General features: G+C 35.9%; 1 protein-coding gene, 2 long non-coding RNA genes and 1 pseudogene across 10 annotated transcripts, besides 5 other annotated features; 1 reads left to right on the plus strand and 3 right to left on the minus strand.

Annotated features, from left to right (window-relative positions):
• Positions 1-9,195: 9,195 nt before the first annotated feature.
• Positions 9,196-378,652, minus strand: GPM6A (glycoprotein M6A). 8 transcript variants are annotated; one of them, NM_005277.5, is made up of 8 exons: positions 378,568-378,652; positions 188,450-188,508; positions 77,834-78,026; positions 49,939-50,095; positions 28,093-28,246; positions 17,012-17,088; positions 16,388-16,453; positions 9,196-11,316 (listed from the first exon to the last, which is right to left on the minus strand). In NM_005277.5, the coding sequence occupies exons 2-8, from the start codon at positions 188,484-188,486 to the stop codon at positions 11,164-11,166; spliced, it is 837 nt and encodes a 278-aa protein (NP_005268.1). In that variant the 5' UTR covers positions 188,487-188,508; positions 378,568-378,652; the 3' UTR covers positions 9,196-11,163. The 8 variants fall into 8 exon arrangements, 7 of the variants coding, with proteins under 7 accessions (NP_005268.1, NP_963886.1, NP_001375019.1 ...); NM_201592.3 differs by lacking the exon at positions 188,450-188,508; NM_001388090.1 differs by lacking the exons at positions 188,450-188,508; positions 378,568-378,652 and adding an exon at positions 267,722-267,968.
• Positions 70,779-71,345: an enhancer, noted in NCBI's record as "OCT4-NANOG hESC enhancer chr4:176615671-176616237 (GRCh37/hg19 assembly coordinates)". NCBI's record gives its function as "activates a minimal SCP1, AML or CMV promoter by ChIP-STARR-seq in primed H9 embryonic stem cells {active_cell/tissue: H9 hESC(primed)}" and the evidence as "EXISTENCE:reporter gene assay evidence [ECO:0000049][PMID:30033119]".
• Positions 130,289-130,841: an enhancer, noted in NCBI's record as "NANOG hESC enhancer chr4:176675181-176675733 (GRCh37/hg19 assembly coordinates)". NCBI's record gives its function as "activates a minimal SCP1, AML or CMV promoter by ChIP-STARR-seq in primed H9 embryonic stem cells {active_cell/tissue: H9 hESC(primed)}" and the evidence as "EXISTENCE:reporter gene assay evidence [ECO:0000049][PMID:30033119]".
• On the plus strand, positions 166,566-188,448 carry GPM6A-DT (GPM6A divergent transcript). The gene is made up of 8 exons (NR_125901.1): positions 166,566-166,676; positions 172,095-172,187; positions 174,905-174,943; positions 177,029-177,245; positions 182,185-182,338; positions 183,124-183,230; positions 184,860-185,021; positions 188,119-188,448. It is a non-coding gene; the product is annotated as a GPM6A divergent transcript (long non-coding RNA).
• Positions 199,558-199,607: an enhancer, noted in NCBI's record as "active region_22165". NCBI's record gives its function as "activates an Ori minimal core promoter by ATAC-STARR-seq in GM12878 lymphoblastoid cells {active_cell/tissue: GM12878}" and the evidence as "EXISTENCE:reporter gene assay evidence [ECO:0000049][PMID:35858748]".
• On the minus strand, positions 278,185-337,915 carry LOC107984113 (uncharacterized). The gene is made up of 4 exons (XR_001741924.3): positions 337,496-337,915; positions 337,003-337,018; positions 323,904-323,957; positions 278,185-284,923 (listed from the first exon to the last, which is right to left on the minus strand). It is a non-coding gene; the product is annotated as an uncharacterized LOC107984113 (long non-coding RNA).
• Positions 282,092-282,652: an enhancer, noted in NCBI's record as "OCT4-NANOG hESC enhancer chr4:176826984-176827544 (GRCh37/hg19 assembly coordinates)". NCBI's record gives its function as "activates a minimal SCP1, AML or CMV promoter by ChIP-STARR-seq in naive H9 embryonic stem cells {active_cell/tissue: H9 hESC(naive)}" and the evidence as "EXISTENCE:reporter gene assay evidence [ECO:0000049][PMID:30033119]".
• Positions 351,331-351,512: a silencer, noted in NCBI's record as "fragment chr4:176896223-176896404 (GRCh37/hg19 assembly coordinates)". NCBI's record gives its function as "represses an EF-1alpha promoter that drives an FKBP-Casp9 reporter gene in an ReSE screen in phorbol 12-myristate 13-acetate-treated (for megakaryocytic differentiation) K562 erythroleukemia cells {active_cell/tissue: K562(+PMA)}" and the evidence as "EXISTENCE:reporter gene assay evidence [ECO:0000049][PMID:32094911]".
• On the minus strand, positions 388,287-390,783 carry MARK2P4 (MARK2 pseudogene 4; annotated as a pseudogene).

Here is a 421,773-nt window from a genome sequence, read left to right on the forward strand (position 1 = left end):
ATCCCTTCGATATTCAGTCTGGTGATAAAGATCCAACTATAGTTTATCTTCCACACAGTTGTTTCGGATCTTCTTAAGGTGGCTGCTGTTAGGAGTGAAAGCCGTGGAAGTGAGGAAGCATTAGAACAATATGTTAGAAGAACTTTCGATATTGTTACTAGGACACAGAGTGGAAGCCTATTGAACTCTTGTATTTGTATTGCCAAAAAAAAAAATGTGAGCTGGATTACATTTAAACAAATAATCCAAAACAAAATGTAACAACAGTACGATGAAAACCAAATAGCGTCTATTGGATGTGACAACATAGGTGCCAGTGGTGAATTATTAGTGATAGTTATTTTGGTCAAATGAGAGATAATGGAAATCAGAATTTAGCTTTGATTTAGCAATTTAAGATTGGTGAAGTAAAGAACTACAGAGAGAGAACAGACAAGTCCTTTGATAATTTTGACTGTGAAAGAAAAGTGGATATATGTTGAAATGAGGTAAGGGAGAGTTTTATTTTTGCTCATGTTTTTGTTACATAAGTTCAGGCAACTTGAGCAGAATCAAAAGCTGAATGGTATATTCCTATAGAGAAGCAGTTTGAAGTTATAGACTATTAAAAAGTATAAATTACTAACAAAGGCAAGAGAGCAGCTATGCAAATAGAGAAGTTCTGGTCTCAGACATAAGGAGGAACACATCCACTGCAATAACCCAGAGAAGGACGTTGCAAACCATTTAGTCCTGAAGTATCTAAGCGCAGTGAATACCATATTCCCTCCTATGGGAAACGTAAGTGCTCTATATTTTAATCTTTCAGACACAGGCACTCCCCACCATTCCCAAAGAAATATGATTGAGACAATAGAGAAGCATCACATAATCTCAATTTGGTTATCAAATCATAGTATTAATACTTTGGCAGATGTATTATTTTATTAAAAATAAATACCCACCATTGATTAGCATTGCTGCTATTTACAGCACCATCAATTTATATGCAATAACAATATCTCATTTAATCCTCATGCAATACAATACCTCATTTAATCCTCCTAAAAAACTCACAAGACAAACATATTTCTCACACACACCCCAAAATCTGAATTTTAAAGAACTGCCCCATTGTTTTCCCAGTACACTAGTTTGATTTTTTTAATAATGGAGATTTTAAGTTAAATTGAATAGATGAAATCTCACTTTCTGGATGCCTCTCTTATCTATTCACAGAGGCTATTCTGATTTCCTTATTGGTGGTGATGAAACTTTTCAGTGCCTGAAATTCAATATTTAGTGATGTTCTTTTATTATCAACCCAGAAATCTGATTCCTCTCCACTGCCCTTCTTCTGCTGCTCCTGTAATCCCTGTGCCAATAGTGTTGTGAAAAGTCTTCTGACCAGTTTAAGTTTCACCAAACTGTGGTATTGATTTTTTTCCGGAAACCTCATCTCTCACCTTAAAATAGCATTCAACAAAACAGTGTTTTGGAAAACGTAAGAAAATGTAGAAGAAAAATGTGTTCTTAATGTTTTAGTTCTAGCCAAGCCAATACCAGACAAATTCTTTGTGCCATAATTACTTCTCCTAGGACCACAGAAGGAAGAATGAATGGAAATAAATTGGAGAAAAAAATGAAATTGGAAAGAAGGCTGTCTTATTATACATATCACAGACACTTCAGGTTTCAGTGCTTCAAATTTAGAAAAAGATAAATATCACTTGTTCTCTCTAAAACATGTAGAACAAAAATAATGAGCTCATGTCTGTAAGAGTGCCATAAAATAGAAAAAAATATTAGAACTCTTTTTATAATTGGTCTTTAATAAATTATCACTGCATTTTAGAAGCAAACTTACTTCAATGCTGTGGTCATGTAACTCTTTTAATTGATAACTAGTTTAATAAACATTTATTGCTTGCTATGTGCCATGTAATAGGGAATAAATCTAAATCTCCATGGACTTACATTTTAGTGAAGGAAACTAGACAATAAAGATAAATTTGTAAATGCAGATAGTAGGTCAAATGGTAGAAAGTTCTCTATGAAAAATAGTTCACTCCTGTAATCCCAGCATTTTGGGAGGCCGAGGCGAGCGAATTGCCTGAGGTCAGGAGTTTCAGACCAGCCTGGTCAACATGGTAAAACCTCGTCTCTACTAAAAATACAAAAAAAATCAGCTGAGTGCGGTGGCACACCCCTGTAGTCCCAGCTGCTCCGGGAGGTGGAGGTTGCAGTGAGCCGAGACCACCCCACTGCACTCCAGCCTGGGACAGAGCAAGACTCTGCCTAGAAAAACAGACGAAAGAAAGAAAGAGAGAGAGAGAGAGAGAAAGAGAGAGAGAGAAAGAAAGAAAGAAAGAAAGAAAGAAAGAAAGAAAGAAAGAAAGAAAGAAAGAAGAAAGAAAGAAAGAAAGAAAGAAAGAAAGAAAGAAAGAAAGAAAGAAAGAAAGAAAGAAAGAAAAGAGCAGATATAAGGTATAAGCCATTCTATAGATAGGTTGTACAGGAAAACTAACTGAGACATTTCGAGCAAACAAGAAAAAGGATGAGGCTCACAGGTATTTTGAGGAAAAGCATTCCAGGAAGAGTGAATGGCAAGTGCAAAGGCCCAGAAAGGGCAGAGTTGCTGACGTACACAAACAACAATGGCTGGGGCAAATTTAGAAAGGTGGGAGGAAATGGGTTAGAAGAAGTATACGGTATTGAGTGGCAAGATAAAATTGTGTTTTGTAAGCCATAGTATAGACTTTGCATTAACTCCTGAATGTGACAGGGAGTTTTAGGAGGTTGCATACAAAACTGTGATCTGATTTCCCTTACTTTCTAAGAGGATTATTTTGGCTGTTGAGTTGAGAAAAGATGGTTGAAACAGGAGGTTTAAGAATGGAAGCAGGGGGCTGGGAGTGGTGGCTCATGCCTGTAATCCCAGCACTTTCGGCGGCCGAGGTTGGTGGATCACAAGGTCAAGAGATCGAGACCATCCTGGCCAACATGGTGAAACCCTGTCTCTACTAAAAATACAAAAATTAGCCAGTTGTGGTGGCATGTGCCTGTAGTCCCAGCTACTTGGGAGGCTGAGGCAGGAGAATCACTTTAGCCCAGGAGGCGGAGGTTGCAGTGAGCCGAGATCATGCCACTGCACTCCAGCCTGGTGACAGAGCAAGATTCCATCTCAAAAAGAAAAAAAAGAATGGAAGCAGGAACACCAGTTAGTACAGGCCCCCAGCAATCAGGATAGAAGATAATTGTGTCTCGAGGAGTGGAAATCATGAAGGACTTATTCTGAGAATATTTTTGAATATTCAAATAGCTGATAGGGGATGTGAGAAACAAAGACAATCAAGAATGATTCACATATCTGGGTCTGCGGAAGTTAAAGTATGGATTTGTTTTTTATGGAGGTGGAGAAGACTGTAGAAGGTGCAGCTTACTGAGACAACAGCAGGTCTGCAGTGTGATATGTGTTAACTCTGAGAGGCCTCAAAAACATGTTGAATATCCTTAGGATAAATGAGTCTGGATTAGTTCAGAGGAAGATTCTAGACTGGAGAGATGAATTTGAAGTCATTAGCTTATTGATATTTTCAACCATGAGATTAGACGTTATTTACTAAGAAAGTTAAGGACAAGGAATTAGAATGCTAAAAGATTACATGGCTGAGCAAGAATGAGCAAGGAGATTTAGAAAGGCACAGCCAGGGAGTTGATAGGAAAACCATGAGGGGGTTTTCAGGAGGGCCTCCTGAAATCCAAGGGAAGAATGCATGGCAGAAAGGAGGGAATGACTGACTATATCAAATATTGCTCACAAATTGAGTAAGGATCCAATGTCTTGCAAGACCATGCCTAATGATCTCTCATTTTTGGCCTCTTTACCTGATTTAATGACTTTTCTTTCGTTCATCCACACTGGTTCAACTGTCATTTCAGGTAAAAACCTTTTCTTTACTGTCCCATTTGCCTGGAATGTTTCTCCCCCATATAACTTACATGACTTACTTCCTCAACTCTTTCAAGTTTTAACAAAAATGTTACCTTCTCAGGAAGGCCTCCCCTGAAAATTTACCACCCCAGCCCAACCCTGCAACATTCCTGGAGTATCTCACATGATTAATAATTCTCCATAGCATGTCTCGCTTCAAAAATACCTTATATTCTATTTATGTATCTAATTAGTATCTATCTCCCTGCATCAGAATACAAACTACACTAGATTTTTACCTATTACATTCACTGCTAGATCCTAGTGTCTAGAAGATAACTGTAGTAGGGTCTCAAAATCACATGATACAAAATGAACGAGAACTAAGCACTGGATTTAGCAATCTGGAAAGCATTTGTTACTCTGCCATGACTAATTTCCATGGAGTATTGAGTACAGGAGCTGATTACATGGGATTTAAGATAAAATGATAGGAGAGTAACTGGAGATGATTATACATCTCTTTTACATAAATATGCTGTAGAGGAAAGCAATAAATAGGCTTGCTGTAGATCAATGTAGAATTAAGTGAAGGTGTTTGTTTTAATTTTTATTCTTGTTTGATTATTTTAAGATTGGGATAAACCATTTGAAAGGGAAAAATGCTGATTCAGAAGAGATTAGAGAGAAAAAAATTTTGGAGTGATAACCTTCCCTCAAGGAGGTGAGGAGCCTATGATCTAGAAGACACCAAATGCTTTGGCCTAAGAAAAATGGGGACTTCATCCACAATAAAAAGAGAAAAAGCAGGGATTATGCATGTTGATGCAGAGAGGTTGATAGATGAATAATGGAAATTTACAGAAATGCACTTCTGATTATTTCTAATTTCTCCCTAAAATAGGAAGCAATTTTTGACTCTATGGATAGAAATAGTGTTGGAAGATTGATAAGAGTTATGATATAGTAACCAACCAGGGGATGTAGAATAGTGAATGTTCCAGACCGTAAGCCAGCAAATTGTGGCTCTCAGGCTAAATCTAGGCCCTCATGGGTTTTTTGTAAATAAAGTTTTATTGGAACACAGAATATGTAAGTAATGGGCATTTATTTACATATTTCTATTATTGTTCTTGCACTATGAAGGTAGAGTTAAGTGGTTGCAACAGAAACCTCATGGCACATAAAACTTCACAGATTTGGCCATGTGCAGTAGCTCATACCTATAATCCCAGCTAGTGCAATGGCTCACACCTGTAATCCCAACTACTTGGGAGGCTGAGGCAGGAGGATCACTTGAGCCCAGGAGTTTGAGACCAGATTGAGCAACATAGTTAGACCTCCATCTCTAAAAGAAAAGAAAAAACTCACATTTTTGCTGTTTGGTCATTTACAGAAAAAAGATTACCAACCCTGTTCTAGAAAAATGGAGTAGGTTTATTGGGGGTTCTGAGTGCTCACCTAAACTTAGGTGAGTCTCAGCATGCGTTTTACTCCAGCCACATTATGCTATGCAGGCTCAAGTGTGGAGGAATAGGCAGACAGCTGAATTAAATCAAGGTTGGCATCTTACCATGCTTGTTTAAGGAAAATAGAGGGTCAAAGGAGCTGAGTATTTGACAAGGAAGATTTTACAATGATGAACTTGCAGTATAAGCTAGTTACTGGGGAAATTAAGGACATAAGGGGACTGAAGGACTGTAGGAGATCAATAGATAGGTCCTCATGGAGTAAGAAAGCTGGAAACAGCAGATGGAAGATGGAAATTAGATAACTAAAAATTAGATTATGCATGGTTTGCAATTATTAGAAATTGTGAGTTTTTAGGATTTCAGTGGCTAGGGTGGGATGGGGTCAAAACCATTGGAGGAGAAGAAACAAATACCAGCCTTTGCAACTGACTTGTCAAGGTATTTATATTAATAACTGAAGTCTCCTCTTGGCTTACCAGAAACCTCTCTTGTTACTTCAAGCATTAATTTTACACTTATATAAATCAATAGGTATTCTATTCAGAGAAATGTGAATGGTACCTGATGATGCTTGGGTATTAGTTAGTAGATGTTAAGAAACCAAGGGAAAAAGTCTTAAGCTATTTGTGTCAACTTGTATAAACAGGATAACTTCGATGTTAAAAATGTATTTTTTTTTTTTTTTTGAGCCTGTTGCCCAGGCTGGAGTGCAGTGGCACCATCTTGGCTCACTGCAACCTCCGCCTCCTGGGTTCAAACGATTCTCCTGCCTCCGGCTCCCAAGTAGCTGGGACTACAGGCGCCCGCCACCACACCTGGCTAATTTTTGTATTTTTAGTACAGACGGGATTTCACCAAGTTGGCCAGGATGGTCTCGATTTCTTGACCTCGTGATCCGCCCACCTCGGCCTCCCAAAGTGTTGGGATTACAGGCGTGAGTCACCGTGCCTGGCCAAAAATGTGATTTTTCTACCATTTGCATTTATCACATTGTTAGCTCTAACCTACTTTGTGTACTACTTACAAGTTATGATCTAGGTGGCTTAGAAAACATAATTACTTTTAAGTCACGGAGGTGTCATTTGGTAAAATTATTGTCCTGTTAAGTTTCATTCTTGTGTTAAAGTAATTGGCTGAGTTATTCACACATTCCTTGAAGTGTTGTTAGTATTTCTTAAAACTCACTCCTTGTTTCTGGGAATCTTCTTTATATATCAAAAGGCTAGAATGACATCATCTTTTCTTTTGCAAAAGGTGATTAATAGATTAGTTAATAGGTGAACAGGTTTCTATAAAAAAAATAGACGTCAGAGTTAAATAATTTTAAAAGACCAGAAAAAAATTTGCTAATTCTCAATGCTCATTTACTAGAAAACACAAAAGAACTTCATAGTGGATTTTTAGTGGATCATATGGGTAAGCCTTTACCGGCATGTCAACTAATACATCGGCCAAAATGGTAATGTTAATTTATTTATGACAAGTTGTATAAATATTTCAGAGAAAAGACATACCAGTATCTTTGAGACACACCAAAAAATGTGGAGAGAGAGAAAAAACAATAAATCTGGTGCTTAAAATCTGGTGCTTACACACACATAGTTAGTATCCTAAGTGATACCAAAAAAGCACCTCTGCTCCATCTTTTGGTGCAATATTTTTTGATTATTGTTCTGTCCGATATACATGAAATGGTTTGGAGAATTTGACTCACACAGTTAGATTTATCTTCGAATATTATATTTCTATTCGGATGGCTCTCAAGAGACAAAAATAATTGTTGAAAAAAGTAAAAAAGCAAACATTGCAACACTTCTCTAAAGACAAAAATAGTTCCCATGTTTAAAATCAGAGCAGTGGTGTTGGGTAGCTGGATGGGATCAGCTCCTCTGTCAGTGGGTTCCAGGTTCTCGGAGACTAAAGAGTGTTCTCTTTAGTGTTCCAACACCTGGACAACGAATACTTGCTCAAGAACCTAGAGTGGAGGGCAAAGAACCCTGAAGAAAACAGTATATGCAGTCTCAATTATTTTTTGCATATTTTTTACTTAATATGCTATTATTTCTTGGTCTAATTTGGGGTTTTTGTAGTTTTGACTTTTTAAAATTATTCCTACATGAAATACATTGCTTCCAATAACATTGCTCTTTTCTTTCTCTCTCTTACTCAGAGAATAATAACAGAATTAGTTGGATTTACACTTACCGGCTCTTCTCCTTTCTATTTTTTAATTTTCCAATTGCTTGTTTATTTTTAAATTTTGTTTGGTATTTCCAACTATGTATAAAAGATTCTACAGATTAGCAATACAGTGGTCAAAATGATATTATTTCATTTAATATTTTATTTCATTATTCATTTAATAATGAGTTAAAGAATTGATTTCTCTCATTTTTAAGTTGTTTTCAATTTTATATTGCTAACCTGTGATGGGTTTTTGTGGTAAAGAGCCAAATAACCTAAAATGATCAGAAAGGTAAAATGTTTTTTGTAAGAAGAAACTCAAGGTCCTGGGCTTATTTAAGAAAATAAAAACACATTTGAGCTAGAAGCATTTTATACAGATTTGACTCCATTGACTTAAAACAATCTTTTATCTGAAAACCTCACAGGAAACCAAAGAGAATTTCTTCAAGATATTATAGTATAATTTAAATTGCATGGTGGTCATTATATTTCTGCTACCAGGTTGCCTAAATGAAATATATTTTAAAATCACCTGTTTCTATTTTGTCTAAGGCAAATAAATAAATAAAACAAAGATCTACTTGTTCTTTGAAGAAATCTGATATTTTTGTTTTAACATAAAGAATGAAACTATTTACATGCAAGTTAGAGCTGATCTACACACATCTTATTCTCAAAGTAAGTAATTTCCTTAGGCTTAATATTAACCTTAAAATTCTCAAAAGGAAATTACTTGCTTTAAGGATAAAATGCACATTTTTACAAAGAGAAATTGACTTTTCAGTTTTCAAAAATTATAATAATCTTATAATAATCCACTTTTTGTAAAGCATATATTATAAAATTGTTGTTCATATTCATATTGTGTAGTATACAATTATGTTGCAGCTATTATAAGGATTTAATAAACACTGGAAGTAAGAATTATCATTTAATAAGATATAGGTAGAAAATAATTTTATTTTCTTAAAAATAACTTTTAAAAACATAATTAAAATCCTTTGTCTACATCTACTTATAATTATTGTAGACATTTCTAACATAAGTTCATGAGGTTTTCATGTTCCCATTCAAAGTAATATGTAAGTAGAGACTAATATAATTCCTTAAGCCTTATGAAAGTTAGTATTTTTATTGATAACTATCTTATTATTTTTAACTTGCCATAACTTCTAGTTTGGCCAGAAGAAATCAGATCTAAAACATACAAAGCCTAGAAAAAATGTAAATACATTTAAATTTCATTGCTCTCACCTTTGTATTTTGAAGCAAACCAAGAAAGCATTTTTCTTTCTGAATTGCATTAGGCTTTTTTTTCTGTTTGTTTGTGAAGTACTAAAGGAAACACAAAACAGTAGAGATCAGACAAGAAAATGGCAGCACTCAGAAAAAGTTATCATTTTCTAAATAAAATAACCTCCAAAGTCTTTACTCCCTCTGTCCAGCATTCTGATATTGAATATTTACGCACAGAATCGTCATTGAATTTTGACGTGTTAGTTCAGCTCAGCTGAAGTAGAATCATAAGGGGATGGCATCTATTGTACTTGAAAAGAATTCACACACATAGGAAAGAGGAATAAACAAAACAAAAAAGAAAAAAAACAGATACACTGCAGAAGCTAATAATAAGTACACAAAGTACACAAGTGTATTTATTACATTTTGCAAGCACTCTGTTCTACATTTCAAAAACGCCACCATCAAGCTGTTGGCACATTTATGTACAAAACAGATTAATTGTAATGCCTGCTACAAAGCACTCTGTGAAAATACAAACTCTAATACCAGAAATAAAAGCCAAAAGTGTCAACATCATTACATAAGTTGAAAAGACAGTTTTAGAAATTATCACAAACTGTTAAGACACGGAACTGAAATACTATAATATAGAATTTAAAGAAGCCCATTAATACTTTTGCTGAATATCTGTAATACTGCATATATCAGAAAAATGTTGAACCAGTAAGATAATCTAAGCATAAAGAAAAGGAAGCAAAATGAACCCCAAATTAATTAAATAATACTACGGAATGCATAATCATGCCACAGATATCCCTAGTAGTACCCCCTACCTACTACAAGAACTTGTAAAATTACTGATGATGCATGACTAGTCATTGTACAAAGATTGTTTCACTCAATAAATTTTTATTAGAAATGCAGTTACACTGAGAAAGGATTTCACAATGGTCAAATCAGTGCACAATACTACCTAGTTTTATACACTGAAAAAAATGTCTTGTCAGGCTACATCATTTTAGAAGACACTTTACAGCATTCTTGTAGCATTAGAAATAATGAAAAGAAGAGCGTCAAGGTGAAAACAAACACCAAATTTGGTCCAATAATACTGATTGCTCTTTGTTAAAATTCCTTTGATACAGGTACTTTTTATAAATGAATATGAATGAACATTCGGTTAAAATGACTTACTTGAAATAAAAACACAAATATATCACTACACTTTCAAACAATACATTCTATAGGGGCCTCTGACCACACTTTATAAAACACTACAGGTAAACCAACATAGATTGGAAGGCTGCAAGCAAAGCTATTATATTAATGGAAGCCTTTTCAAATATATCATACACATTTTAGGAATAGTTTACAGAGGTGCAATCCATTAAAACTTTTAAAGTAGGTAAAACAACTTCCGAGGGGTTAGTGTGCTTATTTGTAATAAACCACCTTCATAAAGGTAATTAATTTTCCACATTAGCATATTAAAAGTTCCAATCCAGCCACTTCTTAAATCACAAAGAGATCATTCTTCAATAGTCTACAGTAGTTATTTCCATTAAAATTGTCTCTATATACTAAACTTTAAAAGGTAAGCCTGGTGTCACAATCTTAAAAAGGCAACTAGCCATGCATTAGCATTACTGTTTCTACATGCTCACAACATAAACATGAGTAATCTGAGGGAAATACCTTTTAAGAACATCAAGGAAAAGTACAATGTTAACAAAGATAAGAAGCACTTTTTTTTTTAAACCTACTCTTACAAATTTAGAAATTGCACCTTAGATTGATGAAAACATGAACCAGGGCCTACAGTAATATGGCCACTGATCTTCAGACAAAATTTCCATATTTCAAGAGTCATCAAGATGTAATCTCTATCTATTGTTCATAATGTACAATGGTCCCTTTGAAGGTTACCTGTAGTTAAACTAGTTACCGAAATCAAAACTAAAAAGTATAAAAAGCTATTTTCTTTTCAAAACATAAGAAATAATGCAAAAGGTGTTATGTATAACACATGGGAAGTGGTTAAAAATCAAACAAATCTTTGCATTTGACAATGTTAGTATCTTTGATTTTACAGAACTAGTAAATGAGTTTGAGAAATTTCAAAAAAAAGGCTGGATAGGAGCTTGTAGAAAAGATCTGATTTACATCAATTTAATAAATTGGGAAATTTAAGTGCTAAACAACAAAGAATTGTACTCAGGTGATTCATAAGTCACCTTACATATCATTGATGAGAAGCACTTTCGTTTTGTTTTTTAAAGGTTGGATGGTTGGATGGCCCTTAGTTAAACACCAATGCATTCAAATGGTAGAAAGAACAGGAAGATGCATTTATGTGTATGCATTGAGCCGCTCTTTGGAGCGAGTAGAGTGGATGTCATGAAGCTCTTGCTCTTCCTTCGACTTGATGTCTTCATACTTCTGCATCCGGCAGGCGTCTTTCACATAGGCCCAGTTGGCAGACAGAACCATAAGGTAGTGAACCTAATCAAAGAGAAAAATAATTTATATTGGAAGTTTGTTCAGTGTCTTCATTACACCTTGCTATCTCGAAAGAAGTCTTCGAATTATAGCTCTTTATAGGAAATGTTCACATATAAAATGGAAACAAAATTTCTTTGGTAACAGAAACAATATAAAATATATTTTCATTCCTCCAACTATATCCCACCATATTCTTGGCACCATTTCTTTCAGTATCTCTTTCTCCTTTTCAATTCTTGGAAGTAATCCAAAACTAATTCTTAGTCTTTATAGGATGTTTCCTGCCCAATGTGTCCTCATTTGCCCAAACCATAGATGATTCATTTCATGTTCATGTATCTATGTTTTATAATCCATAATCAGAAATATTTTCACATACCGTTGTGTCTAACTGACTTGAATTAATTGGAGGTTCTATTACCCCAATTAAAGAGAGATCATGGAAACCCCCAAATATACCTGTGGACTTGATTATCAGGTTAATTTTGCATATGATGAATTTTGTAGTTTCTTTTTGGTTATAAACTACAGGAGATAAAATATTGTGTTACATGGATTTTTTATATGTATATACATTCACAAAAACTGGAATAGTGCCATGTTCAAAAAGGAAGCTCCTGGTTTGTCTTGAGTAATGAAGTTGCTGGAGAAATAAAGCTCCTTTATTTGACTTGAGTTTACCCAGCAATGAGACCGCTTATTTGTTTTTCTTTTCTTTCTTCCCTCTTGGTCCACAGGGGAGATAAAGCAGCTTTCCACATGATGAATTTTGATGAATAGGGAAGAGAAACTAAGTTGACAGTTATTTACATTCTCTGAGTTTTAAAGGGTGGGCAATATTTTAATCCAACATTCAGAAAAATAGAACACTAAGATTTTGATAATTAGTAAACAGTACATTGAAAGAGGAGGCGGGCTGGTTCTAGAAAAGTACAGATGGATATAAAGAATGCAATGTCAATTCTAAATAATGAATATTGTGGTGTGTTCAGGTAGTCAACAAACAGCAAAAAACAAAATAATTTTGACACGGGATGTAGGGGAAAAGATGCATACCACTATAAATAACCTATTTTTAGAATTTTCTGTTTCCTCTGAAGTTTAGCATTTTGTTTAAGGAATATTGTAAGCCACCTGAAAGCAGGGGCTGTGAGTTATATTCTTGTACATTATGGCATTTACATAGTGAAAGCATAATCACTGTATATATATATATATATATATATATATATATATATATACATATATATATGGATTAAATAAGGCTTATACACATAATGAAGTTTATGCAGTATTTTGTTGCTGTAAAATATCAAGTGCTGTGGAGAGTGCTTAGTACATAGCAGATACACAAAATATTTGCCAAATAAATGAATGTATTTTTCAATCTTCAAAAACTTTTCATAATATCTGAGAAAATGTGGCCCCCAAATTATTATTAAATATGTATAATTGAGGCCAGGTGCGGTGGCTCACGCCTGTAATCCCAGCACTTTGGGAGGCCAAGGCGGGTTGATCACTTGAGGTCAGGAGTCCAAGACCAGTCTGGCCAACATAGTGAAACCCCATCTCTACTAAAAGTACAAAACGTAGCTGGGTGTGGTGCCACGTGCCTGTAATCCCAGCTACTCGGGAGGATGAGGCAGGAGAATGGATTGAACCTGGGAGGCAGAGGTTTCAGTGAGCTGAGATCATGATACTCTCCTCTAGCCTGGGCAACAGAGTAGACTCTGTCTCAAAAAAATACATATATATATTTACATAATATATATTATATATAAAATATATATTTTTATATTATATATATTTTACATACATGAGGAAGCACCTGTTTCTGAATTGGAGTGATCTTGAATTTCTTTTCAGTATTTCACTCATGCATATATATATATATATATGTATTTATATATATTTATATATGTAAATATATATAAGATAAAAAATATATTTATATAAAAATATATATAATACAAAAATATATAATATATTTATATATAAAATATTTGTAATATAAAAATATATAACATATAATATATCATATATAATATATTATATGTGATATATAATATATAATATATTATATATGATATATTATATGTCACATATAATATATCATATATGTGACATATATCATATATTATATGTGACATAATATATCATATATAATATAAAATATATATTATATATTATATATAATATAAAATATATATTATATATTATATATTATATAAAATATATATTATATATTATATATAATATAAAATATATATTATATATTATATATTATATAAAAATATATAATATATAACATATAATATATTATATAATATATAATAATATAATATAGTATATATATAAAAATGTATAATTATATATATAAAAATATATGGAGAGCCTTAGAAGGACTCCCAGTAACCTCATATATATATGACCTTTATATATATATAAAACCTTTATATTTTTATATATATAAAAATATACAATATATTATATATTATATAAAAATATATTATATATTATATAAAATATATTATATATTATGTAAAATATATAATATATAATATATATTATATATATATTATATATTATATAAAATATAAAATATATAATATATATAATATATATATAATATATAATATATTATATATTATATATATTTATATATAATATATTATATATTATATAAAAATATAATATATAATATAAAAATATATAATCTATATATAATATATAATATAAAAATATATAATCTATTTATATATTATATATAAAAATATATAATATATAATATAAAATATATAATCTATTTATATATAATATTTATATATTATATATATATATATACATATATGCATGAATGAAATACTGAAACTCAAGGTCACTCCAATTCAGAAACAGGTGCTTCCTCATGGTTCTTACAAGCATTTCCTCTGGCCTTAAGGGGAACCCAAGCTGCAGGGCTTATTACTGTCCCTCGCTAGGTGAACAGTGATTACTGAAATCTGGTCCAATGCTAAGTCGATTTACTTTGTCAGCATGTAGGACTTCCTAACTTCTCTACAAATAATGGAGTAGAGTAGAACAGAATAAGTTCTTAAGAAATATTATTAATAACATTACAATTACTATTCTCAATTTTTAATATTAAGTTTTTAAGAAATATTATTAATAATAAAGTCCCTGCTTTATTATTCCTGGTACTAGCAGCATTAGTACCAGGAACAGTAGCAGTAGTTATATTTTACCTGTCTCCCAAGACCTACATCATTATCAGAGCTAATAAATTGGAAATACTTAGGTCAATCATTTAAGCTAGTATGGGGTTTTGTGATGACTCTAGACAGAGAAAATAACCCCCAAATAATGCTTAGTACTTGAAAAAATAATCTTCTAAGCTTTCTGTTTTAAATAAAATGTACGTATAGCTTTAAGTATATGCAAAGCATAGATTGCTTAAGAAATACATAATATATAAATTTCTATCATCTCAAAATCTGTTGATTTGTTTTGAGAGTAAGCATTTTCAGGGACATTTAAATAACATTTGTCTAAATAGGTGTTTTTCACTAGTGTATACCTGTATTTTTAGACAGAATTTTATATGCACATATATGTAGCAAATGCAAACAAATATTTATTATAGTCCACTTTTTAAAAGATACCTTCACAGACTTCTTGTACCTGGGTATATATTGCTTGTACATACCCGTGTCATTAAAGTTTTTGACAGCATAGAAATGGGTGTATGAACACAAGGGTACATATGTTTCCTCTGATATCACAACCAGCATGTTTTCTCCTAAGGACAATAATGTTTGGTATATCATTGGCCAGAACTTGCTGATTCTTCCCCAGGGCATAGTTTAGCATTAATTTTAGGTTGAGAATATAAGGCCTTTGCTTTTGTTCTATTTTGATCCCCCCAATTAATCAACCAACATGATCCTTATCAAGCGTCTCACGTTCTGAAACAAAATTTCTATATAGAGGTTTATTCTATATAGAGGTCACTGTATCAAAAATGTTGAGCAACGCTAAAGTAACAAAACATCAAAAATTCATGTTAGTACTGACATAGTTTTATTGAATATATATGTAAGTCATTTTTAATAAAACAAATTAAATACAAAATATTTATGAAATCAGTAAAATAACCACTCTGACATGGCTAATTAGCACATTAGTATTTTCTCATCATTCTTATTTTTAGTCTCTGACAAGAGAAAAACATTTTTTTATGAAAGTGTTCCTTTCACCAATACATTAGATAGATATTGGCACCATGAGGAAAATAATTAAATAAATTCCAATTCATTCACCATCTTTACATATTGACTCGGCTGTCACAGTCGTGAGGTTACTGGGAGTCCTTCTAGGGCTCTAGACTACTCATCCTCAAGGATACAAACAAAGACTGAAGATATTGGCTGCAAAAGCTATTACTGACACTCAGAGCACTTGCTCAGGGTTGATATTTGGCATTCCAGTGGGCATACTGGAACTCATGCCAAGTTAGAAAGGAGGAGACTGGCTCTGGCACGTGGTAGATCCTCCTCATTGTGTAAAAGCTTGATGTCTTAAAAGAAGATCTAAAGACTGGCTCTTAATATTTCTGAAGCAAATTAGATATAGAAGACATGACTTGAAACTACTGACATTTGTTTTTTTTAATAACCTAATTTGTTTTTCATAAATGACTCTATATGGCTTTTTAATGTTCTTAGCTAAGGAAAAAAAAGTAAATCAAGGAATTGATTAGATTACTCACAATGTCACATTGGTATGTACATATATGCTACAGAAATAATTTTTATATTTATAGTAATCTAATATCTAAAATCCTAATGAATTACTATTTTTGTTAATGTTCTCAATATGGTAATAATAATATTTCTTGGGGTTTAGTCTTGTTGTTGACTTACTTACCCATTGTTTTCCCTACTTTTTTTAATCTGATGACATAAATGTGTTTTACATGAACTTCAAACTTTAGAGATAGTTTATCATCTCTACAAGCAAATAGCTTTGGAATTCACATTGAAAACCAAGCACCAGCGCTTTGAGGTCTTACCATAGCAATGACTGCTGCCCCAGCTCCAGCAAGTGCCACAATAAACAAGTGGAAGGTCATGTTCAGCTGCAATGGAAACCACAGAGAATCAAAAGGTGTCAGAGTTATAGGTAGAAGAGAAGTCAAGATTGCTACTGTCTTATAAACAAGACTTTGTACATCTTAAATAAAAGCGAGCCTGTGATAAATCACCCACCTGATTAAAACAGATTATTACAATATATTTTCCCCTGCAAATCATTTAAATCCTTTCAACTTCATCATTATAACATAATTTCATTATAAAGATGAGACAATGATTAATAATGATGGTTTTCATCAGTAACATTATAACAATATAAGGAGGGCTATGCTCTCTTTAAAAACAACTTCATCATGTTTTCAGCCTTCATTAAAATGAGTTTCCAGAAAATTTGAAATAGTTATTATAATTTTTATTGAAATATGCAGAGCATCTAATTCCTATTTATCCTCTACTCCTCCTGAATAACACTACTTCAGGTAAAATTGCCTCTGATAGAATAAAGGGAAAAGTCAATATAGATTTAGTTTTAATACATTATCCAAATAATAAAAAATGAATGCTAAAATTCTGACAAAATTAAAGGCTGTAAAAACACTCACCTCAGTAGATTCGCACATCCTCAAGAAATTCTCAGAGACAGTACAAATTTTCTTTTCCTCTCCAATTGTCACAATTCCTACAATGTGTGGGAAATGACAGTTTAGCAGTATAAATGTTTTGAAGAGCCAAGAGAGAAAAAAATGAGTTTTTGCTAATCAAATCTAAGCAAGTTCCATTTTATCTTATGTTATGTTACAGTGGAAAAATAATCTAGCTTTCATTGTGGATAATAACTATGCATAGAATTATGAATATAATATGCAAGACTATTTAGCCCTCAAGCAATTTAAATAATTTCAATCTGAATTCAATTGAATCTCACCACCAGAATTTCCAGACTCAATTATAGCCAGTTTATTGGTTTGGCCCATTAATGTGATAGTATAGGCATCACAATTATTTTGTTAACTATGCCCCAGACTGTGCTGAAGTCAGGATCTAAATTTGTTCAGCTGGTGCAGTGCTTCTGTTAATCTCTAAAAGCATACTGCCCAAAGGAGTACTTTTTTTTCTGCCAATATTGCAAACAATGCTATTAGTAACAGGAAATGAAAAGTTGCCATTTCGCTTCTATTTACCCTTGTTCCAGTTGGTTCATAGACCAACAGCATTAGAATCACCTAGGAAGTTGTCAAAAATATGTATTTTTAGACTCTAACACAAAACTGATAGATGGGAATCTATGAATATTAGGCCTAGAACACTGCATTTTTAAAACGAGCACAGAGGCAATTCACTGGCACGCCTCTTTGTCTCATCTTAGAGAGCAAAAGTAACCAAGTTCATCTGAGCATGGCTCTTTAATTTTATTTTCTGAACTCTTGAAGTGCTAAACACATACAGGCATGATAAAACATTTTCAGGACATTCTAATACCTAAGATTTTAGCATTTTCTGCTCTTTAGTTGTTTTTGTTATTGTTGTTTTATTTTCATGGTTTGTTTTGTTTTGTTTGAGACGGAGTCTCACTCTGTCACCCAGGCTGGAGTATAGTGGTGCAATCTCAGCTAATTGCAACCTACGCCTCCCGGGTTCAAGTAATTCTCATGCCTCAACCTCCAGAGTAGCTGGGATTACAGGTGCCCGCCACCACACCCAGCTAATTTTTCTGTTTTTAGTAGAGACGAGTTTCACCATGTTCACCAAACTGGTATCAGACTTCTGACCCCAAGTCATCTGCCCGCCTCAGCCTCCCAAAGTGCCAGAATTACAGGTAGGAGCCACGGTACCAGGCCTTCTTTATTTAGTTTTAATATGTATATGTATTTACATATTCTTAGCTTTATGGGGTGTCATCAACTCTCCCTCTCTTACAGAGCTGCTGCTATTAGTTTGTCCTTTGCCAATAGTTTGTGGAATCTATTTCAGTGTGAAAAATCTATTTGCAGTAAACAAACACAGAGATCCCTCTCTACAGCCTTTCCTTTCTGCCAAGATGGTTCTAAGAGTGGGTAAAAATTTAAAAGGGTTCTCTCATGAGATTTCCTCCCTAAAAAATCACCATTGTTGAAAAAGCTTCTGGTCAAGGCTCTCTCTCTTCATAGTAATCCATTACAGACTTTATTTTGTGGAATATTTATGTTGTGCTTACATTTCCTTATTCATTTCTCAATTCATGTTTTCAGCAAAACACCTAGAAAGTGTTGCCTAACCTCACTGTAATTCCTTTCCTTTCATTTCTACTTAAATCCTCTCAAGTCAGATTTTGCCCTAACCCCCCTCCATGGAAATTTTCTTATAAAGATAATAATGACCTCCAAGGATTAATTCTCAGTTTTCATCTTCTTGCAAGTTGACAGTATTAAACACAGTTGATGCCCACCTTTTCCTTCATGCTCTCTTCATTTGTCTTCTAAAATCTACAGTTTTCAGTTTTTGCCTTTCTGATCTCATTGGCTCCTTCTTCTCATATTTTTGTCTGTTGCCTCCTCTTCTCTCTGACCTCTTAAGTTGCAGCTTCCCACCCTTCACTCCTCAGCCTTTTTTCTCCCATGCATATCTCATCCAGTCCCAGATATTTAAATACTGTCAACAACTCCTAAATCTATGTGGCCATCCCATATCTCTCTTCTGAAATCAGGATTCATATATCCAATTTCTCATCTGACCATTCTATTTGGATTTCTAATAAGCATTTTAAAAAAACTTCTGCTCTTCTCCTTTGCTGGCTCCACTCCCAAGCAAACACTTCTCATAGCCTTTCCTATCTTTCTTGATAGCAAATCTTACCATTTGCTCAGTCAAAAGAAATTCCTCCTTGAATTCTCTTTTTTCCCCCGCAAACCCTACATGCAATCTATCAGGAAATTCTGCTGCCTCTATGTTCAAAATACATCCATAATCAGACCGATTCTTCCCACCTCCCTTGCCATCTCCTCATCCAAGCCACCAAAATCTCCCACTTGGATTAATACAATCATTTGCTAACTGGCTTCCTTGCTTCTACCCTTCCTACAAACCATTCTTCAAGTAGCAGCTAGAGTAATCCTTCTATTATTAGTCAGACCATCTCCTGCCTCTGCCAAAATCTGTAATGACTCTCTACTCCCCTCAGAATAAAACCCCACACCTATAATGTTCTGTAATGCATTCATCAAGATGGTACATCGTGGGAACTCATAGACTTCATCTCAGTCTTTTGTCCTACTGTCTTGTTCTACTTCAGACACATTGACTTCCCTGTTGTTTCCTGAGAAACCAGGTATCACATTGGCTTGGTAACTTAGCACCGGCTCTTCTCTCTGACAAGAATATTCCCAGAGCTGAGCTACTCCTGTCCTTCAAATGACAACTGCTCAGTGCAATTTTTCTACATCATTAAAAAAAAATACTATCGTTACAGTAGGTAGTCAGACATGAGCAGAGCAAGAGAGACCCCAACTCACCGCCCACCAAGGATGTCAGGCCACCATCAGGTGACAGTCAGGTAGTTGTTAACTGTCTTTCTAAAATAATAATTAGTCACAGCTGGCTCCTAATAAAGAAACACCTGTAGCTGGTGATCGGCAGCTTCTTGATCTGAACTCAGGAGTTGCAGAAGCGGGCTCAAGCCTGCACACTAAGAGGCAAAATGGCAGAGTGTAACTGATATATGACCTTCCTCTAGGAACACTCAAATGAGCATGTGTGCAACTCCAGAAAACACAGTGCACATACGGTCCTTCCCAAGTGCCGGCCACCCACTGCACATGCGGACAGCCCACCTCAAGGGAAGAACCAGGTGAGAAGTATGCAAGACCCTAGAAGAAGGCCAATGTATAAAACCCCAAGTCAAAAGATCCAACAGGGTACTTGATCTCTCAAGTCTCCCGCTTGGCCCTTTTCCAACTCTACTTTCTTTCATTCCTGCTCTAAAACTTTTCCGTTTGTTTTTTTTTTTTTTTTTTTTGAGATGGAGTCTCGCTCTTTTGCCCAGGCCAGACTGCAGTGGCGCTATCTCGGCTCACTGCAAGCTCCGCTTCCCGGGTTCACGCCATTCTCCTGCCTCAGCCTGCTCTAAAACTTTTTAATAGACTTTCACTCCTGCTCTGAAACTTGCCCCGGTATCTTACTCTGCCTTATGCCCCTCAGTTGAATTCTTCCTTCTGAGGAGGCAAGAAGTGAGGTTGCTGCAGGCCCATATGGATGTACCACTGCTAACATCATTACTGAACCTCCAGTACTCCTGATGCTATATGTATATGTGTATATATACACACACACGCACACATAAAATAAAGTTTTTGTGATAAGTATACCATATATAACAAATAGATATAATATATATTAAAAATTAACTGTAGTTTAAAAATCAACATGTGAATAATATGAAGCTCTAGAAGGGAGCACGTGGAGGATGAGCTGCAGTGTAAATTTGAAAACCTGATTATTTTGATTCTCATATATCTGTCTATGAATGGCCAAATTGTTCTCACCAAAAATTAAGAACATTATTCAAATTTATATCAATTTTTCTAAATATTGAATATATATATTTATTACCTATGGAAAAGTTTTTAGCTGAAAGGTGCAGACTGATATTTTCAGTTTCTTCAAAGCAATTAGGAGAAAAGGCAAGTTATAAGCAAGGGAGGCCAGGCGCAGTGGCTCACGCCTGTAATCCCAGCACTTTAGGAGGATGAGGCAGGCGGATCAGCTGAGGTCAGGAGTTCAAGACCAGCCTGGCCAACATGGTGAAACCCCGTCTCTACTAAAAAAATACAAAAATTAGCCAGGCGTGGTGGTGGTCACCAGCTACTTGGGAGGCTAAGGCAGGAGAATCGCTTGAACCCGGGAGGTGGATGTTGCAGTGAGACGAGATCACGCCACTGCACTCCAGCCTGGGCGACAGAGTGAGATTGTCTCAAAAATAATAAAAATAATAAGCTGAAACTAGGCAAGAGAAGCATTAAGAACTGGGTGCAAAGAGAATTGGGGAGAACAGGGAGGACTTGATGCATGAAAGTTGCAGTAACGGGCTTCTTTAGTACCTTATATTTTTCATGCTAGCTAAACACAAGTAATATATTTCTGGAATTGTGAGAATTATTTGTACTTGAAATATGAACAACGTCAGAGAAAATGATGCGTAATGTGTGTACACGGTTCCTATGACTTTCATCACTAAGGCAATAAAAACCTTTGGTGCTTACTGGACAGTTGAAGTGCGACTCCTAGGGTTGTAAATTCCTCTTAAGAAAATTGTAGGCCGGGTGGGGTGGCTCACGCCTGTAATCCCAGCACTTCGGGAGGCCAAGGCAGGTGGATCATTTGAGGTCAGGAGTTCGAGACCAGCCTGGCCAACATGGTAAAACCCCGTCTCTACTAAAAAAACAAAAATTAGCCAGGCATGGTGGCACACGCCTGTAATCCCAGCTCCTCGGGAGGCTGAGGCAGGAGAATTGCTTGAACCTGGGAGGCAGAGGTTTCAGTGAACCGAGATGGCGCCACTGCACTCCAGCCTGGGCGACAGAGCAAGACTCCGTCTCAAAAAACAAACAAACAAACAAAAATTGTAAATGAGAGTTGGAGTTAAGCAGAATGAGCAGATACTTATGACACTCTGAGGTCTGATAGCACGATAGGAATTAACTCCCTACTATGAAATATAAATGCTTAAATTTAAAAATAATTTATCATTTACGTTGCTAATTTTAAAGATGATAAAATACCAGCATGTCCTTTTGCAGATTCTAGAGACCACCCACTTCCCCTGGCTCTAGGGGGGTTTTCTTTATTTTCAAAGTCAGCAACAATGGATCTTTTCATACCCTTCCTCTATAGTCCATCTGCCTCTGAATGACTCCTCTCCTTTGGCCCTACTTTTCATTTTTAAGGATGCTTCTGATTACATTGATGCCACCTGGATAATTCAGGCTCGTTACTTTCTTAAAATCAGTTGATTAGCAACCTTAATTCCATCTGTGACTTCAATTCCCCCTTGACATGTCACCTAACATGGGAATACCAAACAGAGGCTTAGCCTACACAGGAAAAATATAACCAATATTTTACCAAATGAATTATTGAATTATTTAGCAGAAATGAATATAGTTCAGTAATTAGCAATGACACATAGCTAGATATACAAAAGAATTCCTATTAGGAGTATATGTATCTAATTTTTATGCAAACATAAAGTGTCCTTTTGAATAGCACACACTTAGGTTAAAAGCGCTATTTATTTCTAGTTTCAACTCTATCTTCTGTTACATCTTGGACAAATAATGGAATATTCCTAGGTCTTGGCTGTCTTCTCTAGAGAAAGTATGATGAGCCAGGTTCATGATGTAAGTGTCAAACTTCATTTTATATTTTTGTCATGAAGATATTTTTCTTTCAAAATTGAGCAGTACTAGCACATGACACAATTTTTCCTTAAATATTTGTTGAAAATGAAACCAACCCAATTGTCCCATGGAAATGATATTTGTGGGTTTTTGAACAAACATAGAAATTAACCCTGCTGGTCTTAAAACTTGAAATTTACATTTGTCTCATCTGAGTTCCTCCCTCAGGAAACTCACCATCAGGCAAGGGACTGAAGCTGACCAGATCACCACATCTAGACAATGAGATGCCAGACTCTCATTCATGGTTACCTCCTTATCCCCTAATTCCTGTTTTACATTCCTTATTCACTATATGACCCCACCACCAATTTTAGTGGTAGGGAGACAGATTTGAGACTGATCTCCCATCCACCTCGGCTGCAGTGCCTGAAAAAGCCTTCCTTCCTGGCAATACTTTCTGTCTCAGTGACTGGCTTTCTGTGTGGCGAGCACTGTGACCTAGATCGAATCCCTGCTTTCAGCAACAAAAATAGTGTGAGCAAATAAATGAAATGAAATCCTACTGAGAAGTGCTTTATGGAAATAAGATAAAAACAAGCTGCTCTCGCTAACATGCGTGGGTGTGCTGAATAAGAGGTAGGATTGGCTAAAAGTCTAAAAGAAGCCCCACCTACTTTCTCTCTGTGTTGGCTCTTAAGTTTTATCAAGTCTTCAGGTTGTAATGGAGGAAAGTTTTAAACCTTACATCTAGATGATGTAATGAGGATCAGTTTCAACATTTCCTCACATAAAGTTATGGGGATAAACATCTAATACATCCAATGTAATTGAATCACAGAATATATAATTGGAGGATAACAGAAATCATAATAAAAGCATCAAAAATACGAATAAAATTATTTCATGAGCAGTTTGAAATACAGCAAATCCTAATATGATATGCTATCTATAAATCCTCCAACTATATCAAGTAATGTCTCTGTGTGCCATTAGAACTGTTCGAAATGCATAAATTTATTACATGCATGGGAATGAACAGTAAGATGTATACCTCCACTAAGTAGGTATAATGGCCATTATAGGCTGAGAGTTCCTATTACATATTAAATACCTAGTCTCCTGTAAAATAAAAGATAGCGTCTATATACTAAGGAGACAACTCTGCAACAAGGGAAATTAAAGTATATTCTTATCTATGCAATTGTCTTTTTGATGAATATTAGTAAATTCTGAATTGATCCTAATACAATGTTTGAGGAATGGTTCTCTTCTGATGCTTCTTGATAATAATGTGGTTATATACATACATTCAGGAGTCTTATCAGGACATATAATCTGGAGGGCAAATAAATGCTATACAGCAATAGATTTTATATTAAGAGCTAAACAGAACGTCTTAATAGCTCATGTAAAGGCTGCATGACATCTAAAAAGTGCCTTCTCTTTCTTTCAAATCCATAAAAGAAAAGGTACCTTTGGATAAATATTGATAAATATGTTGTAAACATTGGTAAGCTTCAAAGAATAATTTTAACCACATATTTATGCTTTACATAGTATAGAAAGAAATAATATAGCACATTCTTTTCTTTTTTTAAAAAAAAAAGACAATCAGAGGTATGAACTAATGAGATTGAAATAAGGTTTTTGACTTTGAGTTGATGCCATAATGGGATGAAACCTTTGGAACTTGGGGTAGGTTGAATGTATTTCACACAAAGAAATGGATGTGTATCTTTGGTGGCCAGAGAGTAGACTGCAGTAGGCAAAAAATAGCCTCCCATAGATGTTCACATCCTTAACTCCGGAACTTGTACCTGTGTTGGAGTAAGCCGTGAAGGGGAATTAAGCTTGCAGAATTGTCAGGGAGAGGCAACTTTGCTGGCTTTGACAGAAAATGGACTGCCATCATGATCAAGTAAATGTAGGAGATCACAAAAACAGTAAGCAGTTTGGGAAAAAAATTGACCTTGGCTTTCGATACTGTATCTGTCTCCTATTGCTGCTGTAACAGATTGTCATAAATGTAGTGGCTTAAAGCAACACAAGTTTGTCTCTTACAGTTCTGGAAGACAAAGCTAAAACCAAAAGGTCATCAGGGCTGCACTTCTCTGGAGGCCCTAGAAGCAGGAGCAGCTTCCTTTCCTATTCCAGTTTCTCCAGGCCACCCACATGCCTTGGCTCTTGGCCCCTTTTCTCCATCTTTAAAGCCAGCAACACTGCATCTTTCTGCCTTTTTTCTATAGTCTGTCTATCTCTGACTGACTCTTCTCTTCTGACTCTCTCTTCCACTTTGAAGGATCCTTGTGATTACACTGGGCCCATCTGGCTAATCCAGGATAATCTCCCCATTTTAAGATCAGTTGACTAGCAACCCTAATTCCCCATTGAAAGTAATCTCACATATGTATATGTTTCAGGAATCAGAATGTGTACATCTTTGAGGATCCTTTATTCTGTCTACTTAATAGACTAATGGTTTACTCAAGATTATAGTTGAAAAAAGCTCTTTTGCTAAAAATTGTATTGGAAAAGCTGTCGAGTAGAAAATAATTGTGCTAAGATTCAGGACACTCCCCTTTCAATCCCAGCACGGCCTGCTGGGTAGCTATATCCCTGGAAAATTATTTCATTTCTTAGGGCTCCATTTCTTTTAGACCAGACAGCTGGACTGGTGACAAATGAAGTCCATTTATAAAATTCTATGGCTCTAAGACATATTCTGTGCTTAATGTCATAAGGAATCCTATATACTTAGTGGTATAAGCCTTAATACTTTCAGTGAAATTAGGTTAATTTGGGGATCACAAGCACTTGAATGCATTGAGAATTAATAAGTTTTTCTCTTTTTAAAGTTGAAAATATTAAGAAGGTCTATTTATCTTTTACAAAGGATTATTCTTTCTGTCCTTTAGAAAACAAACTTGGGGAAATTTTAAATATTATTTTTCTAGAGTCTCCCAATGTTTTTTCAGTTTAGAATCTGGTTTGATAATACCAAAGACCTTATAATCACCTACTTAACTATTTGCATTTATTATCCTACAGGAAATGAAATGTTCCTAATCAGAGCATGCTAATCTCTCGTGTATTTCTGAAAGTATAAACCATCACATACAAGAGAATCCGACCCTCATGTTTTCCTGTGGTAACACTTTCTTAAGATTAAACCGAAGCTCTGAGAGTAGGGTTAACAGATTTAACAGTGAAAGCAATCTCAGTGTCCCTTAGTTAAACCTGAATTTCAGATAAAGAACAAATCATTTTAGTATAACTATATCCCATACAATATTTGGTACCATACTTGTAATAAAAAATATAGTTTGTTCATCTGACACTCAAATTTAACTGGGTGCCCTGTATTTTAACCTGGCAACCCTATTTGAGAGGCTAATCACATATTTTCCAAATTTAACTTTTAGGATCAGCAGAATAAAAGGAAGACATTTAGGACAAGGGGCAGAGAGCAGAGCCACGGCCTTCTAAGCAGCTGTTCTGCAGTGACCTCCAGTAGCATTTGCTGTGGGCTCCTTTTCCGATATTTACAGGGGATTTGATTTTGAGAGTAAAACCTCCCCAATGTCCATATTCCCTCTTGCCAAGAACGTCACCCATAGAGCATATTATTCTGCTTTTCCCCCCGTACACATGTACATATGAGTACTATTATTATGTGAGATTTTTGCCCTAAATAAAATAAAACAAAGAGGACTGCTCACTTATTTGGCACTCTTTGATTTCATTATTTTATTTATTTATTTATTTATTTATTTATTTATTTATTTATTTATTTATTTTGAGATGGAGTCTCACTCTGTTGCCCAGTCTGGAATGCAGTGGCACCATCTCAGCTCACTACAACCTCTGCCTCCTGGGTTCAAGAAATTCTCCTGCCTCAGCCTCCCACGTAGCTGGGACTACAGGCATGTGCCACCATGCCTGGCTAATTTTTTAATTTTTAGTACAGACAGGATTTCACTATGTTGGCCACGCTGGTCTCGAACTCCTGACCTTAGGTGATGTGCCTGCCTTAGTCTCCCAAAGTGCTGGGATTACAGGTATGAGTCACCACGCCCCACCTGATTTCATTATTATTAAATGCGAACTAGTGTACTGTAGTGGATCACACTACACGGGGACTGAAGGCTTCATCTTGTAGGATGGTGGGTGAGCCACTGTTCTGAACACACAGCTAGTTGGCTACCCTATAATCTACTTACAGTATAACTGTAAAGCCACAAGCCCTTCATACCCCATCTAAGTGAAATGTCTCCTACTTTTCTGAAGTATGAGGAAACCTCATTAGAGAAAAACGCTCAGTGTCCCCAGGTGTTAGTAGGGTGGCTTTTAATGTCTGTTCAGAGAAAAAATAATCCATTTGCAAATATGGATTTGCATGTCTTTTATAAATTCTGTAGCTCCCATAATGTTACACATGATAACATAGAATCTCAAATAGGCTGAGATTATACTCTACCTTTCCACTTCCAGCTCAGTACTAAGTTTTAATATGAAAGGCAGTTGACTTATGAGCAAGAACACAGCCTCTGATTCAACCTGCGTTGCCCGTGTTTGAATCCTATCTCTGTCAGTTGCTAGCTGTATAAACTTGGATAAGTCACTGAACAACCCCACTGTGCCTCAGTTTTGTCATCTACAAAAGAAGAAAACAGTATGGCCTACTATATAGAGTCATGAGAAGTAAACAATGTGACACATGTGAAATACTTAAAATAGGGTCTATATGTGGTAAATCCATATACATATGAGTATTATTACTACATGAGATTTTAGCCCTAAATGAAAATAACCAAAGCAGACTCCTAATTTATTTAGCGTTTTTTTTTTTGTTTTTATTATTATTAAATGCTAATTAAGATGCTGCCCTCCCATTTCAGAAGACAATGAACTGTGCCCTTCTTAGGTGATCTTTATTGTAGACTTGACATTTTGTGCAGTTTATCATGGGAGGATAAAAGTAGAATGCAGACATCACGTTGAGTTTGGAAAAGAGCAAAGGAATCAAGAAAAGGAAACCACACTTCTAACCTGTCAATATCAGGTAATGTGATCTGACATCCTGGTCAATATACATGTGTATATGTTGTGATATTAACATCCATTCACCCTTGACTTTCTACTTTAAATTTAAAGGGAATAGCCTTAGCAGTAATACTCTGATAAATTTATCTCTGTGGTAGAAAAGGTACTGATAATTCCAAAGTGATCTATAATATTTTAGAGGCAGCTATGTAGGTAACACAATATGGGATGGTGTTTTACAGTTTAGAGATCCAATATCCACTTACCAAACTGACGAAGGTCCAAGCAGAGATTTGCTCCCTCCACTAATGTGGTGTTCCGGCAGATGGTCCACAGATTGAAGTACATGTAAACTGGCAGTGAGGTGAAAGCCGTGACTCCCAGCCAGGCCAACATGAAAAGATATGTCAGCATAATGAACTGCAAAAGAGAAAGAAATGGAGAGAGAAAATGTAATCTACCAAAAAAGAAGAATTTTGTGTTTAATCTGCAAAGCTCCATTATAGGAAGTTTATGGGATACAGTACATAAGTCAGTATCACAACACTGTTGATTTGCAGCACAGAAGGTTGAGAAATAGTGCGCATAATGGGTTAAGTGAATAAACCTGCTGGAAAATCATATCTTGGCAGAAGTTCTGATGTACAAAGAAAAAAATAATCCATCTGCATTATCATGCCTCTTCATCCATGTATTTAACTTTCAAATCTCACCACAGATTTTTTTTAAACTTTAGAAAATATTCCTGGGTATTTAGAAAGTATTCACTTTGCAAAAGGAATTCAGGAGAATTAAAAGTCTGTCAATAAATTTCCATAGGACTAAACTGTCATCATGTCATGTCGCAAATATTTAAGCTATTTAATCATGTTTACCATTAACAAATATGGCAATTCTCAAATCACATTAGTATATAATATTAGTGTGTACTCTTCTAACATTTTTATAAACTTAAGTCTGTTTTGTTTTATGCATGTTAATATACATATTTTATATATAGTATATACACTTATATATGGTAAAATATTATTTTAATTTTGAAAATACCCAAGCTTTAAAAATACATTTCAGAAACAATTTTTAATATTTATAAAGTGTATACAAGGTGTTCATGTATCCTAGATAGAATTGAATAAAATACTTAGTTTAAGCATGGATTTACATGAAGCTTTAGTTCACACATGGTAAATGCTGGATAAAAGGACATGTAGATGTATGAATTAGTGGATGGATGATAGACATTAGACAGAAAACTGTCTGAAATATAGCCCCTGGATGCCAAAATCTACATTTCTATAGATATTTGGTTCTTCTGAATTTCAGAAGTACACTTTGATCAAAGACTGGAATAGATTCACTAGTGCATTCTGGCTAAACTTCTAACACCTCAAGTAGTCACATTTTCAAAATAGCAGTACAGCATATAATAAATATACTGAATGAAACTAGACCTCTTATTCAACCCTATTCATCCCTTTTGTGATGAGTTATTAGCTAGATTTTACCCCACGATTTAGGTGAAATCTCAAACAAGTCAAACTTATTCAATAACCCTCATAATATATACTAAAATTAGCACTTTTGCAAAATAGTAAAATGGGAATCAATCCCATGATAGAACTTATGCACGTATATTAAAGTTATATTGCGATTAACATAGAGTTTATTGGGATTAAGGATAGCAAGGAATTTATATGACAAATATAAAGAGAGGCAGGAGATCAAACCTTTTTATTAAATAGCAGTTACTAAATGCCCCAGTACTTCAGAACCCCAGAGCATTCTCAAACACATGTTTTCTAATAATATTGTTTTATCTCATCTCAACTCTTACTTCCTTTTTGTCTCTACTATGAAATGCTAATAGTTGGGGTCAACATCTGTCTCAACAACGTCCTTAAACTAAGATTTGGCAGACATATTTATACTTTATACATCTAAGATGAAACAAACCCTGCCTTAAGAATATTAGCAAATAAAATTTGCTGAATATTAATTTATTTAAATCACCGAAGGAAGGAGAGTAACTATCATAAAAAAGGTATTCTTTTTTAAAATAATATCAAAGTTTACATTCCTTTTAGAATTATTTTAGTCTTGCTGAACAAACACTTATGAGGCAAAATATGCATAAAGATTTATGGCAGGATTTCAGTCACGTAAGGCAATAACACTTCCCCCTTATTTTACTGATTAAAAGAATAAAATAGCCCAGGTGGAAATTTAGAGAATATTTGGTCTTTAGACACACTTGACTGTATATGGTAAACATTTTACTCATCTTCCCCAGAGTGAAAGGATAATATTAATATTTTTAAGTGGTCTTTATCCTTTCTTTCTGGAACGTGGAATGAAGCACATCAATAGGTGAAGCTCACAGAACAGTGGAGGGGTCAGCTCAGAATTTCTCCCCTCTCAAAGCCTTCCCTACCCTATCACATCATTGCTTAGGCACCCAGGCTAAGTGACAATGGTCAGCTAAGCCTCTGAACGTGGATAAGTATACTCCAAGCGGCAATACCCATTCACCTCTAACACTAATAAGCCCTATGACATAATGCAGGTCATTTTCCATCTTTTGCCATTGGATTCTAATATGCAAGAGGTAGAAACCTATCTCTCCGTTTATTTAACAATCACTGGCATACCACTTACTGTGATCCTAAACTAAATATCACGTGCATTTAGCAATAAAAGGGGGTCTTCAGGCATACTGATGAAAGGCACAGGCTTTTCAGCTGGCTTGAGTGTAGTCTGCTCTTTATACTTCCGTTTCTGTTTCTGTAAAATGGAAATAACTCTAAACTGGCTTCACATGCTTAAGTGAGCCTGAGATGAGATAATGCATGAAAAGCATTTAGCATTGAAACTTGTTACATAAGAAGCTCTGACAAAAATATTAGCTATTTTTATCATTGAAAATATCAATGTGATTACTACTCTTGCTACATATATTTTGTACATACTATGTAATTATGTAATTCTATATAGTCTTATAGAATAAAGGAATTAGATTTCATTTCATGTTTGGATAAATTAAAAGAATGATGAGTTCTTGAGTCAGGGAAAGTTATTCAAAATGAGCTCTCTCTCTAGAAGAAAGCCTCCAGAAATTCTTGGAAACCACCCTGAAAGTGAAGAAATCTTCTTAAAAGAACACCTTTGGGGGAAAAAATCTTTTTTATTAACATTTTCATTATTTGCAATTGTAGATCTCAAGGCTAATGTATAGTCTCTAGAACAATAAACATGATATGGCAGCCTGAAGCACATTGCTTTGGAGGACTAAAAGCAACTCTAAAATCCATGGAAGAGTAATCAGCATCCTTTTGGTTGCATCCTTTCTATCTTATTTTTCATTTGTTCTACCCTTAGGGATCTTTCTAAAGCTTCTTTTGAAGATGTTGTTCACTGTAGAATGGGACTTATAATTCAATAGGTTTAGATTCAAAGTAGCTTGGAACACTTTGAAGTGTGTTGTTACTGCTACTTTACAAGGCAATGAAAGGTCTAACTTCTGAAACCACAGGACTGCCTTACATCTTCTTTCTACTCTGAGCTATGTTACAGCAAATTAACAAAGCTGGATGATATAGAGTAAATCAGTGCGGTGAGAAAATATTTTCATTACTATTAATGCATAAGTTTTGTTCTAGAAAAATGCAAAAGTCTTTATTTTCTAATTTTGAATGTAAACTAGTGGCATTTCAGGGTGTAGCAGTTCACTAAAATATTCACTAAAGTATTTAAGGAAGCTAAAATATAATTTGATCTTTCCATTTTATGTTCTATTTCAGAATCTGATGATTACTAAAATTGAAGAATTATTCAAATTGATTATGCGTAATCCTACGTAGAAAATCTTTTTATGTAATAAATAAAATATTGCATAATTATAAATTTATTTCTAACTTCACATTTTGAAGCATATCATGGATATATATATTTTGTCATCTGAATGTTAAATAAATTAATAAGCTGCTCTTACTTTTGTTAGAATAAACTCTGAGAATGTGAAAAATTTTTCTGATTTTAAAAACCATTTTTGTATATGTGTGCCTTTATTAATTTCTGTTTTTTGATTCAACTCTTTCTGAAATTCATCTTCATAATATCTGTTTGGGAAACATGGTGGAAAAATGAAAAAAAATGATAAAAGTACTACTGAACTTGAAATCAGATGACCTAGTCACTAGTTTGACATATCACTTAATCCCTCATAGTCACTTTTGTAATTTGCGAGCTGGAAATTATGATAATTTTCTCATAGGGCTATGATGTAAACAAGGGGAAGGTTCTATATAAAGTCACTTAGCAGGAAATGTAAGCAGTAACTCAAAGAGAGGAGATAGTCTGATTTAATAAAAATGTATTACTTTGTACTTTCAAAGGGTAGGTATGGACATAAGGAAACTATTTCTGTCCCATTTGGTATTTATTGCTTTGAACAGACACTGAATTTTAATTTATAGTAATTCTAGGAAGGGAAGATAAGTTCTGTAGAAATTACATAAATAAAGTGGCCTCATTGGCCTTTCTCATTTTGGTCATTATTTAGGATCACTCACATATAGTAAAATGCTGACTAAATCCTCTTGACCCACAAAAAAAAATTCAGTAAAACTTCCTTAATTTGAATTAGTTAATTCATTGATCTTTGATAGTAAAATTGGTATAAAATGATAAAGATTGGGTGCTATATATTTAATTAATAGCTGACATATTCCATTATCCCATAATCATTTTAGTAGCATTTCATCAGAACATGCAAATGTCTGGCAAAACAAGCATCCTCCTACTATATTTCCTGCTTGATTTTTGTTTTTACTCAGTATAAATTTCTTGAGATCCTACCACATGTTAGCATTTGATTCAACAAAATTGTTACGAATTATTTCTTTATCACTTGAAATTAAATAAAACCACATGTAATTATTGTTTTGATGTCAATCTGGATATTCTAATCACTTTTAGAAATCTGGTAGAGAAATTGAAACAGAACTACAAGAGGCAAGGTTTCATGTTCTTTAGAAAAAGGTGACATATTGCTTCTTGATTATGTAGCCATTGAGATTGCAGTGTATTTAACTTGAAAATAACTTGTAAAATGTAATTGGTTTTTCATCTGAACTCCTATGAACTTAGACTTAATGTCTAAGAAAATCACACCCTGTTGAGGTCTAGACTTTCTGTGGCAACTTCAGCAGATGTGCACCAGTAGAGGTAAAAATAACACCTTGGAAGTCAGCAGCATTGATGAAAAGAAGCCAGCTGACTCTGATTGCACAAGTCTCTGAGTCTCTGAACTAAGTGATGAAAACATATGCCACATATTGAATGGAATGTTATGATATAATGAAGAGTTTCAGATATGAGGCACATTTAAACTTTAGTGAAATGAATAAAATGGATGTTCTGATGTATCCAAAGTCTCTTTATAACCAAAAATATTCTATCAGATTGAACTCAGGTCATTGTTTCTCACTGTTTCAAGGCACAGGATATAAAAATAGTTTGCTAAGTCTTAGCTCAGAACCTTATATTTCACAGTGATATATTCTGGTAGTATTTTCTCATCTTGGAATGAATTTAAAGAGTAGCAATCTAATCATGTTTCCCACTTTAACAACAAAGGAAGTATCTTTAAATTTTATCAAAGGCAGAAATAGTTCAGAGTTTAATAATCCTGTGATTTTAAACAAAGCTTCAATAGATAGACAGTAGCTGAGGGAATGCAACTTCTAATAATGGTTTTCACCATGGCCAGACATTAGGATCATCTGGTTAATGTGAGAGAGAAAAAGCAGCTCAGGCCTCTCTCATGCTAATTGTATCTATACTTTTAAAATCACTGCAGGTGATTCTCATAGATATCCAGTGTTAAGAACTCTTTCTATATTGGAATCAAAGGAGATCTCAGGAGTACATGTGTTGTGAAGACTTATTTGATCTTCAACTTTAGACTCTGACAGGGTACTATTCCTAATGTTTAAAAAAACAATGAGATGATAAGCCAGACACACCTACTAATGTCAATAAAATAGCCAAAGGCATGAATGAGTGGGGTACCGGACATGAGCCAGATATCTAAATCCGAGTGTCTCGAATTTGTCACTACTGAACTTGAGGCCAGATCATTCTTTGTTAAGGGGACTGTCCTGTATAATATAGGACATTTAACAATATCCCTGGCCTCTAACCACTAGATGTCAGATGTCGGTTGTGCAATCAAAATGTCTCAATTTTCCTGAGGGGAAAATAGCTCTTGGCTATAAACCACAACACTAAGGCAGGAGAACACCAAGTCAAAGGGAAGAAAATGAACACCTGAACATACTATCACTACAACTGCAAAGGGAAAAAACATTACAATCAAGTAGGCTCTGGAAATTACACAGTGTATAGCTTAATGCAGAGAAAATTACTAAATCATTATGTAAATTACTCAAAAATATGCAGTCATCATCATCATCATCGTTGTCAGCATTATAGCCCAAAACTACCTATGCTCAAGTTGTGATCGGAAAATTCTTTTTAAGTGATTTGTTACGCTTATAACAACTTTATTCAAAATTGCCCAAACTTGGAAGAAGCCAAAATGTCCTTCAGTAGATAAACAGATATATAAACCCCAGCACATCTAGATAAACGATGGTATATTAATCAGCACTAAAAAGAAATGAGCTATCAAGCTATGAAAAGACATGCAGAAATTTTAAATGCATATGACTGAAAAAAAAAAAACAATCTGAAAAGGTCATTCACTTACTGTGTAGTTTCAGCTCTATGACATTCTGGAAAAAGAAAAAGTATGGAGACAGTAAAAAGATCAGTGGTTGCCAAGTGTAGGGGGGGTGAGAGGGCTGAATAGGTGGAGCACAGAGGATTTGTAGAACCGTGAAACTATTCTGTATGAAAGTATAATGGTGGATACGTGTCATTATACATTTGGCAAAACCCAAAGAATGTGCAACACCCAGAGAAAATCCTCATCTAAATTGTAGACTTTGGGCAATTGTGATGTGTCAATGTAGATACATCAATTGTAAATGTGCCATTCTGGTGGTGGTGAGGTAGTGATAACGGGAGTCTATCCACTTGCTGGGGAGGGGGCTATGTAAGAAATCCCTGTACTTTCTCCTCAATTTTGCTGTGAAACCTAAAACGGTTCTAAAATATAAAATCTATTTATATAACAAAAAATGATTTGAGGAATTTATTCATGAGCATATGTGAAATGTTAATACGATCTAAGTGTTCACTGTGTGGTTTGGTTCATAAAAATCACCAGTGTCACTGTGAAATGATTAAATACTTCAATCTCAATTGGCAAGGATGATTTCATCAGAATAAAATGATCTGTGAAACAGTCTGGTTTCCTACACTGAGCTACAGAGATAAAGCTACAGAGAATCTTCAGGCAGTGAGTGTAAGGGCTGAAAATATGTTACCTTAGATATAGAGGAAGAAAATCTTAAATCCTGTCATATGAGATAAATTGTTTTTGTTTTTGTTTTCCTTTTTTTTTTTTTGAGACAAAGTCTCACTCTGTGGCCCAGGCTGGAGTGCAGTTGGCATGATCTCGGCTCACTGCAACCTCCTCCTCCCGGGTTCAAGCGACTCTCTTGCCTCAGCCTCTAGAGTAGCTGGGACTACAGGTGCACGCCGCAGCACATGGCTAATTTTTTGTGTAGTAGAGACGCGGTTTCACCATGTTGCCCAGGCTGGTCACAAACTCCTGAGCTCAGGCAATCCGCCCACCTTGGCCTCCAAAAGTTCTGGGATTACAGGAGTAAGCCACTGCACTTGGCGGAGATACCTTTTTTTAAAGAGTAAAATAAAAATAGCCCATTGAAATAACAAATACAGTATTACTATGTATTGTTACTTTGCAGAAGGTAAAAGAGTATTGAAAGTATTCAATGTCCTTTTTTAAAAATAGTTAAGAGAAAAATAACATAACCAAAACTGGATTATTATGTTCCATAAATTTATTTTTTAAATGGAACAGGTTTACATAATGTCTAAAGCCCCAAAATGATAGTCATGAAAATTGCAATAGAAAGGCAAGCACACTCTTGATAAGTTTATCATGTCATATTATCCAGAGTTATTTTATTACCAGTTAAAATTAATAGAAATCAGAGCATGAGCTCTTGTGCTTAGATGGGGAAATATATTCAACTTTCTGTCTGTTTTACTTACTGCTTATCTCTAAGGCTCAAAATAGTGCCTGGGACACAGTAGACACTCAACAAACATCTGTTGAATGAACAATAGTGTGAATGTAAGGTTTGTCTTGTGAGGAAATATATCTTACCATGTGTTTATCATTATGATTTATTGGGTTTTGATACATTAACTGATAACTAAAAATAAAAATATGACAAATAAAAGGCAACTGTTCACAATAATACAGTATTGACGTTAAATGTCATTTTTAAACTGACAAATCTCAAGATTTTACAAGATGATGATTCCTCATTTGTTGGAAAAGATGAGGACAAGTAAAAGATTTTGGGGGAGAGCAAAATTAAAAAAAAGTATATAGGCTGGGTGCGATGGTTCACACCTGTAATCCCAGCAATTTGGGAGGCCGAGGCAGGTGGATCACGAGGTCAGGAGTTCAAGACCAGCCTGACCAACATGTTGAAACCCCGTCTCTACTAAAAATACAAAAATTAGCCGGGCATGTAATCCCAGCTACTCAGGAGGCTGAGGCAGGAGAATCACTTGAATCTGGGAGGCAGAGGTTTCAGTGAGCCGAGATTGTGCCATTGTACTCCAGCCTGGGTGAGAGAGCAAGACTCCATCTCAAAAAAAAAAAGAAGTATATGGACATAAAAGTTGTCTACAACCAAGTATGGCACTAATGATAAATATATGAATTCATGTGTTGAAAATTTTAATATATTATGTGAAAAAATAGAAACACTAGACATACTCTTGGCTTGTAAATATTTTCTTAGAAATATAATGCTGAATAAAGGAAATATGTTGCTAAAAAATAACAAAAATATTGCTGGAAAAAGTGTACACTAATATAATCACAATTTTTTAAAAAACACAAAAAGAAAGTGTTGCTATTACTTAATAAAACAGGGTAACCACGGGTGAGCTAAAACTACTCAAATTCCCCTGTTAACAAGGGTCTTGCTTCTTCTTCCTCAAATTAAAATTAACAAAAATTAGAATGAAGAAGCAAAAAAAATCAAGTAAACTGTCATTGAATGCATATGCTGGTCTGATTTATGTGGAAGAAAAATTCTAGCTATGGCTATATTTTCTCACTTAGGTTGACAGTGTGACACTTTTTACTACCACCCCTGCAAGTAAGGTAATTCTGCCACTGATGAACAATTATTATGGACTTTTCTACCTTGGTTATTCTAACTTTCATTTTAAAATATTTGGCTAAGTAACCAAAAAAATTAAGATATCAGATTTACATGCAAACCCTGAATACATTTAATTGTGCAATCAGTATATACTTGGTGTATACATAATAAATGTATATATAACTCTGATAAAAACACTAGAATGTTATCTTTCTAAGTCAGATGGAGAATTTAAACAATGTTGACACATTGAATATATCTCAATATCAAAGAAAAATATAATTTCATTAGAAGTGAGTGATAACCAGTATGCATTCCTTGACGGGCATTTAATTTCAGATGAAATGGCGAAACCCCGTCTCTACTAAAAACATAAAAATTAGCCAGGTGTGGTGGCAGGGCTCCTGTAATTCCAGCTACTTGGGAGGCTGAGCCAGGAGAATCACTTGAACCCAGGAGGTGGAGGTTTCAGTGAGCTGAGATCACACCATTGCACTCCAGCCTGGATGACAGAGTGAGACTCTGTCTCAAAAAAAAAAAAAAAAAAGTCACTGAAAGTCACTGAGGATGTTAGTTTTCATTTTTAAACTTGAAAAGGAGCAATGAAGAAGGCCATGCTAAAATGTAATTATTGTTTTAAAGGTGTTTCCATTGTTTGAAAGCATATGATCCCTAAACCAGCATGTGAGTTTTTGCTCTTTAAATCAGCCCCTCCATTGTGACCTTCAGAAAGTTGCGCAAGACCAGAAAAAGTCTTGGAAATAAATGTTGGTACATCTCTTCATATCATTGTCCTGGGATGAAGTGAGACATGTTTCAGACCATTGAGAATATGTCTGTTTTTCTACCAAATGACAACATACAGGACATAATTTATATGTGAAATTATAACACAAAAATAGCTCTTAAAATTGATCATGTAAAGGAAATTATAAGCTTTATCAAAATCCAGGAGAACACCACATATATCATATACGTGTGTCAATCTGCTGAGAGATTATCATTGAGTCAGAACTTCAAATATTTAAAAATGTTAAAAAAATGCTACTTGAATACTTTTTGGCACATTCAATAGAAATAAAACAGAACTATATAGACTGAAATGATAAATTTTTTTAAAAAAAATTACATCCAGGTTTGTGATAGGAAAAATTTTAAAGAACCACAGAAAGCAATTAAACAAAACAATGACAGGCATATTTAATATTATTATGATTGTCAATGGAATGAGGCATACCAAAGAAAATATCTAAATATATGCCACAGTGTGATTCTACCTCCCTGTATAATATACTGGGGGTTTTGACGGAAGGGAGTGATTACAGGAGCACACCCTCTTGCCTGCATACCACCTCGCACACACTTTCAACTAGTGCTTCGCTTTCTTTCTCACTTAAAACCATATTTAGCTAGGCCAGGCTCGGTGGCTCACACCTGTAATCCCGGCACTTTCAGAGGCTGAGGTGGGTGGATCACCTGAGGTCAGGAGTTCAAGACCAGCCTGGCCAACATGGTGAAACCCCATCTCTACTTAAAATACAAAAATTAGCCAGGCATGGTGGTTTGTGTCTGTAATCCCAGCTACTAGGGAGGCTGAGGCAGGAGAATCACTTGAACCTGGGAGGCGGAGATTGCAGTGAGCCGAGATCGCACCACTGCACTCCAGCCTGGGCAACAGAAGGAGACTGTCTCAAAAAAACCCAAAAACAAAACCAAAGAAAAAAACACATTTAGCAGGTATTTAAATATTTAGGTTATTAGGTAAATATTAGGTAAATATTTAGACATTTACCTATCTAACAGGTAGGAAGAGCAATATACAGATATATATCTATAGATATAGATATATGGATAGATAGATATGAAAAACCCAAGAAGATTCTATCAGGATGATTTCTAAATAGGGCACCCAAAATAGCAGCTAGAAAACAAATCATATTAACTTAGAAATGACATGGCCAAATTAAAATATAGAAAGTTTAAAAAAAAATCACTGCTTATACAATTGGAAGCAAACATGGTAGTGAAATAACTATATATAAAATCATTAAGTAATAAGAACATAAGTGACAGAGTAAAAAATATAAATTTTCCCTACCTCAAACATTTTTCCTCTTCAATCCAGCCTTTACTTTTAATCAGAAGAATTTTTCTAAAGCGCAAAACTAATTACAATGTAGGATCTCTCACATATTTTTTATGGGAATGCAAAATGGTACAGCAGCTTTGGCAATGCATTACAAAACTAACCATACTGTTGCCATATAATCCTGCCATCAACTCTCTGATATTTACTTGAATGAGTTGAAAACTGATGTCCACAGAAAAACCTGCACACAGACGTTTAAAGCATTTTGCTAACTGCCGAAACTTGGAAGTAACCAAGATGTTTCTCAGTAGGTGAATGGATAAATAAACCTTGGTACATCTGGACAATGGAATGTTAGTCCATGCTAAAAAGAAGTGAGCTGGAGGTGATGGGGTTTGGGGAGAGATACTGGTCAAAGCACACAAGGTTTCAGTTAGAAGGAATAAGTTAAGAGGTCTATTGTACAACATGGTCGCTATAGTTAATAACAGTGTGTTGTATTCTTGAAAATGGTTAAGAGAGTAGGTTTTAAGTGTTCTCAATACAAAAAACCATGTGAGGTAATGCGTTTATCAATTAGCTTGATTTAGCCTTTCCACAATGTATACATATTTGAAACCAATATGTGGTACAAAATAAATATATACAACTTTTACTTGTCAATTTAAATCAATCAATCAATCAATTGGTAAAATGTAAATTTTTTTTTTTTTTTTTGAGATGGAGTCTCGCTTTGTCGCCCAGGCTGGAGTGCAGTGGCGCAGTCTCGGCTCACTGCAAGCTCCACGTCCTGGGTTCACGCCATTCTCCTGCCTCAGCCTCCCAAGTAGCTGGGACTACAGGCGCCCGCCACTACGCCCGGCTAATTTTTGTATTCTTAGTAGAAACGGGATTTCACTGTGTTAGCCAAGATGGTCTCTATCTCCTGAGCTTGTGATCCGCCCACCTCAGCTTCCCAAGGTGCTGGGAGTACAGGCATGAGCCACCGTGCCCAGCCAAAATATAAATATTTTTAAAAAGAACAAATTGTGCCATAAAGCCATGAAATGATGCGGAGGAACCTTAAATGCATATTGCTAAGTGAAAGAAGCCAATCTGAAAAAGCTATATACTACATGATTCCAACTATGACTTTCTGGGAAAGACAAACTGTGGAGACAGTAAAAGAATCAGCTGTCTATAGGGGTTGGGGGTGAGGGAGGGATGAATGGGTGGAGCACAGAGGATTTTCAGGGCAGTGAAACACTCTGTGTGATACTGTAATGGTTGATACACAACATTATACGTTTGTCCAAACCCATAGAATGTACAACACCAAGAATAAACCCTGATTTAAACTGTGGACTTTGGGTGATGATGTGTCAATGTAGGTTTGTTGATTGTAACAAATGTACCACTCTGGTGAGGGATTTTAATAGGAGGGGAGGCTGCACATATGTAAGAAAAAGGAGTATATGTGAGCCTATGTACCTTCTGTTCAATATTGCTGCCAATTTAAAATTGCTCTAAAAAATAAAGTTAACTTTTAAAAACTAACTGCAATACTTTCTTCTTTATTATCTTGCATTGGTCTCATCCACTCAACAAATCATGTTCATATACTTCAAGATTTACATGACGCATCAGAGTTTTGCATCTACTTAACCTCTCCATCCTGATCTAGCACACGGATGACTGCAGTCCTCTATGTATTTCATTCTACTTCACATCTTCTGGGTTACTTGTAGAAGTTCGTTCTATCCTCCCAACCCAAGATCAAGAGCCCCTTTTACTCACTAATTTGTTAATAGAGTTATACATCCTTTAAAGAAAGGAATTCATTTTGAGAAATTCATCATTAGGCAATTTAGTCTTTGTACAAACATCCTAATATATACTTACACAAACCTAGATGTGTAGCCTACTACAAACCTATGCTACATGGTATAGCCTATTGTTCTCAGGCCGTAAATCTACACAGCATGTTACTATACCAAATGCTGGAGGCAACTGTAACAGGATGGTAAGTATTTGTGTCTCTAAACATATCTAACCATAGAAAAAGTACAGTAAAAATATGGTATTGAAAGCCTACAGGACCACCCTCTGACACGTGGTTCAGCACTGATGAACACATTAGGGGGTGCATCACTGTAATTAAAATGTCCTGTGTGCCCACAATGTGTACTGTACTAGGCCTTAGGTGTCTACTAGTCAACACTTCTTTATCACAGACTTTAATCCCTTCTCTCCGTGCAAACACTGTAAGCTATTTGCATGTTCATCAATATGTATAGCATGCATGTCTTCATGTACAAGTCTCCCATGTATTCTGACTATACTAGGGACTCCCGAGGGATAGGGATTCTGTTTTGTTTCTTGATGAATCCTCATAACTCAGGATGACACATCAATCCGTGTAACAGATCCTTAAAAAAAAATAAAATCGAGCCAGAGATTTTATTTTTTCAATTGAAAACAAAATTCAAATAAAGTCAAATTATATAAAAAATAAAAGCATTGGACGGCCGTGGTGGTGGCTCAAGCCTGTAATCCCAGCACTTTGGGAGACTGAGGCGGGCGGATCACCTGAGGGCAGGAGGTGTTTGAGACCAGCCTGACCAACATGATGAAAACCTATGTCTACCAAAAACACAAAGGTTAGCCTGGTGTGGTGGTGCGCCCATGATCCCAGCTACTCAGGAGGCTGAAGCCGGAGAATCGTTTGAACCCAGGAGGTGGAGGTGACAGTGAGCAGAGATCATGCCACTGCACTCCAGCCTGGGCAACAAGAGCAAAACTCCATTTAAAAAAAAAAAGGCATCATCTTAGTAGAATATACATTTTTTCCAGCAAATATTACTGCAAAGGAAATTTCCATTTGGTGAGTACTAACAATATAATATAATTTTAATATCAGTGATACTGTAAATGTCTGAAAAATGTACTTTTTTTTTTTTTTTGAGACAGAGTCTCACTCAGTCACCCAGGCTGGAGTGCAATGGCATGATCTCGGCTCACTGCAACCTCCACCTCCCAGGTTCAAGCAATTCTCCTGCCTTAGCTTCCCGAGTAGCTGGGATTACAGGTGCCCACCACCACGCCTGGCTAATTTTCGTATTTTTTAGTAGAGAAGGGGTTTCACCATGTTGGCCAGGCTGGTCTCGATCTCCAGCCCTTAGGTGATCCACCTGCCTCGGTCTCCCAGAATGCTGGGATTACATGCGTGAGCCACTGTGCCCGGACTGAGAAATGTACTTTTGACCCGTGTTCCCAATACAATAATGCTAGTCTTACTAATTCTTCAGTGAACATTTAACTTTAATACCCTCAAAATACTTAGTTTCCCCATAAAGCAACCTTAAAATATAAACTATAGTAGTGGTTAATCTCAAAATGAGAAACAGAGATAAAGAAATGGAGTCTCAATATGTTGTGAAGCGATATCTTTTGTAAAATGTTATTGATTGAAAGGCAGAGTCAAAAAAAATGTAGCTCTTGAGTTTTTTCTGAAAATAATTTTTCAATATCTTTGCATAAAGATTTTTCCCAGTACAGTAGGCATACGATTTCTGGTTGAAAAATAGAGGCACTCATCAACCTATCAGTTCTTTAAAAGACCATTAATAGTCTGTGGTTATTATTTCATCCTTACTCTAGTGGTCTATTTTAATAATAACTATTACATGTTTGAAACTATCTGGCATACTGGAAGGGTAGTTGAGCTGGAATTAGCCAATTTTACAACCATATTTTCCTTGTCGAGTGTCACCTGAATGTGTAATATTGAGCTAATCACATTGATGACAACAGTTAATGTGAATGAATGTATCCAGATTGTTACCTTGGGAGCCATCAAGTCTAAAAAGTTGAGGCTGAGCATTTGCTATCCTTGAGATTAATTCCTGGCTTTATTGCAAAATTTGATTGAAAAACCTAAACCTGCAGATGCCTTCATTTAAACTATAGTATATTTGTAAGTAGAAATTAGAAATTCATACGTTATGGAGATATTTCCCTAAACTTTTTAGAGGGCATCACATTCTACAATTTAATTTTATATTAACAAAGTTAGAAACTTCAAGGTTTTAAGTATTCTGTAAAAACAAAATAGAGAGCCATAGAGTATTAACCTTCTATATACAGGATGTTTATCATAAAATAAATTCTTTATGTAATTATTTTTAGTAGAACTACTTTGTTTAGGAAAGCATGGGTCAGATAATGTGTCATTTCATGTGTTTAGTTTTTCTTTTTCAGTAAAAGTATTTTAGACAGCCTTGATATGATGTGATGAGAAAGACACTTTATCTCTGTAACCTTCCTCCTCATAACTCAAAACCCCAATCTAATCATGAGAAAAACATCAAATTACAGCCAAAGTGCATTTACAAAATGTATTACTCAGCCAATACTCCTTAAAACTGCCAAGGCCTTTGAAAACAATGAAAGTCTTAGAAAATGTTGTAGTTCTTAGTAGTCTAAGGAGGGACAATTAAATGTAATATGGTATCCCGAATGGGATACTGAAACAGGAAAAGAACATTTTACAAAAACTAAGGAAATCAGAAAGAAGCATGGACTTTTAGTTAACAATAGTGTATCACTATTGGTTCATTAATTGTAGCAAATATACCATATTAAAGTAGAGTGTCAGTCACAGGGCAGACTAGGTTTGGTATATATGGAACTGTACCGTCTTTACCTTTCTGTAAATCTAAAATTATTCCAAAATAAAATGTTTATTTAAAAATTACTTTAGGATTATAAAAATGTAGGCAGTCACAAATTATATAACATTATATCCTAGAACAATCTGATAGGAGAATATACAAATTTTTTTTAAGTTTTGGCCAAAGAGTATATATCATGACTTGAATAATCTAAAAAATCAAAAACAAACAGATATAAACAAAATAAAATGTTGAACATTTTGAGAAGTTATTTTTATTTTAATTGAATTTCAGTCACAACTTATGGTGATCTGAGAAGCATCCACATGTTGCAAACTTTTTATCAATTTTCCATTTCTGGCTGTTGTAAGTCTCTTGTATTTTAAAATCTAAACTAGATGCTTTACACAGTTTTCTATTTTATCAATGCCACCTTATGAGACTAGCAGAAAATTTCTTTCAACTTTTACATTAGACATCAGAAAAAATAAGAACTTTATTTTTTCTTATTTATTTCTTCCTACAATTTATGTACTAGCATAGTTAATATCTCAACAGTTACACTGAGATTGGTCCACTGTCCTAGTATTTAGAGTTCAGTTCTGAAGCGATATACGAGATCTACTTCAGATACTTGCAGCAAATAAAATCCTGGCCCTTCTTCCTCAATGCCACGGTTTTTCAAACATTTTTTTAAAATATCACCCCTATGTTTGAAGGAGTCTACACCTCCTACACCCCACCCCCCAAATCTTCCTTGCTGAGAAACCAGTTAAAATCTGGAAAAAAAAATGATGTTGTCTTAAGTTTCTAGAAAGAGGCAAGGCTTTGTTCTAGGAATTCTATTCCCACAGTTTAGGATTCAAACGTTTATGTGTGTGTGTGTGTGTGTGTGTTTATTTTAAAAGGCATTAAAGTTTAGGGATAGTCTAGAATGCAGAGTTTCTTTACAATACTTAGAAATTCATCTTAGGCCTCCTTAGAGCTAGTCATCAAAAAGTCTGTTAGTCACAGAAAAGCATCTTAGACTACCAAGTTCTCTCACATCCTGCAGAGCATTCTTGTATTTGTGAAAAGAGACAATTCGTTATTGTTGATAAAAGCAAAGATTAAAATGAGGACATCTCTGTAATGAAGGAGCTTTCCAATGACCAGTGAATGATCTTACTAAGATGCAAAACAGAAAATGACTGCTGAGTTATAAAAGACCCTCGTAAACAGATAACCATCCTATTAAATGAACTCAAATAAACCATAAAATGGTAGGGAAGCCCTAATCATGAGGTTAGCGGCATGGACTCTGTGCCAGATGCTTGAATTCAAATCTGGCTTCATCACCCACCATGTACCCCAGGCAAGTCAGTCATCCTCTCCAGGAGGCAGCTTCTTCATCTCTGAAATGAGGATAATTCTAGTATCTACATGACATAGTTTATCAGAGGATTCAGTGTCCTACAATTAAGCATAGTAGGTATAGTATGGGCATATATAAGTGCCTAACAAATATTTCCCATTATTATTACTAAACTTAGTACTAAAATTTGATTTTAAGCTATGGAACGGAGCTGTGAGTTATACAGAATAGATTTTAAGATAATTATACAGAGTATGTCTTAAAAATACTAATCTAATATGCTGTGGCCAAATCTACAAACACCTGAGGCTAATAAGACAGATGTTTTAAACTAAACAAATAGAATAAGGGTTGAAAATCCTTTGTCTGAAATGCTTAGGGCCAGAAGTGTTTTGAATTTCAAATTTTTTTTAGGTTTTGTAATATTTGCATTAACTTACCAGTTGAACATCCCAAATCCAAATACCCCAAATCTGCAATGCTCCAATGAACATTTCCTTTGAGCATCACGTTGACGCTCAAAAAGTTTCACATTTTGGAGCATTTCAGATTTGGGATTTTCAGATTAGGATATTCAACCTTTTATGTTTCTTTATCTCTGAAACAGGGTAACAATAGCAACTAGTTAATTTTGTTTCTTTAAAACTTATATATGGAAGAACATTACTGTTATCATAAGACTGTTATGAGTTGAATTGTGTCCTCACAAAATTCATATGATGAAATTCTACCACCAGTGTCTCAGAGATTGACCTTATTGCTCTTTACTGAGTTGAAAAAGTAAAAAATTAGGTCACTAGGGTGGGCTCTATTCCCATATGACTGCTGTCCTTATAAAAAAAGGGGAAATTTGGACACAGCTTTTCAGGCAGGAAGAACATCATATGAATGTGAAGGCAGTGATGGGTGAAACTTCTATAAACCACTGGATGCCAAAAATTACCAGCAGCCAACCAGAAGGTAGGGGAGAAACATGGAACCGGGTGTTCTTTACAGCCCTCAGGAAAAAAAAAAAATCAACCCGGTGACACTTTGGTCTCAAACTTCTAGCTTCCTGAACTGTGAGACAATGAATTTCTGTTGTTTAGGCCATCCACTTTATAGCACTTTGTTGTGGTAGCCCTAGCAAACTAGTAAACACACTTCCAAAAGTTATTATTGTTTTATTTAACTCTTAGAGCAGGTAGATTTATGGAAAATACATTTATTGAAAATTCCATAGAGTTTAGTACATTTGGGAAATCTATTACTTCGAAAGTGTTGCATTTAAAAATCTAAATTTCAGAAGAAGTATAGATAAATTCTGAGATCCATAATGATGTCACAGTAGCAATCGGAAATTTGTAGAAATAAGAAAATTGGGGATGGGGGCAAAAAATATCTCAAGATTTGAAAATGTGACACACTGAAGGTCTCCTAATTTGCAGCGGAATAAATATGTTTTGGCTTAAACTTTAATAAGAAAATATGGTTAAAGAAAATAAATACTTCTACATTAAACTTAAAAAGGTCATGTTCAATGTAGTCAATAACATGTATTTGTACTCAATTTGGTGCCATTTAATATTTAAGGTAAATAAATTTTGTTACTTAAAATACTTTAATAACTTTTCATATAATGTTTTAATAAAGTCGTTAATAATGATTTTCACCCTCAAAATTTAATATTGTGGTTTTACGTGCCTCAAATTCTGGATTTTGAATGACAGATAGCATTAAAATATTGTAATGAACTTGAATTGGTGCTGATACCGCATGAAAGGAAACACAGAATGCAGACCAAGTTATGCTTTCAAAGGCATTCATTAAGTAAAGGGAATATTGATTATCACTCTCCATTCAGTGATACAATGTTGCTTCATTTTTTTTTTTTTTTTTTTTGAGACAAAGTCTTGCTCTGTCGCCCAGGCTGGAGTGCAGTGGCACGATCTGGGCTCACTGCAACCTCTGCCTCCTGGGTTCAAGCGATTCTCCTGCCTCAGCCTCCCAAGTAGCTGGAATTACAGGCGCCTGCCACCATGCCCGGCTAATTTTTTTATTTTTAGTAGAGACAGGGTTTCACTATGTTGACCATGCTGGTCTACGAACTCCTAACCTCGTGATCCGCCTGCCTCGGCCTCCCAAAGTGCTAGGATTACAGGTGTGAGCCACCACGCCCGGCCTGCTGCTTCAAAATTAATTGCATTTGTGCTGATATAATTTCAATTAGTAACCATTTACTTTTTATGCAGCAGAGAGAAACAGGGATAGAATAACAAATTTCTGTTAGTATTAACTAAGGAAGATTTTTATATACTTGTTGCAAAAAAAAAAAATCCACCCTTTAGTATTATTCAGTGTTCCAACTAGAGCTGCACCGATATAGTACCTTCAAAAGCACAGACTCATTCACAGCTACGGAACACAGGCAAAAGAGGTTAACAGGTTCACTTTGAACATAATAAAGTAGACCGTAAGATACAATCTGCCTACAAACGAAAAAAAAAAAAAAAAAAAAAAAAAAAAAGCAGCATCAGTAGAGTGGAAATAAGTAGCAGGAGAGGGTGGACGATAAATCTTTCTTTTCCCCTCGATTTCATGGAGCTACAAGTCCTGCGTGATATGCAAGCTGAGGTGGGGGTGTGGAGGAATGGTTGGCAGAGGGGAAGGGAGGCAGGGTTCTGCAGCGCTGGCTGCAGCCGCCACTGTTTACTTCTCAGTCGTGGAGCTAGCCCCCTTCGTGAAGGCAGTGTTGGGACAGCCAGGGTATGGCTCAGAGCCTCACCCGCTGCTCTGCTGTCTCTGCAGAACGCAGAAGAATGCAGCTCCTACTCCTGTCTCTGCTCTGCTCATTCCGGGGTGTCAGGGAGGTGTTACAGGAGTGGGCGGGGCATCTTGCTGGGCTGACACCCTGCTGCATTGCCTCTGGAGGAGCCCACGCAGCAGCTGCTGCCACCCTTCTGGTCTGTTGGGTGGGACTGGTGACACAATTGTTACCATTATAGAAAAAAAAAAAAAGAAAGAAAGAAAACGTGGCTCATGTTTTGCTTCGAAAATTCCTATTTGAAATACCTTTAAGATGCTTGAATGGCAGGCAGATAACCAAGTGCATCTCTCTCTATATATAGATATGCAATTCTTCCTTGATTGCTTTGTCTTTTTATTATGAAGTTATTTTCAAATTCTGAATGAAATAACACAATTGACTGCACTCGTCCTGGCAGAAGGTTATTACCTTACGGTAAAGACGTGCTTTCAGACCCCCTTATCTCTTTATTTTTTCGTTAGGGTTTTAGAATCACAGACTCGTTGAGCTGGAATAAGCTTTAGAAATGATCCTCATTTTGTAAATGAGGAAACTGTGATCCATAAAAGGTAAGTAACTTGCCAAGGCACACCAGTGGCATTACAATGTTACTGTTCCAATTGTAATAAAAAGCCAATTACTATATAACTCAATTCACTATACTCTATTGACAGAAGGGAAATGAATCTTAAAATCGGAATTTGCCTTTTTACTGGAGAAATTGCTTGGGCATCACTGAAAATTGGACCACAAATTAGTCATATTTTATTTTTTCATCAATCCAATATCTCTCTGTAACTAAGTTTCCCTGGATCTATAATTCGCTATTACTGATTTAAATAATTTCAATAATAAGGCACAATTTAAAGCCCCTTAGTCACATTATTGGGATTCCAGTTTTACTCCTACTCATATATTTTATCTCTTTGGGTGTTACAATAAGTTTTGTCCCAAACTAAAAACAGATGATTCTTATAAGAAATAATTCCAGAGACCACTACAAATACCCACAACTCAGGCAAACTATCTTATCAGATTATTGTTGCTGTTGACACCAAGAAGCATAATAAAATGTGTTAGAAACAGGTTAAAATAAAAAAGGTTTGCTGGTAAACAGGCATTTTTGAACATTTCTGTGAGATTGAAGTAATTTACATCAGTCCTTATTAGAGACAGCTTACTTAACATGAATTATATGCTATAATTAGACACATGTTGTTACATAACATTAGAAAAAAGGAAAATATGTCTGTCAAGAATGGAAGCTTCAACATTTCATTCTAGAAAAATTATTCTGTATAAAAGTGCAAAAGTACTTTCAACCTTATTATTTTTCATTTTCACCACTCATGCATTAATAGATAGATACGCATTGTCTGTATTACAAAACTGTAGAGTAAGACTATAAGTTTGATTTGCCATTAAATATTATATAAATTAAAATTTAATGCTGAAATTAATAGAATTCTTAAATTAATAGAAAACAGAAATCATATGATATAGCTGTCCTCAAATTTACAGTAAAATACAGAGACATATGTTTAACAGGAGACAGGCACATGTATTGCTTATAAATTGGAGATGAATTTTTCTGTGATTCTCAAGAGAATCACAGAGCCCTTTGGAAAAAAAAAACCATACATCAATCAACAGTGTTGCTACCTCTAGAAACAAAACTAGTTGTGCTACATAGAATCTGAGTATTTGAAACTGAATTTTCACAAGGAATAATCTTAATTTCAAAAATAATGTTATCAAGATTTAAGATAGCATCACAGAAGGAAACGTTACTGTGTGAAAAAAAAATACTTTAATTCTTGGGAGATGAATGCAAACACCTGTGTGCTATTGAAATCAATCCACATTAAATACTGAATGTAGAGAACTAACATACCCAAGCGCTCACACATCTGCCACAAGTGGTGATTTTGAAATCCCCATAGAGATCTTTGATGGCCCCAGTTGTGAAGAAACCTTCCACCATCAGCAAAATGCCATACACAAAGAACGCAGCTGCGATGCCGTAGATCACATACTTAAAGATGTCAATCCTGAGAGAAAAGACAAAGTGATTTATTTCAATAACTTTTCATTGCTGCTGTGCAGAAATTGATTCTCACATGCTCATGATTCTTTTGGAATGAAAGTTATAGAATATTTATATTCATAATGAAGGTTGGATTTAAAAACATGTTTGCTTCATATATCTAATGTTTATATACAATTTTTTTGCTGCCACTTCCAATATTTGTTGACAAGAGATTTAAGGTTTTCATGTTTGTCAGTTTCTTCTTCTTTTCTAACTTCTCCTCTTCCCTGGTTCACACCAAAGTAAGCTGGAATAAGCAATAAATTATACTTCTAAAGGAATTTGCTCCTTATTTTTATTTAGTTATTTATTTATTTATTTTGAGACAGAGACTGCTCTGTTGCCCAGTCTGGAGTACAGTGGTGCGATCTCGGCTCGCTGCAACTTCTGCCTGCCGTGTTCAAGTGATTCTCCTGCCTCAGCCTCCCAAGTAGCTCGGATTACAGGCATGTGTCACCATGCCCAGATAATTTTGTCTTTTTAGAAGAGGCAGGGTTTCACCATGTTGGCCAGGCTGGTTCAAACTCCTGAGCTCAGGCAATCCACCACCTTGGCTTCCCAAAGTGCTAGGATTTCAGGCTGAGCCACTACTCCTGGCCTATTCATTTGTTAAGTAGGGTAATTATCATATGATTTCTCTAATTAGGACAAAATACCAAATGCAAAGATTTGTGTATGTAACACTGGTTTTTAAAACTTACATTAAAAGGGAAGGAAGCTTTATACTTAATGATGCAGTAGTTTTACATAAAATGATACAAATTCCATATTTTTACGTTACAGATAGTCAATTATAGTTGTATTCTATTTTGTACTCATCATACACATCATGTGTATTTGTTAATGATAATGCGAATAATGAAAAGATATGGTTTTACAGATAAACATTGACAATGAAGCCATTTAGGTATACTCACTAATGAATATTCAGCAGAATTGGATCTGAGCCAAGATATGGCATACTTTTATAGTGGCATGGGAAGGTCCTTTTCATTTTCTCACAATTGATTACCCAGTTTTGCTTTTTTTTTTTAAAAGAAAAAAACACCATGTGGCTAAAATAAAACATTTATCTAGAAAATATAAAAATGTGCACAGCCAGAACTGATACATAATAACAGATGGATATATGGATAGATAGATAGATTTAATTCTTTTCCCCAGCTCTGTAACTAGGAAATGATATTCAATAACATTAAGAACAATTAGTTCATTTATGAATGAAGATCATTTGCATTCCCATGTTTTGAAAACATTCATTCCATACATATGCTCCAAATAATATCTTTTAAATCTGTAGGAATATTCATAGTCCTAGGTGTAGCTAGAGTTAAATACTCCATTAGGATTTATTTATTTTATATGTATATATGTATATATATTATATATATATCTGCATGATCAGTGAGCTTTTATATTCAACGTAGTAAGAGTTGTAGAAACAGCCAGTTAAATGCAGATGTGGCAATAACACCAACTGAATGCTATGCAATAGTTGCTTAACCTAAAAAACAGGTTATATTTAACACTGGGAATGTATTAATTATATACATTTCTTTGGATAGAGACCATGACTTTCTAATTAAAAGTTAATACAGCACCAATATATAAGTACTTGTTGATGTTAAATATTTCCTTGAGACTGCTGGGTGAATTCAGTGAGTATGAAACAAATTTACACTTTCAATAAACCCACTAATCTTCCTTTGAACTTCTAATTTCCTTCATAATTAAGATTTTTAATGATTTTTCTTCGTATAATTTCCACTTATTTATTTATTTATTTATTTTTCAAGACATGGTCTCCCTCTGTCACCCTGACTGGAGTGCAGTGACACGAGCATGGCTCACCGCAGCCTCAACCTCCTGGACTCAAGTGATCCTCTCGCCTCAGCCTCCCAAGTAGTAGAGACTAGAGGTGTGCACCACCATGCCTTGCAAATTTCTTCGTTTTTTTTGTAGAGACGGGGTTTTGCCATGCTGCCCAGATTGGTCTGAAGGGATCTGAACTCCTGGGCTCAAAGGGATCTGATATGGTTTGGCTGTGTCCCCACCCAAATCTCATCTTGAATTGTAGTTCCCATAATCCCCATGTGTCATGGGAGAGACCCACCGGGAGGTAGGTGAATCATGGGGGCGGTTACCTCCATGTTGTTCTTGTGATAGTGAGTGAGTTCTCGTGAGATCTGATGGTTTTCTAAGATGCTTTCCTGCTGCTTCTCACTGCACTTCTCTCTCTTGCCGCTATGTGAAAAACGTGTTTGCTTCCCCTTCCACCATGGTTGTAAGTTTCCTGAGGCCTCTCCAGTTGGCTGAACTGTGAGTCAATTAAACCTCTTTCTTTTATAAATTACCCGGTCTCAGGTATGTCTTTTATAGCAGCCTGAGAACGGACTAATACAGGATCTGCCAGCCTTGGCCTCCTACAGTGCTAGGATTACATGTGTGAGCCACTACACCCAGCCTCCCTTTAATTTTTGACATCTCTACTAGAATATAAGTTTCATAAAGACAGAAGTTTTGATCATTTATATCAACTACTGTATCTTCCACTAGAACGATATCTGACAATGCTGGATAAAAAACTGAATTGGGTGGGGGCAGTGGCTCACGCCTGCAATCCCACCGCTTCGAGAGGCTGAGGTGAGAGGATCACTTGAACCATAGTTCGAAACCAGCCTGGTCAACATAGAGACACCCCATCTCTACAAAAATTTAAAAACTAGACAGTCTTGCTGGCAGAAGGCTGTAGTCCTAGCTACGTGGGAGGCTGAAGCTGCAGTATTGTTTGTGTTGAGGAGGTCAATGCTGCAATGCGCTACGATCACACCACTGCACTCCAGCCTGAGAAACAAAGTGAGAACCTATCTAAATGTAAAAAATGTGAAAGGAAAAAAAAGGAAGTAATTTAATCATTAAATTAATGTATGTTAATGAGTATCACAAAAGAGCTAATGAATAAGATAAGTGTCTATCAAAAGCCTCTTAATTCTTAGCTATCATTTTCTTAGAAAATAAATTTGATTTGAATCCTCCAGATCTATTTAAGTATCTATCCCATGATTTTTTTCCCAATTAAAACTGGTCACATATATATCCTTTGTGGCTCAAACTTAACTTGTCAAATTATTTAAGTAAATTTCAGCATACCAGTACCCTATTTATTTTCAACAGTAATTTTTTAGATCAACTTCAAGATTCATCAATGTAATTTTAATCGTTTCTAATTTGCTTAAATTTCATAGCTCAAAAAACTGCATTTGTTGTTGTTTTTAATAACATAGGAATATGTTATTAAATATGTACATAAGGAATGAATATTATATAATGTGTGAAGAATGAACACATTTTTGCTATGATAAGTAATACATTTTCATTGTGTAACTACTGTTTAGGCTATAAATTTGGCCTGAAATGTTATGTTTCGGTACCATTTTGGGGAAGTGAGGGGTTTAACATCTTCCTCCCTCTTGGCAAATAGGTTTTCTCTACTTTTCTATGTGCTAACACATAAACAAAAAAGGCTAAGAGAATTTGTTGGCATAAGACAAAAACCTCTAAAGTAGGGAATGATTTTCTTGTAGAGGATTTGTTTGGTAGACAAAAGTACAAATGAATGGGGGGGAAGAAAAAAAGAAATTTAAGGCATAGAACTGAAAAAATTGCAAACATGCTAAATGGGAAGAATTTGGCCAAAAAAAGTGCTTTCAATAATTTTCCTAGTTTTTATATGAAATGAATTATTGAGGGAAATCCATTTTAATCTCTAAAAACTAATTATTGCTCAGAAAATCTTTTTCCGATCATTCTGGTTCTAAAAATTTTCTGATGTAATTAAACAAAAGCATTACACTCTCAAAGAACTAGATAATATCTGCTAAATAAATATTTTAGAAAAGAACTTATAAACAAAAAGCAAGAGCCTATATTAAAGAAATCCTGAGATAAGCATATCACCATATCCAAATGTACCAGTCATGAAAAACGTGGTCACAGATTGCTAGTCCATTGAATAATTCTTTCAACACAGGAAACAATCGAGCAAAAAAGTTTTAGCCTAAGTCAGTCACATGATGGTTAGGATATAGCTATCTCTATTAAATTATTGGACCTCAACAATATTTCTTCCTTTAGCACATGTATTTTATATATATGGAAAAAACAGCGTATACGTCTTGAGTTCATCATGTGGAAGCAGTCACTTAATATTTTGAATTCCCCACTCCAGGCCATACAGACACACACAGAGACACACTCACACATATGACTTCACACTGATAAGGCAAAGAACATATGGAACATCTGGAGGAGAACTGTCAATGGCATTGGAGAAAAGAGAAAGAATCTTCTGGGAGTAGGAATTTTATTGAAGTGAAGAAGGGGTCATGGTGTGTGGAAAAGTATGTATATTAGCTAAAGGTCTATTTCTGCAGCCTTGATACTGTTTTATTAACAAATTGTTGTTTATTTCACTTTCTCAAGCTTGAATTTATTTTCTTAATTAATTAGAGTACGACTAGAATGGATAGGGGTGGCATTAAGTGATGGAGACATCCTGTGATTATATACAAGAGCAAAATGAGGGGATAGAAAGCTTGATTATGCTGATAGAAATCTAGAGATCCTGTGACAATATTTTTGAAAGAATGCATGAAATAGGATTTGCTGCATAGCAGATGAGAGAGAGAGAAGAACTTGGTAATGGTAATGTCCCAGAGCAATTGTTTAGTGGCTGACTTTCACTGCCTGAAAGTCTAAATATTGCAGAAATCTATTTGTCAAAGGCAATGAGGCAGATGATGTGAACTGTGTAAACCTGTCGCGCATTTGAAAGAATCTGAGGATGTCAACTTACAGATCAAATTTGACATCAAGAACACTTTAAAGAGTGTTTCATGGGCTATTCTATACAATTCTTTTGGTGAAAATGGCATGTTTTCTAAACATATTTTAATTTTTTATTTGGAAATAATTTCAAATTTACAGAAAAAAGTTGAATAAAACAAGTAGTATGTGGAGCAACTTTACATCCTTTCTCTGTAACATTTTATCTCATTTACTTGATTGTTTTCTCTGGATGATATATCTGAACATAGAGAACATCTTCACAGTGTATAGTTATTGACCTCAGGAAATATATCATTGACATACTTATGTCAAATCTTTATTTGTATTTCAATTTCATCAACCAACTCAATGATGAACTTTGTGGGATTTCTTTCTTGCCTGATACCGGAGCCAATCTAGGGGCTACTATTATACCCATTTGCTGTGTCTCTGGTCTTCTTTAATCTGGAACACTTCCACTGTCTTTCTGTGTCTTAATGACATTTATGTTGTTGAAGAATATAACTCTATTCTGCCCTTTTTGAACGGAATGTTCCTTTTGAGTTTGTCTGATGTTTCCTCATGGTTAGATACGGGTTACTCATTCTTGGCTAGAATACTATACAAGCGATATTGTGCTCCTGTCAGGGTATCTCCCTCCTCACTCACACAAAGCCCTTCTGCCTCTCAGTACTAATTTTAATTTTCATCATCTAGTTAAGATGATGTCTGATTTCTGTACTGTGTACTACTTCTCTTCCAACTAACAAGCGATCTGTGAGGAGATACTTTAAGACCAAGCAAACATCTTGCTCCCGGTCAAAACTTCTCCCCAATGTTAGCACCCCATCCAATGATGAGTATTGCCAGACCCAATCTTCTTATCATGTTTGCAAAATGATGATTTCCTAACTCCATTACCAGCTCCACATTTGCAAATAGCACTAGGTATTCTGATGCAAGAAGAGCCCACCCTTTTCCCCCATTTATTGATTTGTCTATTTGTTAGTGACACGGACTAATGGTATCTGATTTTTTTCTCAAGGTTTAAATGCCATTACAATAGCTCATTATTTTGGTACTCAAATTTTTCTAGACTTGAGCAATAGGAATCCCTTCAAGCTGGTTCTTGTATCTTTGTGACATGTGCCTAGCAATTTGTAAGAATACTCCTTGCTTTCTCACATAGCAAGATGCTCCAGGCTCACCTTGCACACACCTCTTTCAACCTCAGAAACAGGCATCTCTTTGAGAAACTCTCGTCCTATTAAAGAGCAATGGTATTCGGGACCAAGATGTGGTGCTATATGTGCTCATTGCAAATGTTGTGTCTTTACCTTTAGGTCTTTTTATTGTATCAAGGTAAGAAACACATGTATGTATACACACACACATCAATATATGCAACTATATAAACATATCTATATATGTGTACATGTATGTGTGTTCATATATACATATATATACATGTGCACATGTAACTGCATAACAAATATACACATATTTTAGAAATATTGAGTATACAGTGATACCTCCAAACCCAGTCTATCGCTACAGGGATTTTTATTGCTTTCCTCCTTTGATATTTGTACGTCTTTCTTCCATAATGAGAATACTGACTCCCAAGAATATTAACACGTTTATTCTTTGGTTTAATTCCATAATAAATCTAAAATTATTTCAGAATTACTTATTCACCTCATTACAAAAATCATATCTATCTAGAAAGAGTTCTTGTGGTTTGCAATCCTTCCCACACCTTGCCCAAGACTGAGACTATATAGTCAATATACTGTGTTTCTAAGTTACATGGATTAGTGTATTTTTTCTTCCCTTCATTGTGGCCATGTTAATGCAACTGTTTGTTTCAGTTTCACGTTGTCCATCTCATCCATATTGACTTAGTTTCATTTTTGGATATACAGGACATTAACATGCTTCTTAAAGTCAAATCTATACAAAAGACATATCCAGAAAAGTGGCAAGACTTTTCTATCCTGTCCGTCCTGTTCCTTGTAGGTAACCCATTTCATTGGATCCTTGATTATCTTTACTGTGTTTTTATGTAAAGGCAAGTGTGTGCATGTTTGTGTATATGTCTATTTTCCCTTCTTTTTACATGAAATGTGCATACTCCATATATTCTTCATATATACTCCATATATTCATACATTTGTACTTTGATCAATGAACAATAGTCTTTGAAAATTTCTCTATACAAATTCATAGAGATTGTTCTCATTCTTTTTAACTTGCATACTACTCCATGTGTATTTACACACTATCATTTATTCACAAAATCTCCAATGCTTACTTATATGGTTATTGATATCTTACAGTTAGAATATTGCAGCAATGAATAACTTTGTTCATATGTATTTTCAAATAATTGAAGATGTATCTTTAGAATTAGGATGGGAGGATTGTTGAGTTGGAAATTAAAGACATATGTAGTTTTGTTACGTATTGCCAATTCCTCTCTATAGGTCTTGTACCATTTTGTATTCCAACCAGCAGTATATTAGAATGTCTGTTTCTCCCCATCCTCAACAGAAGAAAGCATTGTTAAGCTTTTAAATTGTTGCTAATCTGATGGGTGATGAGTGGTATCCTGGTATTGCTTTATTTATCTTAGGTATTCATGAAATTCAACATCTTTTAATATGATTATGGGCACTATATATCTTTTTATGAATTGTCTATTCATGTGTTTGCCATTTTACCATAAGATTTGTGGTCCTCTCTGCACCCCATAATTTTTAAAAGATCTCTATAAATAAGGGATATTATACTTTTGTCTGTTGATAGTTTAGATATTTGTCCTTGCCTAAACTTCATGTTGATTGTAATCCCCAATGCTGGAGGTGGGGCCCAGTGGTAGGTGTTTGGATCATGAGAACATATCCCTCCTGGCTCGGTGCTAACTTAAGAGGGTGTAGCACCTCCCCTCCAACTCTCTCTTGCTCCCACTCTGGCCATGTGATGTGCCTGCTCCCCCTTCACCTTCTGCTATGATGGCAAGATTTCTGAGGCCTCCTTAGAAACCAAGCAGATGCCAGCACCATGCTTCCTGTAAAACCTGCAGAACCATGAGCCAATTAAATCTCTTTACTAATTGCCCAGTTTCAGGTATTTCTTTATAGTAATGCAAGAATGGTCTAACAGAGAAAATTGGTACTGAAGAGTGGGACATTGCTATAAAGATACATGAAAATGTGAAAGCAGGTTTGGATTGGGTAGCAGGCAGAGGTTGAGAGAGTTTGGAGCGCTCAGAAGAAAACAGGAATATGAGGGAAACTTTGGAACTTCTTAGACACTGATTAAATGATTGTGACCAACATGCTGATAGTGACATCGACAGTGAAGTCAAGGCTGACAAGGTCTCAGATGAAAATGAGAAACTTATAGGGCACTGGAGCAAAGGTCACACATGTTATGCCTTATTGAAGAACTTGGCTGCATTTTGTCCATGTCCTAGGCCTCTGTGGAAGTTTGAACTTCAAAGTGATGATTTAGGGTATCTGGCAGAAGAAATTTCTAAGCTGCTAAGTATTTGCATGGGTGCTTCTAACAGCCAATGCTCAGATGTGGGAAGAAATAAATAACTTTAAATTTGAAATAATATTTAAACAGGAAGCATAGCATAAAAGTTTGGGGAATTTACAGCCTGACCATGTGGCAAGAGGAAAAAAAAAGTTTTCTGGAGAGGAATTCCAGAATTCAAGCAGGACGTGGAGCAATCTCTTGCTAGAGAAATATGCATAACGGAAAAAGAGCAAAGTACTAATATCCAAGACAATGGAGAACAGGCCTTGAAGGCCTTTCAGAGACCTTTGTGGTAGCCTCTCCCATCACAGGCCCAGAGGCCTAGAAGGAAAGAATGGTTTCAGGGGACAAGTCCAGGGCCCCACTATCCTATGCAGCCTTGGGACACTGTTCTTCACATCCCAACTGCTCATGCTCCAACCATGGCTCAAAAGGCACCAGATACAGCTTGGGCTGCTGCTTCAGAGGGTGCAAGCCATAAGCCCTGTCAGCTTCCATGGTGTGCTAAGCCAGTAGATACACAGAATGCAAGAGTGAAGAACACTTGGCAGCCCCTGCCTAGATTTCAGAGGATGTATGAGAAAGCCTGGGTGCCCAGGAGGAAGTCTGCTGCAAGAGTGGAGGCCTCACAAGAACCTCTGCTAGATGCAATGCCAAGCAGAAAAAGAGTTTGGAGCTCCCACACAGAGTCCCCACCAGGGCACTGCCTAGTGGAACTGTGAGAAGTGGGTCACTGATCTCCAGACCCCAGAATAGTGGATCCACTGGTAGCTTGCACTCTGTGCCTCAAAAATATGCAGGCACTTAAATCCTGTGAGAGCAGCCACAGGAGTTAAACCCTGCAAAGTCACAAGGGTAGAGATGCTGAAGGCCTTGAGGGCCCATCCCTTCCATCAGTGTGGCCTGGATAGTGGGACACAGAGTAAAGATTATTTTGGAGCTTTAATATTTAATGACTGCCCTGCTGTATTTTGAACTTGCATGGGGCCTATAATATCCTTTATGTCAGTCAATTTCTTCCTTTTGGAATGGGAATATTTACCTACTGTCTGTGTCTCCATTGTATCTTGGAAGGAATTAACTTGTTTTTGATTTTTCAGGCTCACAAGTAGAAGGGGTTTGGCTTGTCTAAGATGAGACTTTGGACTTTTGAGTTAATGCTGGAAAGAGTTAAGACTTTGGGTGACTGTTGGGAAGGCATGATTATATTTTGCAACATGAGAAGGACATGAGATTTGGGAGAGTCCAGGAGTGGAGTGATATAGTTAGGATATTTGTCCCTGCTTAAATCTCATGTTGAATTATAATCCCCAATAATGAAGGTAGGGCCTGATGGGAGGCATTTGGGTCTTGGGGGTGGATCTCTCATGGCTTGGTGCTATCTTAAAAGTGTGTAAGTGTGTGGCACCTCCCCTTTAACTCTCTCTCTCTCCCTCTCTTGCTCCTGCTCTGGCCATGTGAGGTGCCTGCTCCCTCTTTGCCTCCCACTATGATAGGAAGATTCCTGAGGACTGCCCAGTAATAGATGCCACTATACTTCTTCTATAGTGTGCAGAAACATAAGCCAATTAAACATATATACATATACTTTTTTTTTTTTTGAGAAGGAGTTTTGCTCTTGTCTTCCAGGTTGGAGTGCAGTGATGTGATCTCGGCTCACTGCAACCTCCACCTCCTGGGTTCAAGCAATTCTCCTGTCTCAGCCTCCCGAATTGCTGGGATTACAGCCGTGCACCACCACACTAGCTAATTTTTGTATTTTTAGTAAAGATGGAGTTTCACCATTTTGGCCAGGCTGGTCTCAAACTCCTGACCTCGTGATCCACCTGCCTCTGCCTCCCAAAGTGCTGGTATTACAGGCATGAGCCACTGCACCCGGCCTTACATTTTTTAATATATATACATTATTCAGTCTTAGTTATTTCTTTATAGCAATGTAAGAGAGGGCTAAGACACAAGTGACAGATGTTACAAATATTTTCTTCTAGTTTGCCATTTGTCTTTTGGCTTTGCTTATGGCATTTTACTATGCAACTTTAAAAAAAGAGAAATTATATGTTGTCAATGTTATCAGTGTTTATTTTTATTACATCTCATCTGGGATTTTATCACAGTTAGAAGCCTTTACCTACACCCAGAGGAATTCACCCATGCCTTCTTCTAGCATGTGTCCAGTTTCATTTTATTATATTTAGACATTGGATCAATTTACCATTTTTTCTTTGGGTGGCACAAGAATTGATAAAATCTAATTTTATCAAATTAGATAAAATCAGATAAATTAGATAAAATTAGATAAAATCAATTTTATCTAAAAGATAAAATCTAACTTTATCTTTTTTTCAAAATGGCTGTCCAGTTGTTCCAACATCATTTATTCAAAAGATCATCTTTGCTGCAATGATTTTTAGGTCTACTTCTGTCATACAATGAATTTCTATATCTAGATTTATCTGTTCGGTCCTTTCCATTCTGTTCCATAAATCTGTTCATTTGTGTGCCAGTAACACACTGTTTTAATCAGAGGGGCTTTACGTATGTCTTAATATCTTGTAAGATTAGATCTCTCATAGCTCTCCCTTCTTTGTATTTTCTTAACTATTTGTGTGTGTGTGTGTGTTTTGTTTTGTTTTGTTTTGTTTTATTATTATTTTTTTTTGAGACGGAGTCTCGCTCTGTCGCCCAGGCTGGAGTACAGTGGTGCGATCTCGGCTCACTGCAAGCTCTGCCTCCAGGTTCACGCCATTCTCCTGTCTCAGCCTCCCGAGTAGCTGGGACTACAGGGGCCCACCACCACGCCCGGCTAATTTTTTTGTATTTTTTAGTAGAGACGGGGTTTCACCACATAAGCCAGGATGGTCTTGATCTCCTGACCTCGTGATCCACCTGCCTCGGCCTCCCAAAGTGCTGGGATTACAGACGTGAGCCACCGCGCCTGGCCTATGTGTGTTTATTTTTACACATGAACTTTAGGATGTTCCTCTTTAGCACTATTAAAATGTCCATTGACGTTTTATTAGGGTATACTGAATCTATTCATTAATTTTGAGAGAATTAACATTTTGATAATCCTCAACAAGAATGAAGAATACCTTTTCATTTGTTCAAATCTACTTTTACATCTTTGAGGAGTGTTTCACAGCCAACTTCATGTAAGTTTTGAACGTTTCTTGTTAAGGTCCTTAATTTACTTTTTTGGCTACTATAAATCAAGTTTACCTTTACCTTTAAAAATTCTTCTGTAGCTATACAAATGTTCCTGATTTTTACATGTAAATTTTATATCCTACTATGTTGCTGAATTCTATTATTATTGGAATTGGCTTAATCATTGGTCCTAACATTTTTCAAGTATCTCACCCTGTTACCTGGAAATAGAGGGAGTTTTATTTCTTGTTTGCCAATTATCATGTTTTCTGTTTAGAACAATGGTTTAAGCAGAGATTCAGAGAAGAGGAGGAGAATGAAAAGCAGAGATTCTAGCCTTCTTTGTTCTTGACTTTAGTGGGAGTGTCTCATTGTGTAATATTCTGGGTTTAGAGTTGTGACATTTTTATACACCCCCCCACACACATATCATACATCTCTTCTTATCTTCCCAAAAGCTTATTGGCAAGCAGCATTTTTACTAACATAACTTCTAGATTGAAGTAAAAATGATCATTAAAAGTGTGTGTGTGTGTGTGTGTGTGCACGCACACACATTTGTTTTTGTTTCAGGAATAGGCTTAGAAATATGCTTTCTTTTTGTCTCGTCCACATATTCCAATGTTCCAAGATGCTGCTTATGCTCACATGGATTCTTCCCATGGCAAAAAGCAGGAAATCAGATGTGCCTCCAGTAAAACTACACAGGCAGGCTTACTTTGTGCATTTCCAAAAGTTTCTAACATTTCAATTCTTACAAAAAGTTGTCACAGGCAGCAATTATTGCAAGAGCGAAAATGAACCTTGATTACTGTGGTCAGCTATAAAAAACCTCACTTCATACATTTATTTAGATTGGTGCAAAAGTAATTGCAGTTTTAACCATTACTTTCAATGGCAAAACCGCAATAACTTTGCACCAAGCAAATACTTCCTAATCCCTGACACCTATGAATATTACTTAACATGGCAAAGGAGTGAATATTAACTTTCATGGCATAAATTGTGATTGAAAATCTTGACAGGAGAAGCTTATTCTGCATTATTCAGGTGGGGCCTCAATGCAAGCTCATGTTTCCTTATGAGATACAGGGAGGGGGTTCAGAGAGACACACGGAAGAAAAGAAGGTAATGTGAAGACGGAGGCAGAGATTAGAGTGCTGTGGCCTCAAGCCAAGGAAGGCCCGCAACCACCAGAGTCAGGAACAAGCAAGGAGCAGAATTTCCCCTACCAATCTCCGGGAAGAGGCCACCCTTGCTGACGCCTTGACTTCAGGTGTCTGGCCTCTCCAACTATGAGAGAATACATTTCTGCTGTTTTAAGCCAACAGTTTGTGGCTATATGTTATGGCAGTCACAGTGAACTAATATAGTTGACTAATTAATTATTACATCTTTTTGTTCTGTATGTAAAGATTGCTTGAAACAAATTCTGACATTGTCTAATGCACTTGTATGCTACAAGTCATTTATTAGAACACAGTGGTTTGACACACAAGTTGCTAGAGTATGCAATATTTCTTTAGAGCTGGAAAATGGCAATTTTAAAAAGTAAGAAATGCCTGCTTCTTCCTAAGCACTGAAAACCAAACATTCCTGAGTAAAAATGAGTAGCTTTTCTAGTCTAGTGTATAGATATATTGAAGTTGATGTTTCCAGTTGCTTCTCTACCAGACTTCAGAACAGAGTATCTGCAATTTTGCAGGCTATATTGAAGCTACTTTAGAATGTTTAGGGTTGTGGTAAAGGAAAGTCATGTTTCATTATTTTTTATTGCAGTAAATAACACAGAATATGGGATTTACTCTCTTAACATATTTTTAAGTGTACAATACAGCATTGTCAAGTATAAGCACAACGTGGTATAGCAGATCATTCAAACGTTTTCATCTTACAAGACTGAAACTCCACACTCATTGAACAGCCACTCCCCATATTCCCCAGGCCACAGCCCTGACAACCACCATTCTATCTTCTGCTTCTATAATTTTGACCATTTTAGATAGTTCATATAAATAAAATTGTGCAGCACTATCCTTCTGTGACTGGCTTATTTTACTTAGTGTAATGTCCTTGAACTTCTTCCATCTAGTATCACAATGACAGGATTTCCTCCTTTTTTGTGGCCAAATAAGATTACACTGTATGTATATACTGTATTTTCTTTATGCATTCATCTATCCATGTACATTTTGTCTGTTTCCACATCTTGAATACTGTGAATTATGCTGCAGTAAACTTGAGAGTATATGTATCTCTTCAAGATCCTGATATGAACTCTTTTGTATTAATACCCGGAAATGGGATTGCTGGATCACATAGCATTGCTAATTTTAATTTTCCAAGGAACTGCCAAACTGTTTTCCATAGTGGCTGCCCAATTTTACATTCTTAGCATCAGTGAACACTAGGGTTCAAATTTATTCCCATACTCACCCACACTTGTTATTTTCTGTCTTATTTTGTTGTTTGTAATGGGCATCCTTATAAGTGCGAGGTGACAGCTCATTATGGTTTTGATTTGCACTTCCCAGATGGTTAGTGATTTGGAACATCTTTTCATATACCTGTTGGCCAATTGTAAGTCTTCTTTGGAGAAATACCTATTCAAGTCCTCATTTGCCTATTTTTTAATTGGGTATTTTTGTTTTTGTTTTTTTGCTATTGAGTTGTAGGAGTTACTTATATTTTTTGGATATTAATTCCTTACCAGATAAACAGTTTGTAAATATTTTATCTCATTCTGTAGGCTGCCCTTTCACTCTGTTGACTGTTTCCTTTTCTGCACAGAAGCTTTTCAGCTCCATCTAGTCACACTTGTCTATTATTTTTGCTTTTGTGACCTATGACTTTTGTGTCATATCCAAGAAATCATCACCAAGATCAAAGGTATGAACTTTTCTCCTATGTTTTCTTCTAGCAGTTTTATAATTTTAGGTCTTACATTTAAAGTTTAATTCATTTTGAGTTTATTTTTGTGTGTGGTGTAATATAAGCATTCAATTTCATCATATTGCATGTGGAGATCCGGTTTTTCCAGCATCCTTTATTGAAGAGACTACCTATTTGTCATTGTGTCTTCTTGGTGAAAATTCGGTGATAGTATATGCTTGAGTTTATTTCTGGGTTGTCTACTGTGCTATGGTGGTTTATGTGTCTGTCTTTATGTCAATACCAGACTCTAGGGTTCAACAGCACAGTAGAGTGACTATAGTTAAAAATAATTTATTTCAAGATAGCTAGAAAAGAATATTTGAAACATCTCCAGAACAAAGAAATGATAAAAATTTGAGGCAATGGGTATCCTAATTACCCTGATTAGATCATTACACATTGTAAGCCTATATCAAAATACCACATGTGCCCCACAAATACGTGTAATTATGTACCAATAAATACATACATACATATATACATACATATCAAACTGTTGGTTTTTGTTATTTTCTGTTTTTTGTTTGTTGGTTTGTTTTTTAGAGACAGGGTGTCACTCTGTCACCTAGGCTGAAGTGTAGCGGTGCAATCATAGCTCACCACAGCCTCAAACCTCTGGGCTCAAGAGATCCTCCAGTCTCAGCCTCCTGAGCAGCTTGGACTACAGGCAGGCACCACCATGCCTGGCTAATTATTCTACTTTTTTTGTAGAGATAGGGATTACGAACGCACTGGGATTACAGTCATGAGCCACAATGCCTGGCCAAGATTGTTTTGATTACTGTCAATTTATAATGTTTTGCAGTGAAGAAGTGTGAAGTTTCACTTTTATTCTTCTTTCTCAAGATTGTTTTGACTATTTGGAGCCCTTTGTGATTCCATAAGAATTTTAGGATTTACTCTATTTCTGCAAAATATACCATTGTGATTTTGATAAATATAGCTTTAATCCACAAATTGCCTTGGTTCATAAGAACATTTTAACAATATTAAGTTTTTCAGTGCATTATATGGGAAGTCTTTCCATCTATTTGTGTCTTCTTTAATTTCTTTCAAGAATGTTTTACAATTTCCAGTGTACAAGCCTTTTCCCTCCTTGGTTAAGTTTATTTATAGCGTTTTTTTTTTTCTTTTTGAAGCTATTGTAAATGGAGTTGTAGAAATATAAGTTCAACCCTCTTAAATTTTTTAAGCCTTGTTTTATGAGCTGATGTGATATTTCCTGGTGAATGTTCCAGCTGCACTTGGAAAGAATATGTACTCTACTCCACTGGGTGGCATGTTCTGTACATGCTGTTATGCCATTGTTCTATGGTGTAATTCAAGTCTCTGTTACCTGTCTGGATATTCTATCCATTCTTGAAAGTGAGGTATTGAAATCTCCTACTATGATTGTGTCACTGTTAATTTCTCCCTTCGGGTCTGTCAGTGTTTGCAGAACAATGTTTGTGAGGCTTCTCCCAATTTCACTGAGATGTTCTCAGAAGCCGCCAGGTATCTACACTAGGCTAGTTCTGTCACTGCTTAGAATGAGGTGAGACAGAAACCAGTCCCTCAACCAACCCTCCAAAAAGCCAGAGCACTGGGTGTGTGTTCTACCCTTCTGGTCTCTTTTTCTCCCAGTGCTGAGGTGAGCTAGCTTGGAAGAGGGGCTGATGTGGGATAAATAAGATTGCTCTTGTCCCCTGTTTCAACATGGCTGTTACGGGCTTTGTGCTCACCTGGAGTACTGCAAACTCTTAAGGGGATTCTGGAAATCTCATAAAGGTATTGGTCTGTAAATTACTGTTGAATTGATGTTTTATGGGGGACAAGGGCTGGGACATACCAGTCCACCAACTTGCTGACATCACTTATCTCAAATTCATATTTCGTTCAATTGAAACATATGAGACTGCAAGGTGTGGCATCTATGCTAGAAGTATAATTGTAAATTATTGGTGGCAATTATAGCAAATATAAACCTTTTGATTTTATCTTTTCAAACTTTAACTCAAACACTCTGTAAAAATACCTGGCAGGAAATGCTGCAATAAATTAGCCTAAGTTATGTGTTAATTTCCTATGACTGTTTTATCAAATTACCACAAACTTGGTGGCTTTTTAAAAAAGACGCATTCTTATGTTCTGGAGGTCAGAAGTTTGAAATCAGTTTCACTGGGCTGACATCAAGGTATTGGCAGAGCCCTACTCCCTCTAAAGACTTGGAGAAACTTCCCTTGCACTTTCCGACTTTCAGAGTACTCCATTCTGGGCTTTCCTTGGCTAGTGGCCTCTTCTCCTTCTTCAAAGCCAGCAGGTAGCATCTTGTTTTAGAAGTAACACTGCCTTCTTCTCTGGTCAAGTGGCTCTCTGTTCCCCTCTCATAAGGACACTTGTGTGGGGATTTGGGGCTCATCCAGATAATCCAGGAGGATCTGCTCACCTCAGGATTCTGAATGTAATCACAACTTCAAAGTCTGTTTTGCCATAAAAGGTAACATATGATGTTACAAGGATTATAATATTGAGGGCCATTATCAGCCTGTCACAAGCTATAGACTTCATTGAAGTTGAATGCTAATTCCTTGACCTTCAAATATTCTTAGGTAAAGTTTTTCTTCAAACAATGTGGTGATGGACATGTGCTAATGTTACATTCCAAAATCCATTTCAAAATTTTAAATCATCAAACATTTAAATTATAATAAACCTGAGGTATCTTACTGACTTAATTCTCTTCTTTGTCACAAAAGTGTCCTTTTATCAACATGCAATATATAAAGTTAATAGAATACATAACTTCAAATATTAAATTAGGAAAATTAAACTCTTACTTATCTACGTGAGGATGAATTTTTGTCAGTGATATATCACAAGATGCATAAATAATCCTCTGACGAAGAAGTCACTGATTATGAAGTCACAGAAGGATCAAATAGAGAAATAGCGAAGAAGTTTTACATTCACTACTTTTGCCTTCCAAAACAATCATCCATATTATCCTACTTCTTAAGGGATTAATTCACTTACTTTACCTCCTTCCTAAATGTAGACTTTCAGACTTTGTTACACAACTGTTTTACTAATTGTAAAAGCAATATATAAGCATTGTAAATTTTTTTAAAAAGCATATAAGAAAAATGCAGATTATTCACTGTTTATACTACCAGTTTTTAATTTATTTTAATTAATTCCACAAAGCTATGCTTACTATATACCACTTTGAAAACTTCCTTTTAAATCAATATATTATGAATATTTTAAACTATTATATACCTTTTTAAACAATGTTTAGGATATGACACATTCTGTCACTTGAAGATATCATGATCGATTTTACCAATTGTCTACTTTTGTTCAGTGGTAGGAAGACTGAAGGGCCCCAGTGATGCTCACATCATTATCTCCATAACCTGTAAATATGTCATCTCATATGCCAAAAAGGATTTGGAGATGTGATTAAATTAATGATATTGAGGTGAGGAGATTACCCTGGATTATCTGGGTAGCCCCATTGTAATCACAAGAATCCTTAAAAGTAAAAGAGAGAGGCGAGAGAGACAGGGTCAAGTTCAGAGTGAGATTTGAAGATGCCACACTGCTGGCTTTGAAGATGGACAGGGACCATGAGCCAAGGGATGCAGGTGGCCTCTGGAAGCCAGGACAAGCAAGAGTACGGCTTCTTCCTGAGAGCCTCCAGATGGAGCACAATTCTGCCAACACCTTGATTTTAGCTCATTTCAGTTAGCCCAGTAAGACCCATTTCATACTTGTGACCTCCAGGACTCTAAGATAATACATTTTGTTTTAAGTAACCATATTTGTGGTAATTCTTTTTTGCAGCAGCAATGGTAAGCTAGAACTTGTTATTAAAAACAGCATGGCAATAATGATAATATTATGTAATATTTGTTCTCAGTCTAGATTTCTTCCCTGGGATAAATTCCTAGAAAAAAATTAATGTACATATGGTCAAAATGGTGTCCAGAAAGTTTGTGCCAAAATGAAGATGCATTAATAAAAAGCAAAGGTCTTACTCTCTCTTTGTTCCCTAATGCTAGGTATTATAATTTATTTTTTTCTGATAAATTGATAGGTTATAAATAATGGTATCATTTAAAATTACTTTTCTGAGTTTACTAGTGAGGATGAACATATGCTTACAAGCTATTAAGCTTTTGTAGTTTTTAGTATACCTGTTTTTATATTTTCCCTGTTTTTAGTGACACATTTTGCTGTAGATGTAGCAATTTTTCTTTTATAAAATTAGGAGCTCTTTTCATGTAAGCTGCAAATATTTTTCTCAGTTTTTTTAAATACATTTTAATGTTTTTATAACACTTCAATGAATACAATTTTAATTTATAGTATGTCAAATACATAAATATTTTCTTTTGTGATTTACTATATTGCTTGTATCCTTCTTACCCCATGATAAAGAAAACCCTAATTTATGTATTTGTCTAGCTTTTACAAATTAGCTTACCTTTAAATTCTAATTTTTAATGCACCTGAAAAATTTTGGTAAAATATAAAGTAGGAACATAGTTTCATGTGTATTTATGAGTACTTACATGGACTTGGGTCTCTTTTTACCTTTATATTCTGCTCCATTTTATATATTTTTCTATGTCTCTGCAAAATACCATATAGTATAATATTAATTACCGCAGCTTCTCAATTCCCTGTATTTGTTTAGCTTGATGAAACCTATAACTCTGTTAAAGTACTAGCTCTACCATTCTTTATTTGTATCTGATTAGCTGATGTGGATGGCACTTTTCTCACATACCTTTCATATTTCAGTGCTCGAAGACAAGGAATTTGTCTTGCTCTGCTATGCATTTCTAAAGATGAGCACAGTGAGTGGCACGTAGTATCACCTAAGTTTTTTTCTGAATGAGTACATTCATTAAAAGATTAATCAGACATAAGATTAGCCTAAATATATATATATACACATATGCATACATATATACATATATATATAAAATATACATATATAAGTATATATATATTTGGAAACAGGAGTATTATAGAAGTATAATAAATACAAATATTTTAAAATATATTTTCATACTTGAAATTCATGATTGCTCAATTTGTGAAACATGAACTATTACTAAGATAGCTATTCTTGAGTTAACAAGACTAAGTGAATTACAGACTGTAAGCATTTCAGAACTACAAGTTCATTACCATCCTTCCCTAAACACTTTAATTGATAAGCAAATCACCTCATTTCAAGGTAGTCTATGTATTCTTTTTTGAAAAGATTTTTGGAAAGTTCTTTATATGATGCCAAGAAAGTATTTCTCTATAAATTGAAATACTTCGGCTTAAGTCTCTTTCTCTCTGAACCATAAAGAACAAAGCAAGTTTTCTTCTATCTGATAACTGTTCAAATATTATTGGAATGAAACTATCGTGTTCTTATTTATAGATATGTTTCCCTAAAGTTGCTATGATATGGTTTATATCTGTGTCCCCACCCAAATCTAATGTTTAATTGTAATCCCGAATGTCAGAGGTGGAGCCTGGTGGGAGGTGGTTGGATCATAGGGGCAGTTTCTCATGAATGGTTTAGCACTATCCCCTCAGTGCTATTCTTGTGAAAGTGAGTGAGTGAGTTACGGTGAGATGTGGTTGTTGAAAGTGTGCAGCACCTCCCCCTACTCTCTCTTGCTCCTGCTCTGGCCGTGTAAGATAGGCCTGTTTCCCTTTTGCCTTCCACCATAATTGTGAGTTTCCTGAGGCCTCCCTAGAAGCCAAGCAGATGCCAGCATCATGCTTTATGTACAGCCTGCAGAACTGTGAGTCAATTAACCTCTTCTTTCTAAATTACCCAGTTTCAACTATTTCTTTATAGCAGTGTGAGAATGGACTAATACAGAAAACTGGTACCAAAGAGTGGGGCATTGCTATAAAGATACCTGAAAATGTGGAAACCTCTTTGGAACTGGGTAGTAGGCAGAGCCTGTAACAGTTTGGAGGGCTCAGAAGAAGGCAGGAAGATGAGGGAAAGTTTGGAACTTTCTAGACACCTGTTAAATTGTTGTGACCAAAATGCTGATAGTGATTATGTACAGTGAAGTCTAGGCTGAGGAGTTCTTAGATGGAAAGAAGGAACTTACTGGGAACTGGAGCAAAGGTCACTTTTGTTATGCATTAGCAAAGAGGTTGGCCACATTATGTCTCTGCTCTAGAGATCTAGATGATTTAAGGTATCTAGTGGAAGAAATTTCTAAGCATCAAAGCATTCAAGATGTGACCTGGCTGTTTCTAACAAGCTTGTGTTCATATTCACAACCAAAGAAAGGACATAAAAATGGAACTTATATTTAAAGGGGAAGCAGAGCATACAAGTGAAACATTCTCAGCCTAGCCATGTGGTAGAAAAGAAAAGCCCATTTTCAGTGGTGGAATTCAAGCAGGCTGCAGAAATTTACATAAGTAAAAAGAAGCCAAGTGCTAATATCCAAGACAATGGGGAATAGGCCTCAAAGGCATTTCAGAGACCTTTGTGGCAGCCCCTCCCATCACAGGCCCAGAGGTGTAGGAGGAAAGAATGGTTTCAAGGGCCTGGCCTGAGGTCCATGCTACTCTGCACAGCCTCAGGACACTGCTTCCTGCATCCCAGCTACTCCCACTCCAGCCATGGCTAAAAGACCCCCAAGTATACAACTCGGGCCACTGCTTCAGAGGGTGCAAACCATAAGCCTTGGCAGCTTTCCTTGTAGTGTTAAGCCTGCAGGGGAGCAGAGGGCAAGAGTTGAGGTTTGGAAGCCTCTGCCTAGATTTCAGAAGATATGCAGAAAAGCCTAGATGTCCAGGCATAAGCCTGCTTCAGAGTTGGAGCTCTCACAGAGAACCTCTACTAGAGCACTATGGAGGGGAAATGTGAGGTTGGAGCTCCCACACAGAGTCCCCATTGGGGTACTAGCTAGTAGAGCTGTGAAAGAGGGCTACCATCCTCTAGACCCCAGAATGGTAGATCCACCACCAGCTTGTCTTTTGTGCCTGGAAAAGCCATAGGCATTCAACAGCAGCCCATGAGAACAGCCACAAGGACTGAACCCTGAAAAGTCACAGGGGTAAAGCTTCCCAAAGCCTGGGGGGGCCCAACCTTTGCAGTGTGCCCAAGATGTGAGACACGAAGTCAAAGGAAATTATTATGGAGCTTTAATATTTAATGACTACCCTGCTAGATTTTGGACTTGCATGGGGGCTTATAGCCCCTTTCTTTCAGCTTTTCTCCCTTTTGAAATTGGAGTATTTACCCAATGCCTGTAACTCAATTGTATCTTGGGAGTAACTGACTTGTTTTTTATTTTATAGGCTCATAGGTGAAAGGAACTGGCCTCATCTCAGATGAGACTTTGGACTTTGGATTTTTGAATTAATACTGGAATGAATTAAGAATTTGGGGGAACTTAGGGGAAACATAATTGTATTTGGCAACTTGAGAAGGACATGAGATTTGGGAGAGGCCTAGGGCAGAATGATATGATTTGGATCTGGTCCCCACTCAAATCTCATGTTCAATTATAATCCCCATTGTGGGGACTGGTGGGAAGTGATTGGATCATAGGGGTGGTTTCTCATGAATGGTTTAGCACCATCTCCTCAGTGCTGCTCTGGAGATAGTGAGTGAGTGAGTTGTTGTGAGATAATTCACAATAACTGGTTGTTTAGGGTATGTTCAGGGACAAACAGACTTAAGGCAGCATGAAAGTAGGTATTAAAACTGTGAGTCAGTTTCAGAGTAGATGTCATTATTATCATAACCACTATCACCCCCACTATCACATCATAATAATAAACACTTGTATAGTGCTTACTCTGTGCCAGCCATGTTATTATTGTTTTGAAATATCAACTAATTATCAACTAATTTTATTGTCATACAACTCTAGAATGTAAGCAGCATTAATACATCCCTTTTACTGATTAGTTACTAAGGCAAAGAGGTTAAGTAACTTTTCCAAGGTAAGAAAGCTGGAAAGAAGCAGAGACAATATGGAACAAGCTCAGGGGAGTTTGACTCCAAAATCTTATTCACCACACTATCTTGTCTATCTAAATTCCTCATGGTTCAAGTATTTGGTTTTGTTCTTGTTGTTATTTCATATTGGTGTTTTGAGGTTTTTAAAAACACCCATTTGAGGAGTACTAACCTGGCTGAAATATTGCCTAATGAAATGCACACTATTTATTATTTCAAAAGTTAGGAATTCAGTATGGTTTTCTAACATGAGTTCTAGTTATGACTTACATTATGTTTGACTCCCCAAGAATAATCAATAATCATACATCAATACAAATTTGGCAGATCTTCAACCATTGTTGGAGTAGAATTCTTCAGCAATTAGGTTTAATTGTCAACAACCTAGTTCAGTACAGGCAGTTTACACAGTACTGTGATTCATGTTAGCCTATGAAACTTTGTTTTTTCTTGCTATTAATTCACAGTTTTCCCTTCTTACACTCATCCATTAAGCTGCTAACAACTGTTTCCTACTTCATTAACTTCCAAGGAGTAAACGTAAACTACAAGCAAACTTAGAGATATAAACCCACCCGAAGTTAGTTGAGAACAAAATCTATATATCTATTTTGTCTGAGCTTACTGATTTATTTTGTTTTAGGTAAATAGGAACTATTTTATATGTGCATGCAATATTAAAGAATTCACTAGGTAGTGAACTCAGTTTTTGATGTGTTAACTTGAAATTACAGTCATTAAAAAATTAATAAAATTTTGAAAATAAAATATTCACTCTAGAAGACCACCCAAATACAGTCTTTATCTTATAAGCTACAGGAGGGCATGCTTATGAGTAAGACTGTTCCTTGCCCAGTCCTTTGGAGAGCTATTCAAAAAGCCAAGTCACTTAGCAAAATTAGTGGTTTGGATTTCTGTATGATATCTAATTTTCTAACAGTCTCCATATTTTATTGTCCCAAATGAATCTGCTTCACAGAAGCAAAATACCTACCCTACTTCTTACTTAGTTTGTCAAATGACTTATGAAGCACAGTAATAACACCTTTCCAAATGTCTCTCAAGAGAAAGTCTGAATCACAATTTTTCTGATGAAAAAAATGTCCTCCTCATCACATAGCAGAAAGCGGCAGAGCTGTTTTGAGTGCTGAGTGGGCCTAAATGGCAATGCTAAACCAACAGAAGTTGTGATTAGAGTGTAGAAATAACTCCTAATGGATAAGAAGTTGCACACTTCTTATCAAAACAGTTTGGAACTAACAAATGACCTGGCTTTGAGAAACTAAGCTGAAAATTAAGGGATTAAAAGCTTCTGGGGAAGAAAATAGACAAGAGACAGAGAAGTACTAAAAGTTATACAAATGACTATAAATGAGTTATATAAATGAGTAACAAAATCTTTGAGAAATTCTTTGAGAAATACATTCTTCTCTCTCTCTGGAGGTTGCCACACCTCAAATGTAATGGGACAAAACAGTATAATGGGTGATATCAGCTAAGAGTTTAGGAGCTCAACTTCAGGCCAGCTCCCACTGGCAGGGGCTGATAGTATTTAGAATTATATGTCTAAAATACAGATTACATAAGAATGAGGATTATTTGCAAGCTCATTTATGGTCAGTATGGTTTGCATTCTGGACAAGTGATTAGTGAAACCGAATAGTCACACGTCATTGCGTTTGCTGTTGCCTTTCATGTCTCCCTCTGGACTTGGAAATATTGATCATGTTGAGATAAGTGTATGTATTTAAGAGAAGGGAGATAGTGGAGAGAGGAAAAGAGAGGGAGAGAGAAATTTTGTGGTCCCTGAGATAAAGAAGTAGGTAACTCCTCAAATCCTGAGCACCACAGATGGAAGATTCAGGGCTTGGGCAACTGGAACTGGTTTTATCTTTTAGTTCACACATCCAGTAAACAAGCTTCTTTTCCAAGTATATAATGTAGGAGTGATGAATTTGGTTGAACTAAGTATGAGAACTATGGAGAAAAGAAATAGACTCTGTAAATTACTAAAATTAGGTAAGTCTTTTCTCCACAATTATGCTCTTATACATTCTTTTCCAAACCTACCTTAGTTGATTTCCAAGGAGATGTATGGCCTGCAAACGAATCATTCAGCCTCCTCTGCCTTCTGTTTGCTTATTTTACATCTTCTGTTTCCTCAGCACTTTTTCCATTCCTCTGATACCCCGTAAGGCAGCCCTGCATAGCGTAATATCTACCTCCTCGAAACCTTTATGTAATCTTTAAATTTATCACTTGGCACTAATCGTATTAAGAGGTTTACAGTACATATTTTCCCTCTGTGTTTTCATGAACTATTTGTTGGTAGGGAGAGAGTCTCAAATACTTTGTTAGCTCTGCAGGGCCTGTATAAGGAATTTTAGTAATGTGAAATATGAAAACAGAGATAATTTTGACATTTACTTTTATTCCAATCAAAATGGTATTCTTCCCATTCCAAACATGCATTATTGGTTTCACATTTAATACATAATATAACAGAGCAAAGGTAAAACTACCAAATTAAGCATATAATCTCCAATCTTTCTTCTAAACTCCCCTCACCCCTACATACACTGCCTTTAGAGCTTTAGTAGATCTCTACAATATATGAAAGTTTGTTGTTTAAATATCAAATATCTTAACAAATAATTGCTGATAGATGTACATAAGCATCTATTGCCATTCATTAGGCTTATGATTTCTTACAAACTTGTAATTCTATAAGTAAATTTAGCAATTTGGATGTAGTTTACATAGAGAGAATCTGTAGATGTTAAGGACATCTGTGATGGTTTAAAATAATGCACAGTGAGAACATATTTTGTCCAGGGTAGGCTGAGATAAATCTAGAAAATGTCAGTTTTATCACATTAAAATATATCCATGCAATCATTTTCTTAAGACTCTCTAAAAGCTAACCTGCAATAATCTAGAGCATTTTAATTATATTCCAAATGATGAATATGACTTATAATCTTTAAAGGGTTGATTCATGCTATTTGAATCTAAGGCATTGATAGCTATTGAATTTTGGTTTTATACATAGGTTTGTATTTAGTTTGATGAAAACTGATAAACTGTCTACTAATGCTTAAAGGATTCAATTTAATGGATAACGTCAATTTTTCAGAACTAATTAGTAAAATAAATTTACATTGGGAAATATAATATGCAACTTTCAATTTGCTGTTAATTCTTCATTCCCATTTGTCATGACCTTAGCGAAGCTCTCACTTGATACTACAGAGTTATGGACTATATTTTTATAATAATTTCACTTCTTAATTTAGTAGCTAATCAGTTCCATTCTTCTAATCCCCATGTATGTGTGGGGGGTGGAGGGGACTGGGTTTTCTCAATCTCATTTTCCTCATTTTATTTCTTATTTTCTTATCAGTCTTTCTCTAGGTTTTAAGTATCAACAGGTTTTAAATAAACAAATATTTCAGCTTTGCTTTTACTAAAAATTTTGCTATGTACTCTGTCCAGGGGTATATGTTGTCCACCCACCCCCCAAAACAGAGCATTCTTGCTCTGTTACCTGATAGAAATGTATAACTCTATTCTCATTTTTTTAAATTTTTATTTTTTGAGAGAGAGTTTCACTCTGTTGCGAAGGCTGGAGCTGCCTTCTGGGCTCAAGCGATTCTCATACCTCAGTCTCCCTAGTAGCTGGGATTACAGGCTTGTGCCACCATGCCCAGGTAATTTTTGCATTTTTAGTAGAGACGGGATTTCACCATGTTGCTTAGGCTGGTCTCGAACTCCTGGCCTCAAGTGATCTGCCTACCTCAGCCTCCCAAAGTGCTGGGATTACAGGCATGAGCCACCACACCCGGCCCACAACTCTATTCTCTTTTCATTTTCAGGGGAAATTAGTAACTTTAATAAATAAAAAAAAATTATGATATTTATAAAAAATACTTTGAAATATACTTTTATGAAAAACAATTTATGAAAATTACTTTGAAAAATACCTTGTTCAAGATAATCTGCCTAAACCTGATGGAGTATAAGAAATTTAGCAATATGATATATTCCTGATATTGTAGTTGGAGAAAAGTTGTCTTCTACCTAAAAAGTTGTCTGGGTTGACCAAGTGTTTTTTCAGAGTAGGATCTTAGGTTAAAATTATACCAGTTCAACAGGAATTGCCCTGCATAAATGAGAATTGTGATCAACCTCTCTTAGATGGAATGATAAGATTAAAAAGCAAAGCTACACTAACCATCCAGATACTCACTCAGATTTGTAAATCTAAAAGCATCATATTAGTTAAAAATGTATATACATTAAGAATGTTTGAGTTTATTTAGAATGACAAAATAAAGGAACATGAAGAAGATTACAAACACAGGTATCAAACAGCATGAAATAAACACAAGAAGTTATAAATATAACAAAAGCTATAAGGGCTCAGGAGACAAGTTTATTATCAGCTGGGATTACAAACAAACTAATAAATTATTTTCTTTTCATGGGCATAAAAATCACTGAATAAATTATCTGAATTAGTAACTTATTTAGCAATAAACGTTTCTAGAATTCAATCCCAAACCTTTGTTCTCTATATTATGCAATAAGGAGCTGAAATTTCAACAGCAAACTTTAATTTTCAGACTGTTTAAGTTACTTTTCTAAAAAAGTTATTTTAACATAATCATAGTGATCTTAGGAGTTTTACATTTTATGAGAGAAAAGTATAATTGGTGTTTGAAAAAAAAGGTTGCTTGATTTCTTATGATTTACTCTTTTACAGAAGACAATAAGAACTTTGCACAATATTTACATCATTTCTGTAAATGTAACAGCAACAGTAAGATACCATACCCAGGGCTGAGTTTATTTCTTTTAAAGGTGGGAGCACCCATGGAGCTTTGCTGATTTTCCTAAAATTAGTAGCAAGGGCCAGATTTGTACCTGGCACTATTCTAATAGAACAGCCTCTGTTCAAATGAGAAGAGCAAGGGAAGTCCCAGAATTCCACTTAATGGTAACCAAATTTCGAATACAACTTTACATTTAAAGCATTGGTTAAGTCCTGATTAAGTCGGCCTCTGATCCTGTGCTACGTGCCTTCTATTGACTGTGAAGGCAATCATGAATCATGATTACCCTTTTGAATCAGGTATACCCTAAAAGTGCTGTTTCATATATATTATCACCTCATCTAACTGTAGGCCCCTAATCATTTAACACATAGAAGTGTAAATATATACATGGAAAATAACAAGAAATACTAGAGTGACTTACATGGTAAAAACATCCAGTGTGTCTCCAGCAGTTCTTGCCATCTCAAAGTAGGTTTGCAGAATGTTGACAGTTCCAGAAAGCGCTTCATGACCGCAGCCACAGAACAGGGCAACACCCGCATAGAGCAGGATGGTGGCAATCAGAGAGGCATAGGGAATGCCCCCCAGGCATTTGATACAGCATTCAAAACACCCTGTAGAAGATCACAAAGGGAGAAATTCATATTTTTGTTAACCTAATTTAATTTTTTTTTTCAAACTTCAGCACTATGGGAAAGTATATTTGCACTGACAATACCAGGTCAACCATACAAATGAAGTCCTAGAGTGCATTGAAGGATACTAAGATCAAATTCCTTAATTATAAACCCATCCTCCACAAATAAGAGAATGTTTGCCATGACTGATGTCTTCCTCATCTACCGCAAAACCTAGAGAAGCCCTTCCTTCCCAACCCAGACTTTCTATAATAATTAATCTTCACCATACATGCATGCATATCATTCCATCTTGAATTTATTGCTCCCAAATGTCACATGCTTATGGTTTTATTTCAATGGTATTTATTCTTTTGCACTCTGTGTATCTGCATTTTTCTTTTTTTGTAACAGATATTTTTATTGATGTGTCATAGTTATACAAGTTTTGGGGATCCAGGAGATATTTGGATACATGTTTATAATGTATGAGGATAAAATCGGGGTAATTGGGATATCCACCGCCTAAAATATTTATGTTTTCTTTGTGTCGGAACATTAAGATTCTTCTCTTCTAGCTATTTTGAAATATACAATAGACTATTTTTAACTATAATTTCCCTACTATGCTATCGAATACTAGAACTTATTCTTTTTACGTAAGTGTGTTTTTGTACCCATTAACCAATTTTTCAGACAGTAAGTTGAAGCCTGTTAGTATGTTGTGAAGTTAACCTAGTGAACTGTTTTCTTTCCTTTATTGAGACAGAGTCTGGCTCTGTTGCCCAGGTTGGAGTGCAGCGGAACAATCTCGGCTCACTGCAATCTCTGCCTCCCGAGTTCAAGAGATTCTCCTGCCTTAGCCTCCCAAGTAGCTAGAGCTACAGGCACACACCTCCGTGCCCCATTAATTTTTTTGTATTTTTAGTAGAGACAGGGTTTCACCATATTGGTCAGGCTGGTCTCGAACTCTTGACCTCAAAACTCAGTGAACTTTGACCAGCAAATATTAAAAGTGACAGAGACTGGAAGAGACAATATCTGAATTCATGTTATGTAGTAAGGGAAATTATTTTTGACTCTTTTGACTTCAGTACTCCTATATGATATTTGAGTGGTGACTCATAATGAAAATCTACTTCTTGCTATCATTCATGGTTTGAAAAAATGAGAAAGACACTGGCACAGCAAATGAGAGCACATTGGACACACCAATCCCTGTGTGGTTTTTGCCAAATTTATTCTTTTGAGCTTATTGTCTTTAAAAATGTGACAATAAGATAATCTCTCATATGGTTCTCATGAGCATTAAATGAGTTAATATAAAAAAATAGTGCTTGACATAGAGTAACTACTCACTACATGTTATCTGTCATTATTAGATGTAACCTAACTATTATTACTTTTGGGGGTGGGTGGAAGATGGAGTCTCACTCTGTCACCCAGGCTGGACTACAGTAGTGCGATCTCGGCTCACTGCAACCTCTGCCTCCTGGGTTTAAGTGATTCTCCTGCCTCAGCCTCCCGAGTAGCTGGGACTACTGGCGCACGTCACCACACCTGGCTATTTTTTGTATTTTTAGTAGAGACGGGGTTTTGCCATGTTGGCCAGGCTGATCTCAAACCTTGACCTCAAGTGATCCATCCACCCTAGCCTCCCAAAGTGCTGGGATTATAAGCATGAGCCACCACGCCCAGCCTAATTTAACTATTATTCATATGAACTATTACTGTGCTGTCATGTGGTTGTCAAAAATTCTTTGGCCATCATGGTCACTTTTGGTTTTTGAAGTCTCATCACTTTTACTTATTAAAACACAGCTTTAAGCATTTAAACTGAGACATCAGAAAATGATGGTAAATATTCAAAATAAAGGTCACAATTTCCTAGGCTATTGCTAGATATCTTCTAAGAAATTAACTAGAAATGCTTAAGTATATATGTTTTGCAAGAGCAAATACTGGTGAGGCACTATGTGCCAGCCACAGCTGATAAAGGAGAATTTAGATGAGAGAGCTGACAGGCTAAGGGTACTTGCAAGGATGACCTAGGTTCCATATGTACCCACCTCTAGCCACCCCACCCCTCAGATACACACACATATCCTCATTCCAAAGATTTCCTCCTTATGAAAATCCTTGATCAAATCTGTCTTTGTAATGCTGAAGCCCCTCAGATAATGACTTTTCCTTTTTCTTCAGAAACAAATGACAAACAAGATTTTAAAATGGATTATTATTGTGCTTAAGTCATAGGAAGATCTGTGTGCACTTTATCTAGAAGGCATAGATGCATATAGCAACATATGAAGCATGTGATAATTGCAAAGTTCCTGTGAGAACTAAGTTTATATTGAGAGATTGAGCTAGTCTGCTATTTTTAATGCTGCTCACTGAACTGGCCTTCTTGACAATTCTAGTCCATCCCATCTGCCCCAGAGGAGGTTAAAAAAAGGAGTCTGAACACCTTCCCACTTCAGTAGCTGTTGTTTGTGCAGGCAAAATTGTTTCTTGAACATTCCTCCCCCAACACACATCTCTCTCTTTCTCTCACACACACACACACACGTGCACGTGTGCACGCCCCCCCACCCCACACACACACAATGTGGGGAAGTAGAAAAGGTTAGAACAGCTTGAAATTTCATGTAATAGGAAGAGATTTCACCAGCAGATGGCTAAAAACAATGTGTGTAGTGTCTGAATGTCACTGAACACAGTTTTGGGTGGAGATTAACAGGGCAGCAGAAAAATCTTTCAACTATTCTGTCTCTTGATGTTCTACAATTTCCACCTCACTGATTATTTAAAAATAATAATCATAAAAAAATTAGTGCCAGCCCAATGTAGAGCTATCCCTATTTTTGGCAAGTATACCACATAGCCTCATGATTTTAAATCCTATTCATCTGTGATTTCTGTCTTTCACTGTTCTCGAAGGATTTGATGTGGTTGTGGGAGATTTCTACTGCAGACAATCAGAAGTATGAAAACCAGATAGATGAACATGTTTCACAAAACTGTTCAAGGTAGAATAAGTTCATATATGAAGAGTTCAAACACTGAATGCATAGGTGGGAATTGCCTTTGCTGGATCCTAGAGCCTAAAGTTAATAACTGAGCAAAGACAAAATCAGAATCAGGATAGCTCAGGAGCAGATAAAGTGGTAAGCTCATGACTGATCACCAAAACCACTTCTGGGGACTTCTGATTAATTTAAGTATTAATTCAGGGTCGGTTTCACTTATTTCTCATTTTCTCCACTCTACTTTAAATGGACCAGTTCTAGCCTCCACACTATGCTCTACAGCTGCAAGGGGGATACTGGAGTTCTGCATCAGAGCATCAAGTATAAATTCAACTGAGTAGTGGCTTTCAAATTTAGAAAGAAAAGCCCGAGATAAATTCCAAAATTGGGTCAACCCAAATTGACAACTCTGAGATAACGTGCATTTCCAAATGAGTGTAAGGTCTTTTTACTCTATGTAAACAGTATTATTTAAATCTCTCAGAATCATATTACCTTTATGGCAAATACAAATTCCTCTAAACTTGCACTACTGTGAAGTTAAGCTAAAATCTTTTGACTTAAGACCTGATCATCCGTCAAACTTCTATTCAAAGGAAGAAACCTTAAGTATTTCATCACACACATTTCGCACTTGTAACGGGCTAGATCCTAACTATCCCCACTCTTCCACAGAGCCCGAGTTGCCTATTCGTTTTAAAAGAAGACTCTCAGAACTCCCATCTGGGGAAGCAGCGCATTATTTCAGTATTCTCTCCAGCTGCCAGGATCCCACGTAGTTGCTGGCAGGGGAGCTTCTTTCCACCCACAGAGAGGAACAGCCTTGGCAGAGCAGCAGAGTTGTCATAGCAACCCTGCCCCTGGGCCCCGGATAGGTTCCCAACAATCACCCTTTAAGGCTGCGGATCTTGCTGCCCCCAGTACCACGTTTTCACTGAACTGCAAATGAAAAGCCACTGTATTAAATGAATATTAGTGAAGGCATAGGAAGTGGAGTGCTGGTGCTGGAGAAGATATTTTTTTCTTGAGAAACTCTCCAGTAAAATGATAAAGATTACTTTGAACAGGAAACATTTTCAATACTAGATATTATAATAAAAATAGGCCCATTAATTCTCAAATAGAACAGATGGCTCAAATAGGGAATACTGAATTTACATGTTCTAGTCACTACCTATATACACAAAGAGGTATTTCTCACATCCATTTTCTGGTTATACTTTCCAAAATGAAATAATACTGTGCCTTCAGCTTTAACATGAAAACAAATATTAAAAGAATTATGAGATGTTCAACACACCCTCTGAAACATTAGCATTTGCCCAAAGATTAGTGAAGTTATAGATTGACTTGTACTAATACAAGAAATAACTTCAAAATTTCAAAGAAAATAGAAGAAATAGAAAAAGAAAATAGAAGAAATAGAAAAAGAAAATAGAAGCTGTGAAGATATGTTATCTTTAAAAAAAGATACTGACATTTTTAAAAAGACATTGATTAATTTATTTCCATTTAAACATTGTGAAGTCAAATACATGCCTTTGCTTTTGCTCACTCCACAAACTGCATCAAAACAAATAAAGGGAAAAGAACCTAAACCAATAAGAAAAAGACCAGGAGAGACAGACAACAAAGAAGAGAGGCCAACAAAATTGTGGATTCTGGAAAAGTGATTGACAGGAGAGGTTGAGAAGTGAGATTTACAATAGACTGACAATTGACTCATTGATAAATTTTTCCTAATATTATTTACCAGGCGGCTGATTGCTCTTCTCCTGACCTACGTCATTTTTGTCATTATCAAGTGTCCAGAGAGGTATAGGTCTGTTTGAGGGCTGTCTATTCTGTCCCATTAGTCTGTCTATCACTGTGTCAGAGGTGTTTAAACCAAAGCAACTCCATCTTGAATAGGGGCTGGGTGAAATAAGGCTGAGACCTGCTGGGCTGCATATGCAGTGGGTTAGGTATTCTAAGTCACAGGATGAGAGAGTAGGTCAGCATAAGATACAGGTCATGAAGACCTTGCTGATAAAACAGGGTGTAGTAAAGAAGCCAGCTAAAACCCAAAAACCAAGATTGCAACTAGAGTGACCTCTGGTCATCCTCATGGGTCATTATATGCTAATTATAATGCATTAGCATGCTATAAGGCACTCCCACCAGTGCTATGACAGTTTACAAATGCCATGGCAAAGTCATGAGGTTACCCTACATGGTCTAAAAAGGGGAGGAACCATCAGTTCCAAAAATTGCTCCCCCCTTTCCCCAAAAACTCATGAATTATCCACTCCTTGTTTAGCATATAATCAAGAAGTAACAGTAAGAATCCTTGGTAAAGCAGCTCAAGCTGCTGCTCTGTCTATGGAATAGCCATTCTTTATCCCTTTACTTTCTTAATAAACTTCCTTTCACCTTGCTCTATGGGCTTGCCCTGAACTTCTTCTTGCTCAAGTTCCAAGAACCCTCTCTTGGGGTCTGGATGGGGACCCCTTTCCAGTAACAGTTGGGCCAATACCACACTGCCTTATAGTATGTTTTGATTTGTGGAGGAAATTGCCTCAGCCAATGCATTTTCTTCATGAATGTCATGGCTATTCATTGCCCTTCTACTTTACCAATCAATTTTAAAAACAGTTTGTCTGATTACACAAATTAACTCATTGGGATTCTGATTGGTCTTTTTGCATTTGTATAAATTATTTATGTAATTTAGATATTAATTTTTTATCCACAAACTTTAAAATTCTTTCATTGATTCTGTGAATTATTTTGAGTTTGTGGATTATTTTAAATTTAAGTTGATAATCATACCACCTGTGAAAATTTTGGGCTTTATTTCTTTTTTTTTCAATATATGTGCCTTTTACTTTATCTTCTTATTGTCTTACGCTATTGGATAAAATACAGAGAGGAAATTAAAAGTAATGCGAAAAGGTATCTTTTGTGATCCTGATATTATCGATACTTATGCTTTTACCTGATACTTATGCTTTTACCATTAAGTTTGATGCTTGCGGTTGTTTTATTGGTTAAAGATGGTCTCTTGTTTTAAATTCTATCATATGCTTCCCATCTGGTAAAATAATTTTTTTTCTTCTTTTTATCTACCATTTCAATAAATTTTTCTAATGTAAGTGAAACTTGCATTCATGAGAAAAAAAATGGTGTCACTGGGTTTTTAAAAATACATCACTAAATTTGTCATGCTAACTTTGTTCAATACTTTTGCATTTATCAATGTATCCAACAGTTATTGAGCCCTTGCCAGGTGTCAGACACTATGCTAATTGCTGAGACCTTAGAAGTAAACAAAATCAATGAAAATCTCTGCTTTCATTGTAGAGGTGCAAGCAAGATTATAAACAAGATACTGAAGAAATATAGGTGAGATTGTGAAAAGTTCAAGGAAGGAAATCTAAACAAAGAGGTGGGGTAAGGAGTACTGGAATATCAGTTTCAATTTCTGATAAAGAGACCAGGGAAGGAATAACTGTGATGACATTTGTGAAATGGTCTGGAGGAGGTAAAGGGATCATCCAAGAGGCTATCTGGGAGAAGGTTTATTTTATTTATTTATTTATTTATTTATTTATTTATTTATTTGAGATGGAGTTTCGCTCTTGTTGCCCAGGCTGGAGTGCAATGACGCAATCTTGGCTCACTGCAACCTCCGCCTCCTGGGTTCAAGCGATTCTCCTGCCTCAGCCTCCCTAGTAGCTGGTATTACAGCTGCCCGCCACCACACCCAGCTAAATTTTTGTACTTTTAGTAGAGATGGGGTTTCACTATGCTGTCCTGGCTGGTCTCGAACTCCTGGGAGAAGGTTTCAAACAGAGGGAAACTAAATGTCAATGCCTTGAGGCAGGTATGTGTCTAGAGTATCTAAGGAAAATTTAAGAGACCAGTGGTGCCAAAATAGATTGAGATAGAGACAAAGGAACACAGGAGAGGTTAAAATATAATAGGTGAAGGTATAGGGACATCAATATGTTAATGAATGTCTTTGACAACAAATTTTTGCTTTCTTGTTTTCTAGTGAAGTTTATACCAGCCTTGTAAAGTGATCCCCTTTTTCAATGCCCTGGGAGAGTCTGCATAAAGTTGTAATTACCTGCACAGTAAATATTTGGTAGAACAACCAGTAAAACTATCCAGTCCACTTGTGTACTTTATGGGAAGAATTTAAACTACTGATCTAATACGCTGATGTTTATAGAGTGATTCAAGTATTCTATTTCTTCTTAAATCTGTTTGCTAAATTCAATTTCTGTAAGCATACGTAAACTTAATAAAATATATTCATTTTCTCATTAAGTTGTATATAACATTTTAAATAATATTTTTAATGCGTTCGTCATCTGAACGTATTTCCTTTGGTCTTCTCCAGTGATTTTAATTCTTCCTTTTTTATTTCATTCCTTCTTTCCTTCCTCCCTCTTCTCCTCCTCTCTCCTCCTTTTTTCTTTCCCTTTTCCTCCCTCTGCCCCCTTTCTCTCTCTGTCTCTCTCTCTCTCTCTACGTGGGCCTCTCTCTCTCTCTTTCCCTCTCTCTCTCTGTCTGTCTTTCTTTTCTTCCTTTCTCTCTTCTTAAAGAGCATTGGCCAGGACAACCTATGTTTTACACTCTTTGTTTGCTATTAAAATAAACAGGCTGGTCACGGTGGCTCAAGCCTGTAATCCCAGAACTTTAGGAGGCCGACGTGAGTGGATCATGAGGTCAGGCGTTCCAGACCAGCCTGGCCAACATGGTGAAACCCCATCTCTGCTAAAAATACAAAAATTAGCCGAGCGTGGTGGCGCTCACTTGTAATCCCAGCTACTCAGGAGGCTGAGGCAGGAGAATCGCTTGAACCCGGGAGGTGGAAGTTTCAGTGAGCCGAGATCATGCCATTGCACTCCAGCCTGGGTGACAGAGCAAGACTCCATCTCAAAAAAAAAAAAAAAAAAAAATTCAATGACTTAAAACATCACATTTTATTTTTCAATAAGTCTAGAATATTTCCTTCCCAGCTTCATAGTGGGGATCTCTTCCCATTATAGCCATTCAGAAGCTCAGGTTGATAAAGGAAAACCATCTTGAACACTGCTAGTCATGATATCAGAATAAAAAACACCAGGGAAATCTCACTTTGGCAATCTAGTATTCTAGACTCTAGGTAGTACATGCCATTTCTACACCAGCCTAATGGGTAGAAAGAGTCACTTGCCTCCCCTTCAAACACAAAGACCAAAAAGTGCAACTCTGCTATGTTTCCAGAAGACAGGGAGCCACAAAACTTAGCAAACAGCACTAATGACTATCATAATAAGTAAAGCTGAAGGTTTTCCAACATTATTATTCTTTTCAAATAAGCTTTTTTTGGTATGATTATTTTGTTTCATTAATTTCTATTTTTAGATTAATTTTTTTCTTTATTTTTATTTTCTTTGGGTAAATTTTCCTATATATGTTCTAATGTTTTAATGTGGAAAGATGGATGCTGAGCTCATTGCTCTTTGGACTTTTCTCTAATAAAAGTATTTAACCCTATAAAGTTACCTTCTAATTCTGATTTGAGTGAATTCCACAAGTTCTGATATGCAAACTTTTCATTCTTGTTCAGTTTTAAGTATTCTCTAAAGTTTATTGAGATCTCTTTTTGACATATAAGTCGTTTTTTTCTTGGATTATTTATTTTCGTTTTCAAATATGAAAGCTTTTTAAATCTTCTGTATGTTATCTGTTTGTATATTTATTGCATTATTGTTAGGGAATATGGTCTATAGGATGCCAATCCTCTGAAATTTATAGTGACTTCCTTTAAATTAAATCCAAGACTTGAGTTTTTCGGTTTCTGAAAGTAGCAGAAATTTTCATCACCAACTCACAGGAGAGCTGGCTTGTGGTACCAAATTCTCAGGAGACATATTTTCCCCCTCAACTCACTCAAGGTATAAAAGATGTAAATTTTCCTTTCTGCCTTACACACAACTTTTGTTACTATTATTGTTCTGTAATTTTTTGCTTTGTTTAATTTTGTTTTCCTGTCTCAGCCTTTCACAGAGTCCTTTAGAGTCCTGACCCTTATGCTGTGTGTTCCAACTTGACCTCCAGTCTCAGGCTGAACTCAGCTCTGTTTCCTAACCTGTATTACCAGGACACCCAATGTGAAGCCCAAGGAGACCAGGAATATGAAAACGACCCAGGCCCTGCTGCTGTCTGCAGTGCTTTCTTGCTTAGCTCCCTGAACTTCTCCTTTAACTTTATTGTTGGCTTCTGAGGGTTCTGCATACTCTCTTGACAGTACATCAATGTGTACATACATGTGTACATATATAAGTAATTATATTTTAATTGTACCTATATTTTAAATGAGCATATTTTAAATACACAAGCATATTTGTTTCAAAACTTCAATTGTTTGGGAACAAAAAAGGTTTTCTTGCTATTTAATCTACCATACTACTGGTAATTCACTCTTAATTAGAAAGAGACAACCACTAGGTATTTGAGGAATGCCTCCAACTTGGAAGACAGAAACAGAAATAAATAAGCAAAAAAGAAATTCCAAGAAATAAAAGATAAAGCAGGCAGCTGAAGAGAGTTTAAAAAGGGCACACTGGCACACCAAATATATATATATATATATATATATATATATATATATATATATATATATACACACACATACATACATGTATATATAAATATAATATATTTATATACTTGTATATATAAATACATATATGTATGTATATATTTATATATTTATTTAGAATATTACAAAATATATTGCATTCTAAACAAAATGGATGTATTTCTTTTTACCTAAAATAGGAATTTGAGACAGCCAAGTTAAAAGGGCTCCCCAGAGAATCCCCAGCTGTCTTGTGCATTCGGAGGATGGAGTTGGGCCTGGAGAAGTTCTCGCTAGTTTGGGTGGGGGGTGGGGAGGCTGGCCTCTTCTGTCCCTGTGTAGTAATCTGGGATTCAGTTGGTGAAGTAGAGAGCCTGTTAGCAGGACTCCATCTCACTTTGCTGAGTTGTATTTCCTTTTTCCTTTTCGCTCAATGAATTCCACTCATCACCCTTATATGTGTCTGCAAGCCTAATCTTTCCTGGTCATGTGACAAGAACAGTTTTTTCCTACAATAAATAGATGCTCTAAATAGGCAACTGCAATAAAATTAAAAGCTATTATTAAATGGAAATATAGCAGAAGTTTACATTTTCACAGTTTAAAGACACACACACACACAAAGAAATCTATGACAAAGTAGAACAAAAAGATGGAAATTGGAGAGAAAAGATAAACAACTTAGAAGATCAGACAAGGAAGAACAACCACCACAATTGAATATAATGAGATTCATCAATAAAGCAGTGAAAATGAAGATTAGCAAATTACCAAATAATTAATATAAAACGGTTTCCTAGAGTTAAGGGCATGAGTCTGTAGATTGGTAGCACTCACTGAGTTTGCTTCTGGGGCTGAATTCCTCCCTTCCTGTAGCTCTTACAGCCCCCACTACCTCCTGCTGCCCTGCGGCCACACTATGGCAGAGCCAGGAGGCCTGATGCTGGCTCGTGGTGCCCCCAGAGTGCTCCAAATTAATAAAGAAGAGCTAGAGCAATTGGGGTCATGGACAATAAGTGTCTTAGAAAAAGTCATCATCAGAGAAGGGGAACAAGAAGTGCTTTCAACTAAATTTAAAGCAAATGCTTTTATTTAGAGGACTATTTCTGAAAACTTGTAACAATTCGAAGTTAGCTTTAAGACCTTTTTGTGTCTATGGAAATATTAGTGGAGTGAGGCCAACCTGACTTTCTCTTATCCTAACACTGAGGGAAACATGTCCCTTGGGTAGAAATAAGAGAACAATTAAATCAAGACCTGACTGTAATAAGTTTATTTCACATGCTCACTCCTTTTTTCTATGCCTATGCTAGCAGCATGGGCACGGAATCACTACGTTAATATTCAGAGAATGTTTCTTGAGCACCTGTTTCTTCTACACACTGTGTATACAGAAGTGATCAAAAAATATGGTCTCTACTCTGTTTGAGCCTATATACCAGTGAGAAATAAAATTAGAAAGTTCTGGCACCTTTTAGAAAAATTCCCAAAAACATCGTAAGAAAACATCCAATATTGTGATATCTTTAGTGTCCAGTTGGTGTAGCCAGGATTGCAGTGCTCATCAGCACATCAGAATTAGTGACCGTGGGCTTGGAGTTCAAAATTATCCAAAGAATAGTAGACTAAAAAGCTCCCTGGCATAAAGTCTAACATGCCATAAAGATGAGTAAGGATATTTCAAAATTGGGCTTCTGAGGAAGGCTTTATACTGTAAAATGTTTAGCAAACACACTCTTTAATAGTTAACCCTTTAATGAATGACATGATAATCTCTATTTTTATTTTTATTTTTATTTTTATTTAAGAGGGAGTCTCACTCTGTCGCCCAGGCCGGAATGCGATGGCAGGATCTTGGCTCACTGCAACCTCTGCCTCCCGATTTCAAGCCATTCTCCTGCCTCAGCCTCCAGATTAGCTGGGACTACAGGTGCACATCACAACACCTGGCTAATTTAGTAGAGACGGGGTTTCATCATATTGGTCAGGCTGGTCTTGAACTCCTGACCTTGTGATCCGCCTGTCTCAGCCTCCCAAAGTGCTGGGATTACAGGTGTGAGCCACGGAGCCCTGCCTGATAGTCCCTATTTTTAAAGCCTTTTAGAATATAGCTCAAATAATCCTTAAATATTGTTAAATTTTTATTAACATCTTATTTAAATATGTCCTGGCCTAAAAAGAGCACAAAGTCAAAGTAAATATTTGAATCATTAAGAACACAGAGGCATTACCAAAAACAAACTCAAATGACAGGTGTTTATCTTAAACATTGTAGTCATGGCTATAATACTCTGCTTAAACAAATCAGTTACTAATTTTAAAAGAAACATCTTTAAACAGGAAAAAATTCGCAGCGTTCAAAGGCATTTTTGTATCCTCTAGTACAAAATGGAGGAGCATTTTCACTGCATTTTTTGCTGAATCTCATTATTTTTGATAGCGGTTGTTGGTTTTCCTTGTCTGATCTTCTAAGTTGCTTATCTTTTCTCTCCAATTTCCATCTTTTGTCTGTTTGTTCTACTTTGTCATAGATTTTTTTTTGTCTTTTAGTCCTTCTGTGAAAATTTAAACTTCTGCTATCATATTTGTATTTAATAATATCTTTTAATTTTTTTGGTAGTTACCTATTTGTGGATGGGTATCAAAATCACCAGGGGTGCTGTCAAAAATAGATTTTTAGATGTCCTCTGTTGAGAATCTTGTGGGTTTTTATCAAGTTCTTCAGTTCATTCTGATACTACAAGATATGCAAGCCACGCAGTATTCTATAAAATCACATTAGATGCCCTGAATCCTTTAAAAGTATTTGATAAACCAGGATATGCATGTTAATACAAAGATAAGGAATTACTCTAAGAAATTTGAACGAATGATTAAACAACATATACAGTTTATAACTATATCAACAAGAATTTTTTTAACAGTTCCAAGGCATCAGAAACAATATCAAGACTTTTTTATTTTTTTGTTTTTATTTTTATATTTTAGAGGCAGGGTTTCAGTCTGTGCCCAGGCTGGAGTGCAGTGGTGTGATCGTAGCTCACTGCAGCCTTGACCTCCAGGACTCAAGGGATACTCCTGCCTCAGCCTCCCAAAGTGTTGGGATTATAGGGGAGAGCCACCATACCTGGTCACCAAGACTTTCAATGCATTGCCTGGTGTGGTCTCCACAGCTATCATATGAAAGAGCTATAATTATAGTCAGGCAATTTCTCAAGTGGTTATTGACAGTAGATACTGCCAGAGTACATGAAAGCCTATTTATTATGAATTTTTCAGAAGAATGGTGACATTTTTATGTTTAAAATGCTATCATGAAAATGTTTATTAAGATTAATATTTAACATTCAGACCGTTTTTTTTTAAGAAATATATTACTAATTACAGAACATTCTGTACTGGTCAACATGACTTAGCAAAACTGTTTTGATTAATTAAACTTGTTCCCTAAGGCAGAGAAGTTAATTGCTTCTATTATGAGTAGAACCATACTCTTCTGACTGTGATACATAAGCCCCTAGGGTAAGGGAACAGTCAGGTGGAGACACGTTTCTGATGTAGAAAAACAATCCCTGGAAGAAAAAAAAAAAAAAAAAACTAGCTTGAATTCCATACACCTGTGGGGTTTTGATATCCCATACCCTGCTTGTTCAGATAATGTCTGGAAATCCAGTTAAAACCCTCATTTTCTCTGTAATAAATGGACTAATTAACATAAATGTTCCTCCCCTAAATGTCCACATGATTTGCTCTCTCACAATCTTCAAAACTTTGCTCAAAATACTCATTCATTCATTTCTTTCATGTGTGTGTTTGCCATTTATTGCTGCCTCACAAGCCATTCCCAAGATGTACTAGCTTAAAGCAGCAATTTATTATAATTTCCCACATCTTCATGGGTTTATTGGTCTCAGCTGGGCAGCTTTCACTCGGGATTGTTCACGCAGATGCAGCCAGAAAGTGAATAGGTCTGCGGTCATCTGAATGCTTGACTGGGTTGGATGTCCAGGATGGTTTCTTCCTTGCACGTACGGCACCTCAGCTAGCATGCCTCGAACTGCTGAGAACTTGCATAATTTTGCCACATTTTATTATCAAAGTAATCACAGGCAGCTCAGATTCAGCTGGGAGAGGGGATGGGAGGAAGAGTTGAAGACTAAATGGGAGTGGGGTAGAATCTGCAGCCATGTTTAGTCTGACACAAGCTGATCTATTTTAAAATTGAAATTTCCACCCAAATGACTGCTTTCTTTTTTTCCATAACACTTATCACCATGCAATGTACTGTTTATCTTACTATTGACTTTTTTTTTTTTTGAATCTCTTCACTAAACTATGAAAGCTACGAGGTCAAGAATTTGTATTTTCTGTCCGGGCATGGTGGCTCATACTGTAATCCCAGCACTTTGGGAGGCCAAGGCGGGCAGATAACCTGAGGTCAGGAGTTTGAGACCAGCCTGACCAACATGGAGAAACCCCATCTCTACTAAATATACAAAATTAGCTGGGTGTGGTGGCACATGCCTGTAATCACAGCTACGTGGGAGGCTGAGGCAGGAGAATAGCTTGAACCTGGGAGGAGGAGGTTGCAGTGAGCTGAGATCACACCACTGCACTCCAGACTGGGCAATAAGAGCAAAACTCCATTAAAACAAAAAAGAATTTGTATTTTGTTCATTTCTGTATGCCCATGCCCTAGCACAATATCTGACACGTAGTAGGTGCTCAGTTAATATTTGTTGAATAAATAATCCAGTTGAAAAATATGTCTCAACAACCAACTAAGACAGATCCAAAAGTGGTCATTAGCTTCAAACCCTCCACCATGTCCAGCTTGCAGAGAAATATCAGAATCATGATAATTTTCTACTTTGGGATTAAGAATGAGAAATATGGGCAATGAATGGTTAGCTACCACACAATTTTGTGTTTTCCTCCTATAACTCTTTTAAAAAGTGAGCCTATTTTTCTTTCTGAGTAACTGGTAAAGAGTGTTTATGTAGGTTTGCTGGAGAGGTAATTCAAAAGTCTTCCTGTATTATACTATAATCTTAAATTTGTAGAAGAAGAAACTTGTTGTGCACATCATACAATAGAATGCAACAAAGTAACTGGCAAACTTGGACTTGTATTGAATGTATTCATCTCTAAACTTCTGTTTTGTTAATGACACAATGTTGAAGATTATCAGTATGACTCTCCACCAAACTCAAAATAAAAACACAAACACACAAAACAACAACAGAGAAAGAGTTACAGAAGACCCTGAGACCTTCAGAACTATTAAATTCCAAACAGGGCAAGCTGAAGACATTGCCAATAAATGTAAAAATAATCAGCCTGTTAAGCAAACTAATTCAGGAAAAGAAGATAGTGTTTTTCTTAAAGGAATTTATGATCACAAGTTATTTACTAGTATTTAATAAAATTTTCCATGATTTTGAAAATAATTTGTTAAGTATTGCTCCAAAATAATGCAATTCCTGGGATATGTGTCTCATGGAAACAGATTTGTCTATATTTTATCTTATCTCACACAACATCAATTCAGCAACTGAAGGAATTATTTCAAAGTATGACCTGGAGTATGTCAGCCTCCTGCTTAAGATCTTTCCTCAACTTTCCTTTACATTAACTTACCATTATACTTTCCACACACTCCTTCTACTCTAGGATGCTGTGTGTGATCTCGCCAGCATCATTTCCCACTGCGGCCCACTTGGCTCACTGCACACCAGCTACATTGGCCACCTTTCAATTCGTTGCAAACCAGCCTTTACGCTCTTCCTGTTTCCTCTGCCTTGATGATCTGATGCTCTTCCCATGCTAGGCTCCTTCCTGCTTACAGCTTAAATATCTCTTCCTTAGAGAGAATCCCTTTACTGTCCATGAAAGAGAACACTACTTATTTTCAATATTTAACAATGACTAGTGAAAATCTGGTATTCATTGGTGGTCATGTAGAATTCTCTTGATCATAATATCCATTCAATTCCATAATTTAATCATAGAAGCTTATTTTTTAATTATGCATTTTTCTGCCTAATCTCATCACTCACAGTGACGAGACTTCACAGATTGCCAAAATTTTTGCTGCAGTTGGAATTTTATAACATTGTATGGTAGCACTGGTATAAAATGCTATTTCCACATATAGACATAGACATGAGTAATAAAAGATAAACAGTCATTACTTAAGATTGATTCTTCTTAGATAGACAACTTTTTAAAGACAATTAAAGAAGAGAGGACCAGTTGATAAGATTGGTCCTCTAGGAAAAAGTTGGAATATGCTGCATTAGACAAAAATATCTCAAACTTATGAGAATTACACAATTTAGTCTTCATGTTTTGTTCTTGGTTAATATGATAAAGAATGTATTATAATTTTTCTAATGTCTTGTGGATATCATGGAAAAGCTGTTATAATTGCCAAGAGTTTTCAGCATAAATAAGGCATTTTCTGTTGCTAAATAAGTATTATGTGTTATTTAGTGAAGCAACATGGCATATGAAGTCACTTTTTAACTTTAAACAGTATATAAAATTTTGTAAAATTGCACCAATTCAGTATAGCATAAATGTGCCCTCACGACCACAGCAATTTTAAGATGCTTTCATTATTATGGTTATTGAGAAATTTTCTTAAAACAAAAATAACAGCTGCAAAAATGGCAATAGCTTATGTTACGCCAGATATTCTGTAGATTTGTTTTTATAAAATTAGTGTTTATATGTATCTTTGCTTTTTATAATGAAATGAATTGATCTGGCTTTTAATGAGAACAGAATCCCCTACACAAGAATTAACTAATCAAAAATATTTTCATTTATATTTTACTATATTGTTACTTTAAAAACAATAAAAGAACAAGTAAAACTTTGTAAACTAATCTAGAAAAAGAAATATTTACATTAGACTGGGTGTGGTGGCTCACACCTGTAATCCCAGCACTTTGGGAGGCTGAGGTGGGAGGATCAGTTGAGGTCAGGAGTTGGAAACAAGCCTGGCCAACATGGTGAAACCCCATCTCTACTAAAAATACAAAAAATAGCTGGGTGTAATGGTGGGCACCTGTAGTCTCAGCTACTTGGGAGGCTGAGGTAGGAGAATCGCTTGAGCCCGGGAGACGGCGGTTGCAGTGAGCCGAGATTGCGCCACTGCACTCCAGCTTGGGTGACAGACTAAGACTCTGTCGAAAAAAAAATATAATGAAATATTTACATTACTACAATTAAATTGGTGAATGCTTAAACCATATGACACACACACATAAACCAGGAATGTATGAAACAGGTTTGTTCAAAGCACCAGTGTAAAAAGGCAAAGATGGGATCATCTACCAGCACACTCCACTACACGATTAAATACAAATCATTTTAACAGAATTGGAGCATACTTAAAATACAGTTGAGACATTTGAAGCCATTCTTAAAAATAAAAATATAACTTTAAAACCAAGTGACTAAAGTAACTATAAAATAAATACTGATTATGAATTCAAGTTGTGAAAGAAAAATTAGAAATTAAAAAATTCAAATTCTCTTTAAAAAGAGAACATGAATTACTTATAGACAGTTTCTTTAATTTAGTTCATAGAAACTCACTAAGACATTTGCAGATACAACCATCTTACTAAAAACATAATGATAGATTTTTAATGCAATCTGGCTTTTTAGAATTTATATATTTATTCCAAATTTAAAAAAACATTTTTTAAGAAGCACATATTTTTAAAATTCTATCTCATAGTTACTACAACATACCGAAATTGGGTATAACACAACTTTTTTTTTTTTTTTAGAAGGAGTCTCGCTCTGTCACCAGGCTGGAGTGCAGTGGCGCAATCTCAGTTCACTGCAACCTCTGCCTCCTGGGTTCAAGTGATTCTCCTGCCTCAGCCTCCCGAGTAGCTGGGACTACAGGTGTCTGCCACCATGCCTGGCTAATTTTTTGTATTTTTAGTAGAGACGGGGTTTCACCATGTTGGCCAGGATGGTCTTGATCCCTTGACCTCATATAACACAAAATTTTAAGCCATATTCTCAAATATTTCCTACATCAAAATGTTATTTCAAAATATGTATGGACTAGAGAACAAAACAAATTCTCTCCTGATAATCACAGTATGCCGTTTTGTATCATAAACATTAGCAGAATGTTCAAAATGGGTATGTAACAATTAATTTGTTACAATGTCAGAAACAAATTGCCACCATTTGTTAAAAGGAAAACTCTTCTGGAGTCCTGAAGTGCTGTCTAGAGAGCTTGAATTGTCTAAGGTACATTTGGAAATAGAGAGACAAATGGCCGTACTTCAAAGTAGATATGTCACTTCTGCAAGCAGTATCTTTTCTCAGGCATCAGAGACTTTAAAAAGCTAAAACGTATTTTTTAAATCAAAAGAATAATATTTTCCTTCTCTCTCCCTCCCTCTCTTTCATTAAAGCAGCTACTGGCATATGCTTTGCTCCCTAAGGCCAGGGAAATATTAGTTCAAAGTCCCTCATAAATCTTTTCAAATGTTATAGAAGAAACGTCGATTTTATTTGAACCAAGCATAAGCCTGTCATTTTGTTGCTTCTATTACAATCTGCCTGAGCACCCTGATAACAAAATACGGATGCACTGTTTTTTCTTACAGCAAATTCAGTCTTGACCAATTTATCCCATTGCCTAAATACTTAATGTCCTTTGCTTCTTTTGATCATATCTCATATGACTTTTAGACGGTAGAGGCTGAAAATAAAGGTTTCCAGAGAGGTTAAAAGGACTATGAACATATGATAACAGAATATGCCTTTTAGCTGTTTTTGTATTCTGCTCACCACAGGACACATCCTTAAGAGGGCTCAGCCTACATATGAAAACCTGCACTTCACATAAATCTTTTTATTTCATGTTACTAATCCCCAGAATTTTATGAATACACACAAAGCTCATTTTCAATTCCTATCAGTCACCTCTGGTGACTGTGAAGTGAAAATAAGAATACTGCAAAATAGAAGAATGTCCATGGAATATCTGAAAAGGCAGAAATGCTAAATAAAACATTAGATCTTTATTATTTCTAGAATATGCTTTACACTGAAGTACAGCACTCCTGTACTGTGGGCCACATGAGATTAATAACTAGTTCTCAAGACTAAGGAATATGTTTCATGTAGCTTTATACGTCCTGCATTTCATACAGAGTTTGGCTCATGGACACAGCACTGAAGAACCCCAATGACTGATCTTCTACTTCTATTTTCTGATGTGTTTTTATTCCTTTGGTTATCTTTTGTACAAGAAGGATAAGTCAAGTTCACCCACTAAAATGTCTACCCTTCAGTTTCAACATGATGTCCAGTCAAATTATATTGGAAAAATATATACTGAATTCACAGCAAGAGAACCAAAAGATGGATCTTGAACTGAAGAAACCTTAGAAATGTATTTCACAATGTAAAGAAAGATAGTCATTTCTGCATTTGGCTGTAACTGGTCGCTGCTGAGGTGTGATGAAAAGACTATAGAGAAAGTAATATCAGAACTGTGCTGTTTCTGTTTCATGGGTATTTTTCCAACAACTAGTAGTTACTTTAGCTTTTCTAGTATATATATATACTAGTACATATATATTATATATATATATGTACTAGTATATATATATTACTTTAGCTTTTCTAGTATATATTTCTAGTATATATATATATTTTCTATTTTTAAAAAGAATATATATATATTCTAATATATATATATATATATTTTCTATTTTTAAAAAGGCAAGATCTAGGCCAGGCACAGTGGCTCATGCCTGTAATCCCAGCACTCTGGGAGGCCAAAGTGGGCGGATCATCTGAGGTCAGGAGATCGAGACCAGCCTGGTCAACATAGTGAAACCCCGTCTTTACTAAAAATACAAAAATTAGCCGAGTGTGGTGGTGCATGCCTGTAGTCCCAGCTATTCGGGAGGCTGAGGCAGGAGAATCGCTTGAACCCAGGAGGCAGAGGTTGCAGTGAGTCGAGATCACACCACTGCACTCCAGTCTGGGTGACAGAGCGAGACTCCGTCTCAAGAAAAAAAAAAAAGCAAGATCTAATTTAACAACTTCATTAAGAGGTGGTAAGGGGCGAAGGACTGGTTTTATTATCTGTACAGCTGCTGTACAAACTTAATAGTTTAATGTTTTCCTCAAACCACTGGAAAGCCATGGGAGCTAATTCTTAAAGACACTTCTTACTACATAAATAACATTATTTGGAATTAAAATATAGAAGACAATAAATATTCTGTATTCTCGATGAAAAACTGTTGACACTTCATGTGGCTTCAATAGGTAGATAATAGGTATTCACAAGGTATATACATTTGATGGTGAGCAAATTTAGATAATTGAAAAGATTATTTTTACCCAACATCTGATAATATTCATATTAAGACTGAACTTGGAATTGAAAGTAATTGGAGTGAAAGACATTCACAGTGGTTTTAACTAATGACAGAGAAAAATGTATTCCAGTGATCTGTAGTAACTTTCACTATTTTCCTTTTGTTCTCAAGTGTGGCCAAGTTACATGCAATAATTTATAAAATTATATTATGCGCCAGGTGCAATGTCCCATGCCCATAATTCTAGAACTTTGAGAGGCTGAGGCAGGAGAATTGCTTGAGTCCAGGAGTTTGAGACCAGCCCGGGCAACAAAATAAGACCCCAATTTTACAAAAAGTACAAAAATTAGCCTGGTGCGGGGGTGTGCACTTGTAGTCCCAGCTACTTAGGAAGTTGAGGCAGGAGGATCCCTTGAGCCCAGGTATATTTTAAAGACTGCATGAGCTGTGATCTCACCACTGCACTCCAGCTGGGTGATGAGAGAGTGGAAGTCGTCCAGTGACCCTCAAACAGACCACCGAAGAGAAAAACTCCTTATCTGAGGAATTTAGAAGGGAATAAAGACCCCCTGGTCACATCTGGTTCCAGCCTCTTTCAACTTTTATAAGTAATTAAAGTTTTTATGCATCTCTGGAATGCCATGCTGAAACTCATTTTGCAATCTTAAGCTCCCGCAGTAAGATCCATAAATACCCCTAAGGAAAATCCACCACGGATCGCGGCTGCACCCTTTTGCAGCTTTCTTCCTTTCTAATAAACTTTCCTTTTTCACACCTATACTGGTGTCCATAATTTACTTTTACCAACCTGTGAGTGGACCTTTTTCCGGTGTGGGGTCTCTGACACCTCACCCGGCAGGTAACAGAGTGAGACCCTGCCTCAAAAAACATTATGTTGTGCATGATGTACAATATGTATAATTTTCTTTTTACTATTAAAACCAGCAATATGTTTAAAAATTCTTTCTTTGACCAGCCGTCGTGGCTCATACCTGTAATCCCAGCCCTTTGGGAGGCTAAGGCGGGCGAATCGCTTGAGCCCAGGAGTTCGAGGCCTGTCTGGCCAACATGGCAAAACTGTCTTTACAAAGAAATTAAAAAAAAAAAATGAGCTGGGCATGGTGGTACACACCTGTAATCCCAGCAGCTCAGAAAGCTCAAGTGGGAAGATTACTTGAGCCTGGGAGGTGGAGGCTGCAGTGAGCCATGATTGTGTCACTGCACTCCAGCCTGGGTGACAGAGACCCCGTCTAAAGTATTGAGACAAAAGGTTTGTGGTAGCTCCAATGGTTTGCTCTCATAATGAGATTCTAAATATGGCCTACACTTACTAATTTTTAGTTACAAAAGCTATATATTTTTCTAATTTTATTTTTCTTTCACTTGACAAGTCACAAGACCTGGAGTAATTTGTAATTATGACTGAATGAGCAAAATCCAGAACACAAATGTGACAGAAACAAGCTTGACCATCTCAGGACTAGGAAGCAAATGTCCCTGAGGGACTTGGATTCCATTTATCTTTGGTCCCAGAAAAAAGTTAAATAAAAGTGAACACCATTGTGTGTTAGGGTTTTCTCCCTATTTTCTCAGCATTATCCTGACTCCCATTTCAACCATTTATTTTATTTTTATTTTTATTTTTTTATTTGATTTTTAAACTCCTTAGATGTAGTTGACTAATCAAGAGGATGCCAGTTTGAAAATTCAACAGATGCTATAATACTAAAAGGCAGGCAAAAGGGTATTTCTGGGGGAGTTTGGCTAGAATGCTATATTTTCACCAAAAAGTTCCAGAAATTGAACTCATAAACTTACTGTGTTTCAATTCTTTATTACCTAAATTAAGAAACAATATGGAATGGAATGTTCATCTTACAGCCTTGTTGCATTTGAAAATTAAGAGTAATAAGGGAAGGAGCTGGTCTTATCATTTATAAAGACATATTAAGTTATACTAAATATTGAATCTTTTACCAGACAAATAAAAGATAAACTAATGGAACATTATCATCAGTTGATACATTAACCCCATAACTGTTAGGACTCTCATATTTTAAAAATTTTATTAAAAATGTATAATATATTATACTTGTCATTTGTTAATGTTATTTGTTGTTTATTACAATTAAAAATAGACCTACCATATGATCCAGCAATCTCACTACTGGGTATATACTCAAAGGAAAGGAAATCAGTATACCTATGAGATTCCTTCAGTTCCATGTTCATTATAGCATTATTCACAGCAACCAAGATATGGGATTAATCATCAAAGGATGAACAGATAAAAAGGATATGGTGTACATACACAATGGAATAGCATTCAGCCTTAAAAAAGAAGGAAATTCTGTCATTTGCAACGACATGGATGAACCTCAAGGCCACTATGTTAAGGGAAATAAGCCAGGTGCAGAAAGACAAATATCATGTGATCTTACTCATATGTGGAATGTAAAAAAGTTGAACTCGGCCAGGTGTGGTGGCTCACGCCTATAATCCCAGCACTTTGGGAGGCCAAGGCGGGCAGATCACCTGACGTCAGGAGTTCAAGACCAGCCTGGCCAACATGGTGAAACCCCGTCTCGACAAAAACACAAAAATTAGCCGGGCATGATGGTGGATGCCTGTAATCCCAGCTACTCGGGAGGCTAAGGTGGGGGGAATCGCTTGAACCCAGAAGGCGGAGGTTGCAGTAAGCCGAGACTGTGCCATTGCACTCCAGCCTGGAGGACAGAGTGAGATTCCATCTCAAAAAAAAAATTTTTTTTAACTTATAGAATCAGAGAGTAGAATGGCACTTACAGACGCTGGGGGTGGGCAGAATAGGGAGAAGCTGGTAGAAAAAATGAACTGTGCATTATATATGTTATTTGTTAATGAATAATAAATATGCATGGCAATAAAACTGAGATAGCTTGAGAGTCAGATGAGAATAGAATCAGGCCTTGAGAGAAGAGTGCTTTTCTCTAAAACCCGCAGTAGCTTCTCATTTCCTTTGGAGTAAAGACAGAATCCCTACAACAGATTGCCAAGACCGTGCATGATGTTGTCCCTCATAACTGCTCCGACCTCACCTTCTACTTCACTCTCTCTCCCTCACTCTGCCATACTCTCCTCCTTGCTGTGTCACTAACACCCACTACACACTGGCCCTTGGGCATTCTCCCTGGCGAGGCCCTCTACTGCAAACATTCTTCCCTTACATATCTCCTGAACTAACCTCTTCATTTGCCTTCAAGATTTTGCTCAAATTGTATCCTGATTACTCTACAAATTGCATCTTGCTCTACTCAGGTCCATAATGTAAACTCCGGATTCTCATTTACCTGCTCATACATAGTTGTTGCTCAATTAATATTTTATTTTAGTGATAAAATACATGTATAGTAATTAGAAGAGGATCTTGCACATAATAAGAGCTAAACAAATATAAGCTCTTATTATTAGGCCCAAAAGAATAGAGCTATATTGTCTTTTAATGCATTATGTTTTGGGTTTTTGTTTTTTTTTTTTTTGCAACAGAGTCTTGCTCTGTCACCCAGGCTGGAGTGCAGTGGCGCCATCATGGCTCACTGCAGCCTCCACCTCTTGGGCTCAAGTGATCTTACCACTTCAGCCTCCCAAGTAGCTGGGAGTAGCAGGCATGCACCACCACACCTGGCTAAATTTTTAATTTTTTGTAGAGATGAGGTCTCACAATATTGCCCAGCCTGGTCTAGAACTCCTGCCTCAAGAGATCCTCCCATCTCAGCCACCCAAAGTGCTGAGATTACAGATGTGAGCCACCACACCTAATCCCATTTTCTTATGCCAAATGAGGAGTGTTATATTAGTGTATATTTTTGTTTCCCATCACATTTTCATTCAAACGTAAATGATCAGCCTGTATTTCCAAAACAATAAAAACGGTATCAATGAGTACAGTATAAATAAAAGGTAAATCTGTCTTCTGTCTATCATATAGGATAGTCCAATGTCTTGAATCAATATAGAAAAAATTTGTATGCTATTTTGCATTTTAATAATTTACATGAAATGAATGCTTTGCAGTTCATTGGAGTAGATGCAAACCATAAATCATAATTCAATTTGACAACATGAAAGATAAAAATAATTAACTTCTATAGCAAGATACTTCACAGACATATCAAATTTATTTTCATGTATCATACAATGTTTTCCAAATACCCTGTTTCTTCTTTTTTTTTTTTTTTTTTTAAGACGGAGTCTCACTGTTGTCCAGGCTGGAGTGCAGTGGCGCGATCTCGGCTCACTGCAAGCTTCGCCTCCCAGGTTCATGCCATTCTCCTGCCTCAGCCTCCCAAGTAGCTGGGACTACAGGTGCCCACCACCACGACCAGCTAATTTTTTTTTTTTTGTATTTTTAGTAGAGACGGGGTTTCACCGTGTTGGCCAGAATGGTCTCGATCTCCTGACCTCGTGATCTGCCCTCCTCGGCCTCCCAAAGTGCTGGGATTACAGGCGTGAGCCACTGCGCCCAGCCTACCTTGTTTCTTTACTAATGCAACTAGAGTTCATTTGAATCATTTATTTATCTGAATCTATAAAAAATTCTTCTGAAAGTCTCTTAGAAAAACTCCTAAGAATTGTGTTTCCTTTACCAAAAACTGTTGTCTCCATATTGTAGAAAATACATTCTGAATAAATTCTAATGAATATTTTTGTGTTTATGTTTTTGACATTATTTCAAAAGCACATTATACATCTAAATAGCTAATCTTTCCTTAATGGAAACTATGCTGAAGCTTTACATTTTATAATCTTCACTCTATGTTGGTTATCTATATTCCAGGATTGATTAGAATTTTGTTCCCATTATGAAATTCCAAAGCATTATTATAATTATAATGCAGAGAAGCTAAAAGACACAAAAACTAAAATGCAAAAATGTTACTTTAACTTTTTATAAAAGGTTCATATCTTTAATCCCAGCATGTGGGGAGGCCGAGGCAGGAGGATCACTAGTGGTCAGGAGTTTGAGACGAGCCCAGCCAACATGGTGAAACCCCGTCTCTACTAAAAATACAAAAATTAGCCGGGTGTGTTGATGTGCACCTGTAATTCCAGCTATTCAGGAGGCTGAGGCAGTGGAATCACTTGAACCCAGGAGATGGAGATTACGGTAAGCCAAGATCATGCCACTGCACTCCAGCCTGGGTGACAGAGTGAGACTCTGTCTCAATACATAAATAAATAAAACTTAAAATTTTCTAGAAGAGAAAGATCTCCCATGACCTTCTAAATTTTAATACCCCAAAAGAAAAAAATAGTCAAATTGAAAATGGTCAAATTGCAGAAATTCTATACTACATTTCACTGAAGGAAAGGAAAATAGCACTAATTGACATTATGTCATCGGTATTACCAAAAGATAACATGTTTGAAATCTTTGAAACACACTTTCAAATAATTATTTATTTACAAAAGTAGAAGCAGTACTAGGCTTCACAAAAGCAACCTAGTAGACTTGAAAACAAAGTTCTACTACGGCGGTTAGTTCACTCATATCAGAACGTGTACAGTGTAAAAGTTGAAGAATAGCAAATACTCATCTAAAGTTGCAAATGGAAAAAAATACTAAATTTAATGGAGAATGCAACATAGGGAAAAACAAATTCATCTTGTCTGTATTCATTCAATATCCTTAACTTTTAGTCACAAATCTGTTAGTGAGATAAGAAATTGGACAATTTCTGGTCTTTTTAATTAAATACTTAATTTTCCAGAGTATTGAGTAGATCCATGGGGAAAATGCTATACTAATGTGGTCTGATTTGCCATGGATTTGTGTCTCATAGTTAACTGATTAGAAAACTCATCACCTAAATACACTGCCTGAATGTTACCAATTATCCATTCATTTATTCCACTAATGTAATTATACAATTATAAAAACTTACGGCGTGGGCTGGGCATGGTGGCTCACACCTGTAATCCCAGCACTTTGGGAGGCCTAGGTGGGTGGATCACCTGAGGTCAGGAGTTTGCGACCAGCCTGACCAACATGGTGAAACCCCATCTCTACTAAAAATACAAAAATCAGTTGGGCATGGTGGCGCATGCCTGTAGTCCCAGATGCTTGGGAGGCTGAGGCAGGAGAATTGCTGGAACCTGGGAGACCAGTGTTACCGTGAGCCAAGATTGTGCCACTGCACTTCAGCCTGGGTGACAGAGCGAGACTCCGTTTCAAAAAAAAAAAAAAAAAAAAACTTACCGGTTTTTCTAGAAAATATCCTTAACAATTTCAGATCATCTCACTTCTTACATACTTCTGGTAACAATGGAGCAACTGTACACTCATTTGATTAGTATTCATCATCATAAGGTTATAATATTAAATTATAAGGAGGAACTTAGAAATATTAGAGAGAATGAAACATAAATATTTTGAACACATGCAAATGGTTTGTAGCCATTTTCCTGAAAGAATCAAAGAGAAACAATGAAGTCTTTTCCCTTAAAAACACAAACTAAAAATGATCCATCACCAAATAAAATTTAAAAATTAAAAAAACTAAATTCAAAACAAAACAAAAAGACTTCATCGAACATATCTTTGTCAGATGTTATTTTGAAAAGAACATAGAGCTTCTGAAGCCGGAGTACATGATTTTGTTTTCCAACCTTTGTGTTTATTGTTTTTTTGACCTTGTATATTTACTTTCCCATCATGCCAGTTCCTTTTCTGTAGATAAAGATACAAATAATTATTTCAAGGACTATTAGAATATTCCTAGCTGTGGTGCAGAGGTCTCAGTACTGCTAAGTAATCATGTTTTCTCATATAATTGTTTCTATTTTTTCCATGCTCATAAAATTTCCTTTCAACTTCCCACCTATCCCTTGACTCTCAGATCACCTTCAGTTGCACTGTAACTTACTCTGAAACTTAGGCTGAAAGCTGTTGGTGCCCTCTCCCTGTTGCATTTCCCCTAGCCCTTCCCTAGTTATCTGACAGTTTCCTTTCAATCTGTAGCCTTTGCATTTCTTTGTCTGAAGGTGTATTCAGCCTCACAAATACTTTTTCTGCTACTGAGGCAAGTGCAGGGAAATTAATGCCCATCTAAGAGCACCCCTCATCCAGTGACTCACAGGAGCTGAGTATAAATATCTGAGCTTCTCTCTTGGGGTGACAGAACTCTTAAGGTGTATGATCTACACTGGCTCTAAGTGGTTCCCCAGGTGGATGTGGTTCCAACTGCTCAAAGTGATACATGGCTTGTAATGTGTGCTTTACTGGTTTCCTTATTTCCCCAAATTGTATTAGCCATATTAATTTCCTACTCCCCTACTGATGTTTTCCTCATCTATCAGATCTAATACCAAAACTCAAATCTCTGTACCAGAACAGTTTCTGGGGGAATTCAACTTAAGATAGTGACCACAAGTTCCAGTTTGCTAAAACAATCCTAGCTTCATTATTAATAGTGCCTATTTTCATTCTCCAAAGTGTTCCCGTTTCAGTGACAAATTACATGGTCATCCTACTCTAGGGATTATAGAAACCATCAGATTAGAATGCCCCTCTCTCCCCGGTGGCAAGTACACAGATCTGCCAGGAAATGCACCTTGACCCATTCAGAGTCTCCTCTATGTTCCAAGTGAAAATCCCTTCACTATTGACAAGTGGGAAGATCTCCCTGTCTATTTAAAGTCAGTTTCTCATGGATACAAAAAAATAGTTGGAAAAAATAAATAAGAACTAGTATTTGCTAGCACAAAAGGATGACTACAGTAAAAAATAATTTCATTGTTCATTTAAAAATAACTAAAAGAGTATAAGTGGATTGTTTGGAACAAAAAGTATAAATACTTGAGGTGATGGATACCCTACTTACTTGATGTGATGGTTATCCATTGCATGCCTGCATCAAAATAGCTCATGTAAATAAATGTATACACTCACTATGTATCCAAACAAAATTAAAAATTAATATATAGTATATATTATCTATTATATTATTTATAATATATTATCTATTATATTATATTATATATTAATATATGTATTTAATAATTATTTATGTATTTAATGTATATATGTATTTAATGTATTTAATAATTATATTATATATTAATATATGTATTCAAATAATATATATATTATTTAATATAAATTTAAATAATAAATTTATGTATATATATATAAAGTCAACTTCTCTCCTGATATCTAAAGATCCTTGTACAGTCAGTCATGCTGCCTTTCATGCATACCCAACTTTCTCAACTGGATTTTCACATTGGCTTCCAACTATTATTGAATCTTTTTAAAAAATTTTACAAATAAATATAAAACTCTCCTTTACTCTGCATGCCCTTCTGGCAGCTTAAGTATAAGCTGCTGTCCTGGTTTATTTCTCTTCGTAGCCAAACTGCTTCTAATTGCTGCTTGCATTTTTACATCTTTTTGTCATTTTCTTTTATTTATGTATTTATTTATTTTTTGAGACAAAGTCCTGCTCTCTCGCCCAGGCTGGAGTGCAGTGGCGAGATCTCAGCTCCCTGCCACCTCTGCCTCCCGGGTTCAAGCAATTCGCCTGCCTCAGCCTCCCGAGTAGCTGGGACTACAGGCATGTGTCACCACGCCCAGCTAATTTTTGTATTTTTAGTATAGACGGGGTTTCACGATGTTGGCCAGGATGGTCTCGATCTCTTCTTTTTTTTTTTCTTTTTGAGAGGGAGTCTCGCTCTGTCGCCCAGGCTGGAGTGCAGTGGCGCGATCTCGGCTCACTGCAAGCTCCGCCTCCCGGGTTCACGCCATTCTCCTGCCTCAGCCTCCTGAGTAGGTGGGACTACAGGCGCCCGCCACCACGCGCGGCTAATTTTTTTTATATTTTTAGTAGAGACGGGGTTTCACCGTGTTAGCCAGGATGGTCTCGATCTCCTGACCTCAAGTGATTCACCCGCCTCGGCCTCCCAAAGTGCTGAGATTCCAGGTGTGAGCCACCGCTGCTGGCCGTTCTCGATCTCTTACCACACACAAACCATTCTCATGGTTTCCCATGTTCACCAAAGTACATGATTCAGTTCTCATCTAAACTGCCCACTAATGACCCCTCCATTTTTCTTGACACTGCTTTAACTTGGGTCAAAAGATCCATCAGTTTTCTGGTCTCTTGGCATCTCTTCCTCTACTCCTTTGCCTCCATCTTTTTCCACCAACCTCCTGGCAGTCTGTCGGACCATCCTTTTCTTGTCGACCATTCAAAGGGAACTTAGTGGGTCTGATTGCATCTCCATTGGCCCATTTCTATCAGAAGACGTTGAATATCAATTTGTTATTTCTCCAATTTATGCTTACTTGCTAATTATAAAAAGATACCACGGCACATCTTAGATTAGTTAGAATAAAGACAAACTCTCAGCTTGGATTTCAAAACTCTTTGTTCTGTGGCCCCTGCTTAGCTGGAGTTTCATCTCTCACTGCAGCCGATAGACTGGAATCCTTGAGGTCCTCCCTGATGCACAGCCGGTCCGTGTACTGCAGCACCCCAGTGCCTGCAATGCGCTCCCAAACCACACCTCCGCCACACCTTCATTTTCACTTACTGAACTTCTACACTTCTGCAACAATTACTTCCTGAGACAACTTCCCCTGATCTTCCTGACAATGTCATTCCACCGAGAATCTGACCTCAATCATGTCTTTGATTCTTTAAGGAATGTCGCTCTCCACAAGGGTAAGGCGCAGCAGGTTTTTGCTCAGTGTCCTCTACACAGTGCCCAGCACAATATCTGGCACAGGCCAGGCTCTATAAATATTTGTGGCATGAACAGTTAAAGCATCTGAAAAGCACTCTGTAGAAAATAAATTGTTCATTATTACAACTTAGTTTTATTCTCTAGGAAGCAGCCTGAATAACTTTTTTAAAAAGTTAGATGACGTCACTCCCTTTCTTAAAACACTTTGATAGCCCCTAAGTATACTCAGGGCGATAGCCTAGTCCTAGCAATATAAAGGCTTCACAGTTTCAACACTTGCTACCTCTCTGACCTTATCTTTGCTGAGCTCCAGCCCCGCTAGCCTTGCCGCTCCTCATGCATGACAGGGATGCTCTTGCCTCAAGATTTTTGCACTGGCTGTTCCTTGTACCTGTAATGTTCTTCCCTCAGGTAGGGAACACGACTTCCTCTTTCACTTCCTCACTTCATTTTTTTTTTTTTTTTTCGTGACAGAGTGTTGCTCTGTCGCCCAGGCTGGAGTGCAGTGGCTCAATCTCAGCTTACTGCAAACTCTGCCTCCTGGGTTCAAGCGATTCGCCTGCCTCAGCCTCCCTAATAGCTGGGACTACAAGTGTGTGCCACCATGCCCAGCTAATTTTTGTATTTTTAGTAGAGACAGGATTTCACCATGTTGGCCAGGATGGTCTCGATCTCCTGACCTCGTGATCCGCCCGCCTCGGCCTCCCACAGTGCTGAGATTACAGGTGTGAGCCATTGCACCCAGCCCACTTCCTCACTTCTTTGTTCAAGCGTTATTGCTACAGTAGCACACATTTTTCTGACCTTATCCAAAACCCTCTGGTGTTCCCTATTCCTTGGTCTCTTTTTCTTCTATATTAATTATTGCCTTCTAGTATGCTAGTTAAATTCCAGAGCTGTATAACTTTTAAAAGATGAAAGACTTTTTTCTATGAGTATGTGTGTATATGGATGTATATATACATCATGTTTGTCATTAAATTTATCTATATAATCTGAAAAAGCATGGGATTTTGGAAGACTAATATTTGTTTCTGTAAGTGGTACAATTATATTAAACCAGGTAACAAAGATTTCATCTTATGTCTTTAAAAACGTACAAATAATGAGAATTCTTTGAGATGAAAATATCACCTTTCTATAACTAACTCAAATACTTAATACCATAACTTAAGGCTACCTTGTAGTATGTGATACTAGAAAAGCTTATTGTAGCTTCTTATGATACTTCTTCATACATTGAAGGTTATCATCAAATTTTCATTTACCTCAGAGAAATATTATGATATAATGCTAAGATTTACATTTATATGGGGTTTAAATTTTGAGGAGATTTAACACCTATTAAGCCAATTATTAGGCAAGAATTTCTGTGTTATTAACTGTATTTCATAATCTGAGGAAACTGAGACATAGAATATTAATTTATTTGCCTAAGTCCACACAAATTGCAGCAGCAGAGTTAAGCTATAAGCCACAACCACCGAGTGTGGGACCCAAGTTAGGGACAGACAATATAATAACGAGTGAAATGGACATGTTACTTTCCTCATGAAGTTTTTAGCCCAGTAGTGAAATGTCTTTTTACTGTACAAAATCACTGTTTTTTTTAAAGACAGTCCTTGTGAAGATGCAAGACAAATAAATAAATAAACTCTGAGAAATAAGCCTAAGCAGTTCAAACTATGGTTAAAAAATAAACTTGGCAGTGTGCAGTGGCTCACGCCTGTAATCCCAGCACTTCGGGAGGCTGAGGCAGGCGGATCATGAGGTCAAGAGATGGAGACCATCCTGGCTAACACAGTGAAATCCTGTCACTACTAAAAATACAAAAAGATTATCCAGGCATGGTGGCACCGCCTATAGTCCAAGCTACTCGGGAGGCTGAGGCAGGAGAATCACTTGAACCTGGGAGACGGAAGTTGCAGTGAGCCAAGATTGCGCCACTGCACTACAGCCTAGGTGACAGAGCAAGACGCTGTCTCAAAATAAATAAATGAATAAACAAGCAAACTAAACTCAATTGCCCTTTGTTGTTGCTGTTATTTTACCTATGTGAGGAGAAATGTCTCCTTATTGGAGGTTTGACTAACTTCATAACATTCTTCCACTTAAAAAAAAAAGTGTTTTTTTCCAAGTCAACATGTGCTCTTTATTTTATGTACCTGAGATCTAACTCATTCATTCTATCTCTGAGAGACTATGAAAAGAATAAAACACAAAGATAGAGGAAAACAATCCTGTTTTCAAGCTTGATTGTGTGCCTGCGAGTAGTGGGCCCACAGCATAGGCGCTTAGCCATGCTTTAAAAGCTAGCATTAATCATCTCTAAAATGGTCTTTTAACGATAATTTAACAATTAGTTTATTTAGAAAATTAAAATGCCATTATGAATTATCATCATATTTCTGGCATTCCTATTTAAACTTTTGTCCCAAACATGGTAACTCCTACAGAGCATGCCCAATTTAATGCTTTGTTCTACTCAAAACTGAACTTTCATCTCTTTCAATTTGACTTCCACGATCAAAGCTTGAAAAATAAAAGTGCATTTTAATTAAATCTATCTCTCTTACTGCCTATATTCAATCTGAAACCAGGTTGTTTTAATTTTTGCCATATATATATATATATATATATATATTTTTTAATTTCAACATCTGATTGCCAGTGCTGCTCTTCTTACTTGCAACTCTTCAATTTGTACTTTTATTAAAGGTTCAGAACCAGGTTCTGTTCCCTTGTCTTTAGCTGTTCTCTTTTCTAATTTGCACCCAAAAGACCCTCAATTAAATTGGCTCACTACTGTCACTTGATCATTTCCCTGTAAAAAACACTCAGTGGATCTCTGTGCAATAATTATTAAGACATACTGACATTTTCTGAAGAGTTCTGCGTGATTGGCCACAATGAGTAGTGAACAAAGTAGCTTTATTTTGATGTTGGGTGGCTGACATGGTTTGAACGTTTGGTCTCAGTCTTCTTTGCTAGTTTCAAGGTTTCTCAGTTTATGTTAATTTATTTCAAATGTAATCAGTCCTTTACTTTTTAAAAAAAAAAAATGCTATATAATAGGCTGGGTGTGGTGGCTCATGCCTGTAATCACAGCACTTTGGGAGGCTGAGGTGGGCAGATCATGAGGTCAGGAGATTAAGACCATCCTGGCTAACACTGTGAAACCCTGTCTCTACTAAAAATACAAAAAGTTAGCTGGGTGTGGTGGCAGATGCCTGTAATCCCAGCTACTCGGGAGGCTGAGGCAAGAGAATCGCTTGAACCTGGGAAGTGAAGGTTGCAGTGAGCCGAGATTGAGCCATTGCACTCCAGCCTGGGCGACAAGAAAAAAAAATGCTATAATATTTACTTTACCAACCTTATTCCTTATTTGAGCCCTTTTATACCCTTGAGAATGACTTATTTATAAGAACCCTCCACACTACAAGTGTTTTCCAATAAGACAATGAACAATTATTGAATGCTTACTTTATAAATGTCATGAAACCATATTTGTCTTTGTTCAGAACAGTGCTTTATATTGTATATTTTATATGTGGCATTTGGTGCAACTTATAATAGTTTTCAAAGTACATCCTTCTTGAGTTTTCCTTACTTAGGCCTAAATTAGATCTGTGAAATACAGAGTTAATACTTTTTTCTTCCGGCAAAAAATCTCTCTCAAGCTCTAACAGGCTGAAGAATTAGTGTGGAAATTTTATAGGAAAGCTAGAAACAAATGGCCCTAGATTTTAGGAGTTTAAAATCCTGGCGTCATATAAAGAGAAAACTGATTATAGTTATATTAAGATTTGATCCTAAATTCTGCCTAATTTGGGAAGCAAGAAGGAATTGCTATTCCTAATTATTGTTATTAAGTGGTCCATTCTTAGTCTCTGAGAAGGACAAATACACTAATCAGGCTGTGAAATGTAATGAATGCATAGATGATATCACTGTAAAATTTTTTTCACAAACAAAATCATTAATCAAAAGTAGAATACAAATTATGAGCCTCTATTGCAAACAACCATTAGAACTATTTATGAATCTTTTTTTTTTTTTTGAGGCAGAGTCTTGCTCTGTCACCCAGGCTGGAGTGCAGTGGTGTGATCTCAGCTCATTGCAACCTCCGACTCCAGGGTTCAAGTGATTCTCCGGCCTCAGCCTCCTGAGTAGCTGGGATTACAGGCGTGTGCCACCACGCCCAGCTAATTTTTTTGTATTTTTAGTGGAGACTGGGTTTCACCACGTTGGTCAGGCTGGTCTCAAACTCCTGACCTCATGATCTGCCCTCCTTGGCCTCCCAAAGTGCTGGGATTACAGGTGTGAACCACTGCCCCCTGTCTATTTATGAATCTTAAAACACAAATAGATTTGGAAGATAAATGTCATATGTCTAGAGTTATTTAGAAATAGACCTACATAAAAATATAAAGGCAGTCACAAACCTTTCTAAATTCGGTTTCATCCACAAGGTCTGTGAGACTAAAACAATGTTTTCTTTTATTTTTATTTATTTACATTTTTTAGAAACAGGATCTCACTCTATTGCCCAGGCTGGAATGCAGTGGTGCAATCATAGCTTACTGCAGTCTTGAACTTCTGGGCTCAAGGGATCCTCCAACCTCAGCCTTCCAATTAGTCACAGGCATGCACCACCATGCCTAATTTTTTCTTTATGTGTAGAGATGGCATCTTGCTATGTTGCTCAGGCTGGTCTGCAACTCCTGGCCTCGAGCAATTCTCCTACCTCATCCTTCCAAAGCACTGGGATTATAGCGCGACCCACAGCACATGGCATAAAAAAAAGTTTTCTTGTAGAAAGGATTCTTAGAAGGAGGCATGTATAAAAATGTGAATAAACTAACATAGAGTCTTCACCTCCGAGGATCTATGCCACCTGTTTTAAAGAATGACCACCTCATTACCAAGTTATTTTATCTTTGTGCACAAAATATTAACGATATCAAGGTTTTCTTTAAAAAAATTTGAAAATAATTGCAATTCTCTATAAAGAAGATAATCATTTTTGTTCTCAATAATATTGGCTTTACGTTGCTGAAACAGAAATAAATAATATCTCAAAATAGCTAAATTTACTGAGTAAAAACTTCTAGTGAAATATAGCCTTCAGATTTATTTTAACAAGGATGCTTACTGGCATATTTGTATAAAATCTCTCTTTAAAAGATAGTTATTAATTAGTAGTAATAAAATAAAAACAAATCTTAATATAAATGCAAATTATATTGCATTGATGCAGAGCGTCACCATGTTTTGGTCACCAAGAGACAGCATATATGACTGTGGATCGGTAAGATTATAATGTAGCTGAAAAATTTCTATCACGTAATGACATCATAGGCATTATAATGTCATAGCACAATGCATTAGTCACATATCTTTGGTGATGCTGGTGTAAACAAGCCTATTGGACCACTAGTAGTGTAAAAGTATATTACAAACAATTATGTACAGTGCATAACACTTGGCAATGATAATAAATGACTATGTTACTGGTTTATGTATTGACTATATTCCTGACTTTTAAAGAACTCTAGATTAGTCATGTCAATAGTAGAATTCACTTGGGCACCCACCATTTACAGAACACGGTGTGAAGTAAAAGATGATCTCTGCTTTTGAACACTCAAAACCCAAAGCACTTCTTGGTCACTGTATTAGTCCATTTAGCATTGCTATAAAGGAATTCCTGAGACTGGGCAATCTATAAAGAAAAGAGGTTTATGTGGCTCATGATTCTGCAGGTCGTACAATCCTGTACGCCTGTAATCCTGCACGCCTATAATCCTGCACGCCCGTAATCCTGCACGCCTGTAATCCTGTACGCCTGTAATCCTGCATGCCTGTAATCCCAGCTACTCAGGAGGCTGAGGCAGGAGAATCGCTTGAACCTGGGAAGTGAAGGTTCCAGTGAGCCGAGATTGTGCCATTGCACTCCAGTCTGGGTGACAAGAAAAAAAAATGCTGTAATATTTACTTTAGATAATTTATTCCTTATTCTGAGCTCTTTTATGCCTTTGAGAATTACTTATTTATAAGAACTTTCCACATTACATGTGTTTTCCAATAAGACAATGAACAATAATTGAATACTTACTTTGTAAATGTCATGAAAACATGTTCATCTTTGTTCAGAACAAAGCATGGTACAAGCATGGTACCAGAATCTTCTTCAAGTGAGGCCTTAGGAATATCTGAGTCATGATGAAGGGCGAAGGGGAGCAGATGTATCATAAGGTAAGAGAAGGAACAAGAGAGGTACCAGGTTCTTTTTAAACAACCAACTCTTGTATGAACTAATAGAGCAAGAATTCACCAATTACTTGGAGAGGGCACCAAGCCATTCATGGGGATGCACTTCCATGAGATGAGGGCATCTAAACATCTCCCACTAGGTCCCTTTTTTTTTTTTTTTTGAAGTGGAGTTTCGTTCTTGTTGCCCAGGCTGGAGTGCAATGGTGCAATCTCAGCTCACTGCAACCTCCACCTCCTGGATTCAAGCGATTCTCCTGCCTCAGCCTCCCGAATAGCTGGGACCACAGGCATGTGCCAACACGCCTGGCTAAATTTTGTATTTTTAGTAGAGGTGGGGTTTCACCCTGTTGGCCAGGCTGGTCTCGAACTCCTGCCCTCAGGTGATTTGCCTGCCTCGGCCTCCCAATGTGCTGGGATTACAGACATGAGTTACCGCGTCTGGCTGGTCCCACTTCTAACACTGGGGATTACTTTTCAACATGAAATTTGGAGGGACCAAACGTTCAAACCATGTCAGCCACCCAACATCAAAATAAAGCTACTTTGTTCACTGCTCATTGTGGCCAATCACGCAGAACTCTTCAGAAAATGTCAGTATGCCTTATGGTCAGTACTACCATTTTGCTTCTCTTGGTGGCACTAATTTGAGAAAATATTCTTAATATGTTTTCTTAAAACCATCCCAAGCAAGCTAAATACAAACACTAAATTGGCAAGCAAAGGACTCAACTCATCCATATACTTCATAGTATCTCTGGGTGAGTTAGGTAGGGAGACCGAGAAGAGGGCAGAATGGGGTCAAAATGAATGGGAAAAATAGAGGGCTCAGAAGTGAAATGTTCAGTGATTTAAGGATGAAAAAAAATTTTTATAGAAATTTGAAAAATCTCTAAGCTTTGATAAACAAAAGGCAAAGATAATTTTTAAAAATATAATTCTCAATTTCTAAAGGAACAATGTGTTCATACTGTAAACAATTTAATGTGCAGATAATTTGATTAAGTCCAACAAATTCCATGAGTTTTCATTTTAGCTGCATGCTGAGCTCCACCCTCCCTACACACCATCTGCTATTTGCTTGAGATATACAAAGTTATAGGTGGCGTGGATATCAGGCAGAATTTTAAAACCTCAGTTTTTAAAACTCACAGCTTAGTTTTGAAGGCTAGTAGTCTTTGCTTTCATGAAAAAAACATTTAAGTACAAAACTGACATAATTTGTGGAGGTGGTCATATCATGTTCTAAGAAACTAGCAAGCATTTGGTATAAGTCTAAAGCAAGCATTAAAGAAAACTACAGCTGTGCCTGACAAGGTGTTGAATAGAAGATACTTTATTTTAGTTTTCATCTGACAGAGTAAGTTCCTAATTGTTCTCATTAAGTTCTTTGCCTGAATTTTAAAAATTGGTATGTTTGTTATTCTATTTACCCCATTCTTCTCCCAAAATCTCATGTTAGGTCATTTAGTCATCTGGCATGTGTATTTTTGCCGAAGAAATATAAATTCAATCGTCAATAATAATAAATTTGATGCATTTTGTCAAATACCTATAGATGGAAGTTGTTTCTAACAGGTTTCAGACATGAGATCTGCCATATTTTCCACCAAAAACAGAAGTCTCTATTGCTAGAAACAAATGTTCTTTCTAAGCCTACAGATGACTAATGCCTGTAGCTTAATACTGGTAATTCCCAATTTGAGAGCTAATAATGATCAAAAATTAAGTGTTGTTGAAAGTTACTAACTATATGCATTAGGGAAATTACCTACATATAAAATGCAAAGATTGGTAGAATGGCTAAGCTGTTTTGTAAACATAGAGACTTTTTTAATTCCATTCATGAGTCACATTTTTATAACTAAATTATTCTATAATAGCAAACCTCAAATTCTTAAGGTTCAGGGGCAAAAGTGACGTTTTGAAAATATTTTGGTGAACCATTAGAATCCTGAGTCACTTGGCTTCTCTTAATGTGCTGAGCCACCATAATCTCTTAAGATTTTCTTCTGAAAAATGCTAATTCAGCTTTATCTATTAAGAAGTTAACGTTTAGAAATTACTAAATTATTTATGCCTTACTTTCACAAAAAATAAGAGTTTTGTCAATGATCATTTTATTCCACAAAAGTGAAAATTACATAAAAATATTCTGGAAAATAGAAAATACAAAAAACCTTCAAAAATGACTTTAAAAAAGTAAATAGTATTTGACCAATACTTTGCTAAGACAAGCGTGTAGAAAATATTGTCTCTAAGACTATTTTTTAAAGCTAGCTTAGTTAAATGTTAAGGAATTATGAAGAAACATATACTAAATTTAGGCTAGCATATTAAATATATTTGTCTCACTTGATTTAATTACGTACTCAAAAATCACAAGCACTGAAATCATATTCTATCTGAAAATATATGTAGTCCAATATAGAAATTGTATTAAAATTACTAGCTATATGATAAAAATGAAAATACATAGAAAGTTGACTCAAAATGTTTTCTGCCACGATATAGCAGATAACTGGATGATATTTTGGATGATAACTTGTATTTATTTAAATTTAGGAAGAATCAGCATTACATGCAAATTATGAATAAAATTTAAATAACCTAACATTATTATTTAAGACCATTAAAAGTAATTCATTTGTGGAACCTAATGTTAAAGACCAGCAAATGTCATTGTGGACTTTCTCAGTGGAGAAAAATCTCTCATTTTCTGTTTTCTTACAGTATCTTCCCACGAGTGCCTCCCAACAGAAAGAAAAATTAATTGAATATATCTTAATAGTGATACATTTTGAGCTCTGAAAATAGATTGGAGGTAGGTAAAATTTGCTTCATGTATATACATTCATCAACTAGCGAGATGAATAGTTATTAGATTAGAAAATATTTTTGTTTCATTTTATTATAATTGAGTTTACCTCTTTTAGTTTTTAGAAGAGATTATTTCATGCTTGTGCTTCTCACAAAAAGTTGCAAAATGTAAAGAGCATCTAAGATAAACTAAAAGGGTAGCATTTTAAGTAACACTAAAGAAAATGGATGAAAGGCATTTTTAAGGCAGGGCTCTGAATGTCACCAGTAAATATATTCCATGAAGGTTTGGGTAGATCAGTGCATAAAGATCCGGCTGCTAACTTTATCCTAGTTCTGGTGTTCAGAAATGCATGTTGCATCCCTTTTCTCTGTAATCATACCCATTATCATGATTTTGAAAATTACAGGCTTATATTTTTCAAGTTCCTCTGTAGTATAGATTGTCTCCTAAGAATCAGAACTGTCTAATTGGTTCTCCAACGTATTCACAGGCACCTCAAATTCAGCATAATAAAAAATGACTTATTTTTGCATTACCTTGTAAAAGCTGATAGGGCTCAACAACCACTCAATTTAGAAACACAATACCACACATAAGAAATATGAAATGTTTCCCTTTTCTCTCTGTATCTTTCCCATCCCTAGTTACTAGGCTCTGTTTATTTGAATTTCATGAATTACTTTTAAAACCACTGTCTATTCTGCCTCTTCATCCCTACCATCTTAATTCAGAGCATTAAGAATCTTCTGCATTTATTATAGCCACAAAACTGATTGATCTCTTCCAGTCTATTTTTTCACATTGCCACCATTCTTAGTTTTAACGTATGTATCTGAGGATATAATTGCTAATGGAAGACATCCCAAAATATCTTCATATGGAATGCACGACCCTTCATTATCAGACTGTATCTAACACCTCATCTTCCATCAGGATCTTCTGGAATATCAAAACATAACAAGCTCCTTAAAATTTACCAAATAAATAGGTTCTACACACTACTTTATATTTCTATCAACAAACATCACACTCACACTTGTGGGTTTGCATTGTTAATGACTAACCTAGATTCTAGAATCTTGCAACCCAGGATATATGTCTCATTTATCTACTTGTCTTCACTGCTTAGCATGGTAATTAGCATTTAGTTGGCGCTATTATATTCCATAATTTCTCAATTTCATAATGTGTTTTTTCACAACTTAATGTTTCTGGGATGTCTTATAATTATTGTATAATTTAGAGCAAAATGTCTTCTTTTTTCCTTGAAAATGTTTTGGTAAATTAATGACAGATCTTGCAATCAAGGGTAACTTAGAGTCAAAGCTACGCATTTATGGAAGGAAGAGAAAAAATGAGAGTTAAAGGTAAGAATTAAATTATTCTAACTAAAATTAAATGTGTTTATGGAACCAACTGATAAAAATATTTTATATCCATTATTTTACATAAAATAATTTAGAAAGTTTTTGAAAATAAAATATTTGGGAAAAAAATATTAAACTTTTCCTCTTAAGTGGATGAAATTGAAAGGGTAATTATTTCCCTAAGTTAATACCCAAATACTCATATTGCAATGTGGGACAGGAAGTCTATTCTGATTCCTAAGCTATATCATCCAAAATGTAAAATAATTCCTTCTCCTTTATGGTGGGTTGTTCTAGAGAATTCTAGAGTAGCTGTGAATTCTCTATTACATCATGGATCAGATCAGTTTGCAAAATGGCTCGCCTGCTTAAAATATAAACTAATTACCCAGCAACATTTATAAGACTGAGATGCCACATACAGAATAGAGCAATAATACATGGGCTTATCAGTGACTTTTCAAAATGTGCATTACCAAAAACTGAATTATACTGTTTACTTTTTATTACTTTATTTCATCCTCTTTCTATTGAATTTCACTGTATTAACAAACTCTATTATTCAGAAAAGAATACAGAAGTACACATCAGAAAATGGACATTTAGAGTCATGTACATTTAAGGCTCGGTTACTGGGTTTTTCACATTCAGTACAAAAACTGTTTCTTAGAATAAATTTCCTGCAGAAAACTATTTCAGGAATTTCAAAGCTAGCTATATACTAGAACATACACAAGAGCAGAAGTGATTTCGAAGAGGAATCAACGCACACTTGACATGAGGGGCCAAGCTTCTGAGAAGAGAATCAAGGAGAGCCCTAAATATGTTGAGAATACGAACGATGAAAGTCAAAGACATGATCTCCTTAAATAATTAATTATTTAGCCAGGCATGGTGGCTCATGCCTGTAATCCCAGCACTTAGGTAGGCAGATGTGGGAGGATAACTTGAGACCAGGGATTTGAGACTTGCCTGGGCAACATTGTAAGACCCCATTCGCCACAAAAAGAAAAAATAAATTAATAATAATTATTTCAAGTGTTAAAATATTTTGCAAGAACAAGAGCAGAAATAAAGACAACAAAATATTCTTTTTTTCTTTAGAAAGAAAAACATAAATGGAAAATAATGCCAGAAAGAAGGACAAGGAAGGGAAAATGAAAATCCTCAGAAGGGCTAAATCTGTGAGCAGATCTAGATTAACACTGATTAAAAAAAAAAGTATGTGGTTCAAAATATAAGTACAATTAACACAAATGTCCATAATAGTTCATGATGAGGTAGGCAGACAGAGTTAAAGTAGTGTAGATTCCAGTATAAAGTCTGGAAATTAGTACGTTTTATTTAAAGTCAACATAAATAACTTAAAAATTCATTTTGTGATCTCTTGGGGAACCACTAAGAACATTTTATAAAGGAATTAATACTAACAAACTAATAAAGAGGAAATACAAAAGATACAATTAATCCAAAATAAGCTACAAGAAGAAAAAAATGAATGAAAACCATACAAGAAAAATACAAGTACAAACTAAAAAGGTAGGCATGGACCTCGATTATTATTAATTAAACTAAATATAAATGCACTAAATACTTCAATTAAAAGACAAATGTGTCTGAAATAAAAACAATTTAAAAATAACTTTTACAATTTAAAAAATGCATTAAATATAAGGACACAAAAAGTTGAAAAAATAAAGCAGAAAAATGGCTTAGCATGCAAATACTAAACACTAGAAAATTCTGTGAGTATTCTGATATCAAAGTAAACATTAAGACAAAAATAATTGCTAAAAATAAAGAAGGACATTTCATCGACAGGCTTAATTCAAGAGAAAGAACACTTTTAAATATGTAGGCACCTAATTAAACAACATCAAGTATATAATGTAATAACTATCAGAATTGAAAGGAAAATGAACAAATGTAAAGTCATAGTTGAAGAGTTTAGCAGTTGTACATCAATATCTAATAGGACAAAAAAAAAAAAACAAAAGGTCAAGAAGGCTATAGAAGAGATGAACAAAAAGGTTAACAAACTGACCAAATTGACATTCATTTAAAACTGCAACCACAAGTTGCAGAATATACATTCTTATCAAATGCACACAGAATATTTACCAAAATAGGCCGTAGAGTAAGTAATAAACAAATGTGAAAATGTTTGAAATATACAATGTTTCCTCACCAAAGTGGAATTAAGTTACAAATAAAATTTTTAAAAGGAGGGGGAATATCCAAATATGTTCAATTTAAGCAATGTATTTCCAAATCACTTATGGGTCAAAAAGAAATCAAAAAGAAAATTAGAATGTACTTTGAATTAAATAATAATAAAAAGAGGGTATAGCTCCAAACTTCTGATATGTACTAAATCTGTGTTCCAGGGAAATTCATAGTCATAAATGCATAAATTTTAAAATAAGAAAGACTACAAGTCGATGATCTAAGCATCCACTTTAAGAAATTAGAAGAAAGAGAATAATAAAAATAAGATGGACAATCAATATAATATAAAAATTTAAAACTCAAAATTTAAAAATATCTAATGCTATTTTTAAAACAATTAATATTGGATTAGCTCCTTTAGATTTTTCTTTTTTAAAAAATAGCCCAATATCAATTAACTTTCTGGAGTTTGGGAAGAAAAAATAATAACACATGTAAAAGCCTTCAACAGTCCCTGGCACATACCGTGTACTCAAAAGATTTTAGTTTGTCTCCCATTCACTTTTCCCTAGCAGATAAACATTGAAACCTTCAACGTTAGCTGTCCATCAATACAAAACACTCTAGTAGAAAGAAACCTTCTTTTTCTCTGAAATTAAAATACATCTCCCACTTCTGGGTCCAATGTTCTGATATTACTTTTTAATTTGTACTGGAAGTATCAGGGAGGCTGAGAAGGAATGGATAGGAATTATGTGTATTTATTGCAGGAAATATAAATTGTTAAACATAATAAAAAGAAAAAGGACAGGAAAGTAAGCAATTTGCCAGGTGCTCAATTCATCTTTTCATTATCCCTTTTCTCTGAAAGGAAAGTGCAAATCGTTTTCCTTTTTGTGACACTGTCTTATCTACTGCAGGAGCCATAAAGATGAAGATAAGAAAGAAATACTCTGAGAGTATCATGATAAAAAATCAGAAAAAAAACATGAAATACCAGATTTTTTTACAGCATACACAAAATATTCATGCGCTAAATGTAAATCTGTTATCCTGACATACATTAAGTGTCTGCTTTTTAAACATCGCCTAAGACTACAGGTATTGGGTTCATTTTGGAGACCTGAGAATATTATTCAGCAGTAGCTTAACAAATTTCAGTGAAAAATTAAGCAGATGAAAGTGTTTTCTTGGGCCACTTCCTCCATATGTGAGTTGGCTGCAGCTGCCATTGTACTTACTTTGCATGTTTAATTTGCAAATTAGCAATTGAGAAAGATAAAAAACATGAGCTTTGTTCTGTTCAGTTAAACAAACATTTGTTGCCCACCATGTGCCAAGCATTGGGCTGGATGCTAGAAGAACCCAGATGAATGAGAGCAAGTCCCTGCCTCAAAAGACCTAGTGTACTTGGCAGGGAGGCTGCCAAGTCTTCCAACCAGGATGACACAAATGTGTGGTTCACAGAAATCCTCATAACGAGAACATTATAATTATTCCTAGGATGCATAAGAATCACTCAACTATGGAAAGATAAGATTGGCAGAAAGTGCAAAATAACCAAATACACAAAATATTCAACATGCTGTGGGGAGAGAAATAACATCACCACTGATATTACCAAGGTGTACGTTGCGAAGTAAGAAAAAATGTTATCTGAGGCTGGAGAAGGAGATGGGGGTCAAGTTGGGAAGACTTCTTCATGTGAACAAGTTTGAGTCTTATTTATTCAGAGTGGCATAGTCAGATTTATATTTTAGAGAGATCACGCTGTTTATAGTGTGAATGTGGATTTAAGCTGGGACAAGGCTTGAGGCAAAGAAATAAGGTGTCACCTTTAATAGCCCAAACCAGAGATGACCAGGGTTCTCATTAGGACCTTAGAATGAGTGGCAAGAGTAAATAAAAGAAAATCAATTCATCACCTGCTAAACTGAAAGTGGACATTTTGAGCACTTCCAGACAAAAAGGCTAAAATTTCTATGTAATTCATATGAACAACAGCTTTCCCCAAAAACCATACATTCCGATTCAGAAAGTATGCATTCTAGATTGCTAAAAGGGAGAGAATTAGTATGTGATGGGGGAAACATTATGAAAAACAAGAAACATGATCTAAACAGGGGCATTGTAGAATCACTTTCTGCAGCTCCTCTTGACTAGGAGTTTTGTTAATTCTGTAGTAAAAAAGTATTAACAGTTATGATGTTAACTTCATTTTGCACATCTTGGGTTGCCAATACATTAACCTGTATATAAATGTACAAAATTATGTTCAATTATTCTGCACCAATGCTTTGTGTGTTCTCTTAAAAGACCAGATTTAAAATCTAATTTTTTTTAAATTTAAAGATCAAAATCTGCAGCAAAAAATGGCATTTGGAATTCTTATAGGTAAGTTTCTGAAGTGTGTAACCCATCATAATTAGAATCAAGCTCCTCATACCCAAAATGAGTAGATCCAAATATCTCTACCCTTTAGAGAATGGATCATTTTTGTCCAAGGACTTTGATTTTGTATTTCTAAACCTATGCCAAATCTGATTTGGTCTTAAAAAAACAAAGAGTTTCTTAGATCAACTAGATGATAAGGCTATCTTCTGAAAACCTTAAATGCTAGACATAAGGAGAGTTCGGGCTTCACAAACTGATGTGTGTTTATCTCTGTGGATTATCAATATAATAACTGAACTGAAAATCGGGAAGTGAACCTTGTTGCTTTGTGTGATGATTAGCAAGTACTATAATTTGGAAAATTGTAACCCATTAAGAAGATAGTCTAAATCTCTTGTCATGCACACACTGCAATACTCAAATACATTTTTAAAGAAAGAAACCTAGGCTGGCATGGTGGCTCACGCCTGTAATCCCAGCACTTTAGGAGGCTGAGGTGGGTGGATCACAAGGTCAGGAGGTCGAGACCATCCTGGCCAACATGGTGTAACCCTGTCTCTACTAAAAATGCAAAAATTAGCTGGGCGTGGTGACACGTGCCTGTAATCCCAGCTACTTGGGAGGCTGAGGCAGGAGAATCGCTTGAACCGAGGTGGCAGAAGTTGCAGTTAGCCGAGATTGTGTCACTACACTCCAGCTTGGTGACAGAGCAAGACTCCATCTCCAAAAAAAAAAAAAAAAAAAAAAGAAGGAACCCTAAGACATAGTATTTTTCATTGCTGTCATAATAAGACTGAATTAAATATTACATCATTATGAGGGAGTATGAAATACAGGAATACTGCTATACATACAGTAGTATGCACTATGCTTTAAATAGCTCTAAATATCTTTCAAACATATTCCAAGATATTGTGGGTTCCATTCCAGCCCATTACAATAATGTGAATATTGTAATAAAGTGAGTCACACACATATTTTTTGAGTTCTCAGTGAATATGTTATGTTTACACTATCCTGTAGTCTATAAAATATGCAATAGCATTATGTCTAAAAAACAATGTATATACTTTAATTTAAAAATCCTTCCTAAAAACTGCTAGCGATCATCTGAGCCTTCAGCAAGTCTTAATCTTTTTGCTGGTGGAGGGGCTTGCTTAGACGTTCATGGCTGCTAACAGATCAGGGTGGTGGTTGCTGAAGGTTAGGGTGGCTGTGTCAATTTCTTAAAATAAGACAACAGTGAAGTTTGCCACATTGATTAACTATTCCTTTCACAAAAGATTTCTCTGTAGCACATGATACTGTTTGATAGCATTTTACCCATCAAACTTCTTTCAAAATTGGAGTCAATCCTCTCAAACCCTGCTGCTACTTTATCAACTAAATTTAAATAATATTCTAAATTTTTACAATATCTTTGCCAAGAATAGATTCTATCTCAAGAAAACTTTTTTCATTCATAAGAAGCAACTCTTCATCCACTCAAATTTTATCGTGAGATTGTAGCAATTCAGTCACATCTTCAGGCTCCATTTCTGATTCTAGTTCTCTTGTTCTTTCCTCTATATCTGCAGTTACTTCTGCACTGAAGTCTTGAACCCCTCAAAGTCACCCACGAGGGTTGGAATCAACTTCTTTCAAAGTCCTGTTAATGTCGATGTTTTGACCTCCTACCGTGAATAATGAAAATGTTCTTAATGGCACCTAGATTGGCGAATACTCTCCTGAAAGTTTTTAATTGATGTTGCCCAGATATATGAGAGAAATCTCTACCTACGGCAACTAGTCTTACAAAATGTATTTCTTAAATAATAAGGTTTGAAAGTTGAAATTACTCCTTGATCCACGGGTTTCAAAGCAGATGTTGTATTAGCAGGCATGAAAACATTAATTGCCTTGTACTTCTCCCTCAGAGCACTCGGGTGACAAAGTACATTGTCAGTGAGTAGTGATATTTTAAAATACATCATTTTTTTCTGAGCAGTAGGTGTCAACAGTGGGCTTAAAATATCCAGTAAACCATGCCATAAACAGATGTGCTGTCACCTTTGTTATTCTGTTTATAGAGCACAGACAGAGTAGATTCAGCATAATTCTTCAGGGCCCCGAGATTTTTGGAGTGATAAATAAACATTAAAGTTACCAGCTGCATTAGTCCCTAACAAGAGAGTCAGCCTGTCCTTTGAAACTTTGAAGCCAGGCATTGACTTCTCCTCTACAGCTATGAAAGTCCTACAGGACATCTTCCAATATAAGGCAATATAAGGATGTTTTGTCTATTGAAAATCTCTTGTTTAGTGTAGCCACCTCCATCAATGTTCTTAGCTAGATCTTCTGGATAACCCACTGCAGCTTCTACATTAGTACTTGTTGCTTCACCTTACAATTTTTATGGAAATAGCTTCTTTTCTTAAACCTCATAAATGAAGATCTGCTAATTTCCATCTTCTCTTCTTTAACTTCCCCCCACCTCAATCAGCCTTCACAGAATTAAAGAAAGTTAGAACCTCTCTTCTGGGAGTTGGATAGGAAAATGGCTGAAGCAGTGAGAACACATACAACTTTTATTAACTATGCTGTCTTATATGAGTATAGTTTATGGCACCTTAAAATAATATAGTATTAGATTGGTGCAAAAGTAATTGCAGTTTTTGCCAAAAAAAAGGTAATGGCAAAAACTGCAATAACTTTTGCATTAACCTAATAACTTTGATAATCACTGATCGCAGATCACCATAACAAATATAATAATAATGAAAAAGTTTGAAATATTGTGAGAAATATCAAATGTAATACCAAGAAATGAAGTGAGCACATGTCAACAGTGAGCTGTTGGAAAAATGGTGTTAACAGACTTGCTGGACACGGTTGCCACAAACCTTCAATTTATAAAAAATGCACTGTCTGCAAAGGCTATTAAGTTAAGCATAATAAAATAAGATGAAGTCTGCATGTGTAAATAAATGTAATATTTAACTTTAAAGCATACAGAAGATAGCTTTAAAATGTATAGTAATGTGTTCTTTGGTATCGTTTATATAACTTACATTTTGATATGTTTCATTTCTCTGCTCAAATATCGAAGCAGGGTATAACTTTATATCTTGACCCCCATAACCACATATTTCTGTAGGACACCACTTACGAAGAATGCATATGTAAAAAGCGATGGATGTCATCAAATCACCCTTACTTTTTTATATTTACATAAAATGTCATGATAATCAGGGTGTGAGTTCCTCTTTAGACATCCTTCTGAGAACTATTTTATGACAACTTCCCCACAACTGATAGGCCAGCATGAGTTGTCAAGAGAATGGAAAAGCTGCCCCCACATCATCTATGCCTTCTGTGTCCTTTGTGGTCTAACTACATCCTCCAGGTCCTGCCATTTCACACTTGGCCTATGTGCAATGTTCCCAAAGCTTTAGCCATTTCATTTTGTACATAAAGATCAGATTCCACAACTGCATTCTGTTAAAAATGTCCTCTAATCTTTATTCGAAGTGAACCTATTGCTTTTTTTTTTGAGATGGAGTCTCACTTTGTTGCCTAGGCTGGAGGGCAGTGTAGCAATCTCGGCTCACTGCAACCTCTGCCTCCCAGGTTCAACCGATTCTCCTGCCTCAGTACCCCCAGTAGCTGGGATTACAGGCGCATGCCACCACACCCTGCTAATTTTGTATTTTTATTAGAGATGGGGTTTCACCATGCTGGCCAGGCTAGTCTGGAACTCTTGACCTCAGGTGATCCACCCGCCTTGGCCTCTTAAAGAGTTGGGATTACAGGTGTGAGCCACCACACCTGGCCCTAAGTGAGCCTATTTCTAAACCAAAGCATGGACCTTGAGACTAATGAGGGTAATGATGTCTAGGGGCCCAGACTTTAATGTGTACCGGAGCACTCTTAGATTGAAAAGTAGAGGATTTCCTGAGAGATTCTAGAGACAAAGTTAACATGGTAACATGGAGGAGGTTATAAAAGAAAGTGTATGTATATTAAGAGTTAAGAGTTGGGTTTTTCTATTTTAGCTTCCTTTTTTTTGACAGGGGTCTGGCTCTGTCGCCAAGGCTAGAGTGTGGTGGACCAATCTTGGCTCACTGCAACCTCCACCTCCCGGGTTCAAGAGATTCTCCAGCCTCAGCCTCCTGAGTAGCTAGGATTATAGGCATGTGCTACCATGCCCAGCTAATTTCCTGTATTTTTAGTAAAGATATAGTTTCTCCATGTTGGCCGGGCTGGTCTCAACTCCTGACCTCAAATGATCTGCCCACCTCAGCCTCCCAAAGTGCTGGGATTACAGGCATGAGTCACCACGCTGAGGCTATTTTACTACAGCCTCCTAACTAAAGCTTTTAAAATAGTTCCAGATGAAATCCAAAGCAAAATATCATTATAATTATAATCTTCAGGGAAATTCGTTTATTCGCAGATAAAGTATATGTGTTGCCTTCTCAGTAATAAACATCATAGATTAAATTGTAATACATTGCAAATGTGAGACTTGAGATGATATGATCAGCAGAAGGGGGAAAAAAGATGTGCATAATCTTGTATACAATTTATATTCTAAATGTCTGAATACACTAACAAAAATTCAAATACAGCAAAATAAAATGCTTTAAAGAGTCATAAAAATGAATATGAGGATATGATAGCATTTAGTATCATAGAGAATGTAGAAGACATGAAATATCATAAAATATAAAATATAGACAGAAAACTGATTGCATAAAATAATTACATTTAGGACATATGAAATGAAAATCATGGAAATTACAGTCAATCAGTAAAATTATTTTCTTAAATTTCTCCTTAATACCTAGAATGGCAACTTATTTTCCCAAGGATACTGTAGGAAAAATATTCTTTTGTTTATTTTTTGTCACTAATCTTATGATAATTTAACTGTATAAACTAACCATATATTACTGTAATATTGAACATGTTTATATTCAGCAAATTTCTTAGACTCCACAGGGTTAAATGATGCTATCTATAATAAGAACACCTGTATTAACTTGGGGTTTCTGGAGAGAGAGAGGAGCTTTTTCCAGCCGACTTGCCAAAAAGCTGAATCTATTCTGTGCAAACTATATGACAGATCATTCTGGAAAACTGAGAGCTAATGTAGTATTACATGTGGTTATACCATGGACAGTTGATAGAGAATGACCCGGAGTCACACGATGCACCTGTTTTTTTTTTTGTTGTTGTTGTTTGTTTTTTGGTTTGTTTGTTTGTTTTACAATTCAAGGAAAATGAAATTGTATTTCATCATGGAGAGGAAAAAAAGGAAAATTTTTAAACATTGGAGAAAATATAATTGAGGGAGCAAGTTAAAGTAAATGTTATCCTTACAAATAATGGCTGACAGAATTTGCTCTATTTTTGAGAGCATTGTTAAAACAAAACAAACAAACAAAACAGGAGTCAATTGATGTTAGCTCCTTCTTCCCTGGCATTTTTTATCCTGGGTTCCAGTCTTGTCTAATGGTACCAGGAAGTACCTAATTGCTGAAAACTATGGAACCTTCCTGTTTTTCTCTTTTTTCAACATTTCCACATACTAATTCAGTCTGGTCTACCTAGTAATTTTATATAATTGTGGATCATTTCTTACTTAGGAAGATCATTCCTTCTATCATCATTTCTTGCATAGAGTGTTGCCTTCTAACTAGTCCAAGATGATGGTTTGAAAGTGAAATATTTTCAAATCCCTGTTCTTTGTGGAGCTCTTTAGTGTCCTTTTGGCCTTCCTGTGACCCTGATGTTATAATCTAAGCCTGCTGGTGGACAGCACACTAAACAGTTCCCTGATTTAGGAAGTGTATCTGCAAGGCCGAGCCTTTTTCCGTGCTGTCCTTTCTACTTGGAACTCTCCCATGTTTGCCTAATTATTGTCTCCTGGTCTTTCAAACCAGTCACACTTGGTCCCTTCATCTTCCTCAAGCAAAATGTGGTGATCCCTCCTCTATGCTCTAAAAAAGTCGGCTCCAAGAAGGAAGAATTATGCCAAAGAAAAAGCCTACAAGAAGACATATTTCCAGAGTTTGAAGGTTGGTTTCAAGTCCTTGACTGCTAAGAATATCCACTTTTGACACATAATAAAGCAAACCAGCCTTTATTTCTATCTTCTTCTATTTGCTTATATATCTCTTACATGAAATTAAAGGACAAAGACCTCTTCCTGCCTTTTAAACTGTGTTCTGGAGCATCTCCAAGTTGGTTATGCCATCTTCCTCTCTTAAAAGGGATTTGGGGCATAATCTGAATAGTGAGACAAGGCAACAGCTTACTTCATGAAGCTGTGTTAAGGCTCCATCTGCAGAGAGTGAGACGACTCTGTCCAATGGTTCGAAAGGAAAACGTCATGCTTGACAACGTGTGAACAACTAAAGACAGAATGTTCTCTAGTTTTAGGAAGAATCATTTAATCAATTCCATTAGTATTCCCATGCGCTGAAACATAGTGTCTACATTTCCCATATGGGACACAGAGTTAAAACCCACAGGGATGAATTCATTTCCAGAGATCTGCAACTTTATCGTTTTGTCTGTTACAATACATGAAACAATCCCAGCGATTTTCAACATCATTAATATTTGATGTTCCATGTTCGATATACTTCAGTTATTCTTAACCAGAAAAAGAGTTTAATTTTACCATGAAACATATATCTACATAAGCTAAAAATAATACTTAGTGATGTTTCATATTTATTATGAGAAAGCTGTTCAAAATGATGAGAAAGCTGTTCAAAATGATCAGAAAGAAATTATAAAGATACTAACACAGTCAGGTTAATAAAAGTCACATATGTATAGAGAAAGCATAGGCATATTATTAACTTAGATTGCAAATAAAAATATCAAAGCAAAATGGACTGCAGATAATGATGTTTTATGGATGAAAATAGGAATGCAATTTTAAAAGGAATCCAACAAGTAAACAGTTGTAGCTGAATTGATAAACTCTGAAACAATGTGTTTTTACCTTCATAAAGTTCCCTAGTTGAGGTCCCAGTTATCACCCTCCCTTCACTACATGGGAAATTGTATTCTTTGGCATTTATATTCTAATTCTTCTTTATATTCCAGCAAATTATTTGCCCCCTCATATTTTAAACTAACAGCCTCCTTAATGGTCTTCCAAATTCTGCTTTCTTTACTTTCCAACCCAGCATGCACACAATTTTGACATATTTTTCTAGAAATCCTATTTCCATTTTTAGTGTATGAATCAACTAAAATACAAGTTACTTTGTAAGGACCTATGTTAATGTCCAACAATTTGATCATGGTGTGCCTTCTCCATCAAGCATCAGCCTTTAGGTGCTCCATCATCTACTGTTCCCTTAGCAATGGTACCCCAACACATACCAACGCACCAGGTAGGTCCAATCTTCATAAAGGGAGAGAGCATTTTCTCCTCAGAGTTTTACTTATGTCAATTACTCCAACTAGAAAAATCTATGCTCCAATCTATCAATTCACTTGTTCCTAATTCACCTATTAAAAGTATTACCAAATCACTATTTTTCAACATATCTTAATAAGTAAATATTTCAATGACTTCTTAGTCCTAATCCCTTCCCATGCCCTGCTAATTCCCACTAAAACACTGAGTGAACTGTGGTTGAAAATAATGACTATTGGCTAGATGCATGGGTATGTGCCTGGCTGGCTGAATCAACAGTCTCCTTGATATGCTCAAGTTAGTTGGCTTAAGTGACAATAACAACAACAACAATAACAAGATCCTTGGTTTAAGGGAGAGGGATTAAGGTATTGAAAGGTGGATGTTTAACACATGAAAAGTAGATCCTTTTGATCCCAAAAGTAACTTCTCAGCAAAAAAAGATAAAAGAACATCTAAGGATAAAAATATCCCAAACTTCTAACTCTCTATATACAAATGGGTTCATGTTAAATTTGTATTTCTATTTACATAATTTAAACACATTGTGTTCAATTGCAAAGCTCTAACCTAAGTAGGAATAGTAATCCCAAAATGCTCAATGTTAAACTTTAGGACTACATTGTTTGTAGGTATTTTCTTTCAAAGTTCATGGTTATTTACTTCTAAGCACAATAACACTCAAAGTAAAGGAGGAATGATAGCCAAGGCCAGTATCTAGAAGTACATTCACATTTGTTTTACCTACAAATAGAATGCATAATCCAGGGACACAGACAAGGCTAGTGTAGAGCTGTAAATTATTTATCTAATTAAAATAGAGATAATTCTTCTGCCTTCATCTTCTCAGCTATTTATTCCAGATGTCAGTGCACAACCATTCTATTCCAACAACAAAGTGAAATATTCATTGATTTGATATTCCTGTTGCTCTAAAGCAAATACATCTCAATTTCTGTGTCCTTTCCTTCCTTCCTCTCTCCCTCTGTCTACTCCCCCCACAACACACACGCACACAATTACACATTTTGTAGGCACTTTTCAACTATGTCTCAAGAATTAAAGAAAAAAATCTTCAAAAAAATTTTTTTGTGTAATTTGAACATTATAATATCATAAGGGAAAAATAAAACATTTAACCTTTCTTAATTCAAACACTTTCACACTTGTATCATAACAACATACAGACCCAAGGAAATACAACTGGTTGTTGTTACAGAAGAAAAAAGAGAATAATAATAATGTAGAAACAATGTGGCATTTCTGGTTGACAATGTGATAACTGTACTAAAAGATGTCTTAAATGAAAAAAAATAAACAAATATGGTATCCTTAGCTATACCTAAAATAACTTCTATTTTCTTCTCTGTAATTACATGAATGCTACAGAATTAACATTTTAAGGTTTCAAATGCAGTCAGAAAGACTAAACATAAAATTTACCTTATAGCTTTCAAGAAGCAAAAGAGATTTTTCAATTCTAAAATGAATCTCTGTAATCATGCAATCAATAATAATATTTTCAAGAATTAAGGTTCAGGGTATCTGAAATGTTTATTTATGTTCTAACACATTAAATAGGAAATAAGAAAAACTAACTCATTTTCCTTAATGTAAAACTTCAATCTAGTGGTAAAGAAAGTATAAATTTGCTTCTATTTCAAAATTGCATAAAAAAGTTTCCTCCAATTACGTTGGTAGTACTTACTTCTCTGCAAGCCCAACAGACAATTGCCTGGGAATAGCATTCACACACAACCTGTGTTGTAGGTAATTATGTAGTGTTCCTGGATGAGTCAAATATTCATGTAATCCACCTACCTAGGTCAAATGAATGAATTTCTATTTCCATTCATCAGCATTTTACTTGATGGCTTCTGTGTGTCAGTGACTACAACGATCTCAGGAGATTTGGAAAGAGTAAGTCATAGTCATTGACATCACAAGACCTGCAGACTATGAGGAGAGAAAACTGAAGACAGAAAGGCAAACCAAAAAAGGCAAGCTTTGTATTGAGCCTTGAAAAATTAGTTGCTGTTCAGTAGGTAAGAAAGAAGAGGAGGAGAGAAGATTTCAAGGCTGATCATATCACTATAGGAGCTAAGGTCTGATGTGTTAGGAATTTCAAGTTATTTAGGTGATTAAGATCTAGCATGTTCTGGAAGGTGTTAGGTGTGGTGGTGGAGGGAGTGGTAAGACTTAAGGAAAGAAGAGAGAGTAGGGTTATGTTGCAAGGTAGTAAGGAGCCACTGAAGGATCCTAAGCATAGGAGGCATATGCTCACACTTGCATTTTGGGAAGAATGCTCTGGAAGCTCTCTGAAGGATGGGTTTCTGATGGAGTGATGGAAAGAATGGTGAAAACATAGAGATTAGCAACACAGTTCAGTAAAGGAATGACAAGAGTTGAGTTATGGCTGTAGCAATGGCGAGGCAGAATATATGGCAATCTTGAAAGGTTTTAAAAGTTAGACTCCATGAAACAGTCTGGCTGGTTTCATGTTGTGTGTGAGGGAAGAAAAGAACTCCAAATTACTGACAGTACTTTGTTTATGAGACTAAGGTATGGTGGAACCATTCATTGGGTTTGACAGGATAGGACATGGAGCCAGTAGAAGGAAAAGCACAGACAGACATAAATTTGAGCTGTCACTGGGACGTAAAAGCAGACATATCTAATGGGCAGAATGATGTGTAATCTAGAAGAAGATCTCAGAACTAGGTATATGAACTTATAAAACACCTGTACACGGTGGAATAAACACACTAAATAATATATGCAATCATTAATAGTCATGCACTTCGAATTAGTATTAAAAATACTCTAGGTGATAAGCAATAGAAGGACAAGTAAAATCAATTGCCCCTTTGATAAAATACTGACATCTCAAAGTAAATTGAGATCGTAAGCAGACAAGGCAACTCTGGGGATAAAGAGAATATTAGTTATCTTATGAAGAAAGAGGAGCTAGGTAATGAAGGCAAATATGGGGCAATGGGTGGGTTTAAGAAGGCGAACTGGAGGCTACCTCTGGGAATGTGTAGCAGCTAGTCTCCACGATGACTCCCAGGGATGCTTGGGGTATTCATGCCCTTAGATAGTCTCCTCCAGCATTGCATTAGGTGTTATCTGTGTGACCAATTGGATGTGACAGAGGTGACAGTGTGCCCCTCCTGAGGCCAGGTTATACAGGGGAGTGCTGCTTCAGTCACCCTAGGAGAAGTCAGAGCGAAGCTATGAGGAGGCACAGGCATTCCCGTCTAAACACACACATGGAGAGAAACTGAGGACTCCCCCTGAGAGCCAGCACCAGCCATGAGCAGGTGAATGAATCACCTTGGAAGTGGATGCTCCAACCCTGCCAGAACTGCCTATGACTACAGCCACCATTCACATTTTATTTCAGTCTCATTAAGGACCCCAATTCAGAACCGTCTAGCCAAGCCACTCCCAAATTCCCGGCCCACAGTAATCGTGGGATATAAAAATGTTCGTTGTTGCTTTATGTCACTAAAATGTATTACGCCTGGATAAGTAACTAACAAGCACAATCATGATCAGTTACTCAAATGGGGAATATACATAGTTCCACTAGTGCTTTTAGCAAAGACTAGGTTCAAAATGAATGTTCTCAACATAAAGTGTATTTCTTAGCAAGGAATGTAACAACCCATCATGTACACAATCAGAGATTGGGTAAATTGGTTTTTAAGACTTAATTTTAAAGTTCAAGGAAAAAGACATGTAATGAGAAGAGTATCTGAGAGAATCATATGCTCATTAGAAAGCATTACCACGAGACCAAAGAGAGGGAGCAGCCCTGTATCCAAGAAGGAAGAAGGGTAACACTTGGTTGACTGAACAAAGAACCATTCATAGAACCCGAATAAGTATAAAAATGTACAGATAATAACATGTTTGAACAGATTAGCCAAGAAATGGAATTAAAAGTAGGTTAAAAGCCTAATATCATGATAAAATAAAACTGCAGTGACATAATTGTAAATATGTTATGTAACCTAACATTTACAACCAAAGCAGAAGAATGGAGAAGTAAGTGCCATCACACAATGGAAGAAGTTCAGTTCCTGGAGTAGGAAAGGCCTCTGCCAGTTGTGGCCCTTCACTTCCCCAGGGAGTGATCCAAAGTAACCCATTGAACCTCTCCAAATCTCTGTTTCCTAAATTAACCAGAGTCATCTGTAAGAGTTACTGTAAGAATTAACATTTGTATTACTTATTTTAAAACATACAACACAGGGCTGGGACAAAAAAATGCTTAGTAAGCAATATATTCTCTTGTTTATTCCATTTCTTTTTTAAAAATTGGAAAAAATATAAAGTGCCATAAGAAAATCAAGGTATTTTGCTTTCTCAACAGTAGCATTTTTACGAAAATGGATAACAACTTTTAAGACATCAATAAGGAATAGCAAGTGATATGATGAAAGTCGTAAGTTTAGCCAGATTCAATTAAATCTGTTGGCTTCACCAATTCCAAGCATATGATTATGTATGTAAAATAGCTTTCTAACTGTAATGCACTGCCTAAATGTGGAGTGTTATTTAGGAGACACTGGCAGAGAGTGTCAATTGATCCACCAGTGAGTAAATAGCAAATTAAATCTAAAAATGACCGTTTTTTATAGATGCTAAAAGGAACATTGAGAAAATTTATTTAGATTTACAGAAACAAAGAATGTTTTTCCAAGATTGTTCCTGGGGTTGTAACAGTAGGAAAGTCCTAGTACATAAAAATAAATACAAGATGCTGACTACATCCTGCTGTCCTCTACTGAGGCACAGCAGGGGATACAAAATCACACACTGAACATGCAGTTTACCTCCAGTGCCCAGGAGGCGGTCAGCTTTCAATTTTGTTTTTAAAAGGGATTGCAACATCAAGTTTTATTTCCAAATTCATGCTAATTTATGCAAGGCAGACAGCCTCTTCCATTTTGTGGCAAAATGAAGTCACAAAAATTGCTAGAATCTACTCTCCTTGAGACCTCAGCTGTTTTCAGTGTCTAGCATGCAGCACACAGTTATACTATTCTAAAAAACAATATTGTGCAAAATTAAATCTTTAGTTCATGCAATCAGCCATTCAAAAACTATTAAGTGTCCATTGAGTGCCAGCAAGTCAGGTTACAGATGCTCTTGAAGGCATTTCTGAGACCGCAAATCTCACTGTTAGTGTCTGAATACAGTGTCCAGTTATTTGCTGTGTGTAGCTGTATGGGTTTTTCATAAGTGGTTATCTGCCTCATGATGATGGTTTTGTGATTTTGATAAAGGGAAACCAAACTAAACAGGGGTTTGAGGAATACGGGGGGGGCAAGAGAAAATAGTGATTTCAATTATACGTAGATAATTCTTCAAGACAACTTAGCATTAAAAATCAAATATCAAGACAATAAGAGGTTAAACTGTAAAAGGCATAAAATTTTCTTTACCCTTTTTCTCCCTTTTGTACATAGCTTGCTAAATAATTTTTGTTATGAATTTCAAGGGTCTTTTCCTTTTCCTTAAAAAAGACTTCCAAACCTATGCTGGCAATCAACCTATGCAACTCCAACAAGCAATTCAGTTTATTTAATGATAGATTATGAGTTTAAACTCATATCATGTATTTGAATTGAAAATGTAGAGGAAGATACAAATCTATGAATGGTGGTTATCCCAGAAATGAACACTGGGGTTTGTGAAGGGCTAAATTGGGACTGTTAATTTGTTTTTATACCATCCCATAGCTTTTGAAATTTTACCATGATTATGTATCACTTTATAGTAAAAATTTAATCTCTAAAATATGAGGAATTATGTATTAATGAGGGGATATAGCAATTTTCTCCTTCATAAGAAAGAGATTATCTTTTATAGACTATTACCAGAAAGAATACAAGAATGTTATGTTTTAATCTAAATCTGGCTGGGTGCAGTGGCTCACGCATGTAATCCTAGCACTTTGGGAAGCCGAGACAGGCAGATCACCTGAGGTCAGGATTTAGAGACCAGCCTGGCCAACATGGTGAAATCCAGTCTCTACTAAAAATACAAAAATTAGCCGGGTGTGATGGTGCATGCCTGTAATCACGGCTACTCTGGAGGCTGAGGCAAGAGAATCGCTACTGGGAGGTGGAGGTTGCAGTGAGCGGAGATCACTCCGCTATACTCCAGCCTGGGTAGCAGAGTGAGACTCCGTCTCAACAAAAATAATAATAAAATAATAAAATAAAATAAATCTAAATAAATACATCTAAAACGCTTTCTCCTCCAATCAAATTGATCCATGTGTGTACTTCTGAATTTTTGACAGTTCCCAAGTGATTCCCAAGAATAGGTAGGTGTTTATGGAAATAAATATTTGTGAAATTCAAAATGAAGAAGCAGGTGTATAAGATGTATAAGAAGCAGGTGTATAAGATGTATAAGAAGGCATCTGAGAAAAGATGAGGAGACAAGCAACACAACAACCTTGGGGGACTATTTTTATCTCTTATAGCTCTTCACATTATAAAACTCTAGGACATTTTATGAATATATGCTCAAAAGACTCTCATGTTGAGGAAATATGTTTTAGAGGTTTAAGATATATTCAAATGCAGATTATAAAGATTAAATCAAGATTCCAATGATGATTATAAATTACATGAAAATCATGGGAAAAGAATAAATACTCTTCATATAAACTGAAAACCATAGGGAATATTTATAAAACTAGAGCTCCCTGAGTAGTGAATTATTCAGTCATTAAATGGATGCAGGTAGAGAGAGAGAGAGAGAAATAGATACAGAGATATACACCGAGATCTTCCTGCTTAAGGATAAAACAACAGAAAATAGGACTCTTAGAATGAGAAATGTTTGTCTGGGTACATCTGAAATATAAACAGTAATAATAGACAATCAAAAAACATCTTGATGACCACAGAATGACTGTGACATTAGAATAACAGCTAACAATTATTGAAATTGTATTTTATACTAAGCCTGGTATTAAGGCCTTTTTATTTATTGTTTTATGTAATTCTCATAAAAACTTCTAAGGGAAGTGCTGTTCTTATCCCAGAGTTACTGAGGGAGAAAGTTATGTATCACTTTGAGAAGCAATGACACAGTCTCAGAGTCACTAGTCAAGATCTACACTGAGCTAGAAGTGAGTACTTGCTTTAGCGCAAAAATTTTTGTTTTCAAGATGGATCTTGCTCTGTCTCCCAGGCTGGAGTTCACTGCAACCTCTGCCTCCTGGGTTCAAGTGATTCTCCTACCTCACACCACCATGTCTGCCTGTTTTTGTATTTTTAGTAGAGACAGGGTTTCACCATGTTGGCCAGGCTGGTCTCAAACTCCTTACCTCATGATCTACCCGCCTCAGCCTCCCAAAGTGCTGGGATTACAGGCATGAGCCACCGGGCCCAGCCTAGTGCAAAAATTCTAATCGCTACACTGCTGCATACAATATGATCTCCATAAATATGTGTTGAATGATGTCACAATGTTACTATAACCTAATGCTATAAAATACAGCAGGTGTCCTTCTACCAATATTTCAAATAGACATTGACCCACAATTGTATTTAATCTATTTTGCCGCAATTAAATAGTTAAGTAACAGATTTAAAATGTAGGATATAATTATTTGGACATCTATAATTTAATAATTAATAATATACTAAAAGGTTTTTTAAAGTAATAAAACACCTGAGTAATGTCTCTCCATTGACAAAAAAATAAAAATAAAAATCATAAAATCTAAATTAATTGACCATTTCTAGTCTAGGAACATGATAAATAACATCAACAGTTTCTCACCAGCCAAATAATAAACTTTTTTTTTTTTTGAGATTGAGTTTCACTCTTGTTGCCCAGGCTGGAATGCAATGGCATGATCACGGCTCACTCCAACCTTTGCCTCCCAGGTTCAAGCAATTCTCCTGCCTCAGCCTTCCAAGTAGTTACGATTACAGGCATGCACCACCAAACCTGCCTAATTTTGTATTTTTAGTAGAAATGAGGTTTCACTATATGGGTCAGGCTGGTCTCGAACTCTTGACCTCAGGTAATCCAGCCACCTCGGCTTCCCAAAGTGCTGGGATTATAGGCGAGAGCCACTGCACTGGGCCATAATAAGCTTTCAATGTCTGAAAAAGATTAGGAGTTCTTCAGATGCAAGTGTCCTCGTCTAATGTGCTTTGAATTCCCTTGGTCATTCTACGCTTACTTGACACTTAGTATGCATTTTATGACAGTTTGCTAAGTTTTTAATATAGTGCAGGGATGCCACTTAATATTATCAACAAACACAAAAGAAATTCAGCCAAGAACATCTATAATTGGTATTAATAATATATTGCTCTATTGCTCATACAACATGTTTGCCACATTTTTATTCACTCATTTATTTATTCTTTCATTCATTCACCCAACAACATTTAGACTAGCACTAACATTCACAATACGTCAAATATTGAAGCCATAGGGGTAAATTCACTATATTTAGCATCAGCTTGCTAGTCTTTTATCGAGTATTGCTATGTTTAGTATGAAATGTATTTAAACTCTGACTGAAATCAATAAAAGACAGCAGACAAAGGATTTAAATGTCCGAATCTAAGTATTCACTTCTAGACAGATAAAATATTATTCATGAATGTTATAAAAAGGCATTCGATTAAAAAAAATTATGGGAAAGTGATTCCCAGTGGGTAAACAAAACAAAACAAGAACATATGCGCATCTGTGCAATTGGCCACACGTGAAAATGCATGTCTCAAGGGCCAGTGCAGATGATTGCTTTTTCTTTCCCCACAACCCCCAGGGTGAGTGTCTAATTCAGACACTAAGAAAAACAGAAATAAGAAACAAAATGGATTAAAGTAGATGCAGCCAATCTATAGAGACAGAAACTAGATTGACTCGTGGTTGCGCGGGACTGGGAGAGAGGGAAGGGAAATGAGGAATGACTGCTAATAGGTAGGAGGTTTTTCTCTGGAGTAATAAAAATGTTCTAAAATTAGATTGTGGTAATGGTTTCACAATGCTGCCTGTGTTCTAAAAACCACTGAATTGTACACATTAATTGGGTGAATGTTATATGTAAAATATATATCTATAAAGTTGTTAAAAAATAGATGCTGCTAGTTTTTTCATTAACAATAACTACTTTTCAATACATTTTCAATTATTTTTATTTTTGAAAAGTATTTCAGATTTTTATATTTTTAGTAAAGATGTAGTTTCACCATATTGGCCAGGCTGGTCTCGAACTCCTGACCTTGTGATTCACCTGCCTCGGCCTCCCAAAGTGCTGGGATTACAGGCATGAGCCACTGTGCCTGGCCCAGAAATGCATTTTTAAAAGCCAATCTTTCCCTTCTGGATGAACATCAATGAACTCATAAAATTAGTTTCCATCCTGTGATTACCATCAAGTATTTTGTCTTTTAATGGTAATATTATTTTTATGAATCAGATTCCTTTGACTAATTTACTAAAATTTTGAGGTTTTAAATAAGCATAAACCCACTTAAGGACCAATGAAAATTAATTTTATTTTCCCCTTATTGATAGGTCAAATTCTTTTATGTAATAGGTCCTCATTAAATGCAGTTTATCTAGGGAAAAATGCAATGATAAAGAATAACCCCAGATTATTTAATAGTAGGCTCTTTACTTAACAATATGGAATAGAACATTGTACGTGTCCCAGTAATAAACTAATAACAGTGATTTCTTATGGAATTAGATCTACTATCAGAAAACAGGCTTTTTTAAAAAAACAGTCTTCTATATATCCAAATAACATAATTTAATTTAAATTTGCTTTTATTCTCCAGTGAAAAATTTTCAATGTTTTAAATCCTAAACTACTGCTGATATTAATAGATCATAATAACATCTTTGTGAAGTTCTGCAGTTACTGTTATCAGACTTATTTTCTGAGTACTTTTTATGCAGTTATCAGAAACATGATTTTGGAAATGTTGTTTTAGTCAATAAGTAACAAGATCAAATAAAATATTTTTTGGTCCCTTTTGTACTGAGGTAAAATACACAGACACAAAGTTCACCATTTTGAAGTGTACAATTCAATATAATTGGTGCATTCATGATGTTATATAACCATCACCACTATCTAATTCCAGAACGTTTTCATCATCCCAAAAGAAAATTTTGTATCCATTAAGCAGTCCTGCCTCAGTTCCTGCCTCCCTAGAGCACCTACCAGTGACTCATCTGCTTTATCTCTAAGGATTTGCCTATCCCGAGTATTTTATATAAAGGGAATCATGCTACACACATGCTTTTATGCCTGACTTCTTTAATTTAGCAAAACGTTTTCAAGATTTATCCATGTTGTAGCATGTATCAGTACTTCATTCTTTCTTATGCTTGAATGTTATTCCATTGTATGGATATACCACATTTTGTTTATTCATTCATCAGGTGATGGACATTTGGTTTGTTTCTACTTTGTGGCTATGATTTTAGCAGTACATTTGGCTTGCTTTTCTAGATAACGTATGTCATGTGATAGGCTTCTTTTCCAAATAAAAATTAAGAAAATAAGAATACAAGATTTGGGGAAAACTGTTTTCATTCTAAACAGGACCAATACCTTTCCAGTATAGAACTCATCCTTCATATCCAAAGATAAAATGTATATCCTCAATGAACTATGAAACTCACTGTTTCAAAAACATAATAAAAACATCAGAATTGATAGCCAACTACCTCCTTGACATATTGATTGGGATATCTGGTATACATCTCAAACTTAATATGCCCCAGACTGAATTATTTTATTTGCACATCCATATTAAATTTTTCTTTAACCTTCTCCTATAGCTCCATTCTAGTGACTCAACCCAAAGGCATTATTATTATTATTATTATTATTATTATTATTATTATTATTTTGATACAGAGTTTCACTCTTATTGCCCAGGCTGGAGTGCAATGGCGCCATCTCAGCTCACCGCAAACTCTGCCTCCCGGGTTCAAGTGATTCTCCTGCCTCAGCCTCCCGAATAGCTGGGATTACAGGTGCACACCACCATGCCCAGCTAATTTTTGTATTTTTAGCAGAGATGTGTTTTTTCTATGTTGGCCAGGCTGGTCTCGAACTCCTGACCTCAGGTGATCCACCCACCTCGGCCCCCACAAAGTGTTGGGATTACAGGCTTGAGCCACTGCACCTGGCTGCCTGGTAGCCATTCTTAGCACACTCCTTTCCTCCCTACCAATGTAAAGTCCATCTTCAAATCATATGCAAACAGCTTGACCTCTCCCACTTTTCTTTATTATCACTGGCATTGCACTAGACCAAACCACCATTTTACTTGGACTCTTCCTTCTTGCCTTGACCATCTTAAGTTTATTCTCCACCAAAAACAGTGGAGGGAATCTCTTAAGAATTTATTTTTATTGATATATTGTAGTTGTATGTATTTTGTGAGTACATGTGATATTTTGATATGTGGATATGACCTGTAAAGATCAAATCAAGATAATTAGGATATCCATCGCCTCAAACATTTCTCTTTTCTTTGTTTTGACAACATTACAAGTCTTCTCTTCTAAACATCGTAAATATGTAATAAATAATTGTTAACTATAATTTCCCTACTGTCCTATTAAATATTAGAATTTATTTCTTCAATCTAGCAGTATTTTTATACCCATATGTCACCTCTTTGTTTCAAATCTTTTAGAGACTTCCTGCTACTATTAAAATAAAAACCCAATCCTCGCTATGACCTATTAGTCTCTGTATGATCTGATCTCAGACTTGCTCCCCAAATTCACTTCCTGGCTCTCTTTTCATATTGCCCCAGTGAAATCAACCTTTTTCACATCTTATCGGCACCACACTGTTCTAGAACCTTCTCAAATGCTGTCTTAATGTGTGTGTGTCCTCCACACACACCTAACCATTCTCCGTTTAACAACGTCCTGCTCATTGTTCAGGCCTCTATTCATACATCATATTCTCCAAATCACCTTCCAATACAAATCAGGGTGCCCCAACATTAGGGTGTCCTTTGAAATGAACTGAAATAATTTGATTCTTTATGATTCATTATTCTGCATTGTTTGGGCCTGCTTATTAGTATAACTACTCGGTCCTACATGAGACTGTAAGCCCAGTGGGGATTTTCACAGTAAGAGATAAATATTCTTCGTTTAAGTAGAAAGTTCATATGGCACTTAAGTCAATGTTATTCTTTGATCTCTAGAATAGTTCATGTAATTAAAATTTTCATAAAATACTAAAATTAGGACTAGTAATTAAATCAACTTTATTTTATCCCTTAAGTTTTATAGATGAAGAACACAAAAGGGTTAGAAAGGTAAGTGATTCTGAAATGCAGCAGCTCTAATCATGTTAGGAAAACATTCGCTCAGTAAAATAAGCCTTTATCTGGAGGAAAAAACCTGAAGAAATGTCAATCCAGATTAAATGAGTGATTCCAATTAAAGCAATTTCAATTTACACTAGTCAGTTAAGTTTTGATCACTAGCTTCATTTTGCTTTTGTTGTTGTGCCTGATTGCCTTTGATATATTAACTTATAAATAAAATGGATTTAGATTGATCTAATATACCTATCATTGATGCAGTGCTCTCTGCAGAGCACATTGTCTAATGATGTGTTAGAAGATCAGTGCCTCCACTTACTCTTTTTTTTTTTTTTTTTTTGAGACAGAGTCTCACTCTGTCACCCAGGCTGGAGTGCAGTGGCGTGATCTCTGCTCACTGCAACCTCCACCTCCCAGGTTCAAGCAATTCTCCTGCCTCATCCTCCCGAGTAGCTGGAATTACAGGTGACTGCCACCATGCCCGGCTAATTTTTGCATTTTTAGTAGGAACAGGGTTTCACCATGTTGGCCAGGCTGGTCTTGAACTCCTGACCTCAGATGATCTGCCTGCCTCGGCCTCCTAAAGTGCTGGGTTTTCAGGTGTAAGCCAGCACGCCTGGCCTCCACTTACTCTTTACCTCTGAGTTTCCCCTCTAATCATAAACTTTTTCGGCAGTTAATGAGCCAATCCATTGTTTCAGCCATTGCCTTTCAGGACATGAAAGGGTATGCAGTAAAACGTAAGGACTACTGCTCTTTCACTTCTTCCATTTTATTATTAATGAGTCTAGCGCATTTTCCTGAAATAAAAGCTATCAGTCCTGTTTAAATATTCAGTGGGCACATCAGTTCTCCTGAAGATACATACTATTCTTTTCAAAGAAGTTAGAGAGTTTATAGAAAAGATCATGAGCCACAGATGGAATAGCTCTTGAAAGCCAAGATTCAAAATCTGCCCCATTTTTGGCAGAGTAGAGCTACATATGTTGTGAGAAGGTGACACTCCTGTGGGGGACAGGAAGATGATTTCTCTATACATGAAAACTGCTTGTAACCTGGCCAAAGAAAATGTGATTGCACTATGTACAGCAAATCTTTGCCAAATTCAGAAACCCCTGACTGGGCAGCTTTACCATGAAAACCTCGAGAAATCCTTGATGAATTCTTCGTCTAGTGTTTTAACCAGAAATCCAGCATGTTTTAGAAAACAGATTTTTTTAGAGGAAAGTTTTTTCACATTTCACTTTTTTTAGGAGACTTTTAATAAAAGTAACTACACACCAATTGTGCACCATCTAATAAAATATGTGGCTGTAGTTATGGCTTCAGCCATTGGGCAGTAATGCATTTTAGGAGTTTTATAAACATTTTTTCTCCTGTCTGCATTCCATTACTAGCTAGAAAGTTTGAATTTCCTTAAATATGTTCAGCAGACACAGGATTGTCACCCATGAATTCAGAGTTATAATGCGGATGTTGAGTGGGTGGTTTCACTCTAGAACATCCCAAGGCCTCCAGGTTTCTGGCACTGGGAGAAACTATAAATTCTTTATATAGAAGATGTCTTAGATGCCACATATTTCAGATACCTACACTGAAAAATCAGGTTGCCTGCTTGGGAGATTCAAGCAGATAACATATTTTTCAGAGATTTAGAGGCTGCTGCATTTAGTTTAGCATTTATCAAAACAGATAGTAGTTCACCCCTAAAACTGAGGAGAAAACACAACAAAATTGGAACTTCTATTAAGAACAATATGGTTCATGTTTATCTAGAAAGGGGAAGAATTTGTTTTAATTACCTCTGATTTTGAATTACTACTTAATTACAACATGATGATGCTCAATTTGACAACTAAAATTCTAAGAAAAAGCTTTCACCTGATTAAGATAGGGAAATTATATGAAATGTTCCAAGGGATTTTTTTAAAACTCTAGTTTTAGACTGTGAATATTGTATAAGAGAGTGCGAAGCATTCTAAGAAGGAAATATATCAGTTTTGTGTCACTGATTAGACAGATTATGCCATCTACATTTCTTTCACTGAAAGAATAAATTCTTTCCATAGAAGATGTCTTGGATGCCATTTATTGCAAATACGGGAAAATGACGTAGCTTGTTGGGGAGATTCAAGGTGTTTCTTGGGAGCTTAGGGATTGTTAGAGCAAACAGAAAAGAGAATAAAAACTAAAAAATTAATAATAATTCAGTATAGTGACTAACTCAAGCAAGATGAGGAGAAATAGTGAAGGTTAAGTTAAAAAAAGGAAAAAATGATGCATTGCCTAGAAAGTTCATTTGCTCCTTATAAGAGTAGTTTATGCATTTTTAGTTTTTATTATATAATAGGCTATACTTCACATGTATCACCAAAGTTGAATTGAACTATCTGGCACTATGTATCATTCTGAACATAAATATTTAAAGATAAATATAGACATTAATGTGTAGTGCAAGATTAGAAAATAAGGTACTATCCTGGCCGGGTACGGTGGCTCACATCTGTAATCTCAGCAGTTTGGGAGGCCGAGGTGGGTGGATCACTTGAGGTCAGGAGTTCAAGACCAGCCTGGCCAACAAGGTGAAACTCCATCTCTACAAAAATACCAAAATTAGCTGGGCGTGGTGGTGGGCGCCTGTAATCCCAGCTATTCAGGAGGCTGAGGCAGGAGAATGGCTTGAACCCGGGAGGTGGAGGTTGCAGAGAGCCGAGATTCTACCACTGCACTCCAGCCTGGGCAGCAGAGTGAGACTCTGTCTCTAAATAAATAAATAAATAGGTACTATCTGAAACTTAGTTTTTAGGAATATCTATTTTCACCCTCAATAATAAAATGTCAATTGAAAGGTAGTTTATTAACCATGGTTGCATATTAGTTCAAACAACCTTGGGTTTAAATCTTGACTTTTCAATGAAAGATTTCAAATGAGTAGCAATGTGAATATGGATAAACCACATAATCTTTCTAAGCCCCATTGAGAAAACAGGCCTAATTTACCTTACTCTATATTATTAAATGAAAAAAATGCCCAGAAACAATTCTAGGATGTATAATTGATTTAAACACAAAGGCCTATCTGGGTTTGAAGTTGGGAGAAAATGAGGAATCAGATTAGCAAATACTTTGTGCAAAATATCCAGGTGAGTTCAGGGAAACAAATCAATGGACCTTTTTGCCCAGGGCCCCCCTGTGACTCATATGTGCTCCATGGTCACTGATCCAAACACCCCCGAATGAGGTCTCTGCCAGGCTTAGGAACCCAGGGTTGTATGCCAGCCAACTTTTACACCATTAGATTGCGAGAGGAGCCAGAATGATACTCAAGAGTCTACTATCTACCAAATAAATGATATATTCCCACATCTTATTTCTTTCTGTCTATGTCTTACTACCCTCACAGTAAATGCTAAACTTGCCTGCTAACTGCTTTCATTCCATTATATATTTCTTAGCTTTTGTTCCATTGGAAAAGTTAATGTCCAGAAAATATTAAAACATGGAATAAAGTTAAGACTAATCATAGATAGTCTCAATTGATTAGCAGTCTCATCAAATGGCTAAATTCTATTCCTATGTGACATTCCACTAAAATATTCAGGAAGTAGAATAGCAAGGTGAATAATATCATTATTTTTGCACGTTTGACCTATTATAATGACTTTTAGTTACAGTATTGTATAAGAGATACCCAGTTTTTTGTTTTGTTTTGTTTTTTGAGATGGAGTTTTCCCTCTTGTTGCCCAGGCTGGAGTGCAATCTCAGCTCACTGCAACCTCTGCCTCCCAGGTTCAAGCAATTCTCCTGCCTCAGCCTCCCAAGTAGCTGATATTACAGGCATGTGCCACCACGCCCAGCTAGTTTTTTGTACTTAGTAGAGACAGGGTTTCACCATGTTGGCCAGGTTGGTCTCGAACTCCTGACCTCAGATGATCCACCCACCTTGGCCTCCCAAAGTGCTGGGGTTACAGGCGTGAGCCACTGCGCCTGGCCGATGCCTAGATTCTTTTAACAGCTCTGTGGCTGCCAGGCTGGCTCACCTTTAATCTCTTAGCTCTTAATTACATCTCTTGTCAGCCAGAATGACATTTCCAAAATGCTAACTTTACCATATAATTCGTGTTAGTAATACATTTTCAGAGAGGCTTTTTATGCCTCAGAATGAATTTCAGGCTTATAACTTCCATTTTGATCTGCCCGTTGCTTGACTGTCCAGCCTTCTCTCTCACACTTTCTTCTGTTTGTTCTACTTCAAGTTATCTTCCTTCAGCATTGCACATGTGCTATATTTGTGCAACTTTCCTTTTCAAAATTTTCCCATGTGGGTCCAGTCTCTGAAGACTGAATTCCAACATCCCTGCCAGCCCTGATCTTGCTGCCTCATGGATGACCTCACTGTGCAATTTCCTCAGCAGCATCTCTAACATCTTTCTACTGGTTAATCGGCCATAATATCCAGATATACTTCGATGGTACCTGTGTGGACTGTTTTTACTATCTCTACACAGGCTTCCCAGAAGAGATCACTCACAACAACCTAGCCGATTTCTGCCAACATGATTACTTCATCCTCGGTGCATCCCTTATTTACTGGTATTAATCTGAGAGCGGCTTCCTGCACCTTCTGAGAATAAAACAGATAACAAGAAAAGTACTTATTGAAAATATCAAGGTTTTTGAAGTTACCTGTCACAAATATGTAATGCCTCTTCGTTCCTCTGTATGTCTGTAGCGGGAAGAATGGGGTATTTTAGGAAATATTTTCTCTATCCTAACCTATCTCACCTTCATTATGGCCACAGTGTCCTAGCTCCTGCTTCCTTGTTTTTTTGCCCATTACCAACCCTGCAATATGAACATATAATCTCTGGCACATTCTAATTGGATTTTGTCACTCCCACTGCTTCAGCTGTTTTAGTGCGTTCCATGCTTTCACTTTCAGTTTTAAGAATTTTCATGGCCAGGCGCGGTGGCTGTTGCCTGTAATCCCAGGACTTTTGGGAGGCCGAGACAGGGGGATCATGAGGTCAAGAGATTGAGACCTTCCTGGCCAACATGGCGAAACCCTGTCTCTACTAAAAATACAAAAATTAGCCAGGCATGGTGGCACTCGCCTGTGTCCCAGCTACTGAGGAGGCTGAGGCGGGAGAATCACTTGAACCTGGGAGGCAGAGGCTGCATTGCACTCCAGCCTGGGCGACAGAGTGAGACTCTGTCTCAAAAAAAAAAAAAAAAAAAGAATTTTCATAAACATTATATTTGATGTTTAGAAGACGTAAAACAGAATAAAAGCATAAAAAATCCAGTTAAGATCCAAATAAAATTCAGATAAAACAAAAGTAAAATGCCAATGATTACCTCACAACTAGCCAGATAGATGGCTCATTTTATTTATTCATTAATTCAGAAATGTTTATTACTGCATCAGGCATGGAGCGAGCAAATGATGTGCAATGGGTGGTGAACAAAGCAGGCAGGATCCCTGCTTTTATTCTTCTCAATCAATGGGCTGCTTTGCCTTGCCATAGTCTGATCAAATCCACTGACTAAATCTCTGTGAAAACCATACCTTCCTTGCTTTAGTATAGAATTTTATTTTGCTTGTCAGTAATCTGAATTAATTTTTCTTGATACGAGAGGCCAACAGACTTATTTCTGACCCTTGGTCCTGTCATTTTCTCCTGTGCATTTCTAGGAATTGCCCCTTCCATCATTCTCCTGCTCAGTGCGCATTTGCTGATCCTCCCAGGTCAGTCACAAGGGGAAGGATAAGGGTATCTTAGGAATGTTTCCTACACACCTTCTTATTGTAAATAGATTTATTCTGTCCCACAAACACCTTAATATGAGGCCAGTCTATCTGTCAATCACAATTTATTATCAGTAATTTCAAATAGGATACTGCTCCTATTTTTATCCTCCAGTAAATAGCATTTTGAAATTGGAAAGAGAATGAATCCCGAGAACATGCCACTTTGAAAGAGGCTTTGGTTAGAGTAAAAGCCTCAGGAAAGGCTGAAGTCCTAGGGGGTTAGGAGGATGAAGAGCAATGTGAGAGAAGAATGTCGCATGCTTGCAAGAGTGTATCACTGACAAAGAGCTCTGTCGCATCCTATGTTACCAGTGTTTCATCCAGAAATGTCACAAATAGATCACAGAAGAAGGAGCTTGAGACTACCCCAATTTTCACATTATCCCTTTTTAGACTGGGAAACCTTCCTTCCTGTCATTCTGCTGAGTTTTGAGCCTCAGGTCTTCCTAACTGGCTTCTATCCACTCCCTCTGGAGGAAAGAGGAAAAAAAAATTAAAAGGAAAGGCAGAGACATCACACTGAACACTCTAGTCTCACTTTCCACATTCTCTTGGGTTCAGCATCCATCTTCCTTGTCTCTATTTATTACAATCATCCATGGGCTTCCATACTTTTTCTACCTACATTTTTTACACCAAAATACAAAGAGAGACAGAGAGAGAAAGATACTCATTACAGAGTAAAAACCTTAATCATCTAGTATTTAGAAATCAAATGGAAGCAGGGCAAGTCCAATCAATATAAAGTAACATGCTTAAAACCCAAAGCATTTAAAATTTCCTCTGGACCCCCTTGGTCAATAATTCACCTTAGGTCTTGGCCAGGGCCATTGGAATAAATCAGCATACTAAAAGCCTTTTATGATTATTTAATTAACCAATCCCTTTCAATTTGTGTAATCTTCATTTTGAAAAACCTCATCCAATGATGTTTTGGTGGTGATTCCTTCTACCCTTATAAATATCCAACATCAGTTTACATAAGTTTCCCAGCCTAATGTTGACAGGCTGCAGTGCATATTAAAAAACAGTTGAATGGTTTTTCAGAAGAACAATTTTCTATATGTGAGGCTTCTTAATTACTAAAATCACATTGACCTGTCATGGAGTAAGATCGGCATATGCCATTCAGGATTCAGTGGAGAAAAATCTCTATTCTTATATACTCAAAGCCTTAAACGATCACATGCTTAGCTCTGAAATTATTTCCAGAATTCACTGTTGCATCTTTACAGTAAAAACAGAAAATAAGAAAACCTAATTGGCATAGATTGGTTGAAATTGAAAAAGAAATAAAATCTCAACATTCAAACTTAAAGAAATATCTCAATCAGAGCTAAAAAAGGATGATTCTCAAGATAAATATTGATTTTCTATTTATCAAACTCTTTAAAAATAATAAGAATAATGCTAAATAATACTACTTTGATACAAAATGACATGTATATATTAGCACACTTGTGAGAGAAAGTAATGAAATTTTATTTGTATTCTTTAGTAAATAACAGAAGCACAATTATATGTTAACAATTTGAATGGGGAGAGAAAAGGATTGGCTATCACTGTACATAAAACCTGTATACCTCAGAGTCCTGCACAGTTTCCATAGAAACACAGCAATAGCTAGTGTAGAAGCTATAGGCATCTCCAGACAAAAGGCTTGCCCGAGCTCTCATTTCAGTATATGCAAAGTCTTAAGAACAAAGACTGTTTTTAAAAATAGAAAGGAAAATTTTCAATACACAAATTGTCAAACCAAAATGATATACCATTTCATAAATATTAAAAAATACATCCTTCCAAATAAATTAAATGGAAGAGTAAATAAAATTCTATTTCATTAATCAACATATCAAATTCATAAAACCCAGTTCTATCAAGTTTTTTTACCCAAGACAGCTTGAGATTCATCAGGAAAATTCAAAATCCCAGTTCTCTAGTGTCCATTAAGGTCAATCAAGTTTCATAGACCACTGTTCTGTTAATATTGCTGTTTTTACCTTAGATGTTTGTTCAGTAAAAGTATGAAGTGTCTATCAAGTCCAGTGATACTTTAATGTGTATCAAGTCCAGTGGAAGGAAATTTGTATTTGAATTTATTTTTTGTTTCTTTCTTCCGAACCAAAGGTCTCTAAAATGCTCAGTAATTAACTCTTGGATTAATAACATCATATCTAATGTAACTCATCCTGCTAATTATTTAAAAACATTAATAAGCATATTAATCTTATTTGTATAAAATCTAAATCCTTCAAATACTGTAAGTCATTAGATTCCTCTCCCCTCTAATCTTTAATACTAACGTTGAAGTATGAGGATATTAATTTAACTCAGTAAAATAATAAAACAATCAAACTCACCTCTGTTTTACAAAAAACTTCCAATATTTTATTTTGGCATAGAATCCAACAATACATACATTCTTAAGAGAAACTAAAAACAATCAGCCACTGAGTTTATTAGATAAAATAAGTCATGAATTTCACAAATATTTTATTCAATGAAGAGTCTTGTATATAATGGTAAGATCCTTGTCACAATTGAACAACAGAGCAAAGAATACATGTTAATGTCAACATTACATCATTAAACTACAATTAATCAGTTAAAAACTCAGTCATGGCTGTCTAATGAAGGACATTTTTCCTGGGAAAGCTTAACAAATCACTATAAAAACTTATGCAAAACAGTTATTTTCTATCTCTCAGTTCATAATACTGATGCTATATAAAAAAATTCTTAAACATTTTGTGTGTCCATTCATTGTTTTTAAAGAATTTCCATAAAATAATTTTTGTTTCTAAATAAACCAGACGATCCCAAAATTTTGACCAAAATATTAGTCAATATGGATGTACAATAATATCAGGATATAAGGTGAACAGATGTATGTAGTGCTAACATTTTTATTTTTAGCGTGTAAAGTCTACCATGGCTTAGAAGGTTCACAACCATATCAGTGTAAATTTAGGCAGAAATCTTTGGAAGTATTTAGAATTGCTCTAGAACACTGCAAGGCTATATAGAAGAAGCATCTCCAAAATGTTTGCAGTTGAGAGCAATATCTCCGTATCAAATAAACAATTTTAACCTAATAAAATTTCAGAAAATTAAAAAATCTAGACTCAGTCCGGTATAAAACACAGATCTGATGAAGATCCCAGATATTTTGTAGTGCTGAAAGACGCAAATGGGAAAGGACAAAGTGTTTTCTCTGTTTTGAAGATATAAAAAGAACGTTTCTATAGTGGTGTTTCTCCAAAGTCATGCCCAACAAAATGGATGTGAGGAATGTTGTTTAGCATATATATTCAGAATTTCACTAAAAACCCTAGATTTTTCCATTAACTCAAATGTTGTTTCATTCTGCTAATAATTTTTAATCCTTACCTATCCACTATTAGTTATTTTGCATTTCAAAATCAAGTAAAAAAAAATGGCAAATTTGATGGAGCAGAAGGGAAAAATGGCAGCTTCCTTCCAAATGCCTTGCTTTCATATTCCCTTAAAGGACTACCTATTAATTGTCAAAACCATTAAAAGGAAGAAATCAGGAAAATTTCTGGTGGTATAAACAAGTCCACAAATTAATATAAAGCAAGTCATATAAATATACTCCAAAAATAGTCTACTCTTTTCAGATAAGCCAATTAAATGTTTATTACAGCAGAGCCATTTTTCTCTACCACCTTGAATCAACATGCTGCGGAAATCCAAGTTATAATCTATAAATCAGCCCAATGGAATGAAAGCACAAAAGGGGAGGTTATATTTTATTCTGTGTTGACTAGAATATGAAACAGGAAACCTTGAGAAAAAAAATAAAAATTTCAAAAGACACTAAATTCTGGAAAACCTTCGATTATAAAAAGCCAAGGACACAATATACCTGACATCACTATTAATTTGTGGTGTGAGAATTTCCATAAAAATTGCAAGAACTTGAAACCAGATTTTTTTAAAGGGACAATAAAAGAGATAACACATCGATGAGCAAAGACTTTTTCAAAAAGAGATCTATGGCAAGACCCTTAATAAAACTTTCTTAGAGAAAAATTTCAATTCAATATTATACTGAGTCTATCCTAAATGTCTCCCATTTTTAACTGACTTACCCCCTGTGTTAAGTCAATTTATATGTAAATTCTATGGAAAATTAGGTTAATGTGCCTTTTTCATGTAACTGACAGTAAGAGCAAATGCATCTTGCCACTTGGCTTCCAAACAAAGGCCTGGCCACAACCTTGACGTGAGGAACGGAATCAGGAAGGAGGGACAGAAGCTCACACTGAAAGAGCAAACTGTGCTGATTCATGATGTCAAAACTCGAGCTGCTGCCAAAAAAGTCAGGTGTGCAAGGGATCTCTGAGCATATTTTAACTTGTTCAGTCTCTAATATATTCAACCATTGATCTTGGAAGCATGACAAGGGTTAGCAACAACGAAGAAGCTGCCCCGGGAAATCAGTTTCATGAACAGGCAAAGTAAGAATCCCTACTTAAATAATATTTAGTTTCATACGTTTTTCCTAGCGACGTTTTAATGTCCCTACTAAATGTTATTATTCAATTTCACACTTACACATTATTTATCGAACCCCCACCATGATTTTTGAAACACCCTGTTACACTTTAATATATACAAAGGAAGAGGTATATAAAATAAGTGGAGTTCCTGGGAACAAAGGGAAAATAAATTCATATACATTGAAATGACGAAACCAATAGTGAGGTAAGTCTCCAAATCTCATAGTGTCAAGGCCTACGTATGCAAATCAAAGTCCAACAGCAAGCCCTGTATAAAGAAAATACAATCTTTGCAAAAAGCAAAGAAACAAACATTTTATACACACATGGGTGTGTGCACGTATTTTAATAACAGACATTTATAAATTCCAAATTTAATTTTAGACCATTGAAATAATTATTAAGGATGCATGTGTAAAGGAAGATTGTAGTAGGGAAGATAGTAAATGCAAGATAGTGAGGTATACTGTTGTTATGCAAACGTACATAGGCTTTGGAGGAGAATAATTTGGTGTTTTGAATCCCAGTTCTGGCAATAACTAGCTATAGGACCATTGTGAGCAAGGTCCTGACATATTAACTAGAGATAATAAAGATCATAGGTTTTATTTACTGTCTTCATGAAAAATAGCACTCAGCCTTTCAGAACCTTGGCACACCTGTTTATTATTATCTATTTATTATTATTATAATACAGAGTAGACAGTAAAAAAATTACATATCTTAGTCCTTATCCTATTGTAAGGTACTCAACAAATGGTAGAATATTTTTAATATTAATTTATACTAAACATGCAGTTATCTCTTCATATAACATGTAATTGTGAGATAGAGAACATTCTCTTCTTTATTAACTTAGTAAAAAAAAGATAAAAATATTCTCTACAAGAGTCCACAAATGAATGTGTTATATCTACTTATAAGATATGGGATTAGCCTTTATATTTTATAATTAGTAATGCAGTTGATTTTTAACTAGAAAATATCAAAACACACCAAATCCTAAACATAATTAATTTACTAACAGGATATTAAATTAGCATAAATGAATTTGAGAAACTATAATTTTCAAACTTCTCTTCAATGTTATTAGAAATCAACAATGTGCCCAATATGTTATCTATAGGTTATGAAGACCATAGGAATTTATTCAATTGTAAAAAATAACTAATAAAAAATTTTTTTAATCCCTCAGATTATATGATAGGAATTATTTTTCTTTGATAACATTTACATATCAAACCATAAAGAACAGTTTGACATTTAAAGTAATGTTTTTAATTAGTCCACTTGCTATTCATAGAGCAGAAACTCTGCAAACTACTTTTTTAGAATTTATCACTCATTTATTTCACAGCATAATGGAGCACAGATTTGCATGTAATCTGCTTACCTTTCACCATTTCCCAACTCCGACTCTCTACAATGCTTATTAAAAAATACCAGAGTAGAACTTGAAGACCACTAGGTTGGGCCCACCAGAATTCTGTTTTCTTATGGGATTAATGTTTTCTGTGGGAAAAATTATCCTAAGGAAGGCTGAAGCATTTAGATTTAGGCTACAAATATTAGACTGATATTAATAGAGTTGGGTACTACTATTTAAAATTCAAGTTTGGTTTCTGTCACTGGCATTCATCTAATAGCCCAGGTCCATGATGACAAAGAAAACTCTGTAGGGGGCCTAGGTGCGGTGGCTCATGCCTCCCACTTTGGGAGGCTGAGGCAGGCAGATCACAAGGTCAAGAGATTGAAACCATCCTGGCCAACAAGGTGAAGCCCCGTCTCTACTAAAAATACAAAAATTAGCTGGGCGTGGTGGCGTGCACCTGTAGTCCCAGCTACTTGGGAGGCTGAGGCAGGAGAATCGCTTGAACCTGGGAGGTGGAGGTTGCAGTGAGGGGAGATCGCAGCACTGCACTCCAGCCTGGCAACAGAGCAAGACTCTGTATCCAACAAAAAAAAAAAAAAAAAAAAAAAGAAAAAGAAAAAGAAAACTCTGTAGGATAGAAGAAAACTCAAACAACATAGTTTTTTCCTTATTAAAGATGCCTCAAATTTTTCTACTGCCTATGACATAGATGACTATAATTACCTAATGACTTTATCTCCTTAATAACATGTATATCTACTAAATATATAAAATAACATTATTATATACAATAAAACATTACATATTATGTAATTGTAATATATGGATATATCAATAATATAATCACATATTGATAGCTTGTGAATTACTATATAATTATACATATAAGTATAATACATAAGTATATATATCAATTATACAGTTGGAATAAAATTTACTAATTTTTTACAAATTTATTGTATAACATTTGTTGGTAATTGAGGTAAAATATGTATTACAAAATGATATTCCAGAAAAAAAAGAATAATTGCTAGTAAGCTATCCAGTTCCCAGAAATGCTTATGGAAATGATGAGAGAGTGGCTCCATGCTTTCTTTATTCTGCCTCACCCACTCTTGTTCTTTATCTATCCTGTGAGCACTGCAGTTTCTCACCATAGTGCCTGTTTAAATCTCACCCTGCTTGATGCAATCGTTACCCATTTGATGTGGAAGTCTTTATGAATATCATCTGACCAATAAAAATATTTTAAAACTCTCATGCACGCCTAGAGCAATTTCCGTTTTGTTTCAGCTTTATAATGTATACTAGACATCCTCCTCAATCAACGCAGATTTACGTCATTCTTTTCCAAAGCACGTTATATTTCACAGAAGAACTTAGGCTATATTGTCAATATTGAATATTGAGTGTAATGAATAGCATTCATGTGGTTTCCAGTTCAGTAAGCGGGTTTCGTATGGGGCAACATGAACATGTGTTTGCCTTCTTGGTACTGTTCTACCACAGCTTTTCAGGTCTCATGGCTCTCAAGAATATGTTCTACTATCACCAAGCAAAATTAGGGACAGTCTGCTCCACGCATCCCTAGAGGCAAACACTGAAGGTCAGTTAACAAATTAAAAATAATAATAACAAAAAACTTTTCTATGAAGCACAATAAAAATTAACATATCTGCACTTAGTTTTTCCCTTTGGCAACAGATACACCCACCTGTTGGTAGCGTGATTGTTAGCTAAAAGGTTAGCACTACATATATCCTGAGTAAGGAAATATGAGGGTAAAATTTTAAAAGGAGATAAGAGAATAATAACTATAAGTTCAAAATTAATGTGCTTTATGAAAAGAATGACTTTGTCCAGAGAAGATAATACACATGTATTCATTTTGAAAAGGGTAATATAACTATAATAATTTACAGTAACTCGGAGGTAGCAGTATGCTCAGTGAAAAAAAAATAGTTTAAAGTCAGAAAAAATTAGTATTTTAATTCATGTGTTAACTTTTTTTTTTTTTTGAAATGGAGTCTTGCTCTGTTGCCCAGGCTGGAGTGAAGTGGCGTGGCGTGATCTCGGCTCACTGCAACCTCCGCCTCCCAGGTTCAAGGGATTCTCTTGCCTCAGCCTCCCAAGTAGCTGGGATTACATGTGCCTGCCCCCACGCCCAGCTGATTTTTGTATTTTTAGTACAGATGGGGTTTTTCCATATTGGCCAGGCTGGTCTGGAACTCCTGACCTCAGGTGATCCACCTGCCTCGGCCTCTCAAAGTGCTGGGATTACAGGCATGAGCCACTATGCCAGGCCCAGGCATCAACTTTTAATAAATCACTTGCATGAACTTCTGATTTCTTGCTCTGCAAAAGGAAGTGCATCTGTACAAGAGCACAGTTTTCTGTCTCTTCTGTTCATCCCAAGTGCTTGGCACAGAGTAGACACTCAATAAATATCTGTGGAATTCATGAACGGCTATCATGCAGTTATGGAGAGACTTAAATAGCATAACACAGTGCGTCACATTCAACACATGCATATTCAAACCTATATTTACCTATTTTATAGTTTTCGCTTAATGATTTCATGTGTCTCAATAACCATGTAACTTATTTTAAAATGTATCTTAATGTTTATGACAATTTGAATTTCCACTACACAAATTAGCCAGTGTTTTCTGAATAATACCTAAAATATCTGGACACTACAGTGCTTTAGAGAAGCAAGAAAACTAATTTAACAATCAGTCCCCAGTGTGTTCTCTATCTCCAAAATAAGTGAATTTGTGATCACCCATCTATAATAATATTATATTTTATTGGATGAATATAGAAACTTCCTAATGGTAGGATTAAGCCAAATCCTGAATTCTGTCTACTCAGATTAGTCAGGTTAAATGATAAAAGGTGTAGAAAAGATAAACTTGTGGTGGAGGAATTTAGGAGCCTTAGAAAGTATATGATCCATCAATTAGAAGGGCAAGGTATCAGGAGAGGCAGGAAATGAAATACATAGTTCATCACCAACAAGACCAAATAACTCAGAGATGAATAAAAGCAGCCTATAAATGCAGCAAAGGGCCTCAGGCACAGTAATAAAAAAAAAATAGAACAAAAAAGATAACGTTCACATTAATTTCTTTGGTTTTAATAACACGACTCAAACAACACCCACCGTGCGAAAATAAGATCATACAAGCACACAAATGCTTCTATCAGAGGCCCAAGCGGACTGAGGAATCCCAGGTGGTCTGTTTGGATGCCCTGAAGAAATGAAGGGAAGGGGGTGTCAGGGAGGGGCGCCCAGAGCTCTTCTGTTGTAGCATTGACCAAAAAAGAGGCAGCCAGAGAAGGAAACAGATTTCATGTATCATTAATGACATCCCTACTTCTGGATCTGAAATTCCCTCTCAACTTCAACCATGTCAAGCTTCCTAAAACCCCTTCCTTTTTGAACTTCTACTTCACAGCACCAAGTGATCTTCCATACAGTTCTCTGATACTTTTGCTCTTTTCCTTCCTTTGCCTTCTAACTATGGGCATTCACTTCATTCGGTCATTACCTCAATGCTTTCTTTTTGCCTCTGATTTCCTGCACTTGAAACCTTTAACTAGTGTCTCTATGCAGATTATTCACATTTTAAAAGTTCACAATCTTGATCATTCATTTGAGATTTATTTCACATTTCTAAAGGCTGTGGAACTTTGGGTGTGCTATATAACATGGCCATTGGGATGACTCTCCTGTGCCAATGTCCTGTGCAAATGTCCTGTCTAAAAGTTTACCTTTGAATGTATACTCATGAGACCTTCATTATAATATTCAGTTACCACAAATATTTCCTCCAGTATACATTTCTGGATCCCTTTTTAAAGCGTGGTTTTATAATATAACACATTTTCATAAAGATTCAAAGGTCATCTAGCACAGTGATCATGAGCAGAAAGGGTGAGTCCTAAAATATCTTGAAACCTCAGGTTTCTCAACCATAAAATGTAAAAATAATAATGGTGTCTATCTCATTGGATTCTTGCAAGACTGAATCATGGTAAGGCTCTGTAAGTGCTGGCTATAATAATCACAGCATTGTTATTATTATCAGTTTTCTGCTAAACTCTAAAAAGTTTAGGCTAAAATTTTCCCATTATCTAACCCCAATTTTATTTCACAGACCATTCTTCCATATACTCTAGGATAAACAAGGAGAATATCTCTGTGTTTCTCAACGATTTTTTTCCCTCACCCACCTAGGCTTTTGCTGGGGCTATTTTTCATTATGGAATATCACGTCATCTACTTTCACCCTTCAAAATCTTAATCATCCTTGAAGGTTCCTACAAAAAAGTCACCCTTATGCAGAATCTCTCTAAAATCTCAACTGAAAGAATACAAAGGAAATTATACCCAGCCCTGTAAGGTAAAGGTGCTATGTCATGTCTTCCTCCCCTTACATATCTCTAATATGTTTTTCAAAGATGGAAATAATACTTTGTTCATCATTGTTTTCTTGATGGTCCTTTTTAATACAATGCGGCAAATTAATAAAACTCAAATGCAGCTATACTCTCCAGTTTATGTCAGTTTATTACATCCGATTAACTAGTAGAAACACAAGTCATGGAAATTACAGATAAGTTGTTACTACCTTATACATTTAAACTACTTACATTCCATAAGTAGTATAAATTACCTTATTTATTGGACATAGCTTAAGAAATAGAACTTATTAATAAATAAATGTCAAAATTAAGTAGTGAAAATAATTATTCTCATTTCTTTCTTTAATACACGATGTTACCGTTTGAACTACTAAAATACTCTTTATATACCATCATTTTAAAATAAATATTTAAGATTTTGTTGTCAATACACTGAGTAAAATTAACACAGACATGGTAATATCCATATCTGTACTAGAAATCTGAAAAAAAATTTATTGTTGTAAGTTATTAGCAATGATGGAGCAAAACTCATAAAGTAATGCTATTAAATTATTTTCAAAATGTTCTAGTTTAATGACAGTTTATTTAATTTGCTTGTGACCTTGTTTTATTTATCAAAATGAGAAATGTTTTGAATTAACTTTTTTAAAAAAGTAATTTAAAAAATTTTTTGCCTTTGTCATAATAGTAAGGATTCTAAACATAAACATAAATTATTAAATAATCAGGCACTGCCTTGTCACCCTATTTTCATCTACATAAGAAACTTAACTCTAATAGAATTTGTTTCCTATTAAGTCACATTAATTTTGCCAATAATTTTTTTAAAAATAATGGATAAAGGAATAGAACAATTGTGAATTATTCATGATGTTATATTTTTCTCCATTTTCATCAGAAATTCTTTTAATCCTTTTGACTTCAATATTTCATAAATTAAATTAGTGAGGAAATTCAGTATTTGTGGAATACCAAGTTAAATAATATGAAAGGAGCTTAACATACAACTTAAAACAATGCAAAATTTTCAAAGCATAATATTAAAGCCTATTATTTATTTGTGCCAAATTATATGCTTTGATATAATTAAATAAAATGAATGCATACTTTGATTCAATTCCTTAAGGCAGAGCTAGTAAATGGAATAAATGAATTGTCTCATTTAAATGTTTTATACTTTAATTGGGAAATGGATTGTATTTGAATTTATATAGATTGATAAGAATTATTGGCAATATTTTATGGATTTCAATTTTGTCACATTATATCACAATATTTACAGACAAAAAAATAGAAAAATAAATTTTGCAACAAAAACTTCAAATCAGAGGAGAAAAATAAAGACTCAAATTCATTTTATGAGAATCATTCTATTTGCATAGCCTCAGAGTATCTCTCTGAAATATCTACCAATTACAATGGTAGTATTAACATATGTCCACAAATTTTTTGATATCCCTTCTTCTAGGAAGTGGAGCTTATCACCTCTCTTTAAAAGTATAGTATAGACAGAATGTCTCACTTTTTTAACATACATAGTTTGAAACGGGAAAAATAGTAACTTCAAAGTGAAGTAACCTAGTAGAAAACACCTTAGCCAAGTGATCAATATTAATATTCCCAGTAATAAATAAGGTGGATAATATGTGCTTCTGGATATGAAGTGATGAGAGAGGCACATCACTTTTGTCCTAGTCTTCCCCCAAATCTATAATCCCATTCTAATCATGAGAGAATATCAGACAAACACAAAATGAGGGCAATTCTACAAAATACATGACTAGTATTCTTCAAAAGTGTCAGGTCATGTAAAACAAAGAAATATGGAAACACTGTCACAGCTTGTAGGAAACTAACGCAACAATAGTTTCTTGGATTGTATCCTAGAACATTAAGTGACATTAGCAGATAATTAGTAGGTAACATTAGCAAATCCAAGTAAAGTCTGTAGTTAATTGGAGATTATTATATCTATGTTAATGTATTAATTTTGATTAATGTATGATGGTTATGTAAACATTCAGAGGAAGCTGGTTTAAGTGTATAATCCAAGTTTCTGTACTATCTTTGCAATGCTTTTGTAAATGTAAAATTATTTCAAAATTAAACAATTGAAGGAGAAATTCATCTCATGAGTAAATAAAATAATGAATGTGAATTATAATGAACTCGTCAAAAACAAATTATGATGATTATAGTCAATATCATCATTAGCATCATGACCTCTAAATATGCTAAGTGTGTGTGTGTATGTGTGTGTGTGTGTTTGTGTAATCATATATGAGAATGAACAGTATTGCTAGAGGCTGAGGCAATACTTGGTTGTGATTAAAGACACAAACTCTTGGGAGCAAATTCTCTAAGTACTAGTACTGGCCATTGCACTTATCCACTATCAAATTAAGTTAATAGCCTCTGTATAAATCAATTGCCTCAATCCTAGTAAGAAAAGTAATAGTACCTACATTTGGTAATAGTCAAAGATCTCAATTCATCCCCTTTCTGTATGTGCATGCTGCCTATTACATGGAAACATAGAATCTAATTCCCCCTCCTTGAAGCTGGGCTAGCTTGAGTGACTTGGCTTTGCAAGTACAATGTAACAGAAGTGAATTTCTCCCATTTCCGAAGCTAGATCATAAGAAACCTTGCGACTGTTGCCTTAATCTCTAAGATCACTTGCTCTGGGGATGTCCCCTGACCAAGTCCAATCGCCATGCTATGAAAAGTTCAAATTCCACGCAGAGGCCACACCTGGGAATTCTGGCGCGGAGTCTCAGCTAAGCTCACAGCCATCACCCAGCATCAATTGAGCCCTCTTAGACATTCCAGCCCAATCAAGCTCTGAGGAGACTGCAGATGTCCCAGCATCTTGCAGCCAGCATCACATAGAACAGAAGAATGAATCAGACAACCCACATAACTGTGAAAAATAATAAATTAATGTCTTAAGCTACTAACTTTGTGGTATTTTGTTATGCATCATGCCTCCTACAGCTGTTGGGAGAATAGAATTAGTAACCACATTATATTAACATTAACTATTGTTATAGTTATTATTCTCATCTCCTCTAAATCACCCTTAACAGTTACCCAAACTGATTATTCTTTTAAACCCTTTCCCCTCTTAGGCAGAACTAAAGAAGAAACCCCTTTTTTAGCATTTGCATTCATACTACTCATATGTTGTCAACAGATTTCACATAGATCATTAGAATAATTCTACTAAAAGACATATGCCAGAAAATAATCTAGGGTTTGAAAAATAGATGCAGATAAATCAGCACTGTATATAAAGACAAATAAGATTACTCCCCTCATAACTGGGATTAATTCAACAGCTAGTTACAGAACACGTGCCACAAGCCAATCACCATGGCTGGGCAAGGCGGATTCAATGAGGAACAAGATGGAAATGGTTCTTTCCTTGTGTAGTTTGCAGACTCAGTCCAATCAGAAAGACAGATAATTACAGAAGCAATTATAATAGAGTGCCATAAACACTTCGATAGAGAAAAAAGAAAAAAAAATATGAGAGAGCATCGCATAAACCTATAGTTTCCAAGCTGTGACCCAAGGCATCTCACAGAGTGGCAGCAAACTCACAGGATATTGCTGGATATTTTAAACTTTCAACAGAAAACACAGTGACATCCATTAACTTAAAAGTGCTAGGTGTTTCTTTTGACTTGGAGACACCATGAGGAGAAATTACTGGGACACTACAAACACCATGAATTGAGAATGTTTAAAATCTCAGGTAGAGACACTTACAAATAACACCATCTTTTTTGAAGGTCAGGAAAGGTTTTTTGTTTTGTTTTTTTTTTTTTGAAAAATGAATAGCAGTATTCAGTTGGCAGGTAGCATTTGATCCAAATTACCCTTCTTCTCTCCCTTTTCCTGACTCTCCTCCCTCCAATTACATCAATTTGGGCATCTACAAAGCTCCCGTGCTGAACCTTTGCCCTCTCTACTTATTTCAGTCCCTCACTTCTGATTGTCTATTTTCATCCCCATATGGTGTCTTAATGTCACTTCAAACTCAAAATGTCTAAAATAAGACATTTTTTCCTTTACCCAGCACCTTCTCCTGCCATTCCTGTTTCTCTATTCTCTTTATCACTCAAGCACATGAAAGCAGCTTGAGTCTAGACGTTCCCTTCTCCCTCAGAACTAATATGATATGTGTGCCTTATCAGTTCTTCTTGTCCATGTTCCCTTGAGTCAGTTGCACCCTTTCATTCTATGGCTTTTCCCTTGGTCTGGCCTCTATCATCATCCACCTCCAGTCTCACTCTCTAATCCATTCTGCACAAAACCTCCAGACTAATTTCACCACAATTCTTTCTCCAACAGAAGTGTAAAACCGAGCACACACAAAATGAGACTTACCCAAACTTTCTTTCTTTGAGTTCGAGGAACAAGGCTAAACTTTATTCTTTAAAGAGAAAGAAAAATATCTGTGGTCTTCTTTGAAAGTGTTTATTAACCTTTCCAGCCACTTGCTGGACGGCATTCCCTCCCCCAATTGACCTCCCTCTGTGAATTTTCCTTTAGCCTATAATCTCGGTGTTTGTTTGTTTTCCTTTGTTTTTCTATTTCTCCCTCTGTTCTTTTTTTTGTTGTTGTTTTTGTTTTTTACCCTTGATACATATGACTGTTCAAATCCTTATGAAAGATCAAACAACACAAAAAACTAGCATCCTTTTCATTGGATGTGACATGCCAATTAATAAAATTCATCTTAAAGCTTTAATAATGTATTTAATGAGGCATGCACTACAGAGATAAAGCAGAAATGATTTCCTCAATAGTTTCACTGATAATACTCCCACCAAAGTCACCCTTGACCTTACCTTCCAGGTCTGTCATAAAAGTGTGATGCTGCCGGCCGCTGGCTCCTTGTGAACTCTATTTTCCCTTGATTCAAGGGCATAAGCTCTCTCCTGTGACAATTTAACATTCTGTTTCGTGTTCTGAGATTTTTTCTAAATTGTTTTTTTAAGTCACTATTTTTGGTCCTTTTTGTTCCACCTTTAGGTTGATTTCATCAGTATCAACATCACCAATGATTACATACTTGTTGATGATTTACAAGTACAGATTTCTAATTCAGCTTTTTTCCCCAAATCACAACCCATGTATCTAATTGCTTTACTGACATAACTCTTCCTAGTCAGACAAATTTAATATATGCAAGACATAATTTTCTTTGAAAAATCTGTTCCTTTTGCTCTCACTTCTGAAACAAGAATATTCACAAGCAATATAAAGCACCATTTTAAAATGACAGCTTTACCTTACAGAATATAGGCTCCATGAAGGCTGGTTTTGGCTTGTTAGCTTGTTTTTAATTGCTATCTTCCCAGCAATTTGACTACAGCTGGCCCACACTGGGTGCTTGTTATATATTTATTAAATGTTGAATGAATGAACAAATCAATCTCATGAAGACGAAAAAAGTCATACATATATACTTTGAAGTTTTAAGTTATGAAAATTACACTTTTCCATTGTTTCATCTTTTCTTCCCCATTTTTTCCATCTACACTCTTCTCATCCTTTATTTCAGATTTGATTTTGCTAGCACCTCGCTTCTCCACCTCACCCTGCTCCTCCAGCCTCTTTTTGTCCCTTTGTGGATATTCATTAATATGTGTTAGTCTAGTCAAGGCAAATGGAAAGGGGAGAGAGAGGATGTGTCTGAATAGGGAAGAGCAAGACAGAGAAGAGACCAAACAACAGAAAGGAAAAGGAGAAACGTCTGAAAATAGATTTAAAGAATAAACAAAGGAGGATGAAAGCAAAGATTTTTAACTGATATGTCAAGAAAAACAAAAGGAACAGTAAGAGATACATGTATTTTCAATCCTGAAATCAAGGAAAACAGTCAGTTGTTTCTCAAAGAAATTTCTTTAAATTGGCAAGGTATATTCAGTCTGTTTTATTAATAGAAATAAAAGTAGAAATATACAGACTACTGATTTTTTTTAAATAACAGTTTTGAATCCCAATACTTGAAAAGCTTTAATCAAAGCAATCAAAGCATCATACAGATGCAAATACAACACAGACAAAACCCTTATCCCCAAACCTAGAAAATTTAATGTAAGAGACAGTTATAAACTAAACTGAAACTAGATTTTATTACTGTTAATTATTTGCATAGCAGAAAATGAAAATTTTACAGAATCATGCATCTATAGTGTTACAGGGGAATTTCAGAAGTGGATTTTGTTTCGGAAGTAAATTTTAAAATACCAGCCAATGATGGGCAAATACTTAAACCTATCCACCCTTTAATAGTTCTTAATGAACAAATCAGACATATAAATAGAATGAAGACATTAATAAGGCTATCTAAAAATTTAAGCAAACAAAAACTGGTTCATAATGTAATAAATTAGAGCCATAGCTCCATACAAGGAATTATGATAAAGAAAGAAAATGAGGAATATGAAAATGAAACACTGCTGGTTTCATTTACACTAAATGAACATCTCCTGGAAGTAGGAAGTTAACGTGTTTTGACCACAGTGTACTTGGTAGTGGGATTAGAAGACACCATGGTGCTGTAAAAAGAGTCTGCATTTGAATGAGGCCAGCAGGGTTTTAGGCCCAGTTCTATCACTAATTAGTTCCTAATCTTACAAAGTTAATTTACTTTTGCAGAACAAAGATGATATTTAATACGTCTTCTTTTTAAAAGTGCTATAATGAATAATGATTTTTAAAATTTATTTCAACAATAGACTTTTGGAATAAATGTGTTCTATTTAAAATATTTATTTTTATAGTTGATATCCATATTCAGCTTCTTGATTAATCAAAACATCCATGTTTGAATTTTAATATCAGCACACTAATAAGAAATAATAAAATTAAAACATGTCCCCTTCATTGATCTCACATGTTGATTGTCTTGGCAACTAAACTCATTGCAGAAGCTGTAAATCCATTATGTTCAATTTATCTTGTTTTTATTATTTTATTATCCTGATAAAAGCAGGCTGACTTTAAAAAATAATACTTCCTAGAAAGTCAATTCCTTCTCCTAGGCTAAATGTCTTCTGAGGTATGAGAAATCAGGGAACATGAATAACAAAAAAAACATGAATTGTGTCCTAGGACATGATAACTTGCTTTAATTTTCTATCTCCAAATTTTGTCTTTATGTTAACAGTTATCTACCGGCCAAAGGAAGGGAGTTAAAATATAGAAGAAAAAAGATATTAGTGAGTGATACCATCAAACCAACTCTCTATTTCTCTCCTTAATGATTTGTCGTTTTACCATCTTCCTGCTCCCTAAATTTGGCTATGGCAGAACTGGCCAGCAAAGGCTGTTCCTGTGTGCCAATGTGCCTTTGTATGCCATCTGCGGATATCATCTGCCAGGCACCTCACAAAATCATTTACAAGGAGAAAGAGCTAAATAGAAATTGCCATTGATAGCAAATATATTTGTTCTGAGTAATATCAGAATTATCTCTAATAACATCCTTAATACTGTAAGGCTGTTTCAACCTTTTCTTATTGAAATACACATCAAATCAAAACCGTATTTCGTAATCATCTAAGTGAATTTTTAAATATCTAGCTTTTTACACATACATTTATCTTGTTAGCACTACATAAATAAATGTGTAATAGCACATTCAAGGCAATTCTTAGAAATTTCTGCCCAATTTGCCATTATCTACACAGTTTTTTATTCCCCATCTAGTTAACAGCTTCTGAGAAGCCCAGGTTCCCAATTTCTGAGCATGTTTAATCGACCACTATGGTTGTCATGCCAACCAACACAGAGAATTCTGAGCTTACATGGGGCATTTCAATACAGTGACCCAATTACTTTCTGTCAACAAATTCACCAGCAAAATAAAGGGGCTAACACATTAATGAGATTTCCTGAGACTGCCCTGTAGAGATGCTTGCAGTAAGATCACCATCAGTTTTTAAAATACTAAAATGCTATTAAGTATCACAAGTATGATTCTTTTTATCCTCTGCCTTAGTTACTGTTATCTTTATGAGTGTATTTTCTATCAAAAATGCCTGAAGTCAATATATTTTAGCTTCTCTTTCACTACAAAATCAAATGACACCGGGGTGTACATGATATAAGGATACCATATTCTCCAAAATGGAAGTCACTCTATCTCAACACGATTTTAATTTTATATTGTACAATGGAAATTTATGAAGGCATAGGGAAAGTTGTATATCCTTTTCGTTATTGTTTTAAAAAGTCTTCATTTGAAAACCAAGAACGGCAAATGCCATGAATTAAAGGACTTTGCAACATGATGAAATTATCTATTCATTGCCTAAAAAATATTTTGTTCGTTCTTTTAGGGAGGAAAAAAAGAGAGCATAAATGTTAGCACTAGGTTGAAACAAATATTTAAACTAATCCTTTAGATATATAACATACAAAATGTTTTAGCTTCACTTGGGTATTTACTATATTTACAATTAAAGTTTGCTTTAATGGGGAGTGGTTGTGTGTATGAGAGAGAGAGAATAAAGAAAAAAAGAAATAATAAATACAATATGAATGTACCTATTTTCTGGCCAATCCTTTTCCTATGTCTTTTGGACTAGAGTTCCATTTTTTTCACAATTTATAATCATGTTATGCATAGGCTCTATCTATTAGGTAAAATAAAATTGATTCTCAGATGAGTTTATTTAATAAATAAATCAGATGGCAGATGGGCTTTATTAAAACAAGTAGAGATAAATAAAATGTATAGATAGAAAAGATATTCTTGTTCTAGCAAGATGACAAGAATTTAATAATGTTTTTACATTACTCTTGAAGATATCAGTTTTAAGAAATGCATCTAAAATTAGTAGAAGCATAGACATGGAACTCTAGCACCACTCCTTAGCATTGCAAATAGGAAAATTAAGGTCTCAGAGGTTAAGTGACTTGCCATATGCCACCCAGTCAACTGGTGGCAGTCACACAATTTGGAGCTTGCTTCATTATTTGACATTAATTTGTAGACTGTTGGATGTATTGTTATAAATGTCCCTATATGTAAAGTAAGAGCAATTTATAAAAGGTTAAATTTGCATATTTAAAATTGAACTCAGAAATTGACTGCAGTCATCATCTTCATCCACATAACAGAGAAGAGATTCAATTTTCTCTTACTTAATAGATGGAGACTACTAACAAAATGATTGTATCAGAATGAAAGCACTCATCTAAAACATACAGAAGCAATATTTATTACAAAATAGAGACATTCATATTTTACCCATTTATTCACACACACACGCACACACAGACACACACTTTTCTGTAACATGAGCAAACTAGTTTCCAAATATTTTGTGGCTTTTATGCCTTCTGAAAATTGACATATTGTCCTTCTACACTCCCAGAAATACTTCCATTTATTAAAATATTTATGGGGAGCCTATTTTTTAAATCAAATTGATGCTTTGATACCACAACCTGTGGTCATATTTAGTTATTAATCATATAACCTGAGCAGTCCTCATAAGCCCTAAACAGTCATCAGTAAAATTAGCATTGACATAAAAGAATTTATAAAGCTACAAATAAATGATTGTATTTGTTTACAGTATAACAGTTATTGACTCTGGTTTAAGTAATTTGATCTCATTATAAAAATATATTTCAGTCTCTTTAATTTCCAACTCATATGTGCTAAAAAATTTTAAGCTCATATGTTTAATCCCTCTGTTTACTGCTAGTAACATATCGTGTTTATTTCTTCTGGTTATGCATTGGATTGAAACTGCCATGCCAATAAAAAGTTAAGTCAAATGTGTAGAAAGTATTAAGCTCACAGCATGGGTTATACCATTTTTATTTTATTCTAAAGTTTTACAGTGGATATTTGGTGTCTACTCTTCCAAGTACTTTTAAAAGTAAAAAATAAAACTAGAAAATAATTAAATGAAGAAAATAGCCAAAAAGAAGAGGCAACCCTATATTTTTTTTACTGCCCTGGTAATACATTTATTTTTAATGGACTTGGGAAATGCATGCTTTCTTGTAAAGATACTCTATAAAATTGAGAATGGCGTTATTTTTCAAAATAACAACTAAGTTTACTTAGAATACATCCACTGATAATTATAATTGATGAATATTAGTAAAATTTGAGATGTTAAATTCCATTTTGCTTAATAAGTTTATATTTTAAAATACAATGTAAAACTCTTTATTTTGGAATTTAACTTATAATTCTTTGACATCTGATCAGAAAGTTTATTTGCCAATTTCCAAGGAAATATTGAAATTAAAGACAGAAATACATATGGGATTCTCATGTTATTGTATTCATAATGCTTTTACTTTTAAATATTTATATTAAGAAACCTTTCAAACATAAAACAAATAATATAACAAGCAATGATAAAGTTGACAATGTGGCCGACCATGGTGACGCATGCCTGTAATCCCAGCACTTTAGGAGGCTGAGGCGGGCAGATCACTTAAGGCCAGGAGTTTCAGACCACCCTGGCCAACATGGTGAAACCCCATTTCTATAAACAATACAAAAATCAGCCAGGCATGGTGGTCTGTGCTTGTGGTCCCAGGTTTTTCATTTACCATTGTATCTTAAAAAGTTATCCATGCTAATACATTCTTTAGCTAGTACAGATGAGCCTACTATTATGGACTATATTATGTATTTTTGATAGAACTCCTCCAAAAAATTAATAATAACTGCCCTTCTGAAAGATGTTCTATGGCTTCATACAATATGAATGCTCTTACTCTGAGCTATCCAGGACCCTGTTGGTGGAGGTTGCCTGGATACCCACCGTCCCTACCTCACAGCAATTAAGAACATTCTGGAATAGTCTGTAAGAGATCCATGTATTCTATTCTATTCTATTTATTTATTTATTTATTTATTTATTTAGAGATGGTGTTTCGCTCTGTCCCTCAGGCTGGAGTGCAGTGGCGCGATCTCGGCTCACTGCAACCTCTGCCTCCCAGGTTCAAGTGATTCTCCTGCCTCGGCCTCCTGAGTAGCTGGGAATATAGGCATGCACCACCACAACCAGCTAATTTTGTATTTCTATTAGAGAAAGGGTTTCGCTATGTTGGCCAGGCTGGTCTCAAACTCCTGACCTCAGTTGATTCGCCTGCCTCGGCCTCCCAAATTGCTGGGATTACAAGTGTGAACCACTGTACCCGGCCAAGATCCATGAATTCTTCTGCACATCAGACACTACTTATACTTTTTACTTGGATCATCTGATGTCTTGACTTCCAGAAATGCATTTCCCATTGTTTATGATAATAGGAGTTCTTTTCCTCTTTAAACTCTGGTAAGCTGCCAAAATTCTTCCTGGTATTTAGAGGGAAAATATTTTAAAATACTTTTTTATGATATTGTCAATTCTGATCCTCTTGGTTCACAAATATAATTTCATCCATTTATCCTAATTAGTCTTTTGACTTTTAGTCTTTGCTCATTTTACTTTTTAACCTTTGTCAATTTATGTCATCTTGATTTGGATTCATTTTACTTTTTAACCTTTGTCAATTTATGTCATCTTGATTTGGATGCATCTTTGGAAACCATTTTCCTTCTAGAGTAATACAGAGTATCTGGATCTACATTGACAGGCCTAAGAAGCAACTTCACCACTTACTGCTGAGTGACCTTGGAAAAATTATCAAAAATCTCTGGGTCTTAGCATCTTCATCCATAAAATAAGAGTAATAAAAGTATCTTATTTGTATAGTTATTGTGAGGATTATGCAAATTAATAAATATAATGCACTTGAAACAGTGCTTAGCAAATGATGTTATCTCAACAAGTGTTAAATATTCATATAATTTCTTTAGATTTACACATGTGAGTCCTTAATAGAAACCATAATCAAATGTTTACTTGTTCATAGCCCTTCTTTGGATCTTCTGTAGTTTAAATATTTCCTTTCAAAGATACAGTGCAATTACACACAATAACTTAAACAAGGAATTGTTTATTCACTCAGTATTTATTGTCAATCATTATACTATTCTGTTCACAACTTTGAATTCAAGATTAATATTGCTCGGAAGTTATTCTAAAAGCATAGCATAGAAATAGAAAAAATGAAGCTGATAATTCAAGGAGCTGCATGTCATTATAGAAATGTACTGGAACCTGGGGAATTGCATGACTTATGATGAATATGGAAGCCTGGAAAAAGCTTCCTAATGAAGCACTGATTGAGGCATGGTCGGTAAGAAAGAAGATGGAAAATAAATCAGGGTGGGCCTGTACACATCACGTGAGGGCATGCTGAGAGACTATTTCAATGCTGAATGATAAGATTGGGTAGTAGGCCTAGAAACTTTGCTTTGGGCCATATTATAAGGGCTTGATATGCCAAAATAAAGCTAATGGATTTAATTTTATAGGCAGTAGAAACAATGGAAGCCTTTACGCAACAGAATCCATGAATATATTTTGTTTGAGAGAAATTATTCTAATTAAAGCGAATAGAAATTGGATGAAGAGAAGCATAATAAAGACAACCTCAATAGCTTAAGGAAATAGTCGATTACATTACTGAGTACCTGAAGATGAGAATCTGGAATTAGGAGACATTTCTGAAGTGAAAGCATTTGATAACCCATTAAATATAGAGGAAAGTGTGAAAGGCATTAGTAATGACCTGTAAACTTCTAGCTTGGGACACAGTGTACATAAATGATGACAGATGTGATGGAAGTCAAGAACCAAGGATGTAGAGTTGATTCAACAGTCAGTTGATAAATTCCATTTTGGACATATTGCATTTGAGGTACCTATGGCTATCTGAGGCAGGCAGCCTCTTCGAAGGCACTCAATAATCCCTTCCGAGTAGCATTCATGTCTTTCTGAAATCTGCTCCACCTGAGTAAGGGCTGCACTTTTTGACTTGCTTCTAATGAATAGAATATGGCAGAAGCAAGGAAATGTTCCTTCCAAGATTACATTATAAAAGCACTGTGGGCTGGGCATGGTGGTTCATGCCTATAATCTCAACATTTTCGGTGGCCAAGGAGGGAGGATTGCTTGAGACCAGGAGTTTGAGAACAGTCTGCACAACATACTGAGACCCTATCTCTACAAAAACTTTTTAAAAGTTAGCTGGGCATGGTGGGACACACCTGTGGTCCCAGCTGGGAGGAGGCAGAGGTGGGAGGATCACTTGAGCCCAGGAGTTTGAGGCTGCAGTGAGTCATAATCATTACTTTACTCCAGCTTGAGTGACAGAGCAAGACCCTGTCTCAAAATAAAATGAAATATGATAAAATAAAATAAGTAAAAGTACCGTGGCTTCCAACTTACATGGAATCTCTCTCCCCATCTACCTTAGATCCTTTGCTCTGGAGAAGCCAGGCACCATGGCATGAGGCAGCCCTGTGGAGAGGTTCATGTGGTACAGGACCAGGCCTGCAGCATCACTTGAGTGAGCCACTAAGCAGATTACTCCCCCCACCCCAACTGAACCTTCATATGAGACTGCAGCTGTAACTAACAGCTTAATTGCAATCTTGTCACTTTCTAACAGGCCACCCTGTTTTTCTCAAACTCTATCACTGATATTTTCTCAAATATCTATTTATCTATGTTTGGATGCTGTTTTAGTTGCTCTCTGTCTCCACCACTTCTACATCAAAAGCTTTATAATGTAGTCTGCCTTGCACAGTGACACTTAGAAGAATGGCTAGCAACTAGTCACTCTAAACTTATTATCTACTTATCTTTTATCAATAAGAGTTATATTTATGTTACATATAATCACAAACATTGGAAGTAAATGGCTTTTAGCATGGACAAGGAGGCGATATAACATGATCAATGAAGATAATAATATAATCTTAAAGATGAATAAAAATCTGTTTTTATCATCTCTAATTTACCAATCAGTGCATTCAATGATTTCTAAATATCTCAACAATTCCAACATATAGATACTTTTCTTCCTACTTGATGGATGAGAAAATTAAGTCTCTTGATCAGAAGTTAAGTCACCTGCCTAAAAACACAACCAGTATATAGCAGAGTTAGAATATACATTTATGTTTGAATGCTTCTGTTTATTTACACTACCTTCCCTCTGGTACTTTAGTGTTTTTCATTATAAGTATGTAAAAGCTAAAATACAAACCACTCACCCTATTTGATTGCATTCACAATACTTTTATGTTGTTTTACCAAATTTGGATTATAATTTAGGAGTGATATTTACATCTGGGAATTCTGGAAGAAGTTGTGAAGTTTAATTCCTATGGGAACTCATTATATATTCATTAGTTCAAAAACAAAGAAGCAAACAGCATGCACCAATGAAGGAGCTTGAAGACTGCCTTTCTCTCAGTGCTACCCCCAGGAATTAAACCTCACAATTTCTTTCCTGTCTAAACATGCTTTTAAAATTGTTCTGACCCAAAACAGTATTTTCAGACGTTTCTGATAAGTCCTGAATTGTTTTTTTTTCTGTGTGTTAATCCTATGCCATTCTTTGTTGTTTTTAGTAAGTACTCAATTCTCTCAGATTACTAAGGATTCTCTTCTCTAAAAAAATACTGGCAAATTTAATATCATATTCCATACCAATGTATGAGAAGCTGCTAGTCATTTTAGTTCTCCTAGATAACTAACACATGTAAAATTGAACCAAATAATGCCAGAAACCAAATACATAATTCAACAGCACATGGTAATAGCTGGGATACTGATAGTTATACTTTTTACTTTCATTTTATTCATTTTATTTGTGGATGAAAGATGCTCTATGATCTTATTCCATCACAATATTGATAACCAACATTTTAACCATTAATATTAAGAGTTAGTGTTCATTGGGGCTTTCATAATCTTGTTCATAAAATTTATTTATTAATGATGTTTGGGTAGGTAGCTGTTGAGATTGACAATAGTATTAATACCAGCAATGATGTGTGATGTGATATCAATGTTTGTATCCCCGCCCTCAAATAATTGAGCTCCCATGTATATGGAATACATGGTAACTGTTTTATTGTTACATGCATTAGCATTTTCAATAACCGTAGGCCATCTCAATCAATTTCCCCCATCATCCCATGATTGCAATTTTCTTCTATGCCTATTGAATAATCCAGATTAAAGACTATATATCATTTAACTCCCAGCCTCAAGTGATCTGCCCACCACATCCTCCCAATCATTTTACAATACTTTTTGAAGTAGTCAAGGGCTTATGTACATGATTGTAGGCTTCGAAGTTCTTTTTATTTTCAAAGGCAAAATTATAGCGGTGTTGTCCAGAACACCCTTAAAGTTCTCATTTTAAATGATTGCAATCTCTGAATATTATTTCCTCTCAAATTTTGGGATTTCAAATCCATAATATCTTTATCTTGATATATAAATTATGAATCACAATTGGGAAAGCTACCAGGGTTTTTAACCAATAATCTACAAGACTCTAAGTGTGGTTCCAGGATCCACAAAAATAGAATTACCTGAGAAAGTGCTAGAAATGCAGATTCCTGGGCCCCACTCCATACTCACCGAATCAGAAACTTGAGTTGGGGAAATGAAGTGCCGTAATCATCAAAAATAGGTGATGCTTGCTAAAGCAAACTAATGTTGAAGAGCTACTCAGAATATGGTACCGCTATACTTGTGTAACTTACAAAGACAAATAAACCTCAAATCACAAACATAACACATTCATTGCAAAGTAAAGTTAATAGTCACTCTTCTAAGTTATTCATTTATAACGATCTAACCCATAATCACCCCACCTTTCACAAAGGTTGCTGTTACATCATTTAATAACTTTTAATGAAGCTGAGTTATTTAAACTTGACGTTAAGATTACCATGTACCCAGATTATCCTAAAAGCACTCAATTCACCTATTTAAGGCTAAGAAAACTCTGTTTATGACACTTACAATTCAGTTATTCAAGACAAATAAATATTTCCTTTACATAATTGCCTCATTTAAAGAGCAAAACTGAAAAGCTAGGTTACGGAATGAGGAAAATTTGAGACACTTAACTTAGATTTAACAATGAGCAATGTGGTAAATTTATGTTGCATGTCTTGCATATTTACCAGAATCACATTATCAAAAATACACATACAAACTTTGTACTAACTTTCTAATTATTATATTTCTTGGTGGCGGAAGGAGAGGCAACATAACTCTTTTACTGACTATCACAGATAGGTAAGTTTTGAATGTTACCACTGTTCTCAAATATGTCTTTTCTGTTAGTCTCTTAATCCTGAGTCGATTCTTTTTCAGAACAAATGTAACCCACAATTGAAATGTAAAGATATTTATTTCTTAGTGTCCCATTTTCTCCTTAGAATACGGTGGATTACTTCAGGAAAGCAATTTTACCAAGGGAAATGTAAAATGCATTTTTTATATTGCACCAAAAGAGGTATTCAGTTTTTGTCTGCCATGTCCTCTGCTGTATTGCACATGAAAGCAAAAGGAAGGCAATTGGAAATCCTTGCCAGAGGCTAGTTATGAGCAATGAGTTCAAAGATTTCAGTGGCTTGATACGTAGTGCTTAAAATATACGAGTCTACCCTCTCCTTTCCTTTTTTCCTTTTTTCATTTTGCAAAATGGGAAACAACATTGTTCTTTCCCAACGTGGCTTTAAATAGCTCTTCCAATCTTGTTTTCCTGCCCCAGGATGTCTTAGGCAGCACTCACAATCTCCCTTTGCTCATCTGTCTTAGGGAGCTCCAGTCAGCTGCCTTTCCTAGAGTATCACAGGCATCAACCCTTTCTATAATATACATCATTTCCTTTTTGGCCAAAAAATACATGCAGTTCTTTAATTTTTGACTCTGGACCACTCATTTTGACTCACTGTGGGGCAGTAGCATTCAATGACCTCTTCCAAAACGAGAGGCACTGAGCTCATAGTTTTTAATGTTCCCCTCTCACACTAAGAACTGCTTGAATCTAAGTATCTAGGAATCTAAGAGTCAATTGAAGAACAGTTTTGCTAACTTAACTTATAAGAATAGAGATTGATATTAGTGCAAGAAAGTGAAAGCATATGAGGCACGGAAGTAGTATTGCTATTTTTATGTACAAAAGTAAAAATGGAAATATTGGAGTCAAGGAGAAGACTGAGGTATAACAGACAACTCCAAATGACTACATTTGTCACCCTAAAAGTAGCAAGTGTTTTCTTTTTTTTTTTTTTGAGACGGAGTCTCGCTCTGTCGCCCAGGCCGGACTGCGGACTGCAGTGGCGCAATCTCGGCTCACTGCAAGCTCCGCCTCCCGGGTTCACGCCATTCTCCTGCCTCAGCCTCCCCAGTAGCTGGGACTACAGGCGCCCGCCACCGCGCCCGGCTAATTTTTTGTATTTTTAGTAGAGACGGGGTTTCACCTTGTTAGCCGCAAGTGTTTTCAAAAACAAACAGAATATCCTTGAGCAAGAGGCTTAATATAAAACACTATTGATAAGGATACAATTCAGATATTTTTTGAAGTTTATCTCTTTTTTCATTCAACTTGTGGACCCTTAAATGGGATTTTTAATACTGAATTATAAAGATGTTTCAAAATTGTAATTTCAAATAGAATGATCCTGAGAGTACAATATTTTTAAAAAGTATATGGATTCCAAAGTGGTTAGGAAGTCAATAAATAATTCCAATAACTGTATAATTTGTGGTTGAGGGCTTAATGTTGTGGTTGAGGGCTAAACTGAAGAGCAATCTTATTTAAGAATGTGCAAAGTAAAAATAAATAGCTTAAAAGAATATACAAAATATAAAAAACCCAAAATTATATAGCATATACCCAAATCTAGGTAGAGGTATAGATTGTTTTACTTAATCAATGTATGCTAACCCTGTGTATATAAGTCCATTTTAGATAATATCAATATCATTTTAATTTCACTGAATGCAAATTATCCAAGCCAAAGAAAAGACCCTCCAACCTCTAGGCCAAATCTTGTCTAAAACAACTTAATCTGTCCTATAGTAAGATCGGGCGCATCAAATTCTTTCCCAGCCATCCCCACTTGTTTCCCATACCAACACTTAATAAATAATAGCTAAAATTATATACCTACATAATACTGCATTATTGTCCACTCTGAGGCCTAAATCATGGCTTCATCATATTTCTAAAACACAGATCATAAAACCCATTCAATGAAGGCTTCTGTTTCTTGCAAAATAAAACTTCAAAATTACCAGAGAGGTAATAATGGTCAGGTTAATGCCTGGGTTACATTCAATACTGAAATGGTATATAACTCTTTTTCCCTTAAGGACCACAAAACAGCCTTGTAAACTCATCCTAGAGGATCTAAAAGAGAACCCCCTCATAACAGAATGGCATTCCCAGCTTGCAGGCTCTGAGACTCCATTGAGTCATGCCACATGTATGGAAAATGATTTTTGGAGTGTTATTCTATCTAAGGAAAAACAAAGCAAATTTTCCACTTTCAAGATTAAAGGACATTCTGTCTACATTAAGACAAGCAGGGTAAGTCTTAAACACTTGTTAATCTTAGCACTATGTTTAACAAGCCTCCCAAGTATTGAACTCAAGAAACCTAAGAAATGAGATCAATGTTAGCTTTTTCATGAAATTTAAATGTGTCAAACAATAAAGTCTTCAAATAGTTTGCCATTTTTTGCTAACAGGGAAAATTAAGCAGTGAATTAATGACCTCACAAGGATTTTGGAGAATGCTGGGTAAGTTTACTACACTCCACATAAGTATAATATGCAGATCCTAATTATTTCACATCATATATTTCTATTTTGTACATTGAAATCAGGATCACGTTAAAAACTTTTATAAATGTAGCACATTAATATTATAGGTATGTTAATATTATAGGTATTAATTAATAGGTAATAATATAGGTATATTGAATAGCCATTTTGTAGATAAAAAGTGTTTAATATTGGTAATTTGACGTGGTTCAAACTAATATATCTATAATATAGACAAATAAGTAATAGACCACTCAGTAGACTTTAAGAAATAAATCTATTAATACCTAAAGGCTGAAGCAAAATACATTTGTCAGTTAATAGGAGAGAATTTTCCAGGAATTTGTTAGAGATGGAATGAAATGACCAGTGGATATGATACATTTTTTAAAAATTGAGCGTGTCAGATAAATAAATACACTATGTTTTTTAATACTTTAAAGACTATGGAATGCCTGGGGGGACACAGGCATGGGTAATACAGTTGCCTGAAAAGACCTCATCATCATTAGGTTACAGTGGTGTTGCTTTTGCATTACTGCAGAATTTAAAAGAAGATAGAGTAGCAGAGTTAAGGCCAAATATTGCAATGATTATATAACTGTAAGTATGACACAAAGTTTCCTTCCAATTTAGCAGAAACAATGGGCAAAAATATTTTTGATATTTATGTAAAATAGTGGTCGCTCTTGATACACAGATGATATGAAAGAACCACATGTATCATAAATCAGTAGCTCCTTTTAGACCTTTGGTAAGCATACTACACTCCGTATAAGTATAATGAGCAGATCCCAATCATTTGGAGGGGGTTCAAAGTTGCTAAACAGTGTTGTAGAGATCAATCATGGAAATACATGCTTGCTGTCTCTTTGTGAATTAAATTTTCGTGCAGTGTTGCAAAAAAAAGTTACTATGTAAAAGTAACACATAAATAAATAAGCTTATCTTTCTTCAAGATTATACTTTTCAGCCTGGCTATACAACTGGCCTATAAAACATGAAGTTATTTCAGTTGTTTAACAAGAATTCATTCTCAATTCCACCAAATAATGGTATCACAAGTTCATCTCAAAACACAAATTAGTGATTAATACATCAAAAAACTTAGTACACCAAAATTGTAGAGAGAATATGATGAGCATTGAAAGGTTAGATGGAAATACTCTTCCGATACCATTGACCAGAGCTCAAATGCCCTGTTTTCAGATACTGTCTTGATCCCATCTAAAATATAAGCCAATTGTGTGAGACTATATACCAATTAAAATACAAAAACTAAAATAAAGCGTAAAAGAAGGCAAAAGAAAATTGATTACTCATTGCATGCTATTTTTTAAATTCATTACCTTGAACATTACTAAACATATCCTAGAAAAGGTCTTATCTTATTAAACTGTCCTCAATGATTTCAAACTGTTATTTCTTATGTAATTTTGTTTTCTTTGATCAATACTTATGAATGAACACAGTAAGCCTAGTGTCAGCAAATTTGTAAACTACTTTGTTAAATTTTAACAGCGTATTATAAAATATTATGACATAATTTTCCAAGTTTCAGTAACCATTTGCTGAATCTGACAGTTTAATGTATTTGACTTCATTGCCAGAATCACAATGCTAAAAATATGTGTGGGCTCTTTAATAATAAAAAAAGAAAATCTATTCATTTTCAAGAAAGCTGCTACCAAACTACTGAATATATTTCAGGTCAAAGAATAAAAGAATTATTTTTAATTCAAATCTAATGACATAAAATGGAGTCCTTGCTGCATTCTCCCAAGCCAGGTTTAGCTGCTCTGTTAGATCTGTCTCTATTTAGGGGAAAAATTGTGTTTTATTCTTTCTTTAGTCTGCACAATTGACCTCTTCTTCTTCCTCTTTATCCTCTTCTTTTTCTTCCCCTCCCCTCTTCCTTCTCTTTCTCCTCCTGTTCTCGTTTCATCATCATCATCATCATCATCATCATCATCATCATCATCAGCTATGAATGGGTTTGTATTCAGAGCACTTTGCAGGTTGGGTTCATGAACAAACGATAAAAACTTTACCCTTCAGGAATTTGTACTTTGAGAATGGAGCTACAGCATAACACATACATAAGAAAAAACAGTAAGATATGCCATATAGTAAGTGACAAACATTTAAGAAATAACTGTTACAACAATTCGAAAAAGTTATTAGTCCTTTAATTCTGACTCTCTGACTCAAGGAAAATTGCTTGGTCACCTTTTTAAATGGGCACAGTGTGTTAAGATGAGAGGAAAGGAAACATGGAGAAGGAATCTGCATTTACTCAACTCCTAGTATGTTCCAGGAATTGTAATAGGCGCTTTTACCTAGTCTTTATTACATCTAACTCACATTAAACAGACCTAAACCCAAAGATAATGGTAGAGAAAATTAATTCTCAAAATGGAGATTTTGAAAAAAATATGGTTGAATAACACAGATTAAGTTACAGAGAAAATGAAGGTGGAGAAAAGGAGCCAGGGCTTTAACACAGGTCATCTGATTGGGAAACCAAAAGTCAATTGGCCACTCATTATGATGGTCAATTGAAAAACTCCTGGCCCTTATACATATTTAAAATTCATGGAGACAATCTGAGTGGGTGGTTTCTGAATTCTAGATCTTATGACTCAATTACAACTTTCTACTGTGAAAGGTTGAGCAGAGATTTAAAATGCTTTAAGTTCAATTATTCTGACTAATATTCAAAGCATTCTTTTCACTGTAAAATGGTTTTTTTTTTTAACTTGATGAAAAACTAAAATAACGTCTCTGAGACAATAAACCACTAAATGAATCTGGCTTTGGTAATACATTGGTACTATTTAAAACAGAGATTCTCAAAGCCTATGGTTGGTTTTAAATTGACAAACCACATTCAGTGTCATATCTAAGAGTTCCATTGTTCAAACATTGCTCAATCCTTATTTTAATAATGAATTCTATTATTGAATATTGAAATATTGAAAGGTGTTTGAAGAAAAATAAATATAATTCCTTACTGCCACTCAAATGTACAGTCTGTGGTTCCAAAAATTTGAATTTAAATGCCCTTATTGTGGGAAAAATAAATTTTTAACTAGAAAAATGGAGAAATCATTTGGCTCATTCTCCCTTCTGCCCACCTCATAATCTTTCTTGGAACTGAAATGGAAGACTACCTCATTTTGTTACATGACAATTCTTTTTTTCTCTGGATGTTTGTGTGAGGTTTTCTCTTAGTTTCCTGTAGAGTTTGAACCCAATGGCCCTTGACTAAATAGTGTGACCGTAAAGTCAAAGAACATTTGATATTTATTAAAAAGCTGTAATCAATATTTATTAACTAGTGTTAAGATATATTGACATTAGACACTGCATATGAAATGCTTAGAACAGTGCCTGGATTATTAAATATTAGCTATTATTATTAATATTTTCCTTGACAAATAAATCATGCTAGTAAAAGTACTTAATTATGTTTCTGATGTTCAATAACGAAACTGAACAGAAAAACTGATATGGTATAGGCTGTTAAAAATGAAAGTGGGCCGGGCTCGGTGGCTCACGCCTGTAATCCCAGCACTTTGGGAGGCAGAGGCGGGCGGATCACGAGGTCAGGAGATCGAGACCATCCTGGCTAACACAGTGAAATGCTGTCTCTACTAAAAACACAAAAAATTAGCTGGGTGTGGTGGCGGGCGCCTGTAGTCCCAGCTATTCGGGAGGCTGAGGCAGGAGAATGGCGTGAACCTGGGAGGTCGAGCTTGCAGTGAGCCAAGATAGCCCACTGCACTCCAGCCTGGGCGATGAGCGAGACTCCATCTCAAAAAAACAAAAACAAAACAAAACAAAAACAAAATGAAAGTGGATATCCACCAACACAGGAAATGTGTAGAAGAATCTCAAAAAATTTTTTTTTCAAAAAAAAAAGCTGTCAAGTTTTGGGGGGAAGGTAATTTGGCCGTGTACTAGTTCTTTATTTGAATTATTAACTAAACTTTGTTGCATAAAACAACAATCGGAATAAATACAGGTGTAAAGTTTTTCTCCCATATTTTATTTTTGTTAAGAAAGAATAGGTAATTCACCATTCAAATAACCTTTCTAATGGGGAATATTAATTGCAACCATAAAAATGTAGAAAATAGTTTCCCAGACATTGAAAGTTCTATTATAAATCAATGAAGAATGCTAATTAGCAAAATACTTTAATTGCCTCACTTTTACTTGATAACCAAGAAAAAGCATGACCATCCCCTTTTAGGAGACAATATGAACAATCTCTTTTATGTTTCTAGCATCATTCTCAGGGATAGATTTCATCCAATTCCTCTCTTTGATGGAGGTAAGTAAAGTAAAACTCATCATTTCTCATATGATAAAAATTTAAGTCCAAAAACATTAAACAATTGAAACAATGTAAGAAAGTGTCTTTCTTTCTTTGGGAAATCAATCTGGATATATACAGCAGTTAATGTTCTAACATGTTGACATCTCTTAATACACATCATTTAAAAGCCGACAGTCATTCTTCCTTTTTTCTCTGACCTCAGATTTCCTCATATTATAACTTAATTCCCTAGTAAACTCTATAAACAGACTCCAATAAGGAACTGAGTCTCATCTTTGACCAAAGTTATATTTCCCACTCACAATTTGAAAAAAAAATCAGTTATCTTCTGTTTTTCTTTCTTTATGTTGTTCACAGTACAAAGAAGTAAGTTACTGTTGGATTAAGAATATCCAAGACAATGGTCACAACTTGAAAGCACATGGAAAAACATGAATTATTTTTATAATGTCAGCTAATCCACAGCTGTGCCACCTGTTAGTATGGATGCTATCCAAAAGGATTTTTGAAAGTAAGCCAGGCAGTCTGCCTTCGATGTATGAAAAAGAAAACTGTCAAACATTTTGAATGGTGGGGAGGGGTTTTTGCTTGGGGGAAAATGGAGTTCGCAATGGACAAACTAGAAGTTATCTCCTGTATCCTATGAATCTCTCATGAGCCATTGTCTTCTGATGAATTAAGGAATAATTAATTTCTAAAAATCATGTCTTAGAAGCCATCACTCCAAGGACACTATCAATATCTATCTATCTATCACGCTGTACTTCTCATTTAGTCTCTTTAAATATTTAAACTTTAATTCAAGGAATTAATGAAGTAACTATATCAAGCACTTTCATTTGAAAAGGTGAATTCACTCATTTTAATGACATTGTGAAAAATCTATTCATATCCTTCATCTGAACAAGATGTTAGAAATGTGTTATTGATATTTTGGATCTCTGAGATAAACAGTACCACAGACACTAAAAGAAACCATAATTAGCAACTGATCCAAGGAAAATATAAAATGACAAAATTCTAAAATGTTATATCTAAACCACAGCAGACATAATAACCACAACAATGCAGAAGTTCTACGAATATCTATTGAACTTTATTAAAAATATAACTAATTTTCCCTACTGACAGATGTTGTAGAACTACATTTGAAAATACCAAGCGGTAAAAGTAATTTCTTACGCCCAGGAGGACACTTCAGGTTAAGCACAATGCTAGTAAAAGCACAGCTGTGAAATCTTAGGAGAGATTTTTCCTATATGCTTTATAAAATCTGATTCTCTATGTTTCTTTTAGCCTTGTTATCCAAATGCAGAAATGGCAGCTGAAGAGATGATTTGTGACAGCATTTGCTGAGACGAAGTCTGTCCACTAGATGGATAAAATCAGTTCCCTTTTCATAGGTCTGTGAGTAGCCAACAGCTAAGAAGCAAATTATTAATTCTTACACTTAAATGACTGCTTAAAGATTTTTGATGTTGTTTTTGTTATTTTCTTAGCCACTAGTCTACAGACTTCAATGACATATTAAGGATTATAAATCTATTAATAAACCAGACACATTCTGTCTCTTTAATTTCTTTGCAATAGTTCTCCAAATATTATACTACCAATACTTACTGGTAGGCAATGATTTAGGGACGAATTTATTTAAATTGTAAAAAATCAAAGATCAGTGAGGGAAAAAAATCAAAATCATCAAGAATACACTAAAGAAAGACTGGTGTCAAAGTTGAAATTTAATACATTAAATATACAGTTGATTCAGCTTCGACTCACCAGGTTAAACTCAGGGAAAATTTCTTAGCAGTAAGCCTCTTTATGTAAGACTCCTAAAAGGATCTGAAGATTTGTTTTACTTAGAGGTCTTTCGATTGCAAAGAATAGAGATTCACCCAGAGTAGCTGAAAGATGGGGCAGCATAGTTATTATTAAAATTTGCCGTGGGATAAAGAGATCCTCAGAGCATACTGAGAGTCATCTTTTCCCCGTTCTCAAGAAAGAAGGCCAATTGAACCAATTCATCTTTTTGGATTCAATTCACGACTTACAAGTCGTAGATTGCTAGTGCACTTACAGATTGGCTGCCCTTGAAAAAGTTTTCATATCTGGCAAAGAAAAGAAGCCAGAGTTGGTGGTAAGGAACACAACCATAAATTGCAGATCATAGCTGATGACTGCAATGGAAGCATGTGGGGGAGGCAGTCCTTCGAAGGAGTGTGGCTGCCAGGCAGGCAGCTATGGCCATCTAGTGTAGAGAGTGGGGTTGAAAGTTCAGAACCTGGACTCATTCTGATTGCATTGAGCCCAGCTCTACTATTTACTACGATGTGACTTTGGTCTAGTCAATTAATCTATTTGGTATTTATTTTCCTCAACATTAGTACCACTTAAGGTTATTGTGAAGAGCCAATGAGTTCATTTAGGTAAAGTCCTTAGGCCAGTGTCTGGAACTGAAATCACCAGGCAGTATAGGTTGGCCAATATTTCCTAGTCTCCTACAGCCAAAGCTGCCTCTTTTTTTCGTTGATTATAGTGGTGTCTCTTCTTCAGGGATGATGTCTGCTTAAGGAAAGGTGAGGTTCTAGAGTCATCTTTCAAGATAAAAATAATCTTACACACACAAAAAATGTCTGAAGAGACTTTTAGTCAGCCTATAAGCTGTACTGTATATTAAATATACTTTATATTAAGTACAATATACAGTATATCCTTGTGTGCATAGATTCCTTTATAGTAATATGTGTGTATAAATGTATAAAGTATATGATGAAGGGGTCTCTTGTCAACAATAATTGTACAGTATTTTAAATAATGAGATAGATCAACATTAACATTGATATGAAAAACAAAGAAAATAAACCTGTACCCTCTCCTTTCATTTATGTATTCTTGTTGGTTTTAATAAATTAAAGATACGCTGAAATGACAAATAGGTTAGTGCTATTGAGCTAAGGATGAACAATGACCATTGAACTTTGGCTGTATATTGCTGTTTGAAATGATGGAACTGGTCATTTGATCACATTCAGCTTGATCATCTACATCTGCTAGTGACCCAGTCCCTGAGAGTCACCAAGAATTGATTCCACTGAGGCGATGGCAGGCGGGGCTTTGGTGTTGGAAAAGTCAGTGGTTGATATGGACAGCACAGACTCACATAAGCTGCTGGTTTATTACACTAGAAAAATAAGGTGAGTGACACTGTGGCTGTTATCTTTTGTGCTGATCAAAACTTTCTGGTATACTCCATGTAATTTTGAGACCTGTTTCATAAAATGTTCATGTTCAGAAATTAAAGCCATCAGGGTTTTGGCTGTTTGGAACAGTTCAGCCAATTTATGAAGACTCCAACCTGCTGGCTCTTTCTGTCCCTTGCTGTTTTCTTTTTATCTCTATACAGTTTTGTTGCTCCCTTTACTTATTGATTCATCAGCCTTCCTCTGTAAAGCCCTCCTAATTCAGCAAGGCCTTCATTAGGGCTGTCCATGAAGAGATGGTCACCCACTTGTCTGGCCACCCGAATGTGTATTCACCAATTCACTCCTAATTAGAAACCCAAAAATCATTTACGTATTTTCTCGTAAGATTTGGCAAAATGTTCTAGAAACAGTTGCATGGCTACAAGTCATAAACGCCTACCTGTTAAATCTTCATCAAAATATCTTTATTCACTTTGCTCAACCCCTCTGTAGTAACTGGGGTCCTTGTTGCCATGATTTTGTGACAATGGCTCTTGATTTTGGTGACAGATGATGCTAGGTTTATTATGGCCATAGTAAAGACCAAATTCAAAACACTCTTTTCTTTTTTTCCTTTTTTTTTTTCTATACTAGAATATCATTGTTTTGGCTGCACACAAGATGAAGTAAGTGGCTTTCATTTAGAGGCCATGTTTTACCAAAAAATATGTTTCTTAAAATACTAGATTCCCCTCAGCATAATGAGATACTCACTTTTGGGGAGGGTGTCAGAAATTGCTGGAGCAACAGATTAATGATCCCCATTTCAGTTTCACATCAGGCATGGGCTCATTGAACACAATGGCTGGTGGGTGAAGTCACCCATACTGTTAAATTATCCTCTCTCTCTGACTGAACACATATGCTTAAATTAGGATAAAAGTTAGGACTATTCTCAATTGTCTTTTAAAGCTTGAGAGGGGAGTGGGCTCTCACTATGAAGAAAAATATATTTCTTAAGACGGATGATCTTTTTAAATGCTTAAACACCAAGTATATATATTTTCGAACATAGCAAATTGCAATTAATTAATGAATCCACTGAATTTTACCTTCTAGTTGAATTTGCAAGGTCATATGAGTAAACACTGATGTGAATTTTAAGTCTTGGTGACATGTAACAGGAAAGACAAGGTCTAAATTTTAAGAAAAGACTGAAAAGCCACTTACTTCTTGCAAATGGAAGAAAACTCTGTGCTATTTGAATTATTGTTTAAGAAAATCCTATGCAGTTTAAGAAAAACAGGATAAGAACTAACACAAAATGCTGCTTTTCTTTAGACAGATCATTAAGTCTCTCCACCTAAACTCTTGAAAAATCTGTAACGATTTTGTCTGCTTGTCAAATTGCTCCTCCAGTAATTTCACAGTTACAACCCACGCACATATCGACAGAGCATTTCGATTCAAATGTAACTTTCTAACAACAAACTTATATAGAAAAGGTGTCATAGGCGTAATTGAGAGGAACAGAAGATCAAGAGTGAAGAAAATTACATCTTCTTTTCTCAATTAAGAAAAAAACCTAAATCATAAATATTGTATTCATATACATTTACAAACTGATAGACCACTAAACGTTTTTTCTGATTTAAAACTGCTTTCCACCACTGCTGCTGGTGCATATATTAATGAGGAAAAACCCACTGTGACAGAAATCTTCCCCTCACGGCATAGCCACCTCCACCCCCATAAAAGAAAGCTTTTCAGTGTTACCTGAGAAAAAAACATCACAACTAATTACATCATTTTTCTTGGTTCCCGCATCTACCAAGGCTTGCTCAGACACATTCAACCTGTTACCACAATCCATGATTTAACTCAAGGTTTTATTTAGTGTAATGAATATCATTCCTCTATTTAAAATGCTGTTTATCTTTCCTTAAGCAAATTGATCGGCCAATAAGTATCATTATTAGGTATTACAAAAAAGATGTTGTCATAAGGTAATTTATTCTAAGTTAAAATAGTCCACTGAGATGTCTTGTAAGAACAGAAATTACCATTAAAATGTCCCATTTACAATCACTGATGAAAACTTGGGCTATTTGTGCATATAATAAAGGGAGCTGAGGTTTTTTAATTTAAAAATAGATCACATGCTATTAATGTAGATTTTTGTGTTTCTATTACAGATTATCATGAATAAGGGTACTAAGGACTAAAATTGGGAAATCAACTTATCTATTATCTCTTGCTTATATAAAACCTTCATGTATTTAATATCGATGGTCCTTTATTACGTGTGTGTGTGTGTGTGTATGCACCATATATGCCTCAAAGTATGTGTGTGTACATTAAGAGAAGAAACCCAGCATAGCTAAATGGCTAAAAATATGGTAACTATACTGTGCTTCCACCCTATATATTTTATCACATAAAATACAGTTTTTTACGATAAGTGCCTTTATATACATTTGAAATTAACTTTGACAGCTGAATCTTTTTCAACACTACTCTTGAATATTACCTTTATGTAGTATTACCTGTGTTACTGCTTCAGTACTAAGAAAATGAGACCATTTTCTCTGACATTACATAAGCCCGACAGCAGACGAGAGAAACGCTGCCTATCTGGGGTGAAAGCTAGCTCCCTCTGAAGCTACCATTTGACACGTTAAAACAATTCTCGAGTTGATTGAATCATTCCAAATTACCAATATTTGACCATTTCAACCTTCAAAAATGGAAATTTCACTTTAACTCATACAGCCAGATATACCTAGACAAGCTTTAAAAACACATAAAAAAATTTCCTTTAACATTATTACTCAGAAGTTGATTACAGTCAACTATATAGAAAGGAAAATCTTAACGCTTCCATACACCCTGAAAATTTATGAACTTTTGCTCCATCTGCTTAAACCTATATTGCATCCTCGTTTTTAGTTTTTATTTTTTAAAGATTGTTTTAAAAAGGTGCACCAATCAAAAGATAATTAATGGTCTTGGTCTTTGTTCTATCAGATGTCCATGCAAAGATATGGATAATGGTTCCATCACCAAATTTTTAACTAACTCCAAATATTGTATTTGTGGCTCACACTAGGGATCCCTTGACCCAGCTCGGCAAGTGTGAAATCACGAAATAAATGAAGGTTAACAAAGACTGGTCTAAGGAATAGTTCACTACAATACCGCAATGCTCTTCTCACTAATACTCGACTCTGCATTTCGGTACTTATATCTGAAAGATTTGCAAATAATGACAACATTCGTGCCAGACATTACTGCAAGTGAGGAACAGACTAAAGGAGAGGAAGGAACAAAATGCCTTCCAAGAGAGAAACATTCATTAGCCTTACTGGCAAGTGTCTAAAGCAAACAAGGAAACTGCAAAATAATTACTTAGTTACAAATAAACGCTTTTAGCACAGTACCTTTTTGTGTCTGTCCCTCTTCCATATTCTCTTCCATGGCTACCTTTCTTCAGTAGAATCTGGTACACGGAATTAATCAAAAGCTCAATTAGATGTTGGAAAAACTGGGGGTTTTTTTTTTTTTTTTTTTTTTTTTTTTTTTTTTTTTTTCCTGGGAAGCTCCAACAGCAGTGGCTTGGGCAAGTCCTCAGAGCTTAGCTCAGGCTCCCTCGTTCCTCTTGTTTGCTTGGAGACAGGCTGTCAAGTGTAATTTCATTCAAATTACTCTTCCGTGAAGATTATCAATTTTTCTTCTCAAAGCTGCCCATTGTGTACCACTGTAAGCAGGTATTCAAACAAATAGCCTGAGAATTTTGGGGGGAAATTTGGTCTGAATCCCAGGAGCAGAGACACTATGATTCACAAGTCTTGCTTTGCATTTAAAATGGGGAAAAGAAATTGAGGTTTGTATTGAAATCTGGGCTTTAAATTGGAAACAGGCTGAGCTGTGAACAGATGGAGGGGTGTCCTCCTAACATGAAGCCGACCACCAACCCGTAATTCCCCCCTTCATTCCAGAGTGGGAAAGCCCAGATTCCCGTCGGTTCTTTATGCTGCAGCAGTGGCTTCTCACCCAGTCAGATACGTTGCAAAAAAACTGTGTTTTCCTTTTCTCTCCTCACTAAGTATTTAGTTAATTTGATTTAAGGTGCCAAGAAAGGATGCAGTTATACCATCTCAGGGTTTATCTGCAAAAGTTTATTACTAAGACAGGACTTGTAATCCCACACCTTTGAGATTTAAAAAGAAATAGAAGCGTGGCTGTCAAAGGAGTGAGTATAAAGCTCTAAGCCTGAGAGATACATGTTTTAAGTAATTATTTTACTTAGTGCCATATGACTCTTAAGTAAAAGGGAGAAAACCACTGGAAGGAAAAACCCTATTGATGTCTTTGTTATTTATTGTTATGATTATAGCCCACGAAAGCTGCTGGTTTCCAATGAGAATCTCTTGAAAGGGAATTTCTTTAAAGGTCAGTGTTAGGGAATGAGAAGAGTGATGTAAGGGAGGAACAAATTTTAGATAAGAAACAAGAGGATAGCAATTTATAATGGGAATCTGCAAGCTGATTTGGAATGCAAATCACAATGCTGCAGTCTGGCGATAATTAGCATTTGTACTTCAGCCTACTGAGTGACAGGGCACAGTCCAAGAGTCTCAATACTTCACAAAAGGTATAGCAAGAAAATAAACAGTATCTCTTTCAAGGAGCATAAACCTTTCCTAGAGTAGAAAGAAAGGATCCTTGCCTCTGTCTTCATCTCCAAATCAGCCAGCACACACACACACAGGGACAGAAACACACACAGAGGGACAGAAAGACACACACAAGCACACACACGGAGAGGCACACACACACACAAGGACACACACACAGACATAACTGTAACTCTCTGCCTTTAATGAAAAATAGCTCACATCCTCATTATCCATAGCATACGTTTCTTGCATTATAGCTTGTATTTCACATGCATTCTTTAAAGCAGGCCAGTAGCATGCTGCACATCACCCTCTAAATATTACAAAAGCAGCTATTTAGAGGAAACACAATTACTGCATTCCACTTTATTTCTCATAAATGAATGTTTAGTCCTCTTACTTGTATAATCATTTGTTATTATTTTCTCTTTTCAAATGAATTTTGTCCAAAAATAACTGGAGTTCAAATAACTCAAAACCTATCTCTTTGGAATATATATCAATGTGTATTCAAGGGTTTTTGAGAGAGCTGCTTGCTCAGTGCACAGATTGAGAGAGAGAAACCATAAGGGAAATCAAAAAGCCAAATTGTAGCAGCCTCTCTGCTTCAACTCATCCCTAGGCTGACATAACCTGGCATATAATCAACACAGAACGGAGCAACGCTCCTCATTTAGATCCTTCATTCGTTTTATACCATGGAAATCATTAGTGAAAGCAATTGTTTATTGTAGTGCCAGTAGATACAATAATGTCACCTTAAATTTTTAGAACACTTTACAATCTATAAAACATGATTACATACATTAACCCGTTGTAAGTCAAATGGGAAAAGCATAATTTTCCCCACTTTATGATGAAAACAAAAAACAAAAAACACGGATGCTCAGGGACACCTAGAGACTGGGCTAATAAATCACCAAGTAAGTCTTAGAACCCATGTCTGTTGATTTCTTGCCTAATGTTCTGATCTTAGAAGCTAATTTTCCTTCCTACTCTGTTCCTTTATGAGTATCTTCAGCATCTTCAGAAATCAGCCTCAGTTCATAGCTTTCTTTTTCACCACACATATAAAGCAAAAGAGGGAAATGAGAGGGAAAGGAAATTTTAAAAATATTCATGATTTCTTTTTCTTCTGGAAATTTTGCAGCAGAATACACTCATATAACCATTCACTTTTTGTCTAAAACAGGCTTTTTCATGTGACAATTGTTACCAACATAAGTCAACATCAACTTGTACCAATTTTTAAAATATACAAAAAAGTCCTCAGAGCCAGTCCAAATGGACTCGTCAAATGAATTAAGAGAGATGCATACACATACATAGCCTCCTCACAGCAATCACCTGTCAGTAGGCTTTCAGTATTTATTGGGGTAAAATATAAAAGAAAAATTTGCCATTTTGATCATTTTTAAATCTGTAGTTCAGTGGCATTAGGTACATTCACATCATTCTGTAACCATGGCCACCAGCTATCTCCAGGACTTTTTCATCTCCACAAACTGAAACTCTGTGCCCATTAAAAACGCACTCCTCCTTTCCCCTTCCTCCTGTTTGATGGCAGTTGAGTTGTTGATGATTTTCTCTTTTTTTTTTGAGATGGAGTCTCGTTCTTTTGCCCAGGCCAGAGTGCAGTGGCATGATCTCAGCTCACTGCAACTTCTGCCTCCAGGGTTTGAGCAATTCTCCTGCCTCAGCCTCCCGAGTAGCTGGGATTTCAGGCATGCACCACCACACCCAGTTAGTTTTTGTATTTTTAGTGGAGACCGGGTTGGTTTCACCATGTTGGCCAGGCTGGTGTCAAATTCCTGACCTCAGGTGATCCACCCACCTCGGCCTCCCAGAGTGCTGGGATTACAGGCGTGAGCCACCAAGCCCAGCCAAGTTGTTGTTGCTAATGGTGGTTTTAAGATTATTTTTTAAAATTTGGATCTCATTGGAAGTAAAAATATTTTGAACCTCCAGTATCTTAAACTAGTTAGAAAAGAAAATCGTTTCACATTATAGTAGATTTGCTTTATTAATTATAAAATATACTATATAAAGCTTAATAACTAGCAATGATGTGTCCTTATGGGGACTGAAATGCCTCATCTAATACTCTTTCCATTGTATCGTATTGTATTTGCCCCATTCTACTCTTAGTCATTTATTTAAAATATATGGGCTGTAGGCAGTGGCTCATGCCTGTAATCAAAACACATTTTGAGGCCAGGAGTTTGAGACCAGCCTAGGCAACATAGACAGTCCTCATCACTACAAATATTTTCTACTCTTTTTCTTTTCTTTTTTTTTTTTTTTTGAGATGGAGTTTTGCTCTTGTTGACCAGGCTGGAGTGCAATGGCATGATCTCAGCTCACTAGAACCTCTGCCTCCCGGATTCAAGCGATTCTCCTGCCTCAGCCTCCCAAGTATCGAGGATTACAGGCATGTGTCACCATGCCCAGTTAATTTTGTATTTTTAGCAGAGACGGGGTTTCTCCATGTTGGTCAGGCTGGTCTCGAACTCCCAACCTCAGGTGATCCGCCTACCTCGGCCTCCCAAAGTGCTGGGATTACAGGCGTGAGCCACCACACCTGGCCATTACAGACACTTTAAAAAAACAAATTATCCAACCATGGTGGTGCACACCTATAGTCCCAGCTACTGGGGAGGCTGAGGCAGGGGAATCACGGGAGCCCGGGAGGTTGAGGCTGCAGTGAGCTATGCTCACATCACCGCACTGCAGCCTGGGCCACAGGGTAGGACCCTGCCTCTAAAAAATAAAATAAAACAAATATAAGTTAACTAGGTGGTTAAAAATATGATTATATTTTTATCAAGTCAGATTTCCCTTTCAAATACTGTCTAAGAAATGTTTATAATGTATATTACTTTTTTCTTATGTGAGCTCACTCAATCCAAAACCATTATAATTCTCTTTCATTTTTCTTAATCTTAATTTGGAGCTTCCTTTAACACTTCATCTTGTCTTTATGGATAAACACATTATTATATACAATAAGTAAATATCGACATATTCCTCTATTATGTAATGCAGTCATCTTTGTGATACAATGTTCATAATATAGACAAGTAAGGAGAGTTAACAGATTAAAGAAGTTGTGGTTCCAAATATCGCATTAACTATAAAAAGTGAGGGGGAAAAATGTTCGTAGTCCCTGGGTCAGAGAACAGAGAGGAGATGTGGAAAAGAAGATCATGAAAACCTAGCCCAGTGCATAGGACTAACAGGCAGGAACACGGTTTAGAAACTGCCTTTTATTCTACGTCAAATGTTTCAGACACAGAATTAACATTATCTCTAGAATGAAATGTCTTAGTTGGGATCTTCTTATATTTTGACAGAGAAAAAGGACCCCTTTGTCTGCTGCTTTAAGCTCCAAGTCAGAAACTGACTTTCATAACATTTTCTTTTCTTTTTTTTATTTTTATTTTTTTTTTGAGACGGAGTCTCGCTCAAAGCCCAGGCTGGAGTGCAGCGGCGCGGTCTCGGCTCACTGCAAGCTCCGCCTCCCGGGTTCACGCCATTCTCCTGCCTCAGCCTCCCGAGGAGCTGGGACTACACCCCGCCACCACGCCCGGCTAATTTTTTTTGTATTTGTAGTAGAGATGGGGTTTCACCGTGGTAGCCAGGATGGTCTCGATCTCCTGACTTCGTGATCCGCCCGCCTCGGCCTCCCAAAGTGCTGGGATTACGGGCGTGAGCCACCGCCCCGCGGCCAACATTTTCTTAAAGAAAGTCAAAACCACCACAAACACTGCAATGTTTTCAGTCCATTATAAAATGACCATAACATTCTTCAGAGTTACATAATCATAGAAAGCAGTCAATTCACAGAATGATCGTGGTGTTCACAGTAGTATCATTACCCCATTTCCTTTCATTCTGAATTGTAAAAGTGTTTACTAAGCATTCTTACAGGAAATTGATGTAGGCAAAAGGGATACTAAGAAGACAAATTCCTGCCCTAATTAGGCCTATAGCCTAGCAGCGTAGGACAGACCAAATATCACAACGCTGAATGACAAGTGCTACCAAATAAAAATAAAGATGCATTGGATGGCACATGAGCCTACCTCAAGGATATCTAACCTATATTTAGTTTTGATAGTTGGAAAAGTTTTCCTGGTTTCCTAGAAGGTACAGTTTGATCTGACCTGATCAAAGCAGGTGACCTTTCACCCAAAGGAGATGAAATTAGATGGGAAAAAAGGGGGAGGCAGATTGTTGGGGAGAAAGAAAAGATATTCTGAACAGTTGAAAGAGAATACATGAAGGCCTATGGAGGGGGAGACATACTCTGCTGAGAACATGTAATAGACTAACATCTGGCTGCATGGGCAGAAACTCTCTTTTACTATTTATTAGACATTGTACCCCCCAAGGTATTCAGTAGTCTCGTGCTGGAATATCCAATTCTGAGTCTTGCTCCTTAGCTTTTTTAGAGTACTGAAGAAGAAGACGCTCCTAAGACCTAGCTTGTACTCCATAAGTTTGGAGCCTAAAGGTAGACAATGGCAAACCCGTTAATATTTACCCCCAAGAAATTACCTTTCGGGTATCTTAGGCTCTTTCTTACCAAGACCTTTCCTCTCCAATCTATTAATATTGTATTTTCACATAATTACCAGGGCTGTAGTCATGAGTATGTCATAGGCCTGTTTACAACTGGTGAATGCTTTTCCAGTGTTCTTAGGATAGAACTGGCTGGAAAGATTGGACATGACCTGGCAGGAGCTCACCTCTTCGGCATAACGTCCCCCTGCTGTTCATTCATTCATCTCCTTCTAATTTCTTAAAATTGTCCATTTGTGAATGTTGTTTCTTCTTCCTAAAACACTTTTCCTTCCACCCTCAGATAGCTAGATCTACTCAGATCTCAGCTGGAAAGTGTTATCCTCAGGCAAAACTTTTTCAAGAGCATAGGCCTCTTTTAGTATTCATATCACATGCCATTACAGAGCTATTCCTCAAAGTCTGCAATATACATATAGATATAGTCTGCAATATATATATAGAGAGAGAGTCAGTTCTATATATATGTATCTTCCCCCCTGGCCTGCGGCCTATAAGCTCCATGAGATAATGGCCTCTATCTTTCCCCCTCACACAAGACAAGCACATGGTAAGCTTTCAATAGATACTTGTTGAATGCATGCATGCATGCATGAATGACTGAATAAACGAATAATGATGTACAAATAAATGAATGAACAAACTCAGTGGCTTACACATACCTTATCTTATGTTTATCTGCTTCCACAAAATATTTTAGAGGGTGAACATAATTTACAATAACTTGGGGAGATACATATCATGTTCATATGTAACAAATGTCATTCCCCAGCAGTTGAAGGCAAAACGATAATGAGATATTTCAAAGAGCAACCAGCAAAACAAAAAGGGAGCTGGGAAATATTAATTGTGTTTCATCTTTCCTCTAGGAAGGGAAAGCTGTATTGTCATAAATGCTGATTACAGTAAGGGGAGACAGAAAAATTCAAGGGTGACACTCTTTGGGCCAAACTTACCCTTTTATAGAAAGATCAGTTCTAAGTACTTATGCATTCCTATAACCATAAAGGTGATCCAAATTTTAAAACTTCTAAATAGTTTTGTTTTCTCCAAAATGCCAGAAAGCAAGAGTAATCCAAATCTCTTTCTGGTAATTATGTTTCCCATAAAACATGGCAGAAAGCATGAGGGGTTAAAAACTATGCAATGGGTAAGCAGCAGTGGCCTCTGTTTACTCAAAATCCAAACACTACTACTAATTGAGAAAGAGATCACAAAAATTGGCCCAAGCTGATTCTCTGTGGTCACAAAAATTCTACTTTAAATTGAGCTCACCAAAGAATAAACTTTATAGCTCACTCTGTCACTCAAGTTGCATTTACTCAATGACTACTAGGTATCTGAAGCTGAGCCAGGTGAACAGGACAGATGTAGTTTCCTGCTCTAACAGAGCTAATAGCAAAGATGGAAGAGAGAGACAAACAATTGGAACAAAGTATGATAGGTGCAATTATATTAATATTAATGACAATTATACTCAGCACTTCACATGTGTGAGGCATTGTTCTAAGTTTCTAAAAAGTGTATATCCCATTTAACCTTCACCACAACAGCCCTGTCAGGTAATTACTATTGTCCCCATTTTGATAGAGGAGGAAATCGAAACAAAAAGATTAAATTCTTTGTAGCAAGTAACAGGGTGGGGAAGATGGGATTTAAACATAGGCATTCTGACCCCAAAGCCCATTCTTTGAACCACCTGGATATCCGCCTACACTTATGTAAGTAGTAGACCCAAAGGCATTTAATGTAGGAAAAGGCCCTGATTGTAAAGTCTTCTCACAACATGAATATTTGTATTCATCCAAAAACAAAAACATTTAACTGCTTCCCATATGCCCAACATGTTGCCAGATGCTGTGAGAGACACACAAAAAAGTTGAAGAAATGATTCTCATACTCAAAGAACTTACGATTGAAGTTAAAAATATTAATACTCAGTTTAAACAGCAATAAATCAACAAAAGTGTGATTTCAGAGTAAAACTACTATAGGGAGTTGAAGTAGAGAACGTTCTTTAAGATTTCTAATATGCTTGATAGCTTTCGTCAACAAATGCAATTATCATCTAAGCGGTTTAGCAGAAATATGGAGACTTTTACTCAGTGGACGTATCTCTGATCTTCAAACTCTATTCAGTGCCACAATTTAGCCATTAGGACTTTATGCACAGTTATTATTCCTTCTTATTTTCTTTTTTTAAATTAGCTCTTGAGACCAAAATAATAAACACTTGTACTACCACCCAACATAGAAAATAAAGTATAAAGTCGATTATACGTGTTCTCTAACTGCATTCCTTTCCTTATATCTTCTTCAGCCCTACCTCCTGTTAATAATCACTCAGGACTGGAGAGTTTTTATTCCTGTATGTTGTCCTTATTATTTAATATGTGTGTGCATGCATATGTGTGTCTGTGTGTATACAGATATATATACACACCATAGTTAGTATTGTTTTGTAGGTTTTCTTTTTTCTTTTCTTTCTTTTTTTTTTTTTTTTTTGAGATGGAGTCTTGCTCTGTTGCCCAGGCTGGAGTGCAGTGGTGCAATCTCTGCTCACTGCAACCTCCCCTTCCCGGGTTCAAGTGATTCTCCTGCCTCAGCCTCCCAAGTACTGGGATTACAGGCATGCGCCACCACGCCCAGCTAATTTTTATATTTTCAGTAGTGACAGGGTTTCACCATGTTGGCCGGCTGGTCTCAAACTTCTGACCTCAAGTGATCCACCTACCTCAGCCTCCCAAAGTGCTGGGATTACAGGCATGAGCCACCACACCCGGCCTGTTTTGTAGGTTTTGATTAGATATCAAGAATATCTTCTTATATGTCTCTTTTCGCAACTTCTTCCTCAATCTTTTAATGTATATGCGGATCTGTTGATAAACATTTAATATTGTTTCTAATTTCTAAACAACTGTAAAAAATTACAATGAATATTTTTATATATGTTTAGTGCATACATTTAAAATTTTCCCTACAAGTCTGAGGTGTATGTATGTGTGGAATCATTGGGTAGGAGATTATGTATGTCTTCAATAATATGTGTGTTAAAAAGCCCTTCAAAGTGCTTGTGCCAATTTAAATTTCCCTAAGAACTATCTGAGAATCCTACTGTTCTACGTCTTCTATACTTAGTAATTTTTAAATGTTACCAAAGATAAATCTTTTAATTTACATGAGTATTAATTATATATCTTAATATGATTTCCTTAAGTATCTCATAAAGTTGAGAACATTTTCTTGCAATTAGCCAATGATTTTCCTCTTTTGAGAAATGTATATTCATGCCCTTCACTCATTTGCCCACAGTATTGTTTGCTTTTTGGTATTATTCTATAGATGTTATTTGTAAGTTCTGAATACTAATTCCATAGCAATTAAATGTCTAACATATATATTTTTACAGTGCCTTAGTTAATCTTGGTTTTTGGTCATCTATATATATTTTAGAATCAGCTTTCAAATATAATGAGGGGGAGGTGAACTTATATTTATTGAACTTAAATTAACTTCATAGATTAATGAGACATAATTAACATTTTTACAAAATTGAATCTCTTTCCATGAACATGAGATCTCTTTCCATATGTTGAGAACTTTTTTTCATATATTTTAAGAATGTTTTAAAATGTTCTCCCTAGGAGCTTTGCATATTTTTTTTTGTTTTTATTCCTAAGTATTTTGATTTCTTTTAGAGGTATTTTATACTAAATCTCTCAAGACTTTTTTTGACTGAAGCAAAGGAACACATTATTGGATTTTAAAAATCAGTCCTATAAGAAGCAAATTTGCTAAACTCTCCTATAGTTCTAATAATGCATAGGTCTTGAAATTTCTATGTAGAAATTCACATATTTGAATTAAAACAAATATGAGTCTAACTGTCCAATCTATATATTTTAATTTATTTCCTCTGTTTTACTGTGCATTCTAGGGTCCCCAACACAGTGTTGAATTGAGCAGTGATTTTAAAAGAAATGATTCTATGGTTTCATTATTATGTGTTATTTGTAGTAGGTTTGCATAGACATTTTTTATCTGTTTAAATAAGTTCCCTTCTAGTACACATTTCTGAGGTTCATTTATTATAAAGTATTGAATCAGAAAAAATGTTTTATTCTCCATCAAGTAAGATGATTATACAAATTGCATCCATTTATATATTAAAGTAAGAATTGCATTTGTAGATTTTCTGATGTTAAACTCTGTTTGCATTCCCAAACAGAGAATTGGTCATGATATGTAATTGCTTTAATTTCAATTTAATATTTTGAAAACTTCTTTTAATTGGAAATCTTATCCTTTTCTATCTATTTTTCTCTAAACATACATAATGCCTTTTTAAAAAGCTGTCCACTTTAGGAGAATCGTTTATTAAAATTTTTGGTATATCCAAAAATGGGAATACTGTATAGCAGTTAATGATTACATAAGTTGTCTGTATTAACAATGAAAAGCTGTTCACAATAAAGTGATAGAAGTATATAACAACAGTATAAATAGTATCCTTTTGTATTTTAAAATGTTCATAAACATATGCATTGAAACAAACCTATACAGATCTATTGGAAAATGTTAAGAGTGCTTATTTCTAGAAAGTGGTATTTGAGATAATTTATTTAATTCTTTTCATGCTTTTTTTTTTGTTTTTTGAAAACATTGTACTTTAAGTTCTGGGATACATGTGCAGAACTGCAGGTTTGTTACATAGGTATACATGTGCCATGGTGATATGCTGCACCTATCAACTCGTCATCTAGGCTTTAAGACCTGCATGCATTAGGTATTTGTCCTAGTGTTCTCCCTCCCCTTGCCCCCAGCCTCTGGCAGGCCCCGGTGTGTGATGTTCCCCTCCCTGTGTCCATGTGTTCTCATCTCTTTACATGCTTTTTGATACTTTTTATATAGGTACAATATTATTTTAATTATCAGAAAACTTAATAATTTTACAAAACTGACAATAATAAGTTGGTTACCACTAACTGCAGCTAAAATGTTATAGACATTGGGCTGGCGATTTTTATAATTTTTTTTCTAACATTCGTAACACCTCTGCAAGATAGCTTTCTTTCATGTGAGAAAATTGAGGCTTTCAAAGGTTAAGCAACTTTCTCAAGGCTACGCAGCTGGTGAATGAGGAACTGAGATTTGAATTTTGGTTTCCCTAATACTAAACTTATATCACTCAAAAGATAAGTCATTCAATACTTGATTAACACAGTTGTTAGCCAACACATGTTAGCTTTTCTTCAGTTTTGAGTAAAGGCTTAGTGCTATATTAACAACAATGAACATAGGTTATAACTTATCTGAAAAGTGGATGATTTTTTTTGGCTCCATTCACTTGAACCAATATTTAACAATAAGATACGTCAGTTAAGCCTAACCTTACATATTGGATATTGCAAATGACAGTCTTGCAAAAATAAATAGATAAGTGCAAGAGAGAAAGAAAAAGACAGACAAGGGGGAGGGGTGTAAATACAACTTTATGCAAAACTAGTGGCTTGCCATAAGTCCTGAATTTTGAAACAGTGATTTTAAATTGTTGCTTTGAATCTCACTGCAGATGCAGATGGTAGGAGATATCCTCTGAAAAAGCTGATTACACTATATGGTGCATAGAGGACTGATGAGGAAAAACAAGACTCAAGTTTTCTCAGCTTTATCATAAGCGTTTTGGTATTTTTGCTTATACGTTAAATTGCAAGTCCTCTGTGGATGAAAAAAATACATTAAAGTGTACTCTTACATTTCCAGAGATCACTTTAGGTAACCTAAAAATTCTTATCTCAAAAAAGAAAACTCAGACTGACAACTTTTCTCATTCTTTAAAGTGCCTTGCCCAACACATCTGAACTAATGACTAAAAAGGCTGGGAGCCTGGACTTCTCCCAATGGGCAATCAAGGTGAAAGGCCCTTCCTTTCTTACTTCTGAGAGAAAGGTATGATTTTACACATTGTTCCTTTTTTTGTGAGTTAGGCATCTGAAATCTTTAGAGAGTTTGTCAGTTCTGAGCAAGAGGCCTTAGATTGTGATCTACTCTCCATTAAGGAGAAAACAAATAGGCCCACATCCTGGGTGTTCCAGAAACACCCGGAAAACATTTTCTCAAGGATGTTTTATTGGCCCTGACATATGGTCTCTTTGGATAGATATTTGGCCAGACCATGGCTCCAGGAAGATTGATACACTCAAGTAATTTACATTCTAGACGTTCCTCTGCTGCAATGTGCACACTGTTATTTTCGAATGAACCTGCAGACACCACTTGACTCCACTCTGCTTGTGCGGCAGACACACACCCCATCCACTTACAAGTGTTCTTCACGGTTTTCAGCGATGTGCTCAAGTAAGCAGTAAGCAACCCGCTGCCATTGTCCTGGACAAAATGCAAAGCTGTTTTCGGCATTTACTATTGCAAATATTAAGGTAGATGTGATTTATTTCCTCTCTCTGACTTCCTGAATTTCAATATCATTTGTCTGTAGCTCATATTTGCCAGATATCATACATTTTTTATTTTTAATATTTCAGTATGTCTGATATCCATTTCCCCTGCCTGTCATTGTGGTCAGAAACCACGAGCTACACTTGTTTCTCCCTTACCATTCATAAAGTGAGACTGACGTTGAACCTATTGCGAGGTGCCCAGCTTTCCAGGGACTAGGTTCAGCTCTTCTTATTCAGTAATATTTAACAAATATTTGTGTGGTATCCACTGTATGCTAGGCACATATTTTTTTCTTATTATTTACAACCCTGAGAGTAAGTGGTATTTCTATTTTACAGGGTATAAGTCTGAAATTTAGACAAGCAAATGATTTTCACAAGTTCTACAACTACGAGGAAGCAAAATTTGAATATAAAAGTCTCTCAAAAGTTCACTGTTTCCAATACATTAAATGACTCAGTAAACAAAAAGTAAACAGATGTTGACTAATCAATTCCTGCAAAAGTGATGTAAATATATCTTCAAAAGATGTCTTTATTTAAGTCTTAACGCTTGTAGCTAAATGGGTAGGATGCCAGTATAAATTTCTAGATACTTTTTGAGGCATCTCTTCTTGTATATCTCTTGTAGCCCATAAAGAATCTTGAATATAAATTGAATTGTAAATTTAAAATCAATTTAAAATTTAAAAACCATTATCCTTAAAAAACAGAGTGAATGTTAAAGTCACACAAGCCAAGGTTTTACAGATAATTGTACTAGGTTACCTTGGGGTGCAGTAATCTTAACAGCAAAAGTATATTTCATGGGAGTAGTATCAGACTATATAATAATTGATTTAAGAGGAAATGCAATATGCCCAAAGAAATCCAGCCCAAGGCTAGTCTTTCAGTCATTAATTCATTGATTATATATTGAGTGCTTACCATTGCCCAGAGGTAAATCTAATTTATAGGGCAAGTCCATGAACACATATACTGGGTCCTCGCTCCCATGGTCTTTAGATTTCAGAAGAGGAATGTAAGAGGCCAAATAAACAAATACATTAAGGAGCTAATGTCAGGTTCTTACATGGGCAATGATGAAAATATATCAGAATGAGGCAGTGAAGAGTGTTTTAGAGGCTCTGTTAGCTTGTGTTGTCAACCTAAAGATGATGGCAATCTTTAACATCACCCATAGCCAAAATAATAAAAATATGTCAAAATCTCTACTATGAAATGGTCATTAATAGAATTTTATTGTTCGTTAGAAAGGAAAGAAGACAATGAGCTTGAGCAATCAGCAGTGGTCTTGAATGTGCTTTTTGTCCAGATGGGATCTTTTGTAATTATTTTTATGTGGTACAACACAACATTTTCAAGTTGAACATTTTCAAGTCAAGTTGAAGAGATTCGCAAACTTTTAGTTAAAAAAAAAAGTCTTGGCTGGGTGCGGTGGCTCACAACTGTAATCTCAGAATTTTGGGAGTCCGAGGAGGGCAGATTGCTTGAGCCCAGGAGTTCAAGACCAGCCTGGACAACATAGCAAAACCCCATCTCAAAAAATTAGAGGGCATGGTGGAGTGAGCCTCTGGTCCCAGTTACTTGGGGGACTGAGGCAGGAGGATGAGCTGAGTTCCAGGCTGTAGTGAGCCATGTTCATGTCAATGCATTCCAGCCTGGGTACCAAAGGGAGACACTGTCTCAAAACAAACAAACAAACAAAAAAACTGTCTCTTATCATTCAGTCTCAAAAACCATTGGCCACTGATCCGTACCATAAGGCTTGAAAGACCTTAACATATTACCTAATGCAGAAATTAATCTCTCTTTCTCTCTCTCTCTCTCTCTCCCCCTCCTCCCCTGCTCAGTGGCGTACACGTGTGTGTGTGTGTGTGTATCGTGAATTAGGGACAAGATTGAGACACAAGTCTGTGTGACTCCAAAGCTATCACACTTTCCATTATAAAACACTGCTTTTTAAATGTAATACTATTATGTGGTCATTGCATATTTCTGAGTTGTTAATATAGTAGTTTCGACATTAGGTTGACTTTTGATTCCGTTCACTAAAGGAGGTAAATATTGCTATGCATAAAATGAAAGATGGAACGGAAAACTGGGGTGGTAGAAGAGGGTGCTAATAATCAGCCTTCTCTGAGTGGTTCACAAAGAAGTGAATACAGAGACATGCAATTTGTGCAGTGAAATTTAAAACACCTTTTGTAAGTCAACAAAAACAAGTTTCTCATGGCTCAGAAAAGAGAGCTTCCTGAGTTTTTTATTAATAAACTCATGTTACAACCAGCATGCCCATGTATACCAAGTCAGGCAGCAAAAGAAAATGGAGAGATCACTAGCCTTTTAGGAAAAAAAAAAGAGTCCTAATGTTGATTTATTTCTTTATTAACAAGTAATCTGTCGGTTTACTCCACTCTGTGTGAAGATGTACCACTAACTCATTACACGACTTCAGGCGAAGATGTTTTTTATCTACTTCCTCAAATACAGAATGAATTTAACACTTGTCTCACTGACTTCACAAGGTGAAGTCACTGCACTAAATGTTTTAGGTACAAGATCTCATTTTATCCCTCCAAGATGCCCATGAAGTAAGTATCATTAATTAAAGCTATTTTACAGACGAGGAAAATGGGGCTTCAGAAAAATAGATTCTCTAATGACAGAAGATGAAAAATTTCTTTGAATAATATAAAATGCTATACAAAAATGATGTAATTATATCCATTTTAAACAGGAAACAGTGAAGCATGTATGCTGTAGAAAAAAATGTCAACTATATTTAGTAGCTCAGTAAGACCACCCGATATAACTCATGTAATAATACAAAACGTTTAGTTAGAGCTTATATATGCCAACCGCAGGTCTTAGCATTTATGTCCTCACTTTAATTCATTAATCTTCAAAATAACCCTGTGAGGTACATAGTATTATTATCCCCACTTCGCAGCTAAAGAAACACAGAAACAGAACAAGTGACTTGTTCCAGGTAACAGCTAGTAAACGGCAGAGCTGGGACTAGAACCCAGAAGGTCTGGTTCTTAAACCTGCGCTCTTCATCATAACACTGCTTCTATGAAGCAGGCTGGAAAGGGTGCAAACCAATTAGCTATTTATTCAACAGGCTTAGAGAACAAATAGCTGGATTATTTCTCATTGCGCACAAGCCTTCGGGCCATTCTCTAGGCTCTGTTGGTTTGGTCCGCATGATGTTCTGTAAGGAGCAATCAGAGTTTCAAATGGCAGCTCAGCCAGCCCTGTTCATCCTCCATGACCTCTTTAAGGTTCTGTTTCCCATTCGTAAATGAGGAAAAGAATACCTATTCATCAGGGATTTAGTGAGGATCAAATGCATTCCGCACAAATTTTGGCACAGACATGGTTGGCACTCAGTAAACATTAGTCTGCTTCTTCCTCTGGCCTCAAATGTGGTGTCAGTTCAAATAATTTATTCTCCCATAAACTAGGAAAAGCTAAGAGAAAGGCCTCAGATCATGAAATATCAGGTTTTAAATCAACTGTATATTGTTCTGAGTGATGAAGCAATGTGCTTTTGTGAAAATAATGTTATCCTGAGTATTTATAAATAGGTCTTTTTCCCTAAAACATTGTATATTCATATACTGATTTCTCAGAGGTCAGTATATGCAATTTGAAAAACTAGTGGACTGATCTGGCTTGGCAATTCCTAGGTCAGTTCTATACTTGCTCATGCCACAGGTCTGCCAAAACAAATTTTATCACCAAGTAGAATTGTCTTGTAACAGTTATTAGTCAGGGTAGAAGGCAAGATACAGCCTGCTAAGAAACCACATGGAAATATTTGAAAGCACGTGAGTTTTTCAAATTGTTAATTGTGTCAAAAATTTAGCAGGGGGCATATTTTGAATTTGTTATGTGCTTGAACTTTGGATGGTTCCATGGCCTCATTTTTAAATTGTATTTTAATTGTTCCTGAAATAGAAAAAAACTAAGAAGATGACAATCTTGCTGTGTTGTTTGAAGACAATTGTTATTCTTTACAGAGTGATTCTGCTGTTTACAAACAAAATATTTATGTTTGTAAGAGTATTCATATTACAAATGCTCTTTAATCCCCTAATGCAAAGAGTTTTTAATTAGGTTAATAAAATTAGCTTAATTGCTTAAAATCTTTTTACTTCTGTGGCCCTAACAGATTTCTAAATTCGAATCTGTGGATGAACATTTGAAATACAATAAGCAAAATAATAATAACAAAGGCAGTAATTATAAGTAGACTTATAGAACCCATAGATCTTATGAATTATCAAAATGATTTAGAAATTCACATTTGCAAAGTAAATTTTAATTACAATAAACTTTATCTTTTAATGATATAAAATATATTTACATAAATAGAAAGACTGTAAATTTATATTGGCATTACAAACATTTCAAATTTTAAAATTATAAATAGTGTTAATCTTTTTGTTTTGTTTTGTTTTGAGACAGGGTTTGATTTCAGTTGTCCAGGCTGGAGTGCAGTGGCACCGTCTTGGCTCACTGCAACCTCCACCTCCCCAGCTAAATCAATCTTCCCACCTCAGCCTCCCAAGTAGCTGGAACTACAAGCATGTGCCAGCGTGCAGCATGTCTGGCTAATTTTTTGTATTTTTTGTAGACTGGGTTTTGCCATGTTGCCCAGGCTGGTCTCGAAATCCTGAGCTCAAGCAACCCACCTGCCTTGGCCTTCCAAAGTGCTGGGAGCCACCAGGCATGAGCCACTGGGCCTGGCCAAGAATGTTAAACTTTTTGTACATCTAAAATAAATAGAAAATGGACTCGATATAGTTTAGTTATAACCATAATCATATCAAGACAGGGGGAAAGTTTCAAGTTGAAAGATTATTTAGTAATATCCTTTTAGATTAAATTATATGATTAAAAAATACAACTCTCTATTTTAATACCAACAATAATTTGTTAAAGACACTGTGTTGGGGAAATTGTAACCTACTTAAGTTAAATAAAATATTAAAGTCAGTTAAACAGTGAAGTCAGTGGTATAGTTGGATGCCAAGTGAAAACGTGTTTTTCTCACTATTTTACTTGGAGAGCTGTCCGCTGGGGGTTTTTAGCAGTTTCCAGGTTTTGCATGTGGACACTTCAATAACCTTATTTCAGAAAAACTACCAAAATAAGTCATTTATGTAATATATATATATATATACATATAAAACATATATATATTACATATATGTATATATATTACATATATATGTATATATAGGAAATATATAAGATATATATATAGATATATATATCTTACTCATTTTTCTTGGAGAATCTGGGAAGTTACTATAAAACTAAATGGAGGACATGACATTTTGTGACCATAAAACTAAATGCAGGTTACTAGAAAACCTAATGCAAAATCTGCCACAAATAGTTTTATGTAATACATATTAATCTCAGATTTGGATACTATAAGATCAATTTCTTATAATTGCCGTAATCTGGGCAAAAGAGGTCAAACTAAGCCCAGTGTCTAGGCATAGTAGTTGGCTCTGCATGAAGTGGACATCCATCCTCTGAGTTTAATAGATCCACTGCCACTGATTTGAGGCAGGGAACAGAGGACCAGAGAAAGGAGAGAGAGAGAATGAGACAGAAGGGAGGAAAATGCACATGAATATGGAGAGGTGGGGGCATGAGAATCAACAAAGATCTATCGTTGGGTGGTGATGGTTGAGCTGGTCATGTGAGTTTGGGGCCCATGAGCTAGCAGTGATGAAAATCACTTTGTTTTTTATTTTTATTGAGCATCACTCAGTGAGGTTGTGTTAAATGCCACAGTCTGATTGCATTAAACTTGGGCACGTTTGCTACATCACATTTTTTAGACACATAAATACACGAATGCTATTCACAACTTTATATGTTATAACTATGTAGGCCAAAGTGTATATAAAATAATGATGATGTAATAATAGTAGCTAATGCTTATATAAGCCCTTTTTATGCACCGGACACTGTTCTTCACACATATATCATCCCATTTAATCTTCACCATACCTCTATTAGGTGGTCACTAATATTACGCCCATTGTTTTCATATAAAAACTAAGGCATAAAGGATTTAAGTGATTTACCAAGATCATATCACTCATAAGTGGCAATAAATGGCAGAGTTGAGATTCAAAGCAAGTAGGTTTCTTCAGCGTCCATATCTTTCATCCATTTTGAATAAAGAGTGTATAAATAAAATAGAAGGTTCTTACTATATATGTCACGTATGCATGCCGCCATTCTGTACTTACTGATTTCACTCAATGTGTTTGTTCAGGGTCATTGGTAGAATCTCCATTATTTCTGTTTTTTTTTTCATATTGATTTGTTCGTTTATATATCCTGACTCACTTTTGCCTGTATCTCCATATATACCCCTATACTAACTGGGTTGGGGAAAAAAAAAGGAAGTGGAACAACTTTGATTTAATTGGACAATTTTTATTTATCCCCTAAACTGGAAAAGAAATCTAAATTGCTGAGTTTATTTGACTCCTTTATCTCATTTATTTGTCTATTTTAAAAAAATACAATTCCTTTTCATTGGGACTAATGTCTATTATTAGCATCTATTTCTACTTGTCCTTTTATTGTCAACTAGAAATTAAAGCCAGAGTTTTATCAAAACACATGGAGTGGTAGAAATGCCCTTTATTTAATTACTGCAAATCCCTGCAGAGCCACACTCTGGATAAATTAAACTCACTGGATAGAAAAAAAAGAATTTGAATCTAATAGATTATATACTTTAGCCTGAAGACACCAAGAAAGGGAAAGGTAGAATTATTAGTCAAAATTGAAAGTACCTTTGAATGGCTGTGCTCTGCTTATTGTAACATTGACTTCTTCGGTACATTTTCTTAAATAAAAGCTCAAAACACTAAGCTTACATTTTCAAAGTCTAAATTACTTTATGCCTGACTATAGACAGTAATTTATTTTGAACAGACCAATCTCCCAATTCTTCAAACACAAATTTCCTAGCATGAAATTTAAAATACTCCATTGATGGGCCCCATGTCAAGAAAGTAACATCTTTTTCTGTTTTGCAAAACAAATCCGTGCTTAATTAGATTCATTGACAGGCTACTCCCACCCTTCTCCACCTCCTAGGGAGTCCCCTGCAATTTGATTTCCCTTCAGTTCATTTCCCCAATATTGTTTTCTCAAAGGTCACAAATAGAACTTGTTAAGGCCCATTTAGCCATCTCTTTTTTTTTTTTTTTTTTTTTTTGACGGAGGTTCACTTTTGTCGCCCAGGCTGGAGTGCGCTATCTTAGCTCTTGGCTCTGCAAGCTCCTCCTCCTGGGTTCAAGTGATTCTCCTGCCTCAGCCTCCCGAGTAGCTGGGACTGCAGACACGTGCCACCACACCCGGCTAATTTTTGTATTTTTAGTAGAGACGGGATTTCACCACGTTGACCAGGTTGGTCTTGAACTCTTGACCTCAGGTGATCCACCCTCCTCGGCTTGCCAAAGTGCTGGGCTGACAGGCGTGAGCCACCGTGCCTGGCCTAACCATCTTAATTCTACTTGACTTCTTAATGCTGGAAGTACCTTCCCTGATACTCCCTTATCTAGATCAGAGCCCCCTTGATCTTTCCTCGGATTGCCAACTCCCTGGCTCTTTGGTTCTTAAAATTCTGGCTCTCTAACTTTCCTATTTCCTTTCTCAAAGAATTCAGGAACTCATTTAGTAACAAACAAACAAACAAATAACAAACTATTATTCTTCAGCCAGGTGACTCCAAAATTATTTTCTAATCTTGATTTTTCAAAAGTGTTTGAGATTTAAACCTCAACCTCAGCTAAACAAGAAAGTAGTATTTTTTTCTTTATAAAGACAAGGAGGATAAAGCAAAATAATGTAGAATATAATGTTATGTGAAATACTTGCTATTTTAAGGATTTTTCTTTTAAGACAATATGTTATATTTATTTATATTCAAAGTTCCTGATATAGTTTTTATTATGCATCATAAATTGTGGTAGGTACTAAAAACATAGAAATGAAGTAAACGTTATCTACCCACAGGAGCTTAAAGTCTGTTTAGAATCTGGCAGAAGGAATTAGTGATAGCTGGACCAACAGGAAGGAAGCATTAACTTGGGTATTATTTTATTGTCCTAGAAAATTTTCACATACTTGACAAATAGTAGAATGTTTTATGTCTTGATCTCTATTTTCTAATTCCCCCAAACCATGCAAGATTTCTATTCTACTCACATACAAGTATTATATTGATCTGTTATATTATTGAAGGCTCTTTTAATGCAAGAGAAAGAAAACCAGCTACAACCACCTAAAATCAAATGGGGAGTTTCATGGTGCACATCCACAAAGTGGACATGTCAGGACAGGGGAACATCTGGATCACAAGAATGCCGGTTCCCAAAGACAATAAGGATGGTTTCCAGCCTCTACTATTTCTGCACTGCGAAGCCATCATCTCCATTTCAGACTTTCCCACTAAGCAGGAAATACAATTGCCAACAGCAGCTAGCTTCGTACCTCAAAGCAACACCAGAAAGAAGAAGCATTTCCATCGAGGGAAGGAGTGAGTGTAAGGAGTATTTCCCCCAAAAGGTAAGATTGCTTTCTCAGAATATGGGAGGAGCTGAGTAGGGCATGATAAATGTCTTCTCTGGAGAGGCTCTTAACAAAAAGCAAAAATATCATCAGTAAGAAATTCTGGTGAAAATTATTAGTATGGATAAAGACTCCTGGGGGTGGGCGGGCTAAAGAAAGAAGACAGAATGATGAAAAACAGAAATCAGTGACAAAGGCAGATTTCCATAGCAAAAATTATAGAATGTGAAACAAGGTGGACCCTTTGTCCCAGCTCCTCCTCCTTACCACCTGTAGGACTCTGTAGAAGCATGCAGAGACGCAGCTGAATGCTAGTCCGTTTGTTTTGTTATGTTTTGTTTTTAAATCCCTTTACCACATCCGTAATCCAGTTCATAGAGCAATCTTCAATCCTTCATGCTTTTATATCTTCCTAGATAACAGGTAACTTCTTTGGAATAAGGCAAGGTATAAACATGAAAACAAATAAATATTTTTGGTGAAGTCTAATTCAGCTTCGTGTTGTTCCCAGTAGAGTAATTAAGATATATTATTTTCCTATTTAACTAATATGGAAATTAAAGGACAAAATGTTTAAACAGTATGCCCTGACAGTAGATGAGTCATAGCAGAAACTGTGATTCCTTGCAGTCATCTGAACTTTTCTGCCTAACCACCAGTCACAAATTATTTTGGGTCCCTGGTGGGAACCTCAAATCAGCTATACCCAGGGCATCAAACCAAGCAGCAGTTACTAGGTCTGAGAGAGAAGAGAGCAGAGAGAAAATCAGTCTGATAAGCCCTTACATGAGTCAGTAAGATTGAGACCACGATTTCTTGAATTGTAAGTGAAGAAACTGGGCTAAAAAATTCCCAAGTCCTTCCAGAGAAGTGCTGTAACGCCGTCTCTGAGCTAGTGCGTTTCAGAAAAAGTTGGTCCTATTAGGTTTTGTGTAGCTACCCTACTAGATATCAGAGAGACTGACACCTGCAGTGACTTCAGAGGAAAGCAGAGGCAGCACTGCCAAAGAGGCCGTGACTACCCAACCGAGAGAGATGTGTTACGATTTACTCAACTGTTTATTTGCCAGGCCTTTAATCTGAAAATGATGGCCTGGCTTTCATAAAACCATGCAAAAATCTGCTATAGAATGTCCCTACGCCTCAATTCTGGCTTCGAGCCTGGCAGTGGGGGAGGGCAAGTATATGCTTCCACAAAAGGACAAAAGACTCCACCATCCCTTAGAATTGTTCGGCTGCTTTTTTTAGTTTGTTTTATTCTTGGCTTGCTTGTTTGCATGGGTGGTTACAAAATCTTTAAAAAGTGAAAAAGAGTGCAGAATTTTCAGTACCCTGACTCAAGGATGCAGTCCACTAGCCTATTCACAGTTTGCATCTCTGACCTTCACAGACTGATTTTCTCTTCTTTACTCCTTTTGTATTGAATGTGTGCTGTAAACTCACATTGCTTGAGTATGTACACAATGTCTCCACTATATTTCTAATCCTGCATGGAACGGATTAAACTATCAGCATTCTCTCACCTGTGCACTTTTCCCTTACCAAGAATTTAAAAAAAAAACAACTGTTTATAAGTTTAGACTAACAAGAGCTGAGAGAGCCTGAGTCATAAAAATGATAATTATAACCAATCTTCCAAGTATTATTACCATCACTACTATTAGAAAACAAAAATACATCTCTTCTTAATTTTATTAAAGCCTTCCTTAATCTTTTGCATCTGATATCTCTCCCAAAGAAAGAGAAGAACAAAGAAGCATAAAGATTGATTACTGGTAAGTGTATTTCTTTTCATCCCTGGTATTTACACTGAGTCAAGAGCTCCCTTACCAGCCACATGGCACCTACTCTTTCTGTCCTAGAACTAACTACGCTGCCTTTATTCTTCCCTTTCTTTATCTTTTCTCCAGCTTCTCCTGCTGAGCTCACCATGAGATCTCATTGTGCATTCATGCCTTGAGAAGACAGTGCTGCCGAACTTTACCAGATTATCTTGGGCGCTTGTTAAAAATTGCCAATTATTGGGAGTTCAGAAATCCCCAATAAGACAGCATAGCCCAGGTCTTTGTACTGTACCGTGCTTCTCCTTTGGACCCTATCGATATATAAACAGCACATGAGAATATCATACACTAAGACTAATCTAAATGATTAGGAAACGTAAATTTTATCTCATAGTGGAAATTGACTTGCTTACTTTTATTAACTTTAGTATACCATCTTTCTCAAAAAGCTTACCTCTTCAAGAATATGGCTGTCTTGGGGAACCAGACAGAGATCATCTTCTAAACCTGACTGTACGTTTTGATCATCTGAGAAGATTTTAAGAAAACATGGATCCCAAAACTTACTGTATACCTAGTGAACCAGAAAATCTGGAGGATGAAATACAAAAATATATTTAAAATTAAAAACCTTCTCTGTCCTCCATTTCTAACCACCACTATACTGCCAAGAAGCGCCAATATTGACTCCTGGTGTGTGTACTTCAACCCCTTTTAGCATACCCAAGTATATGTGTGTGTGAGTGTGTGTATATATATATATATATATATATGCTTGTATGTTTGTGTATAATATATAATATATACTTTATAAATATATATAATATATACTTTACAGTACATATTAACTATATATAATATATTATTTTTTCAAATAATTATATTTACTAACATTATATAATAAAGCATATATAATATATACTTTATAAACCTGTTATATATAATACATAATTTATATATTATAAATATTTTTATATGCATGTGCTTGAAAAATAGGGGCTTTCAGAACATTTACCCAAAAGCCAGAAAGAGAAGAGCATAAAGGTGTAGAACGTGGAAAGTTTTTTGTAGGTCTGGCCTGGAAGAGATGCCCATGGTTCCACTGACATTCCATTGGCTAGATCTCCATCATGTGACTATGCCTAATTATAGGGGGCTGAGAAATGTGGTCCTCAGCCTGGCAGCCACTTCCCAGGAACAGCTCCACATTATAAAGACAGAGTAGGAATCTTTGGCGAGTATCTGGCTTTCTCTACCTCTCTACCCAATTATGCTCTGTTACTGATATTCCCTGAACACTTGATTCCCTCTGTGTTTCTAATCACCATCCTCTCTCAACCTGGAGTGCACTTCTATACATACAGCAAGCCTAATTTTTCTTCTGTCTCGGTTCCATTTTCTTCTGCTCCTCAGATCCTATTCCTTTCGTAGATTCTTTCACTCAACTAATGTCTTTTGAGGTGTACCACATGTCAGAAATTTTTTTTAGGTGATGGAGAGCAAAGAGTAAACTAAAGGGACAAAATATCTGCCCTCTTGGAGATTACATTCTTGGACAAATAAACAAAATGTTTAATAAGTAAACCACATTGTATGATACATAGTGGTATGTTCTGAAGAGATAAATAAAAAACCATAGAGGAAAAGTATAAAATTTACAGAAGTAGGGTAAAAGTTTTAGACAGGTTGGCCAAGGAAGACAACAATGAGAACATGAATTTAAGTAAAAACTTTGAAAAAGTGCAGAATAAAAAGAACCAATGCAAATTTCCTAAGGCAGGAATATGTTAGAAAATGCCCCCAAAACAGCATGAACATCAGCACAGCTTGAGCAAAAAAAAAATAGAAGGGAAAGTAGAATATGATGTTACAATGACAATGGGGTATATTATGTCCAGCTTTGTAGATCACAGAATTTTGGCTTTTATGGAACATGAGATTAGAACTATTAGATGACTTGAAACTAAGGAGTGACATGATGTTATCTGTTTTAAAATGGCTTCACCAGGCATAGCAGGGAGAATAACAACTCCCCCAGGATGTCCGTGTTCTAATCCACAGAACATGTAAATATATTACTTCACATAGCAAGAGGGATTTTGTAGATGTGATTAAGTTGAGGATCCTGATATGGGAGGATTATCTTGGGTTATCTACATGAACCCAATGTAATCATAAAGGACATCAAAAGAGAGAGGTGGATCAGAGTCAGAGAAGAACCATGTGACAAATAGAGTAAGAACAAGAGCAAGAGAGAGAGAGAGAGAGTGAAAGATGCTATGCTTCTGGCTTTGAAGATGAAGGAAAGGGCCAGGAGCCAAGGAATACAGGGAACCTCTAGAAAGTGGAGAAGGCAAGAGAACAGATTCTCTCCTAGAGCCTCCAGAAAGAACCAACCTGCCTACACCCTAATTTTAGCCCAGCGAGACTCCTTTCAGACCTCTGACCACTGGAACTGTAAGGCAATGCATGTGATGTTTTAAGCTAAATTGATGGTAATTTGTTACAGCAGCAATAGGAAACTAATACAGCAGGCTGCGCTGTTGAGAATAACCGGGAGCAAGAACGGAAGCAGAGAGACCTGCTAGAGAGCTACTACAGTAACCCAGAAGGGAGAGAATGATGGATCCAACCAAAAGAGGGGCTGTGGGGTTAGTGAGAAATGGACAAATTTTGGCAATATTTTGAAGACCATACTGATAGAATTTCCTAAAAGCCCGCCTGTGAGGTAGGTGAGAAAGAGTTAAGGCTGGCACCAGGGTTCTAAGCCTGAGCACTGACAGAGAGTTGCTATCAAATGAGACAGGGACAACGGCAAGAGGACCTCATTTATGGAAAAAGAACCAATGATCCCTCTTCTCTGTGACATTTATAGGATTTAATTATTTTATTTGACATTTATTAGATAGTCATCCATGTCCTCATCTGCCTTTGTGGCTAGATTATAAGCTTGGAGATCGCTATTTTTTTCTGTGTTTTTCTACATTTTTAGCTTAAGAACTTTGTTAAGTACAAAATTATGCAAGAATAAAAGGGTGGCTATCCAACCTATGACCAAAACACAATAATGGTACAACTTTTGAATAAAATCTGCTTTTAACAAAAGGAATATCTGCAGTCAGAGAAAACACCAAATTTCTATGTTCTTTAGTTCTCCAAAGCACCTACCACAGCTCCTAATAAAGAATAGCCGTTCAGTAGGCCTTGGTTAAAACACACACACACACACACACAGACACACACACACACACACACACACACACGCACCCCTGTAATAATGACTTACATCATCAGTTCTGCTTGAGTTTTCCAAGAAAAGGGATTGAGAGAAAGAAAGTAAAGCACTTCTTGATCTATTCATGAGAATTTTACCATTTAATTTGAGATTTTCTCTTACCCTCATGGAAAAATAGAAATAAACATCACCCTATCATCCAAGCGTCAGACAGTAAAACTGTTTGAACTTGAAACTCATGATGCATTTCAAGTTCAAACAGTTTTACTGTCTGAAGCTTGGATGATAGGGTGATGTATATATCTATTTCTACCCTAAATAAGGAAAGCTGCAACTTTTTTTCTGTCTACTGCACTAAATGCTAGTTCCCTGCAACAAAGTCAGTAGTCTACTCCAATAAAGCAGTACTGAATATAAACAAATATAAGTAAGTGTTGTTACTACATCCCCGTTCACATTTAATCTGTTACCCCTTCCTGGCCATTAGGAAAACTTTATGTGAACAAAGGATATGGTGGTTTCTAGCAGTGAATTTTTTTTTTTTTTTTTTTTTTTTTTTTGAGACAGGGTCTTGTTCTATCACCCAGGCTGGAGTGCTGTGGTGCAATTTCGGCTCACCAGAACCTTTACCTCCTGATTCAGGCGATTCTCGTGCCTCAGCCTCCCAAGTACCTGGGACTGCAGGCCCACAACACCACACCCGGCTAATTTTTTATATTTTCAGTAAAGATGGGGTTTCACCATGTTGGCCAGGCTGGTTTCGAATTCCTGACCTCAGGTGATCCTGACCTCAGGCCCACCTCAGCCTCCCAAAGTGCTGGGATTACTGGTGTGAGCCACCATGCCCAACTGAAAATTTTAATCTATATATGATAATGGATCTGACTTCAGGAATAATCAAAATAAACACCTATTTGAGGAGATATTCTCTGCTATTACTTTGGTCTTAATATTGCTAGTGTCTTTTCATTTAAGATTATCCAATATAAAGTAAGCATTAATAGCCTATTTAAAAAGCCAGACTTAAATAAATGGTATTGGTTCAAGACAGCCATTTTGAAAAAGAAGAATTTGACTCAACACTTCAAATTATACACTAGAATAAACTCCTGATGAACCAGAAGAAAACAAATAAATAGAATCAAACAAGTGCTAAAGAAAACATGAACGAATTCCTTTGTCAACTGGATAAAGGGAAAAACATTTCTAACTAAGACTAACATTCCACAGGCAATAACGAAGAGGATTAAAATATTCTACTACATTAAAATTTTAAAAAACACTTTGCATAAAAATTAAGCAAAACAAAATACAAATGAAAACCTGGAAGAAATAGTTTGGACTTCACCAAAAGTAAAACATTCTCTTTTTGAAAGACACTTCAAGAAAATCTAAAGTCAAGCCATGACAGACTGAGAGCAGTATTTATATTATTTGATAATGAACTTGTATGTTGAATATATAATAAACCCAATTCAAAAATAAAAAACACTTTTTTTTTAAAATGAGAAAATATAATTTGAACAGAAACAGACATTTTACCAACATAGTAGGTACCACCTAAACATTTTCACTGTGGGAATAGACTAGTCTTGAACACTAGATTTCAAGAAAAATACTTTATAATTGAAGTTATTAATCATTGTTAATTCCCATTTAGCTTGTTCATATATTATAATTCCAAAGAGTTTCTTGATGTCTTTATTGCCATCAAAAGATACACAAACTTATCAAAAGAATTTATAGGAGATCCTAGCTAATAATATTACTCTACCATGACATCTTTAGAGATTAATGTATAATTAAAATTAGGAATTTAAAATTGAAAATTATAATTCCTGAAGCGAGAGAGACCAATGTAACTTACGTCTAAAGTAGAGCCATCCCAATTAAATTCTTCAGTAATGAGATTGTTAAAACCAATTCATCAAGAACAAACAGCTATTTCCAATATGACTGGGAGAAAAATAATTTCGTTAGCTTTATTGATAGACATTAGAAGACAGCTATGGCTACAACTGACCATAGAATAGAAAAGAGTTTCTCATAATTAGCGTTAAATCTAACCCATCATAATTTTTTCAGGACATAGGAAAGTGCCTCATTTGAAAATCTGGGGGTGATTTCAATCTTTAAAGTATTTACTTAGTGAGTTAGAAAAAAGGGGAAATGTCTATGCCAATTTAAAGAAATTTTCTCCATTATTCATTACATTAATAAGTGCATATTGAATCTCTTTGCATGTGGAAGAATAGAGAGTAAACGAGTAATAAAATAAATGCAGTCCGGGTGCGGTGGCTCACGCCTGTAATCCCAGCACTTTGGGAGACCGAGGCGGACGGATCACCTGAGGTCAGGAGTTTGAGACCAGCCTGGCTAACATGGCGAAACATCTTTTCTACTAAAAATACAAAAAAGTAGCCTTGTGGCGCAGGCCTGTAATCCCAGCTACTCGGGAGGCTGAGGCAGGAGAATCGCTTGAACCCAGGAGGCGGAGGTTTCAGTGAGCCAAGATCGTGCCATTGCACTCCAGCTGGAGACAACAAGAGCGAAACTCCATCTCAAAAATAAATAAATAAATACAGAATTTCCAAGTGTTATAGAGGCAAGGAAGTGAAGAATCCAGCATGAAAGAGAAAAGTGTTAATGATAATTCAATGATATATCCAAAGGGCTAAGTCATAAGGCAGCAAAAGTTTTAATGCACTTGAAGAATGAACAGGAGAACGGTAGAAAATAGTGAAAGACAATAATAGCAAAACATTGGCAAATATAACATTAATTGAGTTCCCGTTGGGCTCAAATTACTTTTTTAAGTCCTTAACATATAGTAACACATGTAATTGTCACAATAACTCTGCTTATTACTTACTTATTATCCCTATTTTACAGAGAAGGATATTGAAAAAGATATAGTTGAACTAATTTGTCAAAGTCACACAACTAATTAGTAGCAAACAGATCCTAACCTAATCTGTCTCTCTATAAAAATGAATTCTAAAGATAAGTGGCTGCTAAATTATGAAGGAATATGTAGGCCAAGGTTGCATTTAGATAAGCAACATGAGTAAGTTACATGATTCTGTTCATGTTACAAAATATTTGCATATATAAATTGTATTTATATAATTAACAGTAATTTGAGAGTAACATACATTTTATAAGCTTAAAATTGGAAATGGATTCTGGAATTCTTTGTCATCATAACAATTTTTTTTAAATCTTTGTTTTTAGAACCAGGAGCTAAACATTCATATTTAATGTACGCGCCTGGAAATTGGAACGTCCCCCACCCTCCAGGATCTTGAGAAATCCTATTGGGAAAAATATTAAGAAATATGGTAAAATAAAGATTAGTGTTTTTATTTGAAGGATAAGGATGCTTGTCTAAAACCAACTTAAAATGATAGGAAGTCTATAAAAAGCAAAGCCCAGCAGATAAACCTACTTGAAAATCTTATTTCCATGACAACAGAAACAGAGCATTAAAGGGCCAGCACACTTCTGCAATGTGTTGTTGTTGAAACATTCAGTCAAATAAAACATTTTCAATAAAAGGAATAACCTTTCATATCCATGCTAAATTATAACTACATATTAACATAGGAAAAAATGTTAGCCTGTTTTATAACATAACATTTTTATAAATGGAGGGATTATAAGGCTGATTTTTAAAATTATCATGAAGAGATTTAACATCTTTTCTACTGATTCTGAAAAACGGAGAAGTAAAATATAAGATATGATCTGACATTGCTTACAGAAAATGAGTTTTCTAGTTTCCATAGCTGTCATTCCATTTATTGTTTTAGAAACATCCAGTTCATCATATTATTTTAAGATAATATAGGGTGCTCCTTCATGAATATACATGTAGCCAAAATAATTTTTTCATTTAAAAGAATCACTATTATTTAATGATGTGAGATAGATTTACATTCATAATTCTGGGTATTAAAATTTAGTTCTTTTTGGTGTTGCATAGATAAAACATTTAAAAATATTTTGAAAAAGATAGCTTTTTTAATTTCCCTATGGTAACAGCAATTTTTTTGTACAGAATTCCTTTTTCCTATTATGTTTTTAAGGCTTCCTAAATTTAAATGATTCTCCAAAAGCAAATTTAGCATTAACGTATGTAAAATAATTTTGACTCTGCTATTTTAAACAATATATATATTACAGATTTTAAAGGTGTTACTATGTAAATGACTTTGGCCCTCATAACAATCCTGTGTAGTGAGGAAAGGGCAGATACTGTTATCAGTTTTTTTTAACAAGTGAGGTATTTGATGCTCACACACATTACATGGTAAGTGGCCATAGGAAAAATAAACAGGCTGGCCATGTTGGTTCACACTTGTGATCCCAACACTGAGGCGGGAGACGTGCTTGAGTCCAGGAGTTTGAGACCAGCCTGGGCAACATAGGGATATCTTGTCTCTACAAAAAATAAAAATTAGCTGAACATGGTGACACACACCTCCAGCCACCCTGAAGGCTGAGCCTAGGAGTTCAATGCTTCAGTGAGCCTTGACCTTCATGCTACTGTGCTCCAGCGTGAGTGATTGAGTGAGATCCTGTGTCTAAAAAAATTTAAAAAACAGAGAGAATAAACATAGTTCTTTACATTTCCATGGCCATCTTTTTTCTGCTCTATGATGCTATATACCACAGTTAATTTAGAAGATTAAATATTGACCTTATAGGTCAATTTAGTTATACTTTAATATGAATTGAATTAATGGCTCTATGGAGAAAAGAAAAAAGAAAGCATTATTAATCCCAATCCTTGCTTACCTAATTATAAAAATGATAATTCCTTATTAATAATTGATGCATAATTTTTCTTTAATTTTATATATGTAAAATATATAAATTACATATATATTTTCTGTATAAACACATTACATATTTTATATGTATATATATGTATGTAGGTAGTTAGGTAGATATAGCAAACTTCAAGCAGGAAATCTTTCAGGGATATACCCAATCTCTGAATTTCTAAACTAAAGAGGTCTATTGATCTATACCCATGAGCACAAGGAAAATATTTGCTTGCCAAAAAGAAGAAGCAGGATTTCCTAGATGAAGAGCATGTAAGAAAATACAGAATATAAACACTAATTTCACCTAAAATAGGGAGGAATTTACAAAAAATATCATTAACTTTGGTTTCTCCAATATAAATGTCTTTCCTTTTACATTCATTTTTTTCTTGACAGGAACATGCTTAAGCTAAATGTAAATCTACTGAACAGAGGCCCCTGCCTTCAGAGCACAAAACAATGAGGAGGCAAGTTCACTGCATCTGACCATCTCATTTGTAATCCTAGTTCCATGACTGAAATGCCGAGTGACCCTCATGAACTTATTTAAACCTACTGGGTTTCTGTTTCAACACATTTATTCAGGTCTTTGGCAGATATGTGAGCCATAAATCCTACTCTGAAGGAGTTTGGGACCCAGGCGAGCTTCATAGGCAGGCAACCTGTGGAGCTGAACTAGGTGCTATGCTTAGAAGAAACCACCACTTGGTTTGATGTTCTGCTGTCATCGTCTTGAAAATCTTAATTTTTGTACAAGGGTCCCACATTTTCATTTTATACTGAGGCCAAAATTATGTAGCCACTTCTTGAGATAATCGCTTAGAAGCAATTTCCCTTGTAAAATAAGGTGACTGGATACAGTCATGACTAATGACGACTCCCTTCTTGATAAAAATTTAGACAGGCTTCTCTGGGCCCTCCCTTTGAGGATGCCTCATCCTTGTGCTCCGTTCTCAATCTGGTTAGCCTAGTTTTAGCAGGCATCCTGATAAATCAGTCCGGAGAGAATCCACCCCACCTTTGCTATCTGCAAGTTCCTCATCCCCCACCTTTGATACATAAGTCCTTAGCTACAATTAGCAGCTACCCTTAATGTCTCTTCTTGGTAATTTCTCATCCACTGACCACATCACTCTGCTCCTTGGCTGTAAATCCCAAGTTCTCTTTGTTGTATCCAGAGTTGAGCCTAATCTCTCTTCACTATGGCAATAGTCTTGATCCTCATTGCAAAAGCTTTTAATAAAACCTTCAATGCCATTTTAACAAATGTCAAAATAATTTGTCTTTAACATGAGAAATATAAAATTGTGAGTTTATGTTCCTTTTTCTGAACAAAACCCTCACCTCAAACACAGATGTCATGAGATCTCCAATGTTAGTTGAGAAGACAAGGCAGTCTTTCCAATTCCTTCTGCCACAAGACTGAATTATCTCAAACCTGCTTTACTCTCTGTCAACAATACATTTATTCCAACGGTGACATGGTTCCTTGTCACTGTATGAAACCAAGGATATGAAATATCCTCCTAGGTCTTCTTTTGATTTTGGTCTTCTGTTGATTTGTTCATTTTAGGTTTCAATAATAGAACAGTGTTGTTCTCTCTATGCAGATTATAGATGCCTATTCTCACACATAAAACTATTGCATGTTTGCTTTTCTTTCATTCTTTAAAATCCAATATTATTAGAGCTCAGGAAGACCTTAGTGATCATTGTCCAACTTTCTGACTCTACAAATGATGAAAAGAAGGTTAAAGAAGTCTTGTAGCTTAAACAAAAACCAAGTTTTCTAAAATTAATTAAGAATTCCTCCAATGCCTCTTAGCTTTCTTTTAAATAATTATGTCAGATTTCCTTATCACTGTCAAGATTTTAAAAGTATCTCTTGGGTTCCAGGTATTGAATTTATTTTCTTTAAAACTCTGTTTAGACAATTGCTACTTCCTAAGAAGAGGGATGAAGAGGGGCGTAGGTGATAAATATGTTAAGCACTTTTTTCAGCTATAATGGCTAGAGAAAGGAGCTGTATTATATTTTGCATAATATTTGCATTTGTTTTTGACCTATACCAGCTTAATTCAGCTCTCTTCTTTTTCTAAAGTCAGCTAACACCTTTAATAATTCCATTTTCTTGACTTACTGCTTTAAAATTGACTACAAAAAAAGAGAAACATATTTTTATTTTGTGATAGTAGTCAATTAAAAATATTTTATTAGTTAATTACAAAAACTGTGTGTTTTCCTAAAATTTTCTTTCCTAGTGGTGGATCTATGTAAATGAGATATAGGATTTTGTTTCCAACAGCTTCTCAGCATAGAGTTTATAATTACGATAAATACACACAAGTTGCCATAGTAGACAATGGTGTGACCCACGTTATTAACTTGGAATGTAAATTTTTTACTTACAGGGATAACATGAGGTTCCTAGCATTGATTTCGACGTTTCCCTAACAGACATGGAACCCACCATTATATTATTTCACATTCTTGAGTAAAGGATACATTGGATTACTAACTTCTCATTCTTCCTAAATGTTCACCTAACAATGTAGGCATCTATGCATATATAGAGTTACCGTTGTGCTTATGAGCTCATTTATCCCCTTACTGATTATAACTACATTTAAATCTTCTTGAAACAAGGAACAGAACTAAATATGCAGGTTCCAGTTCAGATTTATCTTTCCCCTTTCCTCACCAAGAAAATTTCTCTTCTTGAAATTTCTGCAATAATTTGTAGCTTTCTATTTTCACAATTTCTACTTTTAGTAATCCTTATCTGGACCATTACAATCAGATACCAATTAATTTTCATAATTCAAGAGCTCTCCTTTTTAGTATTGTCAAGACAATCACCATAAGCAGGTATTTTTCAATCACATTATTCCCATGCTAAAAAACCTTGACTGTCTCTCCATTATTTGAATGATAGAATATATGAATCTGCCTCCAAGCTGCCTTCAAATGTAAGTTGTACTATACCTTTTGTCATACTTAAAAGTAGAGAAAAAAATGCTGTCCCCAAAGTACTGACCATGTGTTTTCACTCACTGCCATTTCCTCTATTTCACTTTTCCAAATATTAGTCACCCTCAAGTTCATAACACCCTCCACCCCCATAAGAATTGTTCTTTTCAAGCCCTAATGTGTCGTAACATCGTGTCTCTACTCTCAATTTTGCCCTTAGTTCATTATTCCAGTTTGCCTTATATTGAAAACAAGAGAAAGAAACTATTATTTCAATAATGCTCATTTTTTGTACATATAGGCTTATTTGATAATCTGATAAAAGCTTTACACCTTCTATTCTATCACCCGACAAATGAATATTTGAAAACTTACCAAATTTTGTACACGTTTTTGCTGTTTTATGAGGCTCAACATGAAATCCTATTTTAAGATCCTAAAACTTCAGTTTATAAACCTCTTGAATATTGAAAAGAAACTTCAAATATTGATTCTTCCCTGAAGGAGTTTATAGAGAGAAGTCCCCAGAGTCACTGGCTAATTTATCTTTGTAACCCGAAGCCAATATTCCCTTTGCCCAGGTTGTAAAGCCTTTAACGTGAGAGGCACTCTGGATTAATTAGATACCAAGTGAGTGATTATAATTTCACTTTCAAAAGAATATTATATGGTGCAAATTTGGTTACATCTGTATAACTTTTAATATGTGGAAAAATATTATTTTTTCTTAGCAATTAAAGAAATGTCTATACCGAAGAATAAGGTCTCCTACTCTATTTCACTGATTCTGCCAATTTTCATAAATGTGCAAAAGCTCTTATAATAGGATTTTACTCAAAATATCAAGAAATTGAGATATAGAATGTAGCAATTATATTAAGTACTTTAATAAAAATATACAGATCTTGCTCCTGCTTATTCAGTCTTCGTTAACTGTGAGATGTGTATCTCATTGTGACTTAGTCACAATGAAATAATGAAGATGAGCTGTTTAATGCATTTGTCTTACATGGCCTCATTTTGAGGTCAAAAACAAATAAGAATTTTGGAATATTTTTGTTGTCAACATGTGCTGTATAAGTAAGAGCCAAGAATCAACGAATCTCCCTTTTTAGCTCAAACAATACTAAAACATATAGAAAAAGAAGTAATGCAGAAAGTTACCAAGCCAAAAAAGTAACTCAGGCTGGAAGTAGAAAGCAGTTTGGTGTAATAAAGGAAAACACATAGAATATGCCATTCAACACATCTTTGAAACTACCCACTGGATGGTCCTCCTTTCTTTCAGTCTAGAAACAAAGTTTCTACTTGTTCACATGCCCATTAAAGCAAATTCCTTTCCTTAAGATGCTCAGAGTACAGTAATTTCACTTATATGCATTATTGCTTTCTGCTCTTTCTGTGACCCAGGGTCAACCGCAGTCCAAAAATATTAAATGGAAAATTCCAGAAACACACAATTCATAAGTTTTAAATCGTGCTGTGTTCTGAGTAGTGTAATGAAATCTTGCACCTTCTTATTCCATTCTGCCTAGGACGTGCCTCCCCCTTTGATCAGCCTCTCCATGCTGTGGATGCTGCCCACCACTCAGTCACTTAGTAGCCTTCCTGGTTATCAGATCTATTGTCACAGTATCAGTGCTTGTGTTCAAGTCACCCTTATTTTACTTAATAATGACCCAAAGCACAATAGTAGTGATGCTGGCAATTTGGATACGCCAAAGAGAAGCCATAAAATGCTTCCTTTAAGTGAAAAGATGGAAGTTCTTTATTTAATTAAAAAAAGACAAAAATTATAGTTGAGGTTAAGATCTATGATAAGGAGACATCTTCTATCCATGAAATTGTGAAGAAGGAAAAAAATTTATGCTAGTTTTGCTTATCTCACTTCAAACTGCAAAAGTTACAGCTGTAGCACGTGATAAGTGCTTTAGGATGTAAAAGCCATTAAATTTGTGGATGGAAGATGTGAACAGAAACGTGCTCTGATCAACGTCAACCAGGTATGGCACTATCATCCACTGGAGGGTCTTGGAATGTATCCCCACGAATAAGGGGAAACTGCTATAGTTTCCTAACAAAGTACAATGTTCTGCAAAAGATATCAAATTCTTTCATTCTCTCCCAAGTTCATATCTTCATTTCTCTTTGCCTACCCTTAGCCCCTAGCTCTTTTCCATTGTTAATTGGCAAAAAGCTCAGAGTTCCCTTTCTTGACTAGTTGTCAAAACACCAAGGCTATAATCTAGTGACTCTCCGCATTCTAGCGCTCAAGCTTTTTTCTTGAACATTTGCAATAATGTATAATTTTAAATGACAGCATATTTTGTAGCTGTCTTGTCTTCCTAGTTTTGAGAATAGCAGCCCCTAATGAAAAGCCTTTTCCAACATAACTATCTTTCCATTTACCTCTGAAAGTCAACGAAATAAAACTATTTCATTCCTTCTGGGACTCATCAGATGACAGAGTTCTTAAATGGGAGGCCCTAGAGTTTCCTTTTTATTTTATACCTACATTTGAAAAATATCCAACTGTCTTACAGTGTTTAAAATCAATACATTACCGAAAATTCTGGAGGTAAAGAGCCAAACTTAGTTGTAATAGATGCCTTTAGTAATTTACCCGAAAACAGATTATAATTTAGAGACTAGAGTTACACATAATGAAGATCAAATTCTGGCTTTACCTTGCACTAACTGGTAATTTTGGAAAATTATAATTCCATTTTGGTTTCAATCCTGTACACGTAAAATGAGAATATTAACAATTTGCCTACAACCGAGCAATGATGTTCTGAAATTTCAAGAGATAATGTATACATCATTCTTGACACATGTTTTTAGTACACAATAATAAATACTGTTATTTTTAACTAACAAACATAAATGTCTAATAAATACTATTATTGATGCCATAAAGCAAATGAGCTATTACAATTTTTGGAATTTTTAAAAATCTCCGTGTGCAAATAAAAGGAAGAGTAAGAAAACAGATATATACAATTTAGATTCATATGAGGAAAAGTGATAAATTTTAATTTTAGATTTTGTTGTTGACTGATTCTTTAACAAGGAAATGGTATTGAACTGCCTGAAATTTCATTGCTTGATATTTATTTCTGCATGTGAAATGTATTAATTTCAAAATATGTAATTCATTTTATAAATTTGTATAGATTTAAGAGTGTAAAAATGTTTCTTATCCAGACATATAAGGTATGTTTCCTATCCAAAGGTAAGTACAGTACTAATTAATCTGGTAGAGAAGTGTAATAAAGACATTGTACCAAATATTCAATTATTCAATATCCATGTACTTCCCAATTCTCCCAGCCCCCTTTTAGTTGCATGGGGCCTTGTGACTAATTCTGGCCAATGGATTAACAACAGAGTACATGTGTGTCACTTCTAAGCAAAAGCCTGGATGATAGGTATGAGAACATGGATGCTCATCTACCTTTGGCGAATGCAGTATCGTAGAGGTTTAGCCAACGTAGCCAACGTAGAGGTTGACCCAGTGCCTTGAATAGCAATGGAGGATCATTTGATGATCCACACTGGACATGTAGCACCACCAAAAATAATCCATGGACATGTTAAGTCACAAAGATATGGGAGTTAATTTGTTACTGCAGCATAATCTAGACTGCCCAGATTAACATGGAAACGGTTTCATTGACAAAAAGATGAAAACAGTTGTACTATACTAATAATCATTTCTTCATAATTGCCTTTATTTTTAATATTTGCCAATCTTATAACTTTTATTTGATAAATATATATTGGAACTTATTGTGTTGAAGCTGCTTCTTCCCCAAAGTAAGTCATTGTCTGATATGAAAGAGAAGACAGAAATATTTATAGTAAAACATAGAGTGTTAAATTAATTCTGAGGAAAGGAATATTGGTCCTACTAGATTTCTGGGAAGAGATATTATCTCATTTGAGTCTGGAAGAATTGGATGTATTAGACATGTGAGGATGAGCAAGATATGGTAATGAAATAATGGGGAGTATTCTGGGAGAGAGACTAGCATGAGCAAACTCATAAATAGAGAATAGTGACTTGTTGAGTATGGACGGAGTAAAGGCTGTAACTAAACAACACAGAGTTGACATCCACCCTCATGTGCTTCTATAAAAAATAACAGTACCTTCAAGAAAGTTATTAAAGGAAAGATGTGAAGAGACATGGAAGCTTTACTCAGCACGAAAGAAGACAACCTTCTTTCATTCTTTCCAAATTCCTGAGAGATATCAGGAGAAAAACATGATTCTAAACTCTACTTTAGAACCCTAAGCTATAAAGAGAGGGAACAGAGACATGCCTATTAGAAGTTTATTACAATCACCACCGTGGGATTTAATAAGAAAAGAAATTAGTGTGACAAGGGAGTAACAATGGAAATGCAAGACAGAGGAAAAAATGGAACATTTTGTGAGTGCAGACACAAGAAGTTTAGGAAAACAAAATCGTGGATGTGAGGGCAACGGGAAGAGAGGAGATAGAAACCAGGATGATTAAAGGATGACGTCAGGAAAAACAAAAATAAGACCACAAACAGGGGTGGGGTGAGGCAATTTGATTTTGGACTTGTTGGCTTTGATATACTAATACACCATGTGGGAAGAAGATAAAAGTAGGTTTGGAATTCAGGAAAGAGTCTGGGTGACACATGCCTGACAGCAAAAATAGTCTGAACTATTTCACCATAAATAATCTCAGGTGGAATTTTCTTAGACCCCAATATCTGTTTATCTGATGCATTGCAAGAAATATATATATTTGTAAAATAAATAAGTATGTAAATATATATGAAACATATATGTAGGAAGGGCACCTACAGAATGGGGATACTCATTTTACATATATATTGCATATATAAAATTGTATGTATTTACATTTTTCGTATGTATTATATAAATACAATATTATATATGTTTATATATAATTTCACATATGATACTATATATTTATTTGTAACATAAAATATGTATATCTATATTATATATGTTAAAAACTGATTTCCCTATCATGCATGTGTTCTTCCTACTTTCAACAATTTTTCTTACTAGAAATATTCTTCCTAGGATACAGCATATCACTGCAGCCCATTCTCTCCTTTTGCCTGACACTTTGTTTTCTGAAGACTGTAGCCTCCAGCTGGGCATGGTGGCTCATGCCTGTAATCCCAGCACTTTGGGGGACCGAGGTGGGCAGATCACAAGGTCAGGAGTTTGAGACCAGCCTGGCCAACATGGTGAAACCCCGTCTCTACTAAAAATACAAAAATTAGCTGGGTGTGGTGGCGGGCACCTGTAATCCCTTTGAGAGGCCAAGGTGGGCGGATCACAAGGTCAGGAATTCGAGACCAGCCTGGCCAACATGGTGAAATCCTGTCTCTACTAAAAATACAAAAATTAGCTGAGCATGGTGGTGGACGCCAGTAATCCCAGCTACTCTGGAGGCTGAGGGAGGAGAATCATTTGAACTCAGGAGGCAGAGGTTGCAGTGGGCCGAGATTGTGCCATTGCACTCCAGCCCGGGTGACAGGGTGAGACTCCGTCTCAAAAAAAAAAAAAAAAAAGACTGTAGTCTCCAAATGAGTGTCCAAACACTCTTAATGTTCAATGAGAGGGAATAATATTCAGGTTACATTGAAGAGGGAAGAGTACCTAGTTCTCTAGTGTAAAATGGGGATCTTGGAAACAGCAACTTTGGAGTAAGGAGGAGAAAGCCTGTCAATCTATTTCCCTTCAGACCCACACAGTTTGCTGCACCAACAGGTGGCACAATATGCAAATCAGTTGTGATTGGCAAGTCCAGTTCACGCATTATGAAAATATAATTTGCATTCCGTGTTTTGTTTGGTTTGCAGTTCAATAATGAATTTAAATAATTTTCTATTCTGTATTGCACTATTATCATCCTCCATTATCACTTAGTTTCCAGTAAAACCTGTTTTATGCAACAGACACATGTCGGTGGTGCCTTAAGAAACAAAAAAAAGAGGACAGTGGCCACACACTGGGTGAAGCAATATGGAAAGAAGATGTTAGCCCCAGGAAGTGACTGGATATTAAAAGATCAGTCAGAGCAGGAATTCAGAGTCAGAGACAAACACAAGAAAATAAGCTCCCAGGGGAGGGTATTGAACTCCCCATAATACTTGGAATTGGGGCTTTGGCCATCTTACTAGCTGTGAAATAAAAGGATGAGACCAGAAAGTGAAATCTTTTCATTTTTAGAGTTTGGCATTATTCCTAGGATGTAACAGATACTCCATCAGTTTGGAATGAATAAATAAATAAGTGGAAATGTGTGAGAACCTGGGGGAGAAAATATTGAGAGTAAAGAGAATAAGAAAAAAAAAGGAAATTTTGGAAGGCTTACATTTTTAAAAAGGAGTAATGAGAAAATGAACTGATAAGAACCAATGGATACTTACGGAGATAAATGAATCGCCAGAGACCAAATAAAGATTGGCTTTAAAAATTTAAGTCTTCTTTCAGAGCAAAGACCTATCTTCATTCTTGTTTCATTCTTCATTCTACTGAAAATTCTAATACATTTCCACTTTATTGGAGAGGGCAAAGAAAAAGTGAACTAGCCCTTTATTGTGTCATGTTTGATCTGCATTCCAAGCCTTTTCAGTCTGGAGGCTCTTAGAGCTTATATTAGTAATAAGTATTTACACTCCCAAATTTGAAAATGTATTTGGCCTTATTTTTAAAAACAAAAGGAATGGGGTTTGGAAAATAATTTCAGAGTACCAATAGATAGCACTTAATTTCCCTCCTTTGTTTAATACTCTGCTGCCTTTAAAATATAAAGAGGAAAGTCCTTTTCCATCTGCTGTCAGGGAAACAGGAAGGAAAAAAATCTTGAAACTTCAATGAAAATGTCAAAATGCTAATAAAATAAAACATTTCACACATCCTTACAGCAATATGTAAATCAGAAAAGATATATCACCTTGTTCAAAGCAACGAATAGATTATGTAATGTCCAGCAAAATGTCTCAATCGATGCGCAATAAATATATTTTTTTCATTAACATTGTACCCCAAATGGGTCATCCAGTTATTGCCAATATCATGCTTCTTCTTAGATCTAACGTCCTCTCCTTTAGGGAACTTGAATCCCACAAAAACCTGATTATACAGGACTACAGAACACTATTGAATGTTACAACTGATTGCCTCATTTTTTCTCCTATTATTTATAATTTAAAGAAAAAATTTCAAACCATTTTGGTTCAAAGAGATTAAAATACTTTATGAATAATTTGCTGCTTCTATCCTTAATAACTAATACATATTTAGAGTGATTATTTCAATTCAACTCAAAAATACTATTGAAATAAGGCTTTTTTGGCATGATATCAAAAAAGATTATTTAATAAAATACTCTAGAGCTAAGTTTACAGGAAAGTACTAACAAAAGAAGCTTTAGGTTTTCTTTTATTCCTTTTTACCTTAACTAAAATCTTGGCTAAAATCTTGAGTTGAAGCTTATCACAATATTAAGGAAGTATTAAATAATAGTGCAACACAAATCAGACAATAATTGGGAATTCAAACAAGTTCTTTTTTTTTTTTTTTTTAGCTTTGCAAAGCCACAGAAACAATGAGATCAAGAAGTAAGAAAATCAGGAAATCTTCATTACTCTTTACAAAGAATTAATAAGATTACCAGTGGAGTCGTTCTATGCTTTTATGTAAGGGGTTATGTTCCAAGGAATTCAAAACAAAAAAGGAAAGGAAAATACCCAACAAATAAGAGTTGTGGCAACTTGAGAACTCACATGACTCTGAGGTTTTATTTCTAAGTAGTACTTTTGTGTGAAGATATTATGATATTAATATCACTCAGTTACCAAAAATAAAAACTTTAAGCCTTCTTAGCAAGTTCAAACAATTGTTGTAAGCCTAAACACTCTTAACTATTTCACTATCAAAGAGTATTTATACAATATGTTTTATAATTGTTCCACATTAATTTGAACTATAGATACCCACTTTACCTTGAAACTAAATGCAGGCTGCCAGTTGACTTAAATATCTCACAAGGTTAAAACAAAGGGACTCCTATAAAAGGAGAAATAGGAAAAAGCACAAGGAAAGCACATTTCTGACTTGGGCAGGTAAACTGAAATTTTTGAAAGTTCTGAGGATATAGTTTTGATTTTAGCAGAGGCACTTTGGAAATAAATATGTGTCAGCACAAGATAGCAGAAGATAAGTGTATCTAGAATAAAGATACTGACACCATCAATTTCTTAGGAAAAGAATAAAAGGCAAACAAATAAGAAGAAACAGTAAGAAAGTAAGGATATGAGGACAGAGTAGAGGTGTTTCATCCAGAAATTACATGAAGGCTCGAACTAAAAGAGGAATAAAGTCAGAGTCTGTTTCATCAAGAACTCTTTTTATCTGATAGCAATGAAAGCTTAGAAAGGTGAAAATCCTAGGACTCAAGAGAAAAAAATAATCTAATGAATGACTGGTGGATGGACTATTACTTCAGGCCAAGATTGAATAACTAGGACTGGATTTACCTTTATACCTGAAACAACAAAAGATTGAACAAAATGTATGAAACAATTGTTTCCAAGACAAAGGGCAGTATGTAATAAAATACAAAGATCTCTGAAAGAGGGAATACAAATGAAATGAGCCCTATAATTGCCTTGTTACTGCCCTGAAGGAATTTCCAGGCAGTGGTGCAAAAAAGAAAAACCCAGGCAGAGTGCTGAACTCCGTGAGTTGAAAGATTGAACGGAGAATACGGAGAGACCTAGACAGCAGCAGTTAAAAGAACAGAGTAGCCGAGGGAATAGAGCTGCACAAAGAGAGAAGTGTGGAGATCCACAGAGGGTTTGCCTTCAGTATTTAGCAGAGCACTGATTCACAAATGCACATAAAGAAACCTCAAGAAAGAACCACCTGAAAGGATTAAAAGGAATAGCACCAGTTGCTCACACAGAGCTAGAAATAGTAGTGTTTGTTTCTACCAGTAAGGGTAGAACATCTCATAATTCTCAAGTCACAGGGTAGACATTGAGAAGAGTTTTGCCTCAGTAGTTAAAATAATTTGACAAAACACTGCTCTGGTCCCAACCAACAAACTTAAAAGGAATCTTTGAAAAGATTACATTATATCCAAGTAATTAACTGCATCCTGGAACATAGTTCCACAGTATTTTTTCTAAAAAAGAAAAATTTCAAAATTTCTAGCAGGCAATCAAAAATTACTATGCATACAATGAAGTAGGAAAATATACTCTCAAAAAGAAAGAAAATAATCTCTCCAAACAGAACCAGATCTCAACTAAATATGATAGTTAGCAGGCAATAATATTAAAACAGTTATTACAACTATAGTCCAAATGTTCAAAAGTTCAGTTTGCATTTGCAAAACTTATAAAACTTTATGACACAAACAGTACAACAAATGTATGCAAATAATATATTAGGACAGAGGATCCCAGGAAAGAATGCAGACTGTTACAAGAGAATCTAACTGTATTACAAATGTATGAAAAAAACTTAAGAGGTTGAGAGTAAGGTGCTGAACGAAATAACTGTGGAAATGAATGGTGTCTATGAGACATAAGGCAAAAGGAACTGAACATAAGCACTCTATTCTAGTCAACAAAATTGTTTTCTACTGGGGTAGAGGATAACAATTCTAATAGTACTAGATTAATGTACTGGAATTGAACAATTAAGTAAATAGATGACAGATGATGCAATTGAGGCTTCTCACTATTGGAGTGGAAATTTATAAATCAGCAAGGGAAGGAGGCTAGAATGATCCATTTGGTAATGGATTAGAGTTGAAGATTTAAGAACTTATGTTAATATAATACTGATGATTACACATGGAAATATTTGTAAATATGTACATATTATAGGTTAATATACACATATATATTTCTTTTCTCTCTCAACTGAGAGGAAGCAATGACACTCCGGCAACAATGAAAACACCTAACTAGCAAACAGGAGCACGTAAGAGCCTAGCGCTCGCTCTTGCTTTTTAATACCACTCACCAACAGAAGGAAACAGAGATCATTGGACAAATGACTGATTCTAGGACTGGGATGAGATATAAACAAGATAAATCTGGAACATCTTTTAGTTCAAGAAAAAAGGAATTATTCAAAAAAGGAAAGATATATTGATAAATTAATGTTTATGTGGTTTTCCTGGGTAAAAGGGATTTTTTAAGGTAAAAAACTAAGAAAAATCACTGGGTAAAAAACTAAGACAGTCAGAGTAAAATATGCAGTTTGATTAAAAACAAAGTATTACTTCATTAATTATAACAAATATACCGTACTGAGATGGGAGAGTTCCCTTGATTCCTTTGTGGGACTTGCAACAGGGTGTGACTCCTTTACTCAGCCCCTGGCTCATTTGCTCAAACTGCTTGTGGGAGGGGGAGCACATAGGTGAGTGGGTGCAGGAGCCATGGCAAGTGCTTTTGGGCACCAGCAGGAAAGAACCCCATACCAGCGCGCAGCAGCATCTAGGGGTTGCCCACGACCTCTGGAGCCCCAGAGGGCATGTGTTACAAACAGTTTTTGCTTTGCTGTCTGCTGATGGCTTAAGTGTCAAACAGCTCAGTGAAGAGTCAGTATGATAGCCTTTTTGGGTTCCTGCACACAGTGCATCCCAAATTCTTATCCAGCATCCAGGAAGAATCAGGTTACATGAACGGATTGAAGGTTGGTGTATGCAGAGGATTTTTACTGAGCGATGGAAGCAGGATGGGGACCTGGAAAGGGGATGGAGTGGGAAGATAATCTTCGCCTGGAGTTCGGCCATTCCCAGTTGAACTCCTCTCAACATTCAGATGCTTCTTCTCTTCTCTCCTCTGCTGTACCGCTCTGCTCCTCTGCCAGTGGAACTTGGGGTTTTTATGGGTACAGAGTTGGGGGCATGGGAGGTCAGAGTGGTTTTGGAGGGGGCATGGCAGGCCAGGGTTGTTTTGTAAAAGGTAGCATTCGGGCAGGAAAACAGGAATGCATATTCTTATTTAGGGCCTGAGGTCCAGGCTTGTGGGTGGAGCCCTCACCCAGGACCCTGCCCTCTTCTACCCAGTATTTCCCTGCTTCCTGTCTGTATCAATACTTATGTAAGATGCTAATAATAGGGGAAACTATGTGTAAATAGTATGGCAATTCTCTGTACTATCTTCTCAATTTTTCTATAAACTTAAAGCTGTTGTAAAAATTAACATAAATATTTTAAAATGTAATTGATTCAATAAACAAAAATAAGCACAAGCAATTATATCACAAGCAATATATAGCATGTGATATACAAATATGTGAAAAGTAAAATGTATGAGTACAGAATATTTCAGTACAATACATTTCAGTACTGACTGAGAGGAGAGAAATGAAGCAAAGAATTACAAGATTCTTACAATATATGTGAAGAAGTACAAAACCACTTGAAGGTAGATTCTGATAAGTTAAAATATATAAACATTAAAATATCCAGGACAATAACAAAGTAGTTATAGCTAACAAGCATAGAAAAGATATAAAATGCAAGCATAAAAATCAATTAAAAACAGGAAGTGAAAATGGAACAAAGAAGAAATAAACACAAAATTAAAATAGCAAAATGACAGATGTAAACCTAACCATATCAGTAATAACATTAGATGCACGTGGTCTGAATTCCGTAATACTTTCAGGAAAAGCCATTTGAGGGAATGCAATATCCATTGTTGTTTTTAGAAACTCTCTGCAAATTTGGAATAAAAAGAAACTCTCTCAAGCTGATAAAGATTTTCTGAAAAAAAGAAAAAAAAAGCTAAATCTAACACCATACTTAATGATAAAAGACTGATTGTTTTCCACCTAAGATCAGAAACAAAACAAGGATGTTTGCCTTTACCACGTATATTCATGAATATACTAGAGGTTCTAAATAGTGGAAGAAAGATTAAAAAAATAGCAACCTATGTTTTTGCAGATGCCAATTAGAAATAATTAGAAATTGAAATTTTAAAAATACCATTTATAATAGCATCAAAAAACTTAAAATATGTAGGGATAAATCTGAAAAAAATGGTCTAGAACCACACACTTGAAAACTACAAACTATTGCCAAGAGAAATTAAAGACTTAGATCACTGGAGAGGTAGGCTATGTAAATAGGTCGGCCAAAGATTTAAGCAAACATTTCACCAAATAAATATATGAATGGTAAATGAGCATATAAATAGAGCTCAACATTATAAGTTATTAAGGAAATGAATATTAAAATCACAATGTGACATCGCTACACACTTATTAGAAAAGCTAAAAAGGGTTGGACGCTGCGGCTCTTGCCTGTAATCCCAGCACTTTGAGAGGCCGAGGTGAGCAGATCGCCTGAGGTCAGGAGTTTGACACCAGCTTGGCCAACACAAAGAAACCCCGTCTCTACTAAAAATACAAAAATTAGCTGGGTGTGGTGGTGGGTGCCTATAATCTCAGCTACTCGGGAGGCTGAGGCAGGATAATCGCTTGAACCCAGGAGGAGGAGGTTGCAGTGATCTGAGACCATGCTGTTGCACTCCAGCCTGGGCGACAGAGAGAAACTCTGTTTCAAAAAAAAAAAAAAGAAAAGCTAAAGAAAGGTGAACATAACCAAGTGCTGGTGAGGACATGAAGGAAGTGGAACTTTCAAACACTGCTGGTGGAAATGCAAAATGGTAAAAGAAACTTTGGAAAACATTTAGGAAATTTATTGAAACTTAAAAATATATCAACCATATGATCGATCCACTCCACATCTAGGTGTATACCCAAGAGAAACGAAGGTGTGTGTCCATATTATGACTCTTATAAGAATGTTTATAACAGCTTTATTTGTAAGAGTTAAGGACTAAAAGAAACTCAAATGTCTATGAACGAGTGAACAAATAAACAAATCTAATATATGCATGAAAGGGAATTCTATTTGATAGTAAAATGGAAGAAATTCTTGAAACACACTACAATATGATGACTCTTAAAATAATTATGCTGCAAGAAAGAAGCAAAAAAGGGTACATACTGTATGATTTCATTTATCTGAAATTCTAGAAAATGCAAACTAATCTATGGTGATAGAAGGAAGATTAGTGATTGCCTGGGGATGGAAGGAGGAGATGGGGTTGTTCAGGTAGAAAGAATTCCCAAGAGGCATGAAGAAAGCTGAGGAAGGATGTATACATGTTAAATGTCTTAACTGTGGTTATGGTTTCATGGATGTATAAATATGTTGAAATGTCAAATTATACATGTTTAATATGTGTAGTTGTTGTATGTCAATCATCTTTCAATAAAGCTGTTAAAAATATGACTAGTCACAAAGAAATATACTAAAAAAGAAATCCAAAGAAATTTAAGTTAAACCTGCAAAAACTTCAGAGGCTGGAGCCTTAAAGTCTGGGAATCAATGGCGTGTCTGTGCATTTAAGCGACAAAGAACAAAAGGTAGAGGCAATGTAATCTTCTAAATTAGTGCCAAACTAGTTAAGCAACACGAAACTCAGTTTGTGTCATTCACTTTTAATTCAGTATAATTTGTTCCATGAAATTCCTGTCCTAGAGAAAATATATCCATACGCTTCTATGAAGTCTATGTTTACTGTGTAGCAGAAGTACAGAAAGGTGAATGTCCTTCCATGCTACAGAAGCAAGAGCCAAATGAACCCAGAGAAATAATATCTAGACAAGATTCTCTCCCCACTCCCCACTCACTTGATTCCTACTTCTTGTTAGATTCCTGACACCAAGACAGATGTGACAAGAATACAGATGAAGTGCCCTGGGGTTTTCCTAAATAATATCCTATATCATGAAACTTCAAACAGCTAGGAACTAGATGCCCCCAAAACAAAACCATCCATGCTGTGCCTCCAGGAATTTAAAATAACCATGAGTAGTATGTCAAGGGCTCTAATGTAAAAAGTAGGCAACACAAAATAGCTGCTAAATACCAAATATTTAAAAAATAAACTATACATTTCTAAAGGACACATGGGTCAAAAATGACATTTTGAGACCATTTTAAACTATTTTGACATAAATAAAAGTGAATATACAACTTATTGAAATTTATGGAATGCAGGGATAGGAGTGCTTAGAGGGAAATTTCTAACTTTAAATTCATATATTAAAAAAGAAGAAAGATCTAAAATAAATAAACTAAGCTGTTGTCTTGAGACACTAGAAAAAGAAGAGCCAATTAAGCCCAACACAAGCAGAAGTGAGAAGATAACAATACAAGTAAAAGTAAATGAAATTGAAAAGAGTGAAACAATAGAGAAAAATCAATGAAACTGAAAGCTGAGTCTTTGAAAAAAAAATCGATAAAATTAACAAACTTTAGCCATCTGATTAAGAACAAAAGAAGGAAAATACACAAATTACCAATATTAGAAATTAAGGAGGGATCATCACTACTGAGGCTATGAACATTAAAAGAATATACTAGATTCTATGAACAATTCTATGCCCTCAAAGTTGATAACTTAGATAAAATGGACCAATTCCATGAAAGACACAAATTACCAAAATTCACTCAAGGAGACATAGGCAATCTGAATAGCACTATATTTGTTAGAGAAATTGAATCCATAATTTAAAATATTCCAAAAGCAAAGATGAGAGGGAAGCGTAGCACAGAATGAAAATATCTCTAGAAGCCAAATATTATGGTCTATGCTGTCAATTTATACTGACCATTTTCCTATTAGTTACTTCGGTGACAAGCAAGCAGAACCCCCAGCTTAAACACCAACAGTAAAGATCACTCATCACTTCATGGCCTCTTCCTCCCATGCAGTGCCTCTAGGAGTAGAACCAGGAAAATCTTTCCTTAATGGTCAGCTACTATGTTTAAGCAGATGGCTATTTTTTGGCCATGAGTATTTCAATCCTTTTGAGAGGAAAGTTAAGTGAATGTTAAGGCTACTCTTTATGTGTAAAGCATATGGTGAATTCTAGGAAAAATATCTCATTTCCTAGAAATTTCCTCACATAAATATCTCATCCATGTGAAAAGGCCTGTAACAAAAAAAAACACTAGGCCAGAGAACAGCACCAACTTTCTTCATTAATCTGTATCATCCTAAATGAATTTAGATCCATGAAAATAAGCATTTCCAAAAGTTGCTAATAACATGCATATATAAAACAGGAATATAATGGAATCCTCTAGCATGGTCAAAGGATATTTCAAGTTTACTCTTTATAAAGAAATTAAAGGCACAAATACAATATTGGAGCTTGTATAAGGTGAGTGAAAGAGAGAAAAGACAAATACATATGAATTATAAATATATATTTAGATAAAGGATAAAAATACAAAAATAAGGATAAAAAGGGCAAATAAAGGATAAATAAAAAGGATAAAAATATAAAAATAACTTTATATATAAATTATATAGCTACGCATCTATAACTCTAGTCCTCTCTCATTTAAATGACTCAGAGAAACAAGTTCAATAATTTTAATTCAAACTAAAAAAAAAAACAACTTTGAATCAGATATATACTGGCCAGGCACAGTGGTTCATGCTTGTAATCCAAGCAATTTCAGAAGCCGAGGCAGGCAAATCACTTGAGGTCAAGAGTTTGAGACCAGCCTGGGCAACATGGCAAAACTCCATCTCCACTAAAAATACAAAAATTAACTGTACGTGGTGGCCCACACTGTAATCCCAGTTACTGGGGAGGCTGAGGCATGAGAATCACTTGAATCTGGAAGGCAGAGATTACAGTGAGCCAAGATGGTACCATGCACTCCAGGCTGGGTGAGAGAGAGAAAGAGACTCTGAAAAAAAAAAAAAAAAAAAAGAACATGTATACATAAATCTGATTGCTAGAGGTGAGTTTAAAGACATTTTATTTTTCACTATCCCTAATATAAATTTAAGGTTGTTTTCCAAATTTATAATGTATTATATCTTCTATAAAATAGAAATAAAATAAATAACTAGATGGAGGAATAAATAAGATGAAAGTAGCATATTTTCTATAAAAAAGTATTAAATATTCACATGTTTACTCTGTTAATCTAAAATTACCATTTGTAACTGACATAGCGTGTACATTAATTCAAGGCAGAATTCACAGTTTTACATTTTTAAGTCTTCCTATCCAAAGCATAGTTTTGTATTTATGTCTAATTTATAACTTCCATAGATTAACTTTTTGGCTGAGGCTATAAGTTCCCTTAAAAACTTTTTCATAAGTCTCTCATACATAGAGAAAAGTGTGCACTTTGCAAGAGTAAAGCCCAGTGAATTTTCACAAGCTGCATATATCCATGTAAACAGCACCCAGATTATTTCAGTGCCAGATGACTCTGCCAGACCCCTTGAGGTCACCCCTTTCCATCAAGGGTAACCGTCCCTGTCTTCTAACAGTATAGTAGTAGACTCCCTGTTTCTGGATTTTATAGAAACTGAATCATACACTATTAATACATTCTTTTTAATTTATTTTTGCTCAACATTATGTTTGTGAGATCTGTCCCTGTAGTTATAGGTCATTTATTCTTGCTGCTGAGCAGTGTTCTCATTGTGTTAATTTAGAACAATTTATTAATCCAATCTATTGCTGTGAACATCTATATACTTTCTGGTATTGACTATTAAAGACAGTGCTGTTTGAACTTTCTTGTACAAGTACTTTCGTAAACAATACACACATTGCTTTGGAGCACGTGGCAATGTTCAGCTTTAGTAACCAATCTAAATCCCCATCAGTATTACATTAGCATTCCATTTACTCAAAGCACAAGGTTTTATGTTTTTGTCTTTTTTTTTTTCTTTTCTATGAGTCTCCATTTTCATTCGAGCAATTCTGGCAGGTATATCCAGTGAATATTTCATGCAAATTTTGCATTTAAAAAATAAATTTTATGTCTCGTGTTGAAAGCTTTGGTTGCTGTTGCGAATAGGGTCATCTCAGCTTTGTGTTTTTCCAAAGTCACTGGACCAATTATACCCGCACCATGAATATCAGCATGTGAGTTTTTGCAAATACGATTTTCTGTTTGTCATCTTTCTCTCTACACCTCATCTCCTCTCTCTCTCTTCCTTCCTTTTCTCCATTTCACTGATTCTGGTGATTGTATTGAGTAGACATTTTTGAGAGCTGTATTAAAGGTTAATTGAAATACAATAATCTGCATAAATTCAAAGTATAAAATTTCATGAGACTTCAAATGTGTATGCATATATTAAAAAATCACCACACTATAGATAACATTTCCATCACACCCTTCCAAGTTTCCTCATGCCTCTTTGTGATCCATAGTTTCCTCCATATCATACCCCGGCAGCACGAGATCTCTTCTTTGACATTACTGTTTAGTTTGCATTGTCTAGAATTTTATATAAATAAAATCCTATACTATGCATAGTTTTTGTGGATTTTTTTCACTCAGTATAATTATTTTAAAATTTATCAATGACACTGTACATATCAACAATCCATTACTTTTTATTGGTGAATAGTATTCCATTGAACTAATACGCCACAATATGTTTATCAATTCATTTATTAATGGACTTTGTTTTTTTTTAGTTTTGGGATGATACAAATAAAGAGGCTGTAAACACTTGTTTATGAGTCTTGGCGTGAGCATATGCCTTCACATTTTTCTTGAATCAATATCCAGGAGTGACATTACTGGTTTATGAAAGCACATGTTTAATTTCATAAGAAACTTCAAAATTATTTTCCAAAATTGAACAAATTTATGTTGCCACCAGCAATGTATAAAAGTTCCATTTTCTTGGCCAGGCACAGTGGCTCACATCTGTAATCCCAATACTTTGGGATGCCGAGGTGGGAGGACTCTTCGAGCCCAAGAGTTCAAGACCAGCCTGGCCAACAAAGTGAAACCCTGTCTCTAGAGAAAATAAAAAATTAGTCAGCTGTGGTGGCAGATGCCTGTAATCCCACCTATTGGGGAGGCTGAGGCGGGAGGATCCCTTGAGTCCAGGAATTCTAGGCTGCAGTGAGCTGTGGTTGCACCACTGCACTCCAGCCTGGACAACAGAGAGAGACCCTGTCTCCGAAAAAAAAAGAAAAAAAAATTCCATTTTATCAATACCATTGCCAACATGCTGTGCTGAGACTTTTTAAATGTTGACCTTCTAGTGGGTTTACAGAGATACTCATTGTGGTTTACATTTGCATTTCCCTAATAAAATAAAGTTGAGCAAGTTTTCATGTGCCATTTGTTTTTGTTTTTGTTGTTTGAGAAAGGGCCTGACTGTGGCCCAGGTTGTAATGAAGTGGCACGGTAATGGCTCACTGCAGCCTTGACCTTCTGGGCTTAGATGATCCTCCTATGTCAGCCTCCCAAGTAGCTGAGACTACAGGAGCATGTCACCATGCTCAGTTAATTTTTTGTATTTTTTGTAGAGACAGGGTTTCACCAGTTTGCCCAAGCTAGCCTCAAACTCCTGGACTCAAGCAGTCTGCCCACATTTGCCTCCAACTTCCAAAGTGCTGGGATTACAGGCATGGGCTACCATGCCCAGCTTTTTGCTAATTTTTGAGTAGGGTTGTTTTTCTTCTCATTGATGGGTTGTAAGGGTTCTTCTACTATCCTGGATACAACTTTTTTAATAAAAATTTACAAATATGTTTTCTATGGCCAAACTTTTCACTACTTCAAGTGTCCTTTGAACAGCAAACATTTTTAAATTCGATTAATTCCATTTCATTATATTTTGTTTTATAGTTTGTGTCTTTGTGGGGGCATACTATTCATGTAATCTTTGCCTAATTCAAGATCACTGAGATTTTCTTCTGCGTTTTCTTCTAGAAATTTCTATTTGGTGTTCTTTATACCTATAATTTTCATTTTTTTATTTCATTTTTTTCTTTTTTCTTCTTTTCTTTTTTTTCTTTCACCCAGACTGGAGTGCAGTGGTGTGATCTCGGCTCACTGCAACCTCTGCACCTAGGCTCAAGCAATTCTCCTGCCTCAGCCTCCCCAGCAGCTGCAGCTGGGATTACAGGCACACCACTACCACCGGGCTAATTTTTGTATTTTTAGTAGAGGCAGGGTTTCACCATGTTGGCCAGGATGGCCTTGAACTCATGACCTCAAATGAGCCACCTGCCTCGGCCTCCCAAAGTGCTGGGATTACAGGCGTGAGTCACTGTGCCTGGTCTCATTTTTTTTATATAGTATGAGGTAATAATGAAAGAGTACTTTTTTGCATGTGGATATCGTTTTAGCACAATTGTTAAAAAGATGATCATTTCACTATTGAATTACCTTGAAAACACTGTTGAAAATCAACTGGCTATATAGATGTGGTTCCATCCCTGGGCTCTCTAGTGTTCTCCACTGTTCTGTATTCTAACATTATGGCAATACCAAGTGCCTTGATTAATGATAAGTATTGTTGTCAGATAGTGTAAATTACCTAATTATGCTCTTCTTTTTCACAATTGTTTTAGCTATTCTAGGTCATTTGGATTTTTGTGTAAATTTAAGAATGAGTTAGAATATTTCTACAAAAAATCTGAGTGGGTTCTTGATTGGTATTTCATTGAATCTATAGATCAATTTGAAGAGAATGAACATCTTAACAATATTGAGTTTTCCAATCCATGAACATGATATATTTCTTCATTTACTTAGTTCTTCTTTACTTTCTTTCATAAATCTTTTATCTTTCTACATGCACATCTTAAATATTTTTGTCAAATTTATCCATTAACATTTCATATTTTGTGATGCTATTACAATTGGTAGTTTTTGAGACTTTTTTTCTTACTTTTAATTTCTGATTGTATTTGCTGGCATATAGAATATTTTTGTCTATTCTGCTGAGGAATATTTGTCTGTAGTTTTATTTCTTTGGATTTTCTTTGATTTTGTTATCAGTAGAAGAGTGATTTGATAGGAAACCACTATTAAAAAAAACAGTTTGTGTGGAACTGGCGTTACATCCTCCTTAAATATTTGGCAGAATTCACCACTGAAACCATTTGAACCTAGAATTTTCATTGTGGAAAAATTTTTAATTGAAAACTCAATTTCTTTAATAGCTATAGTGCTATTACAATTTATATGTTTTCTTCAGTGAACTTTAGTAGTTTAAGTCTTTCACAGAATTTAAAATGTTATCCAAGTTATTTAATCTATTGCCATAATGTTTGCAATATTCATTTTTAACAACTATATTTTAGAGTGGTTTTAAATTCCCAGGCAAATTAAAAGGAAGGTACAGAGATTTCCCCTTATGCCGACACATGCATAGCCTCCCCCACTATCAACATTTCCCACCAGAATGGCATGCTCATTACAACTGATGAGCCCACATTAACACATCATAATCATCCAAAGTCCATAGTTTGCCTTAGGGTTTGCTCTTGGTGTGGCACATGTTAAGATTTGGACAAATGTATAAAGACACATACCTATCGTTAGAGTATCATACAGAGCATTTTCACTGCCTCGAAAATCCTCTGTGCTCCACCTCTCCATCCCTCAACCCCTGACAACAAAGATATTTTTACTATCACCATTCTGCCTTTTCCAGAATGTCATATAGTTAGAATCATGGAGTATGTAGCCTTTACAAATTGGCTTCTTATACATAATTATATACATTTAAGGATTCCCCGTGTTTTTGCATGGCTTGATGGTTTATTTCTTTTTAGTAATGAATAATATTTAATTGTCTGGATGTACCAGGTTTGTTAATCCATTCACCTACTAAGGAACATCTTGGTTGCTTTCAAATTTTGGAAATTAAGGATAAAGCTGCTATAAAGATCCATGTGCATGATTTTGTGTAGACATGTTCCCAACTTCTTTGGGAAAATATCAAGGAGTGTGACTGCTGAATCATAAGACAGAAGCATGTTTACTTTTGTAAGAAACCACCAAACTGTCTTCCAAAGCGGTTATACCATTTTGCATTCCCACCAGCAATGAATGAGTGTTTTGGATGCTCCATATCTTCATCTGCATTTGGTGTTGTCAGTATTCCAGATTTTGGACATTCTACCAGGTATGCATTGTTGTTTTAATACTCATTTCCCTGATGACATGAAGTGTAGAGCATATTTTCATAAGCTTATTTTCCATCTGCATACCTTATTTGATAAGGGGTCTGTTAAGGTCTTTGGCCTACTTTTTAACGGGGATTTTTAAATTTCTTCCTGTCGAGTTTTAAGAGTCCTTGGTGTATTTCAGGTAACAGTCATTGGATATATCATTTGCAAATATTTTCTCTCAATGTGTGGCTTGTCTTCTCTTTCTCTTGACGTTGTCTTTCACAGGGCAGAAGTTTTTAATTTTAATAAACCCCAGTTTATCGTTTGTTTCTTTCATAAATTGCGCCTTCAATGTTGAACCTAAAAAGTCATCACCATACCCAAGGTAATCTAGTTTTTCTTCTCATGTTATTTTCCAGGATTATTATAGCTTTGCACTTAACATTTAGGTCTGTGATCCAGTTTGAGTTCGTTTTTGTGAATAATGTAAGATCTGTGCCTAGATTGTTTTACCTAGGGATGTACAGTTGTTCCAGCACATTTGTTGAAAAAAAAAATCTTTGCTCCATTATATTGCCTTTGCTCCTTTGTTCAAATATAGTTGACAGTATTTATGTGGGGCTATTTCTGGGCTCTCTATTCTGTTCCATTAAACTATTTGTTGCCATTGATCTATTTCTATTTCCATAGATCTACTGATCTATTCTTTAGCCAATATTGCATTGTCTTGATTAGTGTTGCATTGTAGTAAGTGTTGAAGTCAGGGGTCAGTCCTGCAGTTTTATTCTTTTCCTTCAAAGTGATGTATTGGCTATTGTGGTTTGTATTTTCCTTATCCCACATGAAAGGCTACAGCCGATTGAAGTGGGGTATTTCCCTTCCCCCAGATCAGTTAGGTTCTGATCATATCCCAGCACATTTGGTTCTGGTTAAATAGTTTCTCCTTAGGAAATATCTTGTTAAGAACAAAGTGCTCTCATGTATTTCAAAATGGTTCATTTTCCCCTCTCCCTGCCAGAAGAGCAATGGAATTTTTCTCTGATATTTACTGTGGGAACCAGGTCCATCTGGTTGAACTTGTGAAGGTGAATATTGTGCCTTGTCCCCGTGACTCGGTTTCTCTCGAGCTTTTGGTCCCCAGAGTTGTCCACATCAAGCCTCCAGCAATTTGTTCAGGTTTTCTTATCCTCATGAGTCTTTGATCTGGCAAGACTAACTCCCTGCTTTCACCTGTCTGTCTCTCCAGTGTTGGAGGCAACAGTTTGCCCTGTGTCATCTAGATCCAGAGTGTTGATTTTTCAATCTGTTCAGCTTGTTATTTGTTGTTAGGAAGTAATGGTGATTTCCAAACTCCTTACATGTGGAACTGGAACCCAGTCCTTTATTGTTATTTTAATGTCTGTAGTATCTGTAGTGAAACACCCTTTGTCAGTCCTGTTTTCTATGTCATTAACTTGTTTTGGAAAATTCTTCCTTCACTAATTCGTTATTCTCAATTTATGCACTTAATGCTATAAAGTTCCCTCTAAGTAGAGCTTTACCTGCATCCGACACATTTTGACAAATGTTTTTCTTTTCATTCAATTTCAAATTGTTTCAATTTTTTTCTTGTATTTTCCTTAATTTGTTATTCAAAAATATGTTGAGATCAGTTTCCAAATGTTTGAGGATTTTCCAGTTATCTTTCTGTTACGGATTGCTAATTTAATTTTGTTTCATGCAGGAACATGTTATGTATCATTTCAATCATTTCAAATATACTGTGACTTATTTTATGGTCCAGAATATGACCTGCCTGTTATATCTCATTATTACTCAGTAACAATTTTTGTAAATGTTGAATCCTTACTTGATGAAAGAATGAATGAATGATCCACTTCTCTGGAAGTTTCATTCATCCTTTTCTGTTCTCATTTGTTGCATGACTTCAGGAAAGTGTCAGTTCAGCTTGATCTTGTGCTATTGATGACTTACTATTGTACAATTGCTTGTATTATTGATGACTTGAGTTGGTCTACACTAATTCCTAGGTACCTTTCAGTTTCACATGCTGTGATTACATTTCAATAAATGCATAGTATTCTAAATGCTGATTCCAGGCATTTGACTTGACTTAGTCACTAATGACTTACTTCGAAACACCATCATGCCTAACAAAATCACAAACAATTACATTTCACAGATTTCCAAAGCTACTCTCAATTTGTCAAAAATCTCGCTATTCAAACCCATAAATGCCAATGGCTTATTGTATTTTCATCTTACCTTTTATCTATGCATTTTTTCACAGTTGTAATCATACTTTATACAGATTATATGAAATAAAGTATATCTTGTTTATTTTCCTAATATTATGTTGATCTGCTAGCTAAATGTAAATGACTTCAAAAGTCTTTTCTTTATAATAATATGTGATTCTGTGTATAGGACACACAAAATAAAAAGGGAGCACATATACCCAGGAAGTAAGTTAATCACTTACAGATATATCACATTTATTTATTTAAAAAAAAACAACAAAACTACATCTGGGCATGGTGGCTCACGTCTGTAATCCCAGCACTTTGGGAGGCCGAGGAGGGCAGATCATGAGGTCAGGAGTTCCAGACCAGCCTGACCAACATGGTTAAACCTTGTCTCTACTAACAATACAAAAATTATCTGGGCATGGTGGTGCGCACCTGTAGTCTCAACTATTCAGGAGGCTGAGGTAGGAGAATCGCTTGAACCCAGGAGGCATAGGTTGCAGTGAGCCGAGATCATGCCACTGCACTCCAGCCTGGGTGACAGAACAAGACTCCGTCTCAAAAAAAACAAAAACAAAAACAAACAAAAAAAAATACTAACAGAGCACTTACTTTGTGCCAAGTATTTTTCTAAACAATTCACAAGTTCTAGACCTTTTACTTTTAATCTTCCTACCAAGTCTATGATGCAAGTACAATCATTACCTCCATTTACAAGTGAGGAAATAGTATAGGCTTTAAAAAAATTACACAAGGTCACATAGCTAATAATTTGCAGCACTGGGATTTGAACCCAAGCTATCTGGTTCCAGATTCTGTGCTCTGACTTATTCATCTCCATGATTAGGCATGTTATTTACTTTCTTTTATTCACCAATTAATTAACAAACTGAATTGCCATAGTAGTATAGTGTGATTAGTGCTATAATTCCAAATAATATACAACACTTTGATGTGTTTTGTCATTGACCTTAATTATTAGTTTCCTTGAGCCAGAATACAGCATCTAAACTTCACTTTAAAATACAAGATCTGCTTTTTTCTTGAACCAAGTCAAATTTTTTTTTCAATTTTTTTCAGGGCAGTAATTCAATTCCTCAAATATCAAACAACAATGCATTATTAAAAAGTCCCTGTGTAAGTAAGCTATCCTAAGCCCTTTAATTCAGCATCTTAGGCTACCTTGTTGACACTGAACATTCAACCATCAGGTTTCCTTTATTCACTCAAAATGTTATTACGTACCTACTATGTGACAGGCACTATGCCAAATACAGAGGATACAACAATAAAAATAATGTATATAAAATATTTATTTTTGCAATTAAAAGCTTCTTAAGTTTTTACTTTACATTCTAAATCTCATGGCTCTCCTTATGGACTGCTATCTAGAACCCTGAGAATTTCCTCTTTTAAATATATTCTCTTACACTACATCGCTTCTCTCCTTTAACTTCTCCTTGTTCCCACACCCTATGTCATGGTGAAAATTTGCTCTTTGGGAAAACTATCTCTCTTTTCTTCTGTGTATAACTCTGTTTCCTAGGGTTCTCCTATGGTTAGACAGCTAAGTTGGGAGCCTGTTTCCCTTATTAACTAGCTTTAATCCTGAACAACTACTTTGGTCTTTCAAAGCCTCGAAGTCCTCTCTATAAAACAGGGATTAGAAGAAGTATCTTTTTAAAGAGATGTTGTAAGAATGAAATAAAAGCACCCATCACACAAAACATTTATGACAAACAAATAGGAAAGATTCAATAAATGTGAGTACCTATTATTATTATCTTAATCATGTTAATATCATATTTCTAGGGCATCTTTAGAACCATTCATCTTCTTAATCCCATGCCTCCTGCTTGGTTTATTTGTATGCTAGAGTATTCTGGTGCTTCTCCAGTCTTTCCTTATTTATCTTTCTCACTTTATCTTTACCTTGAGCAAACAGTTCGAACCAAAATTTTGGAATTTTTGTCTTCAAAAGAATTCAGTCTGCCAGGCGCAGTGGCTCAGGCCTGTAATCCCAGCACTTTGGGTTGCTGAGGCAGACGCATCACCTGAGGTCAGGAGCTCGAGACCAGCCTGGCCCAACATGGCGAAACCCCATCGCTACTAAAAATACAAAAATTAGCCGGATGTGGTAGTGGATGCCTGTAATTCAAGCTACTTGGAAAGCTGAGGCAGGAGAATCACTTGAACCCAGGAAGCGGAGGTTGCAGTGATCCGAGATTGCACCACTGCACTCCAGCCTGGGCGACAGAGTAAGACTCCATCTCAAAAAAAATAAAAATAAAGAAAGAATTCAATCTTACTAACAAGTAGCTGCCTTTCCTCCTGATTTCTGAATATTTTTCAGCCTTCCCTTTAACCCTGGTCACAATAGCTTTCTCTCTTTTCTACTCATTACCTTGATTCTCAAGTAATGACACTATCCCCTATATTCATTCACCAACACAACATTTTTGGCTTATTCTGACTTCTTCTATCCCAGGGTTATCTATGCTGTTACTTCTCCCGTATAGGAATATTGCCTATTTCAGAGTCTTTGTGCAAAATTAATAGCATTATGACTCTTTAACCTTGGACTAATACAATCTCTAGTGACCATTTTGTATGAGAATAGCTGTGATCTGCTCGCAATTTTTGCTGCAGAAATAAAAAATTTTATTTCTTTTTTTTCCTTCCAGATATTCCCAAGGAGATCATAGATCATTTTATTACTAAAGCTCAACTAACACATTATTTTTATCTCTGACATATGCATTCCAGAGAAAATGTCTGACTCATTCCACTGGGAATTTACAATTATGGCTTATAAAACACAATCTCTCTATGGTTTTTTTCTTTTCTTCACCTCAGAGATTCCACATATTTATTATTTTACTTCTATTGGCCTTTCCTTCTCCTCCTGGCTAATTAGCCAAGCCAGCATTTGAAATCAATACTAGAAGTAACATGTTTTTATCTTCTCTCATTTTTGCACAGTTTACAGAGGTCTACATTTGTCAGGGTGTGGCTCATGCCTTTCAGTTCTACACACCTCTGCAAGCTCTCTGGAACCAACTCTGCACCGTGGTGTCACCCTGAACACTTGTCTCCACCTCCTCCTTCACTACTCTACTCCAGACTTACACCCTTCTCCTCTATTTCCAGGAACTTCCTAAAATTGCTTCCAGGGCTTCTTTGATGTGTGTCTTTCTGTCTGAGGCATCAGCCATCTTGGCTTCAACCCAGGACACACTAAAATATTCCTATAATGTGGGTATGATGAGTTGCCATGCAAATTGAAGTATGCATAACTAAGGCAAAGAAAGAAATTAAGATATTTCAAAAGGTTGTATAATAAACTCTCTTTACTTGGCTTTCTTTGAGAATTAGAAGAAACATTATAAATTCCTTTGATCATAGTGAATATAATATTAATAAATACTCCCATCTTTAAAGTTGAGTTATTATTTTGAGTACTTACAGTAAAGTTTCTCCAATGCCAGCCTAGGAACCCAAGGATTAATATGTAAGCAATGCCGAAATTTATGTGACAAATAAAAGGTGCAAAGAAGTTAATGCATTTGAAGCAATAAATTAACATGTAGACAGATGGTATAACGCTCCTGTGAAAATAAAATTCTAAAATTTACACTTCTGTGAAACCAAAATGTGATCATCAGAGTTCTTTCTAACAAGTCTTATTAGGATGAATTAAACTATACTCTCTGGGTTTACAGATAAATACTAATTAACCTTCATAAAGGGATCAAAAGAAATGGAATTGTTCACTGGGCAAGTAGATACCTGCTGATTTTATTTAAGGTATTTGGGGGAAGAAGAATAAGATATTAAATAAAATAATACAATTTTATTTTTATTTATCTGGGTCTGTGTGTGTTTTAGCTATGTTCAATTGATTAGATAGATAGATATGTTAATTTTCAGATGTAATGAAGGACAATGTGTGTTTTTTTCTCAGTTTAATGAAGTAACATAAGTAGGTCCTAAAAAAAATCATTTACCTGGTACTCAGATTTAAATGTCACACACAGGCATTCCTTTATTACATTAAGTACTTTGTCATTTCTAATTTTAGGTCTAGAAAATTTATCAGCAAGACTGAAAGACAAGTGCCTTGTGAAAAAAAAACACTGTAAACATTTTGTATTAAATATTATTTAAATTATAATTACAGAAAACAATCACATTTTCTTCTATGTGTGAATGTTCCAAGTGCAGATGTTCACACTTTAAAAATATGTAATCATTTATTTGCTATTCAGCTATGTTATTATATTTTCCACAAATCAATGGGAAATATATTTTGATAAAAAACATAGCCAAACTATAAATAGAGTAATTATGATAAATCAAAGATTTAAAAGACTGGCCCTGTTGTTTTCTCATAGACAACTAACAATTATTAATGAATTAATTTTACTTTTTCCAAAAAAGGCACTTAATTTCTGTTACAAAAAACTTTGTTCTCCCATTATTTTCAGGATGCGTAATTTTAAAATGAATCCCCAATATTTAAAAGAGATAACAATATGTAAAATTATCTCTTGGTCTCCTCACTATTACAGACTCTCAATATGGAAACAAATCCAAATATTTGTATTCAGGAAGCTCAGTAAATAATTGTGGTTACAGTCATAAAACTTTAGTGTGTCATAAAGTTATGCTTAATTATCTTTGTTTATATTATAGTCCATCTTTCTACAGACTTTTATTAGGGTGTCTATTTTCCCCTGTAGTAACTTATTAATTTAACAATTATTGACTGAGCACCTGTCATATATTAAACAAAGTAATAAAAGAGTCCCATAAACTCCAGAAAATTGCAATCCATAGAAAACTAGAGAAAAATACATGACTAGCTAGTGTAAAAAGAAAATGGTAACTTTCATGAAAGAGACGTGAGGCAGCACCAGGGAAACACGGAGCACCATATTCCTTACGGCAGGTGGAATCTCAGCCGCACATCTTCATGTTCCGCAGGTCAATAAAGATTGTGGAATAAAGAAATAGAAGTAATGACAAATCTAAGGATGCTATCATTGATGAGCACCCACATGTAATTTGTTAGAGAAAGAAAAAGTTCCAGGAGAAATACAGAAAACAAGAAGTCAGAGACATTTTAAAAATTGAATGTAATGCTGCAAAAGCTGAAAAGGGAACTATTTTTCAAGAAAAGACCTACAGCCAACGGGGTTCTGGACGCTCAGTGAGGCTGCAGATGGGCAGAGGACTGTTGATATTGGGAGAGTTCCCTGGGGACTTGAGAGAGCAGGTTCAGTACTGTGGTGTGGAGGGGAGGGAGGAGTAAACACTGAGGGAGCAGAGCCAAAGGGTGTGGCATATGCTTTTGAAACTTTCACAGAGAAATTGGAGACATTTAATGGTACCTTAAGGCGAGAAAAAGGTCAATGGAAGGTTTTTAATATTTGGAAATGAGAAGGCGAATAGCTTAAAGTCATGAGAAAAGAGAGGCTGTAATAATGAGACTGAAGACGAGAAAGGAAGTGTATGAGATATAGAATTTCCAGAAAGGTAGATGGCACCGAGAATGAGGGATCCTTGATGTGAAATAGATGGAAAATGGGAGAAGAGGAAAATTTATACAGTTCATTTCAATTGGCATACATCCTTTTAATTAAGCCAAGGCCGTGGCCATCTGCAGAGAAGGAAAATATAAAAGATAACTGAACAATTGTTTTCTACACTGTACCCTTTCTTACTGCTTAACACGCCTCAGTTTCGTTTTGTGAAGTTACCTTAGCCCCAAGGTGTGTGTGTGTATACTGCAACAAGAAATCTATGTGCCTGCCTCCAATTACAAAAGCTGTAGAGGATAATTCGTGCTTCTCACCTCCCAGTACATCCAAGAGGCAGAAATGTGTCCTAAGCTTAGACAGAAAATTTACTCCTGGGACTTTGAACCTTGATGCAAGAATACTATAAGGATGGGAGTCTACACTGCCTAGCAGCTGTGCCCTGACAGGTTTCTGCCGAAGAATGATTCCCACAGCTCCCAGTTTCTGGCTTCTGGAGCTGGCTTTGTCTTGTCCTCTTCATGTCTGTTCCTCTATTCTTTTTGCAATGCCATGAGCTTTTAATATCAAGCCACTAAATTTTCTTTTGCTTAAATTAGTCACGAGTGATTTTGTTTCTTTCACCACTCTCCCCAATTTACACACAAGCGTAACAGACAGAGTTGGAAGACTGATGGGAGAGGAAGCATTTGTAATAGTGATCATGGGATAATTAGAGTCAATTTGAGGTGATAAAGAATCACTAGTGGCACTGAGAACCCATTTAAACTTAAATGACACAAACAGTTTTATAATGGCCAAGTGTAATGAACTACATGATGACTATTTTCCACATTTTACTTTTTTATAACAAACTATGATACTTTCCAAAAGTTGGACAGTCGAGATGCTGGTTACTGGTAAAACCACTGAGCATCTCATCCCTACAAATACCATCTCATATGCCAACTAAACATGCAGACTAAATTTTCATGTTGCTTATAACATGACGTTTTTCCCAACTCAGCAACCTATAAAATACAGAAGATCATTCTAAATCCTTCCTTGGTCCCTTAAATTCTTTTAAGAACAGAAGCCTTGGAAACAAAAATATTACTTTTGTTATTAAGTGCAAACGGTATGGTGGATCACCTATCTTTGAGAGCTATGATTTCCCTTTGGTAGACTAACCCTTGATGTAAATCTTGTCTTGGTAATTAAAAAGCAAGCAAGAAGAAATCCAGAAACTGTAAAAAATAAAATAAAATAAGAAAAGTAAAAGCAAGCACTGGTTTTATTTCTAACCACTTGCTTGACTGGATAAGTCAGATAACCTTTTTTGTCACTTACTTTCTTCATCCGTAAATTGAGAACGTTAGACAAAATTTTAATGCAGCTCAAACCTTCTAGAATCTGCACTGTGATTCCTCTATGTAGTTTGATTCCCATATGGTACTCAGATCTAAAAATAGTATTACTGTGGGTAGAAACCTAAGAGGAGTGTGGTGACAATCCCATGAGTTTCAGATGAGCAGTTTCATGAAGTAGCTCATATTAGATTTCCAGAATACTGACCCCCTACCAGACTGTGCTAGAGGAGTAATAATATGACTCATGCAATGGCCAAAGTCATAATTAAAATTCATTAAATGCATTAGATTTAAAGTAATAAGGAAGTTTTAAAAACCAAAATTAGACTTTGCATTTTACTAACATATACTGTACTTTTTGTCCTCAATTTCTGGAGAGAAAATATGCCACTCTATCTATTTTCAGTTTTTACTTCTGTTTTTGGAGGAGATACATTTCTTTCTGGAAGCTGTCTTTTGAGTTCCATGGTAACCGCATCCTTCCAGTCAAATCTGTCCTGTGGGATGCGCAATTTAAGACATTTGAAAATGCCACCTAAGAAGATCACACTAAAGAGACCTGAAAGGGTATGCTTTAACATGAAAGTGGGAAAATTTCTCAGTGTTAGTCCAAATGAAATGCCAAGAATGAGGAGGAGAAACAGGATTCAACCAATCCAGCAATTTTTGCCATTGCTCCGAACAACCCGAGTCTTTTTTAAATTTTTTTCCTGGCTACTTTCTCACCATTAAGTCACAGTCTAGTATTTGTCCCTCATCTGGTTCTCTGTATTGAGGCTAGAAAACACAAAGGCCAGAAACAACAAGATTATAGCTAAGAGATAAGAAGGGTCAAGAGACTGGTGACACTGTCGTAACAGACAGGATTCTGCATAAACAGAGTGTGCCTCAAAGTCCATGCGGTCACTTATCCCTCCTCTGGCAGAAACCAGCTCCCCAGCTTTGGAGGCTCTGGAAACATAATTGGAAGAAATACACCTGATGATTCCCTGCCATCAGGGAAATGAAAGTCAGAGGATGTCCAGTGGTGAGGTTCAATAGGGAAGTGACATTTGTCCTGAGGTGAATGCAGACAGCAGATTCATGTGTGGGCACAGTGTGGCACAATCCTCTGCACCTGATTCCAGGGATGAAGTTTTGTCCCTGCCTCAGTGGTAGGCAAGAAGCAAGGGACAGCAAATCTGAGTCATTTTTATATGACTATCTAAATAAAAGTAATTCTAGATGTACAAGGACAGCAAGTCTGTTACAGTGTTCTAGACTCAAAGCAAGCAAAGGCAGTTAAGCATAGTATTAGTCCATTCTCACCCTGCTATGAAGAAATACCCAAGACTAGGTAATTTATAAATGAAAGAGGTTTAATTGACTCACAGTTCTTCATGGCTGGCGAGGCCTCAAGAAACTTATAATCATGGTGGAAGGCACCTCTTCACAGGGCAGCAGGAGAGAGAATTAGTCTTGAGTGAAAGGGGAAGACCCTTATGAAACCATCAAATGTTGTGAGAACTCATTCACACATCAGAACAGCATGGGGGAAACCATCTCCATGATTCAGTTATCTCCACCTGGTCCCACCCTTGACACATGGAGATTATTACAATTCAAGGTGAGATTTGGGTGGGGACACAGAGCCAAACCATATCATTCTGCCCCGGCCCCTCCCAAATCTTATGTCCTCACATTTCAAAACACAACCATGCCCTTCCAATAATCCCCTAAATTGTTAACTCATTCCAGAATTAACTCAAAAGTCAAAATCCAAAGTCTCCTCTACGACAAGGCAAGTCCCTTCCACCTATGAGCCTGTAAAATCAAAGCAAGTTAGTTACTTCCTAGATACAATGGGGTAAAGGCACTGGTAAAAACACTCACTCGAAATGGGAGAAATTGGCCAAAAAAGGGGGCTACAGGCCCCAGCAAGTCCAAAATCCAACAGGGCAGTCAAATATTAAAGCTCTGAAATGATCTCCTTTGACTCCATGTCTCCCATCCACATCACACTGGTGCAAGAGGTGGGCTCCCACAACCTTGGCAGCTCTGCCCCTGTAGCTTTGCAGGGTACAGCCTCCCTCCTGGCTGTTTTCATGGCCTGGTATTGAATGTCTACAGCTTTTCCAGGTACATGGTACAAGCCGTCAGTGGATCTACCATTCTGGGGTCTGGAGGATAGTGGCCCTCTTCTCACAGATCCACTAGTCAGTGCCCCAGTGGAGACTCCATGTCGGGGCTCTGATCCCACATTTCCTTTCCAAGTTGCCCTAGCAGAGGTTCTCTGTGAGTGCCCCACCCCTGTAGCAGACATCTGCTTAGATACCCAGACATTTCCATACATTCTCTGAAATCGAGGTGGAGGTTCCCAAACCTCAATTCTTGACTTCTATGCAACCACAGGCCCAACACCACATGTAAGCTGCCAAGGCTTGGGGCTTTCAACTTCTGAAGCAATGACCTGAGTGGTATCTTGGCCTCTTTTAGCCACAGCTGGGACAGGGCACCAGGTCCCAAGACTGCACAAAGCAACAAGGTCCTGGGCCTGGCTCAAAAGATCATTTTTTCCTCATAGGCCTCTGGGCCTATGATGGGATGGGCTGCCTTGAAGGTTTCTGACATGCCCTGGGAGCATTTTCCCCATGGTCTGGGTGGTTAACATTTGTCTCCTCATTACTTGTGCAAATTTCTGCAGCCACCTTGAATTTCTCCTCAGAAAATGGGTTTTTCTTTCCTATCACATCACCAGGCAGCAAATTTTCCAAACTTTTATGCTTTGCTTCCCTTTTAAATGTAAGTTTCAATTCCAAACCATATCTTTGTGATTACAAAAAGCTGAATGCTTTTAACAGCACCCAAGTCACCCCTTGAATGCTTTGCTGCTTAGAAATTTCTTCTGCCAGATACTCTAAATCATCTCTCTGAAGTTCAAATTGCCATAGATCTATAGGACAGGGGCAAAATGCTGACAGTCTTTTGCTAAAGCATAGCAAGAGACACCTTTATTCCAGTTCCCAACAAATTTCTCATCTCCATCTGAGGCCCCCTCAGTCTGAATTTCATTGCCCATATCATTATTAGCATTTTGGTCAAAGCCATTCACCAAGTCTCTAGGAGGTAGCAAACTTTCCCATGTCTTCCTGTTTTCTTCTGACCACTTCAAACTGTTCCAACCTCTGCCTGTTGTCCAGTTCCAAAGTTGCTTCCACATTTTCAGGTAACTTCACAGCAGCACCCCACTCCTGGTGCCAATTTACTGTATTAGTCCCTTCTCATACTGCTATGAACAAATGCCCAAGACTGTGTAATTTATAAATAACAGACATGTAATTGACTCACAGTTCCTCATGGAGGGGGAGGCCTCAGGAAACTTACAATCATGGTGGTAGCTAACTCTTCACAGGGCGGCAGGAGAGAGAATGAGTGTCAAGTGAAAGGGGAAGCACCTCATAAAAGTATCAGATCTCATGAGAACTCATTCACTATCATGAGAACAGTATGGCGGAAACTGTCCCCATAATTCAATTATCTCCACCTGTTCCCACCCTTGACACATGAGGATTATTACAATTCAAGGTGAGATTTAATTGAGGACACAGAACCAAACCATATCAAGCACCTTTATATAGCAACATCAAAATAGTAGGCAAAATGGCCTTCTTCCCTCCACTAATTATTATGTAGTAGACATGGATATTTTTTCTAAATATTTTAGTATATTATTTGGTTAGAAAAGAATGTTATGCTATTATTGAATGTTTGAGAAAACAATAATAATAAAATAATATTGAAAAAGCCCATTTAAACACCCACCAAGTTAAGCAAGAATCAACACATAATTTGCAATCAAAAGCATTTTAAAAAACAGGGGACATGAAGTCCTTGCCCATGCCTATGTCCTGAGTGGTATTGCTTAGGTTTTCTTCTAGGGATTTTATGGTTTTAGGTCTAATATTTAAGTCTTTAATCCATCTTGAATTAATTTTTGTATAAGGTACAAGGAAGGGATCCAGTTTCAGCTTTCTGCATATGGCTAGCCAGTTTTCCCAGCACCATTTGTTAAATAGGGAATCCTTTCCTCATTTCTTATTTTTGTCAGGTTTGTCAAAGATCAGGTAGTTGTAGATGTGTGGTATTATTTCTGAGGGCTCTGTTCTGTTCCATTGGTGTATATCTCTGTTTTGGTACCAGTACTATGCTGTTTTGGTTACTGCAGCCTTGTAGTATAGTTTGAAGTCAGGTAGCGTGATGCCTCCAGCTTTGTTCTTTTGGCTTAGGATTGACTTGGCAATGTGGGCTATTTTTTGGTTCCATATGAACTTTAAAGTAGTTTTTTCCAATTCTGTGAAGAAAGTCATTGTTAGCTTGATGGGGATGGCATTGAATCTATAAATTATCTTGGGCAGTATGGTCATTTTCATGATATTGATTCTTCCTATCCATGAGCATAGAATGTTCTTCCATTTGTTTGTGTCCTCTTTTATTTTGTTGAGTAGTGGTTTGCAGTTCTCCTGGAAGAGGGCCTTCACATCCCTTGCAAATTGGATTCCTAAGTATTTTATTGTCTTTGAAGCAATTGTGAATGGGAGTTCACTCATGATTTGGCTCTCTGTTTGTCTGTTATTGGTGTATAAGACTGCTTGTGATTTTTGCACATTGATTTTGTATCCTGAGACTGCTGAAGTTGCTTATCAGCTTAAGGAGATTTTGGGCTGAGACGATGGGGTTTTCTAGATATACAATCATGTCTTCTGCAAACAGGGACAATTTGACTTCCTCTTTTCCTAATTGAATACCCTTTATTTCTTTCTCTTGTCTGATTGCCCTGGCCAGAACGTCCAACACTATGTTGAATAGGAGTGGTGACAGAGGGCATCCCCGTCTTGTGCCAGTGGCAACGAAAGCCAAAACTGACAAATGGGATCTAATTAAACTAAAGAGCTCCTGCACAGCAAAAGAAACTACCATCAGAGTGAACAGGCAACCTACAGAATGGGAGAAAAGTTTTGCAATCTACTCATCTGACAAAGAGCTAATATCCAGAATCTACAAAGAACTCAAACAAATTTACAAGAAAAAAACAAACAACCCCACCAAAAAGTGGATGAAGGATATGAAAAGACACTTCTCAAAAGAAGACATTAATGCAGCCAACAGACACATGAAAAAATGCTCATCATCACTGGCCATCAGAGAAATGCAAATCAAAACCACAGTGAGATATCATCTCACACCAGTTAGAATGGCGATCATTAAAAAGTCAGGAAACAACAGGTGCTAGAGAGGATGTGGAGAAATAGGAACACTTTTACCCTGTTGGTGGGACTGTAAACTAGTTCAAACATTGTGGAAGACAGTGTAGCAATTCCTCAGGGATCTAGAACTGGAAATACCATTTGACCCAGCCATCCCATTACTGGGTATATACCCAAAGGAATATAAATCATGCTGCTATAAAGACACATGCACACGTATATTTATTGCGGCACTACTCACAATAGCAAAGACTTGGAACCAACCCAAATGTCCAACAATGATAGACAGGATTAAGAAAATGTGGCACATATACACCATGGAATACTATGCAGCCATAAAAAACGATGAGTTCATGTCCTTTTTAGGGACATGGATGAAGCTGGAAACCATCATTCTCAGCAAGCTATCACAAGGACAAAAAACCAAACGCATGTTCTCACTCATAGGTGGGAATTGAACAATGAGAACACTTGGACACAGGAAGGGGAACATCACACACTGGGGCCTGTTGCAGGGTGGGAGGAGGGGGAGGGATAGCATTAAGAGATATATCTAATGTAAATGACAAGATAATGGGTGCAGCACATCAACATGGCACATGTATACATATGTAATAAACTTGCAGGTTGTGCACATGTACCCTAGAAGTTAAAATATAATAAAAAATATAATAAATAAAAATAAATTTTAAAAAAGGGGAGAAATTGATTAGAATGATTTTCATATAATTGTTTAGATTAATTATTTGTTATGCATTTGTTTGTCCATAGTTTATTATCATTGTAATCAATTAATCAATTTTAGCTATTTCCACTGTTTCCATTTAATATAAGTCAAGAAAGACATAATTGTTTTCCATTGTGCCTGAGGTAGCGTGCCTCTAAAAATATCAATTACTATTTTTAGTCACATAAATTTTCTTCAATATTTTCTGTAAGCTCTAATATGTACTTATTAAAATATTTAATGGTAGCTGACAGAGCTAGTAATTTAATGCACAAGTGAGCAATAAAATTATTTTATGCTGTTGGATGATTAAGAAAACTGTCAGTAAGGAATAAGTCTTCAATAATAATATATTAAATTATAATACCTTATTTCCTACTAAATAAAAATGGAAATCATCTTTTTTGTACTATTTCAGATTTTTCACAAATAATTTATTCTTCCATTACAGCTAAGAAAATTTCTATATGGACCTGGACTACCATTTTTAAGAAATGTTTAAATGTTTAACTTTCCCTTTATTTATTTTATCCTATTTTTCAAGTCAGATGTTTTACCTTACTTTAGTTTTTGTCTTTCATACATTTAAAAAATATTCATATATATATAGTATAAACCAGGTGCTATGCCAGACATGTAAAAAACTGTAGGGAACAAGACCAAAAAGAATTTACAGGTGGTAAGAAAATAAATCTTTCAAACAAAAATATTTTGATAAAAGGTGATAAGGGGTGTGTGGAAAACACAGTGGTAATACAGATGAGGTAAGCAGTGATTAATCTTCCAGTGAGAAAACTCAAGAAAATTATTGAACAGGAACAAATAAGAATAAGGTCTTGGAAAAACTGATAGAAATTCACCAAGCAGTCAAGATGATAAAGGCATTCTAAGTAGCAGGAATAATTGATGTAAATTTTTAAAACTCATGAAATTGAATGGCATCATCAAAAATAGAAAAAAGAATTCATTTCTTTAGACACACTAAAGTACAATGGAGAGAAGAGTAGCTCACATGGCTGAAATAAGAGCCAAATATTTGACCACAGAGTCTGCAGTACCCTAAGGAATTTATCTTACTTCTTGATGGAAGTAAGCTAATGGGAAACTACTAGATTGAAACACAGGTAATTAACCCAATTTGCTTTGTAACATACTGGTTTGAGATTGCTTCTTCTGAAAATATGCACATGTAAGCTACTGCTCTAGACTATCACTGTACAATAGAAATATAATGTGAGCCATATATGTAATTTTAAATTTTCTAGTAACCACATTACAAAAACAGAAGAAATTTATTTTAATAATATACTTTAACCAAATATTCAAAACCAAATATTATCTTGCAATATCCAATCAATATAAAAAATTAAGAAGATAGTAGTTCACATAACTTTTTCCCTGAGTCTTCAAAATCCAGTAAGCATTTTATACTTATAGCACATCTCCTTTTGGATGCTAAATTTTCATCAGAAGTACTTGATCTGTATTTATACTACATATAATTTACAGTAAGAAAATAGATGCATCTTCCCAAGTTATTACAGACTTACTTGAAAGTTTCCTAATAACTGAATTGAATATCAAAAATCATCTTCCTTTAATATCCGCAATATTGACAACTCTGTTCATCTTTTTTTTAGAACAATAGATTTGGTTTTTAAGCAAGAACGTGTCAGTTTCAAAACTGTGTCTCAAAAGTACATCTGTCTCAGATAAGCAAATTCACTTTTGTGTTAACTCAATATTGACATTAAATTCACTAAGGTATTACACAAACTGAAAACAATTCTAAATTTACCAATTCAGAAATGTTATTGAAAATTTTCTTCTAGTTTTTACAACCAATTTGCATAATACAGTTGATTACAATTATAATGTCCTATACATTGATTCATATTTGAAAATGTATAAAATTGATCTTACTGATTTGTATTATGAAAAGTTTCAATTTCAAAGCCAAATCTCATAACTGCCTGGCTACCTCAAAAATAAGCTTTTCCTTTTCCTTGGAGCTTTAAATTCATGTGTAGAGCAGCGTGACTTTGCTGATAAAACATACGTCACAGGGCTATTTTTGTCCCTGGTTATTGAATATTTGTCAAGCATTACTTTTGTTTTAAAATTCTTCAATTTGGGTTAATAGAACTATAAATCTTTGTAAAACTCTTCTATGACTCAACCAACAAGCATTGACAAAGAACGCAAGATCGTTAGATTCATTGTCTTCTTTTTCTTTCAACATTTTCACATACTAGTGATGATTCACATCATTTACACATATATTCTGAACAGTTTTAGCAACTATATTCATGGTTCTTTCATACAATTTCCTTTAGGAAACTAAGTACAAATAGTGTCAGACTGTTTCATACAATAGAACAAAGAAATAAGGCAAAGACCACTCTTATTTTAAAATTCCAATAAATCCAACATTTGAACTCATATTTGTAAAGCATCATTTATTGTGACCAAAATTATAATTATAATTATTATTGATATGGAGTCTCGCTCTGTTGCCCAGGTTGGAGTGCATTGGTGCAATCTCAGCTCACTGCAAGCTCCACCTCCTGGGTTCAAGCAATTCTCGTGCCTCAGCCTCTCGAGTAGCTGGGACTACCAGTGCCCACCAAGAGCCCGGCTAATTTTTTTTGTATTTTTAGTAGAGACAGGGTTTCACCATGTTGGTCAGGTTGGTCTCGAACTCCTGACCTCAGGTGATCTGCCTGCCTAGGCTTCCCAAAGTGCTGGGATTACAGGGGTTAGCCACCGTGCCAGGCCAATTATTTTTATCTCTAAATGAAATATTTCTTTGACATATTAAAAATGTTTTTAAAAATCTACTGTTTTCAAATTTCTTTGCAAATTTGGAAGTTCTTTGAGACAAAATGGTAACATGGCAGAGATAGCCAATACTAAGTGCTGGTGAGAATATAGAGCAACTGGAACTCTCATGCAAATCTTATGATTAGCAATTCCGCTCTATAGGAAGATATCTTTCAGAATGTACATATGTATGTGCATCAAAAGTGTTCAAAGTAGCACTCTTTATAGTATTCAAAACCTGAACACAACACAGCCATTAATGAGAGAATGAAAAATAAATTGTGGTATAACCATGGAGTGAAATACTACAAAATGATGATCATTACTGAACCAGAACTACCTGTAACAAAATGGATGAGTCTCACAAGGATTATGTTAAGTGATGGAAACCAGACACAGCGAGTACACACTTTACATTTATAAAAGGTTCAAAAACAGACAAAAGTAATTGATGCAGATAGGAATAGATAGTGTTTAAATTAAGGAGGATGGGCTGGGATGTCTATGAGGGACACCTCTTGCTGGATGATCTCTTGAGCCCAGGAATTGGAGACCAACTTGGATAACATAGTGAGACCCCATTTCTACAAAATATTTTAAAAATTATCCAGGTGTGGTGGAGCACACCTGTAGTCTCAGTTACTTGGGAGGCTGAGGTGGGCAGATGGCTTGAGCCTGAGAGGGCAAGGCTGCAATGATGCATGATTGAACCATTGAACTCCAGCCTAGGTGACAGAGGAACACTCTGTCTCAAAAAAGAAAAGAATTACTTAATCTAGTAATCCCACTCCTTGGTATATATCCAAAATAATTGAAAGCTGAATCTCTAAAAGACATTTGCATCACCATGTTCATTGTAGCAGTTGCTTATAAAATTCTAGTCTTAATCGGGGTGGTGGTTACATGGATGTGTTCAAATGGTGAAAACTAATTGGTCTGTAATTATTACACTTAGGATTTGCACATTTTAGATATGTATGTTTTGAGTTTTACTGTTTTTTAACAGTCTTAATAAATCTATGAAACAGCAATTTACACAGACCACATAAGAAATTTAAGGGAGTTGAAAGATCTGAGGAAATCACTCAGAATACAGCATGAAAAGATAAAACGTAAAATAAAAAACAGCATTAAGAGACATGGAGGTCAGAATAAAGAGATTCTATATATAGCTAGCAGAAGTTCCAAAATGAGAAAATGTAGAGGCTGAGTGAAGGCAATATCAAAAGGAATAAAAGCTTAGACTTTCACCTGTCTAATAAAACACACTGTCTCAGATGCAGGAAGAACAGTCTACCAGTAACAGGGTGAATAAAAGGGTTTCTACAACTGTACTCGTTATAGGAAATTACTAGATATCAAAACGACCTTAAAAGCAACTAAAGAAAAAATTCACAGTATCCATAAGAGCATTATAATTAGACTGAAAGAAGACTTACAAAGCAGCAATGTAATCCAACAGAAAGTGACATAATGTCTGTAAAATGTTGGGAGAAAATAACTGTCAAGCTAGAACCTTAAAGCAGGCTAAATTGCCTTTCAAGAAAGAGTGTGAAACATTTATAGACTAACCAACCCTGAAGGAGTTCCTAACTCACAGAACCTTACTGAAATAACTACACAAGTATGATGAAGTCACTGAACCAAAAGGTCCTTCTACGGTCCAGAATCAAATGGAGATATTGATTAAATTAAGACTGCGTCACATCATTTGTGCATGTTAAAAATGTAAAGGTATAAGAACTTCATATAATAAAAAGACAAAAAGAGAGTTAAAAACATTTGATCAACGAAATACAACAGAGAAAAAAAAAGAGGAAAATGGTAAAGGTAAAACTCAGTAAACACACACACACACACACACACACACACACACACAAACACACACCAATAAGACAACAGAAATAAAGCCAAATTCTCAGAAATCTAAATAAGTGTTATAAGATTAAACTTGCTTCTAATTGAATTTTGGAAATCTGTCTATGTCAACTTATAAGATACAAGTGTGGAAACCAAAAAAATGAAAAAATAAATTAAAAGAAATGAAACTAAATAAATGGAAAAGTATATATGCCAGGTAAATACTAATCAAGGAAAAGTTGATAGCTAATTTAATATCACTAATCAAAAATTAATATCACAACAAAATATTTCCACACAAAAGTCATTGTTATAGAATACAAAAACAAGACAAAAAGTTTATCCAATGGACATATATGAAACCTGGTACCCAATAATTAAAGTAAATACATGGTTTATCAAATACAGTATACATAAAACTTTTATAAACACCAATCAATTATCAAGCCATAAACTAAGTCACAACAGCTGCCAAAAAATTTATATAATGTTCATAATGTCACATGATCAAAATGCAGGTAAATAAGGAAAGAATGATGAAAAGGTCATTAAACACAATTTAAGTTAAAAACTTCTAAATCACGTGTGGGTTAAAGAAAAATTAATAATAAACTTGACAAAATACAACTGAACTTCAGTGAAAAAAATTATCCATCAAAATGTACAGGAATGCAGATTAAACAGTACTGGAAAATTTAGAGCCTTATATACATATTTTAGAAAGAAAAACATTCAAACAAATTCACTTATTCTCTTAAAAGAACAAAATACAAGGAAAAACACTGATCACAAGAAGCAATAAAGATGAAAAGAGTAATTAATAGAATTTAAAAAATCAAGAATACGAGAAAGAACATTTTCAAACCTAGTGTTCTAGATGCTAATACGTTTGACAAACCACTGCAAGTGTTATCAAGAACAAAGGAGGAAAGGTAAAGTATTAGACACAATAAAAATATAACCATGATAAAAATTTTGAAAAAAAATAAAAAACACTAAAAATAATTTCTTAAGTTTGTTGAAAATGTTGATGAAATTCATATTTTAAGTGTTTCAAAATGAAATAGCAAGCCTGAACTGCATAATAATAATTTCAATAATCAATAGTTAAAAATTTGCCCACTGATCAATAGCCAGGCCCAGATATTATTAAATAAGGGCCCCATTAAAGCTTTAAGGAGAGATAATTTCTATTTTGTACAAGTTGTTGCAGAATAGAAGGAGCACATTTTGCAACTTAATGCTATATTACTACATAAATCTTAATACCAAAGACAGGTAAGGACATCATCAAAAAGAAAAATTTGAGGTTGATTTTATTTACAAACTAAAATTTTAAAATCTAATTTAAAATGGAAAAGTAATACATAATAACCAATCACAATTCAAGGATGGTTTAACATCTGAGTACAAAGATAGCTTAAAATTAGAAAATCTTATTTTAATACATCATACAGATTTAAGACAAAAATTTATTGAACAAGGTATTTGTGCAATAAAATAAATTGATAAATTCAGTACGCTTTTATGAAGAATAAAGGCTTTAAGCATACCAGAAATCGATTAAAATTGTCCTAATCTCTTAATGATTATTTATTTTATAAGAAACAGCATACTACAGAGTAAATCATAAGAAGCATTTCCTTTTAATTCAGGAATAAGCTAGAGTGTTTGCTTCTGTAAATCAAAACAGAAATTAAATATACAAGAACTAGAAAAGAACAAAGCTGTCATCACTCACAAAGACAGTTAATCTATTATAGCAAATCCGAAAGAACACACATTATACATTAGCAAATGTGAGACTTCTGCAAGGTTGCTGAATATAAGATCAATATATGAAAATAAAGATAATATGTAACATATTTAATAACTGTGCTTTGATCTAAGTCTAAAACAATCTGTAAGACTTTACTGAGAAAATTTTTAAATCATTGAAGAACAGAAATGTCTTAAATAAAAGAAGATAACAGACCATGTTCACTAATAAAAAATTTCAATGCTTAAAGGTAGATATTTTCCCTATAATTGTATAAACTAAATGCAACACTTACTGAATTCCCAAAAGGATTCCAAGGATTCCAAGGATAATATAGTCAACATAAAGTAATACGGTAACATAAAGATCTACAAAAAGCTAAGTCAGCTTTGACCAAGAAACAGAAGGAAAAAGTACAATTGAATATTATGATACTGCCATAGTGCTAGGCAAATTGAAGAATGTAATTAAATATAGAGCCTAGAAATAGATCCCTGTAGTTATAAGAACTACACTTAGGAATTAGGTAACATTATAAATCAGATGGGAAAAAAGTGTTGGACAACTGACAAACTATATGGTTAAAATGGAAAAATAAATTCCTATTCAAATTATGCACACATACACAAACACATACACAAAATTAGATGAACTAAAGATCTGATGTGAAAAATAAAACTTTATAACTTTTAGAACAAAAAGAGAATAATTTTGTCATTAGAATAGAATAGTATTTTTAAGCGACAAATAATACAAACAATTTTTTTAAGACTGATAAATTTGATCACATGCAAGTTTAAAAATTCTGGGTTAGAAAATGCCATAAAACTAGACTGAGCAATATGGTGAGACCCTGCCACTACAAAAAAATTTTAAAATTAGCCAGGCATGATGGTGTGTGCCAGTAGTCCCACATACTCTGGAGGCTACGGCAGGAGGATGACTTGAGTTCAGTAGGTCACAACTGCAGTGTTTACACCACTGCACTCCAGCCTGAGTGACAGAGCAAAACCCTGTCTCCAAAAAAAAAAAAAGAGGCCAGGCGCAGTGGCTCGCGCCTGTAATCCCAGCACTTTGGGAGGCCGAGGCGGGTGGATCACAACGTCAGGAGATTGAGGCCATTGGCTAACCCGGTGAAACCCCGTCTCTACTAAAAATACAAAAACTTAGCTGGGCGTGGTGGCGGACGCCTGTAGTCCCAGCTACTCGGGAGGCTGAGGCAGGAGAATGGCGTGAACCCGGGAGGCGGAGCTTGCAGTGAGCCGAGATCGCGCCACTGCACTCCAGCCTGGGTGACAGAGCGAGACTCCGTCTCAAACAAAACAAAACAAAACAAAAAAGAAAGAAAGAAAGAAAAACGAGCAAAGAAAAGAAAAGAAGAGGCCATGAAAAAAGGAAAAGATAAGTCACTGACTATACAATTAATAGGAACCCAAAACATGTGAAAACACACTACAAATCAACAAGCAAAACACCTACATTCAATGGAAAAATAACCAAATAATATAAACAAGCCATGCACGAAATTGGAAATACCAAATGGCCAAAAGTTATATAACAAAATAGGCAGGCTCACTAATAATTAGATAAAAGCACATGAAAATAACAATGAGACTCTACTGCATACCCAGAAGACTGAGAAAATTTGATAACAAGTACTGTTGAAAGATACAGGAAAACAAACTCTGCAACAATGCAGGACAAAGTAAAAACTTATACAATCAATTTTTGGAGACCAACTTGACAATATTTAGTAAAGTTGAAATGTCCATCCTATAGAATCTGGTAATTTCATTTTAGAATAAACACCCTAAAGAACTCCATATGTATGTACGAAAAATATATTCATAGTTATAGTTCTTGACAGCACTACCTATAATAGCAAAACAGCATAATGAAATTGAATGTCCACGTATATTTAGGAGGCTTTTTGTATAATGGAAAACCATACACACAGTCAAAAAGAAGCAAACTGAATATGTTTAGAGCAATTTTATTTTATTTTATTTTATTTTATTTTATTTTATTTTATGTTATGCTATGTTTTTATTTTATTTTATTTTATTATTTTATTTTATTATTTTATTGAGACAGAGTCTTGCTCTGTTGCCCAGGCTGGAGTGCAGTGGTGCAATCATGGCCCACCGCAGCCTCTAACTGCTGGGCTTAAGTGATCCTCCCAAGTAGCTAGGACTACAATTGCATGCAATCAAACCCAGCTAATCTTTATTTTTATATTGTAGAGATGGGGTCTTGCTGTGTTGCCCAGACTGGTCTCAAACCCCTGACCTCAAGTGATCCTTCCACTTTGGTCTCCCAAAGTGCTGGGATTACAGGCATGAGCCATCACACCCCTCTAAGAATGAACATTTTAAGAATCAAATTATTAGAGATCACGCATGCAGTATGATAACATTTATATACATTTAAACACAAAAAATGATACATAGCCCAAATGATATAGAGTATATGCAACTAGATGTAGATATATAAATATATGCAAAAAGCAGCCCTTGACATGTGTGAGCAAAGCTAACACTAACAACTAGGGTCTGGCCTGGAACTCACCTTTATGAGACTGATGACATAGGCTTAATATTCTTCTACTTAACATAAGTAATTTTACATCAACATCAGACAAAGCCACCTTGTGATCATTATAGGCCAAAATAAAAACAAGTCTGAATTCATATTAAACGAAGGCAAACCAGGAATATTATCCAAACCACAAGTATGACCAAATCTCCTCTATTTATGCTTTCTTCTCTCTACTGAATGTCATTTCCTCTTCCCAGCTAATAGGAGTGATTGTTGCTTCTCTACCGGTTACAGCTTTAGTTTTATCCTATTCTTCCCTTCTTTTAGGTAAGATTTGATAAGACATTCAATAATAGAATTACTTCTGCTTCCTAACAGTAAACATTTTGGAGCAAAGTCCCACTTCCTTGAGTCCTCCCAGACTTACCTAATGCAAGTCCAAATCTGTAATAAATCCTTTCTAACACCCTCTTACTGAGGTGCTCCACGCTTTCTTATGATGTGCATTCTCCATCATCGAAATGTACCGAACTTATTCAAATACAGATTTCCTGATGATCTTTGTTAGGAGGCATTAACCAGAATAAGTAATTAAAACAGAAACATACAGAAAAAAGTCATTCTAATTTCAGGACAGTAGTTATTCCTTGAGAAGCTGTAAGAGAGAAAAGAAGGTGGTGAGAATTTGAACTGCCTCTTAAAAACTGCATTGCTCTTTTAAGACATGTAAAGTATTGAACCAAATTTATACTTGGAATAGCAGAATCAGAGACTAGTCTGAAGCTTCAACTCATAATTTCAAAGCTCATTTAGATAATTATAGTACTAAATAAAGAATAAAATGAAAAGGCAAGGCTATGATTCATAATATTGCAAGCTGTGATGCTGCAGGATTGCCAGGAACAGAGATCAACAAGCAGTACAGCAAACTTCAATGTGGCTTTTGCCCGTTGTTATCTTGCATGTTGTATGTGTGTTGACACAGACTCAATAAAAATCAGAGGGCTTGTTTGGGAAGCAGTCTAGTACTTTAAAACTACTATCAAGCATGTAACTTTGCCACCTTTTGGTAACTAAAGCGAACTACAATTTACATTCTCAAGAACAAAATTAACCAAATGGCATCTTGCTCATATGAATCCTACCTAATTGAGAGATAATATCACAGTCATTTATTATTTACATAATTAAAATCCTTAAATAGGGACTCAAGATACCCTCTTATTTCATTCGAACTTACTTCATTAACCTTAAAAAATACATCTAGAAAAACAATCTGCTACTTATTGTTCCCTATCCCTTCCCTACTTTTTCTCACTTCTTGGTCATTATTTGTGCTTTCTTCTCTCTCAAATGTCCAATACTGTCTATCCTTCAACTTGTAATTCATGTGTCAACTATTTCATGAATTCGTAAGCAGCCCCAACTGGAGTAATGGTCACTACTGTGAAATCCTGTTGCACTCTATTTTTACTTCTTATACTTATTGTTCATTCTTTCATTCCTTTATTCAATAAATATTTTCATCCACTTTGTAAGAGAGAGTGAAGGACTAAATTTTCCACTACGGCTCTTTCATTTGCTTGATCCCTACAGCTGTCTCTTCCTCCCATCCCCTCTGGCACATGACCTTCACCCAATTGCCCCTTCTCACCCTGTTGACATAATCCAAATTCCTCAAACAATGGCAGTGAATATACAAGAATCATCTTTGAGCAACTATTCCCAAAACTAGGTGAACTTCAACTACTTCCTCTTGCTAAACTCAATAAAAGCTCCGTCTTCCAGATTTTTACCTATATTGTTCTGACTGATTTTCTTCCAGGGTTTCAATGTCAAGACTCAGATCAGGACTGTGTTTTTGGGTGCTTGGCATTTCATCATGCCAGACACTCTGTTGATGTCTCCTCTCTTTGGAGTCCCAGTGACTAGACAGTTGGGCTGGTCCTGCTCCTGACCACTGTTCTGCTCCCTTTGCTTGAAAGCACTATCTAAGCTTTTATTCTTCCATCTTAATTGTCCTTGGTGTAAGCTTTTTCATTTGCACTGTTTCGCTACTTAATGGGTCTCCCCCATGGATAAGACAGGCATTGGAGACAGTGATGGTAAACCTACGAGCCTGATGCTCAGGTTCTCTTATTTTGAATCAATGTACTTGTGGGCTGCTATCCAGCTTCTTAAACTGTGGCAGGCTTTTATTAAGAACAACTTTGAACTTTATTGATAATACTAGAAAAACTTGGAATATGAAGAAAATAATCCTTTGTGATATGCCGTAGGAAAGGAGAAGTTTCAAAATTTCAACTATTCAATGATCAGCGTTTTTTATTTTTTGAAGTAGCCTCTACAACTTAAGAAATTTCTAAAACTGATTCCCTTAAGAACTCCTTAGAAAAGGTAATAAAAGCATGGAGTACCTAAAATCCTAAGTTAAACACTTCTCCCTTTCTCCTGACCTTACTCTGATCAGCCTCCCTCCTGGCCTCCCTTAAGCTGACTGCCTTTTTCCTCTTGTTCTATTCTTCCTCCTGATCCTCCAGCACCTTCATGGGGTCCTCCTTTCTTTCCTCGGCCAGTTTTTCTTAAACTACCCCCTGAATAGATAATATTCCTTCTTAATGTCTTATAAGACAGGTGGGGATGATAACTAACCTCATTCGTTTTATATCTTCAAATCTTTGTTCAGATCAGATTTGCATAATCTAGTTACGTTTCCTAACCTTCCTAAGTAAAAACAGAAGTTCACTGAAGAATATAAGTTTATTCTAGGAATGTGTAGTCTAAGATAACCTGATATCTATCAACTCATCTCTTTGTAGGACATGAAGGTGCTAAAACTCGGTAAGAAAAAGCGATATAAATTAATTAACAAAATGATATAAAATATAATGATCAACATTTGAGAGAGCTGCACACCTCACATTCTATCTCTGAGATCATTCCTGTTGAAATGGATTGGTCAAAAATCCAATCCTTAAAAAAGACAGAGATTAAAAATAAATTAATCTCTTATTTCAGAGACCCCTTAACTCCTACTTCTGAGAATACTGTTGTCTCAGTGTGGCTGATAATTTCACAAGTGCTTTATCCACCTTCTTTGTTGATCTTAAAACTGAGATGGCAGATATAATTGGAAAACAGAAGATAAGATAGCAGACCGTCCTCATGTTAGAATTACATTTTTTTTTAGTTCTTTGAAGATACTTTTGCTCAGAAAAAAAAGGAAAAGTGATAGACCAAATTAAGTGTTCTCAGCAACTACTAAGTCCAAGTGGGAAATCATCTATATCTAATCTATAGGAAGATACTTCTGTATATAGCGAAAAAGCGAGGAAGGGGTGCTAAAGAACAATTGCTCTGCCTTAGCTCGAAAGACAGAGTCACAAAATATAAAAGACTAACTCTGTCTGATAGAGTGACTCCCCTCTGAGGAAATAGCTGCTCCATTCTGCCCACAATTGCTTTTCATGAAAAGAAAGAGATTTTTATGCATGCAAAAAGAGTGTGTTCCATGGTTAATAATGTCTTCCAGTTAATAATGAGACTACATTTTCTACCCTTCTACCTTTCATCATTCCTAATCCAGAGTAACCTGCACAAACAACAAGAATACAAGGATTTTAATGTTAGTAGTATATATTTTTAATAGTAAAACCACAGAAACCCCTCAAAAATCTGTCAAAAGGGGAGTGGCTAAATCATTTTGGCTAATTAATTTCAAACACACTCTAGTATCATTTAGGAGGAAAACTCATACACAAAATATTATACAAAGAATACATGACCCCATTTTCTTATATAAGGGTCTTCGAAGTTCAAAAAGAGATTAAGTATCACATCATGCATCTACTAAGTGGCAGGTCCAAGTTTTAAACCCATTCTCTGTTTCTAAAAGTCAAAACACTATTACTGTAACACACTGCTTCCCAAATCAGTATACAGCATTGATAAGACATGTTACAACTGGTGTCTTACCATCCCTTTTTTTACTGTGTTACTTTGTGTTTCAGGGGACCCAGAATGCGATAGAGTGAGAAACCATGAATCAGTGAACTTTAAAGCAAACTCAAATACTTAAAGGCAAAACAAAATCTTCTTTGATCTTTAGAATGAAATCATCTTGTGATTCAGTATGCCAGTGAATGACTTGAGATGCCACCAGTGTAGCCAACTTGCTTTTAAATATGTGATCCATTTTGCTCTGTTTGGTAAGCTTCTATAAGGGCTGGAATAAACTAAATGACTCCATTTGGTTGCTATAAAGAATACGTGATTCAAAATCCTATTTATATTTTTCTCAGAATAAATTTAGGTTAATTTCAATTAAAGTAATACTGATATAAACAATGCATCCTATCTTTTCAAAAAAAATGGTGAATAAGTTAACTTTTCTTATTGCCAATTGGAAAAAACTAAGAACTTGGAAGGTAACTAACATTTCAAAAGTGTTACATGTTCTTTGCAGAAAATTTTGAAAACACAGATGAGGAAAAATAATATCTACAGGTATGTATATCACCAAGAGATATATAGTTACTAATAAATTTAAACAGATGACATGTTATGAACAAGTTAAAATTCCAAATCAACCTATTAATATAGTAACAGTAGGATATTGGTAAAGTCTCAACTGTAGAAGATACAATTAATCAATGTCACAAGTACTTAATAACATAGAAATTGTTGAAAATGGAATATTTATTTGGTTTGCAATATTTTCCAAATTCTGTATTAAGTATACTGTATATGATGTATGGGTATAATAGTGCATTTTTTGTAATTACCTCAAGTTAAAATATTTCCTAACAGCTTTTTTAGTAACTCTTCATAATCATACCTTGGCATAAACCCTGAAATATTTGATCTACTTTGTTTTTTATTTTATTATGTTTTCTATTACATTGGCTTTTATTAATCCTGAATCTCTCCATCTGTGGCCTTTTCCTATGACCTTTACTAAGCAAAGTTGCTGTTAACATCTGGTTGTTAAAATATAATTTGTAGTAGCTTTGTAAATAAAAAAGCGTGAACCACATATTATTACTTTTGCAAAGGATTTATAAATATGAGTCAGTAAACTCACTAGTTTCCATCCTGGAAGAGTGGCAGGAAATTAGACTTTTATCTTTTGGGGAAGCTTTACATTTCAGGATGATGAAGTCTCAGGGGGTTTTGGGGGACTCAAGGTAGATGGTAAGATCCCACATCGTTCTGCTTTGGTGACCACAGACACTTAGCCCAATCCATATAGTTCCTCAGGCCACAAAGTTCTGGGGTCTCTATGACAAACTTTTTAGGGTCACAGGTACCTAGCATCCTGCCTCCCTAAATGCACCAGAAAATTATCCTCAGATCATTCAACCTGCTCGGGGAGGTGCCTGGGATTCTGATGTGAGTTCAGCTATTCCTGAGATCCAGACATGTCTGCCCCCTTTGAAGCCTTAAGCCTTGATCTGACTCTTCAAAAGCCTTATTACTTCAAATTCTGTCTTCACTCTACCCCAGTTATGGACCCAACACTATTTCTTTAAAGAGTTTAAGAAAATTCAAAAAGCCTTTAACTCCAAAAGGCTTCTGTTTCTGTTTTCTGCTTCTGTTTCTGTCTTCTGCTTCTGTTTTCTGCCTTGCAAAAATCTCCCCATTAGATAGGCACCACAGGCCCTGTCTATCTTCTTGGGGTGGGGGCAGGAGACAGGGTAGAATCTGGGGAGAAATACATAAAATAATATCTTAGTAAAGCAACTTGCCATCACATTTGTTATTCAAGGCCATATTCTGTGTTAGTCAATGAAAAGACATTGATGTTTGACAGGACTTTTGGTTCATTTGTTTGTTTCAAATCACCCAGAAATCCTCTTCTTTGAGGTGGCATCTTTCATTTGAATAGTGTATCAGGGAAAATTATTATATTCACTGAAAATGTTTAATTCAAGATGATTAACTCAAGCACTTAAAGATCTCGTTTGCCTCATGAATCAGTCAGGGCCCAACATAGAAAACAAAAAGCATTCTAAGCATTTAAATCAAAAAAGTTAATACAGGGAATAAGATGAATAGGGGACAGAAGAGCCAAGAAGCCACATAGAAGACAGGGAGACATCCTCGGGATTAGGAAATGTAGGAAGCTGGTGTCCAGCCTGGGCTGGAGGGAGGAGGTGATGCTTGTGGTGTCCAGGGTCAGTGCAAGTGGCTGAAACCAGGATGGGCTTACATTGGAAGCTAGAGCCTCAGAGGAGCTGCATTTGAGAGGTGCCACTGAAGTCAGAGAACAAGGATAATAAATACCCTGGCTTCTCCTTACTTCCCACTCTCCAATCTCACTCCAGTGCCTCCCATTGATGGAATAATCCAGCTGAAAGGAAGCCAGCTGACAGGAAAGCCTGTGAAATGCGGTCTGCAGAGGTCAGGTCTCTTGTATATTGAGAAGGGGAGAGGTGAGGAATGGACCTTCCTTCATGCAGTCCAGAGACCAGCATATTTAAGAATTCTCAATACAACATAGGACAGGATTCTACTCATTTATTGCACAATGTTTCTACTACCCCTGGATTCCTTTAGTGAGTTTATTTCTTGCTTAAACTGTAAAAACGTTAGAGACCCATTCTTTGGAATATAAGATATTTAAGATTAGGGAGGCATGCACTTGAGAACTTAAGAAAGAAGAGTTTAGTACTAGACTCTACACTCCTTTTTATTCTAAAATCTCTCCCAGAAATTTTAAAATGTGTCTAGAAATGCATTGTTAATTGGGTCAATTGAGCTACTTTGGTTAAAGAATAAAATCAGCCTAGATTTCAGAACTGAAGAATCAGGTCCTCTGTACAAGCTAGTGATTCTAAAAATTGACTTTACTTAAATTAGAATCCCTCTTCTCTTGGCAACATTAATGATACCTGTTATATTTTACTAAAGTTGGCAAGTAAGACAACACTAAGCCTCTCTTCTCAATTTCAAATTGTAAATAATGAGAGACAGGCAAGATAACAATACCTTAAATCAGAATTATACCATGGTAGTTTGGTATTATAAGCTAATTTTGATAAATAAAAGCTATCACTCTGAGAGAAACCTTCTAGCTGCCTTAATCATTTACCCCTTAAACCAGTGCAACTGATTTCTCCATACCAATCCTGTCTTCTTTCATCTATCACATAAATTTTAAAATGATCTATGTAAAATGTAAATTTGATTATGTCATTCCTCTGCCTATATCACTTCAGTGGTTCATCACTGAATGGATAAAACTCAAACATTTCCATATATAATTACAAGTTCCCCAAGACCTGACACCCAACTACCTCTGACCTACTTCTGTTTTTGACCTTGAACCTCTGTGAATTCCAAGCTGCTTCTTACTTACTATATTCACTGGGTCTCAGAGGGTTTGTTTATGGTACATCTTTTATGGAAACATTTGTCTGATTTCCCTCTTCTGGTTGATACCCATGTAGATTCAGCTCCAGTAAGAGATTCTAATGCCCAAGAATGACCTTGCAAACACAGGCCCTCGGGGAATACGTTCTCCATTGTAATGCTTGCACTGTGATGTGACTGTCTGTTTCCATTTCTACCTCTCAAACATTCTGAGAACCCCTTGGGAGCAGGATTCACACCTTATTCTTCCTTGGTAAAACTACCAACAATGGCCCTCAAAAAATATGTGCTAAATGAAAGACTAAATACTACCAAAATATTCCAAACTGACTTCTATTCTCTCCCTTCTGACATTAATTATACAAATAGCCATCAAAGTTATGCTTCAAAATAAATAAATAAGATCATGTCATTTCTCTCTAGTAACATTGCTGATGCTGTCCATGAACCTATAGGTCACAAGGATTCGATTACTCATTCTTCAACACCATTTGTTCAACACCTAAGAGTTTGCCAGGTACCGTTCTCAGTACTAGAGTCTAAATAATGAATAAACAGACAAGTTTCCATGCTCATGGAACTGACTTTCTATGCTGTTTCACACCTTTCCTTCCTTACATACTGTATTGCTTCTTTTGTTAAGCAAAACCTTAGTCAGTTTTCAGTCCATGTTTAGATGCCACATATTCTTCCACACCCACAGACGAATTATTTGCTTCTTCCTCTCCCCTCTATTGCACAGAATTCATGTTTCTACTAAACAACTTAAAACTGTATTATGTAATTTTGTATTTATTTGCTTTTCCTGTAGTATTCTCCTAGTCCCATTAAGGCAGAGATAAAGAACTTGCATAAAGACAATATAAAATAGTTCTACAATTAAATAGTACAAAACAATTTTTTAAATGAAAAAAGCCTTTGAAGAGGCACTTCACAAAGAAAGATATATAAATAGACAATAAATACATGATAAATGCTAAGCATCATTAGTAAGTAGGGAAATACAAATAAAACCATTTAAAAATAAGACAGTGGAGGAATAACATTAGCTAACTTCAAATTATACTACAGATTATGATAACCAAAACAGCATGATACTGGCATAAAAACAAACACACAGACCAATGGAACAGAGTAAAGAACACAGAAATAAATCCATACATCTATAGTGAGCTCATTTTAAACAAAGGTGCCAAGAACATACACTTGGGGAAGAGAGTCTCTTTAATAAATGAAGCTGGCAAAATTGGATATGCGTATGCAGAAGAATGAAACTACACCCCTATCTCTCGCCATATACAAAAATCAAATCAAAATAGATTAAAGACATAAATCTAAAACCTCCGACAATGAATCTACCACAAAAAAAAATGGGGAAAATCTACAGGACATTGATCTCAGCAAAATTTCTTGAGCAATACCTCACAAGCACAGGCAACCAAAGCAAAAATGGACAAATGAGATCACATCAAGTTAAAAAGCTTCTGCACAGCAAAGGATCTAATCAACAAAGTGAAGAGAAAACCCAAAGAATGGGAGAAGATATTTGCAAACTACCCATCTGACACAGGATTAATAACCAGAATATGGCCAGGCACAGTGACTCACACCTGTAATCCCAGCACGTTGGGAGGCCGAGGCAGGCGGATCACCTGAGATCAGGAGTTCAAGATCAGCCTGGTGAAACCCTGTCTCTACTAAAAATACAAAAAAGTTAGTCAGGCGTGGTGGTGGGCACCTGTAATCCCAGCTACTTGGGAAGCTGAGGCAGAAGAATCTCTTGAACCCAAGAGGCGGAGGTTGCAGTGAGCCAAGATCGCACCACTGCACTCCAGTCTGGGTGACAAGAGCAAGACTCTGTCTTAAAAAAAAAAAAAGAGAGAAGAAAAGAAAAGAAGGAAAGGAAAGGAAAGGAAAGGAAAGGAAAGGAAAGGAAAGGAAAAGAAAGGAAAGGAAAAGAAAGGAAAGGAAAGGAAAGGAAAAAGCCAGAATATATAAGAAGCTCTATAGGAGAAAATCTAATAATCCGGTCAAAAAATGGGCAAAAAATATGAACAAACCCATCTCAAAAGAAGACATACAAATGGCAAAAAAAAAAGCATATGAAAAAGTGCTCAACATCATTGATCATCAGAGAAATGCAAATCAAAACTGCAATGAGATATCATCTCACCCCAGTTAAAATGGCTTTTATCCAAAAGATAGGCAATAACAAATGCTGGCAAGGATGTGGAGAAAAGGGAGCCCTTGTACACTGTTGGTGGGAATATACACTAGTACAACCACTATAGAAAACCATTAAGAGCTTCCTCAGAAACCTAAAAATAGAGCTGCCATATGATCCAACAATCCCACTGCTTGGTAGATACCCCAAATAAAGGAAATCAGTATATCAAAGAGATAGCTGCACTCCTATGTTTGTTGAAGCACTGTTTACAATAGCTAAGATTTGGAAGCAACCTACATGTCCATCAACAGATGAATGGATAAAGAAAATGTGGTACAGATACACAATGGAGTACTATTCAGCCATAAAAAAGAATGAGATCCAGTCATTTGCAACAGCATGGATAGAGCTGGAGATTACTATGTTAAGTGAAATAAGCCAGGCACAGAAATACAAATATCATATGTCCTTACCTATCTGTGGGATCTAAAAATCAAAACAATTGAACTCATGGACATAGAGAGTGGAGAATGGTTACCAGAGGCTGGGAAGGATAGTGGGGGGCTGAGGGCGAAGTTGGGGGCAGCAGAGGTGGGGGTGGTTAACAGGTACAAAAAAAATTAGAAAGAATGAAAAAGACATAGTATTTGATAGAACCACAGAGTAACTATAGTCAATAGTAATTTAATTGCATATTTTAAAATAACTTAAGAATGTAATTGAGTTGTTTGTAACTCAAAGGATAAATGCTCGAGAGGATGAATACCTCATTCTCCATGATGTGCTTATTTTATATTGCATGCCTGTATCAAAATATTTCATGTACCCCATAAATACATACACCTACTATGTACTCACAAATATTAAAAATAGAAAAATTAAAAATAAAATGAGATAGGATTATAACATTAGAGTAGCTACCATTAAAAAGAATTAAACACCAAAGGTTAGCTAGGATACAGAATTATCAGAACTCTCATATATTTTTTGGTGGGAGTGTAAATTTATAACTATTTTAGAAAAAGCTTTATAATTTTCTTTTTTTCTTTTTCTTTTTTTTTTTTCCTTTTTTTTTTTTTTGGACAAAGTCTCACTCTGTCTCCCAGGCTGGAGTGCAGTGGTGTAATGCAACCTCCGCCTCCTCAGTTCAAGCAATTCTCCTATCTCAGCCTCCCAAGTAGCTGGGATTACAGGCACCAGCCACCACGCCCAGCTAATTTTTGTATTTTTTAGTAGAGATGAGCTTTCACCATGTTGGCCAGGCTAGTCTTGAACCCCTGACCTAAAGTGATCCACCCACCTCAGCCTCTGAAAGTGCTGAGATTACAGGTGTGAGCCACCATGCCCAGCCTATAATTTTCTTAAAAAGTTAAATTAAAGGGTAAAATATTCCTCAACCCAATAACTCCACTTTTAGATTTTTATCCAATAGAAATGAAAATAAATGGCAACAAAAAGATGTGGACAAGAATGTGTGTAGCACCTTTTTTTGTAGTAGTCTAAAACTAGAAACAATCCAAAAGTCCATCAGCAAAAGGATGGATAAAAATTTGAAGTATTCTCATACAAGATGCTACTCTGGAATAAAAAAGAACAAATTACTGATATGGGGAACAACCTGGATGCCTTTCATAACCATTATGCTGAATGAAAAAAGCTGAACAAAAAGAATACATGGTTATGATATGGGAGCTAAAAAGAAATTATTTAGGTAGTTAGTGATGGTAAGAGATTCATTGGTAAGGTTTCCCTTTTAATAAAAAGCAGCCTCCAAATCATTTATTTCCTAAAAAAGAGCAGCCTGAAAAATTAAGCTGCAGACATAAATAAGCAAGTTAGAAGCTTGCATGGATGAATGTCAGCAGCTGTGCCAATAGGAAAAGGCTACCTGGGGGCCAGACATGTTCAACATGCAGGCTCCATCTTTCCTTTCTTTGTCACCATATGTACAGTAAGGAATAGGCAACATGGCATCGGACAGGTAGAGAACCATCTGCAAAATAAAAGATTTGGGTGGGGTGGCCAGATTCTTCCTCGCTATACAAATGGCGCACCTGGTCCGACCAATCTTGTTTGCCCTATGTAAATCAGACACCGCCTCCTCAAGCTCATCTATAAAACCCCGTGCATTTCGAGAAGGAACCAGCAACCCATTTTTCTCCGGGACCCCTCTCTCTGCAGCAGAGAGAGCTCTTCTCTTTCTTTCACCTATTAAACTTCTGCTCTTAACGTCACGCTGGTGTGTCTGCGCCCTAGTTTTCCGTGGCAATGGGAAAACGAAACTCAGCTATTACCCCAGATGAACGACACAGCTTCCGTTATGATTCCATTTTTATAAAGCTCTAGAATAACAGCTAATCTATGATAAATAAATATAGAAATAAAGATATCTAAATATGTACATATGTTTTCTAGAGAGAGCTGAGAAGCAACAACACGCTAATAACAGTAAGTACATCTATAACCCAGATCTTGGTTTCTGAATATTAATCTTCACTAAAAGAAACCACGGCTCCTTAGAGAAATGACTGATTCTGGGGTTGATGAAGGGAAATAATGATAAGCTGGAATCTCTTGTTGCAACAGAGAGTGACAAAAGTTTTCGAATAATGATGGAATCCTATCCAAAAGACACAGGAGGCTCTCATTGGCCAAACTCATGTCATTTGACTATCAAAATAAATAACTCTAATAGATTGTAATTCATTGAAAAAAAAAGAATCAATGAGTAAATTAATAGATAAATAAATAGAAAAAGTCTCCCTTAAAGGGGAATGTATACTAGTAAATATAGAGGGAATGATGAAGTAAGAAAATATCATTGAATTACTTGAAGCTAAAGCTAATTAGGTGAATATTTGATGAGAAAAAAATTTATATATCATCTCAAAGTATCTCCCCACAAACTACTTACTAATTACAAAGGGGAAAAGGAATAACTTCACACTGGAGAAGCTTTAATCAACCAATCAACATTAACACCTGCAATTTTAGGACAAACAACAACGTGCCTCCTGATGTGATGCACTGGGAATAGCACCATGTGTTCCTGTGGTATTCCTGCAGAAAAAGCAAAACTGGAATTTAATCTTGAGGAATCAGCAAACAAACCCACACTGAGGGACATTCCATAAAATAAGTGTCCTATAATTTTTTTAAATCTCAAGATTAAAAACAATGGTTGAGAAACTCTTTCAGATTGAAGTAATCTAGAGAACCATGATAACAAGTCCAGTGGAGGGTCCTGGAGTGAGTGAGGAACCAAGGAAAAAATTGGGACAGCCAGCCAAAGCGAATATGGACCATGGATAACGTGATATATAGTATCAATATCACACGCCAAAATGGGATCATTGTACTATAGTTATGTCAGAGAATGTCCTTCTGGGGAAATACATGTGAAGAGAATATTTTTCTCAAAATAATAGAAAACAAAACTTGAAAGAGATTTCTACTATATTCTATGTGGATGGAGTAAAAGAAGTAAAGTTAGGGAGTAGCACACTATTTTTTTCAATGTTTCCAATGACATTCAAAAATATAAGTAATGGGAAGATAGCCACATTTACAGTAAACTCTATTATCATTCTTAATAAAAAAAGTTTAATTATCCATGAAAGACACTATTTACAACCCATATTTATTATTCTGCCTAAGATAGCAAATGTGTTTTTCAGTTTATGACAGGCAACCGATATTATTAGAAATTATAAAGAAGACAAAAGTCAAATTTCATTTAAAATATCTGCTTTCAGTAAAGTGTCAAGCATTCTTAGACTTGAGCTAACATAAAAGATATTTGACTTTGAGTGATATTTTACAGATACATGTACACATGTGTCTACATACATATGTATACATATACACACACATATATATACACACACATACATGTTCATAAACACATATAAAATGCACACATTTAAAGTAAACATTCTATTTTTTGAGATTTTTCTAAAAAAATAAGACCTCCAGAACAGTCAAAAGTAGACTACCACCACTTGGCACTCAACACTGGTAACCCTGAAAGGATGAACGTTTGGAGATTTTTTGGTTTATTATATCTGAACGTGAAGGTATAGTATCTTGAAAAAGATAATGGCCTCTCCTGACCACAAAGCTCCTACAATTTATGGAAAAAATAAATAACTAATTGCATAATTCCTGAGTGCTTTTGTCTAATCTTGGGCTTAGTGCTGGTTGTTATTAAATATTTCCTGAATTACTCATGTAAGATACATCAAAAGTAACCAAAGAAGTTATTTTCAGCATCTTCAGAAGGTACATCAATTTTAAAATTTGCCATTTCTTAGTTCACCTTAAACCAGACGGATATTGTAAGAAAGGGAAATTTTTTCCTCTACCCTCGTAAGTTCAGTGGCTGGTGCCCTGCAAGTTAAACCTACAAAAGGGAGATTAACAGGAAAAATCATTTATCACATATGCATATGAAGTCCTTCATAGAAAAAAAGCAAAGACCCAAAAAAGCAGTTAAACCCAGGGATACACAGCATTTTAACATAGAGCAACAAACTGTGGAAGTGACAAGATGAAGGAAAACAGGATTAGGCTTTTAAGGGTGGTTAATTGTGGGAAGGTAAATCTGTAGGAGAAACTAATGAAAGATAAGGGTTGTTTAGTAAGGTCTGTTATTCAGATTCCTCTCAGTTGCTGTCTCTGGGCTGAGCCTAGGTCAAGCTTGTCCAATCCACTGCCTGTGGGCTACATGTGGCCCAGAATGGCTTTGAATGCAGCCCAACACAAATTCATAAACTTTCTTAAAAGGTTCTAAGTTTTTTTGTGATTTTTTTTTTCTCATCAGCTATTGTTAGTGTTAATGTTAGTGTATTTTATGTGTGGCCCAAGACAATTCTTCTTCTTCCACTGTGGCCCAGGGAAGCCAAAAGATTGGACACCCCTGGAGATCATCTCTGGTGATTACAAACCATTCTCCCTTTCCTGGCACAAGAGAAGGGAGAAGGTGGGGCACCTTCACGAAGGGAAATTTATGACCTGATTTTAGCCAAATACAGGAGGGTAGAAGTCTTTTCAATGTTTACTGTTTCTCAGTTGCCTTCGGCTCAAAATAATCCTTATGCCAAAGTGCTATATTTTGGGGTGGCATACTCTGATCCCTTTCAGTATATATTTTCTAATATTAAGGAATCATCTAAAAATACGGGTCTTCATATTGTCTAAGAATGCTAATTTTGGAAAACCGCCGATGTTCATGCTTTCCTTTAATTGTGAAGATGCAATGCCTTTTGTCCTTTCGTCATTAAGAAAAAAAGAGCATTTTTGTAGACTTTTACTAAATATCAGCACTTAGTTTCTTTCTCAATTAGATTGAAACAGCTGGTGTGGACCGCATTTCCCTGTATCTTTGCTTACCAGAAGCATTTGGGAAGTCAACAGAATAACATTGCAGCAGGGACTTCTCTTGGTAATGAAAATTGCAGAATGGTTTCAATAAGAGTGAACATTTAAGGCCCATTAAGTCATCTTTCTTATTGTGCTTAACACCATCAAATTCAATGAGTGAATCAATGGCCACAGCTGGATGCAAGAAGCATTGAAATTCAAGAACGATGTCACTGCATCAGTGACAACAAGCCTAAGAAGTAGTGGGTGAAAGATAGAAAGTCATCACTGAATTTTGATTGTAGCTCAGCATCAGATTAGAGGATGACTTGATATCTCACAATGATTCATTAAACCTAAGATTCATGATGTCAAGGGGAGGGAAAGACAGCACAAACATTCTTGAATGTTTAGCAGTGAGCACTTAAGGATAAATTTATAATTTGGTTTTGGCTTTTGATTTAGTCAAGATAATGCAAACCACAGGATCTTTTCATTTTTATCAGACAAATAGATAAAAACCAATTTTAGAAAACAAGCCTTCAAACTCCAGTGCTCTTATTTTTCTCTCCTCATTATTTTTTATAGACCGTAACCATGGTGATATTCAGACACACAGCTCTGTTTCTTGCATAGCTTCCAAGCTTGCATGTCTGCATGTCACCACCTCCGCACGACAGCAGCCACACTTAGACTCTTTGAAATCCAGTTTTACCTTTCTTTATTTCATTTCCTTGTAATTCTAATGAGTCCAATCCGATACTGCAAACTTGGGGCCACCACCAAGCACATCTTTCCCTTCTCAGAGCTGTGGGTGCAGATGCTGCGATTGACTTGGATGGAATTCTACCCTGATGAGAACCCAAATTAAGTTGGGAAATCTCAGCTACAGAAGTAAGGAACATTATCAGCCACTGAAATAGATGAAAGTGAAGAGCATTTATGACATCACTGAAAGCAAGTTTTGTCTTTCAGATTCTGTTAATAGGTAAAATTACCTTCAGAGTCACAGCAGACCAGCCATCTGCCACAAGAACAAATGACCTGTGGCCATTCCAGTTAAAAGAGCTAGCATTTCTCCTTAAAACTCATAAGTACAACTTACCTCTTAGCCATTGCAGCTGACAAGCTCAGTGGGTACCTCAAGAATAATTTGGCTTCTCTGGTGTACCATGGTAGCTTTCTGGCTGCCTTACTACCTCTTCCTGGTCTGTCTTACAGAACACCTGCTGCCTCAGAACACTGGTTTTTCTCTCCTACATGCCATTCTTCCACCTCCAATCAGATTCACGTACACATGCATACACCCAAGAGGACTACTTGTTCCCATGAGAGTCCTCTAGTTTTAATTGTGCTCTTTTCCAATCTCAATCCCAACTAAATCCACTTTATTCCTAGACTCTCCTTGTCTCTCATTAAATTGCTGGTCTCAAAACCGCATCTGTTTGAAGTAGCAGACCTTCTAGACATAGTTCAAATGAGCTTGCATCTACATCTGTGTCCTCTGATGTTCCACGAATCCTAAGTCTATTCAATATTCATGCACAGTCAGTCCCAGCCTCTGCATCAAAAATCAAAACTGTGGATAGGAGTTGAGGACATGCTACCCCCAAATATGACACCTTGGCATTTGCGAAAACAGCAGAAGCAGGAAAGTCACTCTCACCTTCTCTTGCCCTTCTGTCCTGAAACAGGTCATAAAACCCTCCGGTGAGAAAGGAATATCCTCTTATCTGAAGGCACAGGGGCAAAGAAAGAAAACTGAACCAACAGGCTTGCTATGTTTCTTCTGGTTTATTACTATTAGATCACACTTTATATCCAATCTTTATGACTATTTACTTCTTCATCAAACCTAGCATAAAAGATAAACATGTTTATCTATTTCTTTGGGTCTTCATTTACTTATGAAGGCTCCCATGTCACATAAAAGGTGTATTAAATAAGTTCGTATGCTTTTTCCTCCTTATTCTGTCTTTTGTTATAGGGGCCTCAGCCATAAACCTACGATGGGTAAGGGAAATATATTCTTCGTCTCCTACACTGTTGAATAGTAAAGGATTTTTAGGGTTAACAGGAAGCAGGGAATAAGTGAATGTAAAGACTGAATGTGAGCAGAGAAAAACAGTAAATGTAGAAAAAAGAATATATTAACGAATAACTATTTGGCCATAGTTATCATGTTATATATAATATCACTTATTACTATGTAATTTATGAAAACCTGTCAAGTCTCCATTTGTCTAGTGATAATTTTTTAAAATGCAATCTATTTTAAACAATCTAGAGATTCTAAATAATTTGTCCACAGCAGATGCCCTATTACCACTCATACACAAATCCCAACATACTAATGATGTCATGCCTATGAATGGGGCAGTCTATTTCTAACTTATCTGACCTTGAACATGCCTAGATTCTTCAGATCCCTGTGTCTTCTATATCCTCATCTGCAAAGTGAAATTGATTAGAAGACTGCCAATATCCTACCAGTCTCTACAGGCTAGTGTTACTCATTCCCCTGGCTTTAATTTGAACACATAAACAAAAATTATCAAACATAGACTGAAAATCCTCAAGTTTTCCAAAGTTAAAAAAAAAGACAGTTTAAAAGAAAAGATACCTGATCTAGGGATAAACTTTGAGGAAGAAGAAGTTTGTATCATCAAAGGGGCCTTTATAGGAAAGTTGCCTTAGCTGGTTCCAGCAAATAGAATCTTTATATTCCTACAAGGATAAAGAAGAAGATCTCAACAAAGGAAGGATATTTCAACAAAAATTTAAAAGCTATTTTTATGTAGAACTATCACTGAGGCTTTATTTCACATCAACTAAAAATAGACTGTGTGAAAACAATTCAAATAAATTTGTTATGAACCATATAAGAAAAGATTGTTTTTCTCATATTGTATTGGGCTTTGTCTTTGCAAGAATAATTACTAGAAAATGAGAGTGAGCTAGCTTTACTGATTTGTTCTCTTATATACCCTATCCGTAAAAGCACACAATGATTTTCTGTTTTCCCATCGCTCTTGAACGAGGATGCTCCCTGTGTTATCCTGATCACTGCATTTTGCCACTAGAGGCAGACAAAAAAAAAAGGGCGGGGGGGGGGCAACTAGCTCATAACCAACTTAATCAGGTCTTACTATAACTCAGAAATAGTAACTGAAAGAAAAAAAATGCTGTTAATACAAGTTCTTTTATTATCGGGAAAGATAGGTCAGAAAATATCACCAATTAGCTAGTAGTCATCAATGATTATGTGATAACAGAGAAAAGAGGCGCCTTGACTGAAAAAGGCAAATTTAGCTTTAGTCAAACACATATCAGCGGTTGCTAAGACAGTCCAAATGTTTTCAGATCCTTTCTCCAACTGGCGCATTTGGATAAGTAGTCATACTTTTCAAAATTTCACATGTATGATCAGATTTAATCATCCCGATAATCTAGGAAGGTAGAGAAATGCCAGTGTAAATATAGAGTAAGTTTACCATACTTATTCATGAGTAAACTGTTATTAATATATTTGTTTATAAATAAATTCCTTAATGGTAACTATGAACATGGAACTGACATGATAGAAGAATGAAAGAAGCCGTGATTCCTACCTTCCATCAGCATACAATATAGGTGAAGGGTGAAAACACAGAGGACAAAAACATTTTAACACCATGTGGCATATTACTTATGGTTTTACACAATGAAACACAAGTACTAAAGGAAGAGCAATAACGAGAATTCAATTTAAGCTACAGTAATCTGGAAAAGATTCAAGAAAAAGGTACAGTCCATTGTGAATCACAAAAGTTGGTAGGATTTGCATAGGGCAAACAGAGAGAGATAAACATTTCTTTGAACAAAACAGGTTAAACAACATATTTAATGAGAAATAATCATAAGTGTATTTACAGTACAGTGAGAATGACATCAAAATATAAATTAAAAAAAGAGAAACCAAGTACTACCCTTGTATTAAACATGAAGAGCTCATGGAGTATAATAAAAAGCCCACCTATTTTCCACTGTCACTACAGTTTCAGAGTAGTCCCTGGGGCATGTTATGGTCCAGTGGTGTGCTAGTAAGCTGACCCTGACTTTCTGGGGGGAAACAGTTCTGATTGGCAGCATTTATCAGTTTCTGTGGCATAAATATGTCCATGGTGGCCAATTTCAAGCTACAGATGTGCTAATCACAGGATCGCAGTGTTCCTGAATATTTAACAACCATCTCTCTCAAGCCAGTGGAATTCTGCTACAGCACACCACTGGTTTCCCTGACCCTTGAAAAAATGTGTTTCTACCATATGTCTTCTCTGGCTATTCTTAGGCTACATAAATTTCAAAGTCTCCAAGTTGCAAAACACTATCTCCTTTTAATAATAAAAATGATGAAACTCATGTAATAATAAAAGCTTTGAACCTGCTTTGAAGCTGGGCAGGGGTGCAGGTGCTCCCAGCTTATCTTCTTCGTCCCCTCCTGCTGTTACTCCTCTTCTTAGTCGGGTACATAATTCACTCTCTCAGCCTTACTGGGCTGGTGAATGGAAAGGAAGAAGAAAGGGGCCCAACAAGCACTGTTTGACTGAGACTATGATGAGCTGGTGTTATAACCACAGGACATGGAATATATATAAAGCAGGTGTGCTCTTTTCATATTAACTAGGCTTCTGAAATTTCTGTCTTTAGCACCCTTCTACATGACCTCCCATAATCAGGATGATTGCTTCTCTATTCTAGATATTTTGCTTTCTCCTTTCTCTGTCCTAAGAAATCAAACAATAATTCCACACTTTTTCTGCTGAAATCTGCCTACCTCTCTAAACCGGAGTTCAACAACTTTTTCTGTACAAGGCCAGATAATAAATATTTTAGGCTTTATTGGCCAGATGGTCTCTGTAGCAACTACTCTACTCCTATAGCCCGAAGCAGCCATATGCAATCCATAAATGAATGAGCATGGCTGTGCTCCAAAATTTACAAAGAGGCAATGGGGTTTGGCCCGAGGTCTTGGCATGCCAACCTCTCCCTCAGACAGCCTTAAATAACATGTATTATGACCCTTGCTGGCTCACTCTTATACACAGTCCATTGCAAATGCTTACACATCCTATGCCCCGATAAACCAGGGTGGTGAAATAACCTCCCAAATCTTGGGCTGCCTAGGCCAGAAATCACTTAGATTTCTCAGGTGTCTTAGACACCAGTCTATCCAGCCCTCCAAATGATAGGGACATATATTAAGCTTTTCAGCTGACGTTAGGATCCTTCTCTTTTGACTTGGACAAAAGGTTTATTACCAGTTTTGGGGGCAGATGAAGGGGTGACGAGAATGAGACTCATAATACAAAATATACACTTAAAAAAATCCTCAAAACTCCTCTCTCCATCTCAAAAATATAATACGTTTCATGTCCTAAACATTGGCAAGAGGTTTTTCATCCCCTAGTTTGAAAATACTACTTAAGGCCCAGTAACACCTTGGAATATGTTAGCTATTATCCCCTGCTTTTCAGCTCAAACTTCCATTTTAGCACTCTGTGTAAAAGGTTTAATAGGAGTATTGGCATAGATCATTGACATAATAAGCCATGTATCCCAAATAAAGTGATTTTTAACTCTATTGACGGAGGAACAATAAAGTAGTTAGGGTGAAAAGTGATGAGTGACACAAGAAAACTACTCTTTAAGAAAACATAAGTTCAGTTAAGAACTGGTTGTATTGAAAATCAGGAGATATTCTGACAGCAGGGAAATTAATTAGAAGGTTCTTACAGATAATGTAATAACCCAAACTAGGATTATATGTACGAAGATGGTGACAAAAGTGGGAATATGTAAGAGAGACCAAACATCTGAAGGTGAGTGATTGCAGGAAATGAAAGAAGAGTGAGTAAACTTTTCTCCCCTTTCAAGTTTAGATGTCAAAAAAATGACAAAAATAAGCAAATCAAGAAGGGCAGGAAACGGAGTGACAAAGATGATGAATTCTATTCAGGACAGGCATAATTTGAGGTCATTTTAACACAACAAACTGATGTTTTATGCTAAGCTGTGGCTATATCTATACAGATTTTGAAAGCTAAACAAGTAGATGATACCATGCAGAAACAGGGAAGTTCACACAGCAAAGGAATACAGAAAAGAGAGAGAAGTTTGGAAATGCTCCCAGCCAGGAGTAGGAAAAAGAAATAAAAATAAACAAGTAAACAAATTGAGTTTATTTTTTATTAACTTTATATGAAATTTTGGGGAATAAGTAAAGTTTTTAATTTGATAAGGACAAAAAAGTTCCTCAAAGCCAATTTTTAAACATGTTTAAATATTTGTATTCAATATACAAGGAAGATGAGAAATACTCTTTTATGTAAAGTAGTAAGATTTGATTTATATACCACTTCTGAGTATCAACTCATGGTTCAAGCATAAAGGTCTTGCTGGGCATGGTGGCTCATACCTGTAATCCCAGCACTTTGGGAGGTTGAGGCAGGTGGATCACCTGAGGTCAGGAGTTCGAGACCAGCCAGGCCAACGTGGTGAAACACTGTCTCTACTAAAAATACAAAAATTAGCTGGATGTGGTGGTGCATGCCTGTAGTCCCAGCTACTTGGGAGTCTGAGGCAGGAGAATGGCTTGAACTTGGGAGGCAGAGGTTGCAGTAAGCCAAGATCACACCATTGCACTCTAGCCTGGGAGACAGAGTGAGACTCCATCTCAAATACAACAACAACAAAAAAGAATAAAGGTGTCAGTACCAGTTTGATTTCAAAAGACCATATTGTCTACCTGGAAATTCACATCAACTGTCTCAGCCTTATCTCCTCATATTCACAATGATAGTGGATACTGCACCTACACCCTAGAATGATGGTGAGAGTTAAATGAGGTAATGCAAATAAGGCAAGAGCATAATACCTGTCACCTTGTAGGTGATAAATAAATGTTAGGTATCATTATCATGTTCATTATCAATAAAATGAGAGCAAACACACTTTTCTCTCCTTACTAAAGTACCATATAATTTTTTAATTGCATTTTTCCCTAAAATTTACTTTATATATACATACGTATATGGCAAACTGGTTCTAATGGAAACAAACTCCTAGCATTTTCTGTAGAAAATTTACTAACTCTTCTGCATGAGTAAGATTATAGACATATGTCATTGCAAATAAGTGCAAAATATATTGCTGAATTTCTTTTTATGCATTGTTCTGGTGTCATTTCAAGTTGACCATATGCTTTATAATAACAATCTGAACCTTCAAGACAAGTGTTTACTACAGGAAAATTCACATCTATAAAAAGATGATTTGTAAACAAACAGAATCACCCACTATGTCTTCCAAGAATTGTGTCTATGCGTATATATTCATGTGTTTTAATACTTATATATGGAACAAGAATGCATCTATGTAAAGACACTGTGTTATACACATAAGGTCATGTACTTCTGTTCAGTAACTTGCTCCCTTTCCCAAAGTAGTAGCTGGTAATCCTTTAAGATGTAAACAGATTGATCATGCCTTTGCTCACAACCCTGCAAAGGTTCCCATTTCATTCAGAATGAAAGTCCAATCCTTGCACTAGCCCAAAGTGCTGAGTGATTTGATACCCTTACATCATCAGCCCCATCTCCCACTACTCATCCACCTATTCAATCCGGCCACATCAGCGAATTTGCTTCTCCTAGAACAGACCAGGCCTGTTCCTGCCTCAAGATTCTTGCACGAGCTGTTGTATTTGCTTGGTGCTCTTGCCCTGCCCCATCCCTTCATCTCCTTCAAGCCTTTGCCAAAACGTCACTTTCTCAATGAGGCCTACTCTGACCACTATATTTAGGATTGTAAACCCACCCGGATAGCATGGAATTCTCCAACCAACTTCCTTCACCTGCTCTTCTTCCTTTCTCCATCATACCTACCACCTGGTAACAGAATATAAAAAACCCTTGTTTATGAAGCATATTTTACTCTTCCCTCTCACCATTGACATCATCAATTCCACGTGACTGTAAACCAAAGAAGTGTCTGAGACAGGTCTCAATCAATTTAGAGGATTATTTTGCCAAGGTTGAAGGCCTGCCTAGGAAAAAGCCACAGAGACACAAGTCACCATAGGATTTGTGCCCCACATTTTCCCTAAGAGGGTTTTTAGGGCTTCCACATTTAAGGGAGGAAAAAGTGGGCAGGAGGGGAAAGAGAAAAGGAAAAAAAAATGTGTGGGGGGGGTAGGGATATGTAGTGAGGTGAGTTGTCACATTTTTGTGAGGCTTTGATTAGTGTTCACTTAATCCTGAATCCACATGCTGCATGTGGAAAGACGGGGTAAAGGAACAGTCAATCATGCATTTGTTTCATGCTCAGCAAATCAGCATTTTGTTTTGTTTTGTTTTGTTTTTGAGACAGAGTCTCACTCTATAGCCCAGGCTGGAGTGCAGTGGTGTGATCTCGGCTCACTGCAACCTCTGCCTCCCGGGTTCAAGTGATTTCTCCTGCTTCTGCCTCCTGAGTAGCTGGGACTACCGGCACATGCCACCACGACCAGTTAATTTTTGTATTTTGAGTAGAGACAGGGTTTCATCATGTTGGCCTGGCTGCTCTGGAACTCCTGATCTCAAGTGATCTGCCCGCCTTGGCCTCCCAAAGTGCTGGAATTACAGGCGTGAGCCACCGCGTCCGCCTGCAAATCTGCATTTTACATAAGATAAAGTAAACATAAGGTAAAGAAAGAAGTCAAATATGCATTTGTCTTGTCTAGTGCCAGTGAAGATAAGCAGTTAGTTTACATTGTCAGAGCGAGGGGGGGCCACTTGGGGAGATCCGTAGCCTTCTATCTTGCAGCTATCTGTTTAAGAACAAAAGGAAAGGTAGTTTTTTGTATGGCTCAGTTTTCAAGCTTAACGTTTCCCTTTGCCATAGTGTTTGCGGCCCCAACATTTTATTTTCCTTTCACAAGACACACCCCAAGCAATAACAATCAAGAACCTAGAAAAGTGACTGGCACAGCGCACATGCTCAATAAATATTTTTACACAAATTTTAATTAATATTGATTTTAAATGTTGAAAGATATTGCCAAATTGGCCTTCTAAAGCTTTTTTGACTGTTATTTCTTTCCCAAAGACAGAGAAAAATACACAAAATAAAACCACAATAGTATTGAGTAAAGAAAGCTTATAATGCAAGTTATGAAAATCAAATGTTATTTAAAAAAGAAAATACTGACAAATTTAATCATATTACAATTTAAAATATTTGTCTGAAACCAAAAGGCAAATAATCAACTATGGAGAAATATTTGTAACATCTATACCAGACAGGAGGCTATCCTTCCTTAATTAAAAAGGATTTTTTTTTTTTTTTTGACATGGAGTCTCGCTCTGTCACCCAGGCTGGAGTGCAGTGGTGTGATCTCAGCTCACTGCAACCTCTGCCTCCCGTGTTCAAGCAATTCTCCTGCCTCAGCCTCCTGAGTATCTGGGATTACAGGCACCCACCAGCACATGCGGCTAATTTTTGTATTTTTACATAGAGATAGGGTTTTTAATGGAGATAGGGTTTCATCATCTTGGCCAAGCTGGTCTCGAACTCCTGACCTCAAGGTGATCTGCTCCTTGGCCTCCCAAAGTGCTATAAGTCAATAAGAAAAAGACCAATCACCCTGTAGAAAAACTGACAAACAGGCAATTTCACAGATGAAGTAATAAAAATGATCAACAAAAATATAAGGAGCTAGGCACAATTTGATAAATGCAAATCAGTACAACAATATTATTTTTCATCCACCTCACTGGCAATACTCAGGGTATGGGGAAAAAAAGGGTATGAGAAACCAGACAACGCTGTCTGGTGATATGTTAGTCTTTTTGTGTTGTCCTTGGTAGTTGCTTTGGTTATTTGGTGGTTTGTTGTTTTGCTTTGTTGTTTGTGCATCTCCAAATGTGAATGTAGCCATGTGGACCTTACATTTGTCATCCTCTGCTACTTGCGTGCACACGGGGACTGGGTCATCCATCCATCTCCCTTCTCAGATTGAATGCTGAAGGGAAGGCTGATGTGTCATGCTCACCATTCTCTCTCACTCAGCCTGTTTTTATTGGATCAAAGTGTGTTATTCTCCTATCTCCACAGCCAAGTTCTCTGATAGTCTCACCATATAAAGTAGACACATGCAAAACAACAGTCTTCACAGGTCCCCGCTATGCAGGCCCCCAGGGTTCCCGATAGAAACCACATCTGTCCCTCCCTTTCCCGCATGCCACTTCTTCCCTATTTGTTTTCTGTGAGTTGCAATATACAGCGGAGAGCTTGGGTTTAAGAATACCATCCATGCTATACAAATACAAAAGTCTACCTTTCTGTTTAGTGCATCCCCTGACTCTCTTAGCCAAGGGCAAATGTGGATTAAAGGATCTAACGTATACAAGCTACTTAATTCCATCAGCTTTGGAGCTAAATCAAAATTATCCCATATTTTAGCAAAATGTGAAGTTTTGCTTTTCAGTAGTTTAGAATTTTGGTTTTTCTTTTTTTTCTGTACCTACTGTTTCAGAGGGAAGTTATGAGAACTTGTTAAAAAATGCTAACTGTAGATCATATGAATCAGAGTTCTTGAGACTAGTGCTAAATTTATATTTTATTTCCTTCATTCTGTATCACACCATGGGCATCCCTGTGAGAGAAAATAACCCAGGAGGCTGGCCTGAAGAGTGTATACATTATGGGGGGAAATATAATAATCTGAGCTAACACACACTTTCTAATTATAGAATCAGATGCAATCAATCAGAGGTCTCACATAGTTTCAAGCTTTACTAACATTTTCAAGGATAGGAGCAGTCAAGCGTTTCAGGTAACCAAGTCTAGATCCCATGACACTCCCCAAGCCCCTCCTTCCACATTAAAAACACAGTTTTCCTGGCCAAGAATAACAGGTGAGGTGCGGGAGAGGTTCTGCAGATTATTATTCACATAAAAGAGAATTTTTAAGTTATGAAACATCTTTTTATACCCCCAAAGTGTTTTGCTGTTTATGGGCATTCTCCTACCTCTTAAATCCATAGACCCAGGGTTGATTTACTATAAGCATTCTTTTAGCTAAGGATATCCTGTTAAAAGGATCCTGCTGATGCGATTAAGTCCTGGCAAATATCATCCGTCTATAGAAGTCCATTGAACAGGGAGGCTGGAGCAGGTCACTGGCCTTGCTACCTTTCCTCCAGCGGGTGGGGGTAGCAAGAAGGCATCACCTTGGTAAAGCAAGCGAATGGGTCCCAAGGCAGCTTCTTACCCTCCTCCCTCCACACAATCACAGTTTTGTTTTGTTTTTTTTTAATCTTTAAGCATCCTGAAATTTCAGATGCTCTCCCCATTTTAACATTCCTTATAAGAGCCATCTTCTTCCCCAAGCACTGCCCCTTGCCTGCATTGAAGGACCCTGCTACAGATGCTGCTGCTGATTTAATGTTGCAAGAAAAGGAATATTAGCAACAAATAAGCAAAACAATGAAACGAAGGGCTTGAGATAGCAAAAGAATTCCTATCAAAAAAAGGTAACATATGACCTAACAAGAACAAAGAAGGCAGAAACAGGCTGACTGGATTATACATCTGTCCATGTACGTTACCATAGTAGTGTGGGCGGCTATTAAAAATCCACCTAACAGATGATTACTCTTCATTCATCCTCCTTGATACAACATTCACCAAATGGGGAGGGGGTTGTCAAAATAATCCAGGATGGACATGTTAAAATGCGTGAGATCTGGTATGTGGGAGGAATGAGTCGGTGCAAAAAACACATAAAAAGACAATGGAAAAATAATACCAAATGGCTTAAGAAATCTCAACTTAAGGAGAAAAAAAGCTTTCTAAAGAAAACACTAGAGAGACAACAATGTTAAGTAGCCTTATAAGTCAATGTGTAATTTGTAAGAGATTATATACTATTATAATAATTTTTAAATAACTGAATCCTTCTTTCCCGGTTCCCTATTTAGTAAAATTTAAAACAGTTTTTAAAAAGTCTATCTCATTTTAAATAGTAACTGAAATAGCTGCTTTAGTGATAAATCCCATCAAGATAAAAGAGTAAATTACCATAATTCTTTTCCTAACATATTATATAAATCTTGATTCCCACAATGAAAATTTCTATAGAGAGCATATTTTACACGCATAACTTAAAAACCTGAGATTGAACATGGACAGAAAAATGAAAAAAAAAGAAACTTTATAATGAAGACATATTTCAGACACTCTTGATGATAACCATATGTGCAAGCTATGAATGTTTTTAAAAAACATTGGAGAAACTACAAAAATATATGCTAGGAATTTGTCAGATTTTAAGGATATGTAAAGTTTTGCTTAGGTAATGGAGCTGATAAAGCGGGCAGCAGCTGTTGAGTTACATGTGGAAGAGGCTTTAGGAGAAAAAATAGAATTGGAAAAGAAAAATCTTTAAGTAGGGAAAAGAAATGAGGCACACAAAATAACATCGCAATAGGTTTTAAGAAAAATTAGTATTCATCAAGAAGGTGCAGATACAGTTCCTGTCCTTAACAACAAAAAAAAAAAGCTACAAATGAATTCTGGAAAATATCTTAAATTATTGTTTCCCATTTTCCTGTGGAAGACAGTTTAGCAAGACCATAGAATGCTTGGAACTAAAGATAGCATTTCCTTAGTCTAAGATCTTTGGCTGAAAAGCTGTTAATTTAGTTTGCTGGAGTTTCCTAAGAAAACTGCATATCATGTTTCTTAATTCTTTTTGTCAAAAACATGTGTTTCCAGTAGGGTGTCTGAAATGCAGAAATGTATATTTAAATTTCTTTTAACAATTTGTGAAACAACAGCATATCACATGTTTTATCTTATGTCTCTAGTTATTAATAAGAAGGAATTATCATCACATCTATACAGCATTCTTTTATGATTTGTCTGCTTATATCCTTTACTTTTTATGAGCTACTGGTTTTTGTCTTATTATCTTATAAAATATATTTAAATAATATGGAGAAAGATTTTTATATACTTGTTTTATAGTCTTATATTTTGAAACAAAACTGAACTCACTAATAAATTGATATAAAACTAGGGAATGTGGGAAAATTGCCTTTTATCATTACGATAAGATAGGGTATCCTTTCAGCACACTTAATTTAACTGTATAGCTAATTAAAATATCTTCTCATTAAGGACTGCTGCCCATCACTTATAAAAAGAACTCAACCCTTCTCATGATTTTTCTTTTTTTTCCCCTTCTCATGACTTTTCTGGCACAAATGAGGTCCCTGGCAGTCTAGTAAAATATAATGAGTTTTTTTGAGGTACTTCTAAAAATTCTGTGTATCATAAAAGGTGACTTGTGGGTCTCACTCCACCATAACCTGCTTAAATCCAGGATCTCACCTTTTTAATCCAGCAAGATCCCCGGCCAAAAAAGATTAATGGGCCAGAAGAAGCTTAAAGAGCTTTTGACACTTTTACATAAACATTTCTAACTTAAAAATAGAGGGTCTTTTTATTTTTGGACCAACAAAACTTACCCTTACTTAATTAAAACCATCAGTGAAGTTTGCCAATGACTTTCCAGCAGGCTTGTAACTACCAGTATGCAAGGGTGAATAAAGAAAAATTAGGCCAAAGCTTTCATCTTTAATAAACAGAAGTAGTCAATAGGTGAGCCCATGACTGCTAATTTCCTTTCAAACATCCATTCTCTCCTTCTCTCTCACATTAACAGAATTCCCATTTACAACTGGACACACTCCTAAATGGTCACATTTCCCAAGCTGTGATGAAGCTGGGTACAGTTATTGACCAAGTTATGGACAAGGAGCTCTAACTATAACCAAGTAGGGATCCAATTCAGTCTGAAATCTTACTGCTGCCTCAGGACTCCCCTGTAATGGATAGCTATGTAGCCCCCCAAATTTCCTCATGTGTTTCAGATTAAAAAGCACCATCTATGTGAAAGATGGTTCAAATCATTATCTCCTGTCTAGACTTCCATCAAGGACGTTGTGAAGCAAAGAGAATCTTACTCTAGTGGACTCTTCCTTCTATCTTCTCATGTCTGGCCATCTTTGGTCATAAAAGGAAAGTAACCTCTAAAGGTGATGGAGCTTGGCTTACGCCATCAATTGTGCATGTGAGTATGTTTATGTCTGTATGTGTGTTTCTATGCTTGTGAACAGAAGGGGAAATTGTCCTTTCCAGGAAGGCAACATACAATAGAATCAGTATTAATTACTACTGATATTATTATTGCCACTGGGATCCTACATGTCTGGCAGGAATTTAGGACATAATGTTTAATTGATCCCACCTCTGCTACCAGTTGTGTTAGCCCAAACAAGTCACTTATCCTCTCTTGTGCTTAATTCTCTTACCAGTATAAAAGGGTTAATTACTTTTTAAAATGGTCTTATAAAATGACACAAAAAAATAAAGAACTGAGAACTGTTCCATGCATACAGCAAGCACTCAAAGAATGTTAGTAACTAATATCACTGGTAGTGTTAATCTAGATGATGATATAATTTGGTTATTTAGTCACTTACTGAGTTCAAACTATGTTCACAGAAACAATACTTAAACTACTGTTCATAAGAATTATACGGCTGGGCGTGGTGGCTTATGCCTGTAATACTAGCACTTTGGGAGGCCGAGGCAGGTGGATTGCCTGAGCTCAGGAGTTCGAGACTAGCCTGGGCAACATGATGAAACCCCGTCTTTACTAAAAATGCAAAAAACTAGCCAGGTGCGGTGGTGCGTGCCTGTAATCCTAGCTACTCAGGCGGCTGAGGCAGGAGAATCACTTGAACCCGGGAGGCGGTGGTGGCTCACTTGTGCCACTGCACTCCAGCCTGGGCAACAGAGCGAGAATCTGTCTCAAAAAAAAAAAAAATGCTTTGAATATACTCTAAAAGTCTCTGAAATATTATTGCTCTTTATTGAATTATATTGACATGTGTGATCAATTATAAATATGTTCTTGCATCAGAACATTGTCAAAGCATATGCTTCTACAATAGATGAGGAAACATAACTCCAATAGTAGTAGTATATTTATAAATAAGAAAATAATTTCCATCATGAAGAAAATTAGGATTATCTTTAACCAATCTGTTTATATGTTTAATGTGATATTTCACATTACTTGGAATTTCACACTGAAATCTTTATAATGTCAACTTAATTTTAACACTGAAATCTTTATAGTGTCAACTTAATTATTAATAACTTTCAATAACAAAAGATTCAGAATCTTCCTTTTTAATATTCAGTGTGATCTATTTAAAAAAAATCATCTCCAATCTTCAATTATCTAATCTCAAAAAATAATATTCCATCTCAATCACTTAATCTCAAATTCACTTAAATGTCAAATTTGGCTTTGCTTCTTATACACTCTGTATGCACTTTTTCCAATTCATTAGAGCACTGAAAAAGACAGTGGAAACATAATTTTGTTCATATATGGATAGAGAATTTCAGTATTTTAATCAGAGTCTTTAAGTAAATCCACGCATGATCCTGCCAAAAAAAAATCATGGACCATCATTCCCAAAGAAAAAAAATGAAATATAAATAAGATTACATAATCATAACCTGCTAAATAAGATGAAATAGCAAAGGCATCAAATAATTCCTAGGAAAAAATAGAATTATGCCTTCATTTTGTTTATTCAGTAAATTTAATGCATTTTGAAAATCCAGTTTTGTATGCAAGAATAGAGTGAGATGTATTTTACACCACAGAAAGTATTCAAATCCTGACCATGAGCCATCACCTTGTTTGCTGCACTAGCTTTCTTGCCTTTGTTTTTGGAGTGGAATTTTACATTTACTTATTGGAGTGTACCATATTTCCAAAAACAGCTAACAAAAATGGCAACACAAATTATATTAGCCTTATACAGCTGGTACAGGAAGTCTATATAGGATGGCTGTCCTTCTTCAGTACTTCATTTCTCTTGGGCAATAATCCAGGTCACTAGAACTAGAATGGGAGGGTAATCTGCTTCTCAGGGAGTAATAGAAGACCCAGTTTGTGTGGTAACTGAACACAAGCCTTGAAGACCAAGAGAGATGAGCTTAAATCCTGCTTGCCTACCTAATACTTACATGATTCATAATGTGGGGTAAAATATGCTTATGTAAAATGGAGCTTCTAATACATCAGGATTAATGTGAAGGGTTAATGTGAAGATTGTAAGAGAAAAGGTAATGTGAAATACCTGACACATGTTAGACCCTCAATTCATGTTAGCTTCCTCTCCAAGCTAAAGCAGTGTTTAGGGAATTTCTGTTAACACATAATGATACCCAAATGTCCTATAAGTCCCACAATGGTCTTCTTGAGTATCCTGATGTCAGCAATCAGTCCACATTAATAGATTTTTACCTCCTCCACATCTTTATGCTAAAAGTTCCCTTGGACTCTTCAGCCTGATATTAGTCCAGCTCCATAATTATCTCAGAGCCCTCAAAGATCCTAAGGTATTAGTCAGGAAGTACAAATTACCTTATTCTTGTATGTAGATAGAAGCCAAACTGGAAAGGTTCCCAAAGGCTTCCAGACTTACCTCTGCTCTGAAACTCACACCAAAAAGAAGAAATCTGATATTGGAGAAATGAAAACTTTTCCAAGGTGGTATAATGAAATAAAAGGAAGAAAGCAATTCAAGAAGCCCAATTTGAACATCTCTACATAGATGAAACTAGCTCATTTGATTTCCCTTCTAGTGGAATGAAGTCAAAGTCTGGAAAAAGATGAGTTTATTTGGGGCTTACAGTAACACTTACATTATAAAACTCTGACAAACTCTAAAGCAAAAATCTCTAGCTACTGGTAATTTTAAATCTACCTAACATAAAATTTAATTGAATATGAAAAAGCTTTCAACTTTTCTTTTCCTATCTTTTCTTCATTTCATTAACTGATGAAAAGAGATACTGTATTAGCAGTTATAAACAGAAACACATCATTGCCCACTACAATTGCCCTATAATTTAATCAGTACATCTTGTAGCTCATTTTTATCTGTACTGGTAACTAAAATATAATCCACGCTTGTTATTTGTCTAGGATATCATAATAACATGACTTCATATGTAGATACTATATTATTCATATAAAAATTGATTTATAAATCTTTTTCTAGAAAATATAAATGCTGAATCTTTGCTAAGGTATAGGTTAAACAGTTATTACAAACTTTGTCAAAGACAATCTTTATAGTCCCTGACATTTCATAACATGATTTATATATATATATATATATATATATATATATACACAACATACAAGTGAAAAGATTAACAACTTGAGAGTGTTTTTTCTTTAGAAGAATATTTTACTGCAAAGGTAGAGAGCCATGGGAATGTGTATGAGCACATTGAATTTAGAGTTCAAGTTCTGGCTACGAGATACCTGGGAAAGTAACACACATTGAATAGTGAGAGGCAAGCATATACCTGCCTCATCAGCAGATGAAGTGTGAGCAGAAGTCGGTGATGGAGGGGAAGGTTCCAAGCCTCCAATACTCCATGCTCACCTTCCTGCAGTTTTGGGGTTTTTTTTGTTGCTTTGTGTTTTTTTGTTGTTGTTTGTTTGTTTTTAAGACAAGATCGGGCTCTCTTGCCCAGGCTGGAGTGCAGTGGCGTGAGCTTGGCTCACTGCAGCCTCTGCCTCCCATGCTCAAGTCATCCTCCCACCTCAGCCTCCCAAGTAGCTGAGACCACAGGCATGCACCACCATGCCCAGCTAATTTTTGTATTTTTTGTAGACACAGGGTCTCATCATGTTGCTCAGGCTGGTATCCAACTCCTGAGCTCAAGAGATCCTCCTGCCTCAGCCTCCCAAAGTGCTGGGATTACAGCTGTGAGCCATCATGCCCAATCTCATCTTTCTGCTTTTGAATCAAGTCCTCATGGCTGGCATTGCCTCAGCCATCTTGATATCATAAGACAACAAGCATGAAGAGTAAAAATGGTCATCATTCCTGATTTGCCTGGGATCATCTAGGTTTGCCTAGAATAGTCCTATTCGAGTATTTGTCCTAGGTATTTCCTTTCAAATAAATAATCATTATTAATAGTTGCACTCAAATAAGCAAAGATGCATTTGGTAGCTCTCTACTTTCTACTTCCTGCTTCCTGTTTCTGACACGACCATATTAGTAGCGTGTGGGAATCTTATGCAACAATTAGAGCTCTCATTTTAACACATGCTTAAATCTAAAGGTTAGCAGTGACCTGTCTTTATTGCTGACGTTCGCCAAATGAAATATTACTCAAATCACCTTACAGAAACAGCAGGCAGTATAATTAAAGACAAAAAGAATTACACCGGACACCATTTTCTAGGAACAGACCAAAGTGGCAGTGAGAGAATGCTTTGATGCTCCTGCCATTCCGACCACACATTGTAACCCCCAAAGGTGCTGTGGCCCTTGCTAAAGACTGCGAAAGGAACACAGCAGACAGGCCACTAGTCAGAGAGATAAGTAAGGAATATGGGAAAGGATAGGTGAGGTGTATATGAAATATATGAGGGAAATCAAGGCTGAGTGCTTCTGCCTGAGAACGAATCAAGAGAAGCCTGAGGCCAAGTGGGATGGCTCAAGCCTGTAATCCCAGTACTTTGGGAGGCCGAGGCACACGGATCACCTGAGGTCAGGGGTTCGAGACCAGCCTGGCCAAAATGGCAAAACCCCGTCTCTACTAAAAATACAAAAATTAGTCAGTCATGGTGACCCACGCCTGTAATTCCAGCTACTTGGGAGGCTGAGGCAGGAGAATCACTTGAACCTAGGAGGCAGAGTTTGCAGTGAGTGGAGATAACACTACTGCACTCCAGCCTAGGCAACAGAGTGAAAATCTGTCTCAAAAAAAAAAAAAAAAAAAAGAGAGAAGTCTGAAATACTTGTGCTACAGTGGTTTTGTCATTTATTGTGTGGTGCAAATCTACAATTATTTATACAATTTATTTTGGGAAAGCTTTTTAATTTTGTAAAGAACATTAGTTCTTAAGTTCATGTTTAATGAAAATATTAATACCACACTTCCATTTATCATCTGAGAGAAATTAATAATGAATATGTAAGTTTTCAAAGTGTTTGTCAACCAGGGATCATAATAATTACTATACCTGATCACATGAAAATCAGAAACACACAACCACTGAGGAAGAATCAGCAACTTTTTAAAAGTCTGGCAGTTATATTATGAAGATGGTAACGGAATACAATGATTTACGATGTGAAACTGGAAATGGGTGTTTACACATCACTCTGTGGAGTGCGACTTTGCATTTACATCAAGTGCCTGACTTCTAGATTAATTTTATGCATTATTCTATTCCAAGTTTTCTTGTGAACATACGAAGAGCTATAAATTTGTTACTTCCATTTAGCAAATGATCTTCAAAAGCAGTTAAATAATCCTGTGTCATAAATGCTTCAAGTAGAAGCATAGAAATAAAAATAGAAAATTAGTTAAATTTAATTCTTAAAATGATTTGAATTTTAAATCTAATTTACATATTTAAAATAAAGCTCTTACAAGCTCATTCTGCTGAAACTGAAACGTGATATAATGGTAAACACTATCGTAAATGTAGTTAAAATGTTCATCGACAAAAAATTATTTGCTTTTATGGTGATAATGTGAATACAAGTCTTATTGTAGTATAGCTTTGGAATAAAATCAATGTTCTTAATACATGTATTTGGAAGTGGCTGAGATGAATTAGAATTCATAACTGCATCCAAACTAGTTTCTAGTTTCAATATTGTACTAATATTGTAGTAATCAAAATACAGCTGTAGTTGTCAAAATTTACAAATGTGTATGTGTATGTATTTATACCCAGATTCTCTTTTTTTTCTTTTCTTTTCTTTTTTTTTTTTTTTCTTTGAGAGAGAGTCTCATTCTGTCATCCAGGCTGAAGTGCAATGGCGTGAGGTCAGCTCACTGTAACCTCTGCCTTCCAGGTTCAAGCAATTCTCCTGCCCCAGCCTCCCAAGCAGCTGGAATTAAAGGTGCCTGCCACCACACCCAGCTAATGTTTATATTTGTAGAAGAGATGGAGTTTTGCCTTATTGGCCAGGCTGGTCTCAAACTCCTGACTTCAAATGATCTGCCCGCCTTGGCCTCCCAAAGTGTTGGGATTACAGACGTGAGCCACCGTGCCTGGCCACAAATTCTCTATATTTTAAATTCAAACACATTTAAAACATGGAAACACTAAAAAATTAACAACATTCAAAAACACTGGCAAATGTTTATTCAAAGTATCCAATAAAAGGAATGCCAAAAAATACACTGGCTTTTACAGTTTGGGGTCAATTGCAATTACTAGGAATAGGCTAGAACAGAAAAACACGCATAAGATCAAGGAAATTGGAAGATCAAATGTGCCTTAAGATTTAATATTTAAATTCTCTGTATTTAGAAATATATTGGATTGTGGGAAGAATCTTTCAATAGGGCTTATGTTTTTCACTGGATAATTTTATACTCTGTATAAGATTAAAATAACATTGAGATGACCTACAATTACATGGTGTTGAAATTTGACAAAATAATCAAGTTTTGACAAATTTAAATATGACAATTTTCTAATATGATAATCTGAAAATTTTTGTCCAAGAAAATTACTCTGAATCAAGGCACAAAGATAGTATTTGTAAAATATTTTAGCTGAAATATTTATTATTTTACAATATGAAAATATTAGAAGAATATGTTCCTTTTAGCAAAATTTTCTCTAAGCTTACAGGAACCTCAACATGTAGAAAGTGATTATTGACAATTCAAAAACATTATTTTTCATAGGGAAATGCAAATTGAAAGAGTACTAATTTTGATTTTAATAACTATATAATAAAATAAATTGAACGTAGAGTCAGATCGTCAAATCAGTGCCTTAACCATTCCTATATGCAGAAGCTTATTTAGTCACTTCGCTTTCAATTAAAAGTGTACTTACAATAGTATTTTAGTAAAACCAAATAGGTGCCCATGCTGTTAATAAAATACTATTTAAAATATTGTTCACTTTATCTAATGCTTTTCTAATTTGGTTTTTGTTATTTTTAATAATCCACATAAATGTGTATAATTTAAAATAAGTGTACACCTGTTGGATATGCATGTGGAAAATGTTTTTACTCATAGAGTGCACAAAAAGTTAAGTTTGGAGACCAACACAAGAAATGTATAGCTTGTCTTCTGACACTGCCTATTAGGACGGAAGGACACGGCTTTGAGAAAATGATTCTTTCTATTAAGAAATGTCCAGTCATTTCTGAAAGCACTGAACTATTCACTGACCACAGTTCAAGTACAGACAAGGAATGTGGTTTCCACAGTCACTGTGAGCTGTGTTTTCACTATAAACAGAAGTCCAAGAGTAGCTAGTACATGTTAAATACAGATTATGGCATTTTTTTAATAGCTAGAAGAGACGTATGATTCCCTGAAAAGGAAAGCTGAGGCCTGTGGCCTTGCACAATGTTGTGCAGTGGCCGAGCTAGACCTACGTCTCCCAACACATATCCTCATGCTTTATCCCAAACTGTACTGGATGCCTTGTTCATAGTTAGCTCTACTTAATAGAGTACTGGTTAAGAATGAAGGTATAATTCGGCCAGGCACGGTGGCTCACGCCTGTAATCCCAGCACTTTGGGAGGCCGTGGTGGGTGGATCACTTGAGGTCAGGCGCTCGAGACGAGCCTGGACAACATGGTGAAACACCATCTCTATAAAAAATAGAAAAATTAGCAGAGCGTGGCGGTGCACGCCTGTAATCCCAGCTACTCCGGAGGCTGAGGCGGGAGAATGGCTTGAACCTGCGAGGCGGAGGTTGCAATGAGCTGAGATCACGCCTCTGAACTCCAGCCTGGACCATAGAGCAAGACTCCGTCTCAAAAAGAAAAAAAAGAATAAAGATATAACTCATCTCATGCTAATGAACCTTCTTTCTTTCTACTGGATTTTTTTTTCTAAATGTTAAAGACTCTTCTTGCCTTTAGTTTAACTGGTTTTGGAGTTAGAGGGTCATTGTTATTTAGCAAATTATTCTTATTTTTTAAGGAGGACGTGAAACTGCAGTGGTTTCTAGAGAGAAAATAGATTAATAAAACAGAAGAGATTTTTATTTTTCATACACTTATACTTTCCTTTATAAAATAAGTGTCCGGAAGTGAGCATTTTTCTCTTTTATGAATCCTGAAGGCTTGAAAAGACTTATTGCAAAAATGTTTACAGAATGCCTTCTAATAATATAAACCTGCTCATTAACACGATGAGACTTAGGACAAGAATGTTGCAATAAATGGAATGAAATATTACAGTTTTAAAGGCATTAGTCTGGAAAATTTCCTATGTGGGAAAAGCTTGCTCTAGCGATACAAGCCTTTACCTGGGAAAATTATCTAGCTGTTTTCTCTTTTTCTTGTCCACACGTGGTGCCTTGGCTAAATGGTTTCATAACAAGCATTACAAGCTTATAAGACTGCAACATTACTCCCCACTTCCACTACCACTTCTCCAGCCAAAAATAAGTAATGGAAATTGAAATATCATCCATAAGGGCTTGGCACAAAAGAGGAGTGTATTGCAGAGTCATTTCAGAAAGAAAATATTTACTGCCCAACGAAGTGGGCGCTGCAGTAGGCCTGGCTGGCATGTGGTGGGCAGTGCAGAGAACTGAAAATGCACCAAGAAACGCAGTATGAAACTTTTGGCTATTTTGTTTTTCTGTTTAGATTATAATATGCAAAAGAGGTAGAATATAAACAGATGTTGAATCTTTATTCATCACATTTTGCTCTACTTGGTTTTATAGTATAGTTTGGCCAAAGTACTCAGGTTTATCATAGACATTTCTACTTAGTATTAAACTCTGAAAACTAAAGTAATGAAGCTCTACTGAAAAGACTTGGTTATATTCTTGATTAATTTGCATGGATACAGTTGTCTGAGAATACATTTTAAGCACATTTCAACAATATTCATATCTTGAGGAACACTTACTTTATTAAGTGACAGATGCAAAAGAAACTCAGATGAGACTACCTCATGCTGTAAATCTAAGGTTTATGTGGAATAAATAAGTACACATTATCTTTCAATAGATTCAGAGCTGTGATGAAGTAAAAGAAAGAAACAAAGTTTTAAAAGCTCAGAAAAACCAGTGAATTTTAAGTTTACCGCCCTATGACAAGGAACAAAATAGCAGGCTTCAATTTTAGAACTCTAATTACTTTTTTCTGTATTTAAACACTTTCATAAGCAAAAAGGAACATCCTTATATGCCTGATATCACCTATCTCAGTCAAAATATTTTGAAAACTAAGCCTCATAATGAAACCTCATTAGTTCATGCTCAACGCCAGGAGTACTTTGTACTTTGGAAGTTATAGGGGCCGTTGTTACAGGTCTATTGCTCTGTTGTTACTCTCTGAAGAATACATTCCCACTGGTGGAAAGATGTGTAAAACAAAGATAAACTCAGTGATTAAAATACAAATAAAGTAATATGGTTCTGCATTTGTAAAACTGTCCTGACCCATATTGATTGGATGAGGCATGTATACGACTTGCCAGGTGTAATATTACTCCTTCCTAAATCTATCCTTGCTGCTCTCCTTCACTCTTCAAACGTTTCCCTTTGAAATAGAATGAGATCATGCTGTTATGAGTCAATGATTCCCCCTCAAAAAATGTACACAGGGCTTTGGGCATATTAGTTAATCCAATAGGTGTAAATATAAACAAAACAACACTCCTAACATGTTGATGCTTTCAGTTTAGTAAGTGGGAGAAGTATATAAACTATTAAATTATAAAGCATAATGTGATAAGCCCTTCGGAGATAGAAACACACAAAGAAGGAGGATGATGAAGATATCCAACAGTGGTAGAAGAAATATGATCTCTCAGATACATCACAGCCTTGTACCTGTCTTGGGACTATTTAAACCAAACTATATTTTAATATGAAGAGTTAGTTCTGTCTCATTCCTGTCTCCAAAGAACTTATATATTCCCTATAGCTAAAGGAAAAGCTAAAAATCGTTAATCTTAACTTTCTTTTCTCTGGTTCTTTTTGTTCTCAACACAGTCAACAGTTGTTTTATTTTATTGGACATGCCATGCAAGCTCCAGAGATGAATAATGTTAGTCATCAAACATAGATATAACATTAAGTCGCTCTCAAACAAGGCATCTTCTTTCGTTAATAACATTCTGTAAAAATTGTGCTTTTTGAAAATGCTTGGAAACAGCATTAGCAGTTTCAAAACAAAACTGCCAGGGAAGTTTATTTTATAGTCAAGATTACTTCCATGTTAATATTCTTCTTTTTAAAGAGAAAAATTTTAGCCGAGACCAGAGCAACAACGAAAAGCATAACATAAGCTTAAACTTAAAAAAAAAATCTTTAGAGGCTTTTCATCTGTTTTTTGGGGGGGGGTTTTTTTGTTGTTGTTTTTTTTAAGTTTCAACATGAACTCATCTTTCTAAGGAGCATTTTGGGTATTATACAGCTTATTTTATGCATTTCACAAGCTAAATTTAGACAATTATACTCAACTCTGAATTTCAGTTTTATAAGAACCTTTTTTTGCTTGGTGAGGTTCTTTTGAGCCTCAAAAGCTGATTCTCATTTTAATCCCTTTGAATTCTTAAGGATAAAAGCTATTCAAATAATTTGAAGACTTCTATCAAGAATCCTGGCATTTTTCCTGCAGATAAAATGAGCATTCCTTTCTTCCCACATACCAAACAGTGAAGGCAATATAATTGTTTTCTAAACACAGATTTTATTTCTTCTCAGTTAATATTACATAATTTTGGCACAATATATTATTAAATCATTGACATTTTTATAAATAACTATGTGGCACTATGTATGACATTTACACGATACCTGGCATAAACATGTACATAAATTAATTATCTATTATTTAGGATAATTATCCATTATTAGGATTTGCTAAGAAGATGGCATTTAGCTCTTCCTAGCAAAGTGCCAAATTCTTGAGACAGGAAATCATATCTAATTTTAAAAGCAACATAACAAGTGATATTAATAATCACAGTGTCTCTGTATGGTAATCATTATTACTGTCATCAACATCATAGTGAATATTAACTGGGAACTGAGATTGAGATAGGCACAGTTCTAAGAACTTATTTCTCATATCTCAATCTTTGCAGTGGTCCCATGAATAATAACTATTATTGTGCCCATTTTACACATGAAGAAACTAAGACCTAGAAAAATATTAAATAAATATTAGATAAACCCTACTAAAGTCTAAGCCACAGAAATTAAATCCTACAACCTCACATTCCCAGATGCTCTCTATATTTTACATTCACCAAAGGTTTTTCTAAAACACTTTTTGACACTTTTTGCCTTGCAGTGTAGAAGTTTGGCCAGTGAGCAAACCCATATTTTGAATTCTAAATATATTATAGATGATAACTCAGATGACTTGTACTTTTCTCTCTATATTTTACTATTAGTTGAATCCAGGAGAAAACAAAACATTATTTTTAAAATGTTGAAGAAATAAAAAAACTGTCAATCTCAAATGCTATGTCCAGGGAAACATATATTTAAAGAATCAAGGCAAAATAAAAACTTTTCCAGATACACAAAAGCTTTAAGAGTCCATTTCTGACAGACATGTGTTAAAAAATATACACACACACACACACACACACACACACACACACACACATATATATATATATATATAGCAGAATTATGCAATGAGAGTAGATAAACTCAAATCTGCATGTCTACATAATGGAATAAAAAGTACTAAAAATGGGCTGGACATGGTGGCTTATGCCTATAATCCCAGCATTTTGGGAGGCCAAGATGGGAGGTTCACTTGAGGCTGGGAGTTCAGGACCAGTCTGGGCAACATAACAAGACCTCAGCTACAAAAAATAATAAATAAATATTAATTAGCCAGGTATGGTGGTGCATGCCTGTAGTCCTAGCTACTTTGGAAGCTCAGGCAGGAGCCCAATCACTTGAACCCAGGAATTCAAGGCTTCAGTGAGCTATGATTGTGCCACTGCACTCCAGCCTGCGAGCCAGAGTGAGATCTTGCCTCTAGGAAAAAAAAAAAAAAAGAAAAAAAAAGGAAAGAAAAAAGTGCTAGGAATGATAAGTATGGAAGTATATCTGCTATTGTTTGGATGTGTCCCTTCCAAAATGCAGGTGTTGCCAGTACTATAGTATTAGGAGACGGGGCCTTTAAGAAGTAATTAAACCCTGAGGGCTCTTCCATCATGAAGGGGATTAAGGCTCTTATAAACAAGACTGCACACAATGCTCTGCCCTCTTGCCTTCCATCTTCTGCCAGGCGAGGACTCAGCATTTCTTCCCTCCAGACGATGGAGCATCAAGGCGCCATCTTGGAAACAAAGAGCAGCCCTCACCAGACACCAAACCTGTGAGCGCCTTGATCTCGGACTTTCCATCCTCCGTTACCGCGAGAAAATAAATTTCCATTCTTTATAAATTGCCCAGTTCGAAATATTCTTTTATGGCTATACAAACAAATTAAGACAATATCTTAAAGGCATTTTCTCATTTCAAAATATTTATTGATGAGATAATTGGTGGTTTAAAACAAAAATAATAGCAAAATATTTTGGATTTATAACATGTATAGAAAGAAAATACATGGTAACAATTTTACAAAGAGAAGGAGGTAGAATAGAAGAACACTGTTTTATGGTTCTTATATCATACATGAAGATATATATTAAGTGAAGGTAGACTGTAATAAAATGAATATTTGGAATTCTGGAGCAACTACTAAAAAACTAAAACTAAAAATAAAATATGGTTGATAAGAAAATAAGAGAATGGTAAAAATACCTAATTAACCTAAAAGTCAGGAGATAAGTATATAATAAAGAAAAAATAGATGAGACCTACATGAAATAAACAAGAGGGAGGACTTATGCTATCAATTACAGTCATATTCATTGCATGAAGACCACAAATAAAAATGTAAATTGTCAGTCTATAAAAAAACACCACACAACTATATACTTTGTACAAGAAATGTCTTTATATAAAGAAATAAATAAGAGTGAAAGATTGGAAAAGATACACCAAGCAAATACTAATCATAAAAAAACCAACAACTCCATTAAAAATGGGCAAAAGGATGGAATACTTCAAAAAAAAACTCCATTAAAAATGGGCAAAAGGATGGGATACTTCAAATGATCAATAAGCTCATAAAAAGACACTCAATATCTCCAATCTTCAGAGAAATTCAAATTAAAACCAGAGTGAGATACCACTAAACACCCTCTAAAATGATTAAAATTCAAAAGTTGACAACACTTCCTGTAAGTGAAGATATTAGAGTAACACTAAGTCTCATACACTGCTGTTGAGGATGTACAATGATACAGTTTTGGAAAACAGTGCAGCAGTTTCTTAAAAAGTAAAACATAGACTTACCATATGATTAGCAGTTACACTCCTCTCCTGTGTCGATAGTGAATAAAAATGAAAATTTATGACTACACAAAGACTTACACGTAATGTTCTTAGAAGTTCTTAGAAGTTTTTGTTTGTTTGTTTGTTTGTTTGTTTTTTCACGATCTTGGCTCACTGCAAGCTCCGCCTCCCGAGTTCATGCCATTCTTCTGCCTCAGCCTCCCGAATAGCTGGGACTACAGGTGCCCGCCACCATGCCCGGCTAATTTTTTTTGTATTTTTAGTGGAGACAGGGTTTCACCGTGCTAGCCAGGATGGTCTCGCTCTCCTGACCTCGTGATCCGCCCTCCTCGGCCTCCCAAAGTGCTGGGATTACAGGCGTGAGCCACTGCGCCCGGCCAGAAGTTTTATTCATAGAAGTCACAGAATAGAAACAACTCAAATGTCCATTAACAGATGAGTGGAAAAATACACTGTGAATACATACAATGGGATACTTTTCATCTTTTAAAAGAAATGGGCTATTAAAACGTAGAATAACATGTATGAATTTCAAAAGCTTTATGCGGAGTAAAAGAAACCACATATCAAAAGTTACATCCATTTATATTAAATTCTACAGCAGGCAAAACCAATCTGTAGTTGAGGGTTGGGGTGGATTGACCAGCAAAGAATAAAAGGGTTTTTCTGAGGGATGATGATGATTACATGGGTTTCACATTTGTCAAAATTCATCAAACGCTATGCTTAAAATGGTTGCATTCCATTGTGGGTAAATTTTTCCTCCTTAAAGTCGACTACTTTAAATGTTAATTTTAAAATATTTACTGTCTTTTGTAAACCACTGATTCCCCAACTTTCATCAATTAACGCTTAAGAGAAAAGGGATTATAGCCATGAATCTCAGAAACCATACATTAGCCACATGCCTATATACATCAAATAAATAATTTACCTACTGGTTAAAAACGAAATCATTTACTTAAGTTATTAATTTGAAGTTCTAGTGACTCAAACACTCTAAAATATAACCCAAATCTGAAGAGGTAGGAAAAATTACATAGACTATATTCATTTCAATAAATGTTGGCACTATAATTTTCGAGTGATAATGTTCTAACACTAAAATGTATTTTGTTCCAGGGCATGTGACAGTGTTTGTTTTTGGTTCTAAAATTTATGGGGTGTTTGAAATTAACTAGCTCAATAAAAATAAATATAAAAAAGAAATTAACTTTCTATAAATGCTTTCAGATACTCTTTCACAGAACGCGAGGGTAATAAAACAATCACATTTAATTTATTTTCCTTCCATTTATAATGCTGAAGCTCTCATTTATGCCTCCAGTCATAACAACAAATTGTATAACAAATCAATTGCTTCATACTGACTAGGTTAGCTTGAAAGTGTAGCCCCATTTTTGAAATTGCCACCTACAACTAGCTAAGCCAGCATGTATATCCTTAAAAACAATAATGATAAAATTAAATTGTTGTTCAAATCCCTACCTTATGTTCAAAGGTCACAACCAAGCACAGAATTCGAAAGTTAATATTAAGAACTGTTTGTTATTTAAGAAGGAATAATAATCTCTCAGTCTTATTTAATTCCCTATGCATATCTTGACTACTTTAATGTGGATGATATCATTACTAAAATACCCTCTACTCTAGGTATTGCACTTTAGAGCACAGTAATGTGATTTAATTCTGAGTTCCAATAGCAAAACCTGATGTTTGGACAGTGTGACTCATCAATCTGGAATTACCTGTTCTACTGCTTCAAAAGAGCCTTCCCTTCACCTTCCCACCTCTCTACCTCTGAACTCTTAGGTGGCAGGTCCCTTAGACCCATTGAATTTGGTTATCTCAGCTGTCAGGAACTTCTCACTCAACTTTGAGGAAAGAGAGGCAGGACACTGTTTAAGGAAATTTACAGCAGCCAAAAGTACAGACTGTCAATGTCCAAAAAAGAAGTTACCCAAAAATAGTAAAGAAGTCCTGCCCAGCTGAATATTCTGTGCTTTCTCTACTGCCACCTCTAACCCATTAAAAGACTTAGATTTCTAAAACCACTACTGGAACAAAAGAAATACTCAGAAAAATTAGAATTTAAAAAAATCCCCATTTTCAATACCAACATACTAAAATCAAATATATTCCTTATGAAGAAAAATACAAAAGAGAAAATATATTTAATACAAGGAATAAAATGATTTGAATAAATATCATATTCCTGAATTCAAGGACTCATTAATATAAAGATATCAGTTCTCCCCTAGTTAATCTATCAATTCAATATAACCCCAATAAAAATTTTATAATTTTATAAGTTTTGTAAAACATAACAAGCAAATTTATAGTGGATGTTCAAGAGTAAGTGTTCTAGACTGCCAAAGAATAATAATCAAAAAGTGCAAGGAGAGGGGATATTGATTTAATAAAATTAAGAAAGATGTTAATTTGTTACAGCAATTGTTTGAGTTTTAAAATCAATGAACCATGAAACACTATGCAATAACTTGAATAGAATATAATGACTAAATATTTAGTAAAAAAAAATAAAAAAAATTAAAAAACGGCCGGGCACGGTGGCTCACGCCTGTAATCCCAGCACTTTGGGAGGCCGAGGGGGGTGGATCATGAGGTCAGGTGATCGAGACCATCCTGGCTAACACGGTGAAACCCCGTCTCTACTAAAAATTACAAAAAATTAGCTGGGCTTGGTGGCGGGCGCCTGTAGTTCCAGCTACTCGGGAGGCTGAGGCAGGAGAATGGCGTAAACCCGGGAGGCAGAGCTTGCAGTGAGCCAAGATCGCGCCACTGCACTCCAGCCTGGGCGACACAGCGAGACTCTGTCTCCAAAAAAAAAAAAAAAAAAAAAAAAAAAAAACTATACATTCCTGTTATATAATAAAATTAAAATAATTTCCAGGCATACCTTTCCTTCATTGCACTTTCCTCAATGTGTAACTACATGCATTAAACTGCATATGTGATGCCAGTCCTTTAGCCCACTAGAACATAGTTACCCAGAGAGCAGTTGGGATTGCTCTACATTGCATCTGACACAAATCCTAGCAGCCTGCAGGCATTCAATAGGTATTTTATGAATTCATAAATAAATAACTAAATGTTAAAGCACACTTAAGAGATTTAGCAACATTTATAAAAGAATATTTCAGAATGTCAAGATATGTAAGTATAACCTAACAAGATATCAAACCAGAAGCAATACTTTTTAAAAATTGAAGAAAAAAAACCCATAAAAACGTAAAGCATCTGTAGAGTAAAAATACCATAAAGCTAAAAGATAAGCACAAGACTCAGAGAAACTACGTGGTAAATTGTAGTGGGGGGTTCATATCCATAATATATTTAGAACTCTTAAAAATAAATAATAAAAAGGCAAGTAAGTAAATAATAAAATAAGGAAACAATATAAACAAAGAAGTCACAAAAAATAAAAATGTCCAGTAATATGTGAAAATTTTTCCTTCATCTTGACTATTGTGGAGTTTAGAGAGATGGAAGATCACATCAAAATTAAAACAAATGTAAATTATATCTTTTCCTCAGATACCTATAAATAAGATTGATGTTTTCCAGCACTTTCAAGGGTACAGACAACAGAAACCACTATTTCTTTTATTAGAATTAAAAATGGGAGTAGTTTTGGGAGATGGCAATTTATCAAAATATTAAAATTATTAATGTGCTTCTTCTTTGACTTAGAAATTTCACTTTTAGAAGTCTACTTACTCTATGGAAATACTGACATATGTGCATTCAAGGGCAAACTTTTCATTGTAGCATTCTTTGTAAATAGTAAATTAAAAGGAATCAACTCAAATGCCCCTCAATTAAATACACTAGTTTACATACATATTATGTTGTCTATGCAGTCTTTAATGCACTTTAACGCATTTAAGATGCAAATTAGTTCTATCAATATGTACCTCTATGAAAAAACTTACTGAAAATATAAATCTAAAACTAAGTTACAGAACAAGCTGCATAGTGTGACTCAATTCATGTCATAAAAGTATACAAAAGTTTCCGACATGTACAAATGGAGCTGATACTCTGCATGAAACATAGTACTTAAAATGTTTGATTAATGAATGAACAAGTCAATGAATAAATAGAATGAAACCTTAAAGTATCCAGCATGTTGAAAACAGTGATCACCTATGGGTTGGAGAGTACAATGGGAGAGGTGAAATGTTGTAAGGATATGAAGGAGACTATTCTATTTTATATATTTACTTGAATTTTTTAAACAAGTTGCATTCACAATGTTGAATTTAAAATTAATTTAAATTAAAATATAAAAAAGATCTGGCTATTAGAAAAATATTAAAGTAAAAACACAAAGTTGAGAGCAAAATTAAGCTAAATGAATAGTCCATTTTTACAATGAAAACAAAAAGCACCTAAATTACAAGTGCCACTTAGATCAAAAGCTGAAATAAAATAATGTAATTAGGCTAGTGAGGTGACTTTCTACCACCCTATTTAATTCTAAAGTTGATAGTCAGTTATTTATATGGACGTGACCTCAAGTGAATGGATTACATAGAGTTTGAGTGTTAACTTTCTATATCTTAGGCTCACTCTCAATATTTTTTAGATAAATAATTTATTACATTATTAAAATGATTTTGACATTGGTCAATAGGTACAAACATAAAGAAAAGAAATAAGTTCTAATGTTTGATAGCAGAATAGGGTGACTATACATAGCAATAATATTTTGTACATGTCAAAGTAACTAAAAGAGAGGATTTGAAATATTCCCAACACATAGAAATAACAAATACTCCATAATGGTATTGCTGAGTCAAATGGTATTTCTGGTTCTAGATCCTTGAGGAATTGCCACACTGTCTTCCACAATGGTTGAATTAATTACACTCCCACCAACAGTGTAAAAGCGTTCCTGTTTCTCCACAGCCGCGCCAGCATCTGTTGTTTCCTGACTTTTTAATGATCGCCATTCTAACTGGCTTCAGATGGTATCTCATTGTGGTTTTGATTTGCATTTCTCTAATGACCAGTGATGATGAGCTTTTTTTTCTGTTTGTGGGCTGCATAAATGTCTTCTTTTGAGAAGTGTCTGTTCATATCCTTCACCCACTTTTTGGTGGGGTTGTTTTTTTCTTGTAAATTTGTTTATTTCTTGTACATAATCCTTAATTATGTAAGGATACATAATAACAGATTGTAGATTCTGGGTATTAGACCTCTGTCAGATACTTAAAGTAAAATAAAAATTTTTTTAAAGTAAAACCAAAAAAAAAAAAGAAATGACAAATACTCAAGGTGATAGATATTCCAAGTACCCTGGCTTTACTGGCTTTATCATTACACATTCTATGCATGGAACAAACACATATACCTCATAAATATGTAAAATATTATGTATCAATAAGAAATGGGAAAAAGACTAAAGTCAACTGTGATTTTAGAAACAAATTACATTCTAAGGTTTCACCAAACAGTGTTACAGCTTTTGCCAAAATCCATAATCAATCTTTTCCTTAATTCATTCTGTAATTTAAATGCTATCTAGTAACCAAAAGAATAATGCTAAATATAAATAAACAAAAAAGGGTGAAAACTGGTTTTGAAATATGCCATACCTAAAGATGTGAATCCTGTTTATAATTGCCAATTAAGGGTATCTGCATAGAAGTCTAAATTATATCGATCACCCCTCTGGACTAGAGTTTGAATTCAGAATGAATGCAAGGAAGACCCAGTATTGTTCCAGCAAATACAATAAATACTACTCAGCTGCTGCAGGGCCAAAGAGCCCTGAGGGGGTAAAACAATAGGCAAGCTCGTGTAGCAGTCTTCAAATCTTTGTCTACAGTTTCATTCCTGGAGTATTTAGAACTGTGAATAATTTAGTAATCTGTACACTTCCTGATGTAAAATCTGTTATCTGAATTAAGAGATTTTTGTATCTCTTAAAGCAGTACAGCTACATTTAATAGAATTATGCTTTCCTGGCTGATTTACATTTGCTGCCAGACAAGTTAAAAGTACTAAATAAAAATCCAATAAATACATCTTCCCCAATTAAAGAGAGGCCACTCTTCACCAATTTAAATGGCAATTAAATAGTTCACTAATTTTATAGCTGTTTCAGTTAACAACATAATATAACCATTATATGTGTCCATTAACTGTAATATAAGCCTACCAGATGGAAAAAGTCAGAAGAAAATTCAGCTAGAAGTTAAAATGTATTTTGTAATAAACTACATATGAATGAATGTATATGGTGACCTAGAACTAGGATATGATGACTTTCAACAGAAGCAACAAGAAAAAGTTAAATCCTAATAGCAGGAAATTTTTCAAGTTTTTATTTTGCATTTATCTGCTTCACTCTTAATAAGCAAAAAAAAAAACCTGACATTTGGCAATCATAAGTTTTTCCATAAGCACAAATAGAACCATAGCGCCTGGTTCCAGACTACATATAATATTTCTGAGAAAATGCATACATGCCATGAAGATCTTAACATGCCAGTTAAGGAAGAAACAGAGAAACATAAATAGTGATTAAATAGTGATGCAGTAGTTCATTTATTATTTTATAATACAAATATATTTTGTATCAGGACTGGTTTTACCAATGAAATTAAAAATGCCTGGTAGACTAGCAATAATAAAATAGGTAAGGTGACTTGGAGTCAGGGGAGTCATAAAAGCACCGTACATTGATTCTTTTTGAAAATGTGTGTATCTTCTCATGTTAGCCAACGTAAATATGATTCAGATATGTTTGGGAGCAGCATCACAACAATCTACAATAAAAATTACTTTTAACAGTCTCACAGAAAACTTACCTATAGGTTTGGGAAGTGTTATACTGTAATTTTATGAGAAAAATAATGCATTTTTTAGTTTATTATCAAATATTTTACTTAGGCAGAAAGATAGTAAAATATATTTTATTTAAGAATAGTAATAATAGCACTATCATATTAATCAAAATGCAAAGAAAAGTTTAAAAATTTCTAATACTCTAAAAGTTCTATTGTTGATTAAAAATTTGTTGATATTTCATTTATAACAGCTGCTCTGCTATGAAATTATAGTAAAAGTGAATAGAAATACCTATAACATTTTTTATATCTTCTTTATTTCTTCTCCCACGTCCCCCCGAGATGGAGTGTCACTCTGTCGCCCAGGCTGGAGAGTGCAGTGGTGCGATCTCGGCTCACTGCAACCTCCGCCTCCTAGATTCAAGCGATTCTCCTGCCTCAGCCTCCTGAGTAGATGGGATTACAGGCACATGCCACCACACCCAGCTAATTTTTGTATTCTTAGTAGAGACAGGGTTTGCCCATGTTGGCCAGGCTAGTCTCGAACTCTTGACCTTGTGATCCGCCAGCCTCAGCTTCCCAAAGTGCTGGGATTACAGGCGTGAGCCACTGTGCCCAGGTATATCTTCTTTAACTACGTTGGCACAGTTAAGTTAGAAATACTGAAATAGGAGCTAAAAAGCCAGATTAAACTCTGGCTGGTCTTCCATTTCATGGCAGGATGTTGGGAGAAATTACTAGTGTCCCTGGCGTACAGGAGCTTAACAAACATTAAGAAATACTGTTTTTTACTAAGTGATATAAAAGATTCTTCAGACTTTCAACACAGGGAATTTTAATGTTTATTTTATCCATAGTTTGGAAAATGTGAGTGCTCAAATACTGGTTTCTGGCTCAACTGCTTAGTCACAGAAATCTAACAATTTCGGTTTCTAAATAATGAACATCATTTTAATAATGTTTTTGGAGAGAAAAAATTGTTAAATGCATATTAATTAATATGTTAGGGATAATACTAGAGACGTCTCATTTGTAATAAGCCTTCATCTTTTAAAAAAAATTTATTAGTTATTTTAACATCAATCCACTTTAGAAGCTTATTTTCTTTTTTAAAAAAATTATACTTTAAGTTCTGTGATACATGTGTAGAACATGCAGGTTTGTCACATAGGTATACACATGCCATGGTGGTTTGCTGCACCCATCAACCTGTCATCTACATTAGGTATTTCTCCAAATGCTATCCCTCCCCTAACCCCACCACCTCCCGCAACAGGCCCTGGTGTGTGATGTTCCCCTCTCTGTGTCCATGTGTTCTCATTGTTCAATTCCCCCTTATGAGTGAGAACATGCAGTGTTTGGTTTTCTGTTCCTGTGTTAGTTTGCTGAGAATGATGGTTTCATCCATGTCCCTGCAAAGGACATGAACTCATCTTTTTTATGGCTGCATAGTATTCAATGGTGTACATGTGCCACATTTTCTTTATCCAGTCTGTCACTGATGGGCATTTGGGTTGGTTCCAAGTCTTTGCTATTGTGAACAGTGCGGCAATAAACATACGTGTGCATGTTTATAGAAGAATGATTTATAATCCTTTGGGTATATACCCAGTAATGGGATTTCTGGGTCAAAGGTATTTCTGGTTCTAGATCCTAGAGGAATTGCCACACTGTCTTCCACAACGGTTGAACTAATTTACACTCCCAACAACAATGTAAAAGTGTTTCTATTTCTCCACATCTTCTCCAGCATCTGTTGTTTCCTGACATTTTAATGATCACCATTCTAACTGGCGTGAGATGGTATCTCATTGTGGTTTTGATTTGCATTTCTCTAATGACCAGTGATGATGAGCTTTTTTAAATATGTTTGTTGGCCACATAAATGTCTTCTTTTGAGAAGTGTATGTTCTTATCCTTTACCCACTTTTTGATGGGGTTGTTTTTTTCTTCTAAATTTGTTTCAGTTCCTTGTAGATTCTGGATATTATTCCTTTGTCAGATGGAGAGATGGCAAAAATTTTCTCCCATTCTGTAGGTTGCCTGTTCACTCTGATGATAGTTTCTTTTGCTGTGCAGAAGCTCTTTAGTTTAATTAGCTCCCATTTGCCAGTTTTGGCTTTTGTTGCCATTGCTTTTGGTGTTTTAGTCATGAAGTATTTGCCCATGCCTATGTCCTGAATGGTATTGCCTAGGTTTTCTTCTAGAGTTCTTGAGGTTTTAGGTCTTATGTTTAAGTCTTTAATCCATCTTCAGTTAATTTTTGTATAAGGTGTAAGGAAGGGGTCCAGTTTCAGTTTTCTGCGTATGGCTAGCCAGTTTTCCCAACACCATTTATTAAATAGGGAATCCACTCCCCATTGCTTGTTTTTTGTCAGGTTTTTCAAAGATCAGATGGTTGTAGAAGTGTGGCGTTATTTCTGAGGGCTCTGTTCTGTTCCGTTGGTCTATATATCTGTTTTGGTACCAGTACCATGCTATTTTGGTTACTGTAGCCTTGTAGTATAGTTTGAAGTCAGGTAGCGTGATGCCTCCAGCTTTGATCTTTTTGCTTAGGATTGTCTTGGCTGTACAGGTTCTTTTTTTGTACTATATGAAATTTAAAGTAGTTTTTTTTTCTAATTCTGTGAAGAAAGTTAATGGTATCTTGATGGAGATAGCATTGAATCTATAAATTACTTTGGGCAGTTTGGCCATTTTCACTATATAGATTCTTCCTATCCATTAACATGGAGTGTTTTTCCATTTGTTTGTGTCCTCTCTTATTTCCTTGAGAAGTGGTTTGTAGTTCTCCTTAAAGAGCTTCTTCACATCCCTTGTAAGCTGTATTCCTAGGTATTGTATTCTCTTTGTAGCAATTGTGAATGGGAGCTCACTCATGATTTGGCTCTCTGTTTGTCTGTCATTGGTGTATATGAATGCTTGTGATTTTTGTACATTGATTTTGTATCCTGAGACTTTGCTGAAGTTGCTTATCAGCTTAAGGAGATTTGGGCTGAGACAATGGGGTTTTCTAAATATGCAATCATGTCATCTGCAAAGAGACAATTTGACTTCCTCTATTCCTATTTGAATACCTTTTATTTCTTTCTCTTACCTGATTGCCCTGGCCAGAACTTCCAATACTATTCTTGAATAGGAGTGGTGTGAGAGGATATGCCTGTCTTGTGCCGGTTTTCAAAGGGAATGCTTCCAGCTTTTGCCCATTCAGAATGATATTGGCTGTGAGTTTCTCATAAGTAGCTCTTATTATTTTGAGATACATTCCATCAGTATCTAGTTTATTCAAAGATTTTAGCATGAAGAGATGTTGAATTTTATCGAAGGCCTTTTCTGCATCCATTGAGATAATCATGTGGTTTTTGTCATTGGTTCTGTTTATGTGATGGATGATGTGTATTGATTTGCATATGTTTAACCAGCCTTACATCCCAGGGATGAAGCCAATGTGATTGTGGTGGATAAGCTTTTTGATGTGCTGCTGGATTCGGTTTGCCAGTATTTTATTGAGGGTTTTCGCATCGATGTTCATCAGGGATATTGGCCTGAGATTTTCTTTGTTTGTTGTGTCTCTGCCAGGTTTTGGTACGAGGATGATGCCGGCCTCATAAAATGAGTTAGAGAGGAGTCCCTCTTTTTCTATTGTTTGGAACAGTTTTAGAAAGAATGGTACCAGCTCCTCTTTGTACCTCTGGTAGAATTCGGATATGAATCTGTCTGGTCCTGGGCTTTTTTTGGTTGGCAGGCTATTAATTACTGCCTCAATTTCAGAACTTGTTATTGGTCTATTCATGGATTTGACTTCTTCCTGGTTTAGTCTTGAGAGCAATGTTCAGAAATTTAACCATTTCTAGAAGCTTATTTTCATTTCGATAACAAGTAGCAGACAATAATAGATTTAAAATTATGTACCAATGTCTTTTTCATTATATGTGGTAATAAAGTGCCAAAAAACAAGCTACAAGCTGTTTGTGGCCTAAGATATGCAAAGAATTAATTTTTGTGCTGGCATATACTGTAATTAGAAATTGTTCTGTGCATCATGATTAAACCAGTAACTATGGTAACGAGAGCAGGAAAGCATGAGTGCAAAAGGAAACAGCCCGAGTAAGTCAGGGATAAGCTGCATTTCATCTTTCTTTTTAAGTGTTTGTAATAAACAGAACTATCTATAAAATGCATACTGATTTTTATTCCAATTCTTATCATTCATTTACATAGATTAAAATACATTATTCCTTGAACATATACACACACGTACAAGACAGAACAGACACAGATTATTACCACATATGGAGAGCATACAGCTCTTAACAGTATTATCAGGGGAATACCATTACAATCTCTGCACATCTCCCTCATTTTCATAGGGCTGTATGAAGAAAATGACGGAGCAGAACACTCAAGTAAGAAATCTACAGTTTCTGGCTTTTGCCTTTTGGCCACAAATTTTCAGCAAAACTGCTTGACTCTTAGTGGCATGGACGACAAATTCAGATTAGCAGGCAACAGACATGAATACAAAGGAAACCAGCGCAACACTATTCCTAATAATGCGTTTTGTAGGCTTTACCGACTGCAGTCTTCAACAGACATAAATACAGACGTCTCAGTTTCAGAGACCTCGAATCATTAGTCTTCATGTACATTTTTTTGTTTTTTGTTTTTTGTTTTTTCGGTCCCCAAACCATCAAGTGGTATGAGAAATAATTAGAGCAGTTTCAAAGGAGAAGATCAGTCAAAACTGATTAAAGGTTTAAAAAGTAAGCCTTTTGAGAAAAGGGTGTTTTTTAAAAAAAATTATTCATTGAGGCTAGAAAAGACTCTGTGACGAAGCCAAGTACGTGAGTGTGAACAGCAATTATCTCACTACGGAAAACAAAGCAGAATGAAACAATATAAATTTCAGAAAAACAATCTTAATTTCTGGAATAACTTCTTACTGTACAGATATAAGAAACTGCACGTATCACTAGATAAGCTGTGTAATCTAATTGAATTTATTAAAGGAGATGAACAAGCATCATGTTCTTGTTTAGTACAAACAAATATTTAATTTAGTGTTTCCATAGTAGAGTTTCTCTATAAAGAATTGTAAAACTTTTTAAAACCCCATCTGAAACAGAAATAAATACCACCTGGTATCACTTATAAGTGGGAACTAAGTAATACGCACCCATATTACTCAGTTGTAAATAATACACACCCATATTACTTAGTTGTAAGTAATACACACCCATATTACTTAGTTGTAAGTAATACGCACCCATATTACTTAGTTGTAAGTAATACGCACCCATATTACTTAGTTGTAATATAACTTATAAGAAACATGTTATATAAGTTGCAAGTAATATAACTTATAAGTAATATAAGTTATAATATATGTTATAAGTAATATAACTTATATTACTTGTAAGTTATATTACTTATAATTAAGTAATACGGGTGCATATTACTTACAACTCAGTAATACGGGTGCATATTACATACAACTCAGTAATACGGGTGCATATTACGTACAACTCAGTAATACGGGTGCATATTACGTACAACTCAGTAATACGGGTGCATATTACGTACAACTCAGTAATACGGGTGCATATTACGTACAACTAAGTAATACGGGTGCATATTACTTATAACTAAGTAATACGGGTGCATATTACTTAGTTCCCACATATAAGTAATGGACATAGAGAGTGAAATAATAGACACTGGAGACTTAGAAGACTAAATGTGTAATGTACGCTATTTGGATGCTAGTTACATTAGAAGCCCAGACTTCACCACTATGCAGTATATCCACGTAACAAAACAGTACTTGTACCCCCTAAATCTATAAAAAATCTATAAATTTATAAAAATTAAAAAAATTAAACTTCATTCGAATGTAAAGTTAATGAGGAAGTTAAATTATTTCAAAGATTACAAATTGAGTATCAACTAAGACAAGGCACCAAAAACAACTGAGTGTTTCAGGAAAATTTTTAAACAAATAACACTGATTAGTTAATGTTCCTATCATCTTCCATTCATTTATTCATTGTGCCAACCAATATCAAGCACCTGCCTTGTGTGAAGCACTGTTCTAGGGTCTGGGTCACAATCATGAAAAGATGCATAAATCTCTGTGTCATGTAGCTTCCATTCTTCTAAGGGAGACAGACAAAAACTAGTAGAAAATAAATTACACTATTTAGATGATGGTAAGAGTTCTGGAGTGAATAAATGGGTGATGTGATGAAGATGAACTGTCAAAGCCTACTTTTCTAGGTGGGTCAGGGAAGACGTTTTTGAGGCAGGTGGTCCATAGAAGCCAGCGATGTGAGGCAGAGCATGTCAAGAACAGGGAACCGCAAGCACAGCTGTGGAGTGTCCGAGGGATAAAGATGGCAGCAGCCCAAGCACTGTGGGCAAGGGCAGGGCAGGACGATGCCAGGCTACAGAGGTGGGCAGAGGACAGACAATTGGGGCCTGGTAGAGCATTCTGGGGCTTGGATTTTTAAAATGCCTTTATCCTACCATCACATTTCAGTGTTTCTGATTTGGGGAGTGATTTATAAGAAAGGTGCCTTTAAGAAAAACCAAAATATGCTTATTCACGCACAACTTCTGCTCAACTTCCTGAGAGGAAGCCAAAACTGGAGATTACTGCTGTACTGGAAGCCAGATCAAAAAAGAAAGCAAAATCATTTAAGAGCCTGCATTTGAAAATGCTTCATTTATAGGATGAAATGAAGTGTGTGTGGCTTTCTTATTGCTTTCTTCAAGCCTAGATATATTAATCATCATCTTCATTAAAATCCATTTGATGCCATAAAAGGACCAAATAATTTTCTTTCTAATTTTCAGAAACTGAGTGCTGTTATATAATTTTAAAATCTAACTACAGAGTCTTTAAAAAAAAAAAAACACTAGCTCGAATTTCCTCAATAATTCTGGCTATTCGTTTTTCAATTCTTATGTGTTTATTTTCCATTTGAACATTTAGCATTAGAAAATCTTCCTGTGATTTCCACAGCAACCACTAGAGGGAAAACTTCGACTGAAGAAAGTCATTTAAAGACACTATCTTAATAATATTTCTTAAGTACAATATTAAGTATAATATTTCTTAAGTCTAATATTCTTAAGAATAATATTTAAGTCTAACATTCTTAAGAATAATATTTATTAAGTGTAATATTCTTAAGAATAATATTTCTTAAGTCTGAAGAACTCAAAAATAATGATGTCTTCAAGATAAAATATTATAAAAGCACATCATAAATCCCACATGCATTTTCAAGTTATTCCTGATAATAATGAGCATTTGTGTTGTAATACGTATTCTGCAAATGTTCTTGCATTCATTACCTCATTTGTTTCTCCAGATGAATGGCTAATAGAGCAGGAACTATGATCACTCAGCTAAAATAAAAAAACACAAATAATTTAACCAAAGACACCCGACATTTTAATTGCACAATCAATATTACTACTGAGGGCTGAGTATATTTTTCAAGTACACTATGTTGTCTCCTCACTACTTTTTTCAAAGAAAATATGAAAATATTGTGTTCTCAATTTCCTCATCATATTCTAGATTTTTTAGTAAAATACCTAGAACACAGTAGGCACTTGATAATTAGTGAATGTATGCATGCATTCATATATGAATAAAAAGATGAATGAAGGAACAAAGCCCTACTTTTTTTCTATGCAACACTATATGCCAACATAGCACCTAGCAATAGCAATAGCAATAGCAATAGCAATGTGTTTTCCAAACACATCCCATTTCAGAGTTAGTAAATGCAGAGGACACCTGAAGATAATACTTGCAGCTTAATAAGTGCTACAGAGAGGACATGTTTTTGTGATTTTTTGCTCCAATATTATGATACCCTCATGTTATAGACAGGATGTGTCCCCCTGAAAGTTCACATGTTGAAATCCTAACCCTCAAAGTGATGGTATTAAGAGGTGAGACCTTTGGGAGGTAATTAGGTCATGAGGGTGGAGCTCTCATAAATAGAATTAGTTTCCATAAGAAAAGACATGAGAGAAATGATTTTTCTTTCCTTCATAGAAGAATACAATGAGAAGATGGCCATCTGTGGGCCGGGAGGAGGGCCCTCGCTGAGAACCTGACCATGCTCACACCCTGGTTTTGGACCCCCAGCATCCAGAACTCTGAGAAATAAAGGTTTGTTGATTAAGCCCCACAGTCTATTGTATTGTGTTACAGCAGTCCAAACTAAGATGCCACATCTGATTCTACCTCCTTTACATTGTTTGACTTTTGAATATTTGAACTCTAAAATTATGATCAATCCATCAAACTTTATATAATTCATTATCGTAACTCAAAAACACAAATATATCATATGGGTTAATACAACCACATAAGAAATCAGAAAATGCTAACTGGAAGTGAGAAGAATTATAATTGTGATTCTGTCTTTTCCTTCTGCAGGAATCCTGAAACACTGGCCACAAAGTTATGCTATGGACTCATGCCCCTACGCAGTAAAATAACAATGTTAATACTAACTTACTATCAATTGTTACTAGATTGAGCAAAGAACAATCATTAAAATGCCATAGATCCTTGAAAACAAGCAATAATTTCCTGATAAAGATGAGATACTTTTCTTATTCTACCAACAAGACTGCATTTGGTGGTAAGTGTGTGTGTGTGTGTGTGTGTGTGTGTGTGTGTGTTGGGGGGATGTGGTGGAGGGATGAGGTAGATTTGGATATCTCTTTTCCCACAGTTGAATTCCCTTCCATGCAACTAAGAAATCAAAAAAAGCTCCTAAAATGAGTAGCTAACTTAAACATTCACAAAATATTTTTAAAAGAAATACTCAGAAATATCAAAAGGAGTTATCCATGGGTAGTGTGATAAGAAGTAATTTTAATGTTCTTTTTATGTTTTTATGTAATTTCTCATTTGTTTGCAATGAAAATATGTATATCCTTTTTTAACAATTGGGAAAGTTTTTTCACTAAAAGTCAAGTTTGTTTATTTTTGTTGTTGTTTTTGGTGGTGGTGGTAGAGACAGGGTCTCATGGCTGTGTTGCCCAGGCTAGTCTTGAACTCCTGGCTTTGAACTCTTAACTGCAAGTGATCCTCCTGCCTCAGCCTCCCGAAGTGCTAGGATTACAGACCTTAACCACAACACCTGACCAAAAGTCAAAGTAATATAAATTTTACATTACATCTTAAAATCATCATTAACTGTGTTTGGCATATATTTTATGTAAAACAAATATGAGTTTGTTTGATTTTTTATCTAAGAAACTAAATAATCAAGGGCTGTTAAGCTGAACCATAGCTAATACTCCTTGCATCTTCTTATCAAGAGCTAACTTTAGTAAAGATTCCTTCAAATCAGTAAATAAATGAGGTTGTCTTTGGCTGATACTTTCAGAGTCCTCAGAAGTTTGATTTTAAACTCATGAAAAAGATAAAGCTGAACCGACAGGCTTTACAGTCTTGTTCATTCTTCACATTTAGTACATTCCTTGAATAGATGGTATTGTCAACAGCTTGTTTAAAAATTGTCTGATATCTGCGCTAAGTTGTTTGGATGACAATTCATGAAACCAAATAGAAAATAAACACTGTAGCCTTATGAGTTCTCACCACATATTTTCAATAAATTTTACAAGTTCATGAGTGAAGAAAGATAAAGTTCTTAGTAATCAGACAATGTATAAACACCAATGGATCACAAACATTTTTGTAAAGAAAATAAAGTAAGGACACCCTCAAAAAATCCTAAAAGCACACAAAGTTCTCCATTAAGAAAGCAATTCATTTTGCAATGAATATAAAGGGAAACAAAATTATATACACTTTGACAAAGTTAATATATTTCTTTCTACTGTATTGTGATATTTTAAGAACTCTATGGCCCATCCAAATGCAGATGTGTAGTTACATCATTAGAAAAGAATAAATAAAACTTTATTAGCTATGGGTCTAACAGAGTCTCAATGAGACATAATAGATGTTTATTTTTATTCAATTTTTTTACATTATTTTAATGGCTTTATTAATTAAAATAATTACAAAAGTGCCATTGATTCCTAAGACAAGACATTCCAAGCACATAATATGTTCTATACAACTGGATATAATTTTGAAATGTGAAAATAAGAATATAATACTTGTGAATTATTTCCAACTTTCAACAAAACTTAAATATTCCAGGTTTAACCATGACTTTCCAGGAAAGGAATTGCAAGATGATGTCTGGTTATTGAAACGTGCTTCAAAAGTGGAAAAAAGTAGCTTTGGGGGAGTTTTTACATTTAACTTTACTCTCAAAAGAACCTAGGACAATCTGCTGCAGTCAACAGATTGGGCAGTGCTATTTTTTGCTGTGCCTGAGTGTGCTGGCAGGGGAAATGAGGGGACAAAGTCCTCACTTACATTTAGAGAAATGTATTATTTTCATGAAAGTATTTTTAAATGACACACAATAGTTCTAAATGTCATGATATTTCTTGTCACCTTAAATGATTAATAGCAAGAATTCTATTATTCCTACAGAAATTATCAGCCATAATTTCAACAATGTTAATTTCTGAATTATCAAAAATATTTAGTTGAGTAAGAAAGTAGAGCTCTGAAACTAAAAATACTTACAGGAGCAGAGATAATACTAAATGTTAAAATATAGTATTTGTAAGACTTTTTTTTTTCTCCCATGAATATTTAGAAAGCCTTTTTGGTTATTTCAGGCTTCTGTTATACTGAATGCCACCCATTCCAAGTGACCACTGGGAAAGGGAATTTCATCTCTGCAACCTAGAAATTACTACTCTTAAATACAACACGTCGATAAATAATTGGAAAGCTTCATCTATCATCCTGCCTACTGAACTCCCCATGGAATGAAAAACGTCACCTTCTCAAGATGCTTATCTGCCCAACTGACCCTGTAACAAGCCATTTTTCTTTATAAATAGTATTTCATGTGAAAATACTACTTTTAGTAGGAAAAATGGGTGGAAGAACCATACATTATGATTTTTTAAATCTGTGGATATAGAAGTGAAGATGGAGATAAAACAGTAAAAATAGATATTGATTCCCATGATGTCCATATGATTAGGCCATGAACAGACAGAAAAGGAAAGAGAGAGGATAGAGTTGGACAAGCACTGGCCTATAAGTCCGAAATTTCTGGATTCCATCCTCATTACCTCTGACGGCGAAATAATCTCTTGAGGCTTCAGTGTCCTTAACTAAAAATGAGGGGAATACCATCTACCTTGAAAGGCTGTTGAAGCAATGAGGCTTTAGGCATTTAAAGCAACTAGAATACGCACAGTTAATAAGTAATAGCTAATAAGAAATATGAATGAATTGCAACAATTTTCTGAAAAAATATCTGGATTTATCCCAGAATTATATAGCTTTATACAAGTCAAGGCTTCTTCACATTTATATTACCTGGGTAGTTAATGGTATTGGTTAATGCGGAGCGTGTTTGTGAATGAGATAAGACTTAAACTGGTAAACTTTTCATAAGCAGATTGCCCTGCATAATGAGGTGGGCCCCATTCAATCACTTGAAGGCCTGAATAGAAAAAAAAAGACCAGCTTCTCTGAACAAGAGGGAATTCTCCAGCAGTCTACCTTCCAACTTTCCCTACACCATCGGCTCTCCTGGGCTTGCAGCCTGCTGGCAGCCATGCTGCAGACTTTGGACTCACCAGCCTCCATAATCATGTGAGTCAATTCCTTATGATAAATCTCCTTCCACACAGACACACATTCTGCTGATTCTCTTTCTCTGCAGAACCATGACTAATACAGTGATATTACAAGGCCCAGGTGACCAAATATCTCAGAGACAAGTAACTAAAACAAATACCTCAGAGACAAGTAACTAAACTTTCCTTTTCAAGAGTCAAAAATCTGTTTGACTCTTGAGAGTCTTTGACTTTTGAGAACATTCTTTTATGTTTGAAATATTCAAGTTAAGATACTATATTCCTTAAGAAGCTAGGAGAAGTTCGTTTCTATGTACACTTCAAAGCTAGATGTCCAAGGAGTCTAGTGGAGTTCTAAGCTGCATAATGGATTCCCATGATGGATTGTAGCTTAAGGTAGTGATCTCAGAATGGATGTCCCCAAAGCAATGGAATTAACATATTATTCAGTTATTTTCCCAGTTGCCCATTGTAACAAGGAGCGGAGGCTACAGTACCTCCACCTTCTTAGGGTAAGGATTGTTGTAAGAAAAAATTTTAAATTCTTCCATTTAAGCAACATGTAACTAGGAATATTAGAAAGCATTAATCCATTCACTCATTCCAGAGATATTTTTGTGTACATCTTTCCTGAAAATTTTTGTAATACATTTTGTCCCAGAGCCCACAAAATCATATAATAAAATAGATAATGAGCCATCCTGTCCACCAATGAGTCCAGTCCTGGTGTATTACAATGCCCAAAGAAAGCAGAAATCCGGTGGGGGCATGGGAACTTGGGCCTGTAATCTCAGCACTTTGGGAGGCTGAGATGGGAGGATCCCTTGAGCCCCACAGTTCAAGACCAGCCTGAGCAACATGGCAAAACCCCATTTCCACTAAAAATATAAAAATTTGCTAGGCATGGTGGCGCATGACTGTGGTCCTGACTACTTGGGATTGCTTGACCCCAGTGGGTAGAGGCTGCAGTGAGCCAAGATCACACTACTGCTCTCCAGTGTGGGCGACAGAACAAGACCCTGTTTTTAAAAAAAAAAAAAAAAGGAGAGAAAAAGAAAAGAAAAACAGAAATCCCCTTGCCTTAAAAGTTAAATAATGGGAATGTTCTACTTTGATTCAAGAATAGAGCATGCATGCATTCTACATATCTAAAATCCTAAATTTTATAAAACAAATAAAGAAATCAAAGGGCAGGGAAATTTTATTCTATATCAAACTGTTCCAAGAATTTGATAGTTTTTGAAGCTGAAAAACCTATAAATACACTGTGTTGGAACCTCGGCTGTATCATGACAATTTTCCACAGAGAAGTAGTCTAAGGGAAAGTAATTTGTGTAATAGATGTGAAAATGACTCCGGAAATAGCATTTGCAGACCTAAACTGTATCCATTTTAAGATATGTAGTACAAAGAATTAGGAAGAATGCACTTTCTAACCACAAAAAGAGTAGCCAATTGCCTGTAAAGCAGTGTATGGCAGGGATTTAATTGATATTTGCATGTCATTATTTTTAGTTAATATAGTATTATTGCTTTGTTTATTATGACACATTACACAACTTTGAGTTCTGCAGGACACATGGCAGACTTATAATGTATATAAAAACTACCATGGAGGTCGGGCGCAGTGGCTCACACCTGCAATTCCAGCACTTTGGGAGGCCGAGGTGGGCGGATCACCTAAGGTCGGGATCGAGACCAGCCTGACCAACATGGAGAAACCCCGTCTCTACTAAAAATACAAAATTAGTCAGGCATGGTGGCACATGCCTGTAGTCCCAGCTACTTCGGAGGCTGTGGCAGGAGAATTGCTTGAACCCGGGAGGTGGGGGTTGTGATGAGCCGAGATCGTGCCATTGCACTCCAGCCTGGGCAACAAGAGCAAAACTCCATATCAAAAAATAAAATAAAATAAAATAACTACCATGGGAACTATTAAAATTGAGTTAGAAATGTTAACCCAGTTGGTTTAAAAAACATCTTTTTTTTACAGTCCTGAGAAATGCTGACAGCACTGATCACTGGGTGATAGAAATTTGTTCAATTACATGTCCTTAGCTTTTCTTCCTGGCCCGCTCTATACCTTGACTTTTCCTAGAGGGCAGTATAGTCTAGGGCTGAGCTGTCTGAGAAGGTAGACACTAGTCACATGTGGCTATTTCAATTTGAATAAACTAAAATTAGATGAAATGTAAATGCCTTTGCTCAGTTGTGCTGTTCACAATCCAGGTGCTCAACAGTCACTTGTGGCTAAGGCTCTGGTATTGTACAACAGAGATCTAGAACGTTTTCATCATCTCCATGAGTTCTACTGGACAGCACAGCTCTAGTGGCTAAGGGTGTGGCCCCCGTGGCTAGGTTGTATCAGTGCGAAACCCGGCTCAAGCACTTTAGAACTGTGTAAGCTTAAATGAGTTTCCTTGTCTTTCTGTGCCCCAGTTTCCTCACCTGAAAAATGAAAACACTATTAGAGTTTTAATTAAAATGTGTAGAGTACTGAGGACAGTGGCTAGCAAATAATATATACCACACTGAGTTTTGTCTATCATTTTTCCACCCGAAGAGTCAAGCCAAAGCAAAAGTCTTAAGAGGTCTAAAGAGGAGTGAATCTGAGATGATGAGTTAGACCATCTCTGGAGAGACAATGGAAGTCATCATTTCTGTTTTCCTTTCAGTGAGGTTGCACCCGTGTCTTAGCCTTTGTAGTCCAGCTACATCCCTTTCACAGGGCCTCATATCTGTCTTTTCCATGGGTCTTAAACATGATTTGGACTTGGAGTATTTTCTACATATCTAGGGCAAGAGTAGAACTTTACCCTGGCTGCCTGATGGCAAACAGCCAAACCTTGTAGTAATGGAACAAAAGAGAGATAGCCAGGGACTACAGTAAATTAACAGCAGTGCTGAGAAGGTACTACAGGCGCTGTGAGGGCCTAATAATACTTAAGTCAAAGGACCAGACAATGACCTCAAACACAGATAAAACACCCTGTGTCTACTTGAGAATCCAAAACAAATTCCATGATTTTTCGTAAGAGTCCTGAGAAGTAGAGATGAATCACCCTATTCTCCAAAACACAATACCTGGAAGAAAAGTCCCTTGGCCTTCGCCACATAGATAATCCATGGCTGGACGAAGCCTGCACTTGACCTCTGGACTTTTCAAGCCAGTGCTGGAGATGAGAAGCAATTCCATCTGTTCCAACAAGCCCACATACCACACCTGTTACTGGGGTCCATGGGAGAAAGGAAAATCTAGTAAGTTCATTTGAAGGGGTAGCTTATTTCAATATGCGGTGTCCTTTGCTTTATTCAACAAATATTCAATAGCAAATATAGAATATGTTTACAAAAATAGAAAATGGTAGACTATGGAACCAGGAAACTCACATTTAAATCCCAGCTGCATAAGTTTCTAGCTTAAATACTCACTTCTTGGGATTTTAGTAGGACTGGAACAAGCTAATACATGTAAAGCATTAAAAATAGTGTCCAGTATGTATCACATGTTCAAATACAATGTTAGCTATCATATATTTTCATCAGTACAGAGGTAAGACAAAATCTTTTCAGGAAGATTTATTTTCAGGTTTTCAGTTTTATTTATGAGTATCCAATCTATCTCTGGTTCACCTGACTGTGACATCATTTGGCTCTATTCTTAATCAGTAATAAGGAATAACTTCATTCCAAGCAGTAACAACAGCCAAAACAAAGCTGTTTGGCTCCATCTGTTTCTACTGATGGAGCTTGCTTCAATCACTGTAATGAGTAAACGATCCATTCCTGAACATCTAGATCCAGTGTTGTATGAAGCAGGGTTTTGGAGAGCTGTGACTGGGGACATGGTAGTATGCTGGAGCTGGCTCTCATGGTCTATGGAGAGCCCATTGTGTGTATCTCTTTCCAGCTCTGCCTTCAGTGACGTTAAAATTAGCTTTTGTGGAAATAGTTACACCTTGAAAATAGACAAATACTCGGGTAAGGGCTGAACCCTCACCAGAGACCCAGTTGTAAAATACCAACATGCTGCTAGGGCAACCCCAAATAGGTCCCACAGAATTCCATGGATGGGCGCCATAGTGCACGTGCGTCGTACAAAACCGAATGCTCTACAATATACATTAGAAGAACCTCTTGAGGATATTGGTCATCAAAATTTAAAAATTCCTGTTCTAGAGGAGCCATTAGCCAAATTTCTCTTGGATATACCAGAAAGACACATGTTCTGTCTTCATTTTATCCTATGGACAACAGACTTTCCCTCTTTTGATGGATGTTAGAGAAATTATAGATAATTTTTGAGCCATCAATAAATAAAATGTAGGGCTTAACAATACAAATTCTGTGTAAGAATCTCACCAAAGCGTCACCTAATTTTTCTACTTATATTTCATTTGCTCGAATTCATATCACTATTTCTATTTTTAATCTCTTCTTTTTATTTGTTTATACTCAAATTTATGTTATCTCTGGTAAGTACAGTTTTACAGTAAGTTTTAAACCAATAGTTAAGCTGTTTTAATTTGGTTCTGTCAAATTCCAAATGATTTCTCAGTCAAATAAAAATTTTTGAAGTACTTAGTTGAAGATTCAATGAGATAAGAAGCCATCTACCAGTTAAAAAGTACACAGAGGTGTTCAATTGATTCAGCTCAATTGGAAGGTACAAAAGAAAGTTGATTAATCCCTCCTCTAATTCTAATTTGTAAATTTTTAAGTATTCATTTCAACTGAATACTATGTCCCTGAACAATTTAATGTAATTTTAATCCCAATTGTATTTTAAGAAAGAAAAATACATTTTTAAATAGAGTTGGAGAATAAGGACAATTTGGTACAAGTAAGAATGTCAAGGCATTCATTATTCTCTAATATAAACATGAGAATAAAATAAACTATGTATTCTAGAGTACATATAGTCAGAGATTACTTCACAATATTTCAATGGGAAAGTAAACAGAAATTACTCAATATTCTCTATCAAAATACAGCCTATCAAAATATATTTAGCAATTGTTCATATAAGCGTAGGGAAAAAGACAGAAAAATATATTTTTTTACTAGAACAGCTTCCAAAAACACCCTTAGTTTTTCGGAATGTGCACCTTGGAAATGTTCAGACTGAATGCTCAGGCTTAAAAGCAGGCTGGCAAATGAAGTTACAACACATGAACAGGTGTGTTTTACCCACTATTACAGCCTCTTATCTCAGTGGGTTTCTATCAGTTCTTCTCCACCCACACCACTTACTGAACAAAAATTCTGTGCTTCACACTAAGCTAAGAGCAAAGGCAGGTAAGAAAGCCATATACGACAAGGGTACCTGCTCTCAAGTCCATTAATTATTTTACACTTTAATTGAACAAATTCATAGGTAAGTCCCTACCATGTATTTATGTACCAGGCATGCAACAAGATGATTACAGTACCATCATTCTCAGCAAACTAACACAAGAACAGAAAACCAAATGCCACATGTTCTCACTCATTAGTGGGAGTTGAACAATGAGAACACATGGACACAGGGAGGGGAACATCACACAGCAGAGTCTGTCAGTGGGTGGGTGGGTAGGGGAGTGATAGCATTAGGAGAAATACGTAATGTAGATGACCGGTTGATGGGTGCAGCAAACCACCATGGCACGTGTATACCTATGTAACAAACCTGCACGTTCTGCACATGTATCCCAGAATTTAAAGTATATATATTAAAAAAATCAATAGTAGGTTCTCATAAAAAATAAGTAAATAAAGACAAAAAATAAAGTTATAAAAACATCATAATTTTTGTTTGTGCCTACCTTTGTAACATTAATGTAACTTGTAATCCTAACATATCACCGATATTTCACAGTTTCTAAGTAATTGCTTTGTTCTGTTTTGTTGTTTGTTTTTTGTTTTTTTGAGACGGAGTCTCACTGCAACACCCAGGCTGGAGTGCAATGGTGCAATCCTGGCTCACTGCAACCTCCACTTCCCGGGTTCAAACAATTCTCCTGCCTCAGCCTCCCGAGTAGCTGGGATTCCAGGCACCCACCACCATGCCTGGCTAATTTTTGTGTTTTTACTAGAGATGGTGTTTCACCATATTGGCCAGGCCCGTCTCGAACTCCTTACTTCAAGTGACCCGCCCACCTCAACCTCCCAAAATGTTGGGATTACAGGCGTGAGCCACCATGCCCAGCCTGTTTCCAAGTAATTGTGAATGCTGGAGAGCATTGCCTATTTTGCTTTCCTGTAAAATATTAGTTGGGCCATATAAAATACTTGAATGGCATCATTCACCTTCAAAGTACTTTTTAAATGGTAGCCAATGAAAGAATAAAATCTCCACAAAGTTTAGGAAACCACTGTTGATTCAGAGGCATGTTTACTGTTCCACTCTGTAGCATTAGGTTACAGATGTGCAAATTATGATTGTATTTGAAGTGTATTTTCAAAGCCACTACCCTTGAGAACCATAAAGCCACTTTCAACATCTGTCTCTAAATTCAATTGCTAACTGATAGGGTGACATGTAAAAATGGCTAAAACTGTATTCTAAACAAAGGTATTGGTCTTCCCCCCATTCATTGACCAGGAGGACAAGTTTCCTCAGATCTCTAGAGGTCTCTGGAGAATGCTTGCCTCTAGACACTTTGAGTGTATATTAGCAGTCCATTAAGCCTGAATCTAGATCACATCTTGAAATAAACTAGGGTGTGATCTACTCACATCTGTGTTATCTACATTGCCACAGCACTAAGGTTTCCAAAAGGAGGCATAGTTTACACTAAAAGAAACCTTTTTGGTTTCACTCAACAAAATCACAGTTTACACTCTTACTGCTGCCTTTACAAAAAGCTACTCAGATCCATTTCCATTCCCACCAAACATAACCGGAATTTGTTGTCTTCAAATGAAGGCTGAATTTCACCTACCTGCAAATGTAAAAAATGAATGAAGAACATAATGAGTGTCTGAATATACAATAAAATTGCCTGGAATCCCAGGTTTTTTTAAAAAACAGTTTCCACTGAATCTGTCAAAAACACTTAAAAACCCTATAGTTACAATATAGGTAGGAATAGTAGACGGAAGGAAAACTAAATTATTCTACAAAATCAATTCAAGAAATAGTGACTAAAAACAGAGATTTTGCCAAGAATTCAAAGGAAACTCAAAACAATTATAAAAGTAACTATCCTCAAAATCGCTGGGTAGATGGGGCCAGGAACTCATGGGAACTCTCTATATTCACATTTTATAAACAGTCATGTCCCCATCTTCATTCTGCACAGCTTAACGTTATACACATTATGAGAGCTCAGGGAACAGCCAGCTTCACACATTATGATTCAGGTACTGCACATGATCCTTGCATGCTTGCCATCTAATAACCTCTCATGCATCTAGAAATGATCCTGAATACACACGTACACACATGCACACACACACACACACACCCCACATACGCACAGTTCAGTGACTGCTGCAATTACAGAGGCTTACTTAAAATTACCTAAGAAGAAGATAACAGAAAGGATGAGAAGAGCATCAGAGCTTTAGGAGAACTGGGATGTGGGGATTGTGCTACTTCACTCACTAGAGATGTATGCACAATAAATTTTAAGACTAGGCTTTGCTACTCTGTGTGACAAAAGAGTCAATTATTGAAATTCACTGGACACATTCCTGCCTCTCCACCACTGCCTGCCCCGCTCCACACACATGCAAACATATTGATATGAAATTAGTAGAGTGAAAGGAACTATTTTAGAGGTAATATAGAAATGGCCAATCATCTGTCCAGGATGGTTTTACAAAGGGTTATAAATAGAGGAGGGCTGAAAATGCAAATCCTAAGAGTCTGAGTATCTGTTCTCTTTAATTATAGTAACTAATATTAATTAGGAAATTACTGTCTGACATTGTTCTAAGCAATTTATACATTAAATGTATTTAATCCTCAAAATAACCCTATGAGAAAGAAACTATTATCCACATCCCACTTTACAAGCAAGAAAATTGAGGCACAAAGAGGTTAAGTAAATTAACCATGGTTACATCGTCACTAAGTAGCATCCTCATTGAATAGGACCAAATCATAGTCAAATATTCTACTTTGGAATTTACAAATGTCCTGACTTGTTTTCTTAAATAAGCTCCTGTTAAGTCACATCAATTGGGACCAATGTGTTTGAATTAAACTTTTTAAAATAAACTTGACATACTTGGAGTCAATTTTCAAATAATTGTTATATAAGCAAATAAAAAAATTAAACTAGGATTCTAGGCATAGAATTTAGCTGTTTTGTGGTGAGTCAGATATTGCTTTGAGATCCTTCAGAGTTTCAAGCTCATAATTCTAAATTCCACTATAGGATAATCCCCTGATGAAGTAAATAAGAACAAGATGGGCTAAATCTGTCCCATTTTTTACATTTGTATTTTATTTTATTTTAAGTTCTGGGACACTTGTAGGATGTGCAGGTTTGTTACATAGATAAACATGTGACATGGTGGTTTGCCGCACCTGTCAACCCATCACGTAGGTATTAAGCGCCAGATCCATTAGCTATTTATCCTGATGTCTCCGCCATCCCCCAACCCTGTGTGTGTTGTTCCCTTCCCTGTGTCCATGTATTCTCATTGTTCAGCTAAATCTGTTTTAAGACCAATACTGATAGTCACATTTTAAGCTATCATAATATAATTATCCCACATACTAGCTTCTGACCCTAAATAAGACACTTACCTTCTGTAGACATGATCTGTAAAATATGAAAACAAAATTACACAAGATCTCTTCAAATTCTAAAATTCTGTGATGCAATGACTAATCCCACAACATGCCACATCAGGATATACAAAATTCATGGTATTTTAAAATATGAAGTTGTTTCAATTTTGGAAGAATGATAGTTGCTTCCAAGACATAGCTACTTTTCCATTATGAATTAGGGACAAAAGCAAATAATGTAATTTGATGAGGACATACTGTTTAATGCACAAGAATGTCTATGTTACACAATAATATTCAGCATACCAATGTGCTAATTTCTGAAACTTTATTAACCGAAACTTTCTTCAAATGTAGCTGACAATACAAAACACATTTTGAGCTAATGGACTGTCAGTTGCAAACATTATTATCTGGTTATCACTCATCAGTTGCATACAAATCCCTTTATTGGAAACTTATCATCCTCTCGAAATATGCAAATTTTCAAAATGCTTACAAAACTCACCTTTAGATTACTTTTAAAGAAGAATGTTCATTCAACAAAAATCAAAATAAAACTGATTTTCTTTTTTTGGCCAGCATATAGGAGTTCAGAAGTCACTACTGCATTCTAAAAACAAATAGAAAGCTGAATAAATTAAAAATCAACAGCTCTTCTTAGGTCCATGAGAGAATTGAGGTCTTGAGACAAATGGACACCCCCCAAAAACTGGAGAGACAGATAAGCAGACACAGAAATCCAATTCCCTGGAGCAGAAATCTCTGCTGGAACTAGTACTGGGATTGAAATCTAAAGCTGTAATTTATGAATTGCTGGAGACTCAGTTTGGACAAGTTTGAGAATTAAAATCTCCCAGTGGGGCCTTCCTAGGAGGTCCCCACACTTTTCGGAGTTCTACCTTCAGGAGCCCTACCAGGTTCTCACAGAGAAGATCAGAGAAAAATCGCCTATAGCTTCCAATGTGTGAGTGGGTGGAGAGTGAGAGAGCAGCTCTTTCGAAAAACACCAGAGCTTTCTGTTCTCAGCAAGACCTACCCTCAAGGGAAAATATTCTGCCAGTGCCTACCCAACCTCGAAGAAGGGAAAGGCTCAATTTCAGCCCACTCTAGCCTTCCTGTTTCACCTAAGCAGGGAAGGTACCTGCAAAGTTACAGCCCAAGGGCACAGGCTCAGTAAAAAACTGAGTCCTAATTACAGGACAGGACAGGACAGTGCTGCCCCTCACCCAACCTTACCACCACAGCAATAGGGCTCTTGTATATTAACAGGGGAGCACAACTGAAAATGTTCACGTCTCAGGCCTTACTTAAGAAATTTCTAGGGAACCAGATGTTGCCAATCTGGTTAAAGTCTTTGGCCCTACAATAGTAGCCCATGCTGTGCACCATCCGGACCCAGTGACAATGTTACAGGACATCAAGCATCAACCCAAGGTGATCGAGCACCTGCTTTCTTTGCCCCTGGAGTATTGGAGTCAGTTCATGATGGTGGAACAAGAGAACATTGACCTCCTATATGTCATTGAAAACTCAAATGCCTTTTCAACACCACAGACACCAGAAGTAAAAGTGAGTTTACTGGGTCCTGTGGCCACTCCTGAACATCAGCTTCTTAAGACTCCTTCATCTAGCTCCCTGTTGCTGAGAGACCACTCCACCCTCACCAAGAACACTCCCAAGTGGGAGCAAAAGCAAGCCTGCCACCAACCTAGGACAATAAGGCAACCTTTTTTGCTTCTCCAATGCGCAAGTGAAGTCACAGCTGCCTATCACTTCCCAGCAGTGACTGACTATAAGAAAGGACATCCCTGTACTCTCTGCTCTGCAGCCTCCTGTACTCATTACTACTTTGGTTTCTAGGGAAACATGAAGACAACTGAGGTGATAGAAACACGGACACCTGAGGATATTTTAGCCTATGGCACCTACAGCAAAGGAAACTAGTAAACACGGCCTAATTCCTAGCCAGACAGACCAAAAAAACCCACACTAAAGACCTATTTACCTCATTTATTTTTACCCAGTGTCTAATGTCCTACTTTCAACAAAAATTGAAAGGCATACTAAAAGATAAACAAAATTTAAGAGACAGGGCAAGCATCAGAATCAGACTCAGATATGGTTGAGATTTTAGAATTATCAGATTATGAATTTAAAACAACTATGATTAATAAGGACTCTAATGGATAAAGCAGATAGCATGTAAGAACAGATGGGTAATGTAAGCAGAAATACAGAAACTAAGAAAAAAATCTAAAGAGTGCTAGAAATCAAAAACAGTGACAGAAATGAAGTCTACCTTTGATAAGCTCATCAATAGATTGAATAGAGGCAAGCAAAAACTCAGTAAGCTTGAAAAAAAAGTCAATGGAAACATCAAAAAAGAAATGTAAAAAGAAGAAAATGAATGAAATAGAGTATCAAAGAAACGTGGGACAATTACAAAAGTTGTAACATATTTATAATGAGAATTCAAGAAGGAGGGAGAGAAAAGAACAGAAAAAAATACTTGAAGCAATAATGACTGAGAATTTCCCAAAACTAATAACAGACACCAAACCTCCAATCTAAGAATCTCGGAGAACACCAAGTAGGATAAATACAAAACAAAATAAAAAATGAAATCTAGGCAAACCATATTCAAAAACACAGAGAAAATCTTGAAAGAAGCCGGGTTGGGGTGGAGAGTGGGTGAGCCTACCCAGAGAGAAGTAAAAATAATGATATCAGACTTCTCTCTACAACCATGCAAGCAAAATAGATAATGTAGTAAATATTTAAACTGTTAAAAGGAAAAACCCACCCACCTAGAAAAAATTGTTTTTCAAAAGTGAAGTCTTTATCAGGAAAAATGAAAATTGAGGATGTTTGTGCTGGTAGACGCTTCTTTAAAAGAGGTTCTTCAGAAAGAAGGAAAATGATATAGATCAGAAACCTGGATCTACATAGAGAAATGAAGAGCTTTAAAAAAGGAATAAATAAGGGTAAAATGATATCTTTTATTTTTCTTACTTTTAATTGACATAGCAGATAGCAGCTGGTTCAAAATAATAACAACAATGTATTCGATGATTTTATCTCATGGATGAATGAAATGACTGACACCAATGTTATAAGAGATAAGAGGGAGGAATTTGGAATAATCAGTTACAAGGGACTTGTCCTATCTGTGGTAATATAGTATTGCCAAGTGGTAGAGTGTCTTCTGAAAATAAACTGAAATTAATTGAAAATATATATTTAAACTCAATGGCAACCACTCAGAAAAAGTTTTAAAAATATAATTGATATGGTAAGAGAGAAGAAAAAAAAATCACATTAAATGCTCAATTAAAACCAGAAAAGACAGAAAAACAGTAGAAGACAAAAAAAAGAGAGAGAGAGAAAGAAACAAAGAGCAGGGGCAACAAGTAGAAAACAATAGCACAGTAACAAACATGATAGATAATGATCTAACTATATCAATAATCACTTTAAATGCCAATGGTATAAATACACTCAAAAAAAAAGAGAGAGACTAAGTGCATAAAACTACACCAAACTCTATGTTGTCCAAAAACAAACAAACAACAACAACAACAACAACAACAAAACCCACCCAGCTATAGAGACAAATAGATAAAAGTAAATGAATGAAGAAAGAAATACCATTACTATACTATATTAGTTCGCAGGGGCTATCATAACAAAGTACCACATTGACTGGGTGGCTTAAACAACAGAAATTTATTTTCCCACAATTCTGGAAGTTCAAGATCAAAGTGCCAGCAGGGTTGGTTTGTTCTGAGTTCTTTCTCCTTGGCTTGAAGATGGCCACTTTCTTCTCTTTGTATCGTTACATGATCTTGCCTCTGTGTGTGCCTGTGTCCTAATTTCCTATTTTATAAAGACAACAGTCATATTGGATTAGGGCCACCCTAATGACCTCATTTTACCTTAATTACATCCTTAAAGACCCTCTCTCCAAATACAGACACATTCTGAATTTGGGGCACACAATTCAGTCCATTACATTGTTAACACAAATCAAAAGCAGGTTGCAGTAGCTATATTAGTTTCAGACAGTACAGACATCAGAGCAAGGAAGGTTATCACGGATAAAGAGAGGCACTACATAATGATAAAGGAGTCAATTCTCAAGAAAACAAAACAATCCTTAATAAGCATGTACTTAACAATAGATTAGCAATATACCTGAGGCAAAAACTCAAAGAACTGCAAGGATAAACAGATGAATCCACTATTACAGTTGCAGACTTAAACACTGCTCAATCTGCAATTGAAAGTTATAGAGCAGGCAGAAAAGCAGTGAAGAAAACAGCACAATCAATTGAATCTAATTGACGTTTATGGACTACTTCATCTAACAACAGCAGACTACCCATTCTTCTCAATCTCACGCAGAACATTCACCAAGATAGACCACATTTCGTGTCCTAAAACACATCTTAATAAATTTAAAAGAATAGAAAGCAAACAAAGTATGCTCTCAGACCACAATGGATAGAAACTAGAAATCAAGGACAGAAAGCTATAAATCGTAAAGACAGACCATTGGTACTTAGACAAAAATTTACATAATTGAATGCATATATTAGAAAAAAAGAAAGATAGAAAATTCAATCATTTAAGCTTCTACCCAAGAAAACTAGAAAAAAAAGAGCAAACTAACTCTAAAGTAAGCAGCAGAAAAAAATAATATTAATTAAAGTAGAATACAAGACATTGAAAACAGGAAATCAAAGGAGAAAAATCAATGAAACCATAGAATGGTTCTTTCAAAAGATCAATAAAACGGATACACCTCTAGTTAGGTTAACTAAGGAAAAAAGAGAAAAGAAACAAATCAGAATATCAGAAATGAAAGAGGGACTATTTCTCTCTTTTTTTTTTTTTTTCCAAGACAGAGTTTCACCCTGTCTCCCAGGCTGGAGCACAGTGGTGCAATCTTGGCTCACTGCAACCTCTGCCTCCCAGGTTCAAGAGATTCTCCTTCCTCAGCCTCCCTAGTAGCTGGGATTACAGGCATGTGGTACCACTCCCAGCTAATTTTTGTATTGTTAGTAGAGACGGGGTTTCACCATGTTGGCCAGGCTGGTCTCGAACTCCTGACCTTGTGATCTGCCCACCTCAGCCTCCCAAAGTGCTGGGATTACAGGCGTGAGCCACCACGCCTGGCCAAGAGGGTCTATTTCTGTTGAATCCATAGACATTTAAAAGCTAACAAGGGAATATTACAAACAACTCTATGCCCACAAATTTGATAACCAAAATGAAATGGAACAATTCCTTAAGATACAATCCACCAAAACTTACACATAGAAAAACTAATAGTCTAAGTAGACCTTTGCAATGAAATGAACATTTTTGTGCCCTTAAAATTTATATTTTCAGGCTTGTTGCAGTGGCTTATGCCTGTAATCCCAGCACTTTTGGAGGCAGAGGTGGGAGGATTGCTTAAACTCAGGAGTTCAAGCCTGGAAAATATGGTGAAGTTCTGTCTCTACTAAAAATACAAAAATTAGCCAGGCATGGTGGCATGTGCCTGTAGTCAGAGCTACTCAGGAGGCTGAGGTGAGAGAATCTCTTGAGCCCATGAGGTGAAGGTTGCAGTGAGCTGAGATGGAGCTTCTGCATTTCAGCCTGGGGCCACAGAGCAAGATTCTGTCTCAAATAATAACAATAATAATATAATATATATATATTTCAAAATATTATATATATATATTCAGAGCCTAATCCCAGTATGATGGTCTTTGGAGGTGTGGAGGTGGGGCCTTTGGGAACAGTTAGATTATGAAGGTGGAGTTCTCATGAATGGAATTAGTGCCCTTATAACAAGAGGTCAGAGAGCTAGGCAGCTCTCTTTCTGCAATGTGAGGACAAGCAAGAAGACCACCCTCTCTAAATGAAGAAGAGGACACTCACCAAGAACCAAACCATGCTGGCATCCTGATTTAGGATATTTAACCTCCAAAACACCAAGAAATGAATGCTTGTTGTTTAAGTCATTCAGTCTGTGGTAATTTGTGTAGTAGCCTGAACTGATTATGATATCTTATATCTATAAAAGAAATTAAATCAATAATAAATAACCTTCCAAAACAGAAAGCAGCAAATGAAGATGGGTCTACTATTGAATTCTACCAAATATTTAAGAAAGAAACCAATTCTTTAAAATCTCTTACAGAAAATAGGAGTGGAGGGAATATTTCCTAATTTATTTTACAAGTCCAGTATTACCTTAATACCAGAACCATACAAAGACAACACAAGAGAAAACTACAACAAATATCAAACCTAGATACAAAAATCCTCAATAAAATATTAGCAAATCAAATCCAACAATGTATAAAAAGAATTATATATCATGACCAAAAGTGATTTATTAGTGTATGAAAATCTAGTTAAATATTCAAAAATCAATTAATGTAATCCATCACATCACAAAGCCAAAGAATAAAAATCACGATTATGACAACAGATGCAGAATAAACATTTGACAACCCATTAATGATAAAAACTTTCAGCAAACTAGGGATCGAGGTGAACTTTCTCAACTTGGTAAAGAATAGCTAAGAAAAATCTACACTTAATATCACACTTAATGACAATTAACTAGAAGCTTTCCTGCTATGGTGAGGAGGATGTCCTTGCTCATCACTCGTTTTCAATATTGTAATGGAAATTCCAGCTAAAGCAATAAGACAAGAAAAGGAAATAAAAGGTATTAATATTAGGAAGGAAGAAGTAAAACTTCATTTGCAGATGGCATAATTGTCTACATGGGAAATCTCAAAGAATCAACAAATTACTAAATTAATAAAATATTATTTTCAGTCTGCAGGATACCAGGTTAATATATAATAGTCAATCACTTTCTTATATGCCAGCAATGAGCATTTGGAATTTGAAATAAAAAACAAAATGTCATTTACATTACCATTAGAGAAATGAAATACCTAGGTATAAATCTAACAAAATATACACAAGAACTATATGAAAAACTACAACATTCTGATTAATGAAGTCAGACAAGATCTACATAAATGGAGGTACCCCATGTACATGGATAGAAAGAGTCAATATTGTCAAGATGTCAGTTCTTCCCAATTAGATCTATAGTTGCAATGTAATCCCAATCTAAATCTCAGCCAATTATTTTCAAGTTATCAATAAATTGATTCTAAATTTTATATGGAAAGAAACAGAAAAAATACAACATCAACAGCACGATGTTGAAGGAGAAGAACAAAGTTGGAGGACTGATATCACCTGACTTTAAGACTTACCACAAAGTTATAGCAATCAAAACAGCGTAATACTGGCAAAAGAATAGACAAATAAATCAATGGAACGGAATCGAGAGCGTAGTAATAGAACTACACAAACACAGTCAATTGATCTTTGGCAAAGGAGCAAAAGCAACTCAATGAAAAAAAAAACAGCCTTTTAAACCAAAGATGCTGGAACAAGTAGACATCCATAGGCAAAAAAAGAACGAATACAGAAGGAGTTATTATAGCTTTCACAGAAATAAACACAAAGGACATCATAGACCTAAATGTAAACCACAAAACTGTAAATATCTTAGGGGATGACATAGGAGAAAAATGTAAGTGATTTTAGGTTTAGTGATGAATTTTTAGACAGATTACCAAACATATGACTCATGAAAGAAAATATTGATAAGATGGACTTCATTAAAATTAATCATTGCTGCTTGGCAAAAGATGCTGTAAAGAGAATTAAAAGACAGGCCACCAGCTGGGAGAAAAATCTTTGCAAAACACATATTTGATTAATGACTGGCATCCAAAATATATCAAGATTTCTTAAATATCTACAGTAATAGAACAGATAACCCAATTAAAAAACGGACAATAAATCTGACCTAACATCTCACCAAAGATGACATAGAGATTATAGATTATCATATGAAAAAATACTCCACATCATATGTCATTTAAACAACTGAAGGATAAAAGAATAAGATACGTTTACACACTTGTGAGAATGGCAAAAATCCAAAACACTGACAATATCAGATGCTGGCAAGGATGTAGAGAAATAGGAGTTCTCATTCATTGATGGGCTGGTAGAGATGCAAAATGGTACAGCCATTTTAGAAAACAGTTTGGCAGTATTTTATAAAACTAAAAATACATTTGGCATATGATTCTAGGTATTTACCTACATGAATTAAAAACTTTAGACTACACAAAATTTATGGATATTTATGGCAGTTTCATTCATAATTGCAAATAACTTGGAAACAACCAATATATCCTTCACTAGGCGAATAGATAAATTGTAGCACTTCCATGCAATGTAATGTTTTACAACAATAAAAAGTAATGAGCTATCAAGCCATGAAAAGATAAGGAATCTTAAATACATATTATTAGGTAAAAGAAGCTAATTGAAAAGGCTATGTACTATATGACTGCAACTATATGACATTTTGGAAAAGACAAAATGTCTATAGAGACAATAAAGTGATCAGTGGTGGCAGAGGTCTAGTACAAGGAGGGAGAGAAGGCAGAGCACAGGGGATTCTTAGGGCAGTGAGACTATTCTGTACAATACTCTAATAGTAGATAGGTATCATCATACATTTGTCAAAACTCAAAGAATGTGCAACACGATTGATTGACCCCAAATGTAAACTATGGACATTAATAGTAATATATCAGGTCAGGCAAGGTGGCTCATGCCTGTAATCCCAGCACTTTGGGAAGCTGAAGCGAGAAGATCATTTGAGGTCAGGAGTTCGAAGCCAGCCTGGCCAACATGGTGAAAGCCCCTCTCTACTGAAAAAAAGAAAAAATTATCTGGGCGTGGTGGTGGGCACTTGTAATCCCAGCTACTTGGGAGGCTGAGGCAGGAGAATCTCTTGAACCCGGGAGGCAAAGGTTGTAGTGAGCAGAGATCATGCCACTGCACTCCAGCCAGGGCAACAAAGCAAAACTCTGCTCAAATAATAAGAATAATAACAACAACAATATATCAACATTGACTGATCAGTTACAACAAATGTATCGCAACAGGGCAAAATATTAGTAATACCGGAAAGTGTGTGTGGAGGGATGCAGGGTAAATAGAACTCTATGTACTTTCAACTCAATTTTCTATTAATCTAAAATGGCTCTAAAAATAATGTCTATTAATTTTTTAAAACCCACCAAAAGGCATACAATCATCTTTTGAAAATGAGTAATTATTAAGCACAAAAATAAAGCAATTTAACTACTTTTACTTTCAGGACCAATTCAGCAATTACTTTCAGATATTATTGTTCCTTAAAACACAATGACGCCGAAATATTCCACTGTGTCCTTCCTTTCTCCTTTCTAAAAACATTTTTCATCAAAGAAAACTTCTCCTACTGAAAAATATTTGGCAAATTATCTGGAAATAAAACTATTTTGCCCTTGCACTTTGCCACCTCTCAATAAACAAGTTTGTTTTCACCGGAAATCTGATTTTTTGGCTTTTAAACAGAAACACACCAGACTTGTGCTTTGTAACAGAGAAGGAAACTGAGGGTTGAAGGTCAGACTCTCATTGCAGCAAACACATGAACCCCTCACAGCAGCCAAATGCCCTACAGTTTTCAGAGACACAGTAAAGTGAACTTCCATGGAAAAGAACAAAATTCAAAAAGCAGGGGAAATGAAAAAAAAGTTACTGGTAAACAATAACAATAGACTTTGTAATACGTTTGGTTTGTTCGTGTGTGTGTGTTATAACATATGTATTTACTGACAAACGTTTATAAAATAGAGGGCTACAAGGAATACACAGAAAGAGTTGGACAGAGTTCTTGCTGTCTTTGGAAGACAAATTCTTTCTAAGCTTATTTCTTTCCTCATTCAAATTAGATTTAAAGGGTCATATGCAGGGTTGTGAAGCTTAACACAGTCACGAGTGAAAAAAGGAAAAGGGAGAAGGGAATTGAAGCAAGCTGTATCTTCGAAGCCACAACAAACTTCTTATGTTGAAATAAAAGGTCACATTAAAAGGAAGGAATTGCAACTAAAAGAAAAGCAAGATTTTATTTTTCTTTGTCACCGCTTCTACTAAATTACTAAGCTGTCAGAAGAAGAAATCTTCCGATTGTTAGATCCACTGCTCTTACCAAGTGTAGGCATCACTCGATACCGACAGACCCTTTTTTTTCCCAACTGAAGAACACAGGGTGCGGTACAGAGATGGACGCCAGAGCCTGTGCTTGAGCAGCGCAGAGCGCTCCTGGGGAATTCAGTGAAAGTTGCAAATACAATACAGCCTCAGTTAGGAAAGTAAAGGATACAGACCCCAGAAAAGGTGCAATTCCCTGACAAAGTCTGTTTGTCTGCAGCATCAACCACCTTCAAACATTTTTTATTAACTCTATTTTAAAATACAGAACATATTTAGATTTTCTAGAGCCCTAATATCTTAGTGGTTTGGATTAAAACTGTAGGCTGCAAGGTTAACTCTGCTGCTGCTGCGCTCCTGGGAAACCTGTCATTAGTGTTCTCTTTATCTTCCGTGAAAAAAAAAAAAAAAAATTCTGAAAAGGACCCGGTACCTGCCTTTAGGTTACTATGCATCAAAACCAACATAAAGCATATTTTCTGATCATATTTATTTTCACAGCTGCAATCAAACGAGGAAGTAAAGTAGGTGCTTAATATACCAAAAATATTGCGTGCACGTAATTTTCTTTAAAAACCTCATTCATCTTTTTCACGTAAAAATTAGAACCAAACACATTCAACAGAATGACATCCAGCAACTCCTCTCCCTAAATTAGCCCCCTCCCTCTCCTTTATATCTCTCTCCAACTCTACTATATTACCCTATTTGGAAGCGGGCGGCATCAGGGGAGCCAACTGAGCTATCAAGAAAACCAAACCAAAGGAAAGAAGGAGGTGTGCAGTGAATAGAGAGATGGTAGAAGAAACAGTGGTTTTGAAGTTTCTGCTGGAGCTGTCTTTCTGTATTATAGGTTTTGAAATAAAGTGTTTCATATTTTTTTTCCAGAAAAATGAAAGTACGATAGAGATGTTGAAATCATCAATAAGGAATGGCTACAGTCTGCATAATTTCTAGCTGTTTGGTTTTAGAAAGAGAAACCAGTAGAGATAAAAATCACACCTTGTGAAAGTCAGTGATGGGATCTCTTGCTTTTGGGAGGGTGGAAACAGTTATTTCCTTGGCCTGACACACGCTGTCTTACTGCTGGGGCATGCAGCTGAGTACATTGTTCTCCGCGGTTGTCTACTTGAAAAGTATTTCCAGTCAGAAGAGAGTCACGTGCAGTGTCTTTGACCTAAATTCTCCATGGTGCTACTATTCATTCTTCCCTTCCCTTCACATTATGATTCTTTGCATATACTTTATTATTCATCAGTTCACTCAAAGAACCCCCGTGTAGCTCTAAAATTTATTTAAAAAAGAAAATTTGTGTCAAAGTCAGCTACTAAAAGCAATAGAAGATTTTTTTAAAAAAATTTGTGATGTATATACATTTAAGAAGAATACAATATTCCAGTGTATCTATATAAAAATCCAAATTATTTATTTTGCTCAAAAGATTTTGTTTACATTAAAATGCAAAATCACGGATGATTGTTAAATTCATGCCAGTAATTATTTCTAAAGAGACTTATAGATAAAAACAACAAAACAATCCTGAACACGGTATTTTAAAACTGATCTTAAATGCAAGCGTTTTCACTTGCAGACTTGCTCTGCCTTTGATCAACCATACTACCTTGGACAAGCCAATTCACTTGTCTTGGCCTCAGGCTCCACACTATAAAATAAGATGTTTAAGAATAAAATCTGAAATGGTAATTTACGGTGCTAGGATCTTCATATGTATAGCCTATTATTTAAAATTTAGAGAACATTCTTTGTTAACACAGAGAAAAATAAAATATAAAATATCACATTACCTTTGTTTTGGGCTTGTTTCTTTGCATATGTGAATACCTCTGCTTGATGCATGCTTTTTAGTGGTTCGAAACACTCCTTTCCATTGTTATGCAAAGTTTCCTTTCTTGATTATGAAGGGAAAATTAGTTACTGTCTTTTCTATGCTGTGACAATGTATATCTCTACTCATATTTCTCATGAGCAGTTATATCTATTATCTTTCTATACTATTAAACTCAGATCCATGGGGCAGTCAATAGTGCTGAGCATAAACTGAGTGCTCACTAAGTGTTGGTGGAAATGAATGGATGATCACATGACGATCATCTATGTCCATTGATAATCTCACAATGCTATGTCAATGAAAACAAAGTGTGTCCATAACAGTGAACACCCACCTGAAAAGAGATGATTTATGGCAAATCATAAACCAGAAGTTTAAAGAAATAGACATGAAAAGGTCCAGAGGATTTAACTTTATAGATGCAACATCTTCTAAAGTCAAAGATTAGATAATATCGTGAATATTGAGCCTTGGGGCATTCAGTGTCTACTCTAGGTCTTCAAACCAAAAGCAGTCCACGTCAACAGAGTTTACACAATGAGGAAAAGTTTATTCTTAAAAACAAGCATGACCCAAGAAATTATTTAGCTTTTTATCTAATCCCAAAATGAACTTCACAAAGCTTTAGAACACGGTTTTGCTGTTTAACATATTGTTGTTTTCAGTAAGGTCCACCTTATGAAAGCTGTGACTCCTTTGAGGTGGTCAAATTAAAATTTTGCAGAAAGCTTACAAATTATCACATGCAAAGTGAGGTACTTAAAAGGGTCAACTACATAATTAACTTCACTTCCAACTCAGTCATACATGCTAATGAGATCTTGGGACAGGATGAATAAATGCAATTTTCAGTTAATCCCAAACCACATCATGACTATCAATTGCAATTTTAAAAATTACTAAGCATTCTTCAAAAACACTGTTCTGAAAGAATATTAGAAAGATCTGACTCAGCTCCCCTGGCTAGCCTCTCAGTGGAGGTGCTAATGAGCAGTGAAATGGCTAAGAAGGGTCTAGAAAGATAAAATAGCAAATGTTTTCCAACCTATTCACCCAGACTCTCATTACTCTGGTACACATCTGCGCCACCGCCGCTTGTCTTATCCGCTTTTAATAAATTATCATATGATGCTTTATGCTGACTTTTTTTTCACCAGCTTTTATTGCTTCACAGTTTTTAACTCATCATTTTTGGTTTAATAATAATTTGTATTATTAAAACAGCCTGGCCTGGCACAGTGGCTCATGCCTATAATCCCAGCATTTTGGGAGGCCGAGGCAGGTAGATCACCTGAGGTCAGCAGTTTGAGACCAGCCTGGTCAACACAGTGAAACCCCATCTCTACTAAAAATACAGAAAACAGCTGGGCGTGGTGGCGCACACCTGTAATCCCAGCTACTTGGGAAGCTAAGGCAGAATTGCTTGAACCTGTGAAGTGGAGGTTGCAATGAGCTGAGATCATGCTACTGCACTCCAGCCTGGGAGACAGAGTGAGACTTTGTCTCTAAATAAATAAATAAATAAATAAAAATAAAAATAAACAGCCTGTATGGTAGATCCTTTGTTCTGTTTTGTCCCTTTCAGATCCACCCTGAAAAAAGCTTCCTAAATGCCTTGTTTGTTTGTTTGTTTGATCGATTGTTTGTTTTGAGACAGGGTCTAACTCTGTCACCCAGGCTAGAGGACAGTTGCCCCATGTCAGTTCACTGCAGCCTCCACCTCCCGGGTTCAAGCGATTCTCCAGCCTCAGCCTCCTGAGTAGCTGGGATTACAGGCGTGAGCCACCATGCCCAGCCCTAAATGACACTTAAAGGGCAATGTGACTATGTCAACTGTCTGTTTAAAATCAACAGCTCCAAGCTGCTAGGATAAAATCAAAACTATTCAACATGACCACAAGGCCATGTACATAAGAATCCTATTTATGTCTTCCAGACACCTCTCCTGGTACCTTTCCTTTATTTTATTTTATTTTTGAGACAGGATCTCACCCTGTGCCTCAGGCTGGAGTGCAGTAGCACAGTCTCGGCTCACGGCAGCCTCAACATTCCAAGGTCAAGCTATCCTCCAGCCTCAGCCTCCTGAGTAGCTGGGACTACAGGCACATGCCACCATGCCCAGCTAATTTTGGTATTTTTTGTAGAGACAGGGGTCTCCCTATATTGCCCAGGCTGGTCTCAAACTCCTGGGCTCAAGTGATCTGCCTGCCTCAGCCTCCCAAACTGCTGGGATTACAGGCATGAGCCACCGCACCTGGCCTATACATCAGCCAATCTGAACTACTTTCAATTCCCTCAAGTCCATAATCTCCTACCTCTCCACTTTCAGCCTTCACACATGCCTCTCTAATACAACAAGCTAGTGCCTGCCTGCATTCTCTGCTCATCTGTGCCATACATGATTAGGGGACAGGCTCTGAGCAGCAGCCTCTCTTGCACTTTGCCTGTATACAGGTAAATCTGTCCAACTCCAAGCTGAAGCATTAATAAGCCCCCTTGGAAAGACTAACTAAAGTTCTTTTCTTCAAAACTCCTCATCAGTAAAAGCAGCTAACATTTTTAGCTCCATCTGCCAGAGTGTTTGTCTACAATCCAAACTTGGGTGAGTAACAAGATTTATTGGGTCATGTGGAATACCAATACCTGAGTTGCAGTTGTCTACTTGCCTTTCTTCCCCATTAGCCTGTAAACATCTGTGATATAACTAACCATGTTTACCTTGATCATGATTATATTTTCAGCATCTAACAGTTTATCTGGAACATAGTAGGTATATGATGGTCATTCAATCAAAATTTATTTAGCGAGTAAATGAATGGGCACAAAACAACCAAAAAATCCAGACTTCTCAGCATTGCACTAATGCCTCTAGAATTGCATTTCTCACCAGTTCCTAACTAATTTTTAGAAATATTTAAACACTTACACCTTATTCTAAAACATTATTAGTTCTTATTGCACTGATTTAGTATTAGATAACTTAATCTATCATAGGTTTAAATGTATCTTTGTTCAACAGAAAAGATTTATTAATCAAAGATAAAGTACTGTAAATGTAATCATAGAATCTTCAGTGTGAAAATTAGTTTATTAGTTATCTATCAAGAAAAAGCACCCAAAAATAACACTAAATTAATTTCTCTGTAAAAGGTGCTGAGGTCATTTTAAATGATTTTCATCTGCTTATACCGTTAAAAAGATAAGATTTTTCTTTCCAAAACCATAGTAATAGTGGCTTTCAAGGCTTTTGGTATGCTAGGAATAAAAAAAAACTATGCTATTTGTGTTTGAAAATTCAGTGATTTAGACTGTCTTCTAATTTGGCCTTGTGTTATCCAGTTTTAATAAGTCACCTACCATGCTTCACACTGATGTTTTTACCAGGTTTTATTACTTCACAATTTTTAACACATTTGTGGCTTAAATATGTCGTCTTTTTTTTTTTTTTTTTCTTGAGACGGAGTCTTCCTGTGTCGCCCAGGCTGGAGTGCAGCTGCAAGCTGCACTCGGCTCACTGCAAGCTCCGCCTCCCAAGTTCACGCCATTCTCCTGTCTCAGCCTCCCAAGTAGCTGGGCTGCAGGCGCCTGCCACCACGCCTGGCTAATTTTTTTTTTTGTATTTTTAGTAGAGACGGGATTTCACCATGTTAGCCACGATGGTCTCGATCTCCTGACCCTGTGATCCTCCCGCCTCGGCCTCCCAAAGTGCTGGGATTACAGGCGTGAGCCACCACGCCCAGCCAATATGTTGTCTTTCAAACCCCTTTTTTATTATTAAAACTGTCCTTTTTCCTTACCACAGGCAATAGCTAAATAAACATAATATTATAGTGTAACAATGTGGTTCAGAACCAACGGTAGGGACCATGCATACTCATTAAGTGAAGGTCTACAACAAAGAGGGCAAAGTGCCACCAAGGCTTGACTCTGTGGAAATGGGTACACAGATGAACGGTCCACTAATAGAAAGCTCCATTGGCCAGGCCCTGCCTTGTGTCAGGGACTAAGGCAGTCCCGTGGAGCTCTCTGCTTCTGACCATCATTGTAACGGTACAAGTGAGGTAGAACCACCCACACAGAGAAATGACAGCAGAGAACTCAAGTAAAACACACAAATTGCATAACAAGTAAGTAGAATGCCTAGATTTAAGCATAAAAGGACAGAATTGAATAAATCAAGAAAAATAAAACAAATAGACAACCCTGCATTCCATAATGGTGTTGGATATAAGAAGTATAGGTGAATTTGCATAATTAAGCTATTGGAAACTATCCAGATCTTTAAAATTATATAAATGTTCTACAAGCTAATATGTTAATAAACTCATTCAAATAAGGTCAAAACATTGTATTCTTAAATAAATAATTAATAGGCAAATCAAAGAAATAGAAGAGTGTGAACAACTGGTCTCCAAAAGACAACATATCTGAGACAAGAATTCATCAAAGTTAGACTTTGGAATATGACATGACTGTAAAGTAGCCAGACTGATTTTTTATGTCCTAATAATGGAAATTCCTATCACAAATTGAAAATCAGTGTTCACACCTTTAGTATTCCTACAATGGATAAAACAGTCATGTACGCCCAAAGTTTAGCTGTATTTTATTTAGTACTTTCTTGTCAGCATGCTGACAAATACTACAAAAAATGAACAACTTTTCTTTCAATGTTTTGTCTTTTAGGGAAAATAAAACTCTTCTTGCTCTAATAATATCTTGAAATATGGGTTTTAATTTACATAAGCTCTTCATACCTGTTAGAAAAGCCTAGATATTCCTAGTGAATGGAAACATACTATATTCTTCCTAATATCTAAAAATAGTAATACATTATTTGATACATATCTTAAATCAAATTCTTACCAAAAATGCCTTGTGATTACAAACTTGTATTCATACAAAATAATATTTATATAAAAAGTTAAAGACAATCTTAATAATTCTCTTCTTCCTTCCCATATCATTAGCCTTACAGTGAGGCTATTAACTTCACATTATCAGGAAAAGTGTATAAAACTATATTCAATGTCTACGTGATGCAGTAACATTATGCTTAAATTCAAGTAGAGATTCCTGGTTCTTCTTAAGAGGTGATAGTTTATAATCAAATGGCAGAAAGAAAGTGTGACTCCCAACTGAACTCTTTTTAACCTTCTTGAATTCCTAAACACTTCTGCTCAGTAGTCTCCCTTCGCATGCGCACCACTTAACCCTCCAAATACTATGTGGTCCTACTTCAATGCTGTCAGGTTCAAAGGTTTCTCCAAATTTTCCAAACATTTAAAAGTAAATATGTATTGTTACTTTTTTCAAGATGCTAAACAAAGTTTTAAGAAATAATACCATTTTTGATGTGCTATTGTATTAGCCTGTTTTCACCCTGCTATAAAGATACTACCCAAGACTGGGTAATTTATAAAAGAAATAGGTTTAATTGACTCACAGTTCCACATGGCTGGGGAAGCTTCAGGAAACTTACAATCATGGCAGAAGGTGAAAGGGAAGCAGGCACCTTCTTCACGAGGAGGCAGGAGAGAGAAGTAATAGAAGGGAGACTTCCAAACACTTATAAAACTATCAGATCTCGTGAGAACTCACTAACTATCATGAGAACAGCATGGGGAAAACCAATTGCCTGATCAAACACCTCCCTTCCTCGACAGGTGGGGCTTACAAAATTTGAGATGAGATTTGGGTGGGGACACAGAGCCAAACCATATAAGCTATCATTTAGTATTTTCTTTTAGAGTACCCAAAAAAAGATCAGTCCCTTCCCCTCTTGCCTCCACATACCTTCTTCCCACTCAGGCCAGACTGTGACTTAAGAGAGAAATAAATCACTTGTGTGAGCCACTGAGATGTACTATTATTATTTTTTACAATGAGTCAATGCTGAAAAAACAAATAATATGGCAATAAACAACCATAGTGTCTAATTCAAGTACTTTCAACCAGATATTCAGGCTTAGCTGCATATTGGATTCAAGTACTATAGGTTTTTCAAAAAATACCAATATCTGAGTTTTAATCTGAATCAACTGAAACTCTATCTCAATAGGTAAGCCAAATAGCCCTAGTTTTTAAAAGCTCTCTAAGTGAGTCTGATGCATTAGTGAGAGTTAAGAACCGCTGCTAATCGTGGAGCTGCATTAACTCAATCATAGTAAAGGTGGTATCTTTGCAGTGTTGTATCTATTTTATCAAAGCCCATGTAAAGCCTAAAACTGTCCATTTAAAGCAAAAAAAAAAAAAATCCAAATTGAATTCTGGAAACCTTGCTTTAAAATTCCAATAAATATTTCACAATTGCTCCATTTATTCCTCAACTTCAGGCAAATGCTAGCTTTCCCTTAATTAAAATAAATATCTGGTCAGAATAGAAGCTCGTTTTTACCAAGAAACAACTGCCACAACAATGTAAAGACTGACTACAGTTTCATGAGGTGTAAGTTTAACAACACTGAAGACTACTTGGATTCTATTTCAATTCCATAAACTAACGACTTGTTTTTCAAGCAAGCATCAATTTATATTACTGAATATTTAATCACCATACTGCCTGAAAGGTTATTTAAACACAACTTTTCCAGGTGGTATAGGATGAGCAAAAACTGTCACATCAACTGAGTCAATTATTCCGTTCTTAAGTTCAGCAGCCTATTACTAAAGCAGAGTCAAAAGTAAATATCAATCATACTAAAATTTTATATGCATATGCCAAGTGTTCCCATTGTTCAATTCCCACCTATGAGTGAGAACATGTGGTGTTTGGTTTTTTGTCCTTGCGATAGTTTGCTGAGAATGATGGTTTCCAGCTTCATCCGTGCAACAAACCTGCATGTTGTGCACATGTACCCTAGGACTTAAAGTATAATAAAAAAAATACATATAAAAAAACTTTATATGGAGAGCTCCTGAGTTTCTGAGATCAGGCTTATAGACCTGGAACCATGGCAAAAGTTCACAGGAAAAGACAGGGAGAAGAAAATGAATTTTCACTTAGGCTATGATGCTGAAAATATCAATTACTTATTTTCCAACCACAAATTTGTAATTGATAGCTTTATTCTATTTACCACTAAGTTAATTAAAAGTAAATAATAATAGTAATAACTAGCAACAGTAGTAATGCTAAGAGAGCTATTTGCTTCTTGTTTTGTGAGTTTTACATCTACTCCTCTGCAGTCAAGTATACTGATCTGGTTTACTATTTTGCCCTGACTATAATTAAGAGTATTATTTCATCCAGTAATGAAATTTATAACAGCTAATTTTGAAGATCTGCTAAGGTCTGGGTACTGTGTGAGATAGTTTACATATCTTCAATCCATACAACAAACCTTGAATTAAGTAATATTATCATTTTACAAAAGTTAAAAAAGCAGCAGTTTGGGGGGCTCAGGCAGGTGGATTACTTGAGCCCACTAGTTGGAGACCAGCCTGGGCAACATAGCAAGACTCTACAAAAACTACAGAAAGAAATAGCTGGGCGTGGTGGCATGCATCTGCAGTCCCAGCTTCTCCAGAGGCTGAAGTGGGAGGATCGCTTGAGCCACAGGGATGGAGATTGCAGTGAGCCCAGATCGTGCCACTGCACTCCACCCTGGGCAACAGAGTGAGACCCTGTCTCAAAAAAACAAAACAAAACAAAAACCTTGAGGCCTCACCGTAAGATCATTTAAATTTTTAAAGTTGTTTTGAATGTACTGACAACAGGATTTGAACCCTAGAAGTATGACTATTTAGCTTGCTTTCTGACACGGGCCTTATTATTAGTTTTCATATGTGTAAGATCAATGCCTACTAACTGGAATATTCTAGTAAATTTGTGAATGTTCTTCCTAAATAAACTGGGGTTCTTAAAATGAGGATTGAATTAGTTTGATGGATTATAATAATATTTGTTTCCAAATTCTGCTGGGTAGAATCAAGACAGGTTTTTGAAAGTATGTTTCTCAAATTTGAAAAAATGTATGAAATATTTATCTTGGCAATAATAATAGTGATGTGACGACTGAAAAGATTTATGTACAGGTCACTTCTCAAGAGTTAGGAATCCTAAGGCTTCCTCTCAATCAGTACACCAGCTCAGCAGGCGTAGGGTTTGATGTTTGTTTGTTAGCATATTTTGCCATTTAAGATGCATTCAATTTTTAATATAAAATAAGTGAAACATATTATCTCATGCATAATCGTTGGCTAAATTGAATGATTTTAATCAAAAGTAGCTTACAGAAATTATCACTTCGACTATGTCTAACACTTAAAGATTTTGTACATTGTATGAAACTGAAGGAAATGAAGGGAATAAAAGAAAGATTACAAATACAGGATTTTACGGTTTGAAGCAGGAATAGGGAAAGTGTTATCTAGAGGTAATTATTGTTAATCTTTTAAAAACTGGGGAAATAGTTTTTATTTTATTTTTATTTGGTGGAAAAAAGCATAAAAATAATATAATTAACAAAAATGACCTACCACTCAAAATCAACCAAGGGCAAAGTTTAGTTATATCAGATTTCATCTGGCTTTTAAAGGGATATAACTTGTTGCACAGAAAACTCATCCTTTTTAGAATAAAATTCTAAAAATCTTGGAAAATGTATGCAGTCACATAAACATCATTGTAATTGAGAGATAGAACAATTTTTCATAAATTGTCTTGTCCATCTGTAGTCAACCACTTGCCTCACTTCCAACCACTCTTAAGCACTGCTTTGTTTTTTATCTTGATTGCCTTTTGAGAGTGTCACATAAATTGATTGATTGCCTTTAGAGTCTGGCTTCTTTCACTGAGCATGCATTTAAGATTCATCCATGTCCTATGTTATTGAGAGTTTCTTCATTCTTTACTGCTGAGTAGAATTCCATCTATGGCTGCACCAGAGTTCGCCCATTCAGCAGCTGAAGGTCACAGATTATTCCCAATTTTTAATGACAACAGATAAAACCATTATAAACCTGCGCTTAACAGATTTTTGAGTCAACATACATTTTTATTTATCTCGGGTAAATACATAAGGGAGGGCTTGCTGGAACATTTTAAGTGTATTTTTGATTTTATAAAAAACAGCCAAGCCATTTTTCAAAGTGGTTGTACCATTTAGCAGTCCCACAACGATGTTTGAGAATTCCAGCTGTCCACTGTCAGGACTTGGTATTGTCAGGTTTTTTTGGTTTTCTTTGCTTGGATTTTTGTTCTGTTTTCCTTTTTTAAAAAAAACTATTCCCATAGGTGTATTGTGTTATCTCATTGTCAGTTTGATTTGCATTTCTCTACTGACTAATAATATTTTATGTATTTTTATGACTATTTGCCACCTGTATATCTTTCTTAGTGAAGTGTCTATGTAAGTTGTTTGCCCTCTGTTTTCTTGTTAGTGGGTTTTTATTATTCTTTATATATTTAGGATATCAGTCTCTTATCAGGTATATGTTTCGCAAATGATTTCCCCCAGTATACGGTTTGTCATTTCATTTCCTTAATGTGTCACAAAATAAGACACAAAATAAGTGTCTTCCATTTTGATGGATATCAACTTTTTCTTTCAAAACGAGACTTTTTGTGTTTGTCCTAGGAAATATTTGCTTAACATAAGGTCAAAAAGATTTTTTCCTTTGCTTTCTCTTAAAAGCTTTGTAAGTTAATGTTTTACAGTTATGTTTTATATCCATTTTGAGTTAATGTCTTTATAATGTACAAGTTAGGTCAAAGTTCAAGGTTCATTTCTTTATACATGGTGTCTAATTCTTCCAGTATCATTTGTTTAAAATACTTTGCTTTTCTCCACTTAATACTCTATGTATCTTTGTCAAAAATAAGCTGAAATTGTGATGTGGGTTTATCTCTAGAGTTTGTTCTCTATTCCATTAATGTATATATCTATCCTCTCACCAATGCCACACAGTTTTGATTATGATGGCTGTAGAATAAGTCTTAAAATGAATTAGCATGACTTCTCCAATTCTGTTCATTTTTAAAATTGCTTTGGCTATTCTACTTCCTTTGCCTTTCCATATGAATTTGAGAATCAACCTATAAAACTTCTTGGTGGTATTTTTATTGAGGTTGCACTGAATCTATAGATAGGTTTAGAGAGAATTGACAATTTAATATTGAGTCCTCCAATCAATTAATGTGGTGTATCTTTCTATTTAGGTCTTTGTTTTCTTTCATGGCTATTTTGTATTTTTCTGCATAAACGGCATGTACATATTGTGTTCGGTTTATACCTATTTTATATATTTTGGTGCTATTTGTAAATGGTTTTCATTTTTTGTGGGAGTCATAGAACATAACGCAATTTTATTTTGTCAAGTGACTTTTATTGCAGGCTGCATCCCTGGTATCAAGTTAAATAATAAATCAATATAGCACAAGGTGCCTCAAAGATGGGGAGGGGAGAATTTAAAGGACCAAAACGAAGGAGGAAAGCTATGAGGACAGATAATCTATAATCAGATTTTAAAGGACCTCCAACTCTTCAAGTGGCTGTGATTATTGCATAACGTATCAGACAGATACATAGAATGGAAAGTGGCTTAACAAATATTTTAAACAATGCCTTAATTTCATGGTGATAACGCAGTTGCACTGTATTTCTCATGCTTCTTTGGAGCTCTTTATATACCATGCAGAGCTTTCTATTTTGAAGGTCCTGTCTCAGCAGACAAAATTCCATCTCCCTCTGTGATTTTTAAAATGTCCTTTAACAGGTTAAGGAAGTTTACTTCTATTCCTAGTTAAAGAAATTTATCGTGAATGGATGCTAAAACTTTGTCTAATGCTTTTTCTATGTCTATTGTGGTGATTATAAGGTTTTTCTTTTTTAATCTGTTCTTATGGTGAATTACACTAATTAAATTTCAAATGTTAAACCATTTGAAACCATTTCCTTGCTTTCTTAGAATAAAGCCCACTTGGCCTATACATGTTGCATATTGGTTTCAATTTGCTTAAAATTTCCTTGAGGAAGTTTGCATCTATGCTCCTGAGATATATTAGTCTAGAGTGTTATTTTATTTTTGTCTGCTTTTGGCATCAGGGAATGCTGGCTTCATAAAATGGGTTGGGAATGATTTTCGTTATTCTTTCTTTCTGGCAGGTTTTGTGATAGAACTGCTGCTATTATATTTTCCTTAAATGGCGGGTCAGACTCCCCAGGGAAGCATCTGGAGTTTTCTTTGTTGCAAGCTTTACAACTATTAACTCAGTTTATTTAATGCATATAGGAGGACTCCAGTTACCTATTGTGCTCTCTCTGTCTCTCTCTCTCTCTCTCTGTCTCTCTCTCTGTCACACACACACACACACTCACACACACCTGATTTTCTCTAGTTACCAGAGATCAGAGCATTTCTTGATATATTTATTGGACATCCATGATTACTTATTCCATGAAATTATATTGTTCTATTATTGTTTATTTTTATTTATTTATTTATGTATTTATTGAGACGAAGTCTTGCTCTGTCACCCAAGCTAGAAGGCAGTGGCATGATCTCAGCTCACTGCAACCTCTGCCTCCCAGGTTCAAGAGATTCTCCCGCCTCAGCCTTCCGAGTAGCTGGGACTACAGGTGCGTTCCACCACGCCCGGCTAATTTTTTTGTATTTTTAGTAGAGACGAGGTTTCACCGTGTCAGCCAGGATGGTCTTGATCTCCGGACCTTGTGATCTACCCACCTTGGCCTCCCAAAGTGCTGGGATAACAGGCATGAGCCACCGCGCCCAGCCCTCTCCTGTTCTTTTATTTGCTCATTTTCTATTGTATCATTTGTCTTTTTTCTTAGTGATGTATAAGTTATTTATATATTCTTAACACTTAAAAAAATCCAACCTGTTTTTCAATATTTTATTGCTTCATAGAAGTGCTTTACATTTTGATATGGTAAAATTTGTCAGTATTTTTTATTACTACTTTTCCTCTATATTTTTAAAATCCTTCCCTGCCCTAGTGTAATAAAGATACTTTCCTATATTTTTATTGTTTTTTACAATTAGATCTTTATTAGGTAACTCTTATCAGATGCATCTAGAATTTATTTTCATGTGTAGGGTAAGATAGGGATATGTGTGAGGCAGTAAAATAATTTATTCATTGTCTGCATAAACCTGTTGTCCCATCACCATTTTTTGAGTAGGCCTACATTGATTAGTAATTCCTCCCCTATTATATATCAAGGACACAGAAAGCTGAACTATTTTTGACCTATATTGGGTTATAGTCATCTATGTATTTATTTAGTGCTAAACCACAGTTGTAATTACTGTAGTTTAAGAATAAGTCTAGATATTTAGAAGGCTTAATTCTCCCACCTTCTTTTTCTTTTTCAGAATTATGTCAATTTATAGAACATCTCTTTTCCTTACAGAATTTTAGAATCAGTTTGTAGATTCCATGAAAACTTTTTTGAAAATGTTCTTGAAATTGCATTTGAAAATATATGTATATCTATATCTATATATGTACACACACATATTTGAAAGAGATGTGATAATGAGATTGCATATCTGCTAACCAGATCTATCTTATCATGTGTTCACATTTGCTTTCTGCCATTAAAATCTCATATATTTTTGGTAAATTTACTGCTGGGATTAGTATAAAACTTTTTGCTATTGTAAATTAGATTTTAATTACCCTTGTTTTGGTATTGTTGAGATACTGAAATGCTCTTGGTAATACATGTTGACCTATGCCAAGCATTCCTGCTGATCTCTTATTATTTTTAATTCTTGTAGAATGTCTTTATTATATAGACAAGTGCATTGTCTTGATTAATGCCAAATTTGCCTCCATCTTTCCAACCTTTCCACTTATATGTTTTCTTTTCTGATTGCTCTGATTAGGAAAACAAAGTCAGCGCTGAATAGCAATGGCAAGAGTGAGTGTCCTTTTCCTGTACTTGACGTTATTGGGAATGTTTCTAGTGTTTCACCATTAAATATAATGTTACTTACAGTTTTTGCAGGATTTCCCAGATCAGTTTATAACCATTCTATTCTATTCCTAATTTACTTATAATTTTTATCATAAGTTAATGTTAAATTTTATTAAATATGTTTTCTTTCATTTATTTATAATTTTTTTTTCTGAGATGGAGTCTTGCTCTGTCACTAAGGCTGGAGTGCAGTGGTGCAATCTCGGCTCACTGCAACATCCATCTCCCGGTTTTAAGTGATTCTCCTGCCTCAGCCTCCCAAGTAGCTGGGATTACAGGCACGTGCCACCATACCCAGCTAATTTTTGTATTCTTAGTAGAGATAGGGTTTCACCATGTTGACCAGGCTGGTCTCGAACTCTTGACCTTGCGATCTGCCCCCCTCAGCCTCCCAAAGTGCAGGGTCCCAAAGGCATGAGCCACTGCACCTGGCCTACATTTTATTAAATGCATTTTTTATGTTTACTGAGATGATCATATGGTTTTTTTCCTTCAAACATTGAAAATGAAATTTCAGCTCTTTAACCATCCCTCCATTCCAATAAGTGTTATTTGGAAAGAATTATTTTTAGGACACTTTTAGGCCAGGTGTGATGCCTCATGCTTGTAATTCCAGCACTGTGGGAGGTCAAGATGAGAGAATTGCTTGAGGCCAAAAGTTTGAGACCAGCCTGGGCAACATAGTGAGACCCTATCACTATAAAAAAAAATTTTAAATAAGTTGGGTGCAGTGGCTGTGGGTATAGTCCCAGCTACTCAGGAGGCTGAGGCGGAAGGATTGCTTGAGCCCAGAAGAGTCTGCATTCTGCCCACCAGGCTACAGTGAGCTAGTATTGTGCCACTGCCACTCCAGCCTGGGCAACAGAGTGAGACTCCACCTCTACAAACAAGAAAAAGAGACTTTTAAATTTTTGCAGTACTTGACGTATTTACCTCTATTCTTAAACAAAACCTTTCTTATATTTTCCTGTTGTTTATAATCTCCCATGTATCATATTTTTCATCTCCATTGCTGCTAGAATGATCGTTTTAAGTGAACAATTTAAGTATCTTATTTCCCCAGCAAATAGCCAACAGTGCATCTACACACTTACTGCTCAAAAGGCCAACCATCTAACATGTCATGCAAGAGCCCCACCCCCTAATTGAGCTCTTGTTGATCAATGCACATCTCTCACATTTCTATACTCCAGTCAACTGAGCTGCTTACAATTCATTGAATACCTCATGCTTTTTTCATTTCAATATTTTATTCATACTACTCCTCTGGCTAGAAGGCCTTTTCCTTGATTCATAAGTCAGGCAAATCATTTCAAAGTTTTATGGATTAGCTCTAGCCTGTCTCTGAATCCTTTACTGACATTTTAAGAGGAATTTCAACTACTGTCTTCTGCCCATATACACCATATAAAGTTCCACCTCAACATCTGTTATGCCATATAATTCCTACGGTTTTATTATTATACCAAGTACCATATTTTATCTTTCTTTAGAAATGTGTAGCACTAAGCATTCTGTCTAGCAAATAGCAAGTTTAAAAATTACTTGGTGAATGAATTACACAGATAGACTTAGCAAGCTCTGATTTTTAGGACCATCTCTAAGTGTCTTTTGACCAACACCTGGCTCTTAATTCTAGCTTCTTCCTAACAATATCCATAAAAGCTTTAAATGATCAGCTTATTCCTAAGAAAACACATGACTACAGTGTGTATTGGTTTAGAAAAATAACCTCTCATTTGATTGAAGTTTGTCTTAAATTACAAATCTAAAGTTCTCTTTATGATAGATTTAAAAAGAAATTAAGACTTAAAACTTAGTTAAGACAAACTTACTTTTGTACTAAAGTGTGTTTGTGTGTGTGTGTGTGTGTGTGTGTGTGTTTGTCTTTATATTAATTGAATACTTTCTCCTGGTGACTTTGTTAAGCTATTTGACTTATTTTCCCTCATTTATTCATCTCAACAACTCCACGATTATATATTATTTTTATTAGGCCTACAAATAACATAACTAAACTTAGGGATAATAGATCCTTTCTCCAATTTAGTGGATCTAGAAGTTGAGAACAGATGGTTCTAAATCAAAAATTGCCATGAAACTGTCATGAATTTGCCAAGGAAGAATGTTTTGTTTCAGGTTGCTTAGAAATTAATTAATTGAATGATATAAAATTTTATTTCAAATGATGTATAAAGTAAAATAATATAACCTTTTTTCACCCATTAACCTGACTGAAAAAGTCTAAACTTTATAATTCCATAACACCAAAAGAGGTTTTATGTAAGCAGAAATTAGAATTATTTGTTAGTTGTGAAAAGAGAAAAAATCCATTTGTATTTATAAATTATATAGTAGTAGAATTTAATACAAAACAAGATTATCTTCCCAAATCTACCTTTATCTAGAAAAATAAAACAACCATAGCTATCTCCTCTCTAAACAACATTATTGACTACAAAATATCCTGAGTCATTGTTGAAAATGAACTTTTTGTAAATATTTGTTGCCACTATAGCCCACTTCAATGCACTTCTCTTTGTTATTGCTGGCTATGTTTAGCTTAGTAACCTAAGCAATGGCACCCAACAACTTGGCAATTAATCATTTTAAAATTAAAAGATTAAGTCCACTGAAAGCCTAATTATGAAAACTGGACAAAGAAAGAAAGACAGGAGTGCAAATAATTTCAGCTTACTTGTTCAGAAATGAACATTAGACAAGAATGCTTAATCAACTCTATGAAATTGTTGTCCTATGAAAGAACATATTCATTTTCACTAGGAGATGAAACTTTTTGTAGTCATATATTCAAAGACTAAAGAACCTTATTTGAGATGCCCAAAAGATAATAAGTAGGACTTGTTGCTATGACTTCAACAACCAGCATGCAGCTAATCAGCATCCATTGCAGCCACTGAAAAGGAACTGGCTATTTCAGTCCTTAGCTTTACTTCTAAAGATGCAGTGATCAAAACTGAAATTTGACCTAGAAGCTGTCATTGGTCTAAAGATGCATGACAAAAGATTTGGCAAGTGCTAATAAGAATAGGAAAACAACAACCAACAAAGCAGTCAGATTTCTCAAACTTTCAGGATGGTAAAGTGCATCAAAACCAGCCAAGAGCCTAATTGGCAAAGATTATACCCAATGTAGCGTGAGGGGCAGGCTCATTACTCTGATTTGTTGTCAATGTTAAAAGAGTAGATTTTTTTCATACTAAACAGCTAATAAATAAACAGTGAGATACAGCCATTGGGACAGAAGAAGAAAGCCAGGGACAAAGAAAACAGAAGGACTCAACTTGAGCAGAGCAAACAGCTACTTGTACCCCAATTCTGTAGTCTTTGGAGGAATTGGAAGATCATATTAAAGCTATGCCTACCAGTAGAGCAATACTTCTTATACACATTTGCATCTAAAAATTCATCTGCACATAGCACCACATATCAATTAAAGAAGGCTTTACTGAAAAATGAAAAGACATAATTACAAATATCCTATTAGCTTTAAAAAAAATTACTATTCAGAATGCTTTGTTTTAATTATGCTGTATTTTATTTTAATTATGTTGTTTTGAATCAGTCCTTGATGTAAAAGATAAGAGAGAACTGAATGAGTCTTTCAACCCAAGGATAATAGCCTCTTTAAACATTCATCGTTTGAGCTTTAAAAGCCAAGAAAAAGCAAGAAAGGGGAAAAATAGGGGGCAAAAGGGAAGACATGGAAGAGAGCCCCAGAATTATGGAGACCTACAGACAATAATGTGAAATACAAGGTATTACAAGAAAGGGATCTTTCTTCTTTGCCCTTCATCTCAATTAAGTCATACAAGTATTAAAGTATTAAAAATATGAAAATAAATTTTAATAATGCTAAATCATGTGATCTTTTTAAAAAAAAGCTGTTGGTATCCTGCAATTACCAACACTTAACTATACATTTTCTGATAGCTAAAGTTTCTAATTTTTAATTTTATAACTTAGTTTGATCAGTGTAATAGTCCACTATGTTATAATCTATAGTTAAATATGTTAAATTATTTCCTTTATAGTGAATCAGATCTCTTTAGGTCTTTGGGTAAAATTTTATAAATTTCTGATTATATCATGGCAATAAGTGGGAAATAGAATCTTAAAGCCTTGTCTGGAGGTTCTGTTTAGTTAAGGAGTGAAACCAACTGAATAATCATAAATGTTTCTGTCATCTATAAGAGTCATCCTCTTGCATAGCTTCCAACGAAGGCCATGTGGCATAGCAAGAAGTGGTGTAACATCTATCTCTCTGGACAAGTAGATCAACAAAGCAATCCTGAATCACTGGGTTGACAGAAGTCATACCAGATCATCCTCCTACTTAATAACACGGGTTTTGATATACACAGTTATTTATAATTAATTGGAAGTTACCAGAATTGTGAATACTTTTCATTTGTTTGTGCTTGTTCTTGATGACTCCTTCCTCTCTTCAGAATACCAACTTCTCCTAGTTTGTATTCTAACAAATAAAAAGATGTTTTTCCTTCTTATTATCCCACATATTTTCTTCCTTTTTATTACATCTGTAACCAAATCTGCTTGGATCTCCATCACTCCCTGTAGGAAATGCTGCAAAGTCACAAACCATCCAGCTGCTCGTCAAGATACTCATTCAGAAAGCTTCTCTTGATGACTGCAGCCTCCATCGATGTCCTCCATTCCTGACCAGTGGTTTTACCAATGATTATATTTAATCTAGATCTCTGTGTCTTACAGATTTTTAAATAGTTTCCTGTGTGCAAGTTTTTATCTCCAATGAAAGCATAAGTCCTTTAGAATCAGAAATTATACTTACCCTGCATCCTTCGTTACGTCATTATGTGCAGAGCAAGGGTGGGCATGGGATAGACCCTTCAGTAGACCCCTAAGAAATACTTGTTCAATCGAGTCAACACTAAAATAAATTTAAAAGGCTGCTTTTGGGGGTGAAGTAGTTTTTTTTTTTTTTTAACCAGGGAATGGTTGGTGGTCCTACAAACAAAAATTCTCCCACAACAATGATCTTAAGATGATATAATGAGATATGTGAATTATCATTGGAATTTTTAAATATTTGACATTTCTTGAGTTGAGTATCCCTTTACCTGTCAGCTGATTTAAACCAGGATGTATTTATCATATGATGTAAGGGGATTTCTCTTAAGGTAACTGCTGTGAAATGAATGAAATTATTTAATAACACTAATTTTTGTAGGTATTTCTATGCCTTTTTTACCTAAGGAACCAACTACTTACAAATCGTATACTTGTATTAATAGTTGCTCTGCCTTTTTCCTCTTTAGAGAAATTTGCTTTCTTACATACAATTAACAAATAAAATTTCATTCTTCTTTTTAAATCTTTCTTTCTTTCTTTATCTTTCTTTCTTTTTTTTTTTTTTGACGTAATTTCGCTCTTGTAGCCCAGGCTGGAGTGCAGTAGCATGATCTCACTGCAACTTCTGCCTCCTGGGTTCAAACGATTCTCCTGCCTCAGCCTCCCAAGTAGCTGGGATTACAGGTGCCCGCCACCACTCCCAGCTATTTTTTTTTTTTTTTTGTATGCTTAGTAGAAACGGAGTTTCACCATGTTGGCCAGGCTGGTCTCGAACTCCTGACCTCAAGTGATCCACCCGCCTCGGCCTCCCAAAGTACTTGGATTACAGGCATAGCCACTGCGCCTGGCCTAAATCTTGCTTTAGATAGGAAAAAAATATGTAAAACAGTGACAAAATGTATAACCTAGTCAAACATATATCTCAAGTACATCTCTATGAATATTTATCCTTTTATACTATTTAGTAAGAAAACTGAAAAAAAGAATGCAGAAAATTCCCTGAGTATCCAGTGTTGAAGTTCATTATTTGCACTTCAAATCTAGATGGAAATACATAGTTGACTTACGTTAATAAAAACTATCTACTAAATATAATGTGTCTTCAAAATATTTTGAAAGCACAATTCCATTTCAGCACTTTTCTTTTATATATTTATGTATTTTTCTTAATAAAATAACAAACAAAAAATACTATACCCAGAAGGAATAAGCAAACACTGAGTTATATTTTATCAGATATGATCTGTTCCATGCCCTGATATTTCTTTAAAAAAAACACAATATATTTGTTTCGGATGTATAGACTAGGATTTAACCATGATGGTCATTTTTACCTGGAGATAACATTGCCAATGGAGCAAACATCATTTCTAGAACTTGTAAAATGATTCCTTTTAAATGAATCATTTCTAGGACTTGTAAAATGATTCCATCATAACAGCCACACAAAACACTATCTTGCACTCACATATATAAAAACGAAACAAATCAATCAAAATGAAAAAAACAAGAACCCCCTACACACAAACACACATGCACACACACACACACACACACACACACACACAGAGATGTAAATAGCAATCTAAAAGTTTAGAGTTGTTAGCATAAAACATATAAACTTACATGTTAAAATTTATCAACTAGTTCCCTCACTAATTAATAACATATTAATAATATATAATGAGTTACAAGTAATGTGCGTGTAGCCTAAGGAAGTCTCAGATAATTCCTGGTAATATTGTATATTTGGTATTTATTTTGTTTCCATTTTTTTCTTATCCTCACTTAATAAAGGGAAAAAAATATCTAAAGACTTGAAGAAAGAAAAATACCCAAATCTGGTTGAAGCCTTAGGTGTCTTCTCTGTCAGAAAGTCAGGGTTGAAAACACAGAAGAATTACTAACAAGGAAAGATCTGTCAGCTTTGAGAAATGCTGCTATGGGAGCATCATCTTCATAATTTGGTGAGGATGTGGGGCTCAATACAATTGATTGATTGACTAGTTTATAGGCATCTAGAGCTGAGTGAAATCTTACAGGACCAAGGTAGCACAGATCAATAATAGCTGAGTTTTTGGAATAAGAACAATTATCTCCTGACTCCTAGTGTAGTGATTATTTAAGCACAATATGCTTCATCTCTGTTGATTCATTTCACAGTTTGAATATAGGTCATGTATTTATCTATATATTCCTAAATACATGAAGGTATAAATAGTCTCTATAAATAAAATACAAGAAAAATGAACACAATACAGTTTTCAGAACAGATGCATTAACACCAACTTCACGAGACATACTGTATTATATCACAATTTAAAACAGTCAAGAAGCATATCTTATCATTTAAAAAACTCAAATGCCATCAAACATTCTTAGACAGTTTGTTTAACTTTTAAAGTTATATTTAAATAATAAATGTATATCATTAGATCATTTTGTAGTAACTTGCTGAGGGATTCTGCTATTCCACGGCATTTTCAGTGTCTGCCTTTCTCTTAGATCATTCCCCTTCTGAAATCATGAAACAGTTCTTTCCTACCCAACAAAAATCTTTGCTTGACCTTGGACCCGTCCAAATTTCCTCCCACCCTCCCTCCTTTCCTGTTTCCCTCCCCTCTCTCCCTCCCCTCTTTCTTCCTTACTTTTCTTCCTTTCTTTTTTTTTTTTCCTAGTCCTTGTAATCTGGTCTATGAGAGCAGACTTGTATCTTCACTCCTTTATTAAAAATGCTTTGATTTCAATATCTGATATAAATGAAAAAACCCTTAAAACAAAATATATTGTATTCCTTTCTGTTCTTTCTGTTGCACTGAATACTGTAGGTCACTCACTTCTTAAAACTCTTTTTTTTTCTTTGATTCTTCTGAATGTGCACTAACTCTGTCTCATCTACTTTTCAGCTGAAAAGTCCTTCTTGCCTTAATGTTCTAGATCCTTCTTGCCTTAGTGTTTCTTTCACAAGGGCCTTTGGTCTAAGGTTAACTCCCTCCCACAACTGTTTTCTATACCCTGTTCTGAACAGATACACTCATTCCACAGTTTTGCCTTCTTTCCTGTCTCCTGCAATGACCAATATTAAATACATTATACTTTTTAAATTTTGTATTTTTGTATCTTTCTGAGTTAGCAAAGTAGGCAGTCATAGGCAAATAGCTTGATGATAAGAGTATTTGTTGGTTTCTTTGTCAATTATCTAAATGTTGTTGCCTTCAAAGTCTGGACATGACCCCAAATAATGAAGGAAACAATACACATTCACAAATAACTATAATGCAAGGAGGAAGCAGCTGACATACCAGACACAGAGAGACATAAAAGAAAGGTAGACTTTCATCAGACGCAGTATTTACTGAACTCCAGGCATTTGTGCAACTTACTTGTAGCTTTACCAGATTTTCCTAGCAACGTGTACAAATGTAATAATATATGAAATATTTATTATGTTCACATTCCTTTTCCAATTTCCCTTATTTTCTACAAACATCTTTCCAAGATAGAGAGAAAGGAGAGTTTTGAACCTATTGAGGCTGAAGGACCAAAGGGACAGCTAGGTGAAGACAGCTGACAGGCATAGATATGCATTTGAGAGATACATAAATACAAATGACACTGAAGCTATGAGACAGGAGGTTATTAGTAACTTTCAGGGGAGGGGTTTCAGTGAACTCTGGAGAACATCACCCAAGAAGGCTGATTAGTGACTGATGAAAAAGAAGAGACAGCAACTATAGAAACTTAGTAAGTTTAGTAGTGAAATGAAACAGAAATGTAATAGTAATTCCAAGAGGTAGCTCTTGGTAATATTAGGACCAGGATTAGAAAATAAAAATAGTGCAGGCATGCCTTAGAGGTATTTGGGGTTGCATTCTAAACAACTGCAATAAAGCCAACATCACAATAAAGCAAGTCACATGAATTTTTTGATTTCCCAGTGCATATAAAAGTTATGTTTACACTATGCTAAATTCTATAAAGTGTGCAATAGCATTATGTCTAAAAAAAACCCAATGTATATACCTTAATTTTAAAATACTTTATTGCTAGAAAAATGCTTATAATAATCTGAGCCTTCAGCAAGTCATAATCTTTTTGCTGGTGGAGGGCCTTGCCTCCCTGTTGACGGCTGCTGACTGATCAGGGTGGTGGTTGCTGAAGGTGGTTGGGCAATTTCTTACAATAAGATAATGAATTGCATTTGTCTTATTTTAAGGCAATATAATTGCTGCATCAACTGACTCTTCCTTTCATGAAAGATTTCTCTGTAGCATGTGATGCTGTTGGTTAGCATTTTACTCATAGTAGAACTTTCAAAATTGGAGTAAATCCTACCGCTGCTTTATCAACTAAGTTTATGTAATACTCTAGAACCTTTGTTGTCATTTCAACAATATCACTGCATCTTTACCAGAAGTAAATTCCATTTTAAGGAACCACTTTCATTATTCATCCATAGAAAGCAACTTCTCATCCATTCAAGTTTCATCATGACATTGCAGCAATTCAGTCACATCTTCAGGCTCCACTTCTAATTCTAGTTCTCTTGCTATTTCTACCACATCTGCAGTTACTTCCTCCACTGAAGGCTTGAGCCCCTCAAGGTTATCCATGAAGACTGGAATCAATCTATTCCAAACTCCTATTAATACTGATATTTGATCTCCTCCTATGAATCGTGAATGTTCTTAAGGGCATCTAGAATGGTAAATTCTTTCCAGAAGGTTTTCAATTGACTTTGTCCAGATCCATTAGAGGAATCACTATGTATGGCAGCTATTGCCTTGTGAGATATAGTTCTTAAATAATAAGACTTGGAAGTGGAAATTGCTGCTTGATCCTTTCAATTTGTAAAAAAAAAAAAAAAAAAAAAAAGCACAGTATCTACGAAGCACAATACAGTGAAGTGCAACAAGACAGGGTACGCCTGTATATTAGCGATTAGCGATACAAGTGAAGGAATAACAGCTGTAATGAGTGGCTAAGTCAGCTTGAAAGAAAGGCATTCTGGAGTCAGTTTTTCTCGTTGCATGCCCCAGACTTCCTGCCTCATCATCAGTCGGATTACATGTTAAAATTGCAGGTCCAGCTCTCAAGCCCAAGCCTTCTGAATCTGAGTCTTGGGAGTTGGGACCCAGGAATCAGTATTTAATATATGCTTTAAGGTATTTTAGCTAGGCAATAAAATTAGAGGTTCTACAATAAGAAAGTTTATACAACTAGCAAGAGATATTTATTTTGTTATTACTGTATATTATTTAAGCATACCTTATATATCTTAAAATAAATAGCGAATATCTTAAACTGAAAAAGAATTTGTTTTATCATACTGCTTTCTAGAATTAACGCATTATTCCATTATTCTGGTTATGTCGTTCATACAGGTCAAGGCTTCATTTCTCATTGGGATGTGGCTTTGTTTGCTTGCTATAGCATGGATAGTGAGCATTGAGTACACAGCTTTGCAGTATTTACCCTTGTCTCCTCACCTCTTGTCAAACAGTTGAAAATAGAATGACCTCAACTTAAATAAGCTGAAACACAATAATGAGCTAATATTTTTTAAGGCCTCTAAAATTTCTAGGTTGAAACTAACTCTGTCCTGGAGTTTCAACCCATCTCATTTACCCTAATTTTTCTTTGTTTTTCAAATGTCTGGGAGAAAGGCCTCGATTTTTTGTAATCACAGAGACAGCTCTAACTTTGCCAGATAAAAGTATTAATAATAAAAGGAGATTTACATGAAGAGTTTTGTTAAGTGGAACCTTAGTTAAATACATCTCTTCAAAAGAAAAGTATGGTGAAACCCCTAGTGACACTATACCAATTCAAATTTTGTACTTTGTAAAGCTAACACATTCTTGAAAAATAAAGCAAGCTCCTAAACAGTTCACTACAAAGCATCTAGTTGATTGTGACAAGAGGATATTGAGCAAAGGATTTATGCTAATTGACCTACATTCCAGTTTATGACCAACTCCACTCTAAATAAAATGAACAGTACCCTACAATAGCCTTAGAAACTTCAGACTCAAGGGAAAATAAGGAAGATTAGCTGATTTTATTTGAAACTATTTTGAGTGGAGCTTATCCCAGTATTCTACCAACACATTTCCACCCAGGCATGAATTTCCACACTCAAATGTTTTGCTGTGAAATTTTAGTGTGACTGTTTAGATTTCTTCATGTTTCTAATTAAAAATTTAGTCTTTAATCATGTTTTTCTCAGGACTTGTGCTGAGTTTTCAGTTGTAAACCCAATGTGAAGCACACTTAACAAGACAGCTCTTTTAGGAATTAGATCAATTAGTCGGCTACCCTCAATTTCTCCTTTCCTCGTATGAGCTGGCTGCTCCTCACATCAAGGAAAAGCGATGTCCTGGGATTTCTGATGCTAGATCATAAGAATCTTTGCAGCTTCTGCTTGGGTTTTTTGGAACATTCATTCTTGGGATGCTGCCTCTTGAAACCTAGCCACCATTTTGTGGAAAACCCAAGCCACTTCAGGACAGCCCGAGATAAACTCGTAGTCAACAGCTGGCATCAACTGCCAGCTATATATATGTGAGCTCTCTTGGACGACCAGTCCAATCCTGTCTTCAGATGGCTGAATCCCCTGCTGTCATCAGGCTTCCAAGGCAGGAGACTTCAAATGAGGATTGCTCAGCAGACAGTCAGCCCTCAGAACCGTGAATGAAAATAATAAATTGTTGTTTTAATCCACTAGTTTGGGAGATCATTTTATGCAGCAATAAATGCTTAGAACATGACTTTTATCTTCTTCCGCTGAGGTTGGGACTCTTATCAGACTTTGTGATTTTCTAAGGAAAATAACACACTAGAAGCCAAATGATCAAAAGTATTATCCAGTACTCTAGCATCATAAAAGTGTTCTTGATTTGCTTAATGGAAATAGCTTAATCTTATCTTCTTTACATGTTTTTTTTTTCTCTAATAGTTACTGGATCAAGAGCTGAGCTACATAAATTTATAGAACCTTGCCCAACCTTCTCATCAAACAAATGAGGAAACAGGATCCCAGAGATTTATAGGACCCATTCAAAGGCATAAGGGATTATCATCTGCTTCTCCTATTTCAAACCTTGGCTCTTGTACCTTGTTCATAACTGTCTCGAGGGTGTCATAGTTTTCCTGAAAAAAAAGGTATGAGCTCAAGACAATACTGTGTGTCATTATTTTTTGTCTAAATTTGCAAACAATTTTACAGATACTTAACCAACTCCATTGTTACTCAAATTGAGTAAGAGCAAAATATTTCCATTGGATATTTTTCTCTTGTCAAAATGTGTATACTCTTAAATCTAATGTGGAATGTTTAAGTTGTCACATTTCACTGTTCTTATGTTGGGGCATTTAGTACGTATCATGCAGTTGGCATCCTTCTTCAATCAAACAGGATTTATCCTTTCCCTCCCTGTCCCTCAACCAGTACTCCTTATACTCACACTTTCAAATAGATAATTCATTTCATGGGTTTTCCTCTCACTAAAGGTTGGTAACCCTTTCATCTTTGTTTTCCTTTTTGTTCCTGTGTTCTGATTAAATTCTCATTATGTGTTCCTAACATACTAAATATTTGTGTTTAGATGTCTTGCTATTACCTCTTTTTTTTTTTCCTTTTTGTTTGAGACTGAGTCTCTCTCTGTTGTCCAGGCTGGAGTGTAGTGGCATGATCTCGGCTCACTGCAACCTCTGCCTCATGGGTTCAAGCGATTCTCGTGCTTCAGCTTCCCGAGTAGCTGGGATTACAGGCGTGTGCCACCACACCCGGCTACTGTTTGTAATTTTAGTAGAGACGGTCTCACTATGTTGCTCAGGTTGGTCTCAAACACCTGGCTTCAACTGATCCACCCAGCTCGTCCTGCCTCTCAAAGTGCTGAGATTACAGGCGTGAGCCACCGCACCCGGCCTTGCTATCACTTCTTAATAACATTTCAAATATGAAATTAATTTCTTGTCCAAAACATGCAGAAAGTAAACCATTGGGTTTATCCTTTAAATATTCTATCAAGGAACCCACTGCTTCCCCAGTCTTCAAGATTTCAAATTTCTAGACAAAATCTTCTATTCATTCTCTTATTGCTCCATTTCCTAATTTTATAGATTTTTCACTTGACCTATCTCTCATCAATCTTTTGCTCTCCGGTTCCACTGGCTTAGACATGTATCATATTCTATTATTATCATATCATATATATCATATAATATTATTCCCAAACTGGTTTAGGCATATATCATATTATCCCAGGATTACTGTGACAACTGGATCTGTCTTCTCCAACTAATTCTGTTTTAAACAACATTTTCACTAATCTCATTATGTCTTCCCTGCTCAAAAACCTTCCATGACACCCTACCTCCTATCATTGCTTTTAAAAGCTCTCCAAAATCAAATCCCATCCTGTCAATCCAGCTCCATGTCTTACTGTTCCCCAAACACACCTCCTTACTGCCATGAGAAGGAGCTCCTTATTCTACCTAGAACCACTTCCTTTCCAAATGTTTCACATTCCTCCAAGACAGGTTCAGTACCACTCCCATTAAACTTTTCATAATATCTGTCAAACTAAATCATATTCAACATCATTTTTAAACAAAACAGTAATCAATGGTCTCATAGTGATATACATGTAGTCTCATAGTGATATACATGTAGTCAAGTAGAACAGTAAGTGTTGTGTTCAGGAGAAAATGTAAAAATATTCCTGACCTATCTTTCCAATGGGGCCTGAAATTCCACAATTAGAGATTCGCAGGTTAAAGTTCATCTTAAAGTTAAAATGTAAATACTCTTAGCAATGTGTTAGCCCTGCAGTTTTTTTAGTATCAACTATTTTGTTGCATCCTTTCTGCAGAGTGAAATTTTGCAGTGGAGGGATAGCCCTGCTGCATACCTAGAGAAGCCGAGGACATCAATGAGGAAATCAAACAATAAAAGGAAGAGATGCCAAAATTGCAATTTGCCTACTTTGCAAATAACTTTTTTTTTTTTTTACAATCAGCCTTGTGCATTATGGATATGAAGGACTATAAATTATTCAGAATGTTTGATTAACCAATTACTCTCATTCTTCCACAGTGCTAGAGTTCAGATTTCTTCTTCTAAGACAAATGAGAATTGATTGCTACATTCATCCCCAGAACACTATCTTCCTTTCTTTAAGTGATAAATTTTGGTTTTCATGATACCAGGAAAAAAACAAAAACAAAACAAAACAAAAAAACTGGATTCCATTTGTTGGCGCAATCCAGCATTCTCCTACGCTGTTTTTCCCTCTTATCCTAGCCATTTGGACTCTAATGCTAAACTCCCTACCATCCCTACTACCACTAAATAGAAGAGGTTCTGAGTAGTGAAGTTTTATTTTTCATAAGTAAATTAAAAGAAAGAGGAGAGATATGGCCTTAAGTGGCCAAATGTTTTCTATTTCCCCTATGCACTTCCTTCCTGCTTTCCCCACTTTGCCCCTCTTATTGGCTCTTCCTAGTCTCTGGACTGCATACTTGAATCTCTGTCCTGAGTTCTGGCTTCATGCTGTCACTCTCCCCTGCTACAGGCCTGCTCTTTTCTCTATTTCGCTCACCTCTGGCTTCCTCACTTGCTTCCTCTACTTCCATCTAAAGAGAGTTCAGGAATATTTTTAATCTGTCCTACTAGGCCCCTGACTACGTAAGTTTTTGGTGACCTCAATTACAACAGGAAAAATGTTATCCACTTCTGGCAGTAGAAGGAACAAACAAATTTTAGGTATCTGTCAGATTACAGACAGGAAAGAGAACTTCTAAGAGTTACAGACCAAGCTTTGGATCCTGACAACTCAGCTGTTAACTCCACACCATCCCCCACAACAAAATCTTCCTATAATTAGGGATGATTGTTAATTATCCATGGGCATTGAAGCAAAATCCAGGACAAATTGTTTTCACTATAGTAAGGAAATGGAAATTAAAAATAATTAAGTTTGAAATTATGAATACCTTACCTTTGATAGCCAGTCCTCTCGAGCTTGAGGTTACAAGGGTAAATTATGTAATTCTTTCTAGACATTTTATTATGTTGGATCCAAATGGCATTTTAATGCTTTTAATACAGCTAATGAATAGACTACATCAAGTCAATTATTTTGACTTTCCATTTCTGACAGCTTTTCTCCTGTGTGAGCATAGAAACAAGAGTTTATAGGCTCAAGTGGTCAAGTAGAACAGCAAGTGTTGGGTTTAGGAGAAAAATTTAAAATATTCCGGACCTGTCTTTCCAATGGAACACAACACTTAACAACCAAATAAAAAAAAGAGCCTGAAATACTCTCTGCCACACTTGGGAAAATGTTTTATCTTTCTTTTTTAACCTGAAAATACTCCTTCCTTTTCAGAAAACATTTAAAGACAGTCCTTCTTAAGACCATTTCCAACACTGTTTATACAAAGGCCCTAAAAATGGGTCCTTCTAAGACACTTCCAGGGGTCAAGCAAGAAGAGACTATGAAAGTCTTGATCACAGCTAACATTCATAGGCAAAAATGTCCTCAGCTTTCTCTTTTTTCCTTTCTTCCAAGTTGGCTACTGTCTATAAACTCCAGAAATTAGTAGTCAAAGCATCCCCTAACCCTTGAGCCTGTGGGAATACAGGAATTTCAACCCGAGCACGTCAGTCCCCAAGGCCTCCTTTACTCTTGGAGAAATCCCTCACAACAAAGGACAAGGGAGAAGCAAGGGGGAGGGGCGCCCAGTGGACTTGGCTGGAAGAAGTGAGCGGGCTGGGGTTGGAAGAGTAACTCGGGCTGCGGGCTGAACGCAGTCGGCAACCGCGGAAGAGCAGCATCTCCCCTGCGCCTGTGGATACGCCAGTCCAGGGATGGCGAGTGCTTTCTCCTCCCCAGCTTCTCCCTCGCTCTTCGAGGTGACTCGTGGGACCCTGCGTCCTAGTGCTGGGTGTGAATCGGCTATTTCACACCCAGTTCTTCCTCCCCTCCGCCACACGCAGTCACATTCCTGGAGCTATTCCAAGCTGCCTCCGCTAAGCACCGAATAAGCGGACCCTGCCTGGAAACTTGAGCGAAGCTGAACTGCGCCGAACTCCACCGTCCAGTGACCCGAGCCAGTGTGGACGCCCTTTTAATCACGCTGTTTACCCAGGTGGAATTTAGGAAGAATCAGCCTTCAGCCTCAACCTCAAACCTTTTGTGCAAATGGGCACTTCGTTTGGAAAGGGACTAGAAATTGTCCCCAGTCTGGCCCTGCACCAGCACCTTCCTCTGCTCAAACCTGTACAAAGTGGAAGTTTTAGGAAGTTTCCATTTCTCGTGCCCCGTTTCAACTTGCTCCCCAAAGAGAACATGAAAACGTGGGAACTCGGGAGGACAGAGATCTCCCTGTAATCGCCTCGCTATTCGGATCCTGGGTCTCTTAGTCTTTCTTTATTTCCCAAATACCGCCCCCAGCACGGTAGACCGGACCCCCAGGCTTGGGTCCTGGGGCCGGCGCAGAGGATCAGCGCCCAAGCGCAGCCCCCCACCCTCCCGACCCACTGTAAACAGTCGGGCACCCTCCCTCGCCTCCAGGTGCCACCCCATCGCCATCGCCTCTCTCCCAGAAAAAAAAGTCCGGAGACAAGAGGGCGGGGGGCGGGGGACGCCAGGCGCGGGGGGAACAGAGCTGGGAAGGACGCAGTCTGAGGCCGAGGAACATTCATTTTCTTTCTATAATGCCCATTCCCGAGGCCGAGCCTTTGGGCGAGGTGTACGCGCCCGCCCGCGCACTCACCCATGGCCCGAGGTCCTGCTTCTCTGCAGTCCCCAGAGGAGAGCGAGTGACCAGACGCTGCGCGGGGCCAAGTTCTCCAAGCCGCGCTGAGGCTCCTCGCGCCCTGGCAAGTGACAGCCTCGCCCCTCCCAGCGGAGACAACTCGCAGGGCGCCTGGCGACTCTGCGGGCGCACAGACCCCTCCCTCTTTCCACCTGCCTCCTCTGCGAGAAGCCCGTTTTCCTCCCCTTCACTGTGGGTCTCCTCCCCAGAGGCCCCCACCCTGCCCCCTTTCACTTTCATTAGAGACACGTGCAAAGTCTCTCTCCTAAATACATTGAATGCACATTACAGACACACACGTTGTCTCAGCACCCCACAACCGACTCGGTAGCCAAGATAATGATCTCTAAGTGGAGTCTGGAAATAGATTATTCCAAAAGACAGGTTTCATATGATAATTTTATGTTCCCTTGTCTTCTGTGTACCATTTTGTTTCTTAATGATAATAACATTAATAAAGACAAGAGGAAGAGAAAATTCTCCCTTTAATTTATCCTTTGTCATCTCCTCTTTCTTCTACATAAAATATGTTTCTGTAATTGGACAAGGTTATAAAGTTCTAAAAACCATACACTCAAACACACATGCACACACCCTGACATACACACACACACACATCATAATATGCAGAAATCACCTGGAAAATAAACAATTCAATCCAAGAGGCAGTTGATGAGGCTGAAAGAGCACAGGGCTTGACAGTTGAGAGGATGAGTTGTAATCCTGGCTCATTTCCTAATTTGTAAAATGAAGGATCTGGAAAAAGTGATCTCTAAGGTCTCCTCAAGCTAAAAAAAAAAAAAAAATTATATAACTCTATGGGTTATTGACCTAGTTCTTTCAAGAGTCATACTGGAGAAGTTATTTCAGTAAGTCAGTCCCCAAGGTGTACACAGCTTTTTCATGCAAAGCACACCCAAAAGTATACATATCTATGCTGTGAGCAAGTGGAAGAATAAAATAAAATGGATATGATTACTTACCTTGAGGAACATTGCTATCTAATGGGGAAAAGGTGATATGAAAAATAAATAACAATATTTTTAGCAGAATGCATGGATAAATGCAGAGCATATCATTCAAATGCCACATAAACATCTGCACAGCTCTTTCTCACGTAATGGAAGAGGTATACTCCTGGCAGGGGTGTGTAAATGCACTTCAGTTACATGGGAATACAGTTATTCTTATGGGAGGGGAAAGGAAGTAGTCAACAAAAATTAAAAGTGTTCAACATATCATTCAGAAATGCATCACCCTTCTAGAAATTGACTAACATGAACTGTGACTGTAGCAAAGCATAACACTAATACATTTGTTCAATAAATATAAGTTGCTGGCTCACACTTGTACTTCTGGCACTTACAGAGCCTGAGGCAGGTATATCCCTGAAGCTCAGGAGTTTGAGATCAGCCTGGGCAACATAGTGAGACCTCGTCTCTCCAAAAAAATAAACAAAAAATTAGCTTGGTGTGGTGGTGCACGCCTGTAGTCCCAGCTACTTGGGAGGCTGAGGTGGAAGGATCACTTTATCCTGGGAGGTTAAGGCTGCAGTGAGCCAAGACTGCACCACTGCACTTCAGCCTGGACAACAGAGTGAGACCGTGTCTCAAAAAAAAAAAAAAAGATAAGTGATAGATTTTGGAGATTGATTCATAAGCTCAGTTTTAGGATCACCACAAGCAACTTACAATCTATCTCCTGAAGACTTATTCAAAATAATATTTGAATTCTAAAAATTAGAACTGTTTTTTGTTTTTTTCCCATCGGATTCTATGATAATCCTGAAATACAAAATAATAATTATAACATAAACTGAGTACAGTGTGCTAAGTGTCAGGCATTGTACTAAGGGCTTCATATTAGCTAATATAATTCTCACTAAAAAAGGAAAATACTGTTATCCCCACTTTACAGATGAGGGAATTAATCCACAAAGAGATTAAACACTTGCCCAAATTCTCATAATAAATGGGAATGCAAAATTCATACCCAGGACAAAATACTCCAGAGTTCATGATCTTAGTCAGTTAACCACATTGTTTCTCAGTATCCAACTGGTTTGCCACATGCTTGAGAAAGATGGTGATATCTTCCAACAATAAATATAATTCATAATTTTTTTTTTTTTTTTTTGAGACAGAGTCTGGCTCAGTCACCCAGGCTAGAGTGCAATGGCGCCATCTCGGCTCACTGCAAGCTCCACCTCCCGGGTTCATGCCATTCTCCTGCCTCAGCCTCCCGAGTAGCTGGGACTACAGGTGCCCACCACCACGCCCGGCTAATTTTTTTTTTTTTTGTATTTTTAGTAGAGATGGGGTTTCACTGTGTTAGCCAGGATGGTCTCGATCTCCTGACCTCATGACCCACCCACCTCGGCCTCCCAAAGTGCTGGGATTACAGGCGTGAGCCACCATGCCTGGCCTAATTCATAAATATTTTTAACATTCCCAGTAAAATATATGAAATTTAGAATACACTAAAGATACAAATCATCATATACTGGCTTTTAATAATCAAAATCATGATGTTTTCTTTCCTTTGCCTTATTATAAGTGAATAGATCAAAATGTTGATGTTGAATTCATTTATCTTACAGTGATGATGTAAATGGTGTCAGTATCCTAGATCTCAGGTATAGAGAGGCCATTATCTCCCCTGAAATCTAACAAGTTACATAATTTTATATGGGATTCAATAAACATATAAATTAATTCATTATCTTACTTAGTACATTATTTTTTTACTCTAATTATCCGGTATTTCTGCTTTCTCATTCCTGTCACCTAATTGTCCATCAAGTCCTAAGGTTCTGTTTCCAAAATATTCTTCCCATTCATCCCGCATCTTCAGTTTCATTGCCTAGACCACCTTTTAGCAAGTCCTGTGGAAATATAACTAACACTTCTTTTTAAAAACGGAGATACTTACCAACCATGGGACTCAAAATTAAGGCTTTAGCTAAACTTGTAAAATTCTGAGATGAATATAAATTTTTCTTTTCTTTTCTTTTTTTTTTTTTTGAGATGGAGTCTCGCTTTTGTTGCCCTGGCTGGAGTGCAATGGCATGATCTTGGCTGACTGCAACCTCTGCCTCCCAGGTTCAAGCGATTCTCCTGCCTCAGCCTCCTGAGTAGCTGGGATTACAGGCATTTTTTAGTAGAGACGGGGTTTCACCATGTTAGCAAGGCTGGTCTCAAACTCCTGACCTCTGGTGATCCACCCACCTCTGCCTCCCAAAGTGCTGGCATAAGCCACCGTGCCTGGCTAGAAATTTTTCATGACATAACCTTGTTGAAGCCAAGGGAAGACTTCCCCTTTACTCTCTGAAAGTTCACTGAAAATCAACTGAGCAAAGATGGATAAATAGGAGAAATGGCATACAAATTTATTAATGAGCACAGAGAACCATAGAGTGATTACCTCAACCCCCAGTGGGGTAGCAAATCTTATATATTCCATCTTGAGGTTACAGAAAGAATTGGGGCTTTTATCATGGCAAAATAGGATACGGTGGCAAGACAGCTTATGGGAGGGGGAGAAGAGGAGCCCGGGCTTGCAAAGCTGGTCTTTCTATGCAGATGAAACCTTGCAGGGCTCAGCCCACACCAAGAACACAAGGTGAATGTTTCTTTCAGACTTTTAAAGGTGTCAGACTCTCAGTTAATCTTTCCTATATCCAGACAAAGGAAGGTCTCAGAGAGGGCCTGGCTGCATCAATGCAGGTTTTCTCTACTGATGCGAATCTCCCCCCACAAAAGGCAGCTTTTCAGCTATTCTTGAATTTCCAGCTTTTCTGAATAGTTTTCTTGAAATATGTCAAGAAAATATATTTGGAGAGGAAATATTTTAGTTTCCTTCTGTTCCCCTTTGGAAGTTTTTCTTTAAGAAAGTTTCACTTATTAAAGGCAAGGTTGATAACTTTGGAAAGATGTGAGTTAAAGGTTGCTATTTAGGAGGCAGGCAAAGGAGGAGAAAAACAAGTTAGGATAAGCAGAAAAGAACAAATTTAAATATGTTATCTCATATCTTCTCGAATCAGCCTCTTAGTCCTGAGAAAAGTTCAGTTGAGTTAAACAGCAGGGTCCCATTCCAGGAGGCGGCATGGCAGATGGGCTTGACCTCCATATACAGTGCAGACAAACAGATCTTTAGTAAGAGGCATTTCTGTAGAAACATAAAAAAAACAAAGATTAATGTCTGGAGTAGTCTATAAACTAATTTTTCTAGCATCTCTGAAGCATCTTTAGATGGCAATCTGACAGATTTTTCTGGATTGTAGTTCGAATCAGGTATTCAAATGAACGTTCGGCAGAGTCCAGACATCAATAGGCATGAAGACTGTTTGTATGTAAGTTTCTCTAGTGATTTCCCTGAAAGTTTATATCATGTTATCTAGTTTTAGTTTGCAGAGCTTTAAAAAAAAAAGCATGTTTTTAATTTCTAGTGATTTCAATTTAGAAAAATGAGAGAAAAATTTGAAAACCTTAAAGACTTGTAGCCAGAAAATAATTCAGAATGCAGTCCAAATTGTAGGCAAATAATAAAAACTTAAAAACAATGGACAAGGCTAAAATCCAATAACAGGCATACTATAGTTTTCTTCTGAAACATATGTTTCTCTCTGTAGTCCCCTAGGTCTACCAAAGATAAGACATAGTAAGACCAATTTATTTGCAACATAAGTTTTACTCCTATTGTAATTGGCCTAATTATTTGCACAAAGTGCAGTAAGAACAGTGATTGGCTATATGACCTTTTTTAAAGTTGGCTTTGCTGGAACTTTTACATAAGGAATCTCACATTCGATTTTTAAAAACCTCCCAAGGCTGGGAAGCCAAACCATGGATTTGCTATGAGACTGTACCCAATACCTGTATGAACTGGGTACATTCCCCTTTTCTCAAGGATTCCAAAATATCTTGAGGTTCCTGAAGCTGCCAAAAAGTGACATTCTACTTGCTGCAAAGTCAGGAACCTTGTAAGAGAACCATATAGACAAGCTACCAGGCCAGTATTTACAAGGGTTTTTTTTTTTTTTTTAATCAGCTCTAGAAAGTCAACCTCAATTCCTCAAAGTAGTAATATCTGAAAATATGTCATTCCATCCACAGCCTTGGTAAAATAGTGTCTACAATTGTGTATTATTTTGGGAAAAAACAGATTCTTATTTAATTTATGCAAATTACTATGTTGCCATAAAATAAGACTACTCACAAATAGTTTCTAAATTCTAGTGACACCAGGTAGAGAAAATGGTAAATGTTTCCACTTTGCTCACAAAAGTATACTTTACCAATTACTGTAAGCTATAAATAGTTCAAAAGAAAAAAAGAGTTTTCTTGACTCTAGAAAACAAAACAAAAACCATCAGCTATATTTCAAATTTTAAAAATCATAGAAAAATCATTCAGTTCTCTATCAGTTAAGTCTTACATGACTAACGTTTGTTCTGCTTGATGTTGGGTTAGCAATCTTCATGAACTCATTAGTTTTTTCATTAGACTTCTGGAAGTTTTTACCTAGTCTAATGGTACGACCTTCAAAGTTGTCAGAAACCTGTATTTCTGAGAATATTTGGCAATGTCCTTTCCATGAATTTCTTTGAAAAATAAGTACATTTTGGACTGTAACCAATTAAAAATAAGCACATTTTGTACTGTAGCCAGTTGTAAACTACTTTTTGAGAAGACTCAAAGTAAAACAATCATTGTCTGAGGATGACAAAAGATACAGAATAGCCATGGTTAAAGAAGCAATTGACAAGGAAATTTGGTTATTTTTGTGGCATACTGCAATTTAACATAATTATAATCATAACTGATATCATGTACCAAGATATATCAGAATTTTAGGAATTTCATACAATTTTGGAACACATTAATAACACATTTATACAATTATAACTCAAAGAAGAGTTAAGCACAATTTCTTATTTGACAATATTTCTGTATGATTTTTACACATCACATAAGCCTCATATGTCTCTCTTGGACTTCCAGGGGTTCTTTATGGAATATCCAAAAGTCAGTTTGAGGTCAAAAAGACTTAATTTTAGAATTTAAAATTTGGTATTGGAAGTTTGTCAAATATCAAAGGTTTAAAACACTTTATATTAAAAAAAGAAAGTGTTAAAATATTTGATCAAAATAGGATCACAGGTCACTGTAAATAAGTTATTCATTTAGCCAAATTCATAATTAAAAGATTTCAAAAGCAAAACACTTCACTCTTTGATAGAGAGGAGGTTCAGTTTTCCAATCAAAGTACCTAGTAAAGACAGCATGAGTCAAACTCTCCCTGCTACTTCTTATTTTTTGCAGTTTATTCAAAAGGTGAACAAAAATCTTCCATTATACTATCTCTTGCCAATACTACACGAAAATCATATTCAAAAGAGAAAACTAAAATATATCTTTGCATCAGCATTGTTAATGTTAGAGCTAATTTAATAAAATACTATAAATAGTTCCATTTAATCTCAATCAGTTTTGACCACATAAGATTTGTATAAAACTTTTATAACAAAAATTTTTTCATTCTTTTTCTTTCCCCAACTTTCTATATCCATTTAGTTTTATCTATTATTTTTTCCCTTCAATTTTAAATAACATTTATATGGCCTCTGAACTAGACAAAAATTAATTTACCTTTTCTTTAACAAAACCACATTCTCACACCTTTGTTATAACCTTCCCCACCCAAAACACATTGAACTTTCCTTATACATTTTTCATACAGAAATGTTTCTCACATCTGGTAGTTTTAATTTTATATACTAATTACAATGTTAACTCTTAGTAACCCTAATTTTCAGGGAAAAACCTTAGAAGTTAGCAATTTTAATTGTTATATACCAGACACAGTGCCCAGGACCTTTCAAGACAATTCCTGGTGAATCCAACTTCTTTCAAGGAGGAAAGACCTTTCCAGACAATGTCTAATGAATCCAACTCCTCCCTGCATGGCCATGAGGCACAGCTGGGTCCGGTAGGATGGGGTTCAAGTGCTGTGCCCTAGCCCTCACTGTGACCAAGTGTCTAAACCCTAGAATCTAAAGACTCAAAACCAAAGAAATAAGCTCGCAGACAAATTAAGCAAGTATCAAATATATCACAGAAGAAACCATTTTTTGGCCTTAAAAACATGTAGAAGAGACAGTATAAATTTGTCTGTCCAATAGATCCAGGCAAAAATGTGTGAATTATATGTAATACCTACAATTCTGAAGACATTCTAATTGTATTTTACTAACAGTTTTTAAGCCAGTTTTATTTACCAAAGATTTCTCATGTCACATGACCTTGAAAAGCACTGGGATTTAATCTAGGCATGAGTGACTATGGGTCATTGAATGAGCATTTTATGTTCCAGCCAAATATCATTTCTACATTGCCAATGATTTTTAATTCACTGAGGGAGAATGTTCAATAAGAGGAAAGGAACACTGACAATGGAGAATGGGAACACACAAACATTTAATAACTGTGGACAAAAGGAGTTCATGCAGAGGAGTGCAAAAAATAATCTTAGGCTAGGAAAAGAATCCAGAGAAAGTCCTGTAGAGAACGTTTCAACAAGAAAGAAGTGTCAACTAGATAAAACAGAAAGAGCGAAGAAGACGAGGACTGGCAAGTTCCCTTCGGATTGGTGGTTATGAAGTCACTGGTGAAACAGTAGCAAGAGTATTATGGAAAAGTGAAGAGCAGAGAGATAAAGAATAAGGAAACGGGTGGTAGAAAAAGAGTGTGGACAACCTATTTACAGTTCACAGTGAAGGAAGGCAGAGTGGGCAATAAGTGTCAGAGAAAGTTTATTTATGAAAGAAAAAGAACTGTATGTTTCATATGTTAATGCATATATAGGTTTCAATCTTAGAGATCTACTTCTTAGAGTAGAATGAAGAGATACTATCTGGAACACAGGAGGAGGAATAAGCCAGAGAGAACAGGCAAAATTGCCTAATCCTCTGAGATAGAAAAAGAAGTAGAGAAAGTGAGTGTAAAGAAAAAAGAAGAAAGATTTTTATTTCAGTATGGAGCTTTGGAGCAGAGGGCTGATAACCTCAGGACCTCATGGAGGCCTGATAACCTCAGTATTCCGTAGGTATGTACTAGGAAGGAGATGTGCTGAGAGAGAACAAATTGGGGCTGCAGCTCCACTTAAGAAAATTAATGAAGTTTGTTACAGCTGCTGTAGTGAAGAGGAGAGGGAGGTGACCACGGTATAATAAAGAAACATCAAGTAACATTGAAGTCCAAGCAGAGACTGAATCTAAATTTATAGAGACACCAATCTATAACTTGACTATAGGAGAGGATAAAACAGAAAGCTGAATTTAAAGAAAACTGAGAGCATTTGTGAGTGTAATGGTAGAGCGGTAGGAAGAAGAAGGAGGTAAGGCTGATGGCAAAAACTACAAAATGAGTTAATTCATCTTGGGTCTAAATTAGAACAGGAAGAAAGAAGACCCCAGGACAGTAGCTATGGACTGTGAGAGAAGAAGGGGACACAGTACTGAAAAGATAAAGGAAGTTTAAGAGCAGATTTGGCGTAAATAAAGCTTGAAAGATGGGGATAGACAGAAGTTGTTGTTCAGCTATTGCTGTATTAGACCTTAATATTTCAGAGGCTGAGAAATTTGGAGTGCAGAGAGATCCAGGGAAAGACTAAAGATTAGGTTTGTAAAGTTCAGCAGAAGTGACAGTTCCTGCTATTGAGGCAAGTCTTTGAAGACAGGTGCTGGAAGAATTATTAATAAGGATACTACAGTACACCACAGTGATTATATGGATTGCAAAGAAAGAAAAAAATGTCAAAGTCCAATTTAAATAAGATAATGCATTAGAAAGGCTGAAAATTTTAAACAGTTATAAAAATGTTAGCTGCAACTATGAAAATTGCTGAAGGGAATAAATGAAAACAGTCGATGTATACCATAAATATGAAGCATAAATTTTCATAATTTATATACGAGTAAGGACCAAGAGGAAACCATGGATCCTTGAGCAGGGTAACCAATGATAAAAAAGATGGGGAGATCAGGCTGATTTTCCAGGGAGTGGAGGTTCCATCTACAAGACTCAGATCTTTTTTGTGTTTGCTTTTTGTTTTGGTTTGGATTCGTTTTTGCTCATTTGTTTCAGTTTTACAAAGACTGAAGTGGTTGTTTCACAAAATATATATTGTACAGATAGTACCCTCAGGCCTTATTTTCCCAGCCAGAAACACCAACACAACAGCTTCCAAATGCAGTCTCCTTTACAATTCATTAATTTTTGTTCTATTCCTAGGATGGCCTCACTGGGCTTTGGTTTCCCTTGAGGAAAGTGATTTTCTTTTGTGGTTTGCAGTTGAGTCACAAGAGAATTTTGAAGGGTTTTGAGCCTCCCCGTTGCAAAGCTGTAGGTAAGTGTCTTGTGACAGCTATAGCAATAAAGCAGAGTGGTTTTCCTTAACATTTAAATGCAATAATTAGCATATGTTGTTTTAAATTGTGTGTGTGTGTGTGTGTGTGTGTGTGTGGGTGTGTGTGTGTTTTATATTTACAGAACCATGTTCTCGAAGCAGTCCAGTCTCTAAAGTTTCACCAGGTGGGGCAGAGTGCCAGGCCTATGACTAGGGCCAGAGGTCTCTCCTCTTGTCTCTCTGATGAATACTGGCAGTTCCCCAGGCTTACCAGTTATTCTGGAGATAATGCTTTTGAAGGCCTCAAAGGTGCTGAATATCATCTTAATTTGAACCCCACAGAAAGAGTTTGGACACCTCCATTCTTCACTGCACAAAGCTCTCTTGACCAGGCACCTGGCTGATCTCTGGCATCTCGGTGGGCTACACGGAGCTCATGGTCTTCATTCTCCAGGTAAAACCAGGGAGCACAGCTTGAACTCCTGACATTCTTTCTTGATTTTATCACTGCCTCTCCTGCCTCTGCTGCCCATCTTTTTATGTCTGATATGCACTGCTTTCAGCTTTATGCTGTTATGTTTCTGGCCAACTGGAAACATACATATCTGCAGATCAATGGTGAGGAACCTCCCAGTGCCCCACTGCAGGGTCTGGCTGTTATCAGAAGAGGCTGGGGGTCTCATCCTCAAGCATATTTTGCTGGTTGTGCACCTTTCCGAACTGCCCAGAGTGAAGGGATTTTCATCTGGAGGAGAGACCCTGGAGGAAATCAGTTTCAACTTGGGCTCCACCAATGCTGCCAGCATTGTGGGTAGAGAGGGAGGCCACAGGGCCATACTGGAGGGCTATGCTGTAAGGAGGTGGTCTTCACCTCTAGGCAGATTAGGTGACCAGCAGGCACTTTCACAGAGCCACTGGCCTTCCACTCTGACTCCTGGTTCTGCCCGGACCACTGAATTCTTGTGGCACTCTGACTACATTTTTGAAAAAATTTAATGAGTTCATGTGAATATTCAGTGATTCATGGATTGGGTAGCAGCAGATCACAAGTGGTTCAGTGCCCCACAGAAGGGGTCATAAGGGGACTTTTTAAATAAATTCAACTTTTATTTTAGATTCAGGAGTACATGTGCAGGCGTGTTACACCGGTATATTGTGTGATGCTGAGGTCTGGGCTATGAATGATCCTGTTGTCCAGGTAGTGAGCACAGTACCCAATAGATGGCTTTCAGCCCTTTTGCCTCTAATATATGTCTACTATATATATAAACATTATACATATAAATATATAATATATATATTTTTTTTCAGCCCTTTCCCGTCTAGTACCTGTCTACTATACCCATCTTTATGTCCATGTGTACCCAATGCTTAGCTCTCACTTACAAGTGACAACATGTGATACTTGGTCTTCTGTTCCTGCATTAATTTGCCTAGTATAATGGCCTCCAGCTGTATCCATGTTGCTGTAAAGGACATGATTTCATTTTTTGCGGCTGCATAGTATTCTAGTGTATATGTAGCACATTTTATTTAACCTATTCACCACTGATGAGCATCTAGGCTGCTTCCATGTCTTTGCTATTCTTAGAGTGAGAATTAAAGGTGGGAATGGCAGGCTCATTGAAACTCTGCCGCTTTGAGGTGGCAGAGATCTCATGCTATACCTTGCAAGTGAGGAAGGAGTACAGCTGTTGGTGGGATGAGCTGAAGCCGAGGCTTGAGGATAATGGGGTAGTGCTCCATCTCAGATCTCTCGTAGCCCAGGAGCAGATGGATGGTCATTGCTTTGGCATAATTCTGACCCATTAACAAGCTCTGAATCTCTTCGCACGTATAAGCCATGGGCATTATCTCAGTCTGTCAGGGATTCTTAAAAGCAGGAAGTGGTCAATGTAAGAGTTTAGATTTCAGTTCCTCCTCGTGGTCCATGTTCATCCACGGATGCTTCATGATTTCCTCTAAAGTGCCTCTCCTGCGAGAGTTGAGGACAAGAAATTTCTTGAGCAGGTTTTCACACTCCATGGGCATATAGCAAGAAATACCAGATATTCTTCTCAATATCTACTCTGGCAACTCCTTGAAGTTCTGTCTATCACAAGGCAGCAGGGGCACACTGAGCAGCCGATAGAGGATAACTGCCAGTCTTTACTCATTCACTAGCAGCTGTTGTACTTTGGGCCCTGGAAGAGCTGTGGGGCAATATAAAGAGGGCTGCCACAGAGGGCAGCTAGCTTGTTGCCAAAGGTGAATTTGTTGTGAAGCTAGCCTACAATGTCAGCTGTGCAGATGTTCTGCCCACAGGTCTCTAAGGACCATACACCTCTGGTGGTAACACTGCACAATAGGCACTTCATGGCAAAATTCGCCTTGTGCTTTTTTCTCTTTCATGCTGCCATCAGCCACCAGGTAATGGAACACCCCCTCCTCCACCAACATACTCCACAATACTGTAGAGGATTTTCTTAATGTCAATCACTTCAGATAATTTCACTATGGTGGGTTGATTCAAGGCCTTCTTGATTTGGTTTTTCTGGAACAGTCACAGGAGGCTGGGGGAGTTCTGCTGAGTCTTACTGATGGTCTTTGCAGCCACCTCTTTCCCAGTGAAAATGTGCCACACCAATTTCACCTTGGTGAAGTTACCCCCACTGATGGAGCCAGTCGACTAAGGAGCCAGTCGTTGCCATTATGGGTCTCTTCCTGAATAGAGATGGCTGAGAGGCACTGCAGCATGTTGGGCTTATAGGCAAGTTGTCACAAAGTCAGCTTACAATTGGGAAAAGCTGGTGAGAAGCTTGGTCCAAATCGCATCAACAGAAACTCAGGCCCAGAGTCTACCCAATGAACTGGTCATTGAGAGGAATCAAAACACAACACCAAACAAAAATAAAAAGTACCAGAAATTAACAATAACTAAACAAAAAAATGAGAGAAATTAAGAAAAGAAAAATGAGAAAAAGACTGAATAATAAAAATGAGAAAAATAAAAATGAAAAAGGGCAGTGAGAAAAAAGAAAGTAAGAAAATAATAAAAAATGAGGAACAGAAAAAAACAGTATAGAAGAAAAATTTAAAACAAGCAAAAGAGAAAAAAAGCCAAAGAGATAAAAAGTTAACTTTGGTCAAAGTCTCTCAGGTCATGGAAAACCAGCTTCCTGAGCTGGAAGCACCAAAGTTTAGACCCAGAAGTTGTAGGTTCTTAGAATTTCATAAAAATAGCTCCTTATGCAGGTTATAGCAAGAAATGAACTATCACTGGTAAGGATAATCCAGAGTGGTTTTCTTACATTTTGGTTTTGGAACACATTTCTCTTAAGAGGGGGGTTGAGGTGTTCCTAAAAAGCTTTTAATCTGAGTTATATTGATCAATATTTACCTCGTTAGAATTTAAAACCTGCAGAGTGTTTCAGTGACTTTTTCATTCCTAGTTTGGAACTTACAATAAACTTTGGCTTTTAAAGAGCTCATAGTATCTACATTTAAAATATATAATTTCTTTCTTTCTTTCTTTCTTTCTTTCTTTTTTTTTTTTTTGAGACGGAGTTTTGCTCTTGTTGCCCAGGCTGGAGGGCAATAGTGTGATCTCAGCTCACTGCAACCTCTGCTTCCTGGGTTCAAGCAATTCTCCTCTCTCAGCTTCCTGAGTAGCCTGGGATTACAGGCATGCCCCAACATGCCCGGCTAATTTTGTATTCTTGGTAGAGACGGGGTTTCACCATGTTGGTCAGGCTGGTCTCAAACTCCTAACCTCAGGTGATCTGCCCACCTTGGCCTCCCAGTGTTGGGATTACAAGCATGAGCCACTGTGCCCAGCCTAAAATTTATAATTTCTTTTTTAAAAACTCTGAATGGTTGGTCTCAAAATGACGTCACAACTTAGCTGACATCATGATACTATACAAAAATGTTCCATTGCATAGGACACAATCAGATATACTTAGGTATACATTATTAGGATTTTTAAAGCTGAGGGGAAGATAGCTTCCATCATACTCTCATTTCTTATTTAAAGCTTTGCCTTTCTTTGGAGAAAATTCCTCCCTTCCATGAGATAGATGATTCATTTTGTTCATGTCAGTATTTTCAAATGTAGAGGTTGCAACTGTCAGTTGAGAAAGCAAGTTTCTCTTTTTCTTTTTTCTTTTTTCTTCTTTCTTTCTTTCTTTCTTTTACTTCTTTCTTTCCTTCTCTTTCTCCTCTCTCTCTGTCTCTTTCTTTCTTGCACTTTATAGACTATTTAAAATAGTAGTTTAGGTTCTCAGCAAAACCGAATGGAAGATATGGAGAGTTTCCATATCCCCCTACCCAACACATGCATAGGCTCCTCCACTATCAACATTCCCCATAAAAACAGTTCATTAGTTACAATCAATGAACCTACATTGACACATCATTATCTTCCAAAGTCCATGGCTTACACTGTGGTTCACTCTTGGTGTTACATGGTCTATGGGTTTGGACAAGTGCATAAATGACTTGTACCCACCATCATAGTATGCAGAATAGTTTCATTGCTCTAAAAATCTTCTGTGCTCCACTTATTCCTTCCTCCCTCCCCACTAACTCTTGGCAACCACAGATCCTTTTACCAACTCCATAGTTTTGCCTTTTCCAGAATGTTATATAGTTTTAATCATACACTGTGTAGCCTTATAGTTAAAATCATACAGTATTGGCTCCTTACACTTAGTAATATGTATTTATGGTTCCTCCATGTCTTTTCATGCCTAGATAGCTCATTTCTTTTCAGTCCTAAATACTATTTAATTGTTTAAATGCACCATAGTTTATCCATTCACCTACTGAAGGACATCTTGGTTGCATCCAAGTTTAGACAATTATGAATAAAGCTGCTATAATCATCCGTATGCAGGTTTTTGTGTGCATATAAGTTTTCAACTTATTTACGTAAATAACAGGGAGTGAGACTGCTGGATTTTATGGTAAGAGCATGTTTAGTTTTATAAGAAAGTGCCAAATTGTCTTTCAACTAGCAGTGCGTGAGAAGCTCCAGTGTCTCCACATTCTTATCAGTATTTTGGATTTTTGCCATCTCACAGTTGTGTAGAATTGTCTCATTGTTGTTTTAATTTCCAATTCTCTAATGACATAACGATGTGGAACATCTTTTCATATTCTCATTTCATATATTATTATTATCTCTGATTAGGTGTCTGTTCAAATCTTTTGCCTTTTGTAAATCAGGTTGTTTTTCTTATGGTTGAGTTTTTAAAGTTCTTTGTTTATTTTGACTAACAGTCATTTATCAAATAGTTTTTGCAAATATTTTCTCCCAGTCTGTGACTTAAGACTCATATTTTAATTATTATTATTTAGCATATCTTAATGATTAAATATTAAACAGGATTATACATTTAAAGTAGACCACATAGAAGCTGCATATGTAAGTATTGTTTCACTAGAAACAATTGTCACTTAAGTTTCTGTGATGGTAAGAATGAGTACTCACTGGTCTCCTTAATAGTAGGTGAATTGGCATGAATCTGTAGAGGTGTATGCATGAGACAAGAATTTTCCAGTTTTACACTTTTTGCACATTGGCAAGATATTATATGATCATAAACATCACTAAAATATACACGTGCTAAGCTTTAGGGCTTTCAGATAACCACCAGTAGTTTTGTATTGAATTACTTGGTTTAAAGACAAAGCTCAGATATGTGTTCAATGATGAAAAAGAAGTAGTAGGAAATCCTTTTCTTCTTTCTCAAGAACATTAGCACCTCTTCAAATACATTGATTATAGAACACAGACAGCCCTTGCGATAGTTTGCTGAGAATGATGGTTTCCAGCTTCATCCATGTCCCTACAAAGGACATGAACTCATCCTTTTTTATGGTTGCATAGTATTCCATGGTGTATATGTGCCACATTTTCTTAATCCATTCTATCATTGATGGACATTTGGGTTTGGTTCCAAGTCTTTGCTATTGTGAATAGTGCTGCAATAAACATATGTGTGCATGTGTCTTTGTAGCAGCATGGTTTATAATCCTTTGGGTATATACCCAGTAATGGGATGGCTGGGTCAAATGGTATTTCTAGTTCTAGATCCCTGAGGAATTGCCACACTGTCTTCCACAATGGTTGAACTAGTTTACAGTCCCACCAACAGTGTAAAAGTGTTCCTATTTCTCCACATCCTCTCCAGCACCTGTTGTTTCCTAACTTTTTAATGATTGCCATTCTAACTGGTGTGAGATGGTATCTCATTGTGGTTTTGATTTGCATTTCTCTGATGGCCAGTGATAGTGAGCATTGGGAATTGAACAATGAGAACATTTGGACACAGGAAGGAGAACATCACACACCGGGGCCTGTTGTGGGGTGGAAGGATGGCGGAGGGATAGCATTAGGAGATATACCTAATGTAAATGACAAGTTAATGGGTGCAGCACACCAACATGGCACATGTATACATATGTAACAAACCTGCACATTGTGCACATGTACCCTAAAACTTAAAGTATAATATATAATACTTCATATAATATATATATATTATACTTATACATATATATATTATACATATATATATATTATACATATATATATGTATAAAAGAACACAGACTGCCAACTGGGAAAAGAGTTTTCCAACATCTGCATCCATGAAGACGTTTTCAAATGATGTAAAAGCAGATTGATGCTTTCACTGGATTTGTAACTTTTTTTTTTAATACAGAGGGATTTGTAGCCTTCTCCTTCATTAAACAGTATTAATAAAATCACCTCTAAGTAAATGAAATCCTTATGGTTTTTATTAATGATATTAATTTCTTTTTGAGGTTTCCACAATTGCTTTTAAAATCAAGTTTCTAATATCCTCTACTCTTCGTACATCTCTAATTGGAAAAGATGTAAGAGCATTAGCAAAAGCTAATAAAAATGCTCTTATATGTTTTCAAAATAAATGGTTAACAATTTAACATCTCTGATATTCCTTTCAAGCTACCACTATTCTTTTGTATATTGAGTCCTATAAATTACAGACCACTATTTCATGCACTAATACGTGAAATAATTGCTATAGCTAAAGATAAATGCTATAGCTAAAGATAAATGCGTTGGTGGGAAATTTTTAATCTGAACTTTTGTCTAATATTGTAAAATATATCTGCTAATCTTGGACTTTCATGTAAAGCCATCCTGCAGCAATGTACCCCTTAGGCACCTTTAACTACACTTGTGGTCCTCAACCCTGGCCACACTTACCTTAATTTTTTTTTTTTTTTTTTTTGAGACAGGGTTTTGCTCTATTGCCCAGGCTGGCAGGATCATAGCTCACTGCAGCCTCAACCTGCTGGGCTCAAGTGATCCCCCGCCTCAGCCCCCTGATATCTGGGATTACAGGCACATGCCACCACACCCAGCTAATTTTTTTTTGGAACTTTTTAGTAGGGACAAGGTCTCACTATGTTGCCCAAGCTGGTCTCAAACTCCTGAGATCAAGCAATCCTCCTTCTTTGGCCTCCCAAAATGTTGGGATTACAGGTGTGAGCCACCATGTCTCACCTTAGAATTTTAAAAATTATACCTGGACACCACCCCAACTTAAATGTGTTAGAATTCCTGGTGATGAATATTTTTTGAAAGCTTCCTGATATGACCATGGTTGACAGTCACTATGCCAGATCTCTTCATCTACTTCCTGGATTTCCTTCCCTCACTTTTAAGAATTCTAAAGCTGATATTTTGTGTTACATGCATTACTTCCAGTATTAGCTGCTGCTAATGTTTATTCAATAAGTATTATTGAATACACTTTCTTAGCCTCTTTACATTGCTATTACCTGAAAACCTTACAACAAAACAATAAATAAGGTGTTCATGTTATTTCTACATACAGATGGAAACACTGAGATTCAAATATGTTCATTGTCTTCTCCAACGTGTTCTTTTTTGCATGTTTGCTGTTGACCTCAAGAAAGACTTGGAAATAAGACCATAATCTGTAATTTTTTTTTTTTTTTTTTGAGACGGAGTTTTGCTCTTGTTGCCCAGGCTGGAGTGCAATGGCGGGATCTTGGCTCACCGCAACCTCCACCTCCCAAGTTCAAGTGATTCTCCTGCGTCAGCCTCCCGAGTAGCTGGGATTACAGGCACGTGCCATCACGCCTGGCTAATTTTGTATTTTTGGTAGAGACAGGGTTTCTCCATGTTGGTCAGGCTGGTCTCGAACTCCCGACCTCAGGTGATCTGCCTGCCTTGGCCTCCCAAAGTGCTCGGATTACAGGCGTGAGCCACCACTCCCGGCCCATGATCTGTAATTTTAATCAAAAGTGTTAGGCTACATAGTGCATTGTAAATTTTCAATTATGCCTAATATAAATAAGCACAACCAACACTATTTTTCAAAGTCACATAAAAGTGTTTAAGAAATCACAGAGGCTCTCCACATAATAAAAGTAAAAGTGTGAAAGGCAGAATTTAGAATGATTTGTTAGAGAAGAACTGTAGGTTCTGCATATAAAATAGGCTCATTTAACAATATGCCATTCTGTATGCCCCAAAGGATATGGGGGAAAGTTAAGACACTTCATTTTAAATCAATTGTGAAATGTGGTTTAATTATCAGAAGCAAATGAGATAATTTTTTCCACCAATAGAGCAGTTTTAAATGTTGTTCACTTTATTTTAGATATTGTGAGCATAAAAATGATTTGCTAAACCCAGACAAAATTTTTGAAGAGTTTCCTGAATCCAAACATGTTTACACTATAATAAATTATTTCCAAGACACCAGGAACACCATAGCTAAAATACAATTCAAATGAGATCTACATTTAATGTAGAAGAACCAGACATCCCTTATCTATATCAACTACTAATATCCCTGCTGTGAACTATAAATTAACGAGGTTCATTTTGTGTGTGTGGCCATGGAGCCAGGCTTCCACGCCCCATTTAAGCCGTATCAGTCATACCTCATATATTTATTTAACGAAGATAAGCACTTTCAAGTTGCTTCATGCATTTGCATCTTTGAAGGCACTGTATATTCTATTTTTACTGCAACATTTGAGTTCTGGTTCTGTATTTTGTGTTGATAAACCTAAATACGGTTTGAAGTTATTTTGATTCCATTTATATATTTGCTTTAGGCAACTGGGGGAAGGAAATACATTTGACATCAGAACACTCAAGTCTTATGAGGAAAGAATCACAGGAAAGCTCAGATCAGCTGTAAGTAATAAACATGTTTTATTGTAATGCCTACTATGAGCCAGGCCTGTTGCATAAACATAAAATAATATAATCTTCCCAACAACCCTGAGATGAGTGTATCATTGCTATTAATTTCTAATTACAATGTTAACTTATATAAATAGAGGCAGATTAGGAGAAGTTAACAAGCAGCAGAGTGAGTCTGAAATCCCGAAGTAACTCTATAGATCTGCTCAGTGAAGGAAAACAATGGGCCGGGCGCGATGGCTCACGCCTGTAATCCCAGCACTTTGGGAGGCCAAGGCGAGCGGATCACGAGGTCAGGAGATCGAGACCATCCTGGCTAACATGGTGAAACCCCGTCTCTACTAAAAATACAAAAAAATTAGCCGGGCGTGGTTGCAGGCGCCTGTAGTCCCAGCTACTCAGGAGGCTGAGGCAGGAGAATGGCCTGAACCCAGGAAGCGGAGCTTGCGGTGAGCTGAGATCGTGCCACTGCACTCCAGCCTGGGCGACAGAGCGAGGCTCTGTCTCAAAAAAAAAAAAAAAAAAAAGAAAACAATGATGGCATTCTTAACAGAATTCTGAACATGTGGTCCAAATACAATGGTGGAAGCTTAATAGTAAGAAATGAGTTAGTCCAAGATCACTAAAGGGCTCTTGTAATTCTTGATTCTTTGGACTGAAAGAGGAACATCTGGACCACAGCAGGAAGTGAGAGCTTGGAAAATATCCTCTCAGGAGCATGGTGGAGATTGGCAGTGTTTCAGAGCAGGAGAGGGCTGTTGGAAACCATCTGATTGACAATATGTAATAACTTCTTAATAGCATCCCTGCACCTCATCATTTTATCATCTACTCTTTAGCCAAATTTGTCTTCCTAAAACTGGAAGTCTGGTTATGTAATTTCCTGATTTAAAATCTTCCACCTAAACATTAAAGTAATACCCAAACATTTTAAATGGCCCATAAAGCCCTTCAAGCTATTGTTGCCTTCTGCTTAATCCTCCAGCCTCACCTCATTCGGTTGCCACTCCCTGTATTGAGCCTTTTGTTCAACCTGCACATAATCATTTAGATATCATTATAGTTCCTATAATTTGCCACACATTCTCTTCACACATTTAAATATGCTGTTCTTCTGGCTTCAAATAATTATTTCCCCCATGAAATGACCTCCCCTCTTCTCCCCTACTTTGATCTATAAACAACTACTATCTTCATTTTCCAACTTGGATTTGCTGACTATCCATGACCTAGAGACTTGGTCAGGCACATCTTTCACATGCTCCAAGAAAGCCCTGTGTTCCTCCCATCATAGATTGCACTGTAAGTCCATCTGTAATTATCTGTGTCTTTACTAAATTATAGGCTCTGGGCGGGCAGGAACCAGGCTTTTCCTGCTCATCACTGTCTTCCCAGTATGTAGCACAATGCTTGGGCTCAACACTTGACTTAAGTTGGTTTTTTGAGACAGGATCTTTTTCTGTTGCCCAGGCTGGAGTGCAGTGGCACAAACGTGGCTCACTGCAGCCTTGACCTCTTGGTCTCAAATAATCCTTCTGCCTCAGCCTCCCATGTAGCTGGGACCACAGGTGCACACCACCACTCCTGGCTATTGTGTTTGTTTGTTCTTTGTAGAGACAAGGTGTCACTTTGTTGCTCAAGCTGGTCTTGAATGCCTGGGTTCAAGCAATCCTCCTGCCTCAACCTCCCAAAGTGCTGGGATTACAGGCATAAGCCATTGTGCCCAGCTTGAATTAAAATTTAATACATTCATACAATACTTCAGGTATCAGAGACATAAAAGATTTTTTTAATTCATGATCCCTCATCCTCCAGCTTGTGTATAGGAGAACACTCCCTCCTGGAGATCTTAAATAGTTTTCCTTAACTCATATATTTCATTAGTGCTTAGTGAATATAAATCTCGGTCCAAAAATTCAGATGTGCAAAAAAACCCGTTGTTTTATTTTCTAAAAATTATCTTAACTATCAACTTAAATCTAAATTCCCCTGAGATGGCAAGGCACTCAACCTCAGGGTTCTATGGGCTTTCTCTGTGGAGCAATTGCAAAGTCTATGGAGTCTTAACAGTCTAATTTTTTTAAGTCATGCTTTCAGGCTTCCATATCGCCTTTTCCATAGTCCTCCTAACCAGCCAGCTCTGCAGCTTTCCTATCATGCTTGGCTCTCACCTCTTTGGAGAAGATGGGTATACTGAAGCTTAGAGTCCCACCTGTCATAATGCATCACTCTATCAGCTCTTCTGAGGCCTGGCCACCTCCTCAGAGCACTGCCCTAGAGCAATGTCAAATTCCAGCTGATCTTTTCTCCATTCCCTCCCAATTGGAAGCCTCAGAATATATTATGTTTAATATTGAATAAATTGTTATTTCCCTTTTCACGTTTCTCATAGAAGAATTCTTTCTCCTCATTCCCTTCTCTTTAAGGCACTTAGACTTCAGGTCACAAAAGCCAAAAAAGAAACTGAACTGAAGACAATTTTAGCTTTCTAATTTGGTTAGTTGGAATTTTTCTGGTAGCAGGTGAACATACCCCCAACTCATACGGCCTTATGCATAAACAAAAATGAATTGGTGACAGCACTGAGAATGTCAAGGTATAGTTTTGGCTCCCAGCAAGCTGGGTTTCAGGGCTCAAATTAGGTCATCAGGGTTGGGTTTTCCTCTATGGGTTTTGGCTTCATTCTTCTTATTAAATTTATTCTCTGAGCGATTCTCCAATCATTATCTCCGGTTACACTGCCATCTTAGCTTCAAGTCCATTAAGGAAGAGAATGAGTCTCCTTTCTAGAACAACCATAAAAATGAACTTTATTGGCACTTATTTGACTTCGATTGGATCACATTTTCACCCCTGAGTTCAATGACCAAGGTAATATGATGCACTGAGTGAGTTAAATCCAGGTCCCATACTTTACACTGGAGCTGGGGATGGGAGTTACCCAAAGCATATGGGCTGAGAGGGGAATAGTGTCCTGAGGAAAAATGAATATGATTACTGAAAATGGGAGAAATTAATCTAGATTGCATACAAAAATAATGTATTTTCTTACAGATAGTTTCAATAATTAGGTGCCAACAGTTCCTCTCTTCCCTGGGTGCACATGCTACTCATCCCATCAAGAGGTGGAGTCCATTTCCCCTCCCTTTGAATAAGGCTGGCTTTGTGACTTGCTTTGCCTAATAGAATGCAGCACAGGTAGCCCAAGTGGGAGCTTTCGGGCTTATTAAGGGCTAATCCTCAAACTTCAGAGCTCTCTTAAATCCTTGAGCCTCTAGGTAAAATATTCAGGACATCCTGATAGAGGAGCTATGTGGAATTACACACCATGTAGAGAATGAAGTGACTCAGAATTAAGGCCCCAAAAGTGAGAGAGGCCTGCTTGGACCTCCCAGCTCAGTAGAGTTATCAACTGAGCGCAGTCATTACAGACCCCAGCCAACCCCACATGGCGAGAGGAACAACTACCCAGCCAATCAGTCCTGAGAAATAGTAAGTCACTATTATTTTAAGTCAACAAGTTTTGGGGTGGTTACACATCAAAATGCAACTGATATACTGTTTTACCCTCTGAGAGAAAACTCCACAAGATGAGGAAACACAGAACCTGTCACCTGCTAAAAGGAGAAGGAGAAAACCAGCAGCCTTAGTGCTATTTATCAACCCACTCTACTTGTAAGCACCCTGGCCTCTGTCTCCTAATTCAGTGCTCTTACCACTATGGTTCACTGTCATCCAAAAAATTGTGCCTTAATATTCAGAAAAGCATATACACTTGCTAAGTGTGAATAGAATTGGACAAAAAGGTGCATGGGCAATTTAGATTCTGACAAAAGAATAAATTAGAGAGCTAATAGGAGACAGAAATCTTTCAAGGAAAAGAAACTGGACTGTAGTGTGACAAACATTGTAAAACTGATTTGATTATTTGTACTGGTCACAGCCAACTGCTAAAATTATATGGTGGTTTATCTTACAGCAAAACAGTTGTGAAGTTTAAACCCCTGTTATCATCGTTATTTCTCTTTTGCTTCATTAATCCTTAAATTATATGAAAAAAGCTTCAAGCTTTACTAATGAATCACTTCAAAGAATGAGAGATGTCTTATCTGTTGGCTGTAATGATGTTAAAAATTACATTGACTAAAGAATAGCACTTAACTTATTAAATAACTTTTATATATGAAAGGCCTTGTTCATTTCAGGGACAGTAAGATACTAAGGCTAAGATTGTTCAGAGTTTGGAAAATGTGACTTTAAAAATAGAATATTTTGAATCCTTACACTTAAATATACTTAAGTTTTTTTGGTCAATTTTGAAAAGTTCTTGATGATTACAATAAAGTCTCAGTAGTCTACTCTGTAATTACATTCAATCTGTGAAAATTACATAATTTAAACATCCATCTCTGAAAATAAAACTGGTCCTAGTTAATCAACAGAATAAAAAAGCAACCCACAGAATAGGAGAAAATATTTGCAAATTATATATCACATAAGGGATTAATATCCTGAATATAGAGAACTCCTAAAACTCAAGAACAAAACAGACGAACAAACTGCTTCAAAAATGGACAAAGGACATAAATAGACATTTCCCCAAAGAAGATATGCAAATGCCCCATGAGCACATGGAGAGATGCTCAATTTCACTAATCATTAGGACCATGAGCACATGGAGAGATGCTCAATTTCACTAATCATTAGGACAATGCAAATCAAAGCAACAATAAAATAACAACTCGTACCTATTGGGATGGCTACTATTTAAAAAAAAAAAAATACAAGTGGCCGGGCGCGGTGGCTCACGCCTGTAATCCCAGCACTTTGGGAGGCCGAGGCGGGCGGATCACGAGGTCAGGAGATCCAGACCATCCTGGCTAACACGGTGAAACTCCGTCTCTACTAAAAATACAAAAAAATTAGCCGGGCGTGATGGCGGGCGCCTGTAGTCCCAGCTACTGGGGAGGCTGAGGCAGGAGAATGGCGTGAACCCGGGAGGCGGAGCTTGCAGTGAGCCGAGATCGCGCCGCTGCACTCCAGCCTGGGCGACAGAGTGAGACTCCGTCTCAAAAAAAAAAAAAAAAAAAAAAAAAAACAAGTGAGCAAGAATATGGAGTCATTGGGACTCTTGTGCATTGTGAATGGGAATGAATAATGGTACAGCCGCTGTGGAAAACAGTTTGGCAGCTTCTCAAATAATTAAAAATAAAATTACTATATGATCCAGCAATTCCATTTCTGGGTATATGCCCAAAAGAATTAAAAACAGGATATGGAAGAGATATTTGTATAACCGTGTTCATAGCAACATTATTAGCAATGGCTAACCACAGAAGCAACATAGGTGTCCATCGATGGATGAATGGATAGGGAAAATGTAGTATACACGTACAATGGCATATTATTCTGCCTTAAAACAGAAGGAAACTCTGACACATGCTACAACATGCATAAAACTTGAGGATATTATGCTAAGTAAAATAGGCCAGTCACAAAAAGGCAAATACTGTATGATTCCACTGGTAGGAAATACTTAGAGTAGTCAAAATCATAGGGACAGCAAGTAGAATGATGGTTCCCAGATATTGCGGGGAGGATGCAATGAGGATTTATAGTTTAATGTGTATAGAGTTTCATTTTTACAAGTTTAAAAGAGTTCTGGAGATGGATGATGGTAATGGTTACACAATGTTATAAATGTATTTAAAACTACTGAATTGTACACCTAAAAATGGGTAATATGGTAAATTTTATGTTTATGTGTATTTTACCACGATTTTATGTTATGTGTATTTTACCACAATTTTTAATAAATAGGGGAAAAACTAGTTCTAGTTAAACTACAAAAAGATCAGGTCAAGAATGGTTAGAGATTGGGAAAAAGAATGAGAATAGAGCAAATGTGGAGGTGAGAATAGATGGGATGGGGTAATTATAAAGGTTAATAAAAGATAAAGCTATAAAGCAAGGGAGAGGTGTGTATACATGATTTCTCTCCTCACAACATTATGATTTGCCCTCTTTGCTACAAATTCTGTTACTTCATTGTGGTGTCATTCAATCTCATCTTGGATAAAAACCAATGTTAACATTCTTTCAATAAACTTATTTCCTTAAGCTTTGAAAAGCAAAATAAGAAGAGACAAACAAAAAAAGTCAGTTAAATTTGAATTATCAAACACCATGGAATGTATGTATATGGTATTATAAATTATCCCAGTGAGCAAATATGAAGAGCACATTTATGGTAATAACAAAGTATAGATCCAGAACTACAACAACAAATTATAGGTCTAAAAGGACAGATAAGAAAGCATTAATCAAGCCCTCATATGGGCATTGTTTAAAGATAGAGTTAATAATAAAATCAGTACTATCCTTGATTCTCAGCAAACCATCAATAAATGCCCTTCCAGAGTTTCTCAATTTTATTTCCAATTTTATCACAAAATAAGTTTTATTTTTGTTTTATTATTTTTATTATTATTATTATCATTATTATTATTATGGAGATAAGATCCCATTCTGTCACCCATGCTGGAGTACTGTGGTGTGATCACAGCTCACTGCAGGCTTGACCTCCAGGGTTCAAGCAGTCTTCCCACCTCAACCTCTTATGTAGCCGGAACTACAGGCATATGCCATCATGCTCAGTGATTTCTTTTTAGAGAGAGAGAGATAGGGTCTCACTATATTGCCCAGATTAGTCTCAAACTCCTGGACTCAAGCAATCCTCCTGCCTTGGCTTCCCAAAGTGCTGGGATTACAGGTCTGAGCCACATGACCCAGATAATTTTTAAAATTTTTTGTATTATCATCAATATATATCATTTTTAAAAGACGAAGACCTTCTTCATTCCTTTTAACTGGGCCACTACAATTTAGCAATTAAGAAAACCCCCTAGAATATAAGTATGTTGATTTACATATCTACTCAGGCTGGTAAATTTTAAAACTGCCAGTATCAAGACTACCCAATCATATAATTTTTTAATTTTTCTCACAGTAGTGTTGTCACTAAAGTGACATTTTCCTTAAGCTAAGATTCATAATGCAAAAGTTATAGAAAACTCTTCGCTGTATTGTGTAATACCAACTATATGGTGCCATATAGTTAGGAACAAAGACAAATTAAAATAAACATAATTTGTGATTTTTAAAAAAATGTCTACAGCTCCTAATCTTTGCTGCTAATATCAGGGTACTGCCAAGAAACTGACTCAGACATGGCGAATTTAAGCTTTAGTAAAGAAATCTAACCCCAAGTCAGCAAATGGAAAAACATTCATCTGTCTTAGGAATATCCCATTCCATATAAAGAAAAGAGTCACACTCTTAAAATATTCAGCACATTTAAAATTATTTTTAAATATATGACTAATGCAAATAATTGCTTACTATAAGATGGAAATGAACTATAAAATCAGTAGCTTTTTACCAAATGATCTATGCAAATTTTAGAGAACTTTTAGATAAAACTAGCAGTGGAGAAAAAAATGAGAACATAAAAATCCATTAAGAAAATAATTAAACTAGGGAAAGATAAAAACAATTATAGAATATATCTTATTTCTGATTAAAGCAGAACTATTATGAAATTAGATCATTATAATTTGGCAACCATCATAGTAATAATGGATTCCAAAAGAATCATCAGCATATGCTAAAACTAACTGGATGAAAGTCAGATGAGTAATAGAATATTTATGTACTTTCGTTTCAAATGATCTCTCAGAATGCACTCATTAATTACAAAAGAAACAATACAACTTTACATGGGGACAAAGAAGGACACCAAATTAATGAAGTGATCAAAGTTAATATCACTGGCAATTGGACAATCCGACATTATGCACCTCCTGATGGGAAGCATGGGAAACACAACATGTTTCTGCAATGTTCCTGCCAAAAATCCGTGAGTTGAATCTAGTCATGTTGAAGTGCCTCAGAAAGCATGTTTAAGGACGTTCTCTGAACTAGCTTGCCTACTGTATATTCTTCAAAAGTATAAAGACTATGAAAACAAACCAACAAAAAACCCTGGGGAATGTTGCATACTCTAGCAAACCAAAAAGACGTGCAACTGAGAACCACTTATGATCCAACAATTTCTTTTCCTACAAAGGACATTATTGGGACAATTGGCAAAATGGGAATGTCTTTAGATGAGATAATAATATCAATGCTTTTTCCTGATTTTGATCATTCTACTTTATTTTACTTATTTATTCATTTTTTGGAAATAGGGGTCTCACTAATGTTGCCCAGCCTGTATTGGAACTCCTGGGCTCAAAGGATCTTCCTGCCTCAGCTTCCTGAGTAGCTGTGACTGCAGGCATATACCACTGCACCTGGCTTGATAATTATACTTTAGTTCTCTGACAAAATGTCTTTGATTTTAGAAAATATTCACTAAAATATTTAGGAGTAAAGGATCATCAAGTCTGCTACTTAATTTCAAAGACAAAAGAGTATGTAAAGGGAAAATTGTACTCTGTGTGTGTCATATGTATGTGTGTAATATTACATATATACCTACATAAAAGAGAGAAAGAGCAGTAAAGCAAAACAAAGGCAGCAAATGTTAACATTTAGGGAATCTAGAAGGTTTGTTTCATATTCTTACCATCTTCCCATCAGTCTGAAATTATGTCAAAGTAAAAGCTGAAAAAAGAATGAAGCATGATTTTTTGTCATTTTCAAATACTATCCGTTGTTATGATCTTGCCAAATATATTTTCAGTCAAAAATCCAAAATTTTATAGGTCATTTCCATTTAATCAAAGATATTAACAAGAAAATAGTTATTTTTGCGCAATGTTGGAAGCCTGTGATATGTATTACTCTAAATTCTGTTTGCATGTCCTCATGTCTAAGCACCTGGTAGTTTTTGAAATGGGTAAGTGGCAAATAGCTGCAATACAGAAGGATAGTATTATTAACCTATCTGAGGTAACCATGTTTTGAATAGCAAAATATATGTGCTTGTAATTTTTTAGGCTACTAAAAAGCTGTAATATTGACTTAATGTCAGTGGATAAATGAGAGAAGAATATCTTACTGCCCTGAAATTATGGGGCACCTTGATTTAGAGAAGAAAAATAAAAACAACAGCAAAAACTCTGTTTCATGAACACAGCTGCATTCAGAGCCCTAACAGTATAAAAAAGATGAATATTCATCTTGCTCTTAATGAACTTTCCAATTGATTGAGGTAAAATGTATGCCTGAAACATATCAAGTACAAATATGTATATAAACTTTTTTTAATTATGAAAAAAGAAATATTGCTTCATTTACATATCTTTATTGATACAGGAGATTTTTCTTTTTAAACTGATATTCAAGGTAATTGATACTTGGTTCATCAAAATAAGTTTTAGCAATTGCTTCTTAAAATATCTCCAAAGGCATTATTTGACTTAATACCAGATGTAGGGCCATTCATGAATATTATTTCTTGTTCTCTTCAGGAACAGAGGAGGTTTAGTTCCTAGGATTTTTCTTACCTATGATGTTCAATTTATTGATTCTTTCAGCCTTCCCTTTTTCTGAGTACTTCAAATGAGCCAGAATTTGGTAATTCAAATGATCGTTAGAATTGCTGACAATGAAGAATTAGTATGCTCTGAAGTTGGTCTGTAGTCCTTTGATTCAAAATAAAATTGTGCTAGTTCTAGTGCTTATAACTTCAGATGACACAGAATCATTTATAGTATTATTTTCTGATTCTTGGCTACAGTCTTAGCTGTAGATACAGTTTATGTTACTGTGATTAGCGCAGCATAAAGAAATGATAAAGTATTGATGGACTGAAAAGCAGTTTTCTATGTGACTTTAAAACTAAGTAATCAACATAATTGGTGATGAGTAGTATAGAGAATATTCTATTAACTTTCATTCAAATGGCAAAAAATATATCTGTAGATTATGAGGTAAGAAAAACATCTAGCTAATTTTATGATGGTGTTTTGATTTTTAATAATTGAAAGATAAAAAAATACACATCGATTCCCTATTCTTTTTAAAGAAATCAGTGACAGGTAGTAAAATGATAAAGTCTGTATTTCTCATAACATAACTAATACTATATTCAATTAATAAATGAAACCAATCTAAGAATCTTATAGTGTCCTGAAGTTGTTGGGGAATCATTTTTATCCCATGCTGGTCTTTGTTTATCTGGCAATTGTAAGGTAGTGGACAAAAATGGGATATAGAAACATCAGAGAAGAATGAGAATGACTAAGTTAGTGTTCTGAATGTTTAGAGTGGAGGTTTTATTTAGAAAGTGCAGTGAGGCACATACAGAATGGATTCATTTTTAATTAAAGCTCTGACATCATGAATTATACCAATCATATGTGATATTTTAATGTAACAGGACCACTTGTATGCAACAACAACAACAAAAACAAGGCTGGGCACAGTGACTCATGCCTGTAACCCCAGCACTTTGGGAGGCCAAGCCGGGGGGATTACTTGAGCCCAGGATATTGACACCAGCCTGGGCAACATAGGATAACCCCGTAACTACAAAATGAAAATAAAAATAAAAAGTTAGCTGGGCTTGGTGGTGCACATCTATGGTCCCAGCTACTTGGGGAGGCTGAGGTGGGAGGATCGCTTGGGCTTAAGAGGTCGAGGCTGCAGTGAGCATTGCTTGCACCACTGCACTGCGGTCTGGGCAACAGAGCAAGAACCTGTCTCACAAAAACAAACAAACAAACAAAAACGGCAATAAAAAAAACAAACCGCCGTTAACACATACTAAGTGCTTACCATGGGATGTATGACTTTACAATGGATTAAGTTCTCATCTATTTATGAAGTGTAATTATGAAGCAAGAGGTAGCTTGGTCACATTAACATTGCTAATAAGTCCTTAAGCAACTTCTACTACAGAAGTGCTTCTCTAATTTGTCCAAACCAACACAGCACTTGGTATTCTGAGTAGTTTCTAATCTTCCTGCCGCTCACCTTATATCCTTTTTTCCTGTTTTTGTCATCCAGTCAACCTGAAGATTAATGCAGCTTCTGTAGCCCTGATCTCCTGATTCCCTGTTCAACCCAATTTATATGCAGCCTGAGGCTACTCTGGAGAGATACTTTAACACCTCCTCCCTCGTGCCTGGGGCCTTATACAATCATCACAACCAGCATTGCTGCTCGCTTGCCCAGGCCTGTGAATGACACATGTTATTACTACTCTATTTCTACTTCATGAAATTAGGTAACTGGGTCATTTACTTGTGAAAGGACTGCCTGTAGTGTGATTTCTTTTAACTAAAACTTTCTTTGCGAGGACTCAAGTATTGTATTTGGCTGCTCTTTGTCTTTCAGAGATTGGATATTATGGGTATTATGTTAATTTAAAAAGGACATTCATTCATTTAATAAATATGTCTTGTGCATCAATAAGTACATAGTAGAAATCCAGTCCTAAATGCTGTGGATATAACAGTAAACAATATAAACAAAGTCCCTGCCTTTATATTCTAGTAGGAATAGTGAGAAATAGACAGATGAGATAGGTAGATAGATAGAAGATAGATAAATGAAAGAGAAATAGGAGAGAAATGGATGATGATAGAAAACAGATTAGATGGATGGATAGAGAGATACTAGATTGGATGGATGGATGGATGGATGGATGGATGGATGCATGGATGGATGGATGGATGAATAGATAGATGATAGATAGATGGATAGATAGATAGATAATAGAAAAGAAAGGAAGAAAAAGAAAATAGATTAGGTGGATGGATAGATACAGATTAGATTAGATAGAAGGATAGTTAGCTAATAGATTAGATGGATGGGTGGGTGGATAGATAGATACAAAGATAATAGATTACATGAATGGATAGATAATAGATTAGATATATTGACAGATGAATAATATAGATTGGATAGATGGACAGTTAGGTAACAGATTAGATGGATGGATAGATGGGTGGGTGGATAGACACATAGATAATAGATGAGATGGATAGATAAATAACAGATTAGATGAATGGGTGGAGGAATGGATAGTTAGATGATAGATAGATAGATAGATAGATAGATAGATAGATAGATAGATAGATATGATATGATAGGAAGATAGATAAACAGATATATATCAAGTATTGTTGACTGCTGCAAAAGAGAACTAAAACAGGATAAGAATAATAGAAAGTAGCAGGGAAAGAGTTGCTATTCCATATAGTGTGGTCAGGAACATCTCCTTGATAAGACAACATTTCATCAGAGACCTGAAGGAAGCAAAAGAAAAACACATGAGCTTCCACACAGCAAAAATACTATCATCAGAGTAAACAGGCAACCTACAGAATGGGAGAAAATTTTTGCAATCTATCCATCTGACAAAGGGCTAATATCCAGAATCTACAAGTAACTTAAACAAATTTACAAGAAAAAAAAAACCATTAAAAAGTGGGTGAAGGATATGAACAGACACTTCTCAAAAGAAGACATTTATGCAGCCAACAAACATATAAAAAAAAAGTTCATCATCACTGGTCATTAGGGAAATGCAAATCAAAACCACAATGAGATACCATCTCACGCCAGTTAGAATGGCAATTATTAAAAAGTCAGGAAACAACAGATGCTAGCGAGGCTGTAGAGAAATAGGAACACTTTCACACTGTTGGTGGGAGTGGGAGTGTAAATTGGTTAAACCATTGTGGAAGACAGTGTGGCGATTCCTCAAAGATTTAGAACCAGAAATACCATTTGACCCAGCAAACCCATTTCTGAGTATATACCCAAAGGATTATAAATCATTCTACTATAAAGACACATGTACATGTATGTTTATTGCAACACTATTTACAGCAGCAAAGACTTGGACCAGCCTAAATGCTCATCAGTGATAGACTGGATAAAGAAAATGTGGTACATGTACACCATGGAATACTATGCAGCCATAAAAAAGAATGAGATCATGTCCTTTGCAGAAACATGGGTGAAGCTAGAAGCCATCCTTCTCAGCAAACTAACACAAGAACAGAAAACCAACACTGCACGTTCTCACTCATAAGTGGGAGTTGAACAATGAGAACACATAGACACAGGGAGGGGAACATCACACACGGGGGCCTGTCGTGGGTTGCGGGGGTAAGGGAAGGGAGAGCATTAGGACAAATATCTAATGCATGCATGTATGTGGGGCTTAAAACCTAGATGATGGGTTGATAGGTGCAGCAAACCACCACGGCACATGTATACCTTGGTAACAAACCCGCACGTTCTGCACATGTATCCCAGAACTTAAAGTAAAATTTAAAAAATGAAAAAGAAAAGAAAAACACACATAGAAATCTGGGAGAAAGGTAAGTTAGGGGCAAGGGCACACCAAATAAGACCAGTGCTTAGAGACTAAATTTTAAATTACCTATCTTGTTATGGATTTCATGTAAAGAAGATATTCTCTAGTAATAACTAAGAAAATGTGGGTGCCTATAGCAGCAGTGGATAACATTTTTCCCACGATATGAATACCCGGTAGGCCCCACAGCATGAGAAGATACATCTACAGCGTTGCAGAGAGCCTCCTCCACATGTTTAATGCCAAAGAGAAACTTTAAGTGAAGCATATTTCATTTCTTATAGAAAATGAAGATTTAAAACCCTAAAGAAAATTCTGATTCACTTGAAGAATCTGCTCTCAAATAATTGTAGTTGAAATCACATTCCCACCAGAGGTCAGCCTAACCACAGGAATGAATTGTTAATTGGCAAAGCAAACTGGTGTTGATTTTTTACAAAATATAATGCTAATGAAATTGTGGCTTAAATCTCTTTATTTCTTTATGTTGTTTTGTAGTAACTAGCTACTTGGGTGACAAACCATCATGGTTTGAGCAGATCCTTTAAGTGAATCCAATTTTTCTTCAGGTAAATTTTCCTTTTCTATTTGTAATGAAATATGCTTCACTTAAAGTTTCTCCTTTGGCATTAAACATGTGGAGGAGGCTCTCTGTAACTATGTTGTAAATGTACCTTACCACGCTGTGAGGCCATGTTATGTGCTCACATAGTGGAGAAAATTTTACCCACTGTTGCTATTGGCACCCACATTTTCTTAGTGGGGCTGAGGGATTTCCAAGGAGCAGGGAGGTGGGCCTTTCAGTACTGGAACCAGGAAAGTCCTGAGCTAATCAGGAGCAGCTGTTGACTCTATTGGAGTGACTTAAGCGTTTGCGTTTAGTCAGATTTTTGTTTTTTAATTTAGACAACCGGGCAACACAGAGTTCCGATTCAGAAGGTATAGGAAACTGAATTTTTAACAAGCTCCTTGACAATTTGGGTACAAATAGCCCTTGTTTCAAAAACACTGGTTACAAGATTTCCTATTTAAATTATCTGAAAGGGGGGATATGTTATATTAGCCTAAGAAGAGAAACACACATATTAAATACTAACTAAACAGAACAATATATTACTATAACCTTATTTTATCTTTTCCCAAAAAAATTGCTTTTACTTCATAATGAAGAAATTATTTATCCCCTATTAAACTGAGTTATTTATAAAAATACATATTTTATCCACCCTTTAGAAATAAAACTCAGTTATATAAAGTGTATATTAAATTATAATCATAATAATGATTATTGATTGCCTACCATACACTAGCTGTGTCCTAGCACATTTATATCCTTTCCTAATTTAATCCTTAAAATAACTCCGTAAAATAGGTACCATTTTTCACACTTCACAAATTAGGATACTGTAGCTCAAAGAAGTTAAGTAAATTTCTTGCACCACAAGCCTAGAAAGTGACAACCTGGAGCCCAAACATATGTCTATGGCTTAAAATTCATTTTCTTTTTTCTGAAACAACCATGGCAACTCCAGACTTTACCCTTTTTACATTTTTCAGTGTGTCTCTCCCCAGGCATTTGTGGAGAAGTTACAGAGGCCATCCTCGTTACTTACAAAGTGAATCCTTGATATATTTTTCCCAGCAGAAATAACCAGATACAGATTCTCTACCTCTGAGCAAAAGCTTCAAGCCAAACTCTCAAACTCGCTCATTTATTGTTCTCCATTGACTTAAGTCCAAGTGCTGTCACCTTTGAGATTTCAGATTTGAGTTATAAATTATCTCATTATTAGGCCTACAGAGAAAAAATTGGGTTTAAGACTGTGCTGAGTCAGATCTAAGTTAGTTTGGGGTGATAATGTGGACTATTATCCAGTTAGGATTGGCCCATGGATTGAAGGACTGCAGTCTCACCAAGAAGTGGGTCTAAACTAGGAAGGAAGTGCCAGTGGACTCCTCCTTGGAGTCTGTCTCTCATAGTTGACTACTCCATCCAAAATATCTCTTTCATTTTTCAGGTCACAATTCTCCTTGCATCCCACTTTATATTATACTTAGCTGTAATACTCTCCAATTCTGATTTTAATCTACTTTCTATTTTCACTAGGTTGAGGCTCTACTCCACTCACTCTTGGACTAGAAAATTTACGTTAGTCCTGTCCAGTCACATTATGGCTCAGAGAGTCACCATATTTTACATTGTACATGAGTTTATTTCTCTATGAAATGGAAATCTGGAAACATAATATTTTATCTGTTTTAACCATGCAACTAACCTCTGTATTTACACTGAGAGTTCTTCAAACTCTCAGAGGAGAGCTAAGGACATAATACTCTGCATTCCCCACCACCACTGGACTTTCATTTGTAAGTCACAGGCACCTGGGAAGTGTAGGCCTGTTGTCTGTGTTTCCTCCTCTTGCAGGGGTATGGGTTTTTTTTGTAATTCTCTCTGTGGTTTTTCTTCCCACAAGCCCAGCTAGAGAGTGAGACAGAGCCTCTTCTGCCCCTCACTTTCTATGAAAATCAGCACACTAAGCTTTTGGTATTAAGGGATTTACTGCCAGTTGATTCTGTTCACAGAGCACCTAGTGTTTGAGACCTTTGATTTGAAGTGGGCACGGATTTGTTGGATGCTTTTGGGAGCAGGCTGAAGAGTTGGGTTGAGACTGGTGATAGGACAAGTCTACACAGTAGACTAGTGGTGTGTAAAGTGAGACCCACGAATGGCTGGGTTTCCAGAGATCATTTACATAACATCACATTTTTTCACATAAAAATACTAAGGCATCATTTGCCTGTGTTTTTCTCTTATTCTTTCACTATAGTTTTCTAGAGGGCTCATGTGCGTGATATCACCACAGATTGAATGCAGAGCAGATAAGAGACTTCAGCAGTGATTTTCTATTAAACCATTCATTAGAGAGATTTCAAAAATGTTAAATAACATTGCTCTTCTCACTAATTTTTTTTATTTTGGCAAATACAGGTATTTTTCCTAGAAAACGTGTTATTTATGTTAACTTGCAATGAGTTAATTAGTGTTGTTTTTATAGAGATTTAGTAAAATTTTTAAATTATTAGTTTTAATTTCTAATGCCATAAATTTCAATATTACCCAAATAAACCCAAGCTCTTTGGGGTCCTCAATAATTTTTTAAATTGTAAATCATACCTTTTAATTATATCTGCTTTTTCATCTAATTGTTTGTTATAATATAATTCTCTTAATAATTGAATTATGTTTGCTTACATGTCTTCCCCCTCGATGGACCATAAATTTCCTGAAGAAATAGTCCATGTTGTTTCATCCATGTGTTTACTTCCCTAACAGAATCTCTATTACAATGCCTGAGGCACAGTTAACACCCAATAATAATTATTGAGTGAACAAATAAATGGGCAAATATCCCCCGCCTTAACTTCTTGCTCGAATGCTAAGCCATCTTCTATCAAGTGGATATTCTCCCTCTGAAGTTATCTGTGACTCAACATGTCCCCATCTTCTGCTCTATTCTCCAGCTTCCATAACGTGATTTAGTAACATCATCATGAATCAATCAATATCTCTGTCTCTCTATCATTCTGTCCTGCTCTTCTCTCCCCATGTTCTCACTCCCACATGCAGACACACACATGTGTACACATGTCACACACATACATACAGATGCACTTATTCCTGGAACACTCTTATTTTCAGTTCAAGTCCCAGCCCAAAGTCACTTATCCATTACAACAGCATTATAATTGTACCAACATCCATTTTTATTAAATTGGTGCAAAAGTAATTGTGGTTTTTGCCATTATCTTTAATGGCAAAATTAATTAAAGATAATGGCAAAAACCACAATTACTTTTGCACCAACCTAATATATTATTGCTCCTGTTGAATTGTGAATCATTTAATTGTAGAGTTCTTATTTTACTCTATTTTTAAATTTTTTCTTTAGCTTTTAAGTTCAGGGGTGCATGTGCAGGTTTGTTATATAGGTAAACGTGTGTCATGGAGGTTTGTTGTACAGATTATTTTATTACCCACGTATTAAGGCTAATACCCCCTTGGTTATTTTTCCTGATTCTCTCCCTCTTCCCTCCCTCCACCTTCCAGAATGTTCCAGTGTCTGTTGTTCTCCTCTATGTGTTCATGTGTTCTTATCATTTAGCTCCCACTTATAAGTGAGAACATGTGGTAATTGGTTTTCTGTTCCTGCATTAGTTTGCTAAGGATAATGGCCTCCAGCTCCATCTATGTTCCTGCAAAGGACATGATATCATTCCTTTTTTCTGGCTGCATAGTATTCCATGGTGTATATGTAATACATTTTATTAATCCAGTCTATCATTGATGGGCATTTAGGTTGAGTCTGTGTCTTTGCTATTGGGAATAGTGCTGCAATGAACATAGGCATTCATGTACCTTTATGGTTGAACAATTTATATTCTTTTGGGTATATTCCCAGTAAGGGAATTGCTGGGTTGAATGGTAGTTCTGTTTTAGGTGTTTGAGGAATTGCTGTACTGTCTTCCACAGTGGGCAAACTAATTTACACTTCCGCCAACAGTGTATATTCATTCCTTTTTCTCCACAACCTCGCCAGCACCTGTTATTTTTTGACGTTTTAGTAATAGCCATTCTGACTCGTGTGAGATAGTATCTCATTGTGGTTTTAATTTGCATTTCTCTAATATTCAGTGTTATTTAGCTTTTCTTCATATGACTGTTGGCCACATGTATGTCTCTTTTTGAAAAGCGTCTGTTCATGTCCTTTGGCCACTTTTTAATGAGGTTGTTAATTTTTTTCTTGTAAATTTGTTTAAGTTTCCTATATTAATAGATGCTGGACCTTTGTCAAATGCATAGTTTGCAAAAATTTTCTCCCATTCTGTAGGTTGTCTGTTTACCCTGTTGATAGTTGTTTTGTTTGTTTGTTGTGTTTTGTTGCTGGGGAGAAGCTCTTTAGTTTAATTAGATCCCAGTTGTCAATTTTCGCTTTTATGGCAATTGCTGTTAGCATCTTCATCATGAAATCTTTGCCCATTCCTATGTCCAGAATGGTATTGCCTAGGTTGTCTTCCAGGATGTTCACAGTTTTGGGTTTTACATGTAAGTCTTTAATCCATCATGAGTTAATTTGTTTAAATGGTGTAAAGAAGGAGTCCAATTTCAATCTTTTGCATATGGCTAGCCAGTTATCCCAGTACTACTTATTGAGTAGGGAGTCCTTTCCCCATTGCTTGTTTGTATTGACTTTGTCAAGGATCAGAGAGTTGTAAGTGTGCAGCCTTATTTATGGGCTCTCTATTCTGTTCCATTGGTCTATATGTCTATGTGTCTGTTTTTATACAAGTACCATGCTGTTTTGATTACTGTAGCCCTGTGATATAGTTTGAATTCAGGTGGCATGATCCTCCAGCTTCTTCTTTTTGCTTAGGCTTGCTTTGGCTATTTGAGCTCTTTGTTGGTTCCATATGATTTTTTTTTTTTTTTTTGTCTAGCTTTTAGTGAACTATCATTGGTAGTTTGATAGGAATAGCATTGAATCTATAAATTGCTTTAGGCAGTATGGCCATTTTAACAATGTTTTCTCTCTCTATCCATGAGCATGAAATGTTTTTCCATTTGTTTCTGTCATCTCTGATTTATTTGGGCAGTGTTTTGTAGTTCTCATTGCAGAGATATTTCACCCCCATCTGTTTAGCTGTATTCCTAGGTATTTTTTCCTTTTGTGGCAATTGTAAATGGGATTGCATTCCTGATTTGGCTCTCAGCTTGACTATTCTTGGTGTATAGGAATGCTAGCAGGTTTTGTACATTAATTTTGTATCCTGAGATGTTGCTAAAGTTGTTTATCAGCTTAAAGAGCTTTTGGGCCAAGACTATGGAGTTTTCTAGATATAAGATCGTGTCACCAGAAAATAGGGTTAGTTTGACTTCCTCTCTTCCTATTTGGATGCCCTTTATTTCTTTCTCTTGCCTGATTGCTCTAGCCAGGACTTACAATACTATGTTGAATAGGAGTAGTGAGAGAGGGCATCCTTGTATTGTGCTGGTTTTTAAGGGGAATGCTTCCAGCTTTTGTCCATTCAGTATGATGTTGGCTGTGGTTTTTTCATAGATGGCTCTTATTATTTTGAAGTATGCTCCTTTAATACCTAGTTTATTGAAAATTTTTAACATGAAGGGGTGTTGAATTTCGTTGAAAGCCTTTTTTGCATCTATTGAGATAATCATGTGATTTTGTATCTTTAGTTCTGCTTATGTGATGAATCACATTTATTGATTTATGTGGAACCAAACTTACATCCCAGGGATAATGTCTATTTGAGGGTGGTAGATATGCTTTTTGATGTGCTGCTGGATTGGGTTTGCCCATGTTTTGTTGAGTATTTTTGCATTGATGTTAATCCAGGATATTGGCGTGACATTTTCTTTTTTGTTGTGTCTCTGCCAAGTTTTGGTATCAGGATGATGCTGGCCTCATAGAATGAGTTAAGAGGAGTCCCTTCTCCCAAATTTTTTGAAATAGCTTTAGCAGGAATTATGCCAGCTCTTTTTTGTACATCTGGTAGAATTCAACTGTGAATCTGTCTGGTCCTGGGCTTTTTGTTGTTGTTGTTGGTAGGCTGTTTATTACTGATACAATTTTGGAGATAATTTTTTATCTGTTCAGGGATTCAATTTCTTCTTGGCTCAGTATTGGAAAGAGGTTTGTGTCCAGGAATTTATTCATTTCTTCTACATTTTCTAGTTTATGGGCATATAGGTGTTCATAATATTCTCTGATGGTTATTTGTATTTGTGGGGTTAGTGGTAATATTACTTTTGTCATTTCTAACTGTGTTTATTTATTTGGACCTTCAGTCTTTTCTTCTTTATTAATCTATTTATTTCACCAATTAAAAAAATAACAACTCCTGGATTCATTGCTCTTTTGAATGGTTCAGTTCTCCCTCAGTTCAACTCTGATTTTGGTTACTGCTTGTCTTCTGCTCGATTTATGGTCAATTTATTCTTGGTTCTCTAATTCTTTTAGTTGTGACACTAGGTTGTCAAATTAACATCTTTCTAACTTTTTTATGTGGCCATTTAGTGCTATAAATTTCCCTCTTAACACTGATTTAGCTGTGTCCCAGAGATTGTGGTATATTGTATCTTTGTCCCCATAAGGTTCAGAGAACTTCTTGATTTCTGCCTTACTTTCATTATTTACCAAAAAAGTCATTCAGGAATATGTTATTCAATTTCCATGTAATTGTATGGTTTTGAGCAAATTTCTTTGTCTTGATTTCTAATTTGATTGTGCTCTGGTTCAAGAGAGTGGTTGCTACGATTTTAGTTATTCTGCATTTGCTGAGAAGCATTTCATATTTCATTATCTGGTCAATTTTAGAGTTATGTGCCATGTGGCAGTGAGAAGAATGTATATTATGTTGCATTTGAGTGGAGAATTCTGTAGATGTCTATCAGGTCCATTTGATCCAGTGCTGAGTTGAGGTGCTGAATATCTGTGAATTTTCTGCCTCAATGATCTAATATTGTCAGTGGGGTGTTGAAGTCTACCACTATTATTGAATGGGAGACTAAGTCTCTTTGAAGGTCTCTAAGAACTTGCTTTGTGAATCTGGGTGATCCTGTGTTGGATGCATATATATATATATATATACACACACACACACACACACACACACACACACACACACACACACACACATATATATGTATATATATTTAGGAGAGTTAGCTCTGCTTGTTGGATTGAACCTTTTACTATTATATAATGTCCTTCTTTATCTTTTTTGATCTTTGTTGGTTTAAAATCTGTTTTGTTGGAAATCAGGATTGCAACCCCTGCTTTTTTTCTGTTTTCCATTTGCTTGGAAGAGTTTTCTCCTTCCCTTTATTTCAAGCCTATGTGTGTCACTGAATGTGAGATGGTTCTCTTGAAGACAGTATACCAATGGGTCTTAGTTCTTTATCCATCTTGCCACTCTGTTCCCATTAATTGGGCATTTAGGCTAAATGCCTCTTTACATTCAAGGTTAGTATTAATACATGTGGATTTGATCCTGTCATCATGATGTTAGCTGGGTACTATGCAGACCTGTTTGTGTGGTTGCTTTTTAGTGTCACTGGTCTGTGTACTTAAGTGTGTTTTTGTAGTGGCTGATACTGGTCTTTTCTTTGCATATTTAGTGCTTCCTTTGGGAACTCTTCAAAGCAAGTCTGGTGGTAACAAATTCCCTCAGCATTTGCCTGTCTGCAAAGGAACTTATTTTTCCTTTGCTTATGAAGCTTAGTTTGGCCAGATATGAAATTCTGTGTTGAATTTCTTTTCTTTAAAATGTTGAATATTGGCCCCCAATCATTTCTGACTTTAGTGTTTCTGCTGAGATATTCACTGTTAATCTGATGGGCTTCCCTTTGCAGGTGACCTGATTTTTCTCTCTAGCTGCCTTTAACATTTTATTAATTCTTGGAGAATCTGATGATTATATGTCTTGGAAATGATCTTGTGAAGTCTCTTACTGGGATTTTCTGAATTTTCTGAATTTAAATGTTGGTCTCTCTAGCTAGGTTAGGGAAGTTCTCATGAATGATATCTTAAAATATGTTTTCCAAGGTGCTTGTACTCTCCCCATCTCTTTCAGGGACACCAATGAATCATAGATTTAGTCTTCTTACATAATCTCATATTTCTCAAAGGTTTTGTTTATTCTTTTTTGTTCTCTTTTCTCTATTCTTGTTGACTGTCTTATTTCAGAAAGCCAATCTTCAAGCTCTGAGATTCTTTCCTCAGCTTGGTGTATACTGCGATTAATACTTGTGATTGGATTGTGAAACTCTTGTAGTGTGTTTTTCAGCTATATCAGGTCAGCTACCACCTTTTCTATACTGGCTACTTTGTCTGTCAGCTCCTATACCATTTTATTGTGATTCTCAACTTCGTTGGATTGGGTTTCAGTGTACTCCGGCATCTCAATGATTTTTGTTTCAATCCATATTCTGAATTCTATTTCTGTCATTTCAGCCATCTTGACCTGGTTCAGAACCCTTGCTGAAGAGGTGATGCAGTCATTTGGAGGAAAGAAGGAAGTCTGGCTTTTGGAGTTGTCAGAGTCCTTGCATTGGTTCTTTCTCATCTTTGTGGGCTGATGTTTCTTCAGTCTTTTAAGTTGTCACCTCTGGATTTTTTTTTTACTTTATCCTATTTATTTCCTGACCTTGAAGGTTTGATTGTTGTATAAGGATTCAGCCAACTGGCTTCATTTCTGGAAGATTTTAGGGGGCCACTGCTCAGCTCCCAATTCCTGGACTGCATGCGCTATCTCTAGGGTTGAGGTGGGGGGACTTGTATCAGCCCTGACTTCGTTCTCAGGCTCCTCAAAGTTAGGACTCTATTGTGCTGGGTGGGAGGTGAGGTGATCCTGGACTGCTGGTACTAGTCACTAGACTCTGATGGGTGGTGTCAGCCAAAGCATTTCATAGTGCAATGGCAGCAGGATCTGTCGTCATTTGCACTTGTCAGCAGCAACAGTAGCTGTAGCAAGGGGTTCACACTCTCAGCTGTGGCAGGCTGCTAGCAGATGCAGAGGTGCCTGCTTCCACGCAGGTGTCCATCACGGTAGTGGAGGCAACACAGCTGGTTGGGGGGGTGCTTGCTGTTGACAGTGCACAGTCACACTGGTAGGGTGGGGCTCTGGTGGGTGCAGGTCTGCGTGTATTCTCTGTGGCCGTAGGCAAGGGTGGTCACTCAGGGTACAGAAGGGTTTGCTGTTCTCTGTGTCTAGTTTCACTATCATGGCAGTGCTGGTGCAAGAGCGAGGAGCTGGTGGGAGCAGGGCTGGCTGGCTCTATTACTGCCAAAGTTCTGACTTCAAAGGTAGTCCAGTGGGGGGAGAAGGGGTAGAGGGCATGCCCACTGCAGCAGTCACAGGGCAGGGTGCACGCCCACATGTGTGCTAGCAGTGCAAGGAAAACAAAACCTGCCCACTCCCACAGGTGCCAGCAAAGTGATGTGGAGGTTTGCTGTGGGCCCCAGGAAAGCTGCAGCATGGGGAAGACCTGGGTAGGCTGGTGTGTGGCCACGGGGGCTGACCCGCTGGAGCTCTCTACTGGCAGGCACAGTCTGCCAGTGCAGGAGCTATGATGCAAGTCCCTCGGGTAACTGAGACTGCCCTGCAAGAAGATGTAGCCAGGCTGGGGCCCAGTAGACCAAGGGGTGCTCAGGTTGGACCAGCCAGGTCTGATGGGCAAGACTGCCCTGCAGAATTCAGGGCCCGCAGTTCTCTTAGGACTAACGTCTCCTATGGGAGCAAATTGAGCCTAGGGAAATGGGCTTCCCTTGTTGTGCTCTGCTACAGACATTCCTGCAAACTCTCTGGGCTTCACTTCAGCTGGCATGCTGCCCCTACCACTTCTCTAAGCAGCTCTCCCTGCCTACTCGAGTTTCCATGGTGATTGAAGATTCTTCTCCTGCCAGGATTCCAGAGGAGCATGGGAACAGTGGGTTGCTCCTTGCCAGTTCAACTCACTTGTTCCCCCAGGGTCACTGGGGGCCAGGAAAAAGTCCTGGTGCATGGTAGCCCCAGGCAGGGTTCCCAGCTTCCTCTCCCTTCGGTCCAGCTTCTGTATCTTCCTTCTGTCCACTCTTTGTGCCTTCCCTCTGAAGATCTGTCAGAAGTGTGCCAATTGTCTCAGTCCCTTAGTGGCAGCTGTTCCAACTGGCTGTGTCTAGTTGGCTATCTTGGCGTCTCTCCTCAATAAATTTTAAGAATGTAAAAGGCTGTAAGAACAAGACCATGATTATATTACATAATGAGAATGAGAAAGCAGAAAAAAAAAAAAAAAAGAACAACACCATGAGAACTGCTGCTGTAGACCACTGGGTTAATGTCACTTAAAAGAGAGGAAACAGGGAAAAAGCGTCAAAAATTAAGCTTACAGTCAAACAAAATATTGATGTAAGAAAGTCAGCCACAAAGAAGATTAGAGTCAAAAGTCAGCAATCAAAGATAGATTGAGCTAGTAGAAAATCAAACTTCACCTTTCCTGAAAATGGAACCATCTAGACTCAGGGACCTTGCCATATAGTGTATTAGCCAGAGTTCTCTAGAGAGACACAACCAGTAGGAAGGATAGATAGATAGATAGATAGATAGATAGATAGATAGATAGATAGGGGATTTATTAGGGGAAC

This window comes from Homo sapiens, chromosome 4 (assembly GCF_000001405.40).
Source record: "Homo sapiens chromosome 4, GRCh38.p14 Primary Assembly".
Classification (NCBI taxonomy): Eukaryota; Metazoa; Chordata; class Mammalia; order Primates; family Hominidae; genus Homo; species Homo sapiens.

What these genes read in the sequence shown, in the direction of transcription:
- GPM6A (NM_005277.5), bottom strand. Translation starts at nt 188,486, where the DNA reads ATGGAAGAGAATATGGAAGAGGGACAGACACAAAAAG. An exon ending in GCAGATGTGTGAGCGCTTGG is followed by an intron (nt 28,247 to 49,938) that starts GTATGTTAGTTC and finishes TCTCTTTTGCAG; the next exon opens with TTCATTATGCTGACATATCT. An exon ending in GGGCAGCAGTCATTGCTATG is followed by an intron (nt 11,317 to 16,387) that starts GTAAGACCTCAA and finishes CTCTTTGATTAG; the next exon opens with GTTCACTACCTTATGGTTCT.